This window comes from Leuresthes tenuis, unplaced genomic scaffold, assembly GCF_036924035.1.
Source record: "Leuresthes tenuis unplaced genomic scaffold, fLeuTen1.0.hap1 SCAF_12, whole genome shotgun sequence".
Classification (NCBI taxonomy): domain Eukaryota; kingdom Metazoa; phylum Chordata; class Actinopteri; order Atheriniformes; family Atherinopsidae; genus Leuresthes; species Leuresthes tenuis.
Genome location: NW_027325366.1, coordinates 23,180,157 through 23,748,937, shown reverse-complemented (window position 1 = coordinate 23,748,937; position 568,781 = coordinate 23,180,157). Strand labels below are relative to the sequence as shown.

The 568,781-nt window shown below is 40.2% G+C and overlaps 26 protein-coding genes and 1 long non-coding RNA gene across 45 annotated transcripts; 15 read left to right on the top strand and 12 right to left on the bottom strand.

Moving 5' to 3' along the window:
• Window positions 1-4,035: 4,035 nt before the first annotated feature.
• desma (desmin a) lies at window positions 4,036-10,685 on the top strand. Its single transcript, XM_072397209.1, has 10 exons — window positions 4,036-4,726; window positions 6,438-6,498; window positions 6,645-6,740; window positions 7,524-7,685; window positions 7,777-7,902; window positions 8,078-8,188; window positions 8,365-8,474; window positions 8,562-8,614; window positions 9,182-9,273; window positions 9,959-10,685. Exons 1-10 carry the CDS (start codon window positions 4,146-4,148, stop codon window positions 9,998-10,000), a joined length of 1,434 nt encoding a protein of 477 aa, XP_072253310.1. The 5' UTR covers window positions 4,036-4,145; the 3' UTR covers window positions 10,001-10,685.
• Window positions 10,686-13,710: 3,025 nt separating this feature from the next.
• tmem198aa (transmembrane protein 198aa) lies at window positions 13,711-41,155 on the bottom strand. Its single transcript, XM_072397208.1, has 7 exons — window positions 40,764-41,155; window positions 27,793-28,048; window positions 24,461-24,699; window positions 23,334-23,546; window positions 23,093-23,216; window positions 18,087-18,385; window positions 13,711-16,546 (listed from the first exon to the last, which is right to left on the bottom strand). The coding sequence occupies exons 2-7, from the start codon at window positions 27,929-27,931 to the stop codon at window positions 16,397-16,399; spliced, it is 1,164 nt and encodes a 387-aa protein (XP_072253309.1). The 5' UTR covers window positions 27,932-28,048; window positions 40,764-41,155; the 3' UTR covers window positions 13,711-16,396.
• A 1,791-nt stretch (window positions 41,156-42,946) lies between these two features.
• bin1a (bridging integrator 1a) lies at window positions 42,947-62,129 on the top strand. Of its 3 annotated transcripts, XM_072397205.1 has the most exons (19): window positions 42,947-43,277; window positions 43,946-44,026; window positions 44,211-44,265; window positions 44,394-44,488; window positions 45,551-45,646; window positions 45,831-45,941; window positions 46,029-46,121; window positions 47,365-47,450; window positions 47,608-47,683; window positions 48,123-48,178; window positions 50,416-50,460; window positions 52,653-52,722; window positions 53,039-53,161; window positions 55,313-55,333; window positions 57,956-58,342; window positions 58,900-58,953; window positions 59,248-59,322; window positions 59,409-59,510; window positions 59,637-62,129. In XM_072397205.1, exons 1-19 carry the CDS (start codon window positions 43,191-43,193, stop codon window positions 59,736-59,738), a joined length of 1,815 nt encoding a protein of 604 aa, XP_072253306.1. In that variant the 5' UTR covers window positions 42,947-43,190; the 3' UTR covers window positions 59,739-62,129. The 3 variants fall into 3 exon arrangements, with proteins under 3 accessions (XP_072253306.1, XP_072253307.1, XP_072253308.1); XM_072397206.1 differs by lacking the exon at window positions 50,416-50,460; XM_072397207.1 differs by lacking the exon at window positions 57,956-58,342.
• A 572-nt stretch (window positions 62,130-62,701) lies between these two features.
• Window positions 62,702-69,924, bottom strand: LOC140319536 (indian hedgehog B protein-like). Its single transcript, XM_072397204.1, has 4 exons — window positions 69,021-69,924; window positions 67,653-67,810; window positions 67,190-67,293; window positions 62,702-65,168 (listed from the first exon to the last, which is right to left on the bottom strand). Exons 1-4 carry the CDS (start codon window positions 69,327-69,329, stop codon window positions 64,432-64,434), a joined length of 1,308 nt encoding a protein of 435 aa, XP_072253305.1. The 5' UTR covers window positions 69,330-69,924; the 3' UTR covers window positions 62,702-64,431.
• Window positions 69,925-93,401: 23,477 nt separating this feature from the next.
• snx4 (sorting nexin 4) lies at window positions 93,402-383,182 on the top strand. Of its 3 annotated transcripts, XR_011917964.1 has the most exons (15): window positions 93,416-93,549; window positions 94,167-94,291; window positions 94,816-94,957; window positions 95,112-95,261; window positions 95,794-95,841; window positions 96,022-96,077; window positions 96,280-96,352; window positions 96,729-96,790; window positions 97,229-97,294; window positions 97,450-97,539; window positions 97,727-97,826; window positions 99,671-99,816; window positions 100,160-100,274; window positions 100,411-101,734; window positions 383,172-383,182. XR_011917964.1 is itself a non-coding variant. In XM_072397202.1 (14 exons), exons 1-14 carry the CDS (start codon window positions 93,454-93,456, stop codon window positions 100,456-100,458), a joined length of 1,254 nt encoding a protein of 417 aa, XP_072253303.1. In that variant the 5' UTR covers window positions 93,402-93,453; the 3' UTR covers window positions 100,459-101,926. The 3 variants fall into 3 exon arrangements, 2 of the variants coding, with proteins under 2 accessions (XP_072253303.1, XP_072253302.1); XM_072397202.1 differs by lacking the exon at window positions 383,172-383,182 and having other exon boundaries at window positions 93,402-93,486; window positions 100,411-101,926; XM_072397201.1 differs by lacking the exon at window positions 383,172-383,182 and having other exon boundaries at window positions 100,411-101,926.
• LOC140319534 (uncharacterized) lies at window positions 103,606-123,081 on the top strand. The gene is made up of 11 exons (XM_072397203.1): window positions 103,606-103,906; window positions 111,000-111,085; window positions 111,197-111,656; window positions 112,070-112,170; window positions 112,307-112,382; window positions 113,494-113,529; window positions 117,233-117,256; window positions 117,716-117,733; window positions 119,125-119,238; window positions 120,213-120,272; window positions 120,391-123,081. Exons 1-11 carry the CDS (start codon window positions 103,843-103,845, stop codon window positions 120,417-120,419), a joined length of 1,068 nt encoding a protein of 355 aa, XP_072253304.1. The 5' UTR covers window positions 103,606-103,842; the 3' UTR covers window positions 120,420-123,081.
• On the top strand, window positions 126,366-134,098 carry arsh (arylsulfatase H). The gene is made up of 11 exons (XM_072397195.1): window positions 126,366-126,413; window positions 126,882-127,037; window positions 127,194-127,315; window positions 127,468-127,590; window positions 127,890-128,092; window positions 128,893-129,113; window positions 131,419-131,555; window positions 131,775-131,912; window positions 131,995-132,154; window positions 132,424-132,545; window positions 133,600-134,098. Exons 1-11 carry the CDS (start codon window positions 126,409-126,411, stop codon window positions 134,007-134,009), a joined length of 1,797 nt encoding a protein of 598 aa, XP_072253296.1. The 5' UTR covers window positions 126,366-126,408; the 3' UTR covers window positions 134,010-134,098.
• Window positions 161,375-179,523, bottom strand: LOC140319528 (matrix-remodeling-associated protein 5-like). The gene is made up of 12 exons (XM_072397194.1): window positions 179,239-179,523; window positions 178,504-178,724; window positions 178,189-178,318; window positions 175,988-176,229; window positions 175,465-175,616; window positions 171,219-174,745; window positions 169,305-169,446; window positions 168,452-168,587; window positions 167,008-168,204; window positions 166,659-166,866; window positions 164,994-165,215; window positions 161,375-164,783 (listed from the first exon to the last, which is right to left on the bottom strand). The coding sequence occupies exons 2-12, from the start codon at window positions 178,689-178,691 to the stop codon at window positions 162,684-162,686; spliced, it is 8,244 nt and encodes a 2,747-aa protein (XP_072253295.1). The 5' UTR covers window positions 178,692-178,724; window positions 179,239-179,523; the 3' UTR covers window positions 161,375-162,683.
• Window positions 219,585-241,460, bottom strand: nlgn4xb (neuroligin 4 X-linked b). Its single transcript, XM_072397193.1, has 9 exons — window positions 241,125-241,460; window positions 238,976-239,936; window positions 238,133-238,285; window positions 234,612-234,797; window positions 233,658-234,108; window positions 230,926-231,139; window positions 229,268-229,392; window positions 225,364-225,973; window positions 219,585-223,143 (listed from the first exon to the last, which is right to left on the bottom strand). Exons 2-9 carry the CDS (start codon window positions 239,445-239,447, stop codon window positions 222,736-222,738), a joined length of 2,619 nt encoding a protein of 872 aa, XP_072253294.1. The 5' UTR covers window positions 239,448-239,936; window positions 241,125-241,460; the 3' UTR covers window positions 219,585-222,735.
• On the bottom strand, window positions 266,694-278,106 carry sona (SON DNA and RNA binding protein a). Its single transcript, XM_072397192.1, has 11 exons — window positions 277,938-278,106; window positions 275,579-275,672; window positions 275,016-275,223; window positions 274,599-274,675; window positions 272,168-274,003; window positions 271,828-271,955; window positions 271,562-271,764; window positions 270,769-271,298; window positions 270,145-270,623; window positions 269,926-270,018; window positions 266,694-268,568 (listed from the first exon to the last, which is right to left on the bottom strand). The coding sequence occupies exons 2-10, from the start codon at window positions 275,604-275,606 to the stop codon at window positions 269,944-269,946; spliced, it is 3,564 nt and encodes a 1,187-aa protein (XP_072253293.1). The 5' UTR covers window positions 275,607-275,672; window positions 277,938-278,106; the 3' UTR covers window positions 266,694-268,568; window positions 269,926-269,943.
• Window positions 279,390-283,061, top strand: ercc1 (excision repair cross-complementation group 1). Its single transcript, XM_072397191.1, has 9 exons — window positions 279,390-279,562; window positions 279,800-280,210; window positions 280,410-280,513; window positions 280,653-280,752; window positions 281,352-281,428; window positions 281,842-281,941; window positions 282,178-282,249; window positions 282,638-282,706; window positions 282,796-283,061. The coding sequence occupies exons 1-9, from the start codon at window positions 279,503-279,505 to the stop codon at window positions 282,856-282,858; spliced, it is 1,056 nt and encodes a 351-aa protein (XP_072253292.1). The 5' UTR covers window positions 279,390-279,502; the 3' UTR covers window positions 282,859-283,061.
• On the top strand, window positions 283,232-287,927 carry prmt2 (protein arginine methyltransferase 2). Its single transcript, XM_072397190.1, is given in 10 exon segments — window positions 283,232-283,711; window positions 283,810-284,004; window positions 285,342-285,503; window positions 285,977-286,068; window positions 286,070-286,115; window positions 286,285-286,460; window positions 287,014-287,143; window positions 287,224-287,360; window positions 287,453-287,627; window positions 287,715-287,927. Coding segments are annotated over 10 exon segments (1,233 nt in total). The 5' UTR covers window positions 283,232-283,624; the 3' UTR covers window positions 287,748-287,927.
• On the bottom strand, window positions 288,089-290,423 carry LOC140319522 (uncharacterized). Its single transcript, XM_072397189.1, has 2 exons — window positions 290,195-290,423; window positions 288,089-289,867 (listed from the first exon to the last, which is right to left on the bottom strand). The coding sequence occupies exon 2, from the start codon at window positions 289,810-289,812 to the stop codon at window positions 288,778-288,780; it is 1,035 nt and encodes a 344-aa protein (XP_072253290.1). The 5' UTR covers window positions 289,813-289,867; window positions 290,195-290,423; the 3' UTR covers window positions 288,089-288,777.
• On the top strand, window positions 291,064-311,484 carry sacs2 (sacsin molecular chaperone 2). Of its 2 annotated transcripts, XM_072397188.1 has the most exons (8): window positions 291,064-291,129; window positions 291,958-292,003; window positions 293,697-293,784; window positions 294,934-295,045; window positions 295,539-295,685; window positions 295,780-297,232; window positions 299,339-299,427; window positions 299,521-311,484. In XM_072397188.1, exons 2-8 carry the CDS (start codon window positions 291,972-291,974, stop codon window positions 310,422-310,424), a joined length of 12,825 nt encoding a protein of 4,274 aa, XP_072253289.1. In that variant the 5' UTR covers window positions 291,064-291,129; window positions 291,958-291,971; the 3' UTR covers window positions 310,425-311,484. The 2 variants fall into 2 exon arrangements, with proteins under 2 accessions (XP_072253289.1, XP_072253288.1); XM_072397187.1 differs by lacking the exon at window positions 291,064-291,129 and having other exon boundaries at window positions 291,878-292,003.
• On the bottom strand, window positions 312,872-377,905 carry dip2a (disco-interacting protein 2 homolog A). 6 transcript variants are annotated; one of them, XM_072397181.1, is made up of 41 exons: window positions 377,677-377,905; window positions 377,340-377,494; window positions 341,330-341,401; window positions 337,924-338,043; window positions 337,720-337,839; window positions 334,296-334,559; window positions 332,562-332,678; window positions 331,687-331,728; window positions 329,330-329,449; window positions 328,209-328,406; window positions 328,028-328,119; window positions 327,213-327,323; window positions 326,117-326,240; window positions 325,924-326,033; window positions 325,709-325,811; window positions 325,016-325,080; window positions 324,599-324,692; window positions 324,205-324,324; window positions 323,977-324,091; window positions 323,656-323,795; window positions 323,187-323,323; window positions 322,812-322,892; window positions 322,360-322,487; window positions 322,110-322,224; window positions 321,740-321,941; window positions 321,519-321,628; window positions 321,103-321,183; window positions 319,939-320,056; window positions 319,667-319,788; window positions 319,385-319,496; window positions 319,151-319,260; window positions 318,903-319,033; window positions 318,624-318,792; window positions 318,338-318,508; window positions 317,654-317,683; window positions 316,339-316,400; window positions 316,113-316,170; window positions 315,899-315,973; window positions 315,344-315,518; window positions 315,074-315,197; window positions 312,872-314,853 (listed from the first exon to the last, which is right to left on the bottom strand). In XM_072397181.1, the coding sequence occupies exons 2-41, from the start codon at window positions 377,461-377,463 to the stop codon at window positions 314,601-314,603; spliced, it is 4,815 nt and encodes a 1,604-aa protein (XP_072253282.1). In that variant the 5' UTR covers window positions 377,464-377,494; window positions 377,677-377,905; the 3' UTR covers window positions 312,872-314,600. The 6 variants fall into 6 exon arrangements, with proteins under 6 accessions (XP_072253282.1, XP_072253283.1, XP_072253284.1 ...); XM_072397182.1 differs by having other exon boundaries at window positions 321,528-321,628; window positions 377,340-377,905; XM_072397183.1 differs by lacking the exon at window positions 317,654-317,683 and having other exon boundaries at window positions 377,340-377,904.
• On the bottom strand, window positions 378,552-383,689 carry LOC140319532 (CASP8 and FADD-like apoptosis regulator). Of its 2 annotated transcripts, XM_072397200.1 has the most exons (10): window positions 383,420-383,689; window positions 382,900-383,229; window positions 382,716-382,818; window positions 382,377-382,512; window positions 381,818-381,867; window positions 381,703-381,733; window positions 381,443-381,489; window positions 381,264-381,342; window positions 380,090-380,594; window positions 378,552-379,998 (listed from the first exon to the last, which is right to left on the bottom strand). In XM_072397200.1, the coding sequence occupies exons 2-10, from the start codon at window positions 383,193-383,195 to the stop codon at window positions 379,869-379,871; spliced, it is 1,377 nt and encodes a 458-aa protein (XP_072253301.1). In that variant the 5' UTR covers window positions 383,196-383,229; window positions 383,420-383,689; the 3' UTR covers window positions 378,552-379,868. The 2 variants fall into 2 exon arrangements, with proteins under 2 accessions (XP_072253301.1, XP_072253300.1); XM_072397199.1 differs by lacking the exon at window positions 383,420-383,689 and having other exon boundaries at window positions 378,553-379,998; window positions 382,900-383,280.
• Window positions 383,690-384,435: 746 nt separating this feature from the next.
• LOC140319531 (hyccin 2-like) lies at window positions 384,436-419,839 on the top strand. 3 transcript variants are annotated; one of them, XM_072397196.1, is made up of 13 exons: window positions 384,436-384,657; window positions 395,788-395,872; window positions 399,054-399,131; window positions 400,592-400,693; window positions 401,931-402,110; window positions 403,558-403,638; window positions 405,330-405,445; window positions 406,765-406,860; window positions 407,501-407,617; window positions 410,716-410,803; window positions 410,988-411,144; window positions 411,848-412,033; window positions 415,798-419,839. In XM_072397196.1, the coding sequence occupies exons 3-13, from the start codon at window positions 399,081-399,083 to the stop codon at window positions 416,469-416,471; spliced, it is 1,848 nt and encodes a 615-aa protein (XP_072253297.1). In that variant the 5' UTR covers window positions 384,436-384,657; window positions 395,788-395,872; window positions 399,054-399,080; the 3' UTR covers window positions 416,472-419,839. The 3 variants fall into 3 exon arrangements, with proteins under 3 accessions (XP_072253297.1, XP_072253299.1, XP_072253298.1); XM_072397198.1 differs by lacking the exon at window positions 411,848-412,033 and having other exon boundaries at window positions 384,437-384,657; XM_072397197.1 differs by lacking the exons at window positions 384,436-384,657; window positions 395,788-395,872; window positions 399,054-399,131 and adding an exon at window positions 399,166-399,210.
• Window positions 419,840-423,948: 4,109 nt separating this feature from the next.
• trpm2 (transient receptor potential cation channel, subfamily M, member 2) lies at window positions 423,949-438,146 on the top strand. Its single transcript, XM_072397180.1, has 32 exons — window positions 423,949-424,202; window positions 424,711-424,879; window positions 424,992-425,172; window positions 425,506-425,669; window positions 425,785-425,965; window positions 426,083-426,144; window positions 426,213-426,413; window positions 426,935-427,037; window positions 427,913-428,034; window positions 429,135-429,509; window positions 429,754-429,891; window positions 429,991-430,120; window positions 430,199-430,344; window positions 430,518-430,630; window positions 430,809-430,907; window positions 431,149-431,356; window positions 432,726-432,844; window positions 432,936-433,068; window positions 433,584-433,755; window positions 433,894-434,074; window positions 434,165-434,346; window positions 434,461-434,593; window positions 434,987-435,074; window positions 435,304-435,388; window positions 435,482-435,627; window positions 435,745-435,809; window positions 436,052-436,081; window positions 436,178-436,264; window positions 436,346-436,424; window positions 436,519-436,620; window positions 437,206-437,322; window positions 437,423-438,146. Exons 1-32 carry the CDS (start codon window positions 424,042-424,044, stop codon window positions 437,537-437,539), a joined length of 4,389 nt encoding a protein of 1,462 aa, XP_072253281.1. The 5' UTR covers window positions 423,949-424,041; the 3' UTR covers window positions 437,540-438,146.
• Window positions 429,613-431,639, bottom strand: LOC140319518 (uncharacterized). Its single transcript, XR_011917963.1, has 3 exons — window positions 431,532-431,639; window positions 431,219-431,364; window positions 429,613-429,881 (listed from the first exon to the last, which is right to left on the bottom strand). It is a non-coding gene; the product is annotated as an uncharacterized lncRNA (long non-coding RNA).
• Window positions 438,147-439,269: 1,123 nt separating the features above from the next.
• Window positions 439,270-469,218, top strand: map3k13 (mitogen-activated protein kinase kinase kinase 13). Of its 3 annotated transcripts, none has more exons than XM_072397176.1 (15): window positions 439,270-439,334; window positions 449,073-449,142; window positions 458,193-458,893; window positions 459,756-459,939; window positions 460,083-460,274; window positions 461,022-461,180; window positions 461,334-461,492; window positions 461,614-461,722; window positions 461,900-462,009; window positions 462,126-462,242; window positions 462,687-462,830; window positions 464,132-464,885; window positions 464,979-465,049; window positions 465,237-465,528; window positions 466,072-469,218. In XM_072397176.1, exons 3-15 carry the CDS (start codon window positions 458,266-458,268, stop codon window positions 466,171-466,173), a joined length of 3,021 nt encoding a protein of 1,006 aa, XP_072253277.1. In that variant the 5' UTR covers window positions 439,270-439,334; window positions 449,073-449,142; window positions 458,193-458,265; the 3' UTR covers window positions 466,174-469,218. The 3 variants fall into 3 exon arrangements, with proteins under 3 accessions (XP_072253277.1, XP_072253278.1, XP_072253279.1); XM_072397177.1 differs by lacking the exon at window positions 439,270-439,334 and adding an exon at window positions 446,007-446,195; XM_072397178.1 differs by lacking the exons at window positions 439,270-439,334; window positions 449,073-449,142 and adding an exon at window positions 450,510-450,684.
• Window positions 469,219-471,222: 2,004 nt separating this feature from the next.
• Window positions 471,223-481,043, top strand: pfkla (phosphofructokinase, liver a). The gene is made up of 22 exons (XM_072397179.1): window positions 471,223-471,487; window positions 473,052-473,125; window positions 473,217-473,294; window positions 473,702-473,891; window positions 474,032-474,197; window positions 474,592-474,636; window positions 474,733-474,841; window positions 474,955-475,050; window positions 475,140-475,232; window positions 476,238-476,363; window positions 476,477-476,541; window positions 476,651-476,714; window positions 476,804-476,950; window positions 477,052-477,122; window positions 477,345-477,432; window positions 477,529-477,681; window positions 478,046-478,210; window positions 478,298-478,359; window positions 479,205-479,316; window positions 479,403-479,502; window positions 479,603-479,708; window positions 479,786-481,043. The coding sequence occupies exons 1-22, from the start codon at window positions 471,403-471,405 to the stop codon at window positions 479,931-479,933; spliced, it is 2,343 nt and encodes a 780-aa protein (XP_072253280.1). The 5' UTR covers window positions 471,223-471,402; the 3' UTR covers window positions 479,934-481,043.
• Window positions 481,044-486,543: 5,500 nt separating this feature from the next.
• On the top strand, window positions 486,544-490,807 carry tmem169b (transmembrane protein 169b). Of its 2 annotated transcripts, none has more exons than XM_072397175.1 (3): window positions 486,544-486,657; window positions 487,331-487,646; window positions 488,081-490,807. In XM_072397175.1, exons 2-3 carry the CDS (start codon window positions 487,373-487,375, stop codon window positions 488,713-488,715), a joined length of 909 nt encoding a protein of 302 aa, XP_072253276.1. In that variant the 5' UTR covers window positions 486,544-486,657; window positions 487,331-487,372; the 3' UTR covers window positions 488,716-490,807. The 2 variants fall into 2 exon arrangements, with proteins under 2 accessions (XP_072253276.1, XP_072253275.1); XM_072397174.1 differs by having other exon boundaries at window positions 487,267-487,646.
• A 1,031-nt stretch (window positions 490,808-491,838) lies between these two features.
• Window positions 491,839-498,836, top strand: xrcc5 (X-ray repair complementing defective repair in Chinese hamster cells 5). Its single transcript, XM_072397172.1, has 21 exons — window positions 491,839-491,945; window positions 492,332-492,445; window positions 492,555-492,738; window positions 493,162-493,210; window positions 493,328-493,450; window positions 493,713-493,910; window positions 494,091-494,205; window positions 494,455-494,593; window positions 494,704-494,816; window positions 494,913-494,975; window positions 495,056-495,193; window positions 495,301-495,391; window positions 496,157-496,287; window positions 496,630-496,826; window positions 496,963-497,053; window positions 497,145-497,214; window positions 497,372-497,481; window positions 497,616-497,712; window positions 497,876-497,943; window positions 498,032-498,106; window positions 498,278-498,836. The coding sequence occupies exons 1-21, from the start codon at window positions 491,931-491,933 to the stop codon at window positions 498,290-498,292; spliced, it is 2,196 nt and encodes a 731-aa protein (XP_072253273.1). The 5' UTR covers window positions 491,839-491,930; the 3' UTR covers window positions 498,293-498,836.
• Window positions 498,837-499,379: 543 nt separating this feature from the next.
• On the bottom strand, window positions 499,380-514,885 carry LOC140319510 (collagen alpha-2(VI) chain-like). 2 transcript variants are annotated; one of them, XM_072397170.1, is made up of 28 exons: window positions 514,494-514,885; window positions 512,584-512,754; window positions 510,727-511,334; window positions 510,618-510,638; window positions 509,983-510,048; window positions 509,833-509,886; window positions 509,684-509,728; window positions 509,559-509,585; window positions 509,449-509,475; window positions 509,297-509,341; window positions 509,166-509,219; window positions 508,900-508,962; window positions 505,896-505,958; window positions 505,752-505,805; window positions 505,639-505,674; window positions 505,488-505,550; window positions 504,900-504,962; window positions 504,551-504,613; window positions 504,396-504,458; window positions 504,250-504,300; window positions 504,067-504,165; window positions 502,994-503,056; window positions 502,865-502,900; window positions 502,732-502,777; window positions 502,490-502,642; window positions 500,763-501,218; window positions 500,635-500,673; window positions 499,380-500,551 (listed from the first exon to the last, which is right to left on the bottom strand). In XM_072397170.1, the coding sequence occupies exons 2-28, from the start codon at window positions 512,747-512,749 to the stop codon at window positions 499,950-499,952; spliced, it is 3,126 nt and encodes a 1,041-aa protein (XP_072253271.1). In that variant the 5' UTR covers window positions 512,750-512,754; window positions 514,494-514,885; the 3' UTR covers window positions 499,380-499,949. The 2 variants fall into 2 exon arrangements, with proteins under 2 accessions (XP_072253271.1, XP_072253272.1); XM_072397171.1 differs by having other exon boundaries at window positions 512,593-512,754.
• A 6,732-nt stretch (window positions 514,886-521,617) lies between these two features.
• On the bottom strand, window positions 521,618-533,261 carry marchf4b (membrane associated ring-CH-type finger 4b). The gene is made up of 5 exons (XM_072397173.1): window positions 532,953-533,261; window positions 531,863-532,428; window positions 525,673-525,828; window positions 524,889-525,081; window positions 521,618-523,082 (listed from the first exon to the last, which is right to left on the bottom strand). Exons 2-5 carry the CDS (start codon window positions 532,292-532,294, stop codon window positions 522,661-522,663), a joined length of 1,203 nt encoding a protein of 400 aa, XP_072253274.1. The 5' UTR covers window positions 532,295-532,428; window positions 532,953-533,261; the 3' UTR covers window positions 521,618-522,660.
• Window positions 533,262-536,120: 2,859 nt separating this feature from the next.
• On the top strand, window positions 536,121-546,733 carry smarcal1 (SWI/SNF related, matrix associated, actin dependent regulator of chromatin, subfamily a-like 1). 2 transcript variants are annotated; one of them, XM_072397168.1, is made up of 17 exons: window positions 536,121-536,880; window positions 536,989-537,307; window positions 537,829-537,879; window positions 538,014-538,274; window positions 538,369-538,419; window positions 538,506-538,689; window positions 538,864-539,014; window positions 540,136-540,297; window positions 540,451-540,516; window positions 540,799-540,939; window positions 541,773-541,991; window positions 543,480-543,550; window positions 543,756-543,858; window positions 544,135-544,317; window positions 546,035-546,135; window positions 546,362-546,458; window positions 546,536-546,733. In XM_072397168.1, exons 1-17 carry the CDS (start codon window positions 536,521-536,523, stop codon window positions 546,731-546,733), a joined length of 2,718 nt encoding a protein of 905 aa, XP_072253269.1. In that variant the 5' UTR covers window positions 536,121-536,520. The 2 variants fall into 2 exon arrangements, with proteins under 2 accessions (XP_072253269.1, XP_072253268.1); XM_072397167.1 differs by having other exon boundaries at window positions 536,962-537,307.
• Window positions 546,734-546,893: 160 nt separating this feature from the next.
• Window positions 546,894-556,429, bottom strand: nme9 (NME/NM23 family member 9). The gene is made up of 17 exons (XM_072397169.1): window positions 556,397-556,429; window positions 556,230-556,287; window positions 555,833-555,936; window positions 555,668-555,739; window positions 554,973-555,089; window positions 554,096-554,177; window positions 553,861-553,943; window positions 553,667-553,759; window positions 552,966-553,120; window positions 552,485-552,681; window positions 552,057-552,201; window positions 551,869-551,976; window positions 551,256-551,407; window positions 551,002-551,146; window positions 549,172-549,425; window positions 548,890-548,979; window positions 546,894-547,581 (listed from the first exon to the last, which is right to left on the bottom strand). The coding sequence occupies exons 1-17, from the start codon at window positions 556,427-556,429 to the stop codon at window positions 547,511-547,513; spliced, it is 1,959 nt and encodes a 652-aa protein (XP_072253270.1). The 3' UTR covers window positions 546,894-547,510.
• Window positions 556,430-568,781: the final 12,352 nt, after the last annotated feature.

The window sequence follows — 568,781 nt, the reverse complement described above, 5'->3', positions numbered from 1 at the left end:
CGCTTATGATTACCAGAGGTTTTAGGGTTTATCTTCCACCTAATTCTGCAATTGTCACGGACTGGGGGAAAGGTAGGACCCAGATGCAGCTCTTTAACTTCCAAAACAAGGTTTATTCCAAAAAACAAGACAAGGCAAAAACATAAAGCGCAGCAGAGCCGGATAAAAAATACTTAACTATGAAACAAGACTATGACTGTGAAAAAACAAAGGAACAGTACTATGAAGCAAAACCAGACTTATCTTTCTGTGCCTCGGCATGAAGGGATAGTGAGGATTCTGCAGTGGCTGAAAGTAAACCAGTAGGCTAAATACTGTGGAGGGAGTGATCAGTGAATGAGATGCAGCTGTGAACAATGAAACAGGTGACATGAGTGAACCGAACGTGACAGGGGAAAAACATGACTAGAACATAACCTGAAAACAAGATGATTAAACTTAAACTGTGACATTAAACCTAAACTGTGACAACATAGACTGTGACAGCAATAAACTTTGCACCATTCCTCTTCATACAGTTTGAGTTACTGTGTATCTTTGGAAAAATCTTTAAGTTTGACCTGCTGATGGTCAGACAATTTAACAGCAATCAGTAGTAATCAGCAGTCTATAAATTTCACTCCAAAAACATCGGTGACTTTATAGAGCATTTATATCTTTTAAAGTGCAATATTACATTGTAAAACTGGAAACAAAGAGAATAGAAAAATAATGTTTATAATTTAGATCACGATGGGATAATTCAGTCTGGACTGACAGGCATTGCCACCTCTTGCAATCATGGATAAAAATGGTTTGGGTGATGTTGGCTATGGTTAGAGCGGTTCATTTCTAAATGTGTACATGTGAGACAAAACAGATACAGATTAGTATATTTCTATGGCAGTGAACTCATTTTGTAATGACTCAGTGGTGCTGCTTAGGTGATGACAGTATGACCAATAATTTTAAAGAACTATTGTCAGAGGCAGTGTGGGCCTTTGATGGCAAGGGAGGTGTTGTAAGGAAAAGTTTGGGTGGAATCTGCTGTATGTTTAAGTATAGAATACCAGTAATTTTATTCTTTATTCAGTCCTTTTATTGACTTATTTTGTAATATTTTGTAATTATATAATTATGATATTATTGGTTTATTTTTTTTTTTATGTTTGAGTTTGCTGATGAGCAAATAAATGAATCCTCAACCATGCCAGTAAAAGCTAACACATTTTTTTCAGTTCAAGATATGGGGCTCTATCTTGGGTCCAGTGTTCTTTCGGGAATGAGGCCAAACAGCTGAGTTCAAACGAGAAGTCTAAAAATAGAGCTGACACCACCAGCAGCTGACATGCATGTTGCTTCATGAAATGCAAATACGTGCACGACTATACACAATGACTCCGCCAATACGCGCAGCCATGAACACCCACACACATTCATTAACACCATGCTTCCCTTTATGCCACTATGAAATTATATAGGTCAGGAGATTCAAAATAAAATAAATGCCTAGCTTCTCACACGGGCAGTGACAGCTGATTCCACTAAGGGTATTATTACTATTTGGTGGGTCGCTCTTAGAGGTCATCATTGTCATTTTTATAATTTGTGTGCTTCCAACCTATTAACACACAAATGAAGATGTGACACAAAGCAGGAGTCAATAGCCTCACAAGTCTGCGTTGAGCATCAGCCCTCTTCGTCTGACAAAGGCACTAAATGTCATAGACCAGTTCAAAACAAATATTCTGGTAGTACTGTGGTGCTGAGGACCTTTCATATTCCAACTTTCTGGAGATTTGCTTCACTCTCGCTGCTTGCCTGATTCCAACCTTTTCTTATCATACCCAAACAAAACATTTGATTAGATAAATACTTACTGCCCACAGCCAAACAGAAGTCAAAGTCCCCAAACATTTACCAAATTCAGTTTATTGGTTGGCCAAAATAGATCAAAGCATCCCACTCACAATAATCAGAAAGCACACTCTATGAGCATATAACATGGAAATTTAAATGTAAACCATACCAGCTTTAGGAAGAATATCGTGTGGTTACTGTATAATGATGGGTGAAGTTTTTTGGATGTTATTTTTGTTCCCATGACAGCAAATGATTCTCTGCCAACTTGATTCCAAAATGCAAACCCACCCAGACTCATATAAACTTCTTACATACATCCAGTAACAAAACTGTCAAGCAATGCCTTTGACCACCCACACATGGTGTGTGTGACCTTCCTGGCAGGAGCTCTACCAGTCAAACTGTGCTTATGTAACCAAGGATAGCTATATAAATCTAAAGCCACGGGCAGTGTAGAATCAAACAATGTATGTCATAAGTTCCAAACATACTCAAAGTATGTAACTGGATAGGCTCAAATTAATGTATTTTAGAGTTGTCAAATTGACATGTGTCAGACTATAATTAAACTAAGGGTGTTAATCTCAACAGAGAGAAATGCATGCTATTTATGTTATGATTCAGTATCATGAACTGGTAACTGTTATTAAACAAACCTTTGTTTAGTTATATCAATGAATGTTTCATTCTTTGGTGGTACTTATTACGAACTCCCCCCACTTCTACAACAAACTGCAACAGTCAGTGTCTCGGCCAAAACTCTCAAACCTAGAAGCCCATGTTGTCAGAACCCACATGGCGTCATTTTACATTTGATCAAAGGTTTGAGCAAAGGTTTTGAATATGTATTTAACGATGAGAGCGTTTGCATAAATCACGAGTTTTAAGTGTCTGCTGTCAACGCATTCTTAAGTCTTGAATTCCAAAGGATTTAATAGCATTCTTTGCAAATACCAAATGAGGAAGAAATGCATTAAAACTCCCACACTATGCATTTCTGGCTTGACTGCATCACTTTTACCATTTTTGTACCTGATTTCGTTGGTGGTATAATGGCCTGAACTGTTCCACATGTATTACTCTAAAGTAAAGTTATCCACTAAAAAGGAGTTTGTTGAGTACGTTTTTAGAATTTTTCTTAAGTTTCTGTATGTGACAAATTGGTATTTAAAGGCTCTAATTTCCTCTAATTTCATTGTAATTACATATTTCGGTGTTCATCTTGCTCTAAGTTGTAGGACAGATATTAGGGCCACATTAGTCTGTACCAGTCTTTAGAGTGGGTTTATTCTGCACTTTTCCACCAACATAGATAAAGTTAATGATATTTCGCTTTACTTTGCTGTTGTTTATATGCTGATATGAGTCTATGTTGTCTTTAGAACAACTAAAGCACATTAAAGCACCAGCATGTCAATGCTACTGACTGACAATGACTCACTTCCTTGCACACTCACCCAAAAACACTCACTCATGTACAGATCACCATCTTTACCAGCAGTTGAAACTGGACCCCTTCAACAGCTGAATCGAGGACTGGCAACAGGCGAGACATGGGGGGAGGGGAGGTATGCGAAGGAAAGAGTGTCAAGAGCCAAGATTATTGGCTGAAGAACCAGATGGACGGCATATCAAGAGTCTGCAATGAACTGAATACAAAAAATGTTACTGAACTAAAATTAGCAACAGACAACAACAAACAGATCAGTGTTTTTTTTTTAAAGAATATCAAATAAAATCTGAATGGTCACGTCAATAAAAATGGGACTTTACTTAGCTTATCAATATTGGGTTTTAAAAATAAAGCCATAAAAACTAAAAAGAAGATGTTTTATTCAAAAAGACATCTACAACTTGCATTATTGATCACAATAATCGGCACAACTATGCTTAAATATTCAGTAAATTCCCACGTTTCTTTTTACCGTTGAAGTTCTTCTTCAAAGAATGAGACAGAATTTGGATTCTTGGCTTACTTATGATCGGATTAATTATGAATATTTGAAATCTTAACCCATGTGGAAAATCTTCTTATCTGATTGAAAATTCGATCAATAAAGGAAAATGACTGGTATGTTATGAAGGGGTGGAGTAGTGGGAGTAAGCAGACATGGGTGGATGTAGACAGAGGGGTGATGGGGAGCTGGGGGCAGGAGTGGGTGTGGTTGGTCTACAAATAGTCGCTCTCAGTGCCTGGCATTTCCTCACTCACTTTCACTCCCAGTTGCCCAGTGGGACAGTTGGGTCTCAGCACCTCAACCGACTCCTTCAAACTCACAAGCCAAGCAACCAATCAACCAGCCATGAGTAAGTCCTACTCATCCTCAGCCCAGAGTGCTTCCTCGTACCGCCGTACCTTCGGCTCTGGCGTTGGTTCATCACCAATGTCATCCATGTTCTCCTCTCTCGGAGGAGGCCGCAGCTCCACCGCCAGCCGTACGTCATCCAGAGTCTACGAGGTCAAGAGCACTGGTGCTCCCTCTTATTCCAGCTTCAGAGTGTCCTCGGGTGCTGGGGGAGCAGGGTATGGCTCATCTACAGCCATGCGCTCCTTTGGGGGTGAGAAGCTCGACTTCAACCTCGCAGATGCCATGAACCAAGACTTCCTCAACACAAGGACCAATGAGAAGGCTGAGCTTCAGCATCTCAACGACCGCTTTGCCAGCTACATTGAGAAAGTGCGCTTCCTGGAGCAGCAAAACTCAGCGCTGACGGTGGAGATCGAGAAGCTGAGGGGCCGCGAGGGGCCAGGACGTGTGGCCGATCTCTATGAGGAGGAGATGAGGGAGCTGAGGAGGCAGATTGAGGCCCTCTCCAACCAACGTGCTCGAGTGGAGGTGGAGAGAGACAACCTGGCAGATGATCTGCAGAAGATTAAGCTTAGGTAAGCTTGGATGGATGATGGGTTAACAAAACTATGTTTGAAATATTTTAAGTTTGACTTACTAAAACCAAGTAAGAGTTTGAGTTCAGAGAAAGCACATGCATTTTGGCACTTTTACAATCAGTTAGAGTAGCGGGAAAGTCCCAACTATTAAAGCTTGTGACCCTTTAAAGAAGAGTGAAGTATTTCCCTTTACTTTTAAAACGCTGTATTATTTCACACATGCATGTTTTATGAAAAGTTAGAAATTCAAATTTTTAAACTCTTTTTGAAAAAGTCCAACATGTGAACTTAAAGCTTTATTTTGTCACCCCTTGGAGGGTCCCAAAAGCCACCTGTCAACAAAAGGAGAAAACTAAAGTGGCATTATTATGAGTTGGTCCTGGAAGAGAAAACAAGAAGCTGCTGAAATCAGTAGTAGGGAAAAATAAATAATAGAGACAGTTCATTGATTTCTCCTTCTTTTGGAGAAAAGGGAAAAAACAAAGTAACAATGGAGGGATTTAAGAACAGGCATACTTTTTACAGTCCAGCAGCTTCAAACAAAAGTGTTTTATAATTTGTTCACAAGAGACATCCCTACAGAAAATGGACAGACAGATCTGCAGACTCACATGAGTGAAGTTTAGACAGACAGACAGATAAAGTTTCAGTAGTTCGACAGAAAGAGGAGCAGACAGATGGCAATGAACAGATGTGCACACACAGTCTGTCGGCGAGCGTGACTTAAAGTCTATGAGGGGAAAAAAAGGAACTAAAATTCAAAAGACAGTCCACCACACATTGTTCGTGTGTGTGTGTTTGTGTGTGACAGACAGTAAGCACCGCAGAGAGAAATGCGGCGTGAAAAATACTGAGCTGTAATGTGGGCGTAACTGTCTATTTGTGGCCACTAGGTCAGCCCTATGAATTCAGAATAATGTCACTGCAGCAGCGTGCACTATCACTTACATTTGAGTGTTTATCTAAAAACCACTCAAACACACAAAACCCACAATCAGCTTTCAGTTCACACACACAAACTTTTCCTCTTCACTTCTTGTTTATCAGCCCTTGTCGAGCAGCTGCCTGAAGCGGTGAGTGAACCATGCCAAAGCACTTACAGCACTCCCTGAGATCAAAATACACAGAGAGGCTTCCAGTCTGCCCTGTACAATGCACACGGACACACACAGGCGTTTTTATTGAATGCTTTCATGAAGTGACATGTTTAGATCTATAAAAACAGGACCAACCTTGCATTTTCAACACCTTTTCTTTCTACACAGGTGTCTACGTGTATTGTGCATAAATAGCATAAGTAGATTTTTACTCCTAATGTTTTCCGCTATTAAAAGTGCATAGTGAAATTCTATATATGGAAACATCACCAGTCAAGGACAGAGCCTTGATCCTCTCTTGCTGTTACCCTTCTGACTCTCACAGTGTGACAGCAGCTGCACCATAGCTTTAGGGCTAAAAGAGCAAGTGCAGGGGTGTGTATGTGTGTGTGTCAACACAAATGGTGTTTAAATAGAATAGAGTTAGTTTCTACTCAGTTCAGCTGTCATAAATGTGCTGGCAGCAAAGAGAACAGAAAGGCCAGAGTATTGATAAATTGTAGCTAATCTATCAAGTGGTGCTCTTAAACAAAGCTTTTGTAGACTTTTTTTAAAGACTTTTCTCTATCTCTCTGTTTTATTCCCTTTATATTCTGCTATCACTCTCACAGACTGCAAGAAGAGATTCACCAGAAGGAAGAGGCGGAGAACAACCTCTCTGCCTTCAGAGCTGTATGTTTCAATCCCCCCCCCCAAAAATCACGACTTTCTGTTTGTTTGTCCTCGAAGCTTGAAGTAAACAGATAAACAGATTCAATCTCTTTTTTTAGCTTTGCCTGTGGTCGTGATCATAGTGTTTGTTTTCTGTTTGAATTCAGGATGTTGACAGTGCCACTCTGGCCAGGCTGGACCTGGAACGGCGCATTGAGAGCCTGCAGGAGGAGATTGCCTTCCTGAAGAAAATCCATGAGGAGGTTTGCATTCCTATTTAATAACCTCTATGTGTATCACCAATGTGTAATGCGTCATATATAACACCTCAGTGTCCTCTGTGTGTTGGAATATCACATCTGAATATCTGTACACGGGAAGCTCTTCAAAATATCACAAATTTCACACCTGAACACCATCCACTGGTATTAAAAATGCAATAAACTACACAACGTTTTTGCAGAGCAGAAGCATTACATTCAACAGAAATATTTGTGCACATTCACTTGCAGACATCAAATGGCTGAGTGACCTCTGAGGTCCCTGCTTGTCATTCTGTCTTCTTTGTTTCAACTCTGACCTCTCAGAAATGCTTAACTGCCGATTGGTTGAAGAGAGCATGTCAGCTGTTGTGTGACAGAGGAAAAGGGTGTGTCTGAACAGATGCAAAGCTATTTTAATCTTTTGATTAGACCTGACGACAGCTGAGAACAGCCAAAGCTTATTCATTTCAAACGTTCTGTATCCAAAATACAGAACATTTGAAATGATTTAGCATGTTGCTCTATCCATCAACGAACTGCTTGAAACCTACAGATATAGCCTTTTAAAAAGAATGTATTTCTCTGTTTTATTTCAGTCTTTCAGATATTTCAGACCCACTGTCAGTTTAGTCAGTAAGATGATTATAAATGCAAATGAGAAAATCCCTTTCTGATGATTTCTTTCTAAACACCCACTCCTTTTGTTCTTTCTACCCTTTCTGTCATTTTGAAGGGATGCTTTTTGTTAGAAATAAAACTCTTCTTTCTCTGGACACCTTGCAGGAGATCCGAGAGATGCAGAGCCAGATGCAGGACACTCAGATCCAGGTCCAGATGGACATGTCCAAACCTGACCTCACTGCAGCTCTGAGGGACATCCGCATGCAGTACGAAGGCATCGCTGCAAAGAACATTGCAGAGGCTGAGGAGTGGTACAAATCTAAGGTAGAATGGAGGCAGACAGACTTAAATCCCATGCACAGAAAGCCTTCTACAGCTGTTGCACAGTTTAAAGCATCATCTGCTGTCTTCACAGGTGTCTGATCTGAACCAGGCAGTGAACAAGAACAATGACTCCCTGCGTCAGGCCAAGCAGGAGAGCATGGAGTACAGGCACCAGATCCAGTCCTTCACCTGCGAGATTGATTCACTCAAGGGCACTGTTAGTATTTTTGCTGTCTGACTTTATTCCAATTACTCATCTACCACATTGCATTATTACTTTTGGCTATTTGATACTCGTCTAACACTTACTTAATAAGCACATTTACTTTCAAGACACACAGGCCTCACCTCCCCCTTTTGATGCTTAACCTTATCTCTCTGTTTCCATGTAGAATGAATCTCTGCTGCGCCAGATGAGAGAGATGGAGGATCGCATGGGCAGCGAGGCCTCTGGTTACCAGGATACCATTGCCCGACTGGAGGAAGATATTGCTAAGATGAAGGTAATAAAGCTTCATTCTTACACTTGATAATAGAGGAAGCACTGACGGAGGATCTGGGATTTCACAATTACAAACCATGTTTTTGTCAAATAATTTTAGATCAACAGTTTTGAAGTGAATGTATTTTGTCTGTGGAAACTTTATTTCAAGCAAATTTTTTATGTATTGATGTAAAGGATGACATGGCTCGCCACTTGAGGGAGTACCAGGACCTCCTTAATGTGAAGATGGCCCTTGATATTGAAATTGCTACCTACCGCAAGCTGCTGGAGGGAGAGGAGACCAGGTTTGTTTGTGTTAACACTGTTAGCGTCGTATTACATGACTGGAACCAGCTTGTTTATGCTTATTTTTCTGTGTTTTCCTTCTCCAGGATCACAACCACTATGCCTGTCCAGTCTGCCTATTCCTCCATTGGATTCAGAGGTGGGAAGAACATCACACATTATTCTTTTGAGATATAAATACCAACAAAATTTGTTTTACGTTCCAGAAGAGTCAAAAAGAGGGATCAAAAAGACTAATTATAGCATGTGACTATATAAGGTTGAGGCTATTTTGAGGGAATTACATATAGAGTATCTGCACTGACACATTCTGACCACTGAGTGGCGTTATGTGATATGTCAAAAAACCTCAAGTTTCCTTGATACAGCCACACATTTATAAAAACACAACTTAGCCTCTTCATTTGATAGGCAGACCGACCAAATGTGAAACTAATCCATCCCAGTAGTTTCCTTTGCTTCACTGGTTTCTTAAGGTGGGATGCTACAGGCAAACTTGTACAACCAAATAATGGAAATAATGGAAAGGGAATGTTCAAAATACACATTTAGCTTACAACTAATTTATCTAATTAGATTTCATTTTCATATATCTTAACATAAAGTGTCAGAAAACATTTGTTTCTTAAGACTAAATCAGCTTTCTTCAACTGTAGATATTGATAAAATGAATGTATGGGTTTATGAATTGAATGTGCTCTTACAGAGACTAGTCCAGAGTCCCAGCACCAGCGCTCATCAGAAGTTCACTCCAAGAAGACTGTTCTTATCAAGACCATTGAGACCAGGGATGGAGAGGTTAGAACTCATGCACATCAACATACACACACACACACACACGCACATACACACAAAACACACTTAAAAAGAAGATGCATTTGTCAGCATGTCTTTCACATACAAATAATTCTGCACACAGCTTCTCAAACCATCGGAACACACATACTGTAAATTAGTTGGTAAGTTAACTGTACTTTTCTGACAAAATCATTTTGATTTATTATGTTCTTACCTAGATGAAGTATTCCATGAGCCAGGGCGCTAGTGCCCAACGTGTAAGTCTGGTTCAACTATCCCAGCTACCTTTTATTATCTGCTCACATCAGTGGGTTGAAGCAAACTACCAGATTTAGAAAGAATATTTTTTCTAGTTTCTAAAGATTATATTTCTTTTTCACACATGATTTGAGTGCATATGTTAGCATGGGCCTCTTCTCTGGCCTCTCGTCCCTTAGTTAATTCTTAGATCTGGTAGTTTGTAGAAACTCCAAACAGACACTTAATAGAAACAGCAGCACTCTCCAACTGTGGCTTCACTAAGCAAGTAGCTCCACTGTCCCTGCACAGCACTTCACTCCAAGCAATACCTGCACTTACTGAGGCTCATATGGTCACAAATTTTCTGTAAACACTTTACCTACACTTTATTTGATTGTAAAACTGTCTTCATAACAACAATCTTTTTATCCCTTTTCCTCCTCAGGTTGTCAGTGAATCCACACAGCACCAGCAAGACATCATGTAAAGAGACAACATGAAACACCTTTGGAAAAATAGAACAAACAACTAAAATATTTCCTACCACTACCTTAAGAATGTATAAGCTGAGCCCATTTTTGGTGACAGAACATAGAGCGTTCACTCTAACATTTATATACGAGAATACAGACCTCTGTTCACATCACATTATGAATGCAGACACAATGCCTTTTGCCTGGTTTTGAATAAAAAATCCAGAAATTTGTTCTTTATTCATGTTACTTTCCATTTCCAAAGGCATCAGAAACTGGTATAGTTTGCATGCAAGAGGAGCATTCTGAATTTTACAAGGCGTACATTGCTGTATTGGTCCGTTATAAAGAGGGAAGTTTGCAAAGTTCTGGAGAAATTATTAAGCCTGAGATACCATGGTCAAAAAGTAAAATCGTGACAGTAAATTTCATTGCACATATACCTAGATTTGTTGGTGCAAATGTGCAAATATATATGACTGATTGAAATGGAGTATTTGTGTTGCTGATTTAAGGAATGTCGGAAGTTGGATTTAAAAAAATACTAAAAACACAAAGACTGAAGGAAAAGGGAACTCAGTCATGTTTGAAGTTTGAGCTCTTTAGCGTGTGCAGGGTGTTTGACTGTATGTGTATGGGTGACCATGGTATGCTGCTCCACGGTGACATAATTTCAAATAAAGACCTTTGTTATTACAAGATCACTGGAAGCGTTTATGAAGATTGCAAACTATTTGTATTTGAACTTTTTCCATATATTGCACTGTATAGTTCTTGCACTTTATACATTAGTTTCCCTCAGGTAGCATACATGCCTTTATTGTCTCCATTTATTAACCCAAATTCTATTAGCTTTCCCAGCCAAATATAGCAATCTTTTGTTAACATTTAAATCACTGTCACAGAATAGACATTTAAATAATCAGTACATAAGCTGATCTTGGTACAGGGGAAAGTGAACAATATCTTGTTAATGAGCTGTCCCTGTTCATGCATTGTTTTTCAGCTGAAAACAGATTAGAAGAGCAACAAGACATACAATGTGTGCCATTTGTTTTTGAAGCCACTGGAGTGAAAATGTCAGCGGAGAAGAAGAAAGGGTGGGGGTGTTGAGGAGAGAACAGAAAAGAAACATGGACAATAAATGAGCATGCAACAGAGAGCATGATAGAGAGCATGGTACAGGGAGAAAACAAGAGAAGTGACGAGGGAAAAATGTAATGAAAAGGTTATTCGGGTAGAAAAAGACATAGTAGGAAGATTTAGAGAGAAATAATTACACAGTAAATATAAAAGAGCACAAAAAGACAGAACATGATTGCTGTTCCAGTAATTAGTGGAGGCACATTGCTCTGAACTTGCTGTTCTTATCAGTTTCTTTGCAGCGTCTGACAAAGGGAACGGCTTCCCACTCATTACGGAGAAGGTCATCAGCAAGGGGCAGCAAGTTCTTTTGTTTCGTTTCTTTAAGTTAAGTCATATTACCACAGTAATCTATTCTTACATGTGGCTGTTGGCAAAGATGAAAGCTTTTCTATGAAAAACATCTGATATCCTGATTAGATCTGTGCTTTGCAATCTAAGAGCACAGCTTTTACCATTTGTTATTGCATGTGGTCAGCGCTTATGAACCTGCAATGTAAATGTTGCTTGAAATTTACTGTCCTTTGAAGATGAACTGGACTTGTCAACCTATTGCTTTGTCCATAAGTTATGTTAGTATGTCTTTTGTAGTTCTTTATCTGCAGATACGCACTGCTGCAGAAAAATAATACACTCTAAAGCCAAATGATTGGATCTCTGATGCTAATCTTTATTAATCTTAGGCTTCCTTTAAAGCACTGGTCAATTTATCGATTTCGGGCATTTTTGCTACCATTACATGTCCTCTGTGAGATTAAGGCAGTCACTTTCACAAAAAAAAATCTAATTCGAACCAGTTTGAAATAAAGGTGAATGTAATCAAATGCCCCTACTCGTTACACTCACACACACACAATGCTTTTAAGTCACATTGTCTGTGCTGAAAGCAACAACAGCTTAATGGGAGAAGTCAATTTCACCCAATGTGCTTCTGATGTTTTCCACAATAGACAACTGTGCGCCCTTCTTTCAGCTCCTTCGCAAACCGGATGTAACTGTCAAGCATATTGTTGCTTCAATTCCATCATAAGAAAGTCCTCTCATGGAACAATACCAATGGGCTGTATACCCTAGCATATAAACCTTGCTATCTTGTTCGTAATGGCATTCTTAGAAGCAAGTGTCGCTTTAGCTGACTTTTCAGAATACCAGGAATCCAGATGATATTGAACACCTGACACTGCCTCACTCGGGTGGCAAGCTAGCAGGTGAGACACAAGATTTGTTCTTGTAGGATAAAACACCTGCTTTACTTGAAGTAAATCCAGTCACATAAAAAAAGTGAAATAGTACCAGAAAAACTTTGTATTCATGCTGGCAAAGATGGTATCACCTTTTCCACGCTGTTGGTCTCGCCCCAATGCCCATCTACATGTTATAGCATTTTGCTGCCACTTGGGAGCAGTCTCAATAATATGAGAAACAATCTGAGGTGTTGGCTGCTCTTGTTGTGTTTGTCCTTTAGCTTTGCTCTGATGTGGTAAGGCAAAAGTTAAATTGCACAAAGGTCTGCTTTGTGAGTAAAACTAAGATAATGGAAGTAATGAATATAATGATGGTATTAAGATAATGAAAAATGTCAAGTGCAGCTGTTAAAATCTGTTGTTGTCAGCTTCTTGTGACTCTATTCAGCTTGAGCTAACTTTCAATGTATTAACATTCTATCAATGAGTTGCGTTATCTCCAGAAGCCTGATGTTCTCAGGTTGTAAATGTTTGCCCTAGTGCGTTGAAAAAAAATATTAATCTGTAGGGGATGAGAGTGGAACAGAGAGATATATCAATGAAGCTATAAAATTGCACAGTAATTGTTTGTAATTCAAACAGGTTATGACATGTTTCACTGTGTTCACTGTGAAAACCTTGAAGACATTTGAGACAAGTGGAAAATAAATCTTCATTGAGGTATCTATCTTATTATACTTTATCTCCTGAATATTCATTTGAATCAGTGTTAGTCAAGTCAATAATGGTTTAGGATAAATAAATAGATAAAAAGAGTGAAATTACAGTCCACAAATTTACAGGAAATTTCTCTGGAAATACGTGCATTTGAATGTATTTTTATATGACTGATTAATATAATCAACCATAATGTTTCAGAAAACTTGCAGTCATATATTTTGCATCACAAATAACATACATTAACAAACTTGACACGAATGTTGATCATATATGCAATGATATCTAATGTTACATATCACTGCATATTCATACCTTTCACAACACATTCATAGACACCATCTTTGAATTACTTACTCTTTCTATACAGCACTTTCCTGTGACTCATTTGCCAGCATCTATACCAGTTCATAATAGGTTAATATCCATTGATATACTGTACCATGGCAACCTGTTAATCTCACTCCAACTTTGAACTCTGGTGAGTATTTTGCTGTAGTATCTAGATGCTGTTAGCATTACAGGACTGAAAACATACCTAGTTTGATCCCTGATTGGTGCATGTTATGTAAAATGTGCACATGTTTTGTGGGGAGAGTAACTTTAAGTGTTTCATATTTGACATCGCAGTAATCTATGTTGTACCCAGAAATGACAATGAAGGAACTTGGACAATGAAGGAACTTCACAATGTTTATCATACATCAGGTCCATATAAATTCATGCTCAATAATAATAACATTAAGGATGACAATATAATTTTAATCAACTGATCTGTTCACATTTAAAATGGGTTTAAGAAAAGAACGATTCAGAGTTGAAGCTCATTTTGTCTGCAGTATTTCATTATCAACTGTTGAAACAGCCAGATGAGAGGTGCAGCCACACCTAGTTAAATCAGAGACATACAGTAGCGTCACAACACAACAGATCTACTCCATTAGAAAATAATCAGCTGCATAAATTAAGTACGTGATCAAGGTGTAAACATTAAAATGTAGTCAAACATTTGTACACTAAAAGATTATTTACAGCTCAATATCTACAATCAAAATGTTTCTCAACATACAGTAGACTATGCAGTGACAAACAATAACAGAAAGTAGGCATAAGGAATAGGGGGAGAAAAATAATAATTAGTTTGGCCCTTAAAATTAAAAGCAAGACTGGGACCAATCTCAAAGAGTTACATTTTCTTTCAAAGTAAAGACTAATGATGTTACAAGTGCACGACAGTAAAAACACAAAGGGGGACCAAAACAGGACCAAAACAGGACTGAGGTATAAGCAGGACCAAAGTAACACTTGTACTGCAAGAGATCATCTGAGTAACACAATTAAGCAGAACAGCAGGTGGCTGAACATACAATAGATCTTTTTCAAGCCCTTTATCTAGACAGTGTAAATAGAGAAGAGAAGAGAAGAGAAGAGAAGAGAAGAAAAGAAAAGAAAAGAGAAGAGAAGAGAAGAGAAGAGAAGAGAAGAGAAGAGAAGAGAAGAGAAGAGAAGAGAAGAGAAGAGAAGAGAAGTTTTGTGTTTTTTGTACTCTTTGATCAACAAAGTAAGCTGGAAATCTGAGGCTGTCACATGTCAACAATGACACAACACATATGACACAATTACACAGGTACTGTCATGCAGTAATAATGAGTATGATGTACTGTGATCCTGCTACTTGGAAGTCCAAGTTCCCATGTTGTTTAGTTGTAGGTTAGTACCAAAGTAGAATAAGATTGTTTATTGTGTTCAAACATATGTCATATTAAGCCTAAATTAAATAGAATTTCAATGGGAACAGTACACTGACAATTGGTGTTCACATGGAATATCTAAGTTCCTGCAAGGCTCAGATAGAAAACAGTTATTTCAACAATTCAGACTCCCTTCTTCCTGGATGTTTACAATATCAATATCAATGCAATGAATGCATCTGAATATCAAAGACAGTAAAGACAGTAACACGTAAATGTATGTGCATATGAACTTACACGCATAGAAGGTCCAGAAGACAGATCCAGTAATAACCATAAGAGGGTGCCATTTGTAAATGCTTACATATTTTCACCTCCCCCGTTTCCAGGAGATAATCTTCATTTTGAAACCTCCTCTTCATCTTCTAACATCATGTCATACAAACCCTAGACATATTATTTTTCAAGTACACCACTGTACTGGCAAATGAAGAGGAGGGAAAAAACAGCATGCTCCTCATACATTTAAGGGAATCCCCCTCTCCTTGGCTAATATTTGGTACAATCCATCAGCCACAGGGCTTATGTGTCCACTCACGCATACAGTCAAATTCCTGGATGATCACAATTCGACAGAAACATTTGTCTTTGACATATCCCTCATAGTTAAGCTGTTTTTTGGGGTAACAGGCAGATAAGGGAAATTAGAGCACTTTGAAACATGTCACCACAGAGCGTTACATAGCTTACAAATCTTTTAAAATTCAGATTCAGTTGGCAATCAAATGACATAAGGAAAGTGATGAGATGTAAACATACTCTCGCTGGAGAATGGCAGCAGCGCAGGAAACAACAAAGCTTTTGGTCTGAACCGTGGAATCTGACTCGCACCTAAAACTGGCCCTTGTTTTGAAGCAGCACAGACCTTGTGCTGTCATGTATTGATTTAGAGGCTGTCACTGAACATGAAATGCTGACGTCATCAATACTTCATACATTAACCTTGAAATGGAAAAATTGTGAGGAAGAGCTGCCTTTGAGTTCCCGAGTTTGTTGTGGACCTTACGTGGTCTATCTGACAATTTTCCTCAGAATGCTTTTCACAGAATTCTTGAAACAAATCCTCCTTTAATTACTTTCAAAGTATCGTTACTGGTGTGGGTAAAGTTCAAAAGTAGCTCTACCCTGACACGTCTTGTCGCTTTATCTGAAATGGTGTGGTAAACCTGTGGAGTGCTGTGTTTTCTTTGTTTTGTTTTTTCCCCTCCCACGATACTCCCAACGAAAATGACTTTGTATGGCTGTAACAGTTGACTTAATTACACATCAAAACAGTGTCCTCAAGGGAAATACAATAACCTGGGAACCTTAGAAACTATGCAATGTCACATAACGTTTGCTCTTTCCAAGACAGAAGTCTCTGTTCTTTATCTTGACATTCAAAAAGAACAAAACAGGATCAACTGACCAAATGAATACAACTTTCAGCAGTTGTGAGGAAAGAGGAGCAGTGTGGGTCATACCACCACTGGGACACAATGAGCTCCTGTTGGGTTAACAGGCAGTTGATTAGGTTGGCACGGTAAGATTAGGTTTAATATCCCTTGTGGTGACTAAGAGTTTTGAAGTAGCCTGTGATTGTGTGCTTCTGTTTTGATTTGTGCAATTTGCTGCCTCAGATGCGAACTGCAGGCCCAATGGGGGCTGTGAGGGGCACTTGAGAGCCGCAGTCGTAGTCCAGTTCGGCCATCCGAGAACGGCTCATTCGACTGTGGGAATACGCCCGTCTGTCAGTCTGTCTGTCCCTGAAACTTCTTATGTAGCTCTGTGAACAGACAGAGGATAAAGTGTTGAGATAAGTACAACTTGATAGTAAGCATAATGGGTAGTCACAAAAACTTACACTTGTGTACAACTGTTATTGTAATGTGTCGTTGGTCATGTGGTGAGGTAATCTTCTTTGTATGTTTGTCTCTTCATAAGTGGAGTTATACAAAAAGTCACTTATTTTGCAGTTTGACATTTCATTCTATAGAAACATCCACAGAAAATGTTAGCTAATGAGTTATAAATCGCTAAATTAGTATTCGGTGAGTCACCTGCCCTTGCAAGTGCTGTCACTTTCTACAGAATTTAGTCTGCATATGCTGCGTTGCCATGTGCCATGAAATTAATTAAAAGAGTATGCAGTGTGGCAGGGAAAACACATGCAAAGAGCAAATATGTTAATAGAGCAGATAAAGAGTACATGAAGAAACTGGTCACCTACAGTCGTTGCTATATGAGATATAGTTATAACTGTACGTCTGCATGTGAATGCAATTTGAAACATTTGCGATAATGTATGGACACAAGTCAACAAAATGGTCAAATTACTTCTTGTACCAAGTATTGTGATAGCAGTTTGCTAAAAAGTATCATATAGTTTGCAGAATTATTACTATTTTTTTTTTCTGGCAGAGATCATATGCAACAATATGAGGGCAATTCTAGTTCTCTCCAACTATAAGATGTTGTGAAATAAATGTTTGTTTACTCATGGGTCTCCTCTTAAACTGAAAATTATGTTGATTTAATAGTTCATATGACAACATTACTGTGACATTAAGAGAGCCTTTCAGATTTGCTCAGCCTAGCTTCAACTTCAGGTTTTACTGGATTCACTATAACTATAAATCAGAAGCCCAAAGTTAGCTACTAAAAAACAAATAAAAAATAAATATACATAGACGTATATGAACATATACATAGCCTTTTACAACATGTGTCCTCAGTGGTGTTTTTAACCATTGGCCATTGCATTCCAATGTTGTTTAACGACTTGGACCATGGTTGAACTGCAGACGAGGAAAATGTACACTAAGTATTTGAGAATAAAACTGCAGTTTGGTGGGTGGGCTGAGCTCTGAGGCTATTTATTGTATGCTTTATCACAGCAAAATGAGATGCTGCAAGGTTTATTTTCTATTACAGATCTCACAAGAAGCAGACCCTGAGGAGAGTGAAGTGGAGTTCAGAGGGCCACTCCACACCCTAAAGTGATCCACTTGAAAAGAGACATAAATTGATAGAGGAAAAATAAGCTGCTGTAGTGTATTTCTGTGTTATCTTGACCAAAGCATGTCACAAACATTTCTTTAAGCATTCTGGAAATTGTGTGAGTTTGTGATAAAAAGGACATCATATTTCCCCTTTAAAGTAGTTATTTCATTAACTTTTTTTTTATCTAATGCACAAGCACATGGTGCCTGCAGAACTGAATTTGGATATCTATTCAAATATTTCTGGTCTCGATTGTAAGTCTCCTGAATCTTTATTAATTTTCATCTTGGAAAAGAAGTGAAGAAGTGGTTACGTCATCTTACCGGAGACAGCACATCTCCATCAAAGCGTCTTTTCGAATTGGGTTTACGGTGGTAGCCAGGTTCAGTCTGAGAAGGAGGGAGTTTAGGCGGCTGCGAACTTTGAGTTTGCTGATGGGGGTGGGATGCTGCTGGATGGTAGTACTGCTGTTGGTGGTGATGAGTGTGAGTCTTCTGCTTGAGGACAGTCTTCTGGTTGTGTCGCTTTTTCTTCTTCTTGTTCTCCTTCTCCTTTTTCAGCCTCTCTTCCCTTTGTTTGATCCGCATGAGCTGAACCCTCCGCTGTTGTCGGCTCAGAACCACTTGAGGAGGAGGAATAGTGTTGACAGTGTGTGGAAATAAGGGGGAAAAGAGAACAGAATCAATTCAAGAGGGAGTACAGTGATAAAAGGGAAAATAACAGAACTTTAGCTTAGGAATAAAAGGTAATTGGCTATGCCAATAATGGAAACGACACAAAAAATAACTGTGGTGAGAAAAATAAGATTAATCAGGTGAGATTTTCTCTCCTCAATTATCTTAATCAACTTTACATACTGTTGGGAAGTATCATTGTAAGAGCATATTATACAAATGAAAATTAGGAAGAAAAAAAATTATTATTATCCATTTCCTAATTCTTTCTCTTTATTTAGTCGATTGGCAGTGAGTCATTATCCCCACTGCATGTTCTTGCATTGGGTTTCGCAGTCTCTCGACATATTGTGAGTGGGTGAGTGTGTTCTTGTTATTTTCACACACTCCCAAGCAAAAGATGTCCAAAATCCATCTTGTCTCACTGTCCATTGATTAGCCAGCTGATTATTTTTGGAGTGTTTGAAGCCTTTTCAATTCAATGGCTTGATAGTCGAAAGAGGGAAGGATCTGTGCATTTTAATTTTGTGAGGTCAAAATATCTTCACATTACAAAACATAATCATACTTTAACTACTGATTTTATCTTTCATATATATAATTCTATTACATTTTTATTCAATCTTATCTTTATTGTTCTGATTTGATCTATTATTCTTATTTCTTTCTTTTTGTTTAAATTTTAAATCATGCTTTTTATTTCTACTGTTTTAATGCCTCTGTAAAGCACTTTGACTCACCTTGTCGTTGAATTGTGCTATACAAATAAACTTGCCTTGCCTTACAAACAAGCTGTATGGGGTTGTCTTTTGTATTTGTGTGGGAGGGTGCATTAGGAGGTCTATTGCAGTTTATTTTTGTGCGGGTGGATATGGGGCACCATCTGCCAGGAAAATGGTGTAATAATATCCCCCTTCTTTTCTTTTCCTCAGCTCGCCCCTCCTCAGTCCCCTCTGGCCACATGCCCGTGTGCGCGTTTGCTCTGGAACATCTTTCTTTGTAACGGGAGCTTAAGACCCTCTGATTGAGGACATTCTGGCCGGTCCCCACTTATTGAAAGAACATTGAATGCATTATGACAGCAAGAGTCCTCACAAGTATAGAAAGACACAGTAACAGCACATGTCTGGTCATTGTGTAAACAGGCAGACATAAAAAAAAAAATGCTTCTTCATTCATCCACATCCATGTCCTGCATGCTGTTGAATCGGCTGACAGGTGATTTTCCTCATTGCTCTACTTGGGTGCCTGGCAAACCTTTTGTGCCTCAGTTTATTACCCTCTCATGCCCTTCCACCAGTACACCTGCTCACTCTTTACCCCAACCTTCCGCACCATTACCCATCCCTCTTTTTCTGTGCATACAGTGCTTGTATGAAAATATCCTATTAGCAGTTGATAACTAATAGCAAAACTCATTTAAAGATTCTTTTGAATTATATAATCAGTAACTTGCCTCTTATCACCTCTCAACCGGAATGATGTGACGATTAATCTTTCTCCTCATTCATCTTCCTGATCATGCATTAAACGCTAAACAAGTAGCATAATCATGCAACCTCGATGTTCTGCTTCTTTTTTTAACCTTTTTTCTTCAACTATTTTGATCTCTCTTTCTTCATGAGGCTCTTTCAGATTACCACATTCACAAAAAAGGTAAGTTTGAAAGGATCAATTCCCTCTCATACTCACTGGCAATTGTACATTTTTTATACATCCATTTCTTTCGAGTTCTCGTTTCCTTTTAAATTCCACCACATCGAACTGCATAGTTTTCAAACTGGCACTAAAAAAAACTTGCTTTAGCTCTTTGCCCACATCCTTTCTCTCTGGTAGCCATGGCAGCGTGCTGTTTAATCCCATTATTTGAGGCCATGTGTGACTTCTTCTGTGACACTTCGTAACCGTGCACTCCAAGATCCAAAGTAGTGTGTGTTTTTGTAGAAAACATGCGTGTGTAAGTTAGAACCTTGGTTTATTTCTGTCCTCCTCCTTATCAGATTGTATGCAAAATTTGTGTATACGCTGTTTTTGCATGTTCATATTCTGCTTTGGTGCATTTATTGTGTGTGTGTGTGAGCTTGTCATCTGTGTTGTGGTTGCTTTAAGAGGAGATTAAGGCAGTATTGGTCAATAACAGATTCTGGTGAAAACATTAATATTCAGACGCTTCCTCACACCGACTCACACCATTGTAAACACACACAACACACACGCCATTCATAGCTCTACTATTTGTCATTTTTAAAGAACTGAGATTGCAATGCAATTTTCTCAGACAAAGTTGAAGTGGGTGAGTTTCAAAATCAGGTGCATCTCAGCATATCTATCATCAAGTTCCAGATTCGTGCCTGACACTAATTGATTTTCACTAGTCTATCATTTTCAAGATTAAGTATTTAAACAAATTTCTGTGTTTTGAGATCTTTTGAGAACACCCTAATTTTTCTGTCCACCTCCTGACATATGAGCCTTCGTGCTTGCTTGCAAACTCTAAAAAACTCAAAAGGCCTAAAATGCGGAAAAAAATACAAAAATTTACAGTAGACTGAAGTGGAAAGATTTGTGTGTCAGCAAAAGTGCATTCATGACAAACAGCTACAAATAGCACATTAATCATGACACACATGAGGTATTTTAATTGATTTACTGAGGCTTCCACTCAGGTGGAGAAATGAAAGTTAGCAGCAGAACGAATACATCCCATGTGCAAGGTGTGATATGAAAAGTGCAATGTTCTGCAAATTAATACATGAGACAATGTTTTCCTCTGTTTGACTGGTGCATTTCAAACTACAGCACGCAATCTTCTTGTCCTCTGTTCTTTTGAATGGTTTAATCTTGCCACCACAATGAACCTAGTATTAAGCGCACATTAATATAGCAGGTGGAAATGTCAATTATTATGCAGTTTCTCCTGCCAAATTCTAAGAAAGAGAGATAATTTATGGAAATTTAGAAGAAACACGATTACTCTCATCACTTTCAAGTCACTCTTGCATGTATCTGCATGTATAAACCTGTATCTACTTGTCAGTGTCCTCTCCCTGACCCTGTTTCTGTGACTCTGCTCATGGTTTGCTGCCTGTATTGAAATGTGCTGTTTGACTCCAACCTTCTAAGTTGTCTTTCCTCCCCATGACATTTTCTTCTTTCTGTTTTTGACAATAAAATCCATTTAACCTACTTTTTCCATTACATTTCATTCTGAGTGCCACTGATTATATGTAGAATCATATACACAGGAAGTGGCAAACAAGAGATCAATGCAGCGAGAATGTTTGAATGGGCAAATAGAGGGGAGGACTAACTTCTCCCTGCTTTTACTTTTATTTGTTGCCATACTGACTTGTGCACACCACCATTAGGGGAAATATTAGCAATGGATACTTTGAAATGGAATAAATCAGAGCTAAATCACCTCCAATAGTGGGAGGTGATTGAACAGAAAAGAATAGAACACATTAATGTTTTGTAGTTATGTGCATTTTTTAAGGTTGATGGACAAGGCTAAGAATAACAATATAAACCTTCCCTAATTTGGCAAAAAAGTTTTTAGTCTCACTTTTGGTGTGATTTTTTTCTGGTTGTTTTTAGGGACCCCTTGCTTTTATTACAGACAAACCTATACAGCCACATTCTGACAAACAGTGCAGCCTAAGTTATTTACTCCACTTCCATTGTTGGAAACATGCCTGATGGGCATTTCCTTTGAAAGAAAATCTAAAGAAAAAGAAAATGTGTGATTTAACAAACTTATCAACTGGTCCATTTGTCTGCTTTTGATCCAGGTCAAATTATGTGGAATCATAGATTTAGATTAAAAAACATATAATTTTTCATAGTTGTAATTTGTTCTTCTTTATGATTTAGTTGGTCCCAAATTTGAAGAGCTGATTTGATAATTAAAATATGATTAAGATATAAGCCCAACTCTTAAAACTTCTGCAAGTAAATTTTGGCTGAGGAACCCATCAATGTTGAAACTGAGGTGAACTTCAGGTTACGTTCTTCTCTTGTAATTTGTTTTAGCGAGACAAACAAAAACCTCAAGATTTGAGTATGCCATTTGCCATCTCAGCCTTTCAAGGCCAGAATTGACCATTTTCAAGACAAGAGAGGGCAGCTGGAAAGTTATTGAACATATTATTTCAGGTCTAAAGTCTTCTCATCAATGCAGTGTTTCTCAATTCCGGTCCTCGTGACCCACTGCCCTGCATGTTTTCGATGTTTGCCTCCTCCACCACACCTGCTTCAAATGAATAGCTCCTTATGAGGCCACTGCAGAGCTTGATGACGAGCTGATAATTTGAATCAGGTGTGGTGGAGGAGGCAAACATCGAAAACATGCAGGGCGGTGGGTCACGAGGACCGGAATTGAGAAACACTGCATTAATGTGATTCTTTTTCAAAATAGCCACCAGCACACAGATCAGAGGGAATAAATTTAGTTTAAATGAATTCCCATTATTTCCACAAATTCTGGAGACATAATGGAAATAGGATTTAATAACACTTTTGAAGGGACTTTGTTGGAAGGTTTTTGGAGCCCGGCCTTGTAGCCTTCAGTGGTATTACAATCAAATTTTAAATAGCTTTTCTGTTTTAGACACAGCATCCATCATTTATATATTGTCTCAGGTGCACACACTCACCTTCTGTGTGAGAAAATCCCTCTGCAGTGACCTTCCATTGGATCAGCACTCCAAGGAGGGCCAGCACAGGCCAGATCCCCAAAATGACCCATGTAAACCAGCACACTGGCTTCTTTGGTGCCACCTGCAAAGATTATTGGTCCGGTTTGTATTCAAGGTTCACTGTGTAGGAGGATGCAACATTGCATGTTTCAGCCACATAAGGAACCCCCCCCCAACGTGTACTCTCTGCGGCTCTCACCTTGAGTCTCTCGTAGATGTAGTGCACCAAGGCAAACAGTTCTATAAAATAATCCACTGTGACAGTGATGATAGCAGAGCCAAATGTGGCTGTAGAGAAGGTAACAAAGCAGCGCTGCCACTGAAGAGTGAGGACAGCAAACAGGGTTCCAGAGCCCAGGAGAATACCCAGAGGTACCCACACTGTTTTGGGATGATAGAATTCCTCCATGACCTAAAAAGAAGATAAAAGAAAAAGTTAGTTTTACTTTGTCAGACGCTTTTTCCATTGTCTTTCTAAAGACTTGTTGTCCTACTAAACTCAAACCCGAAGGGCCTGCTTTATACTGTCATTTGCTGTGACTTATGATGTTACTTTAAGAGCTAATAACATCAAGCTGTGAGCAAGATTGTTTGCTTAAACACTAAATGATGAGCGATGCAAAAAGCTGAGTGTAACTTTTGGGACAGCCTATGAACTGATATGATTAGTTTAAAAGATCAGTTCAACAGTAGAAGATGTAGTCAAATAGTACTGAAATCGTGTAAGTTATTGTCTTCATATCCATTGCAATGGAAAAGCTGGACAAGTTATTGTATCAAACTTTTATTCATAGTATGTTTAGGTACTCATATTGTTAGCTAATGTAAAGTGAACAGCTCACTGATAGGTTTCCTGTTAATGTAACTCCAGTTATGTGTAAAATGTATTTGCTGGGCAGTCCAACTCTCTTCCACATGACCAAAACAATTACACTAAATACAATGTTACGAGCATGTTGCACATTCTTCTGTTATAAAGGTTAATGCACAGCTTAGCTTAAAGACTGGCATGATTCACATCTCACAGATCAGTAAGCTAAAGAAGATGATGCATATGAGTTATCCTCTCAGGACATGAGCTTGCTGTGTTGCATAATGGCATGAAATCAATTTCTAAAGATCGTATGACAGAAAGAAAGAAGCTACATAGTGTTATTTCACACATTCCTATTAAGTGGATATGACACACATTTTAAATTGGTTTAGGTTTGAATATTGTTAGAAATATTTTGAAAACTATTTTCACACATCTATCACATCCATTACAAGTGTAATCTAATAATTAATCTTCTAAGTGAAAGCAATTATAAAAGGAGAATAAATTACCACGAGTGATGCCACTCCAACCAGCAAGCCCAGCAGCAGGCCTACCATAAACAGTCCCACACTGCGGACCAACATGGTCACAAGGCCACAGAGGGTCCCAATGCCGAGGCCGATGCCCACGGACGCCTCTAAACTCAGCTGAGTGTCCATCACCCTCTCTTTGTAGCACAGCATGAAGATGACGACAGAGCCAAACATTAGGCCTGTGAGAAACAACACGGCCTTGAAGCATCGATAGCCTGGAGGAGAGACAGAAAAACCGAACACTGTGAGGATATCACAGGCAAACATTCTTCAAACTGCTGTACGTGTTTGTCCACACAAGCCTGTGTTACCAGCCAGGAACATATATTAAATTGAAATTAAATCAAACATGACAAACTGTCAACATGAAATAGGCAAATGGCAAAACAGTGATTATGCCAAACATTACCCTGTGTTATTGGCAGCCTGGACTAGAGAATAATAGCACTGTCTCAAAAGCACACACAGACATTCCGCAGTTGTAAGTGCACGAACACAGCAAATTCAATTCTGAAATGAAGAATGATACATCAGGTTTAAGGCTGCTTAAAAAGAGGTTAAGCTTAACCCATAAACACTGTCATCGAATACCATAATAATATAGTGCCAAGACTAATGCACAACACCTTTAAAATTAAATAATGGTTTCATTACTGCTAAAAAGGTAGCTAAAAAGGTTACTTTGTACTGTTTTCTTCATAGGATGACGTTCTAGGAATTACCGGTAAGTAAGTGTTATCTAACTTCAACAGAAAATTCCAAATATAACAGAGAGGAGGCATAATCATAACGAAAAGACATGATGTAGACATGCATTGATGAAAAAGTTTTTTTGTCAGATGGGTGCGATCGGAACAAATTCACTGTTGTTAAACCTTTACGAAACAGCTTTAAAACGTGACAATCTTTGCATTACAAAAGGTCATCCACATTCATTGGTTAAAAGGCCTGGTAAAAAAGAGCAGCTGCTCTCCTTTTAGTTTTCCTTTTCCCGGCATATATTCTCTATTGTCCTTTAGCACTGTTTAATGTATTTTGTTGTAATAAAAACTGGACGAAAGGCCACAAAGCTTTAAAAACGGAGCTTGTCAACAGTGCAGATCTCATTGGCCTTTGGTTCTATGTTTATTACTGTTTGCATCTTCCTTCATTTTTCTCACAATGTCTCTGTCTTTCTCTTTCTGACTGGACTGTGTCTCGAGGGAACCCGACATCAGATTGTTATCTCTGTGTAATCAGGCATTGCACAGCTGAAACGCACAATGCTCTTCCTTTCATTCAAGCCATTGTCCATGCTTCTCCCTTGTGCCCATAACTCATTTAATTGACATGCTTTTTGTAGTTTTCTTTACTCTTTCTTCCCAATCCTGAGCGTTCTTGATGTGTTTCAGTTGGGATTTTTAGTGAAAACCTCTGTTTTCTTCACAGCTGTTTGCACTTCTGTGATAAAATGCCTGAGGGAATATGAGTTTGACATGGCCTATCCGGAGGATTTCTATGGCATCTACTGCCAGCATTTATCTGACCAGCAGCTGTTACAAATCTCCCACATTGTTCCTTCAGATTTGATGGTTGCCATCAATCAGTCAGTGATTTCAGAAATAGTCTGCATCCCCTTTGCTGCTCTTCATTTCTGGTCAATTTTTCTTTGATTCATCCTTTTCATCTCCTCCCCCTTTCTCTGCCCTGCATCCACTACTCCTGTCCTCTGCTTATCCCTCCCTCTCCACCATTTTTTTCCTCATAGGTTTCCTTACTTTTCCTCCAGCTATCAATCCATCCCATCTGTTCATTCTGGCATAATCAGTTCATGTCTCCCTCCTGTTTTCCCCATTTTTCTTTGCTTCCTCATTCTTGTTCCAGGAACAGCACCTGTCATTTCTCCAACAACATTGTGTTTCTGGATCAACCAAATGACAGCCAAAGAGAGATAATGTAAATTAAATCCAATCTGTTTCTAAAGTCCTGTTTGCCTGTCTGTAACACCTTTTTTGATTAATATGATTGCCCAAACAAATCAACCCTGAGATAGTTTCCACTACTTTACTGATACCATTGGTATGACAAAATTCCTTTTGACGGTTGTAAATGGTAGCAGTCTCTTTGACGTGAGAGCAAACATGACATTTTCTCCCCCTCTGGTGGTAAATATCTATGAATAGCAATGTTCTTGATATTGTTTTTTAGAATAGCCAGCAATCTTATTTCAAGGCCTCTAGCCACTGTGTTATTGATGCATGCTGTCAACTTTGAAAAAAAGTTTTTGGGCATCCTATTTGTAATGCAGGTGCTGACAGCCAAGCTTTACCTGGACTTATTGAATGTTCATGCTGTCTGTATGCTTCAGTGATTCTCTCTCAATTTGCATGCATCGAGCCTGCTCAGAGCTGCAACATATCACACGTCAATATTCATTAAAAACAGCATACAGTGGCTGTCCTCCCGAAACTGTATTTTTGTTTTTTTTTGCGTGAAAAACAACTTCATATAAAATAACACTCAGTTGTTGCAAAGTTCTGGCAGTTATTTCATAAATTGTAAAACTGACACTGGGCAGCAACTGACATCAAGGTATCAAAGTTTTTATGTATGTACAATGAAAGGGTTGAGATGAGGTTAACTCTTTCTACACAAGGCAGCAACATGCTTGGTGTAGTATCATGCCTGAAACAAAAATATCTGAATATATCTCTTATTCCTCCATTTTTGACTAATGATCTGACCAACCACTGTAGGCACTGGAGCCCAAACAGAGTATTTCAAACAAAAGCAAACATAACTGTGTTACAGTTATAGGCGAACAATAGCTTTTCTGATCAATAAATCACGTAGACCTATTCTGAGGGACCTCCAAAACAAAAATAATGAACCTTTATAAAAAATATACATGGGTTATTTGCTGGCTTATATATGGATGCATGCCTGTCAGATGTATGTGTTTTTGTCTTTTTGTTTGAAAATCCCACTCTCCAAGAAAGCAATATATATTATATATTGTACTACTATCGACAGTCCAGTCACTAAAGTGTCTTGTTATAGTGTGTACCTCGACCTAACATCCAAACTAATTACATTGACCTCTTTCATTGCTACTTATGATCCAATCCAATCCAATTCCTCCTTGAGAACAAAAACAAGTTTCTATCAGGACTTTGTGAATTAAACACAATACAGTTTAATGTTTGCCTATTTCCTGCTTACAAGCTGCAGATGATAGCTTTTCATTTACTATACAGTAGTATTAATGTCTTTATTAGTCTCAAAATAATGTAAAGTCGACATTCTCTTTTGATAAGATCATCACTTACCAAAGAAGCAGTAGATGATTCCAAAGAGGCAGCACATGGAGCAGACCACTGATGGCACAATCTCATATCTCCTCTCAATCTCCTGGTCACACCTCAGCTCCACCTCAGCCAAACCCAGCAGCTGGCTGGTGGAAGTCATGGTGACTGAAGTGGAGGGGGCAGGATTCAGAAGGAGAGAAGGGGGTGTGGGTAAGGGGTGGAGAGGGTGTTTAGGGATTCCTGGATCAGTGAGCCTCACCCATGGAGACACGTCTGCCTACAAACAGGAGGTATGGAGAAAAGGGTTATGGAGAGGGGGAGGAGGATGATTGAGGGAAAGAAAGAAAGAAAGAAAGAAAGGAAGGAAAAATGAATGAAAGAAAGCCGAAAGTTATTATTGATTGCTCTTTTTAAGTACTCAGCTGTGAGTGCTGACAGTGCAGCCAGCATGCTCCATGATTTAAAAAAAAAAAAAGAAACATCTGAGCACAGTCACTCTCTGCTGCAGATGGAATGCAACCCAGACGCTATCATTCACTTTGTTGGACAGTAAGGAGGCAGCAACAAATAGTTGCCAACAGTTTGGAAGCATTAGACCAGTTGCAGTAGATTTTCAGCATGCACATAATAGTTGCCATGGAAAGATCAACAGAATGCATTTGCATAAATCTGCATATGGTGGGAAAATTGTAGCACGAGTACAAGGCATGCTTTGAGCCTTTTCCTACTGCTACAAGGCTATGGTTTTCACATTGAATAAAAACTAAAAACAAAAAGTACTTGTAAATTATTTGTATTATGTGTTCTCTGATCTCTCATTATGAACAATGCATCAGCAAAACTCTGTAAACTGTGAGTAAAAAAGAATGCAAATATATGAAATAAACTTTGCAGAAGCTGATAACTGCTGCCATGACTACAACTTTAAGGCTTTGTTTGGGTCAGATTTTAACTTTGTTGTAGTTTATCTGCTGTCAGCTAATGAAGTGGCAAAGGTCAGACATCATTCACATCTGAAGATAGCTAAGGGCAAATTCCCACAATCAATTTGCCACACTTCACCCTGACACACAGTGATGACATTGGAAAGCTTTTAGTCTCTTTCAAGTTTTCTATATTATGTTATGTTCCAGACTCATCTTAAAGGTTGAGATTTATCTTTATCTCATAATTCTTAACCCCCCTGTCCCACTTTTTAATATCGATGGTACCCTTCTATCATTATATTTTAATGTGCAGGGTAATCAGACCTCAATAGAGGTCACTCGATATTTGAAATGGATGACATGTGACCCTAGTCAAATATTGCCTGCAGATGTGTTGCTGTCATGGGGCCATGGCAATCCAGAAAATGGGGTAAAGGTTTGATGCTGAAGGGAGATTTTCAGTTATTTTTTTATTGTTTTCTTTATTCTTTACTTCTGGTCATCAAATAAAAAGGGGTGTATTTCAAATCAAACATTTATGTAAGATACATTATCTCATTCATGTTGGCAGAATTAAAGCTTTGTCAGGCTGGATGAAGAATGTCTTTTTGGAGTTTAGGTTCAGACTCTGGCTGGGTCCCTCTTTCTTCGCTTTGTGTCTAATTTCCTTCACGCACGGTGTTGGGAATAGTGGTCAATTTGTTTAACTCTGGTTGGATCAGATCAGCAGATTTTGCTTCTCAAGTAAGTTTTTAATCTTCCTTTCCGCAAACTCCTGGCAGCCTCAGCCATGGCTCAGACTGTCAATGTCAAGCCTTCAGATAAGGAATAGCTCATTTATGGCCACATAAAGGTCTTTTGGTGTTGAGCTGCATTGATACATGTACATAGAATGCACAAGAACTTAGTTACCATTAAACTAATTGTCACTAATTCTCATGTAAGTTCTTAAGGAATTGTTTTTTTTTTTTTTTAAAAAAAGGTCTTTTTGCTTTTGTCATTTTGGAATATTATGTGTAGATTAGTCAGAATGCGTTGACCTGGAATTATTTTGAAAAGGCGTCTGGTCTGAAATTTTTCCATAGCAGAGATGTTACATTTGCAAGAAAAAAGAGAAAAGTCCAACAGCACATTTCTTCTTAAATCAAATTGTTCACAAAAGCCACACAGTTGCATTGCAGTGTGTGTTTAATGTGTCATAGACTCATGCTATTGGCCAAACACCCACATACAGATCCACACTCATTCAGCACCAAATCCCAATGGATCAATTTCAAGCTGAGACACAAAGTAAGATATTCTAAGTCAATAGACTCACTCAGTGTAGAAACATTTCAGTGAAAATAGTGCCATATTCTATGCTGTATATTTTCAAGAGCTTCTATTCTGCATCTTTTGTGGCATATCCCCATAAGGTGAAAGGCACTTTAAAACGCTTTATATGCAAATGCTTATTAAGCTATTCCAACACTTTCTGAAACCATTCTTTACACAGATCTTTCCCTGTAGTCACGTGTTTAGTGGGAACAGTGGGACCTGCAAACCTACAGCTACTTAATAAAATCCTGAGCATCATAAAGCAAATCTTGAAAGCTTTGAATAATTTAAGCCTTCATCACATTTCATTCAAATGATTGTGCCATGCCATACATACACCAGCCTATGAACTGTAGTACTTCTAAATATATCAACTTTCTGTTAAAGGCTTTGGGTTAGAGTTGTATAAAATATCAACTTTTCTTTCTCTGGATCTATTACCTTTTTCTACTTTTTCTTCCTCAGGTCACTGCACTTGTCATGTTTGAGCATAGGCAACATACTCACATACTTTGTCCCTCTTCACCAGTCTGCCTATCCTGGGGTTTATCTTGTACATTAATGTTACTGCTACGAGCTACAAGAGATGTCATGATTTAAAAACAGCTCCAATGTAAGGTCAAAACAAGGAAGAGTTAAAAACAGTATATCATGCAACAGTGTCAAGTCTTGTCTGTTGCTATAACAACCAGCAGTGGTACCGGGACCATGCATATAGGTCGTTGGGCTTGTCTCCATGGTAATGTGAATGCTCAGAGCCAATCTATGATGGTTCCTTTGAGACTCTGGGCTGCAGATAGTCCTGCCCTCTGACCCTATTCAGCTTGTGCGTCTTTAGAATTCACTCACACATTAGGGTGTCCTTGGCACAAGATGCCAGATCTACATCTGCAGGAGTGCAGTGTGGCCTTAAACTGCCCTATCCTTGATGTATGAGCAGTTTTCTTTTTGCTCCAGGAGCTGCATCACTCTGGGGATTAGAATGTCATTTTCTGTGTTCTAGACACAGTCAGTTATCATCTCTAGATTGCCTGAAAAGTAATGCAATCATTTATGACTGGCAGAGAACTTTAATAATACCTCGACTGTTGCCCTGATAACAAAAGCAGATCCACGTTTAAAGTATGCTAATTAGCTACTGTTAGCATGCTAATAGTCTAATCTAATGTGGTGAAATGGAGACATATGTGTTATGTTTTCAAATTCTTGGAAAACGTCTATGTGAATATTCTGAACAAACAAGTATGTCAGACTGAAAACTGAAAAAGTAACGTGTGTCTACAGCCACAAAAGTACTGAGGAAAAAGACTGGAAATGAGGAATCTGATGGATAAAAACAACCAAACCTACACTGTTAAAGCACAGTCGCCCCCTCCAAAAAAATTGGAAATGCTAAGGGCTCAGTTGCAGTTTACCCTATCTACCTATCTTGAAGCAACCAAAATTATCATGAGATTTTTTTTAGTGTGCTTCAACTCAATGAACCGCTCTGAGAGAGATATCACACGATACATCATCAGCAAAACTGCTTTATATTATTGTTGATTTCTCTCGAAGGTAAACAGCAAAAACACCTGGAGTTACTTTATTTGCTCCACAGTTGTTCTTTTCCCCACAGATGATGGATTATACATGTCATTGTTACATTACCCAGTCTTGTACTTTGATATGATGTGCCTATATTGACACATGTTGACGCAGCTGCATCTGTTTGCATTTACACTTGACATAGTGAAGGTTTACAACAGTGAATCAAATGTTTTTTTTCGCATATTTGCATAAAAACTGATGCAACACATCGAAGCCAGAGCTAATTTGCAAAGCCTGTCTCATGATGAACCTGTAACATATACTGAACTGCACAGCACTCACGCAAGAGATATTTATAAAAAGAATCAATCATAAATTTATCCACTAAAAACATAAAATTGTGCAGAAAACATTTTGCCACACGGGTCATAACACTGTTTTCACAGAATAATCTTAAAATCGTTTTCCCCCTGCTCCACTCGAGAGCTGTGCGGTGTGAACTCTGCGGTGAAACCAACATCTAAATGACACTTCACACCCTTCGCTTTTCCTCCCTGCTGACAAACGGGTGGTGCTGAATCAGACCACAGCAGCCCTGACACAAATCACAGTTCACATGATGATTTCCTCATCCACATCCTTGCTTGTATGCCCGATAATAACCAGCCAATAATGTTAGGTCACATATCAAAAACCCCTGGCAGCATAATAACTTTTCTGCATGCTGATGCACTCTGTCTTGGAGTTCTGCTTCTTTTCCTCTCTCCTTCAAATGAGTACACAGTGTAAGGTCACAGATCACATTTGAACACTGCTGGCACGATAATAGGATTTTTAGAATTGCTTCTGCCATATTCCTGTTTCTCTTTCAGGCCATTCAGAGTGAAGCATGACTTTTTCGATGTTTAGAATTTTAGTTCAAACATTTTTTATACGTGGCAGCACACTTAAAATTGACATTAATTAGTAACCATTAAAGATGCATCTTGCCACAAATGACAGACAAAAAAAACTTGATTTTGTACTGGCACACTAGACAAAAAGGATCCCTTCAGAAACCAGGGCAGCACAGTGAATGTCAAGCTGTATTTTGAACAAATTCAGAAGAAGTACTCATTATGCATACAGCGGTGCATGCTAACATGAGTGTTTTTTTCTCCACAGACCTGCTGTGCGAGAAATTATATTTTCTAATCTTCTACTGATGTGGGCAAACTGACAGTGAGAAAAACATGAGGAGGTTGAAAGTGTCTGTGTGAGTTTTTTGGTGTTTGTGTATGTGTGTCAGCATGAATATTTCAGAGGCCCCACACTGAGTGTTGGTGGCAGAGCATCACCAGAACGAGGACATGCTGCTCTTCTGTATGGGAATTGGTGGAGTTGGGGAGATGGAGACAGAAAGAAAGAGAGCAACAACAACAAAAACAGGACGACGCAATAAACACCAATTTTTATTTTCAAAGTTGTGGGAGTCTCGTACTATTGAAAGTCTCCTTACAGACAGAAGTCTCCAAGAATCACTGTCATAAAATGAAGCCACAGGTGTTGTGCTGGGTTAGCAGTAGAAACCTCAAGTATCTTAAAGGTGAATAAATGAAAATCACAACTACCTTCAGAATAACATGTTATTAAGAATTTACTGTGTCAGGATTTAAATGGATGACTGTCAGTACAGACTTTGCTGTGAGTCAGGTCAACAGATTCTTGGCTGTAGGTCAAACCAGTGTCATAATACTTTTTACATCAGATGATTTGTATGTAGTTATAATAAAGTCCAGTCAGTGGCAATGGACTTTTGTAAGTTACTGTTCAGTGTACTAACACTGGGTTAAGAGTTAGTCTGATTAGTATTAGGTGAAATGTTTCCGAGGTAAACCTTGCTAATACCACTAAAGCTAATACAGAAATGTCAAGCCTGTTAGCCAGACGAGGTTAACAAGATACTGCAGGGAGAAGGAAATGCAGGAGAGAGAGGCTGGTGGAAAATATCAGGTCATTACATAGTTGTCTGACTGGGTAACTAAAATGCTAAGAAATTATGCAGATTACACCTGCATTTGTCAGACTTACAGTGTAACTGCACAGACATCATTACCGTCATTAAGTTTTTCATGGTATCTATTTGTCTGAGCTTTCTATTTTTCCCCTCTGTGCTTGTAGATAAGACTCATACGTTAATAAGATTTAGGGTGCTTGACTCTGAACACAGAGTGATGGCCATGTCACAGTTATGATTTAAGAGCTGTTCACTCATCTGCTCTGTGTTCTTTTTTTCACCCTTTTAAATCAGAAAGCGAGAGCATTTGTGTGCACGTGACAGTGTTGCTGATGTCATGATTACTAACAGGATGACTGTGCTTTCATCCAGTCCATCTGCCACTGGGTAGACCACTACTGTGTGTGTGTGTGTGTGTGTGTGTGTGTGTGTGTGTGTGTGTGTGTGCGTGCGTGCGTGCGTGTGTGTGTGTGTGTGAGAGTGAAAAACAGAGAAAGACTTGTGTGATTGAAACTCAATATAAATCGGACATGAGAGAAATATCTCATAATGTTGCAGCCTAACATCTGCTTAAATATGCTGTGGAGTACACAGAATTCCTCATATTTGACTCGCCACTGAGAAGCATCATTAATTCTTGCCAGTCTAGAATGATGATCTTCATTTCAATGATGAGGTCAGCAGAGATGTGACAGCTTCATGACTACAATGTCATAAGAAAACACCAGCACATGTGCACTGGTGACCTTTCGTAATCCAGAAGAGAGGGTGCTCCACTGAGATAATGACTATGACAGTGATGTACCAATTGTCCCTTATTTTGTGCTTACACCAAGCTTTAAAATGCTTTGCTTTGTTAAAGTAGGCATTGTTTTCAAAATATGAAAAGTAAATAATGGAGGCATTTTGAACACTCACAGTTTATATCCTCTAATAGACGGTTGTATTCTTAAGACATTACAAACTGCAAATTTTTCACATTGTTGAAACCAAGCAGCCATGTGAAGAAAGGCTATTCAGTGACAGTTAACTAAATCCCAGTCATAATAGTTGGCATAGTAACCAGAAAGAAGGAGACTACCTCATTTTATCAGAAAGACCTTCAATATCACACTGACTTCACTGCTTACTTGGAAGGCTCTCCCTCTGTGTGAATGTTGTTTGTTCAGAATAATTCAAGTACTGCAGCTCAGCAATAAAGCTGAATACTTAACGCACATTGTATATTCATTAGACCTTGACACATTTTATACCAAGTCTGAAAGGACTCATCTCAGCATCTGTAGTTTTGCTATATAAGCCTGGGAAAGTCTTAGTTAAGAAATGTGTTCCCGAATGTAATGTTTTCAATCCAAATGAAAATTTATTCTCTGCTTATTTTTGAAAAGGGAGCAAATACATCACGAACATTGCTAAAAGCAATATTGCTGAACAGATTTCACAAATTACAGTTCTTTCAAAAAAGGAAGCATTGACTTTGACAGAGGAAATTCCAGGAAAGTTCCATATCTGTATCTTTCAGGAAATGTCTACTTTAAGTTTCATCGCCAACTTGACTGAAGTCATGCTCACAATTTCAAAACTTTAATTACTTATTGTTCTTTATTCATTGTTTCCTTAACAGCACCCAGATCATCTTCCCCGCAATATATTTAATGTCCCTTTTGTGCATCTCCAAAGTAATAACTGTAAAGCGGACACATAGTGACAAACAGCCTTGGAGCGTCATTTGGTTTCCAGATCATTATGCTTAAGTGCCGACACTCTCACTTTCTCCCTTTGAACAATAAGTCTGTAAAGATGCCTGAATGGGCTACTGTAAGCACCTCACAGAGCTGCTCTCACACTCACTGTACAAAAGCTAAACACTAAGACAGTAAAATGGGTCCATTCTAGATGTATTCTCCTCATACATCACATCTAATTCAAATACAGTTAGTGCTACAACTGAGAACAGATGAGCAAAACCTGTGGTCTCCAGCTGTATCTTCTGTTTTTGCATGTGTGTAGTTTCAACTGCTGATCTTGTTGTTGTAGGGGCATGAATAATCATATTTCTATAATGTAAATCATTACATTTTTAGATGAAGATATGGTTTGAAATCAAAGTAATGTTAGGTTATGGTTATATCTAAGTTGATGTAATGTCCTCTGAAGTAAAGGAATCAGGCTCTGGTGTGTACATATGTTGGTGGCCTCAGCATTGATCCCTCTGTAAGCCTTGGTCATTGCTTGTGGCCTGAAGGTGAGGTGACAGATGAGTAAAGAGGCTTTCATCAGATTACAGCTCGTTCTCTGTCATTTACAGTCTCTTATTCCAGAAGCAGTGCATCTCTCTCTGCTGCTTTCACCCACTTGGCTCCATCTCTCTTTCCCTCCTGCTGAACACGAGACCTGCTTTAAGCCACAGCATTAAAATTGTCTTCAATCCCACATGGATTCATTTGTCTTTCCCTAAATGGTCCAAATGAGCTGATAGTGCCCCTTCGAATGCAAGAGACGGACAACTTTCGGTGCACTGGGTTTTACATACATTTATGTCAGCACTCTCTTTAAGGCGTCTGAGGTCATCAATCTCATTTGCAACACGGTGTTTTTCTGCAAAGTAAATACACGCCTTATACAACCTAACATCAGAAAAAGCTGGGAGATACAATAAATGCAAATGATAGCAGAGGGTTGTCACTGTCACATTTTTGTTTCATAATTCTTCACCCATTCTCTACTGAGGACCCACCAGGACTGCAGGTAGGTCAGTCCAGTGCTTGACTAAGGTTACCCTCAATAATCCCTTGGCCATGTGGTTTATGCCAACTGTTAATGAATGATGGTTGTTAAGAGAGTGAAATTACCTCAGATTCCTGAAATTGCTTTATGAAAACGCACTGCAAAGCTCTTCCAACTGTACCTGTTTAAGCTTTTATCTTTTCATTTTAGCTATTTATGTGAAACATTGTTGTATTTCCTTTTTGCTATTTGATTGTTTTTTGCCAAATGTTGATGTGTTTTTCCAATTCAAAGCAAGCATGGGGGGTGGTCAGTGGCGCAGTGGGTTGTGCAGGCACCCCATGTATAGAGGCTACAGTCCTCACTGCAGTTGGCCCCAGTTTGAGCACCAGACCAGACAGCCCTTGCTGCATGTCATTCCCCCTCTCTCTGCCCCCTGCTTCCTGTCTCTCCTCTACAGTTCTATACATTAAAGGCATAAAAAAAAAGCCCAAAGCAAGCATGAGACAAACACATTATGAAGCTGATGAGTTGAATGTGCCAACAAACTGCCTGTATACACACCCATCAGACTCTGAGCCTCATTAGCATTTATCACCATGCTCCTTACCACTAAAGTCAACATTCTGTCTCCTTTTAGGTTTTGTTCAGCCTGAGCAGCTAACTTTGCTTATGTGCTGTTTGGTTCTGAACGTGAGGTGTAGAAATGGATTTCTCGTCACTCGTTTGCTGAAAACAGCTGCCTGCTGCTGCTGCTGCAAAGTGGTTGATGCGACTGGTGAGGCTGAACCAAAAACAATAAAGTTGTGGCACTATAAATCCAAACCAAAAAGCTGAAAGTTGCTGAGGAGCTGAAGAGCTTTACACCAACACAAAGACATTTTTCCATCTCACATACACAGAAGTTTTGATTAAGACATTCCTGTCCACACGACACAAGCGGCGAACTTCGCCGAATGGATTTAATCCCTTTCCACCCAAAAAACACAAACAGTATGTTTGTGTGTGATGCTTTGAACAACTAGAGGCTGTGAAACACACTCTTGAGTAACACGTACACACATGCACACACTTTCTCTGAGGAATGCCTCACCTTCTGTCTCCCACTGTTTCTATTGACTGTGCTGCTCACAGTTCTGTGTCTCTGTAGGCCCGTGCTGAATAACTGCATTCCGCTCTAACTCTTTTTTCCCTTTGTTGTAGTTGTTTTTTCTTTGGTGGCACTAACAGCCACACACATGTATGCATCGTACATGAGGTATGTCATCGCCTCAAAGGTGGTTTGACTGGAATCACAATCAGAATAAAGACATGAATGTATCTGATGAAGGAAACACACAAATATAATCCTCCTACATAAAAATGGTCAGAGGCGCCGACTTGTCTGCTTTGATGACATGGAAACACTCTCCCTACTACAACAGGACAGCCAACACAAACATACACAGATTCCACCACATTGCCGAAGGGCTCTTACAACCTGTGAGTCAAACTAACTAGAGGCTCCCAGCTTGACACTGTCAAAATCACACTGATAGCGCATTGACTTGCGTAACGCTTTTGCCTTAGGGTGCTCTTATCATTTGAAGGGCCAATGACAGCATACTGGTGAGCTGCATAATGAGCATAAATACATATTCAACCACAACTTTGCAACAGTATATATGAGGTTTGCTCAAGTGAAAAGGGCAGAGGGAGAGACAGCACTAGCATGTATTAATGAGATTAAGATTGATGTTACCCCTTTTATCTCCTGTTCACTTCCTTTCTCTAAACACTTTGTCTCCATTGAAATCTACCTCTTGCACATTCATGATAAACACTGCCTCTTCTACTTTTTCCCTCCCAACTTCTCTCCTTTGTCTTCACAGCTTCAGAGCTCCTCAATCGTCCCTCCTCACTCATCTACCATCTTTAACCATCTGGAAAACATTCAGGCTGCCTGTTCCTGGCTCACACTATCTGACAGAATTTCTGTGCTCTCTTTTGAGTCTGAGTCTTTTTTGGCTTTTGCTCACCACACTTACGTAACTCTTAGTCAAAGCACACAATAGATGGAAACATGAGAAATCCTTGAATTTTAATTTCTTTATTGATAATAGCTTCTCCAATCTCCATTTCATCATTGAATTCTATTAAAGTATTTCTGGCTGAGATCTAACTTAATGTTCAAACATTGGATATGGGGGAATTATTTTCTTCATTTGAAAGGTTAAAAACTTCTGTTTCATGCTGCTTTCAAGCACAGAAAAACATTGGAATGACACATTGAAGAGGCTAAGACTACAAATGAGGTTCTCAGAACAAAGAAACATCTACAAGATATTTTACTTCTGATAAAGGAGAGATGCCAGAAGTATATAGAGCTTTTCCTTTCTGGCTAGACTCCTCATTAACTGAGTCTGTTGATTTGGTCAAAGTCCCAAGTCTGAGGGCTGGTTGGCTCTCAGCTCTGGTTATGTAACTATCAAGTACCATATGGGGATAAAGGTGTGGGTTTGAATCCCAATGCATGCTCATGTCTCTTCGCCTCATTCACAACACTGCCATTGAGATGCAATATCAAGGGCTGTCATTATTATAAAATTGAAAATTCACATGAAAAACATTTGTCAACCAGAGCAAAGTGTGTATTCTGACTGAAGAATTGCTCGGATGATTGTTTGGACATTATTGGGAATGACTTTTGCTTTTCTCAAAAGCTGTTATTAAAGTGTTCTGTTGGCAGACTCACAGCAGAGCTCTGGTGTAGCAGCCCTGTTACCAGCCTTGGTGCAGAATGAGTTGAATACCATAAGACTAACCAAAAACTAACCAATAGGCCAACAAAATGTTTCAGTACTGGATCCTAAAGCTACTTATTTTCCCATGAGTTCATCTGCTTAAACACAAATTTCAACTCAGGGAATGAATCACAAAATGAGGGAGAGTCTTTATAAAAGGATTTAATAGCTTACAAGGTAAGAATGCCTCTGGGCTGACATTAGCGCAGTCTCTAATGCATCATTCCAATCAAAAGCATGTGGCAAGTGAACACTTGCGCAGTCATTGCTTAACTGTACTTTATTCATGCTTCTTCCCATGGCATCCTTTCATCAGCATCCTCCATTCAAATATTGTGTAACCCTCATATCAATCATTACATCTCCAGAGATCTCCAGTTTACTGAGGTGATTTTACCTTCCCTAAATGACAGATTATAGTCATTTTTCATGCTTAGAGAAGGCAAACAAAAGAAGAGAAACTCCTTAAAGAATATAATCTTAAAGGCACTATTTGAACTTATACAAACAGTAGCACAATCATGCTCTATTTTTTGTTCTTTGTCTCTCACACTCCTACACGTCTTACTCTCCCCTGGAATATCCAATTATAGTATGTGTTGGTTTATGTATCTACGCACCTCATGGACAGCTGTGCTAACATTCCCTGGCACACAAACATTCGCTTACACAAACATAATCAGTGCAAAAGCATATGCACAATGAAACAGATAGCTGCTCTCTCTTCAATTGCTTAGTTTTGATGCATTTATGGATAATAGTGTCTTAAACTGCATGAGTGCATGAGCCATTTCCAGAAAAGTAGCCTACAATGTACACACAACGTTTGCATGTTTAACAAAGAGAGTACTAGAGAAAGCAGTAGTGCTGCCTGTAATTACTTCTCTTTTGCTCTTCCAAACTACTAATTAAGAGGATGTTTCATATGCTATTACTGTACACATGGAGTAGTTGCAGGGAAATGAAATCCTGTAATAATAAGACACTATCCCTTGATTGATAGATAGATAGATAGATAGATAGATAGATAGATAGATAGATAGATAGATAGATAGATAGATAGAGAGATAGATAGATAGATAGATAGATAGATAGATAGATAGATAGATAGATAGATAGATAGATAGATAGATAGATAGATAGATAGATAGATAGATAGATAGATAGATAGATAGATAGATAGATAGATAGATAGATAGATAGCACACGTAAAAGGACACACGAAATTGAATTGGGTTCTTGTGTTTACAGTCTGTATAACCACATTATGCACAGCGGTATCAGGTTCAGAGTTAATGCTTTTACATTATTTATTCCCACACACCATGAAGGATTCATCTGACTGTCACTGATATGCAACCTGTGAGTGGTCTCCAAGTGCCCATGTCTCATGTCAGAGCACCAACTGTTCCCTCGCTCAACGGTTTGAAAACAATAGAGCGAAAACAATAGCAGAGCTGAAGCTGAGCTCCATGTGTCTAATTTTCAAAGGCATTTGCGTCGCTTGACATGCTGAACCTGCTTTTGGAACCGTTTAAAGAAATGTGGATGGTTCGGTCATAGGGCTGTTTGAAGGAAAAAAAGAATCACAAAACGCTGCACTTTATTCTTTATTTAAGGCACGCGTCACTCTCCGCAATTCAGCTAAAAATCAATGCGCTTGGCTGACATGAAATTACTCTAATTTGGATTGAACAAAGAAAACTCGCTCACCTCAGAAATGCAACATATTGGCGTGTTCTTCCTTTGTCATTCTTGTGCCCAGAAGTAGATGAAAAGAAGCCCAGCAAATATTTTCACATCGGTTCAGTCAGGTTCAAGAACCAGGCATCAAGTCTCAGCGAACCGCTCCAAAGGCAGCGAGCCTTGAAACAAAGCTCAACTCCTCCGTCTCTTCTCCACTCTTGATTCAATTTGTCCCTCTGTGCCTGCCTTTTGTTATACAGGCAGACGCGTAGCTGGTGTCCACTCTCTCATGTATTATTAAACGAGCTTAATGGACAAGTGCGATGGGAAAAAGAAATGCTGCCTTGCGATTTTTCATTCCATGTTTACATCATGCACCCAATTATCTCCCTCCTGAACGACCAGAATGTGCGCTTCCTTTGTGCTCACTGTCGTTCTCCCTCTCTGTGGAATAAACCATTCCAGCAGTACGAGAGGGGAGGGGGGTGTTGTGGTGTGTGTGTGTGTGGGGGGGGGGGGGGGGGGGGGGGTGATGGGAGCTATTCATGTGACAACATGTGAACGAATGGGTTTGGTGACTCGTGGCCAAATGTTGTTATTGTCGGGGTTAAAGAGACGGGGAGATGGGAGGATACCAGGAGGGAAAGAGAAGAGGTGGGTAAGGGAGGGGGAATGGAGAAAGTGAGGGAAAAGGCGATTAGAAAGCGACAAGCAAAGACAATTGCGATTAAGCAATTGAATGCGACGGGTCTGTAATAAAATAGTATAGTGGGAAATTCTGACACATTTCTGGTTAATTAGAAAAATAGGAAAATGAATACATTTGTGGACAAAAACATTTATCTTTTGGCATCTAACAGGAAGGTTTCTTTGTTGTTGGGTTCACTGCGACATAGAAAACTATAATGTGTGATAACTCCCTCTGAAACGAACATTCACACAGCATTTTCGTCTCATCTTTCTTAAATCAACTCTGTCATGTTTTGTTATGCAACACAGATAAAATTACCTTCACATTATGGAAAACGCAAAAATAATATTAATTCGAGATTCCCCCGCTTTGTTGCCCGTTGGTCCCTTCAGTGTTAGTTCAGGACCTCGGAGAGCTCCATGTCAGTCTCAACCACCTGTATCAGAGAAAGCCGAAAGATGCTGTTGTGATCTTTTTATTTTATTCATCTGATGACTATGAGAGCAAAAAGTCAGCCCTATAGCAAGAATATTCAAACATCTGAATTAATTTTAATAGAACTGTTCTATGTTAATTCCCTGATACCATCTCTCATATATCTGTATCTGTGTGTACGTCTGCAGAGTCTCAGACAGTTTCTTGACCCTTGCAAGACATTCATCCAAAAAGAAAAAAAAGAGGAAAAAAGAGGAAAAGAAAACATTTTAAAAAGCAAATGAGCTTGCTCGAAGCAATGAAGATAGAGTGTATTAATACCGACACAAGGAATATGCTAATTGCGCCCCCTCCTGGAGCGTAGTTAGCCTTTATTTCGGAACCAAACATGTTCCAAACATCAGCTAAATCTTGGTCTGTGGTGGTGAACCTGTTTCTACCTTGACCCGATTTGAGAGGTGGCTGCCCGGTCAGATTGTGTTGGGACTGGCATTTCTCTGACCAGTACATTTGGTGGAACATTCCTATCAGCCTGCCGAAAATTTATTTAGATAATAACATGAAAAAAAATGTTTGGAACTATGCAGCATTTTTATTACTAAAATGTTCAATTTGACTGAACTCCATCCTAATTTAATTTCAATCTGTTATCTGAGCAATATTGTCAGATATAGCATCCTGAAACATTATTATTGTTATTGTTTCTCTTTCAGTAAGTTTTTCTTTGTTTCTTTTTTTCCTGAACTGTTTTTAAATCACTCCAGAGAGCGAACTTGCGATACCGCACATGTTACGCAATAATCTCGGTTTCGACAGTTTTGAAACGTTATTACCGGGCTCGCTGGGAAAGAAGTTTCCTATCACTTTGCTCTGTTAAGTATAAAATTGTATACTTGTCCTCATGATAACCCTCAGAGGCCAAATTTAAGGTAGAAATGAAGATTAGTCCAAAAAAGTGTAGATGCCATCGTTTAGTTGCAGTTTAACGTGGACGATTGTTCTGTTGCGCAAGTTGTTCAGCTCTCCTGTGCGGACGTACAAATGTGAGAGCATCTGTCTCTTTAAGATCACCTCTCAGCATCCTCCTCCGCTGTCAGGGACGCGCGCGCGCATACAGAAGCCCAATATTAGTGAATACAGCCTAGCTTTTCACACATAGACTCATCATCCTATAGATTCACGACAATATCACATCATTGCGTTTATTATCAATATTTCCTCATTGGACATTGATGCATTTGCCTCAACGGTCACCGTAGCGGTCCAACCGATCGTTAGTGCTTTTATTTCCTTCCCTCCCGCGTCCAAAGACTTATCTACGCTACAAAATGGCTGAGCTGAATTTGGGGAAGGGGCTGACCGCCGGGAAAGTGGCCAGCAACGTTCAGAAAAAGCTAACCAGAGCTCAGGAGAAGGTAAGAGCTGCCTCGGTGCATGTTAGTGTGAGGTAAATGACTGTACGTTTCAGGCCTGTACGCGCCGCGGAGCAGCAGTGCCGCATCCTCCGCTCAGGCGCAGTGTCGCATCACGGCACCATCATAATAAGAGCGCGGATGCTGTGTGGATGCCTCGTTAAGATACATACTTCTTTTAGATATTTTCCCACAGCAGACACGTCTACACTGCATTGTTATACAGGGTATGTCCACTGACATTCGAGCACACGACTGATGTTTCTGGGATATTTCAGTTTATCTGTATCTCTGTCTAAACAGAGAAATTAGTGTTTTTTAGACCGATTGGCAAAAGCTTCCTCTCTTGTACTTGATATTTCAAGTCAAGCATGAAACAACCCTATACTGCAATAAGTGATAGATTAGAGGCCTATGCGTTCAAACGACTACACGTTGCGCTTAATAATTGTGAGGGGGCGCTGTTCGTTCATCAGTTATCATAAATTGATTAAACGAGAAAATGTATGTATCATGTTCTGGATTGCACTGCTTTTGGAACAAGTTAATGCCCTCCTTTGTGCAAAGAGGTCTTGTTTGAATCTGAAGACAAAGCATGAGTTCAATACATTATTCGTATATGTTCATTGTTCAGTGATGAATCTTTTTTTTATCATTTGTTTGACTGACAGGTTCTACAGAAGTTGGGTAAAGCAGATGAGACCAAAGATGTTGCCTTTGAGGAAGGAGTTATTAACTTCAACAAACAATATGTGAGCCCAGGGACACATTTTCTTCATATTTTACTATTTGTCAAGAAATCAATAAGGCTATTGACCAGATGTTGAATTACTGCAAAGCCTTAAGAAGTACTGTAGCTGTCTGACTGTTTAATTTGGACCCACTGTGTTCGATATTGCCCTTTGATGAGTCTCATATATTGTGTTTCAATCACAGACCGAAGGCAGCAAACTCCAGAGGGACCTAAGAGCATATCTGGAGGCAGTTAAAGGTAGCACATTCTAACTGGCAGACACACACATGCATTTAAGCAGCAGATGTAGGCACACACAGCTGTGAATGCAAAAAATTGCACTTTAACTAATGTGACTGTGTTTTTTTAAAAATTTCCTTTCCCAGCCATGCATGAGTCTTCCAAGAACGTGCAAGCATGTCTAGCTGACATGTATGAGCCAGACTGGTACGGCAAGGACGAGGTGGATTCCATTGTGGAGGTCAGAAATGCTTTTTACTGATGTATTTAAAACATGGTTCGTGGGTTTGAGTGTCAAGAGAATTCTGCTTTCCTTTAGAGGTCAAATCCCACAAAACATTAGTTGAGTGAGCGCATGCAGAGCGCTGTAGTTATTGTGAGGTATGCACAGCTGCATGAGCCTGTGTGTGAGAGTGCATGATGAGAGTGGCAGAGGCTTGAATATTATTGCTCCTGCAAATGCTATATCTTATTGTATGTTTAAAAAGCTTTCAGTTGGCATGTTAAATGTTAAGTCAATTCAGTTTTATTTAAACTGTATGAAAGTGTAATATCTTTAATTTTACAGCATCTTACAAGGTCAGGACTTTATAATATGATAGAGAGAAACCCAGCGGTTTCTGCTTTGAGCAAGCACTTGGTAACAGTAGGTTGGAAAAACTGACAGAAAAACTCTGACAGATCAAGATCTGGATAAGGTGTCTGTCCTCATTTGGGGTGAGAGGAAGGGAAGATTAAAAGGATTACAGTGAGAAACAACATAAAAACAGCCTAAAAGCTCCATATCAGATAAGGCTGAATATCCCGAGAAGCCTGCAAAAAGATTAACAGTGGGAGAGATAGAGAGCAGGTAGAGAAAGCACAAACTACAGGAAAAGTTTCAAAGTTAGTTGAGTATTGGAGTATTGTCAACTAAACAGTACTGCGTGTTAGAAAGTCCCAGAAGGTCAAAGAGAAGAGAGGTGTTCATGGGAGGTCCCTCAACAGCCTTGGCCTATTGCAGCAATAGGGTCACCTGGATCAGCACTAACTATAGGCTTTATTAGAAAAAAAATTAGCATAATAACACAGCAATTAATCTATCAGTTAAAAGGTATTTGGTTTGATCATAGACACAAAATTGCAAGCAAAGGCAGAGCAACAAAGCAATTGGAATTGCGCTAATCAAAGTTATGGAGAAATATTTTCATAAAGAGTAGTGCTACAATACAAAACATGCACTACAAGCCATTAGCTTTGTCTGTCCTCCAACTGTATATGTTGTGGGATTGTGCCTGATTGTGTGTGTCCATCCATGCTGCAGGACTGTGATGTGCTTTGGACTGATTACCACCAGAAGTTGGTTGATCATGCTCTAATCTCCATGGATACTTACCTGGGCCAGTTTCCTGATATCAAGGTAAGCTCTGTGGTGGTTATGATGTCACCCAAGGATTAGTAGCATTAGGTGCAGAGGCTGTAGCTTCCAGGCTTCTATCTATATAATACTGTAAATTGTGATATTGCTGTCGTTTTAATGATAAAACGCCATCTGTATTTCATTGCATTTAACACATAAATTCTGCTATTGTCTCTCTGCTCAGGCTCGCATTGCTAAGAGGGACAGGAAGCTGGTCGATTTTGACAGTGCCAGACATAACTATGCTGCTACACACAAGAGCAAGAAAAAGGATGGAGGGATTAAAATTACCAAGGTAAAACAAATAAGACTTGTTGTATGTATTAACATTCAAATAGGCTAATCAAACAAGTGTTAAGTTGATTTGTTCTCTATTTTCTAGCCTTCATCCTTGTTGGAAAGGGCCACTCCAGGCTGGGCTCAGGGTATCCTGTCTGCACACAATGTTGCCCAGAGCAGCCTTTCCAGGAGTCAGGTACCATCTTCAAGGATGTATTAATAAGCATTATTATGGTAGTTCAGTGGTCAAAGATGTCTTAAGGCTGAACCTTTTGGGGAAATATATTTTCATGTCATCACTATTTACCACTACTCTCCCCGTTTTCTGTCACAATACTGTTGATCAGTTGTTGAACTGCTGTTGATTATCCCCATAAGGCAAAATGTTAGCGACAACAACAAAACAACTGTAGCTAAATTATGATGAGCTGTTTTCAGAAGTTGCAGAGCTCTTGCACAACCAGACGTATTCATATAATTTATTAGCAGTCATTAGTCATTTAAGTAACTTTTAACGAAAAGATTACAGTTTGTTGTTGTCAATGATGTGTCACACACCAGTTATTTCTCGTGTTGCAAATGAATCTGTACTGAGACCAATTCTGTACTTCTTATGTACATTTGAGCAGTTTGATTAGAAAAAAAAAACATTCCCACTGTTATGCTGAAGATACCCTGCTCTATTCAACTTTGAAGACAGAGCAAACTTATCAGTTAATGAAGTTAGTTTGTCTCAAGGAAAATAAGTCCTAAAGAACCTATATTATTCTACTTTTAAGTCCAGGCAAAACCAAAATTAATTGTTTTTAGCTCTAATTCTCTGGTCAATCATTATCTCTGGGTGACACCACATTGACTTTTTGACCAGTTTTATCATTTCCGTTTACATAACAAGCAGGTCTCTGGAGCAGCTTTCTTTCAACGACATAGTTTTATCATAGTCTCGAGTATCTTGTCCCAAAGTGGTCCATACATTCATCATATCTAGTCTTGTCTGGTAATGCAGCCCAGTCTTCAGCCTATAATAGCAGGCAGAGCTTTTAGTTTTGAGGCCCTTCTCCTGTGCATCAAACCCCCGGTTTGTGTACAAAATGCTGACATGGCTTATTTTTTATCTGTAATTGATCTGTTTGTACACTACTTGTTTTGATATGTTAGTTTTAAGTTTTCAACCTTTCTCTTTTTATATTATATTACTGCTTTTTTTAAAATAGTTTTAGAAGTGTCTGAATCTTTACTCCTTCCTGTTTTCCTTTATCCGTTCATATATTTTCTTTTTTAATTTAAATTCTGTGTAAAGCCCTTAGGGTTGTACTTGAGTGCTGCATAAATAAAGACGAGTTGACCTGAGTTGCGCTATCAGACAAACACACACTTAGGAATAATCACTAATGCATTATAACACATTTTATATGTGTGTGTTTACGTGTGGATTTCAGGCTGAGGAGGAGTTGGAAAGAGCCCAAAAGGTGTTTGAGGAGATTAATATAGACTTGCAAGAGGAGTTACCGTCTCTCTGGAACAGGTGTGTATTCTATGAGCATATTAGTGCATATTAGGATGTGTACAATTCAATTACTGTACATCGGTGCTACATTTACCCTTGGGGGTCATTAAATTAAGTGTAATTAGTAATTGCAGTCTGGTCAGAGCTTTCTCTCTGTGCTTTGTACCCTCTCTAGTCGTGTTGGGTTTTATGTCAGCACCTTCCAGAGTTTGGCTGGTTTTGAGGAGAAGTTTCACAAGGAAATCGGTCGGGTAAGAACTTTCTATAGACCTCCGGGATAAAGATACAGAACTAGATTTGGTTACTGACAGTATATCAGATGACAGGTCATGGAAAAAGTAGACAGTGCCAGACAGTGGCAGTCACAGGATCAGCACAGACTGACATTTTAACTAACTACAGGTAGATTATCCCCTGTAATATTTTCTTAGCTTAACAGATGGAAATGCTGTCTTTATATTGTTGTGATAATTCTATGAGGCCATAGAAGTTCAACTCAGCAGAACAATAATAAGAATACAAAGCAGGAGGGGAAAAGCATCATGCAATGGTCCTTGTATATATATAAAAAAAACAACATATAGCAAACAATATAATTTGAACTGATATAATAAGTGGGAGTGTTAGGAGAATTAACTGCCTTTTTGTTTTCAGTGCAAGAATTCACAGTCTGTCTTCTGATCTTTGTAGCTGGATCAGGATTTGTATGATGTCTTGGAGAAGCTAGACAGCACGGACACAAGCACGTAAGTGAGCAATAAGCATCAATAAAAACCTAAATTTCTGAGTGGCTTTTATTGGTTGCATAAGTCACAAATCAGTCATAAGAAAAGAATGTACATTTCAAATTCTTTCACTCTCAAGGTTTAGGTTTTATCGAGACTCACTGAAGGTTTTCATGTTTTGATAAATTTACTCAAAGTAAAAACGTGGTGACCTCAGTTTTAGATAATTTTTTTTTTTTACTTGAAACAGCTGATTTAGATCAATTTAGATTGCTAATCTTCATCAATTCATTACTGTGTTGGTCACCTTACACAGCAGAATAAATAATTGCTATGTTGTAAGTCTGGTGCTCCTTGCAGTTAGCCAAAAATGTATCTTGAATATTTGAGCATCTGGAGCACATATTTCATCATGCTCGATTAACGCAGTGTGCAGAAGTTAGAGGTTACTTTTCATATATTTCACTATTCTACTGCTTCTATGTTTACTTTTTAAGAAAATACTTTCATTCTATCCCATAAGGGCCATAATGGGACAAATAAGCCACAGAACGTTAGTGTGATTATTTTCAGGAGCCACATAGAAAGCTCTAGAAATTCTTTTGTTGCATTCACAACCTCAATCCCTAAATGTTTTAGATGCAGTGTCGCTTTGCAAATCTCACAAAACCAAAATTTTTCACAATAGAACTTATAAATGATATCAAATATCTTAAGTCAAACATTTGTTCTATTATTTTATTAAAGATATTAACTCATCTTAAATTTGATGGTAGAGGCTAAAAAAGTTTGGCCATGTTTGCGAATGTGTAGCATCTTCTCTTCTTTTAACATTAGTCTGTAAACTACAGGTAACTGAGGAGGCCAGTTGGAAGAATGTTGTCCCATTCTTGCCTGACACATGATTCTAGCTGCTTAACAGTACTGGGTCCTCTTTGTCGTATTTTGAGTTTCATTATGTGCCAAAAGTTTTCAGTTGGTGAAAGGGATGGACTACAGCCAGGCCAGGCCAGTCCAGCACCTGTACTCCTCTACTATGAACCCATGTTGTTTGAACAGCTGCAATATCCAGTTTAGTATTGTTTTGCTGAAATATACAAGGACTTCCATTGTCTGTAGCTTTCCAGGTGTACATATTTCCAGTTCCATAGACTAATGCATTCCCATACTATTAGAGAAGCAGGCTTTTGAACTGAATGCTGTAGTAAGTTGGATGATCCCTCTTCTCTTAGTCTAGGGGATGCAGTGTCCATGATTTCCAAAAAGGATTACAAATTCTGATTCTTCTGACCACAGAACAGTTCTCCATTTTGCCTCTGTTTACTTTAATGGGCTTTGGGAAGACGTCATTGTTTCTGGATCATGTAAACATAAAGCTACTTTGCATTATATAGCTTTAACCTGCTTTTGGATGGCACTGTGAACTGTGCTCACAAACAATGATTTCTGGAAGGGTTTCAGAGCCCATGCAGTGATGTCCATGACAGAATCATTTTTCTTTTTAATTGCAGTGCTGCCTGAGGGCCCAAAGATCACAGACATCAGTTACAGTATTGATTGTTGGACATGGCCCTTGTGCACAGAGATGTCACCAGATTCTCTGAATCTTTTGATGAATTATGTACTGTAGATGAGGGAATATTCAAAGTCTTCACCAATATATACTGAGGATCATTACTCCACAATTTGTAGACACAGTTTTTTGCAGATTGATGAACATCTGCCCATCTTTCCTTCTGAGAGACTTTACCTCTCTAAAATACACAGTAATGTTACCAAGCTGTTAACAATTAATTTATTAGTTGCAACATGTTCTTCTCGCTGTTTCTTTTTAGAACCCTTTGATTTCCCTACTTTTTTTTCCAGAAACAGAAGTACTGTTTACTAGTTATTAGTAAAATGTCTAAATTTCAACATTTGATTTGTTTTCTGTTCTATTGTGAATGAAATATTGATTTACAAGATTTGCAAACCATCGTGTTCTGGGTTTTTTTAAATTTTACACAGCATCTCAACTTTTTTTTGGAATTGGGGTTGTAATTTCTGTTGCACAAGATTAACAGTTAACTTGAGTTTTAGATTTTACAGTATTCTAAAACATAGTTTGACCAATTCATACATTCATTTTAGAGTTTTTTCTTCCTGATTCAATGGGAAAAAATTGTATTCATAGATCACAGCACTACATATATGAAGTATTGTAAGCAACAGGAATTGCAAGCATTAACCTGGAGCCACCCCTTAACCTCCCCTTTCAGAAAGACAGGTAACCGTGGCGCTTCATCGTCAGGAGCAATCAGGAGGTAATTGGCAGCAACTGTGGTAATCACGGTGACACAACTCTTATCTGTCTGTCCAAACTGACATGTCTGTCCAGCTGTCTTATGTCAGTCAGTCTGCAGATGTGGGAACCAGTGCTTGGTTGTGCAAGTGATTTTACAGACACATCAGAGAGTTGTGTGCTCAGAGCTGCAGGTATAAAAGAGTTGAACAAACCTGCATGTCCTTATTGCTGCACCAGACAAGACTGTTACATAAGAGAACTGCAACAAGGTGTCTCGCCTCCCCCTAATCGGGACCTGAATGACATGAATTCATAAATCAAAGTGATAATTTGCACTTCTTTTCATCTTGAGGTAGGGAGCGTATTTTTAGCACGTCTTTGTATCAGTCCTTCTGCAGTCATCCGCAATAGATCTTCTTAATTCAATTTTACTGAATAAACCATGATAACAAACTCCAAACTGACCTCATAAGGAAACTGTTCATTGTAATACTCCTTTCCCAGGAAGAAACCTCAGGAGGAACAAGAAAAGGAATTCACTCATGTGACAAAATTACATTGTGAAAAATTATGACTAAATTAGAGACATATCAACACACTTGGTCCCTGAAGGATCCACTTATAATCACACAATAAGTGTGCTGGGACCTTATTATTTCCCAGTGTAGCTCTAATTTGGTTGAACTTGGGTAATGAAGTAGTATTCACCTTAACTTAAAAATGTAAAATGATACCGTAATGATGAATATTTCCATACAAAACAACAAATGTACAATACTTTCATATTCCAAAGCCATTAGAGTAGGCTACAGCTGTTTTGTTACAGCCAAGGTGTTTGTTGGTGTTGTTGCCTTGATGTACTACCTGCAACAATTTCTGACACTAGCAGCAAATATTTCTTTATGAATTTTCCATAAAAGGGTCAGAATATGCTACAGTGCAGATGTGCTCAGGAACAGCTGCTGTCACTACAGACCCAGAAGGACTGTCAGTCTGTATCTAATGATAAGTATTCCACAAATGAGCACTGCTAATCAAGCCTACAGATCAGGCACCTCAGTCACAGGGTATACCTTACTTATACCTGATGTCAAGTAATAGAATATATGCATCAATATGCAAATAATACTTAAAACCATTTTTGGGTCTCACTATAAGTACTCACTATAAGTCAATTTTATAGCAAAGGGAATTCATTCATGGCTGGACAGGCTTTAAAAAAAAACAATTGTAAAAAACAGTATACCATCCTCTCCAGGCACCACTTGATATAGCCTACTTGCTTTTAATTATGTATGATGGCCTCTTCACTTCTCTTTGTCGGTCTGAAATGTTGGTTGAATTACAAACTGAAATCAACTGTACATGCTAGTAGGTGACTAGAAGAGGCAGAGTGGAGTTTGTTGCCTCCATGAGTGAATGGATTAAAAAAAGTGTTTTTTATCTGGCTTAAGGGGCTATTTATATCAGGCTTCACACGATAACTGCAGGCACAACTCATAGTCTTCACTAAAAAAAAAATATTTTTCAGTAGACTGGCATTTATCAAGAGGGGAATTGCTTGGAATAGAGATTAGATCAGCGAACAAATTGGTGAAACCACAACAAACTACTAGGTACATTGTCATCCACAAAGAGCCTTGCACACATTCTTGATGATGAGACTGTGTGAAACATACCCAATACATACATATGTACATATTTTTTACAGTCCTATGTAGTTGTCCAGTTTGCCTCCTTGGTAATCTGTGATATAGTGCTTGACTTTCCAAAACCATACCTCTTGGAACCAGTTGACGGCACCATTGAAAAAAAATTGCCTGTTCCAGGTGTGATATGCAGGTGTATGCTCTACTCTTTAATTATCCACAGCTCTGGGTTTGATTTTGCCAGAACTTGAATGCCTCTCACATTGCTCGCTTATGAGGATTTATTGGAGGCACAAATAAAGCCTGGTTGCATGGGTGAAGGTGGACAGAAGCAAGACAGGACCACTTCTCTTGCATGACAGCTCTTGCAGTACCAACTTTTGCTTTAATCCTTATAGTGCATGGCCTGTAAACTTTCTCTAATCATGTTTTAGCTTGTACAGGCTCTCATCAATGTTTTTCTGCACTTTCCCCTGACATTGTTGACATTGACAAGTAATTTCTCTACATTCTGTATATTTTCCCTTTTTCTTCTCCATTTCTTTCTCTGTCATTCACATAGTGATAAAGAGGCAACTAACCACACTCTCAGACCAGGAGGACCACCTCCAATCCCCAAATCTCCATCCAAGGTAGACTCAGGTCCTCTTGCAGAAGTTATTATTCAGAGTTGGAAGAATTGTGCCACAATAATTTGTTGTATTTTTTGTAGTATTATTTGCTTTCTCCAGTTAGCCAAGAAATTGAATTATTATTATTAATGAACTAATCTTCCCTTTTTTACCAATGTACTAAAATTGAATCAAATTTTACACACAGACACCCAGTTTTGATGTTCAGATAAAACTAAAACGGAAAATATAAGATTCAGTTTCATAAAATTGAAGCCACCTGCATCATTTGGCTTGTAACGCAACATCATGACAATATTTATCTTCTGAACTCTAGCTAAGACCAGCAGTGCCTCCTCCACCAAAGGTGACCCCATCAAAGGAGTTGAAAACAGAGAACATCATCAACCTGTTTGATGCTGCAGCGGCTCCTGATATCAGTGTCACCTCCCCTACAGAGGTTAGTGAGCATCTGCTGTACATGAACTGTGAAATAGGTCTCTAACTTTCTCTTTTTCAGATCAGAACTTTAACCCTTCTGGCCTATCCCAGATCCTAGAGTTCTATTCTATTCTATTCTATTCTATTTTATGCTATTCTATATTCTCCTAATTCCTTCTCCCATTGTTGAACCCAGTAAGCCAATGAACACTCCTGTTCCTGTTGTTATCAGTTTGACAGTCCTGCAGTCAGCAGCCTGTTGGATATGGACCTGGACTCTTTCAGTGCTGCAACCAAAGCCTCCACAACCACCCAGGTGGATGATTCATGGCATGAGCATAGAGATCCTACAGACCCTCTACTGAAAGATATGTCAGTCTTCACAAGAGATTTCATGTTCTATTCAGACAGGCCTGAAGTTCATTATATAATGTAATATTATTGGAACTTTTTTTTTGTTTCACTGCAGCATGAACTGCCTTAGACAAAGATGTCGAGCAAATGATCAAAAGCCAAATCAAGTTTTACAACTTATAACATATGACAAAATATAGTGCTGCTTGTGTAGTTGGTTGACTTTAAATATCAAATATTTAAATAAAATGAAAAAAACTTGATAAGTCTGGATGCAACATGAAATGGCTTGTTAAGCTTGGCATAGTTTGAAGTGTTGCCTGCACTGCTCTTTCTACTACTGAACCAGTGCTGGACGATGGCATGATGATCTGTAGAAACCTGCTTCTAGTGACCACTTTTCCTGCTTCAGCACTATATCCACAGATCACTCATGGCATGAACTGCAGACTACAGCCCTGCTCAGCTCTTATTTATTTCTATTTAGGACCAGACGAATCTTAGTGAACACTTAAACATTGCTCACATTACTGGGAAGCTGTTTAAATTCATCTGTGTTGAAATTCTAAAATGTATTTCTGTTCTGTATATTTTCTTTTCTTTTTTTTTGGCACATATTCAACACTAAATTACTAGTTTGGAAGGTGAGGAGAAAATCCTTAATCTAAAGCTGAAGATGGAGCATTTTAGCGCTTTCCTTTGGTTTTATATGTATGGGTCAGCCTCAACACATGTTTTGCACAAAACAGAAGAGACAGAAGAAAACTTGTGAAAGAAAATGGAACGTCCAGTATGAAACGAAACCAGCAATAGAGAACAATTGAGTACATAAAGTTAGTGCCCATTTTGCTTGTGCTCAGTGCTTGCGCTCAGGGTCTCTCACTTCAGGTAAATTAAATTTGAAAACTCTAAAAAGCAGCTGAAATCACTCTTTCCAGCACATCAGCTTTATTGTATTGAAGCTGCAAACAAATTTCCCTTTTCGTCATTGTGAGGATTTAGAAAATTAAGGTAAATTGAGACATTCCTGGTATTGAATTTAGCATTTAAATTTTCTGTAAACATGCAAGGTTTCCTTCCTTTGGCGTCTGTGCTGTGACAAACCGACCGTGTCATTGTACTGCTGCAGAGAGCAAAGGCTATACCAATATGCTGAAGTGTTTGCTTCATCAACATTATCAAGTGATAAAATCTACAGGAGGTTGGAGGGTTGATGGAGGCCTTTGTCCTGACCTAGTTTGGATCCACTGTAAGACCAGAACAGGAAACTCTTTGAGTTTCTATTTTACTTTTACTGTTTTACTTTTGTTGTCTCTGGCTGTTATGTTTATTGAGCAAAAGTGGTTTAGTTTAGACTGGGTAATGTTAATTACTAAGGTTAACATTCCTGGTTAGAGTTAGAAAAAAAATAAATATATGACCCAGCAGATTCCAGTGTGAAGGAAAAGGTCCTGACAAAGTATCAGCATGAAAAGTTTGGCTAGGCATATTTGGATGATAAACTCTGAGATCGTATGGGGTTTGAAGGGTGTAGAAATGAAATTTTTTGCATCTTTCAGACACAACATTCAACCGTTTGAAGTTACTCAGTGCAATAGGCATTCAACAGAGTCCACCTCATTAAACATTTGTCCCTCTGCACTTCAGATTTTACCAAATTGGGCTTCTACTCTTGTTCTGCTGGAGATCTGGTGCTATGGCCTTGTAGGTTTAGAGCATGGGGCCTGCAGTGAAAGTGCCTTATTGAAAACAAAAACCAAAACTTTAAAGAGAATTCTGCTTTTCTTATTCTGTTGCCTCATTTGTTTTTCGACAGCCTGCAAACTGGGACTCATGGGTAAGCACATCGTTCTCCCTCTAAGAATATATAAAAGTAAAAAAAAAAGATATATTGTAAAAGATATTATTTGGTTACCATATTTATCAGCATTTTGTAAACTGTGTTTAAAATAAGTTAATTAATTTTGTCCACTTATTTAGACATTACACAGGCCACACAATCATAATGCTTTTTATGTAATGGCTTTTTTATATATAAACAAGCTTATCTGTGTAGAAATCTCTTTCATTTGTGTGTCCCAATTCTGTTTGTGTGTTGTCTTTGTCTGCAGTGCTTGATGTGATAACATAACACTGAAGATATTGCTGTACAACACAAATTGAACTTGGGAATGAGCTTGAGTCAATTCAGTTCCAAATTGACACTATTTCACATATTGAGTCAATATGATTAGTGACTCATGATAAAATGCTGAGCAGTTTAAATTCAAGTTTTACAGTATATTGATAATATACAGCATAAAGTAGAACTGAATCCCATTCAGGATTGATTGCAAGATACCACTGACTACTAAAAAAAAAACAAAAGTACACAAATCATCTGGAACTGAATTAACCGTGTCCTTTTTTTAGTTTTCCCTCGTATCCACATGTGTTCACATGTTATATTGACAGAACATGTAGTCCTTACATGCAGTCTTCATGCTCACATGTAACACATATGGATCAGTCTTGTAATAAAAGTTGAGTGAAGTTGCTTGTGTTCACTATAGATCGTACGTTAGTGATGTGACTGGTAAGCTAAGAAAGGTTTGTGGGCAGCCTAACAAACCCTTGCTCGTAGCTACGCTGACCATAAACGAACCTCCTTTGTTCATCCTTACCACTGTAAGAGAGATGTGTCTCATCATTCTTGGAGCTCTGGTATATCTGCGGGCTCAGACGAAATGACACTACTGTTCTTACAAAGGCTCCTTTTTCCATCTGAACATGGCGTGGTGATTGCAAACCATGCTTGCTAACTACAGCCAGAAACTTAAACATCAGTCCTCTGACGGGAAAAGGTTATTGTGGTCTGCCCTCTACTGCCAACCTTCCCTATCTTCATCTGTCTTTTGATTTTGTCTGAACCTTCTCTGTAAAAGTTAATACTTCTACCTCAGTATTCTTGGGTCTGATGGTTATTATGGTGATCCTGATGACTGGCTGGCATCTGCTGCTCCTCCATAGCATCTTTTCATGGCACTTCTCATCATTGCAGAGCTGCTGCATTTCCCCCTTAAATAATGCAGATAATTAAAACTGGAGCAATTCTTGATGCCATCTCCTCAATAACTCATCTATATACTGACCCCAAGTATTTCAAGTATTAACCTCTTTACTTATCAGCTCTTGGATTCTTTTTTTTCTACATGAAATTTTGAGCCTTCTGCTTGCTACGTTGACATACAACCATGTTTCTAAGAAAGTTGGAAAGCTGTCTGAAATTAGATGATAACAATAACTTTCCATTTTACGAAAAAAGGTAGCTTTTCAAATATTGAAACTGTTTTTTTTGTTCATCATATGCTCAATTTGAATTTGAGTTCAGTTATATATTTTAAGAAAAAGTGACATATTTTGTTTCTGACTATAAAAACTTTGTCAACAACAATGATCGTAGTTTTTAAAGTTAAATATTTTTCCACTATGGCTGGATATAGGATTACAGCTACCCGATCAGTTCACAGCCTCCTTTGTGACATTTATTGATTTACTGTTACAGATTTATTGTTTCCAGTGGTTGAAGATACCTATGCACCCTAATACCCCCCCATTCCATTTAGGATGCTTTTAAAATGTGCTCTGATAACAAGCTTGATCTAAGCTTAAACTTAGGCAGCCCTGCCTAAAGGACTTTAAATTGTGTCATACAGTATTCTATTTACAATATCTTATTCAATATCTCCCAGGATGGCATCAATCTTTAATAATTTACTTTGAGCCAAAAGTGAAGAAACTTCCAAATTCTAGAGACATTATTGTTGAGCCACTTGGTCACGTTGCTGCTCTATTACCAGTAAACATGATTAGTTGAGAGAGATTCATATTTTAAAAGTAAACTTTTCTTCTTCCGTGTTTTGTGCCACTTCTGAACTTTTTGAAAAATGTTTTACTGGTATTGAAAAGGAATGAGCAGAAAACTCTCAAGTTTCAATATTTGATATGCTATCTACAGTATTTCAAATTCAGTGTAGGGTTAAAAAGATTTGCACATCATTGCCATATGTCATACACTTCATATGTTTTATTTATATTTTCAACAGCAAACCAACTTATTTGGAAACAGGGTTTTGATACAGCCCCCATTCTCCTCTTTAGTTTTTCTTTAAAATCCCAATATATTTCCTATCATTGCTTTTAAAGATATTTAAAATGGTCCTTAGCCTGCTGTTGTGTTCATATACTGGCCATACAGCCCTACGTGGTCTTCAAAAGTTATAATTTCCCTTGTACTACCAAGAGAAGATTAACCATTGAACTAGATAACTATTTCATCCATTCCTTATAGCCCTTATATATTACCTCTTTATCTTGATATTCAGTCATCCATTTGATTTAATGAAGCCCTTACAATACCCATAGGGCAAAACATTTATTTTGACTTCTGACTACTTGAAACCTGACCCTTGCCCTTCAGCCTGAGGACAGTGGTGCCCAGGAAGAAGAAACCAAGCAACACTATGATCCTGTTGCTGCTGCTACAGAGGCCTGGGGGGATGATGGTACCCCTCACAGCTGCTATGACCCCATAGCAGCTGCCTCAGAGGACTGGGGGGATGACGGAACCCAGCCAGTTCGCTATGACCCTGTGGCTGCCACCCAGGAGGGATGGGGGGATGATGGGAGCCAGCCGGCTCAGTACGACCCGGTGGTTGAAGCCCAGGAAGACTGGACCGATGACAAAGACCAAGCAGTTACAGAGGTGCCTGCCACAGATGAAACACCTGCTGATGAGGCTCAAACTGATGTGGCTGAGGAGGACACTGCCCAAGCTGCTGCTGTGTTGGATAATGAGGAGGGTCAGGTAACCAGAGACAAAAAAAAAATGGAGATGCATCTGGATGATAATAGTGAATGCATCGACTCTTTGAGAGGATTTGAGCAAAGGGTTGTGCACAGAAACTTAATAGATAAAATATGCATATAAAGTAGAAAGATTGAGAAATCTTGGCATGGAAAGATTTAGGATGCATCTGGACCAAAAGCATGGATGCATCCATTGTGGTGAAGAAGGTAGGCTGAAAAGAAATGGAAGAGGGCAAGAAAAGAATAGTGACATCTGCTTTTCAATGTGCACAGTCAATCACTATCTCTGCTAATCACAAGTCCATGCACAAAGTATGCTTTGCAAAGCTTTATCTTCATAATGACTGTGCAATAGTATCTAATTTTGTCACCTACTCAACATGCCTGTCTTATCTTGAACTTTACTGTTTAGGCTTTTGAGCTTGTCTTTTTGTCCAATGTTGTCTTGTCTTTCTATGTCTTTCATTCTTCACAATATTCTTCTCTTTTTAGCAGTCTATCACTTGCCTTACTCTGTCAACTGTTTTTATTATTCCCCGGCATTTCTGCTTTCAGGGTGAGTCTCCAGTAGATGCTGCGCCTGCAGTAGAAGAAGCAGTGACAGAGGAGGTGAGTGCGGGAGGGACTTCAATAACACACAGCAACCAGTAAAGTGCGTGTTTTACAATATATATATATGTGTGTGTGTGTGTGTGTATATGTATATATGTGTATATATATATATATATATATATATATATATATATATACGCTATATAGAATAGGGGTACTCACTTGTTTCATCTATCTAATGTTGCAGGTTATTTATAGACACTTACACTTAGTAAGTGTCTATAAAAGATTAATTACTGCACTATCCAAATCTTTTCAGCAAATTATACCATTTTTGTGTCCCACTCCCAGACACCTGCAGCAGCAGAATCAGAATCAACGGAATCATCAGAACCTGCAGAAATGCCCCCTGGCTTCCTGTTCAAGGTAAAACAGGAAACTGGATAAAAAAAATAATTGTTGTCCTGAAATATTTCTTAGATGAATAATCTTAACTTTAATGTGAAAAAAAGCTCCAGGTGATGCACGATTATGCTGCCAATGACACAGATGAACTAGAGATGAAGGCTGGTGATGTGGTGCTAGTAGTCCCCTTTGAGAACGCTGAAGAACAGGTGTGCGCGCATAAATTCATTGACACACACACAGACACGCATACACAGAAAGTACAGAGTTTTGGGCTGTACTGTCACAGAAGCACTGAAATTTGTGTGTCATTGTTTGCATGTTTGTGTATTTAGGATGACGGTTGGCTGATGGGAATGAAGCTAGATGACTGGCAGCAAAACAAAGAAAATGCCACCAAAGGAGTGTTTCCTGAAAACTTCACTCAGAGGCTGTGAAAGGGAAGGACACCTTCCTTTGTTATTTCTCAACTCCTCTTGCCTATATCCTCTTTCCCCTCTCTTGCCCCAATACTGTATCTTCACAAGGACTTTGGCCATAGGAGCAGAGCTGTGACAGCCCTGGATGAAATCGTACATTTTGTAAAGTCTGCTGTACTGTGGATCTTTGCATTTCTATAGATTTCTGCAAACATTTATGTATTCAGATGTAGCCATTTCACAGGACCCATTGTTTTGCTGTTTCTCCATACTTGAGAAATCAATTAGATGGCCCTGGTAATACAGGGTTAGATGGAGGGGTGATTTACCTGTGTAATGGCTACAACTGAAAATACATTTAAAAGGTTTATTCTTGGTCACGTCTCATCTTAAAAGAAATGAGACTCATTATACTGGTTAAAGCAATGAAGAGGTCTTGAGTTGATGCCAAGTGTAGCAGAACACCCTTATATAGATATAAGCCCTAAACTCTGCCTCATAAAGTAGAAGGTAAAAGTTCTAACAACAGGCTGACCAAACAGAAAAAAATACTCTCTAATCAAAGTCTTCACAATAGAAAGAAATATTAACCCAGCAGGATACCTAAAGAATCTTGCCATGATCTAACATGCAACTTCATCTCAGAAAACTTATGTAAAGGTACACAAGCCTAATCATTCAAGCAGATCAAAGAAAAAAAGTGATGAAGAACTAAGACCGGTGATCTTACTCCAGACACATTGCCTTCAGGATATATCCAGGCCATCTTTTATCCCTACTTTTATTGTCGACAATGGGCCCTTGGTTGTTGTATTAGTTTAGAGTCTGTGGTGGCATAAGTAGTTGATCCTTTTTGGTAAACTCCAAAAAAAGGCATATATAGATAAATGGTTACCAGAAATGAATCCAACATAAAAATAATTTCTGGTCTCAAAGTCTGACAGAGTGTAAAGAAAATGTGGCAATTTTTATCATTAGTCAACACTGGTTTTTAATTAACTCCTTAAAGTTGTATGGAGTTGCATGACATGGTCTTTTTTCCACAAAGGATTCCTGATATGCATAAGCCAGGCTTGCTTTAAAGCTAGCCAACATCAATGAAAAGCTGCTACTGGTAGTATAATAGTTAACACCCTAACACTAATCAAATATATAACTGAGCCAGCCTTGTTCATTATAAAAAGGAAAAAAATGTGTCAAGAATAGTTCCCTGAGTTTGCATGGAGACCACTGAACTCCAATGCAGATGATTCAAAATATGCACCAGAGCAACTTCTTTTATTTTTGTATTCTGCCAAGCAATGATTACATATAGCCTAATATAACTATGTGGACATATTTGCCAACTGAGGATGTTACAGAGTATTTTGTACTTCTGTAAAGTTTACCGCTCTAACCGTAGCTGCATAGTTAAAACTAACCCAGTCATTCATTCAGTCACTGACTTAAAAGAGATTCACAATTCTCATTAAGTTATTAATGTGTAATGAGCATGTGAGAAAATGTTGCGTGTGAATGTGTGTATATGTATGTGCGTTTATGAGCTGTTTGAGAAATCTTTATCTATAGGCTATTGTTATTGGATGATACTACCACCTACCACGGGATAGGGTTGTTCTTTTCACAGAAAGGTTTTCTGATGGTACAGGAGCAGTTCAAACATTTAGGGTCTTTTTCCACTGGCTGGTATTATGGTTCCAGGTGTTATTGTGCATTTGTTGTGTATAAGTGTAATTTTGCCAAGCTGTGATGACAGAAACATATTCTATGAAGACATTCATATCTGTATGTGAGTTACTGTGAGCATGCTGATTTTCCATGTGCTGTTGTGTGAACACCCTTAATTCAAGACGATGATACTTGGATCACTTTTGAGGCAGTTGCAATTTTTAATTAATTTATTTCACTACTTTTGTTTTCTCTTCTGGTTATTCGTGGTGAGAGGGAAGGCAGTTATATTGTTTGTTTTCCACTATTCTCTTTCAAATTAGTTCTGATTATAACTGCTGATTTCCCATCTGCCGTGCCTCAAAATGTTGCAAGGTATCGTGGTCCAAACTGAGTTAATTCTAAAAGAGGCAAGACTCATAGAGATAATTTTAAAGTCACCAGACTCAGGTGCAAAGCTTTTCTAATGGTTTTCAGTATTTTAGCCATTTTGGATGTGCATTATTTTCCATTTGTATTTAATAAGCATCACATGTGAGAGTAAGAACCTGCACATTTGAGAAAATCGATCACCCTCACATTTTGTTTCCAAAGTTTGTGTAAAAATTGGAGTGTTTTACCTGGGTCTGGTTCAATAAACGTCTTTATGGATCAGTCTCCTGCAGTGATCTATGGGACGTGACGAAAAAGGTTTATCCTGTAACTAACTGATCAATAATAATAAAGATGACTTAGAATCTACCTCTCCGTTTGCTGTCTGCTTTGAGTTCTGCTTTTGTCTGCTTTTGTCAACAAGAATTGGGAAGTCACATAAAAGACCTATTTTTCTTACGATCATTGTTCTTTATCAATCATCATGTGAACAAGTGGACATTTAAAAGTGTACCCTGACTTTCATACTTTATATAAAAAAAACATCTAATATATGTTTTTTTTCTATAAAGTATGAAAGGATTGTGAAAAACAAAAATATGCACACTTATATATTGTATTTTCTGCAAACACAGGATTGACCAGCAGGGCGCGTTGTGTTCAAGGGCAAACTCGCCATCCTGGAAAAAGAGAAAGCCTTACAGTATTCTACAATAGGAAAGGGAAACTTTGCTGAGTGCTGCTGTCCGTGGTACTGAAACCATGCAGCAGCCCACCCTGTAACCACAGCTGTCCTTGTTATATTCACATTGTGGCAGTTTTGTGATGCAAAACTTTTTATGGTGATCATCGGGTCATTTTTCTTGATCAGCATATAACATATGCGTATGCCTGAAATCCTTTTGTTAGCTACATCGTAAAAATGTTGGAAAGATGAAGGGCATTTTCTAAAGCTGACTTTATTGTATAAACGACTTATTTGTGATCAGTAAGCTATAACTCATGAAGGTATTTGAATCCTATCACAAATGCACGACAATTTCGGGTTTACAGACGAAATCTTTATGCGTCAAATACAAATCTTCTGAATAGAGTTGCCAAAAAATAATAATACATTTACAGCGTTTTCTAAAAATAGAACTTTAAATAGTCTCTTCAACATTAGCTTAATATACATATTTGACAAATCTTTGAGCAGTCATATAAAAGAATACCTGGAGTTTGAACATAATTCCAATATGTGAGTTTTCACAATGCGTACTCAACAGGAGTTAACCCCCTGGGGGTATTTGGCCAATTCAAAATACATATTAGATATTTTTTTTTATCCAATTTGTATTCTGCCATCTAGTACAACAGTAAAACATGTTCCTATACCCTTAGTGTTAATGGTCATCAGATTTGATGTAATGGGAAACAGATAAAATCAGCAGAAAAAGACCATGCAAAGGAGAGCAATCAAATAAACTCTTGCTATTTAGGAATACAAAACAATAACTGCTATTTAATATGATGCATAGATGATACTTAATACAGTAGTCAAATACAGCCTGAGTCTTACTACTGACCTGAAAAGTGACCCCTCCAAACAATTAAAAACATTTTAAATAAAAACACCTGATAAAAACATGAAAATGTCTAAATGAAACATGTAAATCAGCTCAAGACAATTAACTTGTAATGAAGCAGAAGTAAAAACAATTCAGGAGATCGGATGTTCATTAAAGTATCATGCATCTAGCTTGCATTAGTAAGTGAGAAATATTCTGAATGTGTACACATTACAGCACAAATACTGTCTCCATTTCAATTCCCTGCCATTCAATAGCTCTACAAAAGCTCTTTAAGGATGTGAAACTGCAAATGCAACATCAGCACAATGCCACACTGCATTGCACTGCACTTCGTCATACGCATAACCTTGAAATGCCCAATTAAGATACAGTAAAGGCTCTGAAAAGAGGAGTGAAGAAACTGCAAATTTGCTGCAGTAATTATTCTTAAAGTAAACCAGTCATTCGTTTCTAACATGATTTCACTGTATAAATACCTATGTACATATAAAAGCTTCACATCTCACCATGTCCAGTCAGTACTTTTCTCTTTCCGTTTTTCTTCCTCCTCAAATGTTACCATCTTGTGGTCATCTTAACGTTCACTCTTCAGCCAGGAAATTCACAAAATATGTTTGGATACCTTGAGTAAGCATAATTGTTGACAGACTGCAGCAAAAATAGAATAAAGAAATAGTATCACCTGAATGCTTCACCACACAATCTGTTTTTGTTTTTTTAAAAAACATCTCTGGTTTTGAGTCTTACTTCTTGTTTTTTATGCCTAAGGTGTTCTGGTAAAAAAGTGGAATTATCAACGTAAACATTCAAAAGTACTTAACACCAGTAATTTTGCAGAGTTTCAGAATTCTGATTCATTTACAGAACTGTGCTGGATTTTTGTGACATATGAGTCTCCTCAAATGAAAAAGTATTCTTCTATTTGTTCTTTCTTCATGAAAAAGAAATTTGTGGAAATACAGCAAATACAGGCAAGTATAAAACGTATTTACACTATAAAATCAGTTGGTTTTGGTGGTCCCTCAGTGTCTGTCTTCTTAACAGAAAAACAGTTGTGCTCTGTTTGTTTGTTACCCTCTCTGTGGCTCCAGTTTGTGTCATTGTTCAATACCCCAGGGGTGGAAATGTCCAGCGTCCAGAAGTGATTTCCCTAAACTCTGTAGAAGCCATGGGTACCAGTGCAGCCCATTATTCTGTGCTTGTGAAGGCCCCATCATGCTGTAGAAGAGTCTTAGTGGGGCCAAGGCCCAATGGGACAAATAGTGACTGTCTACAGCAGCGTAGCAAGATGCCAGCACACCGTTCACCACTATGGACCCATGCTGGGTAAGTGGGGCATATAAACCAGTGCTCCTCTGCTCCTGCACAAAAGTCACAAGTGAAAGTCTTGCATGTGACTTTGCTTCCCCCATTGACGTGAATACACATTGTCCTGGACGGACCTCACTTGCAAAAACTGTCCTCAGACCTATTCCATGACTCGGTCTGCCTTCCCCTACAGAGTCAAAAATTGTCTCCTGAGCAGTTTTTTCCCACCCTGATTTGTTCAGTCCACCAGCACAGTCCATGGCAAAGATCAGGTGAGCAGCTGTGAGTGTAATATTTAGTCCTGCATCTGTCCCAATAATGTAGAAGACCTTTGTGACATTGGGCTGACGGTCCAAAAAGGACACAACAGGGCTGTAGAGAAGAGAAGCATGGTCATTTGACGGTGAGGAAGCCAAGACATGGTCACCAGGGATGAGGTCACGCATCGACTTGGTACCACCACCTTCAACGTTAACCTGAGCATCACCAGGGAAACATCCACCGGTTTTTGCTGCCACAGAATGTTCTGTAGAAGTGAAAGAAAAACAAGGTTCTTTAATTTGAATTAATCCCATGAAATGACCATGTTCACTGAATAGCTCATTTTGTAGAAGAGACATGAGGGAATAAAACTGAAGGGAAAAAAAGCCTGTTTGAATTCCTCTCAGGAGTTGAGCAACCACGTGTTGGCATTTGGCCTTCAACGGTGACTGCACCTGCATGTTATTCTGGGTCACTGAGTGATCTATAAAGTAGGTGAGACTTTGACACCGACTCAAGAACAACTTTATCTCAGTGGATCTCAGTGGATTGTTAACAAATGTATGTAACATGACTCAGGTTAAAAACGATGTCTTTTCCCGATGGTTAGAAGTCAAGCACACACAGAAACATACTTCAGAAAAACGATTTTGGCAGATTTACAATTACCAGTGTTTTCACATTGGTAATCAAGACTTGATTCAAATAATTTTATAACTATTTCTCTCACTGTTTATGCTTGCATATGGAGCTAATTATGGATGCAGTCCTCTGAGGGTCCTATAATTACAATACCCATTAATCTGCCTTGACATTTAGTTTGCAAAATGTACAGTGCTTTTTCTAGGGCTTTGAATAGACAAAAGAATAGCTATGCTGAGGCTTTTGTTCAGCATTTTACATACTGTGGTCTTAAAGGAGATTGTTTGCCTTTTCACTTTGCTGCAGCATGTGTTGATCTAGCTACTCTAAAGAATTTATCTGTATGGCATAAATAAACATATGAATTTAGTAGAGGAACATGCTTATCCCTTTTCTTTTGGGTTACTGAGGTTAAGGTCTACCAACATTGCCGTTGATTGCACAAGTGATCTTATTTTGAGTGTATCTGAATTAGTTGGCTGCTTTAAGATGCTGGGGGATGAGGTAGCAAGATGGAGTAGTCGGCAGGAGCTAATGGATAACCAGCTGATCGTATCACTGCAGTCAGTGCACAGCCTGGGGTCAGGGAGACGGAAAGTACACACTCTCAGGCCTGGTTTTAGAGACTGTTTGGATTACAGCAGAGTTTGAGATTTAAATCAAGTCACATGTCCACTCTCAGCGGCTGCATGGCAATTAAAGCACGGACTACAACTTCAATCCAAACACCAAACCCTACTGTCGGAAATGTAAAGAATAGAGTAGAATCAGTTTGAAACAAGAAAATCATCAGTAAATGTGTGTGTGTGTGTTAGTGTGTGTGCGTGTAAGTGTGTTTGTGTGGGAGGGTTGTCTTAAGGCAACCAAATATTTGTCCAAGGTGTGTGTGTCTGTAAGCCTGAAGGCTGGAGAAAAGGAGGGTTCTGATAAGACTCTGATAAGAGATCTGACAGAAACCTACTGAAGGAAAAGCAACAGCAAAAACAAAGAGGGAGTTAATCATCGCACAGCCTACTAGCCTCAGCAGACTGCTAGAATGTAGTTTGGCATCAAATGACTGGTGGTACCAGACATGGGTAAATAGATTTCTCAAATGTTTCAAAAGCTGAAGTAACTTGGGGTGGAATGTTGTCAGCTATTGTTTCACTCATGGAGACTATGTGATAAAGAGTGTATTGTTAATTGTAACTCTATATTAACAGTGTTCAAACATTCTATCACGGAAATACAAAAAGGAGAGTCAGATATCACTCTAAAACTAAAGTAGATATTTACACATAGATTCATGTTAAATCATGATTGTTAAATTATTTCTTCTATTTCTGTGTATAATACTTTATTGTGGTTTTTATACATGATTTATTCTCAGTGACTTTATGATAAGATGTGACCAAGAAGTGAGACTGAATAAGGGAAAGAGCACAGGTGCACGCTCTGCCTTGATTGGCTCCCAATAGGCCATACACACAAACACACTCACGGAGTGATGATGCAGGCGCTGAAAGGCAAGCTAGACTATCAGTGAGTCACCTCGCAAAGCGTCTAGCATCAGCCTCATTAGTGGTAACAACAACTGGCTATAAATATAAAAATGCAAAATCATACAAAGGTACATTCAAATAGGAGCTTAGATCCATGTCTTACCCGACTTGACACTACAGTGAATGTGGGCTTTGGACTCGTAGTAGACCCAGTCAAATCCAGCTTCTACAGCTAAGCGGGCTAGCATGGCATACTTGTTTCTGTCCCTGTGAAGAAAACAACAACACACTTAACTTCCAGTGATTCAGTCAGAATCAGAACAAAGCATACTCCTCCTAAACTCTTCACAGTAAGTAAGTAAGACAATTACTTTTACAGTCATTCTTTTTTAATAAGTAAAACCATGCTCCTGAAAGGCTGTCATTCCAAATCACTCTCTCAAGTTTAGATTTCAGGGGGAAAAAAGTGTCTGGTTTGCTCACTGACTGTTTGACTCATCACATTACTGATAAGTTGATTGACTGATCGACTGACTGACTTGTCAATCGACAAAACTGACCGACTGCAGTTTAAACGTCATCTGGCTTATTTATACTGCAACACACAGTAACTTCAGCAGGCCTACCTGTCTGAGGTGGTGATGTCAACAGCACGCCCCTCATAGTGCAACGAGTCCTCTGAATGATGACCATCCTCATCCCAGCCCTCTGTCACTCTCAGCTTTACCCCCGGCCACATGTTCATCACAGAGATGGCTAGAGAGTTTAATTTGTCTTTACAACGCTAAGAAAGGGACAGAGAGAGGCAAGGCAAGCTGTTAAAGACAAATAATCAGACGCAAATACAGAAAATCGAGTGTGGAGAGTCCTGTGTCTGGTCTGTTGATGAACATCATTGTTACCACTATGAGACACGAACAGTGAAAGTGGATAAAAATATGAGGAACAGAATAGACTGGTGAGGGGGGAAAGTAAGAGAGTGACTAAAAAAGATAAGATCTGCACTGGAAGATATATGATGACAGCATAAAGTTGCTGTTAACAAGGAAAAACATGTGAGAGGAGAACAGGAGCTGCACTGAAAATAATAAGGGTGTTTTACAAGTGTGTCAGGTGAAATCTGTCAGGTGAATGGTCAAAGTCCGCACAACTGGGACTGTGTATTTGCTTTTGGATGATTTAGCTGTCCCTGGGGTCAAGATGACTCAGTAGTAGAGATCTATTTGAATCAAATACAATGATTTGAAGCCATGTATTTTCAAAGTTAAATAGTCATACAGTTAATAAATTAACGCTGGATTAACTATCTTACATTTCACTTCCAATACAGGTAAGGATGTGGGGCAAGATATCGGGCGCGTGCGCTGTGCGTAAAGACACCGTTACTCCAGTTGTTAAAAGAGAAAATAGGTGAAATGAGTTTTTTTCTATCCAGGCAAACAAGCAGGATATGAGCTTCGATTGAACTTCGCTTTTGTTGGCTTCACCTATCCGGGAAATATATATGGATATAGTTTTATGATTTCCCGCACCAAAGATGACCAGTCAAATGGAAAGTTGAACAATCATTGAAACCACTTGGTGCGTGAAAGAGTAAAAGCAACAATTCGAGGCAAAATGAGCAGTTAAGAATGTCAGGTAGCACAATTCAGAGGTGAAACGAAGGGTTAATGAAATCAATCACTTTGGTTTAAACATTTAACTGAAAACAAACATTCAGCAGACAATTGAGGGCAACAGTGTCGCTAATCTGGCCTGAAGTCACCCGCTTCATTCAGCTAAGTGGAATATGATTCTCCTGATTAACAAAAATAACTAGTAAATTGAGTTTTTATCACTTTGGAAGTAATAGCAGATAAGCAATATCACTTAGGCACAATGCTGAGCTTTGAGCGTATTTGTACCTGCACACAATCACCCCCCCACCCCCACCACACACACACACACACACCTACTCACCCACCCACCGAAAACACAAACACACACATGTTCACCTGGGTCATGAGCCTGTCGGCACCCGTGTCCTCTTCATCTTTAAAGATAATGTCTGTATTGTAATTCGGTGTCAGTTCTTTGAAACGCTCGGAGTTGCGGGTAATTTTGCCCTCTGGCCGCCCGCTGGCTCCCAGGGTCTTCTCGGCGACGTTCGGGCTGAATTGCTTGTAGGCAAGCGGGATGAGCTTCTTCGGGAGCCGCCTCTTGCCGTATCCCCTCCCCGGTCCACAGCCCTCCAAAGCAGGTGCGAGGAGGAGGAGGACCAAGGCACACAGAGAGGCGGTGAGAGGAAAGAGGGAGATCCGCATCGCCCCGGGGGGGAGGGAGGACTCTCCCGGGGGAGAGAGATGACTTCAGTACCTCCCCGGCTTAGTTTCCATTGTCCGTGACAGTTTCAACCCCACGTCCGACAAATTCGGATAAAAGAAGATCAGTTCCTTCCTTACACGGGGCACCATGGGGATACCAAAAAGTTTTCGCTTCTCCAAAACACTGACCTAAAGTGAGACACTCCGCTCTCACCGCCTTACAGAATCAACAGTAAGTGTGCAGGCTGTAAAGTCCGTGTATTTAAACAAACAGGTTCAAAGTCGATCTGGTGGGTGTGAGAGTTAAAGAGAGAGCGGTCACTGATATCCAAGTTGCAGTGTTGTGGTTTCTCTCCACCTCTTTCTTTTGCTCTGGGAAACTGTCACAACCTCAGCCACTTTCGCTTGCTCTGCTTGATGCCCTCACTGGACTGTTCCCTCTCCATATGCTCGGACCGCGTGCGACAAGCTGCAGCTTTCCAGATGAATTGAAGGGATTTGAGTGATCCAAAACGATCTGTTGCCACTTCAGACCGCACCCTGCCAGTCCTGCCCTCCTCCTCTCTCCCTCGCTCCCTCTGTCCCTGTACTCTGCCACCCTACCCGCCCCTCCTGGGCACAGGGCGCACTGGAGAGTCCGGTCCACACTCTCAGGCAGGCAAGAGAGCAGCAAGTATAAGCTTTGCCCTTTGTTGCTGCCCACTTCACGTTTCCACCTATTTCCTGTACTTCTCTCTGCCCTTGACAGCTCTGCTTGCTGATAATCCTTTTTTCACTGAACAGTATACAGTCAGAATTGCCAGAATCAATTAGATTTGATCGATTTGCCAGAGCAGAGCTGCCAGTAATTTGTCCCAGCTGCATTCCAGTATCAAATGTAATAAAGGGTCACTGGCTGGTTGACTGGAGGGTAACTGACCAAGTAATGGGGTAATTCACCAGTGGTGATACAGACTAATTGCCTCGATGTTTGGCAGGTGGAGTAACTGATGAATTGCTCTGATGCATGACTGACTAACTTACCGACAGTGTGCTTGAATGGCTGATTAACTGACTTACAGCAGCGATCATTAGTAAGGCAAAAAGATAACTATCCTAATTTATAAGCAAGGTAATTGCTTCATGACAGCTTTCCAAAGAAGACTCATTACATATGAATTTAATAACTTTTGCTCGACTAGTCCTGGTTTTCTGGCAGCATGTGGCTGACACACATACACACACAAACACACACACAGTAAGCTCAGCCCCTCCAAATTAGCTCTTCAAATATTTGCCAGCAGAAAATCAGTGGTCTCACCACTGTTTCTCGGGGCTGCCTCCTTTGAATGAATTGAACTGTGCAGACCTGAGGTTTTCCACACTTTATGTTTTATTATTTGTGAGTGTAAACACCAAAAAGTATTTTTGCTGCTTTTCATGTCTCTTGATGGAACAGAGAAAGGCAAAGAGAGGGATTCGCAAACAGTAAATAGCCATAGATAGTTGTGTTTACCTTCCAGCTGAAATAGAACATCTACGGACACTTGTGTAAATTCATTGGAACTTTTCTGGTATGGAACAAACATGCAAACTGGTTAGAAGAAATCAAAATTTGTAATAGAGGTGTGAGTGTTTCCAGATTCTAAAGGTAGAAAAACTCTGATAGGGTTTCACAGCATTTTGGAAGGAGAACTTCTTTTTCCTTTTTTTTAGCAAAAAGGTAAACAGAGGATGCACTTAAATTTATGGAGGTGTACCACAGAAGTCAGATATCTCCATTACTGAAAATGAGAAGTCCCCAGGGTCATTGTCCACTTCTTTTAACATATGTAATCAAGACACAATTAGATTTGTTTGGATTAAGAGGTATATCTGTCTAGCAGGAAAGCTACCAGGAAACATGGGACAACAGGCAGTCTGGATCTGTCCAAAGGTTACAGAATGCTCCTATCACTGTCTCTAAATCTCAGTCATTGCAATATAGCTTGGTTGATAAATCTAACACTTTGCACTCTGCATGTATGACATGCTTTTTGAGGGTGTGGCATGCCGGACTATGTCTTTACTGGATTTACCTTGAGGAGTTTGACTGAGAATCTCAGATCAATTTATACTATCTTCAACAGAATCCAGACTCTGTGTTGTAACTCACTATGGATGAGTCTCCCAAAAATAGCATAATTTACCCTAAATTACTAAATAATATGGACTATAGGGGTAAATAACATCTATCTAAAACATCTATTTGTGAATGTAACTATACTGTTACTGTGATATTTTTAACGCTAGGTAGAAATATCACATAATACTTTAGTTGTACACAGAAGGTGCAGGTCTTCACCAAGGGCAGTGTCTTTTCTTTTATGGCTCCAAATACACCAAATGCACCAAACTATTGTGAAGACATAACTTGCCTGTACAGAAGAAGGTAGCAGTGCATATGTTATACAATATGGGATAGATGAAGACTGCATGAATAAAAAAAAAACCAACAGAAAAACATACAGATAGTGGAATGTGCTGTTATGTTTTTTGGTGTTGTGTTTCATGAGTCGTGAATTTGTTGGTCTTCAGTCTCTTCACTCCTCATGGCAATTTTGTTGTGAAAGCGTTGAAATGAAGATGGCAAATGAGAAGAGATTGTGTGTGACATGTTGAGCTCGCTGTTTCCCTTCTGTTCTATGATGCAATTTTCCCTGTGAGTAAAATAAAATATTTTTTTAATTTCATTTAATTTTTGTCACTTCCACCTCGCCTCTTGTGCACTAATTCACTTTGCTGAACAGCCAATCAGAAAGAACTCCCTCACCAACATATAGACTGATTCAGCTTAATATCTTTTGTTTTAATCTGTCTGACTTACAAACAGACAAACAAATGGCAATAGCCACAGGAAGGTAAACAGTAACACACGGCACTCAAAACATCCATAGACTATGCAATGTATGGCAATCCGACTTCTGAGTTTACATGAACAGGGGACAACCCTTTACTATGAGCAGTAACTTCACGTAGTCTCCATGTGCCGTATGTAAAGCTCACAGTGATGGAGAATAGATTATTCTTCCTTATAACAGTGCATTGGCTAGCTGCATCCTTTTTCTGATCTGTGTTAAGCTTTGCAAATGTTTTGCAAGGGTGTTTTTCTTTTCATTTTTCATCATTTGCCATACAAAAATGTAATTTTATTCTGTTTGGAGGAAGGTAATCTTATTTCCAATAACACTCCTCCTGGCTCCTCCAGTTTCTCTCAATGTTCTTGAGCAAGATAGTGAACCCCTGAACTACCCACAATTAGCAGCACCCAGCAAAGATCAGAGGTATAAAGTACTGCATAAATGCAAGACTTAAACATCTATACCTGAATCACATTTTAAATTTTTAGAAACATCTTCCAACCAATTACAAAGTATGTGCTACCACAATCATGTTAAATGTATAAAGCTAAATGTTCATCATGTGTGAGCAAAAATGTAAATTTGTGTGAACATATGTTTGCACAAGCATGTCTTTTCCTGTAACTATAAACATTATGTGGGTGTGTGTGAGCATGTGTGTGTGTGTGTGTGTGATCCTTCCTTTGAAGATCATAAATACAGGCATGGCTCCAGGCAGGCCCGTTGCCTATTCAACGTGGCTGTCGACAATGCTTTAGAAGTGGTCACATGTTCCCATCCATCCCTCCCTAAATCCATCTATCTTTCGGTTCTTCTTGGCATTCAGAAAGGAGACCATGGCCTTTCAAGAAGACAACAATCCAGTCAGATCAAACCAAAGTGAAGACCGACACATCTCTGACCAAAATCTCCACTTTCTGTCACCATCCATCAAACTGCCAATTTTCTGTCATATACTATTCTTGCCAGGTGCTTTCTGGCATTCACATGGTTTGTAAGCTATAAGGTATCTGCTCTGACACATATACCCACGCATGTATGCCCAAAAAATGCAAAGGAAGACGTATATCCAGCATGTGTGTACAGTGCACACTCACATGTTCACAGATACACACACAGGCCAGCTGACAAGCCAACCAAGCATCAGGCCCTAGCTCATTGATGTTTGTTAAAGTTATTAATTTTCTCTGTGAAATAAGAGGCCACGGTGGCAGGACAGAGGAAGATGGGTGCCAGCCCCAGAATCTCCCTCTGCTTTCATCTACTGACACTGAGGCTCCATGAGTCCACAGCCTTTACATGGGCAAAGGGGTTACCCACGCATACCCAGGGCCCTAACCAACAAAGGTTCTGAGTGGGGCAAACGGAGGAAGACGCAGATGAAAGAAAACTCTTAGGAGATGAAAAGAAAGAGATGGAGAGGATGTGAAAAATGATTATACAGAAAGTTAGAGCTAATGAGAGATGGTGAGAAAAATCTAAAAAGAAAGTGAGGAGAATAAAATGTTCTATGCTTCCACATAAACATAACTTTCAATATATAATTAATCAGATTTCAAACTAATTAGAATAGGAATGAATAAACTTGGTTATTTATATTTTGAGAAAAAAGAATGATCCAGTATTATGTACAGTATTTCCCAAAAAATTGCAACTGTGTCTTTGTTGGTTTTACGCTTCCCACCCTTCATTCAAGCTCATCCCAAACAACTTCTGTGGGGTTCAAGTCAGGTGACTGAGGGGGCCATTATGTAAATGTTAGCATGCAACCCTTCTTTTTTGTTCTCCATGTAGTCCAGTCTTTAAATGTGTGTTTGAGATCAGTGTCTTCCTGCATGATAAAGTTGGAACTTATCAAATCAATTTATGAATGTTTTTACACTAATTGGTCATAGTCTGTCTGACAATAAACATAAACATGGCAGTTTGACCCAAAGTTATTAAATCTTGACTTTTCTTTCAATAAGACCCATCATTCTTAGCCCAACAGAGATGGTCCTTAGCCCACTGTAGTCTCTTTTTCTTTCTTGGGTTATTTTCTTTCTACATCGAAGCTGCCATACAAACCTTCTACCTGGAGCTGTCCCTGGAATTCGAAGCAGAAAATACACTTTAAATAGTGTCATTAAGTTGAGCTATCAGTTGAGTGAAAGTTATGCATCTGTCAGACAGATAAGTGGCCAAACAAAATAAAGCTTTGAACATGGTTCTGTATCTGCTCTTATTTTGGGGGCTTTGCAAACGTATATCGACATGTTATAGCACTTTGCTGTCACATGAATAGCACCCACTGATATTCAGATTTTTCTTGCTTTTCTTGCTTTTCTTGCTTGACATACAATGTTATTGCTTTGAATGTCTATCCTTCTTGTTTGAAAATGTATATATTTTATTTATCTTAAGAATTGTTCTTTTTCTTCATTTCTTTGAAAATCTGTCCTGGTAGTCATACTTGAATAGTTTCCGACTGTCTTCAAAAACTGCTGTGGCTGAGTCGAAGGACGTGAGAGCAGTACTGCCAGATGCCCTTTCTGAAGCTGTTAAATCATAAAAACACACAAAAAAAAAAACTATTAGGCTTGAAAAGAAGCTTAAAGACCAACACTGAAGATGGCTCACAAATATGTTGTTTGTAACATTAAACAAAGTGTTTTTGGCTATGTTATGAACTGCAATAATCCTTGACATTACTTATTGTCAATAGACTTGACTTGCACCAAAAGGGGTGCTGTAAACCTTGGAAATGTTCTACTTCTGGAAGTGCTCAACCTGTAAGTGACAAAAGACATAGCAAAACAGGCCCAAATCCTGATGTTACCATCACCACGTTTTGTGCAGCAATTCATTTTTTGCAAAATTGTGACTTCATCTTCTTTCTTAGTTGTTCACATATTGTCAAGAATCACTTATACCAGGAAATGAGTAGCAAATTGTGAATGAAAATGACCGGAGAGGGGTTGAGGGAGTAAGAAACGTGGATGGCACGGCACATCATTCAGTAAACAAGTGAGTCTGGGTTGTTTTTCAGTGGAAGCTAGCATGTTTGTGGCTTGTGGTGGATTTCTGTAATGGGGGGTAAAGGACGTTTTCCTCAAGGTAACAACAGCTGGTGGCTAAAACCACTATCCCTCTTCCTCCTCCTCTGCTCCTTCTGTCCCTGCACACACTCTAGCATTCAACCCCAGACCACAATAAACACCTAACACTATCTTTAAACACTAAGTGTCTGAAATTGTAATCTTTTATCTTTCATGAAGAGGAGATAACATTTCCTGGATATGTTGCACTTATTTGTGTACTTCACACATTTTGGCATACTTTTTCTGGCATTTAGAGCCAGCTGGTCAGTACTACCAGATAAGAAGCTAAGCCATAGCTTACATGGCAGCCAGTGAAAACCACAAAACCAAATATGTCTGTCAATGGTTGAAAGTGAGACCAATACTAGTTTTGCTAAAGGCCATTTCAGTGTAGTGTGCTTGGTCAGAGAGCAGACAGAAGGAAAATAAAAGCAGGATGATATAAAAGTAGAGCAGAGGCTAAATGTGTCTTGGAGTTAGCGGGCAAGGCTAGCCACCACATGGCTAAAGCAAACAAAGAGCTGCCCAGGGGACTGAAGTAAGTTACACTGCTCTCTGACATTAAACACATATGCATGGAGGGATGGAAGCAATTGTGTATGCACATATGCTTACAAATAGGTTCATAAATAAACCTGAGAAAACAATTGCAAATGGTAAGCCTTCAGTTGTCAAATATAAGCACACACAAATAGAGTGCATGCAGATACGAGCATGAATGCATGCATGGAAAACTACATTACTGAAAGATCACAATGCACATGTACAAACACATTGATACTGCTCATTAGAATATGTACGATCTTCATGTAGGCGGAAAGAGCAGAACTAAATACATTGAAATTATATAATTAGATTACCATTAGTTTTATTTATGTTTGATTATGTTAATGTTAATGGAACATCAAACAGTTACTAATATATTGTTTGATTTGAATAGAACAAGAAGAGAAAAGAGGTGAAATGTATATTTTCATATTTAGGACTGAAACCAAGTGATTTTTTTCATAATATAATAGTTTAAAGTCCTCCCATCCTTTTGATTTCACTTTAGTGGCAGATTCAATCACACATCAGAGTAGTCTTAAAAATAAAGTTTGTGTAAGATTCATAGATTGAAGACTGCTGACGAAGACGAGTCAAATTTGGTATGATCTATCCTAATAACAAGTCTAGCTGCATGGTAATGCCAACAAAAATTCTGTCTAGTGCCCCTCCTGTTACATATGTCATATGAGGGATTTTTTTTACTCCTCCCTCTGTACTTCCCTCTCTCTCCTGAGAATGTGCCACATCTGTGGGCTCTGTGGTGATGTTTCTCTGCTCAGAATGGATTCACCAGCTCAAAAACGTCCTTATTATATTTATATTTTACTACACCACTAGAAACCCATGCCAGCTGGGCTGCAGAAGTTTGGGCAGAAAAGGGAAGAGAAGGCAAGGGGAGGAGGGCAAGTGAGAAAGAGGGAGGAATGGAAGATGGAAAAAATGGAGAGAGGCAAACAAGTATGAAGTAAGAGGAGATGGACAAAAGTACCAACACGAGAGAGGGAAAAATTAAATGTTAAACAAAAAAAAAAAGAAAGGTAGAAAGGTGAAAGATCAGCAATTGAGAGGGGTTGTGTGGACAATTCAGAATATGCTATGAAAACATAATTACACACCTTAAACATAGAGAAGTGTTCAAAATTGATGTAGGGGTAAAAAGAAAACAACAACAATCGATATCAACTGTGTTTTCACATGGATTTACTGCAGTCAAGTTAAACTTATATGCACACACATGCACATCAAATACATTCTGGCACCAAAATCAGGGACAAACACACTGACCTCTGTTTATTTGAGCTGGAAGAAGGACAGAGAGACGTGGCTTTGAGAAAACGCAGAGAGGGAGAATTGATGAAAGATGAGGAAGAGAGAAAGTTCACAGATGACGAGAGAGGAGGTCATAAGAGGGTAAGTGGGATGACAGAAAGATTTGGAACACAATGCAAAATGCAAGCAAGCAGGAAAAAGCATAGTTGAAGGCGGGCATGAAACCGGAGCGGACACATATAATTTCACACAAAGAGATAACAATTTTCCTCCATTGTCTCTGAGGTCCAATCCATTTATATGCACACATTTTCATTTGAAATCATTACATTAATTTGGCTAAAATGAAGGAATGTCCATACAGCCTTTACGCAAAACAAAGCTGTTCCAATCACTTGGAAAGGAAATACCAGAACAATGGTAAGTTCACTAAAATGCAACAACCTAAATGTAAAGTTGTAAGTGAGGCATATTTGCCATTGTGTTATATTACCCTCTTTTTTTTTACTTCGAAATAATTTGGAGACTGATTGTACTAATTGTTGGCATTTTGCAAGAGAAATATGTGTTCATTCTTGATGAACATAAATATTCTCATCCTCATAATGTATCATACATTCTTTAAAGGAGACAGATCTGGACTGCAGGAAGGCCCATTAAGCACTAAAACACGATGTGTCTCTAAACAATGTGGTTTAAAGTCCTGTAGAACCAGATTTAGCATTGTCCTGCTGAAATAACCACGAACAGAAAAGATGTCACCTCAATACCAACACAGACACTTACTTTAGCAGCTTTCACTCATGACAGCCTTGAATATTCTTTCTTATCTTTGACATGAAAACTATGTCTGTTTTCTCCAAAAGCAGCTGAGCTGACTTAATATTTGGCTTTCTCCTTGCCTTATACAGTTTTAGTTTCAGGTTACATTTCTGCACGCAGCAGAGGATTGTGTTGAGTGACACTGGTTTTCCGAGGTACTCTGGAGCATGATATTTCATAATGCACTGCCACCTGAGGGCTTACAAGTTTGACAGAGATTTCCCCAGACCTTGTGAATCTTTTCACTGTATTGAAACACCAGCGTTCTTTGCATTTTTTCAATGGGAAATATGTAGCTTTTAACAGAGTTTGGCACAAAGACGGAAGCCATGACCCAAACTTATCAGGAAAAGCTGATCAGCTTCTGGAATTAAACATACAAGGAGAGAAATAATTAAATAAGATAGTAAAAGGTAAAAAGTCACACAGGATTCCTAATTTGAGTAAATGCAAAACACACCCACGGCTGTTTGTATTGTTATTATTGTTGTTGTTATCCATTCACAGTATATACTGTATTAAGCATATTTTATTTCACTTGATTCAAATGTCATGTTCAACAACCATCTTATGAATAACAGTCCCATATAAGCCTTTTGACCAAATATTTGTACATCTGTTGCCATCAACATCAACATGTTATTCTGGACAGAAAACACATTTGCAGTGGTTTCCTTTGAAGTTACATTCCAGTTTTATTCTGGATTCTGTTTTAAACGCTCCATCCTATGTTGGCAAACTCCTTGCTGGTTATTTGAAAAATAAATTTTAGAGAGATTGAGATTTGTGATTGTGATGTAACTTAACTAACTGAAAGTTAATTAAGATATGCACAGTTCAGGTCTTGAGTGAATTTAATGCATTCAACTCTTGCCTGGAAAATTTTAAATGCAAGTGTTGAACACAAACTGTACAGAAAGCTTTAAAAAAAAAAAGGCATTCAGATTTAGTTTCAAGAAGTTAAAAGCATAGAATAGATACAAATAAGGAAGGAAAATGTATACTCAAACATTTTTATTTAACAAAGAGAAAAATTAATCAAGATTCTTATCAAAAGGAAGTGATATCAGCTAGTCCAAATATAACTGAAATCACAATAGGCACAGTGTCTTTTGTAAGAATGGATATTTGTGACTTTTTTGTACTTCTCTGAATCAAGCCTGTGCAATGTGAAAGAGAACATGTTCGTTTTCTCCATCTGTAGTCGTTCAATTCACATGCAAATAAGACTACAATACTTTTTCATGCATTTATGAAGAGCTGAGGTCACGTGAACAATAATGTGACACAAAGAGATTCTCCTGTAGATCTAATTATCTTCATGACACTCATGGGCTCTAGAGACTTGTAATCTTGTTGCAAATGGTCAGATACTTTGCAGCCCAATACTGAACAGTATTCTTACTAAAGTAAACCTATGTCAGGTTTCTGTATACAGTAAGCGAGTGTTATACAACCCAGTCTGTAAAACATTCTCATTCTCAGAAATGGTACCTCACACAAATGTTACCTCTACGTTCTGTTGTGGCTCAATGCCACTGCAGCCATGTTTCCTGCATTTTTTCTTGCATTTGGCCAGATTAAACAACTAACTAGCTTTTGAAAGGATCTTTTGTGAGTGTGTCAGCTAAAACAACAAATCACATGCTTAGAATTGGTAGTATTTAACATTTTAATCAAGAATCAGTGCATCAGTTTTAATAAACCAAGCACATGTTCACAATGCAAAATGTTATCGACTTGTATGTATTCGACTCATTGTACCAAAACAATAAAGCAATTAGCTTGAACGAATGAAGGACAAATTCAAATTTGTTGGGAACAAAAATAAAATATTTAGAGATTTGAGAGTTTAACAGAAATAAAGATTTGAAATAATCAAAGAACTGAGTAAATGCAAATTAGATTAAACATTTAATTAGCTCTGTGTGAAACAGAGAGCAGAGACGATGGAAGTTATCAAAATTATTTTGCACTCATTTTCCCACAAAACAATTTTCATCTATCAATTGGGCATGAACTTGAAGAGCTTGTGACTGACTAGCCAGGATAGCAATTGCTAATGAGTCAGAGAGAAGCATTGGAAATAATCAAATGACAAAGAAAGTGTATGGTATAATCAAAAGAATCAAAAGTTTTAACATAGGAAAAAAAGTAGAAAAGATGGCGAGCAAAAGACAAAAATAATCAGTTGTTATCTATGAAAAAGTCAGAGAATAGAAAAGGGATAAAGAAATGAAGAGAGTCAGGACAGCAAGGGCAAAAGAGAAAGATGGATGGCTATGAGGAATGGTACTGATCAGTAGCTCTTTTTGTGATGCGGCTTCCAGCTTCCAGCCCACTGATTGGTCAGCTGCCTAACTCGGAACATGCGTTCCCACAATCCCTCAGAACCACTTCAATCCCACCACGCTGGTTTACCACTCTGTGGCTCAAAACAGTGCCTGCTGGCATGAGCAACATATCAATAAATTCATTACACATTTATACGGAAATATTTATACTGAGGCAGTTTGTTTTGCACAGAGATGGTATTTATAGTATGTGTGTGTGTAGTGTTTGTGTGTGTGTATGTGTACTCATATTTATAGCCGCGTGTCTCACCGTAGCTGTGTGCTGCGGTGAGACAGATGTCTGGGGTGGGGGCGTCAGCGTTTGTGGGGTTGAATGCAGAGTAACAGAAAACAAGTAAAAAGACTAAGGGACATGCATTTAACAGAAATTTGTAATTGATGTAGAAAGAGGGCATTTGGTCAGCGCACTGATAAGAGGAAAGAATCATGAACAAATGGTGGTGGCACGCAGTTTGGCAAGACAGGATTATTCTGGGACTTCGTATAAAAAAGAAACAAAATGCTTAGAATAAAGTAGGATAAACAGAAAATTGAAATATTCTTCCACTGGCAGCACCCACCCATACACTTACTTGCGCAAAGACAGAGAAATATTTATGCAATGAACAAAAAGAAACTGGGGAAATTACATGATGTTTTATTGTCCAACTGTTTATTGAATGAAGACATTCACATTCAAAGGCCCCCTCAGAGATTTCACTATTGTTTGTATGGTTACAATAGATTTCATGAAGTCCATTCAAAACTGGTGCATAAGACTACGTGCCATCTAGACCATGGCAAAGAGGGTGAAAAGGCCACAGGGACATCGACAAGCCCTTTGAATTAGAGCTGAAAAATTAGTTAATAAAGAAATTTTGAGGAAGTTCTGACTGTTAAACAGAATCACTGCATTGTTTTATGTCAAGAACCTCATACATTGTTGACGTATAGCGATATGATAGACCTTTCTTCATCCAACAAGGGGAAATTCCAAAACAATAGCATTAATCAATGCTGGAAGTTCCTCTGTTAACCTTGTAAAGTCCTTTGTACTTTTGTTAAGTACTGTACCTTCTCATTTTGTTTAGTTGTCCTTCAACTTTAACTTTTCAACCATACATTTTCTCACAGACTGACTTTATTTCAAGCAGGAGTTTAGCCTGATTGGGTTGTTATGTGTACTTAACTTGATGAAGTACATTTTTAAGTTTGTCATTATCTCCTCAATTATTGCAATAGTAATCCAGGATGTTTGAATGAAAGACATGTCGCCTTTACCATGCAATGTTTTATTTTAGGCCAACCTATGAGTGAATTCACGGATGGAAATTGTTTAGGATATGTTGATTGTGTACAGGGTGCATGTTTACTCAGTGACATAAAAAAACAGAGTGGAATATTTATGACTTGTGCCATCATGCCCCAGCATCATGCATTGCAGCAGTAAGGCGCTAATGGTTTTTCAATCTTTGTGGCCTCTTCAACATGATAACTAATTTATTTGTATGGCTGTACATTTGAAAGGCTAACAATTAGATGTGTTTTTTTACAACAGTAACACCAGTATCATAATGTTTTTCAAACTTGTTTTTCTTCTTGTCAGTCAGAAACACTAAACCAGTGTAAAAACACACACAAAAAAAAAAATGGAATACTAACACACGAGGTTCATACGTCATATTTTTCTTGTTAAGTGTACCCTACTTTTTCTGTTTTCTTGTCCCTCTCCGCAACGAAATATTTTTTTCTGTCCATGACTAAGATCACTTTCAAAATACAACCAAGGACTGAATTTAAATACGGTATATAACTCTGCCGTTTCAGCTTCCCATCATGCTCATGTAGATAAAATGTGGTACGTTCAATTCAAATTCATGGAAGGCTTTAATTTCTGATTTCCCATTCGCAAAATTCTTCTGGAACATCCCCAAAAGTTGGATTTTTAACAAGTCTGAAGAACATCAACCCAAACCTCCTGCACACAAAAAGTGGTAAAAGCTGCAACACAACTGTACGCATCTGGATAAACCAGTCACTTACATACTATTGTCCAACCTCTATCAAAGACCAGGTTGTTAGTGTGCGTAATGTGTTGTGAGTGTTAGTGCCAATCCTTCTAGTTTTTCAATCTGCAACTGGAACAACGTCAACATTCAACATCAACTCAGGTGGGATGTTCTTCCCAGTTTTAAGTTCTGACTTTTAAAGCAAATGGAATGCAAAATAGCCTGACATACCAGATAGTCTGTTTCTATTATCCTCTATTCAAGTCAAAACAGTCCGGATAGAAAATAAAAAAGAATACATAGGAAGTGACTGAGTGAAGCATCTGTCTTTCTCCATCACAACTAAACCTAAGTTCTTCAGGTGGGACTAGTCTGTTGACAGGAGCTGACATTGTTAAATTGTGTCACATTTGTGATCCTCCCACAGCTTTCTGTATAAAACAATGATTGGCCCTGTAACTTTTGACTTTGACTAGTGGCTTATATTGAGCATTCTTATGATGATGAGATATAACTGCTCACCAACATAAGGTGGAAACACTATAGCTAAGGAGTATTGTAAATACAAATGAATGTGCACATGTTTGACTTCTGATTCCTCAAAAGTAGAAAAATCGTGATGTCTGTGGGCATATAATGAGTGGTCTCATTGGCTTAAGTTCTGTGTGATTTGCTCGTGAGTGATGGCAAAATTCTCACACAGTATACACGTATGTATGTGTAAAGATGTGCTCAAAATAGTAGATGGTTTAGCTTAAAAGGTAGTCATGTCCTTTAAATGTCTTTATCACGTGCAGCTTTGGTGATGTCCTGAATCAAGTCCACAGATGGCCTAACTAAACTAGCTGGAAACATTTGTGGCCACTGGTGGAGGCTGTCAACAAGCATGAAACAAACATTTTACTCCTCTCACTTATAAGCTTCTTTCCTCTGGCCTGCTTCTGTTCAAAACTTTTCTGTGTCACATATGTCCAGAAAGTCAACAACCTCTTTTGACTTAAGTCATCATCAAAAGCGTCATTTTACCTTCCCATAATTATAGCTTAACCAACCTCTATTCCTCACTGGCAGTGGTAAAACTCAACAACATCTGCAATCTGCTCCTATCAAGCATCTCTACATGACAGTTACAAAATATCCATCTCTTATAACACATCAGTATCATAAAAGATTGTTGCGATATGATACACTTTATTCTTGTTTAGACTTTGTGTTAAAAGGCTAAACAAACTCCTTATATTCTAGCATATATTTAGCAGTTCTAACAAGCCTTGGGAACCCCTTCATGGTCCAACATTTGTATGAACACACAAAGTATGGCAACAGCATTATAGCTGGTGTAGCGAACCACAAAGCCTCACATTTCCTGGTCATTAACGTGAACTTTTAACATGCACCAGTTTCATTTAAAAAAGGAAAAAGTGATCATGTGGCCTGTGAAAATTGAGATTTTTGTCATTAAAACCCTTAAAAAATGCCAGGAACACATGCTATCCATTACTGCCTGGTGTTGTAAATCAGTGCATATTATAGTGTCTGATAAGTGTTTTGAGAAATTATGTGAGGGCAAAGTAACAGTGAAAGCTTAACTTGTAAACCCAAATAACACATTCAATCATAATAGGTTAGTACATAGTTTGATGTATTTGAGTTTTTGGATTTATGAATGAATGTACGCACTTCTGGCTCAAATTAGTGCTTTGATCTGGATGGCAAGGCAGCAGCAGTTAGATCTCTGAAAGAGAACCGAGAGCGATGAAGTGAGAACACAAGAGGCTGAAATACAGAAACACACAAACTGAGAAGCAGCGACGGACAGACTGAGAAATTAGGGGCTCTACCGACCAGTAACTACTCTGACTCAGACAAAGTCAACATCTTTGCTGACATCACTGACCTTCAACTCCATCATTTCAACTTTAAATGCTTTGATGGCCCGAACAACCTTCATTTGTCTAAACCCACAAGAGTTTTACCGCTGCCAGTGAGACAAGGGTAGCCTGTCTCACAGGCTGCATGCATAAACTTTCTGGGTGACCAGAAACTTCATAGGTTTTTATATGAAAATGATTCAACTTAAATGCAAAAAATGATTCTGATTTCACAAGCCAAATTCAAAACGATAAGTTGGCATTTCTAAAAGGTGATTCGTTTTTTTTCAATGACTGCCTTTTATAGATGGGTGCTTTGAATAAGAGGACTGTAGAGTGAGATGAGAGAGGTAGACAGTTGACCACAGGCGTCCTGCAGGCACCAGTCAAATATACACAGACTTAATTAACACTTGTAAGAAACCCTTAAGAGACTTAACAATGTGATACTGGGCACGTTTTCATATTCACATGCAGATTTAAGTAAGGTTTTTGGGATATATTAATATATGAGGAAATGTGGTAAATATGTATATATATTTATTTTTTAACTTATAAAATCATTTGCAAAGAAAAAGATTTAAAAAATGACGGAGGGGTATCAGAAATACCAGAAAAAAGGTGTGACCTACATCAGTGATAAAAGTGTCTGGTTTCATTCAGAGCAATACACTCGATGTCGAGTGGACTGTAATGAAATGAAAGTCTTTTAATGGGTAACAGCTTGAATAATAGATATTAACTGTATATATTATATTTTAATGATATTGTTGTTGTCCCAACAACAACACAATGCAAGCACTATCACAACGGTTTAAGGTTGTGATAGCCTGAATTGGGGGTAAGGCATGTTAGGGGGAAAAAGGGGTGTCAAGGTTTCAAACCAGCAGCCTCTAATCCTGACACGCTGCCTCTGCCAATTATAAGGGCTTCAAACACGACCGGTGGGAGGAAAAAACATGACCAGGGAGACCAGACCAGCGCCGGGGCGTATTTAGCAACATACAGGCAGACTGTAATTACATATATGGTTAACAGAGAGATTTAATGACTTTTTCCTGCTTCTGCTGATTGACAAGGCAGGAGGAAGTTGGAGGGGGGCTATGGATGGATAAGGCAACAAGTAAGAGACTTTGTAGGAGTTTATCGCTTTATGGCTGCATAATTAGGTCAGAGTCCATCAGGGCAGGTCTTATAGTGTTTTCCTGGAATGCTGGAGATTATATCAACCAAAATGAGTCCAAAAAAGGACCTATTGTAAGCAAGGGATAGAGTTATGGATCACTGACAATGTTAAGGCTGGCCCTTGAAGAGCATCAAAGTAGCTCAGTGGTGCAAATATCTAAAAACCCCAATACTGAATTTTGCAGGGAGTCGTCAGATCACCATCTTAGTTTGTTGTCTATGTGCTTGCATCACTGCAGATGACTTAAAGCGTACAATGGGCATGTGTTTTCCTGTACATCATGTGGTTGTCTGGTGTTTGTGTTGTTTATTCAGACAAGAAATGTTCACTATACGTTTCGTTAGTGTGATTATTTGGATATGCTCTACTGGGAAACTTTCAGTCCAAATATTCAAGCAGATGTTACTTGCCTTGCATTAAAAGGAATCCTGTGGAACTGTTATAGTGCTGCACGAAATCCGAAATATCTGTAAATTACAGACTAATCAATACTGCAAAACTGTCATTTAACAACTAAAACTCTATCAAGAAGTGACATAAAAATGTCCAAAGGAAAATGTATCCTAGGAATATTTATTGGTATTTTTCATTGGATTTAAATGACTTCCACTCAGTTCTTCTAACATACAAAACACAAACTAGACACCTGTGTGAGTTAGTTGGACTTCAATGCTGATTTCACTTAATGAAAATGGACTAATGAGTTCCAGTTTCTCTGCAGTAAGTGATAGGGCAGGAAACCTGTCTTCAACAATGTTACAATGGTGTTGAAGGAAAACGTTTAACCACTGGGGACCATGATTGTCTGTATGAACATTCTACCTGATATATCATGAGAAATAGTGAGGTGGGTTTTACATATAGTTACCAACATATCTATCACCAAAGTAAACTTCCGTCTGTTTTTTTCTGAGGAAAAGGGTCAAGAAATCTTCATGTATAAACATTTCATCTTGGCAATGAAAATTTCTTAACTATTTGAAACCAACACGATGTCTTCACATGCTGTTGTTGGATTGCGTGCTGCTCTTGTTTACTCCCTTGCATCTATCTTACATCATTACAACCACAGCAACATAATAATAGCATACAGTGCAGACGCACACTCACTCAAAGACGTCCACACACACACACACAGCTCATCTCATCCTTTCATCACACACAATGTTCACACTTCCAGTAAAACTCTGGCTTCTTAATGATGGGTAGGAGCTAAAGATGGGTCGCAGCCCTGTTTTTGGTGGGTTGCCACATGATAAAGAGTTCTCATATTGTTGAGTTCTCATATTGTTTATTGAGCTTACAATATCTATGTTCCCATGCCTTGTAGATGACTATAATATTGCTAAACATCTCAGTAGGGATGTGCTTTACATGGCTGTACACAGCATAGTTGTTCAAAATGTATTTGAATAAAGTATGTCAGCATATTGTTCAAGTCGAAACTAGAGTTTAACATTGTTGAATTTTTCATCACACATTGTCATGATCTACGAGCCAACAGGAGTAGTATTTCAACTTGAAACTGATATCAGGAAAGCAGTATAACATTCCAGACAAAGATACAAAAATGTGTAAACAGAGCAACATATCAAAAAGTGACTTCAACAGCAGTGTTTTATTTCACTCTTGTTGTGCATGAAAGTAAATGATTTTGATGAAGCCAGCAGAAAGGTGATCTCAGCTAATGAAGAAATGTTTTCTTTTTTTTGGAAGATGATGTTTGAAGCTCTTAGAAAGATTAGGAGGCACACTTTCATCAAAAAACTTGGAAGGTGATCAGAGGAACAATCTATATGACTGTCTATAGGAAATAAATACCAATGCATTGTACCAATAAACTATTCTAAGCAAAACATTTTTTTTTTAATAAACGTTTACCAAAGCCTGTGGGCAGAAGAGCTGAAACATATTTTCCAATGATAAAAGCCTCCAGTGTTGTTTTTTGCTTTACTTTCAGCTTTTTCTGAGACACCACTAGCTGTCATCACGCTTTGCCTTCAAGTGTGACAAGTTGATTGGGCTTCCGGCAGATAGCTTGGAGCCAAGCATCATGGATTCTCTCCAGACTGAGATACAAAGAATCTTTTAAAAAAATGCAACTACCTCACAAGGTAAATGCTGGAGTTCAGAGCCAGAAATACTCAGTGATAGGCTAAGCTGCATGTTTTCATGATATGTCTTTGGGGGAAAAGAACATGAAGACATTAAAACAGTAAAAAGTTTGTTTTTAAATGGAAAGGTTCTTTAACCCACCTGTGTCACCATGGGTAATTTTGGGTTAAAACAACATTGTGAGAAAAAAAAATTCCTGTTCAAAGACAATGCCTGGGTTTAATACTTATCTGGCCCTACTCATCTCAGGATCAGTGCATGACACCCCTCTGTTAGGCTACTTCAGCAACTCCAAAGATTTTTTTTTAAACAAATAAAGATCTTCCTGTCTGCGTTATTGTAATATCCTACATTACCAAGGTCCCAAAGTACCCAACACTGCAATGAATACACACATTCAGCAGTATTTAGCTATTGGACAGGTATGACTGGTCGCTAGTAACATAAGCTAGCTTGCCACTGGCATTGAATGTTAAGCATTGGAACTTCAGCTCCTTCTGCTTGTTCAAACTGTGGCAGTACCCCATCTGTTGTATAGCTAATCAATGAAAAGAGAAATACTTCATGTAAAGCTTAGTTAAGCTTAAGAGGAAACGTATTGCAAATACAAGTATGTTTCAGCAGTTTCAATAGCCTTTCATTAAAAAGCTAAACTTGACATTAAACCATTAAATCTGTATTTCAAGAGTATAAAGTAACCTGAGAAGCCTATTTTTTTGCTATCACTTAAATGGATTTGTAAACTCAAACAGGATGCCAGATCTGTGTTCCTGCATGCACATACTCACACGTATAGACACTTGCATGTGCACTCACACACACTTACATACATCTTGCTCCCAGCAGATGTTTTGTCCACCGCTGCCTTCCCAGAAACCCACAAGTGAGCGTATTTTCCCGCCGCAGGGTCGGGGAGCAGAACCACTGAAGAAGACCGCTGCACCCCAACATAAAACAAAACACCAGAGGGAAAAAAAATGTACTGAAAACCTTTCAAAATGGAAAGGAAGGGAAAAAAGCAAAGGATTTTCTAATCCATCCTTTATTGAGGTGGCTGGTTTTCGGCAGCGCAACCTTTTTTATGTGTGAGAAGGCTGGCCTGTAATTTGGGTAGCCACGGCGACCAGAGGGACTTGTAATAAAACGAGACTCTATTCTGGGATGCTCTGTAATAATGGACGCCACCATCCACTCCTCTTGTTAGACATGGATGGATGGATGGATGGATGGATGGATGGATGGATGGATGGATGGATGGATGGATGGATGGATGGATGGATGGATGGATGACATAAGGATAAGTGACTGATAGATGGAGAGATAGATGGACTATGGATGGGTATACTATGTCAGGAAAATCCAAAAAGTTGGATCAATGTCAAAAAACTTTCTTGTCCGACAAATAAAATGCCTAATTGGATGTACAGATGAATGTACAGATGAGTGGCAACCTGCCACACTGGACCTCTGATCAATGCCAACGTATCTCAGTGCCCATCATGCCCTTCAACACTGTTACAAGTCCATGTGGTTGAATTTCTGCATTCAGACACCTCTCTATAATCTCCACGCCATGTTAACAGTCACCCATTATGCCCAGGCCATAATTAGGAAATCACGTTGGCATATATATCCTGTCATTATAAGTGTCTATTGCTATTGCATTGTAATTACATTTTAGTAGGTTGTTATTACACCATTTAGAAGCTGTCTGTCTTACCTCAATCTCCTCCTTAATTGGTTATGTTGGTCTGCCCCGCCCCCCAGATCCGCCCACCTCTTTGACGGAACATTCCAGTGGTCTAAGAATTTTAAGCTGGAGAATATTACAACTGAGTCTAATGTGCCACAGATTGAAAGAAATAAAGAGGAGGGAAAAAAAACTGGGGAAGAGAAAGGGAGAAAAATTGGAAAGAGACGAAACTTGGACAGGGGAGTAAAAAAAAAAGACGGAGAAGACATGAAAGAGGGGAAAAGGGTGAAAAACACAGTTTTCTTGTTGCATGACAGATTCCCTCCCAGCCAACCAAGGCTTGTCCTTTAATACCGAGAAGCCTTCATGTGGCTTCTCAATGATTGGACATGGGGCAAAGCTGACCACATTTCTGCCACGCTACTTATTATACTGCATTGCTCACACTCTGCATGTGTGCTCACATATGTGTGCGTCTGTGTGTGTGTTGCACAAAGTGCCCATCTGTAGTAAATGTGCACACATATATTAGCCTGATGCAAAGCAAGGGGAGTCATCCAGAGAAGTGTTCAATGAGACTTACATATCTTAATTTGTCAGTAAGATGGTGATGGATGGGAGAGCACCAACCAGAAGTAAATATCATAAAGTGTAAAAGACATAAGAAAATAGCTGTTTCAAAACAATGTCAATTTGGCCCAAGTTCTATGGAGAAAGTCAGAATTATATAATCTAGCCCTTATTAACTCAATTAGAATATATTCCAATCAAAATATCTTTAAATCATAAAGTGGGTCAAGGATAGAAATGTGAGCTACTAATTGTTAATCTGAAATGTAATCAAGTACTCGATCTGGGTACTAGTGGGGATAAGAAAAATAGGAGACACGCAAATTATAAGCATGAGTGGGTACTCATATACAGGTTCACTGGACACACACAGCTTGAGGATTGCACCATTGTCAAAAAGCAACAGCAGAACAATGCGGGAGAGGGAAATAGAGGTTGGAAACATCTATTCATTTTTACTGACCACAGAGACTTTCTCTTTAGGATCTTATGAGCCTTCTATACTGTATGTGTATACAAATATAATCACACAATGTAACTTCCTAAAAAGTGGATATCTGGTCTAAGGAAAATAACCTTAGTTGAATACAAACATTGATGCAATTTTTCAACCCATGAGGAATTACATGATCATAAGGGGAAGTAACCAGATTAGGTGGCTAATTTTAGTGCCTGAAGTGGGCCTCAGATATGTGTAACAACAGACAGGTGTAAATCCGATTTGAAACAGTTGCACAAAATAAACTATGCAAAACTAATACGATTTAAACTTTTTGAGTGGTAGAATGAGTGCACAACATACAAGACATATATGATGTTAATAACAATAATAAAAAAAAGAACTTGGCACACAGTTTTTTTCGTTATTGTGAGATTTATGAAATCAACAGAGAATAAAACCTATATTCACAGGCATAAAAAGTTAAGCATTCAAACATTGATTATTAATTCAGAGGTGCTTGAAGTCCCAAAATGTCTAGAAAATTGTCAAGACCGATTGATTTCGTGTTAGCGATCCTGACTGACTGCATTTGATAACTTCCGTGTGCCAACACAGAAAGAGTTTGTTTAACTGCACTCATTGAATTGATTCAGCGTCACCATAATAGGAATAGCCAAGAAGTTCAATGCAAACCTGGGAAAGCTACTTGAGGGTCAGTCATCAACAGTTTAAACATAGTTTCTTATTTGAAGGTGTAGCCATTTTGCCATGTTAAGCTATTACCTTAAGCTACAGGGGTATTGGTTTGGATTGTCAGGAGCCATTGGTGCACATGTCTGCCAACGACAGCCAGCTGCTGGAAAACCAGTATTGCTCTCTTCTGTTGTTGAGTTTTATTTCACATTTGAAAAACTGTCATCATTGAAAAAAGTTCCTGCTCCAAGATTGATACCTGAAACCTGACTGAACTTTGCAGTTGACCACACTGAAAAGAAAAAAAGTCTTGTGAAGGACAGGCTTGATGAGGTCAGATGAGCCAAACTTTGAGTTGTTTAGCCACAGTGACCAGGGGCATGTTTAAATTAGAAAAATTGTGGCATTCAACCCTGAAAACACTGTACCAGCTGTTTAGTTGAATTGTGGTAGCATCATTCTCTGTTTTAATCATGATCTTCTGCCACTGGAGCTGGTAGACTTCACAGAGTTGATGGAATGCTGACAGATGTCTACTTCAGAATTCTCTCATTTACCTTTAAACCATCAGCTAAATTGCAAAAACTAGACTGGAGCTTAACCCAGCTGAGACTGGACAAGAGGCAGGGCACATCCTGGGCTGGTCACCAATCTAGCACAGTGGCTAACACAGAGCCCATGCACACTCAGAATAACAAATATAGCTAAGATGCGTGCCTTTCAGTTGTCAAATTAACAAATGAGTTAAAGTTATTCATAGTCAAATTGTTGATCTCACACTGATGCACCACTTATTGCTTTAGGGGTTTATTTTGTTGTTGTTGTTTTTTGGGTTTATGCTTCCCTCTACTGTTCAAGAGACAAACTGATGGAACAAAAAAGATGATCAGACAAAGGAAATAATTAATTTGTTTTAACTGCAGATAATAAATGAAACATCAAAATGAATGATATATCTTTATGAAAAAAACTAAACTAAACTTACATAAAGGTAATACACTAAAAGTCATACCAACTATTTCTTTTTAGAACTGATTGATTCATCACTATGATCAGAATTTTATTTCATTCTAAGCATTTTGATATATCATGTCTCAGTGAATAATGCATATTTCTAAATTATAGTTGGTGAGCAGCTTACTCAGAACCTCTAAATATAGACATGACAGGAACAAACACACACACAGTGCAAACACACACACATACACACACTGTACCTAGCTTAGTGTTTAAGAACATTGGTCGGACTGTTATAAAAAGTTGTCAAATAGCCAATTATAGGCCGCCAAATAGGACCAGAGGTTTGTGTGTGTCAGTCTATATGTATGAATGCTCATGTGTGCGGACAGGAAGTGGTGGTGGCTGATTTGAGGTCGGTGGCAGGAAAGAATGGTAACTATGCTGTTGCTGAGACAACGGCTGGTCAAAGCGCAAGCTTTGGGTTTCCGGACGTGCTGCTGTCTGAAACCACATAACAACATTACCCCTTCCATCCCTCCGTACCTGGTGCATTTAGGCCTTTGATCAACTCACATTTAATGACAATTGTTGATCGGTTTGAGATTATACAGTTTCTCTTCTTCTAGGCACTTTCAGACCATCTCTCTTTCTCATCCAACCAACATCCCACATCCCACAACACTCCAACACCCAACTCCATGCCCAGTGGCATTATATAAAATGCTTCCTTACTAAATGCTGCCCCACCCTTCCCTTTAAACATTAAACACTGCACAACAGTGTGACCACAGGAACTACAGTGCCATGTTTCTGTGCTGTTTACTAGCCTGAGGCATACCACATTCTACTTAAACAGATCTGAGTCCCCAACATCCACCAAAAAAAAAAGTGAAAGAAAAAAAAAGGAAGAAAGAGGGACCAAAGGATATCACCACAATAATGAAAGTCATTAGGCATGACACGTTTTTTATTTGAGATTTTCTTTTCCTAAAAATGTCTGGATTGTCCATCGTTTTTTTTTGGTCTGCAATCGTCAGCACAAAAATGTTAAATAGCATGTATCTGTTCTCTTCACTCTTCACCAGCTGGTAACGAGCAAATAACATACTTGAGGCTCAATATAGTTTCCAAAATCTCCACAATTAGAAAAAATGAAGCAACACGAACCTTGTGGCTAAATAGCAAAAAAAATAAATAAATCAGCACACTAATCCCAATCCCACCGGCAGATGTCAGCCTTGCCAAAGAAAGTGGATGCAAACTACGCAATGCAGAGCAGTGGAGCTGCATGTGGACTTGCAGAAACTTTGTTAAACTGCATGAAAGCTGCATCAGTTTCACTGGGACGCCTGCACATCAACAGGCTGTGATTAAGAAGTTGTTGCGTTCAGCTAATTTTGCTTGAAAACCATATTGGAATCTAGATTTATCTTAAAATGATTAACTAGATGAAAACGATATTGCTTTCACTCTTGTGGATTACCATTCACAATACTTTCATTTTTTATAATCATTTGTTTATTTGTTCAAATTAAAGGAAAAAAAAACAACCAGTCACCGATTCCAGTGATCTCAGCCCTGTTGAATTGCGCATGCGCAAGGCAGCGGCATCTGCACTGCCAGCTCAGCTGACAGCAGCACCTCGGAAGTCAGATGATCATGGCAGACTCTGGAAGCAGCGAAGAGGTAGCCGTGATTGGCAACACCGACATCACCTCCGCGGAATCAGAGAACAACATCATCAACACGGTTGTATTTTGTGGTATTCCCTGTTACAAATATGTTTGACGTTTATTAAGCCCGTTTTCTTTTGAAAAAGCCTCCCCAACACGGCCTAAGTTAGCTAGTTGAGTTTCAGTTGCATTTAGCAGCGGAGACTCCCTGTTTCTTCGAAAAGCAGCTGGACTTTTAAGAAATATAAATTGGCTTTGCTGATGGATTTAGCGATTCATTCATCACTTCAACGTTAAAGTTGAGAAATAAATCTAAGCGTTTTTGCACGCAGTCGCTCAAAAAAAAAATACACACTTAACTTCTGTTGTTAGCTTGCTAGTTAGCAAGTGGGATCGCCAAACCTAAGTTTTGTTTACTTTGTGTGAGCCTCATTTGTCTCTGTCTCGTATGTTTAGCCACGATTTACATATTATCATGAAAGAAAGGCCGATTATAGTTTGGAAAGCAGCAGTTTCTTCGTTCGTGGTTAGCAGTTCGTTGGTTGGTAAATAGATGTTTGCCTTGTGACTTGCTCACGCCTTTTTTGTCACCCTGTGCACAGGGTTACTGCACGTTCAGCGGAAAATATAATAATGTGCTTTCTCTCTGTGATTCTCTTGCTTATATTTGTGACTCGTCCCTCCGGGTTGTAGATGGTGGAAAGGGGCACGGCTCTGTTGAGAAAAATGGAGATCAGTGTGGCAGAGGCAGAGAAGAGGACGGGGAAGAACACGGTTAATATGCAAGAAATCTACACTGTCTACCTCATAGAAATACGGTAGGTGATAAACTGGAGTGTGTTGTTTTATGTCTTTATGCGCTCACCTGATATTACAGTGGCAGAATATCTAAATAACCTAATATGGTGCTGCAGAAAACTGCAGATCAGTAGGAGGAGTAGAGTGGGGTCATTTAGTTTTATGGATGTATTTGCTTTACATGAGCCTTTTGTCTTTACTGTGTTTCATAGCTTGATCTGCTGTTTTCAGCTATGATTCTTCTGTTCTTTGACCATGCAGAAAAACCCATGTTAGACTGGAACATACAGACACCCAAATGAAGAAGATGATTGAAGTACAACTGTTTAACAAAAATCAGATCAGTTTGTGACTTGCAGACTGTGCCAATAACAATTGGGCAAATGTCTGATAGTAATATTTCGAAACATCTAACAATTTTTGCTGCCCTTACACAGAAAATGCAATTGGAAACATTGCAATTACAGTTTATTTTTGTGTTGTTTTGAACAAAAGCACTAGCCCTAATGTAATGGGACTTCTGTTCCCATTATTCTGCCTGCAGTCCAGCTGAATCTGTCCCAGAGGGTGGAATGCCAGCTGCACCTGACACTTTGTGGAGGCGCTACAGTGAGTTTGAGCTGCTCAGAACGTACCTCCTGGTCACCTATCCCTACATCATCATCCCCCCACTGCCAGAAAAAAGAGTGAGCGACAACATATACGTATTCATACAACAAGATCCATAGCATGGAAGTGATTGATTGCAGTAAAGATTTGCTTCACTGCAGCAGCTGATGTGCAGCTTTGTATTTTCCCCATTAATTATTGTGTCTGCTCCCCTTATCGTGTGTCTTTTAGGCTGAGTTTGTGTGGCACAAGCTTTCAGCAGACAACCTTGACCCAGACTTTGTTGAGCGACGAAGAGTTGGCCTGGAAAACTTCCTTTTGCGTGTTGCCTCACATCCTGTCCTTTCAAATGACAAAATCTTCTTCCTTTTTCTCACAGAGGTTAGTAGCCAAACTAAAAATGAAGCTGTCCCCTTGGAGGCTACTGCCATACATCGATATGAACAAACCCGCACGTTCACTGTATAGGTGACATATCAAATTAAGAGGAGTTTTATAGAAAAGCAATGCAATATGCTGCCCTGGAGGGAGGCTGTTGCCCTGGGATTCAGATTAAGCTTCGGTTTGAAGGCACTATATTTCACTCTGCCATGTCAAAATGGATGTTGAACTGGCTTTCTTTGTATCTACCAGCTATTTTTTTTCTAATTTGCTGCATATCTTCTACTATTGGGGATTAATTGATTTTCTCCTAGCTTAATTTTTTCAAGATAAAATCTACTTTTTATTGAGTCTTGCCATTTGAGACCTCAAAACGTAACCTCTGGATTTGTATTTCATCTTAGCCTGGAGCAAGTAACTTGATCCAGTTTAGCCCCTTTTGGTGTTTTTGTCATCATGTTATTGTCATCTGGAAGATCCCATTTTTACGCGGTATGATTGATATCCTTCTCTGTCCACTGAATGTTCTCAGGAGAAAGGATGGAGGGAGGCAGTTCTGGAAACAGGTTTCCAGGACAAGGTACGGTGTACTGTGCTTCATCCCTTCACTTCAATGTTTTACAGACATCTATCAGCAACTTCTTGCTGAATTTCTTCACTCAGAATGTTGTCATTAACTTAAACAGACGTATCAAAAGCACAGCTTCATAGATTTTCTATGTGCCTCATGTAAAATGTGATTAACTCTGTGCCCTGCCAGGTGGACTCAAGACTAAAGTCTTTAAATGCCATGTTTAGAGTGAAGAACCCTGACAAGTAGGTGTCAAACAGAAATTTGTGTGGCTTATTTGAACATTTCGTAAGGTGTGTGATAGTGAAAGCCATAAGCGCTCATCCCAATTATATTAACTAGATGCTCAGAGCCAACATATCCTCGCTCAGCACTGACTGAAATACAAAAAAAGTTTATGGGATTGATCACTGGTTTAGAGAATGACCTATTTGTTGTGTTTCCCAGGCGATTCACAGCACTGAAGCACTACAGTGATGAGTTGAACACCGTCATCTCTCAGTTACTCAGGGTGAGAGCGGTAAGTTTGAGGGCGTGCTAACACACCAGCTCACGTTTTACACTCCATACGGACTTGGCCTCGGTTTTGTTTTTTGCTTGTTTTATTGAGTATCCAAATGAGTTCAGGCTACTTGTGAAAATCCACTGATCTCAATCTGTTTACCTCTTAAAAAAAAAAAAAAGACTTCTAGCTTGCTAAATCTTCTTTGTTTTTGTTTTATTTTTCTATTTCTTGGACACACACCATGCCTACACTGGTGATAATCCAGGTTTATTCTGTTAGATCACTATTTTCAGCTATTTTTTAGTTAAATGCTAATAATTGAAATAACGGGGCGCCTCAAGTAGAGAAAACTATGTGTTGCTGATGAGTCATTTGCTTTCTGTTATTCCAGCGAGTAGCAGACAGACTGTATGGAGTTTACAAAGTCCACGGGAACTATGGCAGAGTTTTCAGGTACGAAATGCTTGTTGGATTGCGATGACAGATAAAGTCATGTTTTACAGATTTTTGAAAAACAGCTATATGTTTAAGGGAAATAATGCATTTACGAGCCTCAAGTTTAAACGAGAAAGACATTTATTAGAGCCACAGGGAAGTTCTTTAGTCCGCGAAGATGCCATCTTTTCACCTAAGAATCTCTTTTTTTCTTAACTAAAGCTGATCTTTGTCAGGGAAACTGTATTCTTCAGATGCTGCACCAGTAGAACGGCAGCGATTAAAGAAATTAGCAGCGAGGGGAAAATATTTTTGTTTGCGATTGAGCAAAGACGACAGAATTCTGTCTTTTGAGTGCTGTTGCGCACGTTTTAGGATGTGTGGATATATATGTTTGTGTGGACTGAACGAAGAGAATTTAGAATTCAACGTATGCCTGAATCTAACTGTCTCCAGTGAATGGAGTGCGATAGAAAAGGAGATGGGAGATGGACTTCAGAGTGCTGGCCACCACATGGACACGTAAGTAGACGTAGGAGACTTTAGATCTTTAGACTTATGTACCATCTGCATGGATCTGTTATCTGTGTTACTGGTAAATACGTCGACATGCTCTGAAACATAATGTCCGTTTTTCATTTGTTCATCTGTGAATATGACTGTGTGTATGTGCTTAGGTATGCTGCATCGATAGATGACATTCTGGAGGAAGAAGAGCACTATGCGGACCAACTGAAGGAATACCTCTTCTACACTGAGGCGGTCAGGTAAATGAAATGTTTGGAGGAAAGAAACATACATCTAAAAGCTACTGTCATCGAGTACTATTGGGACCTCCCATGTGTTCTCACCTCAGGTTCTAACCTCAGTGTTTATTTATCTGTTTATTTCTTATTCTTTTGTTTTATATTAAAACAAAATAGTTATATTTAAACATTTGTTCTGTGTGTTAAGGTCAGTTTGTAGGAAACATGACTTGATCCAGTACGAGTTGGAGATGGCAGCTCAGGATCTCACATCCAAGAAACAACAGAATGAAGAGCTGGCAACTGGGGTATGTGCCGTTACATCCGTTAGCTTTTCGTCTCTGACACGTGTTTCCGTGAAGGTTTAAAAACTTCGGGTTGTTGTTGGCATGTGGGAAGCCCGCAGGGTGTTTTCAGTGTATTTAACCCTGGCAAAAAAAAATATATTGGAATTCCTGGATGATTTCATTTTAAAAAGGAAGAAAAAATCTTATAATAAATGACCATTTTTAGATTTTTTTTTTCGTTTTCAGGAAAAAAATTGTAAATCAAACCCAAAAAAAGATCCCATTTGGTACTATGGTACCACTATACTTGGTTCTCTAGCTTTTGACCAATCAGCTTTGCAGGGTGGAGCCTGTAATGGACCTTTTGTCCTTCTACCTTCTAAAAGTTCTTGCTCTGTGGTGAGATGTGTAATTATCCTGAAAAATGACGTCAGCATCACCAAACCTCCATTCTGATGACTGAATGAAAAAAGCGTCCCAATTCTCAACGTATACCTGTACATTTACTGTAGATAATGGCTGCTCTCTCCCCTGGGCCTTAACTTGGCATCCAAAAGCCTCATATCAGTAATGACAGAGGAAATTTGTTTATTGTCTTCGGGCAGTCACTTCTACACGTTTCATTTGACCTGCGTCAAACTGAAGTTCCGGCATCACATGCAGACTGGTTATTCATCCATAATTCTCTGTAACTTTCCTTTGGTTGGTCACAAACATCGACTCTTATCTTCTGCCCATTTATTTTTAGCTTCGTTTGTGCATGTTCTCCTTTAGAAGAAGATTTCTGTCCTGACGCTTTGACTTCTTCCATTTTCTACCTTTACGTTTGGCTTTTATAACATTCCCGTTTTATATGTACTTTCTCCACATTTTAGACGCAGCTGCCTGGAAACGGTCAAATGTGTCTACACTTTGCGTTTAATTACCTTTCTTAAAGGAGTTTTATAATCCCTCGTGTGTTTTCCACTGACATCTCTCTTGTTGGGGCCAAGGTTTCTGTCAGCCATTTGCAACAGCTTATTAGGGTTTGCAAGCACTCATTTTTTCTTTTTCTTTTACCAGCAAGACTGTTTTCATATTAAGATCTGTGCAAGTAAAAGAAATTAAAAAAATGTAGTTATTATTTATTCATTCGTCCTTTTAGGTCTACGGTTTAAAGCCAGATTGTTCCGTTGTTTAAATCTTTCTTTCTTTCTTTCCTTATTTACTTCTATCCTTTTCTTTTAAATTGATGACTGAATAAATATCCTTCAGTCTCGGTCTTGAGTAATTCTATAAATTATATATATATATATCTATGTAGTGTGATTTTTAAAAAGGATGCGTCTGTTTATACAGATTGTGTCTATTGTCTTCTCAGGCGTTTCTTCCAACCAAGTATAACTTGACTATGTAACTGTCTGCACAACTGACCGTCCTGTTGTGCTGCATATGCACTTCGATGGCTGCCATTAGGGAAAAAGTTGTCCGCTCTGCGCCAAAATCTTTCTCAATGCCATTTATTGCTCATTCAGGTTTTTTTTTATTATAATTTGTATTTCATAAAATGCCACGTATGTTATACTACAAGAGAACTACGTATTTCTAAGCTTGTACGCTTCTCCCAATAATGAACATGCTGTGTAGTTTAAAAGAGTTATTAGGAGAGATGTGTGTTACTTAATGATGAATCAGCTGCCATCAAATCATGATACACACTCATCCATGAATTCAGTACTTGTAGAGTATTGCTTTAAAATAGTATGTTTGTAAATGATGTCACATTAGAAATCAAAGTGTTACAATTGCACTGTTGAGTAGTCATCTGTATAGGTTGGTAATCTGTTAATTTGTGTGTGTGTGTGTGTGTGTGTGCGTGAGTGCAGACAGTGCGAATCTTTTCTCTGAAGGGAATGACCAGTAAATTATTTGGCCAAGAGAGCCAGGAACAGAGGGAGAGCCGGATAGCAGCCTTGGAACAGAGTATCCAGGAGGGAGAGGAATTGCTTAAGGAGAAGAATGCTGAGTGCCAGTAAGCCAAAGACCAAGATTAACTCTTTTACTTTAAAGTAATATAGATTAAAAATCATCTCTTCGGAGCATACATATCCAGTTGGCGGAGATGGAGCTAATTGTTTGTAGTTAGAATAATTTCTCACGTGTCCCACAGTCATAGTTGGGTGCAGTGTTTGAGTAAATCAGCATAAGTGATGATTTCCCCCCGTAACGAGGGAAAAGTAAGTCACATGTGTCTATATGAAAAGCAGGAACTTGCACATGAACACAACAAGTGCTGCATTGTTTTAGTTTCTTCTTCGTCGTAGCTCATCTGTTCGAAAGACTAACAAAAGCTTGTGTTTGGTTTTTGTCATCAGAGAGTTTGTGCGAACAGCTTGGGACGACATCGAGCATTTTAAGGAGCAGAAGGACAAAGATTTACGTGAAGCACTAATCAGCTATGCCATTATGCAGATTGGCATGTGTAAGAAGGTGTGGGTTTATGATTTTAATTTTTTCCTTTTCTTTTCTTTTCTTTTTCAGTCTCCACCGATTGATGATAATATTGATTCTTGAACAGCTCCACTCCTAATTTGGTTGTAATCTTGTGACTTTTTCACCATTTCAGGGAATCCAGGTTTGGTCCAACGCCAAGGAGTGTTTCAACAAAATGTGAGCCACTTCATACGCCAATCACTCTCTGCACCAAAACAGAAGCCTCTCCGATTGTACGGACTGGGACCATCCTCCACTTATTACTCTGGGGAGTGAGAGCAGCCCAACACCGGCTCCACTTTGCTTGCAGTGTGACTGATGATTCCGCTTGTCAACTCTTCTCTCGTTTTTCTGTTTTGTACACTCATTAATTTGGAAACAGTCAGACCAATTAAATGCATTATTTAATGAATTTAACACGCTTTTTAAATTCAAGTGTCTTAACGGAGCCTCTCATCCTGTGGATATAACCTTTCCTACTGCAGCCAGTGCGCATTTTAAGCTCTCATCTTTACACAGTTGACAGCATGTCCAAGCAGAAAATTCACCATTAATAATAATGATTTTGAATTCAGAGTGTTTTAATTCTTACTTTTGTTTCTCATCCTAAATAAAAGAGATGCACGGCAGGTTGCTGTTTAAAATCTAATCATGAGAAGCTGCACATCCATGCAACTCGTTTTAGAGTTACTTACATTGAACTGTGGTATCTGCTTTCAGTTGGATCTCAATTGACAACACTAACGACTGTCTGAAGAATGGGAGGAGAAATACTTGCTTAGATATAACTATTTAGCAGCTTCTCGCTTTTGTTTGTGCTTATACGGGTTCATTGGTAGAAATCACAAATCTGCATTAACGTCCTAAAGCTGGAAGATGTCGTTAGTGGATGGCCCCAACTCCCTCATACGTTAGCTGAACATTCAACTAAATATGCAGTCGTTGATAAATCAGAAGTATTCTCTGCCTCGAGTAACTGATTTAGAAAGCCATTACACTTCCACATTTCTTTTTGTCTTTTTTAATAAACCACAATGACATAAATCTTTGCTGCACTATCGATTGCTCGGCGACCAAGATGCTGATGATTACAGGCAGAGAACATAAGGCTGATAAACTTGGTGGATAAGGTAATTGATGCTGATTTGGCATGTCAGTGTTTTGTGCCAACAGAAAAAAAAGCTGTGAGTAAGTGCAGCCAGGAAGTCTCCCACTATTCTGATTCTGAGTCTTTACTCCCTTGAATACGCCCTTTATCTACCGAGTGCAACCTAAGTTTTCAAAAGCAACACGTGCATTTTCATTGCTTCACCTCCTTTTAGCTGCCAAGCTTTATTGGCTGAATAAACTTTTCTGATGTTCTATGGAAATTGGTGTCCAAAGTGTCAGAAATTAATCGATTAAATTGATTAGCAGTACACAGGCAGCTATAGCTTCCTTTTTCATCAGTCTAAGAAGTTGGTGCCAAATGGGTTTGACATCTGAATGTTGTGCTGGGATGAGTTAATCCTATGTTGTTGGGTTTTTTTTCCCCAGAATTATCAGTTTACTGAAATAATCTCAAATGGAGGCTTTAATGTACGTTTTTATAGTACATGTGTCAAATAAAATGATTGTGGTAAAACTCTAATAAACACCTTTTTGAACCATTTTGTGGCGTTTTTTTGCACGGAAGATACAGATGGGTGAAAACCAGCATGAAATGTGCCTGCTGGTTATACATCACAGTCAGTGGGTTTTCCTCTGCAGGGTGGCTTGTTTCCGACATGTTGGTGCCGTGGCTAAGGGGCTTAGAGAAACTGGCTTTTATTTGGTGAAGTTTAAAGGTTGGAAATTTGCAAATCATTTGTCTGTAAACAACACCGCCTTTTGTCTGTGTCAGGAGTGGCTTCTCTCCATGACACCTGTGGTTAGAGGAAAATGAGATGGGCGTGTCTGTGTTTACACTACTGCTGGCATAATGGTTGATGTTGCTTTAGCATAATCTTCTGTCACAGAAGATATGCAGTAGCTCCTATGATTTTTTTTCTACCACACTACATGAAATCATTAATGCTATTATTACAAAGTGTGCTAACAATTATGTCCTTAAAGCAGTGATTAAACCTCTATCCAACTGGATTTGTAGGGTTTAAGAGAGTAATACTACTGATATCCACAATCCATTTATGAAAAGTCAGTTGCATGTTAACTGCCCCTGTGAATGTTTTTTTTTCCTTTTTCTTCTTTTATGCGCTCTTGTTGGTTGTAAATTGTTTAAAAGAGCATCTTCGTTTTCAATTCACGAGCCGACATGAAACATTATGTTTAAAAGGGATGAGCTATTTGGAGGACTGAAAAACTGCCATTATCTGAAATAAATAGCCTCAAGATACTGTTCAAATGTTTTAAGACGCCTACTGGAGGGTTGAAATATCAACTTGTAAAAATTGACTTTAGTTTTTTTTGTGCAGGAATGTCGTTGGGGTTTGGAACACCCTGATAGAGTGAAAATGAGTTTAAGGTGCAAACTGGAAAAGTATGACTGAAAGGCGCCACCTGCCGATTGGAGTACAAACATGTCGGTTTCAAGAAATGAGAAGAAACGGGCTCAACAAAAGAAAGAAAAATGGCATAGTAAAGAAAAAATGCCCTCATTTGGACTCACCTAGTGGTTGGTTAAGCACGAGCTCGTGTGATTTTCTTAAAAGGAAGCGAAACATTAATTCCACATTAAAGCAGACGAAAAGGTAATTCAGTAGTTCTCTGTAATTTTCATTAATATATTAGTATATTACAGAAAGTGGTATAAACTACATAAATATTACATGAATGAGTACATTTTCTAAGGTTATATGGGGATGTTCAAGTGTAGTTGTGTCTAAGAGAGTGCTTTTAAAGGATTTATTGTATCTTTCAGTATTAGAGAGAGAATAGATGCAGATCTTGTCATTCCTGGACTGGCACCCCTCCGCTCCCATTAATATCCTGTTGGTTTTTTTTGTGTTTTTTTTTTTTTTTTTTTTTAATCAATAAGGATATATTGCAACTGCGCAATAAGTAATGTACTGCCTTGGTTACCCTGTTCATCTAAAATGACAGTGACCTAAATTCCATAACAGGTATCAGAAGGGTTTTCTGCCTAATTGAGCTAATTGAGCCTTTTCCCGAACTTATCGAGGATGATAAAACAGAGCATACATCCAAGCAGATAATCAAAGTAGTAGTGTCGGAATGACAGTGACAAGACAAGACACATACACACAAAGTGATTAACGAATCAAGGAATCATAATGCCTTCACAGCGACTTACCAGCCCTGCCTAACTGGGGAAGAGACCCGCCCACCTTAATAAAGACTGGACCTTCTCTCTCCCAATCCAGACAAAGGAGGACGACAGATCCGCGGCAGCGCGCACCTTGGAGCACCGCGGCACAGAATCCACGCGCGAGAACGCACCGGCACGCAGACAAGCACGCCCTCCAGATCCACCTGAAAGCTTCTGGCCGGTTAATTGACCTTGGTGAAGGACGAGAAAAGGGAGAGTGAGCCCCGATTTTATTCTCAACCAGAACACAGCGTTCCCATGATGTCATACCTGTGGATTCTTCTATTAGGAAGCCTACTGGCCTCGCAAGCCAAGGCACAAGGTAACGATTTATGTCCAATTAGTAATCCTGCCTAGACTCAAAATTTTTGCAGATGTTTTTTTTTTTCTTCTTTGTTTTTCTCTGCCTTCACAGATCTATCTGTCTGCTATCTGCCTGTGTGTCTGGTTGTCCTCATATCAGTGTCCCAATTTCTCATTCATGTGTCTGTGTCTCTTTCTCCACACCTATGCATCCCTTGACTTTCATCTATAGTATATTCCTTTTTCTGTCACTTTCTCTTCTTCTGACTGTATGAGAGCAATCATCAGTCTCTTTTGCCAGTCTCTCTCAACCCATTTCAGTTTTGTTCATCTCCAGCTACATTTTGCATTTAATAATCCCTAATTTGATGAGTAAAAAGCTCTTCATTGTTACCATAATTTGTTCCTGGCTCTTTACTCTTTAGCCAAGACATCATCAGTAAGAACGGTGTGTCATGGACTGTAATGTGGCCTTACCTTTTAGGTCTTGGTCCAGTGGGGTGTGGTGGACCCACTAATTATCTCCCTTTTGTCTTTTTCACTGTTCATTTCTAATTTGTTTATCTGACTGATTCACTGAATGATCTCAACCCTCATTTCTGCTCTCTCCTCTCCCTCTTCAGCTGGCCTACAGGCCTCTTCCCTGCTGTGCATACAGAGATTTCAGATTGTTCAAATGCGCAATAAAACTCACATGGAGAAAAGAGAGGCATTGAGGAAAAACACATAAAATGGGGGGAAAATAAAGGGAAAGCAGGGGAGGTGTTGGAATGAGATAAAGGAGAAATGTTATAGCTGATTGAGAGGGAAAATAGAGAGATACACAATGAGGGGAAAAGTAAGGCCCTGCCATCCTTATGCAAACAAATTCAGCTGAGCGTTAGCGCACTTGAATGTATGCTTTTAATCTCACTCTCCCCCACCCCAGCACACAGATACACACACACACACACACACACACACACACACCTCTTCCCTAATTGTTCAACTGTCACTTCATTGTAAACTCAGTGAACTTTATTGCTCTGAGACTCAGGAAATCTCCTGAGAGTGTGTTCCCTGACTTGCATTGCAGTTTGTGATGCTGTAACACTCAGGGTGTTAGGTGAGTTGCATATGTGGACATCATTTACGGTGTGTGTTAAGTTATAAAAGTGAAACATAGGGAGTGCCGGTAACCAGATCCAGCTCCAGCTGTAGACAACACCCAACGCACAACTAGTTTCAGTGCCTCTCTCACCCTCAGGGCCCTCAGCATATGTGCGTGCATGTACGTGTTAGAAGCAGGGAGAGAAAGAGCGGGTAGGGTGGGCTACAACTTTTATGTACAGAACATGTGGAGTATGGGAGAGCTTCATTATAGTATGTGTGTGTATAAATCAGCCACAGAACATGGGTGTCTTAGAGGCAAATGAAAAAAAAGACCATTATGATGTGTGCCGTATGTTTTGTGTGTGTGTGTGTGTGTGTGCGAGTATACTGTAAGTGTGCTGACTTGTCTGTGTTTACACCTTCAACTGCCAAGCCATAAATCTTTCTTTTGGTGGGTGAGTGAAACCCACATATACGCACACACTCATAGTCACTCGCACACACTTCACAAACAGCTCCCTCATATTCTCTTCCATAGGGGCACATTTGAGGTGTGCATGATTGGAGTAAACACAGCACTCATGCAGGATCATACCTGATGGAACAATGCTGTGGATGGGCTGTTGTATCACCACACAAATACACACAAAGAGTTGTTGGTGTGCTATTACAGGGCAAGGAGTGGTATTTTCTGACACATGTATGCATGCATACTCATTCATTCAGCTGCATACATGTGATCTCATGCAAAGTTACTTTCATTTTGTGGCACTGATAACATGCCTATGTTCACCTTTTATCTTTACATACAATGAATGAACATCCTGAGTTAATTTATTTTCTCTTTTCACTGTTTGTGTTTATGAAATGAAACGGTACACAAAAGTCTTAGAATGATACACAAAATACATTAAATCTAAGAGATAGACAAATGGCCGTGCACTTAGTCACTCAAATGTGCTCAAAACAGGTGGGTAGAAATATGACTTTTCACTGAATTGCAATATGTCATAATTCTGGGTAGCTTTTTTGTTCTGAAGAAACTGCTTTTTCAATGCTTTGAAAAGAATTTTCATAGAATTTTTTTGTTTTTAACAGCTGACTTGAGCTATTTTAGGTATTTTCACTCACAATATCCAGCATTATTTAGTTTATAGTAAACTAATTATTGAAATAATCGTTAAATGCCCATATCCAGGTTTTAACATGGATCTAGAATCAAGACAAGAAGAAGAAAAAACAAACAGAAGAAAAAACAATGCAGCTGGTTTTCCTCTGTCAGTGCAGACTCCGTAGGATGTTAAATGTCAAACACATCAATGAGTTTCTTAGTTGGCAATAATTTTGTGTTACATATTAGCATTAAAGATTCTTAGGTAGGAATCACTTGTTGATTTGGAAATTGTTTCTATAAGACTGTTTCTGAGGTATTAAAGCAGTGAATTTTTCCTTTGAATGGAAACAGTGGGGCATCGGATTTATAAGAGGAAATTGTTCTATTCATTTTTTCTTTGGATTGTAATTTCTGATGCCACACAATGGGTAAACAGACTCACACTCACTCTGTTTGTCTTTCAAATAGCTGGGATAACTGAAAGCAAGTGATGTGAAGTTTAAAGATGTCGAGATTTGACAACACATACAACAAAATTATACAGTAGTGAATTAAATCACTACCTTGTAAATCTTTTACAAAGATGACATTTTCTTGAGTGTCATTTGGATATCCTCTGTAATGTCTAAAGGGTGACAGTAGAGACTCAACAAAGTCATCAGTTTGACTTTAAATACTTTCTTAAAGAGACACAGTCATTTTAAAAATTGCAATGTTTTACATATCAGGACATGGAAATAGACTGGCAAAATAGGGATATAAAACTATTTCCACACAATGTGTGATAGATTATTCTTTGGTGGAAACCACTCAAAACAGTTGTCAATCTTCCCTGAAATATACATCCTGCTATTTTCACCTCAAATGTCAGACTGACAGCTCAGAGAAACTAAAAACACCCAAGAGCTACATCTCAGACACTACGGGCCTCATTCATGTTAAATGTTTAAGTTCATGACAATAAAGTTAGAAAAAGACTAACAAGTATGACTTGTTTGGTCAGGTTCTCGCTAAAACATGACAGCATAATGTAGGTTTGACAAGACACGTCTGAACAAATCTCAAGACTTCTCGAGTGGAGATGTTTGGTCATAATGCACAGCACCATGTTTGGGGAAAAACAAACACTTTTAGCACATATCTCAAACAATATGTCAAGCACAGTGGTGGAGGGCTGATGATTAGGTTTTTTTTTTTGCTGCGACTAGATCTAGACACTTTGTAGTCATCGAGTCGACCATAAACTCCACTGTATACCAAAGTATTGTAGAGACATTGTGAGGGTATTCTGTCCAACAGGTGAAGCTTGGCAGAAATTGGCTCCTCCAACAGGACAATGACCCAAGCGCACCAGCAAATCTACAACAGAATGTCTGAAAAAGAAGAGAACGAAAGTCCTACAGTCGCCAAAGTCAAGCCCTAAACCTGGTTTAAAAGCTCTTGTTGGACCTTGAGACAGCAGCTTGTACATAACTTATACTGCAAACCTCAATTATCTAAAGTAACGTTGTTGAGCTCTAATAAGTTATTGGGGCTCACAATGGCTCTAAAAGCCACTAATCCAGGGGATGTGCTTAGCTTTTCACGCACTAGTCCTGCAGTTTGGCTCAGTTTTCTTCAATGAAAAATGATACAGTGTAATATGTCATGTGTTGTTTATAATCTACAGTTGTATTTACATCTCTTTTTTTATCTGGTGGGGACCGGATGTTTTTTTTGATACACATAGAAGCTTAAAAATGCAAACTCTTAATTTACTCCAAAATATCAGTAAATGCTTTTTGTGAAAGTGTCTCTTTTGCTGGGCTTTTGCCCCTTTTTTTGCTGACAAATTAATTAATTATTAGTCAACATAAAATCCATCACAACCAGTTTGCCATCACTAGAATGTTGTCACAGACTCTTGTAGTTCATTGACCTCTTTATCATTTTTCATGATTAGGGTGGATGTAAAAGTCAACAATTAGTCTGTTTCTAGACAAAGAATGTGGCGTTGTTAGCTGTTTCTGACCTCTAAATGAACATGAGGATTTGATGTTTGGCTGTTTTACACTCGATTGTAAACTACATTTCTGTTTTCACTCTGTAGCTAGAACAGGTTAACTACACAGTCCAGTGTGTACCATTATGAGTCGTGGAATGGCAGAAGTGCAACTATCTTAGAATTGTGTTCAAGACTTTAAACGAGCCATTCATATCTGCTAAAGGCACAGATTATTCTCCTCTCAGTCCACAATGTTGCACTTACATGTGTCTATAGTGGCCGTAAAATGGACAAATGGAACACTGACTCTTTTATCTAACATAGTTTCTCTACAGCTTCACCATACTTTTACAAGATGACACACTGGACCTTTCATTTCAAAGTAATAATGAACACAATTATTGATAATTAACTTAGGTATTATCTTTAGCTTTAATTTCCACTAAGTGATGACCCAATTATGCTTACATTTTGGTGTTTGTAACAATCAAACAAGAGACAGATGAGCTGTTTACAATCTGAGCATGCTTGCTGCTAATTTCTCCATTAGATATTTGAATACATACTGAAGGCAGAAATATATGTTTTTATTAAATCAAACATCTTGGTCAGCCATGAAAGGCATCCAGTGCAACTAACAGTGTGATTCTTCCCCACAAACTGCTTTGACTTAGGAGTTATTCTCTGGGGACCATTTACAGTTTAGCAGTGTTTAGTTATGCAGTCTCATATAATAGCACGCAGTCATGTCAAAGACACAGATGACTCACCATCCTCAGGGGAAAGCAGTGGCAGTGAAACAGAGGGAGTTAAGAGTTTGGGAGGAAGAAAGACAGAGAGGAAAACAGGGGAACTGACTTAAAGACAAGAAGGAAAGGAAGGGAAGGAGGCAGAGCTTTCACTGGTGTGCTAACACAAAACAGAGCACCCCATACTCAAATTGCAAGAGTGAATGTGGACATGAACTTCATGTGTGTGCGAACATGTGCTTGTTTATGTGTTTGAATTGAAAGAGGAGGAGAAGAAGAAGCTTGATGACTTTGTGTGTACGACTGTAGTGTTCCTGTGTGTGCTGGTGGTAAAGATGTCTAAATGAGGAAGTGGCAAACTGATAGATGGGAACAGAATGTTCTTTAGAGCAACAGAAAGAGAGTTTGCATGTTGGCATAGTTTCTCTCCCTATGCGCACACAAGTGTACACAGGTTAGAGGGGTTACATGAGATTCACGCGTGCATGTAAGCACAAATCTGTGGGAAAATGTGGCCACTCATTTCCACATTAAGTGTAAGTGAAACTAGGAACTGATTAGCAGGGTCACTCAAGAAATAAAAATTGTGGGTTTAACATGAATTTTTGTTAGAAGATTTGTTTTTTGTTAAATCTTCTAAGCATCTATATCAAATTCATCTTAACTGAGTTCCACCTCATTATCTAGAATTGCTCGCTGCAGTGTCTTTGATTGAGACAGTGACTTCCAAAGAAGTTATAAAGAAAATTTGAATTTAACTGGCGGAACCACACCCATACACACATGTGCATAATGTCTGAAAGATTAAGGGCTCTAATAAATGTTTAGCTTGCCTTCAAAGGTGGTGCGGCGACATTCAGTGGAATGAGATAAAGTAAGTGAGAGATATAGAGTGGCTCTTTTAACTAGCGTCAGTAATCACACAGCTGTGCACGAGGGTTTGGTTGTTGAGAGACTTGAGTCATAGTTTTTCTTCTTTTTTTTTCTCTCCTGAGCGTGTGTTTGCGTGTATGAAGGGGGAGCCAGGGTGTCACCAGTACCTCTTGCTGCCAGAAGATTTACGATGTGATGGAAATACTTCAGATACTGTTCATGCTGCTCTCCCTAAAGGCTTCACTGACTCCGATACAATCTCACTTGGCAAGCCTTGTGATCTTTTGAAATTTAACTCAACAATGAATATGGTACAATGAAAAAAGCCTATTATTTTGTGTGTCAGTTTATTAAAGAAAATGAGTTATGAGACCGAGCTCCCATTACTTTCTGATAAGCAATTCCTTTTTCATCTTCTCTGCATGTGCTGCCTTTTTGTGCCGGTTTTTCTATCTTTTTATAGTTTTGCCATGACGAGGAACAACACTCATGCCATAATTATAACATGAATATATTGTACTTTTTAGTCAACAGCTGGTGTTCGTTTTAAAGAAAGTACTGACCAGATAATCCAGCGCTAGGGTTCTGCTGAAATCAGCTGAGCAAAAAACAATCAATGTCAGAGCACAGTCTGCGGTTTCAGCTTCTCGCATGAAACTAGGGAATGTCACAGACTGAAACATCCACACACACATCATGGACATCTGACACACAGAACGAAGAAGAGCACATCTTTGTCATTTTCTCATTAGTACAGAGCTGCAACGCCAGAGCTCAGATTGAGACTTCATGTAACGTTGACGCTGGTCGGACGTGATTGATGTGTCTGTCATACAGCTGTGGCCTCAGTGTTAACACCAGGCACCAGTCAGGACAGGGTGTGGCTCTGAGCATGTGTGTGTGTGTCTTAATGTTGACAGTCGTGCTCGAGAATGTTACTAATGTTAACACTAATCACCATAAAGCTGTAGCTGTTCTGTCTTAGATTGAATTTAAGATATTTCCTCATATGAGTTTGTAAACAACAGAGGGTACAAAATAGTGGTGAGTATAGACAATTGATTAGAGATGTTGTGTTGCATGGGTTCAACTACAGATTATTTGTTGTCATGTCTGCTGCTTCATTTCAAATAGAAATAGTTTGTTGCACAGGCTTTTGTCAGTAGTGTTTTTTTTTTTTTGAGGTAGTAGGGTTTGTCCTATTTTCCACCAATTTGAAATTGATACACCATGTCCCTGCAGTGAATGTGTCATTCTGTTATTATTCTGTTATCTTCTTTCTTCACACAACTTTGTCTAGATGATGTAACCTTAGAGGAGGGAGCAGCAACCACAGAAGTCCCTGTAACCGATGCAGCACCAGAGACAGGTGGAGAGCTTGATGAGGTGAGGAATAAAGATATTTTGATTATTAGTTTGCTTTACTTGTCTCTCATGGGCAGGAGAACAGGATCTAAAAAAATCCCCGCCATCATTAAAACCCTGTGCTGAATACAGGAATCAACACTAGTAGAGGGGGAGCCTGGGCCAGCCAATGACGCTGAATCCGAAGCAGAAGAACCAACCAGTCCTGCTGAAGTAACAGTAAGTCCTGCAGGAGAGGAAGAACCATCTAAAGAGGATGCAGAAGCAGCAACTCCTGCAGGAGGAGACCAAGAACAAGGAGATGATGAAGTAACAACTCCTGCAGCAGATGACACTGATGCAGTAACTCCTGCAGGAGGGGAAGTACCATCTGAAGGGGATGCAGTAACTCCTGCAGCAGATGACACCGAAGCAGTGACCCCTGCGGAAGAGGATACAGAAACAGTAAACCCTGCAGAAGATGTAGAGGGAGTAACATCCGCAGGTGGTGATATAACTACTGCTGCTGATGATGCAGAATCTACAACTCCTAAAGTGGATTCTGAGGCTGAGGCTGAGGCTGAGGCTGAGGCTGAGGCTGCTACAACACAAGGTAATAATAAAAATAGTTATTTGATGTGCTCCTCGCATTGTCAGTTTTCTACTTTATTTTCCATAACATTTTATCTTCTCTGGTCTTTGCTCCTAAAATGATTATTTACCGCTACTGATGTGAAATAGCTCAGTCAGTTAGCTTTACCACTGTGTCTGACAGCACAGTCACAGTAGTAAAAAAAAAAAATCTCTGTGAAAATAAGAATAGTGCACTCTGGGTTTTTTTCTGTTTGCTTTTTACTGTAAGCAAAACTGTCTAATATAATATTTACGTCCAGTGCAGTCAAGTCTAATCTAGAATGTCATTTAGACCTTTGTTTGCATGCTACACTACAGTGCAGACAAACCTGGCCAAAGTTAGTAATCTAATTCTTGCCTTCCTGCCTGTTTCACTCCTCTATCCATGGCCAGCTGCTGATCCAGATGTTACTGATCCAGAGAAAGAGCAGACAATAGATAATTCTGAGGAGGAACCTGCCTCAAGCAAAGATGCAACAGCTGTTCAAGAGGAGGTCAGTACCAGTTATAGGAAGTCTAAACATCTCCTGTTGTGTAAATTACAGCATTTATTTACGAACTGCTAAATTGCATGAGGTACAATCTCTTTCCTACCTGTTCAAATCCTTTATGATGCCTTTTCGCTAACAGGAACCAGATAACAAGGGCACACCAGCAGTAGATGATAAGGAAACACCAACTGCTGTGGAACCCATTATCCCAAATAGTAAGAATGTAGATATTTTGTATACTCTTGTGCATGCACACACAATTTCAGGACCAAAAATGGCTGTGCCCACAAGACTTGTTACTACTGGCTAAAGTAGTAACAAGCTAAGTAAGAAGCTAATTTTCACTTACTTTACTGTACTTGTGCTATAAGTATGGGTACAGTTCACCTTTTCTACGGAAATAACAAGTTTAATCAGTTTTAACATGTCACACCATGGCTGTGAAACTACCTTCCTCTCAGGAAGTCTGCTTATCAGAAACAGTGGTGAACATTTAAGTTATAGTGCAGTGTGATCCAGAGTAATGATAGTTACTAGACTGACTCGGAGTACACTGTGGCCCTCAGAGCACTGAAGCCAAACATGGTACTACTGGCAGAGGGATAGGATTCAATCAGCGTCTTCTAGTGAGTGTACGCATGTTTAAAAATTGTTTAATCTACTACTTTTGGTGTAGAAATGGCATTTATTGGTCAAAGTCACCTATAAACTTCAGCTAGATGAACCAAGGTGAACCACATAGAACCAGGAGGCACCATTGATTACTGTTTTAACAAAGAAAGCCCACTCACAGCCACCAGTAGCCTATGGGACACTAGTTTGTCTGAACATTTGTACACAAGCGGATAGCTTACAAACTTGCAAGGTTGATCGTCTTGTGATCGTGATCATGATCTTTGAAATGTTACTAGAATCCAGCGCCTCAACAAGATTATGTGTCAAGGGTTGAAAAAGCAAACACAAAGAAGAGAGAGTAGCTGTTGAGAGAGCTGAGTGCATGTATTCTGCTGTTGATCAGCTCAGTATGAGCATCCTCTACCTGGGAAAACTGTACAAACCTGTTTGTAAAGCAGCATGCCCCTTGTTTCTGGAACAACTCAGTTAAAAGGGAAGTAGCCAGTTCTGGAGAAAGTCTGTTGATATTACCACTCAACGGTCGCACAAGCCCCGAGGCAATGCTAGTAATGATTCAGCCTATTACTGCATAGAGGTCTCATCTTCATACAGTAGCTGAAGTAAAACTAACCTTTTAATATGTCTGTTGTATCTTGATACATCTAGATTTTTGCATCATATATATGATTATTTATTTCTGTCTTCCCATAGTTAAAGTGGAAGTTGCTCCACCTCAAGTTAAGTCAGGTAAGAATATGTTTTATTCAATATTGTCTTTTGTTTTATACAGTTCAACCTCTCTCATATTCGTTTGGGAAATGAATGAGCAATATTTCCATTAAATATCTAAGCTCAGATATTTCTCAACTAAAATATCCACTTCTGTATAACAACATTATGGAACATTTCCCAAATCTCAATTAAGATCTGAGTTCTCACTTGTTTTTTTTAATGGTGTTTGAGGTTACCGACTAAATTCTCAAGTGAGGGTGTGGTAAATCAGACTGATTGGATGAATGCCATTTACAGTACTTTGTTTTCTAGAATAAGGCCATCCCAAGGTCATTACTACATATTAGAAAAACATATTAGATCTCCACCCTGTCTTCTTTAGACCCCAGATATGCGAGAGGAATTCCTATTGACAGAATTTTGCATTATGCCTTGTTTAAAAAAAAAAGCACATCCTGCTTTACTGAGTTATGTATAATGTTCATGCAACTCCCTATTTTCTTGACACGTTTATGAAGAACAGATGTGCCTTTCTGCAAAAAAAATACAATTCCCTTGGGAAGCTATAAGGTGGGATTTTGGCTCTTACAATTTTACCTCCTAAATTGTGCGTGTTGCAATTTGAGTAAAAATGCCTCCCAAATGAAGTCAGTGGGATTTTCTTCATTTGTTTATGACTATTACTTTTTATTACAACTTAGGTGTCCCCCTTTATTTTCTTAACCTCTTTTATGATACTCTTGCGGTGTCCTCTCTCAAACAGGAAGGGGAGCTTTTTTTTTTCTTTTTTGAATTTCAACCTCACACTGAACTCTTTTCATTATTTACTGTCCCAATTCGATTTTTTCTTTGTCTTTATCCACTCTTTCCTCTCACTCATCAATGCTAATTTTGTTTTTGTCTTAAAGTTTGGCAGTCCTGAGATAAGCAATGGGAAGGATGCATTTATTGTTAATAGAGTGAACCAACCAGAGCTTTGACCAACCTTAATGACCAGAGCGAAAAAGTTGAGAAGCGAGAGACAGGAAGGAAAAACGATTTAAATTTAAGGGGAGATAAAGGGGAGACTTGAATATCACTTAACTTCCATGTGCTCGGCTATGATAAATGATACTTTACAGTGTTAGAAGAACATATTATTTGCTGTGAGGTATTTTCTTAAGACCAGACAATAGTTCATCGGGTAATTGGGCCTCTGGGCTCCATCAGCAATAAATTAGTTCAGCTATCACTATCACCCTCTGCAGCTTGAAAAATGTTTTGTTTACTCAGTCACACCCAGTTGACTTGCGCTGTATGTTTTTATAAGACACTTTTAAGGGATTTCCCCCACTGAATACTGAGTTGGACAAGGTATTGTTCCTGATAGATAATATGCTTTATTGCAAGTCTGCACTACGCCCTGAAATACTGAGGTGAAGAGTGATTCGGCTGATAGTTCAACAAGGAAACTGCAGTATAGTGTGTGAAAGAGACTTTATGCTTTTTGATTAACGTTTTTGATGGGATTCCTCCATATTACATTTCCATCACTCATAGTATTGAGATATTAAGTTATTTTAAGACATTAAGGTAAACCTGGACAATGATTTGGGTGCTAAGACTGAAGAGAAAGGTCCGGGACAGAGCAAGAGTATTGAACCTTGGTCGTAATGATGAGTAGCAATTGTAGTTGGCTTCAGTAACACATCAGTAACAGAAAAATATGTAGATTTAATCTTTTGGAGCAGCAGAGATTACATTAAATTCATTATCCAACAGCTTGACATCTAAATGTTTTTGATCAAATAATCCAAATCTTAATCCGTAATACTGTGTATAATGTTAAAATTAAGAAAAAATCAGTCCTTTAACAGAGTTTTGTATTTTCATGTCTTATTTAATAAAAGCCTCATATCGACATTTGTGCACTGATCTGAGATACAAAATTCTGTCCGCTTTGCAAATTCGCCTGCAACACAAAAAGCTTTTCTTCTCTTTTAATTCCATTTCTACTATAGTAATGTAACTACAATTATAATAGTGCTAGAAATAGCTCTAAAAGCCAGTAAATCCCAACAGAACTTCATTAAGATGTTCGTTTTTTCTTTTGCCAAAATAAGTAGGTTTACTACCTCGTTTGGTTGTCTAGTTCATGACTACTTTATGGAAAGAATATTTTGCATAACCATCGATTTTAATCGTATTTCAAGGCTTTGACTTGCATGAATTAAAAGTTTGGTCATTTTGAGTTAAAGTTGAGTACAGTGCCACACATTGTTCTCACCTCCTCAGTTTGATGTTCCACCTGTACTTCACCCCCGACTCCAAATACCTAACATGGGTACAACCAAATTACAAACTCTTTAATTTTCTTTCAATTAATTGATTATATATTCTTTAGTCATAAAATCTTTACACAAATTATATAACTGGCACAGGACTATGTGGCAGCCAAATTTGATGCATGGGTTGTTGTGGAATCAATCAGAGGAGCTGCCTTAATCAAGGCTGACAGCGAGAGAAAAATCAAACAAAAGATCGAGAAACAGTTATTTATTTTGACCTGAGACATAGTCCAAGTTTATGCCATGGTTTCCATGGTTTCAGACAGCATGTAAACAAAACAAGATCCCTTGGAGCCCTGATACCAGCTTGGATCAAGGACATGATAAGCAAGATTTAGAGATCTAATCAGATGGGTATAAAAGAGAACAATCATACTGACCTTCCCTGCTTAACAGAATAGACATAGACAGGTTTTATTGTCATTCAGATATACAAGTATACAGAATTAAATTTCGACGTATCAATATATCTGACAGTATAAGGCAATACTGAGAAGAGTTGTGAGAATATGACACATATGAATTCAAAGAACAAACAGTCACAAATTTACTAATTTTCCTGTGAAGTGATCTGGTATCTCCCTACAACAAGAAAAGTTGTTATATCTAATTTAATGGAACTTTTCTCCAACGACAGGACACTAAGTTGACTTGTAGTACAAGTTTAATTACTAGTCACAGCCAGTACGACAGCTAAGCAGGAACAAAAGATTTCCTGTGTTTACTCTTCACTGCACACCTGAAAGCTGATTCCTCTTAATCGCTGTAATCATAATTTTCTTGTGAAAGGGCTGTTCCTCAGAAACCTTTTCAAGTTGAAGCAGGTTAGCAGCGCCTACTATGTGCAGACATAGATAACTGGGGCTGTTTGTATCTTCATTATATCCCTTATCAGTGAAACTGTCACAAGAGTTTGTGTCTCTTCTATTGTTATAATGATACGAAAGCATCTATGTGAGTGTAGAGAAGAGGCAAGAGATGTATTTGTGTTCTTGTGTTTGAGCAATTATCTTTAAAAGGAGCATAGGGTTGGTGGGAGCTCAGTTTTTTTACACACTACAATGGGCTATCATAGAGTTAAGACTTTGCTTTAGATTTAATATTAGAAGTATGTTCAGATATGATAGTTAAAGTTAGGTTGGGGCTTACAAAGAAAACCATACAAACTTAACATTTGTGAGTGTGCATGTGTGTTTCTGTGTTCCCAACTGGTTTAGACAGAAACTTGAGAGCCCTTAATGCCCCTGGGGGTACAATCTACCACAAAGAGAATGATCTCACCCTTCCGTTCTTTTCCTCTGCCTTCTCTGTCACAGTGTTTTACATGCGTTATCAAACACAATAAAATAATGACTTTTCTCTTCATCGACTTCTATCTCTCCCTCTTTTAGGAAATGTTGGCGCCTCAGAAGGTGGTAAGTATTGTTTTCAGTTTCTATTGTCAAAATACGCATAATAGCAACAAAAATTATTGTAAAACACTATCCTCTGTCCACATTTCAGAAATATGCTATGCTGTCAAAAGCATTGCAGCCACAGTAGCAGTAGGGCTTATGAAGTTCTGAAACTTTGTGAAACACACAGGATATTACAAGCATGCCTTTGACACAGAAAAAATACTTATTCTCTAGCTCTTAAAACAGGTCTTCTTTACAATAAATTCTCTGGTGTAGTCACGCCTTATCTGTTGAAAATAAGCTTTGTTCAACGCCTCCCTGGGAAAACTGTGCAGCTGTATGACAGGTGTACTTTTGTCAGTTGTGCACATGAATGCTGAAAGAGTTCCCATACAAATCAATTCTCAGTGATGGAAATCAGTTGTAAATAGTGCAATTTTATGTTATATGCTAAGTGTATGTTCTCTTTTTTCACAGACAACCCTAAATCCCAAGGTGAGTCATGCCTTCTGTCTTCTCTGTTTTATACTCATCTACTCACCATGCCCTGCCCTTCCCCAAAACATCTTTGCAACATAAACATTCCCACATTGTTTTGCGTCATGCAGAGGCAGGTGTGGGCTTCCTGCATGACATTTCCAAAACCTTCTTTTAAATTGTTCTTTTTAACTTCAACATGATGGTTTGTATACTAATATGAATAACTGCAGGTATCATAAGTGGTAGAATTTAACTCAACTACTAAGATTTAAGTGTTAGCTGAAGCGTGGAGTGTTTGGTATAGGAACCAGTAAGGCTCATATTACGGAATATGTTTTTGCTTGGATCTTTCTACAGTCATTTACTATCGCTGCTTGTTTTAAGTTTTGAAGATCTTGTAGCACTTGCATGTGTTCTGCGCTTGTGCACATGCATGTTCATACATGTCTTTGAATGCACCCACCTGACTCACAACACTCTCATGTTATATTCCACTTAAATTAACTGACTCGTTACCGGTTTCGTACTCATTGCAGCTCTCTGACTCATAGGTTTTCTCTTTTTTTTCCCACCTTTTCCTGTCTACATATTTGTCTTTCAAGTTTGCATAAGTTTTCCCCACCCCCGTCACCATCTGTATTCTCACATCACATCACTTCAGCATATAATGCCATTATTGCTCTGTGTTGACTGAAGCCACTGCAAGAACAAAAAGGGCTGCTTTTTAATTGTAAAAAACATATCTCTCAAACTTAAATACTGTACAGACCTGCATCACAATATGGGCACCTTCCTTACGTCTGATACTTTGTGTGCTAAAATGCTGCAAAGGTAAGACAAATAACTGGGATAGATATTGGCATTAAAAAGCCATTGCAACATAACTGTTATTGAGGAAATTGTTCAATATGCTGGTAGAAAGCAAATAATCCCATTACATTTCATTTTTGCAGTTTTGCTGTATTTGTACCAGTACCTTTACTTAGCTGTATGCTGGCACTGAGAAAGAAAACCATTCATGTTGGTGTTGTCATGGTAACTAGGTTACAGGTGCAGAAAGATTTTTGTCAGTGCTTTCTGTGAGTCTTTTTAGGAGTCTAAATTATAGGACAGTCGACCGAAAAGAGATCAGAAAATGTTTGAATTATGTGATGGATTTCACACATTCACACAGATACTCATTTTATGAACACATTATGTCACATCATTACACCCCATTGCTGAATTGGTGTAGAAACTGAGCATAAGGGTTTCAGTCACTACACTAAGATTGACAGAAAAACAGTCTATGTGGATCAGACAAACATGTTCAGAGTTTGAATGTGCCAAAAGCATGACATTGCCAAGACTGACTGTTTTGATCCCCTTGTATCATTTATGATCTTTGGTTTGTTTCCCTTCAAAAGGCGGATCAGGCTCCCTAGCAGGGATCCTGTCTGCAATCGTTGTGTCTGCTGTGGGAGCAGTCAGTGGATACTTTGCCTATCAGAAGAAGAAACTGTGCTTCAAAAATGGACAGCGTAAGTGTATAACCCTTTTGTTACATCTGACTACCCAAGACATCAGCAAAAGTATTAGATAACACGAAATCTGCACAACTTTAGAAATAGCAGATTCACCTAAGCCTACTTTTTTGAATGAATAAATAGAGGGAGAAAAATCTGGTTGATGTTTTAATTTGGTACTCATATTAGCTTACTTTATTTTAGCCTTGCTCAAAGGCAGAAGGGGCAGGGTTTGTAAAGTACATGTTCTGAAGGTCAGTAGTGTCGCTTCGAGGCAGTAGGTTAAACTTTACACGTAAAGAGTGTTGTCAGTTTCAGTCATCTTAAACACATCCTGCATCCCAATACTGCCAGTTCAGCAGAGTTTTGTTTTACAGTCAACATGAACAATAGGCCATTCAGCTTTACCAATGCTGGCCAAAAGAAAGAATCGGAATGAGAATTAAATTGTGGATATTTAGATTAATTGCTTGTGTGATTCAGTGTTTTAAATTGGCATAGACATGACAGTAAGAAATATTATTTCTGTGAAAGTCTGTCAGTGTTCACAAATAGAAATGTTTGACTCTATGTGGAAAAAGGTAAAAGGTTTTAAAAGGTTTTAATTGCTAAAGTCATGTAAAGCCTGGAGCTGCTCCATCAACAGTAAGAGTGGTATTGCACACTCGACCAGACAAAAATTAAACTAATTCCCATGGTTGTGATAGTAAGCAATTAGAGGTGAGACAAATTCACATCCCTGGAAACTCCCCACAGGTGCTCAGTCATAGCCATTAAAGCTGGAAAGTTTCAGGCTTACAAACATTTAAGATATCCCTTGTTGTAATACTGTCCAGACAGGTCGCCAATAAGTGATGAATACTAATGAGTAGGAAAAGGATTATTAAGCTAAATGCTTGTGATATTCTACCTCCCACCTTGTCCGGTTTAATTTAATTTAGTTTTTGTTTGGGGTTTTTTTGCTGATTTTTATCAATCTTTGTGATTAGAAGCAGATCCAGAGGCTGCACGCAAAGCAGATGCAGCAGAGGCTCAGTCAGACCCCCAGGGTATGATATGGACACACATAAACACACACCGAAGAAATTTCCAATCGATCAAAAACCTTACCATTCAGTACTTTGATATCTTCACTATCTAAACGTGTCTCTTTTTTCTCTTCTACAGCTCTTAACACCCTACTGAAGTCCTCCTAGACCAGCAGTGATCACCTGACTGCCTGCACCAACTTCAGTCAAGCAGTCTTACGACTAGGCTCTGGCCTGTAGAGCTAAATTACTGTGAGGCCCCAGGGGAGGGCTGTGTGTTTCTATCTGACTGTGTGCGTGCATGTTGATCTGTGTGAGCATGTGTGAGTGTGCATAAGTGTGTTCATTCTTGTGTGCGCATACATGTGGGGGAAAAAGCTAGATAAAGATCAAGTAAATGTATGCGACCCCGGGGTGGGGGGTGGGGGTGGGGGGGTATGATTGTTACAGCATAGGAATTTATTAAAATGATCAGTCAAAATCCAACTTTTTCATAGTTTCCATCAAAGAGATCGAATCTCAGACCCAGTGTAACCATAAAATGGCTTAATTATAGAAATATGTTTTTATTCTACTATGTATGGCTACTCTCCTGTTCAAGTAATTCAGTGTGGATCTAAACCAGTTATAGATAGTGGTGTTGTTGGTGTTTAACTTGTAATGAATGATCATAAATGATTATTTTTTTCTGGGGAAAAATCCTGCCATTTATTGAGCCAACCATATGATTTTGAAAATCCACTATCAATCAGTCTGTTAGATTTAGCATATTTCATATTTTCAACACAATCAGTTGTCTGTAGTGCAATTGTAGGATATAAGGGTAAAAGGTGGAGTCAATTACTACCACTGCATTTCGTGGATTCTGACTAGAAGCAGTAGTTAGACGAGTTTTAGAGAATTCTCTGGATTTGCTTACATGGTCCAATCTGTTTTTAGAGGGATAAAGATGTCACTGTATGTGAGTGTTTTCACTTTTAATGGGAAAGGGGTTTAAACTTGAATCCTGTTAGGTCACCACAGTTTATTCTTCCTTAGTAAACTGACCCAGATTAGATTATCTTTAACATTTCAACAGAAACTGGAAACACAACAGTTTATGAACTGATATTTAAAAAATTAAATTGTCTAAATTTAACCAGGTGAATTGATATTAAATCTAATCTAACCCTGTTGCTGTTGATAGACTGCAAACTTAGAAGAGGTCATGTAGTAACTTGTAACATTGTTCTGATGTAATATGTGTCAGTTTAGTCGTGATGCAGTAATTTCTTCTCTATAGTGCCTTTCACTGACACAGTCTGGCTTGATCAATTAACAGACACACGAGGCACATATCTGGGGTATTGATATGAAAACAAGCAGACTATTTGGTGAAAATATCAAAAACAAACAGAAAATAAGGAATATATGCTGTTCATAAATTATATTAAATAAATGTGAAGTAACTACACTTATACATGATTGTAATAGCTGCTCTTTATTACTTTCTCAGCAGGCCAGTTTTACTTCTAGTGCTTTTATCACTGATTGTGTGTACCAAGCCTCGAATGATTTTAGCTGTAAAACTCCCCTCAATGTGTGTCTCTTCATTTGAGCAAGCCAGTTTGTGTCAGTGTTTTTGTACCATTCATATACAAATACCATTCACCTGTGATTTTTATATGAATTCTTTACATTTAGCAGTGGTGCCTATGAGCCGACATTGACGGTCTTGAGTCAACTTGTTTGCTGTGGTATTTTGTGATTCTTATGCCTCAGAAACAGCTGCGCTACTGCCTTTTTTTTCTGCCACTGTAGCACAAATTAACTTCTGAATGTCTTGTTTTGTTGCCTTGAAGTTTTGTACCTTTTCTGCTCTCTTTAAACTTTTAAATGTGGTTATACAGGTTGTATTGTACTGCAGTTCACATTGTGTGTTAGTTGTAAAACACCATATAACTGCAATACAGGACAGAGACTGTTGCTAACAGCCTAGCCTCATGCTGAGAAATATTAAGTCTGTGATGTCACATATTGATTAATTCTACATTATGAGCTGTGGGCTGAACACAGGGTCGAAGCTCTGCAATCTTATCCTGTAATCTGGGTTTGACGATAGATGAGTTTCTCTTGAGATTCCTAAATAAGTCAAAGTGTGTCTGGCATCGAGGAAAATGCACAAAACACCCACTAAATAACTGCAAACTTTTAGAGGTAGCCACTGATGCCTTCAAAATATGAAATCCTCTTTTGAATGCAGCACTCGCCCCCTTATGCACTCCAGTAAGTGTTTCAAGATTTCACAAAAGCATTCTGATGTGTACATTCAGAAAAAGGGAGAAAGCAAAAGTGCTAACATCTTGAAAAATTGCTTTTGTTGTGAGCATTATGATCCACTGTACATTTTGTTCCAACCAGTCCCTGTAAACACATGTTGGGGCTTCGCATACAAACTAGAATGTAAACCTTGGGTCCTGAAGTGCACTTCCCAGATCATGCTAGGGGGCATCAATCATGGCTCTTACCACTCCTGCCTTATTACTTATATTCTCTTTATTATAGTTGAGAGGAAAACAAAGAACAATGTCATCATTAGAAAGGAAGGGTGAGATAAGCAGAGATGTTTTGTAAGACCATTCTCAATGGGAGAAGCACTTTCCTATCCTGTATACATCTTGATTTATTAAACACATTTAGGCAAGTGTGAGACTCTTCCTGTTAATTTAAAGTGCTATGTTTTTATTTTGTTGTTGGAACTGTCTTCTTCATTGTTGTCATCTGGCACTAGCCTTCTGGAGCTGTGTAAATAACGCTTGACTAGTCAATTAAACAGTTTTCGTGGGAGCCAGTTTCTGTCTCGTGGGTGTTTGTATGTGTTTTATTTATTTATCTTTTTTTTTCTAAGTTCTTTAGTGTCAGTGAGTCAGTTCACTTTAGTCCAAAGACAAAAGTCTCAACAACAATTTGATGGACTGCCAAAAACCACAAACATTAACAATCCCCAATAGAGCAGATGTAATAAATGTAATACCTTTTAAAGACAACTGATCATGTGCTTTGGTTTATGATTAAATACATGCTAATTACAGATCTGTAAATATTTAGACAGTGACAGCCACTATGTATTTGAAACTAAATTATGAAAAAGGAGATAAAAAAAATTGTTAAACACACATGATACTCTTTTCAGAGTCTTATATATAACTGCTCTAATTAACATTATCAAAAATAAAATGCCCATATAAACCCTTCAATAGGATTTTTTTGCTGGCAGTGTCTGCCTTAAGTCTGGAACCTATAAACATTACCAAACAACAGGCTTCCTTCTTTATGAAGATTTGCCAGGCCTGTAATGCAAGCTGTTTTCAGTTGTTTGTTTGTGGGTCTTTATTTTGTCTTCAAGAAATTGAATGCAACTTTATCTGGAACAGGTACAGCTGTTGTGTAATATTTTTTTTCTGCACATTAGAAGCTCATAGATTGTATTTGTAGTATGTTTGGGGGTCATCGTCCATGAGTATAGTGGAGCACCATCCAATCATCTTGGGTGCGTCTTGCTGAATCTTGGCAGACAGTATCTCTGTATTTCAGGCTGCTTCTGTTTTGTGACATGTTATCAATAAATCAAATTGTCTATCTTATTTCTGATGATGTATGTCTATGTTCACGAGCCGTTTCAAACTGTCTCCAAACTTTTTTCAGCATGTCATTTTGGAACAGGCTGATCTTGTCCAAAGAATGCTGTTCCAAAACTAGTCTAGATATGTCTTTTTTTTGGCACTGTCCTTTCTGTTCTTGAGGTTTAAGAATGGGTTGCACCTTATGGAGAACCTTTTTTTTACTTCCTCTGGTGAAGCATTCCATCTATGTTAAACTTGGATAAGAGTATGCCAACCTCTTTGAGAGTGTTCTTCACTTTGCTGGATGTTGTGAAATAGGTTTTCCTTTTCTATGAAAAGGATTTTGTGATCGTCCAACACTGTTGACCTCTGTGGCTTTCCAAACCTTTTTATGTTGCTGAGCTCACCAAAATTGATTTGGCCACTCCTGATGGATTACTTTAGATTTTTTCAGCTTGGGGATATTTTGTTTCACTTGAAGTTAGAGCTCAAGTGACTACATGTTTTGAGTTTACAGCAATAACTTTAAACTTAAACTGCAACACTTACCTTTAAACTGATAAAGTGGTTTCAATAATAATTTATGGACTAGACCCACACCTGTCCATGAAACCATTTTGATAGGCAACTGTAAATCAAACATTACCCCCAAAAAAGACGGTTCCACCTAAAAGACTTTAATTTGTTTGTCCTTTCTCTTATTTAGATGTGAGAAGTCTACCAAGGGCAAAAGTGGAGTTTTTGCACACTGAGCCAAAACTAAGTGTCCAAATATATAGTGATATATATTATAAATATATAACTGAACTGAGTATCAGCAGCACTTCTAACATGCTATGTAAGAATGTCGATGTTAGTATAGCTATAGTTATAAGTTATAGTTAGAAAACACTCTAAACACACTAAAACATGATAGCAAACATTCTGTCTTCTTTACATTGTATTGATAAATTCTCGAGTTCATAAGTTCTTAAGTAAATAAGTACAACCTAAGTTCAATGATCTTATTTTCAGATTCTAGTGGTTTATGACTTAGGTTATTTGACCCCAATAATACATAAAAAAATACAGTGTAAATATGTGCACATAACATGTCTAGCAGTGTTTTTCCCAGTTTGCCTGCAATGTTTTAGAGTGTTAAGTAACCTCTGACAAAGACAAACCTGACATGAAGTGAAACGCTCAGTATGCCAGGTATTTCTAGAAGGAAACACATATCACAGGATCATGCTTTCTGAATGATTTGTTTTGTCAGGTCTATAAAGATACACCTAATTAGGTCCTTTGAAATGAAGTGTGGGAACTTGTGTATGCTTTTCTCCCAAAACAAAAACACGCCTGATGTCTGAACATGTGCGCACATTTATTTCATTCCTGCCGGTCATTACTCCCACACAAAAACACCCATTTAAACCAAGCACTGAGAGTGCCAAAGGGGGAATCTGGTAGTGACTAATCAAGCTTATTTGATTACAAATAAACCAGGCAGAATCAGCATTCATGACTGACGCAAAAAAAAAGCACTCAGCCGTGTTGGTGTGGGCAGGATAAAATGACTCATAAAAATACCACTGCTAAGTACGCACACCTCTGTATAAAATTCAGAGGTGGGGGTGGGGGGGAATGCATAGTTACAACAAACAGCAAATCATTTATTTTAAAATATTGCAGTTGGTCTAAGCATTGAATGGTTTAGGACCAAAATAAATATTAGATTTCAAATCATCAAGTAAATCATCTTTACAAGTGTTGTCATCAAGGATGAGTTGCTTTAGCTTTTATGCACCTTATAGGTGGAATCAACTTCCAAAAAGTTGCAGGTTTGCTAAAAGTTTTGTCTTGTAAGTCACATCATATCACTAATCTCTTAATTTCTCACTGTTCTGTGTTTTTTTAATCTTGTCTTGTGTCATTTTATTGTTTTATTATATGCCTTCTATCTTCTTTTTTGTCACATCTTCCTTGTTATAATATGCCTGACATGCGTTTTTTTTATCATATACCTTGTCTAAGCTCTTTGAATGGCTGAATGTAAATTACGTTGTGATGGATTGATTTAAATGGTGTAAATGAGTGTCTTATAATGTGACAGCTGCAGTTTACGTAGCAACCATCAAATAATCGACTTCATTCAATACACATCACCCAAGGTGTCGTGAGAACAGAGTGTTGTAGGATTGTTATTGTCATGGATATTCTGTCTCTGTAGGACTGTTTAATTTCTCCAGTGAAAACTGGATTACACACAGCTGACAGACTGCAAAAAAGTGGCCGAATCGATATGAGAAATGATGTGGTCAGCTAAATTCCCGACATGATTTGTCTCATTTAATGTAAATGTTTTGATCCATAAACCTAACTGTAATGTGGACACAGAAACAATCGCTTACTGTAGCAGTACACAGTGCATACTCATAGTAAGTGTGAAACCTTCTGTGGCCGCTTTACTTCATCATTTAAGACAAATGTTCACGTGCGCTTGTAATCCAGTTGTTACGATAAAATGTTGGAGGTGGGATTTCCACAAAGAAGGAACACAAGCGTGTAGATAGAGTATGAGGTGAGTGCATTTTGCAAGATTTGCCTGTTTATTAAAACCAGCTGTTACTGCGGTGTCCTTTACAGATACTACAGTACAGATCAAGTTAAGAAACTCCCTACGTATACGGATTTACTATGGCGGACTTTTCTCATTGGATGTCTGCATAAATTCACATTTGCACACAACAGCTCTGCGTTTAAAGTCTTAAAAGTTTAATTTTGGTGTACATGCCTCTCGCTTGACACGATGTGCACAATATACGACACAGTCTTGCAACTGCGTATGTTTCATAGGTTTAAAACCGTTGTAGAGGTTAAAACTGCCTGACCAACAGTTTAAACCCCAAATTTACAATAATTCCCACAGCTTAAAAGTTGAAACCAGAGAATGCGATGAATGAGCTTTTTAATGCTTCTGTAGCTCTTACATTTAGTTATTATTAAAGTCAGGTTAAACTGTCTGTGTCACTGTAAATCTTCTACTCAGGTCTGCCCTGCTGGCATCTCTTCTTCTCTCCCTGCTCCTGGTAGCAGGAAGTGATGTCACAGGGGAGGTTGTTGACAAAAAGCCAAACTTTGTTCTGATGATGGTGGATGACCTCGGGATTGGTGACATAGGCTGCTATGGTAACGATACCATAAGGTCAGTGCTGCAGGTTACAGTTTGCTTCCATTCTAATTTCTGAAATCATTATGGTCATCTTCCCTATCCAGCCTTTTTTTTCCAATCATGTCTGATTCATTGCAATGTTGTGTGTGACTGTATTCCTTTACATATTTAGTACGCTCTTCCCTGTAGGACTCCTAACATAGACAGGCTTGCCTCTGAGGGGGTGAAGCTGACCCAGCACATTGCAGCAGCTCCTCTCTGCACCCCGAGCAGGGCGGCTTTTATGACAGGCCGTTACACACTGCGCTCAGGTAACAAACTTACTCACTGCTTCCCTGCCAAATAGTCACATCCTTTGTTAGCTTGTGAAGTCTTGCTTACTCTATCTAAATATTAAATTTTCCATAATTGTAGTATGATTCGTCATTTCATTTTAGCTTGTTTGTATTTGTGTGCTGAATAGGAATGGTCAGCACAGGCCATGTCCAGGTGTTACTGTTCCTTGGAGGTTCAGGGGGTCTTCCACCCAGTGAGACAACCTTTGCTAAGAGGCTACAGCAACAAGGATACACCACAGGGCTAGTAGGTGAGATGTGATCAGCTTTGCTGAAGGGCACCGAAGTCTTAAAAAAGATCAAGTTAGCTCTGTCTTTTCTTGACTTTCCTTGGTTTTCTGTTTTTGTGTGTTGTGGCATGATGAGAAAATCTTGTATATTGAGGGCATCATTAGCACATGCACATTTTTATGCAACACTTGGCAGCAGATGAAACAATATGGCTTTGCGTGAGGCATATGAGGTATTGTCCAAGTGAGCCAGACAAAGGTGATTTTGATTCTTCATTCTCCGTATACCTCTCTTGTTTTGGCTCTTTGTGAATCTGCAGGTAAATGGCACTTGGGTGTGAACTGTGAATACAGAGGGGATCACTGTCATCACCCAAACCAACATGGCTTTAGCTACTTCTATGGCCTGCCATTCACCCTGTTCAATGACTGTGTGCCTGGAGAGGGCAGTGATATCCTGGTAGATCTCCGGCACACACTCCAGAATCTTACCTTATTACTTGGAGTTGGACTCATCACATTGGTAGGTGTTAGCTGGTCTTTCATGTCTTTTTTTTAAATAATTATTCTCCACAGAAATGATCCCAACATGGCATATTTGGAAAATACACACACTGTAGAGCTGGGCAGCCTGAAAAAAGTAGAAATACACACATCAACAAAACAAAGGGATATGTTTTTGTTGCCAAACAATAAAGAGGAAATTGGAAAACAAAGAAATGTCGTGCCATTCACCCCGAAGCAAAACGACTGATGCGTAATCACAGAAACATGTGCCAAAGGGTTGGAAAGAAGATTGAGAACAGAAGCGGCAGTTGTGAAACTCACAGTCACGCTAGCTGGGAACTTTTCTTAAGAGAAAGCACAATTGTGAAACTGAATTTTAGTGAGGACTTGGCAAGCAACAGTACCAGTGAGACAAATGGGAACCAGCTGTGCCACAGGTAGCACAAACCAGAGAAAGTTGAAAATTTTGTGCTAATTAGAAAAATATGAGAACAATAGAGAGAACCGCAGCCAATTAGAGTTCTTTTCAGGGATATGACCGAGTATCTGTTTTCAGGTCTAAACATAAAAACTGTGCAGCAATACATAGGTGAACAAAGAGCATAGTGTATTTCTCGGTTGACTCACTGGATTTGAATAACTGCTTTAGTTTGTGGTGTCATCTGGTGGCTTTATGACGTAATAGCACACAAATCTAACTTTGAGGTGTCAGTATAACACAGGAGCAACAGCTGAGTCATAAATCATATGACAACAAATATATCAATAACACTGTGTGTGACGGAGGATATTCTCTCTAAATGTGTGTATTCTCAGGTGTGTGTCCGTGTGTGCGGCCTACTTGAAGTCAGCCTGTGGCTCCTGGTACCACTTTTCTTTCTCAGCGTCCTGGCAGCGGCCGTGTGGTATGTTCCCTTTGCGTTCATTCCGACCTGGAACTGCATCATCATGAGGAACCAAGAGGTGATCGAGCAGCCTATGACGGTGGAGACGCTGCCCCAGAGATTGCTGGGAGAAGCACAACATTTTATAAAGAGGTAAAAATGTAGAAGCAAAACCATTTGTGCTAGTTTCTTTTTCTCAGTTCTCAAAAGCTTAGAAAACTCTCCCAAACTCCTCAGGGCGGTTCCATGTCTGTCATCAAATGTTCAAAAATAGTTTTTTATCACAAAATCAAGTGTCCACCCCTGTGATGGACTGGTGACCTGTTCTTGGTTTATCCTGCCTCTTGGGCTCTGGATAAACTGGATTAAGCAGGAACAGAAAATGGGTGGATAGATGGAAGTGTCCATAGCAACACAGTTAGCTGTATATGACAGCATTTAAACATAAGAGGCATTGCTTTAAAGCTCTCAGTTGAAAAGCCAGCATATTAAAATGCTCACAGTGATAATTTATTTATTGCTGTTGATAGTAGGTGTGTCATCAGCTTATTGGTTATAAATCCAAGCACTGGACTAATTAAAACGTCAACCTTTGGTGCTGCAAAATATGTCTCTGGCAAAGCTAATGACGCCAGTGTTCAGAAAATTGTAACTGCATTAAATAATGGAGTGAAAATAAAAGTAAAGCACAGAAACAACACTAAGCAGTTTACTGACACTAGTCTGACCAAAATAAGAGTTCTAAAATGCATGGAAATATGTTAGTCTGACATAAATCAAGCTTCTCAAAACAGGACTAACACACCCAGATAATGCCGTTGGGGATCAAGTCACTCCTGCATGTACTCTCTCTGCTAGACTGAAATGTGAGCTTGAGGTTGCCTAAAGCATTTCCATACTGACGCTCTGCTCTAATAAAATCCAGATTTTATAACCGCAGCGTCATCTGGCAAAATCACCATTCAAGTAAGTTAAAGGCAACATCCCAGCATTGAATTCAACTACAATTACATGTACTAAATGACATGCATGATGTGTGATATTATCATTTACAAGATGTTCAGGTCTATTATCTCCTCTGGTTATCTCCTCCTCAGGGGATGCAGTGTATTTCATCTCTTTCTTCTGCCACCAAACACTCTAGATGTCATTTCTAGCACATAGGTGGTAGAGACAGTTTTCCTCAACAGTACATGCTGTTACTGTGATAGAAGTAATGCAACGAGGGTCGAGTTTATGGACCTCAGTAAAGCAGATGTTATCTCTGAAAGTGCTGTTCCCACAAGGTCAAAAGTTATTATGAGCTCACGTTAGTGAAATGTATCTGGCTTGTGTTCACCCCTGAAGTCACCTGCAGCTTGTTGAACATGCAGTCAGACAAACATGTACATGAAACCACACCTATGTATTGTACAAAAGAAAATAACATCTCCGTGAAATGCCACTTCCTTTTTCTGTAATGTCCAACTGAGGGGGGGGTCACAGCTATGACGGATATTTTCCTCAACAAACACCATTACATAACGTTGACATACCTTTAAATCTATCAGTTCTTTATTTGAGTTATTCTCTGTATGTTTTGATTTTTTTAAAAACTATTTAACATATTTCACTTTAAGTGTCTCAGATGTTGTAATATAGCTGCAAGCCGTAATAATTACAGTTCAAGCAGACTTGGAGCATTTAAACCATTTCCTGTTTGTTGTCGGCAAATAGAATTCAGACGCCAGGTGATACAAACCCAAGAGGTTTGTATCTCCGAAGAAGGTACCTTAGAAACTGCATGACACACACTCTCTTACATATTTAGAAAATGTGTAGAATTAAGAAATATTAAACTTAAACAGGGATCGCAGTCCCTGTGATACACTGCTGATCCGTCAAGGTTTCACCCTTCCTCTTGCCCAGTGTTAACCGATTTCAGGGCTTAAGTGGGTGTAAAGCGATTATAGAAAATAGTTGAAAGATTACATGGACTTTTGAAGTGGCTATGTAGTAAGTGAATGTGAGACAATGTTTTCAGCCTGTACAGCAGTGAGTGTGCTGAAAACACTTAAGTTCTTTTGGACGTAAGGAGAAGTTTTTTTATTCTTTAGAATTTTGAATTAATTAGAAATTTATATTATTTTATAATATGCCACATCCACTTTAATCTTTTTTTTGTCATTTCTAATTTGAGAATTGACTGAGCTGTAGACTTAGATCTTACAAGCCGATTGTGATACAGATCCATGCAGCCCATTACGAGATCTAAAGATTTAGCTAAAGACATTGTAATGACTTGATGAACAAATGTTTACCTGCATGTTACCTTTTGAGCTCCAAATCGCAGACAGAAACATTTGTTTTTGTCTGGCAGCACAGACAGAGTCACACAAGCAAACAGAGTCATAGCCAATTTGAGACCAACATTGTGGGTTATATTTAATTATATATAAGTTCATTTTCTCCTCTTTAGGAATGCTGATAATCCATTCCTCCTTTTCTTTTCTCTGGCTCACATCCACACACCGCTGTTCAAAACACCTGCCTTTGCTGGCAAGAGTCGCCATGGTCGCTATGGTGACAATCTGGAGGAAATGGACTGGATCATTGGTGAGTGAGGGGTGTAAAGCAGATATGGTTATATTTGCATGCATTTACATGGTTGGCAGCTGTCAATGACACAATCCATTTTCATTCCAGTTTTATTTTCCTGCTGAAAATTCTGGCCCAACGTATGAAAGTTAAATAATCTGCGATTCTAATTGTTTGCGTTGTTTGTGGAGTGAGATTTTATATCATGTTTTCTGGCCAACCTACCTTGTTTCCTAGGTAAAGTAACAGAGACAGTGGATTCTCTCGGTCTAGCCAACAATACCCTTGTGTATTTCACATCAGACCATGGCGGACACCTGGAGGATGCTGATTCACTAACTGGCCAGAAAGGAGGATGGAACAGTATATATAAAGGTAAACAATATGTTTAGATATTTTTTGTTTATAGAGACTTTCACAAATATCTGTGTGATTTCTCACATTGTCTTACCTGCAGGTGGAAAGGCTATGGGGGGCTGGGAAGGGGGGATCAGGGTACCTGGAATTTTCCGCTGGCCTGGCAGACTGCCAGCAGGAGGAGTGGTGGCTGAACCCACGAGTCTCATGGATCTGTACCCCACACTGAAATATTTAGCTAAGGACACACAACCAGACAGGTACAGAATTTCCTCTGCAGTCTTTTTTTGAAAATAGATGCATAGTTGCAAAAGATGGAAAAAAGATTCCACTAAAACTGATTTGCTGGTTATAAAATCACTGCCTCATTTACTCTTTAAACGAGTAAAAACAGACACAGTATTACAAACTGAGGGGTGAAACCTTTGCATCATCACTCAGTATTCATCTGTATAAGAAGAGGGTTGTTGCTCATCTGTTTACTACTTTCTTCTTTGACCTGTCTTTATTTGTTGCACTTCTCTCTCAGACATTTAGACGGCTATAACCTCATGCCACTGTTGGAGGGCAAAGCTGTTCGATCAGAGCATGAGTTCATGTTCCACTACTGTGGCATCTACCTGAATGCAGTACGCTGGCACCCACCTGGCAGTAAGTTCTCACAGATATATAAATTTGACCTTCTGGAGTTATGATCCGTTTACAGCAGAAAAAGTAGCCTGATCAGGTGTGAGACATATGTCCAAGCAGTCAGACCATCTTCATTCATTCATTAGAAGATTAAAACAAAATAGAGCTTAAATGCACAACGTATTAGAAGACGGTTTAAAAGAGCTCATTTTAAAACCCTCTCTGAAAGTGTGCTACATTGATAGGAACTAGTATGCTGCCAAAATTATATCACGTGTTGATATTAATGTAGTGTTATTCAGTTCAATCCAGTGTTTCTCTTCTCCTTGCACTTTAAAAGCTTTATTGTGAAAAACAGCTGCCAAATGTGTGTCTATAACTGAGAAATCTGTCTTCTGTAATGTTCATCACCGTGCTCCATGCAATCATAGCATATTATTTGCTCATTGTGGACCTTATTTTTTTACTTACTGAGTTTACTGTATTGTGTTCTTTGGGATGACTTTATTGACCTTTTAAGGTGTATGCAAACTGATATCATGCAATGCAGTGATATTTTTGGCCCAACAGCCATTATTCAGCTTGTTGGCTGCAATCAGCCTTTCGGGAAATGGATTAGCATCAGCCGATGGTAATGGCTGATATTCATCTAGTGTTTTTTGATTGTGTTGCAAGGACTTTGCTGTGTAACTGAGAGGATTTATTTCTAATTATTTTGTTGCCTGGTCCTTTCAGAGTTTCATGTTAGGATCTACAAAAAACATGTTTTTGCAGGAATGTTCTTGTGTGGTTACCTAACGATTCTCCCAGAACAGGTTTTCACACAACATTTCTCAGAGGCACCATTGCTGCATCCTGGGCTTAGTTTAGAGCCACAAGACTATTTTTATAAATATGAATAAATATAAATAGAACTCTCAGATGTTTTTTCTTGTATCCCACAATGTCAAGATGTTAGTTTCAGACTATTCTTCAGTGCTATGGAGATCCAACAGACTATGCTAGACTTCATAAAAGCAGATTTGTGTGAGATTGAATGTTGTAAATATATTCACTTGTGCATATTTCTACCCAGGTGACTCGATCTTCAAGGTTCACTATTTTACTCCCAACTTTTCTCCCCCGGGAGCCGGTGGATGCTATGACATTAAGGTTTGCTTGTGTCATGGAGAACATGTGACACACCACAACCCACCACTGCTGTATGACCTTTTCCATGATCCTTCAGAGTCCCACCCACTGACTCTTGACACCGAGCCTCGATATGCTGAAATCCTTGAGGAGACTGCCAAAGCTGTGGAAAGACATGAAAGTACCCTGACAAACAAACAGATGTCTGATGACACTCATTCCCAGGCCAACACAGATGCACACAGTATTCCAAACCAATTGACGTGGGAAAAGATTCTGTGGAGACCCTGGCTGCAGCCCTGCTGTGGTACTTTTCCGTTCTGTGGGTGCAAAGAGAATGCAACGCAGTTGTGAGACATAAACGCCACCATGGCTTAGGATGGGTGAAAGTCTTGTAACAGAAATCTGCTCAAGGGAGATAAAGAAAACAGTTTTAGAATTTGGTTGGTGTGGATCAGGGGATCCAGGGATGAGATTTCAGCATTTCTTGTATTGAACAGCAGTGTACAATAAAAGTAACTGTAATGTAACTAAGAGAGAAATTGAAATATAGTATTATGGTTGTGTTAAATAGAAGAATTGAAAAAATGAAAGTGAAATTATCTTAAGATTAAACGGTTTACTGACTGCTCAGTGACTTATTACACTGTACATACAGTGCATAAGGACTCATTTTCAATAAATCTAAGTGGTTTTGTTTGATCAGTCCATACACAATATTTCACAGCAACAAAGCAAAAACAGGTTTTTAAAAAAAGTAATAAAGAAATATCACAATAACATTATTATTTAGATCCTTTATTCACTACTCTTCTTGGCAGAATCATTCGAGCTCAAACAGGTCGGATGGGGAGCATCTGTGGACAATTATTTTCAGATCTCTACCGTATTCAGATTCACACTCAGGCTGAGTCACTCCAGGACTCTCACAGATTTTTCCCAAAGCCAATCCTGTGTTTTTCTTGGTGGTATGCTTCATCCCATCCTGAGGTCTTGTGCAACCTTTCACTCAGGTGGGCTATGTAGTTTATTGCATCCATTTTTCCCTCTATTCTGACTCGTTCCCAGTTTCCTTCACAGAGGAAGCTTCCCCCAGAGGGATGCTGTCATCACCGTGTTTGACCGTAAGAATGATAATAAAGAAGTCAGGCTCAGTGGCTAGTTTACTTTCACATGCTGTTAGGAATAGTGACCAAATGCTTAAATTTTTGTTTCATCAGATCAGGTGGTTTGTTTAATCTGAGGATTTTCATAACATTTCATTCCAACACAATTCCAACTGAGTGGTGGGAGACTCAAATTTATCATCTGTTGTTTTTGTTCATCAATCAATAAACGAAGGATCTGTTCTGCAGGTGCTCTCATCTATAATAGTCAACAGTGCTTGGCATTATTTAACCATGGTAAGAATAGCTGAGCACTGAAGTAAAATCTCTCAAGAAGGCAGTTAAGGCTTTACACCATTAGGGGGCAAAGTCAGACTGTGATTACAACGATGGATTGCTTTGCTGTGAGTGTTTGTGTGTGAGAGAGAGGACAGAAAAGGTGAAAATTTAATGCTCTATTCTTATCACTGTGGGCCGTTTTGCTGTGTAATGATAATTAGAATCATATAATTTCCAGTAGTATGTACATTGTAAAGCAAAACACAGGTAAACAAATTCAAAAACATATGAAGGACAACACATTTAGATATTGTCGTGCCATATTGCAATACTTTTTGGTCTTTTTTATATTTTGACTTTGTCCTCGTGTTCTTTATTTTTCTTCAGTCCTGTTCCATTTTCTCCATGCTCTCCTCCTTTTCTCTCCCTTCTCTAATTATCCTTAGAAATCCTTCTCCCTTCCCTTCCATTTCAACTGTGTAATTTTGGTGACAAACGGATACTTTTGGTCTTCCCCTTTTCACTTACACCCCTTCAGGAAGTCACAGCACTGCACTGCTGAATTAAACCAGTCCTGAGTGGAGGGTTGACCTATTTTAACACGCTCTGGCTCCACTTTGATAATAAAACACTTTTAAAAACTGTGAACTCCTCCATCATCGATGTTATCATTCATCATCATCAACACTATCTCCCTCCAGCAGTGGCTGGCTGTCAAAACATCAAAGTTGGCATCATCAGCAGCCTATAATTGCTCTAATTCCTCTGTTTCTTCTTCCTCCGTCTACCTAACCTGGTCTCTGCATCTCCTCCTACTCCATGTCCTCCCTTTCCTTTCCTCCTCACACCGTAGAACACGTAACCAACATAACACACCACCAGCACATCTATTTGTCAGTGAGAAGAGAAATTTCATCATCATCACTGTAATCGCTGCCATCACGCTCATAGTATTTACTTCTCTTCTTCCAGCAGAGTCCCGTACGTCAAACAGCCCAAAAGTTCATTACAGTAGCCACTCCATTATGTGTCCATCAGTAAATCATGCAGTCGACCATACATAATGACATTTGGCTGTACATCAGAGTTAATGATGGCTGGTGGGATAGAAGGTTTCTGGCTTTATGTCATGTCACACTCATGGGTGAGTGTGCGCACACGTACCCACATAAAAACATGGATTTGTGCACAGGCCTAGACGCACGCACATGTTCGTGAACAAACATGCACACAGTATATCACTTTGTTTTGCACAGATCAGTGGTTTTCTCTAAAGGTCAGTGTTTCATGGGGATGCCATAAAGCATTTTTATAACCCTCTGCTTGACACACATAAACACGCATACAGCTTGAAAACAGGAGTATGGCATGGCAGCCTAAACAGACTGACAGCGGCTCTCCTGCACCACAAACAGTAATAGCGATGAGGATGTTGTTGCATTGTTTTGTTTCTCTTTTTCTGTGGACATGTGGCCACAGCCTATAAATTGAAAAATACCAGAAGCATAAGACAATCTTACAGACCATGTAAGATTTATAAAATTGGTTGTGAAAAATATGTTTTTCCATCTTAGCACTTGGTTTCATTTGCCAGTTAAATCAATAACAGTGTCAAGCATGTAGGATGTTTGTGGTGGAACAGGACACAGAGCAGCTATGGCATCATTCAGTTAAGCATTGCTTTGAGAGACAGCCACTAAGCTTTGTTTCCTTCATCCTCCTATCTGGAACCTTTGCTCTGCACTTTTATCTGTAAGCTGTTGCCTCATGTCTGTACATTTTTGCCATCTGTGCATGTATGAGTAAGCTGACAAAAAGGATCATGGAAAAAATATTTAGGACAGTTTCTTTTTCAGTGTTAGATAATGCAATTAATCACACTCTCATGTCTGGAGATAACAGGAATAGTTTGCTTTAAGCGGAGAGCATTTTAAGGCAACTTGACATGAGTAGGCAGGAAGTGGGAGTACCAGCTATTGTATCACATGTATGATTTGTATACAAACAGAAACTATTTGTGCTTTTGAGACCATTCTCTGGCAAACATTCAACATTGGCCGTGTTTTAGTGGATAATTCTTATTTCAGGGAGGTTGCCAGGTTTGGCACCATTTGAGACCTTTAGCATTTTTAATTTTGTGTCCTATGCTGCAGTTTCAACTGGGAACTACTACCTCTTGACCTTTATCATGGAAAAAAGAAACAGTCAGTGGAAATTGAAGGAACCTCCTGGATAACTTGAGTAAGTCTGTACTGCCCTGAGTACATTTTGATAAACTGAAAATATACTGGTTTTTTTATTTGTTATTCTTGATCTAAAAAAAACATTTCACAAAGTACCTTTGGTGCTCTTAATTTATCTCTTAATTTAAACAAATAGAATTGCGTGTCCCGACATTCCAACCCCAAAGATGATCAAATACAGCTTTACTTTGTGCTGCCCCATGGTGCAAGATACTTCACAAAGAAAGTAATATACACACTATGCACAACTTAACAGAAAACAGCTACATACTTATGACCTGTTGTGTTTTGAATTACATCCTAAATTATATTATTCAAATGTTGAAGTTGTCACCTTTATGAAATGATCAAAGATGGATGCACAAAACAACTACTCACAGTAAAATACTAAGAAGCAACGAATTTGCTGCAGGTCCAGGGAGTCAGAATCTTAGTCCTAACAAGGCAAAGAAATAAACAAGAGTAAACAAAAAATCTACAAGGGAAAGAGAAAAGCACGAGGGAAACACTTGGAAGTGATGATCCCATGAGGTAAAACAAAGACTGTCTGGTAAGGACATAATGGAAACTGCAGAGTGTGTAGAGTATGTTGGGTTGACTGCGAGGAAATGGGGGCAGATGAGTACACAGGGATGGCAGGAGGCAGGACCAGGGGCTCGTGAGCAGAAAACACACATGGGAAGGAATGGAAATATCAAGAGAGCTGAGTACTACAAAATAAAACATGAAACCAGACAAAGTAACTAACATTAGAGCAGTATTTCAGACTCGCCAAAACATCACCACGAGCACACGCCCCTTTTACCTGTTACCGGTGTGAGTATTCACAAGCAAGACCAAAAAGCAGAGCAGGTGTCTGTAAGCTGTGAAAAGGGAAAGAAAAACTCAAATTTATGTAGACACAAAAATATGAATTTAGAGTCTCTAAGGTCTGTCAGCTGCCAGGTTATTGTTCTTGTTGGCTGAGGTTTTATTAAGACCCCAACTGACCTTTGTGGTAAAGTCGTCACATACTATTACGCTCTGCAGTCTATGCCCACCACAGCAAGCTCTCTTTGGCCTCTTATGCCTTTTAGTATATCCTCAAAATTACAGCTAACAAAGTTTGCTGTTTGCTGAAAGGCCTGTGGCCACATGTCCAGAGTATTACATAAAACCGACAAAGTACTACCCTGTAGAAGTAGATGCATGACTGGGGAGGAAGTGGAAAAGCCAGGATTTCACAGATGCAAGGTTTCATCGGAATCCATCCACTCTAAGATTTAAAACAACCCAACCAACAGTGCTAACTGCTGGTTTATCTTGCTCGTTACTTTATCTCTGAAACACAGGCAGAAGATTTCTGACCTTAGTCTGCTGTTCTGCTCTGTTTTGTTCAAAGAAACAATCACATGTAACTACAACACCATGGCATTTTGTAGTACAAATACATGTGTGATCATGAGATTAGTACAAGTTTCTTTTGTTTGTATTTTTTTATTAATTTAGATTTTAAAAGGAAACACAGAGGTGGTCATGGTGCTATAAGGATTGATTGGATTTGTGTATGTATGCACTATATATGTCTTTATGTATAATGATGCATGACTATTTACTGTATGCAACAAGTGAATACTTAAAAGCAGCAGTGTTGGATTTTTGTGTTTGTACAGTATTAGTGCAAAAGTGGTGAGTCACCTCTCTTTTCTGTCAGCATGGACAAGGAAATGGGAAATAAATGCAGCAATGAATTAAAACATCCATCCATCCATTTTCTATACCTGCTTAATCCAACTCAGAGCTCTCGGGGGTCTGGAGCCAGTCCCAGCTTCTATTTGGCTAGAGGCAGGATACACCCTGCCGAAACCCCTCGCTGTGTGGCGACAGTGCTAACCACCATGCAGCCCTAATTAAAACATGAACATAAATCATAATACAGTATATGAGGGAAAACAGACTCTGTATAATTCTAAAGGGTTTGACAGTCAATATTTGTTATGAGCACCTTTAATGCTCAACATATCCTGAACCCTCTTAGATAAGCTTTTGTAATTTCTTTAGTTTTCAGGAATAGTTCTCCAGGCTTCTTGAAGGACATTCCAAAGCTCTTCTTTGGATGTTGGCTGACCTTTGCTCTGTTCTCTGTCTAGATTATCCCACACTGCCTCAACGATGTTGATGTCCAGGCTTTGGGGAAGATTCATCACTCTATAAGACCTGTTGCCACTGATTTTCAGTCCAGTGTCATTTCTTGTACCTCAAGCCCTTTGTCCTGTCTCCTTTAATTGAAAATGGCTTCTTGACAGCGACCCTTCCATGAAGACCATTTCTGACGGGACTTAATTGAACAGTAGATGGATCAGCTGAAGGCCTGGATGCCTTTCTCAGGTCTGTGACAGGTCTTTGCAAGATTATTGCTTATTTCATAAGGAAATCACTTCCAGGTACTGTTCATCTGCTGCAGATAGTTTTTTAGGCCTGTTTCTTTTGTCCCTCACTTATCCACTTTCGGCTAAATGCTCTTTGGGAAGCACCTTTTTGGTTAAAAAATACAATTTCATCTTGACGGTTTTATCTGTGGGATTTTTGTAGCTGCAACCAAATAATCTGAAATGAAAGATGTGTCTTTGTGACAGACTGCTAGTAACAAAATGCTCAAAGATGGAATTTAAAATTAATTCCATCCAAATCCGTCTGGTATGTGTGGACACGACACCAATTCATCCCTTGCAATAGACACCTTTCTTATGCTTGAAAGATTCTTAGGTCAGTGTTAAATGTCTTATTAAACAAAAAAATGTATTTCACTGAAACTAGTTTAGTACAGTGACTGAACTGGAAATCAGTGCAAAAGCAGCAAATGTCTAAAGAAAAACTTTTAAAGACCTTCACACAGCCACAATAACTATTGCCGAAGAGCAATAGTTCTGGCTGCTTGGAAGCAACATATAAAAAGTAAGGGCTTTTGCAGTATGTGTTATGTATACTTTGCACTGTGTATTCAGGACTGCTGCTGAATTGTTACCATTTCAGATTGGCTCAAAGGGATGAAACGATGTCTCTGCTGGGGAACTTTAACACACAAAGTCTAACTCTCTCTCAGTCTCTTCATGTCAGCACCCTGCTCTTGTATATAAATGTAGACCTCACCCTTATCTCTTAAACCTGTGTTGGGAGTGGTTATGCACCAGACCATGCAAGGTTTTTGTGTATGTGTATGTACAGTGTGGTGCAGTGTCTGTGGTTTACCGACGTGTCATGTTTACCATATGGTCAAAATTACCTCTCACAGGGGATGAGGCTCCAGGCAGGAAACAGGGCACTCATAGTGGCATGCACAAGCACACACACATCCTCTCACTAATGTAGATATACTGTAACCACAAGAGACAAACACTCTCAACGATTACTACTCTCATGTGCACACACACTTCTCCAAATGTACAATCACAAACTGATTCACCACACAGTCAAGGTTTAATCTTTAGCACTTCTTTGGTCACAGGAAGTGTTTGAGGAGGTGGGGTTTGATGAGAAGCAGATAGAGAAAATACTAGGCTAATAGGACAATTGCGGTATATCACACAAACACACACACTGCGCACTAACACTTTTCCTGTCCTTGGGCCTCTTAAACTGACAAAATTTGGCTCAAAAGCTTTCATCTGTTTTTCAGTTTAACACTTCAGAGCATCAGCTCTGCGGCTGTTTTGTAGCTGAGGCACAAAAAAAAAAAAAGCTGTTGCACAACACTAAATTACCACCAGTTTGTTGGAAGTGTCAGAATGGTGAGTATAATTTAGCCAATTAAAGGTTTTCAAAGCCCAACCTACTCCCACATCTGACACCTCGACCTGCAAACATACACCCAACCACACACAGCCTACAGCAGCACATTTCACCTCTGGGTAGAAGTCACAGAGACGTCATTCAGGTTTGTAAAGAACCTCATGTATGGCCTGCATATGTTTGCTCATCATGTGCAAAGTTACAGTTTTCAGGGTTACCATTTTGGCGTCATGTACTGCCTTTGTTATTCAGTTAGCTCAGTGTAGTTTGATCTAAATAAAAAAAAATTGATTAAAAAAATAACACAGTTAGTAGAATTCTGAGTGCAATCAATCGCTAATTTTTAAACACTTACAGAACATGTTTGACCTTGATGTTTTCAAGGTCAAACATAAAATCTTTCTTTAACAGGAAAGAAGATTTGCACTGATCTTTACTTGTTTTTCAGCTTTAGGGAAATCAACTTCATGTAGCTTGCCTGAGTTTAAACATCCATGAGTTGAACAGAGAGTGTTAATTACTGACCCACTAGACCACATAGGACAGTCCAACCTGGGAATTTGTGCATTAAATATGTAGGACAAATTATTTTAGAAACACAATTAACAAGTAAGGCACATTCAAATTACACGAAATAAACAAAAAAGAGGGACTTAAAGTGGTTGCAGTGGGGAAACAAGAAAAAAAATTAAATTCAAAGTAATCTGATCGCAGAATTGATTTGAAATTTCAATATCATCACCGAGGGGAAATGGGCTTGCAAACAAGCTTTAATAAGCAAGTCAACACTTTCTCAAAAAAAATGTAAATGCAACCAAAACAGTTTAATACATTCATAAGCTCTCTACTCAGATATTCCCGCTATAACTCATCATGACAGGGTCTAGGCTGGTGAAGAGCAGAGGTATCGGGAGACGGGATGAATAATGAAAAAATGGTGTGATAGGCAGTGAAGGAGGGATGGGGGATGTGTGATGGCATGAATGATAGCATGAATAGAAAATTTAGAATAGAGGGATAGCAATTGGAGAGGTGCTTGAAGTGTGACCAATAAGATACAGACAGGCTGATGACAAATTGAATTTTTTTTTTTAAAAAGAGAGAAAGAGCAGGCAGAGGAACAGAGACCACTAATTTAAATCATGACAACAGCCCTTGTCAAATGAGACAAAGAGATGAACATGTGATAGAAGGAAGAAAAACACACAGTAATGATTACAGAAAAAAAAAATCAGATGAGAGGGCCTCAAACAAGGATGAACGTAAGAGGAAAAAAATGTGAGACTCACAAAAACCTTCAAGTCTTGCTATATGTTAAGGGTTAGATTAAGTGCCATGGTAAAAGGGAATATTTGATGCTTTATCTCCCCAGAGAGATACACTTTCAGAAAATGTTCCAATGAAGACAAAGAAGCACAAAGGGTACATGGAGTGAGGATGAGAAGAGAGGAAAGAAAAAAAACGGACGGAACAACAGTGTAAACCCTGGTCCACAATACCCAGCACAATATTCAATGTAATTCAGTTGGAGGTTTTGTTTGTACTCAGACTACATTTGTGTCTTTTGCAGGTGTCTTTATTTTAAGTGTAGAGAGGGATGGACATCAAACAAACTCCACCCTCCTAATGCATATTTATTTTAAAACTGGGAAACAATGCTGTTGAGACAGTAAAAAAAAAAAAATATTATTATTTTGATGTTTCCTAGCATGACTTTCAGAGTAATATATTTCAGTGGGATGTAGTGTTTGGAACACTGTGTGTTTAGCTCAGGCAAGGGGAATGATCACATGTTAATTCAGGAAAAGGTTTGACGTGGTTCAGTCTTTGTGTTTATTTCAATATAAGCCACATTGTTTTCCCAACCATAACCAGGTATGTTTTAATAATAATAATTCAATACCAACGGACATACTGATGGATAACCTACTGACCTCTTCTCATCTGTGCCTGCATTAAGAATTTCCTTGGCTCCCTTCTCTCCTCCTTCCTCACTCTAAGTACTGGCACTCCACAGGTCTGTGTACTAAGTCCACTACTCTATTCACTTTACACCCAATATACCCCCACTCACCCCGCAAACACAATCATCACAAATGCTCAATACACCACTGTGGTTGGCCTCATCTTTGAAGGCGATGCATCAGCTCACAGAGATAAAGTCCAGCGACTGACAGTGATGGGTAAGATAAACATCTAACCAGACAGCTAAACAAAAACAAAATAGTTCATCTTTAATTTCAGGAAACGCCACATTGACCCCAACCCAGTTTTCACCAATGGGAACTGTGTGAAGCAAATTTCAGACTTCAATATCCTATTATATTCTATCTTAGCAACAGCAGGTGTACAGGTAGTATATGTATATATACACATATCTATATATATAGATATGTAGATATTGCTATACACACACATATATACGTATATATATATGTATATATGTGTGTGTGTGTGTGTGTGTTTGTGTGTATAGTATATTGTATTAGCCAAAAGTGCTTGTGGCCATTTCTTCAGAAATAACTAACATCATGCTAATCTAGTTTACTAACGTGAATAAACCTTTGAATTTATTATACTGTCTGTAAACATTGCTTCAGGCTGAATAAGGTCAGAAGGAAATTCATTTGCGCTGCCAGGGAAGACAGTGAGTCAACACATAATCAAACTACATCTTTTGCTGCTAATGTGACTGAGAGACACACAGCAGAAGGCATTATACATTGTGAGCTTGAGAAAAAGATCAGACTAATTCTCCTTCTACTAGTTAGACATCCGAATGCTGTGTCAAAATAACATTTTATATCACGCAATCGTGTGCAATAGTGCAAAATTGGGGCAATGTTTTTCAGAAGAAGCTCTCTTTTCTCAGAATTTACAATGCCCTTGTGCACAAATTAAGGTTTGTAAAGAAAGGTTTTTATCTTTTTTTGGAGAATGAATTGATCCTTTAGCCCAACATCAGCCCTCTAGCAATCCCAGAAGATTGCAGCTGTTAGATTGTATGGTTAGAATGAGACATTTAAGAGTAATGTATACCTATTACCATGTCGCACAGATGTATAGGCCATTCTGTCTGTTTGAAGGAAAATGAAGGACAGAGAAAACGAAGTTCTGTTTGTAAAGGATGTTTGTGTAATCTTGAAGGAGAAAGACAGATGACGTAAAAGACTGAACGTGTAGGAGGGAGAGGCAGCTTTCTGGAGAGATGGCTGAAGAGTGATAGAAGTATTTGTCACCGCTCGAGAAATGAGAAGAGGCGAGTGAGTTGAACCGAGGGATGAGCAAAAGAGAGACAGAGTGAAGGAGTGAGAAGAGGAGATGTGAAGAAAGATGGAGAGGAGTTCAGAGGGCATTATAATGACAAAATGACAAGCAGATGATCGAGGCATGGGTCATGTTTACCCACAGGAAAGGGAGACTGAGAGAGTTGGTTGAGAGTCTGTAGGCAGAGAGGCAGCAGCAGAATGAAGGGTCCCTTTTTATAGGGAGAGGGATAGATTGAGGGATATTGATGTGAGGAGGGAGGAGAGAGATGAAGCAAGACAGCATGGGATGGAGAGAGGGCTTCTGGCTCTGAGAAGAGAGGGGCATGATGAAGCAGAGGCATGATGAGAGCTTGAGTATGGGAAAGCACACAAAGAGACAAAGACAGGAGAAAAAGAATATATGAAATTAAAAAAAAGAGAGGCTTAAATGGAGTTCACCGTACAGAGGCAGTTCTTTGATGCTCGGGAGAGATGCAGGAGACAAATGGCCTGTAGTCTCAAGCAAACAGCAAACTTTTTTTATCCAGATGAGGGGGTCTGGAGAATGCAGAGTAATTATTAGTCATTTTTCTATTTGTTATAAGAAGGGAAGTACAGAGAAAGTGAAAGAGACAATTTATGAGTAATGGAAAACTCTGTTTCAGCTTAGACAAAGAGATGATGACATCGTCTGCAAAAATTCATTGAGTGGATATCGAGAAGAGACCAAAATCTTTGCTCAGAAAGCTTAATTATAATTCAAAATTCAAAGAAGTCACAAGAAAAAGAAGAAAACACATACATTGTCATTTTATACTTCCGCAAGCCACAAATCCAGAGATCTGCATATAATAGATTTATTACCCATCACACATATGTGAGTTGTTTCACATTGTGTTATTGAACAAAAGTTGGAAAATTTTCCTAAAACGATCTTTATGACAGCGGAGATGAATGGCTCTTATTGGAAAAGAAGCGCCGCCATCTATGTGGTGTGTCAAGAAGGTGATGAGATGGATTGTCCCTGATGGAGAGCAGTTTGTTCCGTGACCTCCTGTTCCTCACAACTCACATGTCTCCATGTTCTGACCGATGATAGTTCTAGCCTTGGGAATTAGGTTGTTGAAACTGCTGTCAACATTGAAACTGATGCTGTTCCCCCAGAAAATTGTACCTCAGCCTTACCTGGCATAGATTTAACGTGTCTGCCATTTTGTTCAGTACTGACTAGCCCAGGGTCCAGACTGTTTTCATTCAAGAAGAAGTTTTTAAGGACCCTAAAAAGTAGCACACAATCTGCCACTGATGGAAAAACAGTTGTTGTCTACAATCAGATAAAGAGTGCACAAATTTGACCTGTCAGGAAAAACCCTTTTGAGTCCAAAGCAGAATATTACAGCTAAAATACAGTTTTGCCAAAGCAGGCCTTGTGAAATAATGTGCTCTCGACAGATGGAACAAAAATGTTGGCAACAGCAATGGCTGACATGTTTGGCTCTGTCTAGTTTTATTTATCTTTGTAAAGCTCATTGTAAGAGTATGAAGTATTGGGTTGTAGTTGATGTATACAAGTAGAGAAACTGCTAAGTCACTCCGATGGGAAGAATATGGTAGTAATGATGGAGAGAGAAGCAGTCAAGAGAGGGTGAGAGCAGATAATGGTAACGATTGAAATACAAGCAGGAGGCATGGATGAAAGAATGACAAAAAGAGAAAAGAATAAAGTGATGCAAGTTGTGGAAACAATGAAGTCATGCTATTACTATAATTTGGGGATTTTTTCTATGGCAATTTTGTGAAATTGTGAGTGGATTACCAGCGGTAGACAACAATCAATGTGCTCTTAGTTTGTAAAAACAGGGAGGACTCGCCAGCCAAGCTAACTGCTGTTCAAAGTAGAGACAACTGAATTGCCCATTTGTTTTCATCTAACACAACTCAACACTAAATATCTAATCACGGTTTAAACAAATGACGTCATGTACATTTTAACATGGTACAGGGTCAGTCTGTCAAAAATCCTCAGACAGCTATGAACTACAGACAAGACACCAACAACTCTCAAGTACTTCACACAACCCACTTTGAAGAAAAACTGAAATAACCCTTTATCAGAAGTATGTGGGTCAAGTCTTTTTGCCTCCCAGATAATGCAGGTTTGAAGCACACCTGTTTTTTACTGATTTTGACATGTTGGAAATAGCTTCAAGTTAGTAAAAGAATCGTCTGTGTTATTGGATCATTTGTATTCTCTATACAGAGGTGTTGACTTATTTCTATACCTAACTTTATATTGTTATTATATAGAAAACTGTTACCCTTTAAGGGCTCAGACATATAACTCACATTTCAAACCACTCTGTCAGTGATGTCAGTTCAGGTTTATGTATTTTTTTGCCTTTAACAACAGAGAATGTGATTTCCATGTTAAAACATTAGGATTAGCTTCTAAAGTCATATTTCAGCCCATTCATAATCTATAACCAAATGCTAAACATATCTCTGTCCTGCACAATATTGGCTTGATAATTAGCAGGTCTGACACTCAGTAGCAAAATTCAGCTTCTCCCTGTATGGTCCATGTTCTGTATCCCTTTACTTTGCAAAATCCTTACCCCTCTCTTCAAAATTTGACACTTTTTAGCCAAACGCAAACAAAAGCTAAACCAGCAAAAAAGGTTATAAGCAAAGCTAACAGGGGAAGACAAAACCTTAAAAGATTGTGAAAACATATAATACACTTACCTTCACATTCTCTTCTGACAACACAGTGTCACTTCAGACTGTTATAGCTATCTTTGTCCAAACTGAAAATATGTCAGTGTCACAACAGAGGCTCAGCATTTGTAAAATTACGACAATCTGAAGCAACATATGAAATTAATACAGATACATTTTCCCATTTAATTAATAAATCCCTGAAGGTAGACATACTGGAAGGTAGATAAACTGATATAGTCTTGTAATTAATAAATTGATAGATAATTACATGTGTCATTGCACATTACTTTGCACTGATCCCAAAGCTTTCTGGCTGTGTGATTATACAGCAAATATAACCTGCATGTCTGTATTCTTAGCAGCATTGCCTGAAGCTACAACAACAGGTTATCAGCTGAACACTGTGAGCTCTTCGAATAGAGGCGACAGCTCAAATAATGGTCTAAGCTACATGATCAAAGTGTACAGTGTAGTGAGCAACCCAGTCAATGCAGATCAGAGGTCAGCACATTAAAAAGAAATGAACTCACAGGGCTCAAACAGGGAGCGTCAAGCGTGCCTGACCGTTCAATAGATTTATGACCTAATGTAATAATAATAAATACAGAAAGAAAATGACAGGAAAAGCTGTTAGAAACATCAGTATGGTTACAGTATTTGGTTAAATCGCAAAATTGTTCTTTGAAATATGGAGGATCAGAGGTTGAGGAGTTTTAAGAGACTGGATACAATATGAAGCCGAGGCTGTGTTGATGAGCTATACAACACAAAAGGCAATGTACAGAGTTTCCATTTTATAATTTTAAAGCTCTTACTGTGATACCACTATGTTTTGACACTTTGGATCACAATTTCTGAAGTAAGACTAAACAATAATAGTATAATAATAATAATATAATGATTCACTTAATCGTGAAGGTGACACACAAGAAGTTTCAATTTAAATGCAATCTGAAGATTTATCTTGAAAATCTTATTAATATCGTCCCGGTTTCTCAGTTGAAGCCTCAGTTAGCCACATGAGTTCTATTTCAGACTAATATGCTCTTCTCTAGTAAAATGTTTTGTCAGTTTTAAGCAAATTTCACATCAAAATCTTGGAATTTTGCATTATGTTGCACATGCGTTGATTTCACACATACGCCACATTCAATTCCTTCAAAAATGTAAATTAGAAAAAAAAAACAGTATTACAGATAAACAGAAACATTTTGGTTTTATTTTATGTTTGTTCATCACATATATCATAATTTATAATGTGAATAAACTATTGAATTACTCCGCCTTGTCCTCTGACATTTGAGCAAATATGGATATCTTTATTATATGTGTTGGTCTTTCTTTGGTTATATGTAAAATTTGTGGCACAAGCAGTTACTTCAGACATTAAACAGAGATTTGAGTGCTATTTTCAATGTGTGAGAAGAAAATTAGCTCAGGAAAAGCCACCATGCTCTTTTTGTATCTCACTATTGGTATTTGCATGGTACACTGGTTTGTTTGAAATATACATTAAAATAACCCAGTTCAACTAAAGTCAAGTCTTTTTACTACCTATGGTGTATCCTGCTTTATTTAAGGGACATTTCTTCATTTGGGACACAGGTCAAAGGAGGATTCTGCTTACTGGATCAGTATATTCCAAAGCAGTGAGGTACCTTTTGAATTTTCACTGCTTAAAACATTTAGGAACACTTGGTGTATGAGGCATATTAAAGTCATCCGCAGCCAGTGAATCTCTATCAGTCTGGTTAAGTTAAGATGACAAGGTGACTCCTGTGTTTGCCGAAATAAAAAGTAAGTGCTGAAGGGGACATTTTCTACTGTGGACTTCCTTTATCTTTTAGGTCTTACTTATCCCCTTTTCCATCTCTCTTCTGTCTGTCTTGTTTTTTCATTTAAACTCTTTCTTATCTTATTTCATTCTTCCAAACCTTTTGTTTTCCAGTTTTGTTTTCTACACTGACAGATCTATGTTATGTTAGAGCAAGGATATTTCTTTTAGAAAAAGCTGCTTCTTATGATCTTATGATGATTTTCAAAAGCATGTTGACGTGACAGTCAATTTTATAACATTTCCTCACAAATGTATCACTTATTTAGCTTGAAATCTCTAGGTAGTTTAGATCATGATTACCTATCTAGGTTTTTATCAGAGTTGCATAAAATCACATCAAATTTTCTTTTCTTTTTAAATATTCACAGGGCTTACAATATAAGGTAGATACAGAATGAGAAAGATTTGAAATTATGATGGTTAATTGACACAGTGACTCACTGACGCATCATCCTTTGCCCTTTCACGTATTCACATGTTTGACACAAACATATTACTGTTTCACACACATCACTCTGATTTGTACATACATGCATGAACACCACTCATTGGCCATGAGTTGAGTCAGAGCCCCTCAGGTTTTCTGACTCAGAAACCTAACCATGAGATTTCTGATGGCATTGCCTGTTCCCCTGTTGCATCCAAAGCACACAAAGACACACACACTCACAATTTGTCTCCCTGTGCACACAATCATGCAGTAATATATGTGCACATAATCCACTTTAATATATTTTCATTTCTTATTAACATTTCTGCATTACACCAAGACAGTAAACATATTCATAAGAGTATGATTTGCGTATTGCTTTTTTGCAGATGATTGTTTTTTGTGTTCTTTTTTGAGTTGTCAACTATGCAACAGTGCTGGCATGGCTTTCAGGACATGTGACTATACAACGATATAGCTTTCCACTCCAGAAAGGTAGATAGCTAAATAGATAGATTTATTATTTGCTCTATACGCAACCCCATATGGAAAGTCACCCTTTAAAGCTTCGGTACCAGAGGTCTGGGTGGTTGGGGGTTCTATGCAATATCTTGTTCTATATTGTATTATGTAAGAAAAAATAAGGGGTGGCTGAAGACTCTTGCACAGTACTGTGCACACAAATAAACTAAGATCACCAAATGGACATATTTAGGTATACTATTACATTTTCTGCATCTCATTGTGCTCTTAAAATAATAGGCTACAGCCGCTTCTACTGCAGACAGTCACAACTTGTAATATGTAATATGTGCCGTAAGATACATAAGTCACCCATTTTTATGCATGTCAGTCCAGAGGAATCTGTCATCTCAGAGCCACTATTGTAGATGTATGGCACCATTTAAGCTACAACAGACACAGGGGGGTGAAGGTATATTTGGTTTATCTGACGCTCTTTCAATAAGTTATTCTGCGCAGAGGGAAGCCACATCAGTGGCTTAGTATAAATGTAGGCTTTGACAGAAGCTAGGGAATGAGAGTCCATAACCATGACTGGGGAAGGATGTTATCCAGACTTTTTCTGTGAGTCTGAAATGGTTCTCCGTGTCTCTCCATTTCCCCCTAGTTGATCCTCTTTCTCTTATTCCTCCCTTTTATTCAGTCTCCCACCCTGACTCACACCCTAGAAGAAAAGATTATATTAGCAAGACCTCCTTTCTTGTCTCTCAGAGGATAAGAGTATAATTACTGTGCCTTGGCTTTTGCCCGAGTGCCTCAGTGCTTATTGTGTTTTTAAAAACCTCATTTTCTCAGCTGCGCCAATGCAATTTAGCTAAATAATGAAAATGGTACAGTTGAGTATTCACAAAATCTTCTAAGCTTGGTTCACAAATGACATTAAAGAACACGCATTTGAGATGGTGAACAGCACTGTAATATGAAGACACTTTGCTGTCTGTACAGCAGGCACATTGTAACAAGTTGTGACAATGGTTACCCGTGACCTTGACTTTTTTTTTTTTTTTAAATAACATTTGTTTTTTTTGACGGAAACCTTTCCTGGCTTGATTTTCTCAATTTATCAAACAATTTATCATCTGCTATTCGTCTGTATGTAGGGTAAGAGCAAAATAGTCATGGATTTCTACAAGGCAAATGGGACAGCAAAGTCACTCTGATACAACCCTCCTCAGGACTATGTGTTATTATGACTCCCTGACACTAACCAGTTCTCTGTGTCATGGTGTCTTACTGCTCCCACACTGAGATCTCTCTTTCATCCTGTATTATGTTTTTCTCTTCATAGATATTCTTTTCATGGTCTGACTGTTCTTATCTGTGACTCTATCAGTCTCCATTTATCTCTTATGTGCATACTGTTCATGCAAATATATATAGAAAGCACAAACATATTGGGTGCAGAAATTTCTCCCGTAATGAGATGAGACAAATTTCAGGTCTGGCCCACTCACATACAGTAAAAACACACAATAACAGACACCTACTGTACACACCCTTAAAAACAGACGCACACAGATGCCGGGTGAGACATGCCCTCAGAGTTCTGCAGCTTATGATAATGTCTGTCTCTTTCAATTAGACACTTCCATCCCCGTAACATTTTCCACAATCCTGTACTCTTTCCTCTTTCGTCTGTCCCGTTTTTACCCTCTGTAATTGTCTCCCTCCGCCAGCCTAATTCCTCCCCTCTCTCTCTAACAGTCACTATCAGCCTGTAACCTGCATCTGACACAAAACAGATGTTTCTCCTTCCTCCCTCTATCTCTTCCTGCCCTTAAACCTCTTTATCCTTTCATATAATCTTCACCCACCTTCAGTTCTAAACTCTATATTTTCTCTCACAACCATTTACAGTTGATCTCCTTTTTGGTTTCCAGTTGGATTTTCTCTTTCTTTGTGTACGCCATAGTCTCTTTTTTTTTTGCAATTCTACTGTGTTACATGGGACAGCAAAATTATTTCCAGAGCACTAAGTGCTCAGACAATTGATGTTTGACCCTCTTTCAGCAGTGTCTTTCAAGAACAAACACTCTCATAAATCATTGCTGTTAGTTTTCCAGTCAAGAGTTGCTGTTGTTGTTGTAACTGACTCACTTCATAAGAGATCCACATGAAGATATATCCGGTGTCTATGCAAACATCTGTCCAAGTCCATCATCCTTCTATTCATTCATTTTATTCCAACAATGTTATTTAAACTCCTACTTACATCTGCCTATTTATTGCTTTGTTAATCCTCTCTATGTGTGAGTTCCCGTGTTATCCTCCACTAATCTTCTCCCATCCCAGATCACTTGAACAAGAATAGAGAAAGAGTCTCATTATTTCTGCCATCTGAAGAGTGTTAGTGCCATCGTTTGTGAGCAGCTGTGAGTCTCTGTTTGTTGGCTTGCATGTATGAGGTGGAAAGTGTTCCACTTGTCATCCCAAAAATGTGGTCATCTCACAGCTGTTCTGCAGTTTATGTTTACAGTTACAGCATGCATGTGGAGGAAAATATGACAATTTCAGTTAGAAAATTAGTAGTTCTCCAGTCATGAATCAACTCAGAAGTGTCTCACAAGCTTTCCCTGGCCATTTCCACACAACTGACACTGTGATGCAACAGTTTGTTACAACCTCAGTTGGAGTGCAATATGATTCTAATTTCTCCTCTAAATCACAGAATTATAATGTCAACAAAAACAATGCGCTCTGCAGTACTCTCAGGGACCCCTCCCTCTATAAATCCAAGAGTTCCTGTCCACCTTATTCATTTGTTTATTGCAGAGAAACTTTATAGATCTTCCACATGGTCGAGAGATCCCAAAATCCACTTGATCACGATTCAGTGGGCAAAGCATTGAAGCAAAAGGATTAACATGTGTTTAACATCTTCATCAATATTCAGCGAGCATATAGTTTATTCTAATTTTAAAAGGACTATGAATGCAAAAAGAAAAAAGGTTTTTTGGGGGGGCAATGTGTGGTAAATGCTTTGCACCCGCTACATCTCAGTGACATTTGTGTCTTTCCAAGGTGCTTATTTAAATCAATGCTCTTTTAGCCTTCTATTGAGTGATTTCATATGTATCATTAAAAAACAAAAACAAAAAACTCAAATCTATCTATTTTGCAACATGGTAAAGATTAAATGAAGCTTTAAAATTTTTTTCCTGACAAAGCTATGATATATTGAATACCAGTTTAATGAGTTTCACTTTGATTTAAATATTATAAATACAATCAATGGAGCTAAATCTTTGTTAGTAACTGAAGGGATGACAATTCTTAAGCACAATTGCCCTTAAGATCAGTCCTCTCGTCTCCCACTAGTATCCAAGCTTAAGCCCACAAATAACTTTGGCCAAAGACTAAAGATGCAAAAGAGACTTGGGTGTTATATTTGTGTTAAGTTGAGTGTAGATTCACACACACGTGTATTAATGCCCAAACTTTGTATCAATACTTCTAATCACCCACCAAGGTGTATGTATTCGATTGGACTTGACGCAGTCTGATACCGTTTTTAATATTTCTACAACATAGATGTTCATTTTCCTTTGTAAATGAGAACAATGTCTATAATTGCTAAAATTCTACAAAAATCTGTCATGGCACATAAGATCATTTACATCTGCTAGTTTTTTTTCCACTTCATTAATTTATTTAACACACAATTGTTGTTGAAATACAGTCTAGTTGGTATCGTTTACCACTGCTCTAATGTATGTACAGTGTCATTACAATAAAGTATTACTCTCACCAGCACTGCAAGTTCGCAAATCTTTAGCAATAAATCAGGCAAGAGAAGATGTAATTTAATTGAACTATAAAATAGATAACTATGTTTAGAATAGTGTAGAATTATGTAAAGTAAGAATCCTTAAGATAACATTAAAGATTATGGCTCCCTCTGTAGTTGTAATGTGTAACACAATAGTCATAAAAACAAATCTTCATGTGAACCCCAAACAGTATCAAGCATCTGTAAAGTAAAATGGTATGGTGCAGGGGTGGAGACCAAAGTTGTGAATTGTAGTATCTCAGCCCCCAAGCACTCTGGGGCAGTTTTAGGCCTGGGGATATGTATAACATTCAGAAAGAGTCAGAAACACACAGTTTTGAGGTTCCCAAACTTCTCTAATATTAACTGAAGTTTTCATGACTTTTAGAGAATCACTGTGTACATCCAAAAACAACGTGGGTCCTTTTACTTCCTCTATAGTATTTTGGCATCTAAGTGCACCTTTCACTTTTTTTCAGCAGTAGCAGCCTAAGATGGGGGTATTCAATTGGTGATGTATGCTGCTAGGCAGGGTATTTTAAGCAGATGTACTGGTAAAAAGACACTAGCAGTTACAGAACAAACCCGCCCTTCTACCAGTTGTCTGGACCCCATAGAATCACAAATCAATGGAAAAAATATAATTTTGTGTCAGTTTTCAATGTACCAGTTAATGTTGTAAAAACTGTGGATTTTGGCATCGTTATTCTATATGGGAAGTTGTACTTTAAGCCAACCCATGGTCTGTTTTTAATCCAAATTAAGTGGTTTTGGTTCCTAGATTGAATCAAACAGTGTGAACATTTTAGATAAAAAAGTCAAGTAACATGATTCAAATTTTTGCAGCGCAATCAGCTAACACACCACTTATGTCACATAATTAGTTTTGAGGACTGCAACAGTTTACGGCCCACTGTTGAGGGGATGCATCATGATCTTTCTTCTGATCTCTTCTGACTCAGTTTTGTTTTCATCCATCGGTCTTTTGGGAGTTTGGCCTGAACTGCATAAACAAAGCAATAAAGCACCAAGTAGTTATTACAAATTATTACAAGTTATTAGAAGTTTGGTGATTGCATAAACTAAGATCAAAGATGTCACAGTTGAAAGATTAATATACAGCTGTATGTATATATATATCAAATAAACCATGTTTGTCTAATGTATACCTCTGAAATCTCATGACATAGCCTTTTTTCAGTTTTGTGAGCCCAAAGCTGTGTAACTCTACACAGGGAAATTCTCACCTATCATCAGATGGTTTGGTAAAGCACATTTTCCAGTGACCATACTGTATCTAATTGAAAGCTGTGGACGTAAGCCTGCCTGAGCCATCTTTACCACTAGCTTTAGATACGTCATGTTAAAGTATATTGTTATGACATTACCTTTTGTTCACACTTTTACCTTGAAGGGACATCTCAACCATTTGTCAAGAAAAACACATTTTCATAATGTTATTCCCTATTTCTCTTCAGTGTGGACAATAAAGAGTTAACTGAGACTTTTGTTTGGAGCTGACCTTAATTTGCATGCTTTAGCTCAAAGCACTGCAAATCTACTGAGCCCTTGCATTTTATATGAGCTTATGTATGTGTCTGTGAAAGTGTGTGTCTTGCTGTGAACGAGTTTCCAGTCCCAGTAAAAGTAGGCCAGCCATCTAGCCCATGAGTCAGCCTTTTCTCTTGAGAAAGGAGACTCCCAAACATGACAGCATCATTAACAGCTGACCATCACACCCTGCTCTTCTCATTTTTGTATCAACCTTCACGTGAGAGTATCATACAAATTAAATCAAACCAACAGTTGACCTGCTGCATGTGTTATACACACCCAAACTCTGGTCCCAGCGATATTTCGTGATGGATATATGTGATGAAGAAAAAACAGTGATGCTGAGGTCATTGACTGCTGAACTCATATGAGTGCTGACTTGAAGCGTGCTGAACCCAATGATATCAGCCTAGCTCTAGTTTTCAATGTACGGTACATGCATTATTTAGTTTTTTTTCACTTACATAAAGCATGATGCATATATTTGTCTCCTTTTACTATGAAATACACTCCTTGTTCATGAAATGGCCCACTTTCATACGTTCATAATCAAGTTGCCACACAAAAGAACATGGATTCATCAAACATTTAAAGTTCTTCAGTATGTATTTAAAATGAATTCAAACACTATACATACTGTGTGAACGGAATTGTGTTTCACAGGGCAACATTTATTAGGCTGTGGTTGCAGACCATTTCTGGGTTGGGCTGGGCTGGATGAATTATTCCTCAGCTGGAAACAACACATTCCTTTGTGATGTAAATATTGACTGAAGGTTAAAACAATAAAGGGACAAGCAGTAGGTTTCAAGGTTTTTGCTAAAACACAAAAAATGTCTGCAACGCAATGCTAAAATCACTCAAAGAAAAAAAAGAGTTAAAGTAGGTCAAATATGGAGGACCCAACCCACATTTTTCTCAGCTTCTGGACTGGGCAGTGGACTCTTGTGGAGTTCATTTTGACTAAACAAAAACACATTGAAGAAAATTGTTAAGTCAAGTGAAGTTTGTTGGATTTTTTTACATAAAAGCAAGAGTTGCTAATGGGTCCAAGCATCAGTTTAAAGGCAGCCTGTTGTAAGAAATTTGATCATATATTGTCTTCAAAAGCAGTTGGAGCAGCTGGTGGCTAGTCATTAGTGTGATCTCTACATTAATGTCTTGAGTATGTCTTTATATGTTACGTGTGCTTCATGTAACTCTGCTTAGCTTGATCTTTTTAAGTTCCCATCTGTGCTCCCATCAAGTCAGGGCTATGAAATCTTTATGACAATAGCTGACTGAAGCATAGGTTGCGAAAGAGAAGTTGAGTTCCAAACGCTGTCATTGCTACAGCATACTTTCTCGCACACATTCCAACTTAATATCTCTTTTCGCCATTGGCTCAATACTACATAATGTAGGCAGATCTTTCATGAATTGGATCTAACAAAAATAGTTCCCTCCTGTCTTGATAATGCAAGAGGAAATGAGTCCAACCCGAAAGAAAACCTGAAATGTGAAAGTGAGATTGTAGATAAAATTTAGACAAATGCAATACCAGACATAAAGAGTGGATATACTGAACTATGACTGCATTGCCCTCAAACTGTACAATACAGCGCTTGTCTCCTTGAACTGAATTAATGCAAGATATAAAACATACACGTATCTGAAGCCACAGGGTGAAGATGTCTTTGTAACTGTTTCATGCAGGTACAACTTTTTTATTTTAAATTTTTTGTTCCCAGTTAGATGACTGTCATTATAGAAAAATTAATGACATGAGTTCATTTTTATGTAATCAATATTTAGAGCTGTAACTCACAAAACTAAAAACTTATCTGTCAAAAACTTTAAAGAAACAAAAGTAATGACACTGTCTGAGGCTGCTCAGTGGGTGGTGCAATACCTTCACAGTATAAATTACATTCTTGACCTTGAGTAATGCAACTCTTTCATTTCTGATTACAGTCTTTGCAAATACATTGTAGCATAAATCTTCCACCTGAGAGCGTGCAGTTTACTACAAAGTAGAACTGAGTTCCCATTCTGGGAAGAAAATCCCTTTAGAAAGGGGTTTAGTGTGTAAAATGAAATCATCTTCTTTTTGTGTGTGTTTTCTATTTGAGCACACACGCATAATGAAAACTGAGAGCACACAGAAACAGATGAATTACTGTTGTCTGTCTTTTCACAGTGATTCAGACATGAAAGCTGGGTGGACCAAGACATGTGTCTTGTTGATGTGCCAGATTTAGCTGGCATGACTAATCTGTGATGACACTATTGATGTGAACAAGCTGAATGTGAGCAGATGTCACAGCAATGTGTGTTTTGTATTACAAAGTGGTCCGTGTACTTTCAAGTTTTCAGGTATGGTAAGACTAAGAGCTTGAGTGGCTCATTAGCAATGTCATTGAAGGCATGTGGCTACAGTTCCTGTCTTTAATTATATTTTCAAATGTTCCATTAGAGAAGAGGAGCCTATATATAATAATAGTGTTACCATTGAAACTGGGCTGAAGTATTATGACAGGACATCATACTTTTGAAACTTTAAAACAAATAAAGATTTAAGTCAATTGAGTTGATGTAATTAGTATGGTTCATGAGAAACATGTCCAGACAGTTGGAGTAATGCTGATAGTGCCGATACGGGCACATTGTTTACTGTTGATGCACAGTTGATATGAGAAATGTGACATAATCACAGTACTTCTTGTCACTTAAGTCACGGCTATTAGCACCTATGTGCTGGCAGTTCAATCCTGCAAGGTTTGTACCTATCCTGAGTGTTATGTCAGAAGCTGAAGTGAAAGTAAAATGGATGTAAAATCAAATGCTTTATTAGTTGATTATCTGCTTCTAAGTTTGCAGGTACATTGCAAAAGGAAAATTTCAATAATCTGTTTGTTAAAATGGAAAACAAACCATAAAATCAGTGTTCAACAGTGAGGGGAAATTGTCCAACATTATGTTGGAGATAATTGAAAACACGAGAAACTCTCACAGAAAAACAATGCATCTCATCAAAAGTGGAGCACAAAGCAAAAATCCTGTGTTGCTTCTCTGTAATACATTTACCACCTCCCAAGATAAAGAACTCAACCAAACTGCCTAAATCACTGAGTGGTGCTTTACAATCATTCTAATTGGCAGGGCTTTTCATCTGCGTGCGGACAAATTTGAGTCAATAAGATTCAGCTCTGCTGAGTGTGAAATTGTTTTGCTTTGCTTTTTAACATTTGAATTAATTGAAAACTCTGACTGAGTTCGACTAACGACATCAGTGTCATGATCTCTGTCTTTTTGTGTTTTGTCTCAGTCCTGTTCACTCCTCCACTCCCTTCACCTGTGTTATTTCCCTCAGCTGTCTTCACTCACCAATCATCCTCCTGTGCATTTAAACTCCTGGTTTCATTCATGTTTTGTCATATCCTGTATTTTTTCCAGGTTGTTCTCCTGAGTTGTCGTAGCCGGCCTTTTTCAGTTCTGTATTATTCCTGGCTTTTCTAGTTTGGTCTGGTTTTTGGGTTTGTTTTGTAATGTTCTTTTTTTGGAAATGGTTATCCGGCTTTGCCGTGCCTTTTGTTTAAAATAAATGGGGTTCATTTTACCTCCTGGCTCTCAAGCTGTGTCTACACTTGGCTCCTCCTTCTTTGCCACCTCCTACACATAACATTCAACATTCATTTGGTCTAATCACAAAGCATTTGGTCCAGACACTTACACTGAAAGTCTTTACAGGTGCAATTGGGCCTGATTTTTGAGCCATTAACACAACTTATTACATGGGGTGGGGGGCAGAAAGATTGCTTAATAAGCCATATAGCTGGTTGGATAGTGCAGGACCATGTCCTCTTTGTGTGTATTTTATGTTAACTGTAACTGTAGTAATCCTAAATTTTCATACCATTTTGAGTATGGTTATATAGGACATATTTGTCTCTCAGTGCAATAGAAAATGTAAACGCAAGAGCACCTCAAAGTTGGAAAATACACCATTCTTTCACCATACTTTGAGAGACTGTCAAATAGCCCTCAAGTAGCAACACTTTGAAGACTTCCATTTGTCATTGTAGAACTAAGAATGACATTAGGATTTTGCACTCTATCGATAAATATAGATAAAAGCATTCTGAGATGTCACAGGCATCTGTACAGAATGGACACAAATTATTGAGGGACCTTAGGCAGCACTGCATTAGAAATAGACTCGCCTGACACTTCTGAAGTCCATTTTAACTGAGCACAGTTAGATGTTGCCTCCAAATCAAAACTCTAAAATGCAAAGAAGAAAACTGCCAGGTAGAAAAATGACAAACATTTCCTATCGATTATTTTTCATTAAAAAAAATTTCACAATCTAATGCTATTGGTCACCCTTTATGTTAGAGTGTGGATTTCATGTGTATTCAAGTGATGAAAAGCATCAGAAAGAGCTTTCTGCTCATTCTTGTTACCATCAAACTGTTGGTTAAACCTTGTAACGCCATCCTGCAAATTAAACAGCAATATTCTGACTACTGACCTTATTCTAAATAAGACAGTTCTAATCATGGTGTTTTCATCCATAGGATATTCTTTAAATTCTCATTTACAAGTTACAGAGAATGTTCAAATTAGTAGGACATAAAAAATTATTAAAATTTGCAGTACATATATCTATATATATATCTATATATATATAGATATATATATATATTTACAGGTGCCAAGCTTGATGGGTCAAATGCGGAGTAATTTTGTGTTAACATTTGTGTGTACATGACAATAAAGTAATCTGAATCTTAATCATAATCTATATGATGCAGTTCTATTTATCCAATTCAACTATATGACATCCATGTATATCCATGTTGGATTATTGTTTACTCTGAAAATGACTGTAGTGGGCACAAGGTAGTCAGAAGTTATAATGCAGTGTCTTATTCAGTGGAAAGTCTTAATCGATTTAATATAGTTGTCCACATAAACATTTTCATTTCACATTGTTGTCTGATTTCATTAGGTTATTGGACTGGTTAAAGAGCATTTTAAAAATAATTAAATTATCTTTGTCCAACTGAGTCGATAGACTGTATAAGCAAGACCCAGAAATGTTACTGTCTAGTCTGGGCCCAGGCTAATTTCAATTGCAATTAGGACATTTTTAAAATCAGAGATGCTGCCCTCCTAAAGAGGAGAGGGACAATCCAGCTTCTTTTCAGGACACAGTTCAAATGCTCGCAATGGTGATGGTATAGGGTAGCATTAGTGCACAGGCAGCTAGTAACATGCTAATCAATTACAGTCAGCTTTTTATTAAAATATGTGTGTTTCCACCCAAAAAAAAATGGAACATAATGCACGACAACAGCATGACTGCAGTGAAAGAGTCCAGACTTAAACATAAAATTACAAAACCTTCAGTTAAAACTAAAGTCTTATGCGAAGTAAGAATAGAAAAGTGCTTTGTTTTCAAAAAAACAGTGGCTGGTCCCTTCATTTAACCACTATTTAAAGAGTGTGGTTAAAAAAAAAGAGGTAATGCAATACAATGATAAACATGTCCTGGCCAAACTTTGCAAGACATGTCGCATGAATTTTGTCAAATTCAAAATGGGTGTATAATTTTCAAATAAGCAAAAAACATTCACAGTTTCAGCATATGATTGTCATATGTTTTGCAAACTCTGTACCTCGATAAGTGTGTGACTGTCTACAAGCTGTGACAGCTCAGAAAACCCAAACAATTCTGTAATGATGCCCTGATGTTGCATTTGTGTTAGCTATTTCTCCTGTTTGGCACTGGATGTTCCAGAGATGTATTTTGCTTGACATTCCTCATTTGCACACCTTCAGTATCGCTAACTATCATATTATAATTGTGTCCGTACTAATGCCCAATATAGAGCACCACCCTGGCACTCTGCTTCTACATACAATAGACTGTCATAATCAGTTTAAAGTGTTAGTATTTATTGTGCCCACTGGGAAAACACCAGGTGTGAGATCATCCAGGGTGGTGTGGAGCTGCTGTGAGTTTTATGGCATTTCCCAGAGAGTGGAATATGTCATCAATATGTGACTCATCTACAGTTAAGACCCCATTTCCTGGTTTGACAGCTGAGCTGAGGATAAGGAGTTTCTGTTCTCATAATATACTCAAGAAAAAGTTTCCTTCCCCACTCTCACCCTCCCACAAGGTGTTTTCTTTTCTCAGTCTCTCATACAAACACTCTTTTCCATCTTTGCCATGTTTCGGGCCAAGACTTCAGTGAGTTCAACACATTCAGTTCTTCTTTTTATTCGTAAAATTAATCTGTTAAGAATAAGGCAGACATTCATCGTTAGCTACTAAAACATCAAGCATCCGTAACAACAACAATTTCTCCTTTTGACATAAAAACTGGTACAACTGAGTCTTAAAAAGACAAATAATTTAAGGGGACAGTAAAAACAAAGAATAAATCAAGGACACATGAACTGCTGGATTTGTGCACAAGCTTAGGCCAGGCTTTTAAAACACACAAATTCTTGTATGATATTTTAAATTTAAAAAAAAATCAAGAGGATGGATAGTCAACGACCGGGTTATTGTAGTGTTTACATGAACTCTTTGTCCAAATTGTTATTCTGCCATTAATGCTGTGAGAATCTGAGATACAGTCATGATGCTGTGTTTGTCAAGATTAATCACAAGAGGAGTAAAACTGTCCCAAGTCCAGAAGAAGTCTTAGTATACATTAAAAATAAAGTCCTTCATCACGTTGTCTTTTACACATGGTGTCTGTATTATGCAGTGACTCCTAAATAAACACAATTGTATATCAGGCTACTGTTTAGTGTTAGTGTACAAATGTCTGGTAAAGTAACAGGTATCAGATCAAAAGACTACTATTTAACTTTTGTATCATTGAGTATAGCGTTCACTGAGTCTGAAAATGTACAAAAAGAAATGATCATTCAATCCTTTACATGAGGGTTAAATCTTAAAAGGTCAGTGTTTGAATACTTGAATACTTGAAAATAGGAGTGATGTTTTTAAATCGATAATATTGGTCTTATTGCCCAGTGAATTTTTTGGTTGGGAAGCAAAGTTTTGCTTGAAAAGAACAGAAAGAAACTGCTGTAAGCTAATGTTCCCCTGAAGGAAATGATGGGGGAAAATTTGGATGGGTTAGGGCGCAATCATGAATTGAGTACCGTTTCAAAGTGGATTTTTGGCCAATGAGGCAGACAATAAGGCAAACAAGTTTGAATGTGTATCTGCATTTTTAAAAATGTTCTTAAACACAAATTACTTATGCAGAGGAAATGCACAACACTGTATTTGCAAAGAATCTCTCAACATCTAGTATAAAATATACAGTACTGACAAAACTATTTTACATTAGAGATATGTAGAAATATTGTCCTTTCTGAGATTCAGCAGTATCTCGGGCACAGAGCTTTGCAGTTCCTTTGGGCATGAGGAACACATAGGCCTAACAAAGGAAGGGGTGATTCAACAGTACAAAAGACTCGAGGGGTCTCTGCATCTCTGTTGAATGTTTGTGTGGGTTAGAGTGTGTTGTTGTCATCCTTTTACATAACATGCAGGTAGGTTGCCTTGCTGTCCACTCCAATTACATTTTTGGCAGTGCATCTGTAAAATCCTGTATCCCTGGGCGTTGGGTTCTGTATCACCAAGGAACCCTGAGGACTTAGGTAGCGGTTGCCATAGAGTCGAGGCTGTCCTGTCACCCTCAGCTGAGTCAGGTCTGGTGTTTCCCAGGTAACTGTTGCCCGAGGTGTAGCTATGGTCAGACAGGGCAGCTCCACAGCAACTCCACTGCGCGTGTAGGTCACTGGAGAGGGACCTGTTGTGATTTGTGGAGGGTAGGCGATGATAATGACAGGGACTGTGACAACTGAAACTGTGGAAGAGTCATGACTGGAGGATCTGCAGGTGTAGGTCCCTCGGTCGAACACAGAGGCCTGTTCCACTATTAGGGTTCCATCTTCACGCACCACGTAATGGCCTGAGTCGCCACTCTCACCCTTGGACAGCACTTTGCCACTAGGTAGAGTCCATGAGAGAGATCCCTGGGTTTGAGAAGGAGGGCAAGGCAGACGAAGGGTTTCTCCATTGATGGTGCTTACCAGAGGAACTATTTTGGTGTTCACTGTGGGCTCAGAGACTGGGCCAGTGGATGGTGGAGAGCTCATTGAGCGAGGAGTGACAGTTAAACTCAGGTCCCTCTGCAGATGCAGCACAGGGGATACAGGCCTTGAATTTAAGGACTGAGCTGGATTTGCTACACGTCCTGCATTAGGTCTTATTTCTGCAGGTCCTCTTTGTGGAGGTCTGGATCTCTCATGTTGCTCCAACACCTCCAGCTCCACCCGAATCAATGTCTCTCCTCGTTCGCTTTTCACGACGCAAACCAAAGTCCCGCTGTCACTCACTCGCACACCCCGCAGCTCCAACGAGCCGTTTCGGTACACAGTGAGTCGGCTGCCATAGTAAGGAGCTGGCAGCATACCATTTCCAGGCAGAAGCCAGGCCAGACGGGGTGGAGGGAAACCTTGGGATGGGCATGGCAAAAGAACAGTCTGGCCTTTAACTGCTCGCTGCTTCACGGTTGTCACTCCACCCACAGCTGTGTTAGCAATACCACTTAAAGCACCACTCTTTTTTTTGCTGTCACTGGCCTCTGCTAAATTACTAGTCCTACTAAAACTATTTCCCCTGAGTGTACTTGAAACAGTTCTGTTATCTGACAAACTACTTCCAGAGCTTCCAACATTTCTTGAATTATTACTTAAGCTGCTGTTATCTCTGCTAGTTTTAGCATCAATATTTGTCCTCCCAGTGATGACTTCATTATCATTAGTCCCTGGATTCCTTTTTCCACTATCTCTTCTTTCTGAGCTTTGATTGTTACCCACTGTATGAGTACTCTTCATAATGCCAGGGCCATTTCCATTCATTCCAGCACTATCTGCTTTAATGCCTATATTCTGTGCTCCGGTCAGCCCAACAGTGATTCCAGAGCTATCTGGTTGTGCTGTAATTCCACTCACAGGCCTTTTAAATCCATGTTGACTATTACTTCTCAAAGCAGGATTAAAGCTACTGATTGTTAAGTTAATTCTAGTGTTTGGGATAATGTTTCTTATCCTACCATTGTTTTCAGTATAGTCAATACTGCTGCCATTATTGCCACCTGGCTTGCTACTAATTCCACCAGTACTTCCATACCTGATAATCCCTGTGTTATAGTTTCCCGACTTGATGCCATGACTGCCACCGTGCTCATTGTTAATACTCCAGAATCCTCCTCCTCCAGCCTGGCTACTAATTCCAATGGTAGATGTCTCCACCTCCAGCCTCACTTCCATGCTCCTTTCCCCAGCTGAGTTGCTTGCTCGGCATATATAGTTTCCTGTGTCAACCTTTTGGGCTGAACGTATCTCCAGAGTTCCACCTGAAACCACCACAACTCGTTCAGAATAATAACCAGATCCTAAACTCTGGGGGATGATACGGTGTGCTGGTGAAAACCAGGTCACTGTTGGGGCAGGGTCTCCAGCTGCCTGGCAGGGAATTGCAGCGGTTGTTCCCTGATGTACTTTAATGAGACGGTGACTTTTGTCATCAGTGAAGGTTGGTGGTGATGTCATCATAACCTTTACTTTGACCTTAAAATAATGAATAAATGATGAAAAGAATTAACACTTTTACTTAATTTTTCAAGGTTGTGTTTTTTAAATATACATATAAGCCAGCTTTTTGGCAAAATTCTGATAAAAGAGTACCTTAAATAATGTTTAAATTATTAAACTAATCAAATAACCCTTTTGATGGATAGATACATTTCTAAAGTTTTCACCAGAAAAAATTTTTCTCACCTTCATGGTATCTTGACCTCCTTGATTCTCAGCGTAACATGTATACTCTCCTTCTTCTTCCATACCCACCACTGGAACCAGTAACGTCCCATTCTCAAACACAGTTAGCCGTCGTGTTCGAACTCCCCTGTCTTCCCCATGCAACACACTGTTCACTGTGGTTCCATCTGGCAGGCTCCAACGAACAGTTGGGTCAGGCTGTCCGGTTGCTTGGCAGTCGACCTGCAGTAGATCGATGTTTCATTGATGCATTCAAATTTGTTTTTTTTCTTTTATATGGTGAAAACTCTAACTTATTCTCTCTTTAGTAAGTGATACTATGATGCACTTCATGTTAAGTCTTTTTGTGTCTTTGAAAGCCCTTAAAAAAAGGGAAATTCATGGTATAAAACACATCTGATTGTAAACAGCCACCAATTCAAAGACAATGATAGCTGATAAATACTTAATGAAGGAAAACAATTTCCCATGATAATAATGCATCATATTTCTTGCAATTCGCCTTCACCACATTGTTATTCACAGAGTCTTCAAATATTGATGTGTTCATTACCACTCCCTTTGGGCTACTGTTAACCATTCACAACAGCCTGTTGTATGGCCCATATCAGTTTTAATTTTCTTAAATGCAAAAACCTTCTTCAGCCTGATATGGCACTGATTTCTTAAAATGGTGAATTAAATCTAATCTTTTTTAAATTTGCTATTTACCTTTGATTAGAATCAAATTTTGTAAATGAATCCATATACAACCGAGATTCCGAGACAAGTTAAATAGAGCAGAGACTGCAAGTTTCTCTACGTCTGCATAAACATAATTTAAAACATTGTCTGATTTTCACTCAAGTCCTTAAAGAAGATGCAGAGTACTCAATTATACAGATGAGACTACAATATTGTACTTTGAAAATTACCCAATAACAAACATATGTGTGTGGAAAAATTACCAAAGAGTATGCTTACGAGTGCTGTAACAACAACTAAATAGCTGTATGACTGTATAACTCCCTTTTTTCTTGAGATTCAGTTCACAGGCATCTGACATTTTCCATTATAATTAATTGGTTTAATTCTGACTTGTCCTTTCCATCTTTCGTAGCCTGCAGATTGACAACACTGTTCTTTGTGGAGCACAAGCTCTCTTATTGCAGCCCTGCCACACACACCATTTTTGTCTGGTCTTCTCCTGCTGAAGGACTCATGAACATCGGCAAATTGCCAATGTGAGAAAGGTCTCGAGTTGTTTAGAAGTTAGCCTGGATTCCTTTATGACCTCAACCACTCATGGAGAGGTTGGCAATTACCTTCATTTTCCACAATTGATCCACAATCTGTCTCACTGTTGATAGGTAGAGTATTGGTATATGACTTTCTTATATCAACTTCCTTTTCTGATATCCTCATTAATCTCTGTTTTTGTCATGTACACTTGAACAAACAAGTCTTGTGAAGCTCAAACTTTAATAAATCCCAGTTCATGAAGCAAAACTGGGTACTCACTCACACACATTGATTGCAAACACCTCACCTCAACACACAAAATTTCAGACTCTCCATACTATGCAAAAATATTATTAACTTACCTATAATATGTGATAATAGCCCAATTATGACTCATTAAGAGCCATGGGGATTTTGAGTTTACTTTATTTTCATGCAGCTTACCTTAAGGGGTTTGCCAAATGATACCATGTGATTGAATGATTGCTTTGGTTCAATCTTGGCAGGCTTGGTGGCCACAATCACATGCAGAAGGCGGTAATCATCTGCAACCTTATTACGTGCAATGCATAGGTAGTCTCCAGCATCCTTCTCCGTTACTACCTGGACTGACAGGGTGCCATTAGGATGAACCTTCAGACGTTGGTCAAAACTTAATTTCAAATGTAAACACAAAAATACACACAAATCACGACAGGTCATATTTGTGAATTAGAGACGTTATTAATAGAATAATCACTATATGTTTTGTGCACATCAAACTAAATGTCTTACTCTCACTCATCCCCTGTACCTGTAGTGCATGTCCACCAGCTTCCTGATGGGGGTCCTCCAGATAATAATGGGAGCAGGGTTGCCAGTAACAGAGCAGTGAAGCTGCAAAATCCCCCCATAGTGGACAGTAGAAGTGGAGGGTGATGTAGAGACAATACAAGCTTTTGTGAAAGGGGAGATGGGCTGTGTCTGCAAAGCAGTTGAGGTTTTTCTGTCAGCAGGGAGAGAGGAACTAACTCTTGTGTTGTTTATACTCTGTGAAACTTTGGTGTTATTTGCTGGCACAGGGGAGGGGGAAGAAAGAGAGAAGGGATTTGTCTTTTTGATGTTGGTTAAGTGTGTGGGTGAGGCAGTGTCTGTTTTATTGATTTTGGGCAATGAGTTAGAGGGAGAGTTAGAAGGGCTTGGGTTGAGCAGTAAATTTCTGTATCTATCAGAAGGATAAAGAGGGGAGAGTTTAGTGGATCTGAGTAGATCTGAGGACTGGCTGGGGGTAACCAATGTTCTGTCTTTATTCAAAGAAGATGAAGGAGATGGTTTGTCTGAAGAAACTTCTTTTTTCCCTTGATTTCTTTCTCCTCCCTGTCTTCTTTCTAATTCTGCTTCCCCTTCGAGTTTTACCCTTACTGTTCTCATATCAGTACCCACAGTATTAATAGCTGTGCACTCATAATTCCCCGTGTCCTTTGGCCCTACACTGCGAATATGCAGTGTCCCATTTGGCAAGACAAAGAGGTTGCCGTTGAGAAACTGAGATGGATGAATAAGGGTCCCATCTGGGATTCGCCAACGCAGAGTTGGTGGTGGGGCACCTCGGGCAGAGCAGTGAGCATAAACAGGCCACCCTGGAGTGAAGAGCAGGTGTTCCTGTCTGGTTTGCTGTATCACCGGGGGTAATGTGAACACGTGAACACGCACAGAGGCACTAGCGGCCCCAGCTGAGTTGGAGGCCACACAGCGATAGACCCCTCTGTCACTAGGTAAAGTCCCTAAGATATGAAGGGTTCCGTTTGTGTCCATGTTCATTCGACTAGAGGAGGTTCTAATAGAGGTTAAGGTAGAACGATCAGGCAGAACCCAAGAGAGCAGAGGGGTGGGAACGCCATCTGCTCGGCACTCCAAATTAACTTGTCCACCCTGATGAATGGTGACTTCTCTATAACTCGCCAGCTGCATACGAGGAGGGCGGGTCCAGACTTCCAGGGTAGTTAGTAACCTGTAATGCAGAAGGAGAGTTCACTCAAACTTAATATGCAAACATGAGAGTGGATTTTAAGCTTTTCAAATATACATTTAGATTGGAAATAAACCATATAGATTGTATGACACATTCAGAAAATATTTAGATTGAAAATTTGTTTCCTGTAGGGCTATGTGATTAAAAACTGTGTACCAGGGTAATTGTAGCACAATGGAATACTGAATAGTGCATTAATATGCTTATCTAGTGTCAGTATTCCCACCTGTCACGACCCAGGAAGCTGTTTGCACTGCAGATGTAGGTGCCCCGGTCCTGCAGCTGAACATTCTGAATAACAAGGGTGCCGTTTGGCAAAACCTCAAAACGCTGTGCCCTGGAGTGGATTGACATCACTGTTCCTGAGAGAAAGGCAAGGAGTGAGGCAGTAGGTTAGACAGACTGAAAGAACAGTGATGAGAGGACAGAGTGAATTAAAACAGAGAGAAATTTGGTAATAATGGTACAGAGTGAGTTAGAAAGAAAGTGGTAAGAAGGAGAGGGGGCACACTGAATGGCATAGCATGAAGTAAAGTCAGTGGTGCAGTTCACAAAATATTCCATTACTTGATTCCAAAGCCCTTCCCACATGGAAAGCTACAGAAAAGCCTATTATGAGCATGCAAGTGTGTATTGCTAGGTGTTAATGTTTTTTTTTTAATATCATATAAAATGTGATCATATTATAGAAGTGTTATAGAACATAATAAAGCTGAAATGAATTTACTTCAGAATGTAAATACAAAGTTTTAACTTTTCTGTTTCAAAGGTACAATACATCCATACTGACCATACAAATGACCCATATACATATACAGTAACTACTAAAATTATGAATTTTATGGCTTTTTTTTTTTGCTTTCAAGCAGAATTTAAAATGAAGGTCTGGCCCAGTGGATGAACCAGATTTGATGGAACTCCGTTTGGTTTTCTTTCTCATACAGTAAATCTAAATAGGAAAAATATTTTCTCTTACTGATGAAGTGATACATACAACTAAGGTGCCGTTGATATGCTTTTGTTTAAAAAATGTATACAACATCTCATGCTTGAATAAGCGGCTTCTGAATGGTGAATACCTGTAGCAACTTTAATCCATGTGATGAAGGGTTTTGGCTCTCCTTGAGCTTCACAAGCCAGCTTGGCAGTGCTCTGTGCTGGGAATGAAACTGTCCTGATGTGTGGGTCTGCAATCCTTGGTCTCGATCTCAAAACTGAGGCCTATGCAAAAGATTATGAGAATATGTCAGTTTGATTAATTAAGTTTTAAAATATTGAAAAATGTATGACTCTTTTAAAATGGTTATAACTCTGAATGACATCCACCAGCAAGGTTCCACCAATGACATTTTTCTCAACCTGCAAAGCTGCCCAACTACATTATTCTCAGAGTTTACACTTACAGCCACATAGTATCTAGGTCACAACAACTGAAGCAGATAGTTCAACACAAGCATGAATAAGCACAACTGTTTCATAGCTAATTAGCAAAACTAAAATTATCATTACAATAATCAATCAATCAATAGCTTATCTGGTTGATGATTTTCAAGAAAAATTACATCTTTAACACCCATCCAAAATAAAACCACCATAGACTAATTAAAGCTTGTCATGGAGGTAAGGATGAGTAAGCTTAAGAAAAGTGTTTAAATGTAAATCACTTTTCGAAGAAAAGCAAAAGTAAAAAAAAGTAAAGTACTTCACTGGAAACTAGATTATATACAAATTAATGTTTTGGAGACCAGATTAAATCAAGGTATTGGTGAAAGGCTTTTTAGAATAACTATGTTTTAAGAAGTGATTGACTGTCACTTTCAGATCCCCAGGCAGAGAGTTACCGAGCTGAGGGGCCAAGTAGTTCTTTAGTCTCGAGCCAGAAGAGTCCTGCCTGGGGATGTGAGATGCGTCTGTGGCTCATAGATGTAACAACTTCATTGGCTTGGACTTTGGAGCCAAGCCATGAAGTGCTTTAAATAAGATCAGTAAAAACCTGATATTAGTCCTAAACTTGACTGGTAGCCAGTGAGGGGAGCCCAAAACACAGCTGATATGCTCTTATCTTTTTTCATTTGTTTGCAGCCTCATCGTATAACTTATGTATAATAAGGACATAATACAAAAGTATGAGAAATTTTAGTATGAGAAACATGCACTGGCATTGCAATGTAAATTCTTCAATAAAACATTTTGTAAAGAGTTTTAATTCCATTAATCCATCCACTCTTTTAAAAAATTACAACTGTTTCTTTAAACAGTAGCAATCCTCATTTGTTGGAGCAATATTTTAACATTAATGCATGAACAATTCCAAATTCAATACAGTATTAAATGACTAACTAGTGATGGGCCCAGAGGTTTGCTCTACAGAGACTTGCCAACAGTCCTCTGGATATTAATTAACAAATTATTTAGATTTTTTCTCTTTTGGGATTCAACTCTGAAAATACAAAATGTTGTTCATTATCAAGCATATGCTTTTCATCTCTTTTTTTGGATCTCTGACAGAGCTCTGGGAAATTCATAAAATTGGAGGATGTCATGAGCGTCCCTCTGTTTTTAATAGCAGGTCATGTGGATACAGATTAAACTCTTTTCAGAACCATTGTGCACTTCCAGCTAAGCTTTTACCCCAGGGGCTTTCATATTTTGTTGTAGCATGCGTTTGCATGCGAGTGCTGTAATTGTGTGGGTCAGCACTCCCATGGACAATAAATGGTAATTTGTCTTTCACATATAATAACTGCAGAGTGCACTTAAATCTGTGGTTTAAGAACTGCTAATTCATTAAATAACTAAAAGTTCAATATAACAGTGAAAGAAAATTATGAAACATTCATTTTGCTATCAAATTAACAGCTAAATGACAAGTGGTGGTGTCAGGTTGGTTCTTATTCCTGTCCTGAAATTTATGTTCTTGCTTCAAGACCCACTGTTGGGTACGGCTTAAAACAAAGTACAAAAATATGTCATTTGAACGGATTTGGACTCACCCCTGGAGCAGCAGGTAGTGAAGAGGAAGGAGGTCGGTGGGACCTGCTGCTGTGTGAGTCTGGAATAGAATTAGCTCCAGAGTTCTTCCAGTCAGTAGAAAGCTGACTTTGGTTTGGAGCTCCAGAAACAAGCTTCACTCGTGGGTCAACCTGGCCAATGGTTGGCGTGTCTCTGGATGATGCTTTGGTACTTGTTGATGCCATTGTAGTAGTACTTGAAAGTTTATTAAGTGTAACTTCCATTGTGTTAGCTGAAGGAATTTTGGCTGATACAGGGGTTGTAGTAGTTGGAAGTGTGGTTGTAGTTGTTTGCGATATGGAAGAAATAGGGATTTTAGAAGTTCTGGGGGTAGTAGTTAATGAGATTGTAGCACTACTTGCAGTAGCGCTAGGATCTGTTGTGGTACTGAAAGTGTAAGTCATGGGGCTAAATGTAGTGGTGGAGGCACTAGCTATAGAAGTAGTAGGAGAGGAAATAGATGTCACAGTGGTTATGATAGTTGTGGGAGTAGTAGTGGTAGTAGAGGTGGGAGTAGTATGTCTGGTAGTGCTGGACGTTGAATTGAAAATGGTAACTGAAGTATCAATGGTAGGACTTATTGTAGTAGCTGTGGCTATTGTGGAACGTGTGTCCTCACTAGTCATAAAGATTGATGTACTTTCAGTGCTGCCAGCATAACTGTCTTTCCTGAGAGCAGCTGAAGTAGATGTTAATATTTTTGCAGTGGTAGTGGCAGTTGAAGATTCACTGGGTACTGAGGAAACAATGAAAGAGTGAGTGGTTGAGAAGTGGGACTCACCCAAGACATTCCTCTCTAGTTCTTCCCTGTGTTTGCTTGGAGGTCTCTCAGGATGTTTGTCTAAGGCTGTTTGTGTTTCAGTGGGAGTTTGTATGGCATGTGTTAATGTCCTGTCATATGTGTCCGGCACATGTGTTTCTGAAATCACAATATTAGAAGGAGTGCTTGCAGATTGGATGTTCAGAGTTGACTCTTCAGTTTGTGGTGTGATCATGTCTGTGTTTGTTTCTGTATAGGCGGGGGAGGGAGCTGCTGAGGAGGAGGCAGAATTTAGGGGGTCGATATCAGGAACGTCAGAAACAAGGGAAGACAAAGGGTTCAGAGTCTTACTATTTGGAGTAGTCTTAATAGGATCACTTGGTGTCAACAGATGTGTGGCTGTTGACACAGTCAGCAACACAGTGATCTGATCTGTGGTAGAGTCAGACGACACAGTTTGGGATCTTGGCTTCACAGGTTCAGGTAGAGGCTCAGGTGGGGTCACAGGTTGGACCCTGGGCCTGTATATTCGTCTACGATGTCCAATCCTCCTGCGTGAGTTCCATGGGCTTTGAGGACGTGTGTTTGGAAGCAAGTTAGGGAAGAGTCCCTGTCGAGGAATCTGAGGCCTGGTTCTAAGTGGGTTTTGATTTGCTCCTCGTTCATCTCCCTTACTTGGTTCAAGGATAATTTCATTTGTTCCATACATCGGGTTAAATGTCACCTGTTCTTTCTGTGTCACTGGCTTTTCTGTTGTCTCGATTTGTGGATCTGTTTCCCCGGTCTGTATTTGTGCCTCTGTCTCAGTATTTGTTTCAATTTCTTTTTCTATTGACCTCTCTGTGCCACCCTCTACACCTGAATCTTTTTTTGTCCATCTTTCGACATTAGCAGGTTGAGTGGGTTGTGGCTGTTCCTCCAGAACAGTGTCATCAACTGATGACCCCTCAGTTTCTGTTTCCTCTCCTGCTCCCTGAACTCCAATTCTGTTATCATTACTTTCCTTATGTTCTCTTGTGTCTTTATCTTTGCCTCCTTGAACAGGTTCGGTTATGGGGTTTCCTGTTGTAGGTTGAGTGTTACTGGTGTTCACAGTCTTTTGACGAATCTTAGCCAAGATGTCAGCCCATTTCTGAGGGTCTATCCTGTGTTTGTTTGTGGTAATTCTGTGTCTATTCTGAAAGCGATTTCTTTGCTGGTCAGTGGATGAAATAGGCCCTCCACCCCTTCTCAAAGGGCCTTCTCTCAGAGGACCACGTCTTTGTAGCTTTCCAGCTGGATACCTTTTATTTGGGTGTGGTCTGAGAGATATCGGGTATCTCCTATTGCTTGCAGGAGTTCTCTCCTCTTCTTGTTCCTCTTCATCACCTGACCCTTCGCCCACTTGACGGAATAAAGGGGCTCTTATCTTCGTTGACCGACCAGCAGCTGACTGTGGTCCTTTGGGAAATGAAGTCTGAAGTAGAGAAATATGTTGTGAATTTAAATTCAGCTGCATAGACGTGGAGTAACTACCATATTGGTTGACTGCAATGCAGCGGTAATAACCTTCATCTCTGGAAGATGGGTTAAGAATAGAGAGACTTCCATTTGACTGTATTGTGACTCCACCTGATACAGCTAATTCCAACCGTACCAAATTTCCATCTGGCAAAATCCAACTCATATTAGGTTCTGGTGAACCAGATGCCCTGCAGGACAGACTGACAGCCACCCCAACTGCTCCAGTAACAGAGGGTCCAACTAGCTCTCCTGAATAAGGAGCAGAGGACTCCTCAACTGCCAGGCGCAGGGGGAGAACATCTAAGTCCCTTCCAGCCCAGGCGATACAGTAGTAAATTCCAGCATCTGAGAGATGTACTTTTTGTAGAAGTAAACCTGAGGCTGACACCTGGAGCCTTCCATCTGAACTACTGGAGGGGGATATCAGTTTGGATCCATTTGGGAGAATCCAACGTACTTTGGGGTTGCCAGAACTGAGAAGAGGACAAGACAGTTCTACTTTACTACCTGCCACTGCTGCCAGTGCTGTGGTCGTACTATTAGTTGAGATCAGTATCCATGGGTGAGAAGCAGGGGAAGTTGTTGGAAGATGAGAAGTAGGGTCAGGATGAGCAGGAACTCTTGTTGAGTACATTAGTTGAACTTTATGTCTATTAGACTGCGCTCTGTTTAGCTGAATGCTAATGGATGGTTGTAATAACCATTGTGGTCTGGCTTTAACAGATGCTTTGACTCCAGTGTGATAATATCCATCTGTCTCTGCTGCCTGCCTATAGCGATAGGCCAATGCCGGGGCTTTGCTAAGCATGATCTCCCTCTCAAGGCGAGCTGCGGTCTCACTGTAGTAAGCCAGAATCCTCCAGAGTTTCTCATAGCTCTTTCCCTCAATAGGGCACTCCAAGGACAGTGACACAGCGAGAGGAAGAGAAGAAGAGGTGGTCAGAGAGAGATCTGGTGGGGGAGCAATATTCTGGGAGTCAGTAGAGTGAGTGATGTTACAACTCAGATCAACATAGTTTCCTTGCTGGTCAGATAGACCAAGAGAGACACTGCCTAAAGGCTCTCTAAAGGTCTCACTTGATTGGATTTCACTAAGGTCAGTCTCTAAAGATGTCTCTTTCCCTGAAGAGAAGATGATGGGCGAAGTGCACAATAGGGATGCCTGGTCAAGCAAGCCCTGACCTTGAACTGAAGTAGGTGAGGCACAAACTGGACACTGAGGACCATTGGGGCATTTCACCAACCCTAAATGTAGAAATAGAAAATGTAAATAGCTTCATGTAATTTCAGGTCATCCCCATTTTACTAACATAAAATAGCAGCTATACACATATATACAATATGTGTGCACATTTCACCCATATGCAAATTTAGTGCATATTAAAGTTATTTAAAGTTATTTATTAGTCATAACAGCATATTTTAAACATTCATCACCCTTTATGTTTCTCACTAATTAGATATGGTTATTAAATCTATTCATAAATCAGAAATATGCATCACTTCATTATCATGCCACAATTATTAGCCTATATATCAGCTGTCACACATCAGTGCAGTCATCATGGATTAGTCATGGCAGGTTAAGCCTGGTATATCAATGAGACACATTTCATGGTTCAGCTTTCTTTCAAATCTCAATAAAAGCCACAAGACAGATGGGGAAAAGATAAGAAAAGGAGAGAACAAAGAACATTGTGTGACAAAGGTGCAGAGGGGTAGTTAAAGGTATCAAGATTACAAAACCAGATGTATCAAAACTTTGATTTACCACTATCTGGATGGATTTGTCAGATGTCAGATAGTTCATTTCTCATGTTCCTTTTAAACTAATCTTCTTATCTATGGCCTCTCTATCTCAATAATCAGTCAGTCAAGCTCAAAGACAGCAATAATTGGCAAACCTGCACACAGAAAATAAAGCCATAGGTGAAAATAAATTGTTTTTCAGAACAGGCATTAACCTGGGTGAGCCAGACTCCAAGTGTGAAGCCAGTTCATCCTGCAGTCACAACTCCAGGGATTAGCTTGCAGTATAAGAGTCTCCAGCAGAGGTGCCTTTGTAACACTGTCTTTAGGCAGAGTGGTTAGACTGTTGTTGGAGAGGTCCAAGTGTCTATATGAGGGAAAGACAAGGCAAAGAAAACACTTACATGATGGTAGGACACAGTAGTAAAATAATTAATGAAAACATATCTAACACAATTTTTAGTTTTCATCATCGTTTTCCTGTCCTGATTTATATGCTTTATTTGTCCAAATACCACTACAGCTATGGAAATTTTCCCATCAATGTGCAGTGTTTTGCTATGGCTTGTTCTGATTATGATCATCACAGCTGCACAGATCAAAGTGGTCTTTCTCTGATGAGAGATTTCAACTTAGTTGACTTTGTTTGTATGGAAGTTTCTGTTGTTATCAGAACTCCCACAACTACTGGCAGGGCTACATCTAATCACTTCTGTTGCTTTAGTTGCCAATGCTCACCTCAGTGTAGAATAGTAATATGTATTCAAGAGGGACAGTGTGCACAGGGCGTGTGGATGCAGCTGATGCAACCTGTTCCCCTGCAGACGAAGCAGCCTGAGGCTAGGCAGCTGGAGCAGAGCCCGGGGATGGATGTGTTGGAGGAAGTTGTGATCCAAGTACAGGCGTAGCAGTGAAGTCAGGCCAGAGAAAGTCAGAGATGAGGGGATCTCTCTCAGTTTGTTATAGCTTAACTTTAGTATCTGTGGGGTCAAGGAAATCAAGTGAGCAGAAATAATGAAGTATTAAAAGAACAATCAAAAATCAAGTCTGCTATGGGATCAAGTCTGTCACTGGACACAACACGCTTGAAAACAGAGTTGGAATGAGAATGAAAAATTGAATAGAAACCTGTTCTAAGCAGAAATTACTAAATGCACTCTTTCTATCTATCCATCCATTTTCTATACCCACTTAATCCAATTTAAAGTGGTAGGGGCGCTGGAGCCCATCCCAGTTGTCATTGGGCAAGAGGCAGGGTACACCCTGGACAGGTCGCCAGTCCATCACAGGGCTACACAGAGACAAACGAGACACACAACCATGCACGCTCACTCCTAGGGGCAATTTAGACTCACCAATTAACCAATTATGCAATTTTTTGGACGGTGGGAAGAAGCCGATGTTCCCGGAGAGAACCCACACATACACAGAGTGAACATACAAACTCCACACAGAAAGGCACCCTTTCAATATTTTTAACATAACAGTCTCACTTAAAAATCTGAGAAACAACTCACAGGATGTAACTAAATCCCCCTTTGGGTTTGCCAAAGCAGAGGAAACTAAAAGGATATTCAAAAGCACTGGCGGTCTACAGCTTTCCAAATATGAAATTTAGCCCTCTGTCCCCAACAGTGGACTTTAAGTAATTCTTTGCTATTTAGTGCATGTACGAACAATCCACAAAAACATTAGACTTTTCTTTGCTATAATTGTCATGCTGTAAGGTTTATGATAAACTTGCCCTCCAGTGAGGCTACTTAGCTGAAAGAGTTCCAGCTGCTCACAGATCTAGCTGTGAAGATGTCAGCATATGGAAATATGAATTCTATTATCACAGAGTTGCCAATATATCAGTATATGTCGAGAGATGAAGGGAACAATTGCTTGTTGAGTGATATCATTTCTCCTTGAAATTTTAGCTTTGCCCTAAGGTTACAGCTGAATTGTCCACTGCATTTCCTATCACAAAACAGTGAGAGCAATGATGGCACATAAATTATTCATCGGTTGTGCAGAAATTAGAAAATGCGCCGAAAATGAGAACAGAGTTGTGTTGACTGTTATAGCTTTTTGACAAATGCTATATATGTTGATGATTTCTACATTACTCATGCTAAGAATTTAAATCTCTTCGGACAAGCAATTTAAATATAATCATCTGTCACAGGCAGAGAGCTTTGTAGGCTGTAAACTACTACTGCACATGTTGAATATTTGGGAACTCAGCCTTCTGTAACAAAATACTTTAAATAGCCCTGTCATGGCCATCTCTGACTGTGGCTGGAGAGCGATCAAGGTAGATTTTGTGAAGATTTTTCACATTAGTGTTCTGGAAAAAACAAATGTCATGGGGTTCAATATGTGAGGAAACACTGAATTATTTCTGTGTTACTGTGCACAAAATGGACACTTTCAATACAGGCTGTTGTAAGCTGCTGGAGAGTTAGGTCAAACTATAGAATCACCTCTTACTGAGGGCAACTGAGAGTTTCAATGTTTGCAAAAGACCTACATTTATGGTCTGTCCAATTTTAATAATTTGTCTGTCAATCCTTTTATTTAATTATTTCACTAACTGGCATGTCTGTTTATCTAATTGTGTATCTGTTTTTTATAATGATCCTAAAGGATCCTTTAGGAATCCTTTGAATTTAACACTTTTACAACAATTGTTTTTACTATTTTATTCATCACTTGCAATCTGTGAAGCACTTTGTGCCAAATTCAGTTTGTAAAGAAAGTGCTATGCAAATGAAGTCTGATTGATTTATTGATTCTTACAGCCACAATATGTTATCTATCCTGTTAACGGTTCTGGCCAGTGCTTATCCACTGATGGCGCTACAAATCCCTAGCCTTCTAAATAAGGTTCAGTGACCCCAACATGGAGGGCCAGAGGTTAGTGTATTTTGTCATTGCTTTTCTTTCTGGTTTACCTGCAGGGATTTCATATCTTTGAACACTGCATCTGGAAGGTTATAGAGGTCATTGCTGTGGAGCATCAGAAGCTCTGCCCTCTTTAGCCCAGCCAGAGACCTATTATGAAGTCTGCTGATGCTGTTGAACCTGCAGATGCACAGAAACAGCATCAACAGACAAACAGTTCTATACAAGCTAAAACTACACAGTTATGACACATGTTCATGAATCATTAGGTGCATTGGGAAGGTAAACTAGAACTAGACTGTCTGCCTAAAACCATGCACTTATAGGTGCAAATTTGTATTTTTTAAGTGTGTGTGTTTCCATACCCTAAGTTTATGCGTCGCGTGTATGCAGGCAGACCAGGAGGTATAGTGAGCAGTGAACGGAAGGTACAGTGGACTTCATTGGCCTGGTAGCAGTTACAGCTCCTAGGACAAGTCTGACCCCTGGACACCTCAATTTGGATGACCAGGAGTAACAGCAAGGCCGCTGCCACACACCCACTCCGATACATCTTCACTCACAAGCGAAGCTACTGAGATTGTCACTGTCAATGAGAAAAAGCTTGTCAAGAATAGTAAGACAGACGTAAAGTGTACCACATGCGCATCTTAAGATCACATATTTTACTCAAAGGACAAAAGGAGTCCCAACAGCAAACGGTACCCACCACCTTTACATTCACAGTGATACTTGGAAACTGTACATCTCAAACGTAACTGACTTCATTGAATCACATGTGCATGCTGGATCAATTGAATGCTACATATGTATGAAAGTCAAAGTCAAAAAGCGCATCAGGATTGGATAACTTTATGAAAATCAAGACAAAAAAACTAAATTAAAATTGGATCTTTCAGAAACCTCCCTGCCCATTTTCATTTTATCACACACAAGCGCAGAAATGCAGCAGACAGTCATTAAACCAGCTGTAGATCCATAGCTGAAAGAGGCTTCCGACGATTCTTGAAAAGCTTGTTCAAAAAAGTATGGTCCGTTGAAAGAAGCTCCTGAGATTATTAGATTATTGTAATGCGTGGTCACGATTGATAAGGGCATACCTTGAAATCTTCTGGTCCGGAGGCATAAATTATTTCACGGGATTTTTCATTTTGCCCAACAGATGATGGTTTTAATCCAGCCGTTCGGCAATTTGATATGCAACAAGTTCATTCATTAATCAGCACCATGTCTCTGAGGAGCACAAGAAAACCCCTGCAAAGTAACACTTTTGTCAACAAAACAAAACTTTTAAAAGAATCTCTGTGGTAAAATCCAAGTGGTCACTGAGCGTCACTGGAGACGAAAAGAAACGCTCGACGCGGCAGGCGGACTATATTTGCAAGCGTGCCTGGTGTTTGTGTGCGTGTGTGGCTTTGTGTATGGGACAGTGAGTGTATATTTGAGCTTAGAAAGGAGGACTGGACTGAAGTGACGTTCAGACTGAAGGGTCTATCCAAAGAGGGGCGGAAACCCAGAGGTTTGAAGTTTCTGCGCCTCGGGCTGCGAGGCTGCATGTGGGCCACGAAAAGAGGACTACGAAAGAGCAGCGGCGCTTTGCAACCACAATCAAAAGCGGTGCTCTAGTAATAAAGTAACTTTACTATAGTACTACCGCAAACTGATTGCAGTCTACTTTAGTTCAATATTTCTATTCCACGCAGCTTCACTTTTCTTTTCAATCACACATCAGACACAAATATTTAGAATAAATATACAAATACAGTTCGATTAGCTGTTAAATACAATGTATGATCTGTAGCTCAGAAAATAAAAGTACCTGCATAGTTGTGCTTAAAATTTTGAGTGGAATGCATTAAGACGATTTAATTGTTGTATAATGCAGTACTTTTTAATTTAAGGATCTCAATACTTTTTCCATCAGTGATTGTGGAATGATAAAGAAAAACTACCTCTGAATGTGTAAATTCAATTTCACACTCAACAGTGATTTTTCAGCTGTGCAAGAAAGTAATTGTCATTGGGAAATAGTCAATTCTTTGATTTGCATATTCAAAATGTTGGCACCAAAGTATCATTGGATTTTGGCTTCTATTCTACTCCTTAGGACAATAAAACATCCAGAATTCCAAAAACAGATTACAGCACAAGGCCTGTGACACATCTTAATGTTTTCTAATCAAACATCATCTGTCACCATTTACAGCTCTTGAGTAGCCAGGTTTTAGTGTTGTCATACAAAATGTTGTGACACTTGAGATTAATGTGGGATAGGGCAGCTAAATATGGGCTGTCCGGTCTTTTGTGTAATCTCACATTTTTAAACACCCCATACTGATTACACCTCCTTCTGAGAGACTTCAATGAGGACAAAACAAAAATAGACTACTACTACTACTCAGCTGTTGTCTCCTGCTTGTACTCCCCCGCCGCCACTCATCCCGTCTGTCTCTGTATGTTTGTGTGATTGAGTGCAGGCAACAAGGCAAGGCAGAGGCTGTTCTTCTGTGAAGTGGTAGAAAGATTGTCTAACATTCATCGCATTTTAACTATAGTGAGTGACATCAGCTTGAGTTTCTTCATGCATGTCCTGTTTGTTCATCTTATTTTCCACTTGCCACAGGGGGCAGCGGTGCCAGAGTGTAGCAGCAGATGTGAGAATCAGGTCACCATTGGAGAGCTTTGAATTTTCACATCAGCTGCCTAAATAATGGATTGTAACATTAATCGTGAATGACTGTCGATACCCCGCAGCTTGTGGCAGGCGACAAGTGAACATCCGCAGACATCGTAGAGGATGTGATTTGGAAGCTTTACAATCACCAGCAAAATTCTCTCTGATGTTTTTCAGCAGATGATCCAATATTCACCATCTTATAGTCCTTGTCTCTGCAGGCAGTGTTGGTCTGCAAGTGCGTACCAGTTGTCACACACCATTTATCCCCTGCCGCTGTAATATAGAAGAGAAAAGCATTAGGCTCACTTCATTGCAGCATTCATCGCTGTTGTAGGAGTGTAGTGGACTATAATAAATGAATTACTGTTGGTCTGACTGGAGACAAGTAAGGAATAAAGACATAATGTAATATCAATGACTCCTTGGGGGAGCTGAATGAATAACACAGGAGGAAGGAGAATGATGGTTAAAGGCATTGCATTGTTGACTTCTGAAGTAGACAGTCATCTAAATTAAACAAAGAGTCTGTTACGGTTTTAACTGAGGCAGAACCCTTAAATAGAGACAGAATCCAAAAATCTGATGATAAAAAGTTTTCATCTATAAAAAGCAAAAGTAACCCAGAAAAGTTTCTGACACAGGACAAAGAATGAAAAGCTCTGAGTGGAAGGAAGTGATAAGGACTGCAAGTGTTCTTTAAGGTTTTAAGGTTCTTTTAATTGTGATATCGTAACAGAGTTTTCCTTTACAACCTTCAAGAGAAGATGGCAGTGGCAGTGCAGAATGGCGAGATAACCGGTGTGACTCAGTGTTGACTGATGGCCAGAGAAGATTTCTCAGGTAAACCATGGAGCTCTGGGATGCTCAAATCCTGGCTTAAATTTTCCAAACAAAGAGACGATCCAAAGTCCAGACAGGTATAAAAATCCTGGAGTGGGCAGAGGAGGAAAAACATGATTATTTCACAAAAAGTCTTTTCAGGACACTTGACTCAGAATTCTTGGTCATACAATACTACTTGAAAGCAGACAAACTGGCAACAACTGGAGAGCAGACAGGCTTGTAAAGAGATCACCACAGGTGAGTCAAATTAGTCATCAGGTAGCCACATCTGTGGAGAGGTAAGAGCAGCAGGAAAAACAATCAGTGAAAAAATAAAAGCACAGGAAAACCCATAGATCCTAACAGAATCAAAGTGTGAATTGATAAATAAAGAGGTAACTGTAAGTGCAAGATCATTGTCATTTAAACCAGTGGAGGAAGTGCTTTTTGAAGAATTAATTGCACATTAGTCGTAGAAAAGGCCATTACATTATTGCTGGAAGTAATCAGTAAAATAGTTCTGCTTCCTACATTATACAGTTTCAATGTGCATACTTTCATTTCATAAATTTGTCTTTTCTTCATGTTAAGCATTGTCCTTGATGGAGGATTTGCTCACCATGACTTTTTGTTGATGCTGACGATGCATGACCAAATTGTTCTAAAACAGAGCAAAGATGGTAAATGTGTGAAAAGTTTGCTTGACCAAGTTTTTTTCCCCAACAATTTGACCATGTTTATGTGTTTTTTAAAAAAAACCTGTACTTCACAGGTAAAGACCAGATCCAAGAGTGAACCTATTCAGATATTATCAACGAGCCAACATGCAACATGTAAATATGACAGGGTAAGTAAGGGGCGTTTTTCTACTCTCCAAGCCATGAGCCTTTCCATGATCTCCAGTTCCTACACTGAGAAAAAAAAAACAGCCTGAGCCAGTCTACACAATGCATGAAGATAGATCTCCTTACTCCTCTGTCATCATACTTGCAGACAGCCAAAGTGTCAAAGTGATGCATTCTTACTGGGAGAAACATCTGTGAGCAATCACATCATTACAACTAAATAGTGAATTACTGCCTGATACTGTGCATGACTTACTGTAGATGTGAATCAGGAACAATTCTGACCCTTCCACTGATTGAAAACTTTGATCCATTATAAAAAGTAATTTTTAAATTAACAAAAAATTGGTGTTTTTTCAAGCTGTCTGGGCCAAGAATCTGAACAGGACCCTCACACTCTTTCTTACAGATATTCAGAAGTTTTCGGCAGTGAAGAGATCACCTGACAAAAGTACAACCCTCTTACCAGCAGCCCATCAGTCAGGCCTTCATGATGGAGCGGCTGGATGGAAATCACAGAGTAAAAGACAAATGACAGATCAGTTTGCATTCCTCAAAGTGTATGTCTCTGATGAGTCAAAAATGGATGTATTTGGCCAGAATTCCAAGCATTATGTCTTGTCAAATTCAGGATCTGCTCATGGAGGAAGTTTCATATTACTTCTCAACAACAGAGACAGAGAGCCTGGTCACAGTGTTGACAGGAATGCTGTACTTGAAGAAAATACTCTTCATAGTGCATTTGCGGTGAGGGTGGATCTAAAGTTCACCTTCCAAATCAACAGAGCCAAAGCATGGAGCCACAAGAACTCTGGAGTTGCCCAGTCTTTGTCCTCACTTAAACCTTTTTGAGTCTTTGTCTTTACCAAGATAAGTTTATGCTATTATTGCTACTAAATTGGTTTCAGGGTACAAATGAGAAAATTCAGCAGATTAAATTCAAAAAGATTCACTAAGAGCACTTTTTAACTTTGTCATTATACTTTTTTAAGTTCAGTCTAATATGAAAAACTGCTAATTTATTGCATTTGAAATTCAATTGACAAATCTACAAAATAAATAAGGTCTGAATACTTCTGAGTAACTACACTGTTTGCAATAAGTGTTGCTCTGTTTGCCTGCCAAACACCTACTGAAATATAAAAAAACTCACTGGTCATCAGGGTTCTCTACCTATTTGCCTCAGGGGTTTGGTGCTATCTAGGTCAACAACTGGAATGCTGATTCAAAAATTCAGGAAGTAAACAAATTTGTGCCAAGAGGAGACCAGCTTGCTAATACATAATTTCAAATCATGCATGTATTCTTTTTGATCTGGCTTTGATCTGTGAAAAAATGTCTTTGAAAAAACTGGAAGAAGAAATTATTGCATTACATTAACTTGAGTGCTTTTTCCAGTTTTGCTCTCTTCATTATTCAACTTTCTTTCTTTCCTTTATAACAGTGTTTTGGTTATTTTCTTTAAACACAGTACATTTAGTATCTGGTCCAATTTCGTTAAGACACGGCAATAAATAAATGGAGGGAGGGAGGGGAATGTGCAGAGGTATTTTTGAAAAGGTGTTTCATTTTTGCACTGCATCAATGTTACAAAAATATTGCAATCACTTTTTTCTATAAAATAACACTTATTTTGGAATGCTTACATCTAATGCTACTGTCTTTAAAAGTAAAACCTAATATGATAAAAGAAAATCAATATTACAAGCACCTCTATGAGGGGTTCCCGAGCAAAAACGTGAAAGCAGGAATAAAGAGATCAGAAGGATACTATGAGCTATCCTTAGAAGGACCAAGATCTTCAATTACATTCTGCATGACCTAAAGGCTCCACGTGTGTTGAGGCAGGGGGACCATGAAGTGCGGGTTAAAGGCCGGGACAGGTTGTCTCGCGCTAACTGTGGTTAGATAGATATAAAGTAACACAGGCTGGACGTAACATGAATGAGAGGTCACAAAATATATATATACATTTTTAAACTCAGTTTTCCTTATTAGTTCATTATTTGGCAACACACTGTTCTTTACTTTTAAATCTAACCAACTCACTCTGCAGCTCTTGACCTGCTGAAATGGCAGCATTATATTTCTACATAATCCTCCAGTGATAAGATTTAAAATAAATATATTCCTTACATTCACTCTGGTTAAGTCTCTTTCAACTGTTAGAGAATCACGGTCTGAATAAAAGATAACCCTCCTGTAGTCGGACTTTGAAGCTGAGGAGATCTGAGCCTGAAGGCAAGTGGCTGCACTGGGACCGGGACCCTGTGGAATGCTGTTAATTTAAGGCTCCCAGCCCTCCATGGGGTCAAACCCTGTCTTACCACGAGAACCAGGAGCTTGGTGGGCAGCCATGGCAGGACTTCATCGACTGATGACTGGCTGGATACAAAAGACTTAACCCTATTTATGAAGCATAAATATTCACTTTAATGTGGTCATAGCCTTGGAACTTTGACTTTGGGGAGAAATGAGAGGTCACTGTCAAAGAGGAGATTAAGATAAAAAAAAGGCAAAAAAAAAAAAGGAGTTAAAGTGAGATTCAGACATACAGAAGAGGAAAGACATCTAAAGGTCAAGGGGCTCCATGGGGAATAGAGGCTGGAGATAGAGATCTACCAGATCAATGTGTTTTAGAGTAAAATAGAAAACTGAGTAAAAGCAGGGTCACGGGGGTAATAAGGAGTGTGGCCATGAGAGGAGGAGACTGCTGTGTGGGGGTCCTGGAGGCCTGGTGTCTGGTGGCCTGCGGTCCTTAACATATGCGTCCCGTAACGAGGGCTTTTAAATCAGCATGACAGACTGACACACAAAGCACCACACAGAAAATGTGAATAACAAAAGCTCAAGTGATATATTTTCTTATTCTGCTTTATCTCAGAGTATAGAGTAAAAGGACAGTTCATCAGCCATGTCTCACTACACTGTAACTGTTTAGATGAAATATATTCAGTGGGTATCATTTTATTCTAATCAAGTTGTTATCAATGCCCATCTTAAATACTGTTAACTCACGTATGCTTTGGGGTAAGAAAAAAAATATTGAATGAATGCAGTTAGATTAAATATGTTATTTAAGTAAGTAAAAAAAAAAGATGAGTGCATAAAATATGGTGGTGGCAGGTTATGATGGAAGTCAGTTTTATTTTTGATCCGGTAATTTACTTATTCGTGATATTATCCAGCAGTTGTTGGAAAATAGAGTTTTGTTGATTGGTTGATCAATCATTCATATGGAAATGATCCATTTCCAAAGAAAGATTTTGAATAAATTGTTATGTCATGCTAGTTTTTTAACAATGTTTCTAAATGATCTCTTGTTTAGTTTTCTTTCTTTTTCTTACTGTTTCTCACTGATGTATTTCAGGGGATAAAACAAGGTTTGATGCCTATTTTTCACTCGTGAAGAAGGTGGTATGTTATATATGTAACCACAATTTAGCAGCTCAGCAAAGCATATGTTCCTGGTGTAAAGTTGGCATTACAACATTTTGAGTTTGTCAATTGGTTTGAGTAAGGACGATTTAGACTCATACTGTGCAATGAAGATGGAAATAAGTTTTCATAAAGCATTCCCTTTGATTTGCACAGACTTGATAGCTTCAGGCTATTTGTACAACCTTATTTAATTTCAATAAGTTGTTCTCAGTTCTTCGCACTTAAATTGTTGAAGATAACTGTACTCACTTACCCAAGTTTCAAAACCTTGTATTTTTGAGGCAAAAAGTAAAGCCATCTTGTTAAATATTACAGTGTAGTGTAGGGTTGTTTAGACATAAGGGGTTCATCTTGACATATTGGGATGTAAATTTAATTCTCTTCCTAGCAGAAGTCAGAAGAAAATATTTATTACTAGATTTATCTCTAATTAAGAAGATAAATCCAGTTATATTAGCACAAGGAATGAAAACAGGAAGAAACAGCTGGCCTGGCTCTGTCTAAGAGCTGCAATTATTAACAAGCAATTAATCAAATGAGTGTGTCAGTCTCTTTGCCAAGCTAATTCTGAGACTGAGCATCTGCTTTAGCCTTTCAGTTGAACCCTACAATACAGGACTCGCATCACTGTGAAGTGTTTCTTCATTAGAGACCCAAAATTCCTCAGAGACCTGTTTCCTCTGCTTCTGCCATGGCCTGCACAAAAAAGCACAGCAGCACTTTTTTTATTGAATCTGGATTCCAGAGGGAGACTATAAATTCCCATTTTGATACGAAAACAGTTGAGAAGACTCCAATCTCAGAAAAAAAAGCTGTGTCTCTTATCGCTACGTTATTTTGTGTGAATCTATTTTAGCTGTAACTGATTACTTCAACTGGTGCAGTCAACTGTTCAGACCATTCACACAGAGGTGTGAGTAAACTATTGAGCTAACTAAATCAAATGTTTTTTTAGAGGTTTTTCTAAGTTCCAAGCTCGTCAGTCTTTGTTTCTCACTTATGGCCAGAGGCTGAAAGCATTCTGTAAGATTCTGAGGACTGTTTTCACCAAAAAGTTCACATTAAATTTTAAAGAGGTAATTAAATTGATGGAGAAATATAACTTTGACTGTAATTGGCATGGTCAAAGGTAGTGTTCTCATCTGCAGTCCAAAACAGAATTATCTTTTTCTCTTAAAATGAAGAGTCTGATTTTTAATTGCTGGCAAAGAAGAAATGTGGAGCTATGTTTATGCTTCAAGGGCAAGTCTGTCTTTTTGTGCTGCAGCTCCACCAGTACTGCAAGTGGACTGTTTGGTGCAGAATACCAAACATTATAGGGTGTATGTTTGATGACATGGCATATAACTCTGAGTCATATGGTTTGATTTTACTTTCTTACCAAAAAGAACGCTACACAGTACCTTATATTTATAAAAGCTTTAAAGAAATGCTAATACGACGAGCATGTATATTCAGAATTAGAAACAGATTCATTTATATTTTAGGGACATGTTAGGAGAATGTTTCTCTGCTTATTCTGGGAGAAACAATCTGTAAAGACACGTGTTATAGCCTTTCAAATAAACAGAACATGCTTTAAAACAAACAAAATGTAAGACTAGGTAGGTTTTACTAGAGTTTACCTTAAATATGAAAGAAAGAATATTGTATAGCTTGCTACAGTAATTTAGCTAGTTTACCTAAAAGTTTGCAGTCAACTTATCATCATAATGACTAAAGAAACAAGTTGTGATACAAGCACAGAGCTCTAATTGGACATAGAATGTGTAGAAAGATGTTAATCTTAAAGCCAAATATGGTTTTCTGAAAATCTCCCATCCTGTAGAAGTTAACGTTTACACAAAACCAACATGAGAACTCAGCCCTGAGACACAATGACAGACTCATCCTGCTGGTACAGACTTTTTAATCTTTTCTCCTTCCTTACCCACAGAGACCCAGAAATGGGCTTACATCCACATTAGCCCTTGTGGACATGCACAAATGCACCAGAGCAGGCACATTAACTGCCCTCCAGGTTACACAATAAATCTGAAGGCTAATTATCTCACCGGAACACTCTGACTTTTGCATTGAACCTTTACACTTGACTTAAGACCCTCTTATGTAAGAGCTAATTCTTTGTGGTATCCTGTCATGTATTCTAGAGATTTTTCCTGTAATGAAATAACTTTTGTTGTACTTACACTTGCCAACAAAACTGCAATACTAATTCCAAAAAATAGTTACTTTTACCACTCTGCTGCATCACATTAACAACACTCCTTTTGTGAACTGAGACCAGATGAGGTAATGTTGAGGCCTTTTTCAGGTTTTTCCTTGATCTAGCATTGAGCTAACTCACTTCCCACAATCGCCTTTTTCATTCTTTCGCTTTATAAATGCCCAAATGTGTTCAATTGGTGCAGGGTCTTGACAGCGGGCAGGTTAGTTTAAAACCAGAACTCTTTTATTACAGTCATAGTTCTATATTATCTTGCTGATATAAGCAAGTTCTTCCTTGAAAAAGAATTGGATGGCAGGAAATGTTGACCAAAAACCTGTACAAGTTCATCCACACTCACTTTATCCAGTTCAAGGTTGCAAGAAGCTGGAGCATTTCCCAGCTGCTATGGGGGCAAAACAGAGGGGTGTACACCACTTGCACAGGTTGCCAATCCATCACAGGCCTAATACACAGAGGCTGTAAACTATGCACAGTCTAACTCTATTCTGAGGGAGAAAACCAGAGGAAGCACTCACTGGCACAGGGAGAACCAGAAACCATTTTGTTGTGCACTTAATGGTCCCAACAACTGCAAAGCCTGGCTTCTGTCTTGCATATATATTGTTCTGCATTAAGAATGCTTTAGCATATGTCCAGTAATACACCCCCATATCATCATGAATGCTGGCTTTTGAACTTCGCTCTGATTAAAAGCCTTGTGGTCCCTCTCCTCACCAGCCTTGGGGACGCAGATTCCATGACCTCCAGAAACTATTCTAAATCGTGATTTACATTTTGATTAATCAGACTGCAGGATCATTTTCCACTTCACTTCATTTTAAAAGACCAGGGACCCAAGAAAAGTATGGGTATTTAGGATATTGTTAATGATTTAATTTGTTTTTAATGCATTATAGAGTTATAGAGGAACGACTTGTATTCACTGACAGTGACTTCCGGAAGTTTTCCTGAGTCACTGATAGTCTGTAGAATTGTATCTGCATAGGGCCAGAAGATCAAAGGTATTCATTATTGGTTTTTGGCCTTGTTCCATGGGTACAGTTAGTTCTCTAGATTCTCTGAACCTTTTAATGACATTAGGAACCAAACAAATTAAAATCCCCCAAGTTGAAGAAAGTTATTTTCAGATGACAGAACAATTTTCCCATCTGAACAATTTTACAGAGTGACTTACCCATCTTTATTCCTTACCTCACCGGGATGCTCTTTTTAAATATTATATTATTCCTGACTTCTTAGCATCTACATTTATGGGTAAAAGTATTATCAGCAGTATTAAAAAACTTTTCCTGTTTTTTGCTATTCTTCCCACAACTTATTGACACATGTCAGCATATAATTTAAAAACTAATAAAATTTCAGATTTCATTTGCTATGTTGTCTTTGTGGTACTTTATCTATATCTTTATTAATCACATTGGCTTTTCTTAAAAAAAATCCATGGTCTATGTATGCTGATTGTCTACATAACTACTTTTGGAGGAGACATGTTAGGATGATTTGATGATTTGATGATGATCGTAAACATTGGAGTTCATAAGAATCACCTTGTTTTAACCACTGCAAGGGTGATTTTGTTGTTAGAAAGGACAAAGCAGCCAACTTAATTTAGTTAGAGTAGAAATATGATCCTTCATCTCCTGCAAGAGTTTGTTCTTTGAATTAACTCTAAGCATGACTAAGATGAATAAAGCCTATTAAAATCTCTCTGGTAGCAATGCTATTCATCTTTTTTCTTCAAGAGCTTGTGTTTATAATCAGTTCAGACATGAACGTGGCCATTCATCTTTCTTGCAGGAGCTAAACTTGAGCTAAGATCAGGGATGGAAAGTGACTCAACCTGTGTGCTTGCGTACGGTTATTTATTTGCTTCTAATTACAGTGACAAGCATAAACTGTTAAGTTAAAACATTATGACCACCAACTGCTGAATACTCTGTTGGACCTTCAAACACCTGTGACCTAACAAGTCATGGCCTTTGTCATGCCTCCTTTGGTATCTGGCACCAAGATGTTAGCAGTGGAAACTTTCAGTCTTTTAAGTCGTGAGTTGGAGCCCCTGCAGATCTGAGATGCTCCAACACATATAACATTATCCATAATATCCTAATTCCTAATGTCCTTAAAAGCAGTTTTGAGGTAGTTGTAAGTTAACATTAGTGTAGCAGAACTTTTTACTTCCTATAGACTCCTTTTTTTATTTATTCTATCCTTTTATTTAATCTATCCTTCCAGCAGAACAGTAATTTCAGTAAAAGTGAGTTCAATATAAACACTGTTATTTGCCTGGTCAGGTCTTGTCATTTACAAGATCTCTCTGTTAGATGTTTGTGTCACCAACATAATGATCTGTTTGTCCATACATGTCTTCCCCAGCAATGTATATTTTCTTGAAAATACCCAAATGCCATTTCCAGATTATATGTGCATGTAACTATTATTCTACGTAGCTGGTCTTCTGGGTTTATTTCAGAATTGTTCATGTTATTTCAATATCTTTTTTACTGAGTGTATTATTTGTGATGTTGCTGTAATATTTAACTTCTTATTCTGTAAATAGTTTCAATCTAATCTCATCAATAAAAATTGGATTCACATCCGCTAACCCTGAAAGCAGTCACAGCAGAGATTTGCAACTGCTCAGTGTGTTGAAAAAAAAGGCTGATAGTGACGGAGAGAGGAAGGGAAAATGTGGAAGGTAGACCAGTAATCATAGCCTTTTTGTGTAAGTTGATTAAAATGGAGCTTTTTACCACACCCAAACCCTACTGGTGAATGGGTTATTAGTCGACCTGCTCACTACTAATAAATATGCACTACCAAATAGCATATATATATGACACTTATGGTTTGAGGCAAAGTGTTCAATCCAGACAGACAATTTAAAAAAAATCAAAACTCAAATCCTCTATTTTCATTTCTCTGTCTGATCTAATCTTATCTGATGGCTTTAATTCAATATTTTCACTCATTTTACTTATCGCTTTGCTATGCCCCTAAACCAAAAGATATATAGTGTAATGATAAAAAGATAGAAATGTAACAGAAAAGCCCCTTTGACAGAAATCCAAGTACTTTTGTAAGTGACATCCTCAGGAGACAGACCATGAGTCTGCATTAACATAGCTTCCTCTCCTGTGCATTAATTACGTACTAACATTACCATTCGCATGAGGTGTGAGTGAGGTGAGATGAGTCGAATCTATTCTGAATAATGGCAGTTCAATGGTAGCATATCTCTGAGCTCTTCTCTGATCTCTATTTCTTTCCCCTCACTCCAACCTCAACCTTATCACTTATCTCTTCCCCTTTCTGCTCCAAAAATGTACTGTGTGTGTCTGTGTGAGTGTGTGTCTGTGCTCTTGTCGTTGTCTCTCAGCCCATCTCCAGATGTCAAGGGGCAGGAGGGCTGCAGATGGTCGTCATTCTCGTCTGACAGTGGCAGAGAAAGCGAAATGGAGAGAGAGCCAGAGAAAAGAGAGAAAGGGGGAGGGAAAAGAGAGACAGATAGACAGATAGACAGATAGATAGATAGATAGATAGATAGATAGATAGATAGATAGATAGATAGATAGATAGATAGATAGATAGATAGATAGATAGATAGATAGATAGATAGATAGATAGATAGATAGATAGATAGATAGATAGATAGATAGATAGATAGATAGATAGATAGATAGATAGATAGATAGATAGATAGATAGATAGATACTCATCAGCCATAACCGTCTTCTATTTTTAGACCTATGCTGTATGCAATGATTCACGAACAACACTGTGATTTTATCAGGGACTATATTTTGCCATTTACCTTGTCTTCCTTTATTCCTTTATTTACCATGTAGTTGCCGGAATAGCCTTTTTTTCTGAGGAACATCTCCAATTGAGTGAAATGACCCAAACGTGACTGTCATGATTAGAGTTGAGGGAATTCTCTAAATGTTTAGGAAAAGTTCTTCAAAGCTTTGCTATTTTTAGAAATGAATGAAAATGATGCCATCGCACTGTTTCTTGTGGCAGCAACATTCTAAACAAAATAATTTTTGCCATGTCTTTCTAAATGAAATTCATATTTACAAATATAAGGAAAGGAGGGTGAGAAACTGTTTTTGATGTGACAATTGATTTAATTTTTGTGGGGTTTTTTTCTTTTCTTCAAACAATTTTTGCCTTTTTTTGCTCTTTGGCTCCACCTACAGTTGTGAAATGTTTGTCATTAAAACAAGTATCTGTGTGAGCACTGCACATGTACAGCCATATACATGAATTTGTTGTCAAGATGAAGAGGCCACAAAGATACCATCAAAAGACCACAAACACGTCAAGTAACTGTAGAGCAAAAAAGTGCGGGGCTGGGAACAAAAGACAAGAACTGCTATATTTCAGCCCCGGGGCACTCAAGGACATTTTCAGGCCCCAGAATGTGCATAACAACAATCACTGCACTTCAATAAGAGTCAGAGACAGATAATTTTTTCATTTACAAACTTCTCTGGTGTTGCTTTAAAGTATCAGTGTAGCTAATGCAATGAGGCATTATTGTTTCCTTTACCATTGTCTTTTACTAGGGTGTCATGAATTTTCCTTCTCATTATCCTGATATAGCACCATCACCTCACAGCAAGAGGGATACTGGTTCGAATCCCAGCTGGGGCCTTTCTGTGTGGCGTTTGCATGCTCTCCCTGTGCATGTGTGAGTTCTTTACGGGTACTCCGGCTTCCTCCCACCACCCAAAAACATGCATGTCAGGTCAACTGGTGACTCTAAATTGTACCGAGGAGTGAGTGTGAGTGTGGATGGCTGTTTGTCTGGTGTGTCTCTATATCCCTGCGATGGACTGGCGACCTGTCCAGGATGTACTATGTCTCTCGGCCAATGACAGCTGGAATAGACTCCAGCCCCCCCACGACCCTGAGTTGGATTAAGTGGATATAGAAAATTGATGGATGGATTACCCTGACATGTCAGATGGTTTGTTTCACAGACCCATCCAGGAAGTCTTCCAGTAAAAAAAATCTGCTTGACTGTGACATTCATAGAGTACGTGTATATGGCTTGTCAGATTTGGTTGTTGGAAAGTTATTTAGCAAATTGCTGGCAATTTTATACTTTCAATTGTCATGAGAATATAATTCTCATTCAAAATTTAGCCAAGGCATGTGACAAAAACAGTAAAATGATGATATTCCACCCACATAATTGGTCTTCTTTAAAAGAGAAATGTCCTTGAGCACAGACAAAGATTACAGCACAGAGAAATAACTATATAACAGATTTTAATGAATAACTAAATTCTTACATGGAAATTCTTTGATGTGAATGATGGCGTCTTGAGGGGGGAGAGGAACAACTAAGGAATGTTGAATTGGGCAAAGAGAGAGGAAAAGAAAAAGGAACAAGAGGAAGGGAAAGATGAATTGAAGGTTAATGAGGAGTCTGACGCCCCCAGGGAACCTTTCCTTGGCTGCAGACATTCATACAAATGCACACAGACACCACATGCTATGGTAAAACCCCAGTAAAAACAGTTAACCTGTAGTTAAGCTTATCAACAGCCCAGTAACACAGGAAGGCTGCCTCATTAAGACATAAACATACACATTAGGACAACAGAGACTTTGCCACTGCAAGAACAGGCCAACAAACAAAAGATGACAGTATACTGGCACTTTATGACAGGGAACAATCATGCACAGAGAAATAACTCCTGAACCAGAGTGCCTAAATGACACTTCATGAAAAAAAAAAGAGGTTAAAGTAGGTGTTGTTTCAGCTTATAGCACTTATCAAGTACAGTTGAAACTATTGAGGTGTTTAATTATAATTGAGAACTATATGTTTTCACAGTAAACTACAATAAAGTAGGATTTAAGATAAAATCCTCTAAAGTGGATTATTTTTTGAGAGAGCCACTCTGACACTGCAGTGTAAATGATAAATGGACTTGTACTTATATGGCACTTTTCTTGTCTAATTGACCACTCAAAGCACTTTTACATTACAAGCCACATCCACCCACTTAAACAGAAAATCTCAGTCTATGCTACTTGACAGGCTACACAGGGTTTTTTTCCTCTATCACAAATATTTATACACCGATGGACACATTGGTAAGCAACGTGGGGTCGCCCAAGAACACTTTGACATGTGGTCCAGAGAAGCCAGGAATCGAACCACTGACCTTCCAAATGACAGACAGTTCTTCCTCCTGAGCTGCAGAGTACCAAAAGAAGACAGAAGAAGCTCATGACATCCACTCTAAATTGCATAAGTGGTGTCAGTTTTATTTTGTTATAATCAGATATATCTATTTATGAACAAAAAGTCATTTATTGTCAAAAAGGTTTTGACAGACGTTCATGTTCACCTGATGCTGGATTGTAACTAACATTTAATCTAGCATGATCACCTGGTTACAAAGAGAATTTTTTTTTTAAAACGGAACAACAGCAACTACTTGAGGTGAGAAGTAAAAGCCTAATAAGTATGAAAGCATCTCACACAACAGCCTGGTATACTGCATGTAGCTTGTACCCTTGCTGGAGTGAGAACACCTATGCATTCAATAGCCAGTAATTATTCTTCCTATTTGGTCTTATTTTGTCAAGTTCATCTGCAGCTTGTTGAGCTCTCAGTAACTCCGGCATTTTGATATAGGTGTCATGTTTCACAGAGATTATTGATCTTTCTGCATTGCTGTCACACAGCCTCACTTATGTGACCAAACTTAAGATACCTGTCAGCATTTGTTAAAAACATCTCAAAGAAAAACTACAACAAAGAGAATGTCAGAGACAATGAAAACAAAATTAGCTTTGTAGCTCAACTTTGAAAAATAAGAATTGTAGTGATTCTGTGTAAATATCCTGTCTGCAATTCCACTACTTTTGATCATCTTTGATCGTCTTTATCTCTCTGTCCGCAGCTCTTCCCTGCAAGCTAAATAATGAAGCACTGAGAGGCAGAGTGTGAATTGAAAGAGTGTCAAGTGTCAGTGGGCACAGATGATGTCAGTTTTTGTGTGTTTTGGTGGGGGGATTTTCTTTTTTCTTTGAGCAGCTGGAGTAAAGAAAGTTTTGCTCCTAACTCTTTGTATGGTGTGAGATGATTGGTGTCACGCACGGACACACAAAATAAACCCACACAGGCACACACACATAACAATCACTCGCTCTGCGGTTTTTAAATGACTTGGTGCCAAAACAGCAAGTAAACAGACCCGTAAAGTAAATACAAAGATTGTTGAGGTGTAGAAATTGCAAAACAAACCATATAAAGCCAATCTATGCAAACCGGTGATGCTCAATGGATGCACACTGAGAAAACAAGGTATAATTAAATGTTTTCCGTTGACCTATTTGAGAACAACCAAATTTGATGCACTTGGACTAAATCCTCTTAAAGAAAAATGTAAGTCCTGTTAAATCCTGTTTAAGTAAGTTTTTAATTTATTTTTTTTTAGAAAAAATCCCTGAGGACAACTGAGTATGCACAACTGGCAAGCTGTGATATGAAGAAAAAAAAATTAAATACATTTTCATAGCTATGCTTAATATTAATATATTCCCTTGGGCAAATGAATAACAAGACAATGATTCAACAACCAACCTGAGAGAGAACTCGAGAGGGAGAAATCATAGCAAAGGTAAATTGATAAATAAATAGATCTGTTATCAGTTTTAATATGATATGTTTCTACTGATCTTTAGTATTCTGGATAGGGTGTCATGTTGTTACAAATGATTTTATGGGACAGCAGGGTTTGCAGGCAGAGCTCACAGTGAGCCTTAGATCTGATGCTGACAAGCCATTGAAAGGGAAGTGGATTTGGAAGACATGCAATCAAATGACCAAGAGGAGGAGGAAAGGCACACAAAGAGGTTCTGTACAGAAAAAGAAAGCGTGCTAGAGAGTTGAAAGGATGAAGAGCTTTTAAGATGAAAAGTAAGGTCAGTGTAATTTCTTAGAGGCGTTAGTGCTATCTTCCACAGGGTTTGGGGAATTTGCACATGGCTTAGCAGATACACGCACACACACTTAACACAGACATACAGGATGAGCATGTGTACCCTCACGTGCAGAACTTATCCTGATCCAGTCATAATCACATCACATCTGATGCTCTGTTTTTTACTTCTGGCAACATGCACACAGACTGACTCTGCATGTGTGCATATGTGTGTGTGTGTGTGTGTGAGCATATGCATCTGCTGTGAAATGAAACTGTCTAAATCTGAAGGAATGGAACATTAAGGGACAATGTAATGCTTCTGAAGTGTGGTGGGACGGGAAAAGCCATAGACATAGAAGAAAATGTGGCAAGATAAAGGGTAACAGAAATTTAAAAAAAAGGGAAAAAAGATTAAGAGTAGAGGCAGAGGAGATTTGACAGGGAAAGAAGTTTCTCTTGGATTTCTTTTTTATCTTTGGGTATCAAACTACAAGCAATGTTGTACAGACATATATACTATTATCATGAATAATATACAATTTAATCACTGCAAGTTAAAAGGAAATAGTTCAAAACAGATAATTAAAAAAGAAAATAATCAAGTTGACATTGCATCTGACACTGGTCAGCATCAGATCAGAGAGTCAGATGTTTAATCCATCCCTCACAATCTCTGGCTCAGTCACAGCAGCTCTAGCTTGTAAAATCCAATTACAAGCAAGCAGGTATAGAGTGCAGCCATCATAAACTGGGACTATTATTATGCTGATGCCAGGGTATTTTTCTCCTTCACTGTTTTTAGATATTTGTGTCTTAACTACAATTGATTTTTCATGTCTGTTCTCGCTGGTGCTCAGATCTGATATCCACTAAACTGTTTGGTAAAAACAATTCAATTTGCTCATTTTAGAGTTACCAAATGAGATTTATCGAGGAAAAGTAAGCAAAGTTCAAGATAAGACGGGAGATTTTGTATCACCTAAGCACAGCTCAAAATGCTGTCCAGCTGGTTTTCCTTCAGCAACTGACACTGCCTGACATGTTCTGCTGCTTCTGTGACCAAGTTAGATTTTTCAGAGATAAATGTTGGAATTTGTCTTATTTCCTTAAACCTTGTTTCATTTTTCAGCATAGTGCAAAATGTTGCTTGCTCTCACTTCAGGATGCTGGCACTGCTGACACTGTTTGTTTGCTATGTTCTGCTTGTCTGCAAATCTCTTTCTCAGTGTCTGCTTCATCACTCATGATGTCCAGACTAACTGACTGCATTGTTTGTTCATTTCTAAATTGCAATGAGAATACAGTTTTGTGCACTAGAATAAGTAGATGTCCAGTATAAGGAATGGAGTCTCTTTTCCTAAGTAAACAGCCAAAAACTACATGAAAGGCACAGCAAACCCAGATATTTCACAAACAGAGGCAGTCATACAGTCACAGCACATAAGCACACACCCATATACATGTGCACATGTCAGGCACAGACAGACACTATATTAGGCACTAAACATGCACACGGGGTACTGATGTGTTGGTAGTGAACAAAATTGCCACAAACAGGAAATTTGGCAGGATTTCCCACAGACCTCTGTCTTTATGTGGTGGAGAGCCGGCAGCTCAGGCTTGGCTGCAAACATGTAAACACACAGAGGCGAGTTGTTTTACTGGCGGAACACAGGATCTAAATCAGACTTGTCTTGATTTGTATTTTTCAGGCAGGAAGAAACTATTTCTCTCATAAAACATGAAAGTTGCCCAGAGTTAAAATAAATGACATACAAGCCTAAGAAAAAAAGGATTTTTTCCATGAAAGTGACTCTTATATATAGGTTTTAATCGTGTCGTGTAATTAGTCAGTTCCAATAAACAGTGGTTTTAAGTCCAGTTTGACTCAACCACTGTACATGACAAAATAAATGTCCTACCGCTTGAACAGCGTCAAACCATGCAAAGGTTTAATTTCACGCAGTCGATCTGCATGTACATCAAACACAATGATAATACCAACTCGATACTCACCGAGGCTTGATTTTTAACTTTTAACTCACTGAGTCATGAGTTTTATCTACCTATTACAGGTGACTGAGGAAGCCTGCAACTGGTAGTTAAAAGAGTCGTGGGGCAAGTTGGTGCCATTAGATCCATGTTTGACTCTTATGACTGAAAGCAAACGTGAGTATTCATAGTCATTATTTGTTTACATTCAACAGCATTTTCCTGTATGGTAAGCTTTTGGCAAAACTTCTTTATTTGGTTTAGTGACAAAACTACTTAATAGGTTTAGTGAAAAAAAGACATTGTTTGTATGTGTAGATTAGACGGTTCAACCTCACCAACAAACTTCTGCTGAGAAGATTTATATTGAGCTCCACATTAGGGTCCATTACGGTTGCCTTTGCAGAGTGAAGGATTATGGGAGTTTTACTGAAGATAAAGCTACGAGATGTGTCTGTGTGCAGTTCCTTTTTTTCTCTGGGCAGTGACACAATGTGCATGTTGGGTCCGGTATAGGTGAAAGTTATTTTTTGAACTGGAAAAGAAAATATTTTCTCATATATATATAATAAAAATCACTATGCAAGACTGATAATGCAGCACACACACCAGTCACAATACTCCTTGATATTTCCCATGTGCGATTTCACGGAATAGTATATGATGTACATGTATGATTTTGTCGAATACTAAGTAGATTATCTGCATGTCGCCAAAAGGGCTATGACCAGCATAAATGATGGACCAAGAACATCTGAGGGTGTCCCTGGAGTATCTAGCACCAAGACTTTGGTAACGGAGTCCCACAGGTTCTGCTGGAGGTTTGTAACTGTTAAAGTTTTCATCAACTTAAGCTGTGGCCTTGTGCATGCTCAGGACAGGGGACTGAAACAAGGAGAAGTTTAGATGTGATCTGTAGGTTTTTTTAATTGGCATTGTATGAATCGGACTAAATCAGATTTTGATTAATTAGATTTTATTAGATCATAATGGGATTACGGAAAATTGGATTAAAATGGTCTTGAATTGAATTATCTTTCAAATGCCTTGAGATGGCATTTGTTGTGATTTGGTGCTATATAGATAAACCTGAATAGAAAATGTAATGGTTATAATGTGTTATAAGGTGGGTCTTTGTGGATTTAGCATGGTCACTATGCCATCAGATCCCATCATATTCTGGAGTTTGGAAGCTGGATGAACATCTTGGACTCTTTGTTGTGTTTTCTTCTTCTGTCCTATTGGGAAGGCTGTTATATAGAGGTGCACTGTTGCCATAATGGGTGTGATGGCGGTATGGAGGGGTTTACCATTCAGCAAAAATATTCATGTGAAGGCCATGATGCAGGTTTTCCTTTTGCAGAACAATGCAATGTGACATAATGAGCTGTCACTCACTTTTCCTGTCAAAGGTTTTTTAAGAAGACAGCTGCAAATGGTAGTTCTGCATAAGACCAATACACAGCATAGTGGGACCTTTGGGCAGGACTAACACATGTGAGTTGAGTTAAAACTTGTCAGTGTGCATCCCTGATGTTAGAGTTGGACACAATAGACATTGAGATTGAACAAGATTTGATCGATTGGCATCCGTATAGCAGCCTCTTAAGTTTCTCAACTTTCTACAAGAAGTAACTCAAGTTGTGAAGCCACTGACCCCACATATTCAAACATCACTTGATTCAAAGTGAATGTGAAGCCTGTCCATTGACACATACAATTCTTGCTTACCATAATGGCATGTCGACAGAAATGTCACAAGCAGAAAACATCTGGCCACAGTCTAAAGCCTGTTGGACTACTGTGCACACTGAAAAATGGTGCCACAGGCTTCCCGACCAAACATCTGTATGTTATGAAATGAAAAGGGATGAGAAGGAAATAAATTTATCCAGATTTTCTGTTCTCTGTTCTTTCTGTTCTCCACCATGACATGCGCATTTTAAGCAGTGTAGTCTTAAAATGCCTCCAAACTGGGCTTCAGCACTCCACTGCTACTAATACAAAGCTTCTACGATGATATCCTCACAACCTGTAAAAAATCAACTTCAGTTGAGACACTGAGTATAAGAAATTTGAAAATAGACATATTTGTCACTCATGATGAATGTGCACATGTTCGTGGGCGGCCAGTGGGATCATGAGTGAGTAGCCTCACTCATGTGCTTCAGTCAAATTCATGATGTGACCCAAAGAGATTCATTAAACAAACTACATCTGAGCAATCTCCTGCAGATTTTGCTCTTGGTTGTATGACATCATCAAATCTCTACATCCACTGATTCACAGTCTCCTGTCCCTGTAATAAAGAGCACAGTTCTCTTTAATCTGGTCTCAAAGAATGACCTTTGAGAAAGCAACAGAGAACTCCCTGTGGTAAGAGCATTTTTGAATCACAGCAAAGCCTCTGATAGGAAGATCCACTCCAACAAACAGGCAGCAGGTTTTTGACCAGACCATCCAAGGCCCTGTGATTATTTTTAGTGGTGGAAGAATTACTTTAAGAGTACTGGTGCTGAATTTTCATGTTTTGAATTTTGAATCTTTACTGCATTTGTAAAATTCAGCTTTATTTTCATTCTCATCCATAAACGTGTTGATTCAATAAAAAATGTAGATACCTTCAAACGAATGACAAACACTGATAGTAAATACCATCAATAAAGCTTGGTGTAAAAGCAAACTAGGAAAAGGAAAGCCAAATAATAAACATATATAGCCATTAACAGCTTCTGCTGGAGTAAAAACATATCGAATACACATGAAACATTCATTAAGAAATAGGACTGTGTAGATTTCCAGCTGTGAAGTAAGGTTAAGCTGCTTTCAGCCTGTCGTCTAAAAGAAAACTGGAGAAACATCAATCCTACTAATACATACGTTAAAACTGTGGTCCCAGGATGGTAAAATCATTGAAAATGTCAGGGTTTCTCCACAACTAAATCAATGTTGCTATGACGACCGCCAGGGAGATGATGTGTAAAACTCTGGACTATGTTTGTGGTTACGTAACTTACATCAGTCCCTCGCCCCATCTAAATTCTGACCCAGCTTTCATGTGCACCATGAAAGGATCAGCAGATAAAGCTCAAGTTGCAAACCAAAGCTGAGACACAGATCTGATAATCTTTTGGCTTTTTAAGCCGGAGAAACCACTCTCTGAATATTTAGAAGACCAAAAATAAAATCCCATCTGTTCTGCTGAGGGCCTGGAGCAGACAGGAGGCGTATGATTGTGAAGAAAGGAAAAGGGAGTTTTATAGTTAAATAATCAAATGCAAGGAAATATCCAAAAAATAACCAACTACTGCCCATTTCCCCAAAGAGCACTGCACTTGTCAGTATGTGAAATCACACCTCGTTTACATATCCAGCTCTTGTTCATGCTGAAAGAGTCCAGTGTTTCAGTGTTTGCCCATGACTGCTGGTACCAATAACACTAATAACTGACCCCCAGGTACCAATAGACCATTCCCTGGGTTATACACATACACAAGCACATTATACAACCTCACACACAAACACATTGGTCTCCAATGCACAAGCTCTGACGTGCACTGAATCATAATTAAGAGATGCATGACAAATAAATGCCATGGCATTGGAAATAATAGCGACTCTATCAAATGTACACAGCCTTCATCAGCTGATGGCCACTTTTAATCAACAAACACTCACACATGGCTGCACAGGTATTAAACATCTCCTCTTGCCTAAGTGACCTCCCACAGAATGATAATTACTTACACACGAAAACACTTTCAGACTAAAAGATCCAAGTTCTACAGTATGTGCGCACACAAACACACACTTGTGTACATCGATGCACATACAAAGGTACACATGCAAGCAATTTTGGAAACTGAGGCATTCAGTCAAGCACACTGATCTTTCTTCATTTTGTGCAAGCAACATACACGCAATCAAATCTTCTTAATCCCATCTGTTTGCCATTGCTTTGATGTGGGCTGACTTGATCAGGTTTGGTTGTATCATTTATCTCCATACAACAAGAACTGGGAGTCCAGAGAAATACTGTGGCTCTGTAATGTGATGTTGAAAAATAGCTGTGCTTTTGCTTTCATTTAAGAAATAATGAGCTTTTTGGACACATAAGTCATTTTGTTTGTCGCTTAAGTAATTCAATTTGCCAAAAGCGAACACATAAACAATACATTTTCATCTTTTGTATCTCACATTAGATAATGAGGACACACACCTTCTGCCAAGTGTTGGCAGCATAGACAAAGACAATGAAATGAGAGGAGTGCCAGAGAAAAATGATTAAATAAACAATAAGAAAAGGAATGAGGATATATAAAAATTAGCTGATTTAGAGAATACATTTAGTAATTAGAACATGTAAGAATTTTAAGGAAAATGTGAGAATAAATAAATGTGGAAATATTTTCCATTATTTGAGTTTACATAATTAGATTTGCTGTTTACATTATTCTATTTTACCTTCTTCTTTTCAACATTTCTTTTCCTTTTTCAATTTCTTTTTTGCTTTTTCTATTGCTTTTGCAGACCGTGTCACATATACATTGATAAGACGTTAAATCCTGGCTGCACATATAAGGAAACCTAATATCCCTGCCCAAAACCGGTTAGCGTCCCACTTTACAAGAATTGTATTGCAAGACTCCATTACATCCTGTTGTGTCTGTTTGTGCCACGGGAAGGAAATGTTTATGAAAATAGGGATTAAATACTGATCCTGAGTCCACTGATCAAGCCCCCACCACTGTTGGCTGCTTATTCTGTTGACTGGCTTGTGAGTTAGAAGTTAAAGGTTCTAGGCCAGGTTTGAGCTGTTTCTTAGAGAAGCACATGCAGCAGAGAAATAGCAAAAGCAATAACAAAACAGGAAAAGCACAAGCAATATGGAAAAGAAGAACATGAAAATATATGAATTATCTACACTACATGAACATTAATGGTAAAATATATCTCCACTTTTTTTTATTTCCCTTAATATTTCTAAATATCTTTATTTCTACATTAAATCTTTCATTAATTTCTTATCTATTTTCCTATTCTTTGACAGATTTATTTGCGGCAACAGATCCAACTCATATGCACTTATGGGTGTATCCACAAACAGAGGCCAAAATTCACATTTAGATAACATTTCTCATCTCACGCTTCAATTTTGCTGCTTTTTAATTTGTTATTTGAAAGACGTAAAATGTTTTTTTGGAGTTTATGTTAAGAGTAAGATTTATCTAGCAAAGTAATGAAGGAAAAACATAACTGTCTAAAGCTGAGATCTGATCCTTTCCACATTTGGAGGGCCAGAGAAAACTAGCCTGAGATGTCTCTGCAAAATTTGGTTTAATCATGGTAACACCCACTTGATGGAGAATTGAATTACTGGCCAACATTAACATACATGACTAGAAGTCTGAGCAAACACCCATAAATACATACAAACAGCAGAGACAAATGAGAGGACAATAGAAAGATTGATTGACAAAAGTTTAAAGAGCAACAGACAGAGGAGTTAACTTTCAGATTTTGCCTTTCCTTTTGCATCACCTTTCACTCCTAACACTTAACCTTTGACCTAAAGCAATCATATTCTGAAATATTGGAGGTCCATCACAAACTGAGAAGCGTCTACTTCTATCTAGTTTTGTATTTCAGAGAAAAAATTGTTTTAGCAACAGTACAAAAACTAGAAAAAGTGACAACAACCTTTGACAATGATTATAGAAGATAGAATGAATGTATTGAATATATACAAAGAATGTATTAAATATATACATATTGATTTAAATGAATATATCAATATGATGCTCAAGCTTCACATTGCTTTTCACAGAAATGGGCCTATGTTAGCATAATCTAATTTTGCCATCATGGGCAAAATCTGATTTAATTAGATGTCGATTGTATATCCACATCTGTATCCAATGCATTATACTAATGTTTAGTAACCGTGCATTTAAACCGAACCATAACCCTTACCTAAACCAAGCCACAGCTCTATTATTGGTTCTGAAACCCAATAAAATAGCAAGTGGAAATTAAAGTAAATGTGGAGTGAAAAGGAAACATATAAGAAGATGAAAAGCAGTGCCATATAGATGATAACTACAGTGATTGCTGCTAAGGGTGGTTCTACAAGCTGTTGTAAGACAGGTGAAGACTATCTTTTTTTACAGTAGATCATTTTTAATCTGGGACAAGTTTGTGCCTGAAAACCATTAGATATAAGACAAATATGTGGGAGAAAGCAATTGTAAGTGGGCTTGAATTACTTTATTCTCAGAACACTTGCGGTCTTAAACTGAGTGAAATAAGCAAATTCTTTTAAATTTTGTAGGATATCACTGTTTCTTCTTAAAGTAGGACGGTGCAAACATGGTCATGCTTAAGATTTATAAATATGACAGAAAAGCATCTTTAAATGAGTTTGATTGAAGAGCTTTACAGTGCACTGACAGCCTCATGATGAATGTCTGACATTCAAAGACAAAGTCACTTTGGGGCTTTAGAGGATAATGGTGTTGGTTTTTTTTTCTTTTGATAGGACAATCTAAATCAGTTTTACAAACTGGATTAACATGAAGGAGAATTCCCGTTTAAGTGAGTTTGAATGAACTGTCCTAAGCTGGTTTTTCAATTTTCATTATTCTAAGCCATACGATTATCAGCTGCCGGAAAAGTACTCAAAATTCATGGTTGATAGGCAAAGTGCACTGTCAACATTGAGAATGCTCTTTCAGTTAAAACCAAGTAAAGGTTATATCAGTTCCTGGAGGTCTGGGTGGCATAGGAAGCCAATTGAAGAAAAGCTGAGTCAGCAAAAGTAAATAATTCCAAGGTTACAATCAAATTTTCATAAATTACGAGAAGTTGCTGATAGACTAAAATGCAAAACTAGCCCTGCGAGGCTGTAGAAAGAAAAAAAAAGATGAGCCTCACAAGATTCTGAGAAAGGATGAAAATATGTACCTACAATTATCAGATAGCTATTACTTTAAACTGGTGTCACTGATGTTTACAAGCATAGGTCTGTGCTACATACTTGGCATTACTGTAAATTTTTGGATCTCTTTGATAATTTATCTGTGGTATTGAGAAGATCAGAGGCCTGTCTGCAGAGATGCACAGCAATGATATATTATTCATATCTATTTCTCTGTCCCTATGAGAGTGTGTGTGTGTGCCTTCAATAGTCATTTTTGTCTCTTCGAGCTAAAATATTGCTGTTTCATTTTTCCTGACAGAGCAGTTTGCAGGTCGGGTTTAAATTCTGCAATGCTAAAGATGAAACTGAGATGAAAAATGGTTTTTCTAAGCAGGCGATTGATTCCTGTAAGAGACAAGCCTTCCCTGCAGAGAAGGCTGTTTCCTGCAGAGAAGTGTTTCTGCAGCCACTGGATATCAAACCACCCATGACTCTGAGCGCATAAGTAAATCCAAAAGGAGACAACTGTTTCTGTCTGAAAAGCAAAATACCTGAAGTATATGCAGCTCTTTGGGTGAAAAAAAGAGCTACATTCCCAGACATGAGGCTATTCTTTTGCTTCAGTGATTTCACACACGTGTCCAAACATAACTACACTTGTATCACTACAGAAAGTAATAATCACAGAAATACTGAAGTAAAATTGCACCACACTTTCTTCCATACACACACACACATCCACTAGTGATGCATGCAGGGGTTCACAAGTTGCATACACAGCAGCGTAGTTGAGAATTTACAGGGGACAGAGGTAGTGGTTTGTATTTTGAGGTGCACTTAAAGAGCCACTAATGTCAGCGCTAAAACCGAAGCATAGCTTCTGGTCAAATACGCCCCTCAGAGTGGCATACATACACAGAGCCACATAGACACACTGAGAAATACAGATTCTGGCACACACTCATTCACACCTGTTTGTCGTCCATGGCCTTGTCCCTGCTGGCCTTGACACACCTGCATACGTATCTGCCTGTTCAGACAGAAATCCAAGTGGGAATCCATCAAGTTTGGCAGCTATAGCCTGTGTGTTTGTGTGTGTGTTTTTGTGGCAGTGAGGGGATAAAACACAAAAAGAGAGCTGAAACAAGACAACAAAACAGGGAAGTTGTTTGAAGTGAATTTGTGACTTTTTAAACCAATTGGCCAAGGGGATGTGACCACAGCTGTGCAATGGGGAAACAATCCACTTCTCCTGAGAGAAGCAGACAAGTGGATTTGTTTTGAAGCAGACAGGAGATATGGAACTCCAGCAGAGTGTTTATACAACAGAGTTCTGTTTTCTTTCCTCAGGGTCTCCAACGGGATACATTTGGTCAACTCAACACTCACAGACAGAGAGAATAGCAACTAGAAACAGAGAAACATTCCTACAGAGCAGACTCATACCATGACAAATGTGCGTTCAAAACTGAAGATATTGGTTTTTGTGAAACTGTCTGGTTAAAAAGGAAAGGGTAGGGGTGAGGTTAAGGGGAGAGGAGAGGAGCAGGCAATAAAACTGGCAAGTCAGAAAGAATGGAAAAGAAAGAACAAGTCACAGGGACTGAAGAAGTAAGAAAGGTGGGAGATGAAATATTGTCATTCTCCTGATGTGCTGCGGCAGAGGGATGAAGAGGAAGTGAAGCTAGGGGAGGAGCAGGAGGAGTGGAGGAGACCCAACATCAAAGAGAAAGAAAAGAATATGAGTTTGACCTCTGCAGAAGAGGCCAAAACAGTTTGACCTCTGACCTCTGTAAAGATACAGTTTCTTGGAAACATCTTTAATAAACACAAAGTGAAGCCAACACTGAGAAAGTTGTTACCTGGTATTTTCGCTTTTCAAGTTCCCTCCTCTCTGTTTCGTTTGACCTTCTACGTGTCATTGTCTGTCCGTCACGAACACCCACTCAGCCAACACTCGATAGAATGATAAAACAATAGCAGAGGTAAGTTCTGTTAAAAGAAGTTCAACAAAGTCTTGCTTCCTTTACATTAGCTGGCTTGACAAGACTTGAAACCTCAATTCAAGTTGTCTTCCGCTGGCCTGTTGGCACCACCAGAAAAGATGGAGTATGACGAGTCATTCGATTGTTCTTCTGCTTGAACTCACTGACGCCTCCTTCACCAGTCAAGAGGAGAACTATGACGTGTATTATGTTAATTCATAAGTGTATATGTTCATTTCACCACTCTCAAGGCTTGCCATTTATTTCTAATGTGCAAGTTAGAGCTCAGCATGGCTTCAAACAGGGTGACACTTCAGAACTGCATATAGGGACGAGCTTGTGCTATAATTAAAGGTATTTGGAAATCTCTTTATTTTTTTTTACCAATCAATCAAATCAGTTTATGATAAATCACATTGCACATATTTTTCTCAATTTGCATTATTCTGCTACTCGCAATATCAATGTAAAACAGATTTTGGCAGCAAATTCGCATGTTTATGCATCCCTCTTTAAAACAAATTGAAGCCATGCGTGTTCAGGTAGCAACCTGACACTTACAGTTTGTTTCTGAACCGCACAGCTATGTTCAGTGATACAGCTCAACAGGTTTCTAGTACTGGACATCTGTTTTTCTGGTTAAAAGAATTACTGAAACAGGTGGCATTTTTTTTACAGATGATTTAATCCAAAACCCTGACCATAACATCCTCTGGATCAGGCTTTATGTGCTTAATCAAGGTTACACATCTGCTTTTCTGCAAAGTCATTTGGTTTGTGTGATTTAAATTTAGTTTCCTTCACAGGGCTGCAGGTATGCAGCCCAAAATAAACCATGAACTAAAAATGATAAGTTGTGCTACAGGTCAAATTCCAAAGTCTTTTTTTTTTTTTTACTTGGTTTATCGTTCTTATTCTGTCCCCTTCTCAAAAAATTAATAACACTCCAATTACCAGTGTGGGGAGATGGAAAGGGAGTCTTAAACATAACAAAAAAGTAAGGCAACCAGTTGAGTTGATGCATAAAATATTGTCATTTGTGAATTGCAATCACAAAATGTTTCTTTTTAAATGCGACAGATTGCGAGAGCAGATTGCAATATTCCCAGTACACCTGTACTTCTATTTAGCAGGCATAGAAACCATGAGTTGACCTTAAGTGATTTGACCAGATTGAAAAACCCACCTTCATGACACTGAAAACTGTGACTTTAGGCTCAGCATTCCTCAGTTACCATTAATATTGCCTTGTAGTACACACAACCCTCTCCACCCTGAAACTCACTATACAAACTCACAGATAAGCATGTTATGAATAAGATATAAATCCTGCAAAGGCATAGTGATTCACTTGGTGCTACGCTGGAGAGTCACCCCCCCCTCTATTGTTGGAAAAACCAGTTTCAGCCCGTTTGCTTAGATGATTAGTATTCTGGTGCTGACTTTGCTCAATGGAAGGAGGTCATATCAGCCTAACCATCAAAACTAAAGAGCAGAGTACAAAATTGCCTATAACAGTGTCAGCAAAGCTGCGTTCACCAACAACAGCTGAAGCTGATAAAGAAAAATATTTTCTCATTTCCTGCTGACATCAAGAAGAAGAAGATATTAAAGTCTAACAAGGAAACATCTTACTGATGTGGGCTCCTGTTTTCATAGCTCTCTGTCTTTTAGAGCTGCCAAATTAGCATAATTGCCTCCACCAAGGAGGTGAGATTTTTGTTTGTTTGTCTGTTTGTTAGCCAGATTACTCAAAAAGTTGCGGACTGTTTGCATAAAATCTTTACCATAGGTGGAACATGGCTTGACTTAGAAGTGTAAACTCTTAGTGTCTGTCTTGATCTGATCTGGAAAAGGGATTTTCTTTCTCTCGGCTTGCTCTTGTCGAATCAAGAACTGCTGACTGTAAAGTTGTCAAAATTAAAAAAGATTAAGTTCTTATAAATTTATCAATCACATAAACCATGACATTTTAGAAATATATCTCAATTAAAGACAATATGAAAGGAAAGAATATACTTGTAACTTTTATTCATAAAAGCAAATCATCTTTATTTATTTTATTTATTTTTTGTTCCTGTTTCTTTTGACGTTTGTCCAGAGATGATTAAATGAGTGTTTTCATTACGGCCGCAAAACTTAGACTTAGACTTACTTTGTAATGCCAAAAAGATCATTATTTGTATTTCAATAAGTAGAGATCAAATTTGACAAATTTATTGGTGTATATTAAATTGAAAAAGTTTAGTGTACAAAGAATTGGAATCGGTTAGACTTTGATTCTGCATTAAAGACAGAATGTGACATGATGGATGATAGGAAAGGCCCAGAGTCTAGAATCTGGTGGTGGGCTCCTGTTCAGGTTCCATTTTGGGTAAGTGAAGAAGGCAGAGTTGGGAAGGAGGTAGGATGCAAGACACACTGTCTCGAAGCAAAATTTCAGCAGAAGCCAGATTTCAAAAGAACAGGGGGGAAAAAAAGTGATTGCCTGGGTGAGAAGAGCATGGACCATTGGACCAAAGAGGTGATGTCATGTGTGGAATTACTCGTTAATGTGGAAGAGAGTGGCAGTGAAACAGAGGAAAAACCCAAGTGGTAAGAAAGTGAATGCAATTGATCAAATCTCCCTTACTGAACTTTTGCCAAAATTTGATTACATAAGGACACATTATCCTCATCACGACCCTCTATGGCTCTACAGTGCTAAAGGGTGCAAGAAACAACATTTTTGTGTATTTCAAGGTGAGGGATATAATTGGTCCATTAACAGATTATCTTGAGCTGTATTTAGCCATGACATTTAAAATCAACTCCAATTTCCTGTTAGTTCAATTTTGACATATATATCAGACATGTCAGACTGATAAATGCTTGTGTTTTGAAATATTTTGCAACATAGTTTGTACCAGTGAGAGTGAAATGAAGTTGAACGGCTTCATGACAGTTACATTTTTCAGTACATCCTGGTATATTCAAATAATTGGGAACCTTTGTCCATGAAACAAAATGCTTTTCAACCGTCAGCTTCTACAACTCAATTTCCTGGAATTATGTCTGTATTTTATCTCTCTTCCTTTATATATTATATCTATGCTCCTGAAAAGTTTTGTTTAAACAAATATGTATCTTATTCAGTGCTCAACAGCGCCTGACCTGACTTTTGCTTTGGAGTTGTCCATAGTTTCCTCAAGGGCTGTGATCAGATAGATGATCCAGTGAACACTCTCGTCTAAAACTGTGCTGCTGAACAAGAAGCTGAGATTTGGTCAGTTTCACTGAGAAAATGTTGCACCTTCACAAGGTCAAGCAGGAAATGATCAGTTTACAGCTTAATGGTACATCCAGAGTGCACAGAATATTGCCATAATTTGTACGCACACTTAAAGACTCACACACATGTTCAAGTAGTTATCTTTATCTCCCAGCTGTAAGCTTACAAACCTGAGTAACACCATAACTCAGAGAGACACCTTGGGGTACTTTGCATAATACACACACAAACGTAAAAACACCTGCAAACATGCACAGACACATATGCACTAGAAGAGGAATCTAGTGCATACATAATGACCAAGCCATACACAGCATTTTGTCTGCACGTCTGAGGCAGGTTGAGTTAGGAATCTCAGCAGACTGCAGCTGTGCATCTGTCAATTGAATCAGTACACAGACGGTACTGTACCTGGCTGGCTGGCTGGCTGGCTGGCCAAGTGATTCTGTTAGTCTCATCTGTCTCTACATGGCCAGACTGGATAAGCACAACCATTTGTCTCACAGAGCCCTGTCACTGAAACCACCGAGGCCGGAGCACTTCCACGTCCTGGCTGCATAATGACTGACGGCTGTGGTGACAAGAGGTGAGGAGTAAGCAAAAGGAAAACAATGATTTACATTGTCATCTAATGAAATTTCTACTCAGGAACACAAACTTTTTTTACATAAGGCATGTGATAGCACATAAGACTACTGCTAATGGTAACTATATGAGACTAATCCACAGAAAATCCACAGAATGTGAGCTGTTTGACTGTTAATGTGCAGAAGTATGTGACTCATTCGTATAGTTGAGGACTGCATTATGCTGAGCAGCAGAACTTCAATCAAAGACACAGAATTTGGACAACCTTTAAAAACAATCCAAAGGAATGTTTTGAGTTAGTGTAGGATATCACAGTTTTGCAACAGTTTATTTTTCTGCGGCGAGGATGAATGTGGCACTGCAAACATTTGTCAAGAACTGACCCCAGTTTATCAATGTTGCTTTGTATAAAACAAGCTTGGAAATCTGTGATCTTCAAATAGGCATCTTCTATTTTTCTGCATTAATATGAAGTGAACTATAACATTAACAGCAGACAAAGACAACTCAGAAAGACAACTGGGTGAAAAACATTGTTCTTGGTCATTTATTTGTTTAGGAAAATAATCAAATGCAACAGTAAGTAGTAAAAGCATGTGGACTTTCAGAACTAACACTTAACCTAAAATTAGAGTCAGATGATTTTACTCAATGGTATCACAATCAGTGTGTGAGTGGCCATCCTGTTTAGTTAAAAAAAATTGGGATCTGTCAAAGCTAGATTCTTGTATATTTTAAGAAGTGTATTTTGGTATAAATAAGGTGGATTTCTGAGGACATCAGAAAACATGTTGTTGGGGATCATTAGACAGAGTTACACTTCAGACTGGGTTGAACTTCATCAATCCAGAATAAGACAGAATGTGTAGAAATAGAGGACTTTCAAGACCATTGCTGGCCTGCCCAGCTGGACAAAGCCACTGTTCTCCAGAAAGAACATTGCTGCTTGTAGTTTACTAAGATTATAAAAGGCTGTTGAAATCATATCTTCTTTTTGGTTGGTTGGTTGTTTTTTTTTTAAATAAAAAACATGTTTGTTGTAAGAAAAATACGATGTTTTAGCTCAAGAATCTCCTTCTAAGTGTGAAAACTGTGAAACATGGTGGTAGTATAATGCTCTGGGCCTGTTTTTCTGAACATAAGCCAGAACAGCTTGCCATCGTTGATTACATTAAAGATAAATGGCAGGACATCAGAAATTCTTTGAACGAAAAGTTCAAGAGGAAAAAAGTTGAATTTCAGAATGACCAATTCAAGGTTCTGACTTTAATCAGTTCATGTGCGAAAACTAAGAAAAATGACAGAGCTGAAGCTGTTCTGTATGTGGGAATAGAATTAAAATGCCTCAAAGCCAAAGTGCAGGACTGATGCTGATAGCTATGGTTCATATTATTTGCCACTTACAGACATGTATTATTAGTTGTTTTGGGTTTTCTTTCTTTCATATAAAACTCCTAAAAGGTTTGTTGGATGAATATGATGGTATTAGCAGAAGGCTGCTGATGCTTTGTACTTGTATCATTCCACTGACAGAAATTGTCTGGTACGAGGCATGAAATAATTGTAGTATCCATTAAAAAAACAATTCACTGTGAAGTTGGAATAATAGACAATCGAAACAATCTCAGAAAAAGGTTTATATCACTGGCTTTTTTAAAAAAAATATAATCTTCGTGACAATATTTTTTTCTGGGACTGTAGTGAGCCAAAATCTCAGGCACAGCACAGAAAAACACAGGAAACTTGAATGAAGTCATTCACTCATTGTGTGGGACAGGCAGAGAAATATAGCTGGGCAAAGCAAAATGTGCAATTATGTGAGAAATGATAATAAGATACAGTATGTTCTGCATTAATTTGCTACACTCAATTACTCCGCTTATCATAACGCAGCAAACAAATAGAAAAATTAATAACTGGGGCACAGTAGAAATGCAGAAATGCTCTGCATTCTTTGACAAACACAAGCAGCAAGAGAAACTTAGAGCAAAGAGAGCTGCAGTGTGACACTGAAGGTCACTCCGCTGTACCAGTTAGGCTGGCTCTCAGGCTATTTGAAGGGACATTGTGGCACAAAGCATGAGAAGTGGTAAAGAATTTGAAAGTAAATAGAAAAGACTTTAGCTTTTTGCCTACAGCAATAGAAGTTGCAGGGTGTGAGAAGAGCAGATTTTATCTTCACAAAATCACTGGGTGTTCACACCCTTGTAATGTGAACTGTGTTTGTGAGTGTGTGTTATCATGTTGTCTGTGAGGACATAAATTACATAAATTACAGTCAAATTTTAGGGACTCTGCTTCCTTTTGGCGACCTAAAGCAAGTTAACACAATTTTAACAATCGAATGTTAGGATGAAAACTTTCACTTTAGGTGTCTCCTTACATTGGTAATGCCTAGGGTTTATCTCCAGTCCACATCTCTAGTATATGTATGTGCATGAGTGTATGTGTACAAAGTGTATTTATGTACAAAATTCTGTGAAATGATGAAAACATGACTCTGTGTGTGTGAGAATGTGTTTTGTAACAGAGTTTTTGCAGAGAGGACAGTCAGTGCTGAAAAGCCAAACTTCCTTCCTGTCTGAGACATCACAAGCCAACAACAACACTCATTGTCTCTTTTTTCATCAACTTCTCTCTGTATTTTTATGAGGACAGTGCTCGCAGATCAACCAGAGAAGGTCCAAGTGGATGGTACGCACACACAAACATACATATGCACACAAACCTGTCTAGCAGAAGGGAAGCCTGAGAATGGTACTCATCCACAAAGGAGAGAATAGTGAAAGACAGGAGGAAAGCACAAGTGTCTTTTTTTTTTATTTGAATAAATACGGTAGCTTATTTTTTAACTTAAGGTTTCATTTAAAAAAATATCTACATCCTGTACAAAATGTATTATTTTTTTCTAGATCACTGAAGGTGGCTGATACTCACAAAAACATACGATGTCATGACTCACTATTATGCAAACAGGCTGAGCATCTGTGATATGGCACTGTACTCACAGGCGGACAAGGGGCTTTCAAGAGAATCAGCTCACATGCACAAATCATTTGATCTACTCTCTCTGGCTCAGTGCACACATGATCCTATAATTGTTATGCTTTGAAATAAACAATAACAAGCCAGAAGGGATTTTAAAAGTCAAACTTTGCTCTACTCAAGTCACACCCTCCCTTAATAATCAGGAACAACGCTGACCTCAGCTGGACCGAGTGAGTTACTGCTGTTGTTTACGCGTCTTTATGAAAAGCAGTAGGCATAAGAGAAGACTGAATAATGTAGCAATTCTCCCACAGACAGTGGTCCAACAGAGCGTACAATCCAAGAGAGAGATAAGGAGAAAGACATAAAGGGGGCGGATGGGACAGGTCAGACAACTCACACAGAGGCAGACAAATGGAATACATGTTTTAACAGGTCGATAGATTGTGTCATAAAGAAAAAAAATTGGTGAGATTGACAGATGGTCAAAAGCAAGTGAGACAGATGAGTAATAGATAGACTGAAGAGTTCCACGCTTGATTAATTTAGAGAGTGAAAACACTGCAGGGCTGCTTGAGACACAATTAGGCATGTGGGATCCCTACAACAATGCTCCCACACTCAAAGACCCGTGACACGTGCAAATACTAGCATGTGTACGCAAATGTAAGAGGAACCATGTTTGTCCTCTTTTTGCAGTATTTTAGCTGGAGCAAAGAAACCAGGGATAAAAAAAGAGGAGGGAATCAAATCAGTTGAGCAAAGAGAGGAGGGGGAGACAGTGGTGGGAGTAGGAAAGGGGGATGGGAGAGGAGAGGCAAGGCAAAAGGAGGCACAAAGAAGAGACGGGGTAAAGATCAGATGAGAGGTGATGAGACCTGATGATGTGGAGACAGATGACAGCAGAGGAGGAGAGAAATGGAGTGTGGGATGGACAAAAAGCAAATGATCCAGAAGGAGTGACAGGAGAAGGATGTTAGGTGAGACGTAGGAAGGATAGGCAGGAGAAATAATAAGTGTAGTGAAGTGCAGTGTAGAGCAGAGAGGACTGGAAGGAGAAAGGAGCAGGCAGAAACAGGAGGAAGAGAGATACTGTGACCTCACATGCTTGGCGGCAATGGTGATTTGAAGATCATCTCAAGGTTGTTAGATAAGAGGGAACCCATGCAGGCCAAAGGATGGAGGGAGAGGACTCAAAGGTGGAGGGGACAAGAGTGAGAAGAACAACAGTAAGCAGGAGGGAACAAATAGGTGCAAAACACAATGCAAGACATTAACGAGCAAAAGAAAAAAAGAAACTGAGAAAATGATGACAGAGGGACAGTGTGAGTAAGGAAGAGAATGATGAAGACCAAAGAGAAAATGATTCAGTGACTCAAGTTGCCATGAGGCGTGCATTAGCATGAGTATGTTTGCTTGTCTGAGCGCATGTGTGCGAATACATGTATTGAGTTGATATGCGGGCATGCGTGAACTTGTACACTGTCTCTGCATCAGTATTTTGAGATATGCAAAAACCCCTGATTTTTGCAAGCAGGAGTGTGTGTGTGTTTTGGCAGGAGTGATTAAGTGCAGCAAGCCTGCCAGCCAATAAACAAACAAGCCAGCTGTGTTCCATTGCTTAATGAGTTACCCTTATCAGTTACCCTGCGCTCCTCTCCTCCTCCCATGCATCCTTTATTTACTGTCCATTACATTATCTCCTTCACCCTCCCTCCTGCACATGTCCCATTATCATGTTCTATCCTCTTCTTTTATTCCTCTTCTACTAGCTCAGCTTCTTTTTTTTTTTGCTTTATTTTGCTGGTCTGCCCTTTTTAGTTAATTTCCCTTGAATAAAAAAAGCAAAAGGGGATGAAATTGTCACAGTCTTGTAGACAGTGGGCCACGACACAAGTTGTGATAATTTGCTGCAATCAGAAGCTTGTCTCTTGCATAGTTAACCAGAGACAGGCAGCATTTGACCATATTCTAAATTCTAACTGCATTTATGAATGTTTTGCAGCTATTACAACACTAAACAGTGCTGTCTATAGAGTTGGTATTGCCAGTCTGTCAGTGTGCCGCTTTGGATGAGGCTGAAATTATTTTTGGATGGAAAGCCATGAAATTTTGTACAGACAATGCTGTTTTTTAGAGGAAGATTAATCAATTTGGCACTCCTTTGCCTTAAGACCTAATTGGTGCAAAAGTGAAATCAAATCCTTCTGCCTCAACTGTACTTTGCAGAAAGCAATTGTACTCTCACTCTCATATCATCTCAAATCATCACTAGGCCAAAGCACATCCTTACGGATCTGCAAACTCTTAAAGAAAAGGATTTTCTTAGATTTATCAGGTTAGACTGTAATTTCCTTGCATTTGCAAACACACTCATGAATAAGAACACTATAACTATAAAAGTCTCATTTTGAAATCACAGGGGAGATACGTTGTTGCTGGAAGATGACAGTGTGTGTCTTTAGTGGGTGAAAGCACACCTGGGAGTTGGAAAACAAACTCGGCTTTCAAAAATCAAATACTGGTTTGTAATAATGCGCTTTGAAATTTTGGCAACAAAATGTAGAGCTTCACTTAAACAGCTGTCAAGGACCACCTTTAGGGCCTGGGACTGATGTTACGGGTGCCACGATATGCAAACCACAACATTTGCAGTGATTATTTTGACTAGAATTAATATTGCTATTCGAAAAAGAGAAATCCTACACCAGGGCATCCTTTGGTGTTCTAACAGCCGTTCTAACAGCCGTTAATCCTGCTGCAGACAGAGTGCAGTTAGATTTGTTGCCTCCACTCGGTTGCTATTCCCTTCCTTTACATCCTCTCTATCATTTTAACGGCTTTACATCTGCATACTGTAGCTTAAATTAACAGGGATGGCTATCATATTAAAATACTCCCAAGTCGTTAAAAAGAAAAGCCAAACTGCAACTTTTTCGCAGATTCAGAGTCAACCCATTAACAGGCAGTGAAAGGGTGCATTAATCTAAGACAGAAAAAACAGAAACGTAAACAACAGGATTGATCTTTTGGGTGTCTCTTCCATTTTTCTGTCAGACACTTATTATAACAATCTAAGCTTGTCAGTAGCAAATTCACAAATTCAACCATTTTGTCTAATTTAATTACATTGCATGACATTAGAGTTGTTAGCGTCACTAGTTATCAATTTCTCTCTCAAGACAGAACTAGTTGCAAAGACTGGATATGTGTAAAGCTATTGTCACACTTTTTTGTCAATCATTATTTTTCAACCAATATAAAGAAAATATGCCCCAGGGTGAAAATTTACCTCTACTACATGTATTACAAAATATGACAAGAGATAAATAGTCACATGGTCTTTGCTGAAAAAAGTTAACAGCACTGACAATGTCGCAGCATACTGCAAGCTGGACTGTGAAAACTGAAGATACAATTCAGTAGCCAAAGTAATTTGTTGCCATTTTACATCTCTAGAAACCATGAAAAGCTATTATTTCCCAAGCAAACACACTGGTTCCATGTAAAAGTACATCACCTATGAGCAAGCAAACAAGCCAGCATTTACCTTGTATCCCAGAAATGATTTGCAGAAATTCAAAATGGCAACATTTCACCCTCTGGCCAAGGAGTGTTTATGAAAACCAATTTTCTGACACATAACTAATTTTTTTAGTCAATTTCAACCTTTTTTTTAACAGAACAAGTACAATGGAAATTATTTTCAGTGTCTACACTGGCCAGTTTCATTTTATTAAAAAAATGTAAACAAGTCAAGAATTTGATGCCAGCAAACACACTTTTTCTGGAAGTCAGAAAAGTTAATAAAATATACAAGTAATGCCGTTACGAAAGATTATACAATTAAAAGATTAACTGGTGACAGGTGAGGGTGTTGTAATTAGATATGAAAGGATTGTCTACCAAAGGTTTGGTCTTTCCAAGCAGGGATGTGTCATTGCTCAGCACACGTGTTTTGTGCTCAGATGAGTTCATGTTTCAAATGCTTTAAAACTGATATCTAATAGATCTAATAGATTGTTTTAGATGAGACAGATCATCCAAGCAATTATAAGCCAAAGGTGCAAAAAACGGCATCTGTAATAATATGCAGGTGCATCAAATAAACATATGTGTAGAGACATATGTTGAAATTTTGGATAGACATATGCTGTTATCTAGATGACATAATTTTCTTAGAGGTCAGGGGTTATATTAGCAGGACAATGCCAGACTTCCTTCTACACAATTTACAACAGTGTGGCTAAAAGCCTCATGCCATTTTCAGATTGGCCACCCATTCACTATGTAGTCCCTATATAGTGACTCAGCCATTTTGTAGTCCATCCATCTATTTTCTATACCTGCTTAATCCAGTTCAGAGACATGGGGAAGCAGGAGCTTATTCCAGCTGCCATTTGGCGAAAGGTGCGGTAAACCCTGAACATGTGGCTAGTCCATCGCAGAGACAAACAAGGCAAACAATCATGTATACTCATAGTCACTCCTACGGTCAATCTGGAATCACCAGTTGGCCTAACATGTATGTTTTTGGACAGTGGGAGGAAGTCTTAGTACCCAGAGAGAAGACAGGAGCATGTTAATGCTAGCTTCTGCTATCTGGCGTTATTGTTTGCAGCTCATTGCTGTGATTTTCTGACCCATTGAAAATTACTGCTAAGCAAATAATATCCCTCAGACTGCTCAGCCATGAAGAAGTTAAAAGTCTGGCATTTATTAGCAGCTGTCTACTTAAATCCAGTGGTGAGTCCTCTATGTGGTGAACATAATATAGCGAGTAAATAAGTGAGCAATTTGAACACAGCCATGGTGTGTGTGTTTGACTGGCTTGTCTGCAGTTCAAATCTGTCTCCTATTGAAAATGTATGGTGCATCAGTCAGAGAAAAATCAGACAAGAACACAGACACAGACTGAGTAGCTGAAATTGTGTACTCAGCAAGAATGGACAAGGCTTTCTCTCAAAACTCTAATAATAGTATCTGTTGTTACCAAATGATTAAAACATTAAATTCAAATGAAAGGTGATGTAACACAAAAGTAAACCTATTTCACAATTTATTTTGATGTATAGCTGGCAAAATTCTAAAATTCTAGATTTAATTTAATTTTCTAAGTGCAATGACATTGGTCAGAGAGGACAGTGAAAATCATGTTTGAACTTGAATGTTCAGAAATGGTCTGAATGAAATGAAAATCATTTAACAGATAATTAAGCAATGATCAAATGCAAAATGATCCCACCATCTGAACATGTTTAAACACATCATTTCTGAGAGCATTATATCCTGAATAAAGTTATGACCATCCAAGTAAAAGCCAATGTTCAAGAGGTTCAGATAAACTGTGGACAAAAGTGCTTGTGTGTCCAAGTGAATTTTGAGTCAGCCTACTTAGTACCCAGAGCTGATGGTAGAGGGATTTCCAGTTCCAAATGATTTTCAACATGACCTGCGTATACAAAGTGATGTGAAACAAAAGAACCCTTGGTCATGACTTCAACTCATGCTTTCTGATGTGTTTCCTTCCATAAATCCAATTAACTGCAGTTAATGGGATTAAAGCATGAACACAATGTAGGAGACATCAATCTATTCTGGAAGTCAGCCATGAATTTGGTTCTTTCAAATCTTACAGGCCAGCTGGCAGGGACTGATGGTCCATAATGATTTACAGTAAAGTCTCACTTTTTTGATGCAATAGTGAGTTCAATTATTGTACATATACATGCTGATCTGATGCTAAAGATAATCAATGTAAGATTCCTTTACAGTCCCTCCAGACTAGGACGTTTCTTAGAAGCTTCTTTCAGGAAAATTTATAGTCTCTCACCTTTATATTTCTTTTATATTTGACAGTCAGCACTTAGCTTAGCTTCACACACAGACTGAAAAATATTAAGAAACCATTACCTCTCAAGTTCATCAACAAGTACATAATTATCAGTACAAAAAAAACATATATTCACATTTAAACATGAACAAGATAATAGGTGGTAGGCCTAACTTCAGAGAAGATAGAAGCTGGACTTTGGGACAGAGCCAGGTTTGCTGTTACCCCCTATTTGCAGTGATTATGCTAAGCTGAGCTAATCATCTTTTTTGTTGAAAATGTAATTTTACAACCTTTCTGAAAATTATACACGACAGAACCAGGCATTAATGTTATAGATATTACACTTCACACGAATAATACCTTTAAAACTGGATGTAAACAATTATTTAAATATCGGCCCCAGTATGGGAAACTCATTTCCCTCTAAGTTTCATTGAACATTGCTAGAAAATGTGAAAATAAAGACACAAAAGACATGTAAAAAGCTCATAAATTGTAAAATACTGATATTTTTATTTTTCAAAAATGCAGCAGAAATGTTTTATGCTCGTCACAATCCAGCCATCTGCTGAGTCGGTAAACCCATACGAAAAAAAGTTCAGTCAAACATCCCCTAAATGTTATTTTTGTATCATTTTGTAAATTTCTTTGCTCGCCACCCACAAATTTTTCAGCTTTCATTTTTCACATATTCTGTTAACAATCAACTGAAAGTCTCTCATGAAGAAGTTACTTAGGATGAGAGGAGATTAAATAGGCCTAACTGTGACAAAGCTGCATGTAGTCACACAGATAAGGCTGGAGAGGGAAAGGGTAGAGATTAGGGAAAGGAAAAGGGCCAGGAAAGAGGGGATAAATTAGGAATGCGGCAATATTATTGTTGGGGCCTTTGGTTGAGTTACTGGAGCGCTGTCATTTGGTTAGTTGGAGTATGGGAAAATTTTTTAACTAAACAACTTCAGGCTTTCCCTTTTTTGTGGTTTCCGTGGCAGTACTACATCTTAAATTTGTGACTTATCAATATGATTAGCTTTCAATAGATTTTGAAATGCTTGACATCTAACTTTAATGACACAAAGCAGTAACTACCTAGGCCCTGAAAAACTCACAGTGAAGTCAGCAGGAAAACCTCTGTAAAGTCAGTCAATGTTTCCAGAAGGTAATAATTAGGACCTCAATAATACATTTCTACTCTTTAATTTCCCAGAAATTCAAAAAATATTTGATCCATCTGAAGGATTTTAAGCCTCAAAAGCAGTATGTTTGCCATCAGTGGCTAGTCTTATTATCACACAAAGCCTTCATCACAATGTCTTCATCCAGAGTTCACCTCTTTAAATGAATTTGTCTGCAAACCATGGTCACAAGTCAAGTTAACCAACTTTAGGTGTAAAACTTAAGGTGACATTATTCTACAGAGAATGGGTGGTTCTGAGGAGAAATTCTAAGCTACAACCTTTACTTTAAAGAAAGGGGAGTGCCGTCATAGATTCAATCAAACTTGCTTCATCACTTCTATTTGAGAAGAACAGGGTGTCAGTCAGCATTAGGTAGTTCAATCAGGGGCTCTACTTGAAACACTTAGGCCCCCTCGTAAAGTGTAAATGATAAAGGTAAGAGAAATATTTTTTGAGGCATGCTGTAATTTAGGACCCCCTGAATCATCACCACCATGTCTGTCTGTTTGTTTGTCTGTCTGTTATCAGAGTGACTGCAGAGACTTATTGGGTTGGGGCAAAGGTATTCAGAAATAAGTTCAGGAACAAGGGGTTAGGTTCAAAGGGTTTGAGGGTTTTGGCTGGTGCTCAATCATCAAACCTATATTGCATTATCTACACAGTACTAGCTCATCATCTGAAGGTCAAAAAATAGACAAGATGGAGTGAATAATATCGTATACTTCAGCTTCTTAACAAGTACCTAAATGCTCACATAGTTAGGAATCATTGAAATGACTGTGCATAGCAAATATAGCCTTTAAATAAAGGTACTGTGTACATACTACAGTGGGTGAGATAGAAAGACAACCAGCCTTGCTTCAGGACATCTATACAATAATATATCAATATCTGAAATGAAAGCAATAATGTGGTTAAATAAGTCATGTTTTAATGCAAGAGCAGGTAAATGCTATAAATCATAATATATCATCTGTATCTTTCCATTCTATGTACAAGAGTTGAACACATAGCTGGTTAGAGTGACTCTTCAGTAAGTCTGGCAACATTTCAGAGGCCCTTCCTCTTCTGAACCTAACTTCTGTCTCTTGGCACCCTTTCCATGTTGGTGTTTTTCATATCACTCTATCTTCCTTTGTTTTCCTCGCTCTCAGTGCTGTTAAATCCCTGTTAATCTCTTTCCCACCATCAGACTAACATTTCCTTCAGCTAATGTTGTCTTTTTAATCGTCTTCTTCCTCTGTCTGCTTTTACATCCATTGCTTGCTGAAACTTGTTATTTTTTCTCCTCAGCTTAGTTAGATCCTTGGCAGATAGGGCCTTTGATCTTTTTATGGGAAAAAAATGCTACATTCACATTTCACAGGTTGTTCAAGTTGACATCAGCAGTCTGTGTGTGGTACTTCTTAGTTCAGTTTGACATCTGTAATCTGCTCACCTCAGTCCCAACACGGCTGTACTGTGCAGCTCGTGTGCACTAAAGTGATCTATAGCTGATCCTTTTGCCACAGCACCCCTTATCTTCTGCCTTAGGCTTAGAAAAAGCAGATTTAAAATCCAAAGCAGGTTCTGAGACATTTTGATGGAGATCTTGGCTCATCACATTATGAGCAAATGATGCACAGAACTGCAGCTCCAGAGATCCAGTTGGCCTGAAGATCCCCGACATGCAACACACAGCTGTTTGTCTTTTCATCCTGTTACTGAAAAATGTCCATTGTTCCATCTGTAACAATCCTGCAGGGTAATTAGTAGAGGTATATCAGTCTGCTTTTGTGTGTGGGTGTGTCTGAATGAGTCTATATGCGTGTGTTTTAGTATGAGTGTGAGCTGTAGCTATGTCCCTGTATGTGCGAGTGTCTGACTTAGGTTATACACGTGTGGTTGAGTGTGTGTGTGTGGAAATGTGTGTATGTGGCAAATGTGTATTACTATATGGGCTATGGTGTGTGTATCCCTGGTGAGGATGCCCCATTCTCAACCCGACCACTGATCCTGGTGTCATTGGGGTCATAGGCGTTGCCGGAGTAACAGGGTGTGACCCTGGTGTGACGGGCAGTGAGCCTGGGGTCAGAGAGGTCATGAGGGGAACGTCATCAGGTGAGCGCCTCAAAGTGAGCGTGTAATCAGGTGGGCAGGTGAGGCGCACAGTATCCAGTGTGCTGTAGATGTCTTGGGTATCCAAGCCATCCAGAGCATCTAGGGTGTCCAGAGTGTGATGGTGGTGAGTGTTGTTTCTCTCATCTGCTGAGGCAACATCACACTCAAGCTGCTTCACCTAAAAATTTCAACAGAAAATCACATTCTTCATCATATTACCCAACCTTGGACGGCAGCAAAGTCTTATCTTGTTGAGAAGTCAATTAACTCATCAGTTTTACCTTTCAAGCCTGGAATGACTCACAAGTCGCATCAATATTTTCAAGACTCACAATTCTTACAAAAATATTGATGATCATAAAGGGAAATTCAGCAGTTTACAGCAAAAAGCTGACCTCTCAAATTATATCATGTGTGTAGTTTCTTCAGAAGTTGAGAAATAAAAAGTTTAAAAGAAAGGTATTTCAGAAAAATCAACGAAGCCTTATATCTGAATGGGACAAACAACATAGTGTTTTTAAATTCTGCCAAGCCAACGACTCTGATGTGTCAATTTTGCAATTATATTAAAGAGAAAAAAGCCGTGCCAAATGTCAAATTGCTACTAATGCATGACAAAGTATTGTTACTGTTATACATTTTATCAGGCAAGACTCTCAAAACAACACATTCAGTAGCTAATTTTGTCAAAGTTTAAATATCACTAACGAGAATTCATGTGAAACAATCATACATTCTCAGTACAAACACATCCCCGGTATTTGTAAGACAACAGCTAGTTAGACCTAACAGTTTGAATTACATTACATCTGAAAGTTGCCACCACTCTGTATCTTAGTGTCATCAGCACTGACATCAGTTAATGAAGCTAAAGTGTGTCCAAATAATAATGAAATATGTTACTATGGTCATTATTTGCTGTCATTCATGTATGATCATCAGCATAACACATTAAAATGTGGAATCATCTGTAAAGGTGAGTCTGAACTCGGTTTCTATTCCACCTTTTACTGGTCTTTATTAGCAATCCCACATTTGATCTGGCCTTAAACTACAAAAAAGTTCAAACTACCTCATACCACTTAGCATCCAAATCACTCCTGACTTTGCTGGTGTGATTTTAAGCTCTGCGGGCCTAATGTGGTTTTCCGAGCAAGAATCATGCCTTTTGTGTTTTTTCCCTTTCCTTTTGTGCGGTAAATAACTTTTTCTTTCAGGTGAATTACAAAGTCCACACAAGAGGGAATAATTATCTTCAACAAAAGACACGGTTACTGAAATGGCTCAAACACCCCGTTTGTATTCAAGTCTTTTCTTCCCTAACCTATCTACATCACCATGAAACACGTATGTATAATTTCCTAAATATGAGCTATCTTTTGGGAGGGGTGCTTAAAGACAAAGGAACTAAAACAGAGTGTTTCGCACAGAATATATAAGAGGTGCTGCAACAATAAACAGCAGAGACAAATAATGTGATTTCTGAACACTGTAAGATGACTTGTAATTCTACTGATAAAAGATCTTGCAAATTACTGGTGATCTTTTGATTGTCGCTTACCACGGCTGACAGTGTGTGATATAGATCGCCTGTTTATTTTTACACAAAGCAGGGAAGTAAAATCTGATTGCAAGTAGTCAGTTAAAACAAAGTGAAAACGTATGTTAATGCGAGGTATAGACAGACACACTCACAGCTGTCCATTTGAGATCCAGTCAACATAAACACATAATATTGTCAGATGTTTAACAGCAAAATGGACCTGTAATTAAGCATAATCTAGTCAGACAAAGCATAAATAACAATAAGGCAAGAATAGTGATAAAATGAAAAGGCTAGGTTAGAATTTTCTTTTCACTCGAACTTTAGGAGGCCACGTCAAAAAAGAAGACATCCAAAACATAAAGATCATAATATAAACCGCTGTGATGCTGAGCTAAATCATCGTAGTTCAATTGCTAATAAGCTGGATTTGTCAGCTTTGAAAGATATCTAACATGCGGCACTCCCTGTGTGGTATTTCAACACAATACAGGGTGACTGACAGAATCCAAAAGAGGACTAATTCAGTGAAAAAACTGGTGGCAGTTCAAAGATTGTACACACCAATCACATGTGCACACATCAAAACACACAGAGGCACACAGATTCTCTTTCTGATAATGTCTGCTGATGACAGGCTTTGATTTGTAAGAGTGCTTCGCTGGCAGATGTGCCTCTGGCAGGCAGGTAGGCAATCCATAAACTCAACTGAATTAATGTTACTTACTTATAAATAAGTAATGAATTTACATATAATGTAGCTAGCAACAGTGTACCACTACAATGTAGGTCTAGAGTTCAGTGAAATTTAAATTTCCTTCCCAATACTCGAACATACAGAATAGTTTGACTCACCTGTAATGACATCAGTCCCTCCCCTTGCAGGTGGGCTGCAACATCTGCAGGTGTGATGTCTCTTCTAGGAGGAGGAAGCGGACGTGGCCTACGATGCTCCAGGCGCCTTTTGTCTTTCTTATACAGCAGAGCGGCGAAGGCAAGTATATTGAGAAACAACAGTGACGCTCCCACTGCGATTGTCACTGATAGTTCAGTGGAGTAGTCCTCATTAGGGACACGAACCCCGTTTTCCTCTCCATCCTGGCCTATAGCAGACTCCGGTGGCTGTGGAGTACCTCCTTGTGAACCTGGGTGACGTGTGCTGCTAGGAGGCCAACCTTTAGAAAGACGTTTAGTATAAGAATAAGGGGTGTCATCCTGTGGAGATGGACTGTGGGTGAAGGAGGACACCGATTGAAGGAGTTCATTGACGTGATGCAAGTGAGGGACCAGCTGGAGCCAGAAGGAAATCTTGGTGGCACGATAGTGGTCTCTGACACGAGGCTTGAGGCCAATGTGGAGGTAAAGCTGTTCTTTAGGGGTGTATTTAGACCAGGCAACTTCTTCAAAGCGATTAGGCTTTGTGTGAATGAACTTGGTGTCTTGAGGAACTGGCTGGTTTGGATCACTGTTGAGAGGAAAAAAAAACACTTTTAACTGTAATATTTGATTGCCTCGACCTCCAAAATTAGTCATAATCGTTCTGAATCAAATTTGAATTTGCTTGATTGATGTCTTGATGATTTTAAATGTATTATTTAACGTTGATAAAGTGCTACAGTGGGCAGCATCAAATACTCTGTAAGGTTATTCCTCAGGTGCTGCAATTTCTTCCAAAAGTGTTCACATATACAAAATGTATGCATGTTAGCTTTAATTGGTGATTCCAAATTGATTGTATAACTGTGCAATTTGGAATTGCTGGGGGACAAGGTTCTTGAGGTTAAATGTTTTTCATTTGTTTCACCAAATGAAAGCAAGTCTTTTTTTGTCGAATATGTTAGGGTTAGGGTTAGGGTTAACCTGTGGAGACCAGCTTTGTGCGGTGTCCACTCGTATGCTAGCCTTGACGTGCTGATGCTAGAATTACTCACGTACATAGGCAGCGATTACTGTAGTGATTAGAATGCCAAGCATATTTAGAATTGTTTATATATCCATGGATTTAACAATGGGGTAAACTATGTGCTTTTCCAGTTTGAAACTGGTACTGGCTATATTGCTGGTGGTTCACTCATGCTGACTCTCTGTTTCTAATTTGTTTTGCCAGAATTAGACGGCAATTGTCTCTAAAAAGTACAACAAACCAATTTTGCTCATTTGTTATATCTTAGGCCTTTCAGGCAAGTTCACTGATGTCTCCTCCAGAAGATGAATTTGAAAACCCCTTTTAGAGCCAGATTTTAAAAGGGTTATAGTCAAGACCAGACATTTAATAGATTATGAGTAAGCAAGATCTTTAAAAGTTATATTTAGCATAGCAAAAATAGTGGATAAAATGTCCATATAAGTATGAATTTGACATATCAATAATTTCAAACTTTGATCTAAGCCTACAGAGAAGTTGAACAGAGATAAGAGGGTTTCAACCCTTATATTTCCATTTGATTAAATGAATCAGTGAAGACAAAAAAGAATTGTGCCTCATTCATGAAATGCCTAATGATATACCATGAGTGGTTCAGAGGTTCATTGCAAGTATACCAATGAATTTTTCTTTTTTTTTTAACTACTCAGATGTTAGACGGCCCAAAATGAGCTGCTGAGAACTTCTTCACTGCTGGCAACTCTCCTCTTAGAATGCTGAGTCTCTTTTAAGTGGGCCAATAATTTAGCCAGGCATCTTTATAATCAATGTAAAAGTGTTATAAAACAAATGAGTGGCAATAAGTATTTGCAAAAAAGGAAACACAATCTCTTCTCCTGCTAAGCTTTTTTTCAGTTTGCCACTTACAAGACAGTCCTGTTTAAAGCACAGTTTCAGCTCCTGAAATGCAGGCTCAAAACTCCCAATATCTCAATTAACGATGAATGTGTGTAAAACACATCTAAGGCACACACAGACAGGCGCTAATTTGTTGAACGTATTTGCATCAGCAGCTAAAATGTTGCAAGTAAAAACAGCTGCACATTTTCACAGACATGCCATTAACGTGCTCGCTTTGCTCACTTGGTCCAGAACTGTGAACAGCACAAAGAGGCAGCTAGCGGAAAGACCTGCCAGCACACGAGCTGAGAATTTATACGCCCACACAGAGGCTTACAAAATATACATCAGGGAGCATCACATCTCCCCAGCTAAATTGAGCTGTCGCAGAGTTCCATCATCATCTGAGACACTCTCAGCCGAGTGAGATCTCTTTTCAGAGAAAGTTCCCCTTTGATAATTGAAGTGTAGACTGAACTCTTCACGGCTCCCCTTGGTGAATTAGCTCCACAGCTTGCTGCAGTGGTAATGACAATACAGTCTGAGCTAGAAACTGAAGACTTAATGCAATGTGACTGCTTTTATGCCTCCACATTAAAGACATCATTTTTTTCATGTCACAGTCAAAATAAGTGAGCGCACCACCCTGATTCTTTAACAGGGCCCTGTGGTGACTTAGATCAAGGTCTAGACTGCAGATGTCTCTGTAAATCTCAGCGGAGTGAGCTTTATTGTATTAATTACTCGTAATTACTCCTTTCCAATTCTGCAAAAAAGGAAGGTCCATCCTTAACAATTTTTATCAGTGTACATTGTCAGATTTGAAAAGTTTTAATGCTAACTTTTCTGCATCTTTATTTTTCTGAGCTTCTGGTAGCTCATTTAATTTGTATTTTAGTCAATTGGATTACCAATTTATCATGAAGAGAAGAGAAGAGAAGAGAAGAGAAGAGAAGAGAAGAGAAGAGAAGAGAAGAGAAGAGAAGAGAAGAGAAGAGAAGAGAAGAGAAGAGAAGAGAAGAGAAGAGAAGAGAAGAGAAGAGAAGAGAAGATTTATCAATCAATCAATTATTTTGTTCATTACTTTGGCTCTCAGGAAGGACTTTTTCAGCAGCGGGGTAACTTTCTCAGCCAAGGTCCAAAAATGAAAAGGCTTGTTGAGATTTTGACTTGACAGAAAATCTGTGTGCTCCTCTGCCAAAATTGGTCTGCAGAGCTGCTTTAATGATTGTATTCAAACTACGAACTTCTTATCAGACTTCTTTTTTTGGAGAAAAAAACACTTATTCTTCATCTGTTTACTCTTTTTTTCTTTTTTTGCACTCAACACAGTTTTCCTCTCATGTTGCAGTAGAACTCAGCTCCTCTTAGCGGTAACATCCCTTTCAATAGACACTGGCTATTTTAGGAAAATAAGCATTTCTTGATTATTAAAATGTTGCTGATATTGATAAGAATTTTCCCAAATTGTGTCTGCCTACTATTAAATAAATCTCTGCTCATCTATTTTATTAATCACTGCAACGAACAAAACATTATGAAAAGTGTATCAAGCGCTGCAAAGTAAAGAGACACAAAGCTGTTTATCTGGATGACACCATAGGCTTGACTCTTGGCTGCCTTGGAGCCTGGAGATTTGTTCCTGTAAAGTCAAGAGTGAGCTGTCCACACGACACTACATGTTGCCAAAAAGAAGAAAAAGAAAAGCAACATGAAACAAGTGACTTCTGTCACACACTTTTCTAAGCTTTCCGACCAGTGATTAAATCACCTGGCTTTTATACAACCCCATGAGATATTTTTTACACACGGGTATTGATTAGATATATTGATACTAGAGAGAATCTAATTACACTGCAACTGTGCATTCATTTGTATTGTTTTTAAAAAAAAATTATTTAATTTGTGCTATACGTAGTAAAGAAACAAACTTCTTGTCAGTGGGATTTTCCAGCTCAGTGTTATCTCACATCAATGAACATTTTATTTGCTCACCCAGTCTTGGCAAAGTTGGTCCAGTAAGTCATAACTACTGCACTCAGCATCACGTCATTCTTGGAGAAGTTACAGTTGAACAGATCAGTGGGACCCACCATGGGCACGCCAAACACATAGGGCACCTACACACACACATATACACACATGCTCACATTTGAATGACTTCCACAATACATTTTTTCCCTGGGCAGTGACTGAAATCAAAGCTGGATATAGAAAAACTCATAAAAGGAGTGGACCTACCAAACTCAAGTCGCTAATTTGTGTTCAGTTTGAAAAGTCATCCCTACTTTATAATGTAATTCATCCCTCTAAAGTTAAATTATACACCCACTCTTTCAGTTTAAATGTAAGCAACACAGGAATGAAAAGACTCCTGTGTTGTAAAAGCTTTAAAGTCAGTTCCACAGGAAAATAAACTTAATGAACATTTCTGCTTAAAGCTGAGGCAGGCAGTAATTTTACAGTGTCTGTGGACAAAAATTCCATAATAACCTTTCACTAGATTGTAATTCAAGCAGTCTCAGAGGAAACAAGACTTGAGCACCTCTTCTCTTTTGAGGCTTTAGCAAATCTAGATTTCCTGAGAAGACTTTGGAAAATCACAGAGCATTATAGATTGAGGTTGTTGCTATTGGCTGCTTTGTTCTTGCATGTGCATATCCCTTCTGTTTCAACCTCTCAAAGGCTCCCTATAGAAAAGGTACAACTCAGATTAAAAACCTACCAACTGCCGTATTCTGAGCTTGAGGGTTTTTCCTATAACACTAAGCTACTATCTTAATTTCCTCGTGATATCTAAATATACTGAAGTGGAAGGTTAAGATGTGCACGTATATTTCCCATGAAAGCAGGTGAGAGATTTTGGTGAACATTTCTATTAGTGTAACCTTCTGCTAACCATAGCCCCAGGCTGCAGCTACAGCTAATACACTTCCACTTTAATGTGGTGTATGAAGCACGGCCTGCACTTGTCTGGTAGATGGACTTTGAGCTATTTTTTCAAAAGCTTTTTTTCCTGCCTACCTCAGCTTTATTTACACGCATTAAGCACTTTGAATACATTATTAACAGTGCCATAATCAAAGCAAGAGTTTATTACTCAAACTAGGTAATATCTTTAGTGAAAATATGATCTCAATTTGTAAACATCTAATCCCTTCTGTCTCCTGTCAGCTTGAATAACCAAGTCTTGTGGCCAAAAAAATTAAATGGTCTAATTTTGATCTATGTATACATCTTAGCAGATATGATTTTCACTTCAGTATGAAACATGAAAATAACTCAATAGAATAACACAATGTCACAATATTTCACTAAATAGTCCCATTATGACAGTTGCGTCACAATTGCATCACATTGCTATTCAACTGTCTATCAAGTGGGAGAGTCAACATCAAGTCCCATTCTGAAGACTTGGGGCTTTAAGTAACACTACTCCCCTCCCCCTCGGAGGAGACAAGACTTGCTGTACATGTGAGCCACACGTCCCGTTGAAATACAGTACTTTGAAAGATGTGCTGGATGGCATGACAAAAATACCGATTTCAGTTTTGTCAACATGAACACAAACTTTTCCTTTACGTGACTATTTCATGTTTGGTTGTAAAACTGGGCTGGCTTAAAAGCAAAATCAATCTGTTACATCATCTCACCTCGTCACCATGGGCAGAATCAGCCCAGGGCGGCGTAGCGTCACTCTGGCAGTGGTGGTAAAAGGAATAGAAGTAGGTGGGAGACCCGTACTGAGCATGGAGGTCAGCTGTGGCGATTGCCGGTGCTACCCACTGGTGGTCCGTAAAAAGTGCAACCAGTGTCTTGCGGCGGGTCTCTGCATTGTCACGGTCCGCCCAGTCAGTGTACATGAACCTTTAAAGAACACATATCAAATTACAGTGTGTAGTATCCACAAAACATTATATAGTTTACATTATACAATTGATGTTTATTTATGAATACATAAATTACATTTACTTTCTTGCTAAGAGTAAATAAATGCTTAGCTTCACTTAGCATTAAGACTGGAAGCACTATAAAATGGCCATCTTGAAAAAAACCTACCCAAAAGCATCTCTAAAGCTCACTAACTGACTGATGTAACTGGCTCTTAATTTTCTTTTACTTTTCTTTTTGTTTTGCATTCCCACTGGTTTCTTTTCCTCTACAAATTACAGCTCATGGGTATTTAACAGACACACACTTTTCCGTGTAACTGATGTAAGTTAATCATAATAATATTCGCACATATCATCATTACATTTTGTCCCTCCCGTGTCATATAGTCTCACAATGCCGTGAGCTTTTCACATCATCTGATATCACTTTCCCAATTTTCTTCTGTAGGCAATAAAATATAACAACCCAATGAAATTCAGCAACCCAAAAAAGCCAAATTAAGACATAAACCAAACACCTGCTGTTGCATGACCAACAGGTGCATTCTGGATCTGGCTAGATACTAAATTCATTAATTAAATTGTGCACATATGCTGTGGCTTTGTTTAGCTGAATTTCTGAAATCTTGACAGTCTTATTATACTGAACTGGGAAGGAACAAAGAAGTAGAACTTCAGGAGGAACAACAATCAAACAGGGGAGTACAACAAAACTATCAAGTCTGTGGACCACTCCTGGAATAATCTAGGGGGTTATAGAGGGATTGTATGGTCAGCAGTTGTATAAACAGAGTGCAAAATCAGGCCTCGGCTTGGCTTATGTAAAAGTGAACTGTTCAGTACCATTTGGATATCCATCGCCACATATTATTCTGAGCTTTAGGTTTTTTCTATTTTGGCTCACATTTTATTGCCATTATTTTCACTTCTTAACTAAGGTGTGGGAAGTCTAAGAAACTGAGTGGTCATTTAAACTGTTCTCCTTCGATGACTTTCAACAGAAAACAATCAGAATTTTTCACCAGTTGAACAGAGCTAACCTTTCAATAGAGTTGACAAACCATTCTTGTAAACTGGCAGGGATATTATGATAAAGGCCGATTTAACTAAAGAGGAGCAGAACAAATGACTGGCTTGAGGCTGGCCTAAGCAATAGAAACATAGCCAGAGAAAAACCAAACCTATTGCACAGTACATAGTGCAGTAATCTAACATAACAATGCTCAACCAGACATAGCAAAGATCTGGTGGGAATAATGAATAATACCAAGCTTCCATTAGCCTGCCAAAAGTCCAGGGCTATACACCATTGAAAACCTTTTGGGATTTTCTGAGCAGCGGTTTTCACCAGCATCCAAAACCAATAAAAGAAAGCATCAGCTGTGAAAAGCACTGGCCGATGAACAGAGGCCATTTCTCTTAAAAGCAACCAGATCAGACAGCACTGCCGCTCAATGAGGAGGTATAATATGTTTATCATTGGAGCTGGGGGAGAGCTACAGACCACATTACTGTTTGAGTTTTGATTTAGATTTTTTTTTGTTTGCAGCCTTGTTTTATTTTAACACATAAAACTTTGTTACATTGAAAACATTTGTTGTTGTTTTTTAAACAAAGTCCTGCTCTTTAAATTAAATGTTTGGTAGTCAAATAAATTGATTTCAGAAGTTCTGTGAGAATAATTTCACTTTGAACCTCCCATCCCCAATTAATTCATTTGATCAAAAACTGAAACACTTTCATTAAAACTGAATCACTTATTTTTTAAAAGAAACTCTACTTGTGCCTATTTCCAACACAACCTCAATCCCTGATCAATATTTCTTCACACAGATTATAGAAAATGAACAATATATTGTGTTCATTTGAGAACACTGGAGGTGGTGATAGGCAGTGTTTTTTTACTGAACAACTACTCAGCCAGACAGTTATATTAGATTTATGCCAGACTAAATTAACAGTGTCTGACTGAAGCAACCTATTTAAAGAGGTCATATCATTTTTTAGGGATACTCCTTTTCCTTCCATGTATTATATGGCTTATTGTGCATGTAAAAGATTTGCAGGGTTACAAAGTACAAAGTCCGCATCAAGCGCAACATTGCATTTGTAGCCAATTTTTTTTAATTTTTTTTCTCTTTAATCAAAGACATCACCATGAACCTCATTTTTTTTAATCAAACAAAGCAGACTGGGCCTCTTGGAGGTTTTAAAAAGACAGAAGCTAAAAAAAAATAATACAAAAGAGGACAAGTGGTGCTGCAGCAATGTAAAATGTGAGAAAAATTCATTTTCCTTTTACATTAAAGCATGTAGACCTTCTCTAGTGAATACTCAAAAGAAAATCTGAAACCTTAAACATTTATGATAGGGGCTCTTTAATTAATAGGTGTCATTTTTCCTATCTATATAAGCAAGAAGATTGATAATCCAGTAATCTAGACTGTGAAATCATTCCTGAGACATAATCAGACATTCACATGCTCACTCACCTTATGCTTTCTCTCAGTGTATCTCGGCCTTCTGGGTATCCGTACAAACTATCCACAAAGTCTGAGACAGCGAAGTCAAAGTCCTCAGCAGTGACACCGTCCTCTGAGTCCACAATGCCCTCCACAAACTTCACACCCTCGCCCTGGTTAACCCCCAGCATTACGTCGTAGTTCAGAAATTCTCCCTGCTCCATTAGAATCTGGGGGTCATCTGGGATGACATCACCATCAATCACCGGAGCAAAAGCTGTATGATATTTGGCCGGTGTTATATTTTGCTCCACAAGTTCACGGTAACTCCGGCCCTGGAGGCAGGCGACCAGTTGAGTGCTGTCGTCGATGCCACAGCCCACTCTTTCACCGAGCTGCTGAGCATATTTGCTTGGCTGATAGTTGACAGCCCAGCTGGCTAAAGCACTGCCACTCTGGATGATGGCTCTGTGGAATAGGTCTGATACACAAAAACACATATGAATACAAAAATAAGGGTGCACGAGTACATACACTGAGACACACGTGTGCATTTATGGATGTAAGTGCACCCACACACACATGCTTGAATGGACAACAACATGATTACACATTGGAGGGTTACACAACACATTTACACACATTCAAATGATAAAACAGTCAAAAGCAAGAAAACAATGAAAAGATAATGAGTTTAAAATAATACAGCTCTTGGTTATATAAGTCATGGGCATTCTGCTCCACTGAAACAACTCACAGGTTTTTTTCAGGCTCCAAGATCAGTAATTGAAAACTGCACTGGTTCAATGGAAAAATTCATAACCCAAAATGCCAAAGCTTTCACAGAACTCTCTAGAAACCAACACTCATCAGCCCATACTGTTTTCACATTTTAAAGTGTAAATACCTGACCTGTGACACATATATAGCATAAAGGGGATGTAATAGATTATGATACAGGGTTTTTGCATGATTCTCTCTTACCCTCAGAGTAGTGGGACAAGGTGAGGAGGCTCACACAGGATGCTCCAGCACCAGATCCAAACACCGTGACCCTGTTTGGGTCTCCACCAAAGGCAGCAATGTTCTCCTTGACCCAGCGCAGAGCCTGGATCTGATCGAGCAAGCCATAGTTCCCTTTTGCTGCCTGGTCACCTGTGCTAAGAAATCCTACAGGAAGGCAGTAAGAGAGTGCAATTGACTGAACAAACTGCAGAACAAAGAGTATGCAAAGCATGATTTAACATTAATGATGAGAAGCCGATCACTGTATAAAGATAGGGCATCTGTGTCTTACAATAATACAATGAACAAACACACAGGAGCTCACGAGGGGATAATTAGTTTGACGTGAGATAATGGCAATCCCATTGTTAAGGTCAATTATGCACGAGTTGTGTTTATCATATGTTTTAAAAAGATATTTATGAAAAAAAGATGTGGTTTTCCAAAAGTCCCTCAGCTTGGATCAAGTCAAGAAGGTACATTCATATTCGTGTAAAAGAATATCAGCTTGCACGAGCATAAACCACACACGTTCATGCCTTTATATTCACCACTAACCCCTATTCCCCCACTACTGATGTTATTAAATAAAAACAAGGGATCCTAATGGCTCACTCCACCACAGTATATCTCATTACTGCAGAAGCTCATTTCTGTGAATCTCAAACACATAAGAATACAATGAGTGAAAAAGACAAGGCAAAAAATAATATATTTCATCACTTATGTGCATTTTTTCAGATATTTCATTGAAGCAAGAGGGGCAATATCAGGATAATATTTATTCTCAGTAGTTCCAGGATGGCTTCATGTATACTTTATTATGTGCTTTTATGCTGCATTTGGATAAATCTCTCTCTGTTTACATTCTTCACATTTTGACAGACGCATGCTCCACGAGCAGCTGATAACAGTAGGAGTGACAGAGAAGAATTGTACTTTTCTTTGGCTCACCTCATGTATCCGACTCATGATGAAAATGAGGAGGAGGAGGAGGAGGAAGATGATGCTGCTACTCAAGATGATGATGATGGTGGTGAGGATTGTGTTGGAGGTGGCGATAACACAGAGGATGGTGGTGAAGACACAAAGAAGCATGTAGGAATGGTTTTATTCAGCTCATATTGATCTTTACAGCTGCAGCAGATTTTTTTATCTTTTTTCCCCAAGAATTTGGTTTCCCCCACAAACCACATGCAGACTAAATAAGCATCTCACAGTTAGCGTCTGATAAAAGCCTCGAAAATCAACGTCAAAATATATTTCAACCTACGTAGCCAATGTCCAATCCATTTTCAAAAGACATTCTCTGCCCGGGGCAACCTGATAGCTAAGTTGTTAGGATATATACCACATGGGCTCAAATGCCCTCAAGCAGTGAGTCCCAGGACCAATTCCCAGCCTGTTGGACATTTACAGCATCTCTCTTCCCACATTACCTGTCTCAATAGCCCTTGTCTAATAAAAAAGCATTATCTACTTAATTAAAGCAGAGCTGAGATATGACCTTACCTCTGAAAGCAAAACCTTTTATACAATCTTACTTTGTACTTTGTGGGTACAGTATAATTGGAAAATAAGCACACGAATGCTGTGGAACTCTTCCTTCATAAATATTCTTAACACAAACTTAACTTTGATTGCTAGATATAATTTATCAGAGGTCTCTGTCATATACATGGTTTTATGCGTTTTTTAATAAAATATGTTTTCTTTTTGTCAACCAATTTTACAAACTTGGGTTGACTAAAACAGTACTGCGTAGGCAATTAACAACGGAATGCTGCGTCAACACATTTTGGTAACTTGCCAGCACACTGAAATACATTTTCTTATATAAATGCCTACAAAATGGACAACTCTACATAAGAGTGTGGGTGTGATTTAACCCTGACCAGTTGAATTAAATGTATCTTACTTGCTGTGCACACATAAACAACTCAATACTTTATGAAACCAAATGTTTTCAGCCTCACAAGGCTATTCAGGTCCAAACTAAGGTTTGTCATTTTATTAGTTGCAGCCACAAAGTCTAAATGCCTAGAATCTAAGATATTCTATTTACTCAGCCCCTGAGCTTTGCATAGCTGTCTAAAATTAGAAAAAATTTTTGCTGTTCAGAGAGCAATGAGTCAGGGAGTTAAACAGGATCAGATCGGAGTCTAATGCTAGTGAGAGTAAAATTGCTTCAGGGGGGTTATTTCCACTAAGGACATCCCATACTGAACATTTTCTCTTCAAAAAGAGTAAATAGAACTCAAAAAGGCACTCTGGGTAAAAACAATCCACAAAAGGCTTTCACATTTAATAGCTTATTGTAGGTTTAGACAATTGCTGGTGGTGAATACACCATAAATTTTATCACAGAAATTAACTGTTTTGTTCCTGTTCCTAAATGAAAATGAAAAGATAATTAGAAAACAAGTTCACACAAATATCATGTTTAGAAAGGATCACCCTGCATGCATAAACCCTCTTAGTCATAAACAACAACCTAAAGGAAAAGAAAGGGACCGTTTAAACAGAGTCAAACGATAAATGTAGTTTCTGTGTTTGCTTTGTCTTTTTGTTACTAACATCTTAACACTACAAAACTGATACTAAAAGAAACATAGTACAGTATTTGTGATAGTTTCATTTGACCACTTTCATACATATGGAAGGAAAAGATCAGCTGAAGTAATTACGATCAAGTAATTACATGATAAATATGAAATGCCTCGATATGGATTATTTAACTACAAAAGGGTGACAAAAAGTGAAAAAAATAGCCCTTGAGCTCTTTAATGAGGTGCTCAGGTGGTTCAGTGATCCTGTCAGGAGCATTTTGCTTGCATGGCTTGTGTCCAGTTGCACCCTTAGAGGACAGAACCATTGCAAGAAATTCAAACTTGTTCTGTGTGATCATGTATATACAATGAAGAAACATCTCTATCCTGATGTGAGTGCTCACTTCCAGGAAGAAAATGTTATTCAGCATAGAGCACAAGGGTTCACTGAATGATTTTAATGAGAATGGAAATGATGCGATATGGTCTTCACAGTCAGTAGATAAACTGAAAAACAATGGGAGATTTCAGACCAACGTGTCAAACACATCAAATGGGGAAATATCTTTTGGGAGAATGGTGCTAAGTTCATCTGTGAACAACCAGAGACTTATAGACTCAACACCAAGGTGAAGTTAAGCTGTTATGGTGGTACATGGTTGCCCAATACTTTGTGTTTTTTATCTAAATCTGTCACCCATTTGTCTACAAAGCATCTATTTGACAGTATAGTCTATCAACTGATTGCTAAGTGACAAAATCTGTGTAGCCTTGTACTGAAATGATTAACATTTACATTGTGAATCTTTAGAATTTGAGAGTTGTTTGAAAAAGTAACCTACATTCACACTAAAAGCGCCCTCTGCACACTCATAGTACTATTATCATAAGTATAATCCACTCACATATCACACGGATGATATGTTACGTATAAATTATTTATTCTTTTACCTAATACGCCAAGGCGGTAGTTGAGCGTTATGACAATGACATTGCCATAGCTTGCTAGCACGCTGCCATCCATCATGTTACCAGTGCCTTCTGTATACGAACCCCCATGGACATAGACCATCACCGGACGCTGACCCCCCTCTTCATGGATGTCTGTGAGATAGACAGATAGACAGATAGACAGATAGATAGATAGATAGATAGATAGATAGATAGATAGATAGATAGATAGATAGATAGATAGATAGATAGATAGATAGATAGATAGATAGATAGATAGATAGATAGATAGATAGATAGATAGATAGATAGATAGATAGATAGATAGATAGATAGATTAATGCAGCAATATAAATGTGTTCAAACCATCAATGTGACATCACTAAAGCACCTGATGCCAGTGGGAGTGTTCATTGCGGTTGTGTGATTGTGTGTTTGTGCGTGTGGCAGTTCAGTGCATGTGTATGAACCAATATGTATGCATGAGTGAGTCTGTGTCCTTCCCACTTTCGTCCACAAGTAACTGCGTAAACCCCATAGTGACTGACGCAGGTGTCTGCATATTAAGTGTTGGTTCAACCAGCGGCATGCAGAAAGGGTAGAGGAAACAGGGTGCTTTTTTTAAAAACCTTTTTTTATCAATCCAACAAGGCCAAGTCTGTGCCCTGACAGAACACGTCCACATTTTAATCATTTGTCACAGCCAAAGGCATCATTATCTCAGCTTGTGTTTTGACCTAAGGGCACAATGAACTTCAGCATGTAATCCCAATCCCAACCCTGCATGCATATTTCATCTCCCACAACCCCTTAAAGTCAGTGCACATCACCAGCATCACTCACCTTCCTCAGTGGGCACATAAATGTTGAGGTATAGACAATCCTCACTCTGGTGAGTGAGGTATGTTGCTGCTATATCCAGATTTGTGGTGAGCCAGGATGGCATCATGTCTCCCAGCATGCTCCTCTCGTCCAACGACTGCGGGCACACAGGAGCAAACTGCGTCACATTACGTATTCCCGGCCACGGAAGTGGCGGCTCCGGCGACTGGAAGCGTCGATCTCCTGTTGGAGGCCTGGCGTACGGTACTCCCAGGTACTGGATGACAGGTCCAAGAAGGTCTGAGGGCAAGGGAGTCAGGATGCCACGGATGCGACCCTGCGCCGTGGAAATGACAGGCACAGTCTGCTCGGCCAATGAGGGGGTCAGATGGAGGGAAAAGGAGAGGCAGAGGAGCAAGAGAAGGGATGGATATCTGATGGGGCAGGAGAGAGATAAGTAGGGGCAAATTCTCCTGCTCCTTAGTTCAGTCATGATGGTGTGTTTAGCTGGAAGATGAGGGACAGGAGGGGAGGAGGGCAGGTACTGAAGGCAGGTTGAGTGTCACAGCTGACCTCTCAGAGGTATCCAACATTCAAGCACAGCTGCTGCTCAGCTTGGCCCATAACACACGCAACACTCAGTCCTGTCTCTTGCAAGCAACCTTTTCCCCTTGTGTATGTGTCTATCTGAGAGTGTGTGTGTGAGTCAGTGATTCTGTGCCTCCGAGTGTGTGGTGACTCAATCAGCAAGTCTCTTGAATACACGACTGTCAGTGTATGAATGTGTAGAAGTGTTTAACATCCTGACTGGCAATTTGAGCCTGTGTGCATGTTTGTTTATATATATACATATGTGTGTGTGTGTGTGTGTGTGTGTCCGTGCGTGTGTATGTGTGAGTCTCTCGTTATGTAAACAGTAGCATCACTGTTCCTCTGTCACTTTCTCCTTCCGGTGAACCTCATAACAAGCCCAAACTGCTGGCTGGAAACAAGAAAGAAAGGGAAAGAAATAGAAAAGAAAGAAAAGAGAAATTTAATTAGTCTTCACTGGAATAATCACAATGTGAAATGCATGAAATGTCACACGCACACAGGAGACACACATATGTCATCAGACACATGACAGCAGCTGTGCTACCTTGCTTGCTGCTCACTTTAAAAATAGATATGAGAGTGATAGACAGGGCAAACGAGATGTTGTCCGCTCAGCTTAACTTGGTGTCAGGCTGTCAGGGCTCCTGTGTCACATCCTCACTACACACTGTTTTACAGATCACAGGCCCTTGGTGGGGGGAGGTTGGGGGGGGGGGGGGGGTTGTCACGTCACACCCTTAATTAAACCATGATACACCATGGGGCTCCTGACCTGCATGTAGCATAAGGTAGGAAATCTGTCAAACTTACAGACTTGGTCCTGTATTTCTCTTCCAAACACCTTCATCATGTCACACATGGTTTTGATCACTCTGCATGCTCACACACACACACACACACACAGTCCTTCTCCCTCTTTATTACGAACAAACACACACTCACACACACAGCTGCTCCCCAGCCGACTCTCTCAGAGGGCCTGAGGGCAGAATATTAACACATACACGCATCCAAACGCTCTCAGAAAATCGCTCATTTCTGTAAAATCTCTCTCACACACACACACCCGCTCACACACAAATTCAACTATAAACTGCAACTATATTAAAATGTGTAGATGAACATCCTTGTCCCTCCTTCTTTCTTAGATTGTATTGGTGCTGTCCAAGGTGCTAGTTAACATTCCAGTGGTGATCACACACACGCTGATGAATAACGCTCCATTTATCAAGGCAAACCCGCCGCCTGCCACCCTCCCCTTGAGTATTTTCATATGGAGAGAACAGATAAAAACAGTACTGCGTTCTTATTAAATTGTCAAGAAGAAGGAGGAGAAAAAAGGGGAAAACAAGTGCTGAATAAATGCTTGCTCGATAGGCACAATTTCTTGACTAAATCTCTATCGGCATTGAAGCTGACTATGGCAAAACACACGCGCGCGAACACGCACACACACACACACACACACTCCCTCTCTTACACCGACACACACACACTAGAATGTAAAAACCTCAACCTGCATCCCGCTGCAGTAAAAAAAAAATCTCCAGATGACAAATTGTTGGATAAACCGTACCGAGGCTGGGTGAGTGTTGTGAAAGCCCGCGGAGCATGTTCCCCTTCCACAATCCGCAATATTCGCCTCGTGCTTTCGCTGCTGCGGCTTATCCGACGTGCCCGGGATGGGGTTTTGTGAGATATTCCTCTGCTGCTCCTGATGCTGCTGCTGCTGCTGCTTGTGGTGTTGGTGGCACGTCTCCTGGGTGGAAATAACCCAAAAAAAAAGAAAGAAGGAGAAGAAAAAAACAGCCCTCAAGCCTTTTCGGTCCGCGACAGAAAGAAACAGAGTGCTTTTTTTAGGTATATAGTTGGAATTTAAGTGGTTCTCCGTGAAATGCAGGGCCCAGGACGTTTAAATGATCAATCTCCCTCTCCTTCCTTTCTTTCTCCTCCCCCCATCTCCCTCCCTCTCCTTTCTTTCTCTCTATTTTCTCCTCCTAGATGCGATTGGACAGTGTGGCAGGCAGCAGCTACTGATCCAATGATACGCACCTAGCTCTGCGAGGAAGCACAGACTGGAAAGAAGGGGGGGACACACTCACATAGGGGTGCACAGCATTAAAGTACATTAGTGCATAAACACGCATAGCTTCCCACACACTTGTAGAGCTTAAAAATATTAACTGAAAGAAAAAGTCAAATAGGGTACTAAAATATCTGAATACACCTGCATAAGCTCTCTCAGTCTCACACACACCTTAACAAATACACAAATAGTGTTGGAGCACACAATGACCTCTTCAGGGCCAGAACAAGAGAGTCTGTCCCCATTCTATTCAGCTATGCCTGCAAGCAGCTTTCTTCCTTAGGCACAGCGTGTCAGTGGTGTGTGTGTATGTGTGAGTATGGTAATGCAGTTGGTCTGCAGTCGCTACTAACTGTGTTTGGGAACACTCCTCACGTCAGCACACCCTGCTGCAGCAGCATTCAGGACTTTCTATTCCTCTCTTCAACAATCTTCCATCCAGCCATCCATCTCTTTGTCTGCCTATGTGCTCCCGCACTTGTCTGCTTATTCCCTCTATACAACTTCCACCTTCTTTTTGCTTTGTCCCATTTTAGAACCAGAATCTAAAAAGTTAAACAGAAGAAAATCGGGTAATGCCAGTCTATTTGTACAGATGGGTTTTGAGAGGTGATTTAGAAGGATGATAATGATTTATAGTCAAAGCCTGGCAAAGTCAAGGACCCCTTACAGCAAAAGTCATGTCACTTACTCTATTTAGTCACGGATGCCAACAAAAAAAAAAACAGCCCTAAGTCAGTGAAGCCATCCTCAGGCTCATATCAGCTTAAACGGTTAAAATTGTAGCTTAAGGTCAGGCCTATACAAACCAGAGAGTTTGCTGATAAAATTCAAGGAACTATTTTAAAATTGCCAACCTAAAAACCTCATAGTTTTTCACTGCATTTGTGTTCAAATGTTCTCACAAGTCTACAATTAGGAATTGTGTGTGATTATACATATGTGAGCCTGTACAGTATTTTTCTGTGTAATTTTGTCACGAGTGCAGTTCTCTCATTCCTTGTTCAGTACATTAGATTTATATGTAATTAAATGCGCGATATACACAAAATTGCCATTGCCAGAGTTAAAAGCATATGAGACACAATGAAATAAGGCTGTGCTCCTCACAGGAAACGACACCAAAACTTTTAGTTATGTTGTTCAGTTAGGAAAAGAGAGACTGAGCAACATCTCTTAGGGATGGTAAAAATCTTAATTACCTTTCAGATCCAGAAAATGTAACTCAATATTATGTGGTTTATATTGTGAGGGGGTGTATTTGAACAATGATATTTTTTTTTCCCAACCAAGAAGTTTCATTGATAAAAACCAACTAAACTAAACCAGTGAAAAAAACAACAAACAGCAAGCAAAAATGTAATATTTTAGAGCTTCGATTGGATATAATGTTCATAATTATGTTTTCATTAATGTGTTTTATCACAAGAAAGTTAAAAGAGCGATTCATATCTACAGACAGCACAGGACCTCCATAGTAAACAGCAGGTCAGCATGGAAAAACAAACAAAACCACTGGCTCTAGAATTGATCTTCCTTTTTTCCCCCATTTTTTTAAATTTCGTCATAATTTCTCTTATGCGCTAGAAGGAGAAAGTTGATATGAACAGTGATCAGTTGGTTGCAATATGCAACTGCTCCCTTAGATGTCACTACAAAACATCGAAAAACAAGTTTGTCCCTCATTTTTCCACCATTGATAATCAGAATACGTTAAAAATGTACAGTTTAAGGACTTTGAACATTCTGAGTCAGACTATACCAATTTAACATAGAGTTGCTGTTTGAAAAATTATGACCTGAGACATTGTTTAAAATTCATGTCCTTATTTACTGAGCCAACCATCCAGTCTGCCTACTTATTTAACATCACAGGCTTGTATAGCTTATACTTGAAGGGGAGTATACTTTGATGTTTTACCTTCAGAGACTTCAGTACGATAATCCCTGAGCATTTGTAAATGTGATTTACATAGTTAGCGCAGTTTTTTTGCATTAATGTGTACAACTGCTGGTATGATAATGTCCTAGAAGCTTCTGGTTGGCAGCACACTGCTCACAGACCGTATAGTTCAATGCAATGACATACAACATTAAAAACTGCATGACTGGGTTGACCACGCTTTATAAGTATAATCTGATATAATCTTTCAATGTAGTGCTAGTAATGAAAACAGTTTAACAAAATTGTGCTTTGGGACAGGTTAGAGTTGTAACTACATTTTATCTTGTTTACAGACAGAGAGAACAAATTTTTCACAAAATTAAGCTCGATATAAAAAAAATGTAAACTGTATCTTCAGCAAAATTTCCTTCCATCCCTCCCCAATTGGTCCTATTACATAATTGATTTTTTTTTTTAATTTAAACAATTTTGTCTGGCTTATAGTGCCTGTGGGTTGGATTTATTTGTGGCCTAGAATCCTAAGAATGGTGTTGCCTCTTTACGTTACTGGGTAGAACAATTATGCTTTATGTACATATGTACATTCCTGACCGGAAGAAGCCTGGTGTCTCTGCCACCACATGACACACAGAGAGGGTTTGTAACAAATCTGCAGGTTATGTAAGTGGTGCATTTCTCCTAAAACAATGTCATTTTCCCAACTTGCCTTAACCTTATCTTTGATTTTCTAAACCTAATTGGCTTAGTTTCTCAGGTGCGAGCAGATGCTCTAGAGTCAGCCTGTCCCATGAGCTTGTTTGTTGCTTGATAAAACTTACAGTCCAAAAGTCAGTCAAGCATGTGTCAAATCTGCAAAATGCAGCCCAAATATTGCAAAGAAGACGTTGAGAAGTATGAAGATGTTCTCTCACCTTGACTGACAGCTGCGGCAGAGCTAATAGCCACAGGCAAAGATGGAAATAAATATGAGTTTACACTGTATGCTAGTTTAGTGTAATTGTCTGGTGAACTTTCATTAATTCATGGTTTAACCAGTGCAATATTTACCGCTGAGCAGTTATCAGTTTTACTATATATTTACTAATGTTAAAACTAAGATAATAATTGCTTTTGTCTTGTTCCTCTGTTCTTCAACGAACCCAGATCCTCGGAGTTGGAGGATACATGACAACCTCCCTGTCCCTGCAGCCACAGAGACAGCGAAATGACTGAATCATCTCAGTGCTGAGAAGGCTCTGTCCCTATGCGTCTGCGTATTTAACATTGAGTATAAATGAGCCCTTAAAGCCAGACTGATCTAGATCATGTCCAACTTTGTCATGCAAGAGGAAATCTGATATCTGTTGAAAAATGCCCTTTTTGATAACTTTATATGAAATCGAAATAATGCTTCTTCAAACTCAAAGGAAATTATATTGTCACAGTCTAATGAATGATTGATGACTTGAATTCAAATAGATAAATAAATATATAAACAAAAGAATAGATAAATGGGATGGTGACCAAATGGTCATTACAAAGAATCATCATGTAAGGCTTTTACTGTGGGCAGGTACGACCTCCAGAAGTAGTCCTCAGTGTGGTGAAGCAGAGGAAGCCTATGTCTGACACTCTATTGGTTAATCGCTATGTTGTGTAGATGATATCCAGCATTGTCCATTATTTTTAACAAGTTGTGCAAAGAAAATTACACTCCATCACAGATTTATGGAACATAATGTTTCAAACATTAAAGACTTAAGCTTTATCAGGAAGTAGAGTTTTCTCTGTTATTTGCTGTAGACAGCTTCAGTGTTGCATTTCCCAGTTCCGTCTGTTGTCCAGGTAAACTACAATGTATCTGAAACCCTCCCCAACTTCCACCACTTCCCCCAGGATAGATATGGTTTTCAAATTATTTCTGCTCCTCCATAAATCCATCGTCGTCTCGTTTGCCTTGTATGCATTCAAATTAAGGTGATCAGATAAGATAAGATGATCGTTCCCACACAATGCAACAATGTGGTCAACCACATTGTATTCAGTCTCTGTACTCAGTCTTTTGTCCATTACTGACACACTCTGCAATTGCACAACCCTTCCAAATATTTCTGGAGATGTCAGAATGACTAACACTTAAAGCCTGTGGCATATAAAGTATTCATATGCTACTGATCATCCTAACACAACCCTGGTAACACAAGATATGAACAGAAGTAGACAAACTGCACAAGTCAATTGTTTTTAACTTGACCAGTGGTCAGAGAAGGGCTTTGAGCAGCGGTGCTATCTGAGCCTCTCTGAAGACAGCCCAAGGTCTACCTAAAAATCAGTCAAGCATCTGTCAACTTGTGTGAATGCTGTCACTGTGGTCTCTGATCTTTGCAGCTGATGTTATTCACCATGTACTTTCCTCTGCCTCGAAACAGGTTCATACTTATGTGATATATGTATGTCCAATGGCTTAGATTCACTTTAACTGACTTGACACCTTTGTTAAATATAAATTTCAGTTCCTACGAAAATTAACAGAGTAAGGTACAGTTTTATCAAGGTGATGTAAGTTTTAAAGCACAACTAAAAAAAATAACATAAAATCATCATCATCTCTTTCTATTGAGCTCCATGCACTGAGAATAGTTATGTTGGGAAAAAAACATACGGTACAAGATTTAAGACAGACAGCTCAGACACCACAATTGATTCACTGTTACAAATTATGTTGGGACACTATTATGTTGTTGAAGTATTTGGGAAAGTATTTCAATCCTAGTTCAAGAATGGTACCGAAAGCCTTTTATGTGGTTAAAATACAAAAACAGACACTGAGTTTGTTTTGAAATGTATTCAAATGCAATATTTACCTGTGCAAACCTTTAAAAAAACAAAACATGTTCCTAAACCTAACCATACCATAAGCAAGTGTTTTCACATCACGGAGCAGGTCTTTTTTCAGCAGGCACAATAAATGTTCTTGTCCCGCTCATCCAACACTTCAGTGTTTTCTGGGGGGCATAGACCAACAACATATTTTATCACTTAATTCCAAAGACTTGTTGTGCGTTGATGGGTTTATGCTCTGCAGCCCTGCTATAATAGTCCTGCATAACATTCTCAGTTACATAAGAAGTTTATCTCCGATTTCTTTCCCACTTTTCACGTTACTGCATAAGTATTGAGGCCAGAGAATGTGTGCTTTCAACCGCAGCCCGTGCGTAATGATATCTTCTTTTCCACAGTATTGATTCTGCAATGAACCCTGTTTCAGAACTGTCTTATTCAGTACGCAGTCATTGATTCTGAGAAAACACCCTTTAACAATAATTGGGTCATCTGTTCTTTACAAGTTACCAACTCCAACTTGTTTTTCTATCATTTTGTGTAAGATGTACCTGCATTGAGACGCATCACCGAGCATGAGACCAGTACATTTGTTTAACTGAAGGCAAACCTCCTCTGCATCATTATATGTATCTTCCCCTAATTTACTGTTTTTCTGTCATAATAAACTGGATGCAAAAAATTGAGGGGCATTGAGGACATCAATTAAACATGGAATAAAGACCTTGAAACATCATCATTTTTCTTTCTCTTTTTCTTTCTTTTTTGATTGCCTTTTTGCCAGGATTTTAGGCGCTGGACTGGAAAATTGCATTTATATTTCCTGCTGTTTCATAAAAGCTCTCTCGTTTTTAAAGTCAGTCATGAGTGACACATGTTAGGAAGTTAAATGCATATTACGATTGTTACTAGTCAGAACAGTGAAGAGTGAAAGGCAGTATTACAGAACAACCCACTGGCAGCATTGTGACAGGTTGGACTGATGTCCTTTGGGACTGATGTATTAGGTTTAAGGGTCATAAATATTCAAGGTCAGCAAGAATCCTGAATTACAGTTAGTTTCCACATGAAATTTTAGAATTAAGAAATAGAAGAAACAAAATTATATTGCTATTTCAAATTAATTTGTTTTCCAAAATGGAAGGGGTTTTTAAGCACTCAGATTTTTTTTTTTTCATTTCCAGAATCAGAGATTATGTAGTGAGGCCTGAAGTCAAAACGCTTGAATTTGATTAAAAAATCATAAGAAACACATGAAATATGACTTGGTCTTTAATGACCTGCAAGTTCACTTAAAACACATTGTATGTAAATTGAAAAGAAGTAACATAATCCTGAGTCTTGGCACTGTGGTTTAACAAGCTCTGTAATTTTATCCCTCACAGAGAGAATCAATCAATCAATTGAATTTTGCCGGATTATGGTGTATGAGACCCAGTTGGTGTGGTATGTCTGAGCTTCAGACAAAATGAGGTCATCCAGTATTGATATACTGCTGGCAATTCATGCTGTAGTACTGTCTTATCAAATCAATAAACAATCAAAACTGTCTGGCATTAGTTTGCAGAAGACTAACATTGCTGCTGCTGCTACTTGTAAAAGAAACTGATGTGTTAATGTTACAGTAACCACAGAGAGAGCTGCGGATAATGACAAGTTGATAACAAAATCAATAATATGAGTAATAAAAAGTTGTTCAATCTGCAACTTATGTAGGAACTCAAGCAGTGATGTAGGTCGGTGTTGAGAAGTATGAATCAAGAAAATTAACTAAAGGTGAAAAGTATATAAGTGCTAAAAACAGTAAAATAATATTGTCAAAGTATTCCATTTCAATAGTTCACCAGCAACACATTTTTAATATAGTTAATACAAAAAAATGAACACATTAACCGTGTTCAGTCAAACTTTTTTAAACAAACTTGTTTTAACAAATAAATACGAATTTCTGAAAGACATCTGTGTGTAGCTTTAACATACAATTAAATCTTTTTTAAAAAGATGTCACATGATGACTTTTTTGGGACTTAGGCTGAACCTAAGCAGGTGTGCAGCTTATAGTAATACGAACATTGTTGTAACACCATTTGTTTCATATGAACACCATACTCACATTTTTATTTGTTTAGTTTTACTTTTTTAATTCTTTCTTTTTTGTTTAGCATTTCCTGCTTGAGGCATTATTGTGCAAATGAACTGTAAGTAATCTGAATCTGGAGAAATGGAGGTCAGCTCATTTCTGGCTTGCTTCTGGTCTGTTTTAAACTCTGCTTCAATATGACCGCCAGCTCCATCAAGCAACGGGACTTTAACAAACACAGACCACAATATTCAGCGGCTATGAAAGCATATACTGTAAAAAAAAAAACTCACATCTAGCAATTAACTCTGAGGTAGACACAATTAAGGAAGCCGGGAGCAATTTTGCCTGCCATAATTCATTTTGATGCCATTATCTCAAGGTCATGCGGTATGAACTACGCTCATTTTTGCGTAATAATAATAAAGTTAGTTCATCTCATTATCTTGAGAAATCCACCTATTTTTTCATTGAGTCCATAGCATATAGTAACCTATTATTATGAGAAAACTAGCATTGGTTTCTCAAGATGACAAGGTGATTATGGTGGGCTCCTAAATTAAACAATTCCTGTTGTAGTGACAGTTGGGGAGGATCTATCACATCAAGGCATGGAATGTGCAACTCTGTTGAGTTAATGTTTGCTGTTGAGCACAGACAGTATCGATTGAATCCTCTGTTTCGCTCTATTCACTAGCAGCTCTTCAGGTGATCCCAGTGTATGCTGTGATCGGAAAGCGGACTTCCAGAAACCAAATTAGAAAACATATTAATCACTTTATTGAGTGAAAACAAGCCTTGTTATCGCAAGATAAAAAAGGTATCCATTGTTCTGACTAAAAAACTCTTGATATATCAAGGTAATATAATAATTTACCCCTTATCACTACAAAAGAAGCTTCATTCTGAGATAATAATTTTTTTGCTGGTGATCTCAGAATAATATTCTTTTTTTTATAAATGTTTCAACATGGTCATGGATGTTATCCATCCTAGTATCCTTTTTTTCTGGTTATTTCTCCAGCCTCCATCAGTACAAACCTTGTTTGAGTCTTCTGATATCTACAGATTTCAAGAGATGCTTTATAAAACTTTTACTTAATTTGACACTCATATTTATCTCAAGACAGTTCACGTTCAGGGAATTTTTTTCATTATTGTATTGTGTTTATTTGCCCATTCATCCATCCTATCAAATGAAAGTTGCATCTTCCCTCCATTGCTTAGTCCAGATTAGTCCAACATTCATTCATCTCCCATCCCTCCAGCTTCTCTGTCTCTTCTCCAACACATTTGCTCTGCCCGTCTATTAAATTATCTCTCTGTCTCTCAGCAGCCCAACTCTCTCTCAGTTCTTGTATTCCTCCCACTGCTCCTTCTCTCTCTTAAAATATTCATTGATGTTTTAAACACTTTTTCCGTTACCTATCCTTTAATCTTTCATCGCTCTATGCAATCCCAACATACTATATTACATCACATTTACATTATTTCACATTCTCAGAATTTCATATTTCATCTAAATATATTATGGAACTATAATTTAGAAAATGCTTTCTAGAGACTGTAGTGGCTTAGAGAACAAAATGTTTTCCTTGTCTTGCTTGACATAAAACTTCAGCGGTTCAGCAGTTCAGCACCTCTTTTTTAATGCATCAGTTGATTTCGAAGGGTTACAAGTCTGAACTGCAAGCAGGTAAGTTTAGCACTTGTATTCTCACTCAACAGGGCTATGCTGTTGCATTATGTGCAGAAAAAGATGCATGTACACATGTATAGCATGCGATATATGCATACAATGGAGCTTTGATAAATAGACTAATAGTCTACATTTTGCTCCATATTCAAACTCAGTGTTTGCTCTTTTTGTCTTGTATTTGGTTTTTTTCATCCCCCATTGGCATCCCTGACTGGTTAGTGACATGTCCCCCGCATCCCATACCATGTGAGAAATTCTTAAATTCATGCCTGAACAGGGGAGAGCAAGAAATGCTTTGAACCATTTTATACTGCATCTGAGTTATAATGAAAAATACATGGGTGGCTGAGTGCCAGAATATTTTTACTTAAATATATTTTCCCCTGTTATTTGGTAACTTAAATGTGTTACTTATCCCATAAATGACTTTCACTCCACATGACTGACTTATTACATTTAATGGACACTTGGAAACACATTTTTATGTTGGTGTCTAGGCAGACAAACAGACAAATAAACAGACATAAGTCAAACATGAAGAGTGATTATATCTTACTCAGACAACATCAAATACAATAGAAACAAGTTCTTCACCACTTTGTGGAGTCTTGACACGAGCTCTCATTTAAGTCATGAATATTCCAGCTAGATTTCTGCAGTCCTGCATAATGCTGTCAGAAAGCTTCTCTGCCCAAGCCCATCTCCTTGACTATGCTTCAATGGTGTAGCTGTGCTTTATGAGGTATTTTTACCCCTCCCATCATTTTATATGACTGAGCAGTCAAATCAAGTCAAATTCATTTACAAAGTACTTGTCACAAAGGGCTTCTTAACAAAGTGTTTTAAATTAAACAGGACATGCAAACAAATACTTAAACAAAGGCCCAGAAGAGACTAAACTATGATCACACACATGTCAGAGCTGATTTTTAAGGGCAGCTGTATGTATTTTACATCACATAGGAGAAAATAAGCTCTTCAAGAGAATCAGTAGACCAATAGAGACCATCAGATGGAAGCTGCAGAGTTCTGATGTGAATGGATGGTAGCAAAGTGCAACATGTTGACTGAAATGATAAAATGGGTGGACTGGTGTGGAGAGCTGCTCCATGCTGTGAAATAAAACCACTGCAAAGTGTGTCATGGATAAACAAAGGAAACTCTGTCCTGGGGACTGGAATAGATGCAGTCCGGGGTTTGAGGATTTTCTCATGGTATGATGGTGGCCCAGGTTGCTAAGCAACATGGAATGCACTGTGACATCATCTATGACTTGCTCTTGCATTGGACGGGCTCAAACACTGCTTGTTTTATAGTCATGTCTTATTCCATGGCTTTAAAATGTGCCTTTTGACCAAATTCGACATGACCTCACAGATGCTGCCCGAGTTTAGATAAAATGCATGTGATAGCAAGCACCATCTTTCAGCCATACAAAGAAAGAAAATGTACAGAACATAATTTTGAGATGATAAAATGCTGAATCCTGCTAAAATTATATCCTTTAGCTGTCCTGCAAAATGACTTACTGTAGGCTTCCATGCTGTTAGTGTGTTGAAACAGAAAGTATATAGCAGATATTCACAAACATGTAAAATAAACAATGCACAAATAGACAATTTTCTAGCTGTTGTATTAATGGCAAATCTGGCCCATGTTACAATAACGTCACATCAGCTGTAACTGCCAAAGAAAAATATGAGTTCAAGATAAAATAACTTAAAACTCCTGGCTCATGAGTTGTTGTTTGAAGCATTTATTATGGCTGGCTGAGGACTATCAGCTCTAATTTATCGTCTGTATTGGAGTGTTGCAACAAACCAGTATTTTTATTCACTGGTTTCCATGGGTATGAACTGGCCTCCTTCTTGCCAAAAGTATAGATCACTTATACTGACTTTCTCCCACTACTCAGACAAAAAGTGCTGAAAACTGCTCCAGGGTTCAAACTCAACAAATGATTTTGCCCTCTGCTCTCTGAGAAGTAGTGGTGCATGTACATTGAACGACTACTTTACACAGCACACACACTCCAGCGCACAAAGGCAGAAACTGTTGGTATTTGTCACATCTTCCGGGTTGACAAAGAGGACAGAAACCGTAGAATAAAGGTCATCGGGTGTCAGATGGAGACATAAGGAAATGGAGGCAAGAAATCCAGGAGTGAATGAGATCAAAATGACGGACGTTAAAGGGGAATAAGGGAGTCAAGACGGCAAAGCACAGGAAAGAAGAGTAATAGGAAACACTGGAGAGAGAAGAGGAGAAATTGTGGCAGTTACAACAAAGGCAGATGCGAGTGAGAAAGAGAAAGGGAGAGCTAATAGGGGAGGCAAGGGGTCTGGACCAAGAATATAAGAAGCAATCAAGAAAGGGTGAGAGCAGAGACAGAGAAGATAGAAAACAGTGAGGTGCAATATGAAAAGGAATTTTGCACTAGTCTTACATGGTCACAGATTGAGGGATATGGATCGTACACATTTGGGGACTAAGTATTGATTGTCTCACAACACCAGAGAGTGAATACATTCGAGGGCTGTGAGGAAACGTGTGGGTCTGTGTGGTGTGAAAAGAAATGGGCTATAATTGGTCATTCTCAGACGAGGTCAGAACCAATGTAAATGACCAGAAAAACGTCACTTGTTGTAGCAGAAGGCATAAAAATTTACTTTTCAAACTAACCAGCTACGCACAAGAAAAGACTCTTTTTAGATTCAGCTGTTTAAGATTATAATCATCAACATTACTTAATTATGTACTAAATTCCATAGATTTGATTCAAAAGTGTGAAACGAGTTTATCACCGGTTGGGGTTCCAGAATTCTGACTGTAATCAGTTTGTTCACTGATTAATTCATTGACTGAATAACTACTTCATATTCCATAGAAGTCTGAAATTTTACGGCACGTTGAAGCAGCAAATGAATAAATTACTCTGTCTGAGGAATTATATTTCAGAAAAATGTCAAAAATTCACCAAAATAAGAAACACTGAATATTTAAGTTGGATAAAGGATGAATGCTTGTGGCCCAACAGCAGATGTTCATGACCTAAATGCCCTTCTGAAATATTCACAGTCTTTCGGCCACACCGGCAATCAGTAATATTTCTGCTCATATAATATTCATACCATATATCCAACAATAATTATTGTGCCTTTGTCTCAGCATGCTGCATATTCTGCCCGTGTAAACCCACAGTGCCTGAAATTGATGTTCGTGGATCACAGCCTAAAGGGGGTTCCTCCTGTCGTCTCACATCAAATAGAATAAGACACACTCATCACTCGAGGCTGGAGCTTCTCCATTTCAAAATATTTGTGGATCACATGAGCGAATGAGGCAAAGCCCCAGTTTATATATCAAGAATACAGCATTAAAGCGATGCATGCATTGTGGGAGGAGTATGTTGACTAGCGTGTTGTATAAATGTGTCTCCTTATGTCTGTGTCAGGAAATTTATTGCTGAAGGTATCACTGAGCTACAAATAGCCACTGCACTGGCCACTGAATTGATACAAGCAGCTGTTGAATCAAGAGACCTATAGGCACTGCTATAGGTGACAGAGGCCTTTGAAGTGTCAGTGAAATCATGTTGCTGCACGCAAAGATCCCTCCATCCCCTTGTGTAAGCTTGTGTTGGTCTTGTATTGAGACTGTTTGAATTTCCCATCTCGAAAACATTGCATCAACTCTAATTTGTCAAATCAGAATTAATTTATGCAGCAGCCACACACCTCCTGCTGTGTTTTCTTAGGAAGCATTCCAACACAATTACTGTCATCATTTTCATTCTTGTTGAGAGAAAGACTCTTCATTACTCATTACTTAGACTGCTTACAGTAACCAGGTGTGTCAGTCAAGGGAATGAGCTATTAGTCATTTTTTTGTTGTTGTTTTTGTTTTTGTGTGTTTGTGTGTGTGTGTGTGGGGGGGGGGGGGGGGGGGGGTGTTCATATAACCTAATTCAAACATGGCATCAAATAAACATAAGCTTAACTTGCTGTGATCTTAGTTACCCATAATCGTCTGAAGCATTGCCTATTTGGCAGATATTAAATGTTTCCTTTTTTTATTTATATGTGCACATTAAAGTTTTTAAAGCTATCGATAATCTCCACCTAAACAGAGCATGCATTTTATTAAATGGTTACATGACTAGCACCAGATTTCAGTTCAGAATCCTTCTTGAGAAAGGAAGCCAGGTGATGGATGTTGGTGACAGTTGACCTTGGTTACAAGACCTTTTTTTTGTATGTGTCTGTATGTAAGTGGACCAACCTTGGTGCTTTAAAAAATCCCTGAGCATTGGCACTGATATAAACAAACATGCCGCACCAAGAAATGATCATCTGTGAAGGGGCCAACGTGCACACATATTCAGGAGTACAATGCCCAAATGTACGCTCACTTGGAGACTCACATGCAGTAAATAGAAACTAGATTTAAATGCACTATGCAGTATAATGCAGTATTTATATGCAGTATGTGAAAACATGTTTTGCATAAAATTGCTCATTGCGTCCTGCATGTTCCATTTGTCTACAAAGTCGTGGAGGTAAAAGGACTCACTCCAATGCACGGCTTTGGCAAGTAACTAGTTAATAATAGTAATAATAGGTTTACCAATGAGAATTACAAATTAAATATAATTGTAATCAAATTCAGTTACTCTAAATAACTAAGCTATTACATTACAGTTATGATAATGCCTTCTCTTTGCATATTTAAAACACGGGGCAGCCAAGCTGTAGAGAGAAATGTAAGTGCAATTCCATCAAAAGCAGAAGTCCTTACACTGAGTTGTCTCTACATGTAGGGTGGAATAAATGTTTCTTTTAGAAGCCATGATGAGAGCTGGTGGATTTCTCTGTATGTTAAGGAGCTTCAATGCATCCTTTAGTATCTCCTTTAGCCTAAGAAACACAGGAATATCTTTTATCAAAGGTTATGGGGATAATTCTGTCCCACAACTGCTTACAGCCACAATTTTTAAAACACTTGATTACTGTTATATCTTTGTAACAACCATGAATAATGTAGATGAATAGAAAGCTTTTCTTTATCTTTTTTTTATAACTAAGCTTTATAATGTATCAGCGTTGTGTCTTATGTCTTATAATACTAATCTGATATCTGTGATGTGGCCTCTGTGAAACAATGTGATAGGAGTGTGTTATGCTAACTAACAACAGCATTCTAATGTGCTTTATAGAGATTCTAAAAAACTCACTACAATAAATACACATGAGGTCTGTCGATCAAATCAACACACTCTGCTATATGCAGCCTGTGTCTGAGACCAGCGGACCACACCAAGGAGCGTAGCCAGACAGAAGAGAGAACGGAGCTTTTTTGCCATTGAAAAGTCAGAGTTTAGGATTCACATACATTGCTAAGCAGTTCATCTCACTTGGTAATACGCTTTACTCTGTTCGATGGTTAAATTTACATTTTGTGTTTTTTGCATTAAAACCAATACATTACTGTGTTAGTTCAAGTTTTAACGACAGAACTTTTCAATAGTTTGGCAGCCCACTGTTAAGTAGTCTTGGTACTCTTCAAAGGACTTAATAGGTTTAGTTTAGGTTTAACAGTTTTAAACATTTGTTGGTGAAAACAATAAAAAAAGGGCTAAAAAAGTAATCATTTACATTACTTTGATTTAGTGATTCAACAATAATTACATGTCTCGTTAGGCCCACATTTTGGGAATAGCAAGTAAACTTTGAATAAACATAGATGAACAGATTTCCCATCACTAAAAGCATCTGCTTTGTAAATTCATTAAAAATCCATTCTGGTGAAACAGAGATCACATGAGTTGTATGTGGTGGAGTATGAAGTTTGGCGCAAAAAATGGTCAATCACATGCGCAAACCTTAGCAAAATGGATTTCCAATTCAATTCAATTCAATTCAATTTTATTTATATAGCGCCAGATTACAACAATTGTCATCTCAAGGCACTTAAGTAATATAGTCCAATTCAAGCCAATTGGAATTCAATTCATTGTAATCATAATCCAATTAATTCATATAGAGCCAATTCAAAAAATTAATATCCTAGCTAAGGAAACCAACAGATTGCACCGAAACGTGTCTTCAGTCCAATCTCCCGTCCTGAGTGTGCCTGAGGCGACTGTGGAAAGGAACGACTCCCTTTTAACAGGAAGAAACCTCTGGCAGAACCAGACTCAGGAAGGGTGGCCATCCGCCTCGACCAGCTGGGGTTTGAGAAGACAGAAAAGAGGGAAAAGAGGGGGGAAAAACACCATAACGCCATTCAAAGGATATCTGTTGGAACAGGGAAACATAGGTTAATAATCACAATAATGTCACATGTACATAAAATCAATTGTGAAATTAAACAGGGGGAAAAAGAGAGCAAAGTGAGGAAAGGTGTGACAGATGAGGTCCCCCAGCAGTCTAAGCCTATAGCAGCTTAACTATGGGATGTTTCAGGATTACCTGAGCCATCCCTAACTATAAGCTTTATCGAAAAGAAAAGTTTTAAGCCTAATCTTAAAAGTGGAAAGGGTGTCTGCTTCCCGGACATTTACTGGCAGCTTATTCCACAAGAGAGGGGCCTGATAACTGAAGGCTCTACCTCCCATTCTACTTTTAGAAACTCTGGGAACAACAAGTAAACCTGCAGTTTGGGAGCGAAGTGCTCTGTTAGGAAAATATCTTACAATTAAATCTTTAAGATATGATGGAGCTCGGTCATTAAGAACTTTATAGGTGAGAAGAAGAATCTTAAATTCTATTCTGAATTTAACAGGGAGCCAATGAAGAGAAGCTAAAACTGGAGAAACATGATCTCTCCTGTTAGTTCTCATCAGAACTCTGGCTGCAGCATTTTGGATCAGCTGGAGGCTTTTCAGAGAGCATGTCCACTGACATGACTGCTCAATAAGCCTTTACTTCAACCGTGACCTTACTTTCTTCGTAATTGTAAGTCACAGACCCACGTGACCTGTGACTTTTGAGCCTGGAATACAATTTGTAAGACACATTCCCTTGGCAGACTGATAAATTGTTCTTCCACCTATAGATTATTAAAAAGAATTGCATTAGAAAACAGGAGGAAGCAAATTAAATTATTGCAATTTAAAGATTAATTAACTGTGAACGGCTATTTCATGATGTACTCTGCCAAACGTATGAGCTCCTGAATAATCGGTGAACAATCCTCTTAAACAAAAAACTCAAGAAAGAAGACAAGTCTCTTTTGTTGTATTACTTCACCAAATATCTATGTCAGTTTGAATCACCTCGTCTATTTATGTCACCAATATAATATCAAACAGTGTGAAGAGGAAATTCATTCATGTTCTACATGTAAGGACACTGATTTTGAAGTTTATGCTATCGTATTATCATTTCTTTGTGAGTAGGTGGGAGTTTCAGACAGAAGAGAAATTAAACACCAGCCAAAGAGAAATTAATTCAACAAGATGAGCAATCTTAGCTTGAAAATGCAACACTTTAGGGGTAAGGAAAGTTGATAACAGCCTCTAAAGTGAAGTACACTTTCTACAGATAAGAGCTCTTAAAGGCTTGTGACTGAACATCGCTTCCAGTGAAAAAACCCTCTTTACAAAAACTGCAGTTGTACAATAAAGGAAGCGACAAATTTACACATGCCTCCCGGTTCAAACTAAGGTAGATTTGGATATTCTTTGCAACAGAGCAAACCATGGTCTATTCTAATGTATAATACATGAGTATGTTAAAATATGAACAGGCTGCCCCTGAATTTCCAGCTGCAATGGGACATGTATCTACTGTCAAAACTTACACCCAAGAAAAATTACAGTTGAATCCATCAAATCCTTCTACAGAAAGAAGGCCATGTCGGCACAAGATGCTTCATTCATGATGCATGCCAACACGTCTTCTCTGGCAAAGGACTGTGAACAAAACCAATGACAAGACTCTCTCTGAGCCTCCATCCAGGAAAACAAAGGCAGGCCAGTGTTGTCATCCCAGCAAAAAAAAATAGTCAACACTGTGAGTAAACACACAGACAATCCCTTGTATTTTGTAATTCAACCATATCCTGCAGAAAAACTGAAGAATAACCGATACAATGATGAGTCAGACTTCCTGTTGACGTTACTGGAAACAGTGAAAAATTATGTTAGGCCTGTGAAAATAAAGGCAATGGATGTTCTCACTGTTATACTGCAAATCATATAAACAATGTGTTTATGCTTCAGTCTATTTGCAACTTGAAGTTGATACATTACACACTTAAATACAGTCTCATAATACACACAAGTAGAAATTATAAAGCTGCATATTCCTCTGCTTTCATCTGATATTAAATGACCGCCGTGTCTCAGCAGTACCCCTCAGATAAGAAATGTAATATCCTCCAACCGAAACTGCTAAAATAAGGGGCATAAAGTCATAAACTGCCTGATTTTTCATTTCTTAGTTCGGGTGGGCTCCATTAAGTTGGACAGGAATGGGGTGCAGAGCCATGTGAGCCATGAACTTCTTACACACTAAATGAAGTTGCAGATCTAATCTATTTTGCATGGAAGCCATAATTAATGCATGCGGTGACGGGCAAAACGGACATTTCTTGGCTGTCTTGCAATGTCAGGGAACAGTGAGTTTGCTTTTAAAGAGCTGTCTTGTATAAAGATGTGTTCAAGTGCAGTCAGAGGTAAATGTCTTGGCACAGCAAGAGAGTGAAAATGTTTGCTGCTGGTTTGGTGAAATCGAGTCTACTTTCAACACCTACCGTGAATAAACTGTTCGAAGAGCAAAGGGTTCGTTGAGAAAAGCCCTTTTATATGGACATTTGACAGTTTGATTCACTTAAAAAGAAACTCAGTGTTTTTAGTGTGCCACCAAAAGTATTCTTGCAGCGCGTTCACCAAGAATACAGCTTGGGTAACAAGTGTTATATGTCATATTACAATAAAGCTTCTCAGGCAGCGTACCACAAACAAGAAGCCCTAAGTGAAAGAGAGATGGGGGTCTTTTGCTATTATTATATGATTACATACTGCATGAAAGAGTGAGATGTCTGTTTTTGCATAAAAATAAAAGAATCCTTCCTTGTTTGTCTCGTTTGTCTCTGTGTGGCCCTGTGATGGACTGTGACCCTGTCCAGGGTGAACCCCGCCTCTCGCCCAATGACTGCTGGGATAGGCTCCAGCTCCCCCCCGCGACCCAACCGATTGATTAAGCAGGAATAGAAAATGGATGGATGGATAAAAGAATCCTGCAGTTTCCTTTATATTCTTATGGGAAATTTAAAAATACAGGCACAGTGTGCTATGTATGGATGCCAAGAGCAGCATCACCTGCAATCATTTATTTTTTTGATCTCGAGACCACAAGTTGATGATCTTATTTTCTTTATAGGATAAAGCTTGTTTTTGTGTAAGATTTATCTTTCTATAAATTTGTTTTTTGTTTTCTTAAGATCAGGACATATCATTAACGTTTATCATAAGAGAACTAGCGCTTGTCATCTGGTCAAAACTACCAGGTGGATGCCATCATGTTGGAACACACATAGGGTGTGGATGTGCTGACTAATCAAAACTTAAACTGTATTTGGGAAGACAGAAGAGTGATGAAATTGTGGTAACGACACAACTTTTGAGCCTCTAATGTGAACCTGCAGCAACAACCATTTGCACTGTGCACCAGTGCAGCCACTTCACATTCCGTCATGATATGGAGCTGCAGTCTCAGACTACTTGAGATGAAAAGTCTACAAAAGATCTTGACTAACAAGACAGATCTAGGATTTTTTTTTTAATAAATGAAAGCATTCCCATTCACTATGTTTTCTGACATCTAATATATATGTTGCCAATATAAGCTAATCCTCTGATAAGTCCCATTCTTCAAGGGAATAGTACAGTACCTAGGTTGTATTGTAGGAAACTTGATGTTTGAGTCTTTGATTGTGCGACTGTCGTGGTTAGACTTCAGATTCAAGGTGAAAATGTTCAGCCGTGGTTTTGACTGCTTATTTTGCTCTTGTTATGTCCTCCAGCCTACAAAAAGCATTTTCACTGAGGACATTCTTGAAGCTAATCTAAATGCTATGATGTAAAAGAACTGGACAGCAAGGTAAGGTGTGTTAGGAAATTATGTGACATGATAGGGTGGAAAAGGTTCAGATACAAAAGCAGAGGATATACAGTATTTGTGTGATATGCGCTTAAATTTTAAAACCATTCAAGCAGTCAGCTTGTTAAGTCACAGTAGACTCATTACATGGGTTCAAGTTTGGCTCATTAGCTTCTCTCTGTCCTCTCTTGCTTATCCCGATGTATGAGATGTGATAAAGCAGAGGTACGACAAAATGATGATTTCTTTAATGATGTTTAAAGGAGAATAGGAGAATTAATCTTATCGATCAAGTGGCATTTTACTTTAAAACTTAACTTAAAAAATAAAAATACTCTCCTGATGCAATGATTAAAGAATCAGAATAACATCAGCTGAATAAAAATGGAAATAAAAGTGGTTGCCAAAAGCATTCAGTTGACCACTTAGAATTGCACTAGTTTGGCAGGAAGGAACTTCTGATCTCTTGGAAAACCACTCATTTGAGTACTTCACGGGCCTAGGGCAAGTATAAATATTTGATTGGCCAGTTGCAAATTTCAATATTTGATCAGCCTGTTGCAGGTGGGCTGCATATGAAGAGTGTTCACATGAGGTCTACTTTTACACTGTCTACTAGTTTGAAAGAACTAAATTATGGAGCTATTGTTCTTCACATCGGTTGAGTATTTCATCACTGAACATCTGTATGTGTGAGTCAAATGGAGTTTTCCAGGAATGAAATGCTTGCTGGTAAAGCACCAACATTAAATGACAACCACAAATGGGTTTTGTGTATTTGCTGCTGTGAAGGTTGTCTCTCCTGGGGGACGCTCGTGCTCACAAACACAAATGCTTTTGTTGTACACATCAGGAAGAACAATGAACCAGATCCTGCTTCAGTATAAGTGACAGTGCCCGCTCACGGCTGCATCACTCTGCCTTGTTGTGTCGTGACCTTAGGTTGTATTGTGTCTGTGACACAGTCTTGATGTTCACACTGTGAGCTCCAACGTGAGAAACAGACTGGAACGTCCATGACTATAACACACACATCTTAACAGTCGAGTGGGGGTTTAGGATTGAGCACCGGACTGAAACCTCTGATATAAATCCCATTCATTCGCACACAGATGTGTAACTGTGTCTTGATGAAGGATGACCTCCAAATGGATTTAAGGCACTTATCTAAAATTTCCTGATGAATAATGATTGAAGTTGTTGCATTATTTTGGAGAAAACAAAATTTTGGATGTGTTCCCACTGAGGCTTTTACACTCATATTGATGTTCGGACACATGCTAAATTACTCAGCGTAGACACAAAATAAACTTTCCCTCCCTGCAGCTAAGAAACAAACACACACACACTTATGCACACACATGCACATCTTAACCTTGTTCTACCTTGATCATTTTGGACGTCATCACGGGCTCCCCCTCCATTGCCGTGACAAACAACAAACGCGCTCACACGCAGCACCACCTCTGCTCTCATTCTAAAGCAACGGACTGGAACTAACACACGCACATTTCTGCCGCTGTCACACACAAGGAGGCGAGAAAGAGACACAGAGGACAAGTGCACACAACCTCGCTGTTGTTTATTGATCTCAGAAGAAAACAGACCGATTTTGATTTGTATTAACACACACTCTTTGTTTGGAAATGAATTCCAAAGATCTTACGTCGCTGAAGAAGATAAACCCAGGTACACAAATTACACTGTACTGCCCTTCAGAGGTCAACTGTGCGTCAGCGGCCAGCATCTCCTCGCCATCTGAAATACAGTTTGTCTATTAGAAATTTCATACACAGAGACATTTTAACATGATTTGGAGGACATTCTCATACAGACCACATCTGCTAAAAACAACAATGTGCTTGGATTTGAACTTCTGCACAATCACATTTAGGTTTGCTGTTTTTCTAACATTGTGTCACATTACTGCAGCTGCTGACTTGCCAGATGATTATTAACAATAAATTACAAGATGCCTTTGAACAGCTTTCTAACATTTGAATACTCTAAGCAAATGCGTAGGTTTACACATTCGTGATCTCACTTTGACCCAAATACTGCATATATGCATGAAATAGTTTGAGATTGTACTTCTCCTTGCCCTCCCGAATGAAAGTTTAAACTGGCTTAAATTCACTCATCCATAAATCAAGAACTATGGTTACTCTCTTCTAGTGCCCTCCTGAAATATTCACACATGCATGCAACATGTATACCAACATATTTATGTGTTATTGTTAGAGTCCGATTTCGTACAGTGTTGTGAAGATGTGATTCTGTCTTGTCGAGGACAGAGGCACGTGGTCTTCAGCTGAAATGCGCACACACCTTCAGGTTTGACAATACAATCAATTGACCAAATCAACCAAAGTCACAGCCTTTATTTTACTTGTCTGTCCAGTTCGTGGACCCTCGGCATTCCACACACAGCTCCCTTGCTCCTGTTTTTGACTCTGTGTCAAATCCCTCTCAGTAAAATTAGGCATCTTATGTTCTCTTTTGTTCTCAGTTTTTTCCTCTTTTCTCTCTTCGCTCTCGTCAGCTTTTATCTCGTCAAGCCTCTTCTTTTCTCTGAAATCCTCTTTTCTCCTTTTTGTCTTGGCTGTCTCTGTTGTCTTCGTTAGTCTGCCTCACATTGTAGTGAAACAACTCCCACTCTGATCCAGAGCTCCACCAAGGGCTGAATACATCAGCTTATCCTGTGTGCGCGTGTGTATGGGTGGACTGTGAAGCAATTTTATGATAGCAAACAGGATTCTGAAAATGGAGAGGAGGGGGGGTTGTGTGTGGAAATCTGTGTATCTGACCTCCTTTCCTGGCTGCTTCACAAAACGGGTAGAGTGTTTGGACGGGGTGGTCGTTGCAAAGCACTCAGCCATCTATCGACTGTCAGCCATTGATCTGCAAAATCCAATGACTCACTGGCTGCTCAGAATGCAGCCCACATGCACATCCATGCAGACGTCAGTGCTGTGTGTGTGTGTGTGTGTGTGTGTGTGTGTGTGTGTGTGTGTAAACAAGTGCACATGCAGACACTGACTGATTAATGTAATTACAGTCCACAAATTAAATGAGTATAATTGGTCTGGAATATCTAAACAGACTTGTTCTTTTGGAGATTGCAGCTGACTGAGATTACTAACCCCCGCCCTTACATAGTAATTGAGAAAACAACACCGGAGGCTAAAGGTGAAAAGTAAAATACTGGCTTTGCATCTCTAAGTAGGTGTGGTGTTTGTCGCTGTTGTTTTTCCTTCTTATTTGAAAGACTTTGCAAAAGAAATTTAGGAAGGTAAGGGACCTTAAATAAGGAAAAATAGACCCTCTCTGGTCCCTCTCTTCTTCAGATCACAAGAACACAACATCAGAATTTTAAAATTTGATGCGTCAGACTGTAAAACAGTTTTCCCCTTCATCTCTTTCCATCTTCAATAAGCTCTGGTCTTAAAAAAAATACTATTTGTATCTGGATTATAGAGTCAGGTCGATTTAAGTTTGGAAACAGGTAAACATAGACAAGTTATTTTAGCTGTTTTTGAAAATATATGTGAGTCGCAGGTATATAAAGAATACAAACGTATTCCCTTTCAAAGTGGAGGAAGGTTAGGAATCACAGTTCTTTCTATTGTCAACCCTCTTTTCTTGGAGTGTGGTTTGACTCATTAAAATGACCATTAATAAAATCCAAACTGTTGATAATCCTTTGCAATTTCTGTCTGAAGTCTTTTTGAATAAGATATTTACCTACACAGTGTGGTTTACCCCAGTTCATCTTGACTTCTGGGCTCACTCACGGACTCTTCCAGCCTCTCTGAGATGCTTGTTGCTGACCTGTTGCCAGAGAACTTAGCTCTGAGGTGTTCATGTGAATACATAACTTGTTCAGCCTTTTCTTGAAACATCTGGTTTCAAAGTCCAAACGAGTATGACACTTTTAAAAAATTTTGCAGTTCTAACATTTGATTAGTCACTGTGTTATTTTCAGTTAAATCATTACATTCTTTTTCATTTACAGTTTACACAGCATCCCAGTAGGGTTGTATTTTGTTATTTCCATATAAAACATCTACCAAGAGAAGGCTGGAATACCGTGTAAATGAGGGATAAGGTCAAATAAGAAGGCTTTCTGATGCTCCTCCAAGAAGCAAATGGGAAATAAGAACATAATCCTTTGCCTTTAGACAGTGAATAAATGTTTTTTTTTCTTCAGACTGTTGCTCAGAAAGGTGTTCCACTGTGGGTGGTAAAGATGTTCACATAATTTGTTCTTTTTTTCTGTAGAAACTGCCAATTAAATCAAATTAAACATAATTAGAAAGTTCTCATTATCACCATTTTGTATGTGATGTTGGCTGTTCTCACAAAATGGATACAGAAAAATAAAGACACCGAGGAGGGCCTCATTCAAGATCAGTTCTGTACCGATGGTGTTCATGTAATCCTTAAATATAGAGGCCGATATTAAGATAAAGATTAGGAAACATTTTCCTGGCTTTTTTAAAGGCTCTATCAAAAGTATCCAAAGTTTCACCAGTAGAATTTGCCTCAACATGTAAGTCACCAATAAAACAAACCAACAAAACTAGACCTCAGTGTAAGAAGATGGAAGTTACCAGTCTAAAGCTAATCATTTCCGACAGTCATAATGATGACGATTAGGGCAAAAATGGCCTGTTTTTAGCCTTTTATCCAATGCTGACATCAAATCCAAAGATTAAATACTTTCCTCACGAAGACAGGCCTGAGTTATTCATTTTCATTCAACATCTTTGTCAAACAGACGGCAAAACATAAAACAGAAGACCAAATGTGCCAAATCCTCTAACCTATTTAACTCACAGTTCCCACACAATCTCTATAGCTTTGAATTAGAGGGATCACAGGAGTTCAAAACTACACATTTCACTGAACAGATATCACATTTCTAAATGGAAGTCTGCCTGCATACAGAAATTGCAGAGGAAACAAAGAGAAAGTGCACCACTTACAGGAGAGATTTATAACTACAGCTTATCTAAATGCAAAACCATTTGCTGAATATTAAAGCACTCATCACATGGCAACATGCGCCCATTTCAGACAATTTCATTATCTTTTGCACAGACAAAATACATCACAGCAGGGATGAAGCCCCTCACCACTGCAACGTCATTTAACATTCAAGATATGAGCCCGTTCACACCCAGCAGTGTTTGATTGCAGTGTTAAACAACATGGGCAGTAATCAGTAACTGTTCATACCAAAATTAGTCTTTGCTGTTTGGAAAACCCAAAGACCAATTCTTATGAAAAAGAAATTATCTTAGTAAAAATGTTTGTTATCGTGTGGCTTTGGTATAAGAAATTTGAATATTTTCAGCTTAAACACTGCAACATGAATTGGACATAGTTGAACATATGCTGGAAACTTATTCTGTATTGGTGGTTAGCACCGTTGCCTCAAAGCAAGAAGGTTCCAGGTTCGAATCCCAGCCTTTGACATGTTCTCTCTGGGTTTTCTGGCATCCTCCCACTACCCAAAAACATGCATGTCAGGTGAAGTGAGTGTGAATGGTTGTTTGCCTCCGTGTGGCCCTGTGATGGACTGGCGACCTCCAGGGTGTACGCCGCCTCTCACCCAAGAGGAATCAATGTATGACACAAGTCTCCTTTTTACCCTGTCAAATTCTTTAACACCACTAGGTGGTAGCACAGGATTGAATGGCCTGCTGAGCATTTTTAAGTTGTAGCTTTAAAATAATCATACTGATAACAATTAACATATCATTATGTACTGATAAATTCCTCTCAAATCTTCTCCGATCCCTAAATGAAGTTAAAGCCATAAAAATAGCCAATTTGTTCCACTTAGACAGCCTGGTGCAGCCTAGCTGCAAAGATATCAAACATAATTTATTGCTCCCAGAATAAGGTAACAATTAAATCAATTTTCAGAGGGAAATAATTTTAGCAGCCCACCACACAAAGTCTGAACTGGGGGCTTTTTGTTTCCACCACAATGCATTTCAGTGCTGGAACGGACACAACACCACAGCACAACATAAAAGTGCTGATTCTCAACTCCGGGAGATTTGAGGCTTTAATAGCTCGTGCACAACTTATATTTAAGCTTTAAAGGAATAAATTGTGCATGATGGTTTCAAGAAAGAGTTTGATTATTGTTAAATGCTCTACGAACACCATGAAATCAAGGTTCCGCTCATTAAAAAGCTACCATGTCTAAACCTAAAGACGAGAACCTTCCAATCAAAACGCTTCACTTTAAGCCTGTACTCATAGAAGAACGTCAGGCTTTTAGTTTTTGAGATTTACATTGCTGTCAAAAAATTAAAAAAACTACAGTTACATCATTATTAGATATGTAATGCAGACGAAATCCTAATGTTAAACTTATAAAAGCTACAATAAAATTGGCAACAGTAACACAGCACAAGAGGATACCAATGTATACAGATTGTTGAGGTTTTTAATAATCATCAACACATTTATGTACAAAGCAAGCAATGTCGTGTTCAAATGACCAAAGCGGAGAAAAAAAAAAAGAAATCCTAAAATGCATTTTCATATTTTCCTGTCATTAAAATAGCTGAAGCTTACCTCAGAGAATCATTTCAACAGTTATAACAGTTGTACAGAGCAAGGATAATTAAAGTTTGACAAAGCCTTCAAAGGTAATCTTTACAGTTTAATAACCCTGGGCATGGGAGAATGGAAAAGTGAGATGGAGTCACATTTATTCCCCTCTCCTATCAATGAAAAGAATTGTAAATTAATTTAAAAATCAGAAAGAACGTGTCCCTTAGTTTTCTCAAAAGCACCAAGTATGTCTTTGTTCTTCACTGAGCCAGCAAGACAAATGCATTTAACCCAGTACCCACAAAATACAGATACCAGAATATCCAGGAAGAGCAGATATTAGATTTGTGGGTTAAATGAAACGGGCTTGTTAGGCGTTTCGTGTTTGCACGTCAGCAGACATTCTCTTCTCTCCTATTTGCCACCTGAATACAGTACTGCAAGATGTGTACGTGTGATGAACATATTGTTCTTTCTTCAAAAGTAGAATCTCGAGACAAAGACACAAACTGTCTAATGCAAAGAAAAAAAAATGAAATTAAGGTTTTAAAAGTGTCAACAAAAAAAACAATGGCTACCTTTTCTGTAAAGTGTATTCTGAAACTATAGTTCTAAAGAAAAAAACCTTTCTATATACCTAATAATCACCTAACTTACAAGAGTCTCAAGGAAATGTCCGACTGCATTTCCTCAGCTTGGGAAAAACTCAAGATTTCTATATAACTTGAGCTCATTCGTGAGCTTGGTTCATGTAACTTAGAGGGATCTATGCAGCTGAGAGATGTGATAATTCAGGATATCAGAAAACACCCATCAATGAGCAATGTCTTCCATTTCAAAATATAATCTCTGCAATTCCTTGAAAATGCCAAAAAGTACTCTTTCTGTGCATCTCAAATGATGCGATTGGTGTTGAAACTCTCAAAGTTGTCCAATGAAATATAGAGCAAAACATCCAAAAAGGAACCAGATGAACAACCAGATCAGTGTCAAAGAGCAGCTTGGTGCTACAAAATGAAAGGCAATCAACTCACACCCAGGGTAGTGCTCACTGAATTATTTGTTTTAGTTCTTATTTTGCTGTCAAAATATTCAAATGTCCTGTTCCTTTAAATAATCAGGTCTTGCATCCTGCTTCATTTACGCTGAAGATCCTAATTTGAGCAATTATGACACGTGAGGATTTACTATCTCTACCTTCATCTGCATTATTTGTACATAAAACCAGGGACTACAGATAACTAAGGGGATTACAGAAGAACAAGTAAGCAGTCTCCACTTAACACAATCCTTGGGAAAGCATAAAGGTAAAATAAATTTAGAGAAACTTAGAACTTGTACAAAAACACTCGCACCACTACTTAGTTTGGTTTGTTTCCTCTTCAGTCTTTATAACTGTCTGTTGACGTGAACAGCAGCACTGAGGGGATGGTGGTGAAAGTCATTTTATATACACACACACACACACACACACACACACATTATGCTCACTGTACAGTCACACAACTGCGCACACCTCAGTGTGTCCAGTTTTCTCAGTGGTATCACAGGTAAAAAGTCTCTCGCTCTCATACAAACAGGAAACAAACTGGGGAGCAGAGTGGAGCAGTGGCTGCCGCCGGTGATGTGGCTGCGACAACCAGTGTGTGCCTCTACTCTGAAGTCGTCGGGCTTAAAGAGGGAACTGTGGGAAAGTAAGTCCTTCTGTAAGGAAATACTTTTTCCTCCAGTCCTTTGAAGGGAGTAGCTGTGTGCAGAAAAGATGGAGAGCATGTCAAAAATTTAATGACACACACAAAAAAAAAAAAAAAAATATATCACCATTTGTGGCTTACACAGGACGCATCTGCCACAAGGCAAATAATAATAGTCAATTTAGCCAATACATTGGCAGAAATGAAGAATAAAAAGAAATCAGATGAGTCTGAGAAGTTTTAAGAAATAGTTATTTCACTACAGTATTGACCCCTTCAGAACTACCAAGACATGCAGGACTAAATAAAATGTAGATTTTAGACTTCATGAAAAATAAAAACTATGATGGGGTTTTTTTGTTTGTTTTTTTATTTATTTTTTGCCAACATGTTTTATTCGTTTATCCGATTTGAAGGCTAACTTAGAACCGGTTCTTTCTGTTTCAACCAAGAAAGGTTTCGCATCAGCACAGACGAACTGGTGCCACAGCAGCACCAACTCTTCACTGGGCCAAAGCAAACAAGCTCATGTAACAGCGGCTGGGGGCAGGCTGATGGAGACCAACCAGACAAACAAAAGTTACAGGGCAACAGAGGGGAAAAACTGAGCTGCAACATGGATGTGAAGTCGAAGCAGTAGCTAAAGAGCACAAGCTCATTGTTCATTTAGTTCCCTTGCTGGTTAATGTTTCAATATCACACGTCACATCTGTCAAAACAACCAATGTGTGTCATAGAGCAGCATTCACAGTCCCCCTTTTTTCTTTTTAAAACATTGTTGGGTGCTTTAATATCATTTGCTGGTGATTACAGATCCTGCTTGAAATGTAGAAATCTTGTTTGCGGTGCCATTCATAAATACTGGTCAGGGTTTGGAAACGCTTGTCTGTGTTGCAAAGAGCAATTAAAACTGGGGATGCACAGATATATCGGCCTGACGTGGGTATCGGACAATCGTTTTAGCTTGTTGACCGATGACATAAACCGATGGCAGTGGGCAATCTGACGGGATTAACCAGCAGCTGCAGATTCAGAAGATATCCAACAAATGGGAGCTTAATTTCATAGTAGACGATTCATCTTTCTCATTTATTTCTCAACAAAAACTTTTAAAGCAATTACTTTTCATTTAAAGATTTCACTTTCTCATGTGTAAGGTGATAATAAAGGTTGGTTAATACACGCTCATGCAAAGATGGGCAGAAACACCAACTGTTCTTCTATTTTTTTTTTAGAATGCATATTTCATGAGTTCACTTTCAGTTTAGTTTCATTTTAGGAAGAAGAAAAAAATGACAAAAAACAATTGGTATTGACCATTGGCCAATAGCCAAATCATTATTCTTAACGGCGGTATGTGCCGGTTGAAAAGGAGTAAAATGGACAGAGGAAAAAGATGGAAGATTTTACCTCTAGGACTTGGTGGTTTCAGTTTTCATCATCTGAAACATGTGGTTTAGCAACAGCCATCTCCTCTTTGCTATTTGCAATCATCTTACACTTCTATCAAAACAGAGAAAAAAACAAATCAGTTATTTTGTAAGGAACTATATACATAAATACTACATACATCTTGTAACTATTTGTACAGTCACACATTTCCCCCTCCCTAAAAACATACACATTTACCTCAGTGAGCTCCTTGATGGTATGTATATTGGCCTGCTGAGTGACCTTCCTCTTTGCTTCTTCAATGTGGTCGAGGTTAAGAGATGGTGTTGGAGGGGCAAGGCACGGGGGAGGCTTGTTAGTAATTGTAGGGAGTGGGGCAAGGGGAGGCATAGCCGCCAGGGCACCCATGTTGGTCAAGGCAGCCGTCATAGTGGCTGCTGTCATACTTGCCACAGCTGCACTCATGGTCATATTTGACATAGTGGGCATTCCTGGAATATTGGGTAACCCCATTGGACCCATGTTGGACATATTCGGCATCCCCATGCCCATTGGAAGAGGTAAAGGTAAAGGTAAGGAGATGGGGGCAGGAGATGGAGTGGGCAGAGGGAGCTGGAGAATGGCTTTTGGCCGAAGATTCTCTGGAATGGGAACCCCAGCCTTAGCGCACATGGCAGCAGCATTAGCCTTTGCTATCTCAAGTAACTGGTCTTTATCTGAGGAGAGAAGAGGTGAAAGAGAGACAGAGTGAAGGGTAATGCAACAGACAGTAAGTTAGTATGGCAAGATTAACTCTCAAACCACGTAAAATTGTTGCATCAAGATCCATACATATCTTTGGTTACAATGCAATTGCTTTACCCAGATCAGTGAGCCTTGGAGGCGTCTTGCTAGTGCTGCGTCGTGTTCGGGACCCTGAGCGGCGCTGTTTACGTAGAATAAGAACTGGTGAGTGGCTTGGTTCCCGCTTCCACCTGTCCCTCCTGTCAAACGAACGACTGCGAAATACCGGGCGCCTCCCTCGACCTCGCGACCTTGACCTGCGTCTACGATCTGAGGAACGAGACCGAGATCGCCTGCTTCGGTCTACTGATCTGGACCTTTTCCTCCGACCTGTGGAGCGGCTCTTGGATCGCTTACTCCTGTCAGCAGACTTGGACCTCCTCCTTCCTCGAGCATTTGCTGAACGGGAGCGAGATCGTCTCTTGCGAGCTTGAGAGCGAGACTTGGATCGTCGGTTTCTGGTTCGTGACTTGGACCAAGAACGCTTATGGCGCGTGGCAGAGCGTGACCGTGACCTCCGCCGTCGGGCGGGACTCCGAGATTTGGATCGCCGTTTCTTCTTTTCTGATGGAGAGACAGATTCTCTTTTCCTCACTGGAGACTTGGACCTGAGGAAGGTGAATAATAGAACTGATTAACAGTAGCCCAATATGAAGCAGTTATAAAAAACAAGCAGAGAGGCAGGGGTCCTCAAACATTTGTGGTGGCTTTAACCCATTTTATTTATATCTAATAATGTTATATGATGTTAACATTTGCTGAGCGTCTTTCGTGTCTCCATTTAATAAGGTAACTTGACATCCAACGCCTTTGAAAAATTTGGAGGACTTGACACATCTTGAATGACAGTTATATGAACATCAACACAAACCTGGACAACTTTCTTCTGGATGTAGACTTGGACGTTGAACGAGAAAGTTTCCTGCAATCGGTAGGTGAGCGTGACTTGGACAGCTGTTTCTTCGGTAGCTCCGGTGATGCAGAACCTGAGGAGCTTCTCTGGCTTTCAGACACCGTTTTGACTGGAGATTCTTCTACATCTGACCTTTCTGAGCCATCTGAACCATCTGGGCCATCTGGGCCATCTGGGCCATCTGGGCCATCTGGGCCATCTGGGCCATCTGGGCCATCTGGGCCTGTGCCTTGATCCTGGGAGGGAGATCTGGACTGGCTCTTAAAGTTAACAGGCTGATCCTGCAGTTTTTCTGTGGAGCATCCACCTTGGGGACTTATCTCGGGTGCTGACGGCACTGGTTTCCAATCACCTGCAAAGTGCATGCATATTAAATAACACATTGTCAAATGTGGATTTTCTGGGGGGATAAAACACTTAAATATATCCAGTGAATCAAGGCATTGAACTCCAGTGATTTCCAAAATCAACATGAGTAAAAACTCTTGTTAAGTGTGCTGATAAAGATGTTTTGAAAACAAAGCTGAGTTATCTTAATTTACCCAGAAATGAAGAGGTTCTCACCTGCTGTAACTAAGCTTTCAGTTCCTCCATTTTCTTCAGCTGCTTTTACTCCAATCAATTTCTCTGTGGTTGGAGGGGGAGACGACTTCTTCTCCTTAACAGGGGTGTAAGAAACTGACCTGGCAGAGGATGAACTGTCATCGCTTGATTCGGACCTGGACCTGTTCAACTCTACAGAAGGAGATTTAGACTTGGACCTTCTTCCACTCTTCCTGGGGGATTTTGACCTCTTGACTGGTGGTGGTGACCGTTGTCGTCGTGACAATGAGCGCGACTTGGATCGTTTGCCTGACCTTGGCGGGGAACGATTTCGTCTTGCTGGGGAACGAGAACGCTTTCTCACTGGTGACCGCGATTTAGATAGTCGTCGGGAGGGAGGGGTTCTGGATTTGCGGTGGCTCCTGGATCTGGAGCGACGATTGCGCTTAAGCACAACAATGGACCGTGATCGAGTACGTCTGTTCCTGCGGAGTGAACGAGATCGAGAGCGTCGGGATCTGGGGAGGGGTGACCTTCGGCGTCTAGATAAGGACCGACTCCTCGAGCGCCTGCCTCCTGCACGCCTTGCAGGTGACCGTGATCTGGAGCGACCAACAGGGCGTCTAGATCTAGAGTGGGAGTGCCGAGGTCTAGTCACAGAACGTGACAGTGACCGTCTGCCAACTGCTCCACCTCGCCTAGGTGAGCGGGTCCTGGAACGCCTTGCGCCTGCACGGGAACGTGACCCCGACCTTCTTCGTCTCCTTGGAGATCGCGACAGGGAAGGAGATCTGCGCCCGCCACGTTTAGGAGATCGTGACACCCTTCTTTTAGGAGAAGGAGAACTCCTGCGTCGTTTGGGTGAAACAGACAAGGAACTCCTACGCCGCTTAGGAGACTTGGACTTCCTTGGAGACTTTGACACCTTTTTCTTGGGCGTGACAGAGAGAGAGGTAGATCGAGACCGATGGCTTGCTCTTTTAGGAGACTTGTGGGAGGAAGAGAATGATTTTCTCTTGGATTTAGGTGACACAGAGCGTGACTTGGAGTGGGACCGCTGTCGAGACTTTAGAGGAGTTGAAGAAAGTCTTCCCTTTGAGGTTGACCTGGAATGGGTTCTAGACCTTTCCTTCACAAATTCTGTTTCTTGACCAGCGGACTGCTGCCTGCTGAGACCAGGCGATGGTGACCGGCTTGCGCTTGATTCTGACTTGTTTACGTTTACTTCTACTTCTACGCCCCTTGGAGGGGATGGAGACCTGGATGAATCATGCTCCTTCACCTTTTCCCATTGAACTGAATTGGTCTGGTCTTTCAGACCTGGGTCTTCTCTTGGGTTGGCACCTTCCTGTTTTGGGATGATGTCAGGCAATTCCTGGGTATGGCTGATCATACCATTTCCGTGACTTCCTTCTGTCTTAACCTTAACTGTTTCGGTCTGCATCACCTCATCCTCGTCTGCAGAAGGTGGTCTCATATCCTTTTGTGGTTCATTGGTGCTACCACACTTCCCTCCACTGGAGGTCACATCCATATCAGTCATCTCTTCTTCCTTTACTCCAAGCAATTCAGGTTTCTGCATGATGATAGGAGCTTCTTTATCCTCCCCTCGTTTGCCTTTTGGAACAAGCCTGGATACTGGTTCTTGGAGGTCAGAGGCAGCAGCTGGAGAATATTTACCATCACTTGCCACTTTACCTCCTTCACCTTCAGACTCAGAACCTGATGCTGAGCTACTTTCAGATGGAGAGCGAGATGGGGATTTCTTTTCATCTTTCTTTTTCTTTTTTTTCTTCTTTTTAGCAGCTTGTCTTTTATGTTTTTTGGATTTTGTCTCTACCTCCGTATCCACACGATCTGAAAAAAGTATCCATGGTTAAAAAAAAACAAACATGGTATATAACCTTTAGAGCTGGGCAAATATTAAATTCCTTAATCGCATGATTTCCTGCGATTAATCGCATTGTTATAAGCAAAATCCAATAATGAATTCAAAAGTAGCATATATCGCACTTTTATTGGAACTCTACAGTCATATGATCAAAGTACTGCGGTGATAAGACAATTCAACGTTGTAGGCTCTGTCGACTGTGCCGTCTGGAAGAACTTTGAAATGAAAATGGCTATGTAAAAGTTCCAAAACCAGTTTGTTTAGCCCGCTTCGTCCGCCATTCTTTTCTTTTCAGACTGTTTCGTGTGAGGGCTGCAGCAGTAAGCAACATACTAGGCTCGCTAACGATGGATCGTTTCAAAATAAAAGCCAACGAGCAACAGACATTTACAATAAAAATAAATAATAAAAACTGCGTTAATGGGAGACAAATAATTGTCTGCGGTAATGAATTCATTAGTTAACGCAAATATAACGATTTAATGTGCCCAGCCCTAATAATTTTTGGTATTTATCATTTACTTTGGAAGAAAATTCTTATTATGATTTTGTTTGCTATACCTGTAATCGCATCCTTCTTGCCGTCCTCTTTCAGCCCGGCATGTTCTCCAGCTCCAGCAGCTGCTGCCAGTCTGGCACTAAAAAGAAGAGAAGAACTTTTTTTTTTTTCTAATATCATGTCTACAGGCTTCACTTTGCTCAGATTATCTTCCATGCCAATGATGGAAAATTTTATTTTAACTAATTCTGACGCCAAAAGAACAAAACTAACATAGCACTGAGATTAATGTTAGGTTGTAGCTTTTGTTCAAAACCTGGGACGGTGAGAATATGGGATCACAATTAAAAGAAACTTGTGCTGAATTAAATAGAATATGAGGAGTTGACCATTTATCCAATCACTGAAAACTGCATATGTAGTTCAGACTTGGCATTTTATTTCCATTTTTGACTGACTAAATGTTTAGTTTTCCTAACCTGGCTCTAGTGGTCCTGACTGGTCTCTGTGGAGGCGGGGGCTCCACATCTGACTCCGCACCAGATTCTGAACTGCTCTCCTTCTCGCCTTTCCTTCTCCTCTTCTTTTTCTTGCTCTTGTGTTTTCTGTGCTTCTTGTTTTTCTTGTGTGGCGGTTCAATACCTTCCTTGGCATTCACGTCATCTTTCTCTGGTGCTTCATCCTCACCTGCACAGGAAAACAGTATTTCTTATTCATGAACCATCAGCAACCATCTTGCAAAACCAAGCGCAAATTGTCAGGAATTTGGGCTGGAAATGCACTGGCTGCTAAGCCTGGATGGTTCACATCATGGACATGGCAACAAAAACAGTAACACCAGAGGCACACAAACTCTTAAGTTGTCATTAGCATGGGACTTTGTTCAATTGAAATGACAAGATTTTCAGTCCACAAAATTTATGCGCAAGCAGTGTTAAGAAACATCCCATCAAGATATAGCAGTTAGGTAGATAACCCTGAAATCTTCTAGGAAGCAGCAGTAAAAGAAACTAAACAGAACAGGTAAAAAATGAATTGGTACCTGAAGGAATGCCCAATGCACTTTCCATTTTGATGTTGCTGCAATTCTGTAAAACGCTCTTAATCTCACTGGTGTGCTTCTGTATCAATCAATGCTGTGGAGGAAAACAAGGGTAACATCACTTAAATGTACAATATGTTTCTGCAAAGCATTTTATTATGGGTTTCACGTTCAACATTTCACATATTCTCGCACCTAAAGCAGAAGAACTGCCACACAAACATGCTAGCCTGCCATTGGGACTAGGTTTCAGAGATTTGCCCAAAGGCATTTCACCACATGGAGGGAACCAAATCTGAGTTACAGGTATCCTTACGAACCTTAAAAATACTGGATGAAACACGTACACAGAATATCAGTCCAAAACTAAAATCTGACTTGAAACTCGTAAAAATAGCAAGAAGATCTCTGAGCTGTAAAAGTAACTCACGGTAAAAATCTAAGAAGCTCCAAGTTGCTTACATCAAGATCTACCAACATTCCCCCTAAACTACGTGCAAGTATGGATACCAACATAGGAACACATTAGGCAAGGTAAAATATTTATGGGACTTGATTTGATTGCCATTCATTTATTTAGTGTATATTAATGAACGATTAATCTATTGTCTGTTCAAATAAATAGAAATGTTTTATTGTTATTGTGTGTTAATATGGGCGACATCTCCTAGTATAACTATAAGTGCTTGACATCACTGCACACCTAAAAGATAAAGCCAGTTAAAAACGGAAGATGACAAATCTACAAGAAGGTGGATTTTCTCCAAGTCATTTGCATTACACTGCCGTTCTGTTCACCCGATTTATTCACATATGTTTACTAATGTACAAAGACCAATTTAAACAACACCAAAAATATACACAATTCAGAATTAGAGCTGATCTAATGAGCGGAAAGTAAAGACAGAATATTGAAAATGGTGGAGCAAACCTTGTACCATCAGTATAATCAGCACCATTTTCATAAGTAGATAGATTAATACTGATGTCAGTAGAAAACTCAACTAATGCCATTTAATTTCTGACCTACCAGAAACCCAACAAAGTAACTGTCATGGTCAGTGACTTAGCTAGTAAATTAGACTTTTAACTAGGTTTCCAGGACAGTTAAAATACAAACGAGGTGCAGTGAAAAGTGCAGTCTTAAAAGAAAACAAATTCTCCATTTTTTTAAGTGCAACAGACCGCCAACATCTGAAGCTACTAATACAGTTGCCTTTAAAAAATACTGGATGATATATGTACCCAGTGATTGCAATCGTCTTGCAGCATTAAGTATAAGCCATTATAGTAATGATTTTGGGCATACAAAAATATACGTGGCATAAATTCATGACAGAGGTTCTTCATTCAGTCACAAACAGCATATACAAAGAGATATTTCAAAGTGCGATCTGACAACTTATTCGTAATTTCGATGTTAGCCATACGCTCACTGAAAATGTCTCAAATGTTTTAGTTTTGCTCGTCTACAGCAAGTTAAAGAAAGGCATTTTAGTGTAACATACGCTTGACAGAAGAAAGCAGTCGTCCTACACAATAGGTAAAGTTATATCATAACCCACAGGAATGAAGAAAACGTGAGGAGCGCCGCTGTTCAAACCCGCTAGCAAGGAAGCCACACACTTCCTCTTATCGCGTGCAGCTTTTCTGTGCGGAAACAATCTACACGCTTCAATGTGGTCATCCGAAAGAAAGTTTGCAAAAACAAAGAAAGAAACAAAGAAAAATAAGGGAGTTAAATTAAAATGCATACTCCGCAAAAAAATAGACAATAAATTTAATGGCCATTACCTAGTGAATAAATGCTAAAGCTAACCTCGTTGAGGTACGGTTCCCAACATATTTTAAATTTCAAATGCGTGAAGCTGGCTAATTTAGCAATCAGCTCCCGACTCATTGTGTCTTGCAAAATTACACCAAATTAAAGGCGTGTACGCGTTGAGCAAACGCTACATTAATAGCCAACTTAAATTAAAAAGACGTTCAACACAACGTCAAATCGTAAACACGTTAGATAACGCTGACCTGGCCTGCTTCACCATGGGTAACATTCAACCACAAACAGCAGCAGTTGGATTTAGCCAAGTCAGGTGTGTTTGAATTATTACAAAGATGCACATATTTTAAGCTCTCCCATATACAGCTAACTAATTGGACAACGTATAGACCATAATAGTCAAATAGGCAGCTTACATGCTGTGGCCTGTAAGGCAATTCACAACCAGCTCAGACATCACCGCTAGTCAGCTCGTACTCAACTGGCTGGTTACTTTGCTAAATCATTTAGCTGCTACTTGTGCCAGCGAAATACATTCGCTGGCAAATCACATCAGTTTACTCTTTAACACATAATTACCCAATTTTTGTTAGATAGCTGCGGTTCCTGAGAAGAAAACGCCAGATAGCTGCGGTGCTGAATTGCGCGAAACCAAGCAGTCGTTGAATATGCTAACCGTTGTCGCTAGCCCACTCTCTGATCCGCCATGATGGAGAAAGGTATCCCAACATGCCATGCTGCGCGGTTTGAATGGCGGCGTCACTGTTTCCTTGACAACTTCAGGCTTCTTTGTAGCAAACACATCAAAATAGAAAATCACGGAGAATCCCAGAAAAGTGCAAACTTTTGACTTAATCTTCTTTATATTAACATTTTAAGGATTACAATTTAACATGTTTAACATTCTTTTTTTTGTAATTGAAAAATTGCCTGTTGTACAGTAGCATGGATAGGTGTGGTTTATTCTTTAATTCTTTAAATATAAATACATATTTTTCATATTTATATTCTATTATTTTATACAATTTCCCTTTGGGGTAAATAAATTTTTTTAAATTTTCATTTAATTTCATGTCCTTAACATCTAAAGGCTCTGGAGTTGCTTTTCAGCGAGCCATCTATTATTTGTCATCATGAGACCACAACATGCAATCAAAGTCAAATGAATGCAATGAAATTAAACCTGCTATTTCTACTTGGTCAATTCTCTTGGTTGAAATAAATCCATTCTGAGAAAAAAAGAGCACACTCCACAACACAGTCAAGAAAGAAACATTTGCTCATGATAGCCAAGAATAGCATGACTCTGACTGATGACAGAAGCAGCTGGATGAATCCTCAAATATTGTGGACATATAATCTAAACAGATTCATCTAAATGGAGGAAAGTTCAAGACAAGACTTTAAAGGGTATATGGACAAAAGAAACCTTGCAGATTTGAAGGAAGTAAAGAGGACCATTTTGCAGTAGCCATGCCAGTCACCTGTCACAACTCAGTGATGCTGGATTTTACCTTATGAACACACAAAAAATAAAGACTCCCCCAAAAAAGCAAGAACTAAAATACATGTGTAGTAAAGACCTGGCAAAGGTTCACGGAGAAGGAAACTCATACAGTGGTGTTGTTCAAGTTGATTTTCAAAAATTGATAATGAAATTCCGTTTAGTACACAATGAGTGCTAATCAAGTTATGAGGATACCTGTAGAATGGTTTCGTTTTTCTTTAGGCTTGAAAACGTGCATTTACAATAACAGCAGTTGTATATTTTCGACAGCTACTGCCACGACCACAGTTTGTACGTAATTTAGAAAAAAAAAAGTTAGACTTGCCACTTTAAGGTGAGTTTATGGTAAAGTGTCTTCTTTTAACAACAACAAAGTAAACAGTAACAAGGAAATAAGGTACAAAAAGAAGCCTTATTGTTATGAAATGTGTGCTGAGTGTATATTATTTTTAAGGACCGTAGACTGTAAAACAAACAAAAACGATCTCTAATAAGGACTGTGCTTTTATTCTGGTGGGATTGTTCCGGAAGTGTGAAAGCTACTCGCTGTCCTGTCTGTTGAGTCTCGATTGTACAAATTTAATCACGCTTATCAGGGGTATGTGATCATTTGAAAAGTGTTTTTCAGTCTGAAGATATGAAGAAGAGGTTTCACATCAACCTAGATGACTCTGCCTTCACCAAAGAGAGAACACCGGTTTGTATTATTTTTTAATTGTTAATTTGGCGGCTATTTAGCTTTGAAGCTAACTGACAAGCTTTTCAGCCCATAACAACAACGTTCATTTCCGAAGTAACTTTTTAAAATGAACTCATAAACTTAGCAACCCGACATTTCGGTCGGGTTAACTTGGTCAAATTATGATTTATCATTTTACATAAATTTATAGTGAATATAGTGCTCAGACTGACTTATATTTTAACTGTGTTCTAGCCAAAGCCACAGTTTCAGCCTGTTTCTAAAGGACAGCAAACACCGACAACATCGGCTTCTATTGCATCCACTGTAAATCCTGCTCCTAAGTCAGCGGACCAGCCCCTGTCCTATGCAGAATACATCGTCCAGAGCAAGAGCAATGTGGCTGCTGTTCCACAGAGGGATTCTCCCTCCAAACTGCTCAGGACTGAAGGTGCTGGTGTCTCCAGTCTAAGACAAGAGGAACCAGAGTCCATGTCCTCTACCACAGGAAGGTGTGAAACAGCTCAGGACTCTGTCAAAGGGACTGAAGCGCGACTCCAGGAGATTAAAAGAAGTGAGGACAGCTGTCAAAAGTCAGACCCAAGCCTTAGCCTGGGTCCTAAGCCTGTGGGGTCGGGGAGCAGCATTATCGCCAGTCCTCGACAGGTGTGCAAATTCATGTATAAGTTTTCACTCTTACAACAGAAACAGCATAAAAATGAACCATATCCATGTGTCCATTATGTTATTCTGTACATGTGTTTATTTCAGGTACGTCATCGTCTTGTACTATTTCTTGACTTGTCTGAAATAAACGGTTTTCAGCACAACATCACACCTGTATTTCTTTATTTTCATTATTCAGAGGGGAAATCCCATTCTGAAGTTTGTGAGGAGTGTGCCATGGGAGTTTGGAGATGTTGTACCAGACTACGTCTTGGGACAGACAACCTGTGCCCTCTTCCTCAGGTGGCTTTTTCACATTTAATACTTTTTTATTAGCATATTTTGGGGGTATTCACATTTCATGGCTACGAACTTTGTCCTTACCCTCATTCTCTCTCCTGTTCTGCTCTCCCACTATATTGGTTTTGGACCCTGTTTGAAGTCTGAGGTACCACAACCTCAACCCAAACTACATCCATGACCGTTTGAAGCAGCTTGGCAACACATTTAACCTACGTGTGCTGCTAGTTCAAGTAGATGTGGTAAGCATAGATGTTTTGTATCATTGATGGTGGACTCTGTTGTAATTACTTAGAAGTAATATTATCAGAGCCAAAGAGGATATGGTTTACTTGATGTCTCTATTTCTTACTTGTTTTATGCAAATGGACAACAAATATGTAGACAAATATCTATGTTTCTGTTACCTTGTGACAGAAGTTAAGAATTGCAGCTCTCAAACGGGTAATGCCATCTTTTATGGAAGAAAGCCAACAAGAATTAAAATGTATGGCGGCCTGATATCATCAGCTTTGACAGAGTAGCGCCTGTAATGCAGCCTGCCCTTGTGGAATTATTCATTTGTGAAGTTTTTTTTTCTCAACAGAATTAGTTTCACTTGAATATGTGTAAATGAAGTGTGCAGCTGGTGACTGTTTTTAGCGTCATGTGGCGCAAGAAAAACAAAAATAGATGTCAGATGTGATAAATGGAGGAAACTGTATTGTACAAAGAAGATCTTCTTAAAGAAATATTGATTATATCTGTTTGCAAAACATCCTCAACTTACATTTATAAAGCCACAAGAGTTCATGTTGTGTGTTTTGTTTTTTAATTTTGCTCTTGTTATTTTGAACCACAGAAAGATCCTCATTACGCATTAAAGGAGCTGGCTCGCATCTGTATAATGGCTGACTGCACTCTCATTTTGGCTTGGAGGTAAAACCTGTAACAGCTGAAACACAAGTGCTCTGGGAAACTGTTTTGAATTGTGACTTCTCATGAGCGAGCTTAGGGTCCTGGCCTTGCCACCTTAAAAGTATGCCACCAGAAGATAAAGTTAGACTTTTCTGGGTTTTGCTAAGGACACCACCTGATGTTTCATCAGTGCCAGGACGAAGAGGAGATATTGTATCTCAAAGGGACCTTCCTGGTTAGACTGAGAGCAAATAAATGACCAAACATGTCAAACCCTGTAACCATTTAAACAGAAGAGCTTGTAGATATTTTGTATGATTCATCTTCTCCTTCGTCTTTTTTTTTTTCTAACTGGTATCAGTAAGTGGAAACCAGCCTTTGAGCCTGATGTTTTCTCCACTCTGTTTTGTATATTTTTCATGTTGAATCGGTAGTCCAGAAGAAGCAGGGCGTTATCTGGAAACGTACAAGTCCTATGAAAAGAAACCAGCCGACCTCCTGAAGGAGCAAGTTGAAAAAAACTACCTGTCAAAGGTGTGTGTGGATTTACCCTTTTGATGTTTAGCTATTTAAAGATAATTTTTTTTCACTTTCCGCATTGACGTTTTGCCAGTTTGAAAAGTTCTGGAGACATTATAATACACCAGACTGAAAATGACTCAGGCAGAAGGAAAAAGGCATGGAAAATATCTGATCTCAGTCAAAGTTTTTGCAAAGGTCTTGCAGGAATGTGATATGATCCAATCTTGATTTCCTATGTTTACTTAAAGGTTACAGATTGCCTGACCACCGTGAAGTCTATAAACAAAACTGATGCTATTACCTTGCTTTCTACTTTCTCGGTGAGTAACAATGAAAAAAGAACCACGCCAACTTAACCAGGGATAACCAGGCCAAGTTTAAAGTTTGAAAACGGTTACTGATGCTATCATTATGCTTATGAAGACATGAATGTGTTTTGTCTGGTGCTGATCAGTGGGCACATTTCATTGTGAAATTTGCTAGATGCAGACACGCAATAATGAACAAAACAAAGAATCAGAAATGGGGAAATTTCTCAAAACATGGTCAAATTGATACAGAGAATTCCAACAGTATTTTCACTCTCATTAGCTGCAGTGTAGTATAATTTTGAACTGAACTTCTCATTTCACAGAGAGTAAATTATGCAGTCATTATACTGTACAGAGAGGACACGTTTTTCCTCTTTTTGTTTTCACTTCTTTACAGTCTGTGGAGGGAATCATCGGTGCCTCGAAGGAAGACTTGGTGCTCTGCCCGGGCCTTGGACCGCAAAAGGTTAGGGAGAAAAAGTGTGCAGGATATTGACATCTCAAGTGTCGATGGATTATTTGCCAAGTAATCATTTTGACATTTTGTACTCGCAGGCGAGACGGCTCTATGACGTGCTCCACAAGCCTTTTCTCAAGTCAAAGACAAAAGACAGCTGAGATGCCTCACCAAGGATGTGTGACATGCTTCTGGTCATGTCAGAGTTGGTTATGAAAAGCATTCAGCACACAAAGGACTGAAGTAGCACCACAAACCCTCTTTATTGCTGAAAGAAATGTGAGAATTAGCATGGAGTTTTTAAAAAAACTGACCTGCAATGTGTTTTTTTGTCTGTTTTTGTAATGGAGTGAAACATTTTGCTTGTCATGTTTGTTCCTGAAATAATAAATATTGCTTTTATACCCTAAATTGTATCCTTACATTTATTTCAGTCACGGCAAAAATCAATCATTCAGTGAAAAGAAAAACTGGTTATGGTGATGGGGGGGACGAGGGAAGCACGTGATGAAGTTTCTACTATTGTTTTTTTTTTACTGCAGTGGAAACCAACCAAATGTGACGAGGACCGCTAAAGGAATTCAAACACGTAAAACGCCTTTAATTCATTCATAAGTTAGCGCATTTACTGCTTATAGTGTCGAAAAACTTGCACAATACACTTTGCGCAAACAAACTTAGCAAGTCTAGTTGTTCGGAGCGTGATTTTTTGCCAGATTTATTCGAGTTTTAAAATTTCCGACAAACGCAAAAACACTCGAGATGACGTTAAAACAGGAAGTCTTTACTGTGCACACAAGAGCAGATTGTTTCGAGTTTTTACTCGTTTCTTTGTAGCAACAAACACCGTTACTTTATTTACAGACTTAAGTTACTTTTTAAAAGAGAAAAAAAACTATCTGTGTACCAAAAAGACCACAGTCAAACATGCAGGCGGAGAAAGGGGACGAGGATGATTTGTCCCCTGAAGAGTACGTCGCTTCGTCTGACTTCACTGGAAGCGGCTCTGAGCAGGTTAGTGAGCCATGCGGAGCCTTGGCAGACTAACGTTTGTACTCTTCGTACCTAAAGGTCGGAACATTGACACTGCCTTTACCATTTTTGTCCCGAAGCTTAGTTTCTCTGTCGGGGACAGACTGCTCGTGCACTCCAAGCCTACCGTAGAGTGGTGGTGGGCAGAGCTGCAGGGGGTCATAGGTTATGTTCCTGCCAGCTATCTGTGCCACGACGCCGCTGAGGAAGAGGAGGACATCTCACTGGAGGACCCATGGCAGGATGAAGAATACTTTGGCAGTTATGGCACACTGGTTAGAAAAGTACAGCCATTGTGTTTTGCTTGTTCTTGTCCCAATCCACATGTTGACACTGAACACCAAGGTAACCGTGCATAGTAGATTGAGGCTGCAACAGTCGATATGTGGAGACTTGAGAGATACTGCAGTAAGTTCAAAGTTGCACTATCCTGATACAGCAGTGCAGTTACTTTAAGTTACTCCTCCTTCATGCTGAGTTCCTCTGAGAGCAGCAGTGTTGCATCGTATGAACCTTTTTCAATCAAGCCTAGAATTGATACGAATCAGCATAAAGGGTGGACTTGTCTGCATGTTCTTGAATGCACCACCCTGGATAAAACATGGGGGGACCATTTCTCTTCCTAAAAAATAGCTGTTAGTTATGTCATCTGTAAAATATTTGGTTGCAGATACAGCTTGGTCTGGGGTATATTAACAGCAGCATGGATGCTATTCAATGGTACATACAATTGTAGCAATAGTGCAGGCTGCAGTGCATCAGTACTTTTGCCCAACATCCCTTAACCACTTAACCCCCAACTGACTTAAATGGTGTGGTTTGAGTTTATACGGTCTTATAAATGGTGAGAAGAGGAGAAGCAGGAAACAGCTCAATGATAGCACACTGCTTGGAAATAACAATACTTAAAAAAAATACAAAGAGGGAAGAAAGCCACAACTGATTAATGTATTTGAATGTTGTCACTGCTTATAAATTAACTACAAACTCTGAAAACATGAAAAAGCAGCTGATATGTCCGAGCCTTGGTTAAGGCCATAAATCTAACTTGCACAAACCTTTAGATTAGCCTTCTCAGTTAAACAACCCACTTTGCTCATATACTCCCTCTGCGAATTGCTGACAGGAGGTTCACAAGAGGGAGAATGTCTGCACCAAACCACCACGAATCTCTTTCTGCCAAAAGTTTGATATAGTTAACATGAAGAACGTTATTAGCAGAAGTAGTTATTTGATTACAACAGCTTTTATATGTGTTTGCTTTCATTTCACATTGCCGTTTCTCATAAGCGTCATTTTGTCTCATGATGCCACTTTTCATCAGGTCTTTGTCATGCAAAATAAACACAGCAGTTCTGTGACCACATACTGCTTTGGCCTGAAGATATTCTATGTTTCACGTTTGTGTGTCCTATTAAATATTAAGGTTCAATTGTCTCACCGTGAGCAGGCTCTGGAGGGACTCTGTATTGCAATGTTTTCTTTGTATTTATTTGCAATAAAAACTTGGGTCTAAAGCCACATATAAAGTTGCCGGTGTCATTCTGACATTTATTCACTCCACTGAGTGGTTTCACTTCTTGTATTTATTTAATCGTGTCTCATGATACAGAGGCTTCATCTGGAAATGTTGTCGGACAGGAGCCGCACTGAGACGTACCGGCAGGTTATTCTCGGCAACAGCGTTTCCCTGAGGAAAAAGGTGGTGATGGACCTCGGATGTGGGACCGGCATCATCAGCCTGTTCTGCGCTCAGCTTGCACGACCTTCAACGGTAATGGATGACTGATGGGGAATTTATCACACGTGGTATGTCACACAAAAAGTTGTTGGCTTGGTATGCTGAAGTGTATCGTACATCGCAGATATCGCTGTGTGCTGCTATGAATTTGAGTCACCTGTTGACACGCTGGAGCATTAAAGCAATAAACTGGAATATGGGAATATCTTTGCTATGTTTTACCCCAATACATTTTAAAACTATACCAGGCAAGCCTTAATTAACATTGGAGTATCATGAAAATGTCCAAATGTTAGTCATCTACTCCAAGATTCCAAAAGGGGTAAAAAAACACTCTTAAATAAACCTAAAATATGTTCATTACTAGCAACGGAATCGGTGAATAATTGAGAGTACAGCTCAGATTAGGAGTATGTTAATGTTGAGCATTAGAATATTTCTAATGCCATCTGCTGGTGAAGTAGTGTTGCTGCACGGTGTAAGAAAGCTAATCTGTTGCTCTCGAGGTGTATGCGGTGGAGGCGAGCTCCATGGCGGAGTACACCAGGCAGCTGGTGAAGCAGAATGGTTGTGAGGAGGTGGTAAGAGTGCTCCAGGGTGCAGGTGGACGTCCTGGTGTCTGAGTGGATGGGCACCTGCCTACTGGTAACAATAATGATGTTCCCGGTCCTGAAAACACTGATTGTTTTGACTATTGGAAGCGTTTTGTTTTCTACACCATTGCTTTCATCATTGCTTGCTGTCATACCCTTCCACTTTCGACCCTTTTCGCTGGGACATGATGTCTTTTTTTGTCTATTTTCTTTTGGTTTAGTTTGAGTTCATGGTGGAGTCGGTTCTGGTGGCCAGAGACCGCTGGCTCAGAGATGGAGGTGTAATGTGGCCGTCCTCTGCAGCCCTCACTCTGGCTCCATGTCAGGCTGACAGCTATTACGCAGAGAAAATGGCCTTCTGGGAGAGGCCTTATGGCCTTGACTTCACCCCGCTTCAGTAAGATCCATAATTTGGCTGTAGCCTATGAATAACACCCTCTCTTGCTTTCAATTGTCCAAGAACCTTAAGATTTGGAACCTACAAAACATTTGGTATTTTATAACATGTTGCAGCCCATGGCAAACTTTTACTTCTTAGATGCACTATTGCCAAAAACACGAGTGACAGTGCAGCATACTTTATGTACTGTCTGGTGTTCATCATTACAGCAACAGTAATCATAACACTGATTTAAGGATAGTAACGAGGAGATATTTACTCCAAATTAAAAAGTTTTGCTGCAGAAACTGTTTGAACTTATTTCTGTTTTATGCTTTCGTTGATCGTATTGTTTAGTGATCCATTTTTAGCTGGCCTGTTGTAACAGTTATGATTCAGTATGGGAACAGGTTTACATGCTATTCTGTACTCTATAAATATTCTCACATACACTAACTGAGCAATTCATCTGTTTATAGTCCTATAAATGATCATTTTCTGTTATGTTAGATATTGTTGTGTCAGCGAACTGATTTCTCAATCAGTTCTGAATGATATCCCATCTCTTTAGACCTTTGGCACAGCAAGAGTTTTTCACGAAGCCAAAGTTCAGGCATCTCATGGAACCGGAGGACTGCCTCGCTGCTCCCTTTGACGTCATCTGCCTGGACATGTACACTCTGCAAGTGGGAGACCTTGAGGTAAGATGCGGGTTTTATCAGTAGAACAGCTCCGCCAAGTTGGACTTTAGTACTAAAAGAACTCTTGTTTCATTTGTCAGGAAATGAAGGGTGAGTTTCAGTTCTCTGTGAAAAAGCCTGGAGTTTTCCATGGATTTACTGCCTGGTTCACTGTTCATTTTGAGAGCCTGGAGGCGGGAGGTGCAACAGTGGAGCTACACACTGGACCAAACTCTGAGTAAAGAACACAACAAAACCATCTTTAACGCCTTAAATGAACATATATTACTTTAAAAAAAAACATCAGTCATATGAACTATTTCACATCAGGCTAACCCATTGGAAGCAGACTCTGTTCATGCTGGACAGACCGGTCAGTGTATATAATGGAGACTCCATCAGTGGAACCGTTGTCCTGCGCAGAAACCCCATCTGGAGACGCCACATGACTGTTACCCTAAACTGGAACATCAACAGCTGCACAGAGGATACGGATGACTGCCAGGCAAACATCTTAATATGCACTCATACCCACAAAGCTGTGCTAGATTGTTTTTCACAGAGTTGTTCACTTGTTCTTTTTAATCTTTAGGTCGGGAGAAAAAGTTTCCCCCTGTGGAGGTGACAGACTGAACCGTCGGCATGGGCAATCCACAGAAAACCGCTCTAATACATCCACTCTTCTGACCTGTTTACGAGTGTGGCTCAAAGGTTGCAATGAATGTTTCTCGCAGTTTAATCTGATTGCACATTTAGGCCTCTAGTGATAAGCCTGATGGCCACAGGACCAAGTGGTCACAAAATACGCCCACTCAGAATGAACTGTGAGGACAGAATGGACTGTGAGGACATACTGTTTGTGATCAGCAGAATGTTTTTTTTGTTTTTTTTTTAAGATTCTTGCTAACAAGAGGCTGTTTTTCATATATTTTAAGCCTTGAGATGAAACAAAAGACAAGGCCACGCTACCTTTTCATCTTTAATTTACTTGCCAAGCTTAACTTTGCTATTGTTGTACAATAAGCATTCATTTACATCGTCATCAGCACTTACAGTACATACTATGACCTCTGAGGATTGGTTGACATGGATTTTAGAAAACAATCGTTTCAGATTTTAGGATTTTTTTACTTTACAAGATCAGAGGGAACAATACATGCCGCTGGAATCCTGATCAGGTGTGTGTGCTGAAATATACCAGACAAGAAGTGCACACCAAGTGTTGCAGTGAGATGCTTATTAATGGAAACAGTTAGGAGATAAGAGAAAAGTGTCACACACTCCAGCTCTATACGCACTTCATTTTAATTTAGTTAGACCGATGTTTTGGCCGGGCAGGTCTCCTTCAAGTCTAACAACATTTTTATGTCTTAAAACATGTTTTAAAACCACAACACTGTGCTTACAAGGATTATTGTTAACAATGACATTCTAAATAACAATACTGTACAATTCCAAACCCCATGTTGATTTAAGTTAAATAAAAATATGTTGGGGGGGGGGTTTCCAACTACTTGTTTGCTCTTTGTCTCTTACTCTGAATGACCCTGATTTGTGAACATGTGAAGCATTAAATTAAACTGATTGACACAACTGTGCCATTAGGACGTGCTGCAGCGGAACAGCTATGACACCTTAGTCGTTTCTCCTCTTGGTTACGGCTCAGTCTTAGTCTTTGCTTTCACTCTGGAGCGCGTGTTCACCTCTGAGGATAAAGGTTGAGTGGTCTCAGGAGATGGAGGCTTGGACAGTGGGACAAACAACGGAGGTTTAACAACTCTGTCTTTAACCTCCTTATTTTTCTCCTTTTTCTGCCTCAAGTGCTTGTCACAGTGGTTTACAAATGTATCCAGCTTGACAAAGGTCTTGTTGCACACTTTGCAGTGATAAGGTCTCTGTCCTTTCTTCAGGCGGATGTGCAGCCTGATGTATGATGAGCGCACAAAGGTGCGGCAGCAGACACCGCACTTCAGATCCTCCGTGCTGCTTTGTGTCCCCTGAGGCTGGTTGGGTGGTGCTGCGGGTGGTGGTCTGGTCTGTCCGGACGCCTCCTGAGCCTTGTGAGAGAGCAAGAGTGACAAAGATCGAAACCCCTCACCACACTGCTCACACTTGTATGGCCTCTCCCCAGTGTGCAAGCGAACATGAGCCAAGAGTCCAGCCTTCTGTGTGAACGACTTGTCACAGTAGGTGCACTTGAAAGGCTTCTCCCCTGTATGGAGACGACGGTGTGTCTTTAGATGTGAGGCGCGTCCGAAAGTCTTTCCACATTCGGGGCACTTAAATGGCCTGTCTCCACTGTGGATTATTCTGTGAGCAATCAGGTGGGAGGACTGGTGGAAGTACTTGCCACAGATGCCACATCTAAACTTCCTCTCCTTGTTGTGAGAGGCGAGGTGAAGGGTCAGGTGGGCATAGGAGATGAAGGTTTTGGAGCAGAGGCTGCAGCTGTGAGGGTCCAGGCGGATGCGCCGGTGGGGCCGCCGGCCATTAGGGCGGCTGCTGCTGCCACCTGCCCGACAGGATGGACATTTAGAAGGACTGTCGGTTTTCTCGGTCTCCTCTGGTTTAGGAGCAGCTGAGGCGTCGGTGGAGTCCGGGTCAGAGTCAGGCTGTGGAAGACTGAAGCTGCATCCACAGTCTGAGCAGAGCCCAGACTGCAGCTCTTTGTCACTGGTTTTATCCAGCATTCTGCCATCTACAGCCACAGCAGGAGGGGAGGGGATTGCACTTTCTAAAGATGATCTGAGAGGAGAAGCAAACACACAACGTACACGAGGCTTTAGTGTTAAAACAGCTTTTAGGTTATATAAAGCACGTACGAGCCGTTTCCCACCCTATCAGCTACATACACCCCATTATCTTTACTGATTTCTGCACCACGTTGTGTCAGTCACGATCGTACTATGTTGTTACTCAGTACGTGGGCCAAACAGGTGAAACAACCAGAAAATGCCTAATAAGACAGCTTCCTCTGCAGCCTGTCATCTGAGCGTAGGGCCTGCTTCGTCGTAAACAATGCGGAGAATATAAAGATGCGACTAACATCGAAGGATCAAAGATTTTACATACCGTTTTTATTCTTCCTAAGACATTTAGCGTCAACTAAGTTGATTTAACTGGTGAGCACATAAAAAACCAACAATAGCGGATTTAAGTAACAATGGGGGGACCGCTGGGTCGTACGTGGTCAGCTGCGTTTTCCTGGAAGAAGCAGCCCGGTTTCTCTGATCAAACAGGGCTGCAGCATCATCTAGCGAGCGGCGGAGCAACTGCGCTGAGTGTCATCGCGTTAAGGAGGCACAAACTTACAATGCTGACACACTTAGAGAAGAAAAAACAATCACATTGCTGAGCTATTAAGGACTGTTTTCCCTGCTGCCCTCTGGTAAGAGGTTCAGAGGTTCAGCAGCATCAAAAGCAGAACAGATCCCACAACAGCTTCATCCCCAACGCCTGAAGACTGCTAAACTCCCAATAACCCCCCCATACATATGACAATAGTCAATTTACGAGGACAATGTGAACTCTATTGCACTACTCATACTTCTTTTTATTTCTGTAAATAAGTCATATACATATTTTTAATCATGTTTCTATTAATTTTATATTTTATTCTACTTTATTTTTATTCTCTTGTCTTCTGTTTTTTTGGAGCCTTGCAAACTAAATCGCGTTCAAATGTACATTGCGAATGTGCTTCTGAATGACAATAAAGTCTGTCTAAGTCCAAATCTAAAGTCTACAGTCGCCGTGAGCCGTGGTGCCCTGGTGTTTGTTACTGCCCTGTAAGTTTCGTTTCACCTAAGAGGAAATGACTGCTGCTGTCGTTTTCTTTGTTTCGATTCTGGTGAGATGAGAGTTGATTTAGGTATGAAATGAAATAAACAGTTGAGAAGTGACGTGTACTGTTGGGATTGGACATCACCGGTCGTTATAAAAATGCAGATTGATGCAGCTTCACTAGTGTGAGTGGATCTGATGCTCCCTATGCTGACATGGCTGAGGTAATGTGATTTTTCTCACATATTTGCATCTTTATTCTGCAGCATCAATGTTACGTTTTGGTGTATGAGAAATATCGAAACGACTAAAAGAGAGATACACTGTCATACTCCTCAGTTAAAGTTCTTGTGTTTTATATGTGAATAACTTCAACTTTGATCTTTTTTGATTCCTGCTTTTTTCCGTTTTAATGTGACTTAAAGCAGAAGTGTGAAGGTGTGACACTCCTCTGAGAGGGTTTATGCGAACTTTCTGAAAAATAATCTTTCTTATATCACCCTGTCGTTGATCATTCATTTTGTATGAGAGGCTTGGTTTGGGCATAGTTGACTCTTCCCACCGATATGTTGAGAGGCAGCAATGGCTCACTCTACTTGTTTTAGATTTCCGATTTCCTGGGTTTATTAGAAACCACCGTAAACCTGTGTTTTTTTCATTTTTTTTATCTCTGTCTCTAAGATATACATCCTCATAAAACATTATCCACTCAGTTTTTGTCCAACAGAAGCAAATGATTTGATGTGGGCAAACAGGAAGAGAAATTAATTTCACTTAATTTTACATATTCACATGTAAAAGTTATATAAATATTCTGCTTATATTGCACCGGTATCTGATACTGGACTACTTAAGAGATTGATATTTCAGAAGAAGTTACAAATGGGTGCAGGGGAGTAACAAAAAGCAGTCAAAGTGTGTTTTAGGAACAAAGTCTTTGGTTGGTCCAAATTCAGTTACTGTCAGCAACTACTCATTTCTTTTGGGGTTGATGTCAGAACAAGTGTTTGCCCTACACTATCCTCTGTCATGGTATTCTGACTCTTTTACAGTTACCAACCCAGAAATGATGAGTCAGAAGACGAAGAAGACATCCCGGTGAGTTTCCCCGCCTCTTGCTCTGCCCTCATTTAGAGAGTAAAGAAGGAGCACTGAGAGAAACAAGAGCTGATTTAAATACTGACATCTTTAGAAACATTTGGAAATCATGTATTTATTTTGCACAAACCCATGGTTACTACAAATCACATTTCACAGATCCTAAATGCTGTGTATTTACATGCTTGTTGTGCACCAAACCTTCCATGAAAGTTGACGGTAAGACTAACAAACATAACTGCACAGTTTTCTTGGATCCCTCCTCTGGCGATAAGGTACAACTGCAGCATGTGTTCATTTGACTTCCTCAGTGTCACCCAGTAAACAAAATAAACTGAAATTATGGAGTTTCCTTGTTTGTTTATTATGCACATGAACACAATACGCTTGAACCCAGATTGATGTGAGAGCAATACTACCAGTCAAAAAATAATCCCTGAAACAAAAGCACCTTCTAAAATACTTCAGGTCTCCTTTTCGTAGATACAGAAGAACAAGGAAATAACAACTATTATTTGAGTGTTTTTACTGAGCGATGACATAAGTTTTACTTCTCAGCTAATAAATTATTAGAAAATCTCCTATAAACAAAAAGAATGCTTTGGTCCTTTTTAAGGTGTGAAGATATTTTTCCAAGTGTGCCTTTTGGTGGGAAACTGCCCCCATTCCATGGGGATTTATCAAGCATGTGTTCTATTTCATGGTGTAATATATCATAAGAACAAGGCGATCAGTGCTTTCCTCTTTATTAAACAACTTGAACATACTGGACAACTGAAATATACACAGTACAGTGTAAATGTGAGATAAAAGAGTATTCCTTTATGCCATCACTGCAGTAGCTCATAAATTAAAGATGGGAGTGGGAAATAAATCTAACTTTCTTTAGAGAGGTGGTATAGAAGGCATTTATTGTCATCTGAGGATGTAAAACTAATGTAATATTGTCAGGTTTTATGTATATATTAACGTCAATCAAATGCAGTTACAGTTAAATGCTAGATGAAGAGCTGAGCAACATAATGTTTTTATTCTTCTAAGAATAAGATGTACAGGCTCAGTTATGGAAAAACTACTACGGCACTCCTTGCTCTTAATGTAGTACACCAGGCAGCTTGTTTTTTTTTTCATTCATGCCAACACACCAACAAAAACTATTATTTCCAAATTAATATGTACTGCAGCACCTATTAAACACATTTCTGAAAGCTGACATGACCAGTCGGCAAAGTGTTTCATTGTGTTGCACTTCTTGTAACCAATTAACAGAGAAATGTCAGTCAGTTATTATGTAAGAGTTGCCAGAAGATGCTGTATATTCAGCTGTGATCACTTATAGTGTAGCCCATATGGTAAGAACCCACTACTTTTGAAATACTCTTCACTCTCCACTTGATATTTCCTTAATTCACGTTAGTTCTTGTAAGTACAATTACATATTTTAAATGTACTGATTCATATGACGAAATTACATTGTAAGTTCAAAGAAATAAATGTAAAATTACACTGCAAGTTGCAGGTTTTATTACGTAGCATTAAACTATTTTCAAGCAAAGCATTTGTTAGCAATGTGTTAGTTTAACTTTACTTTAAATTCAGGTTATTCTCACTCTTATTGCTTGAGTAGCACTCACCTTGTGTTGATTTTAATTTCAGCTTGAGTTTTTTACTCTTTTCCTGATGCTTTGTCCAGGACTTCCTTTGGGGCCACGGCACCGCCATTCCTCGACTACCTGAAAGATATTCTGCGTCGATATCCAGACGGCGGACAAATTTTGAAGGTCGGTATATTACCCGAATTCTGACTGTAACAACTGCTTTGTATGATATTTTTAGTCAGGAATCATGAGTATCTAAATGTAAATTGATTGTTGAATTTTTTCCGTTTACAATACAAGCAACAAATCAGTTATGTTTCTGTTTAATGTTGTAAAAATGGTTGACGTCCCTGCCACAGACATATCATTTGCGTCAACAAGTAAGAAAAGTACCCTTCTGTCCTTGCTGTCATCGCCGTTGTTGAAGACAAGCTGTGCACCCGGTTTTTTTCTTTATTTTTTATTGGATGTTTGTGTGTGTGTGTGTGGGCACTTCTTTTTACATCATGATGGGGACCAAAACCTGACTGAACACCAACATTTGGGGACTTCTTGTAAATATGGGGAGACAGTTTTCTTCCCATGGGATCAGAGGGATTTTTGGAGAGTTTTGGTGTCAGGGTTAGAATCAGGCTTAGGTTAAGCAGTCAGTTGCAATGGTTAAGGACACGATAAAGAGCCATGGAATGCATTGTGCCAATGAAAAGTCCTCACTGATATAAAAAACAGACATATTTGTGTGTGTGTGTTCATTTGTTTCTGTAATGGTAAAGATTTTTATTTTTTTGCATTTCAAACATTTTCAAATGTGGTTTAGGCAATCTGCTCAAAGGACAAAAAGTACATGTAGAAAAACTGGATACTTTTGCCGTGGTCCTCACTGATATACAGACAGAGGGACATGGTAGTGGAACAAATTGTAGTGTAAAGATTTGCAATAAGTAATAAACAGTTAGTGTATAAGATCAGCGTGCACAGATGTGGAGTACAATGGTATGCTCACTTGTAACACAAATGTGAGGGGTTTTTTTTACAGCTTATTAAGGCCACGGATGATTTTCTTGAATAACCTAAAGTATACAGTAATCTTTTCTGGTTTTACATGTTCAGGAACAGATTAATGTCTGCACAGTCACCACATAAGTTACACTTTATTAACAATAATTCAGGATACTTCAAGGTTTGGTCTTACACATCTGAGTTCACAGGAAAACCTGCCTGGAACACATAGTAACACAAAACAATGCATTTTGTTTCCACTGTGAGTCCATTGGGTCCCTGTTTGTGTGTGTGAAACTGTGTGAATTCACATTTTGTTTTATTTGCTGACAGGAGCTGATTCAGAATGCAGATGATGCTCAAGCCACAGAGGTGGTTTTCATCCACGATGAGAGGAGTTACGGGCATGAGAGTCTTTGGACTGATGAACTGGAAAAATACCAAGGTACTAATGGGATCAGAGAATAAAAAACTGTTGATTTAGGGCATTCAGACGGTACTCTCCCATGGGCAAATGACGAATGGCAGCCCTAGTTAATAGTTTTTGAGTAGAATGTACCTGATTTTATGTGAGTTTTCTTACTATCCACTAATGTTTGTCATGTTCTTATCCCATTTTCAGAAAAGATTTCTGTTATGTTGACTCAACAGACATGTTTACAGTCCAACTCTGTTTTGTATACAGTTCTATTTACATCAATTCTATTTACAGTTAACGATAGAGCCAAATATGAATATATTATTTCAGAAAATACCCATTTTAGTCAGTTTACATTGAGCCATCATTGGACAAGTTGTTTGTGTCTGCAGACTCCATATTAAAAACCTAACTGGCAGTTTTATCTTTCTCAATGCAAGCTGCAAGCATTTATAATGGATGAATGATCAAAACCTAGATACCATAAACTTATTGATTTAAAACTTTTTTTTTTTCAAAGGTCCTGCTCTCTATGCCTACAACAATGCAGCATTTGCTGATGATGACTGGGAAAGAATTCAGAAAGCAGGAAGAAGTGGGAAGATCAATGACCCCAACAAAATTGGGAGATTTGGAATCGGCTTCAACTCTGTTTACCACATAACAGGTGAAAGTTTGTATCTTTCTCAACTTGAAAACTATTATTAGACACCATAAATAGAGTTATTAATGGAATAACATCCGTTTTATATTACACACAGATGTGCCAAGTATATTCAGCTCAGGACACCTTGGCTTGATGGACCCCCAAGAAAACATATTTGGAGAAAGAAACGGAGGGTTTCTGTGGTCTTTTGATAATCCTGAACACCAAGAAGCTCTGATGACAATGCACGATCAGTTCCAACCCTTTCGAGATATAGTTTCACTTGTGGGCACAGAATGGTCAAAGGTTATTTTGGAGGATCAGTACTTTGATGGGACAGTCTTCAGATTCCCATTGCGCAACAAGACATCAGAAATTTCAGATAATCTGTATGATTCTGATAAGGTAGTTGAGCTATTTGATAGCTTCACTGCAGACGCAGACCTAAGTCTCCTCTTCTTGAAAAATGTCAACTCTGTCTCTTTGATACACATCCATGCTGATGGCTCTGTTGACACCAGACTGAAAGTGAAATCTTCCTTTCCCAGAGAAGTTGTTTCTAAGTCAGGACACGAGTCAGTCATTGAGGGTTTGACAAGATTCAAAGAGATAAGCCTGTGGTCTTCTATTAATTCAGAAGACCACAAAGAGACTCAAGAAAGTGATGCACGTTGGCTTGTGACAACTTGTACAATGAAAGAGGGCAAAGTAAAAGATCTTGATGTGCTAGCAAAAAAGTTGAGCTTTTTACCTCGAGTTGACTTGGCATTCCCCTGTGGTGAGACGAGAGACTGTAATGATGGTAGACTGAGCTGCTTTCTCCCCCTCCCAAACAATGCATCCAACAAGACAGGCCTCCCTGTTCATGTCAACGCATGCTTTGGACTCACAGACAATAGAAGACACATCAAGTGGCAAGAGGAAGACCAGAAACACGACGAACATGCTCAGTGGAATGAACTGCTAGTGAAGAAGATGGTTCCACAAGCATACCTGAAAATCCTTCAAGATGCCATTAAATTTTCCCAGCAGTCCATTCTCCCTGTCTCTTCTGTATACAAATTGTGGCCTGATATCTCCAAGATGCAGCACAAAGAAAAATGGCTTGATGTAGCTCTGGATCTTTTTGATCACTTATTCAGACACGATGTGGCTGTCCTCTCTCTTGCCAAAGATGAACGAGAGTTTATCCCACTGTCAGAGGCTGTGTTACCCTGTAATGGTCCAACAAGCACAAACATACTGTCTGCCATTAAAAGGACTTTGGTTTCCTGTGGAGAAAACCTCGTCACTTTACCTGCATGCGTTTTGAGGGCTATTGAAGCCTGTCCTCACCACGCTACCCCAGAGCATGTGACTCCAACCTTTCTGAGAGAAGTTCTTCACAGAACTGGAGTTTGTAACATCCCTACAGATGACAAACTCTGTCTGTTGGAGTACATATTGAGTGATGGAGAATACAGAGAACTTGAGGGTCTTCAGCTGCTTCCACTCAGTGACGGCTCCTTTAGATCTTTCACAGACAGAGAGGAAGACACTGCTTTGATTGACAGCGATGAATTTCCAAGGTGGGTTTTAATTAGTCTGTTGTGTTAATTACCTGAATGTTCTACTTTTTATGACTCGTTAGATATGAGTGAACACAGGGACAGATATTATAGAGCTGCTGCTGTTGTAAGTGTAAAAAACTTTTTTTTTGTTATAAAGTCTTCAAAATTTAAAATTTTGTAACCATTTTGGAGATATTGTGACAGTATTATAAAGCATTGCAACAAGGAAAGTTTTGAATATGCTCCAAGGGTTTTATTTTACATTTTTAAAAATAATTTTTTATTTATTCATTAATTTTTCATCCTCCTCATATTTATTATGAAACACCAGGAAGGAGGAGCAAGAATATGTGTGTGTGTGTGTGCGTGTCTTGTGTGAGTAAAACACCATAGAGTTAAAACCAAACAGTCTCACAGTCCTTACACAGGGTATCCGTGGAGTATTAGGCAAGGCAAGCCAAGGCAGTTTATTTATATAGCACATTTCATACACATGTGCAATTCAAAAAGTCCAATAAAATCCAATAATTTGAATTTAAGGCCTTAAAATGTCTAAAATTATCGTAAAATTTCATAAAATATCTTAGATACCATTTTGAAAGGTCTTAAAAATTTATTAACGTTACTTTTGTTTAAAACAAATGCATAAACTTCAGTCTTGCTTTTAATTATTTTGATTTTTGAGGACGCTATAACATTGCAACAAAACGGAACTAAAGTACCTGTGCACACCGGTCAGAATTTATCGAGCACAACTAGTTAATGTGTAATCTTTTTTCACAACCAGGCAGGTATCTCTCGTCCGTGTGAGCCGTTACTGACACACACGTAAACTCAGATCTGACTATATTCTCTGTCATAGTGAGTTTCCTTCATGCCTTTTGTACTTTTTTGCCAGTATGGTTGTGAAATGGGTCTTAAATTGTGGTCTTAAAAAGTCTTAAATTTGACTTGTTGAAACCCGCAGAGACCCTGTTACATCACGGGTGGGAACAGTTCAAACTTTGCGGCTCTAAATCTGTCTGTGTCCTTTCAATTAGCAGCTCATGCTTCCCTTACTTTGCTCCCCACTTTAAACAAGTGGTTCGGTTTTCAAAGAAACAAGCATTCAGATTCTACTGTGATACAACACTCCCAGACTAATAATGACAACTGGATGTGGAAACAGGGCAGAGATAATCTTCTGACATGAAACAGTCACATAGTTTTTAAGGCAAAGATATTATAGAGAGGAGTGATGTGTGTTTGATGTAACTGTGACCCAACGTTTACAGGCAGAACCTGTTTGCTAACAAACTTTAAACATGAGACACACGTGTAGGCAGCATGACCATTATGCACTGAAAGGCAGCAGGTCTGCCAGCAGTATGTTAAAAGGCAGAAATCAACTAATCAGTCTGCAGAAGAAACTGAAATGAATCAGACTCAGAAACAACACAATATGTTTGCAACACAAATATGTTTGCAGATCTTTGGAAATGACTTAAGTCAACATGCAATTCCGCATGTTAATATCTGTTTCAACACAACACCATTACTGTTGAATGATTTGTAAGGGAACAGTCGGCTTAACCTATAGAAATACCAAAAAGGTATTTTATTTCAAGGGATGAGACAAATATTAACTTTTTTTTTTGGATGGGGGGTTGCACACTAATCACTCTTCTTTTTTTTTTTAACTTGATCCATTTATGATCATCTCATTTATTAATCCGTAATGGAGTCAAGAGGAAAAAAAATCTAAAGGCGATTTACTGAAGTTTATTTAGGCAGTGCTCCTTTTTATGCTGTTGCTCCTGTTTTCAGTTGGGAGCACCAGAGCTGCAAGTGGAAAAAGTTGATCAGGAGCAGTCTTTCCAAAAATGTATGCCTCTTGATGTGTCAGTGTCGAATACCAAATATGTCCCTTGGTGTCACTATTAACTCTGACATCTGATTACAGAAATTATTTCAAATTGTCAGTTGTTTTTTGCCAATTACACAACTAACCACTTAGTTTCTTTACGCCTGCTGGACTGAAAAATTCTATCTACTTTTGGACATATGGTTTAAACTTGATGAAGATGTTTTTTGGTTTTGTTACATGCATTATATGCACAATGAACAAATGTTCCTTTTTTGCAGAGTCTTACTACCATACTGTGAACACCTCTTCATTTCACAAGATCTCAGTCAAACCTGCAGGACCCACCTGAAAGCACTGGGCAGACAAAGTAGGTCATTTTATCCTAACACACTGCTCTTTGTACATGTACACATGAATATTTATGTGTGTATATATATATATATTTATCTTTTGTTTTCAGAGTTATTCGGTGTCATCAACATTGATGCAAATGATGTGGCTGAATATACAAGAAGATATTTGCCACAGGACTGGAAGCAGACGGGGACAGCGCTTGTCACATGGAACAGCAGCAACAGTCAGCATCCGCCGTTAGACTGGCTTCAGAATTTCTGGAAGTTTCTCAACACTCACTTCAACGAGTTAAGTGCTTTCAGAGAAATACCTCTGATACCTGTCAGTTCCCTGTCTGACAGTCAGCCTGTATCATTAGCTAAACTACAACAGAACACAACGCTCATTTTCCAGAACAGGAAACAGACTAGTTTGCCAGACCAAATAGCTCAGCTTATGACCAATGCTGGTGCCACAGTAGTGAGGAAAAATGAGTGGCTCAAGCACGAAGACCTTGACACATATGTGCTGAGCCCCTCTCCAAGGAGTGTCATGGAGATCTTGAAAAATCTAGACTCTCAGCATCTCATCAGAAACCTAAAGTCTGAGCCTCACAGAGCACGAGAGGAGCTGAAAGACTACCTCTCTCAATTAAATTCTCTCTCAGTCAGAAAGAAAGATTTGCTCTTGACGTTGCCTCTGTTTCACACCATGAAAGGATTCTGTGTTGCAGCTCAGTCAAAACAGGCTGTGCTTCTAACGTCTAGTCCAACAGTACCTACAGAGCTGCCTATGCCTGATTCAGTCATCCAGTGTGCTACTGAGGCTGATCGCAGGCTTTTAGAGCTGCTAGGTGTTAATCTGCTGGGCCCACCTGATGCAGCCATTATTCTCATTAAGTCTATTGAGACAAAGACTTGCAGCAATGAGGAAATTGAGAAAATAATGACTTGGATTTTACAGCATGGTAACATCCTTTTCTCTCAAAACCAGTTCTTAAGATGCAGATGCAGGGATTTGAGCTTCATTGAAGCAAATGGGGAACTGAAAAATGTTTCAAGTTTTTTTGATCCAAGAACAGAAATTTTCACACTCATCTTTGAGTCAAACTTCTTCCCCCCACCTGTGTACACTAAAACACGGCAGATGCTGGAAAGCCTGACAGATCTTGGATTAATAACAAAAGAAGCAGATATGACACCTGAGCATTTGTTGCATGTTGCCACACTGATTGACAAACTGCGTGTGAACTCACACACCGAGGCTCTTAAAAAAGCTCAGGTTGTCTTGGACATGTTGAAGGCAAATGATCTACTGTCAAAGTTTTCTCTTGAGCAGCTTAATCACCTGCAGATATTAAAATGGGTCCCAGTTGATCGACCTGGTAATGACAAAGGACAATTCTGTGACAAATCTCAGAAAAGCTGTTTCTACTGCCCAGATGAAATGAGACACTCTGTGTATGAGGACATTATTGGACATGTAATGCCTGTGACAGGGAAGCTGAGTGACAGAGTTAGCAGCAAGCTTGGTCTCAAACGCCTGCCCCCACCCGATAAAGTGATTGAAAACTTGTCAGTCCTGAAATCAAAAGCACAGGAAATGGTTGATCCTGACACAAATGTAGGCTTTAAAAGACAGCTGCACACCATATATGTACACATGCAGAAAAACATCTCTGCATTTGCAGAAGTGATGAGTAAGGAGACATGCTGGCTATGGGCCCATAACCAGTTTGTTGCACCTCAGGACCTGGTTCTGAAGTACCCACGTAATCTGGATCTGAGCTCTTACATTGGGAAGGTACCAGAAGAATTTTTGCCATACAAAGAGCTGATCCAGAAATTTGGCCTGAGAACATCACTTTCAAAGGATAAAATTGCTGACATTCTTCGTTCTATCCAGCAAAGCATTGAAGCGAGGGAACAGTCATTTGCAAGTCCAGCTGAGGTAAAAGTGTCAATAGAGATTCTTAACTGGCTGTGGAGAGAGAAGATGACAATTCAGGATGACCTCCCAGTGCCTGTCATCATAGAGGATGAACGATTCACCCTGAAACCACAGTCAGAAGCACTCCTCTGTGATGTAAGCAAAAACAGTCTTCAAGAACTTCAGTTCAGGCAAGAGGGCATGTATCTCTTGCATGAAGAAATCCCGATAGCAACAGCTGAATGGTTGAAAATCCAATTTCTCAGCAACTACATCCTTGCTCCAGAGTTAGTGGGAATAGAACAGTGTGGACAGTTTGAACCAATAACTACAAGGATTAAAAACATCCTTAAAGAGTATGATGAAGATAGTGACATCTTCAAAGAACTCATTCAAAATGCTGAAGATGCTGGAGCAGATGAATGTAAATTCTTGCTGGATTTCAGAGTACACAGTTATCCACCTAAAAGTCTCATTGATCCTGATATGGCCCTTTGTCAGGGACCTTGTCTTTGGGCGTTTAACAATGCACAGTTCTCATCTGAAGACTGGAAAAATATTGTCAGAGTCGGGTCTGCCTCAAAGGAAAACAAAGTGGAAAAGATTGGAAAGTTTGGACTTGGATTCAATACAGTGTATCATGTGACAGATGTGCCCTCCATCCTGAGCGGCAACACACTTCTCATACTTGACCCAAATGTTTCACACCTTAAGAGGCACATCAAACACAAAACAAATCCTGGAATCAAACTGTATCTTTCTGAGAAGAGACATTTTTGTTGTTTTCCTGGTCATTTTGGACCATATGAACACATTTTTGATTGTAGTTTCACTAAAAAGAGTCCTCCCGAACCCTATGCAGGCACTTTGATCAAACTACCTTTCCGAAGCAATGAAGAGGCTGTCAAGTCAGAAATAAGCACAAAGGTATATCACAAACATGACATCATTGCTTTACAGCAGAACTTCACAATGAAGGCACAAACTCAGCTGCTTTTTCTCAAAAACATCAACACACTGTCCCTACAAAGCATCTCAAACAATGCATCAACTCCACCAAGAGATGAGGAAATAGAAACCATCCTGACTGTCTCCAAAAACACTGTGAGCACAATGAGGATTGGAGATGAAACAAAACAGCGTCAAGCTCAGAAATCACTGATGAAAATGGATGGTGGATGCAGAGAGATAATTGACAGCTGCACAGTCAAAACTGTTGAAATAACCAGCCAGCATTCTGGTGAAACTGAAAAACAAGTCTGGCTCCTGTACAACTGCTTTGGGACAGATCAATCCTTGAAAATGGCCCTTAAAGGAAACAAGCAAGCCGAGTTCTCTTTGCCCATCGGAGGGATTGCTGTGCTCTTGCAAAACAAAGGCAAAACTCAAAAACTGTCCCCCCTACAAACAGATCTTCTTGGACAGGCGTTTTGCTTCCTTCCTCTGCCCATTCACACTGGTCTTCCAGTAAATGTAAATGGAACATTTGCTGTAATGAGCAATCGAAAAGGTCTGTGGGAAAGTGGAGTAAAAAGCGAGTGGAACAAAGCTCTTCTGCAGGATCCTGTTGTGAGAGCATATCTTACTACACTTTTGACACTAAAGGAAATGTCTAAAAACAACCAGCTGGAAACTTACTGTTATCACACCTTTTGGCCTGACAGGCAGGAAGTGAGCGATACTTTCAAACCTTTGGTGGATGCGTTTTATTCTGCCATTGCTCAGCACTCTAATGGCCCAGAGCTCCTCAGTGATGGAGAACATTGGTGCTCAATGAACAATGCCATATTTCTTCATGAGAGCATTGAGGAGGATCCACACATCAGTGCACTTGCAGCTCAGGTGTGCAAGAAATGTGCAAAAGCAACCTGTTATGTTCCTCTTCCACCGTGGTTGAGAAATAACTTCAAACAAGCTGGCCTACAGGAGGTTTTAGAAAACAGGACCTTGTCCTGGGAGAAGTTCTATCAAGAAATAGTGTTCAAAAACCTTGAAACCTTGAACCCAAAGAGCAGAGATACTCTTGTGCTACATGCGATTGACCTCAATATCAAAGAAATTGACAATCTGCTGAAGTGCTATCCATGCATACCCACAACAGACGGACAGCTGCAGTATATCAACAAACTTGTCGATCCATCAGGGAGGGTGGCCTGTCTTTTTGGAGCAGAAGAGGGACGCTTGCTTGGTGGCACCAAAAATGACTTTTGCTCCCCCAAAAGGATTAAGCGCTTGTTGGAACTAGGAATGGCAAATGACCATCTTCCATTGGAGGACATCACAAATAAGGCAGGCAAAATGACAGAGACCTGGAGGGATAACAAAAAGAAAGCATATGAACATTTGAAGTGCCTTCTTGAATTAACGAGGAGTCACATGCATGACAAAGACTCTCTGCACTGGCAGAGACTGAGGATTACGGCATTTCTTCCCGCATTTTCCCCTGGGGACATAAAAATGGAGAGACAGGTAACACTTCAAAAGCCCACAGTTGTTTTTAGAGACAACTACTCCCTCCTTGTTAACATGAAGCACCACGTGCTGGATCACACTGGTCTGAAAATACACAACAATGATCCACTCCTTGAAGTTTTGGGAGTTCACAACTGTCCAGAACCAGAGATAGTGCTTCAACAGCTCCAAGAAGCATGTAAGCACTCACAATCCGCAGACAGATCTATGTTGCACAAACTGGCATATGAGTGCTACAAGTTTCTAGATCAATGGATCAGTGGTTGTTCAGATACCACTTTGCTTTCAAGCCATGCAAATTCAACCCCCTTCATCTTTGTTGGTGATACATTTGTAAATGTCAACTGCGTGGCTGAACATGACCTGTTTGAAGCAAAACCATATCTCCACATACTTCCACCTGCCTTCAGTAGTTTCAAGAACCTCTGGGAGTGTGTGGGTGTTGCAAAAAACTTTACCATCAGTCAGTTTCTTACTGTGCTTCAGGATCTGCATTCTCAATATGGAAACCAGCCCCTGCCAGAGAGAGATCTATCACTTTGCCTCACAATTTTAAGCAAGGGAATATTTGAGAAGAAATGGAAAACACCAAATGATTGGCTTATACCAAATATGCGTGGTGTTTTACAACCTGCAAGGAAGCTGTTTTATAATGACAGCCCATGGATGCCAGTAAGCGCAGGTGTCACATTGTGCCACGAAAACATCCCTCGGCCTATGGCTTGCCACTTTGGAATCAAAACAACCAGGCACCATACTCTGGATAACCACACAACTGACATTTCACCATTTTCATTTTCGTTTGAACAGCAAGAACAACTAACTGTTCGAATCAAAAACATCATTTCAGCTTACCCATCAAAGAAGGATATCGTTAAAGAGCTAATCCAAAATGCTGATGACGCTGAGGCAACGGAAATTCACTTTGTTTGGGACAAACGACAGCATGGCAGCAAGAAGACGTTTGGAAAGAGATGGAATCATCTGCAGGGTCCATCCCTGTGTGTGTTCAACAACAAAGTGTTTTCTGAAGATGACCTGAAAGGCATACAACAGCTGGGAGAAGGAGGAAAGCACAACTCTCCTGGGAAGATAGGAAAATATGGAGTCGGATTCAACTCTGTTTACCACCTGACTGACTGTCCTGCTATCCTCACTGGAGATGAATTACTTTGCATTTCTGATCCCAATAAGAAATACATCGAGTGTCACTCAGACAAACCTCCAGCTGGCATTGGCTACAAACTAAGTGACACTTTCAAGGAGACATACATGGATGTCTACAAATCCTTTCTTCCTGACGAATTCGCTCTTCAAGAGGGCACCATGTTCAGACTACCACTGAGGAATAGTGGAACCGCACACAAGTCCAAAATATCCCAACAAGCGATCACCGATAGTGACATGAGAGAACTGTTCTGTGCCTTGTCTGAAGACCCAGAAGGACTGATTCTGTTCCTGAAAAACATCTGCAGAATAACAGTTCATGAAATCAGTGACCATTCAGGAGGACTTAAAAACATTTTTGTGGTTGAAAAAAGTCTGCCACAGGGAAGCGGAGAAGAACAGGCTGCATTTGTGACACATCTACAAACTGCACTACAATCTGAGAGACCAGTAACCCCACGCAAGGTTTTTTATGAAACTTCAATTTCCACCTCAGACAAAAGACAAAGTAAGTGGATCATTGCAGAACAGTTTGGCTCATTCAAAGGCAATGATGAAGTAAAACAGCTGAACAAACTTCCACATGGAGCGATCGCTGCACGTTTGGGCACAAAGTCATCAAACCCTTTACAGTCCTTCAATGTGGAGTTTAAAGGTGCAGCCTTTTGTTCCCTTCCCCTACCTGGGGAAACTGGACTGCCAGTACATGTCAATGGAAACTTTGAGGTAGACGCTGGCAGGAAAAATCTTTGGAAGGAAGATGGTCAAAGCCACAAGTTAAACTGGAATGAATGTTTGAAACGAAACATCATTGCTCCACTGTACGCCGATCTCTTGCATTACATCAGATGTAAAATTACAGTTAAGACAGTTCCTCTTGCAAGTATTGAAAACTGTTTCAGTTCCTCGTACCTGCTTTTTTGGCCAGCTGTATCAAAAAAAGTTGGTGGAGAGTGGGATGAAATGACACTTGAGGTGTACAGATCAGTTAAAGAAAAAGGCCTTGATGTGATCCCAGTTCTGAGGAGCTCAACGCGCAAGATTTCAAATCGTGTAATTAAAGACTTCTCTTTTGACTGGTGTAACCTCAGCCAAACTGAGTCAACTGAGATGCCTCACCTGATGACCTCAGAATGTGGCACTATTAATCCCATTTTGGAAGATCTTGGAATGAAACTGGTCCCGGCTTCCATGTCCAAGATCTGGAGCAACTTCAAATCAGCTGGAATTAATGTGAATGTAGTCAGTCCTTCTGCTGTTCGGACTTTCTTAAAAGCAAAACCCCTCAATGATCCAAACCACCCAGATGAGGATTTACCCTTGCCCATAACTGCCACTCTGATCAGAAAAGTAGAAAGGTGTTCAAGGCTCCTGACCTTTTGTTTGAGCGACCCCCACTTGAGGAAGAACATCAAGCAAAATCCAGATTTACTCAATGGTCTTCCACTTCTTCTCTCAAGTGACAAAATGTTGAGAGTATTTAACTCTAAATCTCCGAAACTGATATCAAGATATGAAAGTCTTTTTTTTTGCCTCAAAGACCAATTTGCAGATTATAACACCAACAACGATCACATTGAACTTCTACAAACTTGCAACCTCGTCAAGAATGTGACTCTCCCCTCTGCAGCCGAATACCTGAAGACGTTAATTCAGGATTTTCTTCAGAAGTGTGAAGTTGATCCAGACAGTCGTCTTCCTGTCCCAAATGAAGAAATGCTGAAGTGGTTGGAATTACTTTGGAGGTTCATAACAAGTGAAATTACACCTCCAACAGCTAGTCCTGGAGGAGAAGATCTGACATTAAGTGATGTGAGGAAGCTCTTCAGTGACTGCTGCATTCTACCGGTCGTGTGTCCGAGGTTAAACAACAAGCGCTTCTTGCAAAAAATGCAAGACATGCCAAGTGTGATTCCGCTTGCCTTAGATAGACAAATATCACACATCCTCTTTAAACTTGGTTTTATGAAGATTGACAGTGTTTTCTTTCAAAAGACAGACCAACAGTTCTTCATACATGAACTCATGGATGTGAATGACAAAACCTCAGTGTTGGACCAGGTCTGCAAAATCAACAGCTCGGAGTTTTCCCACCTTTCAAGTGATGATATGAGAACATTTCAGAACTTCCTGCAGTCTGGAGTATCCAAATCCGGACGCAGTCAAGAGTATGACAGGAAGTTTAAATCCTTACCATTATTTGAAACAGTGCAGGGTGAAAGAGTAAGGATTGATGGGCCTGCAAAGGTATTTGTCCTCAACAGCGTATACTCCAGATGCTTTCCAGATTTGTTTGCTATGACCAATGGCAACAACATTTTTCTCAAACACAATCCAGAGAACTACGCTCTGTCAGAAATGCTGAAAATTACCATCCTAGGTGATTTAGAGTATTTCATGAAGTTCATTCTGCCCGCTGTCCACAGACTCACAGAGAAACAGACTCTTCACTGCCTCCAGCTGTTGCTGCGATTAAATGATCATTTTGAATTTTCTCAGCACAAGAAGGAAATCATGTCCACAATGAAAACCGTGAAACTGATTTGCAGTTGTCAAGGCAGACTGGAGATGGCATCATACTACTTTGATGATCAAATTGAGATTTATGAGAAAATGGTGCCACAAGAGAGATTTGTGCCTGAGAAATTTTGGACAGAGTTGTGTGAAAGAGATACAAGATGTAGGTACAAGGCAAGGCAAATGATCAGAAAACTTGGAATGAAGCATGAAGTGTCCACAGATGATATCATTGATTTTGCGTACCGGTTAGAAGCGGAAGCAAAAGGAAACTGTAACCTTGAAGAACTGGAAAAGAAATCAACATTGCTTCTCAGAGAAGCCTTGGGAAAAGTCAGTGCTGACAGCAACACAGGGACAAAGCTGCTGCAGGGAATTGCCGACATCAAGTTCATTTTTCCAGTGAAGATTCGAGAAGAACTTTGCAACTATCATCAACCGTTTGCTGCACGGAGAGCTACTGTTAAAATCAGAGGATCTTTGATTGACAGAAATCCAACGCATCAAGATTTGATTTGGTCCTCAATGCCAATTATTCATCTACCAGTTCACATCTCACAGAAGCTCCTGCAAGTAATCAAAACTGCAGGAGCACATGAAAAACCTCCATCACACTGTGTGACCAGTAACATGAGGAACATTTGTCAGTCACCGTGTGAAACAGAGCAGCTGATCAATACAAGGGCGAATGTCTTTCGCAATGCGTATGCTTATCTGCAAGCAAATGCCTTTGATGGACAGTCACTGGCTGGTCTTCCTGTTGTATTGGTTGAAGAAGACACACAGCTTTTTAAACCTGAGAATGTGTGTCTCTCACTTTGTCATGACCTTGACTTCAGACAATATTTGTACAAAATTCCTCCACAAGATGCCATGTTTGCAGAGTTCTTCAAGAAGATTGGAGTAATGAATGATGCCACTGCAGTGCAGTATTGTAATGTCCTGGCAGCAGTTTATGCTGATTCCTGTGATAAACTGCAATTAAACCCAAACCAGCTGGTAACTGTAAAACGAGCTGTTGAGCAGTTGTTCAGGCTAATCAAAACTCAAGAAAGCCAGGTCTTCACTGCCGATGTTAAGACTTTATATCTTCCTGCAGTGGACAGAAAGTTACATCCATCATGCAACCTCTACTACAATGATACAGTGTTCGAGACCAAAAGGCTGGAAGAGGCGCTGGAGGATAAGTTCCTGTTGCTCGAGAAACTCAGTAACTGTCATTTGGGCAGTGACATCTATGAACAACATCGGTTGGTCAGACTGCTGCCTAAGAAACTTCAGCCTAGGATGTTGTCTCAGTTAACATTGGAAAGAGTGGTGGAATCACACGTGCAGCTTTGTGAACTTGGGGACGGTTGCGACTTCCGTGGATGGTTTATCAAACATCTCTCATCAGGAGAATTCAAATATGGACTAACATCTCTTCTCAGAGAGCAGACTAAGGGTAAAACTACACAACAAGAGGCTGCCGAGCTGATTGAGAAGACTTTTGGCAGCATCCAAATTGTCTGCCGGAAAACCCTGGAAACAATGCTGTGGCTTGATGACCAGCCTCTACAGCAAACTGCCAGAGAAACCCAAGTTTATGTCAAACGAGAGAAACAGGGTTGCACCTTTTTCTTAAAGCACAGCGATGACGTGGCTCCTAAAGTGATAAATAAAGTTAACATGATGTTGACAAAGGAGATCAATGCTCTTTTAGGTCACAGAATTGAATCAATTCACCTTACTGTGCTAGGAGAACTTCTGATGTGTGATGATCTGCAGGATGTTCAGAAAACTCTGGCTGAGAATGGGATCCACGACAGTGCTGAAACTGCGATTTTCACTCTCAATCCACCAGCCCCTGGGACAGATATTCCTGAAGAATGGCATGATTCGTTGGACATGAACTTCCTCAACAACTTTGAAGTGGGAGAATACGTTGGTTACAGAATCGGCAACACATACATTTATGCAGTCATTCTTGAAGAGTTTCCTGGGAACTCTGGACGATGTTCCCAGAGATACAGAGTAGATATTGGAGAGGATGATCCCGTTGAAGTCAGTCATCTTGACCTGTACCAGTTTAAACGGGAAAAAAAGCTAAAACCAGAGGGTAGAACGTCCACATCTTCAATGGAGCTGAAGCTAGTCGCAGGATCTGGGCCAGGTGCTTCCCAACCTACAACAAGTTCTTTACCAGCCTCTTTTAATGAAGCGAAAAAGGAAATTGACAAATGTTTGGCTGAGATCTGGACACTTCCTGAGGCGGAGAGGCAGAAGGCCATCAGGCGACTGCACCTTAGGTGGCATCCTGACAAAAATCTTGACTGCGTAGATGTCGCCGAAGAGGCTTTTAAATATTTACAAAATCGAATTGATGAGCTCATCAAAGGCAAAACTGTAGGCACGAGCTATTCAAGCGGAAACTTCAATTTTAGACGCTTCCACCAGCAGTGGAATCAGGAGGCCAGACGTCACAGAAGTGGTCGAGAAAGATTCTTTAGGAGCAACCGTTCCTATAACTTTTGGACTCATAACACAAATGTCCCAAGGCCGAACAAAGAGGAGGCCCAGCGCTGGTATAAACAGGCCCGCTGTGATCTCGATGCGGCTCAAAACGACATCGATGGAGGCAGCACAGAATGGTGTCTCTTTAAAGTACATCAAGCAGTGGAAAAGGCTCTAATTGCTGCAGAGTATAAACGGAATGGTCAACACCCCACCAGCAGCTCAATTTCAGCCACTGCAGCCAAAGTTTCCCACTACCACCCTCAACTGAGAGATCTGCCTCAAATTGTGGAACATCTGAAGACTCTGGGAGTGGACCCCAAAAAGACTCAATACCCCAACTGCCACCCACATCCCCACATTCCAAACGGACGGTTCAGATCAGAGAATGGAGTGTTAGCGCTGAGCAGGGCGTCTGACTTACTGAGTAAAGTAGAGGCATATGTGAATTAGATGGGCACTCGGAGAGCACCGTCCTCTGTCTAAACCCACGCTTCAGCTTTTAAACAGTCCAGATCCGTAAATGTTGAATGGTTCTCTCTTTGTCCGTACTCTTTTTTTCATAAAAATTCTTTGTGCAATCTACTGAAGACGCAACAGCTTTTTTTGTCTTATGAAATGAAAACAGACAAATTCTTTTTGACTCTTTGTCACAAGCATTTTTTATGCAAATGAAAATATCTTTTATTTTTATCTATATCTTTATTTTTTTATGAATAGTTGAACCCACTGAGGACCAGTACGATCACTGTAAAACATTGTTTTTTGTTAGTTAACTGATGAATAACTGATATTTCCATGCGTGTGATTAACCTCTGATGTATGTCTTTGTCTTTTTTCCAACACATTTTTTGTGTTTTTGGCTCAGTAAAGAGCATTAAAGTTGACAGTTATGAAAATGCACATGTGGCGGTTTATTAGAGATGATGTAAGCATCCAGTTATTGTTTTAGATATTTTCTTCTTTTTGTTTTTTAGTTCCTTTTATCATCATTAAGTTCCCAGAATGGGTTTTCCTGCTTCAGTTTGGTTCCTTTTATTGTTTAAAAAAAAAATTCAAGCACTTTTTTATGCTTTTGCAAATTTGACTAAAGTGAATACGGTTGAGACACTGCTGTATATGTAAGTACAGACAGTATGTATAGTTTCCTTTTTTTCTTTCATTCTTATTTCTATTCAAGTTGTTTCTGTTCAGTAAAATGCTTTTATGTCCAGTTTTAGTTTTCAACTTACTTTTAATGAACCATAATAACCTATATATGTTTACTTGGTGAGGGACATTATAGTCAGGCCATATACATACAGTACTGATTATTTACTCGTTAAGGGCCAATAACATTGTATGAATTTCTTAAGGAAATCTAAGAAATCTGTTTTGGGGTCTAGTATTCTTTTATTTTTTCATATATACTTTATGTATTACTACTTAAAGAAGTAGTCAGTAGTACTTCAGTGGTATTTTTTTTCTTATCAATATTTCCTTTAAGTGTGAATTTTACTCTGAAAATAAAAAATAAAAATGATAAAACAGTAATTTGTGTCATCATTTTCCATATTGCCCGGTACAGGTCCAGTGGTAGTCAACGATGCTTAAGCTAGAAATTCTGAATGATTTGCTTGGTCTTTTTGTGACTTGAAGCTAATAAAATAGGAACAGTCAACATACAATATGATTGAAGCACAGCACAAATGTCCATCTGAAACAATACTCCTAAGACTCTCACGTTGTTGTTGTTGTTCCTGCTCACTTTCATGTTGGGATTTCTACTTATACTTACTCATCGTTTGAACAAGATTTCTGCATTAAAGGAGCTGCAGATTCAAATGAACATTACAACAAAGAAGAAGTTAATGTCCTTACAAAAACTGTGTGAGCACATCCATAGTGAGGCTTAAAGGTCGCAACACTTTATTTGCAACTCATCTAACCAAATGAGAAGATATATATATATATATATATATTCATTCATTCATTCGGTTAGAATGAGCAACTGCTAAAAGGTTTAGCATGGATGTGCTCACATAGTTTTTGTAAGGATTTTATGGTTAAACATTACCTAAACTCCACACAGAGCTACAAATGGAAAAAGAAACAATAGAATAAAGTCAAAATAAACATTTGAAATTTAGCTGCAAGACAACACAAGACAGCAAGTCTTTACTACACTGAAACTTTAGCTAGGCTACTCATGGGTTGATGCAAACATTGCAACATTCAAAGTGGGAAATATTACAAAAATAATTACAGATTTGGTGGAACTGAAACTTTGCATTAAGTTTTTTAAATTTAAGTAAGAAAATCAAACGTCTCCAATTTCTTTTAAAAACGTGATGCGTTAAGTTTTTCAAACCAGTCAGCGGCTTGTTAACTGGTTGTCAACTGGTAGGAATTAATGGAGGTCAGTTAAATATTTCATTATAAATGACTAAATCGTAATAAAGAAAATGACAACTGGTCCTGTGATATAATTGCTATCATTATTTAATCTTTGCAAACAAAGACCCCTTTTGCAATGCACTATTTATATCATAATTATCCGTGATATATTAGTTTATCAACCACGAACCATTGAGTCCTCAAAATACCATATGATTAAATTTATACGGTAGTAGTTTATGTGCATTTTTATGTTTACTTCCGGTCTCAGAATTCCTGCAGCTGACATTACTTGAAAAAGTTAGCTGAGGTATGTAGTTATGTCAACTACAAACTCAATAATAAAGTTTCAAAAACGATTCCATATTTAACTCTACCATCAAGTGAACACAATCACAAATAATGGGCCCTGTGGATCCAAAGTTCTGGCCTTCGGGTAGTCGTGCATTTATTTCTGGACTCGAACACCTTGTCGGGCAGTACTGAGCGGCACGTGGGGGTTCAGTTGTGAGTGAAGACAGACATTTCAAGTTAAAAGTATTTTATTCATTACGAAATCATGTTATGAAAATAATGACGACTAACCATATATCAGACAAATGCATCATTCTGTACGTTAACAACAAAAGTCTGCTGTGGAGGATGTCACATCTCAGCTGTCGTAGCATAACCGTCTTTCTCTTTGTGCTGGAGTGTGCTTCGTCCCGTCCTGGAAGTGGCCTGTTCCCACGGTTTGTTCACACTTTAAAATGTTTACAAGGCTTTTCATGGGTCTTCCCACATAGAATACACTGCAAATCATTCCTGTATGTGAGGGAGAAGGTCACATATATAACCAGATTTAGTCTTTAAGTTAGACTTCGTGGTGTCGCCTCATCTATTAATAATTTACACAAAAATCTGTACATACTTACAGCAGGCAGGAGCCTGTCTTTGAAGGGATGTGTTCACAGAAAAAAAAAGACGAAACATACAGAGAGGAAAATCTTTACAGAGTCAATGTAACAAGGTGGGAGGTTAAGATGTAATGAACATATTAGACACTCGCCTCATTTTGAACTTGTGCAGCACATCGTTATTCAGCTCATTCAACCTCATGGCACCAGAAATTAGGCTACAGCATTCTGTACAACCATTCCCAAACCTACAAATTCTTTCAGCCTTTTGCTATAAAACACACATTCAGACATAAAAAATGATCAAGGAGTGAGTGTTTGTGATGGCTGATGTTAGGATCAAGTAAATTTGTCATAACATAAAAGATGAAACACTTTGGGTGCAGGATTCATCAAACCTAACCTCCATCTGCATATTTTCACCCCATCCGACAGCCGACAAACCCCAGCTGGGACAGAGACAGGCGTCTTAAAAACACTTAAGGCTTCATTTCTATCCTTTAGTTCGCTGCTAACAATCATATTCCTCGCCATCATTCTCATCTGATTGGCACTTGCTGTATGCAGTCATTCAAAGCAACATCGTCCACATCACACATATTGCATGTCGACTTAAAACATTATCTATGTTACACATCTCAGAAAAGAAAAGTATGAAATTAAGTCACCACATCGTTATCTGGAGGCTACCGACACTACAAACTAAAATCACAACCTCGAGAATGCGCAAAAAATAACGTGCGGTCCTGGAATACCACCGAGGCGCGCTTCTTTGTCGCTGCATCAGCATGATCGGGCCTGAACTTACAGAGCATGGCTGTAACGTGAGGACCTGCGCAGATGTTTTTTCTAGGAAAAGCATAAGACCTGATGGCAACACAGGAGGCTCTGAGAACATGACACATATTTGCTTCAATCGGGGTTTTGCGCACTGGCATCAGTTCTGTTCTATGGCGCCAGGGCACACTTAACATTCATCCTTTTCGAGGTTCACAAAATAAATTATGTTATTGGCACACTGCAGTTTCATACCATAAACCTCTCACTGCGCCGCGCGCAGATGTTTAACGAGTCGGGAATTGCGTCATAAATCCAAAACCCCCACCAGTAAAACAAGAATGCCCTTTAAAAACATTGTTTGCTGAGGCAAGAATCGTGAAAGAAACAGACGTGAGGTTTGCGTCCGTCCTATACCTGCTGAGTTTTGCATCCATGGCAGTTTCATATTTCTCTGCGTGCTGGAAACAAAGAGAGCGGCTCACTTTCTTTCAACAGAAACCACACTGACGCTGGCCCTCGGACGCTCTTGTTTTGCCGTCCCCTGCAGTGTGATAAGACGCACGGTGCTGCTGAGCCCTCACATGTTGTAAGCCACATATATGGGGTCCAGCTGGTCAGCCAGAAAGCCGTCTCTGAGGTGCATGCGTTGCTTCTCCCCTCTGGAGTTAATGGGGATGACGCCAGGGTCCACCACCACCACCACCCCCACGATGAGGTAGTGCTCCTCCAGGACAACGTTGGTAACCAGGGCCACCAGGTCCAGGGCCTCCTGCTCTGATCCCTCCAGCTCCACCACCACCACAAGGAGGTTGGTCCAAGTGAACACCGCACTGGGGGGAGGAGGACGGCATGCGAGATGCATGGAGGGAGGGGAAAAAGGAGAGGATGACAAAGAGAGGAGGAAGTGAACATAAAGAAAATTATGAGAATGAAAGAAAAATAGCACATTAAGAGGACTTCAAAGGCAGAACTAATATTTCTATTCTGATATACAATGAATAAACATGAGTTTATTTTGAATATTTCAAACAGGTGGTTCGGGTTTCTCACCATTCAGCTATGCTCTTGTGAGAACGGATGACGGAGGTTTCAATGTCGATGGGGTGATACCTCATTCCTCTCAGCTCCAGAGTCTCATCGAGAGACCCCACCACATACAGGGCGTCGTGGCGCTCTGAGACATGCACACAAGCTCAGTCAGTTTGTCACCGATAAGGGAACGAGAGCAACTTTAAAGAATAGGTGGTGGAAAGGAAACAAAGAGGCAGAAAATACTTAATTGAAATAAAGTAAAATCAGTGAAGCACTGGCCACTCTAACCTCCACTGGCATCAGTCAGCTCAGTGCGCCTCAGGAAGCCCAGGTAACCCGTTCTTGCCCAAACGGTCTGAGTGTCCCCGAAACTGAGCTTGGTGTTGAAATGGTCAGCATGCAGCGCCTCCTCCCCATAAACGGTGTAGTAGCCTGTGGCATTGTGAGGACTGCTCACCCAGATCTAAAACACAGATAAATGGAGGACGGTGACTGTTAGACTAATGGCCGCCACCGTCACTTTGGGTTTCATTTATTACACGGAGAGAGCTATAGGTTTGTCTGAACTCTTTCAAGAAAAAAAAAACCCCAAAAAAAACCATCCGCTAACGACATTGTTGCACTTTAACACATATTCTTTCTGTTCTAAAGACACTGACAGACTCGAGACAATTCACATCCACAGTCTGTCCACATTTCAATGGAAGAACACTTTACTCAGAAAACGGCACTGTTGCCGTCTATCACGGGACAAGAGCTTCCTCCAAGTCCTCCAAGTGTAACCCCCTTATGTGCAGTACGTGAAGGCTTTAAACAAGGCCTTGTGATGACGTTGTGATGTACCTCTCCTAGATGAGAGTCTCCCAAGGGTCCTTTTGTTTCTGTGTTGGCAATGATCACTTTTACTCCGGGAAGGATCTACACAAGCAGACGGGCATGTTTTAAATGAACAACAACAACACAATGATGACAGTTCCAGAGAATCGCATCACTTTGGCATTATAAATTATAAAGCCACCCGTTCATTTTGCACAGAAGTTTTGGAGCATATTTTTACCTTCCCAGACTCCATCAGTGGCAGACTGTGAGGTGACCCTCTCTCAACAAGACGGACTCTGTAAAGCAAAAAAAACAAAAAAAAACTGAGCAATTTCACACAAGTAAAAAAGAAAAGGATGATGAAATAATGTGAAGACATTTTAGAAGTTCATTTTAAGATAAAAACAAATAGCAAAAAGAACTTAAGAGTGCATTTTGACTGCTGATGCAGTGCTTCCCCCCACCTATCGTGTCGTAAAGCTCTCATGTCAACATAAACAGTGGTGGGGTCTGGTCCAGCTGTGCCCTGTAAAAAAAACAAAACAAGCAGAACTGGTTGTGAGTGCTTACTGTTACCGGTGATATTCCTGATACGACCGCTGTATGCTGCCTGGGTGGAGGAGAGGTGGAAGCCGTTTATGAAACAGCTGCTGACAAAGCACGAGGCAGCCAGAAGCAAACCAGCCAGGCTACGATAGTTAGGACTCAACCATGAAAACAAACACTTCCTCCATCACCTGCTTCGATGTTGCCAAGTTTAAGAAAAACGGGACCATCTACAGAAAATCATAAATCAGTCGTTACACCCTCTGTTTTCTCCCCCTTTTTGTTTTTTAAAATAAATAAAAAAGTATCATTAGTATTGAATAAATATCTGTCATGCAGCTGAATTCTAGCTGAACCATTTTACAAACAGATATCGATTCCGTCTGCGGTGGGATTTGTCATCCTTACGGTGGTAGACCTAGTCACAGCAGATGATGTTTTATACAGCTCCTTTGCCAGTGTAGCCAGTGTATTGACAGAGCACAAGCTAGCAGCTGCATTATTGAGGTCTGAGAGGCCACAGCGAAACACAGAGGGGCCTGATTGAGTTCAATGAGCCGCAGGACGCCAGTCCATCAAGCCAAGCACAGGTTTCAGCAACAGAGCGGATTTGAAAAACATCAAGTCTGTGCCAAATTAACAACAGAAAAAAAAAAAAAACTTAAAAGAAACAAAGCCAGCCGTCGGATATTTTTACAATTTTCAACCATATTCATCATTTCCTACAATAGAAGGTTAAATCAGTGAACAGTGATCAGTGTAGAAGAACCCTAACTGCAGTAAATTACTCAAAAATCCTGTCACTGTTTAAAAGTAACAAAGAGGAAACACATTATTCCATGTAAAGCTTGAGGCACATTGTACAATAAAGATAACAGGCTTTGACATATACTCTCCATAAAATCAAATCGAGTTAAATTAACTGCATCACTGCAGAATTTACGCTGCCAGGTGGTTGTAAAATGTAGCGTTGCACCACACGCAGTAAATCCTCTAAAAGCTGAGCCGACAGCCAACCGATACAAGGAAGAATCACTTAAAATGAAAGTGAAGCCGAAACTTGTCAAAGAAAAATGAGAACAATGGAGGAAACAAAACAACAAAGTGAACTGAAGCACGGCGCGATTCAACATCATGCAAGACAAACAACAAAAACATACACACAAACTGATATACACGCACACACACACACACACAGCGGCAGAGCAAGCAGCCAGTCTTATCCCACTGTACCTGCTCAGCCAGCTTCCCTAACCTGTTGGGCTGACAGCAGAGGGTGGGACAGATAAATAATGAGATATATATATATGTATTCATATACTTGGGACACAAACACACAAGCAAATTTGCACAAAAATAAAAGAAGGGAAAGAAATCCGAATGAAAGAAAAAGAAAATCATTTAAAGTAACTGACAAAAGCCTAAGTCAGAACATCTAGAATTACACTACCTGGCATACAATAAAGTTCCCGCCTGGATTTACTAAATATTGGAAAGGTACTGCAGTGTTTAACATGTTTCTGCCGGCAACAAATGACCTCATCCAAACGAATGCAAAGAGTAGTTTCTCATTCCTTTTACAACCGTGTCAGAAGAGACATCCTGTGGTCTTGATGTTACTCTGTTCCACAGGACTCAAACTCTCTGTCTTCTGAAACAGCTAAAACTGGATTAAGAACCTTTGTTAGAACAAGAACCTGCAAAGATGATGGTGAACTCCACTGAAACCAAATGAAAGAGCTCATATCAACTTCATACTATTCCAGAGTGATGGGAGCATCGTGGTAAGAGGAACGGTGGATGAAGTGCTGCACCCATCAGGAATCGCATCACCTTCCTTTGTACCTTTTTATCTGTGCTGTGAGCCACTCGAACTATCACACAATCAAATGGTTCATAACTTTTCCGGTGGCTTACCTGCAAACATATTGCCACGTTCACCCTGCAGCCGAAGGTGGTGCTGACTGCCCGTGGCGAAAGGCCCAAGTCTTTGAAGATCTTTGAGAAGGACTGAGTGAGGGATATGCGAGGCCTTTCCTCTGCTACCACCATGCATGTGCGCACACACGACAGGTTCACATTTCGCAACTGGATAAAGAAAAATTATTATTAATATCATTATACTCTAAGCTCACCTGACAAAAATGATGGTAACATTCTCATTTTTTCAACAAACAATCTCGTTACACACTGACAAACTGACCCGGAGTGCTTCTGTCTGTGAACCCAGGCCCTTGGTGCACATCTCCATGACTGAATACGAGCAGAAGGTGACGCGCACTTTGTACTGGCTCACCGCAGCGAGCCACAGAGATGCATTAGTCTCCAACTCCAGAGGAGGAACCAGGATTGACTGATGACCTGAATATACACTAAAGAAAAAAGAAAAAGAAAAAAAAAGGCAAATAGAGAAACTGAATGGGAATACAAACAAACAAAAAAAGACTTACTGTCAGTCATTTGTGCTGAGCAGCTAGTTTACCTGCACAGGCACCAGAGAGCAAAGCCCAGGCCGCAGTAGGGGTCCAGGCAGATGGCTATCTGCCGGGATGGGTAGAGCTCACACTGCAGTTTAATGGAGCGACACAAGGCACTGGTGGCAGCATGAGACATCTAAAAGAGAGACATGGCAACAAAGAGACTTAAGAGATGTATAAAGGTCATATGCAGGATATAGAGGGGTTGAGGACTTCTCAAAGTGACAGCTGCACTGCGTCTCCTTCAACTTACTTTGACCCCTGCTAGGATGCCTGTTGTGGACACACTGAAGTCCAGGTAAGCTAACATCTCGGGGGTTGGGGGCTTGTACATCTGAGAGATTTTCTTCCTGGGGAGGTCATCTGCAGAAAAAAAAAAAAAAAGAGAATCATGAAGAAAGGTTTCACTGCATGCAAAATGCGTCCGTCTACTTAGAAATGAACCTTAAACTGCCAACATGAGAATAGTGCGAATGTCAAAACGTACCCGTGTCCAGCACTGTGGGCCAGCTTTTGACGTCAACAGCAGCAGCAGCCTCTTTGGATTTCAGCAGCTTCATTATTGCTTGGGTTGTCAGGATATACACTGATTTACTGACCTTTAACACACACATAATACAGTATCACTACACACAGTGCATGTGACATCAAACTGCTGGTTACATAGAAAAGCTCAGGTCACGGAACAAGCACAGTGACTGTAAAAACTGTACTGAGATGGAGTCAAAGAGCATTTTTGAAGTTTGTTAACAAATGGATTCTGCGTTACCTCCACGATCATTTTGACTGTGGGCAGGGTGGTGGCCAGGTTTTGTGGGTGTGGGGGTCTGACAGTGACAGGCACACAGCCGGCATACAGACAGCCGTAGAAAGTGGCAATCAGGTCCACCCCTGCATGCAAATGTTACACTTTTTAGCAGATGAAATGACTGGAAGTCAACAGTAGACTTACAAATGAAGACAGGACGGTGAAGGATTAGCTGCGAGACTGTGTCCAAATGAACTGAACTAAAATAAACCAGTGGCTGGAGATCTCTTTACCTGGTGGGTAGACGAGTGCTACGTGGTCTCCAGTGTTCAGGCGTCCCATCAGTGCGGATGCCACCCGCTCTGCCCTCTTGTGCAGCTGCAAACAGGAAGCCGTGCTGGCCACTGTGCCCTGGAGAGGAATCATAGAAACACAGAGTACATTTATCTAGGACACCGTCTTTATTTCTTTCACCATTCAAAAGATGTATCAACAGGACCAACTTTAATATCACCCGCTGTATCACGCAGCTTTTATAAAAAGCTGTGTGAAACAAATAAATCAAAACAAAACCTTGTTGTATTTTGGAAGAAGTATGGTCATCTTATGTCAGCTCGTCAAAAAGTTAAGACAAAGGCGACAAAATACTGGAAAGGTTCTGTAATAATATTTTAAAAAGCTGGATATTCACAATTCAACAGCAAGGTGATTCAAAGTGCTTTACGTTAAAAACTAAATTTGCAAAAGTAAAACAGAAGTATAAAGTGTAGCCTCAATTCGATTAAATCTGTTAATCAAATGGAGTGGTAAACAGGAGTCTTTAGGTCTGGTTTAAATGAAGCAAGAGCTGATGGAGACCTGCAGTTATCGGAGAGTTTGTTTCAAATGTGCGGTGCATAGAAAGTGAAAGCGGCTTCTCTTCTTTAGTTTAACTCTGGGGACAGAGGGCAAATCTGAGGACCTGAAGGTTCAAAATGTATCAGAATAGCTGAGATGTCAAGCTTTACAGACCAACGGGAGTATTTTAAAGTCAATTCTTTGATGGAAAGGAAGCCAGTGTAGAGACCTCAGGACGGGAGTGATAGTATCCACTTTTCTGGTCTTAGTGAGGACTCCAGCAGCAGCTGTCGATCTGATTGATCTTTTAGGCAGACTAATATATACGCTGTTGCAGTAATCAAGTCCCAAGCACGAGGCAACACAAAGTGGTAGCCCTGTCCCAGCTGACAGCTTTTGCTGTCAAATTTCACATGAATATTTTTCATAAAATCAAAAACATGTCATTCTTCTTTTTTCAGAAAGTCCTAGTTGTGGTATTTCTGCATCACTGTAATTATTTAATGTATTCATAACTAGTTTCCAAACTAATGTTTCCTAGATTGTGATTTGTCATTACAATCTATAGTTTTAAAGAGTCAAAGTCATAAGAGCTCCACCCGCAGTGCATGATCTTTTACCTTGGCGTTGAGAACGAGGAACAGAGGATGGTCTGGAGTGGCCTGAGCTCTCCACTGTAACACATCCTGTATGTAGAGGAACTACATGGGAAATGCAGATACAGAGATTAAACTACAGATGACTAACAGCAATAGAACAGTCGCATGGAAAATGACTTACACAAATAGAGAATTAACTGATGATAGCACAAGGTGGATTTCTTTCAGGAAAAAGACACAATGGGGGTGCAGTGCATATGAAGTGAATGGAAGGGATGTAAATTATTATGGAAGAGAAATCTGAATTACACAAGCTGAGACTCATGTCCTCTCTATAAGCTTTGTACTGTACATGTTAGATTTCACCTCCTCTGGGATGGATCCATACACGGTATGTTTTGAAGTGCATCATGGGTGAAATGAGGATGACAATCTACCTTACGTGCCTGGTCATTGTCCTCGAGCTGCCCCACGTCTCTCCCAGAGGCTTGTGCTATCCTCTTGCCTGCCACCAAGTTTCCCACTATCATAGAAGCAGGACCCACTTCTGTCCAGCACAATCAAACCATCAGCATACATGTAAATGAAGTCGGCTCCAACATCCATTTTACCATTAGACAATCACAGCAACAAAAAAACAAAAATAAAGGATGTCTACCTGGTTGCTTTTGTCTGGGCTTGGGAAGGTTGGTGACACACGTGTGAGGGCACATGAGGACGTTGCAGGGGTGCAAGGCGCCCTCCAGGAAGCGCTGTTTGGTCTCAGATATGTGTATGCCACCGAGTGGAGCCTTAGGAAGGGTATTAGCAGGCACAAGAGCCAGGCAGTACACCCCAACCTGGTGGATGCTGTCTATGGCCTGGAAACACAGGTTTTCAAATTAATTAATTCTTCTTTGTTTATCCTGTTTTTTCCTGTGGTAGTTTGCTGTGTAGTAGTTGAGTGGTTGTGTAAATGCTAAACTGTTCTTGAATACAGAGCATGCAAAGGTTTAGTCGTGTCATCAAATAGACATCGCAGTCTGTACCTGAAGGACACGGCTCATCCACTGGAAGCTGTCCTCCTCTGAGGCGTCTGGCCTCTGCTCTGCCACCACAACGATTCTCTCATCATGCAGCACAGACACAGAAAACACTGCTATCCTGAAGAACAAAAAAACAACACTATTACAACAGTTCCACTGTCATCAGAGACAGTAAACAGTGCCAAACGCACCATTAATAGAACGATTAATATAAGAAGTATAGTTTGATGTTTCGAGCTCTTGCTTCCTTTACCTTCCCCTATACACAAACTTCATGGGCTCCACTGCCAGCGCCGTAGCAACCACATCATCAGCATTATGCCTCCGCCCACTGACCACCATTAGGCCATCCATCTTCCCAACAACAAACACAAGACTGTCCTGGAAGGAAACACATTGTATATAGAGTTAGATGGGATGGTAGTTCAGTTAGCACAGGAGGTCATGCTATTTGTTAAGTGAAAACCACAAAAGCTTTTCTGTGAGTTTTCAAATTATGACCGACTCCTCCTGAAGCTATTTTATTCAAGTAAAAAGAAACCAGCTCTTAGATCTGGTTGTTCAAGGGATGCCATCACTGGTTTCCTTTTCTTTTTTTATTCATTTTAAGGTCAATTAACAATAATCTATATGTTTGAGAATTAGAAGTAAGAATTACACAAAGGTACAGAGATGTTAAAAAAAGATAAATTAGGTGGAACTTACTGGTCCCACAAAGCCCAGCAGTGAAGTTCTGGTGAAAGGTCTGTCACTGATGGGAACTCCAGATGCTGTTACTGGGATAGTCTGTAACAACACACAACAGAACTAAAACTTCAAATTCAAGGAAGAAACATACAAAAAGCCATTACCTCCCCTTAGAATATGAACTAATCATCATATAGGCATGGAACATCCCTTTTAGAAGATGGATAGAACTGTTAACAATTACTTACAACTCATCCGTGCTATGAGAAATTGCTACTTAATTCTTGTGCTTACATGTTTTTTAAAAAAAACAAAACACCTTCCTTCAATATATCATTCAAAGGAGCAAACAGACACTCGGACCTGAACCCTTACAGAAATTAACACACTTACCTCAAAAATGTTCTTGGTCATGCCCGGGAGGCCGTAGTATGCTAAACCAGTGCTACCTGAGCTCACACATATTTCTCCAACCTCATCTGTTTGACAGAGATAAGGTGTCCCCTCCACTCGCACAACACATACCAGAGCTGGAGAAGCAAAATGAAAGCGGGTAGATGGGCACAGAGTTTACACACACTTGGATTAATTATATGCAAGGAAACGTCTCTTCAGTAAACCATCATCAGTTGATGGTAATATGTCATCATTATTGTTTATTACTTTAATGTTAAGCATATCACAAAGGCCTAAAAATCTCTGTGTACATATATAGATACATACTACGTATATCTAAACAGATGGATAGATTAATACCCTCAGTCAACAGCATATAGTGTCAACATGAAAATCTTTCTTCTACACCATGTGCAGGTTCTCAGTCACTGATAGAAATAAAATGTTAATTAGCAGCACAATGTACCTCCTGGCATAACCTGTCCCACGTCCTGCACTGTGAGGACAGAGAGTTTCTCCTCCGTGTCCACACGGATCACACTGTGACTCAGCCCACCCATAGACAGCACCGCCTTCCCTGGAGGAGGAACACCCATTTCTGGAGGTCTGTAAGAGAAAAATACGCAGACAAATTATAACAGTGACGGTACCGTTTTTCTTTCTATTGAATATTATAAACCACATGGGCAATAGATCTCTCTTTCCTGCTGTTGGATCCAGCAGATGCTTCAAAAACAGGTGGCAGGAGGTGGATTTGCTCAGATCAGTTGCAGTAACAGTGACTCACCTGCGGATGGCGACAGTCATAGCTTCTGAGGAGCTGGCACATGGACAGATCACCTCAGGTCGCAGCCCTCGTGCTTGAAACACATTGAGGAAGGCATCGCACGAGGATATCGACCCTGCGGTACACAGAGACAGAGCTGGTCAAATAAATATAAAAACAAACTGTAATGTCTCACGACTCTAGGTTGCTTCTTTCCCAAATTAAGCAAGACTCTGAAGATGTACTCACATGGGTTGGCTCCGTCAGCTACAATCAACATGCGCAGAGAGCTCAGGCTGATGTCTCTCTGGTCTTTCTGGGCCAGGAGAGACCAGTGCATGTCCCTCGACTTCACAACAGCTACTCGTGCTACACAGGTGATGACAAGACAAAGAGACTGGGCTGACCAAGGAATCACCAAAGCATTACCTCTGTTATGCAGCTTGAAAAGCAATCAGAGTGCACATTCTGACAGCAAAGTCAGACACAGACGGGTGGCCCAGCAGAGTTGAGACCACACAGTGGATACATATCTATTCAGCAAAACTAGGATTTCTTCATTCCCCACTTGTTCTAAAATCAACCCTTTTTCATATATCTAAGATGCAACAGCCAGAGAACACTAACAACAGTGTAACCTCACCTTTGTACATATGAACCTTCTGTATCCAGGACAGAGGGTTGACTTTCATCAGGGAGTAGGGAATGCTGATCACATGCATCCGATTCATGACACCCTGCCATGAGAGCAGGACAGCATCAAATAAGCTTCTGATTATCTAAGAAGTGCATTACAACTGTACAAGCTGCCACTATAAACATGCAGTGAGATCTGATGAGATTTCTTCCCTTGTTGTTAAGAGTATTAAATTAGTGTGCTGCTGCTTCAGCTGTTTCAGTGTAGGAATCTATGTATGAGCAGTAATTTAGTTCTGTCCTTTGAATATCTTTTTGGTAAACAGCTACCACAGCAAAAGCTGCATCACTGTCAAAATATAACCAATCGTTACGATGTATAACCATCCTATGTGCTTTACAAGAGGGTTAAGAGACAACTTACAGTGAGGACACCATGCCATAATCCTGCTTCTCGCTTGAAGTCCAGGACATTTGTTATGGTCTCAGCTACGAATCAAAAAGGGAGATAACTCAAGGGTTAGAAGAGCAGAAAGTTCTTGAGATATTTCATCTGAGATTCCCATTATTCCTTTTTTGGATGCAGACACAAACTTCTGTAAGCAGCAGAGGTTTGAGTGCTACAAGCTAAATTTTAGAAACAGATCTGGAGAGTCTCTTGTGGCTTCTATGCAGTTAGGATTTATTTAGAGCAAAACTGGGACACTGGAAGAGAAGAGGGGAGGTACTTTATGTTCTCTTTCTTTTCAAGCAGACCTGACCCAGGTCTGACAGACTGAAATACAACCAAGTGAACAGCTGCATTTATCAAACTTTAATTACACCTGAGAGGGTACGTGAGCTATAATGTGTGCAGGGGGGAGTTATATGATATAATACATTATAAAATAGGTTTATTCAGTGAACATGACCTGTTATCTAACATGCTATATATGACCAATTCCATTCCAACAAGACCAACGACTGAAGCTAGTTTCAAACTGTGCCTCTTGGTCTCTTTACTTTACTGTATCCATAAAATATACATGTCAAGTTAATAAATAGATGATGGAAGAAAAAAAAAACAGAGAGCCCCATACAGTCTGAGTAAATCAGAAGTATGTGCAGTCCTACTCACCTTCCGTGTAGCAGCAGGCCTGTGTGAGGGCATGACAGTGAGCCAGCATGGCTGAGTGAGACACTGTGATCCCCATGGTGCTTCCTTCTTTGCTGGTTTTATACTAATTTAATAAAGATGGAAAAATTTTTAATCTATGAGGTCTTATAATACAAAGACAGAAAAAAATCCCATAATTTTATTACTATAATCAGCTCTTACATAGAAGCACTTACTTCTATGTAGGCTATTTCATTACTGGCTTCCCGTATCAGAGGGTGCCAGTCTTTGGGAGGCTTCACAACATGTTTTCCATCTGTCACAAACCACAGTAACCGCGGCCAGCCTGCAGAGAAGGAGACATGGAGTCAGCTCAAGCCAACTGAAACTAAGCTCACAGTCAAATAAAAAAAAAAAAACAGGCAGTACCTTTAAAAGTGGCTACCTCCCCAGTTTGTGCTTTGGGCAGGCCTTTCTGACAAGCATCAGTGGTCAGCGCTAACGTGACCCCACAGCTGCCTAAAAGAAAGCCAATCTGTTGACTTCCTGCATCCTGGGAGACCAAAGGGAATGAAAAAGTTGAGTTCCTACTGGCAACTTTGGCAAACAGTATATGTCACACAACGATCAAATATCAAGAACAATCAGATTGAGAACAAGAGAAAAGGAGAAATGTTGAAAAGAGAGAAGGAAGAAGAGCACTGAATGAAGAGGAGACCTCAGAGCATCCAACATAAAAGCATCAGCAGGTGAGCTGACAGAGTGACAGCCAATCGTTATTAAAAACTCTGCTGCTGTGTATCAAACAGATCATAGCAGGAATGAAGCACAAGGTCTGACACATTCGCATTTGATTGGCTATGCAAATAAACTCAGAGCTAGACTCATGCTGAGTATACTGCGCAGCCCAGGAAGGCTAAACAAATAGGAGTGACAGGGTGAATGAAAAAAAAAAGAGAGAAGAAGAGGACAAAGGAGAGACAGAGATAGAGAGCAGGAGGATAATGGTAGAAAGAAGACTGAATGAAAGATGGGAGCTGTCAGAATTAGTAAATGAGATTCCGACTCCTAAGAACAGATAGCTTGTGATCTAATATTATGACTTGAATTGCTCATTTTCACCTCACTCATCTTTCATTAATTACAGAACAGCATGTGCTAACAGCATGCTTATGAAGGGCAATCAAGAGCAACCATTAAAATTCAGCCTCTGTAACTAATGTGGAAAAATTGAGCTCAGTATTAGCCGAGGACTGCGCTGTAAACTGCAACGCATCATGACACGAGAATAAAATATTCCAGAGATAGTGCTGCTATTTTGGTCAGAAATATCACAAATCTGGGGGGCAAAGTAAATAAAAGATGCTCTTAAGCAATATTTACACATTTAAATTAACAGTGAAACATTGTTGCCATTCGGCTTCCAGCCTCCAGCAGGGGTCAGTAGTGCGCTGATATGAGCACGTCATAACAAACATGTCACATCCACAAAACCCCAGGAGACTGTGTTGGAATTTGTTTTTACCTTTCTGGTCAGCGGCACTTCGATAGGCACAGGTACCAGCTCTGCGAGGAGACAGCCGTAGAAGGCAACCATGAACATCACTGGGTCATTGTTGGGGAAAACAAGTGCAACCTGACGGGAAGACAGCATCACAAGATGCCACAGATTTTTGTTTTAATTACATGATGAGACGTTAAGTGCAATGAGTACTGTGATAACGCTGTAAAAGTAAATGTTTGTTAAAAGGATTCGCTATGCTGTATTTGCAAAGACGAGAGAAATAGAAAATCTAATGAAGTCAGTCATGGTGGAAAGCTTTCTATATGGTTTGACATTTTGGGAAATGGATGCATTCGCTCTTTGGTTGACAGTAAGTTGGTATCTCAAATCTATAATAAATATTAGGTTAGAGCCAGCAGCCAGTTAGCTCAGTTTAGCACACTGACTGGAAACAGAGCAAAACAGCAAGCCAGTGTTTGTTTAAGCTCTGGCATCTAACACTGCATAAAACCCAGAATAGGTATTTTTCATTTAGGCTTGTGACTGGACAAAACAAACAGTACAGTGTGTTGATTTTAGAGCTTTACAGATGCTATTAGCTGGATTCTGTTACCCAACCAGCTGATCCTATTCACTTTTACGCCAACTGTTGCCACATAAGCTTTTCTTGTTTGCTCATTTTCTTTTTAACAGCATTTTATTGTCACCTCTTGGGTTGTTTTTTTTTTCCTAACAGAAGTGATGTGATAAAGCATTCATATGCTCAAAATTAAACAAATAATACAACACCCAACAACCGATCACCACCGAAGGTGCAGTTTGATCTTGTGACTTACTCTGTCTCCAGGCATAAGCAAAGGCTCATTTCTGCTGCTCAGCTTGTTAAGAAGCGTGTAGGCCAGCTTCTGACTGCGGGTCCATAGTTTACCTACGAGGGTTAACACACACTGTCAATTTGTTCATCTTAAATGACAAATTATAAGTCGACAAATATATCATCCAGGGGTTGACTCCTACCATAGGTCAGGGTGTAGATGGGCTTGCCAGCATTGTCAAGTGCTGTTAGACAGGGGCTCTTGGGATGAGTGGTGCCCCACCTCTGTAAGGCTGCTGGCAAAGACGGAGGCCAGTTGGTGACCACCCCGAGAGGCTCCCCTTCAAGGGGACTCATCTGCTGGCCTTCTGGCTTTGGCTGGTTGGGATCTGGCTGCTGGACTGAAAAGGAAGAGGGGAGCATTGGTTATCTTTGTGAGAGGTTGGGTCAGTGGGTACTTTTTTTGGTAGAAGAATTGTGTCCAGAAGTGTTTGTGTAGTTCACAAACATCTTAAGAGCGAGTGATGAAAAGGAGCGTGGGCCTAAAAGACAATGACAGGGGAGTGAAGGGTGAGGGAAAGCTGGATGATCAAAGGTGACCCATTTTCTATTCCTATTAGTCTTAGTTGTCTGTGACGTACATTCCTGAGAAGCTTTAACTGCTTTCTGAAAGACAGATGTCTATTTTCTCTGTTTATTGAGGCATCATACAAGCAGTCTGATTTGACAGCTTTCCTTCCATCACTGTTCTCCCTTGACATACTCCGAACACTTACCAGCTCTGTTAAACAGCTCTTTTCACTTGTCAGAGAGATTCAGTCTGCCCTGCCCCCCCCCCCCCCCCCTTTCTGCTCACACTAAGCGGACCACAACAGCCTCTGTGTCAGAACCATGGAGGCTTTACAATTCCCTGCTGATGCGTTTGTGTTCCTGCCACATTTTCATTTCCACATTGTTTGTTCAGAGTGGCAGAGAGCCACCCAAACCCACCATGGGGGACTGGAATACAGTAAAAAAAAAATTGGACAGGGCTGATCCACTTGGTGCATTCAGTATTCCCTTTAAACTCTTTCCACACCTCATGATCCTATCTCCACCAAGAAGCCAAACACTGAGTGTATCTTGATTGTTTTCGTAAGAGACTTCAAGAAGTCGCTAAGAATAATTTTCTACCCAATCAAGCCTGGAGCTTTAAAAAAAAAACATCAGAAAGCTGTTTAAATCCTAAAGCTCATGTGGCTCTCAATGATTGAAGAATACCCATTTCAAGATTTTACCCATTTGGATTGTTAGAGGACACATGTCTACTTTCAGGTCAGCTTACCATCCAAAAGCTCCTCAAAGTCGTCAACAAAGAACTCGCGCAATGGTGGACGCTTTGGTCTCTTCAGTGTATTGAGCAGCTGCTGGATTTTGTTGGAGACACGACTGTTGACTGGAACACCTACAAAATGAGTTTGGAGGAGATGAAAAGTAAAACGTGCGGAAGGGGGGGTGGGGGGTGTTGGTGGGGCCCGCAAACAAGGCACGACAAAGATGCGGGTAGCAACAGGCATAAAAGGCATGAAAAAGGAGGACAATGGAGTGGAGCAGGTGGGCAAAAGGCATGCGTAGAAGGATTGATGAGGTGAAGAGAAGAAGATGGATAAAAAGAGGGCAGATAACGAGAAAAAGGTCATTGTGGGGTTCTAATGAGACAGAGAACAACCGGCTGTCACTCACACTTTGGCATGACAACAAAACAATGGACCACAAGGTCCTCGACAGTCACCTGCAGGTCACAGACAGTCGGATCTTTCTGAAATCACTGGCAAACCTCACATAAATAAATAAGGAAACAAGGAGCTGCCTCTACTGCTGCCTAGCAACAAAGATGTCCTCTCCACAGCGTGTGAATTATGAGGTACTTCAAAAGGCATCGGTTTCACACACACACACACAGAAAATTCTAAATGATAAGATGCTGAAAACGTGACTCCAAAGACATGTAAATCGCTTGACATGCATGCTTTACCGTGTACATGGCAGCATTAGTCGCACAGCGTATTCTCAGAGACATTGACCTTTGCAAATACAACAGAAAGACAGAGCAGGAGAGGCGAGGGAATGAGGGAATCAAAAGAAAGAAAAGAAAGAAAAACTAGGAGCAGCAGTCATCCTGTTAGATTTGCCACACATTTCAGATATGGGCTCAGACAACAATCAGCAGGCATTATTTCCGACATATGAAATCATACTTAAGTCTTAAAAGCAGGGACTCGTCCGACATTTCAGACTGCCACAGGAGCTGAAAGCCACAGCTGTGCATAGCGAGCTTGATCTATCTAATTATAATAGGGCTGGCTAAGACAGAGGCAAATGCACGGGGTAGGGACAGATGCACGGGTAGTAGATGTGTGGGGGCCAGCAGGACCTGATGGGCCAATTAGAAAGTCCCTGACATGTAGGCCATGAACCCCACCAGTTCATTGAGCTCTGATCACTAATTTCACAGCCAGTGAGGGCCAACCCATTAAGACGCCTAAGTTTGTGATTTGGTCATTTTATTTATGAACCGACTAATACACCCAGACAAGTTCAGACATCAACTGAAGGAGTAAGGCTTCTTATTCTAGATTTCAATTACTGGTAACAAACTCCAGACCAAAACCAACAAAATGTTAGTTCCATCTGTCATAACTTTCCAAGTTCCTGACCCCGTCTGCGGGTCTCAGCCACCAGACTGTTTGTCCACCACTTTGGACATATAAATGGGTCAAAGAATGGGTACATAGTTTCATTTTCTCCACGTTTCTTGTACCACTTTAGGCACTTTTTAAACAGACTTCATTCAAATAGGAATTGCTGTACCTGTGTATGACTTACTAATTTTTAATCCAAATATGGACATGAATTAAGCAGGCTGTCTTACATGATGTTTTTACATGATAATAAACCAATGTCCCTGGTTATGAACATCATGCAATGTTTTGATTTATCTATTTTTTATGCCATTCGTGTATTTCTCAGAACTGTGGTCAATGACACAAAGGAACAGGCTCTGTGCACTGAAAATATGTTTAAGTAGGATAAAAACACTGCTGGTTGGTTTTGGTCTCTTCATTGGATTTGTTAGAATAGAGATCATGCAGTTCATCAACAAGTACCATAAGATTTTAATATATAGCATCAGAGTACAGATGAAACTCGAGTTCACTGAGATGCAGTTTTTTTTCTCCTCTAAGCGATGAGTCAATATTAAAATGGCAGCAGTGCTAGACGACTGCCGTCACTGAAGCCTCTGTTTGGCCACAGGCTAAGGGCCTGATGTCACAGCGTGTAGTGAGAAACGCAAACTGACAGGTCTTAGTTTTCTCACTTCGAGATAAGAAACCAGTATGTCAACATGTTAATTATTCACAAGGCCAAATGAATAGTTACATCTGTCCTGGACAAGACCTTTTTCACACAATCACTTTCCACAAAATCAATTCCAAGAACACTCCGGTTAGACTCACACACACACAAACATACAGTGCTTGCTTTTCATATATTTCTGTAAACACAAACGCTTTGGGACAAGTGCTAGACCTGACAGCGGAGGTGAAGGCAGAACCACAAGCACGCACAAACACGAATGCACACGCAGCAGAGTGCACATATAGTAGACTGCCACAGAGTCGGAGGAACGGTTATAAATACCATCAATTAAAGGGAGGGATCCTTCACCACCCCACTCACAGCCTAAAGGAGAGACACATGAGGATGTCAATGAAACAATCCTGACAACTTTCTGTGGGTGTGTGAGTGAACGTGTGAGAAATCCACCAGCTGCCACATGGAGGTGAGAGTAAGCTTCTGACGACCTCATAGTGTGGTACCACAACAAGCCTTGCCTTTTCTGTTTCTATCATTATTGTCATTTTTAGTTACCCATATGGGGAAACTTGCAAATGAGGCAAGGATTTGAAATGTTAAAAATACCACACAGCAAAACAAAAAAAAAAAAAAGGGACACAAACGGCACTGTGTGCAGATCTTAAAAATCCACAGATTTAACAAGTGCCTTCACTGACATGTGTCAGGGAGGTGGGCTGCAGCATGAGGAGCAACACAGTCTGTCTCAGCTGTATTCCAGTTTTCAGACTGCCGTTTTAAAACATTGAATGAATGAAGATGGAAGATGGACCCAATTCTCACTTTATGTAATCACCTTATTTGATTACACTGTAAAACCAGCAACATTTGCACACAGGTTTTCTCTCAATCACCAGATCTGCTGGTAATGTCCCACAAGACTAATAGAAATCCTGAAAAAGCTGCATTGATGATTCACCAACAACAGCACAAACTCCACATCAACACACCCACCTTCTTAATATCAACATTAAGTCGATATTGAAAAATACTGATTTTTCAGAGGGTTGTGGATGTTACCGTGGCAACATAAGAGGGTCAGTCAGTAGCTCGTGCCAGTCAGACAGGCAGACAGAGGGACAGACAGCAGGGGAGAAAGGCAAAGGGAGGCGACTCTCTGTGTGTGTGCATGTGTGTGAGTGACTGAGCAGGAAACTCACCATCTGCGGTCTCCATGACGCTGGTGTGGTGGTTGTAGCTGCGGGAAACGCCTCGCACCGAGGCCACCTGGGGCCGCTCCGACAGCCCTGTCACGTCGGGGGGCGCTGAGTGGTTATCTGTGATGAGCGGGGTGTGTGGGGTTAAAAGGTCAGGCCTACTTTGGGCTGTCGCAATAACATGAAAATCCACCTCTTGGGTTAGCAAACACCCTGATCTAACAGCGGAGGGATTTTACTGAGGGAATGGGAACTTTACTGTGTTCTTTTGGCGCAGTAAAATGGATTTAGACACTAATTTCTCATTTTAACTCCATCCTGACTACACTCATTATACAGCGTACACAGTCACTGGGAACAAATTTGCCTAAAACTAGCTGCCTGTGAAGCGTGAGTAACAGGTCTCTGGATGTTGTGATGGCGTCTGTCTGTTGCCACTGCTGTGCCGAATTCTGAAAAAAAGATGCTTCACGTTCACAGCAAGTTTGACAGATCGAATCCATGATGCCAACACTTCCTTTAACCAATATCAGTGTCATCTCTGGTCAACTCGATCAATCCAATACAGCAGATCTGCCACAACTGCTTCATTTCGGAAAAACAAATGTTTTTGTAGACATTATCAGAGAGATGTTCATTTACGTAAAGACCTCTGAAAATCACTCATTTCAGTTCAACAACACGACACAACCGCAATCTCAATAACAAACTTTTTTTTTTTAGGGAAAATACTACCTCCATAACAGGGCCATTAAAAACTCAACATTCTGATCTTTGTAGATTCACATTTCAAGATTGAAGTGTTGTTTTGGATAGCACGACATTTTAGACAAGTGTGTGATGGAGATGGAAATGTCACCAAATAATGCTGATATATAATGTAACAAAATCAGCACCCTGAGAGCTCGGGTTCACTTGTAACGAGTGATTTCCGACCCAAAGCTCAGGTTAGTTTGATCATTGCCATGTGTTGTATGATCTTTAAATGCTGTGAACGGATACTTGTCATGTCCTGCTCAGGTGAATTACCAGGGAACGGAAAATATGCTCGATTTATTTACAGTTTCATTCAGCACGATTCGCTGCCATCACTTTACAGCAGCAACCTTGAAGGGAGATGAGCTGAAGAAAAAAAAAAAAATCAGGACAGCTCGTCTCTGATCAGATATCTTTGTGCCCGCAACACACAGACAGACATGAAAACACACACACACACTTGAGTATGGCAGACACTATCTCACACAGCAAGACCGACTGTGACAAATCCACTAAATCTCATTAACTAGTTTCTGACACTGAAATGGCAACATGGAACAGGCAGTTTTGACCGCAATTAGGCTGCAAGCTCTCTTACATGACTGAGTGACAGTGAGATGGCAGACGGTGGCGACTAATTAAGGAGACGTGATTTAAAAGAGCCGCTGGTTTTCTTTGTCTTACAACCATTAAGGGCTTTTCTGTATCTGGAGGGAGATAAGGCCTCGGAATGTCTGTGATTAAACTGCCATTGTAGAGAAACAGTCACGAGACATAATACAGGTGAAGGTGATTTTACCTTTAATACATAAAATCGCTGACTGGCTCAACAAGCTTCTGCTGAAGTCAACAAATGGAAGACAAAGAAAAGTGTGAAAATCTCTCTCTTCGGAGGCTGACTCGTGTTCAATAGTTAAAATGACAAAAAGGAAACTGGCTTAACCATATATCATAGCATTTGAGTCTGTGTGCGTCACTGACCTAGCTGGGTTTGCGCCATAAGGTCAGCCAGTGCGGTCGCTGCGGCGTTGGCGTTGAGGGCTGGGTGGGAAGTGGTGTTGGTGATGGACCTCCCTCCAGGGTGGGATGAGGTGGATGACGCGGAGGATGAGGTGGACGAACCCTGGATGACACGGTTAAACCAATGCTCAACGGCTGGGTGGCCGTGGCCCTGATAGGGTGTGGAGGTGGCCAGGCGTCCCTGCCGGCGCAGCGAACCCTCGTCTTCCGACGCCGAGGAGGTGTCTGTGTTTGACAGGTTAAAACAGGGCAGCATCATAACAGTGGACAAGAACGCGGGGTTCTATAGTGTCACCAGGACAAAAATCAAGATGGAACATTGCTGCACGGTCTTGCCGATATGTGGATGATACATTATTCTACTTATACATACTCGGTAAAGTATATATAAGCCAGTGGGATGACAAGATGATTCCGATAGTGATCGAGGCCATTAGGCAAAGGGATGCTCATGGCTTCTTCTTTGGTAGAGAAAGTTTTTGGCATTTGCCTGTAAAATTGGTCACACTACCGCAGATGTGCGAAAATAAAGTAGACCACGTGCACATGACAAGATGACGGAGAAGAAAAATCAGGTGTCTGATAGCAAACTGATAATCTACCACGTAACATAAACCATTACCTGCTTATTGTGTTATGTAACAACTCTGATAATCTCAGCTATGCCTCATAGTTATCCATCTGTAACAATTTATACTGAATAAATATAATTTCCCTTGAGTGATAAATTGAATTGAAGTAAATTAAATTGAATAACAGCTGACATGGTCTTTCAACCACATGCTGTAGACAAAGAATTTTTCTTCACATGCCTGCAATAGCACTTAAGTTCAACACAAGACCTCACTTTAACTTTGCAGACTGTGGCTGGAGCATGTGATCGTATAAAAAAAATAAAAGAGACTTTAAGGACCTGATGTCATCTTCTGAGAAGAAGTGTTGGAAAACAAGCATTCAGAATCCTCTGAAGCCTCAGTTCTTGTACTTTGTCATTTCAAAATGTGGGCACATTTAAACATGCAACATTAAAATACTCTACATATATAAAAGAAAATAAGGGAGAGCATAATCTGTCAGCTCTAAGGAAATTCTACCTGGACAAAAACCAAGCCAGTGATGATTTTACCAGCCCTCCGGAGGGTTCTGTGAGCTACCGGTCTCATCAAAAATAGACCAAATGGGAAAACCTTGAAAGTAACACAAGGACTGTGCAAAATGCACACATTCCACTTGATCCACTGCACATGCCTGTTCTTTTAACAGGCTAATTTAAGTTGCACAACAGCAGGCTGGGGCTAGATTAGATTTGGTAGAGAATATAGTGCGGTGAAAGCAATAAAACTGCTCAGTTATCACACGTTCAAAAAAACAAACCGAACAATTGTTTTCTAAATCCCATTATTCATCTTTCTCCACATAAACAGTGGCATCTGCTCGGCAGCTCCCAAGAACACTACAAAACTCATTCACACGTCACGAAACACAACATTGAGGGATTTGAGCACAACAAAGCTTTAAAGAATGGGAAAAAGAAGTGAAAAAATGACTACTGACAGCATGGGACAGATGTTTAGAAAACAAAGCATGAGTCTGTCTGTGTGTGATCTGCACAGTTTCTTCACACTAGTAATAGGTCTTCAGATAATTAATCCTACTCATCCCTCACAGAGTGCAGTCACAAGTCCACCAAACTGAGACACTATTACAATCGCTGCTACTTTCTTCAAGCTTCCTCTTGGTCTTGCGGAGGTTGTCAGAGGAGGGCTGGAGGGGGTTGAATCAGAACGAACCAATTTGATGTCTACAGCTGGCAGACTCATGTTGGTTATCTCACATTTATGATTCCGTTTGTTATTCCGCTCCCATCTCTCCGAATCTAAAGTAACTTTGACATAGTTACACGCGAGGGATGAAGGACAAGGAGGGTCAGAGGAGAGATTCCAAGTGAGAACAGAGAAGGCAGAAAGATTTAAAAAGACACTGACAGATTTAAAAAAAAAAAAAAAAAAGAGGGAGTATGTGCCACATGTGGACAGAATTAAGGACAAATGGTGAAGAGTGAGAAAAAACAAAGGTAGGCACTGATGGAGGATTTGGATAAAGGTTAGGATAGTCAAGACATGAAGGTATGAGATCTCAGTTATTCCTCTGCACCAATTAAATATTTTTGTAAGGAAACAAAGACTCAATAATAATGCAGTTTCAGTCCAGCAGGTAAGAGCGCAAGCAGCTTTTCTCTGAGCTGATTTACAGATTCAACTCTACTGGCTTACACAACATCACAATGGTGGGTTACTGAATGAGCTCTAAGACCATAACAAAATTAGGTTCGACACGCTGGAGCTTCCAGGTAATTCATTGGTTTCGAAGTTGTCCACTGATAATATCTTGTTGACGGTACTTGTTCACAGCTGGCTTTGAGCTGCATGCTAATATCAGCACACGCTCATATTCATACACTGGCTGCATTAATGCTGAAGTAACACTTCAATTAAGCACCTTATTAAAGACTCGGTCCAATAGGCTTCCTCGTGATCACACCCCCCACAGACAAGCAGCAGAAGAGATTGAAAGCACCAAAAAACTTCATCGGCGACCCATTCACTATAATATCCCCCTGATAAACTTGAGCTTACAGACTCACATAAAGCCATTTCAAAGTGTTCAAATCTATCCACCTTAAAAACAAGACACAGTATATAACTGCGGATCAAATTGTTTGTAACATATACCTTATGTAGTTCAGAGTCTTGTCAGTCTTTGCTACGCACCTCATCTGAGTTCAGTAAATTCCTCAGAGTAACTCAAAACACCTATGAAGAGCCTCTCTCCCTCTCCCATTTAGACCCCAGTGTTTAAGCCCTTAATCCGGTTACTTGCTCCTCTGCTGTGTCCCTCTCTTTATCCAAGGCTCGAGGCTCTCAGGCCCCCCACATCATACACCGAAGATAAAGTAACTGCAGTGTTTGGGAGACAGTTGCACAGATTACTCATCAAAGGACTGAAAGAAACACAAATCGAGAGCCCCGGAAAAAAAGGAGTTACAGAAGGCAAAAATTCTAAAATCAACTGTCCTACAACACAAATGGTTTTAAAACCAAACCAAAGTTTGACATTTTGATAGCGTGTTAAAAAAACAAAAAAAAACAACTGATAATGCAACCATTATGCAGCTCAAGTGGGAACTCTGCCTGGGTACACAACAGTCAGAACCAAGTCCTTTATAGCCACAAAGAATGGACACATTCATCAAACTGCACATTTTCTTCCCAACAGCAAATGCTCGGCAACATCATTTTCAATTGCTGAAAACAGAGCATCACTATCCCACACTTTGATGGGAAGTATATATACGGAGTACAGTATAAAAGAGCCGAAGTCTCACCTGGTGGGGTGCATGCCTCGACTGAAGACTGAACTAGCACAGACCGTCTCTTAGAGGGCATGGGCATTTTCCTCTCTTTGTACTTTGCCAAAGCTGCTTGGACGGCCTCTGTGTGCAAGTCTGTGGACACACATCCATATACTTTAGCTGCAGGGTAAATGAACAACATCTGATATCTAAAACTTTATGGAAGAAGGGGCTTACCAGATCTGAAGCGTTCATCCCGGGTGTTGGCAGCCCGGGACTTGATCTGTTTGGAACCTGGAAGGACAGCTTGGGAGGAGACCTGAATCCTGTTGTCAATTTGCAGAGATGGATCTACACCTGCAGGGAAACAGGACCAGGGAGAGGACAGTGTATGGCAAAAAGAAAAAGTAGATTGTTGTCCAATGATCAAATGTAGAAAAATTTGCAAAATTACTCTGCAGAATACGCCTTGGAGAGAGAGAGAGAGAGAGCAATGGTGAAGAATATTGCTCATCTAGATAAAACATTCATAAGCTTAATGGCAATCCCTACTTAGGCTGGTCTCTTTGAATAGCTTGGAATTGAGAAAGTATTTCTTTAATTAACCCAGCGTCTCTCACAGCTTTCCAGCTACTTCTAAGCTTTCCAAGGAAAGCACATTTCACAGCTGTATCTGAAAGGAGGTGATTAAGCACCACGAGAGTCAAAAAGACATCATCTAAATGAAGCATTCTAACATGATCAAACTCACCATCCTCTCTGTGAACTGCATGCTACTGATTCATCCTGTAGCTTATGTTATAGTCATTTGAGCTCCATTAATTCCCTAGTAGTTAGCATCAGAGGGGAAACCCAAGACTGTTGCCTGAAGCAAGGTCACAATACAAGCTCCAATAGTAATCTTCCCACCACTTCTGCCATCACTTCTTCTTCTGAAGCTCTTGTGATGCATTTGTTGCATGCAGCCAAGAAAAACATGCAACTGAAACTCAAAGAAAGAATTCTGACATGCATTTCACAAGACATAGGATGTAAAAAGTGACTGAATGCAGTCTAATTATCCTGCAATATTTGACCCTAATAAAGAAAGTCTCGACAGGAGACTGGATGCAGATTAAATCTGGACAAGTTGCCAGTCAACTAGATATGCAAAATCTTCTCAAGATTCCTTCTTGTTATGCATCTTAGTACATCTTAACCTTGCTCTGTTGTTGTAGATTTTTAACCCGACCAACTGAACTGCACCAAGCGGCTGCCCTTGCTGGTCGACAAATTAGAAGAAGACTTATTGACAGGGTCCTGGCACGCCACACTCAGTCAGCTACATAAAAGATCTGGCTGGCTGACCCATCACAGACCCGTCCAGCCAGCCAGCCATCAGACCGCCTGGCTTTTCAGCAGCAGCTTAGTGAGGATCAGTGAACTCCACGCAGTCAGCAACTCTCAGACAGCAGCAGCATACACACACTGCAGTGGCAAGCAACATTCACACACTTCAAATAAAATCTGCAAAACAACAAGTTTCAAGTATTACTCAAAATAAAATTTTAGGGACACGTAGTGCATGTTTGAGTTTGACACACACTCGAATACATGCACCACATCCCCCCTGAGCACAACAGACATTAATGTGAGCTGGTCTCCCATATTGCTCTGACATGCCAGTCACACAACAGCCTTTCCCCGGCTCCCGGAGGACACAGGTCTATAAAAACGAGCCAGAACGCCAGACCCGGGTTGCTGGGCAGAACGCACTCCAGAGACGCACCACACTCATCCAATCAGAGGTGTGCTCCGTCACAGCAGACGTCCTTATTGGTTCAAAGCGACCATTGATTCATTTTTACCACCTTGCACTTGCTTCACCTCCAAGAGAGAAAATATGACCATCTGACCTGACTCCAGTTGAGAGTTATACGTATATATCTCGATATTAATGGGAGAAACCACATTATGTTGGATTCAATTCCTCAAGTGCCCTATATGAACCGACTGAAAAGAGTCAGTTTGAGGGAGCTTCCTTCACAGTAATTTAGTGATGACAAACTTTAATGTATCTGCAGTCAAGGAGAGCATCCAATAAATATTTCTTGTAGCCATCAACAAACACCCGTTTACTGGAAGTTGCAGCTATTCCTTCACTGCGCTGCATTCAGGTTCTTTAAAGTTTGCAGGAGTCGTCGGCAATGCAGGGTTCAGCTCTCTATGCAGATTTAGGTCAAGACTCGGTGAATAACAGTTTAAAACATCCTTTTAAATCTGTCTTTCATGCTGATGGACATGTGCAGCAAAAACCCCACAGCATGACAAAACCTGTATCTATGTTGTACTGATTGTACTGTATGTAGGGTATCCTTTTCCTTTTGGACTTCATTTGATCAACTAATGCATTGTAGTCAGAAAACTGTTTGCTTTAATCTGTCCACAGAATATCACTGGTGAAAGACTATGCCAAAGTGTGTGTGTATTGAGGGATGTATCTTTGGCCTTGTAACCTAGAGAAGAGGGGTGATTTTTTTTTTTGGCTGTGAACAGTTGAGTCTTACATCGTTTTTTCCCCCCCAAAGGAACTTATCTGATATGAAGGAGTGCCGGTTATTTACAGCAATGTACTGTTACTCAAGTCTGTCCATCTCTGCTCAATATCCATCACTTCCCCAATTGAAAAGATTGATCTTTTCAGCCTAGACCTAAACAATGAATAGCCAAAAGAAAACACATAAGATCGATAGAGCAGAAGAGCCATGGAAATGATCCACCCAAGCTAAATAACAGTCCTGCTAACTCCAGTGGAAAGCCTTAAACGAGCAGCCCACACCAGACTTTGGTTTCCACTCAGGCTTGGTGCTGTGGGACCAGGCCAAAACAAAGATTACTATGGACGCAAGATATAAGATGGAAAAGCACAAAGCATACAGAAAGCAACTGCTCTTTGATATTAGCTTCAAACACTGGCAGAATGGGCTATGACTGAGTGACTGCACCAATAAGGATCAAAGTACACAGATGAAGAATTGTACCATATGTAGCCCCCTACACAGTCAAATAACCTTCAACAGTTCACAACTCTTTTCTCCATGAGCTTCCCCGTCTCCTCCAACCAAGATCTTGGAATTTAAATTATGGAAGCTGCAAAAAAAGCTTCTTAAAAACATATTCAGACAGAATGATCATATCCATCCTGATCTCGCTCTCGACGACCAATTTATCGAGCAGAGACCAACATCCCTAATCTCCATTGAGCCTTTAATTTATTTCTATTTGAATCAAACACAGTATACCGTATGGCTAATGGAGGACTGTAGCATAGACAACAGATCAGATTTACTGAAATACACGCGTAAAGTATAAATGTGTTCAACTGTGTCTTTTCTGACTTTGCTTTTAGACTTTTTCTTGTGGGATTTACGGTTTTGATTTCTCTTCACTCTGCCTTTGGATTATCTTTACCGTTTCATCTTTGAAAACTAATGTGGGTTGTTTATTAAAGTTTATAAAAGTAAAACTAGTTAGATGTTTTTCCTAATTCTGTCAGCAACTATCAAGAAATGATACTAACTGCCAGTCAAACACGCAACCCGAGTGAAGATAAAGCTTTAAATGAAGCTGAACAGAACATTTCCAACAGGCCTCTGTGCCTTACCTTGTATCTGAGGGATGTAAGGCGCCAACAGCTTGCTTCTTTTCTTCTCATAGCCCTTCTGAGTGATGTCTCCTGTGCAGACACAGACAGAGAAATAGAGGAACAGACAGATAGAGAAAGAGAGAAAAAGGCAGGGAGGGAGGAAGAGAGATGAGTCATTAGCTCAGCTGTGCCTTGGTGTACTGTGTGTTTGTCTGAGTGTGCACTACTGCCCCAGGATCACACTGCCAGGCTGGTTACACTGGCACCACAGGGCACCAGATGCAGGTTCTGGTAAGGAAATGCTGGGTGTTTTTTTAACCAAACAAATACAAAGACACACAGAGGAGGAGAAACTGTACTTATCGATGCAGGCCAGCATTAAAAATGCTTGAATGTAAATAAAATTGTGGAGAATATTTCCTGAATATTTCAACAATGACATAAGCTGAGGACTGGGCATTTAAATAATAAGTCATCTGGTGTGTCTGGAATATTTTACCAAAGTAGAAATGCTGCCGTCAGCATGCAGTGAACTCACCGCAGCAGTCTCCCCTCACAGTATTAAAATGCCCTGTGTTAAATAGGTTCAAGCCATGAGGGAAAAGACAAGTTTACTATTGCAAGTTGGCTCCCTGTCTTCATTTGTTTCAGTAGAACAAATGAAGACAGGGAGATATGAATGGAGAGGGAGACCGAGACCAGAAGGAAGACGCAAGGACAAAGCTGGCGATGGTATAGGTCCACGTCGTTTTACTGCCCCGTAAAGGCAGACAGACACATGCAGTTACTGTTCAAAGGTCTTAGGAATTAAGTGAAAATGAAGAGGTTTTTAAAATGTCATCTTTTTCCAAGAAAAAACAAAACACAGAAACTTTACAGTGCGAGTAGAAAAAGCATAATAAAAAAAATGAGGTCATCGTCAAATGTTTTACTGTCCACGTGAAGTCTATTCAAGAGACAAAGTAGGTCACAGAGTTTGCAGTAGCGTGAAGGAGTTTGGGGTGGGGGGGTGTGGAACTGTGTTTCTGTATACAAGATATTACTGTAGGACATAATCTATAATCCAATAATCACGTTTAAAGATGTATGTACATGACAAAAAACTATTGAAAGATGAGGGGCTTTGGGGAAATGATGCCTGACAGGCGTGTGGGCCGATGAGAGACTCAAGCAGCCACTTGACAAACAGCATCATTTAGGAAGGAAGCTAGAAATACTCACACAAGTCAAGTTCTCACCGTCTGTTTCAACTGTTGGATGTTCTTATATTCCACCCACCCTTTATATCTAATTCTACAAGCTCTCAGTGAGGGTCATGAGATTGGATGTCAAGTGAAACCAATAGTGTGCAATAAAGCTATTTGAGCAATAATACTTCATTAAATGGTTCCATGCAACTTTGCATGTCTTCACCCGACCCAACAGATTAGTTGCTGGTATGAAGCGTGTTATTCTGAAAGATGAACCGTGTAGGCACCAAATCTTCAACCTAGAGTCCCATTTCATCATCAATCTGTCAAGCAATTCTGTCAGCTTGCATATCTTGGTTTTTATGACGTGCTGCTCTTGATGCATCTTTCCAAAATTTTTTTAACAAAACGATTTGCCTTGGTTTACTCTGTGCTCTTCAAGTCTCTTTAACACAACAGTGCAGCAGTGTGAAGGCAGGTGATGTTGGCCCCACTGCTTGCTGCGCTGCCCGCTGCTCCTGACTCACCAGTAACAACTGAATGCCTGCACTGTTAAATGTCCAAGAGAGATGGAGGCCAGCAACAATACAGTGCTGTCCAGAGGCTGAGCCGCCTGACCTGACACTGACTCTTTCTGGTAATAACTTCTGTGTATGTGTGTGTGCCAGCGTGTCTAAGTTTGCACACCACAACAGCCAACCAGCTTGACAACCACACAATAGAGGCCCGCTGATCTCTGCAACGGCTCCAAATTCTGTCCCGAGTAGACAAACACTCCCTTGCACACGCTGATCCATCGAGTTATGTCTCAGAGAGGCTAATCTTTTGATCTGAGAACAAACAGTTATGTCACTAAATATTGTGGAATGGACTAAACTATTAAAATGATAATGACCTTTAGTCTGAATCTTCGAAAACAAAACAACATAAGTCTCAGGAAACCAAGGGATTATAATATTTCCATTGCAAGTGCACGTGCAAGTGAGACTGCACAGTGTGTGTGTGCATTATCCACAGATGGACACCGTTTCCCTTCTCCATTTAAGCTTTGAGTGCCTCCATAAGAGAGAAATGGGAGGATTCAAAGGTCAATATGTTGCCTGCTGACTGGGGAATAACGGAGGGCTTTAAAGAGTGGTGGGATGGGGCTCAGATGTAAAGATGGATGAAAGAGAGCTTAGTACCTACAGTCAGAATGGAGGACTTTTGGCTTGCAGGACATTTGATCTAACCTCCTTCAGCCCTGTGCACGCATAACAGTCTGTGTAGTGCAACCAAATCGTAAATAAATATCCGCAAAGCATGAACCTGGGATGAAGGAGAGGAAAAACTACAAAAAAAATAAATAAAAAATCTGAGAATGACATTTCTCTTAACATGATGGTTAGGGAATTATCACAAGGGGCTCAGCTGGGGGACATTTTTCTCCCCTCAATCAACATCTGCTTTCATCATTACTGTGCTCTTATGTTCCCATCGTCCCTCCACTCGTTACGCCTTCATCTCAGCCGCAAAGGCTTCAATAACAACTCATACGAAAACCCTCAGCTGACCTCCGAACACTCATTTCAATTACCTTTAGCAGTTCACGCTAAGCAGATACACACACACACACACACACGCACAGACACAGACAGAAAAACAGGGATATCATGTTCATTGTTCACATATTTTTGGAGTCAAAAAATGTTATCTAACAGAGCCCATGAGCGTTATTTTCTGGCACATTATCTAATGCTGTTACCGTAAACATGGTGTCAACCAGCCCTGAATCCAATTTCGACAAAGAAACGGTCAATCTTGTGACAGCAAGAAGCCTGCCGTCCTCTGCTTTGGGTTATTGACCGTGTGTGTGACTGATGGCTATTGAGTTTATTTGACTGCCGGCTACTGACTGAAGCTGCTCTTTCAATGAGGCCCATTAGAGAATTACACCACAGACAGCTCTTCAATCAAGGGGTAGATACTGAAACACAGCACATTCCTCTACAAGCCAACACAAACCTATTAAGAATAGATAATGAAACTTTTCACGAAGATTCTGAGTCTGTTTTACTTTGAGATCTACTTTAAACAGAATACTAGAAGCAATAAGGAAATAATGGGACAGGGTGTTTGCATTTTCTTTGAGCCAGACAAGTTTCTGTGTTGATATCACATGTAGGTGCAGGTTAATTCACAAATGCACGAGAAGCAGAAACAGCCGTAGCAGCCAGGGTTTGACAGTGGTACTGCAGCCGTTTAAAGCCTTGGATCCGTGTGCATCTCTCCTGCTGGCTGCCAGTTAAAAAGCAGAACCCACAGGCAGAGTCGTATTGGACGGTAAAGTGTGTGTCTACCGGGCAGACACTTTGGCCACCAGCCAACAGCAGTAAGCGACAACAGCACCAATGAAATAACAGATGATTCAATTAAAAAGTGCTTGGATTATATTTCAGAATTACCAAGGCGTGCATCTAATCGTTTTTCTCGTCACTTAGTTCTCGCCAAATGCTTTTTCGTTTGATTTATTCCTAGTTTCAGAAAACAGTAAAAATGTGCATCACTCTAGAATTTCCTGAGGAGGTGACATTTACTAAATTGCTTCGTCTGACAGACGATTTGATTTCAGACGACAGTGACAACCATCTATTCTGATTAATTATCTGATACTGACAAAGGTTTACAGATTCAGAACGAAACTCATTCATGTGATCCAATGCTCCCTTTTCTGAGATCAATCTTTTATTGCAGTCAAGCGTTTGAACACAGTTACCTTTTATTTTAAGTACTCTGACTTGTACTCAGTGTCTTTGCTTGTGGATGCATACTTTTTTTTGCCATATTAGTTTAATGTGGTTATATCAGTACAGTGACAGGACTGTTTGGTTGTTTGTCCCTATTATACAACCGACTTTTTAAAAAAATCCTAATTTCTCTGAAGTAAAACCCTCATGTCTGCACCAGACTACCATGCTCTCCTTCTCAAGTGACCAATAGCCTGAAAGGTGGCCCCACCCTTCCAAAATGTCAGTTCCTGTGCCAGTCTAACCCACAATGTGCCAACTCTGCAGCCAAGCCACCAATAAAGCAGTCTGCCCTTCAGACATAGAAAACCACAACTAAATATTTAGGCAGGGCATTATTTGCTCTTGAGGCTTGTCTGCTGATTGCAGCACAAGCAGATGTGACCAGCTGTCATTTAGCATCATCTCTCTGGCATACAAATGCTGGTTTTACGCATTTGGATTAAGCTTCACCCCCTTGACAGCCACTCAAATCTTCTATTTTTTCCCCCCAGTGCGTATTTGCAGTGACTCGTTTATCCGACAACTCAAAGTGCTTTAATTCAGAGGGTGCACAGTTGGCTCGATGAGCATTTATCTTGGAGTTCAGCTGAGATGAAAATCACTTGTATTCGTATCACTGCATTCACATTTACCTCTCCTGTTCTGACAAAACATACCTGTTACTAATGAGAACAAGGAGCTAAAGCATGAAAATTAACCAAAAAGAGAAATGGCTCTGAATGAAGAAAATGTACTAAACCAGTCCCTCACATGTATAGTCTACTCGTCTGTTTAGAGGACAAAATACTGTGCATGCTGGAGAAAAGAAAATCACAGCGAAAGTAGAGTTCAACAACGACATCAGACTGGTATTGAACTCTGACAAACACACAGGCAGAGTGACTCACATGCAGAAGCCAGAAGAGGATGCAGAGCAGCTTTGAGACATCTTCAGCACAGGGAGAGCAGCAAAAGAAAGAGGCCAGTGGTAGAATACAGTCAGGGCAACAAAGGATAACCAGCTAATACAGTCTAACAGGTCCTGCTGTCATAAGTCAGACCTTTCAGTGCTCTTTGTTTCCTTTCATAGTAAGAGCAGGAGAATTAACAAACCCCATTCTCCCTCGTCCTGCCTTCCTCTCACTCTCCTCCCTTTCGCCCTCTGTCAAACCCCACACTCCCACCAACCCCTCTTCGGTCGACTGCCCCCGACAACCCCCCCCTCCCTTCTTCTCTCTCCTCCCAGCTAAGGTCTCCACAAAGCCAAGCGAGGCTGCAGGATTAGGGTGTCAAAGCAGACCCCTGCCCCCCACCTTCCCACATACCAATCTCACGCACACCACATACACTGTACGACAACTATGAAGAGGGCTCATTAGCCTGTTACGACACGTTCAAGTTACAGAACATGAAGACCTCGTTCTGCAGTGAAATCGAACGCTCCTAAACAATGCCAGCGGTGGCAGCTACAGCGTTGGAGCTTCCGGCAGCTGAAAAAGGAAAAAAAGAAAAGTAATTCACGCCTCAGTGTGGGATAACCTCTTCCAGTATGCCTGTAACTCTCCGGTCTCTACCTAAAAATCGCTTTGTGAAAAATTGAGCCTGTATTTTAGTGGAAGCTCCTCTGGGGTAAGATTAGGCTACCTTTGATGTGGAGGAAAATCCTGGCCTGTATTTAGACAGACTGGAGATAGAGTACAACAGGAGTCCCACAGGGGTTTCTCTGCCTCTACAGAGGATGTGGAGGAGTTAATGAGAAAGTCTGTGTGGGTTTGCAATAGTATTCCATTTTAGAAATTAGTGACCTATTCGCCCTATGGCAGTTAGTTTCAATGAATACCTGCATATGATTAAGCTAATTAATGCATCAGAGCTACCCAAACACTTAACCCACTTGCTTCTTTAGAATGAGCTGTACGTCACCATGGTTAACTGGATCATTCAGCTTTTATTAAATATACATAATGGAATAACTTTTGACAAAACAAATGCCTCTTAAATGCAAGTATTAGATGGGAAATTATATTAAATGCAATATTTTTGGGTTATGGACTTCAGGTCAAATAAGTCAAGTGATTCTAACCTTTGGGAAAACACATCAATTCCCAGAGTAAAACTGCTCTGTCTGACCTAATGTTAGGTTGCGTTTGTGATGTGCTGCCCTTTAACTGTCTGAGGACGAGCCTCTTGAGGCGGCTGGAGCTGCGCAGACATATAATTGCAGTTGTTTAGAAGGTATCCGTCATCGTCAGCATTGCCCATAACACTTCAGATACGTTTTCTGGTGAATTCTGGTATCCCAGAACCATGACCGCCACCATTTGCACAGCCCGCAGTCCGCTCATCCGCCTGCTGAAGTGGGATTATCTCTGTTCAGTTAAAGCCAGTCGCTGCAACATCCTGCCAATACTATAAATTGGTAGACCCTGACCTTGAACTAAAGTTGTTTCGCTATGTTGCACAATTTGGAGCCAGGATACATGCCAACTCAGAGACCTTTTACTGACTAACCGGTGATCCCCACACTCACATAAAACAGTGAATGATTTAAAAATATATATATATATATATTAAGTGAAACCTTAGAAGCTCTAATTGTGAAGGTTTCATTCTTAATCTTAAATGTGGGACGCGTCAGTCGATTAATAATTTTACATATCAAACAGGCATCGTGAATATTCATAAGGTAGCTATGAACAGAGAGAATGTTTTATTGATAGTTGTTTTTTGGTTTTCATTCAGGACATTAATAGCTTATCCCTTCATATACTTTATCAATACCCAAGTTCTCAAAAGGTATGCAACATATCAGAGAACTGAAGAATGGAAGTAAGGTTTACAGCTAATATTACGTGCATAAGTCAATGTTCTATTCAGTTTAATCACATTGCACCAGAGTTTGCAGCAGTTAAGCATTTGATACAAGGCCAACTCATTTTAAGTCACATATTGAATGTGGCTTCCTGCTGCACACAACAGTGTAGAGCTTTTCAATAACCCATTCCAAGATTCTTCTAACCTCAAGGCTATAATAGAAATTTCTATTGCTTTTTTTTTTTTTTTTTAACAGTTCAAGTCAAACAAAAGGTCATAAATGCACGGGAAGGTGAAAGACAGTCGGGCACGGAAGGAAGAAGGGTAAGTGCCGCAGAAAAGAGGGGTTGATTGAAGATGACAAGGAGACTGAAACTGAGAGCCAGCTGGTGAAACATAAGGAGACTGGACTAGCCGGGGGAGGCTTCGGGGAGAATTTAGACACAAAAAGGGGGAGATGAGGAGAAAAAGAAGACAAGAGGAAAAATGAGGAACAACAGAGGAAATGATTAAAAGGTAATGACTTCCTCTTCCTTTCACTAGACACGTGCTAACACACACACACACACACACACATATATCTGTTAACCCTGATCCTAAAGTACCTGGGAGTCTCTCAGTCTGCATCCATCAATGACTTTAATCGTTTAATTAAATGATGCAAATGAATTAGGAGATTGAACTAACCCTCATCTACCACTTTGGTAGAACATAACCCCTTCATCGTACACACACACACACACAGCCCCAAACACCCCCTCTGCCCCCCTGGCTCTGTATGGCTGCTGATCAGACCGACAGTGTGAATAATAAGACATTAAATGCAGAATTGCCTTACACAGGGGGCCCTGCAGCTGTGCACTGATTTGGGGAGCAGACAGGGGGGGGGGTGTCATAATTAACAGTCACAAATAAACACTGATACTGTATGCCTACACATCAAAAGGAACACACACACACACACACACACAATGCTGACACCAGTTCTCACACAGAGATGGGATCACACTTGCACACACTTACAAACTGTACAGAATACAGAAATATGGAGCCTTGACAGCTATGGAGTGAACTTGTGTGTGTATTTGTGTGTTCTTGTGAGCCAGATTATCTTCAGAATTTACCTTCATTTTCAGACGGAGGAATTTTCATTAGGTCTGCTTTAATCTAAGGTAAAGCTGTAGCTTTACCTCAAGCATGGGCTTTCTTAGGCTTGTTGTAGGAATAATAAGGGTAATGGGCCAGGGAATGCACTGTGTCAACATGTATCCTCACTGGCATCTAAATATATGTGCAGTTGTGAGTGAGTGAGTGAGTCAGATAGACACGCTCACCTGGCTCCAGTCCAAATGTGTTCATCTCAGCTTCATTAGCACATATGACATGAGGCTGGACTGAGCTGGAGAGTAACAAAGCCGTGTGCTGCTATTCTGGCTCTCAGCCAGACGCAAACACACGTCTCACCTACATGAACCGCAGCAGGGATTGTGTCATCAAACATCACACGGCTCAACAAAGAGGTTATAGAGCTCACCAGAGCAATGTAGAGTAGGAAACTTTAATTTCACACAGATTAAAATCATCGGAATTTCACTTCTGCATTAGCTGTATATCATACGAGGTTATGAACATACTTCAATATAACTGGAAAAACTATAAATGAGATAATTTTACCCAAAACCAGACTGTCTCATTGTCTGAGTATTTTAATTTTGCCTGTGTGTTAGCGTGTGTGTCTCGATGAGTGTGATTTGTGGAGCGAGACATCTGCATGACAAGCGTGACCAGTGTGGGAGCCTCAGCGTAAACACACTGTCCCGAAACACAAGACTATGCTCAAGGCCAACGGACGCCGTCAGCTCCACTGAAACAAACCAACTGCAGTACTTAACATGTCTAACTCAAAAGTGCCAGCCTACCTGAAACTAAATAATGTCTCACATCTCAGGTCACATGCTTATAAATTAGCTCTATAAAAAAAAAATTAAAAAAAACTCTTCCAAGTCTCCCAAAGTGGGCAAACAGATCACCATAACTGATTTCCGTCGGCAGTCCCAAGACAGAGCTGTTTCCACTGACTGTAGCTCGCCATCTACTTTGCTGAGGCAGCTTGAAGCAGTTCCAGCATGTGCCGTAATGGACAGAAACTCTGCCTCCCTGGTGTCTGAGATATGAGTCAGATGGTGTCGTAGCTGAAGCTTCTAGCTCTGTGGTTTCTGCTCACTTCTCCATCCATGAAGAGATTAATTGTATTCTTTGCCTGGTTATTACCATATGAATGGCCATGTTCCATCGGCTTGACACAAGCTTAGCCATTAAGCTTCAAGCTCACACACACACACACACACACACAAACACTTTTGCTATTGAGAGAGCTGGGCGTCATTGTATGAACAAACAAAAACGCTAAACATCAGCACATGGGCACCGTGGTATTTCAATTAAAGTGTGCACATACAGATAAGGATAGTGGCAGTTTGCAAATGTATGTGAGTTGTCAAGATGTCAGAGCCTGAACTAACGAGCCTGGGTCCAAGTCTAACACTCCAAACTGCAAAGTCTTTTGTTTGTCACCTGTGATTCATCATGACTGGGTCTCGGTAGAAAGCCCAGCATCAGCATGAGATTTAAGAGAAAGTGTGACCATGTTTATTATTTCCAACAACGAAACATACCCATTATTTCCTGATATCTCTGCAGATGTGGCATGGTGTGTCTCCAAATGCACACAAAGCAAAGGGCTGTCTAGGTGAGAAAAGATCAACAGCGCAGGTAAGAGGAGCAAGCAGGTGGACACACATGCATATGCTCAAACGCAACCCAAACTGCACGAAATGGCTGCGCTGTCAGACAACTTTAACTTTTCTGTCAAATGTTGAGGCTCTAAAAAGCCAGCAAAGACCAGAAAATGGCTACTGTATTTCACTGAGCTATGTTTCATCTCACTCCTAAAGTCAAATCTTCAAGTCATCTTGATCCAACTCCTGTGCAAATGCTGCGTTTATGTATCCCAGAATAAAAATGTAAACAGTGGGCAATGACCAATTGCCAATTTGCAAACAATAAATGCAGTCAGTATTGCAGAGGTGATAATAACGGGTGAAATATGAAGTCAATCATAACATATGGCATGCGTGAATATGTTGGTAAGCCCCATGTGTCGAACAGAAATTCCACACATCCCTAAAAGCCAGACTTAGACCAAGAAGTCAGGCCAGAGTATGTGAAAAAATGCATCAGTCAGGCTGCACTCCCCCACAATTAACCAGCGAGAGCCAGGAGCTGTTATTTTTAAACTTTCAGCAATGCCACAAAATAAAAAAGGTTTTTACACGCTGATTGTGATTGGTGTGTCTGCTCAACGGTGCATTCTCTCCCTCTCGTTTGAACATATGCAAACAGCACAACGGGTCGATCTCACCATGCGGCGGGCAGGATGACCACAAGCTGGACCTCATCTCACACACCATCTGCTCCTCACTCTACATCTCCTGCCCTCTCTGCATCACATAGCCACCCTTCCAACACCTAAAAATACACAGTTGAAGCTTTCATAGACACTCTTCCTTCCTGCTCTGCAAACGCCATCTCTTTGGTTATCCGACATCTTCTCGCTTTTGTTTTAACATTTCAGCGTCCACACCGCCACTTACGTTCAAACCTGTTTAGAAACACACGTTTTAACAACTTTCTCCTTCCTCTGCTCCTCATTGCCCCCGACCTCCCCCCTCTGGTCCTCCTCAGCCTTCACATCAGTCCCCAGGTACCCTTACCTTACCCCAGAACGCTTCAAACTTTTGTCACTACTGATGCGCCCAAAGGGGATTACACAATTACACACTCTACAGCTCATATACTGCAAGCCTTTGTTTGCTCGTATAGAATACAGCAGTGCTGCATTTTTCATTTTCTCTGCCGCACAACCGAGTGAACTCTGCTCCTATGACTGCACTCAATCAATTAAGAGAAACAGTGATAGTGTCCTCAAGGCCAGACTTAAGCCTTTTAAACTTTAACAACGCAACTCACCACTGCCCTGGCTGCTGTTAACAAGGCCAGGACTGGCAGGAAAACATCTGGTTGCCCTCAGACAAGATATTTATCACCGAGGAGGAAGAACAAGATTTGTACCAAACACACAATTGCAACCAGTAAAGTTGAATTTGGTATAACTGTTACGTGAACGGAGCAGATTTTTAAAGAAAGTACTTACAAATCCCTGGATGTCCACGTTGACTAGCCATGTAGGAAAATGTGTGAACGCGCGAGTCACCCACAACCACACACGAAGAAAGATATTTAAACTTAACCAAACTATAGACACAAACCTGCACACATACACACACAGAGTGAGCCCAACATTAATGAGAGCAGAGGGTATGAGTAGACGGCTCAGCTGGAGCACATGTGCAGAGCTCCTGTCCTAATGAGTCCATTAATCAGTGGCAAAGCAACCACAACTGCTCCCACACACACACACACACACACACAGACATACACTCTTAATTATGCTCATGTACTGCACACACTTTTAAACATATTCACATCCTCTGGCCCCAAGACACAATCAGTCAAACATCAACACAGCACATCCGCTGCATTGATATAAAGTGATACTGCACATAACTGGATAATAGCTTCAACAGCTTTCCTGTCAAACAAGGTTATCATGTAATGTAATAGCATCTTGCTCATCTCCACCAAAGCGCACAGAGTTCAGTTTTGCTGGGCTTTAGTCTAATCTGTCCAACAGAGGGTGCTGGAGAGATGTGTAGCCTGAGGACCATCACCTCCTCCCTGTGTTCCTGGTTTAATCGAAATGGGTTTCTTCATCATTCTTCCCCATCCCCTTTTCCTCTTAGCAGGATTTTCACAAGCTGATTCATGGAAATACAGCTTCTCCATGTGTTTGCGTCTTCATTTGTCAGGTTCATTATTTAAACTGTGTCATTTGTGCCACGGCGATGTTCTTCTACAATTGGGAGTTTGCTCTCTGGGTTAAAGAAAAGAATCATTTTTTAGCTAGTGGAGAGTAACTGTGAAAACTCTCATACAGAGCACCCTGTTATACCACTTTCTCTGTCTATTAACAGCATATTTCCTCTGTGGCCTGAGGCAGCTCTGGGCTCTTTAATGAGGGGTGTGAGATAGATCATATCCAAAGACATGTAGCTTGCAGATGGAGCCCAACACCGTCATACAAAGACTGAAAGACTGAGCTTTATCGCAGCGTGCGAGTATATCTGGCTTTGAATGCATGCAAAGTGGCAGCACATGGCTTGTACTCGTCGATCGCTGTGGTTGCGTGTGTCCTAATGAGTGTGCTCTTAATGAAGCCGAGTTCTGTAATCAGCTCTCTGTAACAAAGGGAAAAAAAAGGAACAGCACAAGCAAAGAGCAACTGTTACACAATAAAAGCAGCCAGTTGACCTGGAAAGTGGTGAGCAAAAATCTGTGAGTTTACAGCTGGGTCACGCTTCAATTATTAACTGTCGTCGCAGAAGATTTCTTTTGTATTTATGGGGCAATATTTCATTTTTTTTAAACCTATATCTTGACTTACTTTGCATCAAAGTTATTTCATTAAGAAATAGTCAAAATGCTAAAAAGTTCAGATGATCTGTCCTTTGGAGCATTTGGCTACTCATTTTATTTTAAACAAGTTTCGTTTTTTTTTTTTGTTGTTGTTTCAACCTGGTGTAAAACAACGGACATACCACAGACCGGTATGAACAAACGGGGCGAAAACTAACAGATAACAACTGCTACAATATTTAAAACATAAAGGAGAATAAAGGTCTTCTATGTATGTGGACGTGTGAACATTTCTGTGTCCACTCTGGATATTTCACTAAAGAGCCTCTGTATTAGTGAGTCACACAACACACAAATGGACAAAAAGGTGTTTTCTTAAGAATACCAGTTGCAACTACTGCTCCAGTTCACAATCTGTTCTCTGTTTTATGCTTTGCTTGAAGAAGAACTGCAGTCAGAACAGCACTTTTATGGAAACGGGCTATTTTGGCTTCAAAACGGTTCCTCACTCACACTCGAGAGAAGCATGACAGGGAGTAGAGAGAAGCAGAAGAAGAAATTCGATGATAGTTGGTTTGGTCTCCTATGCAAGCTCAAATGAGCGATTAAAATAGATGTAATACAGTACCTCTCAAAGCTTTTGTGTATGTTTTGAGGTTTGACAACTGCCTTTGTGGCATTTCCTGGAAAACGGGAATCTCCTCTTTAAATAGTTGAGAAGATGGAAACTTGGAAACAAAAAGATAGGCTAGTCTTTCTACATTATGGTCTTGTAGTTAGCGCTCGGGTGGAGCTTTTTTTGCCTCTTCACTCTTAAACAATACCTTGTATACGTTTCACCACAATTTAACCATGCATTCCTCCCAGTATGACATAATCCCTGACATAGGCCTTTACTTTTTCCATCCTCTCTTTCCCAGACATGGTGGACTGTGTTCAGGGCTGCTCTGGACCCTCCTCTGAGGTCACCTGGACTTGGCATGAAGCCTGCCAGGCCACCTGGGTAAATGAGTACTACAAGAAGGGGAGACGTGCCTTTGATGTCTCCGGACATGTGGGATTCACTCAAAGAGAGAGGAGGGTGAGAAAAAAGGAGGGAAGGAAAACAAAAATGATAAGTTGATGAGAGATCGAAGAAGACAGAAAGAAAAAGAGGAAAAGGGGGAGGCGGGAGGCTGGGGGGGAGGTATTGATTGAACAACAGACAGAAGAGAACATATAAATAAAGGAAGAGTGGGATTTAGAAGGTAGACAGAAAAAAGAAGAGGGGCCGCATACTTTGAAGTCAGGAGCCAAGCAAAGATCTGTCTCCCTGGGGTAACAGCAGGGGAGGGTTGGAGTGGATCATTAAAGGCCAAGGAAAGATGATAGATCACAATGTTGGATACTATAGTGGACCTCTCCCATCGTCCATTTTTGGTTGGTCTCTGTGCAGAATAAAACAAAACAGAAGAAAAACCTGGGCCAGATTCTTCTTTGATGTGTTTTCTGCCATTCAACTACTCGACCATCTGCATAAATACTGCTTTCTGTTTTTCTCTTTTTTCCCCTAAGAGTCTGGCAGCAAATAAGCCTCTCAGTCTGATTCAGCCAGACTAGAAGTGGTGATTTAAAGGCTTCCAGCATCTGCAGTACTACTCCAACATGCCCCGCTGTCCAACATTGTCCCTCCTAAGCAAAGGTCACTATGGTGATAGCAGTGCTCTCTCTCAGGGGTCTGGCATGACGACACTCATTGTGTCAGAATAATAGCAACAAATAAAAAGCAGAAATTTATTCCTCACAGCGTTACACGGAGTTGTTCCAGAGACATAAAAACCAGCCCTCAACACTTCCAAAACATGACAAAAATCTGCAAACATAGGAGAAATGGGAAGTGCTTTATCGCGTCAGAGAATGACATGAAGAGCAAATAAACAAACTTGGGTCGAGCCCTGACTGATAGGATGATGGAAAATGACAAGAGAGATGAAGCAGGGAAAGACACAGCAGTTAATGGGATGGAGAGACCACTCTATCTTCCCTTCACACTCCATGGCCTCCTTACAGCTGCCAGGCACTTCCTGCTCTATTGTGCAGAATGCTGGCCGTATACGTACAGGAAGTGGGCTCTTTGTTTCCTCTCTCCTTCCTGCTGGTGTTGAGCACACTGAAGAGAGGAAAGTGTGCGGATCTGGGAGGGAAGGACAACACACGCCGTGTTTGCAAGTAACCAGGAAGGAGCCCCTGGTGGAAACCTTTGAGCTTTAAAACCCACAGAAGTAGGGTGAGAGGCAGTGCTTTAAATCAAAGGGGATTGTGATGCCAAACTAACCAGGGGGGGAGGTTTGATTTACACGACGCACAGATGGGGTACAGGCGTCATCCAGCAGACAGTCACATGACAAACATTACATTTCCTCCAATTAGACACCTGATCCTTGCCGATTAGTTTATTGACTCATCAGGGAAAAGGATAAATCACCAATGGCAGGCTCCCAGCTAGAATATATATCATGTCAGACAAAGCCATTTAATGTTCTTTATTGATTCTCACCTACAAAATAGCCTCTGGGTGTGTGGAGCTCTTTATAGCTTAAAGAAATCCCCTCCATCCTACACTTAAGCATCTCTGCAGATTCATATAGCCAAAAAGCTTCACCGTTACTAAAACAAAGTAACTCCAAGACCACTTTCTTCGTTTGTGGATACATGTATACGGGAATGAGTCTCACTACTGTCCATGTCTGTTAACAGCTTAGATGAGACAAACCTTTACAATCCCCACTGGAAATAGAATACAGAGAGAAAGGTTAGCATTGCCGAGAACAAGAAAAACTAGTTCCACTAGTCACACAGGTCAGAGAGGGAAGCAATCGAGAGGAGTGAGGGAGAGAAGCAGGAAAGCAACGTGAGAGCAGCTGTTGGAAAGATTGATTTAAGGAGAGCAGGATAACGACAGCCTGGCATCATCCAATCAGACCCTTGTTTCATGTGGCTGCCAGAGCAGGGCAAGAGTGTGTGTATGCCTGCATAGTAAGTTCTCTGAGGACAGCAATAAATAGGAGGTGAGAGGCAGTGAGAGGAAACCTGCAGAGTTGAGCTGTGCTGTCAGATGTCTGTGTGAGTTTGAGGATCCGTCACATCTCAGAGCAGCAATAAGTGTAATGGGGGGGGGGACACAGAGTGAGAGAAAAAGCTTTATACAAGAGGGCGTGTCTCTCAATTTCATCCATTTCCTCAGGCTCAAGAAGTTTGAAACAGAAGGTTCAGGAAGCAGGAAGTCGGTCTTAAATTCAGAAATTTGGAAGTTTAGGTTAAATCACAAATCACAAAGGACGGAGCAATAAAATGTATTCCATAGTAACACAAAGTGTTACTACAATGGAATAAACCTCCAGCTAGGAGGAAGGAATAACCCTGTGCATGTTTGCCTGCACATGTGTGTGTTTAAATTAGCATATGTGCTTTCATCGCGAGCTGAGGCAAAAGAACACAAACTGAGGAGACAGCTGGGCCCTTGACTTTTTGGCCATTTCAACGGTTCATCCTTGTTTAATTGAGTGTGATAATAAAGGCAGCTTTTCTGAGGAGCTGACGAGAGGTCAAGAGACCCCGACTGGCTCGGGGTCAACGGGAGAGCTACAGAGAAAGGGCAACTATGCATTCGTGCCCAGGGATGTGTGATCTGGGAAAACATAAAAGAGAGATCAATAGAAGCTTTTGGTAAACAATATCGCACCAGGGGATCAAATTGATCTGTAACTGAGTAAGAGCAGATTGGCACTGTGGTAACACAGTAGCATGTGATCGACTAACACTGACATTAGTTTACAAAAAGGGAGGTGAAAACACAATAGAGACAGAGTGGTAGCTGTAGAGTATCTGATTCTGCTTTGATGATATGGGAGTCTTTACCCAGAGGCTAAACCCGTTGTGACAGGACTGACGTGGACAACAGAACTGCCTCCCCAAACTCCCCCTGTAAGCTTATTTGAGCCCTTTTCCCTCTTTTGTTTATTGTATGTCCATCTCTCTTCCACAACTTGACAAACGACCTCTGTGCCTGCATTAGTCTGATTTTTGTTCTTGTTTAGTTCATTTCCTGTCCAGTCTATAAGGAAACTTGTGCTGCATCAAACCCTATAAAATTTTCTAACTGACAGAAAGTCACGTTTCCTCTATTGTAGTTTTTGGTGTATTGCTAATAATTACATTTTACAGATGTCACAACTGTCTGATTATCTAAAAACAAAATATTAAAAATGAATAAATAAAATCAATATATTAGTGTAAACAATCACTAGATGTGGCCCCGCTGGAGCTCTGAAAGTTTACATAAATGTCTGTCATTAAGGCTTTTTAAGGCAAATATCCCCAACATTTTTTGTTTTCTTGTAATAACAATATCTAAGATCTTTAAATCTCAACTTCACCCACAACAGCCATTTTACAACAATTATGGACTGCAGAAAGTACATTCACAGAGCTACGAGATTTACCACGTCCTGATTTGAAGTCTATATACAGTCTGTGTGAACTGATGGTGCAGGGTGTGGGAGTTAATCATCCGTTGCTAAAAAGAGGAAATCCTCCAATATCCCAGCTGCCACCTGTCAGTCCACCTGACACCTGCCCCACTGGCTGTGTCTCCCCCTCAAGCTTTCTTTTCTTTATCTACACACACCCACACATTGTAAAGAATGCCTTCACACATGTCTTTCACTCAACAGCACACTTGCTTGCACAGTAAACACACGGTGGGAAAGGTAAACAAGCCACTTAATACACATGTACACACAGGTTAACCAACGTGCCTGTTGGCACATGCCGTTTACCAGGAGACACTTTAATATAACAGGTAAATAAAGCCAGATTATGAAATGAACACCACACAGAGGATCATCGACATCCATGGCAAAGGAACGGCAGGACCACACACCTCCAGTGCACCGACAAACAAACAATAGTAATTATACAGATTCACACAGTGATCCAGAACTCAAACTTTAAAAACAGCTCCTGTGTGAACATAATGAGCGCCTGCAAAGGTAAGAATGAGGGACATTGCTGAAAGAAGGTGCAATATTTTGGTCAAACCTTAGGGAAACTTTTCTGTGGATTATAAATGGAACAGGCAGATGCATTGATTTGGAGCGCATCTAAGCTCTTTCACCTAAGAAGACAATCCCCATTTATCCCCTGGCTACATCTGGCCATACCTCTGCATTAATGACATGCTGCATTAGAAAATGCACATCAATTCTTTCTACCCTATACAAACACACACACACACACACACACGTATATAAAAGAAGCCTTAATCCTTTGTTTCAGGCTTGGAACACACATCCTGGACTGATCCTAATGCAGAACAATGACTCACAAACCATTTCCCCTTTAAATACAGTGCAAGAGTGCTCTGTGCGATTTTCATTGTCTTTCATTGAGTTGGGATATCAGAACAAGTTGTGCTTGTTATTGGATCGGCCGCTGAATGCTTGTCAACCCTAAAAAGGCCTTTAACATACATCACTTTGCTATCGTTTTACGTGTTGGTTTGCAAAACATAAATACATAATATTGGAGACACGCATGCAGATATGCTTTGTGATGAGATGTGCTTAAACTCACACAGACATGTTTGCATTTATAAGCCACCAACCACATGTGCTCAGTACATACACGCAGACCACAATGTACATAACCACACTAAAAATGAAAATCAGATATATATATCACAGAGAATCCTAATTCCTAAACCCTCCCCTGATTCTCGGGATATGCAGTCATAACCTAAATAATATGCAGCTTACTGTGCACAGATCTCCATTGAAACCTTAGTTGTTGGTGTTAAGCTGGTATTATCTCTTCAGCACAATGACCAGGTCTAATGAGTGACATGGATGACACAAATCCACTGTGATGGAGGGATTAGTAATGTAAACATGTGCTCTCAGGACAAGGTGTAGCTGCTTCACTCACAGCCAAGATCCATTCATCTGTCTGTCCCAAACACTACTGTCCTGGTTTTTATTAAAGTATGTTAGGAGAGCAGAAACAAGCCTACTGTACATTCAAGAGTTCCAGAGAAAGCTTTACAGCTTGATAGGCCCAGATCAACAGTAATACTCCAGAAACATTTGCTAATACAAACGCTGACTTCAGTCATGAAAGTGTGTGATATGCTGGCTAAATGATTCCACTGAGAGAAGACAGGACAGGGATATGACAAGAAATCATACACAAAACACTTATCTCAGGCAGTCAGAGCACAAAAACAAACAATGGAGTGGTGATGCGGCGATAATGTCAGTCCACTGTAGGTAAAGTGAAACTGTGCGGCTAGTACAACGGAAAATCTGACAAATGGCAGGGAAGACAGGAGGTAGGAAGAAAGGGTGAGAGAGCAAGGACGACAGTCTGAAGTGAAGCTAGGAGAGGGACATAAAAAGGTTTTAAGGTTTAGAGACAAAGAGGCAAGGTGGCATAAAAAATTAAAGCCTAGCTACTCTAGATAAAAACACACCACAGATTGAAGTCTGTGAGTGTGTGCTTCCAACAGGAAACACAATAAATCATGGCCAGCCTACAACTGCCTGCCCAACGACACACAAGCACACACTGACCTTGCATTGAAAACACACACAGACAAAAAAAAGAAAAAAGAAAAAGGAGACTCTTGACAACACGCCTGTGAAATATGCTCACAGAACGAAAAGTAACGGACTCTTGTTTACATTACAAAACAGAGACAACACTGCTCGGTGCTCACCAACAGACTTCAGAGTAAAATCACCTGCATGATCAGAAGAAACCTCATCTCTCAGCGGTTCCGGCTTGACCTTGGAGACAGTCTTAACAAAATGTCCATTTTGTCAGCTATGGAGCTGTGCACATCAAATCATCCTCATATTCAGGAATCATTTGATTTATTTTCTTCTTAAATATGTTTTTCTGGAAATACCAAATCAATTTTGGGAGAAAAAAAAAAAGGTGGTAAATTGGATTAAGCAGGTAAAGAAAATGAATGGAGGGTATAACTGGATCTCTGCTTCATCCATGAACTTACAGAGTCAACAAACTTTAGTGGGAAAGTTTTTACTGAATGTGAGACTATGAGGTAATCTGCATTTGAACATAAAGGTGCTCTTCTGTTTAAGCAGACTTTGTAAATTAGATTTCCCTCAAGTGCTTGAGGGTCTGATAGAAAATACACTCATGCACAGTGCCCCCCCCCCCACTCTCCTTTATTATCTGGAGGCAGCATATAATTCAGTGTGACCATCTATGGTAAGAAAGGTTCCAGTCAGACACACACACAAAAAAACCCTACATCATTGGATAGTTTTGCAACCAGTCATCTGGTTGCCATATTGTTTGGTGCAACACTGCAAGGCAAGTATCAAGCTGAGGTCAGAGATATGTTCGATGACATCAGGGAAAAGGCAGGCTGGAGATCTGCCACATACAACTTCACACAAAAGAGAAGGAATGCTAGGTTGCTAGGTTTTACAGCTTGTGTTTCTCCCCACTTCTTTCTTTAGGTTTGCCTTCTTGCATTTCTTTTCTCTCTCCATCTGTCTTCATGCCTATCTTTTACATCTTTCTCAGATGACTCTTAAAAAAAAAGAAAACGAAGCTGTGAGTTCATGGTGTCCTGAAGGGCTTTTTCATGGTTCTGTCTCCATCTCAACCTCCTGCAGCTAGAAATGGGGGAAATGGAAACTGTCTTTTGTTTGGGATAACCTACAGGACTTATCCAAAAAAAAAGTCAGTCAATCAATGTATTGCTGAGTCTTTCTCTCAACTGGAAGATACACTATCAGCTTTCTGCTCTTGATCCCAATGAAACCACTGTCACATTAATGTTTTCCACTAGAAGTCAATAGCACCCACGGACACATAAAGCCAGGGTGCCTACCAGGTGTGGCCTCATTGACCTTTGGCTCATTTGCCAGCGTGCAAAGCTGCTATGGCTCATCAGTGGCGATGATGAGAAAGGCGAATGCAGCTCCCAGATTGGAGATAAAATTGCGTAGACGAAGCATAAAATACGTCAACCACGGGCTCTTTTGAAGCCAGCGGCCCCTGACTAAGGTTAAGTTGCCCCGCAGCTCTTTGTGTGTCAAACATGACCTCAGCATGTGGACAGAGCCAGCCAGCTGCAGAGTGAACATCTGAATCCATATCGTCTTGCTTTTATTAGGCACTCACTGCTTTGATTTCATAATGACTGAGAAATCCTCAAAATGCCTTTTGAATGAGACGTGACATCGAAAATGAAAAGGAAAACATGGACAAAAATAAACCCCAACGCTGTCATCAGTGCGTGTCCTTTTTAATAACCTATGACCAGCCACAAGCCGTCGGAAATGCCAGTGTGTCGGAAAGCCGAGGTTTGATCGCTCAGCTGTTGACGGACACTTCCTCCTGCACGCTGCCTGATAACGCTGTTTATACTAGTTACTTCACAGCAAACCCCTCTCTGCACTACCGACCACCCGAAAAGGCAAAAATGAGTCGAATGGGTTTTAAAATTTCTGCCACAGCACAAGCTTGGCTCATTTCAGCCCAACACCTGCAAGGAGAGAGGACAACTTTTAATAACGTGCGTGTCCATATGTGACGGTGAAATTTCATGAGCAAATAAAACTTGTATGTCGTGTTTGGGCCTCAGGATTGTTCCTTTGAACCCGATGTTAGACTGAATACTGGAGTCCTTAGAGGATCTGAGTGCTATAACAGATGATTACTTCTGTACACAACTGTGGAAGAAGTCAGCCGCTTGCAATAAAGTGCTCCCAGAGTGTCTTCATAGTGAACAGTGGTGTACATGAAATGAGAACAGAGACAGAGGGGAGAGAGATGCAACAATGGTCACCCAGTTATGACTCATGGATCATTAAACTGAAGACTGACAAAAGGTGAGTTCATTTTATCCAAAATCTGGTCAGTGTTACAGGATTGATCCCAGACTTTATAAAGGGCCTATTTAACTGACCAGCATCAACTCCTTCTTATATGCACTGTGTTTCACACCCTACAAAGACCAGTCTCTGAACAATTATTCTCATATGATCACATTTTTACTGTGCACGGGTCTTATGACTGCATGCGCTTTTCTTTTCCTTACTTTATGTGAAAGAAAGGCATGATTTGAAGGATCCAGAGAAACCCAGCGAAAGAAAAAGAAAACAACATGAGCCACAGAAAACACACGATATCTTAGCAATGTCTGACTATTCATAAAGAAGGACAAAGCCACACCCCCAACACTATAGAGCTAAATAAACACTGGCAAATCACCTAAGCAGCCGTGCTACACATTGAAGGACAATGTTGATTGGAGCTCAGTCATTTTTTTGGAGGATGTTGTTAACCTCACCACTCCTCACAGTAGGCAAGTTGCCCAGTTCCTGGAGAGTGAGTGTGTGTGTGGAGGGAGGTCTGTGAGACTGACTAAGGCATTTGGTGACCCGTGACTGTGCTTTGCTTGCTAACACAACACACATTCCACTCACAGGACACGCGTGATCCTCTCGCTCATTCATCCAAATAGGCACACATACATGCTAAAACTTCAAATTGTTCACTATCAGCATAGCCGAGATGAGCTGGGGAAGAACACCGGCTTTTTACGGAAAATAGCCAGTTCCAGGCATTTTGTGGCTTGCCTGCTCCACCACAAGCCCCAGCACTGGGAAAAGACTCTTCTGAAGGACTCATCTGCAGACAGGAAGCAGATTCTCTGAATGACCAGAGAAGAAGAGTGAAAGAGAAGAGCTTCAGTGGTCCCATGTGACATGGAGGCATTAAGATGTGAACAACGGCTATAGGACTGAAAATGCTATGCAATGAGCTCAGACAGGATTTGGCCTTGACTAGAACTTAAACAGATTCTGTATTCATGTCACCTTAATTCATGCGCATTTGGCAGCAACTACACTTTCCTTGATGCTTTATTCAAGCAAGACACTAAATCAGCAACAATCCAAACATCTGTGATGTAACTCATTCGTTAGATCATGGCTCAGGTTGGACTGAAACTTTTCCCAGCATGCTCTGAGGTAAAAAGTTCACACCTTGGAGTCCTCACTCCCAGTCAACATTTGAGGCACATGAAAGGAAAGTGGATCCTCTATCTTGTGTAAACTCTTACACCAACCTAAGACGTAAGCTCCTTTAAAGTCTTGTTATATGCTTATGGAGACAAGAGGCTGAGAGAGACCTTCTCAGACTTAGACTTTAGGAACTTTCCTAAGAAGACACAAATTTTTGGCTTCAACTTTCACTTTCTGTTTTATTTCCATTTAACTGATCACTAATAAAGAGACGGAGCAGCGAGGAGAAATGGAAGCGCACCGAGCTTCAGGGAGGAAATGACTCAAAAAGAGGAAATGTGGAGGAAGACTCTGCTGGGGGGGGGGGGGGGGGGGTGCAGAGAGAAAAGGACCTGCTCTGTGAGAAGCTGTTTGAGAAGGTGGACGAATGGAAGCGAGTGACAAGCGAGACAGAGGGGGAAACCAAGTCATCTCAAAGCACGACCACATTCATGTGAGCTGCGTCACCTGACAGCCGCAGCCTGTTGAGTCTTAACAGCTAGTTTCAGACGGTTTACAGATGGTCATATACATGTATTGTTTTTCCCGTTTCTAGGAGCCTGCACGTAAACAAGAACAAGGGGAGAAGAGCAAGGGAACTGTCAAATTGAAAGAGAAATGAGAAAACGGAGGAGACAGAGAAAAGAGAAAGAAATTATTTAGAAAGACAGAAAAGTAAACAGTGGTGGGGGGGGGGGGGGGGGGGGGGGGGAAACCTCACCTCTGCTAAACCTCTCGCTCTTACCCTCCCTCTCTCCTCACTCACATGCTGTAAAAATGTGATAAAAAGTTCAATACAGCTCTATTGAAATGAGATCCATCTTCTTGTGTGCTTTTTTTAAAGCAGAATAGAAACATGTAATTAAATGGTTCGGCCTCTGTGGCTCCGCTACTGAGCACGGCAGTATTTCAGGCTTTGTTTTTGAGGAACAGATCGGACACAATCCTCGGGTCGTACGAGCCGATGAAACACTCCGACTCAACAGATCAGTTTAGTCTGGCCATCTTCCTCGCTGGTGTTTTTTTTTTTACTAATTTGGACATTTCCTTTACGGTATGTGCTCGATTTCCTCTGTCGGAGGGGGTTCATTTGGACAAAACTATTTCAAAACAACTCTTAATGTATAACCAAAATATACAATGGGAGATATCTAGAATTTATTTGAAACATTGGTCCATTTCCTCAGAGAGTTTGTATGTTTAGTGGAAATCCTCTCACGAGCATTAGGTATCAGAAGCTGCCCCCGGACATGAACTCATAATCTTTATGTTATTTTTCTGTTGACAGTGAAGGTAAATCTTAAAAACTGTGTTTTTATTTTTATTTATAAACCTAAGGAGGCATTTTTAAAAATCATTATGCCAATAAATACCATTTGTTATGAACTTGCCTTTCTTTTGTCCATTACTGCCATCTGTCCCATCCTAATTTTCCCATCCTTCTGCCTCTAACTCCTTTTCCGCCCACTCCCTCATTTAATCAGTCTCCATCCTCTAACTCTTCAATCAATATCCTCCCCACTGAAAATTCTGAAACCTCAAGCATTATTGTCAGTGGTCAAATCCCAGAGTGGGCCTCTCAGTGAGGAATCTGTCGGCCAGACAAACAGACACAAATCCAGACAAAAGATTGAAAAATAAATAAATAAATATGGCAGATTCCAGCCAGAGGTGAGCTTAGGTTAGCCTCATGCTCTCAGAGGAGAAGAAAAGGAGATTGACAGCAGACGTGTCCTGAACATATGTGTTGCAGTAACCTACAGAGTTTGTGCCTCTCAGTAGCCCCTCGAATCCATAAAGCATCATTCTTACAAACACAATACTTCAAAGGTTTTGGAGTGTACCTTCAAAGAAAAAATAAAAAAACTCCTGGAAGACTCAGGGAGACAATCCCACAGATGTCAGATAGATGATATGCATCTGGTAAGAAAGAAATAAACACAAATAACACACGACAGCAGCCACCACTGAGCTTGTTTATTCGTGTCTGTCAAACAGACTAAAAGCCTGAAGTTCATTTCAACAGTTTCTTAAGCCGTTTCTGGCAGTCCTCACTGCTACACGGTGAAAATAACTGAATAATATGCTTGTTCGAAAATGCCTCAAAGCCCTCAAATGCCTTTTTTTCTTTTTTCTTCTCCAGCTTCACATTCCGTGTACGCCCACAGCTCCGAGTAAGGCGGCTCTCTGACCGTGCACAGGCTGTTCACGCAGGGCATGAAGAAGATAAGGCACGCAAGTCAGCTGTGGCGATACTGTTCAACACAGCTTTTGGCCCGCCAACCCCAGCCAGCCAACAGCGCTGGAGGCTATGCGACCCGTTCTGTCAAATGTGGCTACGACTTTGCCTCACTTTGGGAAAGCAAAGAGTTTCAGTATTCTTTGCATGCATTTGCACACAAACACGATCAAATATCTATAAAAAAAAATTAGCAACAGTTTCAACCTGCTTGAAGAGGAAGATTACCGAGCAAAACTTCTGCCACCAACGCCCTGACAGTGTGTGATCTGTCCTTATACAGCAGACAATGCAATGCAAGAGGTGAATTAAACATGTTGAATTAAAACATCTGGGATTCTGGCCCCTCTCAAGATTTGCATGGTCACCATAGGAATGCATGACCCTCTGAAACATACCGTGTTAAATTAAACACTCTAAAAACTGTAATTAATAAACACCAGTCTATTGCGGCAGACAAAAATCCCTTATTTATGGAACCGGTATTAGATTGCAGAGGGTGGGGTTTAACTTCGAAAACAAGCGGAGCTGATTTCCAAGACAAAAAAAAAACAAACTCTTGTCCTCGCTAAATCTAACGAAAGCATTTTTCGCAGTCAGAACTTAGATGGGCTAACATCGCTTGCAGAAAGGAAAAGAAGAAAAAAAGAAGAAGGAGAGAACAAGAATAAATGGTCAGCTCCAGAGAGACACAGACGAGGCAGCCGGTACGAGCTCTGCTTTTGCGCTTATCCCCACACGTGTAAGCCAGAGGCCAAACTCGGCCTAAATCAACCAGCAGGCTGTGAGACACAGGGGAGAGAGGGAGGCAGTGCACACAAGGCTCGCAGAAGAGGGGGAAAACAAAAAAAAAGGAAATGAGCAGAATCAGGGCTCTCAGGCGACAATCTCCTCAGACAGAAGCACATGGTCCGAAGCCAGCAGTTGGTTCCTTCTGCCCCAAAGATGGCTCTCAGCTGCGACCTGCAGGGGATAACGCACTCATCCTGATGCGGCATCACCAGCAGTGGGTGAGGGGTCAAGGCTTGAGGAGGGACCCCGCTGGGCCCCTGCCTCTTGAAGGAGGATTTAAGTGATGATTGACAGAATAGATTCAGATGATGCAATTGGCTCCTTGCTAGTTTAGTAAAGATCAAACCATCAACATATTGTTACACTGCTGCGTGCACCACAACAAACACTTATTAAATAGCATGTGCCATCTATGAAGCAGGACTCCTGGGTCTAACTCAGAGGATGTGAGGAAGGTGTGTCAGCTCCACTGTTGCTGTGGCAACAGAGATTTTTTTTATAGCTGTGCAAGACAAGATCAATATGCAATGACAAGGAAAAAAATAAACTAAAAAAGGCACAAGCCGATAAGAACACACAGGCACACGTCCCATCTTGCCACGTGCAACTATAATCAGTGCAAAGACATCCCCAAATACAACATGTCCTTGTCTTACCTCGTGTGCCTGAACACAAGCAAGCAGGTTCAAAACAAAAATGACATATTTGGTAATGCCGATTTCCACAAGGTCTAACAAAGTCCAGCTGTTTCTGTGTAAGGGAACGTTCAAATCCAGGCCTCATTATTCTTCCCACTCCTCTTTTCTTACTCCCTTTTTTCTTCTCCGTCAGCTGACCCTTTGGGCACAGACATGTAAATATAACTCCCTTTATAGCTTTGACTTGGATGGCCTGGATTTAACCTCAGAAAAAACAGACCAAAACGCAAATCTAGAGTGAACTTATATTCTCAACGGCTCCTTTGTTATGTCATTTATTCGGTCTGAGCACGTGACAGTTGGCTACAACCTGTACTTGACACAAGAAGTGGGTCCACAATAAAATCCAACCTTACCTTGAGTGAATATGGCAGAATATGGCTAAAATCCTTCTTGCTTTCACTGCTTTCCTCTTTCTGCATGAAACAAAGTCACCTGGACATCAGATTGTTGTGACCTAACGTCCTGTTAGCTAAATATAAATGTAACCTGATCAAGACAAACAACAGCCAAATTCAATTTAGTTTCTCATTAAACCAGATGACAAGGAGGGGACGAGGAACCCACTGTGTCATGGCTTACCCTCGGACTTTCAGGTAATAAAGTTCACCGACTTACACACACACACACACGACTTGAAAATACGGGCTGCAGAGGTGAACCACAAGAGAAAGTCTGCAGCTATGTGCCACTTGTTAGCATGTCAGATGTGAGCACTCGGCTTTCCAAATGACATCAGGGTGGAGTTGGCGTGTGCAGCATATTCGTGGGGTTACAGCAGCTGTGAGCAGGCAATTTTGACAGCACTGAGGCATGAAACAGCAGATCTCACAGTTGCTTTGATTGCGGCAGTTGAGAAGAACAGCTGATTACAGCAGGAGAAGCCGAAGCAACTTTAAACCAATCATCCGAATAAAGGAACGCTAAAGAAATGCAGCTGCGTGCACACCATTCAACTTTAGTTAAAACACGGCCGGGCAACATATTGTTGTTATTGGGTTAGGGTAACCACATACTGCAGACATCAAACGTAGTATGTAAGCCAGCTCAACTGAGGCTGTAGTTCAGGGGGCTTTAACTACGGGGCTAAGAGGTTTGTTTGCTCATTCCCACAAAGTGCTTTATGGAAAGTGACAACCTTGCGTAATGGGGCGGTGGGATGTTTTACTCCGTTATTTAATGAGTTTCTTGAGCTGAGGTCAAAGAGGATGGTGGTGAAGGACGGCAATAAACGGAGAAGACACTTCTAAGATTCAACAACTAAACTTCAACTGTCACCGTGGCGCGAGTCACACGCAGAGTATGTGACCACAGACATAAAGATCACCCACAAGCTGCTGAGGCCTGTGACCTCTATGTCAAGAATGTCGTGAGTAAGAGCACAGAGCCGTGACGTGGGTGTGTTAATGTGCGTGCGTTATATTAGATTATTGGTCAGCTTAAAGTTGCGTGCATGTCATTGTTCTTCCAAAAGTGCCTGGGATTCCTAAAGAAACACTGGGTAAAAAAAAATAAAAATAAAAAATCTCTTAACCAGCAGCAAAACTGTGCTCAATGCAGTGGCAAAAAGTGTATTCTAATAGCAGCAGTCAGCCCACATTACTGGGGTTTACCTATGCTTGGCAGTTGGGGGGGGGGGGGGGGTACTGATACAGCCTCAATGTGGAGAAATGAAGAGAAACAAAAAAGTAAATGGGCTGCTGGAAGCTGAGTAAAATCACACTTGCCGGCTCAGAAACATTTCTACAGCTGCAGTCCAGAGTAAAGACCTTCAACACCACTCTCTGCTCCAAGCTCTTTATCGGTAAAACATCTCTGTTAGAGCCAGAGAAAACAGCTCGGTGATAACTTTAGACTTTGAACTAACATACAAAGAGAGACCACATTCATACATCATTACTCTGGAATGGACCTCCTGAGATAGTAAGTCTTAGCCGACATTCAAGAAAAAACATGAAGTGCGTGACAAATTCACAGAAAAGTAATGCCATTACTGATCTGTAGTTACAGAGGGAAATAACATTTATTCAGTAAGAACCCGTAGAGCTCTGCTTTAATCGAGAAAGTGCTTCTCATCAACTGCTGCCGATTCGCCGTCAGAAATCTTTGTGGACCACCATGACCTTTGACAGAGCCGTCATTTCAACACTTAAGCAATCCTCAACAGAACTAGCTGTTATCAGAGATGTAGCAAAACCAAAGATGGACTCCAGCTACAACTAGCTGCCTCCGACCTTCTCAAATGTGTTACCAGTAGATTGCTGCCTCAGTTCAAGTCGGCAGCAGGAAGTCTCCATCGTTTCAAACACCACATCATCATCATCTTACCTCCATTGCTGTAACTCTGTTAGTGGCTACGATCATCATTTCTGCTTGGCACAAAGACAAAGAAACTAAACCATCACAAATCTGCACATTTGGAGTTAAAGATGAAAGAAAGCACCTCATGTTAGAAGTTAGCACAAGCAACCAGATAGCTTAGTGATATTTTATAGTATGGCTTAATCCTCATAAGCTTTGTCAACCAGAAAAACCTGAATCATAGTCTGATTTTCACTTTTCTGAAGTGCAATAGTTAGGCTTAAGCAACTGTGGTTTTACATTTTTCACGTTGTGACGTCAATGCTCCGTTCAGATGTACCTTGACATTTGCGCCGCGTTTGTTTTTACCGTCATACCGAGGAGTCTTTTCTTTTTTTTAAAGCCTCAGACGGTTTTTAGCTGCTTAAAAACATCTTGGACGTTTATAGAGATGATTTACAACTCATTGCCTGGAGGCATTTAGGTAATTGTTGAATGCAAGAGGAGTCTTGACAGTTTGTCAGTTATGCCTTAAGAGATTTAAATGCAGTCGTGTTTCGCCCTCACTTAGCAACCCTCCCTGACTGCAACATGGAGAACAGACAGAAAAAGCCTCTGGAAACAGAAGCACGGCTCACCTTAAATTGTCTGCCAGCGTGCAGCACACAGGTTGAAAACACATTGTCTGGTATGCGTGCCGAGTTCTGCGAAGTTAACTTTAATATTTAAGAGGAAAAAAAAAAAAAAAAAGGAACAAACAAATTGTTCCTTGTTCCTTTGCTCCCGTGCTTGTAATGGGACAGCTAAGGGTATGAAGTAAAGAGGAGGGGGAGCAATTCAGAAAATCTGCTTCATCGTCCGCTTTGCTTTTCCAAAAACTCGTGTCCTCCAGGTCAGGTTTGGGATTTGGAAAGCCCTCTCCTCACGTTTATGTTCATAGGTCACAGCACATTCCAGACATTTTCTGCGGGGTTTGCTTTTTAACCAGGAAGGCTCACTGTGCAGCCTGCTGCTGCAAAAATGGGTTTTCTCTGCCTTTGATCTGCAGGTCACACCTGAAACAGGCAGAGACCCCCGACCGAACAATCAAAAAAAAAAAAAAGAGAAATTCAAAACATATTTATGTCTTTCCAGACAGCCTCACTGTGGCCATTTCTAACTTCAAGGCTGAAAAACAAATCCATACTTTCCCTTGCAGCGCAACACTATACCGGAGCAATATAACTGGACATCTCTCTCAACAACAGAGACACTTTTATCCTGAGAGGGCCTTTAAGGCCCTCTGGATTCCTCCATTCTTCCACTGGAGGCTGCTTTTTGTTTGGCTGCGTTCGGCGGACTCAACACTCTGCCGTCATGCCCTGCAGGTTGAACTCTGCTCACACCCTCCCAGAAAAGGTCATGAGAAGTCAGTAGGTGTTGATGGCGCTGACCAGGACATGATGTCACCATTTGTCTGGAATGAATTATCATCCCACATTTTGATACGCACGGCATTCCAAACAGCACTACAAGCAACACTTTCACAGGGGCCAACACGTGATCCGATAACACATCAAACTTCTCCGATGCCTCTGGAGGCGCTTCCACATCTGCATCGATTTTCGTCTATGAACATTAATCCAAAAAAAAGCCTTATGGTGAACGAGACGGTTATATCACAAAATAGTGATTTTCATCACAGAGATTGTTAGAGCAGTGAGTAAAAAATTATCCGTTGACAACGTAGAAAGCCTTTGTTAACACTGGGGGTTACGCAATGCTTCGTAGTGAAAGGCATATGGGTAAGTTGTAAGGGAATGTTCATCATGAATATATAACGCTGCGAATGCAAAAGTGATGCACAAAGAAAGAAAAATTAAGATAAAATGAGGCGGGAAAATAAATGGCAAGACATGGGACATTGAATCAATGATTTTACCTTGGGTTAAAAAAAAAATATATATATATATATATATATATATATATATACACTATAAAGTATGAAGGCTCTCTGCACAGCTCAGTACTCTCAGCTTTGCACCTTTGAAACCAATTCTCCTTGAAAGCGCTGCGGTGCCAGTGCTGTGAATATCCCATGAGTATGCAGAAGATTTCTTTATATTTCAGAGGTTTGATTTCTATCATTAAGGCAGAAACCAGATCAACCTGATGAGAACACCTTATGCGATTGTCACCATTTCTGTAAGTGGCTTTAGGTGGTCAGTAGCAGCCATCAGCTCTTTATGAGAAGCCTCTGCTTTCCCCGAGTGAGTAAATGGGCCACAAAGAAATAAACGCCATAAAGCTGATTGAGGCGGAGCAAATGGCTCGCTTGGTAAGAGGAACCCGGTGTACGGAGCATGAAAATTGTTAAGTGTCCTTGAAGTGGGACATGCAGCCTGTTGGGTCAGCAGATCTCGCTGTCACCACTCTCCATCGCACAGGTCATCTCCCTCACAACAAGCACACGGACTGAGTCACCAACAGCATCAAAGCTGCGGTATCTACAACCCATTAAAAGCAGGGGAAATGTTCTCAATCTCAGGTACATGTGAGGAGCAAGTGAGTGATGAGTCCACCTTTACATCATGCATAAAAACAAAAAATATATATTTTAAACAGAGGTACGTTGGAGAAAACCACATATGTTTGCATCACTGAGGTGGTATGGACAGGATGGTGGCCTGGCTGGAAGCTGGCACTACTTTTCTACTACAGTCGAAGCAGAAGGCAAAGTACCAGGTGGACTTGGATAAGCCTTTTTAGTCAGTGACTTGGCTCTTAGTGGCGTGGTTCTTAAAGTAAGGATATCTTTACAATGACAGACAACACTGAAAGCACAGAAAGCTACTGTGACACCAGAATTACTGTGCTGGTGAAAATCTCACTTGAATAAACAAATACAGAAGAGACGCATTTCAGATATCACATCCACACACATCAGTCCTTCAAATATTCATGGTTCCTGCAGTATGAAGACAGACAGGATGTTGAGGAGTGCTATAACCCCAACCCAGGCAAGACAATAGCTGCTATTGTGGGTCATTGTTAGGTTAAAATGAAGCACAGCCATGTGGTTTGTAACCAATATATGGGAAGGACCGCCTCGACAAAGCTCTTAGTGACACAAACAAAAGTAAATGAACTGACAGACAAACATGTCCACAATTACATGAGCACAGGCTCGCTTATAAAAAGGCGAGTCTTTATAAGAGCAGCATAGGAATCTGAGGCTCTGCTCGGAGACACACCCTTGAAATATTTATGACCCTCCACGTTCAAACCTCCACTAAAGGCAAGAGCAAAGCATAGCTGCCTCTTTATCTCCAAACTGGACTTCACAACAGCTACAGCAACCAAGTTCAACATTCTTCTCCTGTGGATCCTATTACAGAGCAAAACATGTGTAAAGCCCTGTCAGTACTCACCCTGAATCCTGCATGTGCTCAAAGCTCTTAATGGAGAATGTAAAGCTTGATTCATCAAATGTTTGTTGGGGTTTTTAAATCAACAATGAGCCAAACCCAGGGAGGAGGCCTGGTGGACTGGGACCACACGAATGACTTGGAACCAGAAAGAAGTCTCTACTTGCTCAGAGTTGTATCTGTAGACCAACTCACGGGGGTTTCCTGTACAGTCATACTTTCCAAAAAGAAAGTTTACAAAAAGGAGCTGGCTACCAAAGCTATCCTCCAACCACACCCAGTATTCGGGACTACGGCCATTTCCCAGGCTTTTGATGGTCCTGACGGACATGAAACATACATTTGGTCTAAAGACGCCTCTGGCTTTATCATATACGATGTTGTCTGGTGTCAGTCTGTGTTGCAATGCCTGTGCTTTTGAGTGGTTTCACTACATCCATTAACAGCACCATGAAGCCTCAGCCAGTGCCAGAGGTTGACAAACAATTGTGAGTTTAAGTCTCATCATCATCATCATCATCTCATTACTAATATTACCCCTCGACAGCGCTCTGCCTGGTCACCTCTTCACCTCCTGGAATGAGATCTCACATTATCTGAATGATTAGACCAAATAGTGAATCTTTAATGACTTCCACAGAGAAATTGGGTGATTTTCAGCAGCAGATCCATAGACACAGATAAGAAAAAGGCCCTGTGTTTTTAAGAGGGCAATCTGACCTTTAACAAAGAACATTTCCGTATTTGCAGACGACTTTGAAAACCGAGTAGCTTATGTAGTTGGACCGTCTTCCCCGACACCTGCTACTACCACGTTCTCAGTGTCCAGTCAGACAAAACAAGGCCGCTCTTAAGCCACCAAAAGTCATGCTCCTCTGTAAATGTTTGCTGAACGGGAGCAAGGCAAAACAAGCACAATGACCATCCAGAGGTTTGGCAGTTTCCCAGCAAACACCAGCGAGACTGGACTAAAAACAACTCTGCAATCAGACGGTTTAGTGAGCAAACAGAGGAGGGCAGAAAAACCAGGGAATGATAGAGCGAGTCTATGAATTACTCAGCAGACACAGCCAGCTCCCTCCTTCCTCCCTACAGGAGATAATGGGGATCATCAGTCTTCCTGCCCTCCTTTACGCCTCATCTTTTGCCCACTAATCTGCATCTAGGTCAGCTGAGAAATAGCACACGTTCTTCCTAATATCTACAGTACTGAGAATTCGGTTAGAGAGGAATTCATTTTAGCAGTACTGCTAGTGAACGAGAGCGTGCCGTTTCACCGTCGCCAAACTAGCTGGATTATAAGCCACATAAACCAGGAAAACAAATTCTCTCAATCACCTCCAAACAGTAACTCTTGCGGGTTTTTAAGATGAAAAGAATGACGCCCTCTGATTTCTTTGTGGTAAACTTTCGATGGTAGCAGCAGCTGATTAGCTACCACAAACAAGTAGTCTGGCTTTGCTCACCAGAGGGAAGATCTGGCTTAGAGGACCCCTGAAAGCGTGGAAGTGAAATGATGAGCGAAGCAAAGACCGTGGCAAAGATTCAACTTCAGAGGCAAAGCCCCGGGCCCACGTTGTACTTTCTTACAAAATAAACATGATTGAGCCAAGCTGCAGATTCACGGTTGTACTAGAAGAATTTAATACATCCGCTGGTTATTGTTTGTTTAATTTGTTGATCAAAATTAACAGAAGTGAGCAGCAGACCAGCATTCTTGGGGATATTTCAGACACCAGCGCGTTATGCAATGATAACAAAACAGGAACATTTGAAAATGAGTGCGTCTCCAGAGGAAAGGCAGCACGAGTTACTGTTAACACAATGTGCGGAGTCTTCATTTCACAAATCAGCAGGTCTCAGCTGCTGACGCTGGAGTATTATCTAGCTGAACTGCTGGGGAGTAGCACACTCGCACCTCTCAAAGGATGCGGCTGATAAACTGCTTAAGAAAACATACATGACACCATTCGCTTTCATGAATAAAACAATATTCCTCCACATTCACATGCTGGCTGCCACTCTCATGCATGCTAAAAGACAGAGATATGCCTCTCCGAAGGACCCAGACATGTCCAATTTTCCATCCCTGAGATAAGAGCTCGAAAACCTGACAGATCCTTAGGTTCTTCTCTACCTCTAATAAAATTAGTCACTTATTCTGGTCTGAGACAGGATGCAAGGGGAGGCGGCCGAAGAGCACCGTCACGAGGTGAAAAGTTCACAGCAGCATACAGGAGTAGGCAGCGACGGAGCAGAAAAAAAGAAAAATTAAGTCTATTTCTCTTTAGTCTAAAGATAATGACATTCCTTTTTTTGATCGGAGGGGTGGTGGTGGTGGCGAGACTAGGGACAACCAGAGAAAGGGAGACAAGGAAAGGGACAACGGAGGGTGTCAGTGGAAGAAAAGCTAGAAAAGATAGTGCTATCAGGGCCTCAACATGGCAGGATGTGACATGTGGAGAGCAGGAAGAGGAAACGGGACAGATATAGATTAGTTTGGTAGCCGCTCCTGAAAACATGTCTCTCCCATTCCAGGCCTTGGTGGCAGCCAACGGGCTTATCAAAGCCTGCACCTTGGTTCTGCCCCTAACCCTGGCGATGTGATGCTCCTGCACACGTTCCAGAGCGCAGGAAGAACGGACCGAGTGCAGCATTTGATGTTTGGATCAGTGTTTGTTTCTTTTTTCCCCCCCCTTTTGTTTCATGTTCTAAAACTGACCTTGTTGGCTTCACTTTGTCGAGTGAGCTCATAAAACAGAAAAAAAAAAAAAGAAAAAGAAAAGAGGGTTACTCCCATGGGTCAAATCACAAATCTAATCAGAATTTATGTAGGTCATTAATTAGTAGGACTTTAGTGGAGCTCAGTGAAATAATGGGGCAAAGTTCAACACTGAGTCTCACTGAGAGAAAGAAAGTCTTTGTGAAAAACAAGTACTTTGTTTGCATTTTGTTACAAAGCACCAGATTTCTGCATGTTAAGAAATCTACTCAACCAAAGTCTGAGCTTCCTGCAAGGGACTGAATCACCACAACTGAACATTAAGTTCTCCAAGTGGCAAATATAAAGAAATTCATTTTTGATCTGGTTAAATATCTGCAAAAAACTTTGCAGATATTGGACATTTTTGTACTTTCACTCTACTTTTTCTCGAGCTACAGACCCAATTGTTTTTCTTTAAGACAGGTACTGAGGTAAAAGAATGCCATAATAATATTGATAAATGCTTTTTTGCCTCCTTCTGGTGGAGAAAGTGCATCCTGGGCTGCTTTAGGGTGTCTGCTAGCAGCGAATACGATAGCCAGGGGAGTTACTCTCTGCTGCAAAACGCCTTTTCTTCTTTTGGTGCGTGCGACGAGCTCAGCAGCGCACGAGTGAAGAAGAGTACGCAGGTGAGCCTTTAAGGTCATCAAAATCTGAAAAATTGCTGAAACTAAACCAAAAGCATTTGTGTGCAATAAGGCAAGGACTTGATTTATTCCTCAAATTGAAGATATCAGATTCTTATGGTCAGAAACAGCGCTTTGTTCTTTTTAAATCATCAAAAAAACATGCAAGAGCATCTAAAAAACAAGATAACAACACAAATGTACAAATTGGTATGGGTTGAGGTTAGACTCCACAAAGATCAGAATATTTCTTCATTTAAAAGCTGGACATGAGTTAAACCTCTTTCACTTTGAGCTGAGTTGAGCTGAATTGAGTTGAGTTGACCAAGCCGAGTTTGCAGTCTCATAGCATTCAATGAAAATACTGCAGATGTACAACTTTTCCTCTTGGTCAACTTTAAAAACACTGTGTGTGTGTGGAGGGGGGGGGGGGTGTCTCTGAAAACTAAGTCACGTAACAACGTTATACTGGGTGTGTCAGTGCAGCTGCTGGGTTAAAGCCATCTGATCAGATTTGTGCCATTTTAAACTTTAGGACAAGAACGCTTGCATTTTCTCAACATTGAATCACGTCCTGCTGACTGGTCTAGTGCAATTGAATAAGTCCCTTCAATAAGTGATGAGGAGAAAACTACTGCAGAAGTTGAGTGGGGAATCATTTGAAAGAGCAGCAGAGGGGCTCCGGTGATGCTGGCGTGTTTTCAAACATGAGCCACAAAGTCAAGATAAAGGGCGGTGGTCCCGATAGCTGTCATTAGAAAGAGTAATGTTGAAAGGTGCAGCAGTTTGCGCACATATCGCTGTTAACTTACCTTCAGAGAGCTCCAGCTCCAGCTCCGCCAGCTTCTCCCGGACCTCCGCCGGCAGGGTCATAGCGACAGCCGGCGTGGGCTCCAACATCATCGTCAGCAACCCGGTGGAGGTTCTCTCAGCCATGATGGTCCAGCGCGAAGGACGACTGGGTCCACTGGGTGAGGAGGACAATGCGAGCAAACGCGAGAGATTATTTTAAAGGCAACAACAACCCCTCCTACTTGGTTTCGGCTCAGAGCAAACAGGGTGTTGGTGTCTCGCTGCTACGTTGCACAGATGTGTGAGAAATCTCTCCAACCGTCATGACACGGCTAGCTGCGAGGCTAGCAGACACACCTGGCTCTGCGTTTCCATGTAGTGTGACAAGACAGGGCTCTGCCAGCGTCTCCGTGCCTGTCGTCTGTCCCTCGGTACGGACGGCGTGCCGACTGTCAGCGACTGTTTCTGTTCAACTGTGAAGGAAACTCATTCAACTCCTCGCTCGCTTCCCACGGCGCAGTCGCCATTGCATCATAGCAACAGCAGCCCAGACCGTGCGCGCTCACGCGATGCAGCTCGTGTTTTTATGTGCGTGCTTGTGAGCTGTCTGCGGATGCTCAACATAGAAGCCAGTCCGCCTCCTGCTGTCACAAATTTGTGGCACCTAAAGGCTTTCAGTGAAGCGGGAGATATTTTTGCTGCTGCCGCTGAACTTGTTGGTGACATTTTAAGTTGAAACCTTTGAAACAAGAGGACCGAAGGAAGCCGAAATAGAGAGAGTGCAGTGCAATTTTGCCAGTTCAATAGAAGGTGTCTAAAGTAAAAGAGTTGCCTGAAATGCACAACATTATTTTATATGGTCATTTTATAGCAAAGCAGAATGTATCGTTAGCTTTAAAATAATTTACATTGGTCCCTTGGCCTTGATGTGGGAGCCACAACAACTAAATAATGAAAACAGTACATAAACATCTAAAGTTTTCTTTTTTAAAAGAAAAGAGAAAGCAGTGTTAAATGAAACACAATAACAAGTAAAAAATACATTTTAAAACTCACAAAACTAACAAAAAAAAAAAAAAAACACAAAAAGCATGGAACCAAAATTAAAAAAAAAAAACATAACAGAAAAAGATAAAAATCGTTCAAATTTCAGAACAGAAAGCACTATCTCAAAGATAAAACTGTGAAACAAACACAATGCAGAAAAAACACAACATACATTTCAAAAGGCTTTTTTTTACATTTAAGAAAACACAACAGCAAAAAATATAGCAAAACAATACACAGAACACAGCCAAAACTTTCATTTCTTTTTCTCTGAAATGTCACATTTTTGCATCAGTTCCGCCACGGATTTAAATACAATTTCATTTCAACCTCCTTCTTCCTGGAACCCTCTGTACTTAATCCGACTGTACCGGCTATAAAAGCACAACCAATGTTGTTTTTTGTGGTTTACACGAATGGCGCCTTCACAGAAGAGGCAGCCTGGTACCACTATAATTAAAATGGATGTAAAATGCTTTGTGTGGCCGGTACAGAACGCTTTGGAGACCTACGGTTCAATACTATTTCAACAGATTCAATAACAAGTGTTACTGGCTCACATTCTGATGAGACTGATTTGGCAAATATGAAAAAAAAAGCCAATTTTGGGTTTACAGATGTTGCTCTGGTCTGTTGATCAGAAGAAAGAGACAATGTACTCCAGGATTCTCCGAAGTGTCTTTCATGAACAGAGCTCAAGGTTGTTCCGTTTTGTCATGCAAAGTTGTTGAAAATTGATACCAAAAGAAAAATCAAAGAGCTTTCCTGACTTCGCTGAGCGCCAAATTAGAAACACAGACAAGCACACATGCACCAGGTATGTCTTGATCACAATTCGTTCTCCTTTTTTTTTTCTAAGTGAATCTCTGACACTGAGTTCCATTGTTTTTTTTAATCTATGTTGTAAGTCCTCAGTTTCATGGAATACAAATACAAAATCACAATACATATGTAGTGCTCCCTCAAAAGTGATACTACTCCGTGTACGATTTAAAAGATGACCCACATTAGTGATTTATAAAGGTGTCCAATTACTTGTGAAAAATATACAAAATGCATTACAGGTATAATGGAGACATAACTGTCATTAGCTGCAAACGGTGAAAACAAGTTATGCTGTAAATAACTACAAGTAAGAACTTAAAAAACATAAATGTCATTCACAGTGAACATATTCTGGTTTATGTGGTCTCAACTGCACCCAGTTTTGGGGCGTGTTCTTTGAAGCTGCACGTTTACATTAGCAACAGTTGGATATCATATTGCTAATATGAGGTTTCACTGATTTTGTACAAGTTAGTACAAAGTCTGCCATTAAAGTATTCATATGTAGAGATAAAATGCTCAAATATTAAATAAATAGTTTTCTATGTATTTGATTAAATACATTTTTGCCTTCATTTGAAAAAGTGCCATGTGTAAATCTTACCAGTAGGTGTCAGTGTTTACACAGAAGACCTTCTTTACTCAGTCTGACACTATTGAAGCTGTGGAACTTGCTTCTAATCTAAGTAAATATTTTTCCTTAAAGTATGCTTTACGTCAAAGTGATAATCTGCTCCAGGATTTCTTTTGTTATGCTCAAAGATGGCCCCATTCACCTCCGTGTGAACATCCACAAGATGGGTTTTCCTGTCGGAACACGAAGACACCAAAAGTTTAGCCAAACAAAACAAGGTGATGCTGAACAACATCAGATTTCCTGTCAAGTGTTTGCTCGTACCTCTTTTGGGCTTTGTGTAAGGCATCTGTCAGAACCTTAAGGTAAATGGAATGATGTTGTTCTTGCACCAGTTGACGTTCATCGGTCCAGCAGTGACTCCAGAACACGTCAGCATCTGCAGGGATGCCATTAACCATTGCCAGTCCATCGCAGCCATCTGTCTCAAGATGCCCGGCCCACTGGGTTGCCCGGGGGCACGATGCATACTCTGGAATGCTGTACCTCTGGATGAAGAAGAGCTTGGGTTTGCCAGCGAGCATGGGGCAAGCATCAGCCGTGTAAAGACTTCTGATGCTGCTCATGGGTAGACCGCAGCCGAACGTATCTGTGCCCATGAGCTGATTAACTTTACCACGGCTGATGATGCAGCAGACAAATCCATCCCCGGTATGGTTGTCTCTTTGAAGAGATATACTTCTAAGAGCAGATAACGTGTCGTTGGCACTCAGCCACCGGTAGAGGATTACGTTGAAGTGAAGAGCCTTAAATGTCTGCTCTAACAACACTGAGGGAGCAAGAAAAGAACACACACGATATTTGCTATTAACTATTTGGTCAACTAATTTCAGCCATGATTCAAAAAGTACTTTTCAATGAGTGCTGAGTTGCACTAAAGTCCAATTTTGTGGCACTTTGCTGTACCCAAGATCTGTACCAGATCGGTGAAACTGTGTAATCTTTGGCTCTTTTCTTAATATATGTACATAACTAAAGAAACTGAAACAAAGGGTGTGTTTTTGCAGATGGCTACTAGTAACTAAGTGTCTACAGATACAATATTATTATGCTATACAACAGTAAATATAGTCCTTTGCTAAGTTGTCTGTTATGTGTTGACACAACACTGACTCAACCCTGGAGACAGGAGCCTTTTTATGCTTGAATGTTTCACAGCACTGTGCCCGACAGTTTTAACTACACGTCAAAAAAATAAATAGGTCTCCCTGGCAGAATATATTTCATTCTTTTGCTTTCTATTAGACCGGAAATTCACCGAGATTGGAAAGTGATCATGCAAGATCAACCCTGCTTAAACAATGACGCATCAGCTGTGTGGTTAGAATTACGGATTTTTTACTGAAGCAGGATTGTACATGCACTTGATATGCTTTTTTTCCCCTCTTTACATTATGGTTTTGGTACTTTTACTTAAATAACGTGTTCTGTGTCTCACCTCCATCATTACCCACACAGTCTATGATCACACAAAGTCCCCTTGGATTAGTGTTAAACTTGTACCGCTCTATTGGACTCTGAAATGCGAAGGCAAAGAGGTTTCATGTAAACACTTCAACGAGTTCATCAGCTGTCAAATATATATGAAAAGTGCTCCATGAATGAGTGAAAATGTACCCCACTGCTCGACTCTCTGCATACAGGTAATGGCACACTCATTCTGGCTGTAGAAAAAAAGATCGATAGGATAAAATGAACATCAAAGTAAAATACCTTAGAGCCTTCTGGGGCTTTCCAGCTCTTATTTACTGAGTGTAAAACTCAATGTGACAGACATTATCTGTTTCAACAGGCTGTAAAGGTTTTTTTTTTGCCAAACAGCTTCTCTGACACAAACATATCATTATCATTGCCTTGACTATGTAGCTTATCTTTACCTATGTGATGAGGTTGTCCTTGTCCCAGTACCTAAGAGAAGCAAAACAGAAAATTTAAACTATTAGTTTTGTGACGGAGGCAAAATGAGAAGAAATGTCAGGTTTTTGTACTCACAGGAGCTCTACGATTTTGCTCTCGAGATGAATGCTGCCCGGAGGTCTCAACTGTAAAAGGACCATGCAAGTATTTAAAAAGAAGCTGTAATTACCTCTGAGCTTTTCTTAGATTTAATCTGTGTTTTTGCTTTTTTAGTTAGTTGACAGATAACAATGTGTAAAAAACATGCAGGTTACATTCAAGAAAATGAAAAACTACAGCGGATTAATGAACGGAGGAATTAGATTTGGAATAAACACAAACGTGGGACGGAGCACGGGTGCAAAGGTCAGCACCGCTGCCTCACAGCACGATGCTTCTTTTAAGTTGAGCTCAATGTGACTGCGCAAGATTATCTCACAGGCAAATAAGTGATGATGTGATGTCAGTGGGAAAATGTGTCCAAATAGCTAACTTGTCTGTGTTAATCATGTGATGGCTCATTTCCCCTTTCTTCTGTAAAGAATACGTATCACTTCCTATGAAATATTTTCATGAAATAACACAGACGAAACATTTCCTTTTAACTCAAGGTGTATGCAGAAAAACAGGAACACGCAAAAGAAAATAGTCTCACCTGACATCTTGTAAGCGGTGACTTTTTTGGACAGGTCAACCCTGCCAATGTCTCTGAAGCATTTCTCTACAAAGTCGACTCTTTCAGGCGAAACTAAGTCCAACCTCTCAAGCTCAATGAGCACATCGAGGAAACTCTGTCACAGATGAGAACATGAGAAACTGTGAAACCTATTCCTTTTTTCTTTTTTTTTTTGGTCAAAATGGAAGTTAAAATTGCTCCGATTTACAGTGAAGTCACATCACAAGAATGTTCCCCATGTACCCCCCCCCTCCCTCCCACACACACACAGAATGAGTCTGGAGAGGCAGTGAATTAAACAAAAAACATGCTTCTCACCTTTGTATTAATCTTTTCACGGGACAGCTGATTGCCTAATAGAAATTTGATCTGCTCCAGATCTTTCTTGTCCAGATCCTCACTTATGTTGGTCATCAATACTCTGCAGCAAGGGAACCATTTGCTTAATTAATCGGAAAGCAAGTATAATGCATGATACCAGACCATTTAAAACACATCTTACCTGAACCTCGAGAGAACCTGACTGCACTTCAGAGTCTGTTCCACCTCATTTCTACTGACTTTAAATACCCTCTTCATAATGTCGAAACGTCCCAGTCGCCAAGTGAGCTCCGTCAGAAATAAGGGAGCGTTTCCATGGTGCTGCACTTTAGATTTTAGTAAGTCCTTCACGGAGTCCACGCTGCTGTCAGTGTCGAAGCTCTCGCACAGGTAGACGAGCTTCTTGCATTCACAGCTGCCGAGAGACTCTACTATTAGATTGATCTCATTTAGGTGACGTTGATCCACAGGAGCCATGGACTTTGACAGAGAGTAGTTTGATGACGATTAACTGGAGATCGAAAGCCAATAACAATCAATTAACAGTTATCAGCCAATCAGGACTGGCGGTTGTTGGGTTTTAATTCAAAACCATGTTACACAGACTGCCGTTTACGCCTGTAAGACTGGTCTCGAGATCCAAAATCATGAAAATATAAGATATTATACCGGTAACTGAATAGATAACAGGAACAACTTACCGTACAACTTAGTGAGGGAAGCAATGACTAGACTTCAGATTCGGATGTGATGACGCACTTCTTAAAAAATTCCTATGGGGAAGTCCCATCATTGAAAGCAAAAACTTTACCGCTCCGCTGGTGTGACACCCGCAATCATGAATGCAAACTATGAGTATGTAGGTGATGAGTTCCCTTCAAAAACGATAAGCGACCTGAATGAAACTAATGCCCTTTAAAAGCCCTTGAAAAGTTGAGGAACAGATACACAAGAGGTGATTGTATCTAAAAGCAAAAGTGAAAGTCAAAAGGCGGGTTTAAGGACAATTGGGAACATTCTTATATATAAGCACCTGTACTATTAGACGTGAGATTCAAACATGGAAATTATATTCATCAATGTAAAGGAGAAATTGTGAGTTTGATCGCGAACCAGAGGTTCTTCACAGTGGCATATTTGATTTTAACGTCATCAAATAACGTTAACGTGTCAGGATGTAAATTATTGTGAGGCAGTATGATTTTCATTGATATCGCAGTGAGTTACAGTTTACGGCTTTTTACTTTGAATTTGATTACTTTCTAGATACAAATGACTACCATTGGGTTACAAAATGTAATCTAATTTTTAATCTCATATTTGGATTACTTTGAATGCTAATATTGGAATTACGAGGCACAACGTTTTGAATTGGACACATTAAGTTTGTCTCAGAGTTTCTCCCTATAATGTCCCAAATTATTTTCGTTGCAAACAAACTGTATTTTGTATTTTGAGCTTTTACAGCTATTCAAACCCAAATAGCTTTCATGTAAGCATAATCCGTGATGATGAATGCGTTTTTAAATGTAATCTGGGTTGATTAACCTGATTACATACTCCCAATCATATGTAATCGGTTACCACCGAATCTCGTTCGTATTTTCTTAATTATTGCGTTTGCACTCATCACGGGCGCTGAAGTTATGGTTCTGAGTTTTCCCACGGACATGAATGCGTCGCAGTTACTCCCCCCGCAGGCCGCAGAGTTTTCGGGGCAGAGTGAGCGCCGAGTTCCGCTCAGACTGACCAATCGCGTCGCGCAGCAGCTCAGCCAGCACCATTGCGGTGAGGAGAGATCTTACGAAGGTACAGTGCTCCCGGAGAGAGGGACCTTTTGAAGGAAACGCACACGACCTGAGTGACCGCCCTGGAGAAACAATATATCTGCCTCCCTGATACAGTCTATGTCACTGTCCCATAACCATATTCAGTGCGAGTGAGTATTCCGTGTCGTTGCAGCTGGAAAAGCATCCGAGATTTTCCAGGTAGTCAGTCAAGGGCTGCTGGTGACTTGGAACATCATCAGCACTGTTGTGTGTTGGTGTGTGGATGTAAACCCGCGCTCAGGACGCCAGCCAGTGCCAGCACAAGCGTTCCCCGCCTTTCAGCAGGGAGCTCACGACAGATGCTCCGGCGCTGAAGCCTGGTTGCCAGCAGCAGTCGGCTGCCTCGGCCTGGTCACGACTGATGAAAAATGAGGATGCCCACCAGCTGCTCACAAGAAGAGGCATGCTAACGGCACGCGAGCCGAGCTAAGGCAGCTAACGTTGGCGTACAGGTTGAGGCTGTCGTGGCGGTGTTTTACCAAACCTTAGCTAGCAGTTAACTAACTGGCTAACAGAGCTGCGTAACCATTTGGAAAACTGTTTAGCTAGCTGCTGTGTTTACGGTTAAACATGGATTGACACACAACGCTGTCCTATACGTGTTTCGTCTTGGATGTTCACGGTATATAAGTTATATTCCTCGTGTCACTTTATCGCCGAACTCGAAAAAATGGTTCGACTAATAATTCTCAACTGCTGTATTTTGAAAAATGTAAGCGGAAGTGTCGATTTCCTCTTATTTTGATTTATTTGTAACTTTTTTTAATGCAGCAGTGCTGCCTTTCGGGGAGGATGTAATTTGATGGATGTAGTTCTAACATTAGTTTCTGGAGTTACTGACGAGTAAATCACTGACTTGATCAGCTGATGTAGCCTGCATGTATTTGCTGTTAAATCGCCAAGCCTCAGTGGATAGTCAGTGTATGTTTTTTAGCCTCCATGTACAGTATAGTATGGCTATGTAAAGAAGAATGTACTTGCTTTAGTGGTCCAGTGATATGAGTAAGATCTGTACAAATCACTTGTGCAGTACTGTTTTCCAGTTATCCACTTAGCTGCATCTGTGCTAAAAGTAAGAATATAGTGGTGTGGCCTGTTTATGAGCACCATTTGAGCAGCTCGCTGTGTGTTGAGGTTTGCAACAGATCAGATGGGAAGCTGTTTGCCAGAACAGCGTCTGTACTTACACCCTTAGGTTGAAGGCAGGGATGCCACCTATTCCCCGTGCTGTTTACTAAACTATGCAGGGGGACACCTCTTGTTTCCGACCATCTCTGTCAGGATAGTTTGCGACTGCCAAGTTGTGTTCGAGTGATCTTTCAATGTTTTTATCTTGCTGTTTTTTTTATTCTGAACCGATAAATTAACTGCTTGAAGTGACATTGATCTGAATAGATGAGCCACTGCTAAGATAATGATGTAATGGGCAAAAGATGGAGAGCTAAAGATCCAGATAATTCCATGCCATCTGCTGCTCATCCTCAGCCGTCAGCCTCCTCCTCCCTTGCTGTATCTCTGACTGCCACCATGTGTTTTGGGACCAGGCTATCATCAGAGCTGCGGCCTATTTTAGATCTTCCATTTACCCTCTTAATCAGTGTCTCTGTCCTCAGGATTGAGTTTCGTGTGCTGCTTGGTGAACTAACCTGTCCAGTTCTATGCTTTTGATGAGGTCTTTTGAATGTATGGGTTCATATTGGGCTGGTGGTAATGCATGCCTTCAGTAGTAAACTGCGGTTACAGGACCACAGGCTCTGTGAAGGTCTCTTATGAGCTTTAAGTATTTGAGCTGACTAATATGACGTGGCCTTGTTCGTTGGTTGCACATCTGCTCCAGTTGTGACCACATTGAGGCGTCTCTAAATTAAATCAAAGCAAATCTATATGCAACTCTGTTGAACCCCATAGTTCGTTGCCTCCCTCCCACCAACAGTGATGCACACACACTCAGAGGATCAAAGCTGTAATTAGCCTGGCATGGATTAGCAATGGGGACTATTTTCCACTGTATAGTACTCACTCCCACTGAGCCAGAGGATCACACAGCCAGCCAACCAGCCCCCTGCCCTTCTTCTTTTTCCAACAGAGAATAACTGAATTACAATGTTTGTTGCCCCCCTAATTTTCCTCAGTTTGAGCATCTGAATGGGTTTCTCGCTCTACTTAGGAGTGAATAACGTCATTCTTGTTATGTTGCATGCAGCCAGCTGGATATGTGGTTGGCATGCAGAGAGCATGGTGGCACTGCTGACTCACGGCACCTCCAGGTATGAGGTCTGTGTGCGTGTTGGCTGTCTTCTTGATGTACAGCAGGTTTCTCCCCTTGTCTCTTGATCTGCCAAACAAGGGTTCACAGGAGGCAGAACAGCATGATGTGGGTTGTATCCTGCAACAAGGGCTTTGGCAAACAGTATTTCCCTTATTTAACCTGCAGATTTTTCAGTTTTGATTGGTGCTTTTCATTTCAGAAAATAGCCACACCCAGAAGTCATGTATCCTCACAGGCTGTATTGCGTGACCGAAGGTATGATGGCAAAAGACTTCTAGCTCAGCTCTTGAAGATTTTTGTTGAATTGCTTGTCACAACAGTACATCTGTGATGTCAAACCTGTTTGGGGGGAAAATTTGTTCACTTGAAAGGAGATAAGATTTAGCTTTTTCATTGGTTGACCTTGGTGCTTTGGTAGAAATAAGAGCATTTCAGTCACTGACTCAAAGGAAGCGGTCAACCTTTCTGTTGTATTTTGGTGTACAGCTGGTTCTCCTCCAGTTTTTATCTAAACCCTTCCCTCTTTATGTCGCTTTAAAAGGACAGATAATATTAGATGCTTGGTGGCCTATGAAGTTGTAGGTTAGTAGAAGGTTTTCACAGGTCCGTTGTGACTCCATCTGCTTTTTTTCCCAGTGTTTCTCTCACTTGAATCGTTTTGTTTGAATGTCTTTTTCAGTGTAATATTGTTCCTCATTTGGATTCTTGTGGCACACTTTTGTTTCTTAATGCTTTTCTTTTGTTACAATATGGTTATGTTTCCTTCTGAACTGCTCGGCTGATCCTGCTTTGCCAGCCTGATGATGTGTGAGCACACAGAGTTGTGGGGCTGATCCACCTCTCTCTGGCTTGTGTGAATTACCAAAGAGGAACAGCGGTGGGTTAGTCTTTTTTTTCTGTCCCACATAAGCCACAACAGATATGTGGGACAAGGCTGTAGTTTTGTGAATCACAGGCTCCTGTAGCCAAGATTTACTATTATCAGTGACCATGGGGATTCTCTACCATCTTGGATAAATGGAATCTCTTGAATTGAGAAGATATTTGCTGAAGAACTTTCTGTGAATTTTAATGGTTTCATGTTAATTATTGCAACAACAACAACAAAAAAAGCTATCGTAATATCAACAGATTGGATCAGTGACATTGAAATGTAGAACAAGGCAAGTGGCAAATTGTATTTCACAAAAAGATCCAAAATCCGTTATTTGCGTTTGATACAATCCTCTGGATTTTGGAAAAATAAGGCTGCAAGAAACTTAACATTGCAGCCAGTTTTCAAGGTTTTTATTTTGAACGTGTTACAGAAGACACATGTCTCACGTGCCCACATGTAAAGCTGTTCTTTTTGTCCTTTTGTCATTGCTCTCTGCTGTACCAAAGCACTGGGTGCCACAAGCTTTCCACCTGCTTCGGTTCCTTTTGGCGAGTGCTGCGTTTGCGTCTCTCCATTATTCATCCAGCTCTGTGTTGGCAGGTCAAGTGGTTAAACTTTAATCCACCGCTGTGCCTCTACACAGTGACTAGTTAACTTCTAACAGGCATTTCAGTCTTGTGTAAAGCTGTCTGATATACTGTTGGTGATAAATGTTGAAAATTAGGATTTCTACTTTAAGAATAGCTCCATTGATATTGCATTGCACAAGACTACATCTGAACTATGGGTCTATCAGTCAGTTTTCCAAAGATCTGATCGGTGTCGGTTTCTTTTTGTCTGGTTTTGTGTGGCTTTAATAATAATCATAATCCAGTTGTGATTTTTTTCTCCTAACAAAGTAGATCAATTCCAACACGGTAGATCTTAGAATTTTCTCTCCTGGTGATACTTTTGCGTTCCAACACCACTGCTCTTTAGTAGTGATCCGGTGGTCAAATGGCTTGGATAGTTAAACATCACACATGTTTTGCACAGTGGACCCAAAGTCCACTGATCTTGTGGGAGCCTCTTGCTCTGATAAGTTGGTCATTTCTACAGTAAACAAGTGTTTTCACACTGTGGTGTTTCTGTTTGTGCCACATCATGTGAAACTCTAACACCGTTTAGGTGGCTGTTTAAGACAATACATCTTGCTGTGGACCTCAACACGGCTTATATAAGACTTCACCCCCTTAAACGGTATCAGAATCCATGCGTATGTGTTGAAGGGGATACACAAGCTCCGGTCATTGACACGGCAGAATGCTCAGTGGGATAAAGTTGTGATTATGGGGTCATCGGATTCTCTTCTCCATGCTGGGCTTTACCTTCCTGTCGGTCACTGCTCAGCTTGCTGGTCACGGCTCGGAGCCCGTCTGAAGTTGAGCAGATGCCAAAGGCCGGTTGATTCCAAGAGTACCTTGACATTTTGCCAGTTATTTCTTTTTGTTTGTTACACCAAAGAGGGGCAAAGAAAGTGGAGGCCTTTGCAGAGGCAAGCTCTAAGAGATGCTTACTGGAGTGAGTTACAGTCGAGTATGGCCAGAAAAAGCTAGTTAGTTATAGATGGTTTACGTAATTCAATTGTTATTAGGTGTCTGGCATCTGAGAACGTATTCTGGCCAGAACTCTGCAGCTAATGCTTATTAACTTGGCTACAGATTCTTGGAGAACTATGTCATTGCCCCGCTAATGTAATTTCTTTGCGTCTTTTCAGTGCAATAGACGGAGCCAAATGTATTCCACCTTTATTGTTGTTTATCACACAGCTGGATCGCTGTGATTAATGGCGATTGGGTATCGATAAAGTAAAAGAAAGTTTAAGGTCTTGATATTTACCGTTCTTGCGGACCTCCAAGCATCTGAGGCGGACATTGGACGCTGCTCTCCGCCGCCCACGTCGATCCTCCAGCTGCGCAGGCTGCGGTCTCAGCTTGTCACGAAAGCTCAAGGTGGCTCATTGTTGTAAGACTGTTGAGCAGCTTCTAGAGAAGCACGGCGTTTTTGTCTGTTTTTCTTTTTCTTTTCTTTTTTACATCGTGCAGAAGCTGGCAGCAGCATCGCTTAATATGAGGTATTCATAATTGCGTGTCTGCTGACTCTTTCCTTACGTTAAAAAGAAAAGTGGTCAGGACCTTTGGTATGCTGGAGTCCACTACAACACCAATATTAGGTCCACTTTAAGATAAACCTAGTTATCAACAGTATCAACAGTATCAACAGCAGAGAATGTAGGTGGACCTACATTTTTTTTGTACCCTGGAAAATTCAGAACCTCAAGCAAATGGCTCTATTGCATGGAGCAACGATGTCATTTCCCTTTTTTTTTTTCCCCCATTTTTTTTCCAGACATGACGTGTCTTTGCGAGTGAGGTGACTGTAGAGCACTCCAGAGGGCCTTGATTTAGTCTGCGCACGTCTGTTTATTCTGTACGTGGGCGTGTATGCACACAACATTTGCATTGAAGGCATTTGTTTGCCCTGGTTTGAGAAGGGAGGAGAGCAGGATGCAGTTGGCAGTCACCTGTGCTGTGTTACGCTGTGGCTCACCCAGTCTAATTGGTGGAAATCCTGTGTGACTGTGTGTGTGTGTTTGTGTTAACGTAGTTGCATCACAGACTCATCCCAACACGTCTGGCCCTGCAGCTGCAGCAGAGCTAATTTTAGCCCTGGATGTGCGTACGCCTCAGTTCCCCTGGTCTGGCCTATGAGAGATGAGAGGAGGATGAGGGAGGCACAGTCGCCACGTTTTCAGTCTACCTATATATTATCGTTCTCATCCATTCTGTATTTTACACGAATGTACTCGGGGTGGTAATTTTCACTCTGTTTGTCCACGCATCCTTTTGGCAGCACTATTGATTCACTCTGGGATGTACTGACTTCAGCGACCGTCGCCTGCCTGTTTGTGACCTTTACTCTCAGTCTCTCGCTCACTTAGTGTCTCACCGGTGTGTGCCTGTGCACCTGTCTCCATAACTGTATCGGAGGCCTTCCCTATTGGTTGATTTCCCAATGCAGTTTTTGCTATAAATAGACCGAGTGCTATTTCTGTGCAGAAAGCCTACGCTGCAGGTGAGTGGCTGGCTGTGGTTACGATTGAGAGAAGCACAGCGAGATTACACCAGACTAGACTCCCTCTAGTCGGGTATTAAAGTTAATCCCACAACCCAGTGAAAGTGTCTGGATTAAACCTTGTGTCTGTTTCGCGAAGAGCGCACATACCGAAGAGGTTAATGGTAACTCCTTTGAGACTCTGTCAGATGAGGTCGATGGGATACTTTCAGCAAGGAAACAGAACAGGCGCATGACTGTGTTTTTTGACTTACTCAAGCAGTTGAGCTTTTTAGCACGTGCTCATGTGCAAATCAGCTGACCGGTGTTTGACTGCACACCACTGCACAATATCAGCACAAAACATAGCCTGACCTGAAAGACGTGGAGTATTGGTCCTGAGAATAGGAGTCGGGATGACAGTTGGTCATTAAATCCCGTGCAGTGTTCCTTGTTGCGTTTCACCCGTGCTGAGGGGGTTTTCCACATGCACAGAAACTCTACCAAGATCAATCTTGGTAGAACTGATTTGACACTTTGACATTGTTGAATGATTGCATGTTTAGTTTGTTGTGGCCACGGCAAAAAGAAACAGAAACCCTCCTGTAGAAAGGAGCGTGGCCCAAACAGTTCAGGCACAGAGCTCGCTCAAGTTCAATAATTCATGGCTGGCTGAGCTAAGCTGACCTTGAAAAATCCCCTGGCTCTGCTTGAAACCCGGCTCTACTCATTTGAAGCAGAGAGAAGAAGTCCAACGGACAGAAACAAACCCTCATCCGGCACACGCTCAACCTTCTTATTAATTAGCTTTTTCTTCTCTCATTTCGATTTTTGATCTTGCAGTAGAAACAGAGCAAACTGCAATCTGAACTGAGGCTCATGTTTACTGTTCTTTTTTTTTTTTTACCTCGTCCTCAACAGGGAATGCTGAATTCCTAAGTTTTACATCGGATTGGTTTTTACAACCCTCACTTGCATTTTTTGCCATCCTTCAGTCTGACAGTTTAATTCACCAACAGTTGGTACACGTGAAGTTTGATCTACGCTTGAAGTTTAGCTGTGGTACAGATGAGCGAAACTGCAGGTGTGACCACCTCTTTATCTTGAGCAGAACTTTATATTTTCACATTCTTTCCAAAAGTATTGCACCCTGCTGACACGCTTCTGTCTAATGCTACTGCCACATTTGCATCTGCAATGACACGATGTTTGCTTTAAAAACGCCGCTGGCAGAGGCGGCGTGGAGCTGCAACCACGCCACAGAGTCTCGAACTAATACAAGCTCAGTGTTGAGTTGATTGGTTTATCTTTGTTAACACAAAGTCTGCGTCTGCTGTAGATCAGGGTAATCTCGCCTCCCCTGCCCTGGCTGGCAGAGCTACACAGTGGCTCTCTTTCTACCTTGGAGGGCTGTGACCTTGCGTGTGTTTACACTGGCTTAATGAGTCTTTCAGTTGCGGATATGATTCATCTGTCTGCACTGAATGATGAGTATTGTGAGGTGTTTGAGGGAGCCCTCTGTTCAACACCTACTTGAGTTTCAACTCACAGCTGCTATGGAGAAAGATTTCCAACCCGAGCTTGTACCGTGTCATTTCATGCTTTATCACTTGTGTGTCACCCGTTGGAAATACTTAAATTCACAGCTTTCCACTTAGTTTCTCTACTTTCAAGCCCCACTTTGAGAAGTGTGTTTCCAGTGACAATAAGGTAAACACTCAGACACAGAGGCAGTGTGGAATTGGCAATTATTGTGTCTACCGATTGTCTAAAAAGTTTCGCCGTATACTGATGAAAATGCAGCCGCTGCCATCGGCTCTGTGCGAGGAGACGCATAAGAGCCTGGACACTGCATTCAGAATGATGATCTGATGTTGTTGTTTTGAATTTAAGTGGGATTTGACTGAGTGTGTGGAGGGATTTTTAATTCCCCAGCTTATCGTGTGGCTGCAGTCCTTATTGTGTCACGAGGCTGCAGAGGTCCCAGGCTATGATATTAAAATCTGCCATAGTAAAGAGGAGTTTATGAGCAGTTCCTTCTTCCTTATTAGTGCTGTTTTGACCAACTTTGTGTGGATAAACACTGTCAGCGCTGCCTACCTACAACCTCACAGAGCAAGCAACATTGTAAATGGTGAATAAGTTAAGAAGAGGATGATTTAGGACCCACTTTTATTGTTTCATTGTTTGTTACTTTTTCCAGGTTATCACCCATCTAAAGCTGGAATTCTTAGTAAAGCAGCTTTGTAATACAAGTATGAATGTGTATTGTTATAGTTTTCACTTTTTGATAGTATTTTTAAGAAATGTGTTTCTTTCCTGGCAATCACAATGCGGCCCATTGTTTGTTAGCCGCCCTGCTTTGAAACGGAGCACACTTTGTTTTAACCGTGTGCACTGCTCAGCGGCATGTTAAGCAGCATCATTTTGACTTGGGGTTTGAAGTGCCGTAAACAGGAAGGGCCGGTACTCTCCTATTCCCTCGTGAAATCCGCTACAGGACAATGAGCAAGTCCTGTACAAAGGCAGAGCAGCCCTTGGAGGAAAGTTTGCTTATTGTCATTCATCAGGCCTCATTAGGCGTATGACATATTTAGCAAACGGCTATGGCTGGCGAGCTCTGTTGACACCCAGGTTCTGGGGTGAGACGGTTTCAGAGCGAGGAGGAATATTGTACCTGTTAGTTCCCAAGTAAGTACTAGCGAATTCTGATTTTTTTTTTTTTTTTCATGACCAGATGGAAAGTCAAAAAGTTCTTTTCTTCTTGCTGAGCCTTCACTATTTGTTCAAAATGTCTTTACCTCACTAGTTTTATACAGACTTAATGACTGTATAATAACCATACAATTCTCATCTTACATAGAAATAGTCTTATTCCCTAATAATCTAAGGCATATAGAAAATTCAGCTTTACACGTGCAACACAGACAAACACTTTCACTTGCCTGATATTCTCTGAAAAGTCCACAAAGAAACTTTATTTGTCCCTGTGAGTATTCTCTTTACAAAGGAACACACTTGAAACAGATCGAGCATGTTTTCATTGTATAGTATTAGCAAATTTCACACAGTGGATTGTCTAGATATGACAGAGCTCAAAACCTTCAGGGAACAAGAAAAAAAAAAAGAACGGATATTCATAAATTATACAATACCCAAAGTTATATTATATGTACCGCTGGCCTGCCCCAGTCTTGTGTTGTTGGGCACATTAATTAGTTTCTACCATACGACGTGAACAAAATACATTATTTTTGTGACAAATGTTAGCTTTTTGAGCCATGATAAGAATTTCTTTTTGAGACAGTGTCTTTATGTCGCACACCTCTGCCTCATATGTTGGTTGTCTGTGTTGTAGATGACACTCGTGCTGTAGCATTCAGAGCTCCTCACTCTCTCTGCTGTGTTTTCTTAGCCTGGAGCCACTCGCTGCCCTCAGTTTTGATTAGTCACACGGAGTGATTAGTTAATCTCGCAAGTAGTAGAGAGGGTATACACTGCATATCACCGCAAAAACTGGATAAATACGCGGTGGCTTCTTTGACTTTCATCAATTGCAAATGTAGGATTTGTTCAGATAAGCACATGGCTGTGGTCAGAGTACTGAAGTGTCTGCTCCTCATACACATGACAAGTGCAGCGGCGGCAGAGCGAGCTCTCCGCAATGTCCTGCTCTGTGCCGCCGAAGCCTCGAGTCACTCTGAGTGTGGATCCTAAATATGCTTTTCGTCAGGACATAGGTCAGTCAGCTGACCGTTGCTATGCAACAATAGGGAACTTGCAAATTGGTGCCTCGTGCCATGACTGAACATAACCTCCTAAAATGTGTTTCTCAGGGGTGGGTGGGGGGGTGTAATAGTTTTTTTTTTCCCCAAAAGAAAAGCTTCTTTGTTGTTGTTGTGGTTGTCATTTGCCCTGATAGGAAGGCTTCCAGATCTGATCATGTTTTTCAGTGTTGCTAAGGATCTCAGAGCTTTTGCAGCAACTATCGGCTGGTTTCCAGGTCCATTGGCTTTATTGATTTTCTTGGCTTGTTTTCTTTAATGTATGTCGTTTCTGTGGAACACTGTTTGAGATGGATTTGTATGACATTTAATACTTTCAGACCCATTTAAGCCTACAAAAATGAGCCCATTAATCACTGTCAAAAATAATCCTGTTTTTTGATGGATGTAATGTTTCATAACGGATGATTCTGCAATGATTATTAATGTTTTAAATAGAAAAAAGGTTTGGACTGTTCTGTTAATGGACAAAACAAGCCCTTTTGTTCTAGGACGACGTGGTGAGCAGCTGTTTTTGTGAAATGAATAAGCTCATTTTAGGGATTTAATCTCAAAATTTTTAGCCTGACTATTGGCTCCTCATTTTAAGCCGCATTCTCCTACTAACCTTGCTCTGCTAATTTTTAAAAAGTTTTTAAACACAAACTGCATCCCCAACATGGCAAATTTTCAGGGAGATTTGGACTGTGCGGTAATTTAAAGAAACACAAATGTTCTCATGTCAATCCACATCATGGTGAGTCAGAGCATTCTTCAGTGTTGACTCAGTGCTGTGGAGATAAGACGGCAACGCTGGACCATTGAACGACTTATTACCAAAAAAGGAAATGTTTGACGCTGTTATCAAAGCTTCTGTTATTCGAATGGTAAACGGTTCACGTTAGATATTTTCTTTATGGCGCCGACTTGAGTGATGCCGCCATTATCCATTTAACAGAAACCCATCTGAGGTCCGTTACTAAAAGACACACGTGATGACTTTCCTTCCTAAAGGCTCCTGGTATTTTAGCTTGAGCTAATCCTCAGTCCAAGACTTAAGTTTGTTTTCCTCTCTTGTTGTCATACTTTCTTGGAAAGATTCTGCCTGTGCTGCACATGTGCTTATGTGAAACTTATACTTAAACATTTAGCGTTTAACCGCTTTATTAATGCAGATGGCAGTTCTCTCTTTGGCAGTATGATGAGAGGTCATTTATTTCCCCCCTTGTTGTTGCAGGTGACCCTCATGGAGTGACAGATGTGTGGCGCTGTGGAGAACCATCTGCATCTCCCTGTGGAGATTTGAGTTCTGGGTCGCTGAGGTAAGCTTATTGGAGTTAAAAAGCATGCCTCGAAAACTGTCTCGATATTTCTTTTGTACTCCCGTGCTTTCTTGAATATATTTTCTCACTTCCGCTGGCACTATTTGCTCTATCTGTAGTATATATTGAGAAGAAAGAAGTCGTAAAGCTGTAAAGCGAAGCTGTTTACCTGCTTGTTTGTCAGAATATTTCACATGTGCACTCGTTGCCCTGTTTGTAAATGTTTGGTTGTGCTCGTGATGCCGTCATACTTTCACGGAGACGGTATTTCTACCTCTCGTCTGCACCTTCCGCAGTTCTTCAGAGTGTAATCTAATCAAAAAAATTTTTTTAATTTTTTTTTTTTAAATTTTTTTTACACAAAAGGAACGGTTATCATCGGTGAAAATTTGCCACTGCCTGAAAGTCCCTTGACTGCTGTTCCCATGGTAACTGATAAGCCTGCCCTGCCCGTGGAGAATTTCACCCCAGGAGTCTTTGACAGCTCGACAAGCCAGAGGAAATGAATGAGTCAGCCTTTTCTAAAGAGCTGAACAAGCCGACTAAATGCTGCCTTTCAATTCACGCAGTTGGGTCGAAGAAGCGTAGTCGCACAAAGAGATTCGAGTAGATCACGGCTTCATCTGCTCTGCTCCTCAAGCCCAGCAGTAAATTCGATTTTTTTTTTTTGTCCTTTTACTCCTCTGAGCCTCTTTTCTAGCATTTCTATATTTATCTGCACCACATTGAGAGTTTTTGCACCACGTATAATAGCTTTGGTTGAAATCAGGACCTCTAAATACTGATCTGAAATGTCAGAGAGCCTCAAAGCCGCTGCAGACTACAGCAGCCAGTTCAAGTTAAATATTTGCCTGTGGACGTGGATGTACTTCGACATCAGTCAAGACTTCTGTTTATTTTAGAAGAAAGACCAAAGTCTTCTCTGACTTTAGTTCAAGTGAATATTATCTGCATAGTAAGGAAAAGTTTCCCCTCAGAAGTCCCATCATGGAGGATAAGCTATGAACAACTGCGTGTTTATTATGGAACTAGTGTGGAAACTTGTGAATAATACATTTTGCTTGCGCCTTGCTCGATTTTATTTGAGCTGTTCTTACTTTTCTTTGACTATAGAAATTATTTTGCACTGCACATGGTTTACTGTCACTCATCTTTTCTCAATGAAACTTAGGGGCTTTACATGATTCACTTTCATTTTTATACAGCGTTGATGGAAAGTTCTCAGCTTTTCGTCGTGCGTCACACCGATCTTTAGAAATAACTTCAATCTACATGCATTGTTCATTTAAATCAATTGAAAAACAGAAATGTAACATTTGAACAAGTATTCAGTACACAAGTTATTGCACTTCTGGCAAGAATGACGGAATTAAGTTTTCTTGCGAATGGCCTTAAAACCTCGAGACGCCTTTCCTTGTAAAACCTTCTCCAAGCCTGAGATCCTGAGAAATTGCTTTAGATTGTTTTATTTTTTTTAGCATCCATATCCTTTATACTGACTTCACCCCTTGCACCTGTTACAGGCAGCACCCACACAGAATGATCCTGAGCCAAATATCTCAGTCAGGATTGGAGGATTCCTCTCCTTTCCATGGTGTGAGAAATGTTCAGATACCTTCAGACAAATTCGCAGCAGGCCATCACGTGCCATTTAGAAATGAATAGCTTGTAGCAGAACGCTCTACCACTAAGATCGAAATGGAGCAGTCCTGCACTGATGTTTAGAAACTCAACAAAAGATCTCTGAAACTCATACAAGATGACCCGCTTGCTCTTTGTTACTGGTCTGACTTTCAATTACAATCAAATAACAAAGCACATCATCGTGTTGAACTGTGCTTATATTGACATGTGAGTCTGACTCATAACAAAATGTGAATAAAATGTTCAGTTTGCACTAGTATGAGTCATGTCGAAAAATATATTTTTTCCGATTCCAGCGAGTCTGGCCTACAGTGATCCAGGTTTAACAAATTCGATGAAACGGACGTGCCTCAACGCCGTGGCTTACTGTCGGAGAAAGCTTTAGGAGTGCATGCACGCAGTTTTCCAATCTCTCAGGCTTCTGAGACATAAGCAGAACTACATTCCCAATTTTGCCCACACACAGCTGCCACGTCGTGTCTGCATATTTGCGCTCGAGGATTATTCTCTTACACACGGTGGAAAGTTAACGAACACTGACCCAGATACAGCAGCAGTGACTTTATTTACGGCGTTTTTCTGTCACATGTTGCTCGATGTTATTCGGTAGAAAGACTTAAGCTGTGTGGAAATGAGAATCTGTTTGCTGGTTTTAGAGGAGCATCGGTCTGCTGATGAAATGTTGGGGGGGGGGATCTTTCCTCTTTAGAATGAGAGCACACAGAGTAAGACTGAAAGCTAAGAAAATAACTGACGTAAGATGTTCTATTCAGGTGAGAGTGGTTGCTGACACATTTCAGTTTCTATTCCCAATAGGCCGTCAGTTGTTGGACATCTTGTTTTCTGCTTTTCTTTCCCAAAAGTGGAGAAGGGTAACCTGATCATTGTAGTCTTTGTTAAAGGACGTTTTTGTTCATCTCATCAGAATGGATGGCCTCGATAGTAAGCTCCAGTGTGCATCTGCCATTACATAATCGAGGGTTGTTTTATTTCTGTTCTTTTTGGCTTGCTGTGTCCCTTTTGAATATTACCTCCAGTCTGGATTCGGACTGTGGCTGATCCCTGTGTCTGCCTTCCGGAGACGCAAACCTTTTTACGGGGGCATTGGAATCATTTGCCTGGATGTTGTGCTCCTGGGCAGCTGGATTATACCGGGCTGACGCTTCGCTTGGGAACAGAACGGCATCGATTTATGTGTCAACTTAAACACAGACTGAATACAACTCAGTTGTGAATATTTTCATTCTTTCTAAATGAAACTTTGAATTGTCTCGAATTACACCAGAAACTAAGTTAAAAGAGTCTTCACAGGGATGGAGAATGATCCATCTTGCTCAGTAGGAGAAGCTTGGGCGCTTTCTGGAACATGGTTGGAGTGAAGCACACATGTGAGACCTGTGAAACGTTGGACCTCGGCCTCCGTCACGTCTTTGCATGTCTGAATGATTGCTGCCATTCTTCCTCCAACTAATCTTTCATCTCCTTTGCTCTCCTCCTGTCTCTGCATGTTCCTCTCCCGTCTGCTCATGTCCACCAGGCAGCCAAGCGGGTGTCTCTGACAAAGATGCTGGGTTCAGAGCGCGGTGTTGTTGAAGAATGGCTCTCCGAATTCAAGGTAAAGGCCCTTCCCCTGCTCCCCCTGTCTCTTTCCTGTGGGTGTAACACCTGTGATGCACTGTGTGAACCGTGGAGATGTCTGTACGTTACAGCTTTAACACCGTTGTCCTTTGGAAATTTACACTAAATGAATTGAAGAGGTAAGAACTGTGGCCAGGCGTGTCATTTTGAGCAAGTTGTTTGGTCATTTTTCTCACGCTTTCTTTCATGTTTTCACTGGAAATGGATCCTCCAGGCAGAAGACAGCCGACATTATCAGCATCAGACAGGCTTACACCTTCGTTAACCTTTGTCAACTTCATGTTGGTTTTCCAAGTTGTAATTATAACTAAACATCTACTCCTGGTCCCTATCGTCCTCTCTAATCCTTTTTTCTTTGGATCCTCTGAAATGTAATTTTCTCTTCTCACTGAGCCACAGCATTTTGGTTGGTCAACATCCAACTCACCGCAAACTTCTATATCGTCATCTTCGTTACCGTGGAACCGCTTTCTCCCAGTCCACCACAACACAGTCCTCAATGTCTGACTTCTCCTCCATGGAGTTATATGTCTGCATGAGCACAGTGATTCCTCTGATCTCAGAGATATCATGAGACACGTCAAGAGTGTCGAAGGGGAACCTGCAGGCTGGTGTGAATAATCATCCCTGTACTTTTGGTCGTACGGCAGATTAGATTTCAACCATTTTCTTTATTCATAGTCCGCATGCAGCCTGTGGGGTCTTAATGAGTGTGTTCAAACTAAACTATGAAATATATTTCTGGGTGCAAATAAGAAAAGTCACATGACGGATGACAACCTTCAGTTTTGTTATCCTGATGCCTTTTTTTTTTTCTTTTTTTTTTTTATAATGTCATCATCATTAACATCGAGATAAAAGGGGGGAAAGGTTGGGAATCACACTGGCCTCTACTGTTAAGAAAATGAAATAGCTTTTTGGAGTTAATAGGGGTGGAAGGGGGGGAGCACACAATTCCGAACTAGAGAAAGGATGAAAACGGATTGGTGTGACTCGTGGTGAGAGTGGTCATTTTCAGGAGAGAACACAAGGCTCCTGGTCTGCTGCAGAGCGCCCCGCTGAGAGGTTATCTCTGCCATCTGCCATCTGTAGTCTTGACCGTTTGACAAACACCACCCCAGGATATTTTGTGTCCATCAGACATCATAACTGTTATTTCAGCTGCCTTGAAAAAGGGATTTTTTTGTTTTTGTTTATTTTTAGGTAAAAAAACCTACATTTTGAATGATGCATTACACAATGGTAGAATTCCATGTGATTGTTTTAGCTTCGTGGTCCTGGTTTTGCACTTGCTGGCTTGCCGTCATTGTTTACAGTTGACATCAATGTCTGATGTTAAAAACATTGCATGTAGGCTTTATGTGTTACACTTTTGATCTTATGCAGGAAATGTTAAAAATAGTGTGCTCAGCAGCCCCCTGTTTCTCTCTGCTCCAGTCCTTACCAGACACCCGCATCCCCAGCTACGCCGGCAGCCTTCATCTAAAGAAGTCCCTGGTGCCGGCGCTCTACAGAGTCATCCAGGACCCCAACAACGAGGTGATACACAGAGGACACACACACAGAATCTGTGTCTGTTGCTCATTGTGTTCCCTGTGACTCACATGACGATGTCTCAGTTGACATTGAGTAAGAGAGCGACACACAACTCTGTCCTCAGGGTCCGTGTTCACACACACAAAAAAAAACACATCACAAGCTTATGTTGTTTTTCTGCGAGACTATGATTAAAGGGCGCGGCGGCCGTGGCAGCCGTGGCAGCCGTGGCAGCCACATCACCTGTGCGGTTGTACAGACTGTTCCCTGTGTGCTGTAGAAACACACACACACACACACACACACAGGCTTTGAAAAGCAAGCTCGACCATCTGCTGCCCACAATCAGACTGCAATACACAAGCACCCCAGTGTTATCTTTCTACTTACAGATGTGCCCCAATCCTGTGCAGAAATGGGAAGTATTTATTTATTTTGAAGGACCTAACTGCACAATTTTTGAGCAAAGGTCTGAGGCACTCAGTGTGGTTGGAGCTACATTTGATTCAGTAGGTGTATCCAGTTCTGTCTGCCACCATTTCCTCCCCTACTGCTCAGTCAAATTTCAGTGTGAAGCATCCAGGGATCTAAATTCCATTAGTGCTGTCAGTCCAGCTGCACAATCCCATTGATGATGAAACGAGTGATGCCGTGTGTGTGTGTGTGTGTGTGTGTGTGTGTGTGTGTGTGTGTGTGCACATGTTTGTACAGAGGGTGGGGCAGGGATTGCAAAGTGGGACCGACTTTTGTATTTGGTTGCTTTATTTTTTTATTTATTTTTCTTTCCATTTTTGCTGAGCGCATAGAGGGCAAAGCCTTTGCCAAGTTCATTAATGAGTTGCTGCTTGTTTCCCAATCAGCCTCAGTACACAACACGCACAGGAACTGGTACACAGCACTGCTGCGTGGGCACTCACTCCATTGACCCCTGGACAGTATTAACACAGACTCCCCTGAAACTCCATCTGCCCTGGCTTTCATTGTAGTGAGTCACCTCCCACCCCTCTGCTTACAGACACCTCCCTCTGTACTCTGGAAACATTGACAACTTTTGGCCCCTTTCTAACATCAAACGTTTTGACATATCGCACCAGGAGAATGACATAATCCCGAAGCAGTTCTGTTTTGTGTCCTAATAAACCGAAACACTGGACTGGAGGTTTTTTAGAAGAGCCTAAGAAGCACACGACAAAGATTTCCCTCTTGCGCTGCTTTGCATTTAACCCACTTGTGTTTTTAGCTGCTGGAGCCCGTGTGCCACCAGCTGTTCGAGCTGTACCGGAGCTCCGAAGACCGCCTGCGACGCTTCACCCTGCAGTTCCTGCCTGAGCTGGTGTGGGTTTATCTGCGCATCACTGCCAGCAGGGATCGTCAGAGCAATGGCTGCATCGAGGCCCTCCTCCTGGGCATGTATAACCTGGTGGGTTTCAGTGCTTTGTGCATGGAGGTGTTGTGAAAGACTGATCTGCAGCTGGTATTTTCAGCTGAAAGGTCAGACAATTACTGCTGTTGTCTTTAAGTGAGCTGCTTTGACCAAATAATTATATTTTAGTTTTACAGTCAGAGAATTGTAAGAAGAAATACTTCATATTAGGTCAATTTTTTACTGGTTGACATGAATGAATGTAAGTGTTTGTCATATGTTTGGCCTGTACGTTTCTTTGAAACATACTCTATGGTTTTTAATCAACCATGAGCCCAACTTTAAATGGATCTTTGCTGTTGCTCATTGGTCTTTTAGACTTAGTAGAGGAGCAACATTGGATAGGTTTTATGCCTGTTGACTTCCAAGGTGACCTCCAGGGAACCCCGTTTAATGGCTGGGCCTGAGGTAGTCTGCATGGCTAGGAAACACTCTTGGGGAAATGTGCAAAGAGCAAGAGATATCAATAGATAGAGCATGTCAGCCAGCACAGCTAAGGGCATTTTCATGCATAATTTATACCTCTGAGTCTGCACCACTCAACACACACTCTCACACACACACACATACAGCACATGCTCACAGACCTCTCCATCGATGATCAAGTCCTGATAAACAGGCTTGCTCTCAGCAGTTCCATCAGATATTCAGAGGTCTAATGTCGGCCAGCAAAGGGCAGAACAAGCAACCAACAGTCCACTCAGGTCAAGTGAAACTAAATTGATAAGACCTGTTGGATACGTCACTCTGAAACCTTGATGAGAGAGGAAAGAATGAACTTTGCAAAGTGAGGGAACAAATACAATGGGTTAGATAAAGTATGAATATTATAATCCCAGAGAGATCATTTAATGTCTGTCATCCATACATTTAGGGGGGGAAAAACGCTTGGATAACTCCAACACTCCATGTGAGTAATTATCAGTTGTGTGTAACTGTTTTTTGCTCTAAACCAATGGCAGATGACGGCGCAAAATCAGCACTTTCTGCCAAAACAAAGCCGCTAAGTTTTATATCTCCATGAATATACTTTATCGTTTCGGTGGCGAGTGAGACTGGGGGAGACAATCAGGCATCACTTAAAGAAATTGTACAATTTTCAGAGATGCGTTAAGCTTTGCGGTGTGTAAAACGGTGTGAAAGTGGAGTTGAGTGGACAGGGTGCTGGCTGTGACATTTAATCTGTATTGAACATCCACAAACAGAATGATCGTACACCTGCTCAATCTCAGGGGGGATAAGAGGTGGTGCAGGGAGTCGGCAACTGTGTGCTGGTAATGTTTTTTCCTCAAAGGAGAGGTCAGCTGGGTTCGTTCATGTCAGGCAAACACAAGCTTTTGATTTAAACAAGAAATGCTTACTTGACTGTTGATCCTTACATGCCACATTCCCTTGCTAACGCAGGTTTCCTGTTTGCTCTCTCTCCCTCCTTTTGGTTTTGCAGGAAATTGTCGACAAAGATGGCAACAGCAAGCTCCTCTCCTTCACAATCCCATCTCTGTCAAAGCCATCGATATATCACGAGGTAGGATCTCTGCCATGTTGTGGAACACCTCTCCTCTTTGGAAGCCACTGTCTCCTTTCAGTCTTCCTTTCTTTTCTCATCTCCTTCCATCCTCATTATGTCTGAAAGAATTATTGAAGTAGCCGTTTGAAAGATGGCACCTCAGCGGCGTCCCAGCACTACGGGAGGTTTATTTTCATTAACCTCGCCGTGATGGTTCGACTGTGCGCTCGTCCCCGTCTTCCAGAGTAATGTCTTTGTGTTGTTCAAAGATTGAATCAAAAAGTAACTTTTAATAATGCATGTGAGTGTTGAGTTCTTTGACATTAAAATGAGAGCACTTGGACTCATTGCTTCCTCTTTTCGTCCATTTGGCTCTTTCTCTTTGTGACACAGTTTCCATCAGGCTGGCTTTGTGCACCCTCGCTGCAGCACGCTGTCTATTTACCGTTGTGTTGACCTTGATGTTCATTTACAGTGTTTAACGGAACGTGCTGACCTCGGACCATTTAGGGTTAATAGCCATGTTTTCTGGCCTTTTTACCAACACGGTTAATATTTTCATGCAGCATGACGGCCCTCGCTTGGTGCCCATCTCTGTGTGTGTGAGTGTTTGATGAGATTAGTGTGTGGCATGTGCTGAAGGCGATTTATCTCGGTAATTATAAGCTTCGGAAGCTCTTCCCTTCACGCTGAGAGGAGGATGAAAGCATGGAGGCAGGAGGAGAGTTATCTTGTGTGTGTGTTTGTATAAAATCACAACGAGCCTCCTTGGCTGTGGTACTGCTCAGTACTTCACGGGGCTTTCTTAAATTGCCTCCAGCATTAACATACACCTCAGTCTCCCTTTCTCTCCTTTTTTGTTTCTTTTTTTTGATTAATCCATCTGCCTGTCTGTGCTCTTTTTGCACAGAGTCACACAAGTTACTGGGAGGCTTCTGTCAAATTCTATATTCTCATTGGGACACAATTTTAGGTTTCACTCAGTCCACATATGCATCTTTTCCTCTTTCCATTGCCCTCATGAAAGACAGATGGTTGAAAACTGCCACATAAAGTTGAATTGTGTCTCTGGTCTGACACAACACAGCATACGAATGGGGGGGCAGGGATAACGGTGCGGGAGATGGGAACCGTTTGGCTGTACAGAGGTCAGAGTTCTGAAGAGAGATAATGATGGTCAGAGGCTATACAAATAAATGTTTCGTAACTGAGGACAGTGGGTGGGGTATATCAGCAGAGGTGGTACGCCACCCAAATGAGGTAACTCCCCCCCCCTCAGTAAATCGCTATTTTTGCATCAGTAAATGCTTCAGTAGCGGTGTGCAGAAGTCTTTGGAGAGTCTCTATAAAAAATAAAAAAAGCATGAATTAAGAAGTTGAAAGAGAAAACTTTGGCCAAAATTTATTGCCAAAAATCTACGTCTAAAGTCATTGCCACAAAAGCAATATAAGACACCCAGTTATCCAGTCAAACATGAGGACCTTGAAGATGTTCGGCAACAATACGCTTTAACTGTTAAGAAAAGAAAAATGTGAACATTAATCTTAGCGCTTCTGTCCCCAAGCTCCAGGTTTATCTGTCAAGTTCATCTGTACTTACTGGCATTGTGCTATTATTCACTTGTGGTTCAGAGCATGTTTTAAAAGCTGTAAAGAAAACGACCTGAATGTAAATTGACAGGGTTTTTTTTGTGTGTGTGTGTGTATAGCCTTCCAGTCTGGGGTCCATGGCTCTGACAGAGGGGGCTCTTTGTCAACATGACCTGATCAGAGTGGTGTACAGCGGCCTCCACCCTCAGAGAGAGACATTCACAGCACAGAACAGGTACAGCACCAACTTAAACAGCTGTTTGTGTGGGATTCAGTAGTTGTGCGGGTTTAATGCTTTGTTTTCGTGTTCTTTCTGGGCAGTGGGAGCGGGTTTGTCGATTCATCTTGCAGACATATGTGGCATCAACCATTCAAACCCTGTAGCTCTGTGGATGTCATCGTTCTCACTTATATTTTTTTATGCTGCATGAAATATAGCTGCTTCAGAAACACTCTTTTAAGATAATCAGACCATAATCCTTGATGCTCGATCAGCCTCCTGCAGCTAGACTCAGCAAGCCTGAGAGCTTTTTTGGCCCTCGCACACTTTCTGCTGCTGTGGATGAATGATAATCTCAGCATAGTAATGAAGCATGCCAGAATTCCTGCCAAAAAAAAAGGTTCTCTGCAGCACTGAAATGAGCAGAGGTGCTCATGTGTTTATTTGTAGTGACATATATGCTGAGAGTGACACCTGGGCTACGGTGTGAGGTCGGCACTATGGTCATCCTTTGGGTGGTCCAGAGCTGTGAGGCTACAATAAAAAAAAGAGCATCATAAACCTACTGAGTGGATTTCAGCAAGGCCAGGCCTCATAACTTATCTGTAAATCTGTTCGTGTGACTGGGCCTGAGATAGTGCTTATGAGAAAATGATCCAAAGCTACTGAGAGGTGGTGGCCAAGTGATTTCCGCGCCCCCTAACATAACATAACACTGTCGGTTATGGCATTTACACACTAGGTCCACCCTCTAGTTTTCTTCTGTTAACACATATCCAAAAATGTTAGATTGTTTTATCCTCTCAGAGGTCAGTCCCACTGTGGATGTTGCAGAAATGCGATCAGTACCTCCACAAACTCGTAACCATGCAGAGAGCAGGGGTCGTGGGTTAACTGTTGGTCACACATTCTTACTTAACTTCACAATGTCGGGCCACTCCCGAGTGCATGGTTTGGATACATTATCGCAGAATATCATACCAGCACAGCCCGAGTTGAATTCAGTCTCACACAGTCTGCTTTTGACCTGGTTCTGCATCACTAATGCGCTGTGTTGTTACTCCAGTATATTTAGGCACGCAGCACAAAGTAAGCAATGCACTGGCTGACATTTAACAAACCTAAACCAGTTTGTTTTTCATAATCTTTAAGAGCTCAGTGAGTTGATGAATTTCTTGAGCAACTCTCTATAACTGTCTTCAGTAAAAACACATGTTCAAGATTAGGTTAATTATTTGCTTATGTTGATCTTTTCTCTCTTTAGCTTGGTTAATTACACTGTAATTAGAGTCGGTATCGCTGTGTTTGTCTCTGACTGTTCTCTGCACTTCCAGGTTTGAGGTGTTGTGTTTCCTGATGCTCTGCTACAACTCTGCTGTCGTCTACATGCCCCTGTCTTCCTATCAGTCGGTCTGCAGGATGAGCTCACGGTGAGGAGACACGAGCGCAATGCACGTGTGTTTTTGTTCTTTCTGTGCCCAATTCCACCCTCCCCTCTTTTACATTTTATTTTACTTACTCGCCTGAAGCTGTGACTCAATCACATCTTCTTCCCTTCAGCCGTGCACTTACCTCAGCACCCGACGGTCCTCTTTGCAGGATTTGACAAGTGCAATTTCATTAAAGATCAGCTAATCAGCTCTTGTGGTTGGCCAAATGAAAACCAAACTGCTGGACACCTGTCTTTGTCTAGAACACTGAGACGCCCTGGAGAAAGGATCAATGTGGAATTCACAATGTGAGGATCTGTAGCGGAGCCACTGCAGCGTGCAGACGATTCAGGATATGAATCTCTGCCCACTGTGAGCGAACAGACAGACAACGCCAGAAGCAAGCTCAGAGTTGAGCAGAGCGGACTATAACTCTCCCAGTTCCTGTCGTCTAATGATGGAAAACAATGCAAATTTATCTCCTCTCCTTATCTCCTTTCTCTTAGTTTTGTTTGCTTAGGAAGTGACTGATAGTTCCCTTTCGTTGTTCTTCTCATACAGGTGCAAGTGATACGTGCTTCTTATGCTTACAGGGAGCATCTTGAACTCATTCTTCTTACTAAACCACATCTCTCCACAGGTTGTGTGTATGTGGTTTCCCCCGGCAACAGCAGAAGCTTTGGAGAGAACCTTGCAATCGCGTGCTGCTGGACCCGGAGTTCATGGTGCAGATGCTGACAGCAGTTTATCACGCCATGTACGTATCTTTAACACTCACAAGTTGTGAAGTTGCTCTTATATGACACACATCATTCACTTAACTTTGTGGTTCTGACCCCTGGTTGATGTTTTTGGTTTCTGACAACTCCCGAGACTATCTATGTTTGCTGTCAGGTGTCAGGAAGTGCTGTGGTCCTTTTTTTAGGGCTTATTAGCTGCCTGTTGCAGCCAAAATCAAGAGAAGTTGTTTGTAGTATGTTTCAAACACATGGAGAGTAACATCTCCTACTATTCTATTATTATCAGTTAATTCATTGAAATAAGCGTTAGCGGAGTGAATTTTTCCACCATCACTGCAATGAAAGCTGAAAAGGAAAAACAAGCTGCAAATGAATTCACTCGACTCAAAGTCTGTCGACAGAAAGCCCTGAGAACAATGGAAATACAGACCCATAAACATAGATAGCAACTACATCCTCTTTGACATGTTCTGGTAAAAAGTGTGCGCATCATGGAACTTCCTTATGTCATTAGATTGCTGAACCTGTTTCCATTTCCTGTTAGTCACGCTGACAGTTCATCAATAAAGCTTTCTTCCAGCTTTTTCAATATTTAGAGATTTGATTTTTTTTTAATATACCTGTTGTCTGTGTTTCACAAAATGTAGCCGTTTTTATTTAAAAATGCCCCTAAAAACAGCCGAATGGAAGCTCAACCTCTGATTAAGCTGTCGTGTTTATGAAATTGAGTCGATTATTACTTTTTATAAAACAGTTGCGGTTGATTAATTGATGTATTTCTCTGTTTTTATGCCACTTTTATGAACCTGCCAATAACTTAGCAATTCACCTTGCCCTCATAAAGTATCACAGTTCAGTTTCCTTCAGATGAGGACAGTCTTGATTTCAGACGGTGGTGAAAATCTTCTCAAAGCATAAGCTAGCACTCTAACAAGGACAGACACCTCCCAGTGTAGAGACACCGGTTACGTGGGCAGTGCGTGGTGTGATGTCATCCCTCTACGAGGACAGTCATTACAGAGCGGATTATAGCTCCTCTATGACAGGTAGTCCTCGGAGATGGATCCCCTGCAATGACAGGGACTAGATTCACTACCGTTGAGGGTAGTCTGGTAGGAAGGGTGGGAGAGAATGAATAAACATTCTGCCTCCTGTGAGGAAGCTGAAGCAATCAGTACCACTGCAGGAAAAAATAAAAACCGATCTCCTGTTTGTGTATGTGTGGGTCAAAGGGAGGCAATACTGGTATTTTTAGTAATTCCTACCATGGCCATGGGTCACCTCCATGCCATCCACCAACATGAATCCACCGCTCCAAACATGCAGAGGGATGGCGCACGATGGCTGAGGACACTGGGATTTAGGTTAATGCTGCTAATGCCGTGCAACTGTAATGCCACATCAGGACAAAGGGAAAGGTGTGCTGGGACATCAGAACATCAGAATTAAAAGAAAGGGACACGTCTCTTTTCGCCGTCAGGTTTGAACTATAGTCTGGCACTTTTTCAGCCTCGAAAACATCAGAGAGTCTGTTTTTACCTGCCCATTCATCCCAGACGTTTGATCTCGAGTCTAAAGGGAACCCTGAGGCATTTATCCCAGACTGTGTGATTGTTGCACCCGCAGGACTGGATCAAAGAGCTCAGCTGCCCACATCTGTTTTTAAGATGTTTTCATAGATTTATTTTTTGCATTTGTCATCTTGTATATGTTTATATATATATTTATACATTTCTCTTGACTTGGGCATCATCATGATAAATAAATAACTAAAGATAGCTTCCAGTAATGTGTGTGCAAAAACAAACAATGCTTTAATAGTTTAGCCTGTTTAAGAATGACCTTGCAGCCTCACAAAATCATGTATTTGTCAGAAAAGCTCCTGGTACACTGGTACTGAAACTGGTACAGAACGTGCAAACGTCACCTCTAATTTCAGAGAAACGGAAAAACAGTTGGATGGCAACATCCCAAAAACCGCTTGAGTTTTCTGAAAGACAGCTTTTAAAAAAGGGTTATGTTTGCTCGCTGCAATGAGACATTTCAACTTGTTTTCTAGTAGGGGAGACCAGGTATGGTTGCAACGCCACCAATTCTACCAATCAGGGATGAGATAGGAGTCAGATGATCATTTCAGTGTTTGACCGCTTCCTGCTTTATGGTAGTTGTCGAGCCTGGAAACACATACATGCAGATTTTATTGAGTAAAAACAGATTTTGAGGTAACAAAGTAATATTTGTGGCCAACACCAAACTCTGTTTAGTACTTATACGATTGCAAATAAAATCATATAACTGACAGCAATTTAAACCGTGGTTGGTTTGGCAGAATGTGATGCATTTTCCCCCTGCTAATTTCAAGCTAAGCTAATTTTTTTTTTTTTAAAAACACAAAAAAAAACAAAAGCATTTGATGAGGTTTCAAAGAAGGGCAAGTCAGTCGGATCAGTGGCAAAGGAACATGGCATGTTACACTGAGCAGATACTGCAGATCGCTGCAGAAGTTAAGAGACCGGGGATCCAGTGACGTTCCCAATGTAGGTTACAGGAGCATCTTTAAACACTCATATTGTTACCCAAGTGTGTTCTCATAGACTGTTTACACACACACGCACACACACCAACTCACTCCTGGGAAAACCATAGTGTGTTTCAGTCACAGAAGCATGCATTTATTCTAATATATCTATTTTTCAAGCATATTCTATGGTGTGGCCTCTGTTTTTGCTTCATTTCAGTGTTACAAATCTCCCAAGCTTGTGTTACACCCCCCCAAAAATACATTTGAGATTAAAACACAAGGTCTGTGATATTTGTGCAGGGTCTTAAATAGAAGTAATTTGTAGTAAACAAATGTGGGTATTTTGAATAAAAAAGTTAGAGAATTATAGTTTACAACCATACCCGGTCTCCCCCTAATCCAAAAGCGTGATAAATAACCGTTCTGACTGGATATGTGCTTGTATCACCCCCCCTCACTGTAGGCTCTATGTAACTAATAATAGTTCAGGGGGATGTGACTCCGACATCAAGCCTGTGAGAGTCTCCTGTTTATTTAAATGAGTCTGCAGCGTGACGCTGTTAAATGCTGGTGCGTTTGTTTTGTGATGTCTAGATACAATGGAGAATGGGAGCTGGGGCAAGAAGCTCTGGAGGACATTGTGTACAGAGCCCAGTTGGAGCTTTACTCCGAGCCTCTCCTGGTAAGACCAACAGCGGCACTGTGTGTATAAAGTTAAACACCAGCCATCGATATGTTTGCCTGATCTGGATTACTACCCCCCCCCCCCACATTTGAATTGTAATCCGGGTTTGAATTTTCTGACATCTTCTTGGCTTTAGTCGGCTTGTTGTTCATTAATGTGTATTTGCATGTGTTCACCTCAGCTGGGGAACGCCATGAAAAACTCGCTGCCAGAAAGCGCTCCCGATGCACAACGGGGACGCAAGCTGCTCCAGGTGGAGGTGACACCCACCATCAGCCGTATATCCATCTCAGCCATCACCACCGCCTCCATACGACGCCACCGCTGGAAGAGAGAGGGTAAGACTAAAGCCCCCGGAGCAGCAGGGAACTCTACCTTGGCTGCAGCACACTGAGAAGTCCTCAGTGCGGGAGAGAACTCCGCAGGGCAGCAGAGTATATTACAATCCGCCTTTTTTTTTTTTCATTATTAATGTAGAACTCCAGGGTAGGCTGGGCAAGCAAGGGGACTCACGATTAAGATCTAACCTTACAGTTTGTTGCTTTTTTTCCCTGACTTATGGAAGGCTACAAGCGGGAGCTATTTGGTGAGAAATGACTTTTCCGGTGTGTGTTCTCAGCACTGAGAAGGAAACCTTTTTCTTTGTAAAATGCTCACACCATTAGCATCATATAAGCGGTGCTTTGTGTCGTTATTGCTTGAAATTGTGGTCACATAGTCCGGGTGTTGAAGTGCTTGTGCCACTCACTGCTCCCTATTGCTCTTATTTTTTCTGCTTTGTATCACCGTGAGAGATTAAGGTTTGTGGTTTTAGAGAATCTCACAGTAAAATGGTGCCTGTTGAGTCTACTGTATATTCTACCCGGCAGATGGGTGATTAGCTGGGTAGTTAATTTGTGCTCTTATTTTCTTGTATTTTTGTAGTTCACATGTGAATTTAAACAAATGTCAGGCCTGCTGTGCTCAAGGTGAGGCCCGCATTGATTGAAGCCTGCTGCTACTAAAGAACCACATTTCCTCGTCTGTGTTGTTGACTCCCAGATTGTTTTGACTACTCAAGCGAAGCAGAGTTGAGCCTCATCGTCAATCCTCCTAGCCTCGCCCAGCACCACCTTCACCACCACCCCCCCCGGGAACCTGCAGCTAAAGAGGAAAGAGGAAGGCAGCATCACAGCCACCGCAGCAGCAGCAGCATCAGCAGCATCATTCCCCCCGTCACACTTGAGGGTAGGGGACAGGGGTGGATGCTCACAGCAGAGTGGGTCTCTGGAGGAGCTGCCTCTTCAAACCTCCATCTTCCCTACCCTCCTCCTACTACCCCTCTTCAGCTTGAGTCGGTTAACTGCCGTTCCCATTGGTGCTGCCTCTTCACTTCCCCAGAGTATACTAACTCATCCAGTCTATAAGACCCTCAGCCAACAACCCGTCTACTACCAGATCATTGCTACCGATTGTCGCATCTAAAGGTGGAAGAGTCGCCTATTCTGGGGTTGAAGGAAGTGCGGCTAGTGGCCATTTTGCATGGGCCTGTCATCATATCATAATCTCTCTATTCCTCATCATTCCTTCAACTTCAGATTGCTCCCCTTGTCACTCACTGAGCATGTTTAGCACCCAGCCTGCAGCTTGACCCTCTACTCTGGGCCTTTCAACTGTCCATGTCTGATAATTGGTCTTGTTGATTTTCTTTTTCTTTTTTTTCCCCTCCCCGTAGTTTCATTGGGGAATATAGATGGCTCTTTTTGTTTTTTCTTTCATCCAAATCCTGGCACAGACTCCTTGATATCTTGTCTATATTGCCCTTGACCACCAAATGTGTGGCGTCTCAGACCAGCAGCACCCATCTGCTGCAGCCAGCCTGCAAGGAGAGGCCGCCCATTTTGTTGGGGTTTTTTTTAGTCCAGAAGCTCCACTCTTTGCTAATCTTGCCACGTTTTCTCCGTCTCAGTGAGTGGGAACGAGTCCTGCATGCGCACGCCTCGACAAGCCTCAAGAATTTCAGCTAAAGCATTAAATGCTGGAACCTTTGCGTGTTCAGTGACGCGACCAATTTGACTGACATGAGTATTGTCGGATCGTTTGAAAAGCAGAGGTTATTCCACTCGCCATGGCTGTGCAGCCCGTTTTGTCTCATTGAATGTGTCCATTTCCATTTTTGGGTTGTTTTGAAATCTTGAAACATCAGTCAGAGTGAAGGTGACGTCATTTTCTGGCTTATGTTCAACGTTTGAGCTCCATATAGTCCTCTTCCCGTGATCTTTCACTGAACTCAGTGCAGCTTTGTGGGAAAAAAGAGGCCATTTTATTTGTTTCATTAGCTTGAAATCTGCCACCCAGTAAAGAGCGACCTATGATTATCTAAAAAGAGGATTGATCAGCCACTGGTTGTGTAGAATCACTGGATGTTCTCTTGCTGAAAGGAATGACGACCCAAGCACACATCCGTCAGTTTGAGGCTGCCTTGCTTGTCATATTTGAAATAGTTTTCGGTTTTGCATGTTTAAATCTGTTAACTGGAGTTCTGCATTTACTTTGCTCCGCAATCATTTTCCATCATTTGCGATTTCTTTTTTTTCTTTTGAGCGTTTCCCCTCATTATGAGCAGTAATTCATCTCCATTCTTCTTCACGGTGAAAATGTTCTTGATCCAACCAAAAAAAAAAAAGTTGGCTAATCTAAGAATTGAAATATTTAAGAAATTCTTATTTTTTTTTCTGCCCTATTAAAGGGGGAATCTTTGGAAAAACTGTGAGCCGATGGTGGTTTGGGAAGTTGCTTGGATCTTTGAGTCAGTTAATGCAACTACCAGCTTTGCTTTTGATAGAGTTCAAAAAGAGAATCATTTGATATTATCTAACATGTACCAGCATTTTTTTTAATCAAGAATCCCATATGTAGCTAATCAGTACCTTATATAAGTAATGTACTGGAAAGGACCTAAGGCAAATGATGAAATGCCTAGTTTAGCCACATTAGCCAACTTACACGAGCCGTATTAGTCATCTTCGTGCTTTACAGCCGCCAGTGAGGCTCTGTGCTAAGCAAACTACGAAGGTTCTGACATACATTAGTGTGAAATACAGCAAACTCTCTTCCAAGGCTAACAAAAGTATCAAAGCATAATAAAAAAAAAGGTCTTGAAAATAAGCAACTGTAACCTCAGATGTAATTTAGGTGTAATTTTTTTCACACGACTGCAGGCCAGCACCAAACTTTGCTGTAAATGTTAGATTATTCATAGTGATCTATCGTCCTGTTGGAATGCTGCCTTTAGAATTTGACACACACCCCTTCAGGCAGATTTTAGTTTGTGGCAGCAAACGCTCCAGCGTCGGCTGACATTTATCTTCTCATTTGGAATTAAGCTCATAGTAATGACTTCTTCACCTAAACCTTTTAGGAAATTCTCTCCCTTACGTGGTGGTGGTGATTTCGCTCTTATGCACTCTCTGTTAAAATGTCCTCCAGGGATATATATTCTTTTAAATCACTAAATGTCCTTTATCCTTGTTACTTACATTGCGCATGTATTCAGGATGTTGTTCTTAAAGAGCACCATATGTTATAAACTCCTAAGTCATCCCCAAAATGTTGCTTGTCAGGTCGCACTTGAACACAACATCAAGAAAGAGTTTTAAAGTGCTCCAGGGTTGAATTAGCACTTAGCGAAGCAACGCATCAAAAATGAAAGCATTGCGTACCGGAATGACTTGAGTCCCAGAGCGAGCATGGCACTGGCAGATGTAAGCAAACTCTTGTCAAAATTCCCAAAGTGTGGAACACTGGTTGCAGCTGTGTTGTTAGAGATTAGACCCCTGAACTAGTCCCGGAGGTTTAGGGTGTGTGATGGCGTGCAGACTGGCCCGTTTAGCCACACGGGCTGTCCACTCTAACTGGAGAGCTATCGATCCGATGAGGGGCTCTGACTCGGCTCAGCGCTCTCCACAGATTGGCAGGTTGGCCTCACCAGGCCAGCTGTGGGACTGCTGCGCTGCGGGAGAAGCGAGGGATGAGCAGGGGAGCATGCTTCTTCTCCTTCTGTTATGTGCATGTCAGTCCAGACCTTTTCTTCTCAGTTCTTCCATTTCCTCTTCTGGTGCTCTCTGTGGTTCCCTTGTCCATTTCTGCATGTCGGAGAGAGACGGCTGACTATCTGTCTCTTGTTTTGACAGGCTTTACCCTGCATACTGGATGTCAATAACCTGCTCTTTTATTATTATTATTATTATTGTTTAACACAATTTATCATATTCTTTCCCCTTACAGCTTTCAGAAAGAGGCCATAAAAGGATTTAGAATGTGTCATTGATCAAATGCTGTCATATCAGTGTTGTGCATTTTAGACTTCCATGAATTATCTCAAGATATTAATTGATTTGTAAGTATCATGAAATTTTACGTCGTTTGCTAAACAAACTGCACTCTTATCAGACAGATTATTCAACACACACTTTGACTCAACAACCAGCTGGTCAGATTCTATTTGATTGCGTCAGATGAGCGGAGTTCAAGGTTGCCATTTTAGTCTTTTGATCTGTACATCTGGTGCATAGCGTCTGAGATAATGAAACCTCATGGCCTGCCACCACACTACTAATTGAGCCTGATTTATTTTAATTTAGCTTATAAGCCTTTTTTTTATGTTGGCTATTATCACAGCCTTTTTTCCAAAAGTTGAGGCAATGTATATATATATGTAATATGTTTTATTTACATATTATGTAGCATTCTAAGTAAGTTGGTTTCAGGTTTTAAGCAGCCAAAACAGTTCAATATCATCCAGATTTTGAACTTTTGCATTTTATATATTCTAGTTGTTTGCTTGTTGTGACTGCTGTGTGAGTATGCTGCTCAGGACTCGTAGAATGAAGGTTAAAAGTGTGTAATCGCGGTATTTGGGAGCATCGAGTCAGCTTTGCATTGGCCTCACTCACATTTCTGTCTGTCTTTCATGCTTTCTTTTGTGTGTGTCTGTTCGTGCACGTGTTCAGATGCTGACGGCATGAGCGGCGGGGAGGATTCCTTCAACATCAACGACCCAGACGAGGGTTTCTCTTCTGGGGCCTCCAACAGCAGCCAGCCCAGCGGCACCAAGGCCGGCGGCGGCGTGGGGCAGAGAGGCGGCAGCCTGAGCAGCAGCAGTAGCAGCATCAAGAAAGCCATCACGGCCCGCCTGTCTCGGGACAAGGAGAAAGAGCGAGAGAAGGAGAGGGAGAGGGAAAGGGAGCGTGAGAGAGCGGCAGAAAAACAGGCCGAACTGTCTGCAGATCAACAGGCTGCTGGAAGGAGGCTTCACCAAAGGCAGCAGTCACCCCCAGGCAGCATCAACTTAGAGGCCATCCACCTAAGTCCCATCAAGAAGCACCTGAGCTTCCCCGCAGGGCCTTCACTGGTGCGGACTGGGAGCACCTCCTCCAGCAAGTCTTTTGACTGCATGAGTTTCAATCTGAACGAATCGGAGGACGAGCAAGGGAAGGCGACAGGAGGCTCTGATAAGGAAGGAGGGCTTGTAGCGGGGGGCTCCCACCGCCACTCCACCATAAGCCTGCAGGAGGAGCACCTGGTTAGGCCAGAGGAGGCCCGGGACCTTCTGTCCCCTGGAACACCTCTGACTAAGCAGTCTCGCTCCCCCAGCTTCAACATGCAGATCATATCACAGGTTTAATGTCCAACGCAGGGAATGGCGCACACACACGCACACACACACGCACACACACACACACACACACACGCACACGCACACACACATGCGTAAAGCGATCCATAACACCCTTCTCTGTGACAGCACTACTGAAACAATTTATGTCTACCTATGCGTGGGTGCATGTCGGCGCGCGTGTGTGTGTGTGTGTGTGTGTGTGTGTGTGCGCGTGTGGGCAGTAGGAACAAAGCTTCAGATCTCTAGAGCTTTGTCGCTACTCTTTCAGCATCCATTAAACTGTGACCTGCGGTCGTAGCTGGTGAGTTTCTTAGACCACAACACGTTAAAAGTAGTAAACGACTTCCCACTGCTGCAGCTACAGCAGAGTGTGAAAGAGTCCAGCGTGTCACTGCGTCCTCTCATCTGACCGAGCTGAGCATTCCACACACAAACTCCCCTCAGAGGGAGGATGTGACCAGAGAATTTAATTTAATTTTTTAGTTTTTACCAGGATCCCACGCTAGCTGTCGGTCAGAAGTTCTGAGTTCCAGACTGAATCAGTCGAAACGAATCAGCAATAACATTTAAGGTCGCTCATGTGGAGAAATGTGGGAATCTCTTCTTTCATTCCCGGGCTCACGTGCAATCGTTCTTGTTGATTTACTTCCTTGTTGATTTTTTTTTTATTTTTATTTTTTTTCTAAATCGGCCATGAATTAGTTTTATGAACAGAATTTCCTTTTAAAATATTTTAAATCACGATCCAAAGAAGCTTTTTCTTGCTAGTTTTGTTTTTTTTTCCTTCAAATGTTTGAGATCTTGGCAGAAATCAGTCAAACCCAATTGATTCTTTAAGTTCCGTTTTATTCTGCTGCATCCGACACTGTCCTCATTTGAATTATTCAATCAAACGTTTTTGCTTGTTGTCAAACCAAACTGGAGTGTGGTAAGAGTTCGTCTTACCTCGAGCTTTCAACTGGACAAATCTAAAGAAATCGTTACTGTGCAGCTACACGAGGAAAAGACTTTAGTTTTGTGATTTCATTTCAAATCGGACGCTGAATGGCGTCGGGGAACTGCACCGATCAGCGCCGGTTTGTGTTTAGTTTCTAACCGTTTCATGGATGTCTCCATCTGAAATCAGTGGGCGTTTGTTTGGTCGGTGTCAGCGGTGGCTTGTTCAAAGCTGGTTATCTGCTGCCCTCTGGAGGCGTTTGGGAGTTACTGCGCTGCATCGGCCTCCATGACAATCATCACGTTTTGGTTCTGACTTGAAAGCTCATAAAAGATTTTGTTCTACCTCATTATGTGTTCGCTTGACACTCAGACACACGTCTCCCAATCAGATGCAGAATTTACCCCCCCCCTTTCTGTGTGAAACTGGAGCATCGACCGGACTGAGATGGTGTCCCACTGCAGCTGTGATGACACCAACATCTGCATGTTTGTGTGGGGGTTTGTGACTAAATGTCTCAGCCTTGGTCTCAGTTTAATCACATTAGTTTAGCTACAATACAGGTCACAAACTGACTTCAGGGTTTTAGTTTTTATTTTTCTCTTCTTTGTTTTTTTTTTTTTTATTTTTTTTTTTACATTTCCTGTTTTATTTCAAGCAGCCACGTTGGGATTAACCTGATTATTTTAATAATCTGAAATGTCCTGCTCATCTTGTCTTTTCTATTTCTCTTCTTCTTCTTCTTTGTTTTTTTTTTTTTTAGATTTTGAAGTGCACTTTTATCTTTTGTTTTTCTTTTCTTTTAAATTCTTATCCTCATGTGCATGGAGTTCTTCTCTGCTGTGAAATGCCTGCATTTGCACACAGTGCTGTCTAGCCTCGCGTAGTGCTCCTTGCCCAGGCTACTTTCGATAGGCATGCTTGTCTGTCTGCATGTTTAGTGCCCTGCGAAGCACCGCTGTGTCGGACGTGTGAAACGGCCAGAAAGCCAAACCCGAGTCTTGTCCTCGTCTTTGCCAGATGTGCCATTACACCTCCTCTCTTTAAGGATTTTTTGTTTTCTCTCTCTCTTTTTGTTTATAGCCTGGATGTCTTATTCAAAATGCCTAATTTCTTATTTCAAAGCTAGGGGACAAAAAAAAAAGAGGATGTAAAGACACCTGGCTCAATGTGCCCTTAGATGCAGCTTCACCTTGTTTCTTTTTTTTTTCGACCATGAATCGCTTGTAGGTGTGCGTCACACTTTGTTTTCACAATTGTTACTTAACTTTGCTGGTCTCGTGTAAAAGCAGTGTATTATGTGTCTGGTTACTGTAGTTGTCTGTTGGTGTATTGCTCACGCGGATGAATGAATAATGTATATTTGGAGAGGAAAAAATAAAAACACAAAAAGTCAGTTGAGCGTGCAGTGAAGATCCCACACACTCATGCTCCTGCCGTGCTTGAAGCCCTCATAGCTGCTTGTCCTGGTCCTGAGCGAGTCTCGTGCGTACTTTAGCCTTAAACATTTCTGGCCAAAAAGTCTCCGTTGTCGACTCTTTGGCGCCCACATGCTCCTCCCCCCCCCCACCTCCTCCTGCTGGACTGGACTGTGGAGGAAGAAGAGGAGGGCAGCTAGTTCACGCTCTCACCTGCTTGAGTCTGCTGTCATCCCTGTGACGTGTGGCTCTCAGCTCCACCTTTTTTGCTGTATTTCGCTGAGTCGAGCGGCGTCTTTTTGCTGTTTTGAAAAACTTGTGACATGTTCGTGTCATTGAGTGACCCCCCCCCCCGTGGTTCCCAGCAGCCATGTCGGTACTGTATGTTGACTTAGAGTAAAAATTATCCCTCGGTGTGTGGTGTTTTTTTGCATGTGATCGGGGCAGGAAATGAACACCAGCCTGTGATTGTCAGTCAAGTCTGAACCGCAGGAATCCATGTTGGCAAAATAAGCTCAAGTTTTTCAATAAGTCCTTTAACATTTCAAGTAAAACCTCATTTAGGTGACAGTGTCTCAGCAGATTTGTGTTCGGTCAGTCGCTGTGGCTTGTGTGACATTTCCTGCCCTGCATGTGATAGCTGTGGGCTTTGTTTTCATACAGTATAATGCACTTTAATCCATCCACCTCTCTAGGATAGTTATCAAAATGACATATATAGATGTGCAGATGTGTATACACTCAGTGCAGGGTTTTAGTCTCTTTAAAGTAGTACTTCTATGGGATGTCACATCCAACACAAGGCTATTTTTGTTCAAGTCTAAGGGTACAGCTATTTATTCTGGGGTTTTTTGTTTGTCTTTAGTTTTTTTTTTTCAAGCCAAAAAATGAGAGAAAGTTAAGGGGTCTGGAAGGTCTCAGGAGTTCCTCAAAAAGCCACATGTTAAAAATGGCAGCACCAAAATTTCTGTTCTTGACATCAGAATTAATTCTATGCAACACCCCCCCCCCCCCCCCCCCCCCCCCCCCCCCCCCTTTTTCTTTCACTTGAGTTAATTTTTTTGGTGTACATCGATTGTTGTCGGGTGGGAGGGACACATGCGGTTCAGCTGTGTTTTCTTTTCTTTTTTTAAAGCCCCTTAACAGTGTCCCCCTTCGATGATTCCGTTTATACACCCTGCTGTGGTGCTGCAGAGCAACAGGGCCTTTCTCATGTGGGCTGGAGTAAGACGGCCATCCATTTGTCATGCCCCTGCAGAGAGAAGGTCCCACCCAGACCTGGTGCATGTTGAGCCCTGCTGTCAGTATGCTGCTCCGTGGCTCGGTTGGTGTATGAAATATAAACAGATTAGAAATGATGAGTCTAATCAAGATGCTTCGAGAGAAGCTGCTGGATGAGAACACTGTACTAATGACGTTGTATAAATGGAAAGAAAGACTTATTTTAAATCTTGTAAATAACAAAATGTACAAAGGTGAAAGCAAGATAAATATAAAAACTGCAGATAAGTCTGAGATGTAGAGAGAAATTAATCTGTATATTGTTGAATAAATATTGTGCCGTACAGGACCCGAGTGTGTGTCGTCTGCTTTGTGTTTGCAGTGGTTCAGCATTATTATATATATATATATATTTTATTCTTATTTTCTCATAAACCTTTTCACTGTTAAACTGATCTGAAACGTACACATGACTGATCGACTGAATAACTACATTTTCCATAAAAATGCCAGCGATTCTGTGCTTCCAGCTTTTCAAACTTGAAGGCACAGCCCAAATTCCAAAGAGGTTTGGGGCGCCGTGTAAAGTGTAAGTAAATATCGAAAGCTGCCAAATTCAAGACAAGCTAGTAGTGTTCATGAAATAGTAAAATATTAACATTTGATATGTTTTTATGCTCTGTTGTGAATAAAATAACGGTTTATGAGATCCGGACAGTATTTCGTTCAGTTTTTATTTACGCTAGACTGGATCCCAACTTTTTGGAACTGGGGCTGTTATTCTAAGTTGAATGTCTTCATACACGGACTGCGAGTCGCACAAAAGGAGCAGTTTATCATAGTGAATGAGTCCAGGACTTTGTCGTGGATGTTTTGCACCTTATTCTCATTTTATTAGATCAGTTTGAACTTGTTGCACTTATTCTTTCTGCTTGATAAGTTACTTGTTGCCGTACAACGGTTAAATTACTAAAGGGAGAACAAGTGACTTGTTGAAGCATTTATTCAGCTGATAGTTGTTGGTATACCGGCAACTGATCAGCATGTGATATTCAGCATGCACAGTAGAGGAGGACGGTTGCTCTCTGGTGGTGATGTACAGCTACAACACCAAGATGTTTATGAGGTAGATAGAGTATGAAATTCACATTTCCACAACAAATGTGACAATAACAGGTAAAACTGCCAAAAAAACACAAATTATCTTTCAGGGTATTGAGTTTCAGAGGGAAGTTGAGGACCAAAACTCATTTCACAAAAGGAGGCGAGATGAGGAGCAAACTAAACTTGTTTCCTTACTGCAATCAAAAGGATGTTGCTGAGGCTGGCGATCCATACAAAAGAAAATCCCGAATACTCAGGAACGAACGGGGTAAGAACAGCAAAACGGTGACGACAGAGGAGACAAACAAACTGGCAGAGTACAGAGGAGCTTAAATACTGACGGGGTAAGAAACTAACTCATCAGGTGCTTAATGAAAGCAGGACAGAAACTGAAGTGCACTAGCAATGAGCTCTTACAGTAAAACAGGAAGTAAGGTTAATGTAAAGGAGCTACAACATAAAATGGGAAACAAGACTCAGTTAGTTACAATACAGGCCTGCATCATGGACAAAAAGACCTCGATGACCTGCTATTAAATTTAGACAAAATATAAATGATTGTATCTGGACCAAAATACCTCAGTAGCATCGTAACAGCATCATCCAGTCTCATAGTTCATCCTGATGGCATTACTTTGGCTTACAGTAGCTCTGTCAGGTACCTCAGAGTTATTTTTGACCAAGACTTATCCGTAAACACACATAAAATAAACCTTCCAGACTGCATTGTTTCACCTGCTCAACTTTGCTAAAGTAGAGAATAGCCTGTAACACGCGGATGCTGAAAAGTCAGTACATGCATCTGATACTTCTAGGCTGGGCTGCTGTTAACCATCATTAACAGGGTGACTCAGCAGCAACAACCAAAGGAGACTCTAGCTCTCCCATATTTGAATCTCTTAACTGGCTGTGTCTAAAATTCAAAATCAATCACCTTGCTCTCAAATGCTGCCTTGCCTGTGCTTCCTAAAGGTTGCAAGAGTAAAATGGGAAGAGGAGCCTTCAGCTCTCAGGCCCCTCCTGTGGAACCAGCTCCCACTTGAGGCTCAGGAGGCTGACATGATCTTTAACTGTAAGAGTATACTAAAAATGTTACTTTTCAATATGGCTTACAGCAAGGCCTGGCTCAGCAAACTCAGATCCTTCCATAGTCTTTTATACTTGAACTGATTTGATATTGATCGTCATCTGAATTTATGTGACTTCTGTGTAACTGATCTACATTCCCGTAGGAAAGGTGCTATATAGATGACGTTGTAGTAGAGTTTTTAACTAAACCGGATCATGTGATCTTTAAAAGCAAAACATATTGACAAACCCCAGAGGAAAAGAACGAAATACACACCATAAAAAAAACCCCACAAATTGTGTAAATCACAATGAAGAACACCAAGATGCAAGCAAAGATGAACAGAAACCCACAGCGATATGAGTTTTTGATTACCAATCTTGAAAACAGAGGGGTTTAGTTGTCCCTGACAATTAGACCAGTAAACTCAGTGTAGTAACAAGATCCTCAGCTTAATGCTGCTAAGGTGTCACCTGGCAACACATGCTGTAAAACAGGAAACATATCAATCTTAAAATGCGTGTTGTTGACGGGGAACACCACCAGAAACTTCCCGCTGTTGCTGTTTTGTTTATCTTTGTTTATCTGAATCTTTTTGCCTGAAATGTGTGAATCGTGAGTGGATGCAGATTACATTTGTGGTGCGAGCACAAGAGGGGAGGAGTGGAGCCATTCAACAGCACAGCACAAGAAAGTAATTACAGCCTCTGTACTAAATTAAATGTGTGATATCATGGCTGCTAAATTGATCATTTATTTGCTGAGTTGGAGTCCTGCTATTACAAAGTGGAGGTGGTAGAGATAGTGTCACATGATAAAGTCACATGTCCCAAAGTTAAAGAAGTGTGTTAGAAAACTGAAGTCTCCTGGCAGACAAGATGAACACCCTGCCTGTTGTTTCTTCAGCCTTTCTTCTCAACATATAAGCAAAGGATACTTCTTCCAGTCCAAAGTGGTCAACTGGTACTAGGCTACTTTTCTTTTACTCCCTCAGACATGCTGCCTAAATCTGAGAACAAAGTTCACCCGCAGTCAGTAATTGAGCAGCTGCAGGGGAGGAGATACGGATCAAATTGGGAAGTTCCTTGTTCTAAAAAGGTGAGTGCTGAGGGCATTTTATCCGCTCTGGAAATGTTTCTGTGATCAATCTGAAACCTGAATTTAAATTTAATTTAAATAGTGCAGTATCTGCTGGAAATGTATCTAAAATAAAAGTTTCCTTTATACACCGTGAAGTCTTATTACATTAATGGAACCTTATTTATTCATTAATATGCCGTTGTATAGTGAAGCAAAGCTAGTTGAACCAGTTTATATACTGCTAGGTACTATATTTAACTGAATATTGCATACACTGAGAATAATGTTTGGTATGTAAAATTATTACATGCAAAGTAACTATTTCTGTCACTGAGTAATACAGCGAGTAATGTGAGTACAGCATCTTTCCCTGAGATGTAGTAACATTGATTAAAAGTAGGATAAACGATGGTCAAGTAGATGCACTTTGTTTGTCTCCACTATTGGATTCTTCTGTTATTTTGTGATAAAGCTGAACTACAGTGAATTTTTGCCTAAAATAATTAAAACAATATCAGTATCGCCGGTAAATCCTTCATTCACAGCCGTGACTTCACTGCAATTCTGTCCTGTGCAGTCAGTAAGAGGTTTGGTCAGATTTCAGCATCCAGCTCAGCAGCCGATCAGCTCTGACATCATTGATGCAGTGCTGAGAGCAAGCCAGCACCCACAGTGCAGACTGCAGTGGCTGCTCTCTCCCGTCGTGCTGTTGGCCCGCAGCTCGTCTCAGATCTGATCTGCACAGGGATGGGGAAGGCTGAGTTAGACTCACAGCTGGTTCATACTCTGGCGATCAGTACAGCTGCTAAACACTTGTCCCTCTCCCCTTCCTTCCAGCGCCATGCCTGCGCCTGGATCAGGGAGAATATCTGCAAGAAGGAATGTTGCTTTTTTGAAAAGGATCTCAGGTAGGCTGAGCTGCCGTTTTCTGATGATTGGACAGTCTCTGAACTGACCTTGTATTTGCTGCTCAGTGATACTGTGAGAATAGTGTTGTCATGACTTTTTCATGATAATTGTCAGAGGTCTCCATTAGTCTGCTTTGAAATAACGTAGAGCTGAATGCAGAAGAATTTGCAATGTGCAGCAAAAAGATTAAAAGTTGTCACATTGTAGTTTTTTGTTTTTTTTAGTTTGTTAAAAACAAGCAGTTTTGACTACTAAATGTCTAAGACCTTTTTCGTTTTTAACTAGGACAAAAATAGGTTAAAATAGGGAGACGGGAAAGAGCACTCAGGGCGGAGAAGAACCGTAATGTTTTGAACTTATGTCGGCCAACTGTCTGAAGTGTGAACAAGAAATGACAGATGAAGGAAACTAGGGAAGATTTTCTGGCAAAACTGCATATCTGCAGACCATGAACCTTTGTACTGACTTTGTGGTGTAAATTTATTAACAATTGTGCTTTTCTAGAAGAGAGGAATTCTGTAAGTGTGGCTACCCAAAGGCTGCTCATACAGATGAAGCCATCAAGCCAGAGGACTTCACTGGGCAGACGTGGGACAGACACAGACATGTCCGTGAGGTGCCCACTGATGCTTTTGGAGACATCAGCTTTGGTGGTTTGGGACAAAAGACAGCCAAGGTGAACCCACTCTCGCTCTTAATGTAAAGAACATTACTGTGTTTTATTTTGCTGCATACATGTCCTCATCTGTGCCTTTTCCATATGCACTTGTGTGCATCTCCATTGCCAGTATGCACGAGTGTCCGCAGACACCAGCCCCGAAAAGCTGTACCACTTATTGACTGAACAGTGGAAACTTTCGCCTCCCAACCTGCTCATCTCAGTGACCGGAGGAGCCAAGAACTTCTATCTGAAGGCTCGTCTCAAGAACATGTTTCACAGAGGACTCACAAAAGTGGCACAGACGACAGGTCAGCGAGCAAGGGAGAGAGAAACATATGTGTGTTTGATACTAAGATGTAACAAGAACTTGCCAGAAAGTATGCAAAAGTATGAGCTATATGAGTACTGATGTTGTCTCTACTTGCATTCAGATTCAGGCTGCCAAAGGAATGTTGGGTCAAATGTATTTATACATAAATCTGAAGGCCTGAATGGTTCAATTGTTAAATTTAACATGCCATCTGTTATTCTCATTTTGTTTTCACATTCAAATCAACTCTATGAATGTAACACTGCATGATCTCTCAAGTGAAAGTGGCTGAGAGTGAAACCTGACTGTGGACTTGCTGTTTCGTTCTCAGGTGCGTGGATCATCACAGGCGGTACCCACACAGGTGTGATGAAGCATGTGGGGCAGGCTGTGAGGGATTACGCTCTGAGCAGCTCCATGCAGGGTAACATTGTGGCTATCGGAATAGCCCCATGGGGAGTGGTTCACAATAGGGACAAGTTGGTGCATCCAGAGGTAGGATTTACACGTTCTTCATTTATATCTGGCAGACCCTCATCATCTGCATAATTTACTGCCTTTTATGACTTATTATCTCTCTGTATGTTTTGGTTTTTTTTTGTACCTGCAGGGTTGCTTCCCTGCACACTATTTAATGGACACTAAAAGCCAGGGCCAACTATCCTGTCTCGACAACAATCATACTCACTTCCTGCTGGTGGACGACGGGACCAATGAACGCTATGGTGTGGAGATCGAACTACGCTCTCTTCTAGAGAAATGCATTTCCAAGAAGCAACTTGGACTCAAAGGTTAAAATAAGCTGATGCATTAATGCACAAATTCTGAAAGCTTTTACAGATAACATCTCAAAGGGGAATCTTTTGATCTAACCCGCTTTTAATCGATTTTTATTGTCTAACATCTAGAGAGTGGTGTGACCATCCCAGTGATATGTGTGGTTTTGGATGGAGGACCAGGCACGCTAAATGTGAGTCAGCAGTTTTTAGCTTTCCATCCTTGTGTCATGCTCTTACCCCTATCTGTGTGTCCTCTCAGACCATCTACAATGCCATGCTGAACGGCACACCGTGTGTGATATTGGAGGGCTCCGGGAGGATAGCAGATGTAATCGCCCAGGTGTCGGGACTGCCGATCAGCCGGGTCACCATCGCTCTCATCCACCAGCTGATGAAAAAGTTTTTTGGGCAAGAGTATCAACGCTTCCCTGACCTATATATTCTAGAATGGACCAAAAAGGTTTGTGAACTCACAGAATAACTCAGCAATTAGATTTATATTTTCATACTGGAGGTGTTTCACTGAATGAGTGAAAACCTGACCTGCAGGTGGTCCCATGAAGAAAGCCATTAAAATGTTCTTATGGATATCTACTCACTTTAGTTGGCATTCTGAAGCATAGATAACCTTGTATTCATGCTGTTGGAAGACAGACATCTCCAAAATCAACAGAATTATTGAGAGAGAGAAAAGAGCTAATAGATATTCTGATAATGTCTTCCTGGCATTCCAAATCAATCATCCCAAATGTAGAAAATCTTCTCCTTACCATGAGGTCTTGGCAGTATCTTCTTTTATCGGAAGAATTAGCACTAAATTGGTTAATGCAGATTTTAGTAAACTATGTTGCCTAATTCATTTAAGATAGAATTCCACATCTCAACGCTTTTCTGGTTTAAAAGGGAAACAAAACACTACAGAGGGTTTTTGCAGGCAATAACACTTTGTACAACTGACCCTATGCCTCCTTTCTTTTCCAGATTCAGGACATCATCAGGATGTCTCACTTGCTGACCATATTTAGAGTAAGCGAGGACAGTCAAGGGGACGTGGATGTGGCCATTCTCCAAGCACTACTCAAAGGCAACTATAAAAACTATAAATGCCTGACTTGACTGACTGCAGTACAGGCAACCAACACAGCATTAAGTCTGAAGATGGGAAAGCTTAGTGCTAATACAGCTATTATAAAGCATTATGTTGCCTCTCAGAAAGCTAAGAGACTGGTTTGTGGTGTCAAATGCACTATGATCGACGACCAGCTGTTATGTTTCTTTCTTTAATGTGCTCTGGTTTATACAGCAAGACCTTGATAGATACATTTAAACTACTTAGAAACATGCAGTGCTTCCTCCAGACTTTTCCGGCATCATTAAAACCCATTATAGCCAGGCTCAATGCATAGTGTGTATGGAAGAATGCTGATCCAAAGTGCACAAAAGTGTAAGTCCATCACACGAAACATTCCCCTAATTAGATTCAGCTCGTGTGCTTTGTCCATGTTTTTCGCCACTGGGTTCCATTGAATCATCAAAACACTGTCAGACATCCGCTGTCTTCTCCATCTTTGTTTATGAGTCAAACATTTGCTTTCCATGGCCCCAACTATTCCGTCACTGCAATGCATCATCGTTAAAACCATATTACTGTCAGTGATGTCAAGGTAAAAGTGATAAAGGATTATTAAGAAATATATATATATTTGTCAAAAAATTTATTTATCATAGATATTGAGCAAAACACACCAAAAATAACCTGATTCAGTTTAGCTTGTGTCCTAGCAAGTGATTATGTTTTTTAATATATTGATTGGACAAAGCAATAACAGAATTGGTCATCAGTTCAATCAGTGTGCAATGTAAAAGAGGGGAGAAAGACGAGATGTGGCATATCCACTACAGTCTGTGTTTCAAGTAAGTGTAAAGAAATTTATCTGCTGCTGTAAATCCTCCACTCAGCTTCAAGGAGCAATGAGACACTGGGAATTGAGTCCTGGAGGAGGCAGCTGGAGCTGGCTATAGCCTGGAACAGAGTGGACATAGCTGAGACTGAGATCTTCACTGAGGAGAGCCAGTGGAAGGTGGGTTTGCTCATTGTACATTACTCTACATTTACCCCTAATGCCAAAGAAGTAGCGTGATCTGAACTTATCTGCATTTCACAAGCCATTTTGTTGTTATTACATGACATCTCTTAGGGGTGACAAACTACTGGTGACATATTTAAATTTCCATATTGATGAACATCCCCATTAATTCTACTTTTAGCTGTGTCATTGTTTCCTCAGTGTGGCACAGAACATGCACGGTAATGATAAAAAGAAAGTGGACCCTGTTTTAATTCTAAGGTTTTACATATTGCATTTTAATTTGAGTTTTGTAAAAATATTTAACAAAAACTGAGCCAGAATGCAGAAGCAGTGTGTGAAAAAGTAAGAACACCTCACAGTCCTGTAGGTTGTGGAACACCTTTAACAGCAATAACCTGAAGTCATGGTTTTCTGTATGATGTTATAAGTATCTTTGATCATTCTTCTTTGCAACGTTGCTTCAGTTCATTGAGGTTTGCAGATAATAGTGTATTTATAGTAATAATGGACCTTACTGGACCAAGCACTTCTAGACCAAATCTAGATGTTCAGACATTTTGCACGGTTGTCCTTTCTACACCTTATTAACCAAATTTTTCTGGATGGAAATACTTTTGAAATGACCTTGTTACTCTTCCCAGATTGATGGGCAACAACAAGATGCCACTTTAATATCACTGCTGATGTCTTTCCTCCTTGGCATTGTGTTAACACCCTCCTGAATGCTCCTACCAACAAACTGCCAAAACATTTTTTTATTGAAGCAGAAAGGGATGACTTCAGACACTGCTTCTGCATTTTGGCTAATACTAATCAAATACTAATCAAGTGATACGTAAAATCTCAGAAAACTTTCTTTTTCACAAGAGAGTATCAACAAACTTTATATCAACAAATGCTGTGCCACCATTAAACTTTGTAAATGGACAAAATAAAAGCAGTCAGATAAGCTGGTAGCAGCTTATTTTGTCAGGATGAATTAAGTACCTTATATCATAACCGTTTTATGATATTAGGCACAAAAAGCAATTGTCTTAGTAAATATTAAATCTCTTCTTTCCCCCTGACATCACTTCACTCTCATCCTCTAGTCCAGTGACCTCCACTGGGCCTTATTCTCAGCTCTGGTTGGCAACAAGCCTCAATTTGTGAATCTGCTGCTGGAGAATGGCGTGGAACTGAGGGATTTCCTGCAGGAGGAGGAAACTCTGTGTGAGCTCTACCAACAGCTGCCCAGCTGCTTCTTTCTACGCAAGGTAGCCAAGCGGGTCCGCAGCTCTCACCGCCGCAGGAGGCGAGGCTTGCACTTCAGACCTCGTGTTCACACAGTAAAAGGGGAAAGGATCTCATTGACTCATGTCTCTGACGAGGTGCGCCACTTGTTGGGCAAATTCGCTGGGCCCATCTATCATCCCTCCACACCTCAGCACCACCTCAGCATGTCTATGGAGGAGACGTCAGTAACAGTGAGTGAATTTATCCAACATGCTTACTGTCCAACAGTCTGTGGGGAATTACCTTTGATTTAATCAAAGATTAAACTGTTTTCCTACCATAATATGTCTTGTTGCAAAATAGTGTAATTAGTTTCTTAAAATTTCACATTGCCATGACGATCCTTTTTAGAAGTTTCATGCTGCTGCTTATTTTAGTGTATCAGAAACGCCGGCTATACAGTTAATGCAACCCTTTACATCACTTCTCCTTTAGCTATCTAAACTTCCGGCAGCTTCCCAGGCTCCATTCAGACAGGACGGTGCCGAGGCCCAGAGGGACGCAGGCAGAGACCTTTTCCTTTGGGCTGTTGTCCAGAACAACAAGGAGCTGGCTGAAATTGCCTGGGAGCAGGTGATGAAAACACAAGAAGAGACTAAATCTACTAACAGTCATTTGTGTAAAGTGTACAGGTATATGACCTTGCATCTCGCTGTATCTGTATGAGTACAGTGTAGAGACTGCATGTCTACTGCTCTGGCTGCCACTAAGATCCTGAAGAAAATGGCAGAAGAAGGAATTGACGCAGATGAGGCACAGGAGATGCTCGAGCTCGCCGGTCATTATGAAAAGCACGCCATCGGTATGAGACAGACAGATGCTGTAGATGGGCTTTACTGACAGAGTTAGAATTGATCAGTGATTGTATATCCGTGTACAGGTGTGTTCAACGAGTGCCACAGCAGTGATGAAGAACGTGCTCAGAAGTTGCTGGTTCGTGCGTCACACTCCTGGGGCGGAACCACGTGCCTGCGGCTGGCACTGGTAGCTGATGATAAAAACTTTGTGGCTCTGTCAGGCGTTCAGGTGACGCAAAAGTCAGATTTTTATTTTTTTATTTTTATAGGGCTTGTAATTTGTGTCCCAAAATTTTCAACGGTTTGTATTGAGTCAGAGAAAAGCCATTTTGCATGAATGTTTGGTATCATATCTCTTTAAAGATTACAGTCACTGGAGTGATAACAATCCCCATCTTTCAGGCTCTTCTGACTCAGATCTGGTGTGGTGAGCTTTCAGTGGACAGCCCCGTGTGGAGAGTGCTGATCTGCATGGTCTTCTTCCCTCTCATCTACACTGGCTTTCTGGTTTTCAGGTTGCTTCTTTGTAAAAGTAGTTTAACCCTAACATTCAGCGGGGCAGAAATAGTTTTAAAGATACCTGTGCCCAGTTTATGATAATGTATGCATTATGAGACAAAAGATCTGAATTTATTATCATTAATGTGCATATTTGTCATACTTCATCAGTGGTGTCACTGTGATTCTCCCCAGACGTGACGAACTCGTAAAAAAAGACATTAAGAAGAAAGAGGAGATGAAGACGGTGCAGACAGTAACAGGAGGCACTTTCAGAACTAATTCTTCTGGCTCGTGAGTGGACAGTTGCAGCTAAACACAACTATTCCCTGGATCATCGATACAAAACTGAAAAAATGTGTTCCTCTTGCATTGCATTTAAATGGGTTTATAAACAACTTAGTATTTTTCATTTTTGTTATTTTGTAAGTAGAGATTTCCGCTCAAAGGTGAGTGGGGAAAAATAAAAAAAGACATGAGCTGGAAAACAACCAGTTAAATGTCTCTTTATCCTGAGCCACCTTTCTGTCCACAGCCTGCAGAAGCCTCTGAGCTCCTGGTCAAGACTGAAGGGCTTGTACAGCTCTCCACAGGTCAAGTTTTACTTTAACATTGTATCCTACTTCGCCTTCCTCTTCCTGTTTGCTGTGGTGTTGATGACTGACTTCCAGACCACACCCTCTACTGGAGAGCTGCTGCTCTACATCTGGCTGTTCTCTCTGGTGTGTGAGGAGGTCAGACAGGTGAGCGGCTGCAGCGCAGACACATGTATGATACGAACAGTGTTCCTACACAACATCGAAAAGTATGGAGGTTTATTTTATCCTTTTCATAGGATATATGAATTAGTAAAAAGGGAGATTTCTAGAAATTAATTTATCAAACAAGCAGGATGCTATACGTGTGTTTTGTGAGGACCTGATGAAGAGCCAAAGGACACTTGGAACATCCATACATCTGAAGTGCATCATTGGAAGCTGTGTCCCAGGTAGAAGAACAGGTTACTCGCTAGCTGCCTGGGCCAGTTCAGTCTATATGCTGAAAGGCCTTTGAAAAGCACAACAGTGGTGTTTCCAATAGATTTCACAAAACCCTACGTAAGCACAGATAATGTGAAAATTCAAAATTTCTTTTCTTTCTTATAAAATAGACTGAAAAAATTGGTGGAAACAAAAAAAACTGAATAGATTTAGAGAGGGTAATGGGAAAACAGCGGGCACCAATTAGTTCCTTTACTCTTTGAGCAGAGGTGTCGATGTTTCGATGTTAATGGAGTCACATTTGATATGGTTCATGGAACTTCTTGTACAATCTTCTGGCAATAATTTGGCGGCATGATAACATAATCAGACAATAACATACATGTTTTGCTTGAATAGATATCAACATGTTTGAACGCATGGCAAATATGGCATGAAAAAGAGAAGGGAAAGATCTGATTATTTTCAAAATAGAGAAATGATTTAAATCTTCTTGCTGAATGTCAAAGTTTCTTTGGTGAAGTATGAGCTTAAGCGAGGCAGATATGAAGTTGATGTAGACTGATACATAGATTTCCTCCAACTTTTTATCTAGTTTATTCAGTTTACCAGGTTTTTTAGAGCAACTTTGACATTTGACATTTGGCTTTTATCCCTCCACTGCGATCATTTTGTTCTTCTGGAGCCGGATTTTTTTATTTTTTATTTTTTGGAGGGGCATATTGACTCAGCTAAAGCAATCAATCTATTATTTAAAAAACACAACATTTAGAGTAACTTTTTTTTTGCTCTATTTTGAGGCATGCCTCCTCATTCTGGTTCAGCCAGCACGCTGCTGAACGAAAGAAAACTAAATTTGTTTAAAAATGTAGACAGTGCGTTCTCTGGAACCAGGTAGAATGGCAGAATAGCTTTGTTTTCTCTAGTCTCAATGGGCATTAATTCAGTTCTTAAAAACACATTTTTCCCCAGTATAAAGCATTTAAGGATCAGATTGAGGTAGTCCACATGCTGCTTCTGGTCTTCAGGCTGTATATTGCCCATGTGTGCTCCGCAGTATGCCATCTGCAAAGGGTTATAGGATGTAAAACATTTCTGAAATCACATTTTAAATCTGTCTTTTCTGTCTCAGCTGTTTTATGATCCAGACGGTTTTGGGTTTCATAAGAAATCCAAGTTGTACATAAAGGACCTGTGGAATATTCTAGACGTCCTGTCCATCGTCCTGTTTATTTTTGGCCTTGTGTTCAGGTAATTTTCTGTGTCAGACAAACACCTCAGGCATTGAAAATATCTCTAATTGCTGGATTATCTGTGACTCACCCGGGTTTGTCTACTTCAGGCTGACAACTGAGCTGTTTTATACGGGTAAAATCATCCTCTGCATCGACTTTGTGGTCTTCTGCCTCCGTCTAATGGCCATCTTCAGTATCAGTCGAACCCTGGGACCCAAAATCATTATCGTCAGAAGGATGGTGAGAGCATTACATACCACTCTAGAGCAAGTCTGCTTGATATATTGTGATAGCAAAAGGATGCTGGTCCTCCATATGATGTCTGGTGATGAGATGAGTGCCGTGTGTTTATTTGAAGGTGTTCTTACACAAAGTTATGGCTGTTATTTTTTTTGTTTGTTTGATTCCACAATAGATTTCAATCTGTCATAGATTGTGTTCAATTACTTTAAGTTATTCTATTCCTGATTTTCAAGAGAGTCTGTTTTTGATTGTATGTTCAGTACTTTTATCCTTTGGTTTGTGTGGAGATTATACCTACAACAAAAGGCTAAATGCTGAAACTTGTTGCTGCTAAATATGGAATATGTTCCAGAAGTGATGATTTTGGCAGGGTTTCCAGATCCAGTAAGCAGAAGTTTTAGGTTTTAATCATTTTCCCAGTAAAAGTCAGAAAAATGTACATCTCTGTGGTTGCAGCTGTGTTTGTTTTCTCTGTGTTTCTTTCCTGTGATCGATTTCTGTTTGTCCTCCAGATGATGGATATGTTCTTCTTCATGTTTCTACTGAGTATCTGGGTGGTGGCGTATGGTGTGGCCAAACAAGGCATTCTCATCCACAACGACAACCGGCTGGAGTGGATTGTGCGTGGGGCTGTCTACGAGCCGTACCTCATCATATTTGGGACATTTCCCACAAATATTGATTGTGAGTTGAGCTGTATGCAGTTGTAGTATCCCTTTTATGGTAGTTGAAACACTATATAGTTCTGTCTTGTGAAAAAGATAATTAATTTGTGCACACCTAAAGCTAGTTTTACCAAGATTCAGCGTTTGTCTTCAACAGATGCAGAATTTGACATAAACTCGTGCAGCATGAATGGTACGGATCCTCTGAAGCCCAAGTGTCCCGTACTGAATGAAAACCAAACACCAGCCTTCCCCGAGTGGCTCACCATCATCATGCTTTGTGTTTACTTGCTTTTTGCCAACATTCTGCTGCTCAACCTGCTCATAGCAATCTTCAAGTGAGTTCTCTTCAGCGTCAAACTCTATGCAAGTGTGTTTTGCCTCCGTGAGTAAGCCTTATTGTTTTTTTACTTCATGCATCTTCACAGCTTTACATTCCAGGAAGTTCAGGACAACACGGACAGAATCTGGAAGTTTCAAAGATACGAGTTAATTAAGGAGTACCACAGTCGGCCGGCTGCCCCGCCTCCTTTCATCATCCTCAGTCATGTCTACCTCTTCATGAGGAGAATGGTGCTCTGCAAGCCCCCCATCATTTACAAAGAGTTCAGTAAGGACTGAGTCTTTCATTTCTAAATATGCTAAAACTTATTAAGCAAAAGTGCTTACTCCACTCAGTATTGGGTAAGGCGGTGATACAAAGCATTGCGATGCTGTCTTTCAGAGAATAAGCTCTCAAAGATCGAGGAAGAGGAGCTGCTGTCCTGGGAGACCTTGATGAAGGACAGATACCTGCAGTCTGCAAAGAAAGAGCAAAGCCAGAGCACAGAGAGACGCATCCTGGATACAGCCCAAAAGTAAAAAAACCTGCAGGAATATATCCGTTTTAGTACTGCTGTACTTTGTATCCTCATCACATCTGCCACAATCCTAAATACCCAAAATATTACTTTGTGTACTGTCTCAAATAGTTTTCATATGCAGCTTGTAAAGTCCCTGAGAAATAAGATTATGCTGTATGTTTTCATAAACTTTGATCATTTCTATACTAACAATAATTTCCACGATTCTTAATTTAATTCCCACACATCAGATGGAAGTTTAGGAGAAAAAGATTCATACTGCTGACTTGTTAAATACAGAGCTGGGATCAGGATATGGTTATATTAGCCTGAGTGCTGCTTAATATTTCATTAAGGCTGCGGTTGTGATCTTGAAACAAACACTGATATTCTTATTTGTTTCCTGAGGGTTACCACCATAACCGAGTGGCTGGAGAGGGAAGAGGAATCGAGCTCTGCTGCTGTGCTGAAGAGACTGGCTAGGCTAGAGGAGCAGGTTGTGACCTGATTTTTCTTTGGCACTAATGTTGCACCTGTGCCTTTAAAATGTTCCAATGTGCTGTGAGAGCAGCGCACGATGCAAAAAAAAAAACACGTAAAAAACAGATGATGGTGTTTGGTGCACTCCTGTATTTGTGGACTTTTACTTGCAGATGACCACAGTGACAAAAATCTTCATGAGCAGCTATTAAAAGTATTTGACCCACTTTACTTTGCCTCATCAGGTCATGAAGTCAACCAAAGCCCTGCAGTGGATTGTGGACAATCTGAAGTCACAGGGGTTTGCTGCAAAAGCATCACAAACACTGCGTCAGTAATCAAACTCCTCATTAATCATTACTGTTACATAAGTCTATTACGCTTTTTTTTCTAGTTCACTCCCACTTTTGCTTTTTCCTGCAGCTGCGGTCGTAACAGATGAGTCTCACGACTCTTTGAGGAACACTTCAGAAAAAAAGGACAGTTTCCACGTGAACTCCCGTCAGTTTCACTACCCAAACAGCAAACTCACGCGCTTTCCTGTGCCTGAGGAGAAAGTGCAGTGGGAGGTACTTTGCATAAATCACCAGCTGCTGGGCCTCAGAAAAATCACTGCACAGAAAGATTGTCCAGGATTGTTGTAATCAAGTGGTTTTGATGTCCCTTTTTAAAAAAAACTTTTTTAGGTCAGCTTCAGCTCCTACATGCCATTTTATTATGCCTCTGAGGATTGTGGCGACCAAACGGACGGGTATGTTTTGACATCAGAGGGCCAATAGTCAGACTGTGGGTTGCCTTTGCCACTAAGACAATCCAAAAGGCGCTTCTCCTCCTCAAATATTATTTTGCATATAATTAATAACCCTTAGTGACTTTAATTTTTTTCTAAACAATTTCAGTTGAACTAATTAACCTTCCTGACTGTGTCCACTGTCTGATTACAAAGCCTCTCCTTACATCTGCATATCTTTCGTCTATTCTTTCTCCTAAAAGATCCGAACCAGAAGTCTTGGATAAGTACAGGTACGATACAATATAAGATCAACTACGCAACAAATAGCACGTTCAGCAACCTTAGAAGCAGGCCTTGATGTGTGATATGGATCCTCTTATCAATAGAAACCCGGGAGGGAGAACGGGCATAAAAGGACGAGGAGCATTCAGCCGACTCGGTCCAAACCTGAATTTAGACCTTGTGCTTACACGGTAGGCTCTCTCATTGGCTTACAGAGATTTAAAAACATTGTCGTTCTTGCTTGGCATGATCTAAGACTTTGAGACTTTCAGCTGGCGAGACAGCGAGAGGTCTGTTTTGGAGTACCTGGCAGTTTGGGATGAGAGTCAAGAAACCTTTGTTCTACCTGGAGTGAGTGCTTGTGTTTGCTCTGCTCAGATGGTTTTTACTTTTTGAACTCTTAAAATAAATGTCCTGTTCTCCTGTGATTTTTTTAAACCTTCAGGGGCCCATTGACTCTGCTGATCAGCTGCCAGCGACTCTTAAGAGAACCCTGGGAAATAAGTTGTATGAAACAGTAAATGCAAACGTATCAGCGGGAACAAAGGTGTGTTTGAAAGTTTTGGTTCACCTCGTTAGAGTCGAGGTTTAAAGGCAGACAAATTAATGATAATTACAAAACCTAATACTTCTAGTTATGTGTAAAGTCAAAGAAGTACACGTATCAACATTAAATCCATTTAGACAAAGCAGTAAAAAAGAAGACAAATGTATAAAACTGTGTAGGACCAAAATCAAAAACATTCACATGTATTATGTTGTCTAGCTCATGAAGACCTGTATATACAGGGTTCTCTTGATAGCAAGTGCAGTAGGAATCAGTGAAGAATAATAAGTAAAGTGCACCAGTAAGCAGACCTCCTCTCAGAAATGTTTCGTACTGATCACAACAGAAGGCAAAAATCTTCCACCACAAAAGTTGGTATATTTAATGGAGACCTAAGCTATTCTGGGCTTTGCTTTAAAGATACTTTTACTGGCTTTTTTGAGGGATCAAACTTGTAATCCAACACCATTTGTTTAGTTTGACTACTGCTTAGAGATTAAATTAAATGTGGCAATTAAGGATTAATTTAAAATTAAATGAAATGAATAAAGTCTGACTTGCTGCTGCCGTGTTCCTGTGTTTCAGGTGTTTGAAGGCTATGTAGATGACTGCAGGAACACAGATAACGCCTGGGTGGAAACCACCGTCTTAAGCATTCACCTGGACAGAGCGAGCCAAGTGATGGTGGATGTCGACAATATGGTGAGAAGAACACCCTTGGCTTATTATTGTATGATATAGTCAACACCCACTATTTCATATTTGACTCACATTTGTCATCTGATCATGTCCTACCTCTCAGGTGGTGAGCAGCCACTGTGGTCTTCAGTGGCAGGAGGTGAGCAGCAAAACCAGACTGGGCTCAAACCAAATACACTCACTGAGGCAGGTTGCAGCCCTGCACAACAGGATGTTCTGACTTTCGTGCCACTGTAACCAAAAATGTGCCTCTGCGTCCTCAGGTTATTTTCTGCCTGTCAGTGTGGCCTTTTGTTAAGGCTCACACAGATGCATTTGTGTTGCACTGAAAGTACATGTGAAGAAAAGTGTAAAAGACTGTAAAGCCATAAGTATGCTGCTGTGGATGAACTGTGTCTGTATCTACGCACGATGCTCCTGCACACATGGGAACACTGAGGGTAAATACTTCACCTCCTCCAATGCAGCACAAAGTCACTGCACTTTCACTTCACCATAGTTGTCTAAACACTATACTGTAGTAATTCATTATTATAGTAATGTCTTGCGAAATTGCGACAGTAATTCATAATTTTGTTTACAGACGATACATAGAAATCAATTTTGTTATCAGAAGTGAAGTACCGTGTGTGGAAAAAGTTCACTGCATTGCAACATAGCAGAATGGTTAAATGATGTCCCAACTATAATAGCCTAATAATAATAATAAAAATAATGCAGAGATGTGACTTACTATGTTTTAATTAAAGTTTAACCAGTAAAACATGTCACCGGTTCAGTTTTCCTCGGCGTTAGTTGCAGTTTACATTGGGGGGCACTATTGTTAATTGGCAACTTATTAAACAGCTACCTGCATAATTGTCTTGGCCTCTTTTTTTCTTCTTCTGTTTTTAGAGAGTAACATAAATACTTGTCTTTTGCAGACAGGTTTATCTCAAACGACTCGTCTGTACAGGGGATTTTCTCCTCCTGCCAGGCATGCTGCAGTTGCATTAGTTTCGGAGCAGCCTCAGCGGGCTCTGATTGGTCGAGGCGGAGGTGGCCAGACTGACGGTGCAGTATCGGTTTCACTCCGTCCTCGCTCCCCCACTGTTTTCCCTTCTCCCTACTTGAGATAACGGATTTTGATAAATTCATAAGGTCACGAGCAGAAATCGCGCCCCTCGGTCTATAGAAGCAACTATTTCATAAGCGCAGTTAATTGATTATGCAACATCATCGAGATAATCTGAAGTTCATATTTGGACTTTGTGAAGACCGTTAAAAGCAGTGATTAAACGGCGCCCAGAACGCTCAAAGGTAAAATGTCATTATAGTTATTATTCATCCTGTAAGTACACCGGCGGGCGCAGAGCAGCTATTTTTAAACACAGCTTCAAAGAGAGAAAATGACAAGTAGAGCTCCCACTCCGCTTTATTGTCATACCCATAAACCTTAATTGAATCACTGCGGTCCTCTGTTTTTGTGGGCTAAATTATATTTTGGGAGGGTTCCCCCTGGATCACATGGATTTGATAATGATATCTACTGAACGTGTAAAAACACTTTTTAGCAACACTCTCCGAAGAGTAGCGTTGGTATTATATTGTTCATAAAATTCACAATGTAATCCATGACATGTATTTTATTTTTAAGAAATAAATCAATGATAAGTACAAGGTAAAGCAATTGGAAAATTTGTTGGAGTGTGAGTGTGAAATAGGAGGACATGGAAATACTAGTACCTTAAAACTGCACAGACGCAATAAATATATTTACTTAATTACCACGACACAACTTGCCAGTGATCTGATTAAGCAGTTATTGCTCGTCCTTCAGAGGCCGGTTCATATTTTTTGTCGCTGCGAGTCATGGTCTTAGTAGACGATCTTTGACGAGCGGTTTACAGGTGCCACAGAGTGAGAGTGTCCGGAAGTGACGCAACACGCTCATGAGACCGTACCATTCTAGTAAATAGATGAACCGAAAGACATCAGCGGTCGGACATCTCTGCGGGATTCAGAAGCACTAAACGGTAAAAACAAACAAAAAAAACTTCAGGGTTCCTTTGCTTTTCACTGAAGTTTTTACCTTATAGCGAAATTAAAGCCGCTCCATTTGAAGAGTTTGAAGAAAAACGTTCTGGTTTGGTTTTGCGATGAGGATAAATGTGCCGACTGAGGCAGCTGTCATTGAGCTGCGGTTTACAGGCTTTAACTCGACTACCCCAGATTGTTACAACTGTTTAGTCTTTCTTATGAATGGACTTTGAGCCACAAATCAGCTTATATTTGAATGCTATTTCAACACGACCTGGTACCCTTAGCAATAATTTTTGGAGACTAATAGGAGATGTACAGTAGAGCAGTTGCTGACCGTGCCAATAAGGTTCGTTTTTTTTTTATTTGCCCTCATTATGTAACAATCTTGTTGATTACCGAACTGTTTTAAATCTACCAAGTGACTCCTGAGTCGTGTGTTTCAACCAGGAGAAGGAAGAAATTATAGGTTGCCGTGGGCTCGTGCAAGAAGAAGAGGCGAAATTATAGAGGCAAGAGAAGAAATGTTTGTTTTGTGTTCTCAGATTGTACTTTTGTTTGGAATTTTTGACTACGTGGCTGAAGAGCAAACGATCTCCTTGCTGGGACAGGTTGGCTATAGTTTTGTTTTCTGTTTTTTTAATTTTCTGTTGTTACTATATGATTTACTCACCAGTTATACTCGGCTTAAAGTAACAAACCTCAATAACAATACAACAGGGCTACCATAAATTCATGTGAAAGGAAGAGCATACACTTCTTGTTTAAGGTGTTGTTGCATTTTAATATCACTGAGATAAGACCAAACATTTGATTTAACTATCTAATAGTGAACTTTGTTATTGTCCAACACATTAAAGCCATGGTCTGCTTTGTTATGACACTAACTTATGTCCATCCTTGTGTAGACTTCTTATCCATGTATGATTATTGGTCATCTGCCTAATGAACGGTTCTCTTAAGTGTGTTTTTAAGAAAAATGAATGTTTTCCTGCGCATCTTTTTCTTTCTGGGTTGAATTTTAGTACTGTGTCTTTGCATTTTAAAATCCATGTCTTGTGTTGAACAGCCTTGCTCATGATGGGCGGGTAACTTCTGTCCAATTTAAGGCACAGTTTATTGATGTTAAGGGTCACGTTGCAGGTCTTCATTGACTTTCGCCAAGTTGAGCTTAAAGTCTCCAAACCGCAGCTTCCAGACGGACCTCAAAGGTGATTTAAGATGTCTCCAAAGTGTTTGTGACAGAATTAGTCATTGGAGCTTTTGCATTATTGCTGAGCTCTCCCATTGAACTTCATTAGTTTCATGTAGATCCATCTGAATGACGTAGCCATCCGTGATCACTCGCTGTCAGATGCCTTTCTGGAAACGTCTCACCCTGCTTGCTCTCTGTGAGCAGCTCTCAGAAGCCATCTGACACAGATCACACGCAATCATTCATCTGCCTTTGACGACTACTTCACGCCACAACGGTCTTCAAGGTTTCGACCGCCTCATATTTGTCTCTGCCGACGTGCTTTGACAGTCGGTCCACATTGGATGCTGTGCTCTGTCACCACAGCAGCATTATGTTCCACCCTCATTGTGCTGAGAGCTACGTTTCCAGCACGGGTCCACATGTTTCACTCATGGCCTCAGCACCCTTGTAGCTGCTGCTCGGCCGTGGTGCTGTCACAGGTCAAGCATGACACCAATCAGCCAAATGTGGTCCCCCGCCAACACTGTGCTTAAAGGGTTTGCCTCTTGGGTGTTCTTTGTGTATTCAAGCGTGGCATGAGGACAGCCAACACCAGCTTTACAGCACACGTGAGCAGCAACACATGTGGGCAGATTTATTTTTTATTTCTTTATGTGTCAAGACGGCAGGGACACAGAACCTGGGCTCTGGCACCAAGAAAGAAAGAAAGAAAGAGTAGACTTAGTTCAGTTTCAACACAGAGTAGAGGCTTGAAACTACATGTGTGTAGTTCCCTGGGACATTACAACTGGAAAAGAGTGGAGTTTCCTCCAGTCTCGCATGCAAATGTAATAAAACGCATGCATGCGACAGGATTTGAATTTAGCTCAACGGATGACGCCAGCTGTATTGTTTGATGAGATTTTTGTTTTAGAGTAGTCCAGTTGGACAGTTTTGATCATCTGTGACGTAACATAGAAATGTTTTCTGGCTCTGGTTGATGTTTATCGTTTCTGTCACATTTTCCCCAAATTTGATACTTTCGAGCTTGTCTTTAAATTGACAGGCCAAACGATCAGGGTTACAGTTAAAGTATGAGGCAAAGTGTCCCTCTGTCACGTCACATCACGTCACATCACGTGACTTGTAATAACATGCAGGAAAAACACAAAAAGCGTAGTAATGCATGATGTGGCTTTGTGTGTTATTGATATGCTGTTTCAGAAGTCCGGACCGGTTTAAGGTTCCTGCCTGAATTCGATGTTCTTTGTCCCATGGAGACACTTAAACCAACAATAACAATATCCCAAAGTGACTGTTTGTCTTTGCCACACTGAGAGCCACATTCCTTCATAATGATAAATGCAGGAACTGGTTTATCTTGGCTCAGTCCTACAGACAGTGCAGCGTCACAGGTCTGGAAATACCCACTTTTATGCCAACTGTATGTGAGAAATTGTTCACCACATATTCACTTATTGCTGCTGTTGAAATAAATCAACCTTGTGCAGTTTCAGTTTAGATTTTAGTTCAGATTTTTGAGCACTTTTTTTATTTATTTTTTGTTCCTCTTCGCTCAAACCGTGCTCCTGAAATGAGTCGGTCACACCGGTGAAACTGCCACATGGTGTTTGTTTCATGTGTACCTGCACATCTGTGCTGTGGAGAGCTGAGCGCCAGCACACGGGAAGGCAGGTCCTGATGCTGGCGCCCAGACAGGAAGCTGTATTAATGTAATTGACATGTGGAGCAACAGAGCCAGTGTGGCCTTGCAGCTTGTCTGATCTCTCTAATCCCAGCCTTGGATACTCGCCTGGCCCGTTTTTTTGGTCACATTAATGCAGCAGTAGGAGCTCTGGGATATTTCAAGCTTCTCTGTGCTGTATTTTGTCTTGATGAATCATTTCAATAGCTTATATGTGAGAGTGAGTGATATTTATTTCCCAGTTGTGACTGATTACTCTTCCTGTCAGGACTCATAATTAGCCAGGATCAATGGAGAAACCCATCGACAATGGTCTAATGACCGTGCCTCTGAGGACTAGTAACTAATATTTCTGGGCTTCCCGTTAGAGCAGCGGATGTCTGGATAATGGATATCTAGGCAAAGACTTCCTGTTCTGTGCTCCGGTCATGCAGATACATTTAGAAATCTAAATTGCCGTCAGATGAACGCTGATGGTTCTGAGATTGCGATTCAGTGAAAATGTTCCTCCCCTTTTGCTCAGTTACATGATCCGAGGTGAAAAAAAATCCCTTCGCTGGTCTGTGGGTCTCACTGCTGACCAAAGACCAACACGTCCGAACTGAAGGTTGACCAAAAAAAAAAAAAGTTTTAGAGAAAATGAATCTTTAATTTTCCTTTAAAAAGTATTTGTTTGGGTGCTGATGGGCTGAGTGCTGACAGAGGCGAGCGCAAACAGATCAATCTTAGACCAGGGAGGGATGTAAAAGAGGATTCCTTTCCTCCATCTTTCTCATTCTCCAATCTTTATCTTTGTCCTCTTCCTCAATCCCCCTCCCTTATGCCCTCTCCTCCTTCCCTTCCCTTCCTGCTGACTGACATTTCAGTAATGACGCTCTCTGAGCTCCACAGGACCTGCCTCCACCCCATCCCCGGCTGTGTACCCACGCAGGGCCAGCTTGTCACACCGAGAGCCCGCCCGGCACTCCTTACATCTATATCAGACCAGAAAATGCCAATAATGACTACTCAGAGTGGTTAAGAAAGTAATTGTGGTCTGTCTTCCGGGCTCATCTGTGCTGCTGTCCCTCCTGGAGAGGGAATTATCGTTTGCCAAAGAGCACATTGGACACACTTGCAGGAGGCTCATTGGTCAGCCTGTTTGAGGGCTGGGATTTTGTTAAGAAGTGGGTTAAGCTCTACATCCCTGTACATTTGGGCAGGGGTATTACAGTTGCGATTGTGAGGTTGCTTACATTAACTTAGCATTGTTGAACTCTTAAGTGTGCCAGGGCTTTGCTGCTAATATTGAGCTGGCTTTACTTCATGAAGGCCAAACACCTTGAAAAGCCTTTACAGGGGAGCTGGCATACAGAGTTGGATCAAGGTGCAGTCATAATGGATGCTCGCCGTTTCTTTAGTGTGTGCTTTGAATGCACTGCACTGTATTCGCGCAGCAGAGCGCGGTTTTCAATGTACTTTTCTCTTGTGATATTTGTGCTGGCAGTGCTTCTATAATTACCACAGCCCGCAGCCCCTCATGGGGAGCATATTAACACACACGAGTGGAGGAGCAGGAGCCGGAGCACAAGTCATACAGGCTGCATGTGTGTTTGAGTACCTCTGACCTCTGATGTGGATGTCTTTAGAATAGACCGTGAATAGCAGGGATGCATAGAGCTCTATGTTATTCATAGATCTTGGTAATATTTCGCGCTCGTGTATCTGTGAGTAATGGTCGTCGAATGCAATGAGGATAATAACTCCATCAGATCATCACATGACCATAAAATAGTTCAACTGATGAAGAAAATGATGGTAATAATTTGAATATTTGAGGGGTTTTTTTTCATTAACACAAATGAAAGGATAACTTTGTGGGCTTTAAACTACTGGCCAAACAAAGCTTTTGAACTGAAGCCCATATTGGGCTGCTAACTGCTAAAAGATTTTATTTTTGATACTGAAAATAATTCTTAGTTGCAGACTTTCAATGTTTGAGCTGCACTCGGAAAAACAGGAACTAATCCTCTTTGAACATCTCCAAATGTTACTTAACACCCAGAGAAATGTGCTCCAACAGTGTAACAACTGGACAAATACCTGAGATCCTTTCTCTTATCTCAGCTTTGATCATCCTCTGGATTCGGTATGAAACCTGGCGAGTCATGCCGCCCTAACATGTGCACAAAGCAAACAGATTTCTGATCACGAGTGTCACATGTGGTTTTATTTGTAATCAACTGAACCATTAGGATCTTATTTTGAGTTCCAGGAGACAGAGACAGGTTTCACAAGACCAGTTCAACAATGTAAGCAGGATTCTGAAAGCAGAATAATATGTACAAGGCACTGGTTGGCACATAAACATGCTTAGTATTGTGGTTAAATGCTGCACAGCGTGTCTCTTCTCTTTGCACATCAGTGACCTTGCTTCTTCTCTTTCTTCTAACCTCTCACCCCAGTGACGATCATCAGCTACGCAGCTGTAATCGCAGACAGACCACTGCCTGCCACCCCACATTCGCCCCCCACCCCCCCGTGGCTATGGAAGTGGAAGGTGAAGTGTTCACGAACACAACATCCATGTTTGTGTCCACTTCTGCAATGTGCAAGTGTAATAATTAGAAGGAAGAAGAGCCTTCAAAACATTTTGTGTTATCTAAGAGCGGCTGCTGTGTGCGCTGCAATCCGCTCAATCACGCTTGGGATTACCAGGCGCATGCAGTTGAGAGGGAGGATCGTACAAACGGGTTTTCTGCCCGCTGCTCCTCATCCGTTTGCTCCTGCAGCCCACTCTGAACTCACGATAAAGAGGAATTCGGGTTAGGTGGATTGCCGTGATGGTGCACGCAGAATCCTCTGTGGGTGTGGAGCAGTCATTGTTATGTAATTTCCTCTGAGTGCAGATTGGTCAGGGTATGGGCTGTTGGTTGGCTCAGCATGCTAATCTCACAAGTATTATCTGTCTCTCAACATTGTCCGCTGCTGTGGGCAGAACTCGCTCATCAATGCCCGCCCATGCACAACCGACCACAGCTGGCTGGGCTGGCACGCTTGCTGCCATCCATTTTAGCCGAACTGGTTCGTCGGTGAAGTCAGCAGTTTGAGCCGGTCTTATCCCATTAGACTCATCTAACACCCTCAATCTAATCATTTGTCAAAACATTGTTCTGCTGACTCAGGTCTGCACGATTTAATGAAGCGCAGTTGGTACCAAGCAAGCATTTGGGGAAACTCTGCTAAAATCACCCTGCAGATCACCTGATCTCAAGGATGAGAATAAGTCAGGTCAAGTTTTTTTTTTTGTAAAAAAAGATGCCACCTCAAAATAAAGCTTGCATACATGCAACAAAAGGAACACGATAGTTTCAGGGGGGAGAAAGGGTTTTCAAGGTTTCATGCTTAAGCTGATTATTTTGATCCAGAAATGTTTTGACATATGTTATACCTAAAATAATCCTTTTATCCTTCATCTGTACTGAGGGATTAATAAGTCTTCTACTTTTCTGACCACTAGTTGTTAATGATTGTTGATATACTGACAACTTGTATTAGACTTTGTTGCGAAACACAGTTTTCTGATAAAGAACATATTATACAGTGAATTTACAATTGAAACTGATCCAAAGAAGTCGCCCGTGGAAATAAATTGTATATGTAAGTAACTACAGACGTGAGTGTTTGTTCCTGGTCCCTGCCTGCGATGGCAGATTGGAAAGGTAAACCGCTGTAAGCTGATGTGTGCAACGCTGCTTTGTTTCTTATTAATGTGGGGGGACACAGGAGCTGTCAATGCTGCTGTTCCGCTGCTGGTGAAATAATAATGAGTGTGTATAACGGAGCTGAGCCAGTGTGGTTTACAGCTCTGTTGCACTCAGAGGCGAAGCCAGGACACGTTGAGCACCGACTGGCTGCTCATCCTGTGTGTATCAGAGATGGAGGCAGAGCAGGAGGCTTCGGCCATCACTGGAGGAGGGAAACTGAGAGACGGAGGTGAGATTCTTTTCCTGTTCCGAGAAGCCGTCTTACTTTTCGATGTAGCTCCACTAAACCATCTAAAAAGTAAGAATAATATCATCACCCATTGGTTGTGACACAATGGATTTAAGTTTAAACTGGTGCTTTAACCAGTGACACTTTTTTATTTCTGATTAATGATTTGAATTAAATGCCAAATAGATAAACAAATTAAAAAAATAAAAATGACTAGTACTGCTTTCCAGTAGAAAGAAAGACAAAAACACAACGATAAAACCAAATAGATTTGTTTCATAAAGACCGATCATTAAAGAAAACGCTGTTCTTCTCATTTAAAAGTTAAACCACACGGCTGAAAGAATTTGTGGATTTAACATTTCCAGCAAGCGGAAATGTTGGTAGGGCCAAAGGAGAGGCCAAATTTTAAGAAGTTATTCCGGGCCCTGGAAAATGTCCCAGGTGTACCCTGCCTCTCACCCAATGGCAGCTGGAGTAAGTGGATTAAGTGGGTATAAAAAATAAAAAAAATGGATGGATAAACTGCTTATTTGAGGAGATGGTAGACGCACTGTTCAATAATGTGTGTGTAGCAATGTGTCACAGTTGATGTCCAGAAGAAGTCGGGGTGAGCGCTGCGTACGTTTGTGTTCCAGCCCCTTCCGGACGTGTCTGAGTAAATTCGAGGCAACGTTACACGTGTGAGAGTGACATGTTGGATCATTTTCACATAGTCGCATAGCCAAAAACAGGAGTTGGCCCCCTGCTGTATGAATGTCTCCATGAAACAAGTAGCTTAGGGCTATCTTTATCTGCACATACGCAGACTTTCTGTTGAAATTTGTTTACGGGAAATTGAAATTCCTTGAAACTTGAAAAAGAAAATGTTCCTCTATTGCTGTGTGATTTAATGAATTAATCAACAATCTCAAAGAAAACTTAAAATTACGGAATTAAGGTGAGACCATAGGGACTTAAAGACAGGATTACCATTCATTTTCTGTTGAAACTTTCCAAAGGTGGACGTGACAAACAGAGAAAGGTGTTCAGTGTCACTGTTTAATAGCACTGTTAACCAGGCAATCAAGTAAATATGGCAGATGTGGGATCGGATGGGTCCCAACTTGGCATGGTGCACAAAATGGGGCCTTTTTCTGTCTTCAGTGATACACATTTCAGCAGACATACTGCACTGAAAGTCAGTCTCTGTTTGAGGTGAGGTCGCTTGGACTTCACCTGCTCGTTGCTCTCCAAAGGTGCAATTTTAAATCCTGTGAATAAATCCGGTCTGAACTAATCTTTTTACTGGTCAGAGTGTGAATTTGTGCCTTTTAAGGGGTGTGATGTGCTGTTTGAGATAAACCTCGGCTCTTAATGTATCTGCTTATTTAGTATATGCACTCGCATTGATCAGCCACTTTAAAACTTTAAAATCTTTCAAATCATGCATACAAATGGACTGAACTTCCACACTTTCTACACAACACTTTTCAGTGTGTATCATTCACATGAACGCCACACACCAGTGACAGCAGATCAGATTGGGCTGTCTGGACAGCCATTCCTCTGCAGTTTTTAAGGTGTGTTGCTGTATAGATTGGTCACTGACATTCACATTTATGCCAGGACTCTCGGTTTTTAAAGCAGAACTTTGCATCCTCAGTCAGTGCTTTTTTTTAGTATGTAGCTTTCATCACTGTTGATATGACAAGAGAGGAGTTACGATGTGTAAATGTGTTTGAGATTTTTGAGAAAAGCAGAGCAAAACCTCACGTGTGCCAGGACCTTTGAGCTTGTATTTATATTTATTGTACGGCATAAACAGTGTAGTTGCTGGATAGGCCTTTACAAGCGGAAACCTAATATCCTCAGATTGTTTGATTTTTCTTTCTCAAAACTTGTGTGAACCTTTCTAGGGTTGTTTTGAAGTATATGGTATCGCTTGTACCCATCTCTTATGCTGTCATAACTAAACTGGCAAGCAGTGGCTACAGATTTATTTTCTGTAGAGAAAACTTGACCGTGGCTTTCCTCTTGTATTCGAGTGAGGCTGTTTGTGTTTTTCCACATGAGCTCATGGGCTTATGATCGGCTGGACTTTGGAATTTCAGCTTTAGAGCAGGGCTTGATGTTCTCGCTGAGCAAACAGATCAAGTATTAGAGCTTCACCCTCCTGTAGATATTGAATGTCTCTCACTCTGTCAATATGTAACTAGAGCTCTATTTTTGGGAATTCCCCAGCTCTGTTTTGTGTATATAGGGTTGTCTTCAATGCCACAGCAAGATTAGAAATTCATCTTGAGCTCCCTCTTTTTTTTTTTTTTCTTTGTTGTAGCCAAAGGAGTGCTACAACTATGCTTAAAATGGGCACTTTTAGGTGAACCAGCAGTCCGCTGAGATACTTACCATTCGACATTGTCAGTCTCCTAAGAGCCGGCATCCACTGCCATCTGCACCGTGACTCGTTTAAGTGTCATTTCACGCCATTTATAGGCAGTGTTTGAACGCCTCTGCCTCCACTTCACTCTGGGATACCATCCCTCCTCCACTGGCAGGGTCCCCTGCTGGGGTGTGGCTTGAGGACAGAGACTGGACAATGCTGCCCTAAAATCCCAACCCCCCACACACTCCATGCAACATTACATTCCTGCTGCCCCACCCCATCATCGTTTTCCCCAGAGGTTTGGGCCTGAATCAAGAACACTAGGGAAGCATCTGTTCCCTAAGCATTTCCTCTCAGCCGTAAGCCTCCCTCCTAATCAGCCTTTTTTTTGTTTCCCTCCTTTTGCCACGGTCAGTTTCAGCTTTGGCCACATCCTCACGCACACCACCATTTCTTTTTTCTTTCTTTTTTGTCAGTCTAACTTAGCACTCTTTTTGTGTGTTTGTGTGCAGGTGAGAAGCAACAACCAGAGACCAGACTCCACCTTGCAGGCCTCTGAGATGCTCAGAAACCACCTAACAGGTCAATACAGGCTCTGCCACACTCACAAAGACACAAAAACATGACGCACACGCAGAGCATGCACTGGTCTGAGGATTGGCTGAATAAAGTGGGGACTTGAGCACGCTGAAAGGAAAAAGTCAGAGATTATGAGACATCGGGTGACCTTTTGGAGAAAAGAAAGAGCGATTCTTCGGACTTTCTGGCCCTGCCCTTTAGATTGTTTTTGTCTTTGCCTTTTGTGTTCAAATTTCAATTGTATTTAACCTCCTTAACATCGACTGCTGTCAGGTGGTTTAATTTGAGATTTGACTTGGAACAGCAGCAACAGAATTGCTGTTGAATATTCACTCGTTTTTCAAGTGAAGATGCAGCTGCAGAGAGCAGTTACGCGCTGGAGGTAAAAATGGAAGGTCAGCGTGATAAATTCACGACTACAGTTGTATCCCAACAGTTAATTTAACAACAGGAACAGGTCTGACTTTGTTCTGGATAATGTAGAGAAAACTAATCTGAAAGAGGGTTCGACATGCTTTCATGTCGGTATTATGTCAAGTTTATGATATGCTAAAGAGTTTGGGTTCAAATTGATGTAAAAATCCTCAGCAGCAAAGGTCAAACTTTTTATTGATATGGCAAATATACAGGATTTATATTTTGTAAATCGTGACATCAGTTTTGCTTATAACTTGTTTATGACGACCATGTGTATTTTCTTTGAGGGCGGTGGAGGAGAAAACACTATCCATCGGACTTTTTGTTGTATTTAACTAAATTAGTTCCAAGTAATATTTGTCTTTCCTACTTTACTGTTCATGTTTGCTGCCTTTCCTGTTAGAATCCTGAAAATATAGACAAACTGTTGTTGCTTTGACTCTTGGGCTACAGAGGGTGCATTTTGTTGTGCCGCCACACGTGACCATAAGGCGAGATATTTTGAAGTGTAGGCACAGTGAAAGACTGCACACACTAATGTTGCACTGAAATGCAAATAGCCAATGGAGTATACAGACTGCAGTCCTGTCACAATTGGCATGGGCGAACCGATTACTGATTTGGTACAAAGGGATTTTCTCTTGTGCAGAAACTGTCTGTCCTACTTACAGAGACGCCACAGCAGCCTAACCTGCTGTGCACAGCTGGTGCCGCTTTGAAATATATCCCCCCTCCTCCATCTACCCTCCTCTGCTTTCATCTTCATCCCTCTTTGCTCCTCCTCCCCCCCGAGTTCTCTCAGAAAGCTCCGCCCCCGAAGCCCCCATCCTCCCTCCTCCTCGTCTGCTCTGTGAGCAGCGTCCTTGCTGCGTCAGACACTTCCATTCATGAAAAGCGTGACGTGTACAGGTCATTAACGACCCGGTGACGATACATGCCGCCCACCCACTCACAGCCCAGGTGCTGCGGGAGTTAGAGGAATGTCTGTGTCCCTCTGTCCCCGCTTTTCTTGCCGTTTTTCCCTGCTTCATGACCGTCAGCTCAGCCATCCTCACCAGGGTTTTATCTTTTTTCCTCCATCCCTGCCTCAGAGCTAAGAGAGGACCATGAATCTGAGCTCTGTCCTTTGTGAGTAATCTCTTGATGCTGTGTCTTTGTCATTCATCTGAGTGGAAGCTGTGTGATGTGGAGGTCTTCTTTTCCTCCTTGTGTTTCTGATATGTGGCTCCACTAATAAGCAGTTCATCGTTTGTATCCGTCACGCGTGTGCAAAAAGTCATTTTCTTCTTGTGTTTTTTATCCGTGCTATTTGCATGTGGACCTGATGTCGGTGTTTGTTCAGCAGTGCTGCAGGAGTGTGTTGAGCAGTCGTGCGTTGGTGTGTGCAGGCGCTATTTTAGGCTCAGCAGTGACGCTGCTGCTGCTTTTTGATGCAGTACATCTCAGTGCCCTCTGAAGGACAGGTGTAGATGTAGGTAAAGGTAACACAGCCCCCCCCCCCCCACCCTCCTCTGCTTTTAATTTATGCAACCAAATGAATCAAGCACACCCTCTGGGGATTGGTAGTCAGAGATGACAGGCTTTTCTGGGACACGCATGTTTTTTTCTGTACAGCCACGGGCAGCTGTGTACGTGCACCAACACAAATCACACTGACTTTGTATCCACAGGCTCTTGCTTAACCTAAATTAACCCCGTCGTTTTGTATGTCCCTCTGCCCGCTTTGTCATCTTTGACTTTCCTCTCAACTCTGTGCATCCTCATCCATCTCTTAATTTGCTTGGCAGCAGGGAAGCTCAGAGTGTGTCCACCTCTGTCCTCTGCTACCAAGCATGTTTATGTAACTGCACAGGATGAATATCCAGCAGGCAGGCTTTAGAGGACAGGAAGAAGAGGCGGGGTGGAGCGGTGGAGAGATCCATCCATCCATCCTCGTTTTCCACAGAGCATTTTAAAAGATTGCAGCATAATAATGTATTTGACTGAGGTTTGACTCCATAGTGTCTGACTTCTGCTGATGGGTTAGGTTTACTTTTGAGGCTTGCTTGTGTGTTGTGTTGTCTCTTTTCTTTTTCTTTCTCTTTTAAGAGCAAGTAGGGATAGTACAAGGCCAGACGCTAACATTAGCCACTAATGTGTATTGATTTGCAGGCATTCTGCTATGGCATAGTCTGTCTTTAGGCAGGAGAAAAAGCATCAAGTCCAACACCCACTTGCCCCCATTTGCCTCACAGGGTCCACTTTTTTTTCTTCAAATCTCTCTTTAGCTTTGTGTATTTCCATATTCCATCCATTAAAAGAAACTGGTTGTGGTATCAGTCACAGCCAGTCTCTTGCAATATGCATGTTTGTCTGTCTCTCTCCTTGTTGTAGGCGGGCCAGTTCGGCTGCCCCTATTAAAAGAGCACAAGGGGAATTGTTGTGGCAGCAGCTGCTCTGGTGCGCTCTGTTGTATGTATGTGTGTGTTTGTCTATGTGAGAGTGTGCTGCTGTCTCCTGGTCGTGCAGGGCAGACAGGCCCAGTTCACATGGAGCCGGCTCCTCTTGTGTCCTTTGTTGTCACTTCGGGAGTCTTTCCCATTGGAGCAATGGTCGGTACAGAAAGTGCCGCTAGCAGCCACTGTAGCTGCAGAGTAGCAGCTTCTCCTTCTCTGTTTATATGCTTCTCATTCATCTTTCTCTGCTTTCATTTTTTCTTTCGCCTGCTTGAACATTGTCTTCAGTATCATCCCCATTCCCCATCTTGCTCGTGCTTCCCTGTTACTCTAATCTGCTTGTTCTTCTTCTACATCTTCTTGGCTCCACCTTCATGTTTTGTGTAGCTTAATTCATCATGTATCCAGACCGATCTGGTCAGAATTCATAAATAAAGCTCTATAAAGCTGTTTTGTGCAGCATCACCGGGAGCAAAGAGTCAGCTTGACTCCAATAGGCTGATTTTGAGTTCTTGTGTATGGTGGTTGCAGATTTTAGCCTGTGTGCCCTGGTTGCAGCACTGATTGTAGCCTCTCTGAGAGGCAGGGGAATGAAGCTGGAGGGAAGAGTGTGTGACGTGTCTGTGGCGCACACTGTTTTCTTAGTTATTTATTTCCTCCAATTCTGGCTGGTACCAGCTGAGGCTATTTGAGGCACAAGTTATGTGTGTTTTGAGTGCTGAGGATTCACTGCCTCTCTGTGTCTGACATTTGGTGGTTTCCTCTGGGAGTGTGAACTTCGTTTGTTAAACTCCCTGACAAACTGGTTTTACTCACTCTTTGATGCAGAGCTCTCCCGTCAGCCCTATGTGGCAATTTCATTCACGCACCTAACTTCTATGCTCTCATCCTCTCTCAGACATAATCCAGTCTACACAACAAACACCCTGTACAGCACACAGTCCCACCTGGCACTTTCCCTGTGGGTGCAGCCACAGCTTTGACCTTGTTCCTGTTTTCCCAGCAGGACCAGTCAAACCATAAACTGGCAGGTAGGCAGGCAATGATTATTGGTCTGTGACCTGCTTTCTTTTCTAGCCATCACTGGATATTTAAGTCAGCCTAGGTGAATCATCACGGGGAATCAAAATATGATGGAAAAAAAGGATTATAGGGAGTTGTCAGCTGTGAGATGGCAGATGCCTGAATGCTTTGCCAGATTTGGTTTATTTTCCCCACTACTGCTGTCCCCCACACCAGCAGAAGATTACTTTCATCCACCTACATCAGGCTGTCCAGTCCCCTCTGGCAGGACTTATGGCAGTGGTAGAGGGAGAAAGCTTATTTAGACAGTGACCCACATACAGAATCAGCAGAATCACATTTTTTAAATTTATCTATTGGATGTTCTTAGCTAAATATCTTCTAGTTTTGTCTGCAACAGCAAAAACAAAGACATCTGGGAATTTCATGTTTTATTGTGTGCACACATAGTGAACACTGGCCATGAAAGTCCATAGTCTGTGATGACTGGGGGAACGATTACAGATATCAGAGTTCAGCTGTTCAACTATGACCCAGAATAACCGACTCTCGCATACTACAGTGGTGACCAGCCCTGCTCTCACCATCTGCTTTTCACCTTGTTTGTTTCAAGAGAGGAGGTCAGGAGGGATGGAAAGGTTCTAGCACAGCTATTTATCTCTCCTCCCAGAAATGATGTCGCCAGACTGAGTGAAACAGACGTAACTCTGGTTCTCTGTGCTGCAGTCTGTCTGCCTCTCAGATTAGTTTGTGACTGCTTTGAAATCTGAAAGTGTGGCATAGTGTCTCAAAAAGCTGAGATATTTACCTTTCTTATTTTGTAAGTGTAAAATTACAAAAATACATTACTCGACAATATTAAGGCTTCATTATTGTTGTCATTTAAACAGAAAAAACTGTTGTGCTCTGCCTGTGCGATGGCCTCCAGTCTTTCGGCCTCTACAAACCTGAGTGCTGAATGAGATTGAGTGTGACTACTAGCATAAGGTCAGGATGGATGCTGTGTTGACATGGTAACGTGTGAATGATGAGGTGGGATCGAGGCTAAATTGGTTCTTTGTTGGAGACGCAGCTGTCACCTGAAAGGAGGTTCCCACTGTGGGTCCCAGCGGGGCTTCTCTTAATGAGGAGCAGAGTGATGGAGACAGAGATGACACTGCTGCTGCTGTGTTTCAGTGTGAGCATGAATGCTATGCGTCTGTCAATGTTAAAAGTGTCTCTGCTCCCACATTAACACTCACTGGAAGGTTCAGCTGCTGTTTATAAAGCTACATCTACCACCTTGGCATTTATGGAGTGATATGAGGAACTGCTTTCCCCGGTGGATTGCTGGGAGTAGTGGGATTATTGGATCTAGCCAGACACGCCCTGGGCGTATGTGCGTGCATGTGAGTGAGCATGTGAGTCCACTGAACCTGATCCCCCCTCTGCACCACCAGCTGCTGTGTACACACATACACACACACGTAGTGATACAATAACCATAGCGAAAAGATCTTTCACTGCCAAAACTGCTGCATGGCTTTATGACCACGGCTCCCTGGAAGAGGAGATCCTGTATCTCAGTCGGACCTTCCGGGCTAAATAAAGGAAGTTTAAAAAAAATAAATAAAAAGAAGAATCAAATGGATACTGTATCTGTAAACTGAAAATGTGCACACCCTAACACATTGTGTTATCTGCTATTGACATGAAGTCAACTTAAGAGAGGCAAAGAATTTGAATATGAAAAAGATAAATAGAGGGGGAGGACTGAATAGGGTCTGTGTTTGTACAAGCATGTCTCTAGAGCCTTGTAGAGGGATTAAAGGATCAGCCCTGATAACTTCTCCCTCTCTGTCTCTCCCATTTCTGTCTCTCTCTTTCTTTCTTCGCGTCATTCATTTTGTGCAATATGGGCATTGTGTTCTCCTCCAAACAAATTTGCCAACGCTTTTATAAGATCGGTGTGACGGTCGTTGTGTCCTTGTATGCTTTTGCGATCCCTTTCGGAAAGTCCTGTAAATAAATGACTATGTAAATGGAACCCTCAGTCCCTCTTGATCGGGCACAGACATTATTCATGGGATTCTGCGCACATAGAGATCTTCCATTAGAGATTGTTGAAAGAGAAGAAGAGGTTTCTTATTTTGTTTTTTGTTTTTATTCCTGGCGTCAAGACGTTGAAAGGCACCATGTTTACTGTCAGGTTGTGCTCTGTGGAGACAAATTTAGCGTTTCAACCGGTTGGATCTTGGTGTGCATGTTGCGGCCTCACCGACCACATCCACCCAACTGCAGAAGGCATCAGAAGCCATCAGAAGCCCAGCTGTGAGAATTGTTTGTGAGGTGGAATTACAGCGTGGGACTGTGCTCGCACAGCTCGTTTGTCTCTGCTTTGTAGGGATGGATTTATTGGATACCTGAGAGAGCATTCTCTCTTTCCCCTGCACTCTCAGCAGCCTGTTTAGAGACAGGCCTGCATTATAGATGAGCTCCTGGCAGCTGCCACACTCTCACAGCGCTCAGGTTACCCCCAGTGGATCATACTGATACAGTACATGCATCTGCACAAACATGCAGGCACCATCCATGTGGGCTTGTGGCCTTGGTTGTGACTATAAACGGGTCTTGTTTGCGTCCTATCAGGAACTTTTATCAGCACACTTCCTGCTCTCCCCGTCTTCGTTTCACCGTAAAGTATCTTAAAAACATAAGAAATGCAGGATTTGTGTACATTATGGGGTTTGACATCCACTTTGGATATTGTGGCAAAGATAAGTCTATGACAAAGCTCTGGCTTCAGCATTACATCATGCCACAGCTTTCTTAACAGGGCAACATAAACCAAGTGTGTTTGGTCTGGGCAACACGAGTGTCCTCTCGTTTATGAAACTTCCACGTAACACGAAGCCAGCTCACAGCTCACAGCTCTGCCCCTCTGTCTCCTCCCCTGAGGACTTTGATCTCTGGTTTGTGATCGGATCGTACACATTGTTTCTTACCGTGTCCTGAACTGTCTGCCCCCTCAAATTTGATTGGATTGCTGAGGTTATGTCCTCATGAGCTTACAGAAGGGGGGTGGGGGGGTGGGGGGGTGGGGTGGTATATGATTTCCAAAGCAATTGATTCACTCTTTTGTGCTTTTTTTTTTTCTTTCTTTGGCCAAAATTTTCTATCGAGCCGAGTCAGACTGGATGGAGTGCCATCTGTTTGTCTTTAAGCTCTGTGTACCACATTTGCAGCAAATTGAAGCTCTTGTGAGAGTAAGCTTTGAGTGGTTTTGATTTTTGGCAAGTCCCAGAGTTACTGTTGGGGAAAAAAAGACACCTTGGCCTGCAGCATTGCATATCAATATGCTTCTCACGCACAACACACGAATGCATTATTTGATTAAAGTTAAATCAAAGTGGCTCTAAAGAAAGAGCTTCATTAGCTAAGAAAGAGCTGCACAGTGTGGCAGTTTTCCTACTTACTTGTGTGATATATTTTTAATTAACTTTGTGATACAAATGAGGTAGCAATGAGTTGTATAACAAATAGAGATTAACTTTATTTGAAATATCAGGACATAAGATAAAAGACAAATGTTCTTACTAGTGTGGATTATTTTGGCTGAAATGTATTTTTACACACTGTCCCGCTGCCACAAATGCTCATGTTAGCCTGAAAAGTGTCTTTATTCCAGTTCAACGGCTCCCCAACATGTACTTTCTTCTCATGTTTTAGTATCTCACTACAACCTACTGCTTTTAGCAGCTCTGAGAAATTACTGAAGCTTTTAAAAGATAATAACAAGACTAGATTAGAAGATATCTTCTTTTTTCTTTCTGGCCACTGCATGTTGGTATACAAAAATGAATTGAAAACTTTTCCGCTGCTGTTCACACTCTTTGTGATGAACTATTTCTATAATCACACGTCATTAAGACTGGCGGTGATCGTGAAGTTTATTAGTTTTGAGCGTTCGGTATGCATGACTGAATGAGCTCCATTCAGGACCCACTTATGAGCTCTTCATAAGCATTCAGGTTAATTTCACTTCATTTCTTCGTGTTATCACATGATCACACTTCCTCTGCTGGTTTGCCTGATGACACCTGAGCCAGAAGGTGGAGCTTGAGTTAAGATTATTTTGCTCAACCACATTATCCTCGTTCATCCATGTGTTATATTTCACAACAGGTGAACATTCGAGGCAGACCGAACTCTCTTGCTGTGGTTGTTTATCCGTGTTTTTATTTCAGACTGTTGTGGACAGTAGTCTCAACTATGTTTGTGCAGCCCTTAAGATTGTCTATATATATATATATGTATATATATATCAATAGATTTGGGGAAACTTTCCGTTTGACATCCTGGATTTATTTAAAATGTTTTAATAAGTGGGATTATTTCCTCTGGTTAAATCTTGAAGATTTTAATCTCATGGATTATCCAGACACAGACTCTTCCCCCGACACCCTTGCTGTAAATAAACCAGTATAACAGTGTCACAATACAGAATAGTATGTGCTGTGGTAGAGGATTGTTTTTATGTGCTTTCACTGAAACTGGCTCAGCAGTGTCTTGTGTAACTAAGATGTTGAAGATGGAAACCCACATATTTTCTGCTGCAGACGTGTTTTTGCCGCCGTCTTGGTTCGGCAGGCTGAATGGACTGTGTGTGCCAGATGTCTCGCTCTCAGCCCTCCTAATACACAGCACAACCTTTAATCCCTTCTACACTGTTACTGCTTGACAGAGATGATAGAAAATCATTTAAAAAAAGGTGTTTGTATGAGTGTATGTGTGTGTGATTGGTTTAGTCCAACTGTTTCCCATAAGAATTGCATTCGTTACCTTTTATTCTGCAAAGTCATTTTGTCTGTCATGCACTGATTTAAAGCCCATTTGACATCCTCCACCCTGCAGTGTTTGCACTCCATTGCTTTAAATAATAATCATTAATGTAATCCCTCCCGTTTCCACATCTATGAGAGGAAATGAGAGGATTGCGTTTCACTTTGTGGAAGTGATGAAGTCCCTTCGAGACAACAGTTGTAATCGTGTCCGTTTTTCATTAGAAGTGACCACAGTACAGACATCTAAATGGATTTAACTTAGCTTTTAACGTTAACGTGAACTTTTTTATTTCTTTATTACTTTTTATTAACGCCTCTCTCTTTCTTCTCTCTTCTCGGCCTTCCCATTCTGCAGGTCTTTTTAAGCATTCAGACAAACCAGTGCGTTAGGACGCATCCCTCCCATTGTCACTGGGCTGCCGGTGCACATGCACGACACCATGGGTAGCTCCCCAGAGGTGCTGTCATGGACTTCCTGCCCTAGTTTGTTAGTGGGGAAGCTGAAGGAGGAGCTCAAACTCACCGTGGTTGGGGATGCCATGAAGAAATCCAACTCGCCCAACTCCCAACCCCTGCCTCCTCAGGCCCCTCCCTCCAATTTACCTCCTCAGATTATCACAGACCTCGTCCCTCCAACACACTTGCCCGTTCCTTTGCAGACGCCTGGCCAGGATGAGGACTCGGTGTTGGGGGGTATCAGCCCAGCAAACGTGGCCTTGAGCGTGGACTCGACACGGAGCGAAGGCGGACACTTTGACAACAGCGTTCTTCAGCTACAGGAACAGGATCCGGACGAAGCCGGGTCACCAGCATCCTGTGAGCACGGCGGGTGCGGCAGCGGCATGGATGAGCAAACGGGAGAAGGAGACTGTCCCGTGGACCACAGTGGGGAGGGAAGACCAAGTCACCCGCATCACCCTGATGACATCAAACTGCACTTTCAAAGAGCAGGGCCTGGCTCGGGAGGCTTCTTAGAGGGGCTATTTGGCTGTCTTCGGCCTGTCTGGAACATTATCGGGAAGACCTACTCAACAGAATACAAGCTGCAACAGCAAGGTAAGCTCTGGGTTTCATCTTTAGGCATCCAATCTGTCTAACAAACTAAATCCAGTATGTGTTCGCTCTAAGACTTCCAAGAAACAAATGAAAGATTCCCTCCTGTTTCCCTGAATGTACTCCGACAATCCACTGTAATTGAATATTCATTCTAGCTTGAGCGCATTACTGTTGGGAATGAGGCTGCACAGCTGTCAGCTTGAATTGAGGTCATGGTAAAGGTAGATTCACCTTTCTGCTAGGCTGCTTGGTCAGGCTTGACAGAGGCTACAGGATACGATCCTAGGTCAGACTGAAGTGAGCTGGGCCTTGCTGTTGGGCAGCCCTGCAGTGGGCTTCAAGTTAAGGCAGCAGAGCTTCTCTTCACCACTGTTTCCAAAAGCATGTAACGAAGATTAACCAACATGAATATCAAAGTCATTTATAGATGATTGTGCAGAACTTATGTTGTTAAGAAATGTAAGAGTTAAGCAAAATTGAGGTTATTTTGGAATATTAAGCATGTTGATATTTGTAAGTGTGTTTTTTGGTCAGCTTTTGTGGGTCAGGAAATGACATTTAAGTTAATCAGCTGTAGGTATCCTTTTAGGCAGATATTTTTACCCTTATAGAGAGCCAGGCGTGTTGACAATTCCTTGTGCTTGTACTCTTAATGCCAAGCTAAACTAACATTGTGCTGCACCTTTATATTTACCATTTAGACCGAAGAGTGGTTGGCTGAAAAAAGCTTGTTCCTCTTACAGAGCAAAAGTGACACCACAGTGGATAGATACATGGGCTAAAACAACACATGTTTAGACAATCAACACAAGGAACAGGGTGAAGTTGTCACAATAACCAAATGTATTGTACATGATTGCAGACATGTGGGAGGTTCCATTTGAGGAGATTTCAGAGCTGCAGTGGCTTGGCAGCGGTGCGCAGGGAGCCGTCTTCTTGGGCAAGTTCCGCTCTGAGGAGGTCGCCATCAAGAAGGTGCGAGAGCAGAAAGAGACGGACATTAAACACCTGCGAAAACTCAAGCATCCCAACATCATCAGCTTCAAGTGAGTCTACGAGCACTTCCCTTTGAGTGTTACCTGGTATTTGTTCATAGTTTACAGAGCTCCATGGGAGAGTACATTATTGATAGATATTTGGTTTGTCTCATGGTGTACAAACATTTTTTGTGTGTTTTAATCTCTCCCAGGGGTGTGTGCACCCAGGCGCCTTGTTACTGCATCATCATGGAGTACTGTGCCCAAGGTCAGCTGTATGAAGTGCTGAGGGCAGGGAGGAAAGTGACCCCGAGGCTGCTGGTGGACTGGGCCTCAGGCATTGCCAGCGGCATGAACTACCTACACCTGCACAAGATCATCCACAGAGATCTCAAGTCTCCCAAGTGAGAAACACTTCTGCTAGGATTGCCAGATGGGAATATGAAAGACTTTCTCAAACTTAGAAAACAATGCAGAAATATGACCAAACTACATTGAAAGTGTTGCAACATGTAAAGCAAAGTTATTTTCTCTCGAACATTGGGGAAAGTATGTATACTTTCCTGGGGCATGACTGTTATTCCGCAGCACATTGAAGCCGTGGTCACGCTCTGCAAGCTGATCTGTAAAGCTGAGTGAACGAGCTCAGCAGTTTTATTTAAGTCGTCTTGGACCACGGCAGGAGCAACGATTGATCCTTTCAGCTCTGTATAGGACATAATTACCTCAAATTCCATCTGTAGAGCTAATAAAAGATAGTTATCCTAATGTTAGAGTAAGACAGAGTGTTCTTTTTCATCCCGCTCTTCTTGTCTCTGCAGTCCACTCTCTGTAGCACTGTCTCTCTAATCAATATAATCATGCTGCAGCAGCACCGCCAAACACTATGTTAGTCAGCAGAATGATAGCAGGCTGAATGTGCTGGAAAGGTCAGTCTCATTTGGCTAATGGGGTGATTCAGAGACGCGTGTCTGTAAAAACAGAGTATGCCACAAAAAAAAAATACAGTAGAAACAGTACAGAAAGTTCAACATCATACTGAATCTGCTTATCCCAGCAAGCTTTAAATGCCTGTGGGTTTTGGCTGTCTCTAAATTAAACTACACTGATCAGAATGCTAACGAGCTGTCATTTTTCTGTGTGCGTTTCAGTGTTTTGGTCACCCACAACGACACTGTGAAAATTTCTGACTTTGGAACATCCAAAGAGCTCAGCGACAAAAGCACAAAGATGTCATTTGCAGGTACGGTGGCCTGGATGGCCCCGGAGGTGATAAGAAACGAGCCTGTGTCTGAAAAAGTAGACATCTGGTGAGTAATAACATACCATTCGTTAAAAATAATTGATCATTTATCAAGAAATGCATTGAACAGCCGGCTATGTGTTTATTTCATAGGTGAAACTGAGAAATTTGAGTCATCTCTCTGGTGATGATATTATCTGTCTGTCCTAACCTAATGCAGGTCATTTGGAGTTGTGTTATGGGAACTGCTCACAGGAGAGATTCCCTACAAAGATGTAGACTCCTCTGCCATCATTTGGGGTGTTGGAAGCAACAGTCTTCACCTTCCTGTCCCCTCCACCTGCCCCGATGGGTTTAAGATTCTTATGAAGCAAACATGGTGAGCGTGGACCAGATATTAAAAGCAGCCGCTTTGGTTTGAATGTTGTTAAGTTGGTTTAGTGCTGTGTTTGTATATATGCATAAATCCTAATTCCTTTACATCGAACCATTTATTTCAGGCAAGGCAAGCCCAGGAATAGGCCTTCGTTCCGTCAGATTCTCCTACATCTCGACATTGCCTCTGCTGATATTCTAGGAACTCCTCAGGAGACCTACTTCAAGTCTCAGGTTAGAAGTAATACTGAGACATACAAATAAACCACCTTCACCTATTCACATACACCTATTTTCTAAAGATGTATTTTTTTCAGGTATGTGATTATTTACATGTTTTTGCTGGAGATTGTATTGCTTTCTCAGCCATAACGCTGACAGTCAAAAAGCTAACGTCTATCTGCATTACAGGCAGAGTGGAGGGAGGAAGTAAAGAAGCACTTTGAGAAGATCAAAAGTGAAGGCACATGCATCCACAGGCTGGACGAGGAGCTGATCCGACGCAGGAGGGACGAACTCAGGTGTGTTAGCAAAGAGAGGGTTGAAGAAGGTGATAGTAAGCATGTTTTCTCTTGATAGAAGCTGATGAGACGCCTTGCTAAATTTAATTTGGCTCCCTTTTTTATCGACCCCTCAGGCATGCACTGGACATCAGGGAGCACTATGAGAGGAAGCTGGAAAGAGCCAACAACCTCTACATGGAGCTCAGCGCCATTATGCTGCAGCTGGAAGTCAGAGAGAAAGAACTTATGAAGTATGTAGATACACATTCATTACAGCAGGCATTGCTTTCCTTTACTGCAATCCTTCTCATTTCCACTTTAGCAAAATTCACCGGACTGTACTAGTATTTCCTCCTTCAAAAAGGGACTTTCAGTGACAAATGTTTTATTTCTAGATTATTGTGATCCTTTGCAACGCAGCTGAAAATTTGTTTGATTCACTTTTAACAGGAAATATTGGTCTTTTTTTCGATGAAATACCTTATGTAGTTTTATTTTGTCACATCTATTTATTTATTTTTTTAACCTATACTGATTTCTTTGCTCCGCAGAATTTAGTTACACATCTTATTTTGTGTTTTTTTTTTCTCAGAAAAGGGAAAAATAAACAACAGTGAGGTCACAGAATTTACCTGTCGACAAGTGGCTTGAGTAACCATCATAATAAATCAAAAATAATTTTGCCATTTCTTCAGGAGAGAACAAGCAGTGGAGAAGAAATATCCCGGGACCTACAAACGCCACCTGGTCCGACCCATCGTCAGGTCCAATGCCGTTGAGAAGCTCATCAAGAAAAAAGGAAGCATCTCCCACAAACCTGGAATGCCTCCTGCCAAAAGGTCTGCACTTCAGCTAAATGACCTTTTAATCCCTGTTGCAAACATTCTGAATCTGTCAGCATTAGTGTGTTATTCTAAATGTCACGACGAGCCGCATCAGGTGTGTGGGTGAAAGAAGTAAATATTTTACGGGACAATCTTTGTAGGTTTAGATATTTCCCCATTTGGGAAACAAGTGGAGGAAATCAGAAGAAAAAGTCATTTGCCAGAAAAATAGTTGTTTCCAGATTTTTTTTCTTATTTTAGTTATTCTTATTTGACAAGACACCATCACACCACAAAGACTTCTTTGATGTCTTTGGAGGACAGTCAGATATCGGGACTCATGAAAGCACCGCCCCAAGTTCTAAACACAATCAAAAGCGTACAAATTTTGCATTTCTGCTTGCACCTGAAGCAGAGAGTAGGTGAATTATTTCAGTAAGCTGTGTTACATTACTTTCTGGTCTTTCCTTTGGCCAGAAACCTATTCTGGTGAGAGCAAGTGGTGGCTGTTTCATACTGGCAGGTGCAAAGACTTATGTGGGTGTAAATTTCTGTCCGAGTCATTAACCCGTTAGGATTGGATGGCAGTGCCCATGTCCATGTATAGAAGGCGCCTCAGTTCTTACAGAGTTTATTTAAGAGGGCTGTAATCATTACTGCTGTTATGTTTTGTTTGGACATTGTCTGTTATGGATTTATGATGTCCCTGAAAAGTTTATAGTTAAACAGCAAAAGGCCACATGACTGATAGGAAATACTTAACTTGAATGTAAGTTCAAGGAAGACTATTTGTCTTCTCTCTAAGCAAAAGATAACCAACTCCTTTGTGTTATTGTGACCAAAGTCTGTGGGTCCCAGCAGTGTTCAGTCATGAACTTGAATCAAATGCCAATAATGTTGTGATACTGTAAATCAGTGTTGCCACAGTATGACTGTGCTCCCGAGGACGGCCGATAAACTCGAAGAACACAATTTCTTTTTACTCCGTTCCCTTTTTTCAAGGGAAACAAAAATGATTTAGATTTTTCATCTTGATTATATTTTTTTCTACAAGCTATTTTTTGCTAGTTTTCACCTGTTTCACAAATGCAAAGATACCTGATTTCACCTGATCGAAAGTCAATATCAGGAGAAGAAATGCTTTTTGGGTCAAACTTAGAAAACGGAAAAACAAACAAAAAAAGAAACCTTAAAGGTTTTCTCACTTGCCTTTTAGGGCTTCCAAATGTTCTCAGCAACAGTTCTCAGTGTAATACGCATCAGTTATTGTATCTTTTTGAAAAATGCCATGTGAAGACAAAGTGTATTTCTTTCAGGCCGGACTTGCTCCGCTCTGATGGCATCCCCAGCGTTGACCCTCTCCCTTCCCCCTCACCACTGTCAGCCAGCCCGAAGGTCTCCACACCCCCCGGCAAAACCCGCTACAGAAGCAAGCCTCGCCACCGCCGCGCAAACAGCAAAGGGAGCCACAGCGAGTTCAACGCCGTGCTGAAGCCTGTTGCTGGGGCACTGGAAGAAACTCAGTCTTTGCAGGACCAGCAGTTTCACCATCACCACCACCATCATCACCATCCTCAGGCTGAGGGGCAGTTTCTCCCCCTGAAAGGCCGCGAGGAGGCCGTCGTCAACTGTGCCAACAACCTGCGGTACTTTGGCCCCGCCGCTGCACTCCGCAGCCCTCAGACTGACCACCTGCAGCGACGGGTCTCCGGCTCCAGCCCTGACCTCATCACCACAGCTATGGACGCAGACACGCGACAGCGGACTTCGTCCACCGGCGCCAATCCTGTGTCAGGTGCTGGTTCCTTATGCCCCTGCTGCCAGGCTCACCCCTTCCCCGGCTGCCTGCACTGTCAGGAGACCCCTCCCACGCTAAGCCACCCAGAGTTGCCACACTACTCGCTGCTCAACACCCAAGAAAGCACCCAGTCTTCTTCAGGGTTACCCAATAAAGTTGAAATTGCTGATGGAGACGACACAAAGAAGGCTGCACCACCGGAGCAGGATCCAACCCAGCAGACACACACCCTGCCCTCTGCTCTACCCCGAACCCTCAGGCCTCTCAGGAAGGTGAGCACTGCTTCCAGCTGTAAACCAGTGGATGTGGGGTTGTGTTAAGGAAACTTTGTTGTCGGTTAACAGCCCTTATTGCTGCTCTTGCAGGGTGGTGATGAGTCATCTGAAGAGGAAGAGGGAGAGGTGGATAGTGAAGTCGAGTTTCCAAGGAGACCGAGGTAAAATGAAGTTATGTCATTTAATTTGCAAACATGACCTTTTTAATGTGTGGTAACTCTCTTAAATCAAAAAGTAAATGTCTTTTACACATCTGAACCAAAATATTTATAAGTTCCTAATACAGCGCAGCAAGTATGACTCACTCTCAGTAGCACTGAATTCAAGAAATATTCTGCCTCCTCGCAGACCTCATCGCTGTATGAGCAGCTTTCAGTCCTACTCCACCTTCAGCTCAGAGAACCTGTCAGTGTCTGACGGCGAGGAGGGAAATACCAGTGACCACTCACACAGCGGACCCCTGGAGAGGCTTAGTGCCAGTCAGGAGGAGCACCTGGATGAACTGCTGTCACACACACCAGACATCCCTATTGACATCTCCACCCAGTCAGACGGCCTCTCCGATAAGGAGTGTGCTGTGCGCAGGGTGAAGACACAGATCTCGTTGGGGAAACTTTGCTCAGACGAACACAGCTATGAGGTCAGTGAAATTCCCTTCATTCAGTCTGTCCAACGCTTTAACTCAGCTTTATTTCAGCTCGTGGAAAAGTTCCAATTTCTTACAAACACTTAGAAATGACCTGTCAGATTGAATGCAAGGTTTTCCTCATCGAAACCTGATTGCGCTTAAAGCAAGCCTATTAGGCTGCTTATGCAGTTAAAGTTTAAAAAAAGACTAACTTTATGAAATCTAGATAAGAGTCGATGATGCAAAAGAAACCTGTACAAAGGTGAATCGTTTGTATCAAGTTAAAGATGGCTCAAAGGCTAAGTTTCTTATCAACACAGCGATATGTGTAAAGTGACGGTGCAATAAATAATCTATGTATATATAATCTAAGAAGACCAACTACCTTTGAGCTACGTTGTTGTTATTTATCACAAAATTTAAAAAAAAAAGAAACAAAGCACAGAAATATGGACAGAAGCTTATTTTTAATTCTTATGCATTTTTTCATCCATTTTAATACCACCCCTGACGATGGATGTAACGTTTCACTGTGTTTTCTCCTTTTGCCTTCAGAACCCGCTGCAGTTCGGGGACTCGGACTGTGATACCTCAGAGGCAGAGTGCTCTGATGCCACCATTAGAAACAACAAAGTCGGGGCTCCATCCTCGTGGTGAATCTCGCTACGTGGTGCGGCTCCGTTTTTTGCCTGGAGGCCGTCATGACCCGTGTACCAATTTTGAGCTTCATAGAAAACACAGCAATAAGAGGACAACATTGTAAACTAAGATCTCCCCAAGGCAAACTCTCCGAATTATCCCCTCCACCCAAACCCCACCCTTCATGAAACCCCACTGCCTCTGATCTAGCACTGCATCTAGGCAACCCATGGCAGGGATTCCCCTTTTGAATGATCATGTACAGTAGATAGTTTAACATTCATAATTTATTTTTGTTTTTGAAGTGAAATTCAGGTCCTCTGTAAATTCTCTGATCTGAGCAGTGGAAAAAAAAAAAAAAAAGAGCGAGACTATGACTTGAGGGTGGCGATGATGAGGAGAAAGAGAACGTGCTGCAGCACATACAGCTGGCAGTGGGGGATTGCATAACTGCAATAGACGAGCATCACTACGAGCCTTCATCTGGCTGCAGTCGTGTTCAGCATCTCACTTTAAGGAGAATCCGCAAACAGCAAGCAATCTCTCTTACTGCAGTTTGACAAACCTGCTTCATTATAAGTTTACAACGCAGAGACCCGGTAACCCCACCTCCTCCACTTCCATCCTGTCCTCACTGTGGGAATATTATGAACACCAGCATGAACAACCCGGCTCGCAACCGGACTCCCCCATCCTTCCTTAACCTGCAGTATGCGTGTCGTCATCAGGATCCCCACACAGCTGTCAAAGCATGCCTGCGCGGCTCGCTAATGCAAAAAAGCTGCCCGAAGACTGCATGAAGCGGACAAGCTAGCAGAGCAGCAGACATGAAGACTCCACGGACAGCTAAAAACTAGAAGAAAAAAAAGAAGATCTTCCTCTCTTCTCATCCTTCTCTTTAAGACACGTCATCAGCAATCAGATGTCACAACCAGAGTTGTTGAGTGAGTTCGGTGTGTGTGTGTGTGTGCGCGTATGTGAACTCTAAGCTCCTTCCGCATCATTAGACATTACGGTTTCAAGTCTCATCTCAGGATTGTTCAAGGACTGTGAAACTGGACCAATTGTTGTATGAAGGAATGTTCTTTAAGTGGCACTTGTATGGACCATGCAGGAATATTTAACAAAGCCTCGATGTTCAACCCTTTGTCGTTGTAACGGACATGTAGATGATTTTAGGCCCACCCAGGTGCAGTGTCCCTTTTCTTAAAAATCACTCGGTGCAGCGAGTCCAATATATCATTTTCTAGCAGGGTAATTTATACTGTCTGGTACAAAGTGTCCAAAAAGTCTAAACATTGTCTGTGCTGTAGTAAATAGAACAGCAATAATATACAGTAGGTTGACTCTCAGGGGAGAAAGAAGGGGCTTGCTCAGGATGGGGGATGTCTAGCTGGCTAGACGCAGCCACAGTGGCTGTTGGCTCGAGAAAAGCATCAAGTGGCTTTATTTTTAATTTGTCCCATTTATTTTTTTTTTGGTGAACTTGCCTTTGTTAGGTATGATGCTCAGGTTTTGTGTTGCTGATTGAAAGCAATATATCAACAGCCACTAGATGGCGACAGTTACACAGACTTATTTTGCCTTGCAGTATGTAAAGTCCTGGCCTAATCCCCCCCTTTTTTTTCTGTCCAAGCTAATTTCACGGATCCTCCCTGTGATCAAGTGAATCTTAGAATCCCAGCAATATAACTATTTTTTTCATCTGCTTGTCTTTGAAGAGGGACACTGCATCTGCGAGAGCTTTGTTTTTATTTTTTAATTGTCTAATCCCTTTTTGTCATCCACCTTCCTGATCTCGTCAGCCAGGGTTGAATTTAACAATAACAATGCCGTTGATGTCAGCTCCAGTGCGTGCAGACGGCTGAGATTCTGCGTGAGGAACATAAGCCAGTGACAAGGCCACGGAGCACGAAGCTGCTCTGGGTTTTCATCTCAGTGTTAATCCTGTATATAATCATCTGTAAATGTAATGTGACACGTTTTTTGTCTTCTCTCGTTAATGTATCGCACGGCTCTGATGACCAGCCGGCGAGCAGGAAACGAGCAGGAAATTCTTACATCAGTATTGAACACTACGGGGGGTGTGAGTCAGAAAAGCAAGCGGCACAAGGTGAATCTAAAATTTGTACCGATGAACAAATTACGGCTTGCTTGAGAGCTCTGAAAAGGCTGCTACTGGAAACGGGGGCAGCTTTTCCAAAGCGTCCCCTCTACCTTCTTCACTCTTGTTTACGTATATGTGAAATAATCTTGTGTAATTTAATGACTGGGTGGTCTGATCAAGCTGTTAATAACACTGTCCTTCTGGCATACATCCTGTGAAGTACGATTGTTGTGAGATTTTAATTTAATTTTGATTTTTTTTTTTTTTTAAATTTCTTTCTTTTGTAGCTGGCCTACATGATTGTTGAATTAATTTATTTGAAATGATTGGTCAGGAGTAGTGTTCTTTATAATTTCAGGCAGCTTCAGAAATGTCATGACCAACAGTTTTTTTCGCCTGAGAAGTATTACGTAAAGGAAGCACAATGAATTGGTGTGGGAAGAGGACAGTATTTGTATGGTAGAACAAAAGCATTGTCATATCATTTGACCCTGCAGGGGACCATCCATCTTTTAGATTCTCATTGCAGTTGAGGTATTAAATTAGGAGACATACAGAGTAAGCAACATCAAGTGTTCCGAAGGCTTTTTCATCTCCCCACAGGCTGTTAGGAGTGGGTGTTGCCACAGCGGGGTGAATGAGATGTGAAGCCTGTGTCCACGTGTGAAGCCGATTTCTATACTTCTGCAGTGATCCCTTCCTTCATTTTTAATATAAAAAAAACCCATTTACTTATACCTGAATTTCTGAAACTGTTTCTCTAACTGTGGACATCATCTTGTGTATCAAACATCTGTTTCTTTGTTACTCTTATTTCCTGCTCCTTTTCCTGTTGAATGGCATTATGATCAACCAATCCTGTCAGTTTCCTGTATTATCCAGTGTACAGTGCAATGGGAGACTAAAATCAGAGCAAACAACTGCATGGAATAAATGCTGATGAACTGTACCCAAAACACTGTGGTCTGTCTCATTTGTTACCTCGAAGGTCTTTGTTTTATTTACTTTTAAACATTTATGTGGCTGGATAACATGATCAGCGCCTGGAAATTGGTGGAGAACTGCTGAATCCCTATTTAATCCCTTTGAAATAATATCTTAACTCTATATGAAATCCTCTTGGGTTGATTAAAACATCTCATTTCTAAGACACACAACAGTTGTCTGTTACACACTGGCAATTACATTGTGCCATAGACTATGGGTATGTAACTAAAAAAGTACTAAACTTGGGCAAAGACAGTTGATTTTTCCCTTTTCTCTGCTGCAAAAATATTACTGTGTGTATTTGCTTTCCTATTTTCCACAGGATTATGAAATAACATATGAAAAGATTTACATGCTTTATATACGTCATTTTGGTTACTTTTTAATCTATTTCTGGCCATGTTCGGTCTCTGCTTTGTTGTTTTTGGAGTCTCATTGGTCATTTTTATTGCATTTTACCTGCTTTATCTATCTCTGTGATGATCCTTAGTTCTTAAATAGGAGGCAGCTGGACGTCTTTCCTTGGTTACAGAGATGTTTTACCTCTTTTACTAAAGGTTTCTACAGCTCTAACTGGCTGGTGGTGGGGAGTTTCAGGTTTTAATGTTGTAGGAGTATTCATGCCCTGAGAGTTGATTAACTTATCGTGTGTCATTAACACATTCACCCATCCCGTGGGCCATGTTGATGTTCCTTCTCAGTTGTTTACCTACCTGAATGACATCTGATTGGTTTTGGCCCCTTGATTCTTGGTCTGAATCGTTGTGAAAATGCATGGGGACACAATCACAACTGCATTGTAACAGACAGGTGACACCTGATGTCACCTCAATTCTTTAGTATCAGCATCAATATGAGGGTATGGGGGGCTTTGTAGAAAGTTGACTGTTATCTTTGCCTGAATATACTCTTTGATGCTGTATTCCACCCACTTTGTGCTGCTGTCCATTGCTTTTTTTGTTTGTCTTTGTTGATTTTTTTGTAACAGGTGTAGTGTTAATTAAAATGCTTATGATTTTATTCAGTTATCAATATTTGGGTGCATACCACTATGATTTATTTGTGGATCGTTGAGTGTTACTGTGACTTGGACCTTTACTTGGCATGCTTGACATAGTTCCACTGTTGGGGAAAACCAGTTAAAGAAACCTGGACTACATCAACATATGTCTGTGGTTGATTTCTCTATGGTCATTTTAATTTTCTCCATTGCACATCTGCTTATCTTGGTCTGTCTGTCTCATTTTAGTTGCACTGCACATTTTTGAGGTTGCTTTGTGACAAAATGTGGCTATTTTGTTCACATTTTTTGGTTCACGTTCATCTTTGTGTCTCTTTGTGGTCATTCAATTTATATTCATAGCTATGTTTAATCTGTTCATGATTGCACTGCGTCTGATTTATTGCGCCCTGATTTTAAGATTGCTGTGATTTATTCTCCCTTCCATCGTAGTTTCTGTCGATGCCATCTTTGTGGCCATTTTGTATATCTTAATTCAAATGTTGCTCATTTGGGGGTTTTTGTGTCTTATTTTGGGATGTATATCACATTTCTGGGATAAAACCAGACAACGTGCTTCATTGGGATGTCAGGTTTGTGCACACTAGATCGTTAAATTGAGGAGTCGTTTCAGTGGCTAAGTCTGCCGCACAGGTTTAATCTCTGATGTTGCATCAAAATGTTATAAAGGTGCGCATGAACAAAATTTGTTGACTATTTCATAATCCCGAAATATTGTATATGTCATATCCGTTGCAGTTGCTTTTCCGTAAATTCCGATAGATTTAGTGTAATGAAACTGTCGAAGTCAATCGTGTAGTACGTGCGATTTATCCGTTCATTGGTTACTAAACTCGGGATTCAGCGGGCAGGCGGGACTACAGTGAAAAGAGGAAAACGGCGTCTCCGGGAGGCGCTGAGATATAAAGTGAATGCTCCCTGTACACTCCTTTGTTGAGCAGGGCGGAGTCTGTCAGCGTAGAGGTGCTACGGCTGGGGCTTCACGTTGATAAGGGTTTGAACCTGCTTCCAAGGAGGAAGTAACAATTGGGATAAACTGGAAAACGACGGACACAGCCTTCTGTAGCGTGTTAACGGACTATTAATATAAATTTTTACTCAGTTTCTTTGTTTTGAGGTGAACAGGTTAAAAATGACTTCGATGGATTTGGAGAAGCTGAAGATGACGGGGGCTGGTCGGGCCATAGCTGTGCTGACCAGCGGTGGAGATGCACAAGGTGACCTTAAAACTCAACCAGTATGAAATTATAGTGCAGTTTGGGGCTTTTATGCACATATGAAGATATGGAGCTACGTTTCTGTACACATATTGAGATGTCATCTGTGTAGGGGGGTTGTTTACCGAGAGATGAGTGGGTTTTAGCTGAGTCTGCAGTCAGTGACAGCTGAATAATATGTCTTGTTTAATCTTCCATTTATGGTCGACTCTGGGGTCAAAGGTCACGAATGGCCGGCGGGCACAGCTGTGCTTAGGTTGCACAAAAATAATTTCCAAAAGTAGCACGCTATGCATAAATAAGTGCTAGAGTCTTCCTGGTACTTGTATCGTACTCTGGCCCCGTCGCAAGGGGGCTTCGAGGCCCTGCGCGAGCATGTGATTCACACGCGTGTACGCGCCCGAATCTGGGAAAAACATCGTTTCTGGTCCATAGTTTAGATCGTGTTTTAAACTATACGTTACACAGGATATATATATTACACAGGATGTATATATTTAAAAAAAATAAAATAAATAAATAAATAAATGGACTCAAGCTGCAGGCTGTTCGAGCAGGCTGCAAAAATACTCTGTCCATCTTCTGTACTCTAGCCCAAAGAAAACAGAGACACATTCCAGCTCTCTTTAATGCATGTGGTGAGAGTAACTTCGCTGTTTTGCGGGTAAAACTGCGGTCTAATCCGGCTCAGATGTAACGCCCCTTTTTAATTGATAGAGGAACAAGACCAGGTTTGCCCTATGGCGCTGTGCGGGTATTTTAGTTAGTTTCGCCTCCAAGACGCTTCATTCACACATGTTATTGCCTGAATCTATGTTTTAATATCTCTCAACTCCCGAAATTTACTCCACAGTTGTGACTAGTTTGTAGAGTGCGCTTGATGATCTCAAATATGATCAATATACAGCACTAAAGATGAAACTGCCTTCTTTCCCAGAGGGGAAAAATCGCCAGTTATGCGCCCCTCCTCCATCAGCTGCGGCATCACTGCTTCTTCTTCAGATTTTAACAATCACGTGAACTTTAACCTATGATTAACTAATTTTTTGCCACTCCTGGTTCTTTGTTGTTGCAAACAGTTTACTGTACTAAATATAGAAAATTGATATCAGTGGGATTCTCATCAAAAGGCAGCCGATTGGATATTAGAAGTTGAGCACAAGTTAAACTGTTAGTGCCCTTGAACCGCAGCCGAGGAAGGAAGAGCAAGTGCTGAAATAATCAAATCTGGCATCTCGCTGTTTTATACAGATGTGTTGAAACAATTGTTACATAATAACCACAGCCAACTCCAATATTAGTGCTTTGCTGATTATGCAATAACGGTGAGGAGCTTAGATTATGAGTACTTCCCCTTCTGCTTGCAACTCACATCAGGGTCTGATTTAGTAAATCCTATCAAAAACTATTGTTAAAGCCATCGCAAGAAGAGATATCACTGATCATGACGGTTTATCCAGCACACCGTTTAATTTCCACAAGTGAAGCCATGGTGCAACACATTGTGTGCTAATCAGGAAGTGGAGTGGTGGGTAATGTTTTTGTTCTGCTGCCCTCGCTGCAGGGATGAACGCTGCTGTCCGAGCGGTGACCAGAATGGGCATTTATGTGGGAGCCAAGGTCTATCTTATTCATGAGGTAAACAAGCTGCTGGGACCCTCATCAACATACACACTCGAGTCGGGTCACATCTTCACTGTACATTCACGGTGTGCTCGTGACTTTTCAGGGATACGAGGGTTTGGTTGATGGCGGAGACCACATCAAACTGGCACACTGGCACAGCGTGACCAACATTATCCAACTGGTAGGTCACACTGTTACTAGGCCATTATTTTCAACTGTTATTTGTTCTTCCTAACCCACATAAGAGTGTCTATTGATATAAGTCTAGTGTGCTTATAGCTCTGTGTTTATAATACAGAGCAGTACCTACAGGCACGTGTGTGGCTGAGTTTTTGTTTGAACGTTTTCAGAGAAACTGAATTTCATGTTGTAGAATATTCCACTTTTTTTTCCCTGATCCAGCTGTTTGTTAATGACTCCTTGAATTCATCTTATGTCCTCTGGTAGGTAACAGTCGGGAACCACTATTGTAAAAATGCTGCAAGAGCAAAAAGTGTCCTTTAGCGTGATATTTTTCCCTCACAGATCACGCTGTCCTGCCCGTCTCATTTAGATTTTGTGACTTGTTCACCAATGTCTCCCCTGCAGGGTGGGACTGTGATCGGCAGCGCCCGCTGCAAGTCCTTTATGACTCGCGAGGGAAGGATTGCTGCTGCCTTCAACCTGGTGAAGAAAGGCATCACCAACCTGTGTGTGTGTGGCGGAGATGGCAGCCTCACTGGAGCCAACATCTTCCGCAGTGAGTGGAGCAGTCTGCTGGATGAGCTCGTGCAGAAAGGTGAGCTGCTCTCAGGAACGTCTTTGAAGCTCTTCTATGTCAAAGTAAACTACTGACAGAACTGTCTTGGAAATGGCTTCAGCCAGCAGTGGCTCTTTAAGCACGGTGTTTAAGAGAGAACTTTATGTGTGCATCTTCAGGAAGGATCACAGACGATATGGCTAAGAAGAACAGTCACCTGAACATCGTCGGGCTCGTCGGCTCCATCGACAACGACTTCTGTGGCACTGACATGACCATCGGAGCCGACTCTGCGCTGCACCGCATCATGGACATAGTTGATGCTATCATGACCACTGCGCAGAGGTCAGACTTCGTTTGTTGCTGAACTGTGAAGCAGCTGCTGTGATATCCAAGCATTTCCTCTCCGGTCGTTCAGTAATTCTGACTAATTATCAAGTTCTAATATAATTTCTTCTTTGCCATATGGGATAGCGATCTTTTTTTGTGTGTGTGTGTAATATGCATCTTGTCATTTTGGGATTAGACACACTGATAATGAAGATAAGTCTTAGTCAGAAAAATCTCAGTATATTTGCACCTGTGTGGTTTACTCATAATGGAATGCAGTGTTTTCCCTCTTGAAAGCATATATGTCTAATCACGCCCAGACTCGCTTGCTTGGATATCAGTATGCTCCTTGTTTGTCTGCAACTGTTTTGGCCTCTTTCAAGGTAACTGTTTTTTTTCCCTCCTACAGCCACCAGCGCACATTTGTTCTCGAAGTCATGGGTCGACACTGTGGGTAAGTAACACTGACTTCTTTTTTTATTTAAAATTTTTTTGCTGTCCTTCACAACACAACAAATGATTGTGAATTCATTATTTATTACTATTTAAGGTATTTGGCCTTGGTGGCAGCGCTGGCATCTGGGGCAGACTGGCTCTTTATACCAGAAGCTCCTCCAGTGGAGGGCTGGGAGGACCGCATGTGTGCCCGTCTGGAAAGGGTGGGGCATGAATCAGTCCAGATTATGTCAGCTGCAGACACAAAGGCATACACATCGCATGTTTAGACAAGCTCCCTGCCTCCTAAAACATTTCTACTTCTATCTACTTCCAGAGCCGCACAAAGGGGTCAAGACTCAACATTATAATTGTTGCAGAGGGAGCCATTGATTCAAATGGAAAGCCCATCTCCTCGACTTACATAAAAGATGTGAGTTTCAAGATTTAGGGACTTGATGGACCATGATCTGTATTAAAATTTGAGACCTGAAACTCACTAATGTGTTTCCATGTTTGAAGCTGGTGGTAAAGAGGTTGGCCTATGACACCAGAGTGACAGTTCTGGGCCATGTTCAGCGAGGAGGGACTCCTTCTGCGTTCGACAGAATACTGGTAAGCTGGTTTTATTATATGAACACTTTTTATTTATTTTTATTCTATTTAATGACTTTTTCTGGAATATTTTGAATATTTAGTTCTATTCGATTGTCACCTTTGAAATGTAAAACGCTGTTTTTATTAGAAACCCCTGAACACATGCTTAAATACACAATGAGTATAAGTACACAATGAATTCAGTGCCTCTTTTAGCCTAAAGAAGGGAGATAATTCCGTCTCACAACTCCTTGCTGTCATAGCAACGCTAGATCATTTTCACCCAGTTGTACGAACTGTGATTCGTTTTTTTTAATCTGAACCTTGGTAATAAAGTCCTATTCAATATTGCATCTAATATGATACATATATGAGATCATCTTCCTGTAACAATGGGATAATGTTGCATTGGATGAAGTATCTAAAGCACTTTTTGTAGAACATTCATTGAACATTTATTGAAAGACTGTTCTTTCGATTTTATGAATTGATGTCAGATAATTCAAATGCAGATCAGTTTAAATTGGAAAGTAATTTTTCTCCCAGCCGTGGTGTCTTTCTTACCCTAGCAGTTGTCTGACCTCTCCTATTAATGGGTCTGTGCATTCCTGCCTTCACTGGTCAGCTTGTGGGATCTCAGGGGCTGTGGCCCATGGCACCACCTGTCAGCCACATGAAGTGCAGGCTTGACCTCTTTCCACAGACATTTTACACCTTGATCAATGTGATACCAGCAGTATATATTTATATATATATATATATATATATGATGACCAAGTGAGTAAATAACCCACATGAAACCTTAATAACCAAAACAACCCACACGATGACTGGGTCAAAAACAAAACCCGACCCCAGCAGCCGTAAAGGTGCTACTCGTAACTGCTAACCGGTCCATTGTAGTGAATAATCTTAGGGTCTCGTCAGCATGTGAGATCATCGTCCACATAATCTGAGAAGGAGAAGTTGGAAGTGAAATCCCACTTGTTGTCTGCATTTCGTAAATTCCATCTGTATTTTTAGAGCAGTAAATTGGGTGTGGAGGCAGTGATTGCCCTCATTGAGGCCTCTCCAGACACCCCGGCCTGTGTCATTGGCCTGTCAGGCAACCATGCAGTTCGTCTGCCTCTAATGGAGTGTGTGGAAATGGTGAGTGTCTCTCCCCTCCTCTGTTACTGATTTTATTGGACAGACTGCATATACGTAAAATGGTGGAGAGTTGGTCATTGATTTTATTTTTTTTTCCACGCCATCCTTTGCAGACTAAGCTGGTGCAGAAGGCCATGAAGGAAAAGCGGTTTGACGAAGCTCTGGCACTGCGTGGAGGGTGAGAGCGTCGACTTAGATTATATATATGTAATAATGCAACATTAACAATAATCCTACAAGCAGTTGAATAAAAACATTTGGCGCTAAAATGGGTCATGTTTTTGCAGGAGTTTTGAGAACAACTGGAACATCTACAAGCTTCTTGCCTTCCCAAAGCGTGCCCAGGTTGAGGTAAGTCTGTCACACACCCCAAGCCCAAAAAAATGTATAACAGAAGCCCAGAATTTAACCTGAAATGTGTCCGACTCCTGTTCCATCAGAGTAACTTCTCTTTGGCTATTCTGAACGTGGGGGCTCCGGCTGCAGGGATGAATGCTGCTGTGAGGTCAGCTGTAAGGTTAGCACTCGCACAAGGGCACAAAGTCTATGCCGTCAACGACGGCTTTCAGGGGCTTGCCAATGGATCGGTGAGACTGCACTGTCATCACACAGGAGTCACTTTAAGCGACCTCACAGTCACTTCTTTTAAACTGAAAGGAATCTTTTCTGCCACCTGCTCTGTCTGCAGGTGTTCGAGATGAAATGGCACAATGTGGCCGGGTGGACGGGCCAAGGGGGCTCACTACTGGGGACCAAACGGTGAATAAGAAGATGCTTTATTTATATCGGTGTGAATTAGTCTTTGGAGTACTTCAGTAGTTGAAAGACATTCATTTAAATATGGCTAAAAATTAATTCCGCAAATGTCTGGAAAAGAGAGGTTTGTGTGCACGTAAGGTTGGATTATATCATGTCAGCTGTCAAGTAAGACTGATTAATTGCTTTATGGTGATTTCTAACTTCTTCCATGTTCCTCTTCAGAACCCTTCCCGAAAAAAACATGGCGAAGATTGTAGAGAACATTGTCAAGTTCAACATCTCAGCTCTGCTTGTAATCGGAGGGTTTGAGGTATATTAAGAGAACACACTTCAAACTTTTACATTCACTGAATGTATTCATCTCCAGTGTCAGTGTTTTTAAACTGCACCTCTGCCACTTTCAAAGGGGTATGAAGGTGTGTTGCAGCTGTACGAAGCCCGGACTCACTACGATGAGCTCTGCATCCCCATGTGTGTCATCCCAGCTACCATCAGCAACAATGTCCCTGGAACTGACTTCAGCCTGGGAGCAGACACTGCTGTCAATGCTGCCATGGAGGTGATTCTGTGCAGATCACACATTTTGACAGTGAGGCTTTGATGTCTAGGCTTCAAGATGAAGAGAGACCGAACCAGAGAAAATCTTTACTGAGAGACTTTGAGCTCTTCATATAGAGTCAGAACAGGGTTTAAGTGTTTTAGTTTTGATCTTTAAACTTTGAAGGCAAAGCAATAGAGACAGTCTGCAGCTAATCACTTTCGATCTGTATTAAGAACATATACGGGACATCGCTTGTGCTTTAGCTTTCTGTCAGTGAGGAGCAGATTCCATCTTTTCTGGCTCTGTAAAGCTGACACAGAGCTTAATCCAGAGCAAGTTCCACAATCTCCATTTCATATTGCAATTTTAAATTCTTCTTCAGGGCTGTGACAAGATCAAGCAGTCTGCTTCTGGGACCAAGAGGCGAGTGTTTGTGGTTGAGACTATGGGCGGATACTGTGGCTATCTGGCCACCTCCACCGGTATCGCTGTAGGTGCTGACGCTGCCTACATATATGAGGAACCATTCAACATCCATGACCTCAAGGTAAGACCAAACCCAAACAAACAAAACGAGAACCGCAGCTGTTTCTTACATTTCTAAAGTCTTTCTCTTTATGTGCTGTTTTGACAGACCAATGTGGATCATTTAAGTGAAAAGATGAAGAAGGACATCCAGAGAGGTCTAGTACTGAGGTACCTGACACTGTAGGGTGTCGAGTCTGCTTATCTTTTATCTGTGGCTCAACTTTTGTTTTTGGTAGTCCTGGTTTTGCTTGCCAGTCTGCAGTTTGGAAAATAATTACAGTGAAGAAGAAAGTACACCTGTTTTAATTCAAAGGTTTTACCCATCATAACACACACACACACACACACACAAAACAAACAAATGATCTCATCATTTTTTCCAACCATGCAATAGAAAACAGAGGCACTTTGAGTCGACCTTGGGCTCTTGAAATAGGGGATACAGTCTTTTTGCCGTGTATGTGTTATCTGTATTAAACAGACAATAGATGCACTAGATATACAGCATCACTCACAGAAATCCACTCTGCAGCGACAGCAAACACGAGCTTTGAGCGTGGTGCAAAATCTTGCACCATACTTGACTCATTAGTCTGTAAAGTATTAGAGCAGAGATCATCATATTTCTGTTTAAAAAAAAAAACAAAAAACAAAACTGGTATTTTAACGTATCAGACTGGAACTAAATTACAAGGGGAGAGTGTGTGTCAGACTGTAAGAAAACTATCATGGCTGTCCTCTTGTGATCAACTGAGACTCATCGTGGTGTTATCAGGTGTGAACAATATTGGTTGTACTTTGGCAAGGTGCTTTGGGTTGTACATCACTGAGCTGACACACACAATACTAACAATGCCGATGCTGTGGAGACCATATTTGGTCATAAAGAAGTCAACTGAGACACTTATTGGGCCTCATGACTTCATTGTGACACTAAATCTTGATTCTGAGGATCACCAAAGTGAGAAGTACTTGTCACATAGTTCTGTTGTCCGTCTCGTCTGCCTGAACAGGAATGAAAAATGCCACGAACACTACACTACAGATTTCATCTATAGGCTGTATTCAGCAGAGGGGAAGGGCGTCTTTGACTGCAGAGTCAACGTGTTGGGACACCTCCAGCAGGTACAGAGCCGGTAAAACAGCCACTTAATGATAATATATGATGCTTCCTTGGGTCATATACTCAAGTTTGTGTGTTTGTGCTGTAGGGTGGGGCACCTTCTCCCTTTGACAGAAATTTCGGAACTAAGTTGGGTGTCAAGGCTACCCAGTGGCTTTCTTCAAAGTTAACTGAGAACTACAGACAAGGTGGGGTTACTACACAGATACAGACGACATAAACAAGTTGTTCAGAAAACCAAATCACACCCCAGAGGTGAGCTGACGACATTGTTTTATCCACCACCAGGCCGCGTGTTTACCAACGCACCCGACACGGCGTGCGTGCTCGGCCTCAACAGGAAGGTTGTGTCATTCATCCCTGTCACCGAGCTGAAGGAAATCACTGATTTTGAGTAAGTAGAACACAAATTTTCTGTTTTTTGCCAAAATACCCAAAAGGTCATTGTTAACCATGACTCTTGTTTCTCAGGCACCGGATGCCCAAAGTTCAGTGGTGGTTTAATCTGCGGCCAATGCTGAAAATGTTGGCCAAGTACCAGACCAGCTTCTGTGAATATGTCCCTGGAGAGATCGCACATGTGACTCGACGCTCCATCAGCGTTGACGCTGGCTACTAAGTTCTCTCAGACAACAGCATTGACCCACATTTTAACCCTTATCTCTCCATCCTTTGTTTCTGTGACTACAAAAAAGGGGATATCGTCATGTTGTCATTCAAGAGTGTGGCCTTTCAGAGCTCTACCTCAAAACGTGGTAATAAGATTGTGGCGTTGATGCGCACATCTGCAACCAGATGCTCTAACTTAACTTCTCCTCACTGCACTCGACTTGCCTTGCCTCGGTTTGCACTATGAACTTGTGCTCTCAAACCTGTCATGCTCTCAGGTTTCTGTATTAGAGGTTTTTAATAAGCTAGCACATGCAAATTGCAGCAAACGCCTTGAGGAGGGGTTCCCGCTTTGATTTACGGCCTTTTTATCGCATGTCATTGTGCCCCTCTCACATCGAAAGACCCTGCTCTTGAGAAAAGATAGGAATATAACCCCATTTTAAAACACTTCATGAGTCTGTCGTCGGTGTTATAGTAGCTACAATGGATTGAATAATGTAAAAGTGCAATTCAGGCATTCATTTATTGAGTGAAGCATTAAGTACGGTGTTCGTATTTCCTGTGCCAAGGTGCACAAGATGCTTTCTACTCAAATCGCTGCTATAAACAGACAAAAAAAAAAGGCTTTATAGATCGATTACTGAAAATACTTCACAACAGATGAATGTAGGTGGTGTGGTATGAAAGGTTTGCTTTCAAAATCAAATACAAATAAAACTAGATAGATTCTGAGCCAAAAAAATGGAATCAGGTATTTTCATTAAGAGAACTTTTAACATATACTTTCATCAACTATACAATGAGATCTACTAATGTTGTGAGTATTTAGTGTTTTGTGTGTACTAATGTGACTCAAAGGACCAGTAAGATGTTAATGATCACTTGTTGGTTTTTTTGTGTGTATTTTATGAGACTGAAACAATGCTTCCACCACTAATCGAACTGAACTGAACTATATATATTTCCTTACAAAGTAAAATGCTTTAAACTCTAAAACTACTGATATTAAAAGAGGGGGTAAAAGATCTGTAATGTAATATCAACTGTTGAAAGTATTAAGTTGATATAAATGCCCTGTTTAAAATAAATGTTATTAAACTATGACACTATGGAAAAAGGGTTATTTTGTGATTAACTGAAATAAGTCTTTGAGTTAAACATCAGCAGCAAACTGACTATTAGAATGTCATTTTAACTGCCTACTAGCTAACACAACAGAGTTAATTAACTGAGGGACCTATTGTACAAACATCAATGTAGTAGTTCCAGTTCTTTGTAGAACTCTTCTCTTAGAAGTTGAATGAAAATGGAAACTCGTCCCTGGAGTTTTCTTTGTTGGCTGGCTGGGGGCTCTTGGCAGCAAAGGCAAACTGGAAGTCTTCACTTCGCTCCGGTTGGTCAAACAGGAATTCAGGGCCTGCAAAAAAGGTATATACCTGCAGCTAAATACCAGCAACACTTCACGAAAGCAAACACTGGCTAGATACTTACAGCTTGAAGGCTTTGCTCCTGTGGTTTTCTAGAAAGAGGTGAACAGAGTAACATTTTTATTCAGTTACAGGACGGTGTAACGCAAAGATTGAAGTAACAATGCATTACCTTGTCGTTGAAAAAGGAGTCGGTGAAAACAAAAGACGAGTCCTGCAAAGAGACTCGGAGGTAACTCTGAAAACTAAAAGAATAAATGCTGACAGATCTTTTGGCGGTCTCCTCACCTCATCCATCGACGAGCCAACATCAAACCCAGAGAAGCCTGGTGTGCTCGGATCGGCGTTCAGAGAGAAAAGGAAAGCTGGAGATTTAGCATCCGAGGTCCCCCCATGCGGGGAGCTGCTGGGGCTAAAGCTAAAGCGAACACATGGAAAATAGTTCTTCTCAGGGGTTATTGTCACACTGATTCCTAGTGCTGGAAGAACTCAGACAACACCTTACTTAAATGCAAACGCTGGCGTCGAAGGAACGGCGGTTGTCTCTTCTAGGAGAGGATTGGCCTGAGGATTAGCATCTTGAGGCGATGTCTGAGGAAAAACAGCGGCTCCCTGGGTGTCATCTTTATTCGGTGCCTGCTCTTCATCTTCAGCCGAGCTTCCCTGCATCTCATCCACCGGAGCATCGTCTAAACCTGTCACCATGGGCTGCTGCTCCTACGTAAAATGAAAAATAAAAAAAACAATTGTAAAAGCATCTCTAACTAGGAGAGAGTAAACTTCTGCCGTGACGACAATGTATTAGTGAAGCTCAGTCAAAAATAACCCCCGTCAACGCTTTCAAACCCTCCACAGGATGAGTGGAAATTCTTCTGACCAGTAAAAGCAAGGAATTAGTTTGTTAATGCAAAGTGTGCTGTGAGGTGGGGATCTCAAAACCAGCACGTGTGATACACTGAGGCAGCTGGCAGACAGGATGAATGACCCAATACCTTAAGTGACCACTTTGCCCTTTAGAGGTCAGTCCAAGTATAGCAAATACAAAATACAAATACAATACTTTGACCTGGTCCTCTTGTGACGTTTCCTGGTCCTGTGTCTCACAATGCATTTCATCTGGGAGATTTTGCTCTGGAGAAATAAATATTCCCGCTGATGGAATTTGATATGATAATAATATCCACACAAAACAACCTCTGACACTTTGAGAAAAGGGAATGTGCCTAAATGCATGTTCAGATGTTGTCTTCCTTACCAAAGGACCACTGCTCTTCACTTGCTCTTTCGGTGGAAGTACGGGTGGATGAATCCTGGACCTTGTTTTGTTCGGGAATCTCTTCAGCATTTGCCTCTACAGACGTTTTGTGACCACTCTGCAAAATCAAGATAAGGGTTATTAAAGAGGCTCCATAGAAACAGGACCGGCTACACTTTCACAATTCGCAACTTCAGGAATTTGATCGGTTTTAAAACGCCAAACTGATGCCTGGCTGAGATGAAGAGATGAGATGTCAATATCACTGTCCTCCTTAGTGTGATGTTCTTCTGTTACAGGCTGATGGCTGAAAACACCACACAGACAAACGGACTCAGTCAGAGGATAAATCTGCTTTGGGAGAAACTTTGAATGATCTTTGCTGTTTATAGGATTCACCTGTCTGGTGGCGTCTCAGTGGAAACAGAATTCCCTGCTGGACCTGCTCAGACAGATATCAAATGACTGCATAAAGCGCTACAAATTATCTCAGCTCTGCCAGGGCAAAAAGTAATTAAATAAAAGAGTCTGTTACTGGTGAGAAGGTCCAGCTCCTTCTGTTTCATTGTCAGCTGATCATCACACGCCTCGATTCTGTGCTCAATCTCCTCTTTTTCGGCTTGCAGTGCGAGGAGCTCTTGAGCGAGAGGGTTTTGGAAATAACTTTCTTTGTGTGACTTCAGTGTTATTCTGCAACTCGAAATCCTCTCTTCGTAGACTTCCCTTGTTGGGACACAAATAAAGAAGCTTTGTTTGTCACAGCGACTACACGCATTTTGACCAGAAATGAAAGTGGAACTCACAGGTCATGGTTGTAGCTGCTTTTTCTGCTCTCCAGTTCTGCTTTCAGCGTCTGCTCATACAGAAGAAGCAGGCTGTTGGTCGCCTTCATGCTGGAGTTACATGGACAACAAAAAATAATGTACAACCAGCACAGAATAATGCACTCATAAAAGTTACAATTGAATCTGATTATGTGAAAACCTTTTTTTTTTTTTACATGATCTTACCTTTTTGCATTCACTTTATTCTGCATTACAGTGCTGTGCATCTCACTGATTTCCTCTTCAAGTTTCTTGATATTTCCACTCACTGTATCAACGTAAGACCTCCTCTCAGCAATGTTGGCTCTGCAAACTGTTGACAAAAATGGTTTAAAAACTTGAGGAGCACCACGTAACACAGTACACAATACTGTAATATAAAGACAAACAGAACATTGCCCTATATGATTCTCAGGGAGCCCGAGACTGTTTAACACCTTTACGGGACACCCATTAAAGCCTTTGACACTTGCATGTAATAAGATGCTTGATATGTGAAGAAAACGAGTGGATGAACATTTTTCTGAAAAGCCACAATCACTAAGCATCGACAGGGTACAGACACCGGATCCCCAACAGTAAAAAGGCTCTTTGTTTTATCTGAGAAATGAATGTTTTTGGACTGTCGGAGGAAGCTGGAGTACCCAGAGGAAACCCCCCCGGCATGCACAGGGAGCTGAAAGCTCAACACAGAAAGGCCCCAGCCGAGTTTTGAATCAGGAACCTTCTTGCTGGGAGGTGACAGCGCTAAAAAGAAAGCATTCATATTTAATAAATACAATATAACAGATTGCATCTCCGAGTTCCACAGTTGTTGCGGTGAGTGGAAAACGTGGGAGCAGACTTGTGTTTAGGAAAAAGGGAACCTCTGAACAATTTATAATGAGATAAATTATCTACATGCTAGGGATATGGACCCTTAGCTGATCTGAGAGGAGAGTGCCAAACATAAACATGCTGTAGTAAACAGAAGTAATAAATTGGGGACAATTTGCATATATGATTTTGAATTTGTATCATATTTGCTACATCAGGTATTAATGTGTAATTCATCGCTCAAAGTTTGTTTCACTTAAACGAACAAAAACACATAAAACACAACATTTTTAAGTCATTAAACTTTGAGTTTCTTTTTTCTTGAAGTCAAGAATGTCAATGTCATACATATTTTGTATCTGCTGAAATGAACCTATCACGCAGCAATGACAAACCCACCACTGGAACCCGTGTGGTGGAAGAGGAACCTTTCACTTAGATTTGTTTATTTTTTGGTACACCACATCTTATTTTGTATTGTGGAAGGCTGTGGGGGGATAAGAATACGTGGGAAAGTGTGAGTAAGTGTGTGCTGTTGCACACATTTTTCTCGTGAGTGGCTGGCATGAACCTGTTATAGTACATATGGCCCGGTTGATGTATTCAGAATAGTGGGAAAATGTGAGTAAGTGCAGGCTGGGATGAAGCTGTTATAACACTTAAAGCCCGGTTGACGTGTTCAGAATAATGGGAAAATGTGTATTTATGTAAATTAGTTAAATAAATTACATAAATAATAAATAAGACTGTATGTGGCTTTATTGAATGCATAATTCATCAAATGTAATGACAATTGACAGATAAATTACCTGTTATACCTGATGTATCAAATTTGATACACACATTTCCAACAAGGTTTTACTGTGAATGAAGTTATGAAATAATAAGTAGTTTTACAATACATCAATTCATTAATTGTTCCTATTGAAGTTTCAGAAACAATTTGAAAGTTTTTTCTCACCTTAACAATTTCAAAATTTGCAAAAATATTCTTGAAAAATCAAATGTGATCGCTGAGTAATGGCGGCCATTTTGGAATTCTCTGTTGACACCCACTGATGCATGAATTACTGATCCATGATGGATTATCTGTGTACTGCATGTGTCTGACTATATACATCAGGTTTTTTCAGGAAAAAAATCCCATTGATGATGTAAAGGTCTCAAAAGTTCATGTATCAAATGTGATACACATGGCTTTAATGGTTAACATATGACCTGTCAGACAAACCTTTAATTTGTTGATCAATTTCATTCTTCTTTTGAGAAAGCTCCCGAGTTTGAAGAGCTACGAAACACAAAACGAAGAAAAAGTCAACTCATATAAAAATATCCACCCAGTGTTCACGTTATTAATTTACAGGTTGTCCTTAGCTAACGAGTTAGCTTGCAACGGACCTTTGGTCCAACAGTAACTCCCGCTAAACCAACACACCATGAGACAAATTACTGTAAATGAAAAAGAGAAAAAAGCATATACATAAAAAAGTCATCACGGTTACCTAATTGAAAGAGGAGGCTGTCGATATTATTAAGTGAACCTTCGTTATTCATTTTTACACAAGCTATAGACGTTAGCTGATTGCTGTGGCTGTTAGCGGTTAAGAGTTACTCAACCAGGGAAATGTTCTTGTACGTGAAAAACGTACGTGTGTTAAATTTTTAAAAACAAAGCTTATATGCAGAAGAACAAGAGTTCAAGTTGTAATGTGCTCTTAAGTAAGAAAGTCACTTTATAAATGAAAGTTTGCGCACAAAAACGATTTGTTTTAATCGCAGGTGTATCATCAAATTCGGTGACCATCACATTATGTGACCTCATGGATTTGCTGTCATAGACTACTTTTTGCTGTTTTTAAACTTAGTGGTACCATAGTATTTAACATGTTTTTTTATTCATTCAATTGAGCCATCATATTCGCTGATTACTATATCAACGAATGAGGTTACACATCAGATCTTTTTTTTAAATATTTTAATACGATAAACTATGCAAACTGAGCATCCTGCAGCATTTTGGTCACGGATTTTCCCTTCAATATTGTGGTTACACCTCCCTATTTTGTTGCGCTTCGGCACACACGTATTGCAATATAACCTCTGTAAATACTCTACATCTAACTGTACAATTTTCATTATTGTTATTGTCACAGATGCAGGTGAAGTTTTCCCCATCTTTTTTCTGCTTGCTGTGGCGGCAGGGGCAAGGACCATGGATGGTTTGGATCGGTGTGACAGAGGTTAGAGGAGGGGCGGGATTAGTGCTATTCTGGAAATCTTTTTGCGTAGCGCATCTGTATCGTCAAAATCACAGGCTGTGATGTGTGTGTTCGTGCAATGTGTCAGACAGACCCGGTAATTTTTTCTCACACGGCTGTTTCTACCCGCTGCTCCTCCACTTTATAAAAGGTAAGATTGCTTTTCCGTGGTAGTATTTATGTAGCGACACATATTCGCCGGTTGATGTCTGCAGACAAAAGAGCGGACATGGGTGGGATTTAAATGGGAGGGGATCAGCTGTATGAAGGGTTTTCATGATCGATTTTAACCCTCATGAGAAATGATCCTGTCTTTTGGAACAACACTACAGGGCATCAATGATTGCGTGTTTTTTCTGTTTTCGTGTATGTAAAGGGGATAGGATGATATTAGCCTGATCTCGCAGCTCTTTGACAAACCGTGCTGTCATCCAAGGAAAGACCACCCCTACCCCCCCTCCCTCTCTTACGCTGAACAAATCTAGGATATCATGCTTTGTTTGTGTTACATCCGGTGCGATTTTTCCTATTCATCCAGATGCCATTAGATCAACGCTAATCATGGCACATTTCTTGGACGCTATCAGTCAACACTGGAACATACAGAAAACATAAAGATTGAAGAAAAAAAACTGGCTACTGTGCAGAATCTGGGCCAGGATGACTGCACACTCAGGATTAGATAATGACTAAAAGAATAAATAAATGGTTTCCTAATGGTTCTTTTATCCATTTGTGCATGTGTGCTTCTGTTTAAAAGCAATGGTTGGATGTAGTGCAGTTTCTGCTGCTTAATATTTCACAATTAATCTCTGTTCGTAAAGGGTCAGCAAAAGAGCCAGAGAGTCATTTATGTGAAAGAGAGCATGGCACAGGCAGATGATCCTCAAACTGAAGGAGAAGGCAGCCCCCAAATGGTCTCCTTAAGATCGGACATATCTGGTAATCATGTGGACGATGGAGAAGTGGGACCTTCTGTGAGGAGGAAGAGGAGGAAGAAGAAAGAGCCACGTCCAGAGTCCATTATTGTGTTCCGCTCTGAAATGGAAAGGGCTCCTGGTGAGGAGCAAGGTGGTGAGGAGGGTGCAGAGAGGAACTCTGAGGAAGGAGCGAAATTCCTCTGCACACCCACAGGCGAAGGTGAGAGTTTAAGTGATCCTTCTTTCGAGGATTTCCATGTCTTAGTTTGATTTTATGTTTAAATAGTATGCACACAGTGTTGTCTTACTGTAATAAGCAAATCATTCCCTGAAAAAGATGTCACAATATGCATAAGTTGTTTCAAAACTTGTGTAATTTTGCATCTTCACAGATTTATCTGTCTGGCTGCCTTAAACCCCAAAGCTCGCTGTCATTGAGTGTTTATTATTATTAATCTAGTTTCTTATGTAGAGCTTCCTCTTCATTTTCTGAAACATTATTCTTACTTTGCTGAACTTTTTCACCAAAGTCCTTCACAATCTTTGAACTCTCTGACTTTGTAAGACATCGCTTGAATTACTTTAGAAGTGAAAACAAAAAGTAAGTGTGAAACACTGCTGACGCATCTGTCACTTCATGTTTTCTCTGAACAGGAGGAGGCTGGAACCTTCCCCCAGACAGCCGCTATGTGACACTGACTGGCACCATCACGCGAGGAAAGAAGAAGGGTCAGGTGGTAGACATACATGTCACTTTGACAGAGAAGGAACTCAGGGATCTGGCCAAGTCAAGGGAGCGTCTCAATGCAGAGTGTGAGGCGGGGGAAGGATCAAAACGCTCTTGTACCTTGGGTGTGTGTCAGGGACCCCACGTTGTCCTGTGGAGCATCTCATGTGCTCCTGTGGTTTTCCTCCTCTCCTTCATCACCTCCTTCTACTACGGCACGCTCACCTGGTACAACGTCTTCCTGGTGTACAACGAGGAGCGGACGTTCTGGCACAAGATTACAATATGCCCCTTTCTCATCATCTTCTACCCCATGCTCATCATGCCCATGGCGCTGTCGCTGGCTCTGTACTCGGCTGTGGTGCAGGTGTCCTGGGCCTTCAGCGAGTGGTGGCAGGCGGTGCGAGACATGGAAAAAGGGTTCTGTGGCTGGGCCTGCGGGAAGCTGGGACTTGAGGACTGTTCACCCTACAGCATTGTGGAGCTGCTGGACTCGGATACTGTTTCTGGGACCCTGCAGAGTAAGGCGCCCAGTGAAATTGCCCAAACATCATCAGTTTGAAGGAGCAGATACTGAGGTCATGGCACATATTCCTGTTGTCTTCAAAAGTGTTTCGAGATGAGCACCAGAAGTTTGAAGTCAGTTACACAGGACTGATTGTAAAGGCAGTTTGGCAAAATTCTTATTATAAGGTCTTATTTCATGGCTCGAGTAAAATTACCCTTTTAATGAAGGCTCTAAGATCTTCCTTAAAAAGCTACTTCACCACAATTTCTTGCAAATGATAAACACTGCCTGAGCTGTCCGTAGGTGCTGAACTGTTTTTACAAATCATTATTGGACCCTGAACATATGTGGTTATTGACTGGTCCGTTTTTCTATGTACAGGTTCTTTATAGACTCACACAGGTCACCCAATAGCTATCTGTTATTACTGAACAGAACTTGGAGACCTTTTTAAAACACATAGGCCTTGGTTGCATGGCCAGGCTGTGGATGCTTACACACATTACATGAGTGTGAAGGTTTACACTTAAGTTTCAGTTAATCTGTAAATATCTTTACCTAAATGTTTGTGATCACCGTATTGTGCAATGGCATCAAATGTCCCAGTATCCTTGAAGGCAACGCCGTTTTGTTTGTGAAGTCATTGTGATCCCTCTGAAGTTATTGGAGTGAGGCTGATGGGCTAAATTTGGAATTCTCACCATGAGCACAATAATCTGTCCTGTGGGGGCACGGTCTATCCCCATCCAGCTTTATTTTTTAATATTTTCAAAAAAATCCAATAAAATAACCAAAAGTAACAGTTTGTTAGCCTCTCTCCTTTTCCTAAGAAACACAATCCCACAAACATCAGTTACTACTGAAGACTGCACTGTTTTGCCTATATTTCTTCATGTCATGGCACTATTTTGTTGCAGATTAATACACATTGAATACTTTAATGAATATGTTCTGCACAAGGATGATGTGAACAATGTGTGTGGTATTGACCCAGAGCAAACATGTTATTATTGGTGTTTTAATCATGATTCCAGTGGAAGATAAAAGCTTGTGCTCATTGGAATATCAGGCTTTACCGACACAATCTAGCTGGTTTAATCCATTACTTGTTATAGTTGTTTTATTTGGCTTGATTAAAAATGACGATGGATATTGAATAGTACCAGCTTTTGATACAAATAAGTTGCTAGAGCTGTGTTATTCCTCGTGATTTCTGTGTTTGATGAAGTTGTTTCAAACACAGCGAGACATAGATAACACTGAGGAAAGATGTATACGGGGATGTGAGTGTAGGTTGGTTTCTGGGCTGAAGGCGTTTGATGAGTGCTTGGAGTTGACAGATCTTGCACAAAGATCACAAAGAAATGTGGCAGGCCCTCAGTTCTTTTTTGCCACATCCTTCATCAGAAGGTTTATTCAGCCATGTAAAAGTTATGATCAGGACAAGGTGATGTTTTTTTTTTAAATGTTAAAAGCACCACCTCAATGGGTGCTTGTAAACTGCTACTTCTGTTGTTTTCACTAAAAAATCAGAATCTCAATCAAATTCTGTCATATTTTATATTTCACTTAGATTGATTTGACATGTCTAAGTCTAGAACACTTTCAAAAACTGTTGTAGTTATGTGTTCAATACTGGCACTTTGACATAATTGTATTGCAAACAGCTATCATTAAAAATGAATGAATGCGTACTTGTTTGTTTGAATGGATCAGATGGTTTACATACTCAGTGAGTCAAATGTTGAAGTATGTTGGGTTATGTTTAAATGTTTCTGGGTAACCTTGTTATTGTATTTAGTTTAATTTTTTTTACAAAGGAGAAGGGACTTTGACCATTGGTTTTGGATTGAATCTGTATTCCACATTTCTTTCATTAATTGACAAGATGCAAAGTAAAGAATTACACAAATTGAATAAAATGTTGTATTCCTACTTTTCAGTAATGGGATTATTTAAAAATCTAAAGCAATATCTCACCTCCTTCTGTTGCACAGTAAAGCAAAGTGTGACCACCACTATTTTCTGTGCTCCACAACATCCACTGCTGCAGATGGCTCTGTGGGTTTTGAGTGCTTTGAAAACAGATTATCGACACCCGTCTGATACAATGGGATCCTTACTGTAGAAAATACATTGTCTCACACACAACTACATACAGTGTGCTGGAGAAGAGAACTGTTAAGTGAGCAGATATTTACCAACTTGTTGTGTTCAGACCAGTTTTGTTCTGATTTTGTTAAACGACTGATAAAGCTTTCAAATGACATCGCAGAACATGATCAATATACTGATGATGTGTTTTCAACCAGAGACACGTTCAGCTCCTCTGCAATGAGGACCAGTTAAGAGGACAACTTTTTAATGGCAGGGGAGGGACCTTCTTTAGGTTGAAATACATCTATCTTCCTCTTTATTTTGTTCTTATTTTTTCTATTAACTTTTTCTTTTGGTCCATGATAAACTGCACCAATTCAGTTTTACTTTGGGATGGTTTTGGTTGCTGATGTTTGCAATTAAAGACCACATAGACCACATTTGTTTTGCACTGCAAGCTCAAAATACCGCTCTTCCATTTTCAGTGCAACTACATAAGAATAAAACTCCTTTACCTATAAAATTCCACTAGATAGAAAATAGTTTTTAAGAGACAGTTGGCTATAACACAATTAGTTGGCAACCAAAGGTTAATCTGATAAGCTACAGAACATATTCTTCATATTCAAATTAAGTTTAACCATAATGGCATTTACGTTTAGAGGTCAATTGTGTTCATTGTCGTATATTTATTTAATTTTACTTTATGATTAAGGTATATTTTTCAATGTAATCATAATAATTTTTAGATTCACTCCCATGTATTCATTTATCAGTATTAATAGAATTTATTTCTGAAGTTTTGGCTCAAGTCGGTAAGCTCCCCGACTGCAGAACAGCACTGATTCCATATTCTCACAGAGAGCCTATGAAGCGCTGGAGGGCGTTTGACCTATATCCGATTTCTACATTTTAATGGACCCACTCATCAGGCTTTGCTTCATGAACAGTATCAAGGCGGGTTTACATAGGTGCAGCAGATTCTTTTAGCAAGTTAATGGAAATTTAGTTAGAGCAACGATCATTAGGGATAGATAAAGCTTGTAAAGGTAACTGCGGAAAAATGTTAACTGTAAACAGGAACTTCCTTTCGTTTCCCGTAGTTAACGCAGTTTCTCATCGGACACATAACAAAGTAACACGCAGTCTTTGGAAGAGGGTAATAAAAGAAGATGGCGAGTTCGAAAGTAAGTCAATTTATCTTGTAATTCTTGAATGACTTATTACACACTTATGCTTATTTGTAAGATAATATATGCCCTTTTTAATGTACGGTTTCTGAACAGCAGAAAGGAATAGTTGTTTATTGAGCTTTAAACGTTAAACAGCTGTGGCATGTTGAGACATGTTGAGTCTGAGGAGTGAGGCTATCACGCCCCCAGTTGATGTTCACAATTATGATTTTATGCTGTTTTTAAGCATAGAGTGGTTACGATGTTATCAGCATGAGAACATTTATTCTTGGCATAATAAATTAAGAATTGAAATGTTTAGTGGTCGTGTGTGTGTGTGTGTCACCTCGTAAGTGTTCCACAAAATTGTTCCATGAACCTGAGATGTTTGCTCTCTGCAGTCTTCTCTGGTGCTGTGCATGGATGTGGGTTTTACCATGTCCAACTCAGGCCCAGGTGAAGAAACTCCCTTTGAGCTGGCCAAAAAAGTTATCCAGAAGTTTGTCCAGCGACAGGTACAGGAACACTTTAATAACACCAGGCACAAACCCCAAATCACTATAAAAAGAAAAGTTCCAATTATCTTCAGCCTACATTGGACCTTTTTTTTTTTTCCTCTGTCAGGTTTTTGCAGAGACTAAGGATGAACTTGCTTTAGTTCTGTTTGGCACAGATGCCACCAAAAACCCTCTGGATCAGGATGGTCAGTACCAGAACATCACAGTGCACCGTAAGCTCATGATACCAGACTTTGAGCTTCTGGAGGAGATTGAACATCAGATCCACCCAGAGAGTCAGCAGGCTGACTGTATCCTGTCCAATTCTTTATAATATGTTGACACACAGCTAGTGTTGTACATTTTAAAAAACAAAATGTACAATAACAGAATTACCTTTTCATTTTCAGCAAGAGCTGCTGCTTTTAGTACTTGTTGTTTATAGTCTAATTGCTTAACTTTTGTCAAAGTAATGATCACTATTTGGATGCATAAATAAAACTCCCTAAGAACAAGTTTTTTGTTTTTTTGTGTGTGTAAAGGGATTCTGAAAAAACAATGTTACAAAGTGATTTACATATTCAGGGAAATTCAGTTTTAAAAGTGAAGCTCAATATGCACCAAACCAACAGAAATTAGGCCAAAATAGTTATTATGTGACCTAAGGATTTTGTTGAGTTGGCTTTTCTTTTGAATGTTCTCATGTTTTGAGCTCCTTAACTCATGTTTGACAGGGCTGGATGCCCTTGTTGTCTGCATGGACATTCTTCAGACAGATACGCAGTAAGAAACAGCTTGTAACTAACTGATAATCCCACCTGTCCACTGAAAAAATCTCAAACTCACACGAGTTCATGCTCATCGGTGCTCAAAGATATTTTTTGATGTTGCCTCTTTAAGGGGGAAGAAGTGTGATCGTCTCAACATTGTCCTCCTGTCCGACCTCAACACTCAGGCCAACCCAGACAACCTGGATGTTATAATTGAAAACTTGAAACAAGCTGGCATCACCCTGCAGTTCTTGTAAGGTTCAAACATATTCAGAATTAGCATTTTCAAATGACTCCATTAATAAATGTTTTGGTCATACTGGACCCCCCGCCCCACACAAACACTTTTCTTGTTTTACTTAACACTTAATGAACACTTAAAGTATTTAAAGAGACTGATGCATTCTTACTGATCAAATTTATGATAAAGCTCCTTCAGCCAAGTTTTAAGGCATACGGGTATCATTAGAGTGCTTTTTATTTTCTGGCTCTAACTACAACTGTTTGATTTCCAGTTTGCCTTTCCCTGTGGAGGACGATGAGGAGGGCCAAAGAGATGGGGACAGAGGGGGCCCTGGGGACAGAGGGGGCCCTGGGCACCCCAGTTGTGGAAAAGGTCTTTCTGGGGAACAGAAGAGCGGCCTGGATATGGTGAAGCACATCATGCTAAGCTTGGATGAGGAGGAGGGCCTGGATGAAATTTACACTTTCAGGTTAAAGAGCATCTTATTTTTTGTTTTTCTGTAACACAGTTTTCTTATCTCTCATTTATCTCTTCCCTGCTAAATTCTTGACCTCTAAATCACATACTTCTTCTTCATGTAGAAGTAGTTGGTGCTTGCATGTGATGGTGTCTCATAACCTCATTTCCATTTGCTTTATTCTTGTTGTAGGAATGCAATCGAGCAGCTGCATATGTTCAAACGCATTGAAAGGAGACCCATGAGCTGGCCCTGTCAGCTGACCATTGGCAGCGCTCTGTCCATCCGTATTGTTGGCTACAAAGCAGTAAGTTATTTTGAGAAAGTTTATTATATAAATTAGATGCTTATTACACAGCCAGTAATGATTGACTTTTAGAACTTGAGCATTTGTGAATAATGCAGTTTATAATTATGTTTAAAATCTGCTACTCCTTGTTCACATCAACCTGACAAATTAAAACAAGAACTTCTCTTTGATTTCATGCCAACATACCGATAATGGCTCGTCAGTAACAGTCACATAAAGCTCACCCAGAAATATTATGTGGACCAGGTGACTGAGGAGAAATTGAAGAAAATGTGGATTACAATTGACGCTCAAACCAACCGGAGAGATGACGTGAAGAGAGAGACTGTCTATTGTTTGGATGACGACAACGAGACCGAGGTGCAGAAGGATGACACCATTCAAGGTGAGGGTGCTCTCTGAGATCAAAGTGCTTTCTGTTACTTCTCAGCACATACTTATATCTGACTCTTGGCATCCAGTCACATTTTAAGTTGGCTTCTTTTCTGTTTGCAGGTTTTCGGTATGGAAGCGACATCGTCCCCTTCTCCAAAGTTGATCAAGAACAGATGAAATACAAGCATGATGGGAAGTGCTTTGCTGTGCTGGGCTTCACCAAACAGAGCTTGGTATTATACAAATTCATCACAGCAGTGACTGAACATGGCATATAAAAACGATACAGCTTTAAGACCAATCTTTTATTTCCTTTTTTGGGTCCGTAGGTACTCCGCCATCAGTTCATGGGAACACAGGTTGTCAAGATTTTTGCTGCCAAAGATGATGAGGTGGGGTTGAAGAGAGCTTGTACATTGCTGGTGACGCGGTTCAGTTTCTGACCTCCGTTTCTACCTTTCTGCCTGAGCAGCACGCAGGAGTGGCTCTGTCGGCTCTTATACACGCATTGGATGAGCTCAAAATGGTGGCCATCGTACGTTATGCCTATGACCGGCGCAGCAATCCTCAAGTGGGCGCAGCTTTCCCGTGTATCAAGCGAGACTATGAGGTCAGATCACCGACCCAATAATGCTGAATTTCCCTGTGGTTATCCACAGTATTTTCACTGAATAATTGTCAAATAGCAGCTAACAGCCCTCCTCTCACCCTCTGTAGTGTCTGTTATACGTCCAACTGCCCTTCATGGAAGACCTCAGACATTTTATGTTTCCTTCACTGGACAACAACAAAAATATCACTCCATCAGGTACTATTTCTTAGCTCTGAAGAAAGCCTCAATCATATATGGCACACCACAAGAAACTTGGGCATACACGTTTGACTGCAATTCTCACTATCTGCGTGAAAGTAAGTTATTTTAGAGTTCCAGCATATTTCCTTTTATGTAGATGGCCCACACACATCACCACGTGTACATCTGCAGTACTGAACTGCAGCTGCTATAGCTAAGAATGCCTTCCATGACATGTTTAAGATGGTTCTTCATCAGGAAGTTTGTCAGAAACTAAAAACTGAATGGAAAAACTAGCTCAGCAGTGAGCATGTTTCTTTTGTGCGCTCAAATAAACACTATACTTTGTTTATCACAAGGTCAACAGTGTATATTTGACCCAAACCTCAGCCCTGCTTACTTTTGGTGAAACAGCTCAACAATTTCACGGTGTAGACTAAATGACTGACACTGTATATCGATTTTATCCCAAAAAGACTCGTCAACATTTCTATGTATTTCCCTTTCGAGCTTGATGTGACACGACATTAAGACACCCAATGATTTATGTATTTATTCATATATAAACTCAGCATTTTACAATAAAACAGAGTTTAACCACACAAATGTTTAAAAAAAATGTTTCAAACTTTTCTTTAGATTTTAGTTTTTTTTTTAATTACATTTTTGTATGAGATGTTTTTGTGAGGTGCTTCAGGTCTTATTTTGTAAAGAGAGACATAAGTCAGAGCACTTAGATATGGAGTAAGGAACTTGATGAACTTTTGGTTCTGCCTCCAGATGCGCAGCTGTCAGCCGTAGACTCTCTCATTGACTCTATGATGCTGGTAGAAGAAGATGTGAATGGAGAAAAGAAGGACCTGTTCAAGCCCCACCACATTCCTAACCCTGCCTTCCAGAGGCACTTCCAGGTAATGGAGAACAGTTTGTAAGTGCAGTGAAGGTTTGCGAGCTCTTTGCAACATTTATGTTGCAGGACAGACTTTAACTGTGCTTTCCAAAATATTGACTTCCTTATGGGTTAGGTACGGTGTTGCTGTGGGAACCACTTTTACTTCAGGTTCAGTTTGCAAACTGACTCTCTTTGGGACAATTAAAAGTATTAATTAAAAAAAAATTATAATATTTCTTGTTGAATATCTGAAATTTCCTTTCCATCATAGAAAAGAAACATTAACCACCTAGATGCTCTTAATATTCAACCAGCATTGCCTCTTTATCACTTAATCTATCTCCCTACATTCCTTCTTTAGTGTCTTCATCACCGGGCAGTCAACCCTCGTACCCCTCTTCCCCCCATGGAGCCATGGATGAAGGCTGCTGTTGATCGCCCTGAGGTCATTAATGAACGCTGCCAAGCTCCACTGGAGGAGATAAAGAGGAAGTTTCCTCTCACCGAAGTGGAGAAGAAGAAGAAACTCAAGACTAGCGCTGAGATTTTTGGCAAAGAGTAAGTTTGGAGTCAGTTTTCACAGCTAAGGTGTTTTTGCTGTCAAAATGTAAAGCTGGAGTGTTTCTTTTAAGCTTTTGCAGTGAAAGTGGATAAATATTCTGATTTCAAAGCCAATCGACTTTGTCATTCATAGCACCGAGGAGACCGGTGCCAAGAAGGCGAAAGAAGACGAAGCAGAGGAAGAGTACAACCTGGCTGACATCTCTGAAGGCTCTGTTACCTCTGTAAGGATCAGAGGAGAAAACAGCAAATGAAAGGACTCCACCAACTGGTTTAATCTGCTTTACACAGATTTCCAATTCTCTTTCTTACCAGGTGGGAAGTGTGGATCCAGCCAGAGACTTCCGCACTCTGATCAAGCAGAAGAGTCGTTCGTTTGACGAGGGTGAGATCCACTGTCTTTTTCATCTTTCATCTTGTCTTTTGGGTTGGGCACATAAACTTTTGATGTGCTTGTGTTGTAAACCACCATGACTCATGCTCAGCCTTTGTAATTATGTTTCACTGTTTGTTTGGTTGTGGTGACCCCTGTGTCCTTCCAGTCTGTCAGCAGCTGATTCACAGGATAGAACAGTTGCTTAGCAACAAGAACACACACTACTACATGAAAAGCATCACCTGTATCCAGGCTTTTAGAGAGCAGTCTATCAAGGTAAGCAAAGACTGGGTGTCAGATTAAAGCGTCTGTTTCTTTTCTCATGACTTGAACTGGGGCCAAGTGTTGTAAGTATGAGCTTTTACAAGACTAGAACTGAATATGAATGTTTTATATTTTCCTCAATTCAGCTGGGGAATGCTGGTCTGTACAATAGCTACCTCCAGTCCCTGAAAACGAGTATTCTCAACAGAGGCCTCGAAGTCTTCTGGGACCTGCTTGTTCAAGGTACAGTAAGACTTTTTACTTGGAGCTGCAAGATTTTACTTAAGTTATTCTTCGCCTGGGACAAAATGAAACCTTTCCATAATTCATGTGTAAAATTATCCTTGAGTCACAGCTGAAATCTACTCAAAAGTTCTGTTTGCCGACTTCTTTTTTTGATGGACAGATGCTGTAACTTTGATCAGCAACGAGGAGGTTGAAGCAAGCACGATTTCGAAAAATGAAGCTAGTCAGGTGACCTAAATGTATTCGACTTGCACATATCGATTAAAAAAAATTATTGGGAAATGTCCTTTTCACTGACTGAAGCCTAATTATACAGTTTCTAGTGGCTGATGAAAAGAAAGAGGAGAAAGCTGCTCCACCAGTTGAAGACACTGGGGATGTTGATGACTTGGTAAGTGTATAGTTCCAGGGACAGCATCTGTTGGCTTTAAATATATCACGAGTGTGACTTGAATGTATATTTAAGTGTCTTTGCAGGACATGCTGCAGTGTGTGGTAGCTACCAAGACCTCGGTTATAAATGAGGCTCACGTCTTTCTGTTTTTTCTCTCTTCCTGTGCAGCTGGACATGATGTGAGAGGAGAGACTAGAGGAGTGTCTGCAGAAATCTAAGGAATGCAATCTTAGAACCCAGCCAGACCAAACCAGTTCAGCCGTCCATTGTTATTGTCCCACTTGAAAGCCCATGATACTTTGTAACTGGTGACACCGAGTAGCTGTGAGCATACAACATAGAATGGTGTTTAAGTCAACATTCTTTGTACAAATGCTTTCCTTAGAATTTATGAAAAACTATTCCAGGTGTATGAGATCAAATTCTTTGCGTCCAGTTTATGTCTTTTACAAATCTCCTGTAATTCTATTCTAGTTTGCCATAATGTTGGATACAGCGAGTACTTAAAATTAAGGATTTTCATGCACTAGAAACCCTATTGAGTCCACCAAACTGAATGTTTATTATCTTTAATGAGTAAAACTCAACGATTACAAATATATGTTTTGTATAATATTTTTGTGTAAAAAATAATGGGGGTTTTTTTTAAGCACAATGGCGTGACATCATTTGCAAATTGAACAGTGCATAGCAGTCATAATAAACCAGTCTCAAGTTTGAAAGATAATTCCTGTTCATTTCAACATGGGGTTTTTCCCATTAATGTGCCTGCCGTTGCTCTATGGGAAATGTCGACTTTGCACATTTGTTGTAGATTTTAGGAAACTGCTTGAGATTTTCTTTTTTATGTGCATGTCAACAATCTGAAGTCAATGGTCTGTGTTATTTCCCTCACAACTACAACACCACAACAGAAATGCTGGCTTTTCTTGTGTTCCTTGTCTATATTACCGTGTGAGAAATACTTTCTATATTTCTTTTTATGTCTTTTTTTTTTTTTTTTTTTTACTAGTATCACCACACATATTCCCTTTGCTAAGAAAGAAAATAAATGAATGGTTATAGTTTCTTCCCAATGTTTCCCACCGGTACAACCGCACACTTTAACTCGGTTACCGCTCAGGTTCCTGAGGAGTTGTGTCTGAGCTGGGCTGTGATTGTATTTTGATAACATATATTCCTGAGATTGGACCCATCTCACTTTGTTTGGCCAATGTGGACTCTTGGGATCGTGACTTGTAAGTATACTTCTGACTGTTTTTGTTGACTGTTTTTCTGACTGTTGAAGTAGATAGTACTGAGTGCTTAAGTAACTGATTTCAGCTCAGTTGTTTCACCCATTACTCGGCTGTAGGTCCTGTCTACCTTTCCAGCTAAAACAGAATTCCCATCTTCATAGTTTTTATGTCAGCAGAGCCTTTTGCAAGCCTTTTTAATATGATTGTAGATGCAAAGACTAAAGCACCTCAAGGCACCAATTAAAAACTGGCCAAGATGATCTCCCATACTGAGCTACAGCAGTTTGCAATTCAGCTGTTATCGACATCTCATTTCTGTCTTTAATTTTAATCAGACTTGAACTAAAACTTTTTTCCAAAAACAACCTAGTAAGTTTATGCTTTTATCTTCGTTCTGACAATTGTTTAAACAAATATGGAACTTCTCATCTCCCAAAATCTACTACAGAGGTGGAGAGCACCAAGCTGGCATGACCATAGAGCCACAATGATCATTAATGGGAACACAAGTTGACAATTGGCTGAAATAAGCAGGAATCAACATTCAAAATGCTAACTCAGCAGCAATAGCACCAGTATGATGCTCATTTGAGCATATCTCATTAACAGACCCACCGGACAAAACGGTCAAACATGCTGGATCGTAACAGATCAGAGAATTTTTGCACTTTGAAGATGGCGTCCTGATCATTCATGGCAAGTTTCGTTATGATTTCTTGGTCAACATCACTTCCTGTGGCTATCACTGTGGAGATAATCTGTTCCCTGTGCATTGCACTAACCGCCTCATCCAGGCTACTGCTGTTAGTGATGCCATCTGTGATGAAAACGAATGAAATCTCAGCACCTCGTCTCGTCTTGCGAGTACTGCCTTTGCCCAAGATGCTGCCAATGGTGTCAATGATAGCAGACCCCACGTGAGAAGAGGAATCCAGGTAAGGTAAGCTCGATATTCCAGTAGTAATGATAGCAGGGTCATGTGTGAGAGGAAAGGCGACGTGATTCTCATTCTCCTTGCCAAACTCTATCAGTGCCAGACGAGCTCGCATTCGATCATTCTTGGTCCTGGCCATTATCAGTTTGTCTGCCACATTCTGGACAAGTTCACGGACTTGTTGAAAGTTGTCCATCCCGAGGCGCTCGGAGCCATCTAATAGGAAAACCAAATCCACTGGCCGCCCAACACATGGAGCTACAGCTGGCTCTGTAATAAAAAAGGACAAATCACATACTGAACTGCATTTCATTCCAGCACAAACCAATATACAAGTTATTGATAAAACCCACCACTTTTACATGGGAGATCTGGGCACTTAATCACTGGATCTGAAAGGGAGGACAAATAGACATACACTGCAGCTTAGAAAAATGGGGCAAGTAATGTCATTAAACTGGGTGTACTGGGGCAGACTTACTAGGACAGAGCACAGTTTCCATCTTCACTATAAAGTCCTCGGCCACCAAGTCGGTGAACTGTTTCATCTCAGTGGTTTGGTCCTTTTTGTTGCATGCTATTGACAAAAGTGTCTCGCTGTCATGTCTCTTATCAAACATATCACCAACACCGATGGCGTTCACCACCACTCTGGGGTCATCACAAAGGTACCTGAGCTGACTGTCATCATCACGAGGGTCAAAGCGGCCGTCTGTGACCACTACGACAGACACATTTGCACGGGCTCTCTTACTGTGCCTAATGAGGTTATCGTAGGCAAACTTGAGAGCAGATGGTGTAAAGGTGCCCCCAGCAATCCACTGTAGATTCTTCACAGCTGTTTTAAAGGCAGACATGGAGTTTATTTTAGCGTCATCAAGACGAATAGCCTCAAAGGTCCCGTTGTGACTGAACTGTACAACTCCAACCCTTGTGCCTAGAAGATAAAGAAACGACAGATGAAATGTGAGGCCTGCTTTAAAGAATAAGAAAATAGCTTTTTGTCATCAAATCCCAGAAAATTGTCTTATTCCTTTTTCTTTTACTGCAATTGTTCTGATATTAGCAGGGCATTTGTTGGGTGCTACTTTTCAACAACACGCAATGCTACAGTATAGCAGCAGGATGGTTGTGGGATTAGTTTATAAAGTAAACTAGAGTCACCAAGGACTGTCTTAATGGTGAACTAAAATTGTTCAATGCAAATAGCTCTACAGGAACTGAAATATACCAAGAACATAATGGGTACCAGGATAGGGGTCTATCAACGTTGTTTGTTAACCAAGACTTTTCCAATAAGGCTCTGCGCACTTCAAACTCCTGAAGTGTAACTAACCAAGAGCCATGCATCGCACACAGTGATACTTTGACAGCAGGGCTTTTTTTTGGTGGTGTGATACATGACTCAACAGGTTTGCATATTTCACAGACACCATCGGATTAGAATTGACATATTTAGTTGACTCAACCTTTTAACTGGTTGATTGCTGAGAAGACACCTTTGAATCAGCACTGTATTATGGTTTAATTTGACATATCAAATATTAACATTTCATCAACAATATTTCCATGCAGTACACAGATTGACTTTTTAAATGTCAGTTGGATATTAGTTCAGTTATCTAACATTTATTCTACATCAATCAACTGATTTGAATTTGATGTCAGTGTCAGGCTTCAACATCATTCTTTCCGTCTGATTACATTTAAAGGGTGTTTCAGTCTGCTTTTGCTGTCTTGGATATTATTAAGACCCATTTTATGTTAGGGTGGCACTTTTAATGTCTATTGAACATGTCAGCATAAAGTAACATGGTGAACTAGCGAGGTTAAAAGAGAACTACATCTGTAACACTGAAACTGACTTTAGGCTTAACATACCTCATTAACCCATTATTATCACTTAGTTGTGCAGACTCTTGTGGCACATCTTTATAGGTTTTAGACAATAATGTAGGTTTTTGATGCAGATGAATAAGTTATTGAATTGGGTTTAGGCTTGATAGGTAATAATGGACAACCCAACAGGCAGGTGGATCATGTGGTGATCAAGTGTGAATGACACTGGCAATCTGTATTTAGTTATTACTGAATAGTCACAATGTAAACTGAAATACCTTGTCCTGTCCAAATGCTGTAACTGTTTGTTAAATTAGTAGCTCTTTGGAAATGTTTAGTCTCTGTATCTCTGTGTTTGCTTGACTGTACCAGTTGATGATGCAGGGTCGGAGGCCATAGATCCCAGCCTGTTGATGGTGTTGATAACAAAGTTCTTTTCCAGGGTAAAGTTCGTCAGCCCCACGCTTTCTGAGCTATCGATTACAAAAACAATGTCCAGAGCTCCACACTGCTTCTCACAGTCTGAGACAAAATAGAAGATGAGGATCATCACTTTGACAGATGTCGTCTGCAAAGCTGTGCTTGAATGTTGAAGAGTTGCTGCTGCTTACCACAACAACCACACGTCTCCCTGATGTGCATCATGACATCACACTCCTGCGGTGACACGTATGCAGGTTAGAAACAATTCACTGAGGAGAATCAAGGTAGTTTAATTAATATCTGTGATATCAGTTGACTTACAGTGAGTCCAGAATCGCCCTGAGGTCCTGGACCTCCCTACACAGAGACATAAAGAGAGAGCAAAAAGACCTGATCTGAAATTTGCATGCATGGTCAAGTCATTATCTGAGAGGTTGAGCGGTGGCTTACATCAACTCCACGGTCTCCTCTGGGTCCTCTCTCTCCTGGCTCTCCTGACTGGCCTGGTTCCCCCTAAATACAAAACAGTAGGAGTGACTCATTCCTCTGACTAATAACCTCTGCATATGTTTGAGAAGACTTTTACAGAAAGGCAGAAGCTGTTGTTAGTCTTTTAGAGCTAATTTTAGAAAGTATTTGTGACCACACTGACAGTTTAAATGAAAACAAAATATTAAATGCAGTTACAGAGGTATTATTGAGTGGTGATGAAGGAGGAGACACATCATCAGTCACATGATCCCTGGGGCTGCTGTGGCGTCATCATTTAGGAGCTGCACTTGCTAAAACTAATCACTTTATGGTTTTTGCTTTTCAGCTTTCAAGATGCTGATGCTCTGATGTTCCAAATAGCAATTTTAACCAAATCATAATGTCTCGCCACACGCTGCAGATATTTTCAGCTCAGACTGTATTTCAAAGTTTTCTGTCTCTTAAAATCCTCTCTTAAAATCCAACAACAAATTGTAAATCACTACCACAGACTAAAACGGATTTAGCTTAACAATACAAAATAGACTCAATAAATAAATGATGTTGTAATATTATTAGACAAAGAGAAAACTTAATTGGTCCCTGAGGGGAGATTCCCAACATATATTTAAACAGTAGTATTTTCTGCTTTGGCATCAAAGGGATGAATAAATGAATACATTAAAGCATCCTGATCATTAAACATGCAATTTTGCAGATGAGGTCTTTTAATCTTGATATTTTGGGTATTTATTGAGGTTTATGTTTCAGTACTTTTACTTGGAGAAAAAATGAATGCATGGCTATTAACTTGCATGAGTATTTTTACACTGGTATAGGTACTTTTATGGAAGTACTTCTTCCCTCCATGCATGTGAAACATCCTTTAAAATGCTTGAGGCCCAGCCGCATGCTTGGCATATATAGTTTCAGATAAGAATTTTTCCCCGTTTCAGCAGATCTACAGTACATAAACATTGGTTTCTGTGTATCTGGTCAGCATCTGTTATTAAAAGAATCCTCCTCCATTTCAGGCATTCTTTCATTCTTACAGCCTCTCCTGGCGGTCCTTTATCTCCGGGATCTCCTTTAGCACTGCATGTACCTCTGCCCCCTCTGGGTCCTCTCCTGCCAGGTTCACCTTTGTCTCCCTGGACAAAACATTATTAATTTACACGCAGGCAGAGATATCTAAGTCATGGAGGAAAGCTAAGAAAGTAAACATAAAACCATACGGGGGATCCTCTTGATCCTGGATAGCTGAAACCTAATCTTCCTTTGTCACCCTTTGGAAGAGGAAAATCAATCAGGGGACGGTGTAGCATTTCACAAACAAGCACTTATTTGTTGACATTGATCAACAGAAGTTCCTGCTCCTCACCTTTGGGCCAGGTGGCCCAGAGTCTCCCCTTGGTCCAGGATCTCCCAGATTTCCCATAGTTCCCTGCAGTCACATAAGATAAAAGTTGTATCCACTCAAAAAAAAGGAGTTCTGTCACTGTGCAGCTGGTATTTATGGTATCATAAACAACACACATTTTCTCCAGGGACCCCTGGTCCTCCTGGCGGACCCCTTGGTCCTGGTAGTCCCCGGTCTCCCTGGAAAAGACAAAGTTAACAGAAAAACCTGCACTGGACACTACTTTGACTCCAGCCCCCACACACAGGATTACTCATGCTGATGTGAATTTGGCAATGTACAATACTGATTTTTAAGTGATTTTTAAAGGTTTCCTTGGAAAATCTGTTCTCACAATAACAGGCTCAGTTTTGGTTATTTTGGCAGGGCAACTCCCGTGTTAGCAGTCTATAGAGCTCACTGATTTCTGAAGAGGCTGTTGAGTCATCCTTCTGCCAAAATCCACCCACAGCATGATGTCCTCACCTTATCGCCCTTGAATCCATATTCCCCAGGCTGACCTCTGCCTCCCTGTGGCCCTCGTTCTCCCTTATGAAGAAATTATTGTGTCAGAATTCACACCACACCATCAATCTTTGCCCAATGAACACAAAACACAACAGGAACTGGGAGGCAAAAAGAAAACGTGCGAAGAACTTTACTGAGAATCCGCAGAAATGATCGATAGCGAAGAAGAGCCACAAATATAAAAGTTTTGGTGGAGCTGGGTTGTTTGCTTTAAGAGTAAAACCCTGCTGAGAAACTGAAACACAAATCTCTAGTAAGGTCAAAAGAATCTGGAACTGTCAGTGCTTCTAAAAAAGGTTTCAGATCACTGACAGCTGCTCTCCTTCATGCTCTTCTCAACATATCTTCTGTTTGTTTGCACTCTACAGTCGAATGAGTCACACTGCAGTTGAAACTCTGGAAGGTTTTGTTTTAGACAACTTTTCCATGTTGATTAAGCTGTAAATGCAACAAAAGTGCTTGAAAACCCAAATTAAGACATGAAATAACATAAAGTCAGTGAAGGTTACATACACTGTGAAAAATCTTGCCTGAATCTCAACTTACCTTTAGCCCTTTTGGCCCATTAGGTCCTTGTGTCCCCTTTTTTCCAGGATCCCCTCTCCTCCCCTGTTAGAATTCAGTAAATACACATTTAGAAACAAACTATAGCAAGTTCCAAAAAAAGATAACTTTTAAGATTAAGTGTTTAAATTACCCGATCGCCTTTTCGTCCAGGATTGCCTACAGTTCCCTGAAAGAATGAAGTTGTATGCAATAGTCGGCTTCTGATAAGAATTGACTTTATTCCAAACAAATTCAACAATTTACCGCAAATCCATTTTCTCCCTGTAACCCTGGATTTCCAGGACTTCCATTTTCACCCTAAGAAACAGTGATTCTGGTTAGAGACTCTGCTTTACAAGAAGAGAAAAATCTGTTCTTTTTGCTATTGTATTTCAGTTTAAAGCTTACCTTTGGTCCTGGGTCACCCTCAGACCCTGGAGGGCCTGGCTTCCCGGGGCTACCTGGATCACCCTAAGGTAACACAGCAAACGGAAAACAAACACAAAACAAAACAATTAGAAACTGAAAGCATTAATTGATACATTTATATTTAAAACATAGACTTAGCAGGACAGCTTAAACCTGACAGTTTAGTTGGCAGTTCATTGAAACTGTTATAATAGTCCGTCTAAACTGCTTTTGCAATATTCATGTCACATAATTTTCAAAAATCTCTAACCCATTTTGTAAATAAAATGGAAAATATCTCATATCAGATCCCAACTTAAGACAGATTCAGTTTCAACAGAAAAACTCAACTCCCTCATGACCTCACTCCTCCCTCTGCACAATGACGTATTCTCCACAGTTCACTCATTCACATTACAAATTTTTAACATGCCTCTGATTCTTTTCAAGGCAGTTTTAAACGTGCCCTTGTTCATCTGCTGCTAGATAATCCTAATTTGGACCTCTTATCTTTAAGTGTGTACAGACCAATCACAAAACTGTCCTTTTCATTAAAGGTTAAGGAAAAAGTTATTTTACAGTTGATATAATTTAGCAACGATTTAAGTGTTTTTAACAGCTTTCGGTTTGGTTTTAGAGCACTTAATGATACAGAAACTGCTCCTGTTAAGATACCCAATGACCTTCTGCTGAGTGCAGACAGAGGAGACTGCTCAGTTGTAGTTCTTTTGGATGTAAATGCATCCTTTGATACTGTCAAATACAACATCTCCCTGCATCATTCAAAGTCCTGGGCTGGAATAAAAATTTTTGGCTCATAGCCTATTATGCTAGCTTTCAAACTTTACCTCCTCAGGTTGATTTGTCTGGTCTTCAAATTTTTAGTCTCCAGTTTTATTGGTTCAAACCTTGGCAGTCTTCCATATAGCTTCCAGGCTGCTAGGAATATTTGAGAAATGTTCCATTCTAACTGTAGTTTTGATGCTAAACATGTTGTTTAGTCTAATTTTTCCATCATAAGACAATTTTCAAAAATCTGGTAATGTTTTCTCAGCTGCTGATTTATGATAAGTTAGCAAGGTCTTGTCTATTCTTGCTTTGAATACTGTAATTTAATTTTCTCATGTATCAGTCTCTGTCGGCTCCAGTTGATTCAAAAGATGGCAGCTTTATTTGTTACTGGGACAAAAAGGCATGGTCATCCCTGTGCTTGCTTCCCTGTTCTGGCTTCCGGTTAGATCTAATACTGATCCTACATATTGACCTGGTATCTTCCCTCCTGACCACTGGTATCCACAGATTGTACCCTGCTAACCTTTCTTATGTCACAGTTTGGGACAAAGATCAGGCCTTTTCCATTAGAACTTGCAGTGTACATGGAACTTGCTGACCACTGAGCTCAGACACTAGATAACTCATACTATACCTTTTTGTAAAGAACTTTGAAAAATTGGAAGCAAAATGCTATACAACTACTATCTTTGCTATCACTCAGTCTATAACAGCCAGTGTAAACACCTCTTATATCAGTTTAAGAACTATTTATGTTTAAAACAAAGATGAAAGAACTGTAGAAATGGCTGCCAAGTCATACATCTACAGAGTTAAATCTAAAATTAAATATAACACAGTTTGCTTTTTCTAGTTGCCATTTGTTTTGTCCTTGTCATCAGTCTGTTATACTTAGGTGATATAATAATAAAAAAAGAAAAAAAAGAATTTAGATAACAGTTTAACATGTCTCCTTGATGGAACACAGGGAGGTTATCTATTGGTTATATATTAGTGTGTTACGTGTGTGCAAGTTAACCTCACATGTTTAGCAGTGCCACAGTTCTATTCAGACTATATAATACTAAGTCTATCCTTCAACTCAGATTTTTGCTAGATTCTTTGTCTGTCAAAGGGTTAGAGTAGGGGGTGTCATCAAGCTGGCTGCCTTCTGTTTTCATTTTCCCTCGCATGCACTACCGTGTTCCCACAAGACCCTTTTCTGTCAAGATTCAAAACTCAAGCTCCGTTTTTTAAAACTATACGATTAACTGTTGAGTAGAGCTCTCTGCCACTAACACCGAAGGCTGCATCTGCCACTCACTCAGTATAATCCCTTTAAAATAATGTATAGTAAACATTGTTCCCATCTGCTTCCATCAAGTCTGCAAATCATACAGCTAAAAGTCACACTGCCTGAATGAAGCCTATCAGGTGCTCCACGCACTCTCTGCTGTGTGTGTGTGTGTGTGTGTGTGCAGATCAATGTGTGTGGGAGGCATGCTCTATCAATGCTTCCTACTGTTGCAATTTTGTTTTTACCTTATTTTTGCAGCCCGGCATTGTGTTCATATTTTCTGTTTGCTTGTTTTTTATTGCTTTTAGTATTTCGACAAACAGAAACCTGTGTAGCTATATCAATATAAAAAAATAAAAAAAACTCATATTTTCTTTTGCTGTTTTTCTGGCTGGCACTGGAAGTCGCCAATCCTAATTCTAAAAGTTTTATAGATTTTCTTGCTTGGGAGTCAGCCACCAGTGAAGACAACACCAGACATGCAGTGCATGCAAAATGAAATGAGATGCAGGGCGACAAAAAGGTCCTGAACCAGTCGATCTTACTGCAGTGTAGTCTAATCTTTGTTAGAATAATTTTTCTGACTTCCTAACAAAGCAGCGTACTGATAATCAAGTAATTTGTTTAATTTGACCACTTTCGATTTTCAGATAACTTTGTTGTCCATGTTTTCCAACTGTATTCGGCCCTCATTTCTTTGGCAGAGCACATTTTTCAGCTGCCCTGTCAGCTACGTTAAGTTGGAAATGGTTCTTGTAATGCCACCTGTCAGCTGAAGAGAGCACGCAAACTTTTTCAGGTCACTGCTCCGATATTCTGCTTCTGGAATTCATTCAGTTACTGTACATATGTCACTCTGGTACCACAGTGTTTAACTGACGGATTTTCTCCCCTTGAAACTAAATAAATAGATCATAGTAATGATATGATTCCCACCTTTTCTCCATTGTCACCAGGTGGCCCAGAGTCACCAACCTCTCCTTGGTAGCCATCATGTCCCTTTTGGCAACAGACAATAAGTCAAAGGTTTAATAAACCAGATAAGCTTAAAAAAAGATTTGGTATGTGGTTGAGGAATGAGAAACATTCTCACCTTGATCAAAATATTCCGCATTCAACTTGTGACTATAATCTGCATGGCAGTGTGTACTGGCAGCCTGGGAGTGATGTGAAAAATAGTTCTGTAAAATCGCCAGACTTACCTTGTCGCCTGGATCACCTTTGCCGCCAGCTGCTCCAATTCGGCCTTGTTTGCCCTGAAGAGTTCACAGACTTTTATGTGACATCGACGTTTCAAACATACTGAGGTCATAGCACACGTATCAGCACTCACCTTTTGTCCATCCATTCCATTCCAGCCAGGAGCACCTGCCACGCCCTGAGTGTTGCAACGCAAATGAAAAGCTCAAATGAACTTAATGCATACACTACAATTGAGCTGAATATGAATATGTTTAATGTTAGATAAGAAAAACATTAATATACCCTCGCACCACTCAATCCAACGTCACCCTGTTGAGATAAATCAAACCCATCAAGCCCAACAACATCGAATTTAGTTTCTCAGATGAACAAAAAGAAGATTTAGCTCTCACCTTTTCACCTTTAAAACCAATTTCTCCCTGGGCAAAAGCAAAGATGGACAAATTAATATGACCTATATTTTATATAACTGCAGTATGTGACAGCAAAAATCTTCAACCAGTATGTCTCAGCAAACCTTTGGGCCAGGTCGTCCAATTGGACCCTCAATCCCACCATCACCCTGAAATTTAAGAAATGGTATGCAGCTATAATCTATGATAAAGTACATTTTAAATAATGTTAAGTGAAAATATTTTTATGGTTCTAGATGTTATTGCTACAAACCTGGCCCCCCTTTTGACCCTTTGGCCCTGTATTGCCTCTGTCTCCTCTTATACCCTAGAAAAGAGCAGAAGTGTTGACATTTTATCAAAACAAGCAAGCAGAAAAAAACATTGAAGACTTTGCTATAATTTCTAGTCTTTTTATACTCACTTTTTCACCTGAAAGTCCTCGTCTTCCAGGAGGCCCATGTCTTTCATAGCATGTGGGTTTAAAACACTACAGTTTCAAAGAGAAAACCAAAATGAAATATGATCCTTTATCAAAATGTAGAAAACAAGACAGGCTGGTTGAGAGTCTAAAAATAGAATGTATTTACACCTTGTTTCTACACATCAGGTTTGCTAAAGATCCTCTACACACCAAATGTAACGAATGACAATCTGTCCTAATTGTGGGAAATTGTTCTGAACAGGCCTGAGTGACATGTTGTGATGTTGTGTGGTTGGAGTAAAAGTAGATTTTACCAACGGAGGTCAATTGAGTACAGTGCACACACATCTAGTTAACATTTAATTAATGTATCTTCATTTTAATTTGCTACAAGAGCTATGGGATGCGTGATACTGTGCTGCTGAACCACAAAAAGGGTTTAAATTAGGCTTTCTCTTGTGGTTCTTAAGAAAACATTCAGAGGAGTTAAAGCTTGAATAAAACGGGTCCAAAGTTTCCTTGAGACTATGGGGCAGATAATCTTTCACTTCTCCTGAAAAAACAAATGCAGGACCTGTGTCTGAGAAGTTTCTGAACAGTCTCTGGTCTTGTTAATGACACATAGTCTTTCTTACCTGTAAATAAGCTTGATATTTCTGCAAAGAAACAACAGATGTCAGTAACTGATAGCCATACAAGTAAATCTAAAATCTGAATGGACAGAGAGGAAAGATCTTAGATCACCATGACTTCTATGATACGATCAATGGTTTCAGTGCTTAGTCTTGGTTTCCCATTAACAATCTCCATGACTATGTAGTTGTCACGGTACATCTCCGTGGGATAGCTGGCAATCTCTCTCATTCCTAATTTATCGATGCTCCTGGATGCCGCCACTGAGAAAACCTGGATTCCATGTTCTCGAGCTTTGTCAGCCATCAATTTGATCCCAGCACATGGATTCCCTGTCACATGGCCGTCAGTGATTACCACAGAGAAGAGGACCGCCTTGGTCCCTGCATAGTGTTGGCTCATCTGGTAAGTCATGTTCTTGAGGGCACAGTCGGTGTAGGTGCCTTTGCCAAGGTATCTGATCCGACTGAGATTCCTGATGAAATTCTCTCTGGTGGTGAACTGGCTAAAGACTGACTGCGTCTGGGAGAAGTGCAGGCCTCCAAAGGACCAAGTGATCTGGATCTGGCCCCTGTACTTCTCGTCAGTGAGCTTCTGAGCAAATATCTTAGTGAATTCTTTGATGCTGTCCACCAGGCTACCAGGTGGGGGCTCCTGCAGAGCAATGGTCTCTGAGGTGTCAATGGTGAAAAACAGCCTGATGGGACAGTCAATGATCCCTGATTGAAGAGAGAACATTGACAAAAGATTAAATAACTAAACTGCAAACTGTTATCTTTAATACTAGTTGTGTTTACATGAACCACTTTTAATCAGATGAAAAGTCCAATCAGAATAAAAATACCTCAGTCAGATAATAATGCATATTTCATATTTCAGCGTATATACTTCATAAGATTGTTTCTCTCTAGTTGGTATAACAGATCATGTATTTCTCACAACTTCCAAGTTTGTAGTGCACGATGATGATTCGCAAATGTGGAATTGGGACTCTTGTGGCCATCTCATTTGGGGCCATATACCTCTTAAATACTTTCAAGAACTAATGTGATTCATTTGGAAATTTTTCCTGACTTTCATCCACAGACTCTTGGGTGTTCAGCAAGGAAAATGCAAAGCATGAACTGAGGAGTAAAAGTCTGCTTTTTCTCTTCTATTGTTTATAGACAGTAGGTCAAGTAGGCCTATGTGCTGTTTATATTGCTGTGAAATACAAAAAGTCCTTGCAGGGGACAATATGGCTCCTTATTACTTCTTCTATTTGACAAATTGTTTTTTTACCCTCCTGCTTTGCACATTTCCATTTAGATTAAATGTTTTATAGCACATACTTAATCACTTTATTAAGTGTCCATGTAAACAAGTAGAATTGGATATCTGTAAATGGATATTGAAAATCTGGATATCGAAATCACAAGTGATTTTGATAAGATTAAAAAAAAAATTTGTGAATGTAAACATACAAAATTCCTCTATTAAGTCAGATTTTTGGTTTAAATAGATGCCATTTGTTGGTCTGTCTGTTTGTTTGAGCTGCAAACACAGCAGCAAAATCCCGCTTGAACATCAGTGCATCGGTAATAATAATCTAATTAAACAACACTGAACATAAAAAATACTTTAAATCACTTAGACTTATTTAGTTGTTTACATTGGAACACTTATGTAGTCAGTTCATGATTAGTGTGGTATTTTAGTTTAATTTCTTTCTGTTCAGTACACTGTAAAATCTGAAGACCTATTTCAACATAAGGTATGTTTTCCTCACTTGACGCATATGCTACAGTATGTCATACTCCAGCTCTATTCATACTTTTTGCCCCACTTTGTTTTATTTTTCATTTTCATGTAAAAAAAAAAAGGATTTTACATCGTAAATCTAAATTCTAAAAAAGACCTTGCGTTCTACGAGGTACATCCAAATAACTTCACATTATCATTACATTTCACTGAGGGAAAATAACTCACTCTCACAACCTTCAGGTTTTGGTGTGGGCCATGGTGGGAGTGGAGGTAGAGTTGGCTCTGGACTGTCACCTCGCCCAGGTACAGGTCTTGGTCCACGAGGTGAGGCATGTTGAGGCACAGCAGCTTGGAGCACACACAAAAGGATGAACCCTGAAATCATTGCCATTTTACCTGAAACACATGACATGGACAAATAAGTGTGGACAGAAATATTTCTACGGTTCTCTGAGTTCTTCCATTTAAATGCAGGAAGTAGCTGTCAGAGAAGTGAAGCCTCGCAGGAGGTGCCTCCACAGAGCTTATGAATGTTTATGGTTGTTTCAAACTATTTCAGTGAAAAAAAGGTCGGATAAGAACTGATAAGGGAACAGTGAGGAATAGTTTTACTCAAGGCTGCCAATTCCTAAAGTGTAAGCCAAAATCAACAAACAGCACATAAATAAAACACAAATTTATGACAGCCAGTGATTCTTTTCTCAGTTTCCCGTTAAGTACATAATGATATAAAGTCAGATCTTCATAGTAAATATAAACAAAATTTCAAGTTATGAGCTAAACCTCTATGAAGTCAGCTTGTCAAGGGTTTTGTCAAATGGCCATCTGCACTAGGCACAGCGTCCACAAATCAAAACTATATTCAGCTTGTTAGTCAGGCTTTTAACAGGGACATGCACCAAGACAAGTTTAAAAATAATCTGGTTATGACTGCAACCATTATACCACACAATGAGCATGAAAACAATATTATTGATGTTAGCATTAAGGTGTGGGTGAGTGAGATAGTCCAGTTTTTTATATTCTTCACTAAAGGGAAAACAGGATAGGGAGGAAAAGGCTGAGGCAAGCCAAGCTCATCTTTGGGCCAAGCAGCAAGAAGAGGAGCAGTGATAGAGGGAGAGCAGGTACTATAAAAGGAAGAGACTATGCCAGAACTGTATACGTTTTAAAAGTCAGATGTTTAATGCATGATAATTGAAGTATTGTGTAATTTGTATATATTATCCCTCTGTCCCAGAAATATAGAACAGGTTCAGCATCCAACTTTGAGAAATCAACACTGAATAAACGTTTCATTTTCAATCGAAGACGTCGCTGGCATTTCAATCGCAAAATGAATGTTGACTCAACCGGTGAAAATTGATTGACGACCGGCGTTAACCAAAATTAAACTTTAATTCATGTTTCCTTGCTATCCGAGTGGTACGCTGGGCTGCAATAAAAAGATCTCCACATTAAAATGCATTTTTCTTCTCTCACAGTCATCTACCACTTAAACTGCTCTCCACCTCCATTTTTAGCTTGATGTGCTCCTCTTCCAGTGACTGGTGTGACTGACTGACTCACTAACGGTAGCTGTAACAATACCAACGTCAGACTTGTGTGTGGTAGTTACCATAGACAGTGCATGTTGTTGGTGATGCGCAGCACGTATGCCCAAATTGAGCCACTGTTTTATTAAACAGTCGCGCTACTCTCGGCTCTTCAAATATAAAATCACCACAATTTAAGCAAATTAAAAAAAAAAAAAAAATACCTCGTGTCCTCTGTGGTAGTTACGGCCTTGCTTACATCTTTACGGATTAATAAAAGAGTCCAATCTCTTCAAGAAAAGCTACAAGCTACAAGATTACCCGTCTACTAATGTCTGTGCCCTCTCTCAAGTCTTGACTGCAGGATCCTACACAAGATGAACAACAACAAGAAAAATGAAATAAAAAAACAAAACTTAAATATATGGAAGTGTAGCCTACCTAACCGTATGGCCCTCACCCAGTTCCTCAAAACACACATACAATGTGGATTAAAGCACGGGCTTAATGGTTTTTAAAATAAAACTGTATGCCTGTCAGTGCAGCTCACATTGAACAGCTCTGAACTTTTCATCAAAGGTAAAATAAAGATCTACTCACCAGCGAAATTAAGCTCCGAGCTGTGTCAGGAAATTCAAGCAATCTCCACAGTCTACACACTACAGATAGTCATCTCAGTAGGAAAGTTCCCATAACGGCCGATTCATCCGGGGTCAACTCTTGGTGGTTTTAGGTATTCTCAGCTGACGAAAGAGTGTGAGCCAAGGGATAGCGCGTGCACGAACAGGCACCCTTGAACGCACGCGCGGGGGGGCTTCGCTTAATATATAATTAGATGGTAGCCTTTCGTGTGGAACTGCAGCTGGACAGAGGTACCAGCACAGCCTCAAAAACAAAGACGCACGTCTGGAGACATGAAGCGGGTTTGGCTAAATACAACATATTGCAGTAACCTATTTATCTATCTGATCTGACAGAATATATGTCTGAGTCACAGATAGAAACTCTCCAAAGAGCAGCTTTACAAACACCCACTGCTGTATACCCTTACATGGAAAGAACCGCTCGCAGTCACTCCCTGTTTATATTATTACAGCATGGGAGATGTTGTGCTGGAATTCAACTGCTATAGTCATCCAGAATTACAGTTTGAGAAATAATTATTTGAGTCACTGATAAGCAGCAAAGACAGGAAGGCAGTGTGCAATCATTTCTGTTAGCATATAGAAATTTCTCATTTTCAAGCAGGAATGCTACTTCTGCCGACTACAACTTGTCAAGTGAGAAGATTTGCTGCTTTTTTAAAAATCCAATATCAGACTTTAACAAGATCACAGCTGCTAAGACATGAGCTTGCTTCTCACTGCTGTGAGACTTAACATCAATCTTTTTATTGTCTCATGAAGGACATTTTTCCTGTCCTACCCCATGGATAGATGATCATAGATGACCCGTGTGTCTTTTCATGCCTTCATGATTTTAATCATACTTTAATGAATCAAGGGCAGAGATTTGTCCTCTCTGTGACACTACCTTGTCCTGATGATTGAAACTTTATGTACTTTAACCCTAGTATATCAAACTAAGTGCAGCTATGCTTTGGTGAACATGTTATGAAAGGCACTTCCAGACCCTGGTGTGTATAAGTATTACTACAGCTGATCTAGGAGTCCTACCATTAGGATGATCATTTAATGCAGGGATACTGGGGTTAATCTAAAGAGACTAAGCTCATTAATGTGATTAACCATTCAGTTATAAAATTGATAGTTAAGGGAACTGACAATTTAAACTTGTATAACCACTGCTTGTTAATGTAAGTAAAGAGAAGCACACTACATTCTAAGCAATTCATGATATTCAGCTGAGGAAAAACTATTATTTAGATAACACTTTACTTGGCTTTACGGTAACTGACTTTGTAGTTGACGATGTTGGACTTTTCCGTCAGCACAGTAATCAAGGCTAGAAAAAATGCAGACCCTCATGTGTAGAAAGACTGAAAACATAGGCGTGTCCTTGATAACAGAGTTGATAATCTAACTCTGATTGGATTTTTTATTTTTAGTTCCTTCACCTTACTTTGAGGGATGCAGTTACGCTTCTAAATAGCAGCAGACAGGGTCACTGAATGGCTCAATGTTCTGTAGGTCCCCATGTTTTTCAGTATAAACAGTGAAGATACATGCTCAAAAGGCGGTAGTGTGGGTATTCAACTCTATGAGACTGGACATTTAGAGGCATGTGCCCTAATTTGAGAGATGCTTTAAATCAGGTCACACATTGGAGTCTAATGCTGTGTGACTATCACAGGGAATGTTTCAGTTCAAACGTTCCAACGTGCAAAGGCAGCGAGCTCTGGAAGTCCCTCATCGGGGGCTCGATTAGAGAAATGGAGCGATACTGCTATTGACCTGCAAACAGAGAGCTGCTGCTGTTTATAAAGCACTCATGTGTGTGTTTGTGTGAAGGGTGGGGGTTTATTTCCGGTTGCGTACTGAGTGAGCAAGAGAGTGATTAAGAGAGAAGCAAACAATCTGATAGTCTTTCTCCTGGCCAACACTCTTTTGAAATACCTGCTACATCTAGATGAACACTCGTGATAAGTAAATGTACATCATGAAAAGAAATCAAGCATCAAAGGGAGTGCCACTGACTGTAAGATACATTAAACATTGAATAATCTCTTGCAATAATTGTGTGTATGTGAACATGTAGCTCAACGTTTATCAGTATATATTTCACTGGCTTAGTAAAGGCTACACATACTATGATAAATTGGATTTTAGTACATTAAAGCCTCCCTCCTCTATTACAAGTAGAATATGTATTGTATCAAAAGGTAGACGTGCTACATTATAGTTAATGTAGTTTTTCAGGTTTGAGGAACATAGTGGATTTTTAGCAGCCTGAAGGGACTTTACAGTCAGTAATTTACTGATTTCTGTGTGTACACATGGAACGGTGCACATGAAGCATTATTGTGTAAAAGACTGTATAAGCATGACTAAATTCTGTTGTTTGAATCTTCATTTATTGCATTTTTTGTTAAATTACTGCATTGATGGATCAGTCATGATATAAGCTATGTGATGTCTAGCATTGGCAGCACATCCTTTGGGTGCTGTGGGTTATGAGCTGGAGCCTACTTGTTTTTGGCTTTTTCTGCCACATCATGAGGCTTAATGACTTCGGGTGCAAACTTTTCGACTCCTCTTAATAAACCGTGAGAAAAAACTGATTTGAGTGTTGGTAGTCTGTAATGTATTGGCACTTGGGAATAGACTGATTAATCATTCAGTTGATTAATAAACAAAACTGAACACATCAGCAGCATGGGCAGCTTCTTTAGTGTGGCTGAAGTGGAGTGATGTGTTCAATTACCCATGAACATTTATGTTGGTAAAAGTGTTGAAAGTGTTTTCAAAATTCAAATGAGTTGACACAGACTGCATGATATATCTTCTTAAGACAAGGCTGACTTAATGGTGTTTGATAAATAGCTATTTTAATTTGTATTTTATTAGAACAAAAAAAAGAAGAACAACAGTAACATCATTTCTGCCATTGACTGCTCTACTTTCTAAATGATTGACATCAGGGGCTCCATTTAAAATAACTCATACTTGTTCATCGTGACTGACAATGCGCATTTCTATATTTCTGTGTTCATCCTCCAGGATCATGTGGGAAAAGTAGGCCATTACTGATGTAGACAGCGTCTTCCTCTTTTGCTCCTCAGCACTTTCCACTTCTGGCCCTGAGGGTGGCACAGCGCGAAGCAGTTACTTTTCACATGTTATTTTAAATCAGTTATTCATAGACTGATCCGTATCTATCGGGGTAATCACAAATTTGAACTAATTAAGTGTTTTATAGATACTTGTTTGGCATTTCTGAGCACAGAAAGTTAAAAAAAGGGAGAAAAAAATGAGACAGTCGAAAGCCAAGACATTTTCTCCTCCCCAAGCCTCCAGTCCTCCCCAAATCTTCAGGCTTTTGCTTTCATAAGGAGTAGTCATTTTTCACACATACATTTGTAAGGTGAGTTCTTACACCTCTCAAAATTATGGGAACAAAATCACAACAAATCCCTTTAAAGAAGTGTTTGGTCACTCGATGTCTGGTGAGTTGTGAGGTGAAAGGTAGTATAACCTCAGTAATTCTAAAGTCCTGTAGCCCCAAATGACTATGTATTGCACAGCTTTGGAACTGTGAGTACAGTACATTAACAATGTTTGAGTAAATACATTCAGTCATGACCACATGTGATTTCATAAACTGTAGACAAATTTTGTCACAGTTGGCAGCTCCTCCCGTAGTTATAGCAGTGTTAAAGGTTATGGTCCTCTAAATTCTTTCCCATATTCTGACTCTTTGGTGTAAAGGATGCCCTTGCAGAAGAACTGATTTACAGGTCTTCAAAAGTAGTATGTGAATGAGCCACCAGGGGGGAACATAAGCTGCAAAAACATGCCACTGCTAAGCATTCCAATTACTTATAATCATATTTCACAAGAGAAGTACAGACTGCCTTTCATCCTTACAATTTGTTTCACTCAGGCTTTTAGCCTATTAAAACATAATGAAAAGTCCTTGATAAAGTATTAATCTTTTTCTTGACTGAATGTTTCTAAACAGAGGAGTGATTGTGGTTTGTTCTGTCATCTCACAGCAACTATCCTGGGTGTAAATCTCAGCTCGAGATTTCCTGTTTGGAGTTTCTTCCTGTTTATTTGAGTGTGTGCAGTTTTCCGCTGGGTCTTGTGTTTTCCTCCCATGGTCAAACTATTAACTGTTGAAAACAAAAAACATCTGTTTGTTCTTCAGAAGAACACAGAATGAATATGTTGTTAGCCTTCAGCAGCCTCTGACCCTGAACAGCAATGAATGGTTATAGAAGAAGGATAGTTACATAGACTCTAGTTATCTCTATAGTTATCTTGGCCTCCAGCGTCTAATACCCGTTATTAAATATCACCCTAATAAGAATCACTCTAAAAAAAGTATTTTTTTATCTTCACTGTGAGGAGTTGCAATGAGTGTAAAGTGGTCTTTGTGCATTAGATTTAAAAGAACCTGCATGAATAGCATGTTAATGACGTGCAATTTATCCAGGTTTGAAAAGTTCAGTATTCACTTCAGTTTGCAAAATTCTTTTTCAGTCAGTTTTCTGCAAATATATACAATTGTTTGATTACCATGAATGGTCAACAGAAGAAAGAAGCCACCCTCCAAAATCACCTGCTAATGTAAAGTATATAAAAAGTATTTTACTTAGTTTTTGTCTTGATTTCGTCAAGCTGAATTTTTTTGCTGAAAATGCAGCCATTTCTGATCGGGGGAACTGTCAAGGGTTGAAATTAAACCTGCGAGATCGCAATATATTCTTTTATTGGCTGGAAGAGATAGTTTAATATGCAGATTGCTTAAAACTGCATGCATGATAATAACATGTGCAATGTATTTGTAAAATGAGGTAGTTGCACTGAGCCAGTCCCAAAAGATAAGATAATAAAATCCTGTGCAGATATAGGTAATCGTTGTCCGTTGTTGATTTTTTTAGTTGCGTCCTATCAAAACTAAATGTGTGTGTCTGTGAAATAAAAGAAACAATGTGTGAAGAAAAGTGAAGTGAGCAGATTCACAGTGAACTCTCTGCAACCTCCCAGCTCCTTGCAAGTTGGTTCCAAGCAGCAGCTCCCACCCATTGATATCAGCTCCCCAGAGCTTAAATAATTCAGAGGGAAATCAAGGTGCTACCTGATTCTCTGCAGACATTGCACTCTTGGAATTTGTTTATGAGGTGCATTTAGCAAATGATAAAAACAACATTACAGGCTAAGCAGAAAGCAGATAACATTTGTGAATGTGCTTTTTAACAGCAAACATATGAGTGCTTTGTTAATAACAAATGTCAAAACTGTTGTATTGATACGAAAAGGTTACATTATGTTCCTGCTGCACTGCAGGAAACTACAGGAATGGAAAACAGCTTGACATTAAGCTCCAGCTTCCCTTAAATGAATCCCTCTCCTTCATATCAGATGCATGTTTAAGCTAATGATGTGTTTAATGCAATGCATGTTGGAAAGGGCTCAAAGGCATCAGAGGCAGAGCTTGTGAAAAAAATTTCACACTATGATCAGCTGCTGGATCTTTGCTTGTAATGGATAATATTAGCATTCAAATTATTTTTAGTAGGTTGCATCCAAATGTGAAACTGCCCAGTCATGCACTGTACTGTATTTCTTTCACACTATACTGTATTTCTGTTGTGAGGGGAAACAATAGGTTATATCAACACCCCCAAAACACCTTGCTATGGGGATGTTTTTAACAGTGTTTCTTCCTCTCACAACATGCCTCAGAGACCTGGTGCCCCCTGAGATAAAACTTATCCTTCTTTGACACGAAACAAGAGCCGTGAGGAAATATCAAAGAGCATATCTGAATCTGAGAGCCAAGAGATGGGGAAAATCGCTGGCTTTGTGAGCCAAATGCGTACATGAATATCAGCCTAATGGGCTCCAAGTGACACCACTTCTTTGGAGCAGAAATGTGTTTCCATGAATACGGATACAGGCTGAAGCAATTAAGCAAACATGCTGATGGCTTTCTTTACTGCAGCTTCACTCCATTTTTCAGATATATTGTTAGGACTATGATGACAGCCCTCATTTTGAGCACAAGTTGGTCAAAAAAGAGTAAGTTTCAAAATCACATAATGATGCCTGCAAACAGAATGCAACATGAAAAAACTCCAGAGAAAATTTTATTCCTCTTTAAAAACAGTGCATCAATCTGATTTGATGTTGGAGTGGTACACCCTGGACTGGTCGCCAGGTCACCACAGTGCCCACACAGAGACAAACAGGACAAAAAAAACGCAAACACTTGCCCCTAAGGTCTATTTGGAATCACCACTTAACCTAACATGCATGTGTTTGGACTGTGGAAACTCCCTAAACACAAACCTCAGATGAATTTCTTTGAATGCAGTGTCAGTGTCCCAGGAGAATCTATGTTAACAGTATTTGAGGTTTCTTAATTGTTTAATAATTATTCCTCCTTTTCATGAATTTTATAGTTTGTGGAGGGTACGTTTCCTGCTCTAAAAAAAAAATAAATAAATAAAAATAAGAACCCACTATTATTACAGTCTTGAATCCTATCTTTTGGCACATTTCAGGATTTCAGATCTGTTTTGTCCCTGTAGGTCCCAGGAGGTGTTTTATAAAAATTTATTTTAGCCTGATATTTGGTTGAAAATTAAAACAATCTTAAAAATTGCAAACACACTGGTTAGCCATAACATTATGTCCACCTGCCTAACATTGAGTAGGTCCTCCTCATGCTGCTAAAACAGCTCTGTTGGTCAGGGTGTGGACAAAGAGCATGTGAGGGTGTCTGGAAATGTCTGGAGCGTTAAGTAGTTTGATTCTTTGGGCCTGTGGGTTTTGAATTTTGTGGTTTGGGCTTTCTTCCAGTAGATGCTGTCAGACGCAGATTGATGGCTGGGGAGCTTGGACTAGGGTGAACACCTCTTACTCTTTGTCATGTTCTTTGAGTCCTTTCTGAACAATTTTTGCAAGGCCCCCTGCTCTCCTGTTGGAGGAGGCTGCTACATTAGGGCTGCTGCCATGTGAACGGGATGTGACTGGTCTATAAAAATATTTAGGAAGGTGGCAAGTGTCAAAGTAACATCCATATGAATACCAGAATGCAGGTGAGCAGAGATACTCACTTACCTGTCAGTGGTTTTAATGTAATGGCTGTAATCAGTGTACATTTGAACACTGCATGACAGTATTTACAATTTTAACATTACAATGGATCTGATAAATGGACAGAAACATGAGGTACATCACGAGATTTCTTCTGAACCATACTTGTCCGTCGCTACTTTGACTGAGATCAGAGTATCAAAAACGCAAAATATTTATAACTGCATACAAATAAAAAAATAAAAATAAAAATCAGAGGATTGTATTGCTGTTTCTTTTTTTTCTTCTTCTTTTTTATAAACCTTATGGAACCCTCCATCCATTTTCTATAACCACTTCATCTACTTCACGGTTGCAGGGGGCTGGAGACTGTCATTGTCAGCTACCATTGAGCGAGAAGAAACGTATTCCCAGGACAGATCACCAGACTATCACAGGGCCAATACAAAGACAAACAACCACTCACACTCTCCCCTTGGGCTAATTTAGAATGATCAATTAACCTAACATGCATGTTGTTAGACTGTAAGAGGACGCCAGGGTACTCATGCATGCATGGAGAGATTAGCATAATAAAATTAGCATAATCTGCATCACACTCAAAAGAATGTGATGTAATATCTTTAAATTATCAGTAAAATATTACTTATTAGGTTTTTGGGATAAACTAACCGGTTGCCTGTTTGACAATGAAATTCTAGCTGTTGGTGCGATTTTGTTCAAATCGGTTTAAAGAAAATGAAATAACGATAGAAAGGTGCAACAGTAAATAAAATAGCAAACTATTTACAGTCCTCAAAGCTTAAGTTAAAGGCACATCCATGCACATTTTTAAAAATAATATACTGGATAAACACTCAAAATAACTATTCTCCAACCAATTCTGCAAATCAAATCACTTCGACTTTTATTCAATCAATGTTTCAAAATAAACAAGAAAATGTAATTGATCCAGTGCAGTTAAGATAGTACTTGTTTTGAACTGTCAGCTGGTTCAGCAATTTTCCACGTCCATGTGAGATAAGGCCTCAACTGACTCCTCACACTGTAGTGACTCTCATGACCAGCTCTCTTGTGCTATTGTTGGGTTGGCTGCGGGCCTCTGGCTGCCTCAGGTGGCTGAGTAGGTGGAGGATGTTGTAGGGACAGTGTTGGTCTGGCACTGTGCTGCCACTTTCGGGGTCCACATGTGTTCCAAATTCTCCTGTAGCCGTCATGACGGTTGTAGAAGTGGAGCCGGCAGCTGTGGAGGCCACCACCATTAGCGAGGAGGTAGAAGTGGACACCCCTATCCCTGTCTGATAGTCCTGGCTTGGCTGAGGCTGAGTCCTGTCCACAGGGGCGTTCTTCAGGTCTTCGCTGTCCATGGACTTATCATAGTTCAATACCTTCCACTGCTGGTTCACAGCCTGCCAGCGGTGGAAGATGCGAAACACAGAGGGTCCCTCGTGGACAATTAGTGCTGTGGAGATCAGAGTGTCAGTAAGACAATGTCACTGTGGCAGCAGTCTTAATGACACCACAAAGTGCTATATCTGCAGTAGTAGATTCACAGTGTTAAAGCCTGTAGTATGAGCTGAGGCAGTAGCAGAACAAAACAACTCATCATTCAAGTACTGCACCATAACACAGAGATAAAATCTTTATTTCTTAGATAAAGTGAAGCCATGGAACAGCAGCCATCACCGTTTTTGGATTCAGGTCAACAAAAACGATGCTTCTGTTCTCAGCAGCTGTTCGATAGCATCTTATCTCCGTCCAAAATTGCTTATTGATTCATGTTCAATGAACTCAGTATCTGGAAAATTGAAGTCAGTCTGTACCAACAGATGCCACGACACCATGATTTTCAACTTTTTTTCTCATATGTGAGTCATGTAAAAGGTAATAAGGTGCACATGGTTTGTTTTCTTTAATAGCACTTTCAAGTAGATTGCTTTTAATTATACGCGGCAGATAAACATTAACAAAAGGTTGGTAACACCATGTAATATAGCTGTAAGCATTTTACTATGGAAACTTCTATCTAAAAGGATTTTTACATGTACGCAGACACAAATGAGACATAACACAGCTGTATGAATGTAAAATATATGTTTATGGTTGAAAATACTGTGTATTAGAACACCTGAAAAGCTTTTATATCAGCTTATGAGGTCATTATGATGCATTATACATCTATTATATGTATTTGTGTCACTTACAGTTATCAAATAAGAGACTGTTGGAGTGGAGACTGTAACCCTGTCAATAAATTAGGATACTGTGAACTAAAAAATAGATAATAAAATATTTTATGACAAGTGTAATATCCCAGTGTCCTGGGATATGAGCCGTTACTTATGAAATCTTGTCGCCTCCCCTGAAATCTCCTCTCTACCACTGTAACTTTGTGAGATAAATGAAAAATCAGGTCTTTGCTCCTTAACGTCTACTAGGTGACAAGTTAATCTCTGTAAAGTGCCGAGTTAATGACTGCACAGTCAATCCTCGCCGCCAAACCAGTGACTATCAATCTCCTCTTCCTCTCATCCCGTTGTCTGCTGCGGTGGCAGTTAGGAGTTTTCTTAATATAAGTTGCCGACATACACTCATCCAAAACACGCGGGCCCTCGAGCACAGGAGGACAACCAGCTTGCAGTACGGATGCTATAAGTTTCATTTTGGACACCCACTCAAATTCAGAGAACTGTTAAAGACGCTTCAGTGCACCTTATTACCTCTGGTGTTATGACAGTGCACAGTGAGCTTCAAAGTTTGCCAGAATTTTATGCTGTAGCTTTTTATCATAGATCGAAATGCGGTTGACTTGGTGCAAAAAAAGGGTTTTTGAACTTTTAGCATTCACATTTTGGCATTTCATCATATTTAATGTAGTAACTGAGATAAGAATAGTATACTGATAAAGATTGGTCAAACAAATATGAATGAAATCAAATATTGACCAATGTAGACTCCAGACACTCACAATTGATTTGCAGGAGTTGACTGTGCAGTATAGTTATAGATTTTAGCATTGATTCTCAGTGGTGTAAATTGCTCGTGGCATTCACGAATATTTGTTGACAACCGTCAGGTATAATTACTGACACTGCTGAGGACTTGTGACATTTACTTTTTCCTGCACCTGGATTAACGTGAGCAGACTGGAAATACGTGACATTGCTCTCGGTCATTGAAAGCGCAAGCTCACTTCAAGAAAAACATCAAAAACAGCAACTTAGATGGAAAAAGTAATAAAACCAGGTTTAATCGCTTCGGCCCTCACCGATGCAGACGACATCCATGAAGCCATACATGCCGTAGCAGATCTGGAAAAGCAGATCCTGACGTTGCCAGCGGGCTGACGGGCTAAAAGACGACCACACCAGCCAGGAGATACTGGCCATCAGGAACAGGGAGCCCAGGATGGCTGCTGCTATCTGTACTTTCTCTATCACAGTCAAGGAGATGGCCTGCCACTGCAAGAAGACACAGCACAGATTATTAGTTTGCTTTTCTTTCTTATATCTCTTTAGACTTTACTGAAACCAAAATAGCATATATTCAAGGCAATTAATGGAAGCATTCACAATGTAAGTCAACCAGGTGGATGGTCTGACTGATGATCTCTTCCACCATAAAAGAAACAGCAACATTCAGGGATAAGATGATAGCTCTTTCAAACAACACTTTTGTCCAGAAAAACCTGAAAGACTCCCTTCACAAATAATCATATCATACCACCAAGGTTAAGAACAGAGAAATCTGCAACCCTTCTGTTTTAAGGATCAAAGGGTAAATATCTTGTTTAATTCAAAATGTTTTTTCACACTCAGTTTATGATCAAAGGAAAACTAGCGCTGCACTTCACACAGAGTGATTACTGAAATTTTGTTTTAGGTGTTATGTCGCAAATAAATGTTGATATGAAGACGAAAAACAATTCAAAATAAGAAAAAGGTACATTTTCACACGTACAGGATTTGGAGTTGGACAGCAGTTTTCTCTTAACTGCAATAATCCCCCAACAAAGATCTAAACACATTTTCAGAGTAGCACCTAAAACTCACCTGTAGTGGGTTCTTGGTGCTGATGGCAATGACCTGATATTTGTAGTAGCAGAGCTCACAGGCCCAAGAACCTCTCTCACTGATCCATTTGATGAGGCAAGGCTGGTGGGTGCAGCGTACCGACCCACAGCAGCGACACGGGCTCAGGAGCTCCCCCTGCAGAAGGGACAACGTGTCAGAGTTGACCAGACTTCACTCAAATGGCATCCTTGTTTTTGTTTTATATCGTAGAGTTCAGTGAATATTTCAACCCTACTGTCTACAAATGTAAAAGTAAACATTTCTTGGTTTATAACACTTTGAATGATTCAGAGAAAATCACTGCCTACAACAATCATTGACCAGCAGATAATATCTAGCTTTTTGATATTGTTTTACCCCTTGCAGCTACCCTCCTACATGCAATATTCTGAGTTACCCTACACTTATAGTTATATTTGCTCACACAGACTTATTGATATTAGAAGGGCTTCTTGAGCACAGGTAGGCAATAGACACACATATACACAACCCCCTCCCTCCTCACCACACACACTAACTTGCAGCACCATTCAGAGCTATTACGGCAGAGCACCAGTTCAGGTGTGAAATGAAGGCTTTGCCTTACATCTTGTTGACAGGCAAAATACTTGATAACCAGAGCCATTTGAAATGGAGGATTAGTGTGACTTCTGTGAAAGAGCAAACCCCAACTAAGCTGCAAAACCCTACGCTGAAGTTACACTGACACCACAGCTCTTTAAATGAATGGAGATTTGTATACACCAGTCAGCCACAACATTAAAACCACTGAAAGGTGAAGACAATAACATGGATGGTTGGGATACAATGCAATGTTCTTCTTGGACACCAAGTCCTGGCTTTAATGTGGATGTTCCTTTGACATGCATCATCTACCACAACCAAACCCCCCATCCCTCCAAGGGCAACACCATGACCAAAGTGGTCTCCGTCAGTAGAACAATGTACATTGCCACACTGCAAAAAACTTCTCAGAAACAGCTAAAGGAACTTGACTTCTGTCCATGGCCTCTAAACTACCCAGAACCCAATAAGACCAACTCAAGTGGGACACAACAGAACAAGATCAAAGGCCCCCCAACGTGCAACCCACTGGACCTGAAAGATCCCCTGCAAGACACCACAGGACATCCCCAAAGGGTCTTTGTTTAATACTTTGATGGGTCAGAGGAGTCTTGATGGAACAATGGGGACCTGGATAATATGAAGCAGGTGGCTTCAATTATGTGACTGACTGGTATAAAGCTTATTTCAAAGTTAAGATTATAGCGACCTCAGACCAAACAGAAATAAAATGAAATTTTATCTTTTAGTCTCCCCTCATTCATTTTCTATTTGCTTCACTTCCATCTCTGTTTGAGCCTTTTCTTTGAGACAATGTTGAACTTAAAACTTTGTTCTGGCTTTCCGGCATTTCTCCAATATTCGTAATCCAATTCAAACAAGATTGCAGCACTTACTTTGTAGAAAGTACGATTTCTTCACACACTCTATCTTGGAGTGACATTTTTTAACTTACTGTCAGGAGCTTAGTATTGCTGAAGGCATTTCAAATCCCTTACGTCGGCCTGTTGACAACCACATACTGGTTGATTGATCTGACAGAATAGAAATTCTTGTACTGTGTGTTTAACCTCTTGGTGCTATCTTCAGGGGGCAAAGCAGCTAAAATAAAACATGGCTTCACATCAATGCTTCAAGTAGTTGAACTTAGGGCCAGTTTTAGACTCTAAAGAGGTACTAAGTGGTCAGCAGTAGTGCACTTAAGACATCTTCAACAACTTGAAAATAACTGAAAAATGTATTGCTGTAAGGTTTTGGAACAGCCATTTTTTTTAGCTTTTTCAGTGTCAGTGTTTACAAATGATCCAGATGGTAGTGATGAGATATCAGAAAACCATAGTCAATTTGGGTTTCTTTTTTCCATTTTAAATGCCTCCAATGAAGTGAAACCATGGAGTTCATTACATCTTGACAGAAATGCTGCATGTGCTCAACTACACTTTTAGCTAATCATTCTGCTTAATCCCCATTAGCCTTAGGAAAAGATGAAAGTTTTACAATCTTTCACCATGGTCCCTAAAGCTCATATCAACTTATTACTAATCTTGTCATATTAGATATTGATGATGACCCAAAAGATGTAAATCTACCAAGCATTTCAGGTCCTGACCTGCACTTAAGAAACTTGTATCTATGATATTAATAGCAGGGCCTTCTTGTGTGGATGTTTTAATCTTAATGTGAAAGAACAAGAAGTCTGTAGTGGATTAGAAAAATAAATCAGCCAGTCGTTTCTGATATAAGAAATCTCTCCTCTCTTAGCTCAGGCATTGCATTCTAAAGTTAATCCAGTATTCCTTTTCACTTTATATAATGAGCATAACGATTATCACGCAAACGTCATTTTGAAAAAAGGAAAAAACGCAGTAAGTTTCCAAATTATTTCTCCATTATTATGCTGACATCTCCGACAGATGGAACGGCACCCGGGTAGAAGAGAGGAGAGGAAAATGCAGAGAGTTACAGGAGAAAAGGCCTATCTACAGATGGCCAGGGTGGGAGTGTATTGGCAGGAGCACCAGAACACTTCTGTCGTGTCCAGTGGGACTCAGGCCGCTCACTGTGACTGCCCTGATCGCAGCCAAGAGCTGAAACCTGGATCACTCCAGTACAACTGAGGCTGAAGAGAGCAGGAGTGTCCGAAAAACAAACGTGGCACTATAGCCCACTCCCACAGAGAGTGGCAACTAAATATTCTTTTGTTGATCAAACACCAATAGACATAAAATAAAAAATAACAAAAAAAAAAAACATACAACAGAGCAATGTTTGGACGATACAAGGGTGTTAGTTTCAGCTGCATTATTCCATCTCTTTGTGCTGCATTGCCCCAAAACAACTCCAATACAACTAATTTTCCTTATAAAATTGGATCCAACCCCATGTATATATATTGGCATTGCATATAAATTACTTTGCTATTCATATGAGGGTCAGGAATCAATGCAAGTGAACTCTATTAACTCTAACTGAGGGGAAATTGTGGTATAATAAAGTATCTCACACAGAAACTGAATAAAAGCTATTTTTACAATGGCCAATAATATTCAGGGCACAAGCGATCTTCTATAAAAACCTGCAATACTGAAGTCATCTTGAAAATAGCTTCATCTATACATTTGAACTGTCTTCAAGAAGTTAAATGGAGAAATAAAACTCAGCCAGTCACAAATTAAATTGAAGAGCATATCATTTCAAATTTATGTACCAATAATAACCTATAATGATGCTTTTACGGAAACTATCATGCATACACAAACAGTTAATAACACTTTAAAGGAATAAAATAGGACGTAAGGTTTCTCGTTCAACTTTACAAATTCACAGCTCTTGTTGGTGGACTTCAGCAAAGCCAAATAAAAAGTAATGTGCTTATGTAACTTGTTTATCTCCCTTTCCCAACAAATGGCAGAGCAGCCCTCCCGCATATGATGGGATACACAAAGCATGGTGCCTCCACACAGTGGGACCATATAGAAAGAATTATGCCACTTGACCCCTTGAGGCCTCTCACTGTGCCTCAGACTAACACATTGAGCAAGTCTATTATCTGTGTCAAGATTTAAAAGCAAAAGTTCACTTTTTTTCAAAAAGTAGCAGCAAATCACAAAATTTTAACACAGAGATAAAGGGAATACAAGACACTACATAAACTCAGTGTAATGATTAACTACACCTGAAGATCCTTCCTCATGGATATGATGCATGACTTTTACTTGTATGACAGCATTTAAGTCTTTGAGCGCAACATGAATGTTTCCAGGAAAAGTCTGCTTTGGAGAATAAAGAAGAAAAAAGGTTTCTTCTTTGTGTGATCAAGCTTATATAGAGTCTGAAAACACAAGCCTGAATAAAGCCATAGCTGCATGCAAGCAAGAAGGAGTCTCCTCTCTGACCTTTAGCTAAATAGAGCCAATCATGGGTTGAAATATGACTCATGCTATATGTTTATAAAGAGGTGGGTGAGGAACCTATTGTATTGTGGTAAAAGGCATGATTTTATGTGTTTTAAACCGGTATTGGCTGTTCATTATAGTCTACATTATATGTCAGGTCTGTCCTAATAAATAACTCATATGCCCCTGCTGTATAAAGGTTGTTGATCAATGTAATCAATCATCCTGCCCATACAGACCATAAGGTGAAATCTTCTTATTACATTTTCAGTGTAATAGATGCAGAACAAAAGCCACAGGTCTTGAATTCTGTAATCAAAGTTGTTGTCGGAAACAGAAGTAAATATGAGTTTCTCTGTTTTTTTCCCCTTAGTACAGTGTTTCCTTGTTGAACTGCACAAAGGGATAGTATTCGCAGGAAGAAAATACCCTTTTGATTATTCTTGATTTGTGACCAACAAGACTTTAGATCTACATTTGAGCTACCAAGAACTGCAACTAATAAGTAAGATGCAAACCTGCCTTTTAAAACAGCTGAATTTTGGTTATGAAAATCTGCTCAAAGTAAATGGCACAAAAAACGCTGAAATGGATTACATGGAGTTATTTCATTGTGTGGCGTCATATTAAATCAAAATACAATCATCTTCCAATGGTTGCCTCTCTCAGACACTCAAGGCCCTTTTTTAGTGTCATGCTTGAGAAAAGCTACGTCTTTCTCTCCCTTCTTTACAATGTGTTGACTACCTCAGCCTTGGGGATGGAAGTGTTTTGGAGGTGGACTGTCAGATCAGATACTCGCTGGCTTGGTCTATGTGACATCCTAGAAGCTAAGAGAGAAAAGAGGATAACTAATGTCCCCAGTGCCTGTAACACACAGAGTCCACTCATCTCTCTTTTCAAATTGGGCCTCATTCTCCTTGTGCCCATTTACACCTCAGCAGATCCATATCTGGACTCCACCCAAACGAACAACTCACAGATGACAGGAGAAGGCAGGCGGATGAGAGATATAAACATGCATAATGATAAGATAGGATAAAATCAAGTGCTATTGACTTGCTGCAATGTCTCAAGGAGGCATTAATGAGATGTATTGGAGGAGGCCATGGGAAATACTGCGATTTTAAAGGCGGTACTTTGTATGCACTACAGACTGTGCTGACTATCTTTGGAGTTTATCAGAAAACAAGGATGACACCTCATCTTCCAGCCTGATAATAGACCCAATGCCAGTAATAATTATAAAATCTGAGCTCAAGGGTGGACTGATGCACACAATTGCTGTTGGAGTAATTAGTCGATGAAACATAGAGAGATTATAGGGTATACACAGTGCAATGACCATGAAATGATAAAGTACCTCTGCTGCTGAGTTAAAGAAAAAGCAACAGTGAATTCAGACTTTCGGCTAAAAACTTTATGTTTCACACCTCAGTTCTCTTGCTTCTTGACTTTTTTTTATAACCTCCCTTCCTCCATTACCAATTGGTGAGGTGTGACATATTCATCTATGTGGTCTCAAAAGCTCTGTCAAATAGTGTAACTAATGTGTCTGTAAATTGCCAAGAGTCCTCTTTCCTGTTATAATTCAAAATTTTTATTGTAGCCATCTTTCTACATTTTCTTCCCGTGATTGGTGTGGTGTGACATTATCATCAATATGGTCCCAACGGCAGAGGCATGCAGTGTGATTAACCTGAAGGCTCTTTCCTATTGTTCTGTGCGAAATTGTGTTATTCATTTATCTATTTTTGTCTGTTTCCAGGTGGCTTGTGTGAGCCTCTGAGTGAGAGGTATTATTTGGTTTTGTCATGCATATAATGCTTTGATGTGTTTGGTTGTAATGAGCTGTTGCTGCATGTCTGTGAATCATCAACACTATAGTTGTGTAGCTGGACTAACAAGATATTGGCTGTGTTTTTCCCCCTTTTTGAATGGAAAAGAAGCTTGCCAATATAACAAAAAAGACTTAGACCAAAAAAGGGAAGGGCTTGTCATTCTTGTGAACCAGTGCTCATCAGAGAGCAACCAGTTTGGAGATTACTTTTGAACTGAATCTTACACTCTCAAATTTTATTTTATAAACCCTTGGTTTGAAGGTTTGAGGAAGTCATTGACAATCAATTGATTAGATGGACCTTATTAACCATAAACTGGCTGGTCTGATTTTAATATTAACAATAGTGGAACATTTTTTCATGACTTACATGTTCTGGTCCCTGGAAGCAGATCCTGCACACAGGCGTCCTGAAGCCACTTTCTGTGTAGCTGGTGAGAGAGAACCTCTCTTCCAGTTTACCCTTTGAACAGTCATCAGAAGAGCTGCTGCAGCCGCGCAGGGCCGCCGACAGCTCCGCAGCGTCTACCCAGCCCGCCACGGGTCGCTCTCCACCCGGCTGCCCAGTGGCTCCGGTCGCTGTTGGTGCAGTTCGGTCCCCTGCGTGCTGGTGGCTCCGTGTTAAAGTATTGTTGTTGTCGGGGACGATGACGCTTGCCTCATGGCTTTCCGAAGCCTGGCCGCTCATGGGGGTCAACGGAGGCAGCGGTGTAGGCGGTGCCGGTGGCCCGAGAAGGAGCACCCTCAGGTCACCAAGCAGAACGCAACAGCGGCTTTTCAGCATGCCCCGGTTTAGCAGCATCGGGCGGTATCCGGTCAGAAGATCACAGCACCGTGCAAAGGTGCTGAAAGATGACTTCTGTTTGTGTCCCTTTCATAAGCAAACACCTCCTCATATGTCGTTGGATGAAACAGTGGGCACAGGGGTGCGTTTTCCTGCGTTTGTTAGGGTTTGAAGCAATCTTTTAGTTTCTTATGCTGGCAGAGACTACTATTATAATCGTGTACCTTTTATTGTCTTTCCACGAGGATGTAAATATAAAATACAAATAAATCCCATCGATGCAAACAAGTGTCTGAAGCCATTAAGTTCAATAAATTAAAGGGTTTAAAGGGAAAAGTCAGTTGTGAGACAGATGGGAATATGCATTCAAGTAACAAGACTGGTTGTTCACTCAGTGCCCACTGTCAATTCATGGCCTTAATACTCTGCTTGCTACAACACAAACTATCAACACAAGCATCTCCCTCCAGATTCCCTACGAGTGGAAAATACTCAAATCGGTTGCACAATGAACTGAAACAGACGCGAACACAAATGCTCAGCTCTCAGTCTTCAAATTCAAATATCCCAAGCCGCGTTTTTACATCAGCCGAGCTCAGATTACTGTCGACGTCTTAAGATTTTGAAATGAAGTCAATCGATGTCGTACCATATTGAGAAGCAAAATCTGTCTTACCTGGGGAGCTAAACCGATTTCTATACAGTTCACATTTCCAATGCCCCCCTCCCCACCTCTTAGATTTTCAGCCAGACTGCAGGTCGTTAGAAAATCTGTGTGCAGCTCTCATTCCCAATTATCGAATCTCCACGTCCGAGGAACAAGCGGAGAGGTTTAAAATCCATCCGTTAAAATCCAACGCGATTGTCGGACTGTCCTGCGGTGGGTGAAAGCATCCGTGGCCCCGGATTCTCCTGTGATCATTGGCTGCTGAATCGGTGCTGCGGCTTCAGCACCATGATTCCTGGGACAGCTCCCAGACGCCGCACGTCACCACCCCACAGTGATGCAAGCAGCCAACTCATTACTACAACTGTGGACAAATACATAGGAACATGCTTAATTACTTGCCTTCGGAATACAATGAGGGATTAGTAAATTAATGGTGACATCAATTTATTTCTCTTGTTTTCAAAGGAGGAGATGATTTATGCCTTGGGCTACATTCATGGCTGAGTCAGACTGCTTAAAATGTCACAGACAAATTACCCCGACAAAAAGAAACCCATTTGAGCACTTTTTTGAAACCCAATTTTGATCACTTTGAAATCAAATATTCACAGTATCTTATTTCTTACTCCACCAACCAACAATAAACTTAAACTGTATTGCACGTAATGCACTCTGCCTATTAAGCCGTAGCGGTTGGTCAAATCGATTTACCAAAGACACTTCTGGCACAGACTACAGTGTGTGCACTCTGCAATATGTGGGATGCTGGTTTTTATGTAGGTGTTTGTAAAATCGGAGGCCACAAAGAGTATTTTGCTCTTATACCACGGAGGGACAACTCACTCAAAATGTTCCATTTTCAGTGTAGATAAAGTCAAATAACTTCATTTTCTATGTTGCTGTTCAGTGACAAAAATAAGTATCTTAACAAGAAATATGACAATAGGACAAACTAGCTTTAAAGAAAAAGATATTTGGGATTTACTATTGATCGCAACTTTGAAACATTTTCTAAATGTAATCTGGAAGATTGAGATATATTATGTAGATCCACTTATTCTGATCACACATTGCCAATCACATGTAATCCATTACTACCCAAACCTGATATAACAGGAAATGAACCTTTAACTCTCAATAGGGAATTCAGTTAACAAGGCATTAGTGACTTTCAGCCGTATATGATTAGTTTGAAAGTGGAAATATTCCAATAGAGTAAGCATTGAAACTTTGGCTATCAAAGTATCTTATCAACAGCTAGACCATGGACAGGTGACAGGCTACAAGCCCTCTTTTAGGTACAATTTTGTCATGACTAATGTGTTGTAATGGCCCAAGTTATTAAAAAAATAAATCACAGACACAGTGGCTGGTAGCCAGTTAAGAACACCAATACTCCTGTGTAATTCCTCCATCACATATTGGACTTCACTGTTGCTCTACTGCTCTCTCTCTCTCTATTTTTTTTTTTACGTTATTATGGCTACACTGAGAACTGGGAAAATGTCACTTGCGCATTCAATAACAAGTGGGAAACTGGCAAAAAAAAAGAATTAAAGAACTGCAATTAGTAGATTTCCTTGTCAGGATATGAGGTATTTAAACAGACTAGGAGAGTATTATTAGCTAATTTATTACTTCAGTTAATTCAACTCTATAATTACTGATGAGATTTCCAATTTATGTCAAAGCAAAAAGCTAAAACAGAAGAGTTTCAGCTTCCCACCTCTGAGGTACCGCAAATGTAGCATAATCTGAAGCTAAAGTCAGACAGAGATACAAAGGAATAACCATGTAAAGTGATGTAAATTTCCGCTGCAAATATGAATGGCTTAATGAATGATATATGATTTAAAATGATTTTCAATAATGTCTTGATTAATCCATCAATATGTAGTCTCTAAATAGTACAATTAATCAATCTATCAACCCTCACTTTCACAATTCCACAAAAGCACAAGTTAGCTTATTTAAAGCTCTGGAATAAATCTTCCAATCATTAAAGACATTCATAATTATATAAAGAAGATATCTGTAATCACTGTAATCATCAATTATTCATAATATTTCTTGTATCCTTACCACATCACCATATGCCGTTTTTTATGTTGCCACTAGTGAGGGTAGAGCTATATTTACTGTTTTATATACTGCTTTAGTTTAGTATTTAACGGTGTAATGCTTAACATTAGCAGGGAATTTGAATTTGGATCTAAAGAAAGGTAATGTGTAGATGCCATATAAAAGCAATGAAATAAAAAGTTTAATTTACCATGAAATATTTGGGAATAGTCGTACAATGTATCACTTGAAACTACTTTTTTATATGAGTTTGGTTAATTTTCTGGGACAGAAATTAACAGTTTGGCGAGAGCTAAAGAAAAGACAGACACAGAGGGGGAGCAATTGCCTCGCTGGTTGGGCCAGCTGTGGAACTTGAATGAATGATCACAATGGAGACACCTGTGGCTGTACTGAGTCCGCCAGCCAGAGTGTTCCTTTATTTATCAGAATTTGTATAAGACTGCGATCAAGCTAGTGGCCAGGGGGTGAACATTTGATGAAGTGCAAACAATAAAATGAGACACTGAGCTCTCCCTCCTGCTGGTATTCTATTCTGGCAGGAATGTGTCAGTGATTGCTCTTACATCGCACGTCAGCTGCAAAGTAGTGCCAGATCAAATAGATACTGAAACAAGCCAACAATGGCAGCTGATCAATTTGGGCTTCAAGAAAAACATCAGACACAAAATACAGTCTACTGTATAAAAGCAGTGGTGGAGCCAACGTTAAGTTCTTGGAAATAACTTTCTCTCCTTCTCATAACTGTCTTTCAGTCAGTGTTATTTGAACACCTTGACGTTTATTTGACTTTCAGCTAAATGATGTATAGCCTACTGTGCTATTCAAAACCTTTAGTTTAGGCCATTTTTTCTGCTGTAGCTGAAAAGTTCCTCAGTGTTCACACCTAATTTGAATTTAAAAAACATGTAGACTGTGCTACTAAAAGTGATTTTGATGGGGAAAAAACTACTAAGGTTTTAACAAAAAAAAAACCCAGGATAAAATAGGATTTTGACTGTTTGTAGGCGTTTTTTCTCTCCCTACAGTACTAAGCAACAGCTACTACCACATGGGCTTGTTTTCCTACGTCACTTCCTGCGCGGCATTAACTGAATCAGCCAGCGACAGATGTTTCTCTGTCTTCGTTCGTTCAAATTCAATCATCTTTGATGTGTTTAGATAATTATTATTATCATTATTATTATTCGTTCAGTCTGCTAAATGTGAATGCTCACTTGAAGTAACGCCATTGTGACACTTCCGGTAAGGTTTTGTTGCTAAGTTAAACTATTGACGATCAGACTAGCTTCATTAGCTGCTACCATTAGCAGAAATGAGTCAATAGTGCAGGTTTCTTCGGGTGCTTGCACACAATAAACGGATCCCATGGGCTTTTATGCATCGCTCATTAACAGGTAGCTGTTCGTAAAGGCTAACTCAGATTGAGATTAGTCTTAATCAGAATTTGAGCTAGTTATCGCTTGCTGTTACACCGCAACAGTCCCTCAATATGTCAAATCAGCTGACTGCGGAGCAGCAGCGAAAGATCGAGGAGAACAGACGGAAGGCTTTAGAGCGAAGAGCCCAAAGACTTGGACAGACTGTCAGCTGCAGTAAGCAGCCTTCAACAGTCTTCAAGGGCCCTTCAGAGCAAGCACAGCTCCATAAACAGGGCGTTTCCCAGGATCATGCTGTCACCTCTCACCAGAGAGAAACCCTAGCCTCTGCACAAAAAAAGTTTGTTCCACCCTTTAGAAAAGAGTCACAGAGCTCCAGTAACCAAATTCAACAACCAAACCATCAGGTGCTTTCAGGCACAAGCAATCAAATCATCCAGAGTACTCTGACAAACTCTGCTTCGACCAGACAGGTGAGATTTGTGCTTAAATGTGCACTGTGTGAAAATGTGAGTCTTTCACATTGTAAGGCTTTGTGTCATGTTTATTTGTAGAGACAAGTCATTGGTCCTCTTCCTCAGACAAATCACCATCTGAACAGCACTGACTCATATGGAGCAAGTGTTGGGGTTAAGTCAGCTAAGTCCAATGCCAACATTACCTCAAGCAGCTCTGGAGGTACAGTGAGCTCCTTCTACAAGCAAGCCAGTAAATCCACAGAAGTTCCTGCTGCACAGCTTCCTTCAAACACCACCACTTTGAATGCTGCTCCTGCAAAAAAGCCTGCCATCTCTGTGAGGGGAAAGTGTGTGCCTCATACAGAGAACCGTTTCAGAGTAGAAGTGGGCTACCATGCAGAGCTCATCGCTGTTTTCAAATCCATACCCACGAGAAACTATGGTAAGTGTCTGCCAGTGCAGCCTAAGGGAAAACTGTCACAAGGTACAATTTCAATTTGGGTTAACACTGTAACACGGGGTATTTAAAATGAAAACATATGAATTCTGTTGAGCAGTATTTTTTGTTTTCTAACTGATTGCAGATGTTCTGTCAAATAGTAAAGCACTTGAAAGGATACGTTCAATACAGAGAATTGTAACCCAAAGAATTTAAGACGGACAAGATGTCAAAAACTGCAATAGATTCTGTCTCTCGTTGTTAGAATATATTTGTGTGTCAAACTTGAATTGTTTCAGAACTGGCTATGTTGTGTTCTGTAGCAAATGAGTTTATACAAAACCAAACAAATGTACTTCTCAAATTTCTTATGCTAATCAACATGATTTTTTTTTTTTGCAACCAGGATACCGTGTTCTAGAATAATGTAATTATTTTCTGTACGTTTTGTTTTTTTGTGGTAATCTTGTGGTAAAGATTAAGACTTGTGGTAAAATGCATTTAGTTTTTTCTCTCTGCTTCAGACCCTGCTACAAAGACATGGAACTTCAGTCTGGAGAACTATGAGCAGCTATGTATGGGAACTAATATTTAAATGAGCCATATGATGAAATATTTCAGCTGATGCACTCTTTTTTTTTGTTTTGTTTTTCTTAAGCAAACTTAATTAAAAGGCTTTTTTTGAAGTTTGTTTTCCCTCATGTCACAGTGGCGCAGGCAGCTGCCATTGCCTCTGTGTCTTTGAGGCCTCTGGAGGGGATGGAAGCGGTGGACGCTGCAGCAGCCACCAGCCGACCACGTGACGGTGCAGCACTGGCGGCGCTGCTGAAGCTGTGTAATGGCTGGCAGAAAGCTGGAGCTACTTTGCAGGGACAGTGCGTCCTGGTGTCTCCGACAAAGTTTGAGGTTGACATCCTTTACCACGCTGATGTCATTGCAGCATTTAAGCAAATGCCGACAAAAAAATATGGTAACAGAGGCTTCTTCTGATTTGTCATTTTGTAATTGCTTTAATGGCTTCTGATACAATAATCTTATATAATTTTGTTTTGCCTTTGTTGTAGACATGGGCACAAGAAAGTGGAGTTTTTCGCTCGAGGATTACAAGAGACTCAGTGAGAAAAAACACAATATCATAGTGTTCCTTTTTGTCGGTGTTTCATTTGCCATCTTGTTTGACCATGCTGTGTTCCATACTCAGTGGATCTCCTCAGTGGGATAGCAGCAGTGGAGGTGGAGCCTCTACCCAGGGCAGTGATCCAGGCTTTCTCTGCCAGGTTTGATGGGACTGGCGCCAGGTCTTTAGATGTCCCTGAGGCAGACCTCTCCAGCATCGACCCTACACTCACCTCCAGCCTCATGCCCTTCCAAAGAGAGGGAGTCAAGTAGGTGTCTCTGGGCAGCCAGTGGTGCTTTCTGCATGGTGTAGCTAATAACTCAATAGCAGGTGACAATATGTCTTTTATAATATTCTCAGCCTTGTTCAAATCAGGAGATACTTCTCACAATAAGTTGGTATTTGTGTGCCACTTTCTTCTAAAGTTTTTACATGCCTGCAGCTTTGCAGTGGCGAAACAAGGCCGTCTCCTCCTGGCTGATGACATGGGCCTGGGTAAAACTGTGCAGGCCATCTGTATTGCAGCCTACTACAGGAAGGAGTGGCCTTTATTAGTGGTGGCTCCGTCATCTGTGCGATTCACCTGGGCTGAGGTAAAAATATTCAGCAAAATAATTCTAAAAGAATAGCTCATGGCTAAGAATGTGTTAATGTTTATCAGCATAAATAAGACAGTCAGAGAAGTGGCTCAAGAGGTAGAAAAGTCTTTCTATCAGATCACCTGGTTTGATCACCAACCTCTCTAGTCTATATGTCAAAGTGTCTTTTGGGAAGATACTGAACCTAATCTTCTGATAAATGAGCAAAATGGTAAATTAACAAATACTGTTAATTTAATTTAATCTCGAGGTGTATTCAAATGGCTTCTTTTATTTAATGAGGAGTCCAAGACGAACTGGTTTTCAATTTCATATGATCTCTAACAACAAAAAAGTGAAAATGGAGAAATGTGCTTTTGTATATTAACTGAGTGCTATCTTGTCAGTGGACCTAAAAATAAACAAGCTGTTGTTTAACATTAATGATTATAATAGGCTTACTTTCTTTCGGTACATTCATTTAATAGCATGCAGTTGATAGTTTAAGGTGGTAGCACCCTGATGTCCCCTCTTTTCTTCTGCAGTTTCAGTGCTTTTTTTAAATTTCACACTTCATCTCAGGTATCCATTCCGTTTGTCTCAAGTGTTTTGGCATCTGTTGTCAACATAAGTTTGCAAACAAATGTGAAATAGCATTTTCTGAGGAGCTCCTCTTGGCCTTGGCTCCACTGATAGGATGGCGTTCTCTCTAAATAGACATTTGGATCAAATGCAGGAGTTGAAACCACAGAGGAGTTTAGTCACGGGATGTCGTCCCATTAAAGAGGACACTTACTTTGTCAGGCAGGGCTCTTATCTGCTCTGTTAGTCATGTGCTTTTGGCCAAATCTACGATGAAGCATGGGAGCTATACTTTAATGGTTTTAAACCAGGTTGACAAGCGAATGGCAAATGGTTAAGTGAGTTGTCGGAGACCTTTTTCGCTACAGTGGACATTAAGGGCACATTGTTACAGTAGTGCTCCTGAACTGCCAGTGATTAATAACCGCAAACCAGCTGTTTGTCACAACATTTGAACTACAAATCACAGAAATGGGTGTAATCCCAGTGGTGGGAGTAAATTAAATCAAGACAAAGACATTGTTTATATATTTTAATGATGTTCGTGCCTTTAGGCCTTCGGACGCTGGCTTCCCTCTCTGCCTCCCGACAGCGTCAACGTGGTGGTAAAGGCCAAAGACAATCTGCGATCTGGTTTGGTCAACATCATCAGCTATGACTTGCTGAACAGAATGGACAAGCAGCACCCAGGAAACCCCTTCAAAGTTCTCATTATGGTGAGCTATTGATAAAGCGCGTCTCCTTCCAGTTCATGTTTATTTTCAGATTTTGATTTCCCTCATTTTAGATTATGTCTGTTCATTTTTGAGTTTTTCCTAATTTCTCTTCAGATGCCTGATTTTTAACTACATTTCTGGCATTCTGTGCAGGATGAGTCTCACTTTCTGAAAAACATGAAGACTGCTCGTTGTAAAGCAGCCTTGCCGCTGCTGAAGGTAATGATGTGAATGTATAATTAGTTGCTGTATAATTGATTGCACACATTGAGGTTGCACTCAAGCAAACTGAACTGTTGAATCTACTGATTCGGGGTAAATCAGATGCAAAAGGTTTCAATGGGATTCAAGTTCTTTTAAACAAGTTTTTGTCTGTCACTGTGTTAGACAGAAAGGGTTGTTTTGTGTGTACGGCATATGAATATTGAGTAGAAAATATTCTTGTACGTGGCCCATGAACAGCGGTCTGATCAGAGGCATTTTTAATTTTTTAATCCTCAGGCAGCAAAGAGAGTGATTCTTCTGTCTGGAACCCCTGCAATGTCCAGACCCTGTGAGCTCTACACCCAGATTCTGGCTGTCAAACCTACACTTTTCCCTCGCTTCCATGAGTTTGCGATGCGCTACTGTGATGCCAGAGAGGTATCTTGCATCTAAGGAGTCTTCCTCTCTTCAAGTGTGATGTTTAATGGCACTGAGGCGTAAGTGCCTGTGATTGCAGGACATTTTGAAGCACATCAGAGGACTTTTAAGTGTGCGTTAAGCTGACTTTTAGTTATGTGCTTGTGCTGAATAGTTACAGTTCTTTCAGGAGGATATCTTGTATGCGCATTAGGGCGGGAAAATCTGACAGGTTTGTCAATAAGTACAAGGGTAAAATTATTGTTCTATAAAGCCCGTGTGTATCAGTTCATTGTGTACTTTATTAGCCATTGGGTGTTAAAGTGACAGCAGAATCCATTTGTTTTCTTTTATCACACTGCTGTGGCCTCTTGCATTCTCTTGAAGGAGCCATCTGGAATTGTCTTATTAAGGAACAAAGATTATGTTAAAAGTCCATGTTATGTTCCAAAAAAGCTTTTTTGTGCACGATATATTAACACGTTTGGCTCATTTTACCACATCCTGGCGTGTTATCACCATTTGTTCATCAATGGAAAAGTGTGACACCATTAGCTGGACTGTATTTTGCATAAGTTTTAGGTGTGTTCCGGTGCTCATTGATGAAGTAAAGAAGACGGGGGAAAAACTGCTTGTTAGAGGTCAAAGCCTCCGCAGGGAATGTTTTAAATACGTTGTAGGATCAAGTAGGAAATGTGCTGCAGCGTTTAAAAGACATTTTTTCCCGCCATGAAAGATGATATTGGATTTAAATTTATGTTCAACTCTTTCTGTGTTATATTCCATACTACTCCTTCCCATCGTCATCTTTTTAAATTTTTTTTAATTCCCTCCTCTGCCTCGCTGACCTGCAGAGTACTTGGGGCTGGGACTACTCAGGCTCATCAAATCTGGGAGAGCTGAGGCTCCTCTTGGAGGAGTGTTTGATGTTGCGCCGCCTCAAATCGGAAGTCCTCTCCCAGCTTCCTTCTAAACAGCGCAAGGTGGTCACAGTGACCATAGATGGGATCAACACCCGCACGAAAGCTGCTCTCTCAGCCGCAGCCAAGATGCTGTCCAAGGATCATCGCAGTGTAAGTCATCAGTTACATAAAAGCCTTGTTTCAATGTGAACAAAATGCTCCCAAATCACCTCATAGTCCGAAGAAATGATTGAGATCCCACTATTTTTTCCACAATATTTCCTTAAAGTCATATTGAAAGAAGTAAAATAACCCAAAGATTCTGCCAGTTCATTCCTGATGCAGTTAGACAGACAAGGAAAATGCGTTTCACGAATTACCTGAAACCGTACCACTCCATATGCAAGATAACGTTTCACTATTTCACTATCAAAAGCTGCTGACTTGACCTTCTTAAAAGGTGGGGGGGTTGGGTTGTATGTCAGGAGATAAAGTGTCCGTCTTTCAAAGGGAAGGTTGCTGATTTAATCCCCCAACATCCCCAGTCGACTTGTCAAAGTAGCTTTGGGCAAGTTACTGAACTCCTCATGGCCCTCAATGTGTATTGAATATATAATATCATGAAGGTGTCTGCTAAATAAGTGTAATAATAATTATGATGATTCTAATAAATACTGGCCAGCCTAACCTTTTTGATAAAAGGCGTCTGCAACAACAATATATCTGCACACTTTCCCGTTTGTTGTCCAAAAAGATGCAAAGATTTTCGACTGATAAAAAGTATTTGTAAAAGTAGATTTAGATACTATTGGTTTAAACTGTACAGAAATGTCTGGACGTTTTCATAAATTTTGTTCTGATAGCTTTTTATTTTGTTTAAGTACATATTCACTATGAAGATGATATGATGTTTTATGCGCAGACTCTCAGTTGAATTTGTAGGGTAATCACACCCCAATTAAGATCTATTTAGGAACTACGACTCTTTAACTCTTTAGCCCTTTAAACACAATTACTCAATCACACTTTAATGCAGTTATAGTGTAAATTTCTACACGTCATTGGGTCACAGCCACAGCTCGCAAATGCCACTCTTCAGATCGACTATAGACATTTAACCTGCTTAAAGGATGAAGAAATGCTAAAGGAATAGCTTACAGCTGTCTATAAAACGCTGTTGAATTTAGTCATCCAATTTTATTTGTGGTCCTAAAAGAAAAGGAGGTTCGACCTATTTAAGAGCTTTCCTCAACTAAGACGTGAATGACGTCAAATTGAACACGACAGTCTGTATTTTATGCCCTTATTCATTATATAACTGCAATTTCAATATGATTTGGTAAGATGCTAAATAAACAAACAAGCCTACCTAAAATTGTTTAAATATTTCCGGGCCTAATTATTTGTTCCTAAAATACTACAGCATGTACTGCTCAGAATCAAAGCTCTGTGACTAAAACGGCAGAACGATTAATATTTAGTTTCGCTGAGGGAAATCAGAATTTAACCACTCGGAATACTCCCGTCCGGCCTTTATTTCTCTGTGATGGGAGTGAGTCGCTGAGCGTGATTGTGCAAAATCACACAGAGTCCTATCAAATCATCAAACACAGTCTGCTGTCAGTTCTTATGTTGTGATGTTCCTCATCGCTTTTTCAGAAAAAAGAGGAGAAGGAGGCTTTGCTTGTTTTTTACAACCACACTGCTGAAGCCAAGCTACAAGCCATTATGTAAGTACAAACCCTCTAATGATGGAGATCAGTTAGTCGAAGCAGCTTACGCTTGGTGGGCACTAAGATTAAAATCTAAAGTGAATCTTTTGTCAGAATGTTGCGACTGAATTTGATTTTACTGAACCTAAATGCTTCATCCAAGGAGTGAATATTCCTTTGTCTTTCCTTGGAATAATCCTGTGTGTTGTTCTGTTCTTGTCAGGGAATACATCACAGACATGCTGGAGTGTGGGAGGGAGAAGTTTCTCGTGTTTGCCCATCATAAGTTAGTCCTGGATCACATCACCGCTGAACTGGTTAAAAAGGTCAGATATACCCAGGATAAACCATTCAAAGGGCTTCAATCACATCAGAGTACAGTTTTTTCCTCTTTCAGCCAATAACTGTTGATTCGATCGTTTGTGGGAATTAAAGTCAGCAATGTCATCTTGTAGCTGGACTGTCTGGACTTATTGTCATAAGTGTCATAAGAAGATTGATTGGTTAGCTTCGATTCATCTCGATTCACCTCCTAAAAGAATTGTTTTTACCATGTTGGTTTTTGAGGAAGGTTATAAGTCGGCCACCATTTCTCCCAACAGGGTGTCAGCTTTATCCGTATTGATGGGACGACTCCATCGGCGGAGCGACAGCAGCTGTGTGAAAAGTTTCAGTTCTCGACCAAGAGCTGTGTGGCTATTCTGTCCATCACCGCTGCTAACATGGGGCTCACCCTGCACTCTGCCGACCTGGTGATCTTTGCTGAGCTTTTCTGGAACCCTGGGGTAAGCCATGGGAGTTATCACTTCAAAATTCTCTGCACTCGTTGTAGTAACTTCACCATATTCCTGTTTTGATTCTGTTTTTTGGTTCCAGCTGTCGGTTTTAACTTCTTTTAGCTCTAACTTGCGATGTAGGCCACGTATTTATAACAGGGTCGAGACTCTCGTCTGAATGTACGTTCTTCAGGTGGTATCAAACGTGTTGAATGCTTAAATAATTTGGTATCCTTTGGTCTCATAAGTGTTTAATATCTGGTAGCACTTTAGCCATTAGATTTGTATAAATCGGTACAATATATATGAGTTCTTCATGTTTATTGATTACATGCCACAAAAAAACTGATTAATGCTGCTTGAAAAACATCATTGGGAAATTAATTTTGGGAATCTCTGAACTTCTGCTACAGGGCAGGAAAATGGAGGACAAAGACGGATGATAAAGCCCTTGTGTCACTAAAGATAAAAAAGACTCAAAGGAAATGGAAAAAGGATATCCCATCGACATAGTCTTCGACATATTTGGACAAGCTAACAATCGAGTCTTTCTGAAAGAATCACTTTTAATAAAGGTGGTGTACTTGAACAGAATGACTGGAAACATAAGCTTTCTCCATTAATCATTACAAAAACGATCAATAAGTGTAAGAGCGTTCTGTGGGGAAAGTAATTACATCCTTTGCTCCAGAAGCTAGTATTGACCCTTTTTGCAGAAATAAGTTCTTGTCTGCATTTTACCTGGTTGTATAATTGCTCACTGGTCAACTATTGGGCAGCAGAGGCTTTCTCCTGGCAAACATCCAGTGCAGGTTAAGTGAGTGCAGTGCTCTCCTAATTTAAGAACTTTACGCTGCAACACCAACGGTGACAAGAATTTCCTGCATATGCTGTGGTGAAAATGAAAGGTTCTTGAAATCTACCCCACATTTAGAGATCATTTCCAGTCCTATTCAATCTTTTTAGACTCATAGGCATCAACCATCTGTTTTTTGAAGCCCTCCCTCAAAGCTCTTTAGATACTGGCATGAAGACACTTCAGCATTTAAGAGAAAATATAAAAGTTTTAAGACCATTTCAGCCAGTCACCTCTTGAGGAAGGTTCTAATCACTGGTGCTTAATCTGAAACTAATTCTAATTTCATGCATTTGTAGGTGTGATCCTTGTTGGGGTTCACTTGCTATGTGATACTGATTTGTTCTTTTTTTTTTTATCGGAATCACGAGAATGACAAAATGTCAATATCATCTGTCATTTGTTTTAAGTGTCCATATATCTCAAAGATCAAGTGAAATTATGTTTTTTCAGTCACTCTAGCTGTCGGTTTATGATGGCGATTCTCTCCATTAGTTCAGTGGAGAAACATCCCAGAAACGGATCATTTTATGTGGGCTGCCTCCATGTGTTAGAGGAGGCTGTCTAATAGCTGCAGGTAAAACGGAGCATTCAAAATCTGGGGTGTAAGAATGAAAGAAATCCAGGAAAAATGGTTCAGTTTGTTCTGAACACACTATGGACCTATGACTTGTGTGCTGGTTGCCGCAGCTTCACTTCTTACAAAGAAATGATGCTTTTATTTCAGCCGTCTCCAAATTAACTGCAGCCTTGCAATGAAAAGCCTTTAATTTTATAAATGATTTTTCCTCAAGTAGTTTTCGGAGCAGAATAAGGCCAAGGAACACTAACTAGTCCAGCAAAAACAAATCACATCCTGTTTTTCTGCAGATTCTCATTCAGGCAGAGGACAGGGTTCATCGTATCGGACAAACCAGCAATGTGAACATTCACTATCTGGTAGCTAAGGGAACTGCTGATGACCATCTGTGGTACGTGTCAATCAGGTGGAAATGATAAATGACTAAACTGCAGAGACTGTTATTGATATTCTCTTTTTTCCATATTGATCAGTGTTACTCTTTTCTCAGCTAATGAACCAAAACCGAAGCAGGAAGGATGCAAATGAATGTGTGCTGACTGATATGCAAATTGTGACAAACATGGAATTGAACATTGTCTGCCATAATGAAATACTTTATTCATGTAATGACCCAGGCCAATGATCCAGGCGAAAATGAATGTACTGGAGAAAGTGGGTCTGTCTGAGTCAAACCTCTCAGATAACGCTGTGAACGCGAGCTTCCACTCAAAGGTAAACGCATGCACAATGAGTTTGGCCATGTCTGCTGAGATTCAAGCCTTTATTCTGACCATTTGGATTTTGTCCAGGACCCTAACCAGAGGAGTATCATGGAGATGTTCCAGAGGTCTTTCTCTGCAGATGACAACACGGACGAAGCCATCTTAATGGAGGCTGCAAACGACTGGGAGGACACTCCGCCTGAAAACACGCCTGCTCTGTACCACGACACCGAGGCCGTCAGTCAAGGCCCCAAAACGAGCCTGAAAGACTATTTCAGCAGATAACTCTAGACATGTTGCATTAAGGAATGTCATGGATCATAACTCTGGTTTGTTTATGGACCTGTTTTTTAATTTTCAGCACATCATGACTGAACCCAAAACTGAAATACTTAAAGTTGTTTTGATAGAAGGTGAAAAATGCCCCAGTATATGTCTTTGCTAATAAAAGAAGGTAAATAAATGTGTCTGAAGTAAGCTTGGGGTGATCGTGCTGACAGAATGTAAAAATGGTTACTGCAGTTCAAACAGAAACCGTTTTTCACCTTAAGTCATAAATCCTAGTTCGACTGATTCACCAAGTGGAATATCACTTTTTATCACTTGCTGTTTTCCTCATAAGCAGAACTATGTTGGCCTATTTATGCCTTTTTTTTTTTAATCCACTGTATCCTGTCACCATTAAGCCAACAGGAAAATAATACTCAGGGCTAATTTCTCAGCTATAATCCCCATATTCTGCTCTATGGAGCAAGGAGAGTAACTCCCTTTGGTGTTATAATTTTGGAAGTGAATTTACTGTTGAGATCCTGACAGTAATACGAAGCTATCATGATTTATCAGGAGCGTCTGTGAACACTGAGATTAATATCTGTGTGCCTGCCAAAACAGACATCAAACCAGCTGTATAAAGAGGACCTGGTTTTCTGCTCACAAGAACTCCATCAGTGGGTTACCTTTCAGCACCAACTGTAAAGGTGTTATGTGCGATTATAATTGTCTTGTTTATTGCATGATTCGTGTTCCCATGATGACACACGTCATAGTACAAGAGACAGTGATTCAGTTTGAGTGCTGGAGATCATCACTTCTTCCGATTAGTGGACTGCAGGGATTTGAATTATGTTGATCATCTGTAAAATAAAGGAAGATGAAGTTAATTCCTTTCAATGCTGCTGCTGAAAACCAACACCACAGCTTAATACAGTTGCTGTAGTGTACAGTCGTGTCCTGAGATTAATAAGCAATGTTGGGTTGTTCAAACTCAACCACAGGATGTGTGCAGATGCAGGAGTTTATGATCTTGATAAATCAACAAAATGGGATCATAAGCAGAGGTTTATACTGCAGTTTTCCCCCAGACTTCATCAAGTTTGAATGCATTCTCTACTTAGAGACTGTAATAGATACTTAAGTGGTGCTAGAAAGACAAGTGCCGTCACTTTTCTTTGAATTGCCCCATATTCCTAATTAGGATATCTGGGGGTGAAAAAAAGAAGATAACCTTATTTTCAGTAGGCATGAAATTAAAGATTAACCATTTCTTTGTTATTTTATGCAAGATTACATATCTATGATCATCATTTACAATTTCAAAATAAGAAAGAAAAGGCCCTGAAGTAAGATTTGGACACCTTCCTCAGTCACCTCTTAGTATGGCTCCCACGCCCCCTCGCCAAGTATTGCAGTTTATTTGCTTGTGAAGCTTTTTATTTTAAGCTTAGAGTCTTTCAGTTCTTGTGCTGCATTTCATTCAGTGCTGAGCTGAGGTTTTATATGATGTCTCTGTCAGTGTGTGTGTCTGTCTCTCTTTGTGTGTGTTTGGTGCATGTATTGCATTGGCTTAATTCTTCCTTCTACGAGTGAAATGCTCCCCATGTCATTTGTTGCTACATCAGCTCGAAGTTTAATCGACCCCTGAGCTTAACAATCAAAGAAGATTATTTTTATGAAATTCCGCATTATAGTTTTCTCCAAACATCCATCCATCTAATTTCTACACCCTTTTTATCCAATCCTGTTCACGGGGGCGTTGGAGCCTATATCAGCTGCCATTGAGCTAGAGGCGGGGCACACCCTGGATGTTCATCACAGGACCAGGGTTGCAGAAAAAGTTTTCTTCTAATCTAATGGTCATTCTTGAATGCAAGATTTGTGCCGGTTTAGCTCCACAGTTTAACAGTGCACCGCCACTTAAAAGTATGATCAGTCTCTCTAAGTCTAATCAGGGACCTCTCTGACCTCTCTGGTGATCCTATATACAGTTCTAGTGCAAAGTTTTTCTGGGCTAACAGACCTCCACTTGGTCTCCACCTTTCCTGTCATGTTAAATGTTGTTTCTTGATTCTAACATGAGCAGAGAACACGGCTACCTGAAAATGCTGCCGTCATTTAGCCCTCTCAGTAACACTGAAAAAAAAACTTCCTGTTACTGACAGTACCTTCACTTTGATGATAGTTATTGGATATGTCCTTGGTTGATGAGCTTGACATTTCTGTGTTTTCATCTGCAGAACTGTCTTGCTCTTTTGCTGAAATAAATAGATTTTTTTAATTTAAAACCAAGCTTGCAGAACTTGGATCATAAAAATATCGCTGACAGAAATATTGTTTCCGGCAGGAAAAACCATCAAACCCAAGCAACAGCAGTGAACATTGTTATTCACATAAAAACCATATGGTGTGACAGATGGAAACGACGGTCACGCATATCATATGATTACCTGAAATGTTCTCTTTGTCACTAGAGAGCTCTGCGTCTGTGCTGATGTCACCAAAAATAAAACGTATCTTCTCGTCTGCATGCCGCTCACTGGAGGAGCCATGAACAGAGTTGTGGAGGATGTCAGCAGCAAAGCGGGCCCTCAGACACTTTGGAGATGTTTCCTTAGCTTTCTCAGGGTCTGTGGGGCCCATCATGGCCCTCCACTCCTCCACCGCATTTTCTTTAGTCAGGACAAGTATCATACAGGGCCCCCTGAAACAGACAATAACAGGATGTTTACATATGGAAGAAAATCATGTGCCACATACAACCACAATCCAAAAGAATAAATTCCCCTTTGGGAAATAGGGTTTGACCCAGAACGATGGCAGCATTTTTGGATCATGTTCACATGTGCTTCTTTGCATGATAGAGCTTTGAAACTTGTTTTTTGTGGATGCTACACTGAACTGTGTTCACAGACAGTGTCTTCCTGAAATGTGCTCTGCAAACCTATGCATTGATTTCTGTGGCAGAATTGTGGCTGTTTTTTTATGCAGTGCTGCCTGAGGGCCTGAAGATTGCAGGTATCCAGTGATGCTTTTTTGTCTGTGTCCCTAGAATACAGAGATGTAGATGATAGAATATTCAAAGCTCTTGTAATTTTACATTGAGGAGCCCCATTCTGATAATCCTTCACAAGTTGTAGATGTAGTTTGAAACAGACTGCTGAACCTATGATCTTCATAAAATAGTCAAATTGAACACGTTAAACATTTGATGTTTTCTATGTACTTTTGCCAATAAAATATTGGTTTATGGGAGATTTACACTTTTTCTCTCTGCACGCTTGGGTTCATTCAGCATTTTTGCAGAGACAGCTGCCTGATAAAAGTGAACACTCAAGCTGAAAGCTGTTCCCTATGAAGTTGACTCGAATTCAGATATTAATTGTCAGCAGGTTATCACTACAGGAGATACCTTTGTTAATAGAAATAACACCCCTGCAGATTTTCATTTCTGATCGCCAAATTGAAATGAAATAAAAAAATCATTCATGAATCCCAAAGGGAAATTATACTAATAATCTATCTTCTCACCTAGCAAGTTGTAATGAGGTGTACATCAACATTGAACTGCTGGATGTCATTTTAGATTGTATGAGGCATGCTTTTTTTTTTATTGTTTTCTTGCTAAGAATTGGTCTCAAACTGAGTGAAATCATCCAGATGTGTCTAAACGATATAGATGATAAGAGCTTTTTAAATTCTCTAAATTCTGCTTTTTCCTGCTTAGGTTATCTCAGTTCTTCTTCTTCTCTTACCTTCTTTATAAGAGCAAACACTTGTCAATAATTTACAAGATTAAAGAGATAACGCTGTAAGGCTGAAAGTTTCAAATCCACGCTCAGTTACAAAAGTACTGTTTGGAGGGCATCTAATTAAATCTGAGTGGACTTAAACAAAATATTTAAGCTTTCTGGATTTTCTTTTTTTGAATAACCAATGTGGTTATTGAGCAATATTTTCAGTGAGCTGTTGTCCACATTTATATAGCCTACTGTTAATGCACAGTTTCAGACTGACGCACCCATCTCTCCTCTTCACTCTGTCCAAGTGGTTGTGTAACAGCCAAGTGAAGGAGCTAATCGGAGCGGAAGAATCTAGAAGTATGATTGAACAGAGAATGAAACTGAGAGGGACTTTAATGCCACTGGCCTGAGGCTGCATGGTGCCTAAGCTTCAAACATTATAGTTTAAAGAGCAGATAGAACTTGCAGTGGAATCGGAACAAGTCTGCTGTCATCCTTTTGCCCTGCTCCTGTGGCTGCGTGTAGGGACAGACTAACCGACACATGAATTCCACCAGCTGGCTGAAGAAAGGCTTCTCTCTGTGCTCTTTGTAAAACTCCTCAGCCATCTCCCTCGAAAGCAACGTCTCTTTCAGCATTGTTACAGAAAAACCTCTTCCACGGATCTCCTCCAAAATCGTCTCTGTTAAATACAAGAGAATAAAAATCATGAATACTGACAATCTCTAAAGACCTAAATAAATAAAAGTAAATAAATGTGAACTTTTTTGTTCTGACAGATCAGGAAGGACCTTTGTGTTCCTCCATTGCATCAGGTTTTATTACTGCCAGTGTGCGTTGTTTAGGGAAGAAAAAGTTGATTTCTCGTTCTGCATCCTCAGGGCTTGCGCTACCGTGAAGTTGGTTGACGGGCTCATTCTCCACTGCAAACTGGACCCTTAGACTGAATATGAGGAAAACAGAAGCCTGCATTATAAGTGTGATTACATGGTTGGGTAACAGTATAGTTTCTAAAACTTTATTTGGAAGAAAAGGTGTAATTTAAAGAATTTAGATTTTTTTGGGGGGGTATTTTCTGTACTTGTGCTCAACCTGCCAGTTGATCATTTTACTAAACCTTGAACATGTTACATTGCGAGTGGAGATAGACAACAATGAAAAGAAAAAGATTTTGTCATGTCAACGGCGCCGCTGTTGGAAAAGAAACTTTTTGTCTGATTGGAGAAAGATCCTAAAAAAGCAAAACTTGACAAGGTGAAACAGAGAGGTCAAAAGGGGAGTTCCATTTAACAAGCTGTCACATAGATTAGCGGGGAAAAGTCCACTGCCTTTCAACTGCTAATTCTACCACAGTGACCCTTAGCTCTCTCTTTAGCTGCTGAATGAAGATAACTCATCACTCACCACTCAGGACTTTCCTCTTTGGCTTTATCAAAGTCAGCAGGACCAAGGATGTTCTTCCAGTGATGGACAGCCCCTGTTCTGGCAAGAGCCAAAGCTAGCACTGGCCCACTATAATTACAGACACGGAGAATAAAAGTCTGCAGCAGCACTATGATATCTAACTGAATAATAGAGCAGGTCAAAGTTACCTCATCATGCTTTGTAGCAGAGCAGGAAAGTAGTCCTCATCAACATGTTGGAAGTAAAACTGTCTGACCTGTTCCTCTGACAACATCACCTCTCTTTTGAGGGCAACAGTGAAGCCTGACTTGTGAATCTGGGCCAAGATCTCTTCTGCAAAATAACAGATATTAGAAAAATGATTATAATTTATCTAGTCATGACTCTCTAAAGCTGCTATAGTTGATAAAGTTTGACCATTTTGTTCGCCTCGAAGAGTACAGAATGTCTCTAAACGTGTCTCTAGGTTAAACACAATTATGCACCTGTTTCACTCAAGACCTCTCCAGAGAGAATCAAGACAAAGACCCAATATGTGAAAAAGGACAGTGATTGTGTGTTTATCTGTGTTCGCACACGTGTGCACTTGCGCTTGTGCATTTGGCTTGAGCCCCACCTCTGTTCTCCCTGGCAACGTCGGGCCGGATAAGAGCCAGTGTCCTCTCCACACGCTCTTCCTCCCCATCCTGCTCCGTTACTGTTGCCCTCCTAAAGTTGGGGAAGAAGAAGGCAAGCTCCCTGCTGGCCTGGTTGCTGTCCTCACTACCGTGCACTGCGTTGAACAGTGTCTCTGTGCCGTATTGTGCCCGCAAGCTGCAGGAAGCCGTTGGGGGAGGAAGAAGAGAGAACCAGATGGTTGCTCGGCTGGTGCTCAACCAAAGAGAAGCATAATGTTTGGGTGTGTCTGATCAAGCAGGCAGGAATGAGCTGTTCATTCCCTGTTCCAGCCTCTGAAGTGAGAATGTTTGCCACTGTTGTAATCAACAGTGCAGACATATCGCTTTCGATTTTTCTTTACAAAGACACAGTAATGATCATTGAATCATTTCTCAGCTCTTTTACTATATGAATCTCAGGTATGATATCCAATAACTAACCATTCTGGCTTTTCTCTCCTGGCTTCCTCTATGTCAGCTGGGCCAATGAACTCACGCCAAGCTGGTATCACGCTGGCTGAGCCCTCTATATGAGAGAGTACCAGAACATGGGAGGGACCACTGGACATAAACTGCACTAAGTCCTCAAAGCAAGCCTGAAAACCAACATCACATACAGGAGAAAAGAGCACACACATAATGTACATTAATGCACTGAATAAACAAAACTCAGTTTTACAGTAAAACAGCAGTAAACGTATCCCGATAACTCAATGAAACTTTTAGGGTGACTTATAAAATGTACAATTTATAATATCAAAAGTGATTAGCCATTCTTTATCTGCCCACCTTTTCTCATATGCTCTGTATTAAGCTCAAACAGTTTGGTCTCATCACAAACAGCACAACAAGCAAAAAAAAAAAACTGCAGACAAAGCAACTCTATTTTAAGCTCTGTGTGAAAATGCAGATGGATGTCAAATGTATTGCAAAGAAAGTGAAATGATTTTTGCACTGCTACCCCTTTTAGCCTGTTAACTCAGGATATCAGTGGTCCTGCTTAATCTCCCAAACATCATCCATTTACCTGTCTGAGCTCAGCAAATTCTTCTTCAGGACGATCATATGTACTATGACATATGTGTTTTTTCTCACCTATTCTGTGATATTTTCTGTTTTTAATTTCAGTCAATATACCAGACCTCTGCTGCTTTGTGTTGGTAGAAATCCTGAGCCTCAGCCTCAGTCAGTGTGCGCTCCTCATGCGCAAGGATCTCAAACCCAGCATCCTGAACCTAGCCGGGGGAGTAATGACAGCAGAATGAATGAATGTAAGTGGGAAGGCTTAATACAATCTTGTCTTTTCAGAATGAGAACAATTTAAGTCTCCATGTACCTTCATAATGATCTCATTTGCCTTGCCATGAGCAACAGCATCTGGTTTAATGATAGCAACTGTGTAGGATTTACTTGCAGGAACTGCAGGAGAAGAGAGGAGTTGGAGAAATGATCACTAATGCTGCTAAAATCCAAAGTGGTATACAGGATCACCGGTAAACAACATTGCCATTATAACAACAGATCTGACCATATGTAAATCAATGATTGATTATATATTGTTTCCACAGTACCAATTAGGCTTTCCTCATTTTTCTGCTCAGGTGGTTCCTCCTCCTCTTTGTTCCCATCATCCAACAGACCAACATCTTTTATCTGACAGACACATGACACAAAACCCGGTGAAATATAATGTTACCCAAACATGACTTAAGATATAACAACAACTTGCTTTAATGGCAATTAATCTGTCTCTTATTCCTTCACAACAGCCAACAAAGTGTAAACACAGTTTGTCTTTCTGTTTTTCTAATTGTGCAAAAAAAAGAGAAAGAAATAATTTTACATTTTATTAAACTTAATAGAGACACTAATCAGCAAAGGAAACACATAATAGAGTCTGAGGCAGATCTGGAACGCTTACTTTGAAACTGCAATACTTTTAAAAGTGCCCTTTTTCTGGAAGTGCACAAAAGAATGACACAAAACTGTGACACCGTGGCATCTACATGCTTTTTTGTTGTCCAATCAGCAGCCCAATCCAATCATAATTTGTCACATTAAATAAGTACAAGGAATAAAAAGTGAACCTTTATTACACTGTAGCCAGATAATTATTTTCTACATTAAATGTGACTTAAATGTTGCTCATTTAATACATCAGAAAGATTCAAAACAAAACACAAAGACCTGAACAGCTCAATGTCAAAGCAGTTGTTTTAATTGCTTTTTGTTGATAAAAATAACTGATTAATTCACTATTAGGGTTTTTTCAGAGAAAATTCTGACACGAGGAAAAGCACATTACTGTAAAAATAATGATGAATGATTTGCAGGCAAAACTACTTGCGGCAAAATCATTGTTTATGTTATTAGTGACAACTGTGACAAGTCAAGTTTTGTTTCAGCAGCATTATGTGCAATTATATATTTATGCATCTCTCTGCTCACCACTTTGCGTTCACCCCCTTGCTCCAGAACCAGCTTCTCTTTAGCCAGCTCCTCCACAATTATCCTCTGGAGCATAGGTGCATTGGCCCCTCGCAGGACAGCCACCAGCTCCCCACCCTGCTCATTCAACACAAGCTTGGTCATGTTTCCAATTTTCAATTAAAATCTAAAACAAGCCGTGAGACCCAGATTAACCACAAAGGCCAATATAAACAATCCACAAAGATTTGAAAAAACTACACGAGTCAGGAAGAAGCTTAGGAAAAAGTTTCAATCTTAAATATGAGAATTTAAAAAAATGCTAATAGATTTGGAAACATCAACACATGAGTTGTCATGACACTCAGTGCTGTGTTTTCTGACCCACAAAATTAGCTCCTATGAGCAACACAGAGTCAGAATGAAAGGAGAAATATAGAATACAAATAAACATAAATATGAGAATAGCTGCAACTCTTTTCTCAACAACCCATCATTTTTGTGGATTTGCTGTACCAGTCAGAAACTAATTACTTACATACTTTGAAGTAGTAGACATAGATTTATACAATAACATTACTTTACATATCACCGGTTGTACCATGAAGCAAGAAGTTGTATGGAAGCTCTAAGACTTATTTGAATCATTTTGAATTGTGAACACACACGTTTAACATCCAAACATGCATAAACATATATGAAATACACACACTTACCCCATAGAAAAGGAAGGTGGGTTCACATTTACCACGATACCTCTCCAAGGTATCAATGCTGTCTACCTCAGCCTACACACACACAAACACACACACATGTAAGTTAAAAGCTGCTCCTCCACAACTGTGATAATCTGCACATTTTCTAACTAAGTCAGGGCTTACTGTGGCAAAATGTAGGAGGTCGTCACCCAGTTCATTTTTTATTTTTCGTAGAAGACTAACCACAGCTCGACAGGGGCCACACCACTGCTGGTACACATCTACAACTGCAAGAACCATGACAGTGTGTGCTTTTGTGTGCAAGAGTGGGAAGTAGAAAGATAAGATGGCTGGTAGACGTGCGCAAGAATAGCATCTGCTATTATTCCAGTGAACACAGTGGGGCAGCAGAATACAACAAATGACAGCAATCACAACGCTGTAGGTCATCTACTACTTTTAAAGTATGAGTGAATAAATTGTTGTAAAATTGTTACAACAGCAATGATGCTTTGCTTAATGTTGTGCAATATTAACTTTCATCCTTACAAAGACAAAAAAGAATCCTTCTGAAGCTCACCTGTTAAACCTTTAGTGGTGAGCATCTCCTCCCATTGTTCTTGGTTTGTAACAGATGCCTATAACAATAAAATTCCTATTATGAGGTCTAGTAAAAGCAGTACAAAAGTATCGATACAGCACAGGAATGTTGTCAATATCACAGAAACCATGGAGCGTCCATCAAACCTGTAGGCTCGCCTCTTTCTTTTTGCCTGCCATTTGTACATCAAATCAAACTTAAAAAAACAAAAGAAAGCCTATCGAGTGACCAGAGATTTATACTAAACTTGCTGACTTTGTTTAATTAAGCTAGCTAAAATGCTAATGCTCCTCACACTGTGCTTGCGCTTGTTTGGTCCCTTGGTTGCTAAGCAACACCTTCATCCGCTTTCCGGAGGCATTAACACACTCGTGGTCTTACTTTGCCGTAGGGTATTTATTGGCCTAAGTTTTCATAGTTAATTAATGCCATGGCCGGTCATATTCTCTTCCTGTTAGGTTAATGGCACATTTGCAGTAAAGAGCAGCTCAGAGCGGGAGCTTACAACTCTTTTCTGCACTTTTCCTGTTTTTACACGCACAAAAAACTCTATGAGTCCGCTAGGGGTCACTGTTGTCAAACCATTTTTTAGTACAAAACATAGCCTTTGCTGATCTACTTGTATTCAGTATTATGATTAGGATTCTGATAAAGAATAATTATGTTAAAAAACAAACAGAGAAAAAATAGTACTTCCCTATGTTGTCTTTATGTGCCTGAATGAAAGTGTTACCACACAAGAAGAAAGAGTGGGGAAGATGAAAATGGTCATGGCTGTAAAACACAAGTGAATCACAAAATGAATAAACATTGCTGGTTACAGGATGAAAACTTATTGACAGCAGCTATGTAATGTGGGCAGATGGCATATAAATGAAAAAGCTCATAAGTTTTACAATAAAAAAAACAACCTGATGCTAACCCTCCTGTTAGTTCGGTCTATATATGTGTATTGCAGTTTACACCTTAAAAAAAAAGTTTAAAAAACAACATATATCCTTGGATAAATATGTGCTCACTGTCGTGGGTGTGATACAGATGCACATATGTCTGTGTATATGTGTCTACAAAGACTACACACCTATCAATGAGGAGAGCTAAAAAGCCCATTGAGCTTTTATTCATCTGATTCTTTTTTGAGTGTTGCATGAAAACATGTAATATCATCTTTTCCAATTGAATATTTCAAACACAAATACACAACAACAATTTGTTTCAAGCTCCGTTTTTTGGATGAACTAATGTGACATTGTACTGGATGTAAATACTTGTACTTGTAAATTCTTGTAATGCAGAGAGTACTCTGGCCCCAAAGTTATATTGATTGTTGCCTTGTCAGTTCGTACCCATGAGTTTACAGAGTAGTGTGCCGACTGCAGATGGCATGACTGCATACTGATTTGCTGATTTATTTATTTCCAGATTTTCTGGATCTACTGTGTTAAACAGTTTAATGTTTAGGTTGTGGATATATTGAGCTATTGATGGCCAAATATGCTGCCAATGAAGATAATCAGCTTCAACCCCATAATTGATCAGATAGTCCTGACAAATTGTACAGTTTATTTCTAGAAGACTGGCTTGATGGCTAAACAAATTTAAGATGAAAGTGAAATAGTATGCTTCTTGAGAGCCTTTTCAAGCAAAGATTTATCTTCTAATGACCACTTTACAGGTAACAGGTGACATTACACTAGGCTTAAAAACATCGGCCCTTAAACAACGTAAATATAGCTGATATTTACATGTTTGGAGTTGATGTGTTACCTGATGTTGCATCCAATATTTGCTGAGACAGAGCCCAGACTGATGTCCCACATTTAATGTATAAATGTATGAGAGAAAGATCTGAAGCAATAGAGTAAAAAAAAAAGAAAAAATAGAACGAAATTTAGAAATAAAATAACCCTTTTCCATTTATTGCTACCCTGATGCCTTAGAAGTTGCCCTTCAAGTGTAACATTTCATTTGAAAGGGAAATACATCCTCCAAAGAAATCGGACCGCTTGCATGCCCCTCTTATATGAATTTCAATGACATGTTGCACTTAAACAGTTCAGCTCCACAGCTTCTTCACTCACAAAGTAGGCCCTTAAAATCAACTGTCAAAACTGGAGTCATTTTGTAAAAAAGCACATCACAGTCAGCTGTAACCATAAGTGGGACACAGAATTGAAAATGAGACAGTGTATAAGAAATGTAATTTTTTTTTTCATGTTATCCCTCCTGAGCAGTTTGATTTGCTCCCACTCGGCTGCATGTATTGTATGTCATGTTTGTATGTGTAGCCCTGTGTCTCTCTCTGAGATCATTATGCGTCCAGATGGGAACAACAATCACCTCCCTCCATCACAGCAGCTGTGTCAAGGTCCTGACAAAGCCCCTTGCCCATTATAAACAAGATTCACTCATGTGCAGTCCTGTGTTTAGTGTTACATTTCATCAGTGAGATGCAGGGAAGTGACTGTTTTTGGCCTATCAAACCAATGGCAAACTCTGGTTTAATGCTTTTCATTTGATCATTAATGACTCCTGTTGCCCCCCTGCAGTTATGACAGATATGTAACTGTCTCTTCCAACACTATGACACTGAACTCAATATGAGGTGTGTCTGTAAGAGAAATGAGTGTTAATATGCTTTACGCTTCACTCAGGTAGTGACTAATCATGCATCATCAGTCAGTTTCAAAATATTGTCAGACTTGTTTATATCTGTCATGTAGCTAGCGAATAACTTCTGCATATTTGTCCACTTAGATTAGGCATTCTTTTTTATATTGGCCTCAAAACATTGTACCTCATACACATCAAACAAACTACCTTAAATCCACCAGTGGCCCTCGTCTGAATTCAGAGAAACTCTTTTTATGCGTTACTGATGCATGATGTAAGAGTCACTGCTACAGGCCATTTGAATAACAGACTTTGAAGGTCTTTCCTTGAATTTGGTTACCATACCGATGATAGAGGCTTCCATTTACTGTACAAGCCATTTCCTAGTCTCTCACTGGACCCTAAGTCCCAATATGGTCTATAGGAACGGAAAAAAAATTAAAAAACATATATCATCTCCCCTTGTGAGTGGTTGTTAATCTCTTCTAGATGATGAGAGACAGTAAATCTGGAGTCTCTGTGACACTGAAGATCAATCTCCATTAGTAAATCTTGAGCACAGAAGTCTGTGTTTATGCCTCATTAAAGAAGAACTCCATTTGTTATGTTTATTTTTGAGAAAAGTCTTCCTCCTACTGCCTGAAAGCCTCGGCCCACAGGTCTTCAGTCTAATTATTCAGAAAATGTTTGAAATCCCAGTCGGTCTTTAGTGTTTTGCTATTTTTTGAGAAAAACAAATATCTTCATTTCTTCTTTATTATCTTATTTTTGCTGCAAGACTGCAACTATTCCAATAACTGTGTAATCTGTGTATATAGTTTCATTCATGAATAATTCGAGCTAAAGGCAGCAGCAGGTTGTTTTTTTCAACAGCAGCTACAACATAAAATCCACCAATTAAAACAACTCACACATATCAAGACACAGACTCCACAAGACCTTTCAATAACCGAGACTTTAGCAGCCCTTCTCCCATACCCAAGTGTCGGAGAACACATTATGATTCATTAGATCATCCACCTTCGTCCCCTGCTCCATGGTTCAGTCATGGTGCACATGCACCCATTATCTGCACTTACAGCAGTGGAAAAAAGGTCAGCATCAGCCCCTTGACTGGCCTGTTGTTGTGATGGACCTTTCTATAGTCAGCATTAATGTTTTAAGGCAAAACATTTTTCTGTGAGATCAGACTGTACAGCCCAGTTTCACAAGATAACATGGAAAAGGTACATTTGTCCAGATGTCCAAAATGTGTCACAATAAGAATGCAGAAATTGTGAGATGAGAGGCATTTGGACAACATGATGGAAAACTGTCACTTTGCATTTGTCAATATTTTACCAAAAGTTGTGTTATTTATCCCTTTATTTATACCTAATCCTATCTCCTTACAAGCATTTTTGAAAAGAAATCTTATAGCCGTGTTACAATTTGCAGTGGAAAAGCTTTTATATAAGATTTTTGAAATCTTAAAACTGTTTTAGTATGTTTGACAGTTTCATATAACGCAAATATAGATTTGTAAGAATTTTGTGAAATTTGTCATTTTACATTTATTCATTGTGAAATTTTTTGAGATGCACACCAAATCAGCTATTACACAACTATTACAGCTGTTGTTGTGAGACATTCATGTGTAAAATAGTAGTGTGTAATGCCCACATTTAGCTCCAGTCAATAACTGATGATAAAACTGTCATATTTGTATATATTTGTACACAATGACACTGTGACAAATAAGATGAGCTTAAAGAGAAAATGTTCATAATTCTAAAACAAAACACCACTCGCTATTATTTTCATGCACAAATTGTGGCTCATGAGCTAAATTGTGTGACTAATAGATGGATATCCATGCTACAGCAGAGGCTGGGAGTTTTTAAAAGCAGAATAGTCCTGTGCCCTCTGTATGCTGGTTGCATTCTTATCAGCTCCTCCAGCTCTAAAACTTTCCCTTAAGTACTACAGCAATTGAATACAGAATAGCTAAATTTTTTCTGGCATGCAGTCAAGGCGTATAATATCAAGTACTGCTGAATTGAAAGAATTAGAAACACCATTTCATCTCACTGTCTCACCAGGCTGTGTTTGGAGTGGCAGACATGCTTCGGAGCAATGCTGTGCTGAGTATAATGACTGCCAGACACACTTTCAGACTTTAGTCAATATTTACTTCAGCCAACCCTCTCCATTTTTTCTGCCATATAGCAACCAAGAGCATGTGTCTTCATAGGAATATGAGCTGACAGATGGTTTTCTGTCTTTTTTCTGCATTAATAGAGATTTTATTCCAACTGAATAGAAACTATTGTGAGCCATGGGAGGTTGTGTAGCAAGTCAGTCTCATATACTAACAGACAGTGTTGGTGATTAACTGTCAGTCTGTAAACGCAGGAGGGAGCTTCCCTCTTTTTGTTTATGACAGGCGCCTGTAACGGTGACAGAGGAAGCCAGTATGGAGGAAGTCATCTGCATCTAAATAAAGACCGCCAATGGCTTTGTCAGAGTCCATTAAGCAAATTGCCATATTTGATGAATGCATCCACCATTTCCTTTTGTCTTACCCGTTCAGACAAATCTGCCTCAAGCGAAAATGTTATTTGTTTCCTTTTCTGTACAGGGTCGAGACACAGCGAGACTTGAGAAAAGAAGGACACTATCATTTGGACGCAAACACGCATGAAATGAGTTGCCACGTCTTTCAAAGGTATATGTCATAGAGTTATCACCTTTGCAAAGGTGCCAAGTAAGACCGTAGTTGTTTGTGTGAGTTTAAATATTTATCCCTTTTGTTAAATTGTACAAGCAGGGAAGTTAAAGCTGATTGAGACTATCATTGTAGCTTATTTTCTGATCTTTCTCTTTACAATTAAGCTGCTAGATTGTTGCTCTGACTCTGCAGTATCATAAGAGGCAGGTCTCTGTTATCTGTCAAAGCTGCAACAGCTCCAGGTTAATAGCTGCAGTCTACTTATTCAGCTCTGCTGCTTCCAGAAAGCCTCATTTTCGATATCTGCAGCTCACTCGCTCAATTTCTTCAGCACAATATATAGGTTGAAGGAAAAGCAGAGATAAGTCTTTTACATCTACAGGGGCTTTACAAAGGTCAGATTTTGACATGTATTTTTCAAAGAAAATGCTGATCAATTATATTGGAAATAATTGGAAATAAAAGGATAACAGCGGGAGGAACAGAGTTGAAGCGAGAGGTTGATTAGCTTGCAATCAACAGTAGATGGTTCGGCTGGTCAACTAAATTGCAGTTTTTAGATTTATATATGTGGTGGCATCACAACACACAAGATAGTAGAGGGCACTTTACATAGTGATGTAGAAAATAACCTAAAGCTTCTCTTTGATGAACACTTTAAGATAGAGGGAAGAAACTATTGGCTGAACGAGACTCAGTGAGGTCAGTCTTATTTCTTGATTGGTCTGCGTGAAGGAGTACGAAGAGAGAAAACAAACAAACTGGGAAGAATTGTCATGTAGCTTCAGAGGCTAATATACCTACATAATAGTAGACCGAGACGAGAACATACTGAAAGAAAAAGCAGAAACTACAAAACAGAGTATGTAAAGTTAGTAACATACAGTTGTGGTATCTGAATGCACTGAGAGTTCAAAGAAAGCAGAGTAAAGAAGAATTGGAGAGTTCAAAAGGAAAGTTTTAAGCCAAATGTTACTAGTAGAGAGGGTGTCTGCCCTCCAAAGATGCTGTGTCCGAAGTAGATGTGCCTGGTGTGTCACATTGCTCTAAACCACAACTTAGCCTGCTCTGTCAGACTGGAGTGCCTCACTGTAACTCTAGTCTGGATTTTACAGGGAGCTAACAAAAAGTAGCTTGATTTTAATAAATGTATCTTTGTTTTCTCACCTTGCATTATTCTGGATCAGCAAAATGGTTTTCCAAAGAGTTTTGCTCCTGGAGCCTATCCCAGCTGTCACTCGGCGAGAGGCAGGGTACACCCTGGACAGGTTGCCAGTCCATCACAGGGTTTACCAATATCGAACATGTTGATATTTAATTTCATGAACTTATTGGCTGATGATGATGATTGTGCTGATCATGCATAATGCATCTTTTGTCTGGTGCTCTACAGACCAACAGCATCTAATCATTAAAATAACTTTTAGCTGCAGCTCAACAGAAGTTTGAAAAAGTAAATAACAGAAGTATGTAGTTTGTAGAATATACTGCACAAAGGAAAGGGACAGATAGAGGCCAAAAATAATCCCTTAAGACTTGTGGTGAAAATAAAAGCTATGACACCACATTTATCTAAGTAAGATGCAAGAACATAGTGAACTGTGAATCCAAGTGAGCTGAAGGCCACAGATTAACCTTTGCTCATCTCACCTCCAAAACTGTCATCAACAACCCCTACACAAACACAAAAACGCTATCATGGCCCTCGGGAGATTGACCGACCTGCTATCTTCGATGTGGCCTCAGTGCTGATAATTCAAAGTGATACCCGTCCTACTGGAAGAACAAAAGGCCTTGGGCAGCAGAGGTTTAAGGGAAGTGGAAAAAAGAAGTCAAAGCAGACATATTTAGTGGATTATGACTTATCTGCAGCACACCATATAATTGGTTTTGTGTTATCATTGTAACGTCAGATAGGTGCTAATTGAAATGCCAGTTTATTAGCAAACAGACAGTCTTCAGAGGATTGGATTGTGGTTTAAAGGTCTTCTTTCGAATAGTCTCCCAAATGATTATAGATAATAGACTGTTTCTACGGCAGCTCAGAGTCTTTCAGATGTAATTCTCCTGCCAGCTTTCAGCTGTGTTCAGTCTTCTTAGCCTCGAAGTTATATGAGAAAAGAACTCAGTGTAGTTTGATTCTGAAGCTAACATTTGATTCCTACTGTCACTCACTTCAGCTTTTTTATTTGCCAGCAGCACTTTTATAGTAGCAGTGTTTTCATGTACTTGACATAAGCAATATGTCTGAAGTCATTGTGAGTCATGAAGCAGAACAAGCAAACACTGGAGCCCCAGCCATCTAATTTGTGGGGCTTTTTGTGAAAACTAAGGTTAATAATGGAGCTTTGCCACAGAAGTGCTACTTCTGCATTTGGTAGTTTTCTGTCTGTTGTTTGAAACGTGTTTTGATGATGCCAAAGTGTTGTGATCACTCATACAAGTCCAAGTCCTTTGATTTTTGGCATACTGGTATTAAATGACAACAGTTGATGCACGACTGCCAAGATTTATCTGGCCATGGCAAAAAGATAAAAGATTAAAAATGCCTCTGTTCAAAACATAAAGCATATAATCCAAAAATTTCTGGGCAAGCTGCAACAATTAAGACTTGGAAATGAAAACAAAACAACTGTAAAGGCTAAAAGAGGAAAGTGTCTTCACACACATTTTCAAAGCACAGAATCTGTGGCTCGATCATACTTTTGATGATAACAGACTATATTACGCTATAGAAACACGCTATAGTAATTCTTAGAGACCATTCAGTCTGATAGTAAAGCCTCTCACGTTAGGTCTGTGCCCTCAGAGTGCTGTAGATAGCACAAATGAGCTGTGAAAATGGAGTACGGAGCTGTGATCCTTGGCATCCAAATGCTGAAATAGCTGAGGTGCTGAACCGCCAGCTCTGCCTTAGTCCATCAGCTCTCATATCTGCACATCTCTGTTGTTGGGTGTAACAGAGTCAGCAGTGGATGAGAAATCTCCATCCACTGCTGACAAAAAAAAATCCAAAAGCAGAGCTGTTTGAAGAGAGGTTGTAGCAGTGCTCCTGCTGGCTGCTTTTTCACTGTTGATGGGTGCAGATGGGCTGCTTGCAGTTTTGCTGTAGGAAGAATGAATGCCTCAGAGGCTGCTGATGCATGTGGCTAGCCAACATGCATTATTCAAAGACTGAATGCAGAGAAGATGATGTGCCTAGCTTACATTGGAGGATGCACCGCTGCCATGAGTTCATGTATTTAGACATTTCCCTCAACACTGCTAAATCATCAAAAGGAAAAAATGAATTTCAAGCACAAGTGACATTGACTTATCTAAATCCCACCTGTGACAAGTGACAGCAAGTTCACTGAAAAGGTGTCTCTAGTTTAAAAAGCAAAAAATGATGCAGCAAAATAACTTTTGTGATGCTTTAGGCAGTGGAGCAGTGATGCTGCTGTGTTTTTGTTTATGTCAGATCAGAGAGGATCTGCTCACTCTCTCAGCAGTAGATGCCAGCGACAATGTAGGGTGTATATGCTGAAAATTTAGGTTAATTAATTTAGCTTTGCCTGTAAAGTGAATTGGAATTGATTGCAACAGTCAGTTTGATTTTGCTGGATATGCTGTTGTCTCCAATTGTGTTAGCAGCAAACCAAAGATCTGTAGGCTGAACTAATCTTTTCTTCTTTGGTGCTGAGAGGTATTCTCCACTCCGTTGTAATACAGTCACAACTAACTGCTCTTGATGTTTTGATGTTCAGAATTCATTCAGTAAATTAGATATTATAGAAGAAATTTGACAGCTGTGCTCAAATCAAGCACAAAATATCCTAGGTGCTCACCAACAAAATGCCTCTGTGTGCTGATTCATGCTGCTGGACAAAGAAAATGGCCCATTTAGGCAAGGAGTAGTGAATAACCATACCCAGTGAGTATTGTAAGAGAGCTTACAGGTTGTCAAGACATCGACAGTAGTTTAATAATGGAGTACATTTGATCGGCAAACTGTGTTCTTACATCTAGTCATTTCAACAGAATTTAAAGGGAGACATTTTCATGTGAAACACAGTTTCTGCCTGCAAATCAGGTTGAATTTGGCCCTAAAAATCACACTGTGGATGAGCCTTCACAGGAGCCACACAAATCATTACATCGTATACAATATATGATGCAGTAATTAGAGCTGTTGCCCCTCAGCAAGAAGGCCCTGAATTCAAACCTGTTTGTAACTTTCTGTGTTGAGTTTTACAGTTTCTTCCTGTGGCTGCTTGGCTTTTCCACTGGTGTGCTTCCCACAATTCAAAGACAGAAATGAAAAGTTAATGCATCTCAAGTCATTTGAAGCTGTCAGTGATTGCCTGTCACTTTTAGTCCTCTCTAATGGATTAAGTGTGTATACTCTGGCTAATGGAGAGATTGCACAGCAATAAGCTGTTGACAAAAAAATGATCTATAATATTGTCAACCCAATGGTCTTAACCAGCTGTTTCCTGTTTACCCATTTATTTGATGCTGGGTGTCTGTTCACCTGTAAAATGTAAAAGGATTTCTGTTTAGCCCTGTTTTGGTCTTCACTGACACAGGAGCGAACTGTCTTTCACCTCAGGTGGTAAAATCCCCCACAAGGTCTTTGTAATTGTTCTGAATACTATGGGCAGGTTGTGCACGTCGGGTTTATGGGAACTTGTTTTCTGATGCAGCCACCTGCTGTGGGAAATAAGATGGTACTGTTATAATGAACCATTGAATCTAAAACTCCACATTACTGTGGAGCTGTTTGGAACTGCAGAGTCAGATGATATTTCAAGGTGGTTTCATCATTATCAAGGAAAACTTTCACATCACATATAGTCATTCCATCTCCCTTTTATGGCATTTTAACAGAAAATGTCTATTAGAACAGCTTTAAGGCTATGTCTGTTACTTTGAACGATGATTCTGTAAATTTGTGCATGAGCTGCATAATACAAGATTATGGTTAAGATTGTAAAGCTTCTCCTCCACTTCACTCCTTGGCAAAGTAGACTTTGGCAAGTAATTCAACCTCCTCATTGTCTCTGTTGTGATAGAGATAAAGTGAAGTTTGTATAAAGAATTCAAGTTAAAAAGTTGACATCATGCGTCAGCTTGCTTGGAGGCCACATTGCATTCCTGCTTGCTCCAAGATTGTACTTTTGTGTATACAGAACATGAATTCTAATTTTGAGATAGTGTTTTAATGTTCAAACTGTTGAATCGACCTAAATAAAACCATTTATCAGTCAATTTCTACCCTGAATAACCAAATGCTAAACACATCTGTCCAAAGCCAAAAAAAAAAACCCAAAAAATCCCCAAAAAACAAACAAACAAACAAACAACATTTTTTTAATGAGTTTTAATGTTTGAAACACATTTTTATTATCAGTATTGTGACTTAAAAGCCCACAGACTAAATATAAACCCGCAGCTGAATGTGTTTGAAGCTTCTACAATCCATTTACTTTCATAAACTGGCAAAAAAAGTGGGGGTTGCATTTCGTATTGGATCAGATTTTGGAACAATATCAGCTTATTAATTAGCAAATCTTTCATTCAGCGGTGCAGTTCAACTACTCGCCTTGTTTCTTTCACCATCTTTTCCCTTCATCATTAGATCTGTCTGTTTTTGGCTTAACAAAACCAGAACTAAACAGCCAACAATGGCAGTAGGCAGAAGTAATGACAGAGCATTCCTTACAAGATGATGCCCCAATCCCAGCATGCAACACAGTGTGACACATGTTCACATTCTCTGCAGAATAAAAAGTCTTGTATGAATGTGTGTGTGCCAATGGGTGAATGATAAACACTTTTGAAAGTGCTTAGTCAAATCTAGCCAAGGTTAAAAGGTGCTATATGCAGTAAGTAGATACCATTTGCCATAAATAGATACTAGGGCTGCACAATCAATCGTATTTTGATCGTGATCACGATTTTGGTAGCCGATATTTCTGAATGTAACGATATTTACATTCAAAATGCTAGCTCTGCTGCCTGCATATCTAACCACACGTTCTCAACCAGTCTACCAACCACCAGGGGGCGAAAGCATGATTAAGGCTTCATTAAGCTGCCTAAATAACAAGCGCACAGTGTAAGACAGCCTGCAGCGGCAGCTAGTTAGGCGGCCTATGAGTAAAACTGATGAGAGCAAGTGATGTCGAAAGCCGAGAAGAATACAGTAGCATCTGAGGATCGCGAGGAGCGACATCCATTGTCTCGAAACGGGGCGACATCCATTGTCTGGACTTGTTTCGAATTCAGGGCAAGTGACGTTAAACAAGTCATTTGCAAAGAGTGTAACAAAGTAGTGTACCCCGCAGGTTAACACCACTAATTTGTTCTACCACCTGAAAAAACATCACAAACCTAAATATGAGGGATGCATGAATGTTAATTCACAAAATCCCCGTCCGTGTCCAGCGCCAACCCAGACAACCATTAAAGCAACCCTGCACCGATCCATCTACCTCCCAAAGACAAGCAGAAATAACAGACGTAATATATTTTTATTTGACCAAAGGCATGTGTCCATCAATACAGTTAGTACTTTAAAATGTTAAGTTATTGGGGTTTTGTTTTTATTTTGCATTAATTATCATTTATTCTAATTTAAAGTTTAATTTTTCACTAAAAATTGTTGGGACACTGTTTGTTTATAAATGGTGCAATAAAAATGCATGTTTTTCCAGACATGATGAATGTTCGTGATTAATAATCGTGATTTCAATATTGATCAAAATAATCGTGATTATGATTTTGGTCATAATCGTGCAGCCCTAGTAGATACTAATACATCAGCATTAAACTCAATGTTGTTTAGTAAAGAAGACTGAGGGCTTTCCATGTTCTATTCAGATTTTAATGAGACAGTGGCAGTTTTAGGGCACCAGAGATTGAATTGAAGAAGTTTGTTCTACAGCAGACAGTTCAACAAAAAAGAGCTCAAGGGCAATTAGCTTTTAAATAGGAAACAGAGTATGATATTTAAGGTTTCAGTAGATCGCTGTGCAGCAAACACTGAAACTGTAATACTAAACAGTAATACTGTTGTTCAGAATATTTGTGTTGCTTCTGGACCAAAGGAGACACGTTTTTTTTTTTTTAATCTGCCGAACAACAAATAAAGCACATTCCTTTTAATCTGGATCAAGTATAAAATAAGCTAAACACGTTAGTTCTCTTCACTGACAGTTGAAATA

Bases quoted from the DNA above. Each gene is read 5' to 3' on its own strand.
- nme9 (XM_072397169.1), bottom strand. From the start codon at position 556,429: ATGGCAGGCAAAAAGAAAGAGGCGAGCCTACAG. The intron at 555,090-555,667 runs GTAAGTGTGTGT...TTGAATGAGCAG, and splicing joins CCACCTTCCTTTTCTATGGG to GGTGGGGAGCTGGTGGCTGT. The intron at 549,426-551,001 runs GTTAGTCTGTCC...TGTCTGTTTCAG, and splicing joins CTGGTGGAATTCATGTGTCG to GGGGCCCTGTATGATACTTG.
- LOC140319534 (XM_072397203.1), top strand. From the start codon at position 103,843: ATGATGTCATACCTGTGGATTCTTCTATTAGGAAGCCTACTGGCCTCG. The intron at 119,239-120,212 runs GTAAGTGTATAA...CTTTGTGATTAG, and splicing joins GTGCTTCAAAAATGGACAGC to AAGCAGATCCAGAGGCTGCA. The intron at 120,273-120,390 runs GTATGATATGGA...TCTCTTCTACAG, and splicing joins GGCTCAGTCAGACCCCCAGG to CTCTTAACACCCTACTGAAG.
- pfkla (XM_072397179.1), top strand. From the start codon at position 471,403: ATGACTTCGATGGATTTGGAGAAGCTGAAGATGACGGGGGCTGGTCGG. The intron at 476,715-476,803 runs GTAAGTCTGTCA...CTGTTCCATCAG, and splicing joins CAAAGCGTGCCCAGGTTGAG to AGTAACTTCTCTTTGGCTAT. The intron at 478,360-479,204 runs GTACCTGACACT...CTGCCTGAACAG, and splicing joins CAGAGAGGTCTAGTACTGAG to GAATGAAAAATGCCACGAAC.
- tmem198aa (XM_072397208.1), bottom strand. From the start codon at position 27,931: ATGACTTCCACCAGCCAGCTGCTGGGTTTGGCTGAGGTGGAGCTGAGG. The intron at 24,700-27,792 runs GTAAGTGATGAT...TCTCTCCTCCAG, and splicing joins AATCATCTACTGCTTCTTTG to GCTATCGATGCTTCAAGGCC. The intron at 23,217-23,333 runs GTGAGAGCCGCA...TAATCTTTGCAG, and splicing joins ACATCTACGAGAGACTCAAG to GTGGCACCAAAGAAGCCAGT.
- arsh (XM_072397195.1), top strand. The intron at 127,038-127,193 runs GTCAGTGCTGCA...TCTTCCCTGTAG, and splicing joins TATGGTAACGATACCATAAG to GACTCCTAACATAGACAGGC. The intron at 132,546-133,599 runs GTAAGTTCTCAC...ATTTCTACCCAG, and splicing joins ACGCTGGCACCCACCTGGCA to GTGACTCGATCTTCAAGGTT.
- LOC140319532 (XM_072397200.1), bottom strand. From the start codon at position 383,195: ATGGCTCCTGTGGATCAACGTCACCTAAATGAGATCAATCTAATAGTA. The intron at 382,819-382,899 runs GTAAGATGTGTT...CCCTTGCTGCAG, and splicing joins CAGGTTCTCTCGAGGTTCAG to AGTATTGATGACCAACATAA. The intron at 382,513-382,715 runs GTGAGAAGCATG...CATCTGTGACAG, and splicing joins GTGAAAAGATTAATACAAAG to AGTTTCCTCGATGTGCTCAT.
- xrcc5 (XM_072397172.1), top strand. The intron at 492,739-493,161 runs GTATCCTGTCCA...CATGTTTGACAG, and splicing joins AGAGAGTCAGCAGGCTGACT to GGCTGGATGCCCTTGTTGTC. The intron at 497,713-497,875 runs GTACAGTAAGAC...TTTGATGGACAG, and splicing joins CTGGGACCTGCTTGTTCAAG to ATGCTGTAACTTTGATCAGC.
- LOC140319528 (XM_072397194.1), bottom strand. From the start codon at position 178,691: ATGTATCGGAGTGGGTGTGTGGCAGCGGCCTTGCTGTTACTCCTGGTC. The intron at 169,447-171,218 runs GTGAGTCCAAAT...TCTTTTGCATAG, and splicing joins CACTACCTGCTGCTCCAGGG to GCCTCAGTTTTGAGATCGAG. The intron at 166,867-167,007 runs GTACAGGGGATG...TTTGAAATTAAG, and splicing joins CTGGTGGACATGCACTACAG to TTTTGACCAACGTCTGAAGG.
- trpm2 (XM_072397180.1), top strand. From the start codon at position 424,042: ATGGGGAAGGCTGAGTTAGACTCACAGCTGGTTCATACTCTGGCGATC. The intron at 430,121-430,198 runs GTATGAGACAGA...ATCCGTGTACAG, and splicing joins TTATGAAAAGCACGCCATCG to GTGTGTTCAACGAGTGCCAC. The intron at 433,069-433,583 runs GTGAGAGCATTA...TTTGTCCTCCAG, and splicing joins TCATTATCGTCAGAAGGATG to ATGATGGATATGTTCTTCTT.
- LOC140319522 (XM_072397189.1), bottom strand. From the start codon at position 289,812: ATGCTGGATAAAACCAGTGACAAAGAGCTGCAGTCTGGGCTCTGCTCA.
- snx4 (XM_072397201.1), top strand. From the start codon at position 93,454: ATGATCATGGCAGACTCTGGAAGCAGCGAAGAGGTAGCCGTGATTGGC. The intron at 93,550-94,166 runs GTTGTATTTTGT...TCCGGGTTGTAG, and splicing joins AGAACAACATCATCAACACG to ATGGTGGAAAGGGGCACGGC. The intron at 94,292-94,815 runs GTAGGTGATAAA...TTCTGCCTGCAG, and splicing joins GTCTACCTCATAGAAATACG to TCCAGCTGAATCTGTCCCAG.
- nlgn4xb (XM_072397193.1), bottom strand. From the start codon at position 239,447: ATGACTGAACTAAGGAGCAGGAGAATTTGCCCCTACTTATCTCTCTCC. The intron at 225,974-229,267 runs GTGAGCAAATAA...TCCTCTCAACAG, and splicing joins ACCAACTTTGCCAAGACTGG to TGATCCAAACCAGCCAGTTC. The intron at 223,144-225,363 runs GTGAGTCAAACT...TGAAATTTTTAG, and splicing joins AGGGACTGATGTCATTACAG to GTGAAGCAGCTTGAGTGTGA.
- dip2a (XM_072397181.1), bottom strand. From the start codon at position 377,463: ATGGCTGAGAGAACCTCCACCGGGTTGCTGACGATGATGTTGGAGCCC. The intron at 328,120-328,208 runs GTAGGAGTCAAC...TAACCCTCGTAG, and splicing joins CATCTACACCCTGACCTATG to GTAAACTATGGACCCGCAGT. The intron at 324,693-325,015 runs GTAAGTTGTCTC...CTCTCATGGCAG, and splicing joins TATGGCATGGTGTCCTCACT to GGTGTCATGAATCGGATGCA.
- bin1a (XM_072397205.1), top strand. From the start codon at position 43,191: ATGGCTGAGCTGAATTTGGGGAAGGGGCTGACCGCCGGGAAAGTGGCC. The intron at 44,266-44,393 runs GTAGCACATTCT...TTCCTTTCCCAG, and splicing joins ATATCTGGAGGCAGTTAAAG to CCATGCATGAGTCTTCCAAG. The intron at 55,334-57,955 runs GTAAGCACATCG...CTTGCCCTTCAG, and splicing joins CTGCAAACTGGGACTCATGG to CCTGAGGACAGTGGTGCCCA.
- LOC140319531 (XM_072397196.1), top strand. From the start codon at position 399,081: ATGCTGGGTTCAGAGCGCGGTGTTGTTGAAGAATGGCTCTCCGAATTC. The intron at 399,132-400,591 runs GTAAAGGCCCTT...TCTCTGCTCCAG, and splicing joins AATGGCTCTCCGAATTCAAG to TCCTTACCAGACACCCGCAT. The intron at 403,639-405,329 runs GTAGGATCTCTG...GTGTGTGTATAG, and splicing joins AGCCATCGATATATCACGAG to CCTTCCAGTCTGGGGTCCAT.
- desma (XM_072397209.1), top strand. From the start codon at position 4,146: ATGAGTAAGTCCTACTCATCCTCAGCCCAGAGTGCTTCCTCGTACCGC. The intron at 6,741-7,523 runs GTTTGCATTCCT...GACACCTTGCAG, and splicing joins TGAAGAAAATCCATGAGGAG to GAGATCCGAGAGATGCAGAG. The intron at 8,615-9,181 runs GTGGGAAGAACA...GTGCTCTTACAG, and splicing joins TTCCTCCATTGGATTCAGAG to AGACTAGTCCAGAGTCCCAG.
- marchf4b (XM_072397173.1), bottom strand. From the start codon at position 532,294: ATGCTGCTAAACCGGGGCATGCTGAAAAGCCGCTGTTGCGTTCTGCTT. The intron at 525,829-531,862 runs GTAAGTCATGAA...TCCCTTCTGCAG, and splicing joins GCTTCCAGGGACCAGAACAT to GGGGAGCTCCTGAGCCCGTG. The intron at 525,082-525,672 runs GTGAGTTTTAGG...GTCTTCTTGCAG, and splicing joins GCACCAAGAACCCACTACAG to TGGCAGGCCATCTCCTTGAC.
- smarcal1 (XM_072397167.1), top strand. From the start codon at position 536,521: ATGTCAAATCAGCTGACTGCGGAGCAGCAGCGAAAGATCGAGGAGAAC. The intron at 537,880-538,013 runs GTATGGGAACTA...CTCATGTCACAG, and splicing joins GGAGAACTATGAGCAGCTAT to TGGCGCAGGCAGCTGCCATT. The intron at 540,940-541,772 runs GTATCTTGCATC...GCTGACCTGCAG, and splicing joins GCTACTGTGATGCCAGAGAG to AGTACTTGGGGCTGGGACTA.
- map3k13 (XM_072397176.1), top strand. From the start codon at position 458,266: ATGCACGACACCATGGGTAGCTCCCCAGAGGTGCTGTCATGGACTTCC. The intron at 461,723-461,899 runs GTTAGAAGTAAT...TCTGCATTACAG, and splicing joins AGACCTACTTCAAGTCTCAG to GCAGAGTGGAGGGAGGAAGT. The intron at 462,243-462,686 runs GTATGTAGATAC...CCATTTCTTCAG, and splicing joins AGAGAGAAAGAACTTATGAA to GAGAGAACAAGCAGTGGAGA.
- LOC140319536 (XM_072397204.1), bottom strand. From the start codon at position 69,329: ATGCGGATCTCCCTCTTTCCTCTCACCGCCTCTCTGTGTGCCTTGGTC. The intron at 67,811-69,020 runs GTGAACATGTGT...TCCCTTTCTTAG, and splicing joins CCGACAGGCTCATGACCCAG to CGTTGTAAAGACAAATTAAA. The intron at 65,169-67,189 runs GTAAGACATGGA...TCACTTCTACAG, and splicing joins TCACTGTAGTGTCAAGTCGG to AACATTCTGTGGCAGCAAAA.
- sona (XM_072397192.1), bottom strand. From the start codon at position 275,606: ATGGAAAGTGCATTGGGCATTCCTTCAG. The intron at 271,956-272,167 runs GTGAGAACCTCT...TGCACTTTGCAG, and splicing joins TGAAAGCTTAGTTACAGCAG to GTGATTGGAAACCAGTGCCG. The intron at 270,624-270,768 runs GTAAAGCAATTG...TTCTCTCCTCAG, and splicing joins TCCAAGGCTCACTGATCTGG to ATAAAGACCAGTTACTTGAG.
- LOC140319510 (XM_072397170.1), bottom strand. From the start codon at position 512,749: ATGGCAATGATTTCAGGGTTCATCCTTTTGTGTGTGCTCCAAGCTGCT. The intron at 509,220-509,296 runs GTGAGTGCTGAT...TGAACTCTTCAG, and splicing joins ATGGAATGGATGGACAAAAG to GGCAAACAAGGCCGAATTGG. The intron at 500,674-500,762 runs GTAAGTCTGCCC...CCTCCCTTTCAG, and splicing joins GGAAACTGTGCTCTGTCCTA to ATCCAGTGATTAAGTGCCCA.
- sacs2 (XM_072397187.1), top strand. From the start codon at position 291,897: ATGTCAGAACAAGTGTTTGCCCTACACTATCCTCTGTCATGGTATTCT. The intron at 292,004-293,696 runs GTGAGTTTCCCC...TGCTTTGTCCAG, and splicing joins AAGACGAAGAAGACATCCCG to GACTTCCTTTGGGGCCACGG. The intron at 295,686-295,779 runs GTGAAAGTTTGT...TATTACACACAG, and splicing joins CTCTGTTTACCACATAACAG to ATGTGCCAAGTATATTCAGC.
- tmem169b (XM_072397175.1), top strand. From the start codon at position 487,373: ATGGCACAGGCAGATGATCCTCAAACTGAAGGAGAAGGCAGCCCCCAA. The intron at 487,647-488,080 runs GTGAGAGTTTAA...TTCTCTGAACAG, and splicing joins CTGCACACCCACAGGCGAAG to GAGGAGGCTGGAACCTTCCC.
- ercc1 (XM_072397191.1), top strand. From the start codon at position 279,503: ATGAAGAAGAGGTTTCACATCAACCTAGATGACTCTGCCTTCACCAAA. The intron at 280,211-280,409 runs GTGTGCAAATTC...TTCATTATTCAG, and splicing joins TTATCGCCAGTCCTCGACAG to AGGGGAAATCCCATTCTGAA. The intron at 281,942-282,177 runs GTGTGTGTGGAT...GTTTACTTAAAG, and splicing joins AAAAAAACTACCTGTCAAAG to GTTACAGATTGCCTGACCAC.